At 46.6% G+C, this 576,716-nt stretch overlaps 7 protein-coding genes across 27 annotated transcripts in view; 5 read left to right on the top strand and 2 right to left on the bottom strand.

Annotated features, from left to right (window-relative positions):
* The first annotated feature begins 22,660 nt into the window (after window positions 1-22,660).
* Window positions 22,661-37,779, top strand: YARS2 (tyrosyl-tRNA synthetase 2). Its single transcript, XM_068273080.1, has 5 exons — window positions 22,661-23,426; window positions 23,708-23,875; window positions 25,518-25,673; window positions 33,880-34,050; window positions 37,365-37,779. The coding sequence occupies exons 1-5, from the start codon at window positions 22,663-22,665 to the stop codon at window positions 37,522-37,524; spliced, it is 1,419 nt and encodes a 472-aa protein (XP_068129181.1). The 5' UTR covers window positions 22,661-22,662; the 3' UTR covers window positions 37,525-37,779.
* An 8,939-nt stretch (window positions 37,780-46,718) lies between these two features.
* Window positions 46,719-155,545, top strand: ETFBKMT (electron transfer flavoprotein subunit beta lysine methyltransferase). Of its 4 annotated transcripts, none has more exons than XR_011030592.1 (5): window positions 46,719-47,056; window positions 47,904-48,034; window positions 52,229-52,633; window positions 125,774-125,845; window positions 155,493-155,545. XR_011030592.1 is itself a non-coding variant. In XM_068278236.1 (3 exons), exons 1-3 carry the CDS (start codon window positions 46,776-46,778, stop codon window positions 52,570-52,572), a joined length of 756 nt encoding a protein of 251 aa, XP_068134337.1. In that variant the 5' UTR covers window positions 46,720-46,775; the 3' UTR covers window positions 52,573-53,619. The 4 variants fall into 4 exon arrangements, 1 of the variants encoding a protein (XP_068134337.1); XR_011030593.1 differs by lacking the exons at window positions 125,774-125,845; window positions 155,493-155,545 and adding exons at window positions 101,403-101,460; window positions 102,087-102,122; XR_011030591.1 differs by lacking the exons at window positions 125,774-125,845; window positions 155,493-155,545 and adding an exon at window positions 59,197-59,269 and having other exon boundaries at window positions 46,720-47,056; window positions 52,229-53,250.
* On the bottom strand, window positions 94,433-238,021 carry AMN1 (antagonist of mitotic exit network 1 homolog). 3 transcript variants are annotated; one of them, XM_068278233.1, is made up of 7 exons: window positions 237,948-238,021; window positions 195,176-195,308; window positions 148,414-148,561; window positions 146,739-146,956; window positions 136,975-137,031; window positions 107,903-108,014; window positions 94,433-95,426 (listed from the first exon to the last, which is right to left on the bottom strand). In XM_068278233.1, exons 1-7 carry the CDS (start codon window positions 237,986-237,988, stop codon window positions 95,353-95,355), a joined length of 783 nt encoding a protein of 260 aa, XP_068134334.1. In that variant the 5' UTR covers window positions 237,989-238,021; the 3' UTR covers window positions 94,433-95,352. The 3 variants fall into 3 exon arrangements, with proteins under 3 accessions (XP_068134334.1, XP_068134335.1, XP_068134333.1); XM_068278234.1 differs by lacking the exon at window positions 136,975-137,031; XM_068278232.1 differs by lacking the exons at window positions 94,433-95,426; window positions 107,903-108,014; window positions 136,975-137,031; ... (1 more) ...; window positions 148,414-148,561; window positions 195,176-195,308 and adding exons at window positions 222,674-225,198; window positions 225,360-225,522; window positions 227,167-229,046 and having other exon boundaries at window positions 237,948-238,002.
* On the bottom strand, window positions 120,924-122,019 carry LOC137560790 (uncharacterized). The gene is made up of 2 exons (XM_068271932.1): window positions 121,904-122,019; window positions 120,924-121,800 (listed from the first exon to the last, which is right to left on the bottom strand). Exons 1-2 carry the CDS (start codon window positions 122,017-122,019, stop codon window positions 120,924-120,926), a joined length of 993 nt encoding a protein of 330 aa, XP_068128033.1.
* Window positions 222,071-226,532, top strand: LOC137564401 (uncharacterized). The gene is made up of 3 exons (XM_068278235.1): window positions 222,071-222,312; window positions 222,949-223,050; window positions 225,605-226,532. The coding sequence occupies exons 1-3, from the start codon at window positions 222,125-222,127 to the stop codon at window positions 226,485-226,487; spliced, it is 1,173 nt and encodes a 390-aa protein (XP_068134336.1). The 5' UTR covers window positions 222,071-222,124; the 3' UTR covers window positions 226,488-226,532.
* RESF1 (retroelement silencing factor 1) lies at window positions 228,371-473,286 on the top strand. Of its 6 annotated transcripts, none has more exons than XM_068278227.1 (5): window positions 228,371-229,015; window positions 373,617-374,040; window positions 453,391-458,287; window positions 469,488-469,565; window positions 472,092-473,286. In XM_068278227.1, exons 2-5 carry the CDS (start codon window positions 373,627-373,629, stop codon window positions 472,253-472,255), a joined length of 5,553 nt encoding a protein of 1,850 aa, XP_068134328.1. In that variant the 5' UTR covers window positions 228,371-229,015; window positions 373,617-373,626; the 3' UTR covers window positions 472,256-473,286. The 6 variants fall into 6 exon arrangements, with proteins under 6 accessions (XP_068134328.1, XP_068134327.1, XP_068134330.1 ...); XM_068278226.1 differs by lacking the exon at window positions 228,371-229,015 and adding an exon at window positions 347,312-347,468; XM_068278229.1 differs by lacking the exons at window positions 228,371-229,015; window positions 373,617-374,040 and adding an exon at window positions 347,316-347,468.
* A 36,693-nt stretch (window positions 473,287-509,979) lies between these two features.
* The window catches only part of BICD1 (BICD cargo adaptor 1), a 323,818-nt gene continuing 257,081 nt past the window's right edge, over window positions 509,980-576,716 (top strand). For 10 of the 11 annotated variants that reach the window (XM_068278238.1, XM_068278241.1, XM_068278245.1 and 7 more), the window contains exon 1: window positions 510,048-510,341. In XM_068278238.1, coding sequence (XP_068134339.1) covers window positions 510,129-510,341 — 213 coding nt within the window. In that variant the 5' untranslated portion in view covers window positions 510,048-510,128. Of the gene's footprint in view, window positions 510,342-576,716 lie in introns of all 11 variants that reach the window. The other variant, XM_068278243.1, reaches the window with a different exon arrangement.

Genomic DNA, 576,716 nt, shown 5'->3' on the forward strand with positions numbered 1-576,716 from the left:
ATGCAAGCGGCGATATATACTGGGAGCTGTAGTATGCGCTGCAGCCAGGAGATGCAAGTGGCAATATATACTGGGAGCTGTAGTATGCGCTGCAGCCAGGAGATGCAAGTGGCAATATATACTGGGAGCTGTAGTATGCGCTGCAGCCAGGAGATGCAAGCGGCAATATATACTGGGAGCTGTAGTATGCATTGCGGCCAGGAGATGCAAGCGGCAATATATACTGGGAGCTGTAGTATGCACTGCAGCCAGGAGATGCAAGCGGCAATATATACTGGGAGCTGTAGTATGCACTGCAGCCAGGAGATGCAAGCGGCAATATATACTGGGAGCTGTAGTATGCACTGCAGCCAGGAGATGCAAGCGGCAATATATACTGGGAGCTGTAGTATGCACTGCAGCCAGGAGATGCAAGCGGCAATATATACTGGGAGCTGTAGTATGCACTGCAGCCAGGAGATGCAAGCGGCAATATATACTGGGAGCTGTAGTATGCATTGCGGCCAGGAGATGCAAGCGGCAATATATACTGGGAGCTGTAGTATGCATTGCAGCCAGGAGCACACTCTACAGCAGGATTCTTTTAGGTGCGGCCAGGTACAGCTGGCAACCATCACAGGGACAAGGGGCTACATGAACAGTACTAAAGGTAAGAAATTGTGCTCCCCAACCCCCATCAGCATACTGAGTTCCAAACCTCCCTTATGGGGAGGTTCCATTTGGCAAAGAATAAAAATTCTACAGGTGCACGTGAAGGAAACATGAGGCAAATGAAATCAGTGTAGCTTTATTTACCTGGGACTTCCTGCAGTCCCGAGAAGTCTGTGTCCCTCGCCGCAGTTCTGCTGTCACCCATTCATCCACTCCGTATGGGTCAGTGGCTTCTGCGCATGCATGCACCGCTCATGCTCACACGTCTGGCCAGGAGTGTTCTGCGCAATAGTACTGCATAGAATGCTCCCAGGCAAGGCAGCGCAAGCATCACACACCCATGCTTGCACAAAAGCCACTACGGAGGGGACAACAGAAGAATGGGTGACAGCAGAACTGCAGGGAGGGCTACACAGACATTCAGCACTGAAGGAGGCTCCAAGTAAGTAACGCTAAACTGATTTAAATGAACTGTAAAAAACAAATGAATAAAATTGCTTATCGTTTACAACATTCATTTATTATAGAATATTTAGTCAGAGTCTGCCCATGATAAAATCTTTCCTCTCTCTGATTTTTATTCTGAAATTTATCACTGGAGGCTTTAGTTCTGCCAGGTGATCTGTATGGAATGTTAGAGAGTTCTATGCACAGAGGGAGATAATGGCTTCCTATTGCCAAGCAAGCACTATTTCCCTCAATGCAATGAGGATCACAGACAGCAAACTGTCAGGACCATATCATGATGGCATCACACTGTGGGAAGGGCGAAACCACAATATCAGTCATACAGACAGCAGGACAGCCAGGCAATGTGCATTATTAAAAAGGAAATAAACAGGTCAGCCTCCATATCCCGCTCACCTTAGCTTTAAAGCCCAATCTACACAATACAATTACGATTCCATTTACGATCCGATTAAATCCGACATGTCCGATTCAATCCAATTTGCCATTGTTTTGCAATGGCGAATCGAATCCTGATCGGACATGTCGGATTGTAATCGAATCGTATAAAGAATCGTATCGTGTAGATTGGCTGACTTGCTCAGCTTTTGCTTGATTATCACTGCAAGCTAGGTGTATTATGTGTGCACTTCTCATTGGCTTATAAGCAGCCTGCAGGCTTTATAAAGCAGCAGAGAACTGTTTGGGAGTGAGGTTCTCCAATTGTGTGTTTGGTAGATTGGGCTTAAAGGACAACTGCAACAAGAGATATGGAGGCTGCAAAAAGTATTTTCCCTTTAAACAATACCATTTGCTTTGCTATACAGCTGATCTATTTGGTTGCAGTAGTGACTGAATCACACCAGAAACAAGCATCAGATAATCTTGTCAGAAGTGACAATGTCAGAAACACCTGATATGATGCATGCTTGTTCAGGGTCAATAGCTAAAAAGATTACAGGCAGAGGATAAGCAGGATAGCCAAGAAACTGGTATTGTTTAAAAGGGAACCTAAACTGATAACGATATGGATTTTTTATTTTAAAATAATACCAGTTGCCTGACTCTCCTGCTGATCCTGTATCTCTAATACTGTCAGCCACAGCCCCTCAACAAGCATGCAGATCAGGCGTTTTGACTAAAGTCAGACTGGATTAGCTGCATGCTTTTTTTCAGGTGTGTGATTCAGACACTACTGCAGCCAAAGATCAGCAGGACTGCCAGGCAACTGGTATTGTTTAAAAGGAAACATCCATATCCCTCTCAGTTAAGTTTCCCTTTAAAAGCAAACAAGTGAGTGAGTGAGCTCAGCTACTTACTGTGAGGACAGCTGGGGCAGGAGGCTGGCTTCTGGTGCTGGCCCTGGTGGAGGAGGAGGCATGAGGCTGCTTCTGCTGCTGGCCCTGGTGGAGGAGGAGGCATGAGGCTGGCTTCTGCTGCTGGCCCTGGTGGAGGGGGAGGCATGAGGCTGGCTTCTGCTGCTGGCCCTGGTGGAGGAGGAGGCATGATGCTGGCTTCTGCTGCTGGCCCTGGTGGAGGAGGAGGCATGAGGCTGGCTTCTGCTGCTGGTCCTGGTGGAGGAGGAGGCATGAGGCTGGCTTCTGCTGCTGGTCCTGGTGGAGGAGGAGGCATGAGGCTGCTTCTGCTGCTGGCCCTGGTGGAGGAGGAGGCATGAGGCTGGCTTCTGCTGCTGGCCCTGGTGGAGGGGGAGGCATGAGGCTGGCTTCTGCTGCTGGCCCTGGTGGAGGGGGAGGCATGAGGCTGGCTTCTGCTGCTGGCCCTGGTGGAGGAGGAGGCATGAGGCTGGCTTCTGCTGCTGGCCCTGGTGGAGGGGGAGGCATGAGGCTGGCTTCTGCTGCTGGCCCTGGTGGAGGGGGAGGCATGATGCTGGCTTCTGCTGCTGGCCCTGGTGGAGGAGGAGGCATGAGGCTGGCTTCTGCTGCTGGTCCTGGTGGAGGAGGAGGCATGAGGCTGGCTTCTGCTGCTGGTCCTGGTGGAGGAGGAGGCATGAGGCTGGCTTCTGCTGCTGGTCCTGGTGGAGGAGGCAAAGGGAGGCAGGCAGGCAGGCTGTGAGCAACGCCAGACTAGATCAGCTGCTACCCATGCACAGTACGAAGTACTACTCAAAGCTCCCACCTTTTCACATCAAATCCACGCTCCCTGCCAGTGATTGGTCAGGGGCGGGGTTTTGTGTGACAGGCTCGGCCTCAGCCCATAAGGATAGCTGCAGGCTGAGCTAGATGATGATGAGGATGATGTAAGCGCCAAACCCCACCCACAACACATTGCCAACCGTCTGTTAATTAACAAACTTTCTATAAATAGTGTTACTTTTTTTTTTTTGTGTCTGGGATTTCTGTATGAATCGCTGCAATGCCCATAAATATGCCTGCAGACAAGACAGTCCCGCCCATCAGCCCTGCTAAACCAATCACCGCAGCCTAGCCTCAGTCTTTGTCCCTCCCATTGGCCAATGATGTCACCAGTTTTTTTCCCTCCGTATTGGCCCCGCCCCCACATGTGGTAATCTCCTGCAAGCAGCCAGAGAGAATGGAAGGACGAGTGTGTGAAACAGGAGGATGTTATGTGAGTGACTGATGTGTGTGCGCATGGCGGTGTTGTGTCTGATCATGCTGCCCTAAGGATTACTCTGCCGCGCATGCTATCAAAATCGTGTAGAATTACACTGCATCACGTGACCTTTCCCCTGGAGGCTTAGCACATGCGCATATGCAGTATTTTTAAGCTGCCCCTGAGCTCCACAGGCTGGCTGCATAGTGCTTCTTGTTAGCGATGGGTCGTTCGCGAACGAGCCGGCTCTAAGAGCCGGCCCTTTGCTGCGAACGACAAGAGCCGGTTCTCAGTTTTAAAAGAGCCGATGCCTCAGCCTCCCCACACAGCTCTGGTTTGCTCTGTGATAAAGGGCGCTGAGGCATGCTGGGAGATGTAGTCCTCCTCTTTCAGCTTGTACGAGTGTATGGGGCTGCACAGAGCAGTAGCAGGAGGTATTGCCCCAGTCAGATAAGCAGTCTGGAGTTGTCATGGAGACGGGGGCAGGGCTTTTACTCCGATTCTGAGTGGTGTCTAGTGATATTTAATGAAGAGCCAATTGAGAGCCGTAAGAGCCGGCTCTTTAATGGGAGCCGAATCAGAAGAGCCGATTCTCTGAGAAGAGCCGGAATTCCCATCTCTACTTCCTGTATTGTGCTTCCTGTCGTGTTGTATTGGCTGGCTGCAGAGTACTTTCTGACATCAGTGTTGCCAACTTAGCTACTTTGTCGCTATATTTAGCAACTTTTGACACCCCCCTAGCGACAGTTTTTAAAAAAAAAAGCTACTAGCTACAAATCTGGCGACTTTTTATCTCCTGCTGGTGGAGACTAAGTTGCCAGGGACGTCACTCACAGTAGCCCCTTCCTGCTTCCATTGCAGGCGCTCTTGCAAGCTGCTGGTGTGAGCGGCGCGGGGAGTGACGTCAGGTGTGGGGTGGAGCTGTAAGAGGTGCTGATCGGCGCTGCTGCTAGAGTAAGAGACGGGGGTGGAGCCGCTATGCAAAATACGCAATGACGTCATCTAGGGCGGGGTTGGGGGCGGAGCTGTTATGCAAATTACGTGATGACGTCATCCAGCGACTTCTAGGACAGCCAACAGCTACTTTCCTTACTGAGGAGTTGGCAACACTGATTTCTGTGTGGTGGAGGAGGTCACTGGTGACAGGAATGATGGCTGCAGCGCTGTTTCCTGGACTGTAGCTTTTTAGAAATGTTGCTGGCAGCTTCCGAGTTAAGGACAAGTGATGCAATGATTCCCTCAGGAAAGGAGCCGTCCAGTCTGGCTGTGCTGGGGGTTCCCTCTGCTGCCTGTGCATCACTTCAGCAATATAGACCACATAGGGCTCTATTCTCAAAGACTTCCCGCATGCGGTAAAGTGCATGCGGGAAGTTACCGACCAAAACACCGCCACATTGAAATTCTCAAAATGTTCCGCATGTTTTTTCCGCATGCGGAAAAAAGTGGTAAAAGTGCGGGATTCATGCGGAAAAAATTTCCGCAAAAGTCGGTATTTTCCGCAATAAAAGATCAATTCTCAAAAATGTTCAGGCGCATCATTTCATCGTTAATTACCGATTTTTTATCACCTACAAGTAGTAGGTGATATATTCCGCATCCCATTGACTTTAATGAAGTCTGGAGGCTTAAGGGCTGTGCTTGCTGGACTTTAACTTTTTTTTTTTAAACACTTTTTCATGCAACCTTTTTACCGCATGATTCCCGCATGAATAATGGCTGTTTCCGCATCTTTTTTTCCGCATGCGGCAAACATGCGGAAAATGTTAGAGAATGCTGAAAAAAATGCGGAGTTTACCGCTGGCGGAAATAGTGGTAAAATTTTGCGGAAAAGTTCGGTCTTTGAGAATAGAGCCCACAACGTGAGTACTATGCGTGCTGTGCCGGTCAGTCACTGTGGTGGTCTTACTGACATTCACCATCATAACCCCCCCCCCCCCCCCCGCTCCATCCCCCCAGCCTGTCATCAAACACAATTACTGACACATTGATACTATATCCTGCCTAATGTGAGCACTATGGGCTCTATTCTCAAAGACTTCCCGCATGCGGTAAAGCACATGCGGGAAGTTTGTGATCAAAATACCGTCACCTTGACATTCTCAAAATGTTCCGCTTATCTTTTTCTGCATGCGGTAAAAGTGCGGGATTCATGCGGAAAAATTTCCGCAAAAGTCGGTATTTTCCGCAATAAAAAAATCAATTCTCAAAAATGTTCAGGCGCAGCATTTCATCGTTTATTTCCTGATTTTTTTTATCACCTACAAATAGGTGATATATTCCGCATCCCATTGACTTTAATGAAGTATGGAGGCTTAAGGGCTGTGCTTGCTGGACTTTATTTTTTATTTGTTTTTTTTAACCTGCTGAGCGGTCTGGACGAGCTCAGCTCGTCCAACACCGCCAGAGGCTGCCGCTCAGGCCCTGCTGGGCCGATTTTAGTCAAATAAAAAGCAGCACACGCAGCCGGCACTTTGCCAGCCGCGTGTGCTGCCTGATCGCCGCCGCTCTGCGGCGATCCGCCGCGAGCAGCGGCGAAAGAGGGTCCCCCCAGCCGCCTGAGCCCAGTGTAGCCGGAACAAAAAGTTCCGGCCAGCGCTAAGGGCTGGATCGGAGGCGGCTGACGTCAGGACGTCGGCTGACGTCGATGACGTCACTCCGCTCGTCGCTATGGCGACGCTATAAGCAAAACAAGGAAGGCCGCTCATTGCGGCCTTCCTTGTTTATTCTGGGCGCCGGAGGCGATCGGAAGATCGCCTCCGGAGCGCCCTCTAGTGGGCTTTCATGCAGCCAACTTTCAGTTGGCTGCATGAAATAGTTTTTTTTTTATTTAAAAAAAACCCTCCCGCAGCCACCCTGGCGATTTAATCAGAACGCCAGGGTGGTTAAACACTTTTTCAAACACTTTTTCATGCAACCTTTTTACTGCATGATTCCCGCATGAATAATGGCTGTTTCCGCATCTTTTTTCCCGCATGCGGAAAACATTAGTGAATGTGGGAAAAATGTGGAGTTTACCGCTGGCGGAAATATAGCGGTAAAATGTTGCGGAAAATTTGGCTCTTTGTGAATAGAGCCCTATGTGTACTGTGCATGTCTGTCACTGTGGTGGTCTAACTGACATTCTCCATCATAACCCCCCCTCCCCCCCCCCCCATCTCTCCCAGACTGTCATCAAACACAGTTTTTGACATATGGAGACACCTCTGTGCCCCTGTCTGATGTACATCATTACTGACAGTCCTTGTGTACCTGTCATCTTATACTCTTGCTGGCACATGTAGACCCCTCTATCTTTTTTATCATACAGCCTTACTAACACATCAGTCACATCACAGTACCCCTAACTTGCCAGATGTAGCCACCACTGTGCCCCTAATGTGCCAGCAGCAGCCACCCCTGTGCCCCTAATGTGCCAGCAGCAGCCACCCCTGTGCCCCTAATGTGCCAGCAGCAGCCACCCCTGTGCCCCTAATGTGCCAGCAGCAGCCACCCCTGTGCCCCTAATGTGCCAGCATCAGCCACCCCAGTGCCCCTAATGTGCCAACAGCAGCCACCCCAGTGCCCCTAATGTGCCAACAGCAGCCACCCCAGTGCCCCTAATGTGCCAACAGCAGCCACCCCAGTGCCCCTAATGTGCCAACAGCAGCCACCCCAGTGCCCCTAATGTGCCAACAGCAGCCACCCCAGTGCCCCTAATGTGCCAGCAGCAGCCACCCCAGTGCCCCTAATGTGCCAACAGCAGCCACCCCAGTGCCCCTAATGTGCCAACAGCAGCCACCCCAGTGCCCCTAATGTGCCAACAGCAGCCACCCCAGTGCCCCTAATGTGCCAGCAGCAGCCACCCCAGTGCCCCTAATGTGCCAGCAGCAGCCACCCCAGTGCCCCTAATGTGCCAGCAGCAGCCACCCCAGTGCCCCTAATGTGCCAGCAGCAGCCACCCCAGTGCCCCTAATGTGCCAGCAGCAGCCACCCCAGTGCCCCTAATGTGCCAGCAGCAGCCACCCCTGTGCCCCTAATGTGCCAGCAGCAGCCACCCCTGTGCCCCTAATGTGCCAACAGCAGCCACCCCAGTGCCCCTAATGTGCCAGCAGCAGCCACCCCAGTGCCCCTAATGTGCCAGCAGCAGCCACCCCAGTGCCCCTAATGTGCCAGCAGCAGCCACCCCAGTGCCCCTAATGTGCCAGCAGCAGCCACCCCAGTGCCCCTAATGTGCCAGCAGCAGCCACCCCAGTGCCCCTAATGTGCCAGCAGCAGCCACCCCAGTGCCCCTAATGTGCCAGCAGCAGCCACCCCAGTGCCCCTAATGTGCCAGCAGCAGCCACCCCAGTGCCCCTAATGTGCCAGCAGCAGCCACCCCAGTGCCCCTAATGTGCCAGCAGCAGCCACCCCAGTGCCCCTAATGTGCCAGCAGCAGCCACCCCTGTGCCCCTAATGTGCCAGCAGCAGCCACCCCTGTGCCCCTAATGTGCCAGCAGCAGCCACCCCAGTGCCCCTAATGTGCCAGCAGCAGCCACCCCTGTGCCCCTAATGTGCCAGCAGCAGCCACCCCTGTGCCCCTAATGTGCCAGCAGCAGCCACCCCTGTGCCCCTAATGTGCCAGCAGCAGCCACCCCTGTGCCCCTAATGTGCCAGCAGCAGCCACCCCTGTGCCCCTAGTGTGCCAGCAGCAGCCACCACTGTGCCCCTAGTGTGCCAGCAGCAGCCACCACTGTGCCCCTAATGTGCCAGCATCAACCACCACTGTGTCACTACTATGCCAGCAGCAGCCACCCCAGTGCCCCTAATGTGCCAGCAGTGCGTGACATTGTCGTAACTGCTATAGACAGGGACAGATATCCCTTGCAGCACAGAAATCTGTGTGTATGGCTATCATTCATAAAGGAGCTGTCGGTACAGGGAATCAGTGCGGGAAAACACCGCTGCCGGTGTTTTAGACTCCTCGGTGGGCATTCATAAAAAAAAAAAAAAACATCCAGGTGCGGTGGCAGTGCGGAGATTCCCCGAACTAGGCAGGCGGAGACACGGAAGCTGCCGAGTTGATACATTTCTCCGTGTTCCGCTCTGCTGCAGCTGCCTGGGAGGTCTGTGTGTCTCCATTCACTTGCATTGGTATCGCCACGTCAGAGGGAGCGGTACTTCCCGACCTCACACCGCTTGCGGTAATCTTTATGAATAAACATTTTGCTACATTTGTTCCGATAATCACCGCACAAGGCGGTGATTTATCACTCTGCTCGGTAGTGTCATTTTTTTATGCGGAAAGAGCCTTTATGAATGCTGACTTTGCCGAGAGGTCGGTAAAGTCAGCTGTTTTTAGCATTTCCGCATGCGGAAATGCTTTATGAATGATAGCCTATGTGTTTGTGTCTAGCAGATTTGTTCACACATAACTGCTAGTGGTGTCTGAGTCTTGCAAAGTGTGGTTGAGGGTGACAGCCTTGTTTTATCTCAAACAGGGCTGCTCCTCCTCTGGATTTGGTCAGGGCCTGTCTCTGCAGGTGTGCTGTGGGGGTAGGCTACTGGAAATCCCCATCTAATAAGGAGCTTATTATAGAGCATGGGTTAGTTATCTATAATCTGCAATACACTGCAGAGCTCCCCCAGCCAAACACAAAGCTGCTTCTGTACAGCAGTCACTGGCACTACATGGCAGAGATCACTTTTATGCTGTAATAGAGGAATCTCATATTTCTGCCTTTCGCACCCCTGTGTTTGTTCCCTAGAGGTGGATCCAGTAACAGAACCTTATCGGAGAGATATACAGGTACTCTTAATTCCCAGGATAGTACACAGGAAGATCACACCATCCCCCACCCTCGTCAGGTAGATGGAACTTAGGCTGTAAACACATTGGGCCTGATTCACAAAGCGGTGCTAACAGTTAGCACGCTGGTGAAAAGCCCTTTATCATGCCTAAACTCAGTTTAGGCATGATAAGTTTAGGTGTGATAAGTTTAGGTGTGATAAGTTTAGGCGTGATAAGTTTAGGCGTGATAAGTTTAGGCATGCTAAGTTTAAGCGCCAACTGCGTTAGCACCGCAGTGCACAGCTGATCAAAAGTTTTACGCTAGCAAAGACTGGTGCACTTTGTATAAAGTTTAATGGCGCTGCTTTGCGTGCGGGACTTTGCAAGCGATCTAAACTTATCTAAACTTAGCATGCCTAAACTTATCACACCTAAACTTATCACACCTAAACTTATCACGCCTAAACTGGCTTTTCACCAGCATGGTGCAATGGTTATCATGCCTAAAGTCTTTTAGGCATGCTAACTGGGTTAGCACCGCTTTGTGAATCGAGCCCATTGACTCCATATGGAATTACTTCACTTCATCAGTGCTTGCATTGTAACAGTGTTATTTTCTGTGTATAGGCTGAAGGAGTGACAAATGTGAAGCTGGAGGATGGAGATGATGAAGAGACACATGTGAAGGAGGAGCAGTCTGCAGAGGAGAGTGACATGATGGGGACCAGTGACTCAGGGATGCCACTTCCAAGTGAACAAGCAGCCTTGCCCATTGCCATATGTAACAATGTGCTTACACTCAGGGCCATTTCCCTCCTATTTGGTGCCCCAGACAAGACCATGTGCACCATCCCTCCGGCCTTCACATTGGCTTCAAATCAGAGCTATGCTGGAGAACAGGAGGTGCCAAAAGGATAAAAAAAAAGCTAAATAAGCTTAAAAACCAAATTCTTGGTAAATAGAGGAGGTAGTAGTGGACTCACCTCCTCCAGGTAGACACACAACGACTGTAGTAAAGACAGTCAATATATTTTATTTATGAAGGATTGATCCCGCTTCATCAGGCAATAACAACAAAGCAATAGCTGTAAACAGAGATAATTGGCTCATAACCCATGTGTAGTCATACAGTCATTAAAATGTGTATGTGTATGTGTATGTGTATGTGTATGTGTATGTGTATGTGTATGTGTATGTGTATGTGTATGTGTATATAAAAACCTATAACTATAAATAAATATCAAACATTAGAGGTGAAATAAGTATTAAAAAGTGGGGGTGATTGGGATAAAGACAGTGGAAAAGGTAATTGAGAGCAGTGATGAGCAAAACTGTTAATATTCTTTTCGCATAAAATCTTGCAAAAATAATGTTTAATTCAAATTTCAAGTAAACAATTTTGGGAAAAAAATTTCCCGTTAACTTGCGCGGTTTTCGCGTGTATTGCACATTTCCACAAAAACACACCGATCTTTCGTGCTAGCATAAAAATTATTATTTCAAACGTTTTGCGCTAAAATATAGTTTTGTATGTTTTCACAATAAAATATTGATCTCATGTATTTTTGTGCTAAAAGCAAAGAATGTAAAGATAAACCTCGAATAAAAAAAACAAATTCTCAATGCAAAAATTCACAAGCAATGGAAAAAAAATTGAAGGTATCAGAAGGAAAGAAAGCTGGGACTTACCATATATGCTCAGTGGAAGAGCCAGACACCTCTGTGAGGGCTCACTTCCAGGAGTGCTCATTTATATTACTTTGGGGGTTGATTGACCAATCACAGTGCTTGGTAAATGTGCTGAGTCATTCTGCACATGTGCAGATGCACCTAGAAGTTGCTGGTGCCATTTTGGAATAGGGCAAGAGTAAGGGCAAGTTCATTTTAGTGATGCAGTGCCATCTAGTGGTGGATTGTGATATATGCATAAAGGTGATTGTATGAAAAAATGCATAGCAGAGTGTAACAATTACATATTACCTGAACAGATAAAATAAGTACCTGCAAGACAGGTTAAAATGATGCGATACATGTAGAATAATAAGAAAATCAAAGAATATTAATAACACATACTATAAACATATATAAAAACATCTAAGAAAAGCATGATATAGACCACTAGGAAAGATTGTCACATCTGTGTCACTTGATTTTGTAGCATCATGATATAAAAAAACATATTGGGCTCTATTCATAAAAGGTTACCGCAAGTTTTCCGCTCAAAACAGCGGACTTTCCCGACCATTTAGCAAAGTGGGCATTCATAAAAGCTGTTCCCGCATGAAAATCTACAATCCCCCAGCAGAGCGAGAAATTTCCGCCCTCTCCAGTGTTTTTCTAGATTTATCTAGAAAAAAGTAACAAAATGGCCATTCATAAAGTTTAGAGGAAGCGGTATGTGGACGGGAAATACCGCTTCCTCTGATTTTGCGGATTACATACAAGTGAATGGGACAGACCTCCCAGAGAGAGCAGTGCACGGAGGGACTCTGCCGGCTGAAGTGTTTCCGCATGCCTTCCGACAGCTTACCGCCAGCTTTCAGCGGGACATCTCCGCTCTTGCATCGCAGCTGGCAAGATTTTTTTGAATGACCACCCAGAAGTGTAAAATACCGCTGCGGTATTTTACCTCTACGAGTATTTACGCCACAAGTTTTTTATGAATAGAGCCCATTGTTGTCTATCCATCCATAGGTTTTCACAGTTTTGTGGCAATGTATTGATTGTTCATAATTTACAGTAAAAATATATAAAACTGTCAAATCATAACATCAGAAATTCAAAATTCAAAACTTAACCACTTGCCGACCGCGCACTCATACCGCACGTCGACAAAGTGCCAGCTGCAGGACCAGCGACGCAGTTCTGCGTCGCCGGCTGCAGGCTAATTAATCAGGAAGCAGCCGCTCGCGCGAGCGGCTGCTTCCTGCCAATTCACGGCGGGGGGCTCCGTGAATAGCCTGCGGGCCGCCGATCGCGTAATAAATAATCCGCTTTGTTTACATTCGTACAACGCTGCTAACAGTAGCAGCGTTGTACCAGATCAGCGATCCCCGGCCAATCAGCGGCCGGGGATCGCTGTCACATGACAGGCAGGAGCCTGTTAGAGGCTGCACAAGACAGATCCGTTCCTGTGCAGCCTCGGATCTCCTGGGAAGGGAGGGAGGAGAGGGAGGGGGGAATTTCGCCGCGGAGGGGGGCTTTGAGGTGCCCCCCCCGCAACACACAGGCAGGCAGGAGCGATCAGACCCCCCCCAGCACATCATCCCCCTAGTGGGGAAAAAAGGAGGGCGATCTGGTCACTCTGCCTGCATCCTGATCTGTGCTGGGGGCTGCACAGCCCACCCAGCACAGATCAGCTTAAACAGCGCTGGTCCTTAAGGGGGGGGTAAAGGGTGGGTCCTCAAGTGGTTAAAAGAGAGGACTAGATAAAAGTGTGAACGGAACAGTATGAATATATTGCTTAGAAAATTAATAGATTTTTTCTAGGACCTCGTATAATCCTTCTGGAGCGAGTGTCCTAAGAGTCTGGATCCAGTACATTTCTAGTTTTTTGAGTTTCTCAAATGCCGCTGGTTCTGATTGGTTAATGGTGTCTATTAAGGTGATGGAAAAAGTGTCGGGTTTGCTCTGGTGCATGAGGTGAAAGTGGCGTGAAACACTGTGCATGGGAAATTTATTAAGAATGTTCCTTTTATGTTGGCCGATTCGGCTCCGGGCTTCTTGAGTTGTTCTGCCAACATACTGGGGATGACAGGCACAAGTAATCACGTAAATAACGAATTTGGACTGGCAGGAGATGTATTTCTTTCTGGAGTAATGGTTATTGGTGACAAATGATTTAAATGAGGAGGTATTGGAGACAAAGGTGCATGCTAGACAACGGATGTGGTTGCAGGACCAGGATCCTGGTGTGGAGGGGGCTTGGTTAGGTGTACTTTCAGTTTTGTGGCAGCGGAGTCTGCTGGGGGCTAGTAAGTTACGGAGGTTGGGTGCTCTTCTATAAGTGATGAGTGGCTTATTGGGTAGAATGGGTCTGAGGTATGGGTCCTGGAGTAAAATTTCCCATCTTTTGTTGAGTATTGATCTGATGCCCTGGTGTTCTTTGCTAAATTGTGTGATGAATCTGGGGGGTGGGTTTGCATCAGTATTAGGATTGGGTATTGGGTATGAAATGGAGGCTTGTTTAGCTTTATGGCATGCATCGCGGATGAGTTTTTTCGGGTATTTTCGAGCAGTAAACTTCTTGGTAAGTGTTTTGGATTGTGTAATATATAATAATATATGTCTGTGCGGCGAACCGTTAAAGGTGCAGAGTGCTGAATTGTAAAAAATGGCCTGGTCACCTGGGGGTGTAAGCCTGTGGTCCTTAAGAGGTTATAAACACAATACAAACATAACTGGCTTATGTGAAAAAAACCAAAAAACTGTTAACCCCCTTGCCGTTCCAATTACTGCGGCAAGGGGGCAGCGCAGCAAGGCTTTTATTCTTTATAAAGATGTTCCCTGAAAAGGATTTAAACAATGATACTGGCCAGATTCCCTGCTCTCTACACAGTTTTATTGGCAGTTGGACAGAGCAACTGCCATTCATTAAGTGCTTTTGAAAATAAATATATCCATGAGAATCCCCTATAAAAAGATGGACTAGTCCAAAACCTGTCACTTCTGTCAGATTTCTACTACCTACTGTGAGTGACAGCAACATAGGAGAAAAGTAATTTATGGCTCATTTTACTCTGGAAAAAATGTACTTCTTATTTGTATATGTTTACTTTGCACATATTTTAAATTTTAGTTTTTCGCTGTAGTGCCCCTTTAACCTGCCTGGCGTTCTATTAAGATCGCCAGGGAGGCTGCGGGAGGTTTTTTTTTAATAAAAAAAAAACTATTTCATGCAGCCAACTGAAAGTTGGCTGCATGAAAGCCCACTAGAGGGCGCTCCGGAGGCGTTCTTCCGATCGCCTCCGGCGCCCAGAATAAACAAGGAAGGCCGCAATGAGCGGCCTTCCTTGTTTTGCTTCCCTCGTCGCCATAGCGACGAGCGGAGTGACGTCATGGACGTCAGCCGACGTCCTGACGTCAGCCGCCTCCGATCCAGCCCTTAGCGCTGGCCGGAAGTTTTTGTTCCGGGTACGCTGGGCTCAGGCGGCTGGGGGGACCCTCTTTCGCCGCTGCTCGCGGCGGATCGCCGCCGAGCGGCGGCGATCAGGCAGCACACGCGGCTGGCAAAGTGCCGGCTGCGTGTGCTGCTTTTTACTTGAGCCAAATCGGCCCAGCAGGGCCTGAGCGGCAGGCTCCGGCGGTACTGGACGAGCTGAGCTCGTCCAGACCGCCCAGCAGGTTAAAAGAGCTGAAGGAAACATTTGATGGTCTGTGGCCACCTTTATATAGCTTTTGGCACACAGTGCTTTAACCCTTCAGCACTTACATTTATGTATCTATACTGGTATGATCAGGGCCGGCCCGCTCATGAGGCGGGGTGAAACTTTTGCCTCAGGTGGCACATGTCTAGGGGCGGCATCAGCCCGTCGGTGGGTGCGGTGAGCCGGCCGCCGAGCTGGAGGGGTAGCAATAATTTTTTCAAAATTTGCCTCAGGCGGCAAAAAGTCTAGGGCCGGCCCTGGGTATGATGTGTTGGGTGGTATATCTGTGATGCTATGTGGCACCTTGCTGTGTATTGGGGCTCCCAGTCTGTACATTACATGTGCTGCAAGGCGGGAGGCATCTGCTCTATTGTTGGACTGGATTGATTGATGTGATTGTTTCTATGACATTGGATCTTATGGGTGGGTCGCTGTGTTTTTTTTCTTCTTCGTTTTATCTATTGAGTTTGTGTCTGACCTGGTCTTTATTATCTGTAACTGCTACGGCAACACACACGACTGCTGACAGGACAATGACTGTTCTCTGTTATTATTTCTCCAACAGATGATGGTGCAGACGATAATGTTGTGCACTACATTTACCAGCAGGAAACTCCATTGCAGAAGATATACACAGCAGACATCACCATGAGGACAAATCACCACATCTCTCCAATCCTGAGGAATCTTCTGATAGATCCCATCCTGTTAGCTCACATACCCATCCTTTTTTATCTTCTGAGTGTGGGAAAGGTTTGTGTTTGAAAACTGGTCTACGTACACATCATAGAATTCACACAGGATAGCGTCCTTTCTCATGTGCAAAGTGTGGGAAATGCTTCAGTCAGAAATCTGATCTTGTTAGAAATCTAAGAAATCACACAGGAAAGCGTTCTTATCCATGTTCCGAATGTGGAAAATATTCCCGTGTCAAATCAAATTTTATTAAACATCAGAGAATTCACACAGGAGAGCGCCCACATTCATGTCCAGAGTGTGGGAAATGTTTCACGCAGAAAGGTAGTCTTATTATACATCAGAGAAGTCACACAGGAGGGCGTCCTTTTACATGTTCTGAATGTGGGAAATGTTTCATTTGTAAATGTATTTTTCTTAGACATCACAAAGGAGAGCGTCCTGATTCATGTCCAGAGTGTGGGAAATGTTTCAAAGGTAATCTTACTATACATCAGAAAAATCATGGGTGAGCGTCCTTTTACGTGTTCTGAATGCGTGAAATGGTTGTCAGAAATTTGTTTTTCTTAGACATCACAGGAGACACAAAGGAGAGTGTCCTTATTTGTGTTCAGAGTGTGGGAAATGTTTCAGTATTAAACTTCAGAGAAGTCACACATCAAAGCGTCCTTAATCATGTTAGGAGGAAAGTGACAGTCAGGCAGCTTATGAAGCTACGGGGAAACAAGCACAAGTCTCCTGGAAGCACATATTATTCGAGCAGCAGCAATGCTCACAGTGCTGGAACTACACTATAGATGTCACCTGCACTACATTCAGGACTTTCTACAAGCTGGGGACTCACTCTAACATCTCATTTCTTGCTGATCATCTCAGAGTACATATGCTAGAAGATTACTGGGGAAGACTAGAGTTATTAGTCGCTGCACAGAGAATTTAAATGTGTGCATTAAACACCAAGTGAACACCTGACACAACTGGCTGAGCAAATTTGGCCTGATTGGCTATTCATGAGGCAATGCTCATGCAAATATGCATTTGCTTTCGCATGCCAACTAATGCAGGGTCCATTGAACCAATGCCGCAAAGCGGTTTGCCCTGCGGGAATTAGTTCATGCTATACAGCACTATCCAGGAGCGCCTCGGGGAGGCTTCCCAATGCCCCCATACAACCGGGGGGACTGCGGGCCCCAGGCTCTCTCACTGCCTAGGGACCACAGTGTTACCCCGGAGGGGGAGGCTGGGTGGAGCGGACGACCCCCCCAAGCGTGGCCAGCACCGGGGAGAGCCATCCGCACCTTTCACCTCCCAATATTTAAAAACAAGCACTTACCTTAACATCCATTGCGTTCTGCTGCTGAGCATAGCTTGGGTGCAACACATTTGAAAAGGAAAGGAATGAAGCATGGGTCGCACCGAGCTTTGGAGCTCAGGGCTGGCTCACACACTGCACTCCAAGGGGGGTGGAGGACAGGCACTGACAGCCCACTCCAGGACTCACACTACCTGGAATGAGCCATCCGCCACCCGCCTCCAAGGGAAAGAAATTCACAAATCGCTGCACAGAGAATTTAAATGTGTGCATTAAACACCAAGTGAACACCTGACACAACTGGCTGAGCAAATTTGGCCTGATTGGCTATTCATGAGGCAATGCTCATGCAAATATGCATTCGCTTTCGCATGCCAACTAATGCAGGGTCCATTGAACCAATGCCGCAAAGCGGTTTGCCCTGCGGGAATTAGTTCATGCTATACAGCACTATCCAGGAGCGCCTCGGGGAGGCTTCTCAATGCCCCCATACAACCGGGGGACCGCGGGGTCCCAGGCGCTCTCACTGCCTGGGAACCACAGCAGCAATGTTACTTGGTAACATTGTTTCCAGTAATCTTCTAGGACAAGTGCCCCCCAGGCTTGCCTGGTCACCTGCTATGAGTCAGACTGTATGCCCATATGACTGAGATATAACCCAACTCATTGTTTACAGCGGCGGAGCGCATATGGAGAGCGCGTCCGCCGCTTATCCAAAGGGAGCTGAGCGGCATGCGCTCCAGTGATGCAGAGACAGGCCGAGACCCAGAGGCTTGCGCCTCAGTGTGGATCTCGGCGTTCCGCCACCATGAGCAGCCAGTGGATCTTACACCCCCGAGGACTGGAGCTCCACACCTGTGCTTTAGGCAGTGTTAACATTTGCCAAATTGCATGCATGTTTTTGCATGCAAATTTGCCTATTAATTTAAAACCAGTTTCGGTCAGTGAGATAGTTAACACTAAAGGAGCCATCTTCTTTGGTTACTCTTTTGGGCACGTTCCTTTAATTTTTCATCTCCTTAGTGAACATTACATATTTACTTTATTGTTTACATTGCAGCGCTGCTTTCATTCATTCGCCCAACTACGGTACTCGTCATACCTAAATGATCTATGCCTTGTTTTTGTTTTGTTTTTTAGGGCCAAATTAGGGTTCTTGTGTTTTGTTTTTACTATTTTCTATGCATTTTAATGATTCTCCGCGTTCCCAGCCATAATATCGCCCCCTATGCTGCTATCGCGTTCCCGTGCCTGTTGGCCGGTGACGACCAAACCGGAAGTGTTCGCCGGCGGGGTGCAGGAGCATCTCAGCGGGGCTGCGAGGGCACCGATCGGCTGCAGGGGGCTGAGGGAAGCCCCAGGTGAGTAAATCTCATTTTTTTTGATAGACTTAAGGATCACTTTAAGGCAACCATATATCTAGCGAAGATGAGCCGACCAAAATACAAATCTCTCTGTAACCGAATTTGATTTAGGAATCTGATTAGAGAGAGATTGGTCAGCTGGCCATACACTGAGGCCGATCACTGGTCAATTTCATGCTGAAATGCCACTGTAACATTGCTGAAATTGATCACGAATTGGCCTTGTGACACTACATCTGGCCACCTCGCTTGTGATACTATATCCCCCGTAATGTTAAATGTCCCCCCCCCACCCATTGCAAGTTGTACATTACCTCTCCGCCGTGCCCGCCGCTTGTCCTCTGCTGGCTCCTGGCTTCCTCCATTCTCCGTACACGCATGCTCCACGTGGTTGCCTAGTAACATGCCCGCGTGTGTGACATCTGACATCACACGCGCGTCCTTACTAGGCAACCACGTGGGTCGCAATTGTCAGGAGAACGGAGCCAGTGGAGGATACGGACAGGTAATGTATCACTTGCAGTGGGCAGTGGGGGGAACATCTAACATTAGGGGAGAATACGCCAGTCGCATTGTCAGTTATGCATGCACTTGTCGTCACAGATTTTCATCCAAGTCGATAATAATATAATTGGATGGTCGATAATCCACCAAGTCATCTGATGTATGGTTACCTTTACTCCACTTGTGCACAAGGCATTGCTACAGGTGGTGATAAGTGTATTCCACATTCAAATTACAAGACTTCAAAGGAACAATTACAGTGTTCTCATAACTATTGTTTGAAAGTATTTTGAGGTTGCAAGTACTGTCTAGCCAGCAATTACATTTTCACACACCTTTGGAGCCTCAATGAACATTGTACACAAAAAAAAGTAATTGTTATGAAAATGCTAGAACTGATAACAAGTAGCCATTGTTTTGTGGCCATTTGAAGGGGCAAGTAACCTGTTTGCAACATTAGAATATGTCTGACAGCGTACTCAGGGTATGTGTACAAACACCAGCTGAGAGCACTACAACAACTGCGGAATAACTACTTGTTAAGGTCCGTACACACGCCTGACTACAGGTAACGACGGGTCCGTCGTTTTCAGCAGATAGTCCGGCGTGTGTACAGTCTGTCGGCGGACTGATACGGCTGTTCCTCGCTCAGAAACAGCCTTATTAGTCTGCAGACTGTACACACGCCGGACTGTCGCTGGAACGCTCGCCCAGTGGGAGGTGACGACGGACCTGTCGTTGCCTGCAGTCAGGTGTGTGTACAGACCTTTATAGTCGAGAGAAAACCAAAAGGAGAACGACTTGGAAGGGGAGGGGAAAACAGAAGCGGAACGCCGTGGCTGTGACCATGGATGCAACAGGACCCCCTCCGTTGCAGATTCCCATCTTGCCAGGTCGTCATCGCCTGCGCAAGCACGTGTCCGTGTCACTCACAATTGCGCTCACATAATCTGGAATGATCTGCGCAGGTGAAGAACTACTGCACCTGCACAGAACACTCTAGACTTCGTGAGTGCGATGGCGAGGTGGGCATCTACTTAAAGCCAATGGGAACTGGGGGGGTTAAGGGTGGCCACTGACGATTCAATCTTTTTCATCCAATCTTACCAAATCTATGTAGTAGAAGAGTAAACTGAGTGATTATACTTGAACAGATACTATAGGCAGGCCCTTCTATTACATAGAAATGGTAAGATTGGATGAAAAAGATTGAATGGTTAGTGGCCACCCTAAAATACAAAGCCGGATACTTACCCCAGGAGAGGGAAGGTTCGGGGTCCTAATGAACTTTCCCTCTCCTGTCGTTCAGGCGGCAGCTCCTCCATTCATTCAAATCCCCTGCTGCGCGGGAATTCAGAAGTCTTCAGGAGCCGAGTCCTCCCGAAGACAGGCAGCTCCAAACTGCGCGCACACGAGTGCGCGTGAGTGGCCGCTCGCGCATGTGCAGTGTAGAGAGGCCCATCTTCAAGAGCACTCGGGCTCCTAAAGGCTTTTCGAAGGCTCCGTTCCAAACAAAAACGCAGCATGCAGTACCGATTAAAAATCGCAAATCGGAATTGCATGTAAAACCACATCAAAATCGCATATAGTGTGCAAGAGGCCAGAGCCAAAAAGATGAGAAACTGAGGGAGATGGCATGTACGATGAGCTGTCCAGATGCCCACCGCTCTCCCGTTCTCCTCCTTTGCCTGATAAATTAACACCGGCAACCTCTTCTGGGTCGCCAGAGCCGGGCAGCACCACGCCTACGCTGGACCGGCTGCGTACACCCGACAGCACTCGAACCCAACTGGGAGCTCTCTGCGCATGACGTCAAGATGACATCATGCGCAGTGCACTCCTGGCCACAATTGCGTGCTGCTGTATGATGCCCACAGGTGGTCCAGGGTAGGCGCGGTGCTGCCCATCTTCAGCGAGCCGGGGAGAACTTAGCAGGCAAAGGAGGGGAACAGGGGGAACGGCTGTTATCAGGAAAGCTCATTGTACATGCCTGTCCCCCCAGATTTCTAATAAGCGAGTCGGCTCCGGTATCCTTTATGGTGATTTGCTCTTGGAATTCACCCTGACTGCACGGAAAACAATACTTTACTCTGTGACTGGACACATACTTAAACTCCATGGTAACAGGTCATTGGGACTGATAGTGTCAAGACAATGGCTATCATTCATAAAGCGTTTCCGCATGCGGAAATGCTGAAAATAGCTGACTTTACCGACCACTAAGCAAAATGTGTATTCATAAAGGCTGTTTCCGCATGCAAAGCTGACTTTCCCGAGCAGAGCGATAAATTACCGCATTGTGCGGTGATTCTATGCGGAAATGTAACAAAATGTCAATTCATAAAAATTAACGCAAGCGGTATGCGGACTGGGATTACCGCTCCCCTGGATGTAGCGATAAGCATGCGGAGTACATGTAAGTGAATGGGACAGACCTCCCAAGCAGCAGCAGAGAGAACACCGCATGGAGGGACTCGGCCAGCTTCTTCTGTTTCCTACCGACAGCCTACAGCGGGATAGCTCCGCACTCCTATCGCAACAGGCAACATTTTTATGAATGACCACCCAAAGGCTGAAATACCGGCAGCAGTGTTTTCACGCATGGATTTATTTTACCGACAGCACTTTTATGAATGATAGCCAATATATACGATGGGTAAAATGTTGGCGCTATATAAATACTAAATAACGATAATATATCCCAACTAAAAAGTGTCTTTGCTCCCGGTAGTTATGTCACATAAAATAGGTCTCTCCTGTTAAAAAAAAAAATGCAGCAACTGTAGTAATGTAGAAACTGAACAGCAGCTAGATGGCTGATTGGATTACACTCTCAGGGCTCTATTCATAAAACCTTACCGCAAGTTTTCCGCTCAAAACAGCGGATTTTCCCGTCCATTTAGCAAAGTGGGCATTCAAAAAAACTGTTCCCGCATGAAAATCTACAATCCCCCAGCAGAGCGAGAAATTTCCGCCTTCTCCAGTGTTTTTCTAGATTAATCTAGAAAAAAGTAACAAAATGGCCATTCATAAAGATTAGAGGAAGCGGTATGTGGACGGGAAATACCGCTTCCTCTGATTTTGCGGATTACATACAAGTGAATGGGACAGACCTCCCAGAGAGAGCAGTGCACGGAGGGACTCTGCCGGCTGAAGTGTTTCCGCATGCCTTCCGACAGCTTACCGCCAGCTTTCAGCGGGAGATCTCCGCTCTTACATCGCAGCTTTCAAGATTTTTTTTGAATGACCACCCAGAAGTGTAAAATACCGCTGCGGTATTTTCCCTCCAGGAGTTTTTTCGCCACATCTTTTTTATGAATAGAGCCCTCAGTATTCTAATCAAGCACTTCTGACTGCTGTCTGTCCTGCAAATTAACCTAACGTCCTGTCCTCTGTCGGTAATCTTCTCCTACAATCAGCCACCTTCAGCGCATTACGATAGACCCCATTCACAGCACAGAAGTGCTGCGGATTAATTACCATTGGAGGGCAGCTCTGCAGAAGCACAATCTAAGCTGTGCTATGCAGGGGCGTAGCAATAGGTGTTGCAGCGGTAGCGACCGCATCGGGGCCCTTGGGCCAGAGGGGCCCTCCCTCAACTACAGTATTAGCTCTATATTAGTCCTGTGCTCATAATAATCATTTCTATAGATACATTGAATAGTGGTAATCATTAACTAGCTGTTCCCCATCCCCTTCTTGCACCTCTGACACTGTAGTTGCCATTGGCAGGTTTTGGTGCACCGTATCAATTGTTATGTATAGAGTGCTTGGGGGGCCCCATTGTAAAACTTGCATCGGGGCCCACAGCTCCTTAGCTACGCCACTGGCTTATGTCTGATTGTGCTGCCTTCTCTCTGTGGAATGGGGAAGCGATCTCCGCAGAATGAGGAAGTCATGTCTGCCATGGAGGGCAGCTTTGAGGCAGCGTAATCAGGCATTACACAGGCACTCTACTGCGTGCGGCCGCTAGATGTCAGCAGAGAGCTCCTCCTCGGAGGTCACATGACGCACAAGATGGCGGCGCCCGTGCTGCATGCTGTCCGCTCTGTTGGGCGGCTGTGGCTGCGCTCGGTACGCGGGATGAGCTCCTCCTCCTCCTCCCCGCTGCTCTCCGGCACCCGGCGGGGGTTATTCCGGGATGTGTTCCCGGCAGAGAGCGCCCCCCAGCGGCTGCCCGAGCTGCTCTCCGCCCCGCAGACTCTGTATTGCGGGTTTGACCCCTCCGCAGACTCCCTGCATGTGGGGCACCTGCTGGCCGTGCTGGGGCTGTTACACTTCCAGCGTGCTGGGCATCACGTCATCGCCCTGATAGGGGGGGCCACAGCCCGGATCGGGGATCCCAGCGGCCGCAGCCAGGAGAGGGAGCCGCTGAGCCTGGAGCAGGTGGAGCAGAATGTGCAGGGCCTGCGGGACTGCCTGAACCGCCTTTTTTCCTACAGCCAGGAATTATATCCCACCCCCGCAGGGCAAACCCCGCCCCCTGGGAGCTTCACCGTGCTGAACAACGCCACCTGGTACCGGAAGTGGGACGTGGTGGAGTTCCTGTCCACAGTGGGACGCCACTTCCGGATGGGCACCATGCTGAGCCGCCACAGTGTGCAGAGCCGACTCCACTCCTCTGAAGGGATGAGCCTCGCCGAGTTCACCTATCAGGTCTTCCAAGCCTACGACTTCTACTACCTTAACAAGAAGCATGGCTGCCGCCTGCAGCTGGGGGGAACCGACCAACTGGGCAACCTCATGTCCGGCCACGACTTCATCCAGAGGTCCGTCCCTGCTTCAACCACAATAGTGCCATCTCTTGTGCGTGTGTTTACACAGCTTTCAATTTTTTTCTCTTTAGGAAGATAGAGCTGTGCTTTTTATTAATAGATGTTTTTGTGGCAGTCAATCTGCGTGTTGGCTGGCAGCTGCTGTATTCTGAGAGAAGTGTTGTGGCAGTTGATCTATGTTGGCTGGCAGATTATGTAGCAGTTCCTGTATTGTGACAGTTGTGTTGAGGCCGTTAATCTGTAGTTAATCAATGTGCTTGTCTCTCTTGTTACAGAACTACAGGGGAAGATGTTTTTGGCATCACCATACCTCTCATCACCAGCACTGCCGGAGACAAGCTGGGGAAGACCGCCGGTAACGCCGTATGGTTGAGCCGGGACAGAACTTCACCCTTTGAGCTGTATCAGTACTTTGTCCGGCAGCCGGATGGCTGTATAGAGCGGTAAGAACCACCTGTGACATGTATCAGGAAATTTATAACGCCTTTCTGCTAATTACAGTGGTATTTCATTGTCTCCACTGCCGTAGGATAAAGCTGGGCCCATGCTGGCTACACCAGAGCTTGGCAAACTGCGGGCCGTACCAGGCCCATTAGTACTTTTGACTTTGGCCCTTCAGCCCACCCCCACCCCTGCAGAGCAAAAGTTTAACTGCTTGCCTTTAACTCACCCAATTACAGCTTCCAGAGCTGATGTCCATTGCCACATAATGACATCATGTGACCCTGCGTCAGTACCTGCCAGCGCGTCACATGACGCCGCTGTGGCTATAGAGATCGGCTCTGTGAGAATCTGAAATTGGGTGAGTTAAACCTGTCATTATGCTCTGTTGGCAGCTCTGCAAGGAGAGAGAGGAGAGGAATGTGGCCTGCGAATGAAAAAATACACAGTGATATAGGGAAGAGGTACTAAGCTGTGTTCATAGGACCCCAGCCTCATCCAAATTGTATTAGGATCAGCAGGAGTTGGTGCCCCCTTGACCTCCACTAGTTCAGGATTTAGTGAACCTCTGAGCCAGCAGGATATAGAGCAGTGTTAGTAAATACAGTGAAAGCCTTGTATCTGTACAGATTCAGTGTGAGATCCTGGGGGAGATCTGTGCAGAGTGTCGGTGTGGGATCCTGGGGGAGATCTGTGCAGAGTGTCAGTGTGGGGTCCTGGGGGAGATCTGTGCAGAGTGTCAGTGTGGGGTCCTGGGGGAGATCTGTGCAGAGTGTCAGTGTGGGATCCTGGGGAGATCTGTGCAGAGTGTCAGTGTGGGGTCCTGGGGGAGATCTGTGCAGAGTGTCAGTGTGGGGTCCTGGGGGAGATCTGTGCAGAGTGTCAGTGTGGGATCCTGGGGGAGATCTGTGCAGAGTGTCAGTGTGGGGTCCTGGGGGAGATCTGTGCAGAGTGTCAGTGTGGGGTCCTGGGGGAGATCTGTGCAGAGTGTCAGTGTGGGGTCCTGGGGGAGATCTGTGCAGAGTGTCAGTGTGGGGTCCTGGGGGAGATCTGTGCAGAGTGTCAGTGTGGGGTCCTGGGGGAGATCTGTGCAGAGTGTCAGTGTGGGGTCCTGGGGGAGATCTGTGCAGAGTGTCAGTGTGGGGTCCTGGGGGAGATCTGTGCAGAGTGTCAGTGTGGGGTCCTGGGGGAGATCTGTGCAGAGTGTCAGTGTGGGGTCCTGGGGGAGATCTGTGCAGAGTGTCAGTGTGGGGTCCTGGGGGAGATCTGTGCAGAGTGTCAGTGTGGGGTCCTGGGGGAGATCTGTGCAGAGTGTCAGTGTGGGGTCCTGGGGGAGATCTGTGCAGAGTGTCAGTGCGGGGTCCTGGGGGAGATCTGTGCAGAGTGTCAGTGTGGGGTCCTGGGGGAGATCTGTGCAGAGTGTCAGTGTGGGGTCCTGGGGGAGATCTGTGCAGAGTGTCAGTGTGGGATCCTGGGGAGATCTGTGCAGAGTGTCAGTGTGGGATCCTGGGGAGATCTGTGCAGTGTCATTGTGGGGTTCTCTGGGAGATCTGTACGGAGTGTCAGTGTGGGGGAGAACTGTGCGGAGTGTATCTGTGCAGCTGAGCCCATACTCTGCAATGTCTCACAGTGACTTCTCTGCAGGTTCCTGAAGCTGTTCACCTTGCTGCCGCTGCCAGAGATTGAGCACATCATGCAGCAGCACAACAAGGAGCCAGAGAAGAGAATCCCCCACAAGCGGCTGGCCGCAGAGGTCACCAAGCTGGTCCATGGCAAGGAAGGACTGCAGTCCGCCAAGAGGTGAGTTCTGACCCCTAGTGGTGTATCCAGGGAAATTAGCACAATAGCGAGCGCTGGAATTATGTCCTGTCTTGGGATGGTCAATGAGATGCAAATAATTTCAAATTGATGCAGATTTATGCAGCTTGGAAATAGAGCAAACACATTTTACATCAGCAGGGTGTAGTTGGTCTATTTTCAAGCTGCATCAATTTGCATGCAAAATTTGCATAATGCTGCATCAACTTGAAATTATTTGCATCTCATTGACCAATCCTAGTCCTGTCCAAACAACTGACATCCATGTTTTAGAGCAATCTATATACCGTATTTTCCGTCGTATAAGACGCACTTTTTCTCCCCCAAAAATGGGGAGAAAAAGTCCCTGCGTCTTATACGACAAATACAGGGAATCCCCAACTAACGAACGATCGCCGATAGGAACCGCCGACCCGCCGGCACATTGGGGATTCCCTGCACTGACTCTATGTCTGCTGCGCTGCCCCCCGGCATGCCCGCATGTTCCTGCTGCCCCCCCCCCCCCCCGCTCCCGAGTATGTTGCGCTGCCCCCGCATATATGCTGCGCTGCCCCTGCATACCTGTATGTTCTGTGCCCCTCGTATACCGATGAATTAGCGGCAGTAAGCGGCTCACCTCCCTCAGTTCCCGCAGTGACAGCAGACCTTTTATGTCCCGCGCAGCTCCCCGTAGTGGAGGCTTCTGCTGTTCGCGTCATTAGCAGAAGCCTTTACTACGGGGAGCCGCGCGGGACATAAAAAGGTCTGCTGTCACTGCGGGAACTTTGAGGGAGGTGAGCCGCTTACTGCCGCTAATTCATCGGTATACGAGGGGCACAGAACATACAGGTATGCAGGGGCAGCGCAGCATATATGCGGAAGCCGGAGGCAGTGCAGCATATGTGCGGGGGGCAGCACAACATACTCGGGAGCGGGGGGCAGCAGGAACATGCGGGCATGCCGGGGGGGGCATACATGGAGGGGGTAGAGAAACATACTGGGGGCAGCACAGCACGCATGGAGGGGCAGAGGAACATACTTGGGGCAGCAGAGCACACATGAAAGGGGCAGAGGAACATACTGGGGGCAGCACAGCACACATGGAGGGGGCAGAGGAACATACTGGGGGCAGCACAGCACACATGAAAGGGGCAGAGGAACATACTGGGGGCAGCAAAGCACACATGGATTGGGCAGGAGAACATGCGGGGGAGTGGGATACACTGGGGACAGATATAATGGGATTAGAAGGTACACATGGGTATATAAGAGGATACACTGGGGACATATGGTGGACAGAAGGGGACACACTGGGGACACTCTGAAGACAGGAGGGGGCACACTGTGGACAGAAGGGAGTACATGGGGGGCCGAAGAGAGCACATGGGAGACACAATCATTGGTGGAGAACATTTACAAGACGCTCCTGGAATATAGATGCTCCAGGTTAGTATATTTTTTTTTCCCTGGTTTTTGCCCTCTAAACCAGGGTGCGTCTTATATTCCGGAGCGTCTTATACGGCGCGAAATACGGTATATAAAATCGGATGTGTGTGTGTGTGTGTGTGTGTGTGTGTGTGTGTGTGTGTGTGTGTGTGTGTGTGTGTGTGTGTGTGTGTGTGTGTGTGTGTGTGTGTGTGTGTGTGTGTGTGTGTGTGTGTGTGTGTGTGTGTGTGTGTGTGTGTGTGTGTGTGTGTGTGTGTGTGTGTGTGTGTGTGTGTGTGTGTGTGTGTGTGTGTGTGTGTGTGTGTGTGTGTGTGTGTGTGTGTGTGTGTGTGTGTGTGTATGTGCCGCGATCACTCGAAAACGGCTTGACCGATTTGAACGAAACTTGGTACACAGATCCCTTACTACCTGGGATGATATGTTCTGGGGGTCTCGCGGCCCCCCTGCACACCTGGGCGGAGCTACAAACAGCAAATCAGATTTCACCCATTCAAGTCAATGGAAAAAATGTAAAAGGCTGCCATTCTCACAGTAATCAAGCCAGAGTCCCCACACTTGGCACAGTTGGTCACTTGGTGACCGAGGTTACGAATCCAGGAAAAGTGGGAGGAGCATAACACAGCCAATCAAATTTCAGCCATTCATTTTAAATGGGAAAATGTAAACTGCATCCATTCTTACACTGTTAATCGCAGGGTTCTCAAACTTGCCACAGTTGGTCACTGGGTGAATGCGATTAAGATTCAAGAAAGTGGGTGGAGCCTACAACAGCCAATCAAAATTCACCTATTGATTTTCAAGGGGAATATTTAAACTGCTGCCATTCTTAAACTGTTAATGGGAAAGGCTTTAAACTTACTACAGTTGGTCATTGGGTGACTGGGGTCCAAATTCACTAAAGGGGCGGGGCAGCCTACAGCCAATCAGATTTCCTTAGTGGATAAACTGCTTCCATTCACCCATTTTTGATGCCAGGAACCTGAAAGCTCACAAACTTGATCACTGGGTGACCGTGTGTCAAGGTTACAAAAAGTGGGCGAAGCCAAAAACAAATTTCACTGGAAAATATAAACTGCAGCCATTCTTACACTGTTAATGGCAGGTCTCTTAAACTTTGCACAGTTGGTCACTGGGTGAATGAGATTAAGATTTTGGAAGGTGGGTGGAGCCTACAACAGCCAATAAAAATTCACCTTTCGATTTTCAAAGGTAATATTTAAGCTGCTACCATTCTTATACTGTTAATAGCAGATGCCTCAAACCTGGTACAGTTGGTCACTGGGTGATTAGGGTTCAAATCCAGAAAGGGGCGGAGCCACAAACAGCCAATCAGATTTGTTTATTTTTCAATGGGAATATACAAACTATTGATACCAAGGACCCCAAAGCTGATAAACTTGATAACTGAGTGACTGTATGTCAAGGTTAGAAAAAGTGTGCGGCGCCAACAACTTAATTTTTTACATGGCAGGGTTCCCAAACTTGAAACAATTGGCCACTGAGTGACTGGGATTAATATTCAGAAATGTGGGTGGAGCCTAAACAGCCAATCAAAATTCACCTATTGATTTTCAAGGGGAATATTTACATTGCTACCATTCTTACACAGTTAATGGCAGAGGCCTCAAACCTGATACAGTCAGTTATTGGGTGACTGGGGTCCAAATTCACTAAAGGGGGTGGAGCCACAAACAGCCAATCAGATTTTTTAGATTGATTTCAGCCATTCTGTTATTGGCAGGGTTCTCAAACTTGACACAGTTGGCCACTGGGTGACTGGGACTAATATTCTGGAAAGTGGGTGGAGCCTACAGCAGCCAATCAAAATTCATTCACAATGATTTTCAAGGGGATTATTTACATTGATGCCATTCATACACTCTTAATGGCAGAGGCCTCAAATCTGGTACAGTCAGTCACTGGGAGACTGCGGTTTAAATTCTGAAAAGGGAGTGGGCCATAAACAGCCAATCAGATTTGTTTCATTTCAATGGTAAAATGCAACTTATTGATGCCAAAGACCCCACAGCTCATAAACTTGGTCATTGAGTGACTGTATGTCAAGGTTAGAAATAGTGGGCAGAGCAAAAAACAACTAACTTTTTACATGGGAAAATATAAATTGCAGCTATTCTTACACTGTTAATGGCAGGGTTCTCAAACTTGACACAGTTGGTCACTGGGGGACTAGGATTAATATTCAGAAAAGTAGGTGGAGCCTACAAGAGCCAATCAAAATTCACCTATTGATTTTCAAGGGGAATGTTGAAACTGCTGTCATTCTTACACTGTTTATGGCAGAGGCCTCAAACCTGCTACACTCGGTCATCAAGTGACTGGGGTTCAAATTCACTAAAGGGGCGGAGCCACAAACAGCCAATCAGATTTGCTTTTCTGGATAAACTGCTTCCATTCACACAATTTTGATGCCAGGAACCCTAAAGCTCACAAACTTGGTCATTGAGTAGTGACTGTGTGTCAAGGTTACAAAAAGTGGGTGGAGTCAAAAACAGATTTTTCTGGGAAATTGTTAACTGCAGACCTTCTTCACTGCTAATGGCAGGGTTCTCAAACTTTGCACAGCTGGTTACTGGGTGACTGTGATTAATATTCAGAAAAGTGGGTGGAGCCTAAAAAAAAATCAAAATCACCTGTTGATTTTCGAGGGGAATATTAAAATTGCTGCCATTCTTGCACTGTTAATGGCACAAGCCTCAAACCTGGTACAGTTAGTCATTGGGGTTCAAATTCAGAAAAGGGGACAGAGCCACAAACAGTTTCATTTCTTGGGAAAATACAAATTATTGATGCCAAGGACCCCAAAGCTCACAAACTTGGTCATTGAGTGACTGTGTGTCCAGGCTACAAAAAGTGGGCGGAGCCAAAAACAAATTTCACTGGGAAAATGTAGGACTGCAGTCCTTCTTACACTGTTTATGGCAGGGTTCCCAAACTTTGCCCAAATGGTCACTGGGTGACAGAGTAATATTCAGGGAAGTGGGTGGAGCCTATAATAGCCAATCAAAATTATCCTGTTGATTTTCAAAGGGAATATTTAAATTGCTGCCATTTTTACACTGTTAATAGCAGATGCCTCAAACCTGCTACAGTTGGTCATTGAGTGACTGGGGTTCAAATGCTGGAGAGGAGCGCAGCCACAAACAGCCAATCTGATTTGTTTAATTTCTATAGGAATTACAAATTATTCATGCTAAAGACCCCAAAGCTCACAAACTTGGTCATTGAGTGTTTGTGCGTAAAGGTTAGAAAAAGTGGGCGAAACCAACACCAGTCAAATACATACCCGGGCAACACCGGGTCATCAGTGGGTGGAGACAAATACACATTTCACTGGGAAAATGTAAACTGCAGCCATTCTTACACTGTTAAGGGGAGGGTTCTTAAACTTTGCACAGTTGGTCACTCGTTGAATGGGATTAATATTCAGAAAAGTGAGTGAAGCCTACAAAAGTGAATAAAGCTTCACCTATTGCTTTTAAGGGAATATTTAATTGCTACTATTCTTGCACTGTTAATGGCACAGGCCTCAAACCTGGTACAGTTGGTCATTGGGTGACTGGGGTTCAAATTCAGAAAAGGGCGTGGAGCCACAAACAGCCCGTCAGATTTTTTTTCATTTCAATGCAAACTATTGATGCCAAAGACCACAAAGCTCACAAACTTGGTCATTGAGTAATTGTGTGTTAGGGCTAGAAAAAGTGGGTGGAGCCGACACTAGCCAAATACATACCCGGGCAACGCCGGGCAATCAGCTAGTTTACTATAATAACTGAAAAATACAAATCGAGCTGGCTAGTCTTATAATTATGAGGTTATTTTTTCACCAATGGTATGCAGAAAATACCAGCGACAAGCAGATTCCAATGACAAGCCGACATTAAAGGCTGCCATACACTAGTCGATTGCAAACCAGATCGACCAGCAGATAGATCCCTCTCTGATCGAATCTGATCACAGAGGGATCTATTGGCTGCCCATACACTGCACACAGATTTTGAATCGATTTCAGCATGCAATCGATTTACAATCTGTGGAGCTGCCGCCTGCCTCGCCGCTCCAATGATATCACCCGTCTGCCAGCGCGGGTCCCTGCAATCTCTCTTTTCTTCTGGCGTCTTCCTCTGTTCTCCCCTTCACTTCCTGTCCCGTCCTGTGACAAGCGTAAGTTAAAACAGTAGAGGGCACTCTACTGTTTGAACTTCGCCTTCTCACAGGAAGTGAAGAGCAGACGCCGGAAGAAGTGAGAGGCTGCAGGGACTCGCGCCGCCAGACAGGTGATATTACTGCTGCGTCGGTCTTCGCCATAATGAATGCCGCTAACGATGCACTCCCGACCCGCCGGCGATCGAGCAAAATTTTCCACCTGGACAGATCGACTGAATCGATCGATTTCGGGTGGAAATCAGTTGATCGGGCAACATCCGCGTTAACAATTTCACATTGATCGAATCTGTATTTCGATGGGAAATCGATGTGGTGTATGGGCACCCTAGCAACAATAATACTATCAATAGGCTGATATCAATAATATGAAGCTAATACCAATAATGAGCTCATATCAATGAAATGCTGATATTGGCAAAGAAAAGCAGATAACGCCAACAATAGACAGATGTCAATGACACACAAAAATGACCAACCTATAGCAGATAATACCAATAACCAGACAGATATCAATAACATGCAGTTATAAATGGCAAGCGGTTATACCCATGAACGATAGGCAGATAGTGATAAGTGGATAGGTAGGTGGGGCTATGTAGAGGATACTTCTCGGACAGATGCTAAATTTCCTGTTTCACTGAGCAGCTTGTTTCCTGTCCTCTCTGGGTTCAGCTAGTGGGTGGATCAATCTGTGTGAGCATGTGATACAGAGTAGGAAGAATAGAAAACATGTGAGTACTTTGTCCAGCTTCCCCTGTGTACATAGGGAGGCGGGGCTTATAGTTTACAGGAAGCTCCCATCTCCCCTAACAGGAAATATCAGGCTAGAGCGGTCTCAAGCCTGTATGAAGTTGTGCAGAGCTTCATGAGGGACTTTGTCCATTTAAAAAAGTATTTCTAATGCTTATACTTCTCACTAATCGACATCATCACTTCAGAATTTCTGTTGTTCAGTGTTCTTCTGATTCTAATTTCGCACATCTTGGATTGCTGATGTCATTTTAGCGGACTGACACCCCCATACAGCATTTTAGGAAAGTTCTCTTTTTTTATGCTTAGAAGAACGGGGGGCGGAGCTGGAACAATATTTACTAAAATTGGTTTGGCTCCTAAATTTGAGTGGATTTTGTCTGCAGCATGCGTGGCTGGATTCTCCTGAACACCTCATCATATTCCACACTCTCCACAGTGCTGATCATGCAAGGCTGTATAGAAATGTACGTTCAGTTGCTAGCTGCACCCAATTGTTTCAAGTTTGCATTCCGTTTTATTCAGAGTTTAGGGTTTAGTGCATAGGTTGTATCTGTTTTGAATATGAGCTGTGTACTTGACTCTGGGGAGCTCTGCGCACCTCTGTTGGTAGTCATTTCAGATGCGGCCTGATTAGGAACGCTGCCAAGTGTTTCCTGTTCTCTCTAAAAAAAAAATGCAGAGCCAAGCTGGAGAGGGTGGCGGGGAAGGGGGTCGCCCCCTCCCTCCCTCCCTCACCTGGGTTCCCCCTCCAGCTATGTCCGCTATAGCAAAAGTAATGAGCGAGCGGGGAAGCCATTGCCTTTCTTCCTCTGCTTGCAGCGTGACTTCCTGCAATGCCCAACCACTAGAGGGCGGCATTGCAGGAAGTCACGCGGCGAGCAGAGGAAGGAAAGTAATGCTTCCCCACTCGCTCATTACTTTTGCATACTTTGCTATAGTGGACATAGCTGGAAGGGAGTGGGAACAGGGGGGGACCCAGTTAAGGGAGGGGTGGTCGACCCCCCCCCTTCCCTGCCCTCTGCCCCCTTACCTGGCTGCTACCCCCATCCAGGCTACCTGGGGACACCTATGGTGGGTTACATAGAGGGGAGGAGCAGGGAGTAGGCAATACGGAACTCCCTCCATTTTTGTGTGTAAAGTAGCCAGTGTGGAGGGAGATCCGTTTTTGTATTGCCATTCATTGCCCCTGCGTGTGTCCGAGGTCCATGAAAACCCTGCAAACCTGGACCCTCCGTTCAGTTTTTCAAAGCGGATCCCCCAGATTGCCCACAGATCCGTTTTTGAAGTGGATGAAGACGGCCGCTATATTTAACATTTGTATCCGTGGCTGTGGTTTTGGACCGGGCCCAAAAATGGAGCCACGGATACATTTTAAAAACAAATGTGAACCGAGCCTAACCCTGCGATGTGCTGATAACAAAGCAGTCTGTTGCTCTGCTTATCTCTCAGACTCATTCCCGTGGCATGAGTCCTACAGCTCATCGCAGAAAAAATAAGTTACTTTCTGCAGCTTATAACCTTTATGTTGGAAGTGTCGACAGGATTACCACCTAAACTGCAGTATAGTAAACCAACCACAGGATGTCATTGAGTGTAAAATGTGATGATGATCTCTATGGTATTGTGATTTCCTGTATTCTCTGTCTTCCTCTGTTCTAAGAAAGCTGCCTTTCCTGATGGGGGTGTGTGATTTATCTCTGCATGTTTTTCTTCAGTAAAGCGTTCTAACTTGTTTTACTGGGTGCCTATCTGTGTGTAGTTGTGTTGTTGTTGTTCAGTGGTGTGTGGTGATCTCCTCCTCTAAGGCTTGCTCTGTGCCGTGCAGGTGTACGCAGGCGCTGTATCACAGCAGCATAGACGCTCTGGAGGCCATGTCTGACCAGGAACTGCAGGAACTCTTCCAGGATGCTCCGTTCTCTGAGATGCTGCATGAGCCGGGCACCCGGGTGCTGGACACCTGCCTGAGGGTCTCGGCGATCCCCGAGGGGGCGCAGGGGTACGTATGTGTGACTAAGCTAACCACTGCCTGCTCAGAGAGGTGCGATTCTACCTCCCTGCAGTAACTTTGTACAGACCCATATGTGAGATTACCCAGAATCCTCAGCTCTCCCAGAATCCCCGGGTCTCCACACTCTTCACACAGTGAAGGAGCAGCATGTCTGTGGGGATGCTCCATATCTCTGTGTCCTCCTGTCCCCCCTTCCTGTGCATTGCTGGTCAGATCCGGAGGGTGGGTGTGTTGGTGTAAACCAGCCAGTTCAGATTCTTGTAATCATCAGTGATTGGGCGATTATTTGGTGGTCATGTGGAGGTAGCCACTGAAGTGACTTTGCCACACATCATCCAACCCAATATTAGATGAGATCTCACTCATAGTATATTCATATATGTTGACCCTCACACTACATGTTTTTGGTAAAATTGATCATTGATTGGCCAATCAATATTGAAAGTGTCTACCAGGCTTAAGGTACATACACACATCCCATTTTTATTGGCCAATCGCGGGTCAGTTTTACGGCCCCCATGTAGTATGAGGGATAACAGATTTTGAATGCTAGGAGAAAATTGCGTAAGCCCTCATATTACATGGAGGTGGAAAAATTGGACAATCATGTGTATGATCACCCTAACACACATGGTGTCTCCAGGCATGGTCCACACGGCTCTGGATGGTCAGCAGTGCCTTCACAGCATATCCTGAGCAGATACATGGAGCCCTGCAGCAGCGTCCTGCGAGATGTTTACACTTATCAACGTTGTGCATATGGCCTTCCGTCATTCGGGTCCTCTGTGCTGCTGGCACCACGTCTGGGCTTTGGGGTTCCCACATTCAAATCCATGCACAATTTGGGCCCTGAATACATGAAGGACTTGCCGAAGCTGCGTGGTGCAGCTTCAGCAAGTTCAGCATGACAGAAAGCTCTGGCTCCAGAGGTTGTGAGGTGCACTCTGGGAGAGGTGTGGTTCCTCTCACAACCTCAGATCAGCAGGCTCTATAAACTTGGTCTCTCCCAGAGTGCACCTCAAAACCTCTGGAGCCAGAGCTTTCTGTCATGCTGCCCCTACTATTTAGAACTCCCTGCCACACCCAGTAAAGACAGCACCATCCCTGGAGCTATTCAAATCCAGACCGAAAAACCACCTGTTTAGCCTGGCATTTGTGGACTTGTAGAATTATTCTTCTGTACCAAAATGTACTAATCGACTAGTTAACTGGTTTGAGTCCTACGGAAGAAAAGCGCTTTACAAATGTTGTTTGTTGTGGTTGTTTAAGATCAATAGGAATGCTACCTATTTAAAGGTAGGATTCCCATTAGTCTTTTGAAATCCAATGGCAGCCTGATGCTTCTGCCGGGACTAGCAGCTTTTGTCCCCAAGCCCAGTGGTGGACAGCTTGCGTGGAAGACACAGAAGACAGGTGGTATATCCAGCCTAGTTAGAGCAGATGTTGTCCGTTCCCATAAGCTTGCACTCGTTCCGTGAGGATCCGCAGCGTATACGAGTTCTGGAAAAATCGTGCCTGTTGGGAACGTTCACTCCGCTGCCCCTCCTGTTCTGCTGCAGTGATACACGCACTGAAAGTGTGCGTGTATCCTATGTGTAAAGGGAACCTGAGATGGGTCGTGTAGGTGTATTTATACTTACCTGGGGCTTCCTCCAGCCCCATTAGGTTTGTGGGGGTCTCTTGCCGTCTTCTCTGGCTGATCCGTTCTCTTGTAAATCCCCCGATAATCCAGCTGCACGCACACCCCCTGTTGTGCTCCGGCAGACGGGGGCCTTCTGCGTCTGTGCAGGCACACAATGCTCCTGGGCATGGGTGCGTGGCGAAGTTGTGCATGTGGCCGTGCATGCGCAGAAGAAATTAAAAAAAATCATATACTGGTGCTATGTATGAACAGATACAGGTGCTGCACTGTATGTAGTACCCAGTATATAACAGTATGCAGGTGATTGACAGGTTGGATTGGTCAACTCTCCCTGAAGGTGGTCACACACCATACAATCTTTTAAATATCTGTTCAATTTAAGAATTGCAAGCAATTTTTCTGACGGATTGTAACATTTCAAAAATATGACCAATGTACCACACATAGTTAAATTTTTCCCCAATTATGATAAAAATGTTTGGAAACGCTGAGAAAATTGCTTGGGTGTGTATATTAATAAATTGACAATCTAACACACACCATACAATCTTTAGAGAAATTGAAGAAAAATATCTGGCATTCCGGATAGATAAAAATCGAAAAAAACGGGAAATCCGGATTTTTCAGTCGAATGGAAAAAAACGTTAGATTTTTTCGGGAGAGCCGATAGTTTTTATCGAATTGCCATAAAATCGGATCATTTTATTGTATCGTGTGTGTGGCCGCCTTAAGTGGACTGGTCAGCTCTCCTTGTCTCCCTGTTTATCAGAGCGGTATGGAAGAATAGATCGCGCTGTGCCCATAAAACACGCCTCTTTCACCCTTCTGGCCCCACCCTTGTATCCTATTTACCACCTCCTCTGCCTCTCAGATCTCACACATGTGCACACCCAGCGTATAAGATGACCTCTGACTTTTCAGATGATTTTCATGACTTAAAAAGTAGTCTTCTATGCCAGAATATACAGTATAAATATACTCACATGGCCCATCTCAGGTACACTTTAACATAAGATCTGTTTACACATGCTCTTCCACCCAGCTAAATTGGAGTGTGTTAGGCCTAATGTGAACTAAACCTAACTCTGGCCAATCATAAGCAGAGCAGTTGTATTCAGTGCAGGAGATTTGGGCGCAGTCAGCGCCTCCATAGACCGTAATGGGAATTACGGCTATAGCGGTGCACAGGGAGTAACTTCGCCGCCATCAGAAGACGGAGCAGAAGTTACATTTTAAAACACTATAATTCGGCCTCCAGCAATAGCTGGAAGCTGAATTACATCATTCCCCACTATCCACGTGAACCTGGAGGGGGAATAGTAATTTACGTTGCCGGGAACTTATGCAGCAGCAGGATAAGCCATACCGGTGTCCTACGCCCAAGTGTCCGGGTGGCGATTACATATGTACACATCATAAGGCAAATCTAACACACCTATAAGACCCCCTGAGTCAACCTTGTTTGATTCTGCCCTGAAACCACCACCCACCTCTGGAATTGGGAACTGCATATATATTATTGTGAAGGAAACAAAAATGTCTGCTAGAAAAACCCAGTCACGTGACAGGTGCAGCAGTCAATCAGGTGTGAGTTTGCTTGGGGGGGGGTTACAGCACAGGAAAGTGACGCTTCACTAATATTTTGCTTTCTGTGTTTCAGGTTTGACGTAATCACCAAAGGCGGCGTGAGCTTCAACCACAGGAAGGTGACCAATCCAGACGAGGTTCTGGTGCTCGGCCAGCATATCCTGCGCAACGGGCTGTCCCTCATCAGGGTGGGCAAGAGGAACGTCTACATTGTGAAGTGGCTGCAGCTCTGAGGAAAGCTCCATATGACGGACACTGTGCTACACGTAGCCCCCCTTCCTGTGAGCATAGAGGTGGTTTCCTGTGTCTATTGAGGGGGTCTCCATACACTGAGCTCTGTGTACAGAGGGGGACTTCAGTATATGGTGTGGGGGTCCTCAGTCTCCCCTTCAGTTTCTATACATGGAAGACATATTACTCTCACTATGTGAGATGGTGTTTTGTGCATAACGAGTCACTATTCTAATAAACTGGATCAGTTGTCTGGAGTTGTCTGAGGTTGGTTAAAAACGGGCAGAGCTCGGAGATGGAAGTACTAAGCCCTAAAGTGAGTCTGAAGATAAAAAAACAAAAACATACCTAAGTAGAGGGAAGGCTCTGGGTCCTATAGAGCCCTCCTGCTCCTCTATCGGTCCCTTCGTTCTACCACTGTCACCGTTATCAGACTCTGACCGATGGGTCGGAGACTGCTCACTTCTGCTGTGGGAGGCTTCGGGAGCCCAAGTGCTTCCAAAGACAGGCAGCTCTGTAGTGCGCATGTGTGAACACGCTCTCAAGTGCAGTGCGGAGCTGCCCGCCTTCCGAAGCCTCGTGTAGCGGGAGAGCCAGCTCTGGAACGAGGGGACCATGAGAGGAATGTGAACATCCTATGGGACCTAGAGCCTACCCTCTCCTTAGGCAAGTATGTTTTTTTTTTTCATGCTAGCTTCAGACTCACTTTAAAGTAAACCTGAGGTGAGGAAACTTGTTTCATGTGTGATATCTGCCTAAGTGGAGGGAAGGCTGTAGATATTGATACTAAAGAGCCTTCCTTTTCCCCTGTGCTGGCCGGCAATCCTGCGCTGTGCCTGGGTATTTCAACCTTTTGGACCTGTTAGGTTGAATAGCTCTAGAATAGTCTCCGGGCAGCCTGCAGAAGTACTTCTGAAGATGAGTGCATCCATACTGCACTATTCAGCCTATTGGGTCCAAGAGATTTAATTAACTGGGGGTGGCACAGAAACAATGGCCAGCACAGAGGAACTGGGGAGTTCTATAATAACCAGTCTTCCCTCTTCTTAGGCAAGTATCAAACCTGAGGCCACTTACCGGATTCCGGGTTTGCTTTAACTGGTCCTGGACCGACGCAGTACGAATCTACATCCAGCAGGTGGTGCTGTTGCTCTGACTGGACGTAGATTCAACGTCGCAATGAATCATGTGTTGCCACCAATCTCGCTGCTCTGCACCCGACGCAGTTGGCTCGCTCTGCTGTCTGTAAGACGGCAGAGCTCTGTAAGCAGGTCAGGAGCCGCTTTTATTGGCTCCTGACCGCGTGATCACAGAGAGCCAATTACATTGGCTCCCATTGATAGCGTCAGGAGCCAATAAAAGCAGCTCCTGACCAGCTGTCAGCACTCTACCGTCATAGAGAGGAGCCTGCGGTGATGGGGCAGCGTTGTGACCACCGGCAAGAGCGGCGATTTGTCAGGAGGCAGCGGTTTAACGTACCAGCAATCTCTGGTCCTTAAGGCGGCAGAGACTGCTGGTACGGAAGTGGTTAAAGGAAAGGTCCAAGAAAAAAATGAAATCTACTTACCCTTGGCTTCCTCCAGCCCCTAGCAGCTGATCTTTCCCACGCCGCAGCTTCACTCTCTGCCGCTGGCTCCCAGTACTGAGGAGGTCGCGAGGTCGTCCTCTACTGCGCCTGTGCAAGCACTTCTGTCATTCAAGTCCACATAGCCGGAGTGTACTGCGCAGTACACTCCAGACAACGTGGATTTGATTGACAGCTGCGCTCGCGTAGGCGCAGTAGAAGACGGCCTGGCGAGGCGCCACGGGCCAGTGGCAGAGAGTGGAGCTGCGGCGTGGGAGAGATCAGCTGCTAGGGGCTGGAGGAAGCCAAGGGTAAGTAGATTTCATTTATTTTTCCAGCTCGGATGTTACATTTAAAGAGGAACTTTAACCAAGAATTAAACTTCATACCAAATAGTAGCCGATACCCCCTTTCCCACAGGAAATGTTTACCTTTTCTCAAACAGATCATCTGGGGCAACTGTGTGGCTGATATTGTGGTGAAATCCCTCCCACAGTGTGATGTCAAGACCATGGTCCTGACAGTTTGCTCTCTGTGAACCTCATTGCATTGTGGGAAATAACAGCTTTTTCCAACTGCCAAACAACCAGTATCTCACTCTGCACAGAACTCTCAGTAACAAACCTTCCGTACAGATCACCTGGCAGAACTAAAGATATCACTGGTGTGATGTCAGTATGTAAATAGGAGAGGAAAGATTTTACAATGGGCAAATGCTGACTAAATAATCTATAAATGAATATTGTAGAAAAATAAGCAACTTTATTAATTGTTCTTTTCACTACAATTCCTCTTTAATCTGAAACTATCCTCATTCCTGAAATTCTGAAGATTGCAGAGCTGTGTGAGCTGCCTGCCAATAACTGTGATATTCCAGGTCCTGTCCTGTGAGCCACAAATCCAACTTTATTGTCCGCAGTCAATATGAATACATCATTGTCTGCTTACAGTGTTATCCATGGTGCAGGGTTTTGTATATCGCTAATTCTTGCTCCGATTGAGGCATGGTACATGCAATGCCTCTGTTATGTTATTCATGGTGCAGGGTTAGGCCAGGTTCACACTGTAAAAACTGATCCATTTAATGTGAATCTGAGGTAAGAGTGATATAGAGGCTGTCATATTAATTTCCTTTTTAAAGAGAACCAGAGACGAAGCGCCCTCTTGTATTTTACCTTATAAATCAGTGGGAACATGACAGTAAACACCTAATCTGCTCTTTGTTTCATTGTTCTCTGTTTAATCTGACTGTTATCACCTCTGATAAGAATTCCCGGCTGAGCATTCAGTTTAGCTTTGCTATAGAAATATTATAGCTGAGTCTGTCTTCTCTGGTGTCTTTTCAAGCCCAAGCCTGCCCCCTTGTGGCTCTGCTATAATGACTCAGCTATAATTATTCCCTGCAAAGCCAGACTGAGGGCTGGTACACACCGAGCAGCTTTTTCAGCGTTTCTGCAGCCGCTTGCGGCTGCGGATCTGCTTGGTCAATGTATCTCAATGGGGTGGTGCACACCAGAGTGGGAGGCGTTTTGCAGAAAAGAATCCTCCCGGGGTGAGGCATTTTTTGGATCTCGGATGCGTTTCTGCCTCAATGTTAAGTATAGGGAAAAACGCAAACCGCTCTGAAAAACGCCTGTTCAGAGCGGTTTTGCCGGCGTTTTTGTTACAGAAGCTGTTCAGTAACAGCTTTACTGTAACAATATATGAAATCTACTACACCAAAACCGCTACACAAAACCGCAAAACGCTAGCTGAAACGCTACAGAAAAATAAGAAAAAGCGTTTCAAAATCTGCTAGCATTTTGCGGATCTGCTAGCATTTTGCGGATCTGCTAGCGGTTTTTGGTGTGCACCAGGCCTGAATGCTCCGTCCAGGATTCTTATCACAGCTGCTAACAGACACTTTTAGCAGAGAGGATGAAACAGAGAGCGGAGTAGGTGTTTTCTCTAATGTTCTTACTGATCTATATAGTAAAATACATGAGGGTGCTTCGTCTCTGGTTCCCTTTAAAGGAATCCTAAAGGCAAGAAAAAAAAGAGTTTAACTTACCTGGGGCTTCTACCAGCCCCCTGCAGCCGTCTTGTGCACTCGCTGGTCCTCAGTAATTCTAAGTTCCTCCGCCGTGGGTTAGTATTGTTTTTGCCCACTCGGAGTTGGTGGGCCACTACGCCTGTGCAGCCCTGACCACGCATACCATTCTTTGCATTCCTGTCCGCAATAGCGTCCTGCTGATCCATTTTCATACGCTAGCACTGATTCTGTCGCCATCCAGATGATCCAGAAAAATTGTGCAAGTCTCAAACTTGCATTCCGCTTATTGGAACGGAATGAGCAAATCCGTTCCAAATGGACTGATGTGAACAAATATTACTGCTTTGCATAGAAAGCATTTGGATCCATTGAAGGGACTCTGAGCAGCGGCAAAAAAAAAGCAAATCTGGACTTACCTGGGGTTTCCCCAGCCCCCTGTAGCCTGCGAGGTCCCTTGGTGTCCTCTGGGTGGAAGCCCCAGGTAAGTGCAGATTTTTTTTTGTTTTGTTTTTTTTAAAAACAACAAAAAAAAACTGTTCAGGGTTCCTTTAGGGCTTGTTTCCACTATAGCGAATCCGCATGCAGGCACTGCATGCGGATTCGCATACTTAATGTTAGTGGATGGGGCTGTTTCCACGTGTGCGGCGGCATTTTTCGGTGCGGGGAAAATTTGCACGACAGGGTCGTGCAGATTCGCGTGCGGCAGGAATGCGGGCGAATCGCCGCTAATGTATTCAATAGGGAAATCGCATGCGGCTTTGTCATGCGTATTTCCCCGCGATTTTGCATGAAAGCCAATGGAACTTAAGGCAGTGACATGGTTAAATTCGCATGGCTCCTTGCCATGTGAAATCGCATGCGAAATCGCGGGTAAATCTGCATGCGGAAACGCAGCCGCATGCGATTTCTTCAGCGGTGGAATCCAGGCGATTCCGCACCGCTACAGTGGAAACAAGCCCTTAAAAGAGACTCTGAAGCGAGAATAAATCTCGCTTCAGAGCTCATAGTTAGCAGGGGCATGTGTGCCCCTGCTAAACCGCCGCTATAGCGCCGCTAAACGGGGGTCCCTTCACCCCCAAACCCCCCACTGCGACACTTGGTCGCAGACTTGGTCGTTCCTGGAGGCAGGGCTAACGGCTGAAGCCCTGCCTCCAGTCGCGTCTATCAGCGGCGCATCGCCGCCTCTCCCCCGCCCCTCTCAGTGAAGGAAGACTGAGAGGGGCGGGGGAGAGGCGGAGATACGCGCTGACAGACGCGCGTGGGGCAGGGCTGCGGAGGTTAGCCCTGCCCCAACCAGGAAGCGCTCCCCCGCATTACGGAGGGGATTTGGGGGATCAGGGACCCCCGTTAAGCCGAGGGATAGCGGCGGTTTAGCAGGGGCACGCATACTCTCTTTAAGTTCTGTCAAACTGTTTTTGCTGGCAATGTAAATCACTAATACACGCTACCAGTGAGGTATGATGCACATAATGCCTGCATGTTGTATTATCCATGGTTCAGGGTTTTGTATGTAATTCATGCTTCTGATACCTTTATTGGGGGCATATTCAGGGCTGGTTCAAGCCACAATGGGGCACTAGGGCAAAATGAACCTGGGGGCCCTCCCTGCCACCCCCCAGCATATTCATCCCCCAGGGCCCCTGAGCTAGCTGCAGCAGCAGCCCCCAGATCTCCCCCTTCAAATTGACTATATTTTAAAAGGGCCTTGTACAGTTTTTGTCAGAATAGCAACTCGCCTATCCCTACGCACTGCTCCATCCATGCTCCCTGTCTTTATCCCTATTGGCTGCCTCTTCTCCAGGGCTTTCTGCTTGTTATTGCTTAACCACCCTGGCGTTCTGATTAAATCGCCAGGGTGGCTGCGGGAGGGTTTTTTTTAAATAAAAAAAAAACTATTTCATGCAGCCAACTGAAAGTTGGCTGCATGAAAGCCCACTAGAGGGCGCTCCGGAGGCGTTCTTCCGATCGCCTCTGGCGCCCAGAATAAACAAGGAAGGCCGCAATGAGCGGCCTTCCTTGTTTTGCTTACATCGTTGCCATAGCGACGAGCGGAGTGACGTCAGCCGCCTCCGATCCAGCCCTTAGCGCTGGCCGGAACTTTTTGTTCCGGCTACGCTGGGCTCAGGCGGCTGGGGGGACCCTCTTTCGCCGCTGCTCGCGGCGGATCGCCGCAGAGCGGCGGCGATCAGGCAGCACACGCGGCTGGCAAAGTGCCAGCTGCGTGTGCTGCTTTTTATTTGATGAAAATCGGCCCAGCAGGGCCTGAGCGGCAGCCTCCGGCGGTGTTGGACGAGCTGAGCTCGTCCAGACCGCTCAGGTGGTTAATGACTGGTCATGGAGAAGAGGCAGCCTGCGGGGATGAAGACGAAGCAGTGTGCCCGGGATAGGTGAGTTGCTATACTATTCTGACAAATCGCTGCAGGGGCACAAGTCGGGGAGAGCTGGGGGGTCCTGCAGTGCTCGGGGGCCCTGGGGCAATTGCCCCCTTTTCCTCTATGGTAGCGCTGGCCCTAAGCATATTGGGGTTCTGGACCTGTAATAAGGGGCCATACACATCATGCTTCAGAATAAAAATAATCATCCAGGACACAGCGACCCTTCGCACCATATACAACAAAGCAGACAGGTAAGGGTCCGCTCCACATACAAATAAAACGCGATCCTTTATTGAAGACTAGCTGATGGCCCGGTGTTGCCCGGGTATGTATTTGGCTGGTGTTTGCACCGCCCACTTTTTCTAACCCTAACACACAACTACTCAATGACCATGTTTGTGAGATTTGCTTCTTTGGCATCAATAATTTGCATTGAAATGAAATTTGTGTCTCCACCCTAGGCCTGAAAGATAAATCGAATTTAAATAGAAATCGCGATCACCAAGATCACAATTTCAGAATCGTCAAAGCGGCGAATATCGCGATCACGTCATTTCCACATGAGGAAGTTTGAAAAAGCGCCTTCAAACTTTCCCAAAGTCCCAGTGCCCGCAGCATTGGACATACCTTCCATCCTCTATCGCCCTCTGCTGCCTCTTGTGCTTGGCAAAACTTCGGGTTCCTGTATGTCATATGATATACAGGAAGTATGCCGTGCATTAGAGCCTGCAGGAGGCAAAGTGGATAGACGGGCATCGCTGGACTCGTGCTTGAAGCTATGTCCACAACTGATGCAACTTGGGGGACAGAGGAGGCACAGAGAGAGACAAGGTGGGCACAGAGAGAGACACAGAGGGGGCACACAGACACAAAGGAGGCAAGGGAGAGACCCAGAGGAGGCATGAAGAGGCAAGGGGGGCACAATGAGAGAAGGGGAACAAACAGGCACAAAGGGGGGGGGGGGGACAAAGCTTGATTTGAAGGAAATTGTGAATCGAATCGAAATCGTAATTTTGGACAGAAATCGCTCAATTCAATTTTTTCCTAAAATCGTTCAGGCCTACTCCACCTCCTTTTCTGAATTTGAAACCCAAGCCCCCAATGACCAACTGTAGCAGGTTTGAGGCCTGTGCCATTAACAGTGCAAGAATGGCAGCAATTAAATATCACCCTTGAAAATCAATAGCATAGCTCCCAACTGTCCCTCTTTCGGAGGGAAAGTCCCTCTTTGGGGCTCTATCCCTCTTTCCTCCTCATTTGTCCCTCTGTCTATGTAAATATCTATATTTCTCTACTAAAAATGTGTTTGACTCTAAACTTTATTTCCATCCTTTAGGGCTGGTTCAGACGGACGCTTGCGGAGCGTTTACCGCAAGCGTTCGGAACGTTGCGGTAAATGCTCCCATTCAAGTGAATGGGAGCGTTTACACCGAGCGACATGTAGCTTCCAGGGGGCGGCCAACCGCGACGGCTAATGTCCCCCTAGGGGAAGAAAAAACGCAACTGCATCGGAACGCAACGCAAAGGGTACTGAAAGCCTGACCGCACAGCCGCCGCAACACCCCCAAACGCGACGCCATGCAGGCGTCCGTCTGAACCAGCCCTTAAATTGATATATTACTAATTTTAAAATGTTACTATGAAGGAAAATGAACCAGGATAGAAAGGACCAGTGTGGTTTGTATTATAAAACAACATACTTTTCTTATGAAATCTTTATGGTATGTGTGACCAGGGGGTGTGGCTTAAGTGTCCCTCTTTCTCATCTCAAAAAGTTGGTAGGTGTGCAATAGGTGAATTTTGATTGGCTGTTGTAGGCTCCACCTATTTTCCTGAATATTAATCCCAGTCACCCAGTGACCTAGTGATGGGAATTCCGGCTCTTCTCAGAGAATCGGCTCTTCTGAATCGGCTCCCATTAAAGAGCCGGCTCTTACGGCTCTCAATCGGCTCTTCATTAAATATCACTGGACACCACTCAGAATCGGAGTAAAAGCCCCGCCCCTGTCTCCATGACAACTCCAGGCTGCCTCGCTGACTGGGCAATCCCTCCTGCTACTGCTCTGCTCCGCCCCATACAAGCTGCAAGAGGAGGACTACATCTCCCAGCATGCCTCAGCGCCCTTTCTCACAGAGCAAATCAGAGCTGTGTGGGGCGGCTGAGGCATCGGCTCTTTTAAAACAGAGAGCCGGCTCTTGTCGTTCACAGCGAAGGGCCGGCTCTTAGAGCCGGCTCGTTCGCGAACGACCCATCACTAACAAGAAGCACTATGCAGCCAGCCTGTGGAGCTCAGGGGCAGCTTAAAAATACTGCATGTGCTAAGCCTCCAGGGGAAAGGTCACGTGATGCAGTGTAATTCTACACGATTTTGATACTGAGCATGTGCGGCAGAGTAATCCTTAGGGCAGCGTGATCAGACACAACACCGGCATGCACACACACCAGTCACTCACATAACATCCTCCTGTTTCACACACTCGTCGCGAACGACCCATCACTATAGTGACCAACTGCAAAGTTTGAAAACCCTGCCATTAACAGTGTAAAGGTGGTCATACACTTGTCAGATTAGCAGCAGATAGATCATCAGATACATTTCTTATCTATCTGATGTGTTTAGGAACATTTTTTACTAGGATTAGAATTCCAGTAGATTTCAGTTTGAAATCTATTGAAAATCGATCTGATGGCATTTTTTTGCCATCAGATTTCCATTAGGGCCAATGCAAAATGATAAGCAATCTCAACAGATCTACCTAGATTTTCCAGCCTGCCAGATTGATTGAAATCAATCGAAATTGGCAGCCAATCGGTCAACCAATTTGCAATCTATCGGCCAAAAATCGTCTGAATGTATGCGCTCCTTAATTAAGGATGGCTGTAGTTTACATTATCCCAGTGAAATATGTATTTGTCTCAGCCCACGTTTTGGTTATGGAGCTACAATGTATCCTGTATGTTATTCCAGGTAATGTACTATGTGTGCCAAGTTACATTCAAATCCGTTCAGCCTGAAGCTGAAGTTGAGCAGAAGACTGGTTAGAGGTTACAAGCTGACCCTGATCTGGGGAGGAGCCCCAGCCAGTCACATGACCGCCTCACATCCGGTGCACCCAATCAGAAGCAAGCAGCCAATCATATACGCGGCCGGTGGTTTATGGACGAACCTCATCCGGAATGATGAGCATAGCTTGCCGAATGAAATATGGGCGGTCTCTCTCCCGGACTGACGGAGCCAATCACCGCGAGGCTTGGGCAGAGCACAGCGCAGACGCGACGTGATGCGGGCGAACATGTCAGTCATACGCAGGGCGGGCCGCACTCTGCTGCGCCCTCTGGCGGCACGTGTTATCCCTCCACCCTGCAGGCGGCAGAGCAGCGACACCTATCTGGAGAGCTTCATACTGCAGCACACTGAGGTGGGGACGGATCATCTGACCCCGGAGCTCCGCCTCCTCCTGCTGACGCCTCGCTGCTCCTACTGGCGGCTCCGCCCCGAGCACTGGCCCTACAGCGACCCCTACTGGGCGATCTACTGGCCGGGAGGACAAGCGCTGGCGCGGTGAGAGAGCACCCCCTGGTGGCCGCACTTAAGGCATTGCCGCTCTAATGTTATCCTATGGGAGGGGAGAATCCTGCTTGGCTGTTACTGCTGTCGGATCCCACCTGATCTGCATATCACCCCCCGCAGCACACAGACAGCAATAACACCGGCTCCAATTCCGGAGGGTTGTAGCTTCTGTCTGGGAGGGCCGTCGGCCCGGCTAAGCTTCTGTCTGGGAGGGCCATCGGCCCGGCTAAGCTTCTGTCTGGGAGGGCCGTCGGCCCGGCTAAGCTTCTGTCTGGGAAGCCCATCGGCCCGGCTAAGCTTGGGTCTGGGAGGACCGCCAGCCTGGTTAAACTTCTGTCTGGGAGGGCCATCAGCCGGCTAAGCTTCTGTCTGGGAGGGCCGTCAAACCGGCTAAACTTCTGTCTGGGAGGGCCATCATCCCGGCTCAGCTTCTGTCTGAGAGGGCCGTCAGTTGGGCTATGTTTCTGTCTTTTTGGGCTGTGTCTGGGAAAGCCGTCAACCTGGCTAAGCTTCTGTCTGGGAGGGCTGTCAGTTTGGCTAAGCTTATGTCTCGGAATGTCATCGGCCTGGCTAAGCTTCTGTCTGGGAAGGCCGTTGACCCGACTAAAGTTCTGTCTGGGAGGGCCGTCGGCCCGGCTAAGCTTCTGTCTGGGAACGCTGTTGGCCCGGCTAAACTTCTGTCCGGGAGGGCCATCAGTCAGATCGAGTCCTGCATTATACATACAGTATGTAGGATTTAGTCCCCCTTTTCCACCATTCGCATTTCTATCTGATTTTTGTATTGGACGTGATTTGCTGATCACATCTACTGACCAATCATTGTTCATTTTCCTCTCAGGTACCTCCTGGACCACCCAGAAATTGTACAACACAAACGTGTCCTTGACCTGGGCTGTGGCTGCGGAGCGACTGCCATCGCGGCACAGATGGGAGGAGCCTCTTATGTGTTAGCCAATGACATTGATCCAGGTGAGATGGCACAGCAGAACTATCATACATCTGATTTGTTGCTGCAGGGAAACATGGCTGCCGTTTACCCTCTTACTCACTCTTTTCTGGGCCCCATGAGAAAAAAAAAAAAAAAAGCAGTGTCTTGGACTGCTGGACCCCTAGGACTGTAAAAGAAAGCCTGGCTGTCTATGCTAATGAGTCTGCCTGTGTGGGAAGTGTGGCTGTCTACTCCAATGAGGTGCCGTCTGCCTATGTGAGAAGCCTGGCTGTTCACGCCCATAAGGTGACGGCTGCCTATGTGGGAAGCCTGGCTGCCCATGCCCGAAAGGTGTCGGCTGTCTGTGCGGGAAGCTTGGCAGTCCACCCCCATGAGGCGCCGGGGACCTGTGTGGGAAGCCCGGCTGAACATGCCCATGAGATGCTGGCTTCCATGTATGGGAAGCCCGGCTGTCCATGACCTTTAGGTTCTGACTGCCTTTGTGGGAAGCCCGGCTGTCCACGCCCATGAGGTGCCGGCTGCCTGTGTGGGAAGCCTGGCTGTCCATGCCCATGAGGTGACGGCTGCCTGTGTGGGAAGCCCGGCTGTCCACGCCCATGAGGTGCCGGCTGTCTGTGTGGGAAGCCTGGCTGTCCATGCCCATGAGGTGACGGCTACCTGTGTGGGAAGCCAGGCTGTCCATGCCATGAGGTGCTGTCTGTGTGGGAAGCCCGGCTGGCCATGCCCATGAGGTGCCGGCTGTCTGTGTGGGAAGCCTGGCTGTCCATGCCCATGAGGTGACGGCTACCTGTGTGGGAAGCCCGGCTGTCCATGCCATGAGGTGCTGTCTGTGTGGGAAGCCCGGCTGCCATGCCCATGAGGTGTCGGCTGCCTGTGTGCGAAGCCCAGCTGTCCACACCCATGAGGTGTCGGCTGCCTGTGTTCGAAGCCCGGCTGTCCACGCCCATGAGGTGTCGGCTGCCTGTGTGGGAAGCCCAGCTGTCCACGCCCATGAGGTGCTGGCTGCCTGTGTTGGAAGCCTGGCTGTCCACGCCCATGAGGTGTCGGCTGCCTGTGTGGGAAGCCCAGCTGTCCACGCCCATGAGGTGCCGGCTGCCTGTGTTGGAAGCCCGGCTGTCCACGCCCATGAGGTGTCTGCTGCCTGTGTGGGAAGCCCAGCTGTCCACGCCCATGAGGTGCCGGCTGCCTGTGTTGGAAGCCCGGCTGTCCATGCCCATGAGGTGCTGTCTGTGTTGGAAGCCCGGCTGTCCACGCCCATGAGGTGCTGTTTGTGTTGGAAGCCCGGCTGTCCACGCCCATGAGGTGCTGGCTACTTGTGTGGGAAGCCCGGCTGTTCACACCCATGAGGTGCCGGGTACCTGTGTGGGAAACCTTGCTGGCCATGCCCATGAGGTGCCGGCTGCCTGTGTGGGAAGCTTGGCTGTCCATGCCCATGAGATGATAGTAGTAAAGTATCAGCTTACTAGTTATACCTAAGTTTGCTTATACAAAACTCTGATCAGTAATGCAGTATTTTCACATTACTGATCATAGCTCTGTTTTAAAATACTGGTATGTGACTCACATTGTTTACATTACAAATGGCTCCTCACTAGTTCATACTCCCATATTAGGCGTGCACAGGAGTGCAGATATCTGTTCATCACATAGTGAGCATCTCTTTAAGTCACATGTTTGGTGCCATGTTGGCCGAGACTTCAGCATGTGTATGATTGCCCGGATGTCTTTTGGCTCTCTGTCCCACCAGAGCATTAAAAACGAATGGCAAACTATGATGAATATGTGCATTTTTTCCGTTTACCACACCCACTGAATCCCTCGTGCTGGTGCACCGCCCTGCTGTGCCTCCTCATCTCTCCATTGTACAGCGTTCCTCCTATGCAGTCAGCCCGGGGCCGCATATGACGCCAGGTGATGCCACTTCCTCAGGCGGCATCCTGCCCTCCTCCTTCCCTGACCACCACTCGTTTCCCTTCTGGAAACAGGTGGCGGCCGCCTCCTGCAATAAGTCCCGGGTCCCCCTCACCTCTACCTTCCTTCCAGTCCAGACCTCAGATCAGCGGCGACCAACAGAAAGGAGAGCATCTCGGCTCCAATAGCAGCGTATATACCCGAAGTACTTTACTTCCGGTATATGCGCTGCTACTGAACAAAGCCGTTCTCCTTTCTTCACAGCAGAGGTCTGGACTGGAAGGTAGAGGCGAGGTGAGGGGGACCTGGTACAGAAGGCATCAGTTGCTTGTTTTGAGAAGGGAAATGAGTGCCGACCTGGGAAGGGGTGTTACAGACTGGCTATACTGGGGGACCTGGCTAACCTATACTGGGGAAACCCACCTAGCTAACCTATACAGGGGGCACCTACCTGGCTAACCTATACTGGAGGCGACTATACTTGGCTTTCTATACTGGTGGCAACTATCCCTGGCTAATCTGTACTTGGTGCAACTATACCTGACTAACCTATAGGGGGGGCACCTACCTGCCTATCTCTATTGGGGGCACCTATTCCCGGTTACCTATACTGGGGGCACCTACACATGGCTTCCTATACATGGGGCACCTATACCTGGCTACCTACCTACCTATACTTAGGGTGTTTTTTTCTTTTTGGTTGCAGCAAAAAGTCTAGAACCGGCACTGCTTGCAGTGTCACCCTGACCATTGATGATTGATCTCTAAGGTCGACACTACTCTTGTGTGTCTGTATACTGTTAAGCAGGCCATACACTAGTCCAGTGGTTCCCAACCTTTTCCGGCCCGGGGAACACTTTCTGACCAAATTTTTCTCCGGGGAACGGCGGGGGGGGGGGGGGGGGGGGGGGGGATTGGTTGTGCGGCTGCATAGCTAGCATAGTTGCCCCAGTATAGGGAGTTTAGTTGCCCCAGTATGGCTAGTATAGTTACCCCAGTATAGTGCCCCAGTATAGCTAGTATAGTGCCCCAGTATAGCTAGTATAGTCCCAGTATGGATAGGTAGTGCCCCAGTATAGTGCCCAGTATGGGTAGGTTGTGCCCCAGTATAGCCCGTAAAGTGCCCAGTATAGCTAGTATAGTGCCCAGTATAAGTAGGTAGTGCCCAGTTAGTAGTTAGTATAGCTAGTATAGTGCCCAGATAGCTAGTATAGTGCCCAGTATAGCTAGCATGGTGCCCAGTATAGCTAGTATAGTACACAGTATAGCTAGCATAGTGCCCAGTATAGGTAGGTAGTGCCCAGTATAGCTAGTATAGTGCCCAGTATAGGTAGGTAGTGCCCCAGTAAAGTGCCCAGTATAGCTAGTATAGTGCCCAATATAGCTTACTAGTATGGGTAGGTGTGCCCCTCCGCGGCCACCGCTCCTGTTACCTTTTCATGAGCGGGCGGCCGCTTGTCCGATTAGATTCCCCCGTAGTAGCCGCTCTCCTCAGTGGCATCTCCTATTACAGCAGCGCGCGTTCGGCGGCTGCTGTGATGAGCAGGAAGCGATACAGCAGCTTCCTATAGCGGCGATATGCATCGCCGTTACCATGGGAACCGCTGTACTGCTTCCTGGTCATCACAGCAGCTGCCGAGCGCGCTGCTGTAATAGGAGATACTACTACGGGGGAATCTAATCGGACAAGCGGCCGCCCGCTCATGATAAGGTGACAGGAGCGGCGGCTGCAGGGAGGGGAGGAGCGAGAGGCCAGACCTGTACGACACACCAGGCAACATCCCGCGGCACACTAGTGTGCCGCGGAACAGCGGTTGAAAAACGCTGCACTAGTCAACTGCTAACAGATCGACCATCAGATAGATCCCTCTCTGAGCAAATCTGAATAGAGAGGGCTTTTTTTTGCCTCCCCACACACTGCACAGTGATTTCTAATATATATCAGTAGGGAATCTATTGGAGATGGTCCTAGCGCCGCTGCACCCCCCCCCCCCCCCCTCGTGTCTCCCTCCCTGTGTAATGTGCCCCCACAGGTCTGTGGTGAGTGTAAAAGCAGCTCACCTATCCGCCACACCCCTATTCTAGTGTCTGCTCTGCATTGCTGGGGCACCTGTACGCTGTGACCCACCCCCTATGTAATTTGTGCCCCTCCTCCGGGCCGCCCCCTCCAAGTGCGTGTCCCCATGTAAAGTTTTGAGACAGTGAAGCCCCTCCCCTGAGAGATGTGGCGGGAAGGCTTAGGCTATTATTGCAGTTTGCGTCTTGCTTCCTGTCATGTGATGCAGATTCTCTGTTTTGTTCAGTTGCAGGCACCGCGCTGGCCTTGAACTGCCGGCTGAATGGCCAGGAGCCTCTGCACTTCCTGTCGGAGGACATGATAGGCGGGGACGAGTGCCGCTGGGGACTGATCACTCTGGGGGACATGTTTTATGAAGAGCAGCTGGCCGATCGCCTCCACCCGTGGCTCAGGAGATGTACGGAGCGATACGGGACCGCCGTCCTCATCGGAGACCCCGGGAGAGGCCAGTTTGTGGATCATCCTATACAGAAATGGCTGCAGAAATTGGCAGAATATTCCTTACCAGAATCCAGCAAGCAGGAAAACTTTGGCCTGACCTCCACCGCCGTCTGGAGATACCGACCCTGACTGCTGAGCGACGCCATTATATCCTGGAGGAGAGCGATGGGAAAAGCCCAGGTGTCTAGCGGTAAATAGGAATAATTACCTATCACAAAGGATAAAGTTACCTCTCTGCCCCGCTGCTGCCATACGACCTAACCTCACACATATCGCGGGACTTGCTTGCTGCTTCACAAGTGGTGACAAAGGTGGTGGAACAAGTGAAATCAATAGTTACATGGCTACATAAGTATGTTTGTGTTGACAATTTGCTGACAATCATCTGTTGAGCCTCTGAAGAAGAGGCACATTGTGCAGCGAAACGAGTATCAGGCTATTTTGGGATGCACAAAAACTATAAAATGTTTCAAATTTTGTTAGTTTTATGACATAAATATTGAAACAGATGAAATATATCATGTATGTTATTGCTATTGAGGCGTGTATTTTCTTTTTCTCATTAATGTGTACCAGAGAGACGGCACACTGCAACGATTTTTACTGACGGCGCCATTATTTAACCGGCGGCATTTTTCACTGTACCCATTTTTTCTGTTTATCTCCTAGTTTCACCTTGCCTTTTATCACTGCCAATAAAACTACAGGCATCTATTTGGTCTCTTTATTTGGCAAAGAGGTAGGTTTAACTGCCTGCTTACCTGCACATACGCCTGGGGCACATGTGTATGAGTGAAGGCAGGACAGGTGTGTGGAGATATATTGAGGTGCTGATGATATTAAGGATAACAGGAACATATTCTTTCATTTTTTTCTGCCAGAAGGGAGCAGGTTACCTTGAGTTGCTTGGGGCAAGGAAATGGGTGATTGTCTTGACCATATCAGGTGCTTTGAGTCTGTATGCAGTTCCTCTGAGAGTGCTAATGGGATTATCTGCCTGACTGTTTGAACTCAGGAGACGGCCTATTGTCTCAATACACAAAGCCAGAGGACCAGAGTCTGGAGACTAACACAGGAACGTTTGAAATGTACATGACAGGCTATTAGAAATGGGTGAAGTCCTGTTGATACCATTTTTTACCTGTGGAAATTAAATCATTAGTGGAGGTGCTATAGTACCCTTTTCATGTATGTGGATCTCTGGAAATCCCATTTATGTCTGAGAACTGAGACAGGAAAAAGCCGTAATCAAGTTTTCACCTGGAGTTGAAAGGCTCACTTCACAATCTTTGATGTATGGACTTTTACCTGGAAATGGAATATGTCTGAGATTTAATTAAAACCTAGTTCCTCCCCTCCCCAAGGAAGTTGCAGCCTACAGGCGTAGCTCAGAGTATAAAAAGCAGAGGCGGATGCCTAGTGACTGTCTTCTCTCGGAGGTAGCGAATAGCTAGGGAGGATCGCGACTCCTGGTCGAAACGGCGTCCTCCCGTCAAACAACGTTCTAACCTAAGCTGGTAACGTTTTTTTTTAATCCCCATTTTTATTTTACGCAAATATCCGTGTGTGTTATTTTTGTAACTTTTATCTTGTAACATTTTTACTTTGTTTTTTGTAATCTTTTTGTATATATTAAGTTCTGCACTGTTCTATGTTTTTCTAGAATATTAAATTATTATTTAATAAGTTTGACTTCTGCCGTACTAAACTAACACTCATAGCCTAGAAGAGACTGAAGTGTAACCGTGTATAAGTTCATGCCTAATTGTACGCTTGAGCAACACTACCGTATGAAATTGTAATTGCATTGTGTGTGGGGGCGTTTGTCATACGTTGGCCTAAGCGCGCAGCTGACCCAACGTACGAACAACGCCAGTGCGAGTAGCGACAGCAGAGTGGCTAACAGTATCGTTCGGAACGACTGTTAGTGGGTCTTTGCTTCACGACAGTGTAAGATTGCAACTGTGTGTGTGTGTGTGGGTGCGTGGCGTTCCCGTATTTGGCCTAAGCGCAAAGCTGACCCAAATACGAAAACGCAGATTGCGTATTGAGCACTCGATAGCTGAGTGAACGTGTCTAGCAACGCTAGTGGTGGCAGTGGGAAGTGTTTGAGGGGTTCCAGCCCTGGTTGTAGCTTAAATAAGGCTGTTCCCCGCTTAATCTGGTCAAACCCGCAGTCGGGAACCGTATACGCAGGCGTGCCGCGGGCCGGTTCCTGACATAATTGGCTGGCAGTGGTGGGATCGTTTAGTACATTAGTACGCAGTTTAGCTCGCTATTCTGAGTACTAAAGGCTGGAAGCTTGCTAGAAGCAACTAGCCTACAGAAGTCTACTCAGTGCAGAAACTATATACGTTTTTTTTTTGTTCAAAGATACACACTTGGTGTTTTGCTTTCCCTTCCCCCCTTTTTTTCTTTTTATTTTTTGCAACACGATGGCTCAGAAAGCATCCAGCTATGCAAGGCAAAACAAAGAGATACTACTCAACCTGTGTGAGCACAAAGGCATCGAGACGGTGAGCGGCCAGACTAAGGAACAGTTAGTTCGTGCGCTCGAGGAGTATGATGAGGCAGAGCGAGCCCGTGCTTCAACGTCAGCTGATGCAGCTCACGACACGCCAGAGGAGGAATCGCTCCCACCACAGAATGCGAGTGGAGACGATGTCCTGGACGATCCACCAAGCAGGGAGATGCCATCTCTGGAAGCTGATCTACAGCTACTGAACTCGGCTGATCCTGAACTGCGCCTAAAGCTGATCCTACTGCACCGACAGGCAGAGGAGGGAAGAGCTGAACGGCGACGCCAGGCCGAGAGTGAAAGACGCCAGGTCGAGAGTGAAAGACGCCAGGCCGAGAGGGACAGACTCCGGACAGAGGAGGGAAGAGCTGAACGGCAACACCAGCTGGAGCTGGCTAAACTTCAGCAGCAGAACCGGTCTGCTGGACCCGCAGAACGCGAAGGTGAGCGAGTCCACAGAATCCCCCTGGATAAGTTCCCCGCTATGGACAAGGACTCTGACATAGACACTTTCCTACAGGGGTTTGAAAGGACTTGTCGGCAGTATGGGGTGCCCCGTGAGCAGTGGGCAAGATACCTCACACCAGGGCTGAGAGGCAAGGCCCTGGAGGCGTTTGTGAGTCTCCCCCAGGAGGAAGAAACAGACTTTGAGGCAATTAAGAAAGCCATCATTGCACGATACCACCTCACGCCAGAGGTGTATCGAAAACGTTTCAGGACAGTGCAGCGAGGTCCTAATGACAGCTACCTGGATCATGCTTGCAACCTGCGCACTGCCTTCCAGCAGTGGCTAAAAGGACTGTCAGTTAAAACCTTGGATGCCCTGCAGGAGCTGATGATAAAAGACCAGTTCCTACACACCTGTCCTGTTGAGGTCCGGCTGTTTGTGCTGGATCGAGAACCAAAGACAGTGGATGAGGCTGCGGAAATGGCCGATGCCTACACCGCCCATAGAGCACCTGAGTCCCGGAGGACTACTACGCCCAGCTGGAGAGGAGAACAGATTGCTAAACCTGTTTCACCCAGCACCCATAGGAGGCAAGCACCGCTGTCTCCTGGATTCAAGCAACCTGACACTCGGAAATGCTTTGTATGTGACAGGGTGGGTCATATCAGCACGACTTGCCCAGAGAGGAAAAGGGAGGCCCCAAAATCCAGTGAGGCCTCAAACGCCAGTGAAGTCCCAACGGCTTTGTGTGCTACCAGGAATGCCACTGGCTATGCAGAGAATCTGCAGCTTGTCACGGTTGGGGGTACAGTTGCCACTGGGCTGAGAGACACTGGAGCAGAAGTGACTCTCATACATCCCCAGCTTGTGAACCCAGAGCAGTACCTACCTGGGAAAATGATTGCTGTCAGAGGAATTGGAGGTGTCACCCCAGCCATACCCACCGCCTTGGTCCACCTGGATTGGGGGGCCGGCAGTGGACTGAAAGAAGTTGGGGTAACTGACAAAATCCTCACCAACGTTTTGCTGGGTACTGACCTGGGACGGTTAGTGGCCCGGTATGAGCCTACTCCAAACCCCGTGGAGCCTGCATCCCCAGCAGAAGTTCAGGACTCTTGCAAGGTACTGTCTGATAATGCTGTGCAAATAAGGAGTGCTGGTGAGGCCCCAGGGGCTATGGACTGTGTGCTAGGAGCCAGCCCTAGTGAGTCTCCAGTGCCTAGGCCTGGAGTGGGACATGTTGATACAAAGAATGCAGAAATTGATAATGTCATTTATGACGCACGGACTATCGAGGCGATCGATGCAAGAACTGTTGATGCTACTTGTGAAGTGCTGAGTAGCAATGTGTGTAAAGATACAGATAATGTTGATGTTTTATGTGATGTCCCAAATGACAATATATGTAGGGCTGATAATGCTGTGTGTCAGGTGGACACTCCGTCGGCTGCAGGAGTAACCAGCCGGGCTCGCTGGGCTGCAGCAGATGGATTGCCCACTGAAGGGGCAGACGGCACCAGGCCAGATCTTTCCCCTTCAGATGTTTTTAAGACCAAATGTGATGTGATTCATGATGTGTATAATGTGGGCACTCCCTCAGCTGCAGTGGTAACCCGCAGCGCTAGCGGGTCTACAGCAGAGGGACTGTCCACCGAAGTGGCAAATGTTGCTGGGTCAGCCACATCCAATTCGGAACCTGGCCCGGAGGGCCCAGGAGCCTCTCCGTCTGCAGCCTTCCTGGAATGTGTGACAGGCAGCACTGAGCTCTCTGGGGCTGTTCGATTTGACAGCAGCCTGGAAGAGCTCAGGGGGCTAGCCAGCAGGTCACAGCAGGGAGGGGCGGGCTGAGAGGGGCGGGCTGAGAGGGTCCTGGGAAGTTATTCCCTCTGAGCTGTCCGAAGTGGAGGAGGCAGACCGGCAGATAATCGTTCCCCAAAGGGACCGAGAGATAGGTCCTGCCACTATAGAGAGAGTGCGTGTAGCGACTGTGGGGACCCTTCCCCAGCTGCAGCACTGTCTTTATGGTCACGAATTCACGGTCGTCACTGACCCGCATTCCCCTGGTTGGTTACGTCAGGTTGCCAAGGGCAACGACACATTGCAGCAACCTGACCTAGCTTTCCAGTCGTGTAGCTGGGAGCTAACTGACAGGTGGGGAACCCTCCTGAGGATGCTAAAGGGTTACCCCACCCGGCCAGGCCGTCAATGTAGGCTTTGGCAGGATGATTCTTTAGAATCACCTGCCAGCGCTATCGGGAAGGGGGAGCAATCATGGGAATGCTGATGGGCTGTCCCGTCAAGCAGAACCAACAGTGTAGGTGCAGGCAAGATGATCTGGGAAGATCGTCTGCCTTGCACCAAGTTAACGGCGGAGGTGTGGAGATATATTGAGGTGCTGATGATATTAAGGATAACAGGAACATATTCTTTCATTTTTTTCTGCCAGAAGGGAGCAGGTTACCTTGAGTTGCTTGGGGCAAGGAAATGGGTGATTGTCTTGACCATATCAGGTGCTTTGAGTCTGTATGCAGTTCCTCTGAGAGTGCTAATGGGATTATCTGCCTGACTGTTTGAACTCAGGAGACGGCCTATTGTCTCAATACACAAAGCCAGAGGACCAGAGTCTGGAGACTAACACAGGAACGTTTGAAATGTACATGACAGGCTATTAGAAATGGGTGAAGTCCTGTTGATACCATTTTTTACCTGTGGAAATTAAATCATTAGTGGAGGTGCTATAGTACCCTTTTCATGTATGTGAAACTCTGGAAATCCCATTTATGTCTGAGAACTGAGACAGGAAAAAGCCGTAATCAAGTTTTCACCTGGAGTTGAAAGGCTCACTTCACAATCTTTGATGTATGGACTTTTACCTGGAAATGGAATATGTCTGAGATTTAATTAAAACCTAGTTCCTCCCCTCCCCAAGGAAGTTGCAGCCTACAGGCGTAGCTCAGAGTATAAAAAGCAGAGGCGGATGCCTAGTGACTGTCTTCTCTCGGAGGTAGCGAATAGCTAGGGAGGATCGCGACTCCTGGTCGAAACGGCGTCCTCCCGTCAAACAACGTTCTAACCTAAGCTGGTAACGTTTTTTTTAATCCCCATTTTTATTTTACGCAAATATCCGTGTGTGTTATTTTTGTAACTTTTATCTTGTAACATTTTTACTTTGTTTTTTGTAATCTTTTTGTATATATTAAGTTCTGCACTGTTCTATGTTTTTCTAGAATATTAAATTATTATTTAATAAGTTTGACTTCTGCCGTACTAAACTAACACTCATAGCCTAGAAGAGACTGAAGTGTAACCGTGTATAAGTTCATGCCTAATTGTACGCTTGAGCAACACTACCGTATGAAATTGTAATTGCATTGTGTGTGGGGGCGTTTGTCATACGTTGGCCTAAGCGCGCAGCTGACCCAACGTACGAACAACGCCAGTGCGAGTAGCGACAGCAGAGTGGCTAACAGTATCGTTCGGAACGACTGTTAGTGGGTCTTTGCTTCACGACAGTGTAAGATTGCAACTGTGTGTGTGTGTGTGGGTGCGTGGCGTTCCCGTATTTGGCCTAAGTGCAAAGCTGACCCAAATACGAAAACGCAGATTGCGTATTGAGCACTCGATAGCTGAGTGAACGTGTCTAGCAACGCTAGTGGTGGCAGTGGGAAGTGTTTGAGGGGTTCCAGCCCTGGTTGTAGCTTAAATAAGGCTGTTCCCCGCTTAATCTGGTCAAACCCGCAGTCGGGAACCGTATACGCAGGCGTGCCGCGGGCCGGTTCCTGACAAGGTGCACTTGGCTAGTTAAGTTATCACAAGGTACCTGGCTACTTAATTATTTTATCTGGATTCTTGTCACTACTTAACCCTCTGGGCGATACAATTATATCGCCCAGGAGGTGGCGCAGCACTATTTATTTTTTAAATCATGTAGCGAGCCCAGGGCTCGCTACATGATAGCCGCAGCGCAGCGGCATCCCCCCACCCACTCCGATCGCCTTCGGCGATCAGAGTAAGCAGGAAATCCCGTTCAGAACGTGATTTCCTGCTGGGCTTCCCCGGTCGCCATGGCGACGGGGCGGGATGACGTCACCGACGTCATGGACGTCGTGACGTCAGAGGGAGTCCCGATCCACCCCTCAGCGCTGCCTGGCACTGATTGGCCAGGCTGCGCAAGGGGTCGGGTAGGGGGGGGGCTGCGCGGCACGGCGAGCGGCGGCGAGCGGCGGCGATCGGAAGTTACACGCAGCTAGCAAAGTGCTAGCTGCGTGTAACAAAAAAAAATTATGCAAATCGGCCCACCAGGGCCTGAGAAATCCTCCTGCGCGATATACCCCGAGCTCAGCTCGGGATTATCGCTCAGGAGGTTAAAGAGAACCAGAGATAATGCACCCTCATGTATTTTACCCTTATAAATCAGTGGGAACATGACAGTAAACACCTAATCTGCTCTTTGTTTCATTGTTCTCTGTTTAATTTGCCTGTTATCACCTCTGATAAGAATCCCGATTGAGCAGTCAGCTGGCTTTGCTACAGAATGATTATAGCTGAGACTGTGTTCTTTGGTGTCTTTTCAAGTCCAAGCCTGCCCCCTGCTGGCTCTGCTCAGGAATCATTATAGCTGAGTCATTATAGCAAAGCCAGACTCAATGCTCAGTCCGGGATTCTTATCACAGCTGATAACAGACACTTTTAGCAGTGAGGCTGAAACAGAGAGCAGAGTAAATGTTTTCTCTAATGTTCCCACTGATTTCTATGGTAAAATACATGAGGGTGCTTCGTCTCTGGTTCCCTTTAAACCCCCCGGCGGTATTCCTGAGCTGAGCTCGGGCTGGGTTTCACTTACCTAGAGCGGTAATCCAGAGCTCAGCTCGGGCTCGACCAAATCCGGCGTGTGCTGCTATTTCCTGGGTCCCGCACGCGATCGGCGCAACAGTGGGATGCAAAAGTTTGGGCAACCATGTTAATTGTCATGAAACTACAGGCATCTAATTGGTCTCTTTATTTGGCAAAGAGGTAGGTTTAACTGCCTGCTTACAGGCACATACGCCTGAGGCACAAGTGAAGTACCCCAACAAATTCTGACACTTGCATGTCCTCTTACCTCTCCAATTGCTCCTTCACAAAAAACAGAGCTCCTAATCTTTCCACCCCTCACTGCTGTACCCCTCCCAGATTTCCCATGCAAGCCTGCAGGATTTCTCAAGAGCCACCCCCACACTATGGATTTCCCTTCCACCACCCATCAGACTCCTCCCCCATACCGCCCAACTTTTGGAGACAGGAAAAAGGGACACTAAAACACGCATCTGCCACACGCCCCAATTTTTCAAAACCACGCCCCTCCCCTATACAGTTTCCCCTTCCATCCTATGCAGAGATTGGCGCATGGAGCGATGGTAGGGAAGTTACTTAAAGAATAATCACAGCACACATATGTGATAAAGGATATAAATTAGAGTAAACAGCTCTACATGAAGAGTTATGAATATATTAAATAAAAAAATATAGATTGAAATGTGTGTATTAAATTCTTTATTTATGGTAAAAAAAACTTCACATATCAGAATGTTAACACAGTACCTACAAGTGCATAACTCTAGTCCCAGGACTGTAAATGCATACAATCACACAACTATCCCTAATTAAGGATCTTGTATCACAATATGGGTTATTAATAGGAGCAATAGCACAGAGGAATGCAACCAATATGACTGATGCATACACAGGGCCGGCGCTACCATTAAGGCAAAGGAGGCAGCTGCCCCAGGGCCCCAGTGCTTGTAGGGGCCCCCAGTAGCTACAAGAGGAAAAAAAATGTTCAAATCGGCCTTATAGTTTTTGAGAAAATCGATTTTAAAGTTTCAAAGGAAAAAAAAACACATTTAAAAACCTGCCGACTTTAATGGTTAATAGCAAATCCACCTTAAATGCTAGAAACCCTAAATTTGCAGGATATTTTAAGGAGATTATTAGGAATAAGAGGAAAAAACAATTTTTCGAAAAGACCTTATAGTTTTTGAGAAGATCGATTTTAAACTTTAGAAGGAAAAAAGTATAGTTTTAAATGCGGTAAATGTAACTTTTAGTAGCAAACCTAACTGTAGTGTAATTTTACATGCATCAAACGAAAGCGCAATAAATTTCCTGACGGGGTTTCCAGGGGGTCTATACGCAGCCGCAACGCTTTGGCCAGGGATCGCTGTACAGCGGCAATATGGCTGTATGAAGAGCCCTGGCATTTTTTCCTATTTTCCCAATTTTTTTTTATGTTTAGAGTGTGGGAATTTTTTTATTTTTTTTTAAACTATGTGGGGTCCCCCCTCCTGAAACTTTTTAACCCCTTGTCCCCCATGCAGGCTGGGATAGCCAGAATGTGGAGCTCTGACCGATTGGGACTTCACACCCTGACTATACCAGCTGCAAAAAAGGTAACTAATGCCGATTTTTGTTCCGGGGTATATGTTGGGGGGCCCCCAGGTTTATTTTGCCCTGGGGCCCCATTGTTGCTTAAACCGGCCCTGTGCATACAGGATTTCTAGCACTTCACAAGCATATTGAAAGATAAGATATTCACCTCACTATTCAGATGCTCTGTAACCAGATAGCCAGGGCAGAGATCCCCCTCACTATTCAGATGCTCTGTAACCAGATAGCAGGGCAGAGATCCCCCTCACTATTCAGATCAGGGGCGCCTTAACCTACTGACCACCCAGGCAGCGGCTTGGAGCTGCTTTGATGGGGAAGGCGCAATAAATTACTGTCAGTCCAAGGGGAAATAAAAATTCCTGTCCTGAAAGACCGTTGTAAGGGACTGGAGAGAAATAGATTTCCTTCTGTTTTAAGAAGGCAAATTACACCAAGCTTTGCTTTTTTAGTAAGAGGGCATTTTGGTAACTTTTATCTCCCTATACATTCCTAGTAGCTTGGGTCACCCTGCGCTGCTTGGATACTCTGCTCTTTTCACAAATAGCATTCTGCTAAGTCAGGGATAAAGAATCATTCAGAGTTCAGATTTATAGATACTCCCTAAGAACTAGAAGAAGGTGTCTGGTTTATAACTGTTCTCTGCCCCCACCTTTCTGAGCCTGAGTGACTGACTGCCGTTTAAGGGTATGTAGAGAAAGTTTTCTACTCTCTGTTTTAAGAAGGCAATTACACCTAGCTTTGCATTTTTAGTAGGAGGGCTTTTTGGTTCCTTTTATCCCCCTATACATTCCTAGTAGTTTGGGTCACCCTGAGCTGCTTGCTTACTCTGTTCTACTCTCACAAGTGTTTTTAGGAATGCATCTATTAAGGATTCATAGAAAGATTGGAGACAGTCCCTCACTATTCAGTGTACAGAGGTGACAGCGCCCTACCCCCAAATGTTACTGAGTCTGCAGAGCGAGCAAGACAAACAAACAAACAGTAAACTCTGCAGACAGCCTGTGTGCTCTGCTAGAATGTCCTGCATGTCTAGATGTCAGGACGCTCTCCAGCCATGACTAGCTATGGAGCAGTAGGATCATCTGATGCTCTCTCCCTCTGACTGGGACACACAGCCTGCACTTCTCCCTGAGTTCCCAAGGACAGTGTTTGAAGTGTGTAATGGACACAGTGGGGGTTGCAGGTTTTGTCTTTTATTGTGAGAGAGTGAATAGGAGGGCAGCATCTAAAGCTCAAACAATGACAATGGACATGTAAGCAATGTGTGTAATTACATCCATCACTACTTATAACTGAAGATGGCATAAGATAATAATGTATTTCCATTAATGCTGTCTGTTTGCCCTCTCTCTAATGCTATGTACCACCTCACGATTTTTCCAACGATTTTCCCGATGTCCATTCATTTTTTTTTTTTGAGCGACAAGTAGTCATTTACACGATGTCGTGACATCCCTTAGCGTTGTGTGGTGAAAAGTGACCGTCACTGAGGACCGGATCTTTAAGATCCTTGACGACACCCCGTAAAGTACTGCGGTCGCTTGACTTCTCGTTCGCGTCCATCCTGTAATGTCACGTGACATCTCGCATACCCGCTGGCAGGAAGATGAATCGCTGGACGCTTGTCATGAGGGGACACCTCGCTGGATCCATCTTCCTGTGTTGTTGCAGTCACTGTGGTGAGTGTGGAGCTTAACCTTGCTCGCCCTCACCCTCTGCTCATGCTCCCTCTCCCACTGTCTCTCTGACCAAACAACTGCTACTTGGGGAACAATGTGCACAACTATGTACACTAGTCTGAGCACTCTTCAGAGGAGCCAGTAGCATTTGGAACTATTATTGTGTATTTATGTAGCACTGACATCTTCAGCACTTTACAGAGTACATAGTCATGTCACTGACTGCTCACTGGAGCTTACAATTTAATCCCTACTATAGTCAAACTGTAATGTCCTACCATATTATTATTATGTATTCATATAGCACTGACATTCTGCAGCACTTTACAGAGTACATAGTCATGTCACTGACTGTCCTCAGAGTAGCTCACAATCTAATCCAACCATAGTCATAGTCTAATGTCCTACCATATTATTATTATGTATTTATATAGCATTGACATCTCCTGCAGCACATTACAGAGTACATAGTCATGTCACTGACTGTCCTCAGAGTAGCTCACAATCTAATCCTACCATAGTCATAGTCTAATGTCCTACCATATTATTATTATGTATTTATATAGCATTGACATCTTCTGCAACACATTACAGAGTACATAGTCATGTCACTGACTGTCCTCAGAGTAGCTCACAATCTAACCCTACCGTAGTTATAGAATAATGTCCTACCATATTATTATTATGTATTTATATAGCACTGACATTTCCTGCAGCACTTTACAGAGTCATGTCACTGACTGTCCTCAGAGGAGCTCACAATCTATTCCCTACCACAGTTATAGTCTAATATTTTCAATATAGGATTGTTTTGGGGTAAACCAGTTGACTTATTAGTATGTTTTTTAGGATGCAGGAAATGTCTGAAGTGTCTGAAGACAGAAACTCCATGCAGATTTTGCCCTGGCCAATGTTCAAGCCTAGGACTCAGCACTAAAATGCAGTAGTGCTACCCACTTGGCCTCTATTCTACTCATAGATATCTGCTCATCCATGTCATCAATTCCGACCCTCTACTACCCTTCCTCCCTCCATTCTACTTCTCTTCTCTTGTATCACTTACACTACAAACACACTGTGCTTATCTCCAGAATGGATTATGAATCAAACCATTAGGCCCAGTGCACACCAAAACCGCTAGCAGATCCTCAAAACGCTAGCGGTTTTTGGAGCAGATTTCAGAGCGATTCTAGGCATGTTTAGAGACATTTTCTAAACATGCTGAGCGTTTATGTGAAGCAGATTACAAATCTTGTTACAGTAAAAGCTGTTACTGAACAGCTTCTGTAGCAAAAACGCCTGGAAAACTGTTCTGATCTAGCGTTTTTTTCAGAGAGGTTACCATTTTTCCTATACTTTACATTGAGGCAGAATCGCTTCTGCAAACCGCAAATGTGCAGCAGGAGGCACGTTTGCGGTTTGCTAAAAACCTCAAACCGCTGGTGTGCACCATCCCATGGAAATACATTAGCCAAGCGTTTTCACAGACAGATGCGGTTGGCGGATCGCTGCTAAAACCGCTCGGTTTGCACTGTGCCTTAAACCACCTTACCATATCAGCCCTTCAATGTCATGATATACCCACTCTAGTCCTACCCTAGCAGGTGGTAACATATTTGCATATCTCATAATGTTTGTGCAAAAATTATTCTGAAAGGAAGAATGTCTTTCTTGATAATCCAATCTTGCAATGTGACTGCCATTGGAACTTGTAGTGTGGATGCTGTATTTGAGGTGCATACTGGCAGCATGTGCTGTATGGCATACAATGCTGATCATCCACAAGGCAAACGTAGGCAGCTGCCTAGGGTCTAGAGAGAGTTTAGGGGCCTGGTGGTTGCTAGCTCCCGCCAAATCTAACTAAATGAGCCAGGTGACCATCAGTGGAGGGCAAAGTGTTATCTTGCCTAGGGCCTCATTTCATAGTTATCCCTCTCTGATGGCTTATATCATGTGTGAAGTGTTCTATAATGTATATGATTTTTGTTTTATTTTTATGGGGGGGGGGGGGGGGGCACAGGATTTCTTGCCTGGAGTGACAAGAAGGCTAGAGGCGCCCCTGATTCAGATGTAACCAGATAGCAGGGCAGAGATCCCCCTCACTATTCAGATGTAACCAGATAGCCAGGGCAGAGATCCCCCTCACTATTCAGATGTAACCAGATAGCAGGGCAGAGATCCCCCTCACTATTGAGATGTAACCAGATAGCCAGGGCAGAGATCCCCCTCACTATTCAGATGCAACCAGATAGCCAGGGCAGAGATCCCCCTCACTATTCAGATGCTCTGTAACCAGATAGCCAGGGCAGAGACCCCCCTCACTATTCAGATGCTCTGTAACCAGATAGCCAGGGCAGAGATCCCCCTCACTATTCAGATGCTCTGTAACCAGATAGCCAGGGCAGATATCCCCCTCACTATTCAGATGCTCTGTAACCAGATAGCCAGGGCAGAGATCCCCCTCACTATTCAGATGCTCTGTAACCAGATAGCCAGGGCAGAGACCCCCCTCACTATTCAGATGCTCTGTAACCAGATAGCCAGGGCAGAGACCCCCCCTCACTATTCAGATGCTCTCTAACCAGATAGCCAGGGCAGATATCCCCCTCACTATTCAGATGCTCTGTAACCAGATAGCCAGGGCAGAGATCCCCCTCACTATTCAGATGCTCTGTAACCAGATAGCCAGGGCAGAGATCCCCCCCCCCCCACTATTCAGATGTAACCAGATAGCCAGGGTAGAGATCCCCCTCACTATCCAGATGCTCTGTAACCAGATAGCCAGGGCAGAGATCCCCCTCACTATTCAGATGCTCTGTAACCAGATAGCCAGGGCAGAGATCCCCCCCACTATTCAGATGTAACCAGATAGCCAGGGTAGAGATCACCCTCACTATTCAGATGCTCTGTAACCAGATAGCCAGGGCAGATATCCCCCTCACTATTCGGATGCTCTGTAACCAGATAGCCAGGGCAGAGATCCCCCTCACTATTCAGATGCTCTGTAACCAGATAGCCAGGGCAGAGATCCCCCTCAATATTCAGATGTAACCAGATAGCCAGGGTAGAGATCACCCTCACTATTCAGATGCTCTGTAACCAGATAGCCAGGGCAGATATCCCCCTCACTATTCAGATGCTCTGTAACCAGATAGCCAGGGCAGAGATCCCCTCTCACTATTCAGATGCTCTGTAACCAGATAGCCAGGGCAGAGATCCCCATCACTATCCAGATGCTCTGTAACCAGATAGCCAGGGCAGAGATCCCCCTCACTATTCAGATGCTCTGTAACCAGATAGCCAGGGCAGAGATCCCCCTCACTATTCAGATGCTCTGTAACCAGATAGCCAGGGCAGAGATCCCCCTCACTATTCAGATGCTCTGTAACCAGATAGCCAGGGCAGATATCCCCCTCACTATTCAGATGCTCTGTAACCAGATAGCCAGGGCAGAGATCCCCCTCACTATTCAGATGCTCTGTAACCAGATAGCCAGGGCAGAGACCCCCCTCACTATTCAGATGCTCTGTAACCAGATAGCCAGGGCAGAGACCCCCCCTCACTATTCAGATGCTCTCTAACCAGATAGCCAGGGCAGATATCCCCCTCACTATTCAGATGCTCTGTAACCAGATAGCCAGGGCAGAGATCCCCCTCACTATTCAGATGCTCTGTAACCAGATAGCCAGGGCAGAGATCCCCCCCCCCCCCACTATTCAGATGTAACCAGATAGCCAGGGTAGAGATCCCCCTCACTATCCAGATGCTCTGTAACCAGATAGCCAGGGCAGAGATCCCCCTCACTATTCAGATGCTCTGTAACCAGATAGCCAGGGCAGAGATCCCCCCCACTATTCAGATGTAACCAGATAGCCAGGGTAGAGATCACCCTCACTATTCAGATGCTCTGTAACCAGATAGCCAGGGCAGATATCCCCCTCACTATTCGGATGCTCTGTAACCAGATAGCCAGGGCAGAGATCCCCCTCACTATTCAGATGCTCTGTAACCAGATAGCCAGGGCAGAGATCCCCCTCAATATTCAGATGTAACCAGATAGCCAGGGTAGAGATCACCCTCACTATTCAGATGCTCTGTAACCAGATAGCCAGGGCAGATATCCCCCTCACTATTCAGATGCTCTGTAACCAGATAGCCAGGGCAGAGATCCCCTCTCACTATTCAGATGCTCTGTAACCAGATAGCCAGGGCAGAGATCCCCATCACTATCCAGATGCTCTGTAACCAGATAGCCAGGGCAGAGATCCCCCTCACTATTCAGATGCTCTGTAACCAGATAGCCAGGGCAGAGATCCCCCTCACTATTCAGATGCTCTGTAACCAGATAGCCAGGGCAGAGATCCCCCTCACTATTCAGATGCTCTGTAACCAGATAGCCAGGGCAGAGATCCCCATCACTATCCAGATGCTCTGTAACCAGATAGCCAGGGCAGAGATCCCCCTCACTATTCAGATGCTCTGTAACCAGATAGCCAGGGCAGAGATCCCCCTCACTATTCAGATGTAACCAGATAGCCAGGGTAGAGATCCCCCTCACTATTCAGATGCTCTGTAACCAGATAGCCAGGGCAGAGATCCCCCTCACTATTCAGATGCTCTGTAACCAGATAGCCAGGGTAGAGATCCCCCTCACTATTCAGATGCTCTGTCACCAGATAGCCAGGGCAGAGATCCCCCTCACTATTCAGATGCTCTGTCACCAGATAGCCAGGGCAGAGATCCCCCTCACTATTCAGATGCTCTGTAACCAGATAGCCAGGGCAGAGATCCCCCTCACTATTCAGATGCTCTGTAACCAGATAGCCAGGGCAGAGATCACCCTCACTATCCAGATGCTCTGTAACCAGTTAGCCAGGGCAGAGATCCCCCTCACTATTCAGATGCTCTGTAACCAGATAGCCAGGGCAGAGATCCCCCTCACTATTCAGATGCTCTGTCACCAGATAGCCAGGGCAGAGATCCCCCTCACTATTCAGATGCTCTGTCACCAGATAGCCAGGGCAGAGATCCCCCTCACTATTCAGATGCTCTGTAACCAGATAGCCAGGGCAGAGATCCCCCTCACTATTCAGATGCTCTGTAACCAGATAGCCAGGGCAGAGATCACCCTCACTATCCAGATGCTCTGTAACCAGTTAGCCAGGGCAGAGATCCCCCTCACTATTCAGATGCTCTGTAACCAGATAGCCAGGGCAGAGATCCCCCTCACTATTCAGATGCTCTGTAACTAGATAGCCAGGGTAGAGATCACCCTCACTATTCAGATGCTCTGTAACCAGATCGCCAGGGTAGAGATCACCCTCACTCTTCAGATGCTCTGTAACCAGATAGCTGTTATAAACTGTTCTTATCACCTTGCTTCGACACCATCGTCTCACAGACTGTGAGATCACTTGACTCTCCACACAGCAAACAGGAGATAGACTTTCTCAGGCTTCTTCAATGTTTATGTTATTTATTCAAGTCACAAAAAGACAGATAGATACAGTCATCATATCCTAGCTATGCCAATCTTCATGTTGCGTTACAAGCTCGTGATGAGACTCCCTGCTGAAGTCTATCAGGTACCTTCTTCCTAACTACGTTACACTAAACTACCTATGTACAGCATACATTATATCAGATTACAGAAAGGAAGAACATGCTTAGAAGTCGTCCCAGTCAGCCTTGCTAGCTAGTGCGGAAGGAAGAAGCAGAAGTGAGCTCTCGTAGCTCCCTCAGCCTTTAATACTGACTAGGAAAGAGTTAAATATGACATCATCTTCGCCACCCCCTAGACCAGATTATTGGTGGACCCACTCGTGGTGTCATCATACACACCTACTTGATTAATAATCAATGAGGCATTTGACCCATATGCAGGAACGTGGATGTTTAGTAAATATGGCCAATGTTTTATGTTCCTGTGGTGTAGTGTTAAGGTCAGAGTAGTCCAATGGCCTTCTTTTAGGAACATGTTCTCAGTATCTGCGTGTATCCTCTGCTACACGCAGACCCTGAGATGCCTCTGCCTGCATCACAAAACCTCTATTTATTTTAAAGGCATACACTGCGGACAAGCCTTTTACATAAAACTCAGGCCAAGTAACTGAGGCCTACTTAAATTATAACAATCCCCCCTAAAACGGCTTGACCCGCAGATCCCAGCATCTGAACCTCCCAGTACCTGGTTTCTTTTCTTTTATGTTTCACTTTTCGATGTTCGTGCCCACACAACTTCTCTGCTCTAGGCGATTACCCCTGGAAGAGAGAGAGCAAGACCTCTTGGTCTTCCTGTAACCAGGCTCTCTGGGGAGGCCCTACTTCTAAGTCCCTCTATACCACATGCTCAGCATTTGCGTCACTTACGTATCACTCACAAACTTGCATGACCACAGAAAAGTGAAACTCGTTTGGTTGTTACAAAACGGAGCAGTGCCAGGTGCCTTCTAAAAGAGCGCCTTCATACAATCCGCTCCATCACAGGTACTACTAAACCTATACCCTTAACCCTGTATATCCCTTAATTTAAACTATTGGTTCAGGAGATTGTTTATGAGGCACCAATCTCTGGACCAGGTTCATGTGTTTTACGTAATTTTAACCCGCAACCTCACCTGGATAATGATGCCTAACATTGTCATCCCCATCCAGACGACCAGATGGTTTAAAAAGAACTTTGGAACTGCAGAGGCCCAGTCCGAGTGTCCCTGGAACATCACCGGAACCTTTGTCCACCAGGTCAGACTGGAACTCACCTGCTCATTTTTGTGTTCTACCTCGTGAAGATCACCTGTATCATGGTGAAATCTTACCTCTAACTTAGTGTACTGTTTGTTTAACCTTTGTAACAAAATGTGGTCGTCTTGGATCAAAACCTGTTCCCCTTTGTCCCATGTCGTGTTCTCTTTCAGGACGGGAACTACCCGTGAAACTTTGAATTTTAGATTTTTCTTACCAATTTGAAAAACAACGTCATCCAACCTGGATGACAGGATCCATATGGGATCTCCACTCACCCAATATGTTCCCCTTGGAAACTCCCCCTTATCGGAACAATTATGAGAATATACCTTGAATGTATCATTAGAACTTATGTTAAAAAACCAAACCTTTCCTTCAGCCACCGGAACTATCGGTTGGGCTTCAGGGTGGATCTTTTGAATGGTAGCCTCGCATTCTGCGTTATTGAGCCTGCAGGCTTCTTCACTAAATTTGACTTGCCCCGGCCAACGCAGGTACTTCTGCAAGAATTGCCCGCATGAGGACAACTCTACTTGCTTCACCTCCCCGTCTAGCACCAAAAAAGGTTGACCTCTCAGGTCCTGGTGTAAGACACGGGTTGAGGTGGGAACTAAGGAAGTAGCGGTGCCTAAAGGAATGTTGCACCGTTTCCATTTGTTCACCCAAACATCTCGAAGCTGCCTTGCAAAAGATCCTTCTCCAGAAAAATTAATATACCTCTCCTTGTCCAATCTCTCGCTGACAAAATATCTCCCCAGCTGTCCTGATTGGACCTCTTCCCCCCTTATGTCCTGAGGCACACTATGTACCTGAGGTCGGGAAGACTGTACTCTCTGCAATCGTTCGATTAAGAGTACCTCTTCACTTACCCAACTATCATGAGGATAAGCTGTTGCATATGGACTGTGTAATATCGTCCCCTGTTGTGACCCGTGTGGTGTGAATGGGGTTCCCTGTGTGGGCTTTCCCTCCCCCGGGACCGCTCTCCCCACCCACTTTGTCACCTGGAAATGTGGCTTGATCTCGATTTTTACTTCTTGTTTCGAGAACCACCCACCCTCGGCTTTCCAGCCTTTACGTGTGTATAGTTGTTTCAGAGGCACTCTCTGTTGGTAGCTCCAGAGTGTGATGTTGTCCCCTGCGTCTCTCTGGTAAGAGAATTGACGCCTCCTGCTCGTTCCTCTCCAATCTGGAACCATCTCACTCTGCATAACCAAGACAAGGTACCCCTGAATCACACACTCCACCTTTTGCACGTACCCATTGTACTGCAATGTACCTTTTAACAAACCTTTAGATCGGTGCGTCGATTCTGGGAGTGTGGTACTCAATAGCAGATTTATACTGCCATTCAATTCCCACTGCCCGCACACCTGACCCTTCAGACCTTTCACCCACATTGTGCCATGAAATTTGTTTTCTCCTGGCACAAGTGCTCTTTCCCTCCATCCCTGCTTGGTCCATCTGTGCCAATCAGAGGGAGGTGTGAAAGGATCAGTACCTTTATCACCCAACATCCACATGTTTGGGCCTTGCATTCTCATTAACCCCTTATTATACATGAGAATGTCCTCTCTTCGTTCTCCTAGGACGGAATGGCAACCTAGGATCACCATCAGCACGGTACTCTTCATTATAAAAGCACCACCTTGGGAAAGAAAAACATTAGCACTTTGCATTATGCTTTGCTCAGACAGTTTTGTTAGTCTCTTTCCGATCTCCGAAATCTCGTGTTTTAGTCTCTTTCCAATTTCAGGAATCTCGTGTTTTAATCTCTTTCCAATCTCAGGAATCTCGTGTTTTAGTCTCTTTCCGATTTCAGGAATCTCGTGTTTCTCCAAACTTAGATTGGCATCTGGAACCTTTCGCTTATCCGACTGACATCTCCATCTTTGCTGCCAGCACTGCAGCTGTCTCGATTCCAGATTGCCCAACTCCTGAAATCAAAATACAAACGAATCAATTCTTATTAATGATTTGGGATTCGCCCTGCGGCTTGTACTCTGTACACTTTAAATTGATCAATATATATCGTAATTGATCTCGTTGTTTTATGGTTCTCATGAACTCTGTTTACTCTTTTTGGTAGATTGGAGTTAAACTTCACCCCCCTACCTCAGTACTATCCTCAGTACTTACCTGTTTAAAATATGCTCCCGCGGACTTCACCTTTGGAAGCTCTCACCTCATTGCAGCTCACTCCACATCCCCCCTTATCTGTCCATGCGCGGCCGTCGCATGCACAGATTACGGATGCCACACCTGATGCTGCTTTACAGGTGAGCCTGCAATGCTCTTACTCATTATCGCATTTACTTATCTAGAACTTCATCGCGATACCAGCTCTGCTAGAAGTTCTGTGTGTTGTACCCTCTGATCAATGTTTGCCGTGCCACTACCTAGACTACCAAAAAAAACGGCTGCCTCCCTGTAGGAAGGAGCACTTTGCACTTAAACTACACAGGGTGCCGGGCTAAGCATACCAGCGTCACATGCCTGTATGCAGATCCCTGAATGCCCACATGGTAGGTAGTCACATGGCAAACAGCGTACTGATACACTGTCACTCTGTACATGGCAATTCTATCATCTGTATAATTGCCCCATGAACTGCGGTCAGTTTTTGTTCTTTGTGCTACAATTGATAGGAGCTGGAAAAAACATATTTGACCAATCAGTGGACGAAAAAAAAACGCACAAAAAAAACAGCCCCAGCCCAGCATAGACCTCTCAGTCAAGCTCTGGCCCTGTCCACGACAAAAACCGGAAAAAAACGTTACCGCTCTGCAGCAGCGGCGACGCCCTTTTTTCCACCTCCGGCACCCCCCTGATGCACTGTCCCCCCCTATACTATATTGGGAACTCATGCTGCACCACCCATTACGGTGCCCCACTTACAGGAATAATCCCGTAAGCAACTCAGTACAGACACTTTCCTGACCTGCACTGCTACGTGTGTCCCTGCACCTAGCTGGGACACTTTTCCTATCCGTGCTTCTGCTAATCTTACAGTAATAGCTTGGCGCACGTATCCTGGCATTCCTTTCCATGGACTCAGGGAAAAGCCTCTGGGGAAATACTTCGAGAACCGAGACACTCAGTAGACTGTCTCTGTATTTCTACCCCCCTCCCTTTCAGCTGCTCTGCCCGGAGCCGCGAGCACAGCCTGACGTGACGTGGATCCCCCAGCTCCTCCTCCCCCCTGCCATGACGTGTGGGGGCCATGACTCTAGGGGGCGGGCTCTCTCCACTGCCGCCATTTTGAGTCCTGGACTGCCAGCTAAGATGGCTGCTCCCATAGCAGCCTCTCGTTCCTATATCTTAGGAGAGAAAACAAAATACACACAGAACAAACATTTTTATGCATAGTTACACACAGCATCGATACATTTAACCGAGAGTCAGCCTTCCGCTACCTATACTCTCTGGGATGCTTGCCAAACTTTAGACCAACCGCGTCACAGCTGCAATGCTAAATATATTACCTCTTAGCATCACCCAGGAACATAGAAACCTCTCTCTCCTCACAAATCATCTGCAGTTTATCTCTGCCATAACTCAAACCTACTCAAGCGCGCAGCGTAACTCTAAACCATATTAACAGCTAGTACTGCTGAAACGCACAACAGACAAACTGGCTAAACAACATAACAGATACAGATATTTACAAGCATGTTAGCAGCTCTGACTGGAAACGCACGGAGGAAAAACAAACAAAAACCTCACCCATTATCTCAGCTGCAACTATAACTTACTTAGAAAAAAAAACAGCTCACCGAAGAAAAACTTACTTCTAAGTTTTACAACTGTCTCAACTCCCCTCTCCTGTCTACTCAGCTATCTCTCTCTTTCTTCTCTCCCCTCCACCTGCTCGACAGCCGCCCCCCCCCCCCTAACTCTTCCGTGGGGCGCTCTCTGCTAGACTAAAACGCAGCTGGCATCACTCCCAGTCTCTGGACGGGGAGAAAGAAAAACAAAACCAACCTAGAAGAAGGAACAAAAAAATAAATAAAGCACGCAGCCTCCATGCTGCAATTAACACAGAATATACATATGACCACATTATCCTCTCCTTGTTATAACACCAAAATACAACACAGATAACGCCATATCACAACGTAAATCAAACTTGCCTGAGCAGCAGATTCTTCGCAATTCATCAGCATTCCCGCAACTTCACCTGCGAAACTTCCATGGACTCCGGAACTTTCTGAGCGTTTAATCACCGTCATCTCCGTCCCCACACTGGACTGGCTCAGTGGATCGACATCTCCCACAGCGAGTTGCAAGCTGGCCCCGGAGTGTCCCGTCCGACCCATATTTCGGCTGGTGACTACAGTGCACAATGCAGTCACAGTGTAACGTCCAAGAGTTTCGCCGCTGATTTCTCGAATTGCTGCCGTGTGCTTGGCTCCCGCACACTTTCCACACCACTTATCAGTATCAGCTTGATAAGCTTTACCGTCCACTTCCGTCTATTCCGCTTGTTTTGCTGTGGACTATCTTGAAAACACCTTCTTCGGCCCCGGCCCCGTCTGCCTGTTTTGCTAGGCAGGGAAGGGTTTCAGCGCCACTGTTATAAACTGTTCTTATCACCTTGCTTCGACACCATCGTCTCACAGACTGTGAGATCACTTGACTCTCCACACAGCAAACAGGAGATAGATTTTCTCAGGCTTCTTCAATGTTTATGTTATTTATTCAAGTCACAGAAAGACAGATAGATACAGTCATCATATCCTAGCTATGCCAATCTTCATGTTGCGTTACAAGCTCGTGATGAGACTCCCTGCTGAAGTCTATCAGGTACCTTCTTCCTAACTACGTTACACTAAACTACCTATGTACAGCATACATTATATCAGATTACAGAAAGGAAGAACATGCTTAGAAGTCGTCCCAGTCAGCCTTGCTAGCTAGTGCGGAAGGAAGAAGCAGAAGTGAGCTCTCGTAGCTCCCTCAGCCTTTAATACTGACTAGGAAAGAGTTAAATATGACATCATCTTCGCCACCCCCTAGACCAGATTATTGGTGGACCCACTCGTGGTGTCATCATACACACCTACTTGATTAATAATCAATGAGGCATTTGACCCATATGCAGGAACGTGGATGTTTAGTAAATATGGCCAATGTTTTATGTTCCTGTGGTGTAGTGTTAAGGTCAGAGTAGTCCAATGGCCTTCTTTTAGGAACATGTTCTCAGTATCTGCGTGTATCCTCTGCTACACGCAGACCCTGAGATGCCTCTGCCTGCATCACAAAACCTCTATTTATTTTAAAGGCATACACTGCGGACAAGCCTTTTACATAAAACTCAGGCCAAGTAACTGAGGCCTACTTAAATTATAACAATAACCAGGGCAGAGATCCCCCTCACTATTCAGATGCTCTGTAACCAGATAGCCAGGGCAGATATCCCCCTCACTATTCAGATGGTCTGTAACCAGATAGCCAGGGCAGAGATCCCCCTCACTATTCAGATGCTCTGTAACCAGATAGCCAGGGCAGAGATCCCCCTCACTATTCAGATGCTCTATAACCAGATAGCCAGGGCAGAGATCCCCCTCACTATTCAGATGCTCTGTAACCAGATAGCCAGGGCAGATATCCCCCTCATTATTTAGATGTAACCACATAGCCAGGGCAGAGATCCCCCTCACTATTCAGATGCTCTGTAACCAGATAGCCAGGGTAGAGATCCTCCTCACTATTTAGATGCTCTGTAACCAGATAGCCAGGGCAGAGATCCCCCTCACTATTCAGATGCTCTGTAACCAGATAGCCAGGGCAGAGATCCCCCTCACTATTCAGATGCTCTGTAACCAGATAGCCAGGGCAGAGATCCCCCTCACTATTCAGATGTAACCAGATAGCCAGGGCAGAGATCCCCCTCACTATTCAGATGTAACCAGATAGCCAGGGCAGCGATCCCCCTCACTATTCAGATGCTCTGTAACCAGATAGCCAGGGCAGAGATCCCCCTCACTATTCAGATGCTCTGTAACCAGATAGCCAGGGCAGAGATCCCCCTCACTATTCAGATGCTCTGTAAACAGATAGCCAGGGCAGAGATCCCCCTCACTATTCAGATGCTCTGTAACCAGATAGCCAGGGTAGAGATCTTCCTCACTATTCAGATGCTCTGTAACCAGATAGCCAGGGCAGAGATCCCCCTCACTATTCAGATGCTCTGTAACCAGATAGCCAGGACAGAGATCCCCCTCTCACTATTCAGATGCTCTGTAACCAGATAGCCAGGACAGAGATCCCCCTCACTATTCAGATGCTCTGTAACCAGATAGCCAGGGCAGAGATCCCCCTCACTATTCAGAGGCTCTGTAACCAGATAGCCAGGACAGAGATCCCTCTCTCACTATTCAGATGCTCTGTAACCAGATAGCCAGGGCAGAGATCCCCCCCCCACTATTCAGATGTAACCAGATAGCCAGGACAGAGATCCCTCTCTCACTATTCAGATGCTCTGTAAACAGATAGCCAGGGCAGGGATCCCCCTCACTATTCAGATGCTCTGTAACCAGATAGCCAGGGTAGAGATCCCCCTCACTATTCAGATGTAACCAGATAGCCAGGGCAGAGATCCCCCTCACTATTCAGATGTCACCAGATAGCCAGGGCAGAGATCCCCCTCACTATTCAGATGTCACCAGATAGCCAGGGCAGAGATCCCCCTCACTATTCAGATGCTCTGTAACCAGATAGCCAGGGCAGAGATCCCCCTCACTATTCAGATGTCACCAGATAGCCAGGGCAGAGATCCCCCTCACTATTCAGATGCTCTGTAACCAGATAGCCAGGGCAGAGATCCCCCTCACTATTCAGATGTAACCAGATAGCCAGGGCAGAGATCCCCCTCACTATTCAGATGCTCTGTAAACAGATAGCCAGGGCAGAGATCCCCCTCACTATTCAGATGCTCTGTAACCAGATAGCCAGGGCAGAGATCCCCCTCACTATTCAGATGCTCTGTAACCAGATAGCCAGGACAGAGATCCCCCTCTCACTATTCAGATGCTCTGTAACCAGATAGCAGGGCAGAGACCCCCTCACTATTCAGATGTAACCAGATAGCCAGGGCAGAGATCCCCCTCACTATTCAGATGTAACCAGATAGCCAGGGCAGAGATCCCCCTCACTATTCAGATGCTCTGTGACCAGATAGCCAGGGCAGAGATCCCCCTCACTATTCAGATGCTCTGTAACCAGATAGCCAGGGCAGAGATCCCCCTCACTATTCGATGTAAACAGATAGCCAGGGCAGAGATCCCCCTCACTATTCAGATGCTCTGTAACCAGATAGCCAGGGCAGAGATCCCCCTCACTATTCAGATGCTCTGTGACCAGATAGCCCGGGCAGAGATTCCCCTCACTATTCAGATGCTCTGTATCCAGTTAGCCAGGGCAGAGATCCCCCTCACTATTCAGATGCTCTGTAACCAGATAGCCAGGGCAGAGATCCCCCTCACTATCCAGATGCTCTGTAACCAGATAGCAGGGCAGAGACCCCCCTCACTATTCAGATGTAACCAGATAGCCAGGGCAGATATCCTATGACCGGATGGGGCGGAGCTAATTTAAAAGTGCACCCAAGTTTTAGTCAACCTTTCTCCAGAAAATTCACATCATTGCGCAGCTTTTCTCCAGAAAATACACAAAATGTCAGAAGCTTTCAACATAAAATACACGTAATGCGAGAACATTTCACCAGACATTACACGTTATGTGAGCAGATTTCACAAGAAAATACATTCAATCATGTCGGCAGATTTGACCAGAAAAAAATCATTCAATCTTGCGGTAGATTTGACCAGAACATACACAATGTCAGCACCAGATTTCACCACAAAATACACAATATCGGTAGTTAAACTGACCACAAAATACACAATGACGGTAGTTAAACTGACCACAAAATACACAATGACGGTAGTTAAACTGACCACAAAATACACAATGACGGTAGTTAAACTGACCACAAAATACACAATGACGGTAGTTAAACTGACCACAAAATACACAATGACGGTAGTTAAACTGACCACAAAATACACAATGTCGGCAGTTAATCTGACCACAAAATACACAATGTCGGTAGCAGATCTGACCACAAAATACACAATATCGGTAGCAGATTTGAGTGTTGGCAAGCTGATAGCCTGGTGGGTAGGTGGTTAAGGGTGAGCAGCCTGATTGCCTAGTGGGTAGGTGGGCAGCCTGCTGGGTAGCAGTGGTGGGTAGGGGGGCAGCAGTGGTGGGTAGGTGGGCAGCCTGCTGAGTAGCCTGGTGGGTAGGTGGGCAGCAGTGGTGGGTAGCCTGGTGGGTAGGGGGGCAGCAGTGGTGGGTAGGTGGGCAGCCTGCTGGGTAGCAGTGGTGGGTAGGTGGGCAGCCTGCTGGGTAGCAGTGGTGGGTAGGTGGGCAGCAGTGGTGGGTAGGTGGGCAGCCTGCTGGGTAGCCTGGTGGGTAGGTGGGCAGCCTGCTGGGTAGCAGTGGTGGGTAGGTGGGCAGCAGTGGTGGGTAGGTGGGCAGCCTGCTGGGTAGCCTGGTGGGTAGGTGGGCAGCCTGCTGGGTAGCCTGGTGGGTAGGTGGGCAGCAGTGGTGGGTAGGTGGGCAGCAGTGGTGGGTAGGTGGGCAGCAGTGGTGCGTAGGTGGGTAGCAGTGGTGGGTAGGTGGGCAGCAGTGGTGGGTAGCCTGGTGGGTAGATGGGCAGCCTGCTGGGTAGCCTGGTGGGTAGGAGGGCAGCAGTGGTGGGTAGGTGGGCTGCAGCGGTGGGTAGGTGGGCAGCAGCGGTGGGTAGGTGGGCAGCAGCAGTGGGTAGGTGGGCAGCAGTGGTGGGTAGCCTGGTGGGTAGGTGGGCAGCCTGCTGGGTAGCCTGGTGGGTAGGTGGGCAGCAGTGGTGGGTAGCCTGGTGGGTAGGTGGGCAGCAGTGGTGGGTAGGTGGGCAGCAGTGGTGGATAGGTGGGCAGCAGTGGTGGGTAGGTGGGCAGCAGTGGTGGGTAGGTGGGCAGCAGTGGTGGGTAGCCTGCTGGTTAGCCTGGTGGGTAGGTAGGCAGCAGTGGTGGGTAGATGGGCAGCCTGCTGGGTAGCCTGGTGGGTAGGTGGGCAGCAGTGGTGGGTAGGTGGGCAGCAGTGGTGGGTAGGTGGGCAGCAGTGGTGGGTAGCCTGCTGGGTAGCCTGCTGGGTAGGTGGGCAGCAGTGGTGGGTAGGTGGGCAGCAGTGGTGGGTAGGTGGGCAGCAGCGGTGGGTAGCCTGGTGGGTAGGTGGGCAGCAGCGGTGGGTAGCCTGGTGGGTAGGTGGGCAGCAGTGGTGGGTAGGTGGGCAGCAGCGGTGGGTAGCCTGGTGGGTAGGTGGGCAGCAGTGGTGGGTAGGTGGTGGGCAGCAGCAGTGGGTAGGTGGGCAGCAGCGGTGGGTGGCCGGGCCGGTGCACCTGTAAAAGAAAAAAAAACCATTCACTTACCTGCAGATGAAACCTCTCTTCCGAATCCCAGGCAGCCTCCGCAGCTCCTCTTGAATGTCCCGCGCCGTCTCCTGCTGCGTCATCAGTGCAGGGCTACGGGAAGATGGCCACCGAAGCCCACACTGGAGACAAAAATAGACGGCAAGATGGCGTCGGCGGCCATCTTGCCGTCTATTTTTGTCTCCAGTGCGGGCTTCGGCGGCCATCTTCCCGTAGCCCTGCTCGGGTAAACTGAGGGCGGCTATCAGCCGCCCTGTCAGTGCCCGTTCTGCCCTTGGAGGGGAAGCGCCGAAGGAGGGGACCCAGGTGAGGGAGATGTGGGGGGGTATTTCCCCCCTCCCCGCCGACGCTGCCACCCCTCCTTCAGCGCTGCTTCCCCTCCTGTGTCATCAAGGCTTCTGGGGAGGCCTTGATGACACCCCCCCTGGAGCTGACACCCGGAGCGGAGCGCTCCTGGCCGCCCCATGGTAGGGACGCCACTGGTAGAGATCCCCCTCACTATTCAGATGCTCTGTAACCAGATAGCCAGGGCAGACATCCCCCTCACTATTCAGATGCTCTGTAACCAGATAGCCAGGGCAGAGATCCCCCTCACTATTCAGATGTAACCAGATAGCCAGGGTAGAGATCCCCCTCACTATTCAGATGCTCTGTAACCAGATAGCCAGGGTAGATATCCCCCTCACTATTCAGATGTAAACAGATAGCCAGGGCAGAGATCCACCTCACTATTCAGATGCTCTGTAACCAGATAGCCAGGGTAGAGATCCCTGTCTCACTCTCTATCAACTTCAGAGACATTCCTTGCTGAGCCTGGAGTTTTATGTTGTTGTGCTGCTGATGAAGTTCAGCGTGAGGCAAAGATGCAGAGTGTGATGTGATGCATGTATTTTAGTGTTCTCTGCAAAGGCTCTGGACAGTGAAGCAGTTAACTGCAAACTCTCCTGCTCTGTGAAGAGGCCGGGACATTTGACCTGTGCCCCGTGATGCCGTGATAGAGGCTGCAAATTGTTAGGGTCACGGAGAAACCTTGACACTTGGGCGGTCTGCTCCCCTCCTTTAATACATTCAAGCAAGATGGCCTACCCACCCTCTACCACACAGTAACTCTCTCTGCCTTACCTAGTGTGTCCCTCCTTCCTCCCCTTAGATTGTAAGCCTTTGGTAGTGTCCTTCCTTCCCTCGTGTACATGATTTTGTGCTCCTTTCTTTTGACCGTATCGTACTTGAATTACTGGACCTACCTAACCAGCCCATATCGCATGATCATGTATTGTGTACCCTATTTGCCTTGTATAACTTTGTTCTATGTTGTATAACCTTGTTATGTTACATCTGCCATCATTTGTACCATTATATGTATTTATTATCCAGCCCTGCATAATATGTTGGCGTTTTATAAATAAATAAAAATAAGCTGTTGGAAGATTTGTAGCTGCAGGTACTGATCTGCCCACAAGGTGGCGCCCTCAGCTCACAGTTGAGATCACTATGCTGCGCCTCACCTTCTATGTCTCCTGCTTGTCCTTACATTCTGAGGGGAATTATTTATTCACAGCGATTCAGACCTCCTGATGTATTTGTGCTACAGTTTATTGTTAGAGTTTAGCTAGAAGTGCATACTGGAGTCTCAGGGGCCTCATTATAACCAAGCAGAAATCTGCCATGGATGGAATTACCACATTTATAGAGGCAATGTAATAAACTGATTCTGAAACCTGCAATCCACAGGTTCTAAAAATCTAGTCATAGTGTCATACCCAGACCCCACCTGGAAGCTTTTGGTTACAGAGCCTTCTGTCATGCTCCTCCTACATTATGGAATTCCTTACCTCAGCAGATCAGGACAGCTCCTTCCCTGGACGTGTTTAAATCCAGACTGAAAACCCACCTGTTCAGTTTGGCATTTGCAGAAATATCATTTTTGCTGTGTTAACCACCAGGCCATTTTCATTAAATAGGCCACTGCAGCTTTAAGGCCTCCCTGCTGGGCCGTACATGTCAGCACACAAGTGATCTCCCCCTTTTCTCCCCACCAACAGAGCTTTCTGTTGGTGGGGTCTGATCGCTGGGATGCAAATCGGCCCAGCGGGGCCTGAGCAGTGCCTTCCGGCGGCATAGCCCGTGCTCAGCACGGGCTTACCGCCAGGGAGGTTAAAGTCCAACTCCATTTTATTAAAGTACCCCACCTCATCTGGTGACATCATCACGTATAAGTTGTACTATGTCTGCTGGCACCGGCAGCCGGGGGAGGGGCAGCAAGGGCAAGAGGACAGGGAGCCACCCTCAGAAGGTCTGCCGCGTCAGTGTCGACCTCAGTGGGCAGCCTACCCTCAGTCAGCGAGCTTTTTGCTCCAGGCACCACGATCGAACTCAGGGCTGTTAGCCGCAAGGAGTTTGAGGAGGATATTCTGGGTTTTGAGGAGGGGGGAGGAAATTATGTTGATGATGAGATGAAGGACCGTGACTACCATCCACAGGATGGGGATGTCAGCTCTTACCAGGGGCGTAGCAATAGGGGTTGCAGAGGTAGCGACCGCATCGGGGCCCTTGGGCCAGAGGGGCCCAGGAGGGCCCTCCCTCAACTTCAGTATTAGCTCTCTTTTGGTCCTGTGCTCATAATAATCACTTCTATAGATACTTTGAATAATAGTAATCATTAGCACACTGTTCCCCATCCCCTTCTTGCACCTCTGACACTGTAGTTGCCATTGGCAGGTTTTGGTGCTCCGTATCAACTGTTATGTATAGAGTGCTTGGGGGGCCCCATTGTAAAACTTGCATCGGGGCCCACAGCTCCTTAGCTACGCCACTGGCTCTTACTCTGAGGAAGAGGATGCATCGGTGGGTTTGGCACGGAGGATCAGCATTGCAGACAGTGGCCATGGAATGCGGGACCCACAGCCTTCTGCCGCTACCACCAGCCGCACCACTCAACCCCCAACCGCCACAGGGAGAAAAGCTGCAGCATCCCATTCAGGCCACAGGGGAATCTTCACCTCCCCAATCTGGCGGTTTCTCACTCTGCCCTCATTGGACAGCAAGTTTGCCATATGCAATGTGTGCAAACTACAGATGAGCAGAGGTTGTGACCCCTACAAGTATGGCACCTCCAGCTACATCACCCATCTGGCCAAAAAACATGTTGTTGAGCATGAGGAGTTCAAGAGGCTGAAGCAAGCTGGCGCTGGCTCCCACCGCCATTGTGCCACAGGCAGGGCCTGTTTAAGCAACAATGGGGCCCCAGGGCAAAATAAACCTGGGGGGCCCCCCAACATATACCCCGGAACAAAAATCGGCATTAGGGGACCTTTTTTGCAGCTGGTATAGTCAGGGTGTGAAGTCCCAATCGGTCAGAGCTCCACATTCTGGCTATCCCAGCCTGCATGGGGGACAAGGGGTTAAAAAGTTTCAGGAGGGGGGACCCCACATAATTTTTTTTTTTAAATTCCCACACTCTAAACATAAAAAAAAATTGGGAAAATAGGAAAAAATGCCAGGGATCTTCATACAGCCATATTGCGGCTGTATAGCGATCCCTGGCCAAAGCGCTGCGGCTGCGTATAGACCCCCTGGAAACCCCGTCAGGAAATGTATTGCGCTTTCGTTTGATGCATGTAAAATTACACTACCATTAGGTTTGCTACTAAAAGTTACATTTACCGCATTTAAAACTATACTTTTTTCCTTCTAAACTTTAAAATCGATTTTCTCAAAAACTAGAAGGTCTTTTTGAAAAATTGTTTTTTCCTCTTATTCCTAATGATCTCCTTAACATATCCTGCAAATTTAGGGTTTCTAGCATTTAAGGTGAATTTGCTATTAACCAATAAAATCGGCAGGTTTTTAAATGTGTTTTTTTTTCCTTTGAAACTTTAAAATCGATTTTCTCAAAAACTATAAGGCCGATTTGAAAATGTTTTTTTTCCTCTTGTAGCCACTGGGGGCCCCTACAAGCTCTGGGGCCCTGGGGCAGCTGCCTCCGTTGCCTTAATGGTAGCGCCGGCCCTGGCCACAGGCCACTGCTGCTGCTACCACCACCTATATTCAACCCAAATCACAATTGCGGTGTCATTTTTTGGAGGTGTCTGGGCTGAAAACTGTGATGTCCCAGTTGTGCAGTTGGACTTTGGACACAATGTGGGCTGCACGACCGCTGTCTGCAACCTAGTCCTGATGTTAATTGACAGCCTTTTTTTTTTTGTGTATTTTAACTCCCCACATAATCAATTAGTGTTTCTTTTTAATAAACATGATGATACATGCATCATTTACCCTAAAAAAGCAATTTAGAGGCCACTTCCGGTTTTCTATGTGGATATCTGAATAGGTCGGATATCCGCGGATAATGCGTTCGGATATCCGCATGAACACGGATCGCAGAACGTTCAGATGCGGATATCCGATTCGGATGTGGATATCTGGGTATCTGGATCAATTCAGATTTTGAACAGGGGTATCCGAGCACCCCTGGCTGGGCCATGTAGTGTAGATAAGAGTAGCTTAGGGACAATTTTGGGGAGTAAAAAGTCCATAAGACGCCCCTGCATTTTAGACACACAGGTGTTTTTTTCGGGAAACAGTAAAAAAGGGCGCAGGAGGCTAGTGGACAAATCGGACGCTGCCATTCACTCCCATAATAAATATCGTTTACTGGGCGCCGAACAGGAAAAAAGGGCGCCCGAGAATAATAACGTTTTCCAACGGCGTCCGAAGATTTTTAATGTTTTATAACTGCTTGTGATGATTTACGTTTCCTATTTCAATAAAACATTATTTTAAACGTTATCCCTTACTGTTTGTAAAACATTATTATTCACAAAATAAAGCGATCAGTACGTAACGTAAATTGTAATATATTTTATCCCTTACTGTTTCTAAAACATTATTCTACACACAATACAGTGATCACTAAGTAGGGTCTTAAGGTCCGTACACACGCCGGACTTTAGGCAACGACGGGTCCGTCGTTGCCTCCCGCTGGGTGGGCGTGCCAGCGACAGTCCGGCGTGTGTACGCTCTGTCGTCAGACTGATACGGCTGTTTCTGAGCAATCCGCCCGGCGGATCGCTCAGAAACAGCCGTATCAGTCTGACGACAGAGCGTACACACGCCGGACTGTCGCTGGCACGCCCACCCAGCGGGAGGCAACGACGGACCCGTCGTTGCCTAAAGTCCGGCGTGTGTACGGACCTTAAGGTTTAGGCACCACCAGGGGGGTCTTAGGTTCAGGCACCACCAGGGGGGTCTTAGGTTCAGGCACCACCAGGGGGGTCTTAGGTTTAGGCACCACCAGGGGGGTCTTAGGTTCAGGCACCACCAGGGGGGTCTTAGGTTCAGGCACCACCAGGGGGGTCTTAGGTTCAGGCACCACCAGGGGGTCTTAGGTTCAGGCACCACCAGGGGGGTCTTAGGGTTAGGCACCACCAGGGGGGTCTTAGGTTTAGGCACCACCAGGGGGTCTAGGGGTTAGGGGTAGGTACAGGGAGGGTTACTTACTAAAAATTTTTTAAACGTTATTAAACATTTCACTTTTTAAACGGAAGATTAACGTTTTCGCAATTGCCGATTTCATGCACATTATTTAATGATTTATAACTTTATAAAACATTATTTTTAAACGAAATATAGTACATTATATTTTTAAACGTTATCCATGTTTATCGTTTAAAACTCCGCGCCCTTTTTTCCCAGTGCCCCTTTTTAACGTACGCGTTTTTTTCCCCCTGATTTTGGCCCTCTAAACCTTGCGTCTTATATGCAGGAGCATCTTATATTCCGAAAAATATGTTATTAGGCCCTGGTGATCTTCAGAAGAAGCAAAAACTCAGACACAAGTTCTGTTCACAAATTGCTTCTTAGTTTTGTTTTTTTTTGAAAGGTGGCCTTTTTATACCATTGAGTTCCATAAAATCAGGTTATTTAGTTAATAATTACAATATGGCGTGTCCAGGAGACATGTCCCTAAAAAGTAAAAGGGTCCATATACTGGTCGATTTCAGTCATTGATCTATCGAACGATTCTATATAATCGATTGATCAATCAGAAATCGATTCTTTCAAATCTATCCATCGATTTGTGGCCGATTTCGATGGATTTGATCTCTCTGACAGGATGGAAGATCTAGGTCGATCTGCTGCTGGTAGCAGACCGATGGCCCATAGAGTTGCACTGGATCTAACAGTCCAATAATGCATTTAGATAGATTTCCAATAGATTTCATTCTGAAATCTATTGGAAATCTGTTCCTAGTGTGTGGCACACATTTATTTATTTAAGTATTTATATAGCGCCAACATATTACGCAGCGCTGTACAGAGTATATTATAGAGATGGGCCGAACGGTTCGCCGGCGAACGGTTCCAGGCGAACTTTAGGGGTTTGCGTTTGCCTGCATCAGGCGAACTTTTGCGAAAGTTCGATTCGCCCCATAATGCTGTATTGAGCAAAATTTTTACCCTCCATTTCACTGTCAGCAGACATGTTATTGTCAAACACACTGCTTTCAGTGCTAGAGAACCCGCCCACCTTCCCTTCAAGCTAGGTCCTTTATACCATTTGACTCAGTTGTCTGCCTACACTAATTAGTTATGGGACAGCTGCTACATACTCTGCTAGGGAGATTTGAATTGGCCTCCTCCCACCTCCTCCTCATTCCCTATTCCCTCCTACCGGAGGGAGGAGGGTCTCTTCTGCCAGGGAATTATACTATTTTAAAAACCAGTATACATCATACCATAGCTGGGAATCGAACCCAGATCTCACTGTGTGGTGGGCACGTCACCCTAAGCACTGTACCACTACAGTAGTAAGTGAAGCTAGCCTAAAATTTAACATTTATGCTCAATGCAATAGAACCATTAGGTTGCTTAAAGTAGAACTGTAGTGAGAGGTATATGGAGGCTGCCATATTGATTTCCTTTTAAGCTATACCAGTTGCCTGGCAGCCCTGCTGATCTATTTGGCTGCAGTAATAATAATCCAAACATTTGTGTAGTGCTTTTCTCCTGTCGGACTCAAAGCGCTCAAGAGCTGCAGCCACAGGGATGCGCTCAAGAGGCCACCATGCAGTGTTAGGGAGTCTTGCCTTGAACTCCTTACTGAATAGGTACTTGACCTAGCCAGGATTCAAACCCTGGTCTTCCATGTCAAAGGCAGAGCCCTTAACCAGTACACTATCCAGCCACTGTAGTGTGAATCACACCAGAAACAAGCATGCAGCTAATCTTGTCAGATCTTACAAAAATGTCAAACACCAGATCTGCTGCATGCTTGTTCAGGGTCTAGGGCTAAAAGTATTGGAGGCAGAGGATCTGCAGGATAGCCAGGTAACTGGTATTGCTTAAAAGGAAATCAATATGGTAGCCTCCATATACCTTTCACTACAGTTCTCCTTTAAAGGGAACCTTAACTGAGAATGATATGGATGTTTCCTGTAAACAATACCAGTTGCCTGGCAGTCCAGCTGATCTTTGTGACTGCAATAGTGGCTGAATCACACCCTGAAACAAGCATGCAGCTAATCCAGTCTGACTTCAGTCAGAGCACCTGATCTGCATGCTTGTTCAGGGGCTGTGGCTAAAAGTATTAGAGACACAGGATCAGCAGGCGATTCAGGCAACTGGTATTATTTTAAAAGGAAAAATCCATATCCTTCTCCGTTTAGGTTCCCTTTAAGGATTTGTAGCATAAAAGCCAACTCACATTGGCTGGGATTTGAACCTGGGTCTCACTGTATGGTGGACAAGCACACTAACCACTATACCAACTGAAGCTGGCCTGAAATTGCTGGCCTAAAATTTACTATTTATGCTCAATACAAGAGAAAAAGTAGACAAGACAAATAACACAAAAGAGAAGGCCATGTCTGGCTAAATATCTGTAAGCAGTGGCTGCATGGTGTAATGGATAAGGGTGCTGCCTCTGACAAAGGAGACCAGAGTTCAAATCTCAGCTCTGTCTGTTCAGTAAGCCAGCACCTATTCAGTAGGAGACCTTAGGCAAGTCTTCCTAACACTGCTACTGCCTATAGAGCATGCCCTAGTGGCTGCAGCTCTGGTCCTTTGAGTCCGCCAGGAGAAAAGTGTGATATAAATGTTATTTGTCTTGTCTACTTTTTCTCTTGTATTGAGCATAAATAGTAAATTTTGACCCAGGTTCAAATCCCAGCCAATGTGAGTTGGCTTTTATGCTACAAATCCTTAAAGGGAACCTAAACGGAGAAGGATATGGATTTTTCTTTTTAAAATAATACCAGTTGCCTGAATCGCCTGCTGATCCTGTGTCTCTAATACTTTTAGCCACAGCCCCTGAACAAGCATGCAGATCAGGTGCTCTGACTGAAGTCAGACTGGATTAGCTGCATGCTTGTTTCAGGGTGTCATTCAGCCACTATTGCAGTCACAAAGATCAGTTGGACTGCCAGGCAACTGGTATTGTTTACAGGAAACATCCATATACCTCTCACTACAGTTCTCCTTTAAGCAACCTAATGGTTCTATTGCATTGAGCATAAATGTTAAATTTTAGGCTAGCTTCACTTACTTCTGTAGTGGTACAGTGCTTAGGGTGACGTGCCCACCACACAGTGAGATCTGGGTTTGATTCCCAGCTATGGTATGATGTATACTGGTTTTTAAAATAGTATAATTCCCTGGCAGAAGAGACCCTCCTCCCTCTGGTAGGAAGGAATAGGTAGAAGGGTGGAGGGTAATTAAAATCTCCCTAGCAGAGTGTGTATAGCAGCTGTCTCATAACTAATTAGTGTAGGTAGGCAAATGGTATAAAGGACCTTGCTTGGAGGGTGGGCGGGTCCTCCAGCAGTGATGTGTATTTCACTCAATTAGGTGTGGCTCCAGGTATTAGAGCTTTTGAAACATGTTTTCTATCATTTTTCCAGTTGATAGAATTTTTTTAAACTTTCAAAGTTCGCCTCCCCATTGAAGTCTATTGCGGTTCGCGAACTTTTTCGCGAACCGAATAGGGTTCGCGAACTTTTTCGCGAACCGAACAGGGTTCACGAACCTAAAATCGGAGGTTCGGCCCATCTCTAAGTATATATTGTCTTGTCACTAACTGTCCCTCAGAGGGGCTCACAATCTAGTTCTTACCATAGTCATATGTCTATGCATGTATCGTGTAGTGCATATATCATAGTCTAGGGCCAATTTAGGGGGAAGCCAATTAACTTATATGTATGTTTTTGGAATGTGGGAGGAAACCGGAGTGCCCGGAGGAAACCCACGCAGACACGGGGAGAACATACAAACTCCTTGCAGATGTTGACCTTGCTGGGATTCGAACCAGGAACCAGTGTTGCAAGGCAAGAGCGCTAACCACTATGCCACCGTGCTGCCCGATAGATTCCTGTCAGCTTCGACTTGACAGGCATCTGATGGTGGTATCTGCTGCAATTCTATAAGTGTATGGCCATCTTAAGTGTCAGCGAATCTATTTGCAAAAACAGCTGGAAAATGTTTTACCAGTTTGACATGCCCTTTAGACCCGTTGTCAGGTTATCTCTGGCCTAATCAAATATTATAAGCAAAGAATAAAAGAACTTTGGAGTCATTTGTTCAGATAAAAAAAAATCAATAACTAGCATTCTGAAAACTGCAAACAGAAATGCTTCTATGCCTAATGCTAGGTACACACCATACAATTTTCTGTTATGCTGGGCATACACGGGCCGATGAGCCCTTATCAATCGAGCCGCTGGTGGCTCGATTGATAATTTCCGACAGGTCCGATGACCCGCCAGATCGATACCCCGCTCGATCCCCGTAATAACGGGGAATCGAGCGGAAGATAAGGAGCCCCCGCGTGGACGCAGCAGAAGTCGATCCGGCAGCTAATCGGGTCGACTCGTGTATGCCCAGCATTGGATTTACCTGCCAGATAGATAATTTCCAACATGTTGTAAAATATCTATCTAACCATCTATCTGCCTAGCAATTAGGCATTGTTCTATTCAGCAGATGACCACAAGGCAATGCACCAGAGATAATGACCAGTCTCTACCAGTACTTTATGCTGGGTTTACACCATACAATTTTCTGTTATGCTGGGCATACACTGTTTTGCTGGGCATACACGGGACGATCCGGAGGCCGATTAGCCGCTGGATCGACCCCCGCCGAGTCCCCTTGTGTGCGCGCAGATCGATTGCCGCTCGTCCCTGCCGGCGCTTCTGATCACCCGCTCGAATCGGCGCTATTGTCCGCCTGCGGGGATCGAGCACGGAATCATTCCCCGCGGTGATCGGACACGTCGGATAATCGAGCCACCAGCGGCTCGATTGATAAGGTGGCATCGAGTCGTGTATGCTCAGCATTAGATAGTTCTTATCAATTGAGCTGCTGATGGCTCGATTGATAAGATCCAACCTGTCCGATCACCGCGGCAGATCGATACCGCGCTCGATCCCCGACGAACTGGAATCGATCCGCGCGGACGAGTGGTGATGCGTCGGCATCAAGGCCCCTGGCTCGATACCAGCGCATAAACGAACCATGTATGCCCAGCTTTAAATTCTTCTGTTAGATTTTCTGTTAGAATGCATAATTAGATTATTTTCTGTAGAGAATGGCCATTATCTCTGGTGCATTGTCTTCTGCTGGTTATCTCCTGCTGAGTAGAACAATGCCTAATTGCTCGGCAGATAGATCGTAAGATAGATACATTTCCAACATGTTGAACTTTATCTATCTGGCAGGTAAAACTAAAGGTGGCCATACACTTATAGATTTGCAGCAGATCCGACCATCAGATAGATTTCTGTGAGATACCTGTCAAGTCAAATCTGACAAGAATCTATCTGATGTGTGCCACACACTAGGGACAGATTTCCAATAGATTTCAGAGGGGGGGGGGGGGGTTGTGTATCGGCCTGTAGTGGCTTCTACCATCTGCAGAACCTTTATACATTTTTCAAGAGCACGACCACCTCCAATCCGGCCACTACTACTGGATTGCCCAGGTGGAGACTGGTTGTGTTCTCCATCTGCTCCTTGTGGTTGGTTGCCCCTCTTTGCAACCAACGTTTGTGAGTATACATCATCTCCACTTATACCAGGAACAGTGACATATTGCGCTATTGGGCTCCTGTTGTCTCTATGTTTTTTCCTAACGGTGAATCCTCACCTCCACCCCCTTTGTGTACACATTGGTCGCTCCATTCTATCTTCAATCTCCCCATGTACTACAGTATGCACGCCGCTGGTAGTGTATCATACACACTCATTACGTACAGGGATGAGCTCCGAATAAAATTCAAATGAAATCCGAATGAGTTTAATTTGGATTTCATCCCCTAATTACTGCACCTGAGCGTGTGTGCGCGGTGTGGGGGAGGGGGGGGGGGGAATTTAACTTACCCAGCATCCTTCTTCTTTAACCCGTCCCACGGCGCGTCCCACGCTGCGTTCCAAGCCGCTTCAAGTGACTACTACCTTGAGGAAGTGTTTGTAGTCACATGACCGCGGCTTGGAACGCAGCATGGGACGCGCCATGGGACGGGTTAAAGAAGCAAGCTGCTGGGTAAGTTTAACCCGAGCACACAAACGAAACTCATTCAGATTTCATCCAAATTTTATCCGGAGCTCATCCCCGATTACGTACACATCCCATCTACCTCTGCATGTAACCTGGTATTCCAGCTATGCCGGTACTCACATAGCCCTTTAGGGACAGCGCTGCTGTGATGCGGTCAGTTTGTGTCACGACCAAGCCTGGCCAGTCAGGCCCGCAATTCAAACCTTGCGTGGTGCGTGACACCAGGACGCAGGGCTGATTGGGAAGAGGGCGGAGGCACGGGAGGTCAGCGTGGTGACGCTGCAAACGTGACGTGTTTCGCCAATGTGGCTTCTTCAGACGTGTGACGCAACATTGGCACGCCCCTCCTTCTATACTGGACGGGGCAGTTCATTTGCATTGATTTAACATTCAATTAGCGATGGCTATTCAGTTCAATAACATAGCAGCCAGAGAGACACAGGCAGTTCATAGCCCCAACTTGGACCTATTGTGCACATTATTTATTTTATTAACTAAAATCAGCAATATTTGGCATAGTTCCCCTTTAAGACTTTTATTGTATCAGTGATACACATGTGCATGAAGCATAAATCATCAGGAACCTTCGTTATCTCAGCAAAGCAAGAATATGTAGATAATTTCATGGCGTTTTATTGCAATCTTCAGTCAGCCCTATTAACTGGCTCAGGTTTCTCTTAAAGGACAACCGAGGTGACCCGTGACATGATGAAATAGACATGGGAATATACAGTGCCTAGCACACACATAATTAGGCTCTGTTCCTTGTTTTCTTTCTTTGCCTGAAAGAGTTAAAGGGAACCAGAGACGAAGCACCCTTGTGTATTTTACCATATATATCAGTAAGAACATTAGAGAAAACACTTACCATGCTCTCTGTTTCATCCTCACTGCTAATAGTGTCTGTTATCAGCTGTGATAAGAATCCCGGACTTAGCATTTAGTCTAGCTTTGCAGGGAATAATTATAGCTGAGTCATTATAGCAGAGCCACAAGGGGGCATGCTTGGGCTTGAAAAGACACCAGAGAAGACAGACTCAGCTATAATCTTTCCTTAGCAAAGCCAGACTGAGTGCTGAGTTGGGGATTCTTATCAGAGGTGATAACAGGCAGATTAAACAGAGAACAATGAAACAAAGAGCAGATTAGGTGTTTACTGTCATGTTCCCACTGATTTATAAGGTAAAATACAAGAGGGTGCTTCATCTCTGGTTCTCTTTAAGCATCAGATATGCAAGTGAGTTTCTTTCCGGGTCGGGACCGGGTCAGACTAAAGCATAACCCTCACTGATTAGTAATTACAGCCATAAAACACTTTCCTGTCAGTAAATGGCTTCTGAGAGCAGAAAAGTCAATAATTAATAGATTTGAGCTCTGGCATACTATATATTCTGGCGTATAAGACTACTTTTTAACCCTTGAAAATCTTCTGAAATGTCAGGGGTCATCTTATACGCCAGGTGTCATTGATGCCGGTTGATGCCCTATCCTGTTACCGCCTCTCAGATCTCACTGCTGAGGACTGTAGTGAAGCGGCGCAGGCGCACATGTGCGAGATCTGAGAGGCAGAGAAGGAGGTAAATAGGGTGGGCCAAAAGGGTGAACGAGGCATGTTTTATGGGCACAGCGTGAAATATTCTTCCATTCCTCTCTGATAGAGACCCTAGACAGGAAAACAGGTAGAGCTGACCAATCCACTTATAGGGAGAGGGAGAATTGACCAATCCAACCAATCGCCTGCATACAGTTACATACTGGGTACCACATACAGTGCAGCACCAGAATCTGTTCATACATAGCACCAGTATATGGATGTTATTTTTATTTTTTTTATTTGGTGTGCGTTGGAAGAGGGGTAGTCTTATATGGCAAGTATATCCCAAACTCTATATTTTAACTGGAAAAGTTGGGGGGTCGTCTTATTGGCCGGAATATACGGTACTTCAAAAAAGGTGTCATTGAAAAGAAATGATGAAACAGTAAAAACTTAAAAACTAGATTAAAATATAAAACTGTAGGATAGATACAATTGTTTTTATCATCAGTTTATTCTCACCTCGTATGTCCTTTAGGCCTCTTTCACAGTGGGACGTTGCGTTTGATGCGACGTTAAAGTCGCACAACGTGCCCCTAACGCAGCGCATGTAGGTTATAAAATTGGACGATATTTTGCATAGCGTTATGTGTCTCTTGGTGCGCCGTTTTCATTGCATACTCATGGAACGAAAACGGCGCATGCGTTACATTTAAAAAAAAATAAAAACATTACTGAGCATGTGCAACACACATAACGCAGCAATTGCTAAACACACCGCATGCAGCACTCTCTAAATATTGCTACATGTTACACACAACACAACGTGTGCACTGTGAATGTCGCACAGACTTTGTATTGCTGTGCGTTAGTCTGCGCTATAATTTTTTATAACGTGCGACTTTAACGTCCCACTGTGAAAGAAGCCTAAAGAATAATCTCCAGCTACGTTACCCTAAGAGAAATTACGGCATAAGTAGAAAGGGAAGTGAAGATAGAGGGAAGTTGAAGAAGAACCCCGGAAACTATGATTGGCTGTTATATACCAGCTTACTAAGGGTTAACTCTCATCGTCACCCTGTGGGTGTGGGCCAGCTACACATTACATTCTAAGCTGTCTATTGGCTCATAGGAGCATGTGATGATGTGATGTGCAGAGGCCTCACTGCACACGTGTGAAGGGCCCCAGCCATATATGGCAATTCCTTTTCCAGATTGTTTACCGTCTAGCATGGCTGATGAGCCTGGATGTCTCCACATGTGAGCAGATATAGCCGTATTTGACCTGGTAGGATGTACCACTAAAACTCAGAACTGTTTCACTCTTAGAATGTCTCTTAAAGAGAAACCGTCACCAAGAATTGAACTTCATCTTAATCAGTAGCTGATACCCCCTTTCCCATTAAGGAATCTTTTCCTTTTCTCAAACCGATCATCAAGGGGGATCTGTATGGCTGATATTGTGGTGAAACCCCTCCCACAGTGTGATGTCAGGACCATGGTCCTGACAGTTTCCTGTCTGTAAACCTCATTGCATTGTGGGAAATAGCTGTTTACAGCTGTTTTCTCTAATGTTCCCACTGATATATATGGTGAAATACATGAGGGTGCTTCATCTCTGGTTCACTTTATTGAGGTGGTGAAATCATTAGCACCAAGTCACAGATATACAATGCGCTTAAAACTTAACTTTTATTATACTATTATAAGAACTGTCATAGACCAGTAAAACACAGAGGGCTTGATTCACAAAGCAGTGCTAACTGTTAGCACGCTTGTGAAAAGCCCCTCTTCATGCCTAAACTTAGTTTAGGCATGTTAAAAAGAACTCACGCGCAAAGTCCCGTGCGCAAAACTTTGCGAAACGAAAACGCCGCACCTGATGCACCTATAAGGTCGCATGGGGTGCGACCTTAACGGCGCATAGTGTGACGTCGTGTGACGACCTTATAGGCGCATCTGGTGCGCCGTTTTCGTCGCATCGCGGTGCGACGTTTCAAGCGCGTGCAAAGTTTTGTGCGCGGGACTTTGCGCGCAATCTGATTGTCAAAACGGTGCTAACCTACTTAGCACCCTACTTATCACGCCCAAAGTCTTTAGGCGTGCTAACTAAGCACCGCTTTGTGAATCAAGCCCAAAATAACAAACAAAGAAGTACTTTTCTGCTGTGCATATGGCTGCAACCCTATCATGTCACTAACAGCCCCCTATCATGTCACTAACAGTCCCTTATCATGTCACTAACAGCCCCCTATCATGTCACTAACAGCCCCTTATTATGTGACTAACAGTCCCTTATCATGTCACTAACAGCCCCCTATCATGTCACTAACAGTCCCTTATCATGTCACTAACAGCCCCCTATCATGTCACTAACAGTCCCTTATCATGTCACTAACAGCCCCCTATCATGTCACTAACAGCCCCTTATTATGTGACTAACAGTCCCTTATCATGTCACTATCAGTCCCCTGTCCATGTTTGCAGACAGGTCCTCTTGATGATAACTTCAGCACAGGAAGAAGTTGGTGCTAGTATACTGTCCAGGTAATTTGTTTGATCTTGTTTGGTCCGACCAGTTCTTCCAGAGCCTCCCTGGAGCGTTCTGTCAAACGATAAATACAATTATTAGTGCCGACAGGTGACCCGGAATATCTCCACATTATATATCAACTTTTATAAGGGGAAAAAAAGTAATTTTAAAAAACTTTCTTACATAGCAGTGTTCTTAAAAAAAAAATAAATAAAAAAAAAAGGATTAAAGCCCTTCTTTTCCTCCAGATCAATAATGATAATACATGATTTATTATTATACTCTCTTGAACAGATAAAAGAAGCTCCCTGACTATCCTCTATAATAAAACCCCTGTGTCCCTGCGTACTGCTGTCTCTGTGTCCTTGGGTCTGTCCTTTTTGCTATTGCGCATGTGCGCAGCACGGACCCGGACAGCAGTTGGGACTGGAGGACTGGGCCAGTGAGCCGGGTGTGCGTGTGCAGGCGTGTTTGCGAGCAGGTGTGGTAGGTGCGCACGCATGCACACAGTTAAAAAAAACAGACCTACAGCCCATTTTTAAACGGGCTTGCGTCTAGTAGTTGTACATATTAATTCCCCATTACCCACTGCCCATATACCCTGTACACCAGGGGTGCCCAATAGGTCAATCTACCGGTAGATCGCGACCGCCTATTTAGTAGATTGCGGCCGCTTGGCTGTGTCTTGTCAAATTTAGCTGCCGCAGCTGTCACAAAATCCTACCTACCGCGTGGATGAAGGAGAGAGGCATACAGTGCTGGCCAATGAGGTCAGCGGATGTGTCCGTGGCCGCCCCTTCCTGTGGGCAACAGCCAATCAGTATAGCTGAAAAACCTGTGATGTCACATCCAGTCTGAAGGAGGGGATGTTTCACCAGCGCTGTACTGCAAGGCTGGGTCTGTGGGATCAAGCAGCTCCTTGGTTTGCCTGCCCGACATACTGACATGAATTGCAGCATCACAGCACCCGCATGTAGTGTTTCCTGTCCTGCTGCTGGCTGGGGCAGTGGGGATAAAGCGGCTCCCGCTGTCACACTCCAAACCAGGTGAATAAATCTACTTCTCTCACTGTGCCAACACCTTCATGACAAGAATTATTTTCTGACTAGTAGACCCAGCCCGTTTAAAAACGAGCTCTAGGTCTACGGCTGCCGCCGCCAGTGTGCATGCGTGTGCCCGCAACCGCCGCCCACCTCGCTCGCCCACACCCACCCACCTCACTCGCCCATCCAGCTCCCTGGTCCCAGCTGTCCGTTACTGCGCACATGCGCAGTAACAAAAATCCTGGGACACAGGGACAAAACTGCTGGACGCAGCGACACTTAGCTTTTATTAGGTAGGATAAGTGTTAATATGTGCAATACACAAGACTATTGATCTATTGATTAAACTGAATGCACAAATTGCCACAGGAGAACTGTAGTAATCGTTACTTACCAGTTAATACCAGTTCATTTTCCACACTTTGTGTGTGTGTGTGTGTGTATACATATATATATATATATATATATATATATATATATATATATATTTATTTATTTATTTTTTTGTCGGGGGGGGGGGGAGGGGCATGGTAGGCGGTAGATCACATCAACTTGGTAGTTATCAAAGTAGCTCATGGACCGAAAAAAGTGTGGGCACCCTTGCTGTACACCGTACACCAGCTGAGATATCTCTGCATCCCTGTGTGACAGCTTTACTCACATGACTTGTAGATCAGGTCTGATCATTGCTCTGTGCTGTCCTTCTTGTTCCTGCCTATAATGTATACACTGTACACCAGCTCTGATATCTCTGCATCCCTGTGTGACAGCTTTACTCACGCATGCCTTGTAGTGTCACAGAGATATTATTGCTAGGTATTGAATAACATTCTTTACCTTATAGACAAGTGTTTCTCAACATTTTATTGGTATGTACACCTTTTAAATGGAACTTAAACTGAGAAGGATATGGATCTTTCCTTTTAAAATAATACCAGTTGCCGGACTCTCCTGCTGATCCTGTGTCTATAATACTTTTAGCCACAGCCCCTCAACAAGCATGCAGATCAGGTGCTCTGACTAAAGTCAGACTGGATTAGCTGCATGCTTGTTTTAGGTGTGTGATTCAGCCACTACTGCAAACACAGAGATCAGAAGGATAGTCAGGCAACTTGTATTGCTTAAAAGGGTACCAGAGACGAAGCACCCTCATGTTTTTTACCATATATATCAGTGGGAACATTAGAGAAAACACCTACCCTGCTCTCTGTTTCGTTCTGCACTGCACAGCCTGCTTCTAATCAGCCCTGATAAAATCCCTGACTGAGCATTCAGTCTGGCTTTGCTCAGGAATATTTATAGCTCAGTCTGTGTTCTCTCATGTCTTTTCAAGTCCAAGCCTGCCCCCTGCTGGCTCTGCTCAGGAATCATGATAGCTGAGTCATTATAGCAAAGCCAGACTGAATGCTCAGTCCGGGAATTTTATCAGAGCTGATAACAAGCAGGCTGTGCCAGGGGCGGACTGGCCAGGGGGGAAATCTCCCCCCAGGCCGCCTTTCATTCAGTGATTTAGGGCTGGTCTAGTGTCTGGTGTATTCAGGTTTGTTGTTGTAAGGCAATGTGAAACACTTGGCTAGCTGATAAAAGTGCAATTAGAGGGCAGGCAAGCTGGTAAATATACACAGCATGATGCAGAGCTTGCCTGGAGGGTCCGTGGGCAAACATCTGTCTTGTTTCTCCACATTGTTCTAATGACTGCATGTTTGGACAAGGCTTTAAACAAGTTGAAAAGTTTTTGACAGTCCCTAGACTGGAGGGCTGCTTTCTGACTTGTGTAAGAGACTGGCAGGGATAGGAGTCATATTATAGGCAAGTAGCCTCTCTGTGTGATGTGAGACTGCAATACAGATAATCTCTCTGCTCCATCTCATGATATTCTCAGTCTCTCTCCACTCTTCCTCTCTCTGGGCTAGTGCACGCCAAAATCACAATAGCAATTGCTAGCAATTTGCAAGTGCGATTTTGTGAAGCGATTTTTGAATGAATCGCTCCAAAAAATGCTACATGCAGTGTGTTTGTGATTTTTTCAAAAATCACAATGCTGCTGTGAGAACACCGTCATAGGGTAATATTATATAAGAAAGGTGGTATGAGTGCTCCTCAAAAGTCACAATGTCCGTTTCCTTGGATCTAAATATCAACAAACTGCTGGGTAGATCGCTATACAATGGGGATAGCACTTCCCCTGCTTTAGTGTTACAACAATTGTCTGTACAGCGCTCACTTTCCACAGTCATATATTCCACATATAAACCCCACAAGATGTCTGCAAGTTTCTCCACTCTCTAGCAGAAATGGGTACTCAGGCGACCTCCTGGTCTGTTCTCCTCATTCTGGCACCTCACCCCGATTCCACTTGTTCCTCAAAGAGAAGGGTTCATAACATAGCGTAAAACTGTAGCTTCTAAGTGCTCCCAACATGCAACAGTGAGTGCACCTTTGCACCATGTGTGTTCACCACTCCATGCACCCGTGCTACGACCGTCACCATATACTATGGGAGAAATTCCTGCTCACCGGATCTTTATGCTGCCCCGTCACAGACCAGCTATCATTCACATAGATATCACACCTTCGATTGTTCCCTTCACAAATCTCCTCTATTCTTTTGCCTTAGGTGTACCTCAGAAGGAAGACAAAAAACCAAAAAAAGAAATAAAAACGGTATTACGCTATGAGAGTCATATATTAGCCCTACAGGCATCGCATATTACGGCTGGCTGAAACCCCTATACTGACACCAAAAGCGCTGATTGCTGGTCCATGTGAGGTCAGCAACATATCTGGTGAGCGTTTAGGGGTACTTGTTTGTCCGGTGGAAGTTATAAGCACGGGCATTAATTGTGGAGCATGCTCACTGTTTAACGGGTGTATCCACTTCTACATCACGCAGAATTTAGAGAAACTGTGAACTGTAACAGAATCACGCTATGTGCATTGGTTTTTTGTCTTCCTTCTGAGGTACACCTAAGGCAAAAGAATAGAGGAGATTTGTGAAGGGAACAATCGAAGGTGTGATATCTATGTGAATGATAGCTGGTCTGTGACGGGGCAGCATAAAGATCCGGTGAGCAGGAATTTCTCCCATAGTATATGGTGACGGTCGTAGCACGGGCGCATGGAGTGGTGAACACACATGGTGCAAAGGTGCACTCACTGTTGCATGTTGGGAGCACTTAGAAGCTACAGTTTTACGCTATGTTATGAACCCTTCTCTTTGAGGAACAAGTGGAATCGGGGTGAGGTGCCAGAGTGAGGAGAACAGACCAGGAGGTCGCCTGAAATACGTGTTTAGCTGATCTGTGACAAATCAGCCTCTACACATCGGTGAGAGTACCCATTTCTGCTAGAGAGTGGAGAAACTTGCAGACATCTCGTGGGGTTTATATGTGGATATATGACTGTGGGAAGTGAGCGCTGTACAGACAATTGTTGTAACAATAGGGTAATATTAGCCAAGCGCTTTTCAAATCACTGTCATTTTGAAAATCGCTCAGAAGCACTCTTGGTGTGCACCAGCTCTCCCTCAGTCACCTTTGTTTCCCTCTTCCCCTAGTGCTGGGTATTTGTGTCTTCTTCTTATACAGGAAAGCTAAATAAAAGTGCAATCCTGGTGAGGCAAATTATTGATATTATTTAGTATTTATATAGCGCCACCATTTTCCGCAGTGCTGTACAGAACATATTGTCTTGTCACTTAACCATCTTCTTTCTTCTCTTTCAGCTTCTCTCTCCTCACCGTTTCTCCCCTTCTCTGCATTAGGTCTCAGACACGCTATAAGCGCTTTTCTGAGCGATTTTACCGCGATCATGATTTTACCATGATTTTAATGTAAGTCAATGGAAGCCCTTTTTAAAAAGCTCTCAGAAAGTTCTGATGGCTAAAAAGTGCTCATAAAAGCGCTTATAGTGTGTCTGAGCCCCTAGTATTTTTATGCTGCGGGTAAGTTGGGCGCCAGGAGCACCGAATGACGGCTCTTCCTGCTGTCACTAAACTCCCTGGCGGTGTTAAATACTATTCCTCCTTCGAGTCATTGCAACTCTGAGGGAGGTGTAATTTGGGGTACGGCTATCACCAGAGCCCCGAATTTCCCTTACGAACCCCGCGCAGCATATTATTGCTGCTATGGGGCTCCTGGTTTGGGTAACCGGTGCTGAGCGCTGTGCATCAAAACCACCTGCTTTGCCTTCTCTCTCCAATCTTGTTATTAGAAACCATAATCTAAAGCTGGCCATACATACATCAATTGTTATGGACAGATTCTTTCACTATGATCGACTCATAATGGCTTTTCCACCTGTCAGTACTGAGTATAGATATGGCCTATAGGGTTTCATACTATAGTGAAGTGGGTCGTGGGCAGGCAGTGATTCACTGCCACTGACCACCAATAAAAAGCAGGTAAGCAAGGCATGGATTTTGGGGGGGGAGCGAAAACAGTGATGGAAGGAGGGATACTGAAACTTTGGAAATTAGCATTAACGAGGCAGGGATCATGGTGCCAGCAGGAAGGTCAGTAAGGATGTGTCTGGTAATGGGGGAGGAGATATCCGAGGTGGAAGAGGGGCATATTTGAGGGATTAGTAGAGATGGTGGCGAAGCGGGGGACATAAGTGGGGGGGGGGAGGAGGAATGAGCTTTGGGGAATTAAAGTGGCCATACATCTGTTGACTTGATAGCTGATCAACCATCCGTTTTGATATTATCGAAGCAGATAAAAATTTTGGGTGGAAATTGGTTGAATGTATCAATCTGAGATGTTGGGAAATCTCAGGCCAATGTGGTTGTCAGGTGCGATAATCACGGCATGCGATAACCACGAATGATAGACATGACGTAAACCCCGGCTGTTGTCCCTCAAAATGTATTATGTGCACTCGTTGCCTGTATTTCCGCATTAGCGCTCCACGTGACTACTGGCATATATGACGTGGGGTGCCTGTGTGACGTCATCTGGGCTGGGGCTGCCATGATAACGGGCCTCTGGTTTGTGTTTCCCCCCAGGCCAGAAGGTCCCAGTCCTCCCCTGGGCTGTGCAGTGCAGAATGAAACAGAGAGCATGGTAGGTGTTTTCTCTAATGTTCCCACTAATCTATATGGTAAAATACATGAGGGTGCTTCGTCTCTGGTTCACTTTAAATGAATAAACATTAATTGTTATGTCATAAAACCTATAAAAAGAAGGGCTGCGTCCCACGAATAAAGCATTGTTAACTTTGAATCCAACAGATATGGTCTTCGTGTCTATTTTGATTTAGGGTTTCTATACGCATGCATAGAAACAGATTAACTTTTGATTTGGAACACCTGGATAAATCCAGCAAATTAGTGTTTCCTAAAGGAGGATAGGACCGTTATTACTCATTTATTATTACTTAATTAATATCTTCTGCTCGCTCACATATATATCCATATAGAGATGTAGGACAATAATAAGGGCATATTCATACAATATATGTATACGTATTTAGTGCATTAACAGCAAGGCAAATACACATCACAGCTTAGCATCAAGAGCTTAGCCAGGATCAGTTTTCATATTGTCTGTATTAAGAGATATAATGGATTATTGGAATAAGTAGAATACGTTTAGAATAAGAATCAGAAATCATTTATCCTGTTAGCTGACAAGCTACAGGTTGCAAGTTACACAGAACATGATGTACCCTTTGACTTCCTTTGATGTAGGAACATCTTTGAAGCTCACACCAAGCGATTCCAGTGTCATCTACCTCTTGTATGCCTCATTGCAGAGTACTGACGTGCGAAGAAGCTCTTTGCAAGTCACCACTTTCTGGGCGCTGGGCCGGTGACTTTTCACACCTGTCTTAAGCTCCATGACATTAAGTGGCTTGTGACAGGATGAGTGATGATAAGGCTCTGAATTTATATGTTTCTTGTATCTATGTCAATCACGTGACTTTTGTTTGTGGATTTTCCCCTTTATAAGAGAGGGCTCTCGAAAGTAAAGTGGTTCCTATCCACGATACCTGTCTCTGTGTATCATTTCATGTGTATAGGAGCCGGCATGCCGATCAGATCAACTTATAGATCATAGATTGATGTTTAATATTTTATTTTCTGTTTATAAGTGTTAAGTTAGAATACAAGTAAAGCATATACGCTTACATTTCCCACCGTATCAGTAGATCAGGTCTGATCATTGCTCTGTGCTGTCCTTCTTGTTCCTGTCCATACGGTATACTGTGCACTCTGTACACCAGCTCTGATATCTCTGCATCCCTGTGTGACAGCTTTACTTGCATAACTTGTAGATCAGGTCTGATCACTGTTCTGTGCTGTCCTTCTTGTTCCTGTCTATACTGTATAAATGTGTACATTGTACCCCAGCTCTGATATCTCTGCATCCCTGTGTGACATTTTACTCACATGACTTGTAGATCAGGTCTGATCATTGCTCTGCGCTGTCCTCTCTGTTCCTGTCTATACTGTATACTGCATACATTGTACACCAGCTCTGATATCTCACATCCCTGTGTGACAGCTTTACTCACATGACTTGTAGATCAGGTCTGATCATTGCTCTGTGCTGTCCTTCCTCTACCTGTCTATACTGTATATTGTGCACACGGTACACTAGCGCTGATATATCTGCATCCCTGTGTGACAGACAGCTTTACTTGCATGACTTGTAGATCAGATCTGATCATTGCTCTGTACTGTCCTTCTTGTTCCTGTCCATCTTGTTCCTGTCTATCCTGTCTATACCAGTTCTGATATCTCTGCATACCCGTGTGGCTGCTTTACTCACATGACTTGTAGTTCAGATCTGATCATCTCTGTGCTGTCCTTCCTGCTACCTTCTATAATGTATATTGTGCACCCGGTACACCAGCTATGATATATCTGCATCCCTGTGTGACAGCTTTACTCACATGACTTGTAGATCAGGTCTGATCATTGCTCTGTGCTGTCCTTCCCGTTCCTGTCTATACTGTATACTGTATACACTGTACACCAGCTCTGATATCTCTGCATCCCTGTGTGACAGCTTTACTCACATGACTTGTAGATCAGATCAGATCATTGCTCTTTGCTGTCCTTCCTGTTCCTGTCTATACTGTATACTGTATACACTGTACACCAGCTGTGATATATCTGCATCCCTGTGTGACAGCTTTACTCACATGACTTGTAGATCAGGTCTGATCATTGCTCTGTGCTGTCCTTCCTGTTCCTGTGATGTCCTTACTGCTTTCAGTGCACAAACAAGATCAGGAAGGGATAGGCAGAGATCAATGATTAGACCTGACTACAGATTACAGATTGGACAAATAGGCAGCACTGGGGATGTGGGATTGGTGTACAGCAGAGGTGCCCACACTTTGAACACAGTGATCAGACTAGCCAGGAGATCATATCCCTTCAGAGAATAATAATCATGCATTAGAATGATCAGGGAGCATAAAATGGAAATATTTTTATGCTACCAACATCCTTGTCCTTCCAGGGAACGCAGATAACATTCCTCCTCTAATGGCCGCATTCTGTAACTTGTCCTTGAACTCAGCTTGTTTTCTGCAGGGTGGCGGCGTGCCAGCATACCCTCCACTCCCACAGGCGCTGTTCCGTTTAGTTTTGTCTGGCATCCCCATGAGAACGTTGATTGAAATCTTTCAGCAAAGGCCTTAAGTGAAACGGACGTCAGAGGGGCGGAGCCGAAGTCTTCTCTGGCTAGAACTGGATTCAAGGCAAATGCTTCCGTACAGAATAAACTGCCTCATTTCTGGATTTCTCTCACAAAAGGCAACTATGGTTGAATCGCTTTCTGTTTCATCCTGAAAGAACCACTCCAGTGAAAAAAGTAAGTTAAAATCCGGACAGAACCGATTGGACTAATCCATCTCCTCAGGGGCATTCTCAGGGTTTTATTTGTTTTCAAAAGCATTCCCTGAGCAGCAGTGCAAGTGAGTAGGGAGCTTGGCTGGTATCTTACTTTTTTGGCAGTTAGACTGCCTTTCAGGAAATGCTTTTAAAAACAAAGAACCCCCTGAGAATCCCCCATGAGGAGGTGAACTAGTCCAAAACCTGTCAGTTCTGTCAGATTTTAACTGATTTTCTTTTTCCGCTGAAGTGGTCCTTGAACCTCCCTGGTGTTCATACGCTGCGTCACATTGGTCTGTATGGCTGTCATCCCAGAAGGAAGCCTCTTCTAAAGATGATACACAAGAAAGCCCGCGAAGTCTGCTTATTTATTGGATTTACTAGTAGACCTAAGTTCATTAATATAACAGGCTCTAGGTCTGTGTCCCAATCCCCCTCCCCTCCCGCCCCTGTGACTGCCACCACCGTCGCATAGCCAGCGCACATGCGTACGTCTGCCTTGTGTGCGCACACGTCCGCCTGGCCCCCTGCTCCCCCTGTCCCAACGGCTGTCCGTGATACACATGCGCAGTAGCGCAAACGCACGGACACAGGGACAAAGGAGGACGCAGGGGGATTATTATATAGGATATAGCACCAACATATTAGACAGCGCTTTACAATAAATAAGGTTACAGAAAATGATAATATGGTGACAGACAATACAGGTAGTAAGCAGTAAGACACACAAATGACAGATCGTACACAGGCATTGACAATGACCTCAAACACACCTCCAAGATTGCCAATGCCTTGCTAAAGAAACTGAGGGTAAAGGTGCTGGACTGGCCAAGCATGTCTCCAGCCCTAAACCCTATTGAGCATCTGTGGGGCATCCTTATACGGAAGGGGGAGGAGCACAAGGTCTCTAACATCCACCAGCTTCATCATGGAGAAGCGGAAGAGATTCCAGTGCCAACCTGTGACGGTCTAGTGACCTCCTTGCCCAGGAGAGTTAAATGATACCAGAGCTCAAAAAGTTTGGATCAGCCTTTCTCAACCTTTTATGACCCGAGGAACCCTTCGGAAATTTTCAAATCTCGGGGAACCCCTGACGCGCGCGTGTGTATATATATATATATATATATATATATATATATATATATATATATATATATATATATATATATATATATATATATATATATATATATATATATATAAAATTTACCCTATATTAAAATTTAACCCACTTCCCCTCTATAGTATGGCACCTGTGCCCTCTTTATTTAGCGTTTCCCGCTATGTCCCCCTTAACAGGCATGGCCCCTTTTGTCCTACTTGTTAGAAATTATGGCTCCCATGTGCCCTTATTAACAAGTGTGGCTGCTATGTCCCTCCAGTTTGTTTGGCTGCTATGCCCCACTTTTCTGTGGCTGCTTTGTCCCCCCTTTCTGTGGCTGCTTTGTCCCCCCTCTCTGTGGCTGCTTTGTCCCCCCTTTCTGTGGCTGCTTTGTCCCCCCTTTCTGTGGCTGCTTTGTCCCCCCTCTCTGTGGCTGCTTTGTCCCCCCTTTCTGTGGCTGCTTTGTCCCCCCTCTCTGTGGCTGCTTTGTCCCCCCTTTCTGTGGCTGCTTTGTCCCCCCTTTCTGTGGCTGCTTTGTCCCCCCTCTCTGTGGCTGCTTTGTCCCCCCTTTCTGTGGCTGCTTTGTCCCCCCTCTCTGTGGCTGCTTTGTCCCCCCTTTCTGTGGCTGCTTTGTCCCCCCTTTCTGTGGCTGCTTTGTCCCCCCTCTCTGTGGCTGCTTTGTCCCCCCTTTCTGTGGCTGCTTTGTCCCCCTTTCTGTGGCTGCTTTGTCTGTTTGTGTGCTGCTTTGTCCCCACTTTCTGTGGCTGCTTTGTCCCCCCTTTCTGTGGCTGCTTTGTCCCACTTTTCTGTGGCTGCTTTGTCCCCCCTTTCTGTGGCTGCTTTGTCTGTTTGTGTGCTGCTGTCCCCCCTTTCTGTGGCTGCTTTGTCCCACTTTTCTGTGGCTGCTTTGTCCCCCCTTTCTGTGGCTGCTTTGTCTGTTTGTGTGCTGCTGTCCCCCCTTTCTGTGGCTGCTTTGTCCCACTTTTCTGTGGCTGCTTTGTCTGTTTGTGTGCTGCTGTCCCCCCTTTATGTGGCTGCTTTATGCGTGTGTTCGCTGCTGTCTCCCCTTTCTATGGCTGCTTTGCCCGTTTGTGTGCTTTTTTTCCCCCCCTCTCTGTGGCTGCTTTGTCCCCCGTTTCTGTGGCTGCTTTGCCCGTTTGTGTGCTGCTTTCTGCCCCCTTTCTCTGGCTGCTGTCATTGGTGTCAGGGAGTGCAGGGGAAAAAAAACCCATACTTACCATCTGACGTTCTTTCCCCCTTCCTTGAAGCTGGGATCCTGTTACAACTCCCGCGCGTGCCGGAACTATAGAGCTGGCTTCGGGTGATGCGGCTGCTTTATAGATCCATCCGCCGCATCACTCGCAGCAGCATGAAGGAATCCTTCTGGTCTGCTGCTGCAAAACTATGGAGAAGCGGGACTATAATGTCCCGCGGAAGTGTCAAATTGACACGGAACCCCTGGAGGGTTCTCGCGGAACCCCGGTTGAGAATGGCTGGTTTGGATAAAAGGGGGGAGCAGGCATATACTATTATTATTATTTCGTATTTATATAGCGCCGACATCTTCCGCAGCTCTGTACAGAGAATATATAGTCTTGTCACTAACTGTCCCTCAAAGGAGCTCACAATCTAGTCCCTACCATAGTCATATGTCGCACTGCGCATGCGTATAATGTCACTGCGTGTGACGTCCGGCCAAGCGCACAAAAAGAGGCATAAGGAGGCACAAAGGGGGACAGAAAGAGGCACAGTGGGATAGAGGGATGCACACAGAACCAGAGCATCCACAAGGCAGCTTAGGCAGGTGCCTAGGGCCTGGAGAGAGTCTAGTGCCCTGGTTTATGCAAGCCACCAACAAGTCTTGCCAAAAAATCTAGGTGGCCATTAAGGGTGGGCCCAAAGTTGTTTCTTGCCTAGGGCACCATTTCACCTTAATCCATTTCTGGACGCATAGGGGGCAGAGGTGACACAGCAAGAATGAAGGTTGCACAAGGAAACAGAAGGAGGCACAAAGGGACATAGAAGGGCACAGAAAGAGGCACAGGGGGACAGAAGGAGGCACAGGGCGACTTAAGAAGGAACACGGAGACCGAAGGAGACACAAAGGGGGACAGAAAGAGGCATAAACACCCGTGGGGTGTGGCATCACACAGGAGGCATGGCTTAGTTCAGGGGGGCGGGGGGCCTTTATTAATTACTAATTAACAGTTTTAGGCAGTGTTTACAAAGAAACTAACCAGCTTGTGATAGGCCCACATAAGCAGAGTGTGTGAGTCATACAGAGCCTGCAGGGGGCCTGGAGAGGGTGTGTATAGCTTCTATCCAATCACAAGCAGCACAGCACATTCCAGCCTGACTGCCTCAGCCCGACAGAGCCGAAAGAGGAGAGAAGATTAGATCATATAACAGAGATAATACAGCCATTGTGCAACTGGAAAAGGCTGCAGTTAGACAGAGCACATTAGAACAGGTATAGGAACTTATAGGATAGAAGAAATAAGGCTCAAAATTTTGTTACAGAGTCTCTATAAGCAGGGTGTGTGTAAGGTGAACTGACCTGTGATTTGTGGACAGCCGTGAAATAGCAGGATGTAGATATTGGGACAGCAGGTCAGGATGGCTTCCACAGAGTCATCGGTGAGATTCACACAGCGGGCCATGTGGACTTCCTACAAGAATAAGAGAGAAGGTTCTATGTCATTCTGAACATTCGCATGAAGCACGTGACAGTAACCATGTCAAGCAAGAGCAGATCTCCAATAGCTTATAATTATATATATATGATTGTTTCTCAAAGGCTCATCAACTGTCTCCAATTACAGCAAAACTGAAGAGGGCAAATTTTAAAGCAGCAGGGTCAGCCATACTATCAGTGAAAATAAAACACATATTAAGTAGATAAATCCTAACAGATGTATTGTACTGTCCGCGTTTTGATTTCAGTGAATTGTATATAATAAATAAAGAGAATTCTGTTTCAGACATTTTCCATATTTACTGCCTCTGACTGAAGCCAATCCTGATGTCATTTCCTCCCTTACTCTTTTTTTCTCCTAGAAACTGCACCGTCACATCTAGCTTGCTTTGCAAACACATGTGAGCACAGCATAGATGGAATTTCAGCAGTTTCTGCACAGGGTGAGGTGCATTTCTCTTCTCAGCATCATGTCACACTGAACTGCCCTCAGCCAATCAGTGAGGAGATAGAATGTGGGAGGGGAGATAACAAGCTTCCCTCTCCTCAACAATGTACCAAATAGAGTCAAGCTGACTGAGATAAGATGTTTTACAGCAGAAACATTTATGATTATATTGGAATGTTTGCAATGCAAGGTAAGGTTACAGGCTGCATTGCAAACAGAGCAGTGGGTAAATGGAATTGGATTTTATGGCTGACAAGCCCACTTTAAAAGCAATCATGTTTATTAGTGTAAATTATTAGTTTTACTTTTTAGACTGAAATACCCTCATTGTGGAGGTTTTCCGCCTCCTACCATCCACCTCCCCATCCAGGCTTAAAACACACCAGAAGTGAAAATAAACTTACAAGATGAATACTTCTATAGAACTAATCCTAGAGTGGTCTGTTCTACTGTCCCTGATTCTTATTTCCCCTCTAAGGTTTGAAAGTCTATCTTTATGCAGTAGCCATGTCAGTGTGACGATGAATCTGGTCTACTCAGCTCCACACTGAGAAATGATGACATTACTGTCCTGCTACCATAAGTGTTTGCACAGAAACTATTTCTATGATCTGTAATTAGTTGTCAGTAGCAATCCCCTGCAGTCCGAGTTCCCCAACTACAGAGACAAAGCATTGCTTTATTAACCATTGCAAAGAAAGAATAAATAAAAAGGAAACAGAGAAGTTTGAAGTAGGATTAGGTCTACACTCATAGGTTTATCTCATCCTGTCACTTCAGGTACACTTTAAAGAGAATCTGTATTGTTAAAATCGCACAAAAGTAAACATACCAGTGTGTTAGGGGACATCTCCTATTACCTTCTGTCACAATTTCGCCGCTCCCCGCCGCATTAAAAGTAGTCAAAAACAGTTTTAAAAAGTTTGTTTATAAACAAACAAAATGGCCACCAAAACAGGAAGTAGATTGATGTACAATATGTCCACACATAGAAAATACATCCATACACAAGCAGGCTGTATACAGCTTTCCTTTTGAATCTCAAAAGATCATTTGTGTGTTTACCTTCTGTCCCCTTCTTCTCTCATGCACTGAACATTACAGGCTTCCTGCAGACAGCTCTGCCTGTACCTGTGTTTGTAATTCTTCAGTATGTGTCAGCCAGCTACTTTCACAGCCTAACAGAGGAGGATTTTTATCCAGCTCCCTTCTATCACTGATAAGATAGCAGAGACGCTGCTGGCTTATGTAAATAAAACACACACTGGAGTGTGCATAGAGGAACAGACCAGCACGGAAGAGTTGGCAGCCTTTCAGACACAGGCCGACAAGTCTGACAGGGGAAAGATACATTGATTTATTACAGAGACCGTGATAGTACAAAGTGCTGCAGTGAGCCAGAACAGATTAGAATAGGTTTAGGAACTTGTAGGATGGTAGAGAAAACGTTGTAATTTTTGTTACAGAGTCACTTTAAAGAGGAGCGGTCAGCCATACTATCTCAGAAAAAATATGCACATATAAGTAGATAAATACTTTCTCTACTTACATAACAAATGTATTGCACTGTCCAAATTTTGATTTTAGTGATTTTTCTACAGTATAAAAAGAGAAAATCCTTCTTAGCATTTTAGCTGTGGCTATTTTGAAGCCGATCCTGATGTATTTTCCTCCCTTACTCTCCTCTGCCTGGTTGTCTATGCATTGCCCACCCTTCACAATAGAAAGTGCATTGTCTCAGCATGAGAAATATTGGCAAATCAGAGAGGAACAGGGGTGTGGGAGGGGAAAACAGGAGGGAAAGAGGCTTGCATGTGTATACATCAATCAGGGAGTGTAATTAGAGTTCTGCTTCACACTGACACACCAAACTCACTGTGTAACGCAGCGCAAACAGCTGTTTGTGTAGTGATGGCCGTGCTGGACTGGTGCGCACCGTGGCCAGAGTGTAGGCCGTGGCGTTTTTCAAGCCCATATGGTCGCCGGGCTGTGGTAGCTCAATGATAGAACAACAGTGACTGTCCAGCTGATCAAATTTGGTCTGACCACAATGAAGCAACGACCTTATTATCTTTGGTGTGCCACCCCCACCCGAGATACTCAAATAGCCGGCGGTCATTGCTTCATTGTGATACACAAGCCCCTTCACTGCGGCAAGGTAATGATCACGAAGGGAGATGGGCACATGTACATGCCTTTTGTTTTGTTGTTGCAGCCGCAGTGCAGCCAGAAAAATTAGGCAGACATGTACGCGCACCAGAAAAAAATGTTATTGTTTTTTTTAGCGGCCGCTGCTAGCAGTGGCCTTAAAAGTTCAGGAATCCACCTGGAGTCTTGGACCCTGGTGGTGTTGGCAGAGAAGGCAGTCAAGCGGCCTGCAGGCAGAGATGCTGTGTGGGGACTGACTTGGAGCAGGCAGTCACACGGTGTGCAGGTAGAGATGCTGTGTGTGGGGACTGTCTTTGGGCAGGCCTGATCGTGCTTTGCAGACCAGGCATCCTTGGTCAGATGGACCCTTGACCCAACACTGTGTGCCAGAGATGACACCACTTGCCTTTCAACATCATGGCACAGTTTGGATATCGCCTTTTTTGAGAAATAATTGCATAATGGTATCTTACACTGCGGTGTGTGGCTTTGCTTTTGTGTGCTGCTTTTCCACAGGTGGTCATCCCATTGCAGTTTGTGCTTTGTAATCATGTGCCTTTGTAAGGTAGTTGTCCCTACGCGGGTCTTGGTCTTTCCATGGCTCAATTTTCAGTGCCAGAGAGTACAGATGGCATTGCTCTCATCTGAGGCAGACATATAAAAACATTTCCACACTACTGAGCCCTGGGATGATGGCACTTTGGTGATGGCTGCCAACGGAGTGTTAAGTGGGATGCCAGAATCAGAGCAGGAGGAGGAAGATTTGTCACGATTCCGTGCGGAAGCTGAGGAAGTTGAGGTGTTCTGTGTTAAATAGTCAACTACGTCCTGACAATATTGGGGGTTGATGGCATGTGCCTTCTTCTGAACAGTGTACTTTGGTTGACGAGGGCTGCACGAAATCACGACAGCGCGACCTCAAACAGAACTGCCGGGTGGCCTGCCTCTGGCTCTGCCTCTTGTTTTGTCCATATTGGGGGGGATGAAGTGAAAGGTATGTACTGACTTGACTAATACGATGTGCGGTTACACAGGTGCAGTGAAAAAGTTGCAGTGACCACTGGTACAACAATGTGCAGTTACACAGGTGCAGTGAACAGGTTGCAGTGACTGCTGGTACAACAATGGCGTCAATTCACCAGAGAGGATTTACTAAGAGAAAAAAGGTAGGTAGTTTATCTCATGAGGTATTTTAACACTCTGGAGTCAATTCACCAGTGTTCGATAGCAGGGGATAATGGAGAGATATGCATGAGGAAAGTGTGAGAAAGCAGAGAGTTAGGTAATCGGTATTAATGATTTACATGGGATACTTTTCCTCTCTGTAAGCTTGAAAGTGAAGCATTGTGGGTAGGAGGCGGAGTTTTACCACTACCTGACCAGACTATTCCCGCCTTTTACTGCCGGATCATATCATAAATCATATCACGAGTGAGTCTGAACTTCTTCACCACCTCTGTCTTAGTAAAATTATCAAGAACTGTTCTCTCACGAAAAATACGAGGGGCGATTAAACAGACCCTCCTCCTGCGCCTTTGTCTCCTCATAATAGAAGCAAGGTCTAAGGCCTAGTGCACACCAGAGCGGTTCGGCTGCTTTTTGCGATCCGCTTGCGGCTGCGGATACGCTTGGGTAATGTATTTCAATGGGCTGGTGCACACCAGAGCGGGAGGCGTTTTTCAGAAATGCATACTCCCGGGCTGCTGCAGATTTTGGATTGCGGAGGTGTTTCTGCCTCAATGTTAAGTATAGAAAAAACGCAAACCGCTCTGAAAAACGGCACTTCAGAGCGGTTTGCCAGGCGGTTTTTGTTACAGTAGCTGTTCAGTAACAGCTTTACTGTAACAATACATACACCAAAAACGCTTCACAAAACCGCAAAATGCTAGCTGAAACGCTACAGAAAAATAAGAAACAGCGTTTCAAAATCTGCTAGCATTTTGCGGATCTGCTAGCGGTTTTTGGTGTGCACCAGGCCTAACAGAGTAAGCTCATAAGGCTCCATCTTCCACAGCAGCAGCTGCTGTGTCAAAACCACGATATCTCCAGGTTCATTCAGGGGATAAAGAGATGAAAAAATAACGAATGGCCACACCCCCTTTCTTCCCTGGTGAATTGTGATTTGGAGAAAAACTAACTACTAACTATCACTTATTTATCTCATACTTATCTCACATTTATCTCTTGCATTTCTCTCTGTCGATATTTTCCCCTATACTTCTGGAGAATTGCTATTTGGAGATATCACAGGAGGTAAATTACCTCCCAAGAGATAAATAGGTTGGTAACCTCTGGTGAATTGACGCCAATGTGTGGTTACACAGGTGCAGTAAACAGGTTGCAGTGACTGCTGTTACAACGATGTGCAGTTACACAGGTGTGGTGAAAAGGTGACTGCTGGTACAACAATGTGTGATTACACAGGTGCAGTGAACAGGTTGCAGTGACTGGTATCAATACAATGTGCAGCTGTCACACACACAGGTACAGTGAACAGTTATGCAGTGACTGCTGGTATATAACACTGCGTGCTGTCATGCAGGTGCAGTGACCAGGTATGCAGTGTCTGGTATCAATACAATGTGCAGCTGTCACACACACAGGTGCAGTGAACAGTTACGCAGTGATTGCTGGTATATAACACTGGGTGCTGTCACACAGGTGCAGTGTGCACATGAACAGGTATGCATGGTCAGACTGGTATTACAAATGTGCAGCTGTCACACATAGGTGCAGTGAAAAGGTAGGCACTGAATGTGCTGGGCCTTGCACAGTATAGCAATTAGCAAGGGCCAGCTGCGACACACAGGGTTGTATAATGCAGTGTCAGTGGCACAAAAAAAAAGAAAAACTTCACAAGAACATTAGCTCTGAAAAGAGCTCTTTTTGTGGTGCTTTTCGACAACAAATATCAACTAGGAGCAAGCTGCAAGAGCCTAAGTAAGCTTTCCCTATCTCTGCAGCAGGTTCCTTTCCCTTCTCTCACTACTGCAGCAACACCGAGTGAGATAATGGCCAACGCAGCTGCCTTATATAGGGGGGGGGGGGGGGGGGGCGCTCCAAGAGGGAGTGCAGCCTGATTGGCTGTCATATGTCTGCTGACTGTGATATAGAGGGTCAACGTTTAGCCCAATGATGTGGTATAGGGGCGGGTCAAACTCGCCATAAAGTTCGCGTTTTGACACAAACGCGAACCACCGATGTTCACGCAAATAAGTTCGTGGACGAAACGTTAGGGACAACTCTAGAAATAAGGCTGAAAATGTTGTTACAGAGTCTCTTTAAGTCTGAGATAAGTAGAGAAGCAAAAAACGATAACCCAGCATGCCCTGCAACTTCCTTTCTGTGTACCAAATAAGAGTCAGGTAAACTGGGGAATGATCATTTATCAACAAGAAAAGTAATGGTGATTTTAACTTTTGGATTGCCTGATTAGCATCCTTATTACCAGATAAAAATAAAGAATTGATTTTTGATTTTATGCCCGACAGTTACACTTTAAAGGTGACCATACACTGGTCGATGTGCCATTAGATCGACCAGCTGACAGATCCCTATCTGATCGAATCTGATCAGAGAGGGATCGTATGGCCACCTTTACTGCAAACAGATTATGAATCGATTTCAGCCTGAAACCGATTCACCATCTGCTGAGCTGTTCTGCCGCCTGTCTCCCAACCCCCGTATACATTACCTGAGGCTGGCTCCCGGGCGTCTTCTCCGCACTGCACCGCTGTTCTTGCTCCATCCCGGCGCTTCCTGTGTTACTCCGTGACCAGGAAGTTCAAATAGAGCGCCCTCTATTTCAACTTCCTGGTCACCGGAGTGACACAGGAAGTATAGCGTACACTGGGACATGCGGAAATGCGGTGCAGTGAGGAGAAGAGGACCCCGGAGCCAGCTTCAGGTAATGTATACATGCGTCGCATCGGGCCCGAATCGTACGCCGCAAGCGACGCGCTCCTACCGCCGGGCGATCGAGGGTAATTTCCCGCACGGCGCGATCGACGGACCGATCCGATTTCGGGAGGAAATCGGATCGGCGGGTGCGTTTAGCGCAAGCGATTGGCAGCAGATTCGATCCCAGGATCGAATCTGCTGTCGAAACGGACGGGAATCGGCCCAGTGTATGGGGGCCTTATGACTCGTTTCCTGTTAGCATACTGAGGTTTTACATCTGCCCACTTCCTGTATACACGTTCTGCCTCCTCATTTACACACACAATTTCCATTGTATACTGCTGGGATATATAGTCCGCCATCTACTGCTCTTCCTGCTTTGAGTGTCACATGACTGACTGAATCCAGAGAGGAGAGGATAGAGTACTGCAACGACGAGCGCATTTGGCTCATGAAACTGGCATTTTGTCCATTGCTTTGCTTCTATGCATGGTTTATGTTGGACCATGCCTTGCACCTAAAATGGTGGTAGAAGACCACAGACCTCATGCAGTAGTGCGCAGGATCAACAAATAAGAAGTACCAATAAGAAGTTCTTTTCTTCCTGAGTAAAATGAGCCATACATTACCTTTCTCCTATGTTGCTGTCACTTACAGTAGGTAGTAGAAATCTGACATTACCGACAGATTTTGGGCTAGTCCATCCCTCCATAGGGGATTCTCAGCATGACCTTTATTCTTTATAAAAACATACCCTGAAAAATCTTTAGAAAAAAAATCTGGCCCTGCTTGCTGCACACTATTTTGGCAGTTGGAGCAACTGCCATTCACTAACTGCTTTTAAAATAAAGAAAACCCTGAGAACCCCCTATGAGAAGATGGGCTAGTCCAAAATCTGTCGGTAATGTCAGATTTCTACTACCTACTGTAAGTGACAGCAATATAGGATAAAAGTAATTTATGGCTCATTTTACTCAGGAAGAAATGTACTTCTTATTTGTAAGTGTTTTAAATTTTAAGATTTTCGCGACAGTACCTCTTTAAGAAGAGCTACCGAGTATGGAGGGGGAATCTAAAACGCAAGGATTAAGAGTGATATGGCATCTATTACACATTTAAGAAACACAAACCAGCCATTTGGAACGATTCTAATGACTTCTGGAACAAAACTTTTACTAATTAATACTGAGACTCCACGTGAAAATTGTGAAAAAGTAGAATGGTACGACCATCCCATCCATCCTCTATGAAGGCTTAGGATTTTACTGCCCGTTATATGGGTTTCTTGTAAAACAATTATATCCACTTTCTGTTTATGAAAGTTAATACCATTTGCCTTTTGATTCTATCATTCATACCGCATACGTTCCAGGTAATCAACGTTAATTTAGAAGCCATCACAATCAAAAATTTACATATACTTATTTGTACTGATGATAGTCCCTAGAGAGAACAGATTATAGAAAGAATATGATGAAAAAGAATTACACCTGTATGCAGCACCAGCAGTATATCCTATTTCTAGTCCCATCCCTTTCTCACCCTGCCCTACCTTGAAAACTAGGCGGGCCTTATACCCAAAACCAGAAACAATCCGCAGGGAGTAGAAATTCCACATCCTGCAGAGAAGCTGGGGTAACAACCAGGGGCGTAGCTAGGAGCCACCGGGCCCCACTGCAGAGATTCTGACGGCCCCCCCTGGGGCCCACTCAGGGCCGTTTTGGGGGGCTGGAGGGGACGCAGCACGAGGAGAAAGCCATCGCCACACTCGGTGGGGAGGAGGGGCAGTCCCCCCTCCCTCACCTCGGGCTCTCCCCTCTGCGCTCCCCTCCAGCTTAAGGGCCGGTTCACACGAACGTCTGCCATCGTTATTTTCTGTCGTTTAAACGACGCGTTTTAACCGCTCGTAATAGATTTCTATGAGAGCGTTTATGTTAGTATCGTCTGGCAGCGGTTTTGGGAGTTTTTTTCAGCGTCGAGGTTGATGACGTTCTTTCGGACGCCTCATGAGACTTCTATTGGCGGCTGCGTTTGGCAAACGTCAGCGGTAAACGCATACAATCGCCGTCGAAAGCACGTGAACGGTTGTGTTGAAGGTTGTAGGCGTTCTGGAGGTATCTTGTTGACAGGAAATAGACAGGAAATAGACCAGAATTCATAGGGAAGGGTGTTGACAGGAAATGGACCATAATCCTCTAGTGCTAAGGACACAGAAGGAAGGAGAGATGGCGCAGGTGTCTCTGGAGAACACTGTGGAGCTGGGCAGACTGGTGGACCTGATCCAGAACAAGCCTGCTATATGGGACACAGGCAGCGCTGAGTACAGCAACAACATACAGAAGAGCAGGGCATGGGAGAGTGTGTGCCTGTATTTTTTCCCTGATTACCATCGTCGGTCTGCAGCCACCAAGAAAAAAATGAGTGAGTTTACACTTTGTGGTTCCTTATTTCGTTGTGCACGAGTATTTGTAATGTTCTATTGTTTTTTAAAACTTGAGCCTTGGTATATCTTTTTGTGCAATCCAGCTAGCCAGCCGAACTGTTGTGCAAGGTTGTTAGGCCTGAGAATGGGGAAATTTGTCTTATTATACTGTGTGCATCATGTTCAACCATGCTTCATTTGCTATCTCTAGGCTGTTGCACATGTCTTCCAAAGCTTTTTGGGGTTTATTTGGTATAGTGCATTTTTTTTGATTTTTTTTTTTTTTTTGTTATTATTATTGGAAGGGTGGTGTGTGGTAAGGGGTAAGAGAGTGGTAATGTCTGATGAAAGTATGAATTTGTATTGTTGTACTATTTATGCACAATTTTGACATTGGTGTTTCAATGTATTTACAGTGAACATTGTGAAAACCAAGTGGAAATCCTTGAGAGATAGATTCAAGAAAGACTTGAAGGTGCATCGTGGTTCCAAAAGTGGGCAGGCTCCATCCAAATACAAATTCCATCCGATGTTTGAAAGCCTGATGTTCCTTGTTCCGTCGCTGCAAACCAGGGCGTAAGTGTGATTTTAACGATTACCACCTAATCAATATGTCTTTCTCCATAGTCATGTCATCTTTCATGCGAATGTGGTCGAATTTTTTTTTTTTTTTATTTTTGTTTTCCATAGTACTTCTGGAAACATGGGATCGGTGCGTCGTGAGGAGGAAGAGCATGACAGTCAGTCTTCTGTACAACCTGAGGATTCGTTTTCTGGACAGTCAGCAAGTGAATCTCTACGCGATGTTGGTGTGGAGGAGCAATCAGAGTCTTCCTCTGTGTATCAAGATCATGGTGATGATTGTCTCTCTCCGCTAGCTATAACTCCTCCCCCATCTTCACCCGTTTCTGTAGCTGCTCGTGCCCCTGTGAACCCACCCAAAAGAAGCAGAGGTGCTGCCAAAAAAACCACAGATAGTAATAATGAGGAAGTTTTAAAAATGATTAAAGAGGTGTCAACTTGTGTAGAAAATGCTATGAGGCCTAAAGATGACATATCCTATTTTATGCAGTCCTTAGAATTGGATGTTAGAAAAGTACCAAAACACAATTTGGGGAAGTTAAAAATTGATTTTTTAAAAATTGTTGATCTTTACCTACAGCCAGATGTTCCTTTGCAAAGACAACCAGACACACAGCAATATGCTCCACCTCTCAACCAATCATTAGCATCAAATCAAAACCCAATTGCAAACTATAGTGCCATGTATCCTTTCACCACATCCTCATCTCAAACCCCATTTTCTTACAACAACTATCCGGGCCACTGTATTCCTTATATGCAACCAACACTGGCAAATACTTCAAGATCACAGCGCGGTCCTACTCAAACATCCCCTGTGGATTTTGGTACTGCTGAGGCTCTAGGCTCTTCTTTACAAATGTTGTCCAGATCCTCAACTCCCATAATTGAGGATGTGTAAACTGCTGAGTATTACAATAGTACTGCATTGGTGTTTAGTATATTACATAGTATGTATAGTATAGTATTTATGGTATAAGTTGTGGTATACCAGTTTTTTCCGTTAAGTTTATATAATTTTACCTGGTCCATTGCAGTTTCTAGGCTAAAATGCACCCAGGGCGAGGGTGTAAAAATTGGGCCCCCCCCCCCCCCCCCCGAGCAAGGTATGGGTGCCCGCAGTATAGTTTTGCCAGGTCTAGTTGCACTTAGTATAGGTCCCCCCAGTATAGATAGCCAAGAATAGGTACCCCAGTATAGGTAGCCAGGCATAGGTGAGACGGTATAGTTGCCCACGCTATAGGTTAGCTAGGTAGGTGCCTCCAGTATAGGTAGCCAGTATAGTTGCCCCCAGTATAGGTTAGATAGGTAGCTGCCCCCCAGCGTAGGTTAGATTAGGTAGGTGCCCCCCAGCGTAGGTTAGATTAGGTAGGTGCCCCCAGTGTAGGTTAGATAGCTAGCTGTCCCCTATAATGGAGGGGGGAGCCGGAGCCGCGGGGAGGGCAGCCCGACCTCTCCCTCCCTCTCTTCTCCCGGGTGCCCTCCATGCTCCCCCCTCAGATGCAGAGCGAGCAGCCGGGAAGCGCTGTTTACAACATACCTCCCTGGCTCCAAGCGCTGCTCTCTCGCCGCTGGTCTGTCTCCTCTCTCTGCATAGATGCGGATACACACGCGGCTTCCTGTTTAGCAGCATGTGTATCAGCATCTATGCAGAGAGAGGAGACAGACCAGCGGCGAGAGAGCAGCGCTTGGAGCCAGGGAGGTATGTTGTAAACAGCGCTTCCCGGCTGCTCGCTCTGCATCTGAGGGGGGAGCATGGAGGGCACCCGGGAGAGGAGAGGGAGGGAGAGGTCGGGCTGCCCTCCCCGCGGCTCCGGCTCCCCCCTCCATTATAGCGCCCTCCACCAAACAGCGCCCCGGGCGGTGGCACGCCACGCACGGCTGAAGAAATGGGCCTGACCTGGTCACATAGTCTAAGCAGTGCACATACTATTGCAACCTGTATTTGACAGTACCCTTATCTGTCCCATTGTTACCGTTATTAAAATTACATAATTTCTTAGTGTGTGAAAAATATAACATGTACTTGCCCTCGGGCTTCCTCATTCTACTGGCAGTAGATCTATCCACCGCTGCCACTGCACATTTTTTCATGAAGGGCACTCTGCGGCGATGGACAGATCATCTGCCAGTGGATTGGGGAAGCCCCGGGCAAGCACATGGTAATTTTTCACCACTACGATACTTCCAACCTATGCGGGTATAAAAATGTCCCATCATACACATTTTTATACTATATATCATATATATAGTTAGTATATACGTCCATATAATTGCAGTATATATAGTGCCCCCCCCTGTATACAGGTAGTATATACTAGTGGAGTGTTTGGAACTGCAACCCCCCCCCCCCCCCCCCCGCCTGCACACACACAACAATCCTGATCTCTGTGTCTGTCCAACCACCCCCGCCCCCCCGGTCAACGCCACTCTATCCCCATGCAGCTCTCTGAGATTTGTTTGATAAAATCCCAAAGGCACATTGAACATACCTTCGTGTTCTAGTGAGGCGATAATTAAACCCACACTCTGTAATATCCAAATCTCTCTTTGAGAAAGGCTTCATGAGGTTTGTATACAGCGCAAAGGCCTCATCTCCTACAAGTACATGTGGGAAAGGCTGTCCACCATCACTAATGGGACAGGGGATGGGGAGATTTAATTCCCCTGCATACAATCAATGACCAATACTGCTAATAAAAAAAAAAATACAAGGCAGCCACAGATGTTATCTAAATTTTTATTGTGGAAAACACAATTATATATATATAAGAGTATGTTCAAGTAGTAAATATAGTATGTTGTTCACAACTTTACAACTATTTTATCTAACAGTTTTTACCTGTTTATAGAAAAAACTTTACTGCAGATATCAATGTGATAATACATTGTAATAAAAAAAAACATGTTTTGGACATAATCTATACGTCTACATTCTTGGTTTGTAACATATTAAAATCATGTTTGCCGGATATCAGCACTGGTGTGAAACAGTCCCTGCCAGGTAAAGTGTTGTCTCTGTACCTCCTTGGTTGGAAACAGTTCTGTTGAAGACTTGTGGTACAGACACAAACTAGGCACAGTGGGGGTGGGGTGGTGGTGATCAGCACTGGTGTGAAACAGTCCCTGCCAGGTAAAGTGTTGTCTCTGTACCTCCTTGGTTGGAAACAGTTCTGTTGAAGACTTGTGGTACAGACACAAACTAGGCACAGTGGGGGTGGGGTGGTGGTGATCAGCACTGGTGTGAAACAGTCCCTGCCAGGTAAAGTGTTGTCTCTGTACCTCCTTGGTTGGAAACAGTTCTGTTGAAGACTTGTGGTACAGACACAAACTAGGCTCAGTGATCAGCACTGGTGTGAAACAGTCCATGTCTATTTTTTTTTTTAAATCTTGCTGTACTGAAATGGTATTGAACCTTCGCGAGACACAAAGTAGTTAGCAAATCTGCCACGTACATCTCCGGCTTCATTGCTGCCTCTACAAGAAACACTCTGAGTGTCTGTGAAAGGATGATCTGGGACCTCATCTGAGTTAATGCCTTCTTTCATGCGTACATAATTATGGAGAACGCATGCGGCCTTCACTACATTATCCACATTATCAGGTGTCATGATTAGTGTAGAGTGGAACACCCTCCATTTGTTTGATAAAATCCCAAAGGCACATTCAACATACCTTCGTGCTCTAGTGAGGCGATAATTGAAGACACGTTTTCTAATATCCAAATCTCTCTTTGGGAAAGGCTTCATGAGGTTTGTATGCAGAGCAAAGGCCTCATCTCCTACAAGTACATGTGGGAAAGGCTGTCCACCATCAGCAATGGGACAGGGGGTGGGGAGATTTAATTCCCCTGCATACAATTTCTGACCAATACTGCAGGAACGGAATATGTGAGAGTCTGCAGTACTCCCATAGGACCCCACATCCACTGCAATGAACTTGTACTGTGCATCAACCACAGCCATAAGCACAATTGAGAAATACTTCTTGTAGTTAAAATATTTAGAACCGGATCCTGTCGGTAGCTGGATACGTATGTGCTTTCCGTCGACGGCACCGACACAATTTGGAAAATTTGCTTTGGCTTTGAAGCCTCGGGCTGCCTCTTTCCAGGTATCCTCAGTTGGTTCTGGCATATAAAGTGGTTGGAGTACCTCCCAAATCCGACGGCAAGTGTCATGCACTATCCCATGTATAGTTGATCTTCCCAACCTAAACTGATAATGCAATGAGGCAAAAGACTCTCCAGAAGCAAGAAACCTGAGGAGGAGGAGGAAAATAGTATTAAAATACACAAAAAATACGAGTTGGACACAAAAGTATAAAAAAACAAACACCATAAACAAAAAAAAACCTGACTCACCGTAAGGTCAGCAACAGTCTTTCGGCTGGACTGACCGGCATCCGCATGTTGGTGCGCTGTCTCCGAATAAGTGGCGACACCAACATCAGGAGTTCATCGAATGACGACACAGACATCCGAACATAACGGTGAAACTTCTCGGGGTGTCTTCTTAAGTCTTTATAAAGGGCCATAAAGACACCCTTAGTAGACCTCTGAGCTGTTATGGGATGTACCCATGTACGATGACGCACAACCCTCTGAGGCGAAGACCGCTTCATCAGAAGCATCCTCAAAGAAAGAAGCTTCAGCTGCAGCAGACTAGCCTCACACTGATCCATATTGAAAGTCAAAAACGCAATTCCTGGGGACAACTACCAGAGCTCAAAGACAAAATGTCGATATCACTCAGGAGTACAGGAAGTACAAACCTATGACGAATTTCCACTTCCAGGTACAGTTGTTCTGCCCCTTTTTATGACTACTTCCTCTTTAACAGGCGTCTAACTATCAAACGCTACCAAACGCTGTTGAACGCGTACGCTCACTGGAACGCTGACAACCGCAGGCAAATAGTTTTGTTCAAACGACATGACGATTTGTGTCGTTCGGCGTTCAGCGGTTGAACGCTTATAGACGCGGACGCAGCGCAGACGTTCGTGTGAACCGGCCCTAAATTAGTGTCCGGGCAGCGGGCAAATACATACCTTCCACTGCTGATACTCCTCGCTCTAGTGTCTGACGCTACTTCCTGTTTATACAAGAAGTGACGTCAGACGCTAGAAAAAAGGAACATTCCCAGTGGAACGCAAGGAAGGTATGTATCTGCCCACTGCCCGCCGCTGCCCAGACACTAATTTAAGCTGGAGGGGAGCACAGAGGGGAGAGCCTGAGGTGAGGGGGGGGGGGGGGACTGTCCCCCCTCCCTGCCGAGTGCGGCCATGGCTTTCTTCTCATGCTGCGTCCCCTCCAGCCCCCCAAAACGGCCCTGAGCGGTCCCAAGGAGGGGGCCTGCCCCCCCCCCCCCCTCCCCCCCCCCGCGGAAGCAGGGGCTGAAGCCCTATTGTTACGCTCATGGTAACAACTCAACAGAAGCATGAGGGGAAGAACTCTCTGCATTTAGTGTAGTAAAAGCTTTCTAGTAGCAGAGAACAGCGCTATAGAAGGATAAATGGGAACACCTAGCATGGTCAATAGTTTCATATATCTCCAATATACTGAACATTTAGAAATTTTGAACAGTATTATGAGTAACCTTAAGTAATAAGAACATACCCAACGAACCATTTGAACATAAATGAAGGGAGAACATATACATGCAAAGTCATATCTGAAAATTAGGATGCCTTGAAAAGCTGGAACGAGCAACATGTTATTAACAGTAGGGAAATTCCTATCAGTATCATAGTATCTTTCGCCATAGATCTCTATCTGCGAAACAGTAGCGGGATCAAATTACACTACAGTTAGTTCTGGCTGTAGACGCAGCTTGCGTAGCAGAGGAAATGTTTGATAAATGATATGATGCTCAGAAAAGTTTCAGATTACAGGGGCAAGACTCAAATGATTGGAAACGACAAGTCGTGCCGTCTTGCATGCAGAAAACGGCGAAGCTGAGCCGCTGCTTCGGAGGCTTACCGGGTCTTGACAGGAGATGGAGGAGGTGTAGTTTGGAGGTTTTTGGAGGTCTGTGCATCCGTTTTACCTTGGTTAATGCAAAGCACTGACTTTGCGTTACAACGCAGCAAATGAGCTCTAATGTGAAAGAGCCCTTTTGACCTTTGGCCAAGTTGTACTCCTACTAGGTAACCTAAAACACAATGGCTCTAGGTATGAATATTGTACACTACCCCACCTCTTGTTCCCCCCCTATTCCTTTAGATTGTAAGCTCTCAAGGGCAGGGCTCTCTAACCCTTTTGTGTCTTGGATTTTGTTACTCATTTATTCATATTAATTTTGTCACTGTTATTACCAATCCTGTATTTTGTGCGAAAAGGGATAATTTGCATATTTAGTGGTAGTGCATTGTGGGTAACCACAAATGTTCACTTATAACTGAATTATTGCAAATTTCCTTCTGTTTTAAGAAGGCAATTACACCAAGCATTGCTTTTTTTAGTAGGAGGGCTTTTTGGTTTCTTTTATCCCCCTATACATTCCTAGTGGTTTGGGTCACCCCGAGCTGCTTGGTTACTCTGGTATTTTGTACCGATTCTGCATTTGTACAAACTCTGTATTTTGTATATTGTCTGTATTGCCATTGTCTATTATTTTGTACCCCATGATTGTTTCTTACTTGAACAGAACATGGTAGTAATAGTATATTGACGTCAGCACACATGCTAATTTTGTGGGTGGTTGTGAATCCAATGACCTCTGGCAGGGGTGTAACTAGAAACCCACAGGGCCCCCTGCAAAAATTTGGATTTGCCCCCCTCCTGGGCCACTCAGGGCCGTTTTGGGGGACAGGAGGGGTCGAAGCATGAGGGGAAAGCTGGCCACACATCGGCTGGCCTCACCTCGGGCTCTCCCCTCTGCGCTCCCCTTTTGCATCAATACAGCGGCGTATACACATACCTCCATCCACCGTGGAGGTCCATCTCTAAGTGCCTCATGCTACTTCCTGTTTAAACAAGAAGTAGCGTCAGACATGTAGACATCGGAACCTCCAGCGCGTGGATGGAGGTATGTGTATCTGCCGCTGCCCGCCACTGAGTATTGATGCAGGAGGGGAGCGCAGAGGGGAGAGCCCGAGGTGAGAGAGGGCCCTCCCTGCCGATGTGTGGACAGCTTTACACTCATGCTGCGACCCCTCCTGTCCCCCAAAACAGCCCTAAAGGGGCCCTGGGTCGCCCTGCAGGAGCAGGGGCTGCATCCTCTATTGTTACGCCCCTGACCTCTGGGCAGGATCTAATCCTAGTGGTTCTGCCACTAAGGTGTATAATAGAGGGGAGAGGTGACAGCCCTGCCTCGTGCCCCTACCCAGGGGAAGTGAGTCCGATATCCATGCGCTTGTACTAATCCTAGCAGTGGGGTCTGTGTAACAAAAGGTGGCAGTTGGGCCCCTTGCCACCCTATGGCCGCATAGGGGTGCTATTTTGGCTGGGAACGCGTAGTATCAGCTGCGTTCCCCAGCCTGATGGGTCCTGACGGCGAAACCGGAAGTGGCCGCCAGCGGGACCCGGAGCATCAAAGCGACTCGTCGTGGGCACCGATCAGCTGCAGGGGGCTGAGGTAAGCCCAAGGTGAGTAAAACTCAATTTATTTTTTACACTTAAGGTTCACTTTAAGTGACAAGACAATAAACTCTGTACAGAGCTGTGGAAGATGTCAGCGCTATATAAATACTAATAATAATAATTGCCAGACTGACGGGTAACATGATGAACGAGTCGCAGGATGGACTGAGGATTACAGGAGGTGGCATCTCATATACTCAAATCCTGACTTATATGCCTTACACATCTCGTGTATCCCTCATCGCCTCATAGATACCACTGTTCTTATATGTAACACTGCATGTAAAGCCATTATCAGTGATTGCTCAACATCAAACCAGGGCCGGTTCTGTCATGAAGCAAGGTGAAACACTTGCATCAGGTGCAGAGTAAATTGTTAGTGCTGTGCGATCATTCCAAATCGGTAAGGGTGTGGAGGGCATCCCCACAAGTTTGCCTCAGGCAGCAAAAAGTCTAGGACCAGTCCTGCATCAAACTCGTGGGACCTCTGGGTAACCGCTTTCACTTCCCGAAAATTCTCAGCCATCAGTCCTCTAAAAACATTATGTATAGAATAAAGGGAAGTGTCTACAACCCTCCTACGCAGCATGATCAGTACACACAGCTGTATCCTCAGATAAGTGGCAATAACATCTAGTTTTCTTTTAAAAGGGTTTAACTAAAGAAAATGTACTGCTCAAGCATTATTCTAAGAAATGAGAGAAGCCAACTCAGTCTGAAAAGGTAAGAGAACCCGTCTCTTCAATCCAAAATTCACTGATTGCCATTACAGGGAATCTGAAGTGAAAATAAACTTATGATATAATGATTTGTATGTGTAGTACAGCTAAGAAATAGAACATTAGCAGCAGAGATACGAGTCTATTATTTTTTCCAGTACAGGAAGAGTTAAGCAACTCCAGTTGTTATCCTATGCAAAAGAACCACTGATCTCTACGACTTTTCAAAGTCTCAGAGAGCTCTGTCTTCTGAAGCTTGTTATCTTAAAGTGTCTGTCACTGTATTTTCTTTTTTTTCTGCAGAGGAAAGTTCAAAAGTTCACTAGCCTGCTCTGTACAATCATTTAGAATGCTGAGTAGTGTTTAAACTGCAAATATTAGAGAATGATGCAATGTTATAAAAAAAAAAAATATATGGGCAGCACGGTGGCGTAGTGGTTAGCTCTCTCGCCTTGCAGCGCTGGGTCCCTGGTTCGAATCCCAGCCAGGGCACTATCTGCAAAGAGTTTGTATGTTCTCTCCGTGTCTGCGTGGGTTTCCTCCGGGCACTCCGGTTTCCTCCCACATTCCAAAAACATACAGATAAGTTAATTGGCTCCCCCTAAAAAAATTGGCCCTAGACTACAGTACTTACACTACATAATATAGACATATGGCAATGGTAGGGATTAGATTGTGAGCTCCTTTGAGGGACAGTTAGTGACAAGACAATATATATATATACACTGTACAGCGCTGCGTAATATGTCGGCGCTATATAAATACTAAATAATAATAATAATAATAATAATAATATTATATTATATATATATATATATATATATATATATATATATATATATATATATATCTTATATATATAAAATCGGATGTGTGTGTGTGTGTGTGTGTATGTGCCGCGATCACGCGAAAACGGCTTGACCGATTTGAACGAAACTTGGTACACAGATCCCTTACTGCCTGGGATGATATGTTCTGGGGGTCTCGCGGCCCCCCTGCACACGTGGGCGGAGCTAAAAACAGCAAATCAGATTCCACCCATTCAAGTCAATGGAAAAAATGTAAAAGACTGCCATTCTCACAGTAATCAAGCCAGAGTCCCCACACTTGGCACAGTTGGTCACTTGGTGACCGAGGTTGCAAATCCAGGAAAAGGGGGTGGAGCATAAAACAGCCAATCAAATTTCAGCCGTTCATTTTAAATGGGTAAATGTAAACGGCAGCCATTCTTAGACTGTTAATCGCAGGGTTCTCAAACTTGCCACACTTGGTCACTGGGTGAATGCGATTAATATTCAAGAAAATGGGTGGAGCCTATAACAGCCAATCAAAATTCACCTATTGATTTTCAAGGGGAATATTTGAACTGCTGCTATTCTTACACTGTTAATGGCAGAGGCTTCAAATTTGCTACAGTCGGTCATTGGGTGACTGGGGTCCAAATTCACTAAAGGGGCGGGGCCACATACAGCCAATCAGATTTCCTTGGTGGATAAACTGCTTCCATTCACACATTTTTGATGCCAGGAACCTGACAGCTCACAAACTTGGTCATTGAGTGACTGTGTGTCAAGGTTTCAAAAAGTGGGCGGAGCCAAAAGAACTTTTACTGGGAAAATATAAACTGCAACCATTTTTAAACCGTTAATGGCAGGGTTCTCAAACTTTGCACAGTTGGTCATTGGTTGACAGATTAAGATTTTGGAAGGTGGGTGGAGCCTACAACAGCCAATAAAAATTCACCTTTTGATTTTCAAAGGGAATATTTCATCTGCTACCATTCTCTTATACTGGTAAAAGCAGATGCCTCAAACCTGGTACAGTTGGTCACTGGGTTACTAGGGTCCAAATTCAGGAAGGGGGCGGAGCCACAAACAGACAGATTTGTTTATTTTTCAATGGGAATATACAAAGTATTGATACCAAGGACCCCAAAGCTGATAAACTTGATAATTGAGTGACTGTATGTCAAGGTTAGAAAAAAAGTGGGCGGTGCCAACGACTTCATTTTTTACATTGCAGGGTTCCCAAACTTTACACAATTGGCCACTGGGTGACTTGGATGAATATTCAGAAATCTGGGTGGAGCCTACAACAGCCAATCAAAATGTACCTATTGATTTTCAAGGGGAATATTCACATTGCTACCATTCTTACACTGTTAGTGGCAGAGGCCTCAAACCTGATACAGTCAGTCATTGGATGACTGGGGTCCAAATTCACTAAAGGGGTGGAACCACAAACAGCCAATCAGATTTGTTAGATTGATTTCAGCCATTCTGTTATTGGCAGGGTTCTCAAACGTGACACAGTTGGCCACTGGGTGACTGGGATATAATATTCAGAAAAGTGGGTGGAGCCTACAGCAGCCAATCAAAATTCACCTTTTGATTTTCAAGGGGAATATTTACATTGCTGCCATTCATGCTCTCTTAATGGCAGAGGCCTAACATCATAAACTTGGTCATTAAGTGACTGTATGTCAAGATTAGAAATAGTGGGTGGAGCCAAAAACAACTAACTTTTTACATGGGGAAATGTAAACTGCAGTTTTTCTTACACTGTTAATGACAGGGTTCTCAAACTTCACACAGTTGGTCACTGGGTGACTAGGATTAATATTCGGAAAAGTAGGTGGAGCCTACAACAGCCAATCAAAATTCACCTATTGATTTTCAAGGGGAATATTGAAACTGCAGCCATTCTCACACTGTTAATAGCAGAGGCCTCAAACCTGCTACAGTCAGTTGTTAAGTGTTCGGGGTTCAAATTTAGTAAATGGGCGGAGCCAAAAACAGCCAGATTTCTTTGCTGGATAAACTGCTTCCATTAGCACAATTTTGATGCCAGGAACCCAAAAGCTCACAAACTTGGTCATTGAGTAGTGACTGTGTGTCAAGGTTACAAAAAGTGGGTGGAGTTAAAAACAGATTTTTCTGGTAAATTGTAAACTGCAGCCCTTCTTCACAGTTAATTGTTACTGGGTGACTGGGATTAATATTCATAAAAGTGGGTGGAGCCTAAAAATGCCAATCAAAAATCACATGTCACTTTTCGAGGAGAATATAAAAATTGCTGCCATTCTTGCACTGTTAATGGCACAAGCCTCAAACCTGGTACAGTTGGTCATTGGGTCACTGAGGTTCAAATTCAGAAAAGGGGACAGAGCCACAAACAGTGCATCAGATTTGTTTCATTTCATGGGAAAATACAAATTATTGATGCCAAGGACCCCCAAAACTCTCAAACTTGGGCATTGAGTAGTGACTTTGTGTCCAGGTTACAAAAAGTGGGCGGAGCCAAAACAAATTACACTGGGAAAGTGTAAACTGCAGCCTTTCTTACACTGTTTATTTCAGGGTTCCTAATCTTTGCCCAGATGGTCACTGAGTGACTGAGATTAATATTCAGGGAAGTGGGTGGAGCCTATAATAGCCAATCAAAATTCACTTGTTGATTTTCAAGTGGAATATTTAAATTGCTGCCATTTTCACACTGCTAATAGTAGATGCCTCAAACCTGCTACAGTTGGTCATTGGGTGACTGGGGTTCAAATGCTGGAGAGGGGTGGAGCCACAAACAGCCTATCTGATTTGTTTAATTTCTATGGGAATATACAAATTATTGATGCCAAGGACCCCAAAGCTCACAAACTTTGTCATTGAGTGTTTGAGTGTTAGGGTTAGAAAGTGGGCGGAGCCAACACCAGTCAAATACATACCCGGGCAACGCCGGGTCATCAGTGGGTGGAGACAAATACAAATTTCACTGGGAAAATGTATACTGCAGCCATTCTGTTAATAGCAGGGTTTTTAAACTTTGCACAGTTGGTCACTGGGTGACTGGGATTAATATTCAGAAAAGTGGGTGGAGCCTACAAAAGTGAATCAAACTTCACCTGTTGCTTTTCAAGGGGAATATTTAATTGCTACCATTCTTGAACTGTTAATGGCACAGGCCTCAAACCTGGTACAGTTGGTTATTGGGTGACTGGGGTTCAAATTCAGAAAAGGGGGTGGAGCCACACACAGCCAATCAGATTTGTTTCATTTCAAAGCAGATTATTGATACCAAAGACCGCAAAGCTCACAAACTTGGTCAGTGAGTAATTGTGTGTTAGGGTTAGAAAAAGTAGGCGGAGCTAACACCAGCCAAATGCATACCCGGGCAACGCCGGGCAATCAGCTAGTATATATATATATATCTGAAAATAAAAATATGAGAATAATTTGCTACTAATGTTCTAGTAATTATCCGTACTACACAACCAATTCATTACATCATCATTTTTTTTTTTCGCTTCAGTGTCTCTTTAAGGTGGCCATCCATCTATCGACTTGGTGGCCGATCAACCATCTGATTTGATCATTATTATCGAATGAAAATCGGTGCCGCCAAGTGCATGCACGATTGACAAAGTGACCAATTTCAACCAATTTCGAGCCGAGCATGTTGATCGGACATGCTGCATGATGTTGAGCCGTTGTGGATGATGCGGGTTGCGGGTGCGCGGCAGTAACGGCAACAGATATTGGTATGTCCTACCTAATACCAAATGCAGCAATCACAATCTGATGTTCTGCTACCTTAAAGGATACCCGAAGTGACATGTGACATGATGAGATAGACATGGGTATGTACAGTGCCTAGCACACAAATCACTATGCTGTGTTCCTTTTTTTTCTTTCTCTGCCTGAAAGAGTTAAATATCAGGTATGTAAGTGGCTGACTCAGTCCTGACTCAGACAGGAAGTGACTACAGTGTGACCCTCACCGATAAGAAAAATGCCCTTTTTTTACCTTTCTTGCTCTCAGAAGCAACTTTCTGCTAGGAAAGTGTTTTATAGTTGGAATTTCTTATCAGTGAGGACCACTGTGATTGAAATTTACGCCCTGTTTTGGTGGTCACCTGGCTGGCAGGGTGTAGATTTCAATCACCGCCGCAGCGCGCATCCGCCTTTTTCGTCGCTCCCCGCAGCTCACTGGCTCTGCCTGTCTCTATGACAGCTGAGCCCTGTGAGTGGGTCAGGAGGCGATTTTATTGGCTACTGGCCGTGTCTATCAATGTAAGCCGCACCCATTGGCTTACATTGATAGACACGGTCAGGAGCCAATGAAAGCGGCTCCTGACCGGCTCACATGACTCTGCCGTCATATAGACGGCAGAGTCTATGTCAGGAGGATCCCGGCGTGCAGCGGTGACGGCAGGTATGCGCGGTGATTTGTCGGGATTCCTTCGGTTTTGTACCAGAGGTCTCTGGTCCTTAAAGTGAATGTTTACCAGTTCAAAAATAAAAAAGTCAGATACTCACCTAAGGAGAGGGAAGGCTCGGTCCTAATGAGCCTTCCCTCTCCTCTCCCGGTGCCCGGTCCCGCGCAGGGTCCACCGTAGCAGTATTCGACCAGTTCGGTCAAATACTGCAACTTCCGCCACCGAAGGGAGGTTTCGGAAGCCTTCGGGAGCACTCGGGATCCATACTACGCATGCGTGAGCACCCTCTATGACGCACTCGCGCGTACGTAGTATGGAGCGGCCCGTCTTCGGAAGCCCGAGTGCTCCCGAAGACCTCCGAAGTCCCTGCGGCGGCAGACGCGAACGGGGGAGCCAGCGCAGCACCGAGGGCACCGGGAGAGGAGAGGGAAGGCTCATTAGGACCGGGCCTTCCCTCTCCTTAGGTGAGTATCTGACTTTTTTTATTTTTTAACTGGTAACCATTGGCTTTAAGGGGGCAGAGACCGCTGGTACTTAAGTGGTTAAGGTGCACATTACCATGCTTATCCAGATTCACAAGTCAATCTGATCTGATAGTTACGATAGATCGGAAATTATTGTTTGGGCTCACCAAATGGAGGAGAAAATGATCAGCAATCCGATCAGACTAAAAGAATCGTTCCCAAATTCAGAATAACGGCACAATCGATAGATCGTTTTACGATCAGCTCCACTAATAGCACGTGATCTGATCGATCGGACATTTGATTGATTGGGAGACTGTATTGCTGATGGGCAAGTTTCCTGCATTAAAAGACAGACAACTGCTATATTTGGAGTACAGATTATCTTTGCACAAGCGTTCCTTGCAAATTTTCGCCAAAGTCATTTTTGCATTGAAAATGCCACTTTTGATTTTGAATATTTTTCCTGAAAATAGCTTGTATTTTCACCTTTTAACCTCTTCAGGGCCATAGACTTACACCCCCCTAGTGACCAGGCTATTTTTTACAATTCAGGCCACTGCAGCTTTAAGGGATCGCTGCAGGGCTGTACAACTCAGCACACAAGTGGTTCCCCCCGCCCCTTAACTGCCCACCAACAGAGCTTTCTGTGGGTGGGCTTTGATTGCCGCTGCAATGTTTATTTATTTTTTTTATTTGGGTTATTTCACTAATAAATTTCCTTATCCCCCCCCCACCAGCCAATGACAGCGATCGGCTCTCATAGGCTTCAGTCTATGACAGCCAATCGCACCTGAGCCTCCAGAGGGGACAGCCGAGTGACACGGCTGTCCCCAGTACAGCGCTGCCTTAGATCGAATCGTTGTACATTGTTAATAGACGGCAGTTTCGCCATCTAACTGTCTCCTAGAGACGAAAAAACATAAAAAATCTATACCGGTATTTTTACTAAGAAAACAAAGAAAAATCTATAGATTTGCAGCGAAAATGCAAAAAAAAAAACCTATATTTTTTACTCAGAAAATTTATGAAAAACACGAAAATTAACAACACTTCAAAATCTAATTTAACATTATTTTTGCAAAAATGAATGCGAAAATATTATTGGCATTTTTGCTCATCACTGCTCTGCACACCAGAAAAAGATTTAGACGAAATGGGACCCTAGATAAGATAGCAATTTTTCCCCACTGCCGTTGGTGTCCCAACTTTTTCAGTAAGATTTGGTGGGGCTTAGCATTCTTCAGGCCCCTAGACACTCTCCAGGCCCTAGGCAACTGCCTATGTTTGCCTTGTGGATGATCCAGCTGTGATGCACACGGTAGGTTTGGGAGCGCTGCTGAGATCATACACTGCAGCTGTGATATTGGGACAGATTTTGAAGCCATGAAAATAGGATTTAGATCGCTTTTTTCACATATACCGTATATACTCGCATATAAGCCAACATGCGTATAAGCCGAGATACCCACTTTTCCCTCAGAAACCAGGTAAAAGTGATTGACTCGTGTACAAGCCCCCTTCCCAGTATAGCCCCCTTCATATTAGCCAGATGTGCCCCCAGTACAAGTCATCCCCCCTCCCCATAGCCAGATGTGCCACAAGGACGATAGTTGTGTCTCAAGAAGCCACTAGATGGGGTCATAGCTATGAGACAGCGAATGACACACACAAAAAATATCTGATCATTGCATTGCTGACACATTGCTTGCACGCTCTGCTCCACAGGAAGTCTTGAGCAGCGCACTCTGCACACCATGTTGCAGGGGATGGGGGGCACGGACGCAGCAGGGAGCCAGCTGGCAAGAGCAGAATTTCTAGTGCACGATCCTTACGCTCCTCTGTCAGTAACAAAACCTGTTCCACCATCCGTTCTGCTCCACTGACTCACATATAAGCCGAGGGGGTAACTTTTCAGCTCATGTTTTGTGCTGAAAAACTAGGCTTATATGCGAGTATATACAGTACTCTGTCTTATTTAGTAGAACAGCAAAAACACAGAAAAATCTCAGAAACTGACCCTGGGCAATCGGAAGAGCTTCTAATGAAAGCCTATTCTGAGAAGGCAATATTGGACTTCCCTAACCCTGTCCTCAAGGCCACCGACAGTTCACGATTCGCAGGAAACCACACATAGCCCCAGAGGGGTTAATTAGTGCCTATGCAGGGCTTATTATCTACCTCTGCAGAGTTCCTCCGAACATGCACAGTTGGTGGCCTTGATGTAAGGGTTGGGCAACATGGCATTTGAGGTATTATCATGGCCGGATTTCAGGCAAGGCCACAAAAGGCCATGGCCTAGGACACCAGGAAAAGGGATGGGCTCTGGGCAGCAGGGTGGTTGTAGCAGTTTGCCTGCCGGACATTCTTCTTGCAAAACAGAGTTTGCACATAGTGGTGGGTGGCTAACAACAGCTGGATCTGGCACTTGGGGGATGGAGAAGCAGCGAACGGCAACTTACAGAGATCTCTGAGCTGCCTGTCACTCACTGAATGTGCCGCTCACCAAGGAGCTGACAATCTAATCCATGTCATCATGTCACTAACTGTCCAATGAGGAGCCTTCAATCAGGGATGCTCAAATACGTATTCGGAAGATACCCGGATAGTTGTATCTGGATATCTCCCAGTACACCTTTGCAGGGGGCAATCTTACCTGTATGACGTCTTCTTGCTCCGTCCCTCGGCGCTTCCCACGATGCAGTCCACGCACATCACGTGACTCCAAACACTTCCTCCTTCAACCCGGAAGGAGGAAGTATTTGGAGTCGCGTGGACCGCATCGTGTGAGGCACGGAGCAAGAAGACGTCATACAGGTAAGATTGACCCCCCCGCAAAGGTGTACTGGGAGATATCCGGATACAATTATCCGGATATCTCCTGAATACGGATTTGAGCATCCCTGCCTTCAATCTAATCCCTGCCCTTTTGGGAGGGTGGAGTTTATGATGCTGTCAGTCTGGGAGCAGCTGGTGTGATAGTGGGCCTTGGGCAGTAAAAAGTACAAATGCGGCCCTGGATATTATAGGCTCCATTTATCCATGACATGAAGTTCTAGTTCTGGATCTCCATTGCTACTCCTCCAAATCCCACCTCATAAAAAATCATACACACCCATACCTGGCCAAATAATATGAAACTGACACACTCCAGATGGATTCTCTGTAATCAATGTGTATTTTTCAGTCTGGTGATCCAGTAGGGAGAGAACCACATACTCCCCTCTTCTGTGCTGCTCCCACTGGTCCTCCTCCTCTTGATTCTTCAGGCCTCTTCTCTCCAAACTCTCTCAATGGAAGGTGGTGGAACTTGGTGGCCAACTTGGTATGGACATCAGTGGGGTCTTTACCGTTGTCTCAGCAGTGCGGAGGTGAGAAGAGGAGGGCTGTGGCCCAGAGGGAGTATCACTGAAAAGCTGAGTATGAGATTTCCTCCTCACAAAATCATTTTTTTTCATCCATGATGGATTCCCTCCACTGAAAATATGAGAAACTCATCCTACCGTTACTGTTCTTCTGACCTACAAGCAGGTCCGGCACTTCCATAGAGAGAAAGGGGGCAATTGCCCCAGGGCCCCAGATCCTGTAGCGGCCCCTACAGTGTGTGCCCCCTCCCCTCCAACTACGGTGACCCCATACATGCCTATAGGGAACAAGGAAGAGAGACGCAGCATGGAGAAGTTTGGCGTTTATGGTGCTGCCTCCTGTCTCCTGCCTGGATTAGGTGAGACTCTGCTGTGTGTAGCATAGAGTGTGGTGCTGCCTCCTGTGTCCTGCCTGGATTAGGTAAGACTCCGCTGTGTGTAGCATAGAGTGTGGTGCTGCCTCCTGTGTCCTGCCTGGATTAGGTAAGACTCTGCTGTGTGTAGTATAGAGTGTGGTGCTGCCTCCTGTGTCCTGCCTGGATTAGGTAAGACTCCGCTGTGTGTAGCATAGAGTGCGGTGCTGCCTCCTGTGTCCTGCCTGGATTAGGTAAGACTCCGCTGTGTGTAGCATAGAGTTTGGTACTGCATCCTGTGTCCTGCCTGGATTAGGTAAGACTCCGCTGTGTGTAGCATAGAGTGTGGTGCTGCCTCCTGTGTCCTGCCTGGATTAGGTGAGACTCCGCTGTGTGTAGTATAGAGTGTGGTGCTGCCTCCTGTGTCCTGCCTGGATTAGGTAAGACTCCGCTGAGTGTAGCATAGAGTGTGGTGCTGCCTCCTGTGTCCTGCCTGGATTGGGTGAGACTCCGCTGTGTGTAGCATAGAGTGTGGTACTGCCTCCTGTGTCCTGCCTGGATTAGGTAAGACTCCGCTGTGTGTAGCATAGAGTGCAGTGCGGCCTGCTGTGTCCTGCCTGGATTAGGTGAGACTCCGCTGTGTGTAGCATAGAGTGTGGTGCTGCCTCCTGTGTCCTGCCTGGATTAGGTGAGACTCCGCTGTGTGTAGCATAGAGTGTGGTGCTGCCTCCTGTGTCCTACCTGGATTAGGTAAGACTCTGCTGTGTGTAGCATAGAATGTGGTGCTGCCTCCTGTGTCCTGCCTGGATTAGCTAACACTCCGCTGTGTGTAACAGAGTGTGGTGCTGCCTCCTGTGTCCTGCCTGGATTAGGCAAGACTCCGCTGTGTGTAGCATAGAGTGTGGTGCTGCCTCCTGTGTCCTGCCTGGATTAGGTAACACTCCGCTGTGTGTAGCATAGAGTGTGGTGCTGCCTCCTGTGTCCTGCCTGGATTAGGTAAGACTCTGCTGTGTGTAGCATAGAGTGTGGTGCTGCCTCCTGTCTCCTGCCTGGATTAGGTAACACTCCGCTGTGTGTAGCATAGAGTGTGGTGCTGCCTCCTGTGTCCTGCCTGGATTAGGTAAGACTCTGCTGTGTGTAGCATAGAGTGTGGTGCTGCCTCCTGTGTCCTGCCTGGATTAGGTAAGACTCTGCTGTGTGTAGCATAGAGTGTGGTGCTGCCTCCTGTCTCCTGCCTGGATTAGGTAACACTCCGCTGTGTGTAGCATAGAGTGTGGTGCTGCCTCCTGTGTCCTGCCTGGATTAGGTAAGACTCTGCTGTGTGTAGCATAGAGTGCGGTGCTGCCTCCTGTGTCCTGCCTGGATTAGGTAAGACTCTGCTGTGTGTAGCATAGAGTGTGGTGCTGCCTCCTGTGTCCTGCCTGGATTAGGGAAGACCCCAATGTGCATGCACTCCAAATTTGGAATGGAAAGGAGGAGATAAATAATGGGGTCCCCAACAATGCTTTTGGGGACATGTGATGGACATCTAATGATTTTCTGTGGCTGGTAGTGTGGTGGGAGGGGTCCTAGGAGTCGGCTCAGAGACTGGGGGGACACTGCTAGGAGGGCCCGCAAGTTTCTTTTGCCCCAGGGCCCCACGGTAGCTAGAACCAGCGCTGCCTGATGGTGAGCACAGCACTTTGTAATAAAAAGTCACACACTTGCAGGAAAATACTCAGAGACCTGATGAAGGGTACCTTTAAATTTTGTGAGCATTTTCCAGCCGCCAGAGCTATGACGCCACAATCCGTCACCTGCGCACAAAGAGGAATATACATTATTTCAGCTCTTGTGAATACTGATACATCCTCATGAATGTGGATCTTCTCATCAGCAAAGTATTTGTGTAATGAACCTACTATTACCCTGTAGCAGAGATATATGATACATAACCCTGTAGGAGAGATCTGCAATACATACCCCTGTAGGAGAGATCTACAATACATACCCCTGTAGCAGAGATCTACAATACATACCCCTGTAGCAGAGATCTACAATACATACCCCTGTAGGAGAGATCTACAATACATACCCCTGTAGCAGAGATCTACAATACATACTCCTGTAGCAGAGATCTACAATACATACCCCTGTAGGAGAGATCTACAATACATACCCCTGTAGCAGAGATCTACAATACATACCCCTGTAGCAGAGATCTACAATACATACCCCTGTAGAAGAGATCTACAATACATACCCCTGTAGCAGAGATCTACAATATATACCCCTGTAGCAGAGATCTGCAATACATGCCCCTGTAGGAGAGATCTACAATACATACCCCTGTAGCAGAGATCTACAATACATACCCCTGTAGCAGAGATCTAAAATACATACCCCTGTAGGAGAGATCTGCAATACATGCTCCTGTAGGAGAGATCTACAATACATACCCCTGTAGCAGAGATCTACAATACATACCCCTGTAGCAGAGATCTACAATACATATGCCTGTAGGAGAGATCTACAATATATACCCCTGTAGCAGAGGTCTACAATACATATGCCTGTAGGAGAGATATAGAATGCATACCTCTGTAGCAGAGATCTACAATACATACCCCTGTAGGAGAGATCTACAATACATGCCCCTGTAGGAGAGATCTACAATACATACCCCTGTAGGAGAGATCTACAATACATGCCCCTGTAGCAGAGATCTACAATACATACCCCTGTAGCAGAGATCTAAAATACATACCCCTGTAGGAGAGATCTGCAATACATGCTCCTGTAGGAGAGATCTACAATACATACCCCTGTAGCAGAGATCTACAATACATACCCCTGTAGCAGAGATCTACAATACATATGCCTGTAGGAGAGATCTACAATATATACCCCTGTAGCAGAGGTCTACAATACATATGCCTGTAGGAGAGATATAGAATGCATACCTCTGTAGCAGAGATCTACAATACATACCCCTGTAGGAGAGATCTACAATACATGCCCCTGTAGGAGAGATCTACAATACATACCCCTGTAGCAGAGATCTACAATACATACCCCTGTAGCAGAGATCTACAATACATATGCCTGTAGGAGAGATCTACAATACAGACCCCTGTAGGAGAGATCTACAATACATGCCCCTGTATCAGAGATCTACAATACATACCCCTGTAGGAGAGATCTACAATACATACCCCTGTAGCAGAGATCTACAATACATACCCCTGTAGCAGAGATCTACAATACATACCCCTGTAGGAAAGATCTACACAACATACCTCTGTAGCAGAGATCTACAATACATACCCCTGTAGCAGAGATCTACAATACATACCCCTGTAGCAGAGATCTACAATACATACCCCTGTAGCAGAGATCTACAATACATACCCCTGTAGGAGAGATCTACAATACATACCTCTGTAGCAGAGATCTACAATACATACCCATGTAGGAGAGATCTACAATACATATCTCTGTAGCAGAGATCTACAATATATACCCCTATAGCAGAGATCTACAATACATACCCCTGTAGCAGAGATCTACAATACATACCCCTGTAGGAGAGATCTACAATACATATCTCTGTAGCAGAGATCTACAATATATACCCCTATAGCAGAGATCTACAATACATACCCCTGTAGCAGAGATCTACAATACATACCCCTGTAGCAGAGATCTACAATATATACCCCTATAGCAGAGATCTACAATATATACCCCTATAGCAGAGATCTACAATACATACTCCTGTAGGAGAGATCTACAATACATGCCCCTGTAGCAGAGATCTACAATATATACCCCTATAGCAGAGATCTACAATACATACCCCTGTAGCAGAGATCTACAATATATATCCCTGTAGCAGAGATCTACAATATATATCCCTGTAGCAGAGATCTATAATACAGACCCCTGTAGGAGAGGTCTATAATGCATACTCCTGTAGCAGAGATCTACAATACATACCTCTTAAGCAGAGGTCTATAATACATACCACTACAGCAGAGATCTACAATACATACCCCTGTAGGAGAGATCTACAATACATACCCCTGTAGTAGAGATCTACAATATATACCCCTATAGCAGAGATCTACAATATATACCCCTATAGCAGAGATCTACAATATATACCCCTGTAGGAAAGATCTACACAACATACCTCTGTAGGAGAGATCTACAATACATACCCCTGTAGCAGAGATCTACAATACATACCCATGTAGGAGAGATCTACAATACATATCTCTGTAGCAGAGATCTACAATATATACCCCTATAGCAGAGATCTACAATACATACCCCTGTAGCAGAGATCTACAATACATACCCATGTAGGAGAGATCTACAATACATATCTCTGTAGCAGAGATCTACAATATATACCCCTATAGCAGAGATCTACAATACATACCCCTGTAGCAGAGATCTACAATACATACCCCTGTAGGAAAGATCTACACAACATACCTCTGTAGGAGAGATCTACAATACATACCCCTGTAGCAGAGATCTACAATACATACCCATGTAGGAGAGATCTACAATACATATCTCTGTAGCAGAGATCTACAATATATACCCCTATAGCAGAGATCTACAATACATACCCCTGTAGCAGAGATCTACAATACATACCCCTGTAGAAAAGATCTACACAACATACCTCTGTAGGAGAGATCTACAATACATACCTCTGTAGCAGAGATCTACAATACATACCCATGTAGGAGAGATCTACAATACATATCTCTGTAGCAGAGATCTACAATATATACCCCTATAGCAGAGATCTACAATACATACCCCTGTAGCAGAGATCTACAATACATACCCATGTAGGAGAGATCTACAATACATATCTCTGTAGCAGAGATCTACAATATATACCCCTATAGCAGAGATCTACAATACATACCCCTGTAGCAGAGATCTACAATACATACCCCTGTAGCAGAGATCTACAATATATACCCCTATAGCAGAGATCTACAATATATACCCCTATAGCAGAGATCTACAATACATACTCCTGTAGGAGAGATCTACAATACATGCCCCTGTAGCAGAGATCTACAATATATACCCCTATAGCAGAGATCTACAATACATACCCCTGTAGCAGAGATCTACAATATATATCCCTGTAGCAGAGATCTACAATATATATCCCTGTAGCAGAGATCTATAATACAGACCCCTGTAGGAGAGGTCTATAATGCATACTCCTGTAGCAGAGATCTACAATACATACCTCTTAAGCAGAGGTCTATAATACATACCACTACAGCAGAGATCTACAATACATACCCCTGTAGGAGAGATCTACAATACATACCCCTGTAGTAGAGATCTACAATATATACCCCTATAGCAGAGATCTACAATATATACCCCTATAGCAGAGATCTACAATATATACCCCTATAGGATAGATCTACAATGTGTACCCCTGTAGCAGAGAAGTATAATACATACCCCTGTAGCAGAGATCTACAATACATACCTCTTAATCAGAGATCTATAATACATACCACTACAGCAGAGATCTACAATACATACCCCTGTAGCAGAGATCTACAATACATGCCCCTGTAGCAGAGATCTACAATATATATCCCTATAGCAGAGATCTACAATACATACCCCTGTAGCAGAGATCTACCATGCGTACCCCTGTAGCAGAAATCTATAATGCATACTCCTGTAGGAGAGATCTATAATGCATACCTCTGTAGCAGAGATCTACAATACATACCCCTGTAGCAGAGATCTGCAATACATGCTCCTGTAGGAGAGATCTACAATACATACCCCTGTAGCAGAGGTCTACAATACATACCCCTGTAGGAGAGATCTACAATACATGCCCCTGTAGGAGAGATCTACAATACATGCCCCTGTAGGAGAGATCTACAATACATACCCCTGTAGCAGAGGTCTACAATACATATGCCTGTAGGAGAGATATAGAATGCATACCTCTGTAGGAGAGATCTACAATGCGTACCCCTGTAGGAGAGATCTACAATACATACCCCTGTAGGAGAGATATAGAATGCATACCCCTGTAGGAGAAATCTATAATACATACACCTGTAGGAGAGATCTACAATACATACCCCTGTAGGAGAGATCTATAATGCATACCCCTGTAGAAGATCTACAATACATACCCCTGTAGCAGAGATCTATAATACATACCCCTGTAGGAGAGATCTACAATACATACCCCTGTAGGAGTGATATAGAATGCATACCCCTGTAGCAGAGATCTACAATACATACCCCTGTAGCAGAGATCTACAATACATACCCCTGTAGAAGAGATCTACAATACATACCCCTGTAGGAGAGATCTACAATACATACCCCTGTAGGAGAGATCTACAATACATACCCCTGTAGGAGAGATCTACAATACATGCCCCTGTATCAGAGATCTACAATACATACCCCTGTAGGAGTGATATAGAATGCATACCCCTGTAGCAGAGATCTACAATACATACCCCTGTAGGAGAGATCTACAATACATGCCCCTGTAGCAGAGATCTACAATACATACCCCTGTAGCAGAGATCTACAATACATACCCCTGTAGGAGAGATCTGCAATACATGCTCCTGTAGGAGAGATCTACAATACATACCCCTGTAGCAGAGATCTACAATACATACCCCTGTAGCAGAGATCTACAATACATATGCCTGTAGGAGAGATCTACAATATATACCCCTGTAGCAGAGGTCTACAATACATATGCCTGTAGGAGAGATATAGAATGCATACCTCTGTAGCAGAGATCTACAATACATACCCCTGTAGGAGAGATCTACAATACATGCCCCTGTAGGAGAGATCTACAATACATACCCCTGTAGCAGAGATCTACAATACATACCCCTGTAGCAGAGATCTACAATACATATGCCTGTAGGAGAGATCTACAATACAGACCCCTGTAGGAGAGATCTACAATACATGCCCCTGTATCAGAGATCTACAATACATACCCCTGTAGGAGAGATCTACAATACATACCCCTGTAGCAGAGATCTACAATACATACCCCTGTAGCAGAGATCTACAATACATACCCCTGTAGGAAAGATCTACACAACATACCTCTGTAGGAGAGATCTACAATACATACCTCTGTAGCAGAGATCTACAATACATACCCATGTAGGAGAGATCTACAATACATATCTCTGTAGCAGAGATCTACAATATATACCCCTATAGCAGAGATCTACAATACATACCCCTGTAGCAGAGATCTACAATACATACCCATGTAGGAGAGATCTACAATACATATCTCTGTAGCAGAGATCTACAATATATACCCCTATAGCAGAGATCTACAATACATACCCCTGTAGCAGAGATCTACAATACATACCCCTGTAGCAGAGATCTACAATATATACCCCTATAGCAGAGATCTACAATATATACCCCTATAGCAGAGATCTACAATACATACTCCTGTAGGAGAGATCTACAATACATGCCCCTGTAGCAGAGATCTACAATATATACCCCTATAGCAGAGATCTACAATACATACCCCTGTAGCAGAGATCTACAATATATATCCCTGTAGCAGAGATCTACAATATATATCCCTGTAGCAGAGATCTATAATACAGACCCCTGTAGGAGAGGTCTATAATGCATACTCCTGTAGCAGAGATCTACAATACATACCTCTTAAGCAGAGGTCTATAATACATACCACTACAGCAGAGATCTACAATACATACCCCTGTAGGAGAGATCTACAATACATACCCCTGTAGTAGAGATCTACAATATATACCCCTATAGCAGAGATCTACAATATATACCCCTATAGCAGAGATCTACAATATATACCCCTATAGGATAGATCTACAATGTGTACCCCTGTAGCAGAGATGTATAATACATACCCCTGTAGCAGAGATCTACAATACATACCTCTTAATCAGAGATCTATAATACATACCACTACAGCAGAGATCTACAATACATACCCCTGTAGCAGAGATCTACAATACATGCCCCTGTAGCAGAGATCTACAATATATATCCCTATAGCAGAGATCTACAATACATACCCCTGTAGCAGAGATCTACCATGCGTACCCCTGTAGCAGAAATCTATAATGCATACTCCTGTAGGAGAGATCTATAATGCATACCTCTGTAGCAGAGATCTACAATACATACCCCTGTAGCAGAGATCTGCAATACATGCTCCTGTAGGAGAGATCTACAATACATACCCCTGTAGCAGAGGTCTACAATACATACCCCTGTAGGAGAGATCTACAATACATGCCCCTGTAGGAGAGATCTACAATACATGCCCCTGTAGGAGAGATCTACAATACATACCCCTGTAGCAGAGGTCTACAATACATATGCCTGTAGGAGAGATATAGAATGCATACCTCTGTAGGAGAGATCTACAATGCGTACCCCTGTAGGAGAGATCTACAATGCATACCCCTGTAGGAGAGATATAGAATGCATACCCCTGTAGGAGAAATCTATAATACATACACCTGTAGGAGAGATCTACAATACATACCCCTGTAGGAGAGATCTATAATGCATACCCCTGTAGAAGATCTACAATACATACCCCTGTAGCAGAGATCTATAATACATACCCCTGTAGGAGAGATCTACAATACATACCCCTGTAGGAGTGATATAGAATGCATACCCCTGTAGCAGAGATCTACAATACATACCCCTGTAGCAGAGATCTACAATACATACCCCTGTAGAAGAGATCTACAATACATACCCCTGTAGGAGAGATCTACAATACATACCCCTGTAGGAGAGATCTACAATACATACCCCTGTAGGAGAGATCTACAATACATGCCCCTGTATCAGAGATCTACAATACATACCCCTGTAGGAGTGATATAGAATGCATACCCCTGTAGCAGAGATCTACAATACATACCCCTGTAGGAGAGATCTACAATACATGCCCCTGTAGCAGAGATCTACAATACATACCCCTGTAGCAGAGATCTACAATACATACCCCTGTAGGAGAGATCTGCAATACATGCTCCTGTAGGAGAGATCTACAATACATACCCCTGTAGCAGAGATCTACAATACATACCCCTGTAGCAGAGATCTACAATACATATGCCTGTAGGAGAGATCTACAATATATACCCCTGTAGCAGAGGTCTACAATACATATGCCTGTAGGAGAGATATAGAATGCATACCTCTGTAGCAGAGATCTACAATACATACCCCTGTAGGAGAGATCTACAATACATGCCCCTGTAGGAGAGATCTACAATACATACCCCTGTAGCAGAGATCTACAATACATACCCCTGTAGCAGAGATCTACAATACATACCCCTGTAGCAGAGATCTACAATACATATGCCTGTAGGAGAGATCTACAATACAGACCCCTGTAGGAGAGATCTACAATACATGCCCCTGTATCAGAGATCTACAATACATACCCCTGTAGGAGAGATCTACAATACATACCCCTGTAGCAGAGATCTACAATACATACCCCTGTAGCAGAGATCTACAATACATACCCCTGTAGGAAAGATCTACACAACATACCTCTGTAGGAGAGATCTACAATACATACCTCTGTAGCAGAGATCTACAATACATACCCATGTAGGAGAGATCTACAATACATATCTCTGTAGCAGAGATCTACAATATATACCCCTATAGCAGAGATCTACAATACATACCCCTGTAGCAGAGATCTACAATACATACCCATGTAGGAGAGATCTACAATACATATCTCTGTAGCAGAGATCTACAATATATACCCCTATAGCAGAGATCTACAATACATACCCCTGTAGCAGAGATCTACAATACATACCCCTGTAGCAGAGATCTACAATATATACCCCTATAGCAGAGATCTACAATATATACCCCTATAGCAGAGATCTACAATACATACTCCTGTAGGAGAGATCTACAATACATGCCCCTGTAGCAGAGATCTACAATATATACCCCTATAGCAGAGATCTACAATACATACCCCTGTAGCAGAGATCTACAATATATATCCCTGTAGCAGAGATCTATAATACAGACCCCTGTAAGAGAGGTCTATAATGCATACTCCTGTAGCAGAGATCTACAATACATACCTCTTAAGCAGAGGTCTATAATACATACCACTACAGCAGAGATCTACAATACATACCCTGTAGGAGAGATCTACAATACATACCCCTGTAGTAGAGATCTACAATATATACCCCTATAGCAGAGATCTACAATATATACCCCTATAGCAGAGATCTACAATATATACCCCTATAGGATAGATCTACAATGTGTACCCCTGTAGCAGAGATGTATAATACATACCCCTGTAGCAGAGATCTACAATACATACCTCTTAATCAGAGATCTATAATACATACCACTACAGCAGAGATCTACAATACATGCCCCTGTAGCAGAGATCTACAATATATATCCCTATAGCAGAGATCTACAATACATACCCCTGTAGCAGAGATCTACCATGCGTACCCCTGTAGCAGAAATCTATAATGCATACTCCTGTAGGAGAGATCTATAATGCATACCTCTGTAGCAGAGATCTACAATACATACCCCTGTAGCAGAGATCTGCAATACATGCTCCTGTAGGAGAGATCTACAATACATACCCCTGTAGCAGAGGTCTACAATACATACCCCTGTAGGAGAGATCTACAATACATGCCCCTGTAGGAGAGATCTACAATACATGCCCCTGTAGGAGAGATCTACAATACATACCCCTGTAGCAGAGGTCTACAATACATATGCCTGTAGGAGAGATATAGAATGCATACCTCTGTAGGAGAGATCTACAATGCGTACCCCTGTAGGAGAGATCTACAATACATACCCCTGTAGGAGAGATATAGAATGCATACCCCTGTAGGAGAAATCTATAATACATACACCTGTAGGAGAGATCTACAATACATACCCCTGTAGGAGAGATCTATAATGCATACCCCTGTAGAAGATCTACAATACATACCCCTGTAGCAGAGATCTATAATACATACCCCTGTAGGAGAGATCTACAATACATACCCCTGTAGGAGTGATATAGAATGCATACCCCTGTAGCAGAGATCTACAATACATACCCCTGTAGCAGAGATCTACAATACATACCCCTGTAGAAGAGATCTACAATACATACCCCTGTAGGAGAGATCTACAATACATACCCCTGTAGGAGAGATCTACAATACATACCCCTGTAGGAGAGATCTACAATACATGCCCCTGTATCAGAGATCTACAATACATACCCCTGTAGGAGTGATATAGAATGCATACCCCTGTAGCAGAGATCTACAATACATACCCCTGTAGGAGAGATCTACAATACATACCCCTGTAGCAGAGATCTACAATACATACCCCTACAGCAGAGATCTATAATACATACCCCTGTAGCAGAGAAGTCCACGCTGTGTAAATATGGACAGTTCTGCCCCAGGGCCTGCAGAGAGACATCTGAGATTTGGGTGCAGCCACTGAGGTTCACAATCTGTAGCAGAGGACAATGGAGTGAGAGAGAAAGGACGCCCCCATCAGTCACATTAGGGCATTTTTTCAGTGTGATTTCATGGAGGTATGGACAAGATTCTGCAACTGCTTCAATGCCTGAAAAAATAAAAAATAGAGAGGCAGCGTGGGTCACATGGTCACTGCATGGGGTCACACTGTCACTGCATGTGGGGTCACGCTGTCACTGCATGGGGTCACGATGTCACTGTATGTGGTCACACTGTCACTGCACTGGGGTTGTCAGGAACCGGGCCCCATGACAAGCCTGCAGAGACAGGACTGGATGGTTTTCTCAAATTGAGAGGAGGAGCAGCCTTAATTAAGAATAAAACAAGGCTGTTGCCCTCAACCACACCTTAGAAGACTCAGTCACCAGTAGCAGTCATCGAATCTGCTAGACACCATACACACACACAGATTCCTGTGCTAAAAGGAGATCTATCCCTGTCTATGGCAATTACAACAATTTCATGCACTGCTGTCGAGCTGCGCGCACTCAGACTGGCGTTCAAGTATCTCAGGTCAGCCGCGGGATTTAGGCCCAAATTACGGAAATGCCACCCACACACAATGCAATCTAACATGGATAGCAATGAAACAACCGAGCATACAGCAGTACAGCACTGATCTGTAACAACACTCTGCAGTCTCTCTCTAGGAGATGTAACTGAACAGTAACCTGGCTGTAAACTGTTTACTTTACACTGCGTGGCAGAGAGAGAGACACAGACAGGAAAACAAAGCTTCAGCTGATGACTATTTACACACATTTGAAGCTATGTTTCTGCTTTTTATCATTCTGAACAGATTCTAGTCACAGAATTAGCGCAGGTGAAGATTGTTTCTGTATGCTGGATGTGCGGGACACAGTCCTCCGTAGTAATGCCCACAGTGAGAACTGTTCTCTAAATGTCATTTTCTTCATATAACACGAGAAGATGAAAAAAAAAGCCTTTGTATTGCTATTTGCTAGTAATTACTGGAAATACTGTATATGTGGCATTTAAAATTGTATTAACTTTGACAGTTGTCCTTTAAGTTCTACCTTGTATGAAATGGAATGACATCCTATTTAGATAACACTTCACATGTATGCACACATCAGAGAGTTTCCTGCATTATCAGCCATCTCCATACACAACACCCGTCTAGTCTTCTCCTTTAGGTGAAGGTAATTAGTGGGTTACTGGCTAGGTGCTATTCAAATGTCATTACAGCAGTCTTCAGAGGTTATGCAAATACATACACTTTACATAAGAGGGTATTTCACAAGATTGAATGTGCACAAGATGGATTCCACATAAAATCTACTAGCTAAGATGGCTACTGTGTCCTGTATACGGCACAAGGGTCATACTGTCACTTTAAGGGAGTCACACTGTAACTGCATGGGGGGTTACTACTGTCACTGCAAGGGGGTCACACTGTCATTGCATGGCTGGGGCAAACGGTCACTGCAGGATGTCACTGTCACTGCATGGGGATCACAGTCACTGCTTGGGGGTCACAGTCACTGCATGATGTCACACTGTCACTGTACTGCCATCACTTACCTTGTGATGTCACCGATGTCCTCTCTTCACCTTTCGAGGAACTTAGACTGATCTTCCGGAGCTGCCGGCACTGAGCGATGAGACGCAGAGCGCTGTCGGACACATCACAATCCCGCAGGTCCAGCTTCTTGACACACGGATGTAAGACCTGCAGAGAAGATCACATATTAGTACAACTGATCTGTGGGTCCTGTACATGGCACAGCGGTATGGGGGGGGGGAGGGGAGGTGGGGTCCAGACAGGAGGTGTCAGGAACCAGCCCCGTGGAAAGCCTGCAGATACGGTTCCCGAATGAGGGTTTGACCAGATCGAGAGGGGAAGCAGCCTTAGTCGAGCTAACATAAGGCTGTGACCCCTCAAACACTTCTCACTGCCACCACTAGCTGCCGCTAGACACTTCCACTCTGCTGTCGAGTGATCTGCACGCAATCCACGTTTTTGTATTCGGGTCAGCTTTGCGCTTCAGGCCGAATGCGGGAATGCCACGCACATGCACACACAATACAATCGTACAGTAGCAAGGCACAATCAGGCACTGACTTTGTAACGCAAGTTACACTGCAGTCTCTCTCTAGGCTATGAGCATTAGCTTAGTACAGCAGGAGTCAAACTTATTAAATAACGATTTAATATTCCAGAAAAAAGTGGAACACTGCAGAAAATAATATATACAAAAGATTTACAAAAGTTACAAAATAAAAGTTACAAAGACACACACAAGGATATTTGCTTACCAAAATAAACAGGGATCAAGATAGAAGAACCTTGGACTTGGTTTTGTGGACGGACACAGTTCTGATTGGATCAGGAGTCCACCTAGCTTCAGCGGACTGATTTTATGTATCTGCCCCTGCCTTTTATGCTGGGAGATTTGCCTTGAGGCTGCAAGCCCGTTTGGAAGGGGGGGGAACTAGTTTTAATTAAATTTCCAGACATAATTTAATTCCCAGATTGTTCAGTTTGTCATATCCTTTCCGTGATATGCAAACTTCAAAGCTTTCCTGTTTTAGCTTTTGATCTTTGCGGAGATTTCAAAACACTTCCAGCAGGCTGTCATATGTAAACTTCAAACGTTCCTGTGTCACCTTCCAACTGTCTAGTCTGGATTGTATTTTGGGCTTGTTTACATATACACAAAGTTCAAAGCAATGCAACCCCCCTGCAGGATGCAGGACAAAAGGTGGAAGCTGCCATGCAATTACCTGTACCCAGAGGAACTGAATGCAAATGTAGTTTCACAGACAATCACATCTGAGACAGCAGATCAAAGGTGACTGGCTAGTGGCCTAATGAGCCACTTCCTTGCCTGAAGCTAGCAACTCAAAGTAACAGCTTCCTTCAGCCATACACATATGACATATCAATACAAAGCAGACATAAAAATGGGAAAATATGGCATCTGTATTATCTCAACATCATAACTAGCTGCGATATCATGACAGGAGGAATAATACAAATCTCCACCAATCCAGGGAGAGAATCACATTCAGCCAATCAGCACCTCATTCACGGGAAGCTGATGGCTTTGATAGACACAATGTCCTTCTGTTCCTTGGAAGTCTGAATGTTCGGAGAATGATGGAGATTGTCGGTGCCGGGTGTCTGTCTAACATAATGACTATACAATGCTAATGAATCAAGAAAAGAACCATGCACAGGAAAGCTGAAAAATCACCGAGGGAGTGCACTAAACCAATATATTGATTGTAGATCCAATGAATAGAAGAAGAGGGCTTTGCACATCCCTTGATAAAACTTCACTTTTATTCTAATTGTAACAAATTAAAAGGCATACTTTACATATTCCATGCAGTACAGAGAGAGGTACAAGGCTGGTGGGGAGGTCTCAATGATTCTATTCATTGAATGACTATACAATGCTTATAAATTTTTCTGGGCATAATAAATCTTTATATGGTTTATTGCAGAGCTCTGTGTACACCCTATATGGCTATAAGTGCTTCAGCCGATCGCACTGCACCGCTACCATGGGTTTGCAGTGTGAAGCCAGCCTCAAGGTACAGGGGAATAGAGGTGACACAGAGGGGGACACTGGAGGCACAGGGGAGGTACAGGGGACAGAGATGGCACAGTGTTCCAACTTAAAGGACTTCCGAGGCGAAATGAAAAATCTACATTTTACCCACCTGAGGCTTCTTACAGCCCCGAGCAGCAGTCTCAGTCCTTCACGGCAGCCCCCAGTCCTTCTCATCAGAGGCGCCGCCAGGGTAACCATGGAGACAGGACACGAACCGAGCAGCCGTGACAGGAGGAGATCGCGGCGAGACGAGTCCACTCTGGAACTGGGTTAAGTAAGTTACTGGGGGCAGCCGGGGCCGCACAGGGCAGGTTGGCGCCCACCAGCAATAAAGTGAGGCCCCCTCTAAAGTGAGGTCCAAAGCAAGGGCATGCCTCACTTGTACGCTGGCAGCGCCCCTGCTGGCCTATTGGGAAGATGTGCGTAATCTCCATGTTGAACTCATAGGTGCCGCTTTTCCTTCCGCCTCTAGAGCTAAACTGCTCAACATCTTTGGTGACCTTCATCTCATAGAGCAGGAATTACTTCTAGCCAGACTGCTCTTAGGGCCCGTTTCCACTTGTGCGGTGGGAATCGCCACGGAAAATATTCGCATGCGGATGCGAATTTTCGCATGCGGGTGTATGCAAATTTTTATGCGAATTCGCATACGATTTCGCATGGATGACTATGTATGTGAATTTAACCATGGCAGTGCCTGTGTGCTTTTCCATTGTTTCTATGCAAAATCGTATGCGAATTTGCATGAAAATTTGCATACCAAAACCGCATGCGAATTTCCTATTAAATACATTGTATGCGAATCGCATTGCGGTATGCGAATTCTGATAACTCTGCCGTGCAGATTTTTTCTGCACAGAAAAACGCCCAGAAATCCTGACAAGTGGAAACAGTCCCATCCACTTGTATTGTCTATGCGGAACTGCATGCAGGAAACGCTTGCAGATTCGCTCTAGTTGAAACGGGCCCTTATTCTACGACAGGAGACAGAGTGCCCTGAAATGGAAGAGCACAAATGCGCCAACCCTTACAGACCTCATCAAATCTGTACCTACAGATCTCCCAGTATATAAAAACATATATGAAAACAGAAGATCTAAAAAGAAATTCTACAAAATTTGGACCCGCTCATTATCCAAATTCAAAATTGATATGTGAAGGTCGAATATCACCCTGTTTGATGTAACTTGCATTCCTCTTGTTGACATGTACACTTTGTCTTATTTCAATTCCTATGCTACTCTGACAATTGGGAAGGGGCCTATGGACAAAAGGAGATTGTGGTTTTTTTTCCTTGTTATTGTTGTTGTTTTCTATGTGAAAGAAAAAATCATTAAAATATTTAACACAAAAACAATGTGGCACATTACTAAAAAAAAAATCCATTCTACCTCTTCTTTTTACATTTAAATGTTTGTTAGAGGTCAAGAGCATATGCAAAGAAACCCCTCTGGGAGGAGGACCTTGTAGAGCTCTCCGATGAAGATTGGGAGGAGACTCAAGGGTTCCACTAAACTAAAGTCTCCCCTACGCACAACAAAATAGAATGTTCTGTAGTTCTAGACCCCAAGCTCTCTGCTTATTGAATCTGGTGCCCCCGGGTTCAAGGGGCAAATATAAAAAACTGTTTATTTTTTGCATCCTCTCCTCATTGCCCGCAAGCTGCTTATGCAGCACTGGTTACAACCCACTGTACCCTCCTTGGCTGACTGGATAAATGCCGTTAATGCTACTCAGAGGCGGGACAAGGTCCTCCAGCACCCAAGGCTGAGACACCAAAGTGCGCCCCTCCATCCCTACCACCCCAGCCATTACACACTGATTGCTATTAGACTAAGAGGGCCACAGGGCCCACAACCTCCCCAACACCGTAATCTCTAGTTATCTGGCTTGCAGTCACTGTCATGTATCCCCTTTTCTTATTTCTCTCTGCTTCAAACACAATAGGGGAATGATAGCTGAGTGATTTGTGCTCCCCCTTCTACACTGCGCCCTGCGGCTGGAGCCTCTCTTGCCTTTGCCTCGGCCCTGATTGCTACTCTTCCCTTCCACCAGGCTATCAATTTAGGGGTGTCGCAACTAAGCATACATTAATCTGGGATACATGGATCTCCTCGCCACATACCTAACATTGCTAACGGCATTGCCCTTTATTCTTAGACCATGGTTATATTTGTTACTAGTAGTCCATAGAGTGAAGCTAATTTTACACTTGAGGGTGATCTGGCCTGGTGGGACCAGCCAGGGGTTTGGTTAACACCTCACATGTTTTACTTGAATTGTTGTTCAGGAAACAATTAATATCTTGATGTATGTGACACTGTTGGCATGGCGCTTATTGATTTTTTTTTTTTTACTTTTTCCGTTGGTACTACTCAGAATACTCCACTCTTTCCAATACTACATTTCTGATCTTACTCAGAGATACACACCAAGCCGCTCACTCCGCTCCTCCAATGAACTTCGCCTGACCGTCCCCCGCATCACCCAGTCCCATGCACGCCTCCAGGACTTCTCAAGAGCCGCTCCAACACTATGGAACTCCCTACCTCCACTCATTAGGGCAGCCCCCTCCTTCAACACCTTCAAGTAGGCCCTCAAAACTCACCTTTTCACTCTGGCCTACTACCCCTCACAATTGCTCTAAACCCACAGCTGAACTCTGGTCCCTGAATATATAAAGTCACCGTAGGTCTATAGTAATACAGCTTTCATCATTTTTTGGTATACAGGATCTTCGAACAAAAGGGTAAAGAAGCAAGGCTTACCAGATTCCAACAACCCACATTATAAGGTTGTAAACGAGTTTGATAGGTGGTCCGCAGAACTTTCAAATGGTGTCGTTTCACCAGCGATGTTGCACACTACAGATTCCTCCGGAATATAGTAGATATCCTGAGATCGCAGAGACTCACCAAAGGGGAGTCCAGTAGGATAGTGAACTCTGGTCCCTACCTTTCGTGTCCCTACCTCTCCTTCTAGATTGTAAGCCTTTGGGCAGGGTCCTCCTCCTTTTGTGCCCTACCTGATCATGCACCTCCATTACTGTGAACCCATGCTATGCATCTGAGTGAACCTAACTTGCCTAATCTCCATGCTCCCCTCCAGTGACTAAGCATTACCTTGTACTCATACTGTGCTGTATGATCTGGTCTTTCTTGTATTCCTGTATTGTCATGTTGCTGTTTGTCACCCCTAAATATTGTCTGTAACCTAAACTAATGTCCAGCGCTGAGTAATATGTTGGCGCTTTATAAATACAATAAATAATAATAATAATACTACTTGATGTAACATATTTTCCCAGATTTCGTAACTGTTATGCATAATATTACGTTAGCAATATTCCTGCAATATTTATATATTATTCTGTGATCCTTTTTATGTCCTGTTATCTTTTACTTCAATAAAGCTGGTGTGTTAAGCCAAAAAAATAAAATGGCTTTTATTGCTCTATTTCAACAACCTGCCATCCCCAGAAAGAGCAGGCAGATAAGGATTGCTGTAATAAGCTGTAGCAGTGAGCAAACAAAAAAACAAAACAGTGGGCAGATAGAACACTGTACTGCAATCAATTTAGTGAAGTCACACTTGATTACATTCACACCTTCTCCTGGATAAATAAGGGCTGAGTGGAGGGGAGGGGGAAATGGCAGCTCCTACAGCTATTAGAAACCAGGACAAAGTACAGAAAAAAAGCTGCTTGGACCCTCTTAATTATTGATCCACCCATGTATTGTTACCACATAAAATAGTTTCTAAACATAATTTCTTTTATTTTCACAGGTTAAAGGGGAACTTTAGCCTAAACAAACATACTGTCATTAAGTTACATTAGTTATGATAATTACAATAGATAGGTAATACAATCTCTTACCCACCCTGTTTTAAAACAACAGGCAAATGTTTGTGATTTCATGGGGGCAGCCATCTTTTTGGTTGAAAGGAGGTGACAGGGAGCATGAGACACAGTTCCAACTGTCCTGTATCCTGATCACCCCTCCCAGCTGTGTGCACTAAGCTTCAAATCTCAAATTCAAAATAAAAAAAAACATTTGCACCAAAACAGCAGAACAAGAACAACATCATCAGAAATCCCATCATGCTTTGCACAGCATCAGGGGAAAAATGCCTGGGCAGTTTTCTTCTAGTTCTATGCAGCTAAAAATGAGGCTTGGGTAAGAAAAACAAAGTTCTGATGCTGTGAAACTGTTAAAGGAACACCAAGCCTTTTCAGTGTTGCTGAGTAGATTTTTAGTCTGGAGGTTCGCTTTAACAATTAAACCCAGATCATAATTGGTTGATTAATTTTTGATGACACTTAGTACAAGGCATGTCCAGCCATCACAAGGGCTTCAGATCTGACTGCTGTGCTGCTTTTAAAAAGTTTGCTTTCTTAAAACAGAAAGAATTTGTGATAATTCAGGTTGGAGTGAGCTTGAGATGTCTCCCATGATGCATCACTGCTGAATATGTGCAAATTAACCATTGTACCCTTAGAAGCTAAACACACCTCCAGAACCGCTGGAATGCAATGATGTGTCAGCTTGTCAATTTGTACAGAGTCATAATAATCCAACATGCATACAGACTGTTTTGGATTGCTTGATCCTCATCAGTGCATGGCATGGATTAATTTGGCTCTATGGAGTAGGGCTTGTGAATCCGAGAGGCACAGACTAACCAGCAAGCTCATGGTGACCCAGAACTCATTGGAGTGTGTAAGGGACTACAATGGTCCTAAAAGCCCCCTTACTAAGATGCTAAGAAAAACAAAAGTTTGCTTTCTTAGAACAGAAAGAATTTGCGATAATTCAGGTTGGAGTGAGATTTTACTGATCTTATTGGAGACTATCCCATTACAGCGAGGAATGCGGAGTCAAAACAAAAGTCCCAGATAAGGTCAGTCTCTGGAATTGTTGGGGCTGTTGGACTCATGGGGTCAGTGAAGTAAAATAATAAAATATGGCCGCTTGCAAGCCAGACTTCCTGTAAGCACTCCACAGATGTGTAATACAGGGTCTCTTGTTTCCCACACAGGACGGTTGTGTGAGAATGGAATGTAAAGTTGAAATATTTTGTTTCAACCAGAAGATAATGAGGACACAAAGCCTAATGAATTATGTCAGTGTGCCCCAGCTGTCCATGAATTTCTGCCTCTTATCTAAGAAAAATAACTTCAAGAAGACTTAACTGCTAACAGGAATGTAGAACTGTATGATCCGCTAAATAATATATCCAGAGCCAATCGCTGGGGAAAGAAGGCGAAATAATAATAATGATCTGTAATTCATTTCAATGTGTTTGTTTTTTTCATCCCTCAGGTTCCAGGCCTCCCTGGGAAGGCATAAAGTGCCCATACATCTACCGATTTGGTGGCCGATCGACCATGAAAATTGGTGCCGCCAAAAGCATGACCGATTGACATTGTGACCGAACCTAGCCTAATACTTGGTTGAAAACCCTTTGATAATGACAGCCTAAAGTCTTGAACTCATGGACATCCCCAGATGCTGGGTTTCCTCCTTTTTAGTTTCAAAATATTTTATTGAGAAAAATTCAGATAAAGTCTTACAGCAAATCAGTATTCCCTTATCAAAGGGCATTACGTTTTTAGTTACATTAACATATGTACAACATATAAGAACAAAAAACAAAACATGCAGGTCATTTTAACATTTTAGCTAGGTACATCCAGCGTGGGGGGGGGGGGGGGGGCGTCACCCCTAGAAGGAGAGAGCACAGGATCGAAGACTCAGTGAGGCCGAGGCTGAAAGCCAAGGTTGCCAGGTTCGGGTGAAAGGCAGAGTTGCATCATTAATTATTGCTAATAATCTCTCTGAAATAAGTATTTCCATAATGATGGCATCTGCTAAGTCAAATGAGAGGGTGGGCTTCAGCCACTGACGGGCAAGATGGAGACGGGCTGCTTTAGCCACATGTTGAGCTAGCCTATGGTGTGGATATTTCCACTTCTGGGGTTTATGGCCCAGAAGAAGCTGGAAGGGATCAGGAGACAGTGGGACGGTTTCCTCCTTTTTAATGCTCTGCCAGGCCTTAAAGAGACACTGAAGCCTCCAAAAAGCAATCTTTTTATTTAATAAATGTGTTTAACATATAAGCCCTAACTAAACTGCCGCATTCCCGCCGCTATAATCGAAATCCCCCCAAACGCTCCCTCCCTCTCCCCTGCAAAATCCACGACTTTCTTGATCGTGCATTTTGCTGCCCTGTGCGCTTCTGTGTGAGGCAGAGCTATGAGCTGCAGCTCTGCCTCTACACGCGTCTGCCAGCGGCGGATCTCTGCCTCTCCCCACCCCTCTCAGTGAAGGAAGACTGAGAGGGGCGGGGGGAGAGGTGGCGATCCGGGCTGACAGACGCGCGTGAGGCAGAGCTGCGGCTCATAGCTCTGCCTCACATGGAAACGATGCCCGGATTGCCCCCCGGGGAGTTTGGGGGGTTTAGTTAGATTTAAGCAGCGGGAATATGGCGGTTTAGTTAGGGCAAAGATGTTAAACATATTAGTTAAATAAAATACTTTTTTTGAGACTTCAGAGTCTCTTTAACTGCAGCACCTACATACCCCCTGCAGCAGTCATATCTGTCACAGCACAGAAATCAAAGTTATTATATTATTTATTGTACCACCAACGTATTACACAGTGCAGCACAATAGGTAAATAGGGAGACAGACAACTAGGTACAAGATCATGCAACAGAGTTTTTTCTTAAAGAGAAGATCCGAGGACGTTAACCTCCCTGGCGGTAGCTCGGGCTATGCTCGGGCTAGCCGCCGCAGAGGATCACATGGGCCTGGGAGGATTTTTTTTAATGAATTGTGATTTATATGCTTAAGCTAGCACTTGGCTAGCTAATTATGCCCCCCAAGTTTCGCCGCTCTCCACCTTCCAGGGGGGGGGGGGTTGTATTGTCGCCGTAATACGTACCCCCCGGGGATCCTGCGATGGCGCAGCCTCCCAATCAGCTAGCTCCAGGCTTCGCTATGGGGAGGATCGGGGCTGACCATGACGTCAGACGTCATGTCCGATCGTCGCTATAGCGACGAATGAAGCTAAATGGTGAAGCTGCGGCTCTCGCGGAAGGTTAAATATTGCCGGTGGCGATTGGGGGGTTTAGTTAGGTCCGGCGGGGCTTGGGGGGCATAGTTTGCTCGCAAAGTGCTAGCTTAACCACTTGCCGACCGCACGCTTATACCGTGCGTCGGCAAAGTGGCAGCTGCAGGACCAGCGACGCAGTACTGCGTCGCCAGCTGCAGGCTGATTAATCAGGAAGCAGCCGCTCGTGCGAGCGGCTGCTTCCTGTCAATTCACGGCGGGGGGCTCCGTGAATACGCAGGCTAAATGTAAACACAAGCGGAAATAATCCGCTTTGTTTACATTGTACGGCGCTGCTGCGCAGCAGCGCCGTAAGGCAGATCGGCGATCCCCGGCCAATCAGCGGCCGGGGATCGCCGCCATGTGACAGGGGACGTCCTGTCACTGGCTGCACAGGACGGATACTGTCCTGTGCAGCGCGGATCTCCGGGGGGGAGCAGGTAGGAGAGGGAGGGGAGGAATTTAGCCGCGGAGGAGGGCTTTGAGGTGCCCCCCCCGCAACACCCAGCAGGCAGGAGCGATCAGACCCCTCCAGCACATCATCCCCCTAATGGGGAAAAAAGGGGGGCGATCTGGTCGCTCTGCCTGCACCCTGATCTGTGCTGGGGGCTGCAGAGCCCACCCAGCACAGATCACAAAAACTAACGCTGGTCCTTAAGGGGGGGGGTAAAGGGTGGGTCCTCAAGTGGTTAAGCATATAAATTACATTTTATTAAAAAAAAATCCTCCCACGGACGCAGCCTCTGAAACTGCATACTGCCAGGGAGGTTAACAAAAAAAAAAAAGTTCTACTTACCCGGGGCTTCCTCCAGCCGATATGTCCCTCGCCGCAACTCTGCTCCCATCTGGTGGCCTGGGGTCCCTCTGTTGGAGGTGCCGTCCTTCCCAGATCGGCATCTTCTGCGCCTGCGCAGAATGCCCCAAGCCACTTGAGCGCGATTGCGAGCTGCGCGGCCTGTGCTCGTGCAGGCGCAGAAGATGCCGACCTGGACACATCCGAACTAGAGATAATGTTATCTTGTGTTTAAATTCCTCACTTGATACAATAAAGTAAACACTTCTCTGACACTGTAGACTCTCCTGAACACAGTCAGACACTCAGACAACATTTCTGCTTACATTACAAGATGAATAAACCAGTTAGGAATAAAATGCAAAGTCAGCTCTCAGAGCAAAAAAAGTGGACTTTGGGAACTTGTAATTTCTAAATGAATAATAATGCTTATACACAAAAGCAAATATAACCGTATGGCATATAAAAAGTAGGAAAACATGTTTTTATTGAATATTATATAAGGGTTTTATACCGCTTTAATTAAAGAAAAAGTTTGGAAACTTTCCCTCTTTTGGAGGGACAGTCCCTCTTTGGGAGCCCTGTTCCTCTGTCCCTCTTTCCTCCTCATTTGTCCATCTTTCAGGACTTTGTCCCTCTTATGTAAATACATATATTTCTCTACTAAAAAGTGTTTCCTTGACTGTAAACTTTATTCCCATCCTTTAAATTGATATATTACTAATTTTAACCACTTCATCCCAAAGCGTTTTTTATCCTAATGGACAATGGACAAGAGCGATTTTCACCTTTCAGCGCTCATCCCTGTCATTTGCCAATAGCTTAATCACTACTAATCACAATGACATGATATATATTTAGTTTTTTTTCACCACCAATTAGGCTTTTTGGGGTTGATATTTGTTTTCAGTAATTACATTATTTTCTATGTATTTTATAGGGGAAAACAATGAAAAAATGAAAGAATACACTATTTCTCCAATTTCAGCCCCTATAATTTGAATATAAACACTGCTACTGTACATAAATCACACACACACACACACACATTTGTTCTGGTTATCACAACATTTTAATTATGTCCCTAGTACAAAGTATGGTGACAATATATTATTTGGAAATAAAGGTGTATTTTTTCTATGTTTTTTTTTCTCTCACTAATCGTAAATGCACGCAAGCCAGCAGCACTGTTTGACTTATAAAAACGTCCTGGAGCCGTTAATTGGCTCTAGCAGGACGTTTTTAGAAGTCTGATTGTCATTAAGTGGTTAAAATTTTAATATGAAGGAAAATGAACCAGGTTAGAAAGGACCAGTGTGGTTTGAATTATAAAACAACATATTTTTCTTATGAAATCTTTATGGTATGCGTGACTAGGGAAGTGATCAGGGGTGTGGCAGGGGCGTGGCTTAAAGAGAATCTGTATTGTTAAAATCGCACAAAAGTAAACATACCAGTGCGTTAGGGGACATCTCCTATTACCCTCTGTCACAATTTCGCAGCTCCTCGCCGCATTAAAAGTGGTTAAAAACAGTTTTAAAAAGTTTGTTTATAAACAAACAAAATGGCCACCAAAACAGGAAGTAGGTTGATGTACAGTATGTCCACACATAGAAAATACATCCATACACAAGCAGGCTGTATACACCCTTCCTTTTGAATCTCAAGAGATCATTTGTGTGTTTCTTTCCCCCTGCAGCTATCTTCCACTGAAGTGCCAGGCTGTTTCTTCCTGCAGAGTGCAGACAGCTCTGCCTGTATAATTCCTCAGTATGTGAAAGCCCAGCCAGCTCAGAGGAGGATTTATCCAGCTTGTAAAAGATAAGAGAGAAGCTGCCCTAATCTAAATAATACACAGGCAGTGTGCAGAGAGGGGCCTGGAGGGGGGAGATGCATCACAGAACACACTGAAGAACTTGGCAGCCTTCCAGACACAGGCTGACAAGTCTGACAAGAGAGAGATTAGATGGTGATAGTAGAACGTGCTGCAGTAAGCCAGAACACATTAGAATAGCTTTTGGAACTTGTAGGATGATAAAAAAACAGGATGCAATTTTTGTTATGGAGTCTCTTTAAGTGTCCCTCTTTCTCATTTCAAAAAGCTGGGAGGTATGCAGATTACCCCTCAATCTGACAGGAAATTGCATTGTGTGTACCTAGCATATTACTCTTAGCCATAGCCCCGAACAAGCATGCTGATCAGGTGCTCAGACTAAAGTGTGACTGAATTAGCTGCATTCTTGTTTCACCCAATCTAAAAAATCATATCGGTAAGATCTGAGTTTAATACAAAGCTAAAACAGACGTGGCTGGATAATTTTTTTGCAAAATTGGGCATGTTTCAATGTGTGTGTGTGTGGGGGGGGGGGGGGGTGCAATGTTTGTAAATATGTTGAAAGAACCAAATATTTTGAAACCGCAAGGGGTGACAAACGTTATGAAATTCGGGACAATATTAATTGTAACTCTGAGCGAGTGGTTTATTGTATTCAATGTCCTTGTAATTTGATGTATGTGGGCAAAACTGAAAGAAGATTGGGAACGAGAATTGGTGAGCACATCAATAATATTGAAAATGCAACAAAAGGATAGACCACTAGGAACACACTTTGAAAAATGTCATAATAGGAGCCCAAAAGGATTAAAATATAAAGGGATAGTGAAGCAGAAGATCCCAATAAGAGGAGGAAATATTGAAAATTAACTCTACAAGATAGAGGCTGGCTGGATTTACCGTTTGGGTACCAGAATCCCCTATGGGTTGAATTCTGATCTTAATATGGTGTACTTCCAAGTTATGGTCATAATGAGTGTGAATTGATCAAGGCCTATTGAAAAAGTAGATGTGGCAAAAAAAAAAAATGCAATCTTAGTATCAAACCTGATCTGATGTTAAGGTGCAAGCCGAGATTATGACGAAAAAAAAAGGATGTTGATTAATATTTAAAGGGACTCCAAGCAGTGCAGAAACTATGGAAAGATGCATACCATTTGAAGCTCTCTTTCTCCTCTTTCCAACGATATATAAACCACCGCCCTACGCCTTTTAGTTTTCGCTATTTTCCCGATCGAAATCGCGTCCACCACGATTTCAATCGCGAAAATATCGAAAACTAAAAGGCGTAGGGCGGCGGTTTATGTGTCGTTGGAAAGAGGAGAAAGAGAGCTTCAAAACGGTATGCATCTTTCCATAGTTACTTGTATTACACAGCAAGACTTTTCCCCAAAGTCGGCAGCTGAATGGAGCTGGGTAAAAGTCGTCCTGTGTAATACAAGTAACTATGGAAAGATGCATACCATTTTGAAGCTCTCTTTCTCCTCTTTCCAACGACACATAAACCGCCGCTCTACGCCTTTTAGTTTTCGATATTTTCGCGATCAAAATTGCAGTGGCTGCAATTTCGATCGCGAAAATAGCGAAAACTAAAAGGCGTAGGGAGGCGGTTTATATATCGTTGGAAAGAGGAGAAAAAGAGCTTCAAAATGCATCTTTCCATAGTTTCTGCACTGCTCGGAGTCCTTTTAATATAAGGGACATGCTGGAGAATAAAATTCTGTATAACTGTTGTGTTGAATGACAGCCGATCACTCCCACTGAGACTACTGATATAAGGAGGAAAGAAACGGAAAGCACTAGCCGTCATTTGCTTTGAAAAAGCCCTGTGGGCGGGGCAAAACGCGTAAGCAGGAGGCGGGGACCAGCACAGTGAGCGCTCATGTGGTCACACGCAAACCGCTGCTCTACACGGAGACCCATCATCCCGGACGGTGGAGCTACATGGAGGGGAGCAGTGCGGATTGAAGGGACGCCTCTCTGCAAGCCCCCGAAGTCCAACATAAGGTGGGAGATGAAGATCTCTGAAAGAGGTATGCGGCGGTGGTGATCCGCGCTACACGGCGATACCTACGCAAGTGACACACACTCCTTTGCACCAGGCAACAGGAACTGCATCCAAAACGGTAAAACCGAAAGACATGCATGTAACAGTGATGGTGGATTAGTTAATATATAGAGACATTGTGATAACCCCATTGAAGACAATGCAATACGTGACAGCAGACTTGCAGCGAGTGATTTAAGGGGGAAGTAACCAACTTAATATAACAACGGAAGGAGGACTCTATAACATGAGAAGTTTACTATATAGGAACATCAGTATGTGTGTGAGGCCTCGGTGTGCGCCGGTGGTGGGACCACATATGACCAACATTGATTGCGGGTCGTCCATTTTTTGCATAGGCCAGTGGTTCTCAAACTTTTTTGGGTGAGGGCGCCTTTGATGGCTCTGAATTTTCATTCAAGGCACCCCTCAGCAAAAATAACTACTGAAATGCTGTTATGAACCTTATTCAGCAGCACCTCCCAAAGGATGGGGATGAACCCCCGAGGCACCCCTGGCAGGTGCTCAAGGCGCACCAGGGTGCCGCGGCACCCAGTTTGAGAACCCCTGGCATAGACTGTAAGCTGGGCGATTTGGACAGAACAATCATAGTCTGCGGTCAGTGGTAAAAACATTTGGGCACCACTGTGCTGATTCATGTGTTTATAGATGTTTTTATCAGTTTTTGTGGACCATTTGGAAGGTGAAATCTGTCACATAATAAAATTTGAATTTTTGATGCACATGAAGCAGCATTGGTCATGCATTTGTTGTTTAGTGAGTAATCAAGGAGTACCAGTGCAGCTCCTCTGAATATCTGAATAGAGTGGTGCAATTTTATAACAGGGGAGGACACTCAATTATATATTTTTGCTGCAATTGAGATTCAGACACTATTGCAGCCACAGAGATCAGCAGGGCTGCCAGGCAACTGGCATGCCATGGTTTAACAGGAAATAACTATAGCAGCCTCCATATCCCTCTCACTTCAGGTTCCTTTAAGGTGGACCGTGGCCATACATGCTAAGATTTCTGCTCAATGTGGCAAACAGGTGAATTCCTCTCTGATCTAAATCTGGTCAGAAGAGAGATCGACCCCCCCCCCCCCCATACACTGCAGATTTTCAATAGATTTCACCATGAAATCTATCAATCTGCAGCGATGCTGTGTTTGCTGCAGTGCAATGCTTTGGCCATTTGACCTACCGCCACTCCCTCTCCACATCTGATGGATTAAAATTTACCGCCTGATCTCAATTCCGATTCATGCCACAGATTGATCAAAATTACGATCAATTTGGCTTGTTGCATCGTAGATAACCGTCAGATTCGATTATGGTGAGAGTCCACATAGATCAAGACCAAGTCAGTCCATAGGAGGGATACCCTATAAAGGGGGTGCATGATCAACTTGGATGCACTGGGGGGGGGGGGGGGGGGGGGCTGGGAAGAACCTCCAGATGCTTACAATTTAAAGGGAGCGTGGAGGGACACACTATTATTATTTATAAATATCCGACATCTTCCGCAGCGCTGTACATATTATATTATTTTGTCACATACCTGTCCCTCAGGTGGGCACTCAATGTAACCCCTACCATAGTCATATGTCTATGTATGTATTGTGTAGTGCATGCATCGTAGTCTAGGGCCAAATTGGGGGGAAACCAATTAACTTATCTGTATGTTTTTGGGATGTGGGAGGAAACCGGAGTGCCTGGAGGAAACCCACACAGACACAAGGAGAACATAAAAACTCTGTGCAGATAGCGCCCTGACTGGGATTCAAACCAGGGACCCAGCGCTGCAAGGACCCAGTGAGTGCTAAACACTACGCCACCGTGCTGTCCACTATGCCACTGTGCTGCCCACTATGCCACTGTGCTGCCCACTATGCCACTGTGCTGTTCACTATGCCACTGTGCTGCCCACTACGCCACTATGCTGCCCACTATGCCACTGTGCTGCTTACTACGCCACCGTGCTGCCCACTATGCCACTGTGCTGCCCACTACGCCACTGTGCTGCCCACTATGCCACTGTGCTGCCCACTACGCCACTGTGCTGCCCACTACGCCACTGTGCTGCCCACTATGCCCCCGTGCTGCCTGGTGGTGTAGGGCAGCACACTATGTGCGGGTTACATAACAGTTGCTCAGTAGAGCGAGTTATGTAATTGATGCTTTGGAAAGCAGAAGTGGTACTTCACACCAGAATGCGTTAAGAATTACAGAGGCGCCAAAAGTATAAAAATAGCTAAAAGTTTTAAAATGTTTTGGTTGCGGTGGTGGACCGGCTAACCATAAACGGACGGCAAAGCTGTCGGATTACAAATCATACAATTTATTTAAAAGCTCCCAATATACATTCGCAACGCGTTTCACGGGCATCAACCCGCTTCCTCAGGCAATAAGGGTCAGGAGCAACAAACACTGAAAATGACAGAGATATAAGGCATGCATCAGCAGGCTGTGTATGGTACAGTTGTATAGTAAATTACATACAAATACGATCTTTTTGATATGAAAGAGTGTTGACGCTTAATTGGTTGTGCTGACATGTCATAAATTATAACCAGTGGTGTATTAAACATTATGCGGGAAAAAAACTCAATGAATATATTAGCACTATTCTTTACCTGGAAAACTAAAGACTAAAGGACTTAGTTAGTGAATAAGGCAGTGATTTACAATTGAGTGCGGAAAGACAGGTGTAATACAATGTCTGAGGCGAGGCTGATAAAAGTGTGTGTGCGGAGGGGAATGGGAACTCATGGGTAATGGACTTGATTTGGGTACCCTTGTAGATAAAAGATTCTGCTACATCACTTAAATAAAAATACCATACAGATATAAAATAAACATAAAATTAAAATACAGTGCTGATTACAATATGCAATAAAAGGTCATATGATAGCTATACTATAAAAAGAGAGGACGAATAAAAAGTTTTAGGAAATTCTGCATCAGGAGGATATGTTAATAAATTTTTTCCAGTACATCACCGCGGTTTGTCTCCGCCCAGTCCCCTTGCATTGGCCAAGCAGCAATCACGGGCCTATCACAATACATGCACTGCCCCACCCCCCGCACGGACCATGGTACCTCCCACAATCCTCTCTTAAACCCTGCACACATGGGTTGTCGGCACAGAGGTGCCAAGCATCACTCCGACGAGACGCTGGTGAGTTCCCATTCCCCTCCGCACACACACTTTTATCAGCCTCGCCTCAGACATTGTATTACACCTGTCTTTCCGCACTCAATTGTAAATCACTGCCTTATTCACTAACTAAGTCCTTTAGTCTTTAGTTTTCCAGGTAAAGAATAGTGCTAATATATTCATTGAGTTTTTTTCCCGCATAATGTTTAATACACCACTGGTTATAATTTATGACATGTCAGCACAACCAATTAAGCGTCAACACTCTTTCATATCAAAAAGATCGTATTTGTATGTAATTTACTATACAACTGTACCATACACAGCCTGCTGATGCATGCCTTATATCTCTGTCATTTTCAGTGTTTGTTGCTCCTGACCCTTATTGCCTGAGGAAGCGGGTTGATGCCCGTGAAACGCGTTGCGAATGTATATTGGGAGCTTTTAAATAAATTGTATGATTTGTAATCCGACAGCTTTGCCGTCCGTTTATGGTTAGCCGGTCCACCACCGCAACCAAAACATTTTAAAACTTTTAGCTATTTTTATACTTTTGGCGCCTCTGTAATTCTTAACGCATCCAGAAGTCCACCCTTGGTGGAAGGGTGATCTACCCTACAAATTCCTCTATCCACAGAGAGCGACATTTTAATCCTGAGTGGGGACAGGCTTGTTCTCCCCACCTGCCTTGACAGTGGTTGCTTCTGTGGCAACCCTGGTTTGTGAGTATAAGTCTTACTTTATTATACTTTCCATATCCCACCTAAACATACTACACTATATTGGGCTCTCGGTCTTCAATTTTTTCACACCAGAAACCGCTGCTGTTTCCTGATGTCCTCACTGAATGCGGAACTTGTTATGATTTTACCACCTGCCTCTTCCTGTTCTACAGAGAGAAGCATTTCACTCTCCTGTGGGGTCTGATTGTCAGAGAGTGGCTGAAATGTCGCAGAATGAGGCTCTGATCAGTAATGCAATATAACTGTACAACAGATTTTAGTTGAGAGCTCTAACATTGAAACAACTCCCATAAAACATACATCTCAGGATGTTCAGACACCGGTTACTTTAAGCAAAGAAAATCACAGAAAAAACCCTACTGCCCCCAGTATGTACAGTAAAAGCTGTTACTCTGTGCCTGTAATGATAGTAAACTAGCTGCAGTGTGTGCTGATCTCTGCTACCTGCAGTATGTACAGTATAAGTTGTTACTGTGTCCCTGTACAGAACAACCAAGCAGCACGGGGTGACCCAAACCACTAGGAATGTATAGGGGGATAAAAGAGACCGAAAAGCCCTCCTACTAATAAGCAATGCTTGGTGAAATTTGCCTTCTTAAAACAGAAGGAAACTTACAATAATTCAGCTATAAGTGAACACTTGTGGTTACCCACAATGCACCACTACTGAATATGCAAATTATCTCTTTCCGCCCCTGTAAGCCAGACAAGCATCCAGAACCGCTGGTGTATAGCAAGCCTATAGCTTTAAATATTACACAGCCACACCAACCCCACATGTAGCCAGTCTGTTCCAGGCTTTTAGTCCTCATCAGTACATAGCAGGGATTGATATGGCTGTATGGGATAGGGCTTGGACCAGTACAACAGAGTAACCAAAAAGCTCGGGGTGACCCAAACCACTAGGAATGTATAGGGGGATAAAAGGAACCAAAAAGCCCTCCTACTAAAAAGCAATGCTTGGTGAAATTTACCAAGAAAAACAGAAAAAGTTGCTTGTTATTGTTCAAACAGCTGATAAGACTGATGAGACATCAATCCAACTGTTGGATTGACGTCTTATCAGTTGTCTTAACAATAGCAAGCAGCTTTTTCTGGTTGTTTCAACTTGTTTCACAACAAAAGTTAATTGAGAATTGTGCTGCATAAAAGACCACTGTTGAGCTTGTGTATGGGGCTGTGCCTGTACTGATAGTAAACTAGCTGCAGTGTGTGCTGATCTCTGCTACCCCCAGTATATACAGTACTAGCTGATTGCCCGGCGTTGCCCGGGTATGTATTTGGCTGGTGTTGGTTCCGCCTACTTTTTCTAACCCTAACACACAATTACTCACTGACCAAGTTTGTGAGCTTTGCGGTCTTTGGTATCAATAATCTGCATTGAAATGAAACAAATCTGATTGGGTGTGTGTGGCTCCACCCCCTTTTCTGAATTTGAACCCCAGTCACCCAATAACCAACTGTACCAGGTTTGAGGCCTGTGCCATTAACAGTTGAAGAATGGTAGCAATTAAATATTCCCCTTGAAAAGCAACAGGTGAAGTTTGATTCACTTTTGTAGGCTCCACCCACTTTTCTGAATATTAATCCCAGTCACCCAGTGACCAACATGTGCAAAGTTTAAAAACCTTGCCATTAACAGAATGGCTGCAGTGTACATTTTCCCAGTGAAATTTGTATTTGTCTCCACCCACTGATGGAGCATTGCCCGGGTATGTATTTGACTGGTGTTGGCTCCGCCCACTTTCTAACCCTAACACACAAACACTCAATGACCAAGTTTGCGAGCTTTGGAGTCCTTGGCATCAATAATTTGTATATTTCCATAGAAATTAAACAAATCAGATAGGCTGTTTGTGGCTCCACCCCTCTCCAGCATTTGAACCCCAGTCACCCAATGACCAACTGTAGCAGGTTTGAGGCATCTGCTATTAACAGTGCAAAAATGGCAGCAATTTAAATATTCCACTTGAAAATCAACAGGTGAATTTTGATTGGCTATTATAGGCTCCACCCACTTCCCTGAATATCTCAGTCACTCAGTGACCATCTGGGCAAAGATTGGGAACCCTGAAATAAACAGTGTAAGAAGGGCTGCAGTTTACACTTTCCCAGTGAAATTTGTTTTTGGCTCCGCCCACTTTTTGTAACCTGGACACAAAGTCACTACTCAATGCCCAAGTTTGTGAGTTTTGGGGTCCTTGGCATCAATCATTTGTATTTTCCCATGAAATGAAACAAATCTGATTCACTGTTTGTGGCTCTGTCCCCTTTTCTGAATTTGAACCTCACTGACCCAATGACCAACTGTACCAGGTCTGAGGCTTGTGCCATTAACAGTTCTAGAATGGCAGCAATTTTAATATTCTCCTTGAAAAGCGACATGTGATTTTTGTTTGACATTTTAGGCTCCACCCACTTTTCTGATTATTAATCCCAGTCACCCAGTAACCAGCTATGCTAAGTTTGAGAACCCTACCATTAACAGTGAAGAAGGGCTGCAGTTTACAATTTCCCAGAAAAATCTGTTTTTAACTCCACCCACATTTTGTAACCTTGACACACAGGCACTACTCAATGACCAAGCTTGTGAGCTTTTGGGTTCCTGGCATCAAAATTGTGCTAATGGAAGCAGCTTATCCAGCAAAGAAATCTGGCTGTTTTTGGCTCCGCCCCTTTACTGAATTTGAACCCCAAACACTTAACGACCGACTGTAGCAGGTTTGAGACCTCTGCTATTAACAGTGTGAGAATGGCTGCAGTTTCAATATTCCCCTTGAAAATCAATAGGTGAATTTTGATTGGCTCTTGTAGGCTCCACCTACTTTTCCGAATATTAATCCTAGTCACCCAGTGACCAACTGTGTGAAGTTTGAGAACTCTGCCATTAACAGTGTAAGAAAAGCTGCAGTTTACATTTCCCCATGTAAAAAGTTAGTTCTTTTTGGCTCCGCCCACTATTTCTAATTTTGACATACAGTCACTTAATGACCAAGTTTATGAGCTTTGGGGTCTTTGGCATCAATAAGTTGCATTTTACCACTGAAATTAAACAAATCTTATTGGCTGTTTTTGGCCCGCTCCCTTCAGAATTTAAACTTCAGTCTCCCAGTGACTGACTGTAGCAGATGTTAGGCCTCTGCCATTAAGAGTGCATGAATGGCAGCAAAGTAAATATTCCTCTTGAAAATCAAAAGGTGAATTTTGATTGGCTGCTGTAGGCTCCACCCACTTTTCTGAATATTAGTCACAGCCACCCAGTGGCCAACTGTGTCATGTTTGAGAACCCTGGCAATAACAGAATGGCTGAAATCAATCTAACAAATCTGATTGGCTGTTTGTGGCTCCACCCCTTTAGTGAATTTGAACCCCAGTCACCCAATGACTGACTGTATCAGGTTTGAGGTCTCTGCCACTAACAGTGTAAGAATGGTAGCAATGTGAATATTCCCCTTGAAAATGTATAGGTACATTTTGATTGGCTGTTGTAGGCTCCACTCACATTTCTGAATATTCATCCGAGTCACCCAGTGGCCAATTGTGTAAAGTTTGGGAACCCTGCAATGTACAAAATGTAGTTGTTGGCACCGCCCACTTTTTCTACCTTTGACATACAGTCACTGAATTATCAAGTTTATCAGCTTTGGGGTCCTTGGTATCAATACTTTGTATATTCCCATTGAAAAATAAACAAATCTGGCTGTTTGTGGCTCTGCCCCCTTTCTGAATTTGGACCCTAGTCACCCAGTAACCAACTGTACCAGGTTTGAGCCATCTGCTTTTAACAGTATTAGAGAATGGTAGCAGATGAAATATTCCCTTTGAAAATCAAAAGGTGAATTTTTATTGGCTGTTGTAGGCTCCACCCACCTTCCAAAATCTTAATCTCAGTTACCCAATGACCAACTGTGCAAAGTTTGAGAACCCTGCCATTAACGGTGTAAGAATGGCTGCCGTTTATATTTTCCCAGTAAAAGTTGATTTGGCTCCGCCCACTTTTTGTAACCTTGACACACAGTCACTCAATGACCAAGTTTGTGAGTTTTCAGGTTCATGGCATCAAAAATGTGGGAATGGAATCCACCAAGGAAATCTAATTGGCTGTATGTGGCCCCGCCCCTTTAGTGAATTTGAACCCCAGTCACCCAATGACCGACGGTAGCAAGATTGAAGCCTCTGCCATTAAAAGTGTAAGAATAGCAGCAGTTTAAATATTCCCCTTGAAAATCAATAGGTGAATTTTGATTGGCTGTTGTAGGCTCCACCCACTTTCTTGAATCTTAATCACATTCACCCAGTGACCAACTGTGGCAAGTTTGAGAACCCTGCGATTAACAGTCTAAGAATGGCTGCAGTTTACATTTTCCCATTTAAAATGAACGGCTGAAATTTGATTGGCTGTTTTATGCTCCGACCACTTTTCCTGGATTTGTAACCTCAGTCACCAAGTGACCCACTGTGCCAAGTCTGGGGACTGTGGCTTGATTACTGTGAGAATGGCAGCCTTTTCCATTTTTTCCATTGACTTGAATGGGTGGAATCTGATTTGCTGTTTGTAGCTCCGCCCAGGTGTGCAGGGGGGCCGCGAGACCCCCAGAACATATCATCCCAGGTAGTAAGGGATCTGTGTACCAAGTTTCGTTCAAATCGGTCAAGCCGTTTTCGCGTGATCGCGGCACATACACACACACACACACATACATACATACATACATACATACATACATCCGATTTTATATATATAGATAAGCTATTACTCTGTGCTTGTACGGATAGTAAACTAGCTGCAGCGTGTGCAGATCTCTGCTACCACCAGTATATACAGTATAATTTATTACTCTGTGCCTGTACGGATAGTAAACTAGCTGCAGTGTGTGCTGATCTCTGCTACCTCCAGTATATACAGTATAATCTATTACTCTGTGCCTGTACTGAAAGTAAACTAGCTGCAGTGTGTGCTGATCTCTGCTACCCCCAGTATATACAGTATAAGCCATTACTCTGTGCCTGTACTGATAGTGAACTAGCTGCAGTGTATGCTGATCTCTGCTACCCCCAGTATATACAGTATAAGCTATTATTCTGTGCCTGTACTGATAGTAAAGTAGCTGCAGCGTGTGCAGATCTCTGCTACCACCAGTATGTACAGTTGTATTGCTACACCTGCGCCCTCTGTTAATAAGGCGACATCTTATATTGATGCGGTAGCCATTTTGTATACTTTTTTATATTACTTTATTTAGCGAAGTGTGAATCTGTTCATTTAGGTCGGAGGACCACTTTAACACTTGTTTACGAGGAAGCTGGATGGGGCCAGTGGTATGTGGAAAACGTGCGCCCAGATGACTCATGGGCTATGAATATTTAATGAATCAAGATAGTGAATATCTTCATATGGGAGTTCTTAATTGTCTGAGCAGATTGTTACTTGTCTGGATAAGTATTCCACAATAAGCACAAGGGGACAGTGTAAAATGTCTTGCTAGTTCATAAGTAGATACTGGTTGTCATATGGCAGGCTACAAATCTGTCAGTTACATGGAAGCCGAGGAAGACAGTCTGAATATGGCCCTGGCTCTATTATAGCCATTATGTGGGAAGAGCTCGTTAATAATTAATACATTCATTATCTTCAATGGGTGGCTATATTATTCTATTCTTATTCTCTCTCCCTCTCCCCCCCCCCCCCCCCCCGTTGCGTCCTTAGAGTAGGCGGGGCCTGGTCAGAGTGTCGTAAGCGGGGTGTAGAGCCATTAGTGTAAGCCATATACCGTACCACCATACTCAGGGGCTTGTCTGCCTCTAATGCAGTATGCCTAAGGGCCTGTTCAGCGTTTGTAGAACGCGTATAAATTCAAAGAAACGCAAGTTGAAAAACGCATGCGTTTTTCTTGCGTTCTAATGCGTTTTCTATTGCGTTTTGCACACACACGTGACCCAGGGGAAAAAAAAGAATTATGGGAACCGCAGAGGAAAACGTACGCTAAAAACGCAATAGTACGCATTTTTGATACGCGTCCATAGACTTTCATTGCGTCCGTTTCTATGCGTGACGCACAGAACTGCATGCAGCAATGCGGATAAGAAACGTATGCGTCTCATACGCATACATGTGAACTAGCCCATTCAAAAGCATTAGGAGCCGTTTCTATGCGGTTTTGGTACCCGGACACGTTCCCTGAAAACAGCTAGGAACGCGCATAGTATGAACAGGCCCTTATTATGGTTTAAAAACAATTGAGTTTGTTCGTGTTAAGGGTCCCATACACTGGTCGATTTAAGCCATCAATTGACGGCCGATTCAACCGCTCTGAACGAATTGGCTAGAAATCGATGCAGCAGGAAGCATGGTCGATTGGCTGATCGATTTCTGGCCGATCGATTTTCTCGGTCGGTCCGGATGGAAAATCTAGGTCGATCGACTGCTGGCAGCAGATCGATGGCCCATAGAGTTGCATTGGACCGAATGGTGCAGTAACTGGAAATCTGTTCCTAGTGTGTGGCACACATCAGATAGATTCCTGTCAGATTTGACAGGCATCTGACAGGAATCTATCTGATGGTCGAATCTGCTGCAAATCTATAAGTGTATGGCCACCGTAAGAGGTCTAATGCAAGTTTTATATCAACATAGTGTAATTTCTGACCGTAAGAGCAGGGAGTGCTTGTCTCTCCTGTGCCACCTCTTGCCCCTCGTGTGTCTCTGGTCTCCGTGTCCCCTCTGTTACCCCTGTGCCACCTCTTGCCCCTCGTGCGTCTTGTCTCCCTGTGTCCCTTTTGTTACTTCTGTGCCACCTCTTGTCCCCTTCAGTCCACCTTTTGTCCCCCGGTGCATCTCTTTTCTCCCTGTGTCCCCTCTGTTACCCTGTGCCACCTCAGGTCTCCCTGTGCATCTCGTCTCCCTGTGTCCCCTCTGTTACCCCTGTGCAACCTCTTGTGCCACCTCTTGCCCCTCGTGCGTCTTGTCTCCTTGTGTCCCTTTTGTTACTTCTGTGCCACCTCTTGTCCCCCTTCTGCCACCCGTACGTCTCTTGTCTTCCTGTGTCCCCTCTGTCCTCTTGTGCCACCTCCTGTCCCCCTGCGCATCTCTTTTCTCCCTGTGTCCCCTCTGTTACCTCTGTACCACCTCTTATCCCCCGTGTCCCCTATGTTCCCCCTATGCAGGCGCTTGTGTCACCTTGGCCCCCCTTTTGCCATAACTCACATGGCCCCAATCCACGCCAATCCTTGCCACTCCCCTGCATGCTGCTAAGCTCTGGTCACTATAGTTACTTCCCCCGGCACCTGAGACATCATGACAGGCACCAAGTGGAAGTAATGATGGTGACGGGATGCATTATTGATGAGGATTGGCCCTGGGTCGCGGCTATGTAAGTTATAGCAGATGGGGCCACGGTGTGGACGGAAGGGAGGGGGACAAGATGCAGGAGTCGGGGCCGTGCAGCACAAGGCAGCCTAGCTTGAAGAGCTCCCTCTCCAAGGGAGGCCCCAAGCATGGGTGTGCCTTGCTTGTATGCTGGTGAAGCCCCTGCCCGTGGTATGGGGCCCCCATCAGCACAGGGCCTGGGGCGATTGCCCCCCCCAAAGGCCGCCACTGCTCTCCCTCTCTCTCTATCTACCAACTCCTTAAGGCCCTTATCCACCTCACAATTTTTCCGTTGATTTTCCCAACAACCAGCGTTTTTTTGAGCGTTGAGCGGTCATTTCCGCAATCTCACAACATGGGTACCAGGCGGACGATCACACGATCGTCACTTAGCGTCACGCGGGGATAGCGCCTGTCACGGCGACTCATATCTTTAAGATGCCCAACGACTATGGTGATCGCTTGAAGTCTCATTCCCGCCCGTTGTGTGTCGTCCCTCATACCCGCCGGCAGGGATATCGATCGAGGAGCGCTCGCTGACATGGGATGTCGCTGTGATCCATCTTCCTTCATTGCGAGGCGAGTATTCAGCTGTATTGCTACAGGAAAAGTGACACCACTTACACAGGTAGCAATTGCAGGTTCTTTTAGATTCCTCCAAAATCAGAGACAAGTAACAAGTTTATTGATACAAAATATGATATACAATACCGAGTTATTGAAAAGAAGACAGAGAATAACAACATAACATAACAAGTATCAGAATTATAAACATATCACATCACCTTGTGTTTCCCAGGTGTCCCGCTCAAGGTTGCAGTAACTTCTATCTTTCCTAGAGAGCAACTCTTCCCTCACGATAGTTTAGAAGTTCCTCAGACGGGAAGCGCAGTCAGACGACTTAGCTAGGTGGGCAGCCCAGCTGTGAGTTGAGAGAGTTCCATCGTCTTGAAATAGCAGCTGGGTTTTATAGCTCTTTATCCCATAGACCAACATGGAGCCCCATGTTAGCCTATGGAGTATGGTAGAAAAAAACCCTTTTTGACAATCAGCAACTCCGAACAAGTGATAATGGCTGTAAGCACACCAAATGGGCCACATTCCGGTCAGCATACTTTTGAAAGATTTATGGCCCCCTTTCATATGTCCATCCGCCCATCTACACAATTATGGCCCATACTCACGGGCTAGTGAGTATGGGCCATAGGGTGAGTATGCGGCGTTGCACGGGCGCGCACCCTGAACCGTCGCTCGTCGCTGATGTCACCGGGCGATTGAACCGTTCAATCGCCTGCCGACAGTCGCAGCCACAACTCCGCCGCAACTGTCGCAGCAACAAGATAAGTAATCCATTGGGCTTCCGGCGGGGGGAGGCGCAACAGCGACAGCCGCATCAGTTGCCAGGTCCCTCCGCCGTGTGTATGCGGAGGGACCTGGCGACGAGCTGTTGCCGGCCTGTCGCGGCGACAGGCCACTTTTTAATCCCCAAGATCAATAAAAATTAAAACAAGCCCCCAGGATGCCCCATCGTGAGTGCTATTGGGGGACCTACGGAAAGAATTGGGAAATGGCTTGATGAAAAGCTGAAGGGTATAATGATGTCGCTCCCGTCCTTTGTCCAGGACTCCACTGATGTCTTGCGGCTCCTGGGAGAACTGGAGTTGGGCCCCGGTGACATCCTTGTGGGGATCGACGTGGAGAGTTTGTACACGTCGATTCCCCACGAGGTTGGCATCGGGGCCACCCGATTTTTCCTGGATGATGTGAATCCTGAGGCCCATCTCCACAACTCCTTCGTAGTGGACGCGCTTCGCTTTGTCCTTGAGCACAACTGCTTTGCTTTTGGTGGCTCCCACTATAGGCAGGTGCGGGGCACATCTATGGGTGCGGCCTGCGCGCCTGCCTATGCCTGTCTACATCTGGGCCAGTGGGAGCGTCTGGAGGTGTACCCCCTCCCGGAATTCGAGAAACATGTCCGATTATGGATCTGTTTTATTGATGACGTGCTGGCTGTGTGGAGGGGAACTGAGCAGGAACTTGACTCATTCATGAGTCAATTAAATAGAAATTACCGGAATATCTTGCGCACTTATGTGATGAGTAGGTCCGATATTATGTTCCTGGACCTGCACATCTGGAGGGAGGATGTTGGTGTGAGAACCACGACCTTCCGGAAGCCAACGGCGGGTAACACTGTCCTCCACGCAGCCAGCCATAACCCTCGACATCTTAAGAGCGGAATACCATATAGTCAGTTTCTGCGACTACGCAGAAACTGTTCTAATGAACAGGATTTTGAGACAATCTCTGGCTATGTATGACCGGTTCCGGGAGAGAGGCTACCAACATGAAATATTGTGCTCGGGATTTAGGCGAGCTAGAGAGCGCCCGAGGGAGGAGTTGTTGTTGGGGGGTGGGGGGAAAAAGGAGAACACAGAAACAAATGAGAGAGAGTAAGCTCCCCCGATTTATAACCCCATACAATTCCAACTGGGAAAAGATTCGGGAGATATTGTCCAGACACTGGCCGGTGTTACAAACTGACCCAAAATTAAATCAGATAGTGCGAGATAGACCTATGTTGGTAGCTAAAAGGGCACCCAGCTTGAGAGATGCTTTGGTCCATTCCGACGTTACCCCAAAAGGAAAAACAACCTGGCTGAATAAAAGTAAGGTGGTTGGAATGTACCGGTGTGGTAATTGCGTGGCGTGTGAAAGAATGACACCTACAAAAGTTTTCCATGACTCCCAGAGGAGGAGGGAATGGAGGATAAAAAGCTTCATAAATTGCAATACTGAATGGGTTATCTATAGATTGGAGTGCCCTTGCCACAAACTCTATGTAGGACTGACCACTAGAAAACTAAAAACCCGGGTGATGGAACATGCAGTGGATTACAAAAAAATGGTGAATATAAGAGTGCTGTGGCTGAACATTTCTGCCTTGAACATGGAGGTGACCCAAGTGGTCTCACTGCAATAGGAATTGCTCAAGTACCAGTGGATAGGAGAGGGGGAGATCGATTGAGAAGATTGAAACAATTAGAGAGTAGGTGGATCTACTTATTAGGAGCCCTGAATCCAGATGGAATGAATAGTGAGTTGGACTTTGCCCCATTCTTGCCACAATAAATAATGAGAAACCATATGCTTACCTTGAGGGAGTGCATCTAAACGATGAGAATAAATTGAATAATTGGATAAGATGGATGAGAAATGAGCACCTGTAGTGTTTGTGGGTTTGCTATAAGGAAGCGCGCAGACCTATAAAAAGACTGATGACTGTGATGACTCATGCAGCGATGCTCCTGCTGTGAGTGCCTTAGAGAAATACGCTAGATGTGCTGAATATACATGTATTGTTGATACCAGTCGCCATGGGAACGGTCCGGGCAGGAAGGAAGGAGATACGAGGGAACTTCACGCCCTGCAGGCCTAATAGGAATAAAGTTGGCAGTTCAGCCAATCACCAGCCACGCACATCCTGACGAAGCTCGCAAAGGGGCGTTGCGCGTGATGGGCGGGTGCATTTTTCGTAGCCAGTGAGCACCCACACGCAGCTGCAACACTAACTACATGAATGGAGGTTGGCGTCCGATCCCTACCACAGCGTATGCGGAACAGGTTGAGCTGACTTGCCGACCACCAAGCACGGAGGCCTCACGACTGGTACTGCTGACCCTGACCTTCTGTGGGGGACCTGTTCGGAATAGCCCGGAGTACTGGACGACTGAACGGAAGTATACTCGTGTGGTGAGACACTAAAATGTCGGCTGAAAAGTAGTTTTATGTGCTTGCAAGCTGAAGACTAACATTTACGCTTACTGTTGCTGCAATCCTCTCCCCCTCTCTGAAGAAAGGGACATTGGTACCGGTACCAGAAGGGGTGTATGAGTGGCTATGCATGCATGGTGCGTGGATGTTGTGGTGTGTTCTTTATGGCTATTTTTAATTGTTTTTAAAGCTGTTCTGCCAACACATATGCCAAAACCTAAATAAAGTTCGTTTTCTATTTTTTGATACCCAAGAGGGACCTAGTTATCATTTTTCCATTGACCGGCCACTTTTGTCCCTCATGAGTATGGGCCATTAGATATTCACTCTGGAATACAACTACTAGATTTACGCCCCATCTCTAAAGTCATAGTCATGCATTATAGCCTAAAAAATATCCTAATGTCCCTTAACTTCATACACTAAGAGGCCATTAGGTCATAAATGAAGAGTCCTAAATCATGGGTCAGATCAGTGCTACATTCCTTATATGCAAGCACTTCATATAATGGTGCTTTTTAAGTAACATATGACTCATAGACCCATCTGTGTTAGTTTCTGACAAACAAGTGTTAAAGAAGTCCACCCGACTCAAATGAACCAATATACAGATCTGAAAGAAAAGATTCACATACAAGATGGCTTACTACAGCACCATCAGTACAATATGGCGCATAAAAGCTATAGCACTACATCAGCTTAAAGGGGAACTGAAGTAAGAGTTATACGGAGGCTGCCATATTTATTTCCTTTTAATCAATACCAGTTGCCTGGCAGCCCTGCTGGTCTATTTCTCTGCAGTAGTATCTGAATAACACCAGAAACCAGCATGCAGCTAGTCTTGTCAGATCTGACTTTAAAGTCTGAAACACCTGATCTGCTGCATGCTTGTTCAGGGGCTATGGCTAATAGTATTAGAGGCAGACGATCAGCAGGGCTGCCAGGCAATTGGTATTGATTAAAAGGAAATAAATATGGCAGCCTCCGTATACCCCTTACTTCAGTTCCCCTTTAGTGCTGTTTGTGGGCTCTGCTGTGCTTAACCACTTCGGGACCGGCCGCCTAACCCCCCTTAAGGACCAGGCATTTTGCGGTGGAGGGGGGTGCGAGCGTTTGGGGGGGTCAGGTGGCTGAATCCTGTCTGTGGCTGGCTGGGCAGTGTCCTCCCCCATGGTGGCAAGTGCCCCCCCTTACACCAGCAGCCATCACTTACCTTACAGGCTCCAGCGATGAGCCGCAGTACCCCCCCTTCTTCTCCAGCCAGCATCTCCGCTCCAAATGACGCTCAGGTCGGGTCGCGGCTTGATGACGTCATCAAGCCGGGACCCGGGGCTGACTTCAGACGGAGCAGAGATGCCGGCCAGAGCAGAGGGTTGCGCTGATCGTCGCTGGAACAGTAGGGAGGTGAGTGGATCCTCTTCTTTTCCCCCTGCCGCCGCCGCTGTCAAAGTGATCACTACGATCCGACGGCGATCGTAGCGATCACATGATCAGCAGTCATACGCGATGGCTGCTGATCACTCGGGGGAGATGTCAGCTGTCATATGACAGCTTGATCTCCCCCTCCGGGTGCACACGATCGCGTCGGGGAGGTTCTTTAGCGCGGACGTTGAATCAACGTCCAGTCAGAACGATAGCACCACCTGCTGGACGTTGATTCAACGTCCGCCGTCCCCAAAAGGTTAAAGAGAATCTGTAATGAGAAAAATTCCCCTGTGGAGTACTTACCTCAGGAGGGGAAAGCCTCTGGATTCTAATGTGGCTTCCCCCGTCCTCCTCCATCTCCCAATGGCAGAGCTAGAAGCCCCCGAACGGCGGGCATGTAAATATTTACCTTCCCGGCAGGCGGGGCTTTCTGATCGGGATCAGGCGGAAATAGCCAATCCCAGTCGGGTCCTCTCTACTGTGCAGGCGCAAAATCCCATCAGGACGCCGCTACTGCACCTGCGCTGCAGCCGAGGAAGGTAGCGTCTGCACCACAGCACAACAACTTGTCAGCTGTGGGTTCGGGTGGAGGTGGCGGGTGCAGCGGTGCCAACATGGGACGGAGGGGGATGGGGGAAGCCTCATTAGGATCCAGAGGCTCCCCCCACCCCTGAGGCAAGTACCCCCCAGGGGAAGTTGTTCTCATTACAAAGTCTTTTTAACGCCTGGTTTTCCCCAGCTCCTCCAAGGTTATTATACTTTAAATTTTACTGTATTTTAGCATTTAATATTATGTATATAGAGTGGGGTATAGTACTGTATAAGCCCAGCGTATCTTTAAAGGGAAGGTTCAGGGAGTGGGAAAAAATAATAAAAATCCATATCCACTTAGCTGGGGCTTCCTCCAGCCCGTGGCAGGCAGGAGGTGCCCTCGCCACCGCTCCGGAGGCTCCCGGTGGTCTCCGGTGGCGTGCCCGACCTGGCCAGGCCGGCTGCCAGGTCGGGCTCTTCTGTGCTCCAATCTGCGCCTCACGGAGGCACGCTGACGTCATCGGACGTCCTCCGGGTTGTACTGCGCAGGCGCAGTAGTTCTGCGCCTGCGCAGTACAGCCCGGAGGGCGTCAGATGACGTCAGCGCGCCCGTGTGGAACGCAGAAGAGCCCGTCGTTGGAGCGCAGAAGAGCCCGACCTGGCAGCCGGTCTGGCCAGGTCGGGTCGGCCACCGGGAGCCTGCGGAGAGGCGGCAAGGGCACCTCCTGCCTGCCACGGGCTGGAGGAAGCCCCAGGTAAGTGGATATGGATTTTTATTTTTTTTTCCCACTCCCTGAACCTTCCCTTTAAGATTAAGTCTCAAGTGACCAGAAAGCACACTTATCTGGCATCAGCTGATCCCTGCCAGATAAGCGAGACTCTAGTATACAGATATTTTTTCTTCATGAGATTTTTTAATGCCGTTTGTGTCCCTGTTGGGTACATTTTGTCTCATTTGCTCGCTGCCCATTCGTGGAGCTGTATGACCTTTGGTAGTCAGGGGGCCAAGGTGACGGGACAGCAGTAGCACGGATTGTACAGAATGACGAAGTAGGTTGTTCTGGCGCACGGCGCTCTGCACCGATACTAAGCGCCGCTATAGCAGTAATGCTAAGGTGCGCGTTAGGCCTCTTGCCCACTGAAAATCCGATTTCTGATTCCAATTTGCGATTCCGATTTTTCCTGGATGCTATCAAAACAATAAAAATGCAGAAAAAATGCAGCATGCAATACAAAATTGTGTCAAAATCGCAAATCGGAATCACATGTAGTGTGCAATCTGATTCCAATTGCTAACGGATTGCAAAATGCAAGGTACAATAAAATTAATGGAAATGTCAGCAGCCATTTCCATTAGCGTGATCCGATTGCGTCGCGCAATTGTCGCCCTGCAGTGTTTTGGATGCGATTCAGCTGTACTATACAGAGTATAGTAGCTCAATTTCATAGTGGAAATTGGTTTGAATTGTGATTGTGACTGCGTTTCATAGTGGAAAAGAGCCCTAAGGGCCCGTTCAGATCAGAAATGCGGATGGCCATGCGTGCGGAACGCGTGCGGACCGCAACGCGTACGAACGCATGGCCATCCGCGTTTGTGTGCGTTGCGTGGCTGATCCCATCACTAAAAGTGAATGGGACAGCCACGCGTTTTTGCAAAATCTGCGTGCAGCATGCGTTCCCGGACCGCACAGGTCCGGAACGCATGCAGTGTGAACATCAGACATTGCACTCTATGCAATGTCTGATGTCGTGCGTTTTGGCCACCTGCACGCGTTTCCAAAACGCGGCTGGAAACGCATGCAGTGTGAACGGGCCCTAAGGGTAATTAGGGGTTTCCGGACCCCAAATTACATCTCCCTCCGAGTTGCGACGACTTAAAGGTGAAATAGTATTGAACGCCGCTGGGAATTTAAGCGTCATTCGGCTTACCCTGCGCCCAGCTCACCGGCTGCATACCCATACATACACCCATAGATCCCAACTGTCCCTCTTTTGGAGGGACAGTCCCTCTTTGGCAGCCCTGTCCCTCTGTCCCTCCTCATTTGTCCCTCTTTCAGGACTTTGTCCCTCTTTCTATGTAAGTATATACCGTGTTTCCCCTAAAGTAAGACATCCCCTGAGAATAAAGCCTAGCAGGAATTTCAAGAATGCTTGAAATGTAAGACATCCTCCAAATTTAAGCCCTAGCAGCATCCCACATGACACCAGCAAGTCACGCTGAATAAAAGCCTGGATACAGGAGAGCAGCAGTATAATGTGAGTTCTACACAGTCCTATATATGTGTCAGGCAATTTGTGTTTTTGTTGGAGCCATCCCTCCTGATCTGTGGTGATAAGCATCAGCAGCACTTCACCTCTTCCCAGGACACACACACACACACACACAGCTTATCCTATGCTGGGGGAGCCTGACAGTTCTCTGCCTGCAAGAAATAAACAGTTCTCTGCCTGCAAGATCAGCAGAATTAATTTCTTGTAATTGAGAGCCGAAATCAGCAAACCACAAGCTCTGTGTATGTTCCACATGGCATACAGTATGTATATTTTGTATAGGAAAGCTACCAGTGTTTGCCAAAAAAATAAGACATCCTCTGAAAATAAGCCCTAGCACATCTTTTAGAGCAAAAATTAATTTAAGACAGTGTCCTATTTTCAGGGAAACACTGTATATATTTATCCTTATAATTGTAAAATGTTACTATGAAGGAAAATGAACCAGGATAGAAAGGACCAGTGTGGTTTGAATTATAAAACATATTTTTCTTATGAAATCTTTATGGTATGCATGACTAGGGGTGTGATCAGGGGTATGGCAAGGGCGTGGCTTAAGTGTCCCTCTGTCCCATCTCAAAAAGTTGGGAGTTATGTACACCAAATGAGGAATTGTCACCTTCTGTGTCTTTCTATGGAGAGACTCAACCCACTGCAAAGCCAAGGAAAGCCATATGCCCTGAAAGAAGGGGTCAACTCTCTGCTCCCTCCAACCCCAGATCCACAGGTCCTATCAGGAGCCCAGATAAAGCACACCGCAGCCAAGAGCAAAGAGAACTATGCAGATAAATGGAGGAATGAAATAAACAGCTTAAAGGAATACTTAAGTCAAAAAAAAAAATGACATTTACTCACCTGGGGCATCCCTCAGCACCCCGAAGCTGGATGGTGCCCTCGCAGCCCCGCTCCGACCGTCCTGTCCCCGCCGGCGGCTACTTCCGGTTCGGCGACAGCCGCCGACAGGCTGGGAACGCGGCTGATTTTCCGCGTTCCCAGCCGCTGCTATCACTCTCTATGCTGCTATAGATACGCTATAGCAGCATAGAGAGTGATAGCAGCGGCTGGGAACGCGGAAAATCAGCCGCGTTCCCAGCCTGTCGGCGGCTGTCGCCGAACCGGAAGTAGCCGCCGGCGGGGACAGGACGGTCGGAGCGGGGCTGCGAGGGCACCATCCAGCTTCGGGGTGCTGAGGGATGCCCCAGGTGAGTAAATGTCATTTTTTTTTTTTTGACTTAAGTATTCCTTTAAACAAAAGAAACAGCATCCATGGTTTATAAAACAAGCGACCACACACGGTGTATAATAAAAATATGAAATATTACAGGACGTATCCAAATATAAAAACAAAACACATCACCAGCAATGCTGGGAGGAGGGATATAAGAGATAATACTAGTATTGGTAAACAGTCACAAAATGCCAGTGGAGGTAAATGCAAAAATCAAATAGATCACTACATAGATCTGGAGCTGACATCATAGTCTCCTAGGATGCAACTATCACAATACATGTGTATAATCAACAGTCAGTCGTTTAAATAAATGAATGATGCTGATACTGGATGCTGTTTATTTTGTTTAAGCCAGGGGTCTCAAACTCAATTTACCTGGGGGTCGCAGAGGCAGAGTCAGGATGAGGCTGGGCCACATAAGGGATTTCCCAATCGCGGCGCATCGCCGCCTCTGCCTGTCCCTCTCACTCTTCCTTCACAGAGAGGGGCGGGGAGAGGCGGCGATCCGTGTGGCGAGTGACGTCAGGAGGGGCAGAGCTGAAGCTGAAAGCTCTGCCCCTTCCAGGAAATGCCGGCGGATTGCCCCCCGGGCGATTTGTGGGCTCTGCAGCCCTTGTTCAGCGGCGGGGATGCGGCGGATTAATTGGGAGCACTAAAGCGAACTATAAGGAAGCTTTTGCCAGCGAGGGCCACAAAATATTGTATCGAGGGCCGCAAATGGCCCGCGGGCCGCAAGTTTGAGACCCCTGGTTTAAGCTGTGTTCCAATTGTCCATGGATTTGGATTTGTTTAGATTGCTCTGTTTTTTGATTGTATGAATGAAATAAAACAGTCACAAAAGCTGACCATATACCAGTCCCTACAGAGAGAATATAAAATAGCCCCATACCTGGAAAAGCTCCAAAACCTTCAAGAGAGGAAAATCCTGAGCATCTACAGACTGAGTGCTCACAACCTCCAAATCAAGCCTGGGAGACACCGACAGACGTACAAACCCAGGGAGGAGAGACTGTGCCAACACTGTGAGCAGAAGACCCTCGAGGATGAAAATCACTTCCTGCTGCCCTGCCCAAAATATAACGCAACCAGGGAAACCTTCTTTAGATGGAACTATTTCTAGACTCTTACACATTAGGATGAGAGAAAACTCTACATTCTACTAGGAGAAGAGAAATCCACAGTGACAATCACTACACACTATGTCACAGCATGCCACAGACTGAGAGAAGGACTCTGCAGTGACCATCGCTGCACACTATGTCACAGCATGCCACAGACTGATAGGAGGACTCTGCAGTGACCATCGCTGCACACTACGTCACAGCATGCCACAGACTGATAGGAGGACTCTGCAGTGACCATCGCTGCACACTATGTCACAGCATGCCACAGACTGAGAGGAGGACTCTGCAGTGACAATCACTGCACACTACGTCACAGCATGCCACAGACTGAGAGGAGGACTCTGCAGTGACCATCGCTGCACACTATGTCACAGCATGCCACAGACTGATAGGAGGACTCTGCAGTGACCATCGCTGCACACTATGTCACAGCATGCCACAGACTGAGAGGAGGACTCTGCAGTGACAATCACTGCACACTACGTCACAGCATGCCACAGACTGAGAGGAGGACTCTGCAGTGACCATCGCTGCACACTACGTCACAGCATGCCACAGACTGATAGGACGACTCTGCAGTGACAATCACTATACACTATGTCACAGCATGCCACAGACTGATAGGAGGACTCTGCAGTGACCATCGCTGCACACTATGTCACAGCATGCCACAAACTGAGAGGAGGACTCTGCAGTGACAATCACTGCACACTACGTCACAGCATGCCACAGACTGAGAGGAGGACTCTGCAGTGACCATCGCTGCACACTATGTCACAGCATGCCACAGACTGATAGGAGGACTCTGCAGTGACCATCGCTGCACACTTTGTCACAGCATGCCACAGACTGAGAGGAGGACTCTGCAGTGACCATCGCTGCACACTATGTCACAGCATGCCACAGACTGAGAGGAGGACTCTGCAGTGACCATCGCTGCACACTATGTCACAGCATGCCAGAGACTGAGAGGAGGAATACACAGTGACAATTGCTGCACACTATGTCACAGCATGCCACAGACTAAGAGGAGTATAAAGGAACTGTAATCCCCCAAAAATGTCCATGAACTGTTAACCTTCTGAACCCCTACCCCACCCCATGTCCCCCATTCCCCACGCTTTGACAATGCCTGTATTGAAGCTTGGTCATGCCAATAAAGCTATCTTTGATTTGATTTTTCTCTCCTGTCTAGGCTGACAATTGGGGGGGGAAGAAAGGTTTTCACAAAAAAGGTTCCTATTAATCCATTTCCCACATTCTCCATCTATCGATGTGTACCTGGAGCTGGGGTGACACATGTTGTAAAATTCAGACGCGCTCTGCGGTGTTCAGTCGGTTTTATCTGGCCGGTGACATGACCCGGAGGACTCAGTGACATATTTCTGAGAAGGCAATCAGCAGTGATATCACCGCGTGTTATCAGCAGCCAACCACACCGCACAGCTGTATAGTCAGCAAAAGCCAGGGGGGAAAACTCATCCAAAACCACATCAAGCCAGCCAAGGAACTTCTCGTCCTGGTATAAAGAAGCAACGCCGCAAGGGTTTAAAGCGCACTTAAAGTGAGAGGGATATAGAGGCTGACATATTTATTTCCTTTTTAAAGTGGACCTGAACTCAGAACTTCCTCTCTGCTCGAAAGGATAAGCAACAGCATAATAAGCTTTGAAGAAAAATATTTCTTTGCTACAGCTGATACAAATCCAGCAATAAATCTGCACCGTTTCTACTTCCTGCTTTCATGGAAGCAGACATATTGTTAACCTCCTGTGCTTTCAAATGAGCTTATCTGCCTTATCTGCCGTGGCAGTCAGGTGACACTTAAGGTACGTGCACACGTTTGATACTTCTGAATGACTTGTCATTCAAACCGGACGTTCGAACGACAGTTTGGTGTGTGTACGAACAATCGTTAGACTGATAGCTGCAGTTTTGACTGATCCGCTTGGCAGATCCGTGGACTAGCTGTCGTTCAAAAGACAGGTCCGTACATGTGTACAAACAACTTGTTGTTTGAAAGTCTATTAGTTTGACACTAATAGACTTTCAAACAACAAGTCGTTTGATTAGTCACTTTATCTGGTCTATCGTTCCATCCAGTCCATTGACCAGTCAAACAACATGTAAATTAGCTGTAATTAGCATTTCAAACTTTTTGTCGTCTGTGTGTACAAGGAGTCTGAACAACTTTTTGTTTGAATGAAAAGTCGTTCAAGCGTCCGGTTTGAACGACAATCGGGCATAAAATCAGACGTGTGAATGCACCTTTATGCTGGGAATACACGGTTCGTTTCTGCTGTGCGTTTCTCCTCTCGTTTTTGCTGCTCGATTCTGCAATCGATTCTCTTATCTTCCGCTCATTTTTCTTATCTTTTTCCATTCACTTCTATCAGAAATCGAGCGGCGAAAGATCGGACATGTCGGAAATTATCTATCGAACCATCTAATCATCTAAAAAACGAACTGTGTATTCCCAGTATTAGGTCCACGCTAAAGGTGTGTACACACGCACTATTGTAACAAACGACGGGCCCGTCAGACCCTCCCGCTGAGCGGAAGTTCTGCCGACAGTAGCACGCATGTACAAGCTGTCGGCAGACTGATAAGACTGTTTTTGACTGATCCGCCGGGCAGATCTGTTCAAAACAGTCTTATCAGTCTGCCGACAGCTTGTACATGCGTGCTACTGTCGGCAGAATGACCGCGCTGCGGGAGGGTCGTTTGTTACAATAGTGTGTGTGTACGCGCCTTTAGGAAAAGCAGAGAAAGGTTAATCTATTATAGCCTGATCTGCTGTTTGTTTACTGTTCTGAGCCAAGCTGATAACAGAGATGAAAGGGAACTTTGCAGGACAGGGAGATGCAACAGTGAGTTAGGGATGCTGGCTGTGTGTGATGTATGCATATGTATGGAGTATGTGTGTCCCAGCATAACAGTGAGTGAGGGATACTGGCTGAGGGTGATGTATGCATATGCATGGAGTTTGTGCGTCCCAGCATAACAGTGAGTGAAGGATACTGGCTGTGTGTGATGTATGCATATGTATGGAGTATGTGTGTTTGCATTTTGTGTGCTCTATAAAGTACGTACAGATGGCTGCGCTGTTTTTGAATCTGAGGGCTCACAGATACTTGTAACCCTCTAAAAGAGGGTTCCAACGTTTTGCTAATGTATTTCTATGTGTGTGGTGACTTTAGTTGCTAAGGCTAAATTTCGCCTTAGGTATTAGCCTAGTGGAACCAAAATGGCGCATGGGAGAGGAGCTAAAGCGCCGAAATGGTCACATAGACTGTTGCTAGGCGACCAAAGCACACAGAGCAGTGGAGCTTTCCAGAAGACCCGCGCGGCCTGTCAGAAGCTACAGCGCAGGTGCGGAGGGGCAGAGCTAGAAGGGTGTAGCCAGAGGGAACTGGTTAGAATGAGTCAGAGCGCGCCAGTCGTGTGGAGTGGTAAGAGGAACTTGAGGAGTGAGGAGGCGGCGGAGAGAGCGGGGCGGAGGCCACGAGGAGAACGGCCGCAGAAGTCACCCCAGAGGCTAAGAGGGGACCCGGCGGTCACGCAGCATCCATAGCAGAGCAGAGAGACAGCGGCAACCAGGTCAGACAGTGACTGGAGGCCAGAGGCAGCGTACACAGAGCAAATACAAGCTAGCCCGGACAGAGAGAGATTCCGTCAGCCAGACGAATATGGGCCTTTGAGCCAAATACAAGCCACAGTGTGTGTTCAGTTATTAACCAGTGTTCAGCGGAGGCTTGCTGAGATAGAAATATAGCAACCCAGAACATGAAGAAGCCAAGTCTGTTCATAATCCTGTTACTAGAGAGTCTGTGTGCAAAAGCCTTAAAGACACAGAGACATTGGCCTCAATTCACTAAACTTATCTCCTGTCTTTAATAACTCTTCTAGAGCTGTTACCATGGTGATAAGGCATGTAGTATTCAGGAAACATTTTACCTCAGGCAAGCCTAAAGTTAACTCTTCTGTCTTTAAGTTAACTCTCCAATCCTTAAAATAACTCCAGAGTTAAAGACAGGCTGTTAATTAGCTGCATGTGAAAATAACTACAGAGGAGGTCAATTAACTACAGAGGAGGTCAATTAACTACAGAGGAGGTAAATTAACTACAGGAGAGGTAACTTAAGGAATGAAGAGGTAAGATAACTCTCTCACATGTGGAGGTAAGTTTTCTCTTGCCTTATTATCTCTAGCATGATCTTAGTGAATTGAGGCCATTGTGTTGATGATACAGTTGTTGATGCAAGATTAAGCTGCCAGCTAAAGTGAAGGAATCTGCTGCATATGTATGGAGTATGTGTGTTTGCATTTTGTGTGCTCTATAAAGTACGTACAGATGGCTGCGCTGTTTTTGAATCTGAGGGCTCACAGATACTTGTAACCCTCTAAAAGAGGGTTCCAACGTTTTGCTAATTTTGCTATATAAAGTGTATTGAGTGTAAAGCCTTTCTGTTACAAGAGACATTATCAGCCTCCATTAAGTACCCCGCTGAGCTGACACAGCCACCCGCTTGCTTTATTAGGCCTGATTCAGAGACAGTGTGCCTGTCAGTCCATTTCAAGTCAAGAGTTAGGGCCCTTTTCCACCAGCGCTGGCTGAATCGCAAAACCGCAAACCGCTAGCGATTTTACAATCGCTACGGTTTGCTTTTTAACATAGGAATCGCGGTAGGTCATTTCCACTACCGCGATTCGCTTTTGTCGGGAACGCGAACGCGCGGCGGAGCGATAATTGCCGCGATTTTGCTATGCAGTGCATAGCATAGCAAAATCGCGGCCGCAAACGTCGGGGGAATCGCCGGTTTTGCGATTCAGCAATCGCTAGCGTTCAGCATGAACGCTAGCGATTGCAGGTGGAAAAGGGCCCTTAAAGTTCATATGATCTTCTGTTGCTTTGTTCTGAAGTGTAAGGGCTGGTTCACACGGGCGTCTGCTGAGCTTTTGCTTGGCATTGCGTTTAAACGCCAGCGTTTAAAAGCTAGCTTTTGAAAGCTTTTGAAAAGCGTTCAAGGCTAGCAGTTCTGGTCTCTGCTATTGTTTCCTCGCGTTTACTGCCTCTGAAAGCAGCATGTTGCTTTTGAGACTAGACGCAACGCTGTGATCTACTGCCAGGCTTTCATGAAAGCCTGCAAAAGCCAGCTCTAAACGCTCCCATTCACTTGCATGGGATGGCAGTAGATCCCAAAAAACGCTGCGTCTGAAACGCTGCGTTAAACGCCACAAAAACGCCCGTCTGAACCAGCCCTTACCAAGAGAACCTGTCAGTAAGAGATAATTAAGTCTACAAATTATCAGTATTAAAGAAGATAAGTAGAAGAGGAGTTCTATTGCTTATATTGTTGGTAAAGTAAACTACAGGGAAAGTTGAAGTGACGCCTGACAAATATACAGAGACGACTAAGTGGATTACAAAGTTTTGCAATGTCACAAAATTAGAGCTTATTCAGCCTAAAAGTTTAAAGTGCACTTGAAAGAGAGTTATATTGTGTGAGTGGTATAGCTGGGTGCATTGGTCACTTTTATATTTTATTTTGTTTGTTATTTTGGGAGGAAGCCCTATTCAGAAAGGTGTGTTAAGTGTCAAGTGGGTTTGTGGTAAATTATCAAGGGTAAAGAGTCTAAGAGATCTTTGAGCAAGCTGAACATCCTTTTGGGATCAACCAGCGAACTGTGGAGGCTGTTCGGTGCCATCTTGAGAACTGTCACGAGTTCCCCCAAGGTTTTGCTGAGCAATGTAGCTTGGACTTAGTTACAAGGAACTAAGAACTGTTTAGGAACCGAAATTGCGTAGTAGACCATCCCCTTCCCCAGCCCACACCCCAACAACAGTACTGACATGTAAACATGCTATAAAGTGGTTGATTGTTGTACAAGAAGACCTTTGTAGCTCAACTTTCATATATAATTTGTATGTAACTTAACCTTTTTATTCCGTAGCTTTTACCGGTGCACCGGCTGTGAAGACTAGAAGATTGTGTATTTTGATCTGTGATGTGCAAGGGAGGTGTATTCTGTAGTTGAAGTATTACTGGTTGATTGAAGCTACCAGTGACCACCATTAGGTCACAAATAAATATTTGATAATTTCAGTGTCTGGTGGATTCCCCTCAGCCGGGGCCTGGTGCCCCGGGTTACACACTTATAATGCACATGTGAATGCATTGTCCCTCAGGTGTTTTGAGACCTGTGCCTTTGTACTCTTGAAAATGAACTCATGTTCAGTTGCCAATAGCCCAGAAACACAAGAGATGAGAGTGTCATCTGTAACAATGTATCCTGTCATGTGATGATGCAGAGGATAGAAATGCATGTTAATATGAAAGTTTCAAGTGTCCATGCACATCACAGAGCATGTGAGGTGCATCAAACAGGGCCGGATTTAGGCCAAGGCCAACCTAGGCCATGGCCTAGGGCACCACAGGAGGAAGGGCACCAGAGCAGCAGGCTAAACTGGTGCAGCATTTGCAAACTTGCAAATGCTGCAATGAAGGGAGATCAGGGGAGACATCGGTACTCTGCTGCTAGCTGTCTGTGCAGCAGCCAACTTGCTCTCTCTGCATGTTTGCATTGTGGTTGGCGGCTATGGACTTGGGTAGCATTGGGGACGGAAAGGAAAAGGAAGCTTCTGTACTGGAGACGAGCGGAGAAATGAGCGACACTGATGGCTGCTGCGGTGTGAAGGCGAGCTGGCTACCTATACTGAAAAGGAGGGGGGAGGGATTAAGGGAGACATCTGCTACCTATACTGGAGGGTAAGGGGGAGGGTCATATGGCTACATATACGAGAGGGATGGAGAGGGGTCATCTGGCTACCTACACTAGAGGGAAGGGGGAGGGGTCATCTGGCTACTTATACTATTGGGAAGGGGGAGGGGTCATCTCGCTACCGATACTGAAGGGGGGCAGCTGGTGACAGTGGCCTAGGGCGGTAAAGAGTACAAATCCGGCCCTGCCATCAAAGCTGACTGGGGACTCTGTGTGTGTGTGTGGCCTAGTAGGTTTGCCCAGTATGGGGTCCAGAAATTTCTGATGGCAGCCCTGCTAAGCATCACTGAGTGGGTGGGGCTACATACTAATATACAGCAATACACAGATATACTGTGGGAAGTGTTTCTGATGCTGAAACCAGGAAAAGTACTATAAAAGTGGGTATTGGAAATTTGGCACATACTTTGCAGAACACTAGAATGCTGGAGGGAGCCTGGTATAGTGAGCTTAGGAAAGAATCGCTACACCAGTTGGGGCACAGCCCCCTATTGGCCACACCTGTATCAATCGGACATACTGGTAAATTTCAGGCTGACATGGTTGAGCGGGTGCGCAGTGGTAACGGCGTGCGATAATTGCGGACAACGAATATGAGGTTAACCCTCATGTAGTCGGTTTAGGTGGCGGTTGCCAGGGTGTGAGAGATCATTTGCAATCTTGGCTGCCATGGAGTGCAGTCTGGAGGCATACAGGAGGTCCTAAGGCGGGAGGGGGGACCCGATGATCTTGTCAGCGGCTTTGATGACTTTCCGGAGCTTGAGCTTGTCCCTGTCAGTGGCGCTTGCGTACCAGCCAATGATGGAGAGCATAGCATCAACTCAAAGGATGCCGAGTAGAAGCGGTCAGAAGAGTGCGAGACATGCCAAACTCTTTCAGCTGGAAGAAGAGCCATTGCTGATGCTGAGCCTTTTTCTGAGTTTTTGAGACATGTGCTTCCCACCTTGGGTCACTGGAGATGGTAGTACTCAGGAGATGGGCGCTAGGGACTTTTGCAACCTCAGAGCCCTCAATGAGAACCGGGAGGAGTTCAGGTGGGTTATTCCTGAAGTTGATGGTCAGTTCAACAGTTTTTGTTGTCCTTGCACCAGTTGCAGATCTTCTCAGTATCCCGATGGTAGGCTTGTTATGCCTTCATTATCCCCCAGACTGGGCGAATGCTTGTCTACATACACTATAGTGGGCAGCACGGTGGCGTAGTGGTTAGTGCTCTTGCCTTGCAGCGCTGGGTCCCTGGTTCGAATCCCAGCCACTTCAACATCTGCAGGGAGTTTGTATGTTCTCCCCGTATCTGCGTGGGTTTCCTCCGGGCACTCCTAATTCCTCCCACATCCCAAAAATATACAGATAGGTTAATTGGCTTCTCACTAAAAATTGGCCCTAGACTAGGATACATGCACTACACGATACATACATAGACATAGGACTATGGTAGGGACTAGATTGTGAGCCCCTCTGAGGGACAGTTAGTGACAAGAGAATATGCTCTGTACAGTGCTGCGCAATATGTGGGCGCTATATTAATACTTAAAAAAATGTATACTCCCTGGGGTTGTCGAGGATATTTGTCAATACAGTCAAAACCAGGGGTCCTCAGCAAAATTTCGGATATCCAAACTACCCAGATAATCAGAACTTTTTCCACTATCCGAACTTTCAATAGCAATTCGGATATTTTTTCAAATACGAATAGACTATCCGAGCAAACTCGGATTTCCTATCTGAAATCCGAAATACGGGCGGATAGTTATTTTAGATATCCGATCAGAAGCCAAAATCACCTTAAATGGCAAAAATCCCTTTTCGAAGGCATCCAGGCCGAGAGGGAGATAGAGAGAGAGAGAGAGAGAGAGGGAGGGAGGAGAGAGAGAGGGAGAGAGAGAGAGAGGGAGAGAGAGAGAGAGAGGGGAGAGAGAGAGAGGGAGAGAGAGAGGGAGGAGAGGGGAGAGAGGGAGAGAGGGAGAGAGAGAGAGAAGGAGAGAGAGAGGAGAGAGAGAGAGAGAGGAGAGAAGAGAGAGAGAGAGAGAGGGAGAGAGAGAGGAGAGAGAGAGAGGGAGAGGGAGAGAGAGAGAGGGAGAGAGAGAGAGGGAGAGGGAGAGAGAGAGGGAGAGGAGAGAGAGAGGAGAGAGAGAGTGAGAGAGAGAGAGAGAGAGAGAGAGAGAGGGAGAGAGGGAGAGAGGGAGAGAGAGAGAGAGAGAGAGAGAGAGAGAGAGAGAGAGAGAGAGAGACCTCCGAAAGGGATTTTGGCCATTTGAAGAAACTTTTGGAAGCATTTTAAGCCATTTTCAGGTCACTTCCGGTTTTCTATCCAGATATCCGAACGGTTTTCTATCCAGATATCCGAAAATCTGGCCAGATACTGAGGTCGGATATCCGATTCGGATCCGGATTGGAAAATTTTAAACTTGGATATCCGACCCAGATCGGATATCTGGGTATCCGGATCCAAATTAGATCCAGATAGTGAAAAGTGGTATCTGAGCAGCACTGGTCAAAACCAATTACAAATCAATACACAGCCTGGTCAACAAACAGTTAAACTGGTATTCCTGGAATTCTCCTCCCGTATTTAAATGAGAAAACCCACCCACCGCTGACACTACTAAATCACAGAGGGTGATTTTAGAAAACGGAACAACAATGGTCCAGACGGAATCTAAAAGTAGCAGGTGGCAGTTACAGGATGTCTGCAACCTCTTATGACATAGCGATTTGTTGTTCCAGTCATCATGAAAACATGGAAATAACAATTCTTTTGCAGAACAATTCAGCCAAGGAAATTCAGTCTCTGTGTACACTGTTCTGCAGACTCGATTATAAAGAATGCCATCAAAAATACCATATGTTATTGTATAACTCTGCTCAAAATGGCGGTTGTAGCCTGGAGTCCTGTTATCTCTATAAAACAAAATGTCAGCTCCAACACAAAATGTCTGCCACAAGTGCAAGAAAAACTTTACATCTCTGTCAAGTCCATCATTCCTCTTGCGTGTAAAATATGTTGAGTTGGTTGTTTAGCCGTCTAGGCGTGTACGTACAGGTCGTGTGGTTCGTCAGATTGTGTGGTGTGCCGTGTTGGTCGTGTGCATGTTGAACGTGTCTCCGAGCCTTAGCAGTATTAGAGGCAGAAGATCAGCAGGACAGCCAGGGAACTGGTATTGCTTAAAAGGAAATAAATATGTCACCTTCCATATACCTCTCACCTCGGGTTCCCTTTAACCTCCTCAGCGGTATGGACGAATATACACGTCCATCACCGCCGGAGGTCGCCGCTCAGGCCCTGCTGGGCCGATTTTAATGAAATAAAAAGCAGCACACGCAGCCTGCACTTTGCCAGCCGCGTGTGCTGCCTGATCGCCGCCGCTCTGCGGCGATCCGCCGCGAGCAGCGGCGAAAGAGGGTCCCCCCAGCCGCCCGAGCCCTGCGCAGCCGGAACTTTTTAAGGGCTGGATCGGAGGCGGCTGACGTCAGGACGTCGGCTGACGTCCATGACGTCACTCCGCTCGTCGCTATGGCGACGATGTAAGCAAAACAAGGAAGGCTGCTCATTGCGGCCTTCCTTGTTTATTCTGGTCGCCGGAGGCGATCAGAATGACGCTTCCGGAGCGCCCTCTAGTGGGCTTTCATGCAGCCAACTTTCAGTTGGCTGCATGAAACAGTTTTGTTTTGTTTTTTTTAAAAACCCTCCCGTAGCCTCCCTGGCGATCTTAATAGAACGCCAGGGAGGTTAATAAAGATTGTTGCATCGCTGAGCTTTTCTGGTCCACAAGAGTATCAGATTTATTTTATTTTTTTCATTTTACTGGCCAGTTCCCTAAAATTCCCAATAAAGTTTTCATGAAATAAACATGTAAACTAAGGGAGAAGGGGATATGCAGTAATACGTACACGGATAAAGAACCTATCACTTGAGACATGTAGTGTTGGGGAGCCTTATTCCATGCTATTCTATGACCGTCTAAGGACCAGATGACTGAACCCAGAACTCCGGTGCTGCAAGGCGTGACCGCTATCCTCTCCCCCTGCCCACAATGGGAGGCAGGAAGTGAGGCGGAACCCCAATAGTGCAGACAGGAATAGGAACCCACCTGAAAAGTATTCTCCCATATCTCATTCCTGGCTGAGGCCCCTCCTCCTCCGTACCACAGAGGTATTTCCTGGCTGAGGCCCCTCCCCTCCTCCTCAGTCACACAGGAATATTACCTGCCTGAGGCCCCTCCCCTTCTCTGTCACACAGAGGTATTACCTGACTGAGGCCCCACCTCCTCCATCACACAAAGGTATGACTTGGCTGAGATCCCTCCCCTCCTCCTCAGTCACACAGGAATATTATCTGCCCGAGGCCCCTCCCCTTCCCTGTCACACAGAGGTATTACCTAGCTAAGGACCCTCCCCTCGATCACACAAACGTAGTACCTACCTGAAGCCCCTCCTCATCACACAGAGGTATTACCTGGCTGAGGCCCCTCCCCTCCATCACACAGAAGTAATACCCGCCTGAGAACTATTGCCCCATCTCTCATACCTGGCTGATGTTGGCGTCTGTGAGGAGTCCCTGGACACATAGAAGTTTTATCAGTTTGTCTTTAATGTTTGGCGGGAGACTTTCCACGTCTGACTCATATCGAGAGAGGTTCCGTGACAGGCAAACCAGACATCTGCAGAATGAAGAAATACACGCCATAAAAATCCAGAACTTTCATACAGACAATAAAGAGATGCCTCGCTGCTGCACAAATGCCCCATTATTGCACAAATGCCCCGCTGCAGACATTTTGTGTGTGGATAAAACCCACACACTGTATTTGCCCATTTGTCCCAGTTATTACAACATTTAAAATATGTCCCTAGTACAATGTATACCTACAAGATTGTATTTGAAAATAAAGGTGTATTTTTTCAGCTTTGCGTCCATCACTAATTACAACTCTTTATTTGGAAAAATAACAGTGATATACCCTCATGACATACATATTAAAAAAGTTGAGTCCCTAACCTCTTGACGACCAGCTAACGCCGATTGGTGTAAACTGGTCGTCTGCGGGTTACCATGGAAACGGCCGCTCGATCGAGCGGCCTTTCCATGTCAGTTCACGGAGGGTGTCTCCGTGAACAGCCGGAGAGCCGCCGATCGCGGCTCGCCGGCAAAATGTAAACATGCGGGGAAGAAATCCCCGCTGTTTACATCATACGGCGCTGCTGCGCAGCAGCGCCGCAAGGCAGATCGGCGATCCCCGGCCTCTGATTGGCCGGGGATCGCCGGCATATGATAGGCTGAAGCCTATCCTTCAATGCGCAGGACGGAAATCCGTCCTGCGCAGCTCACAGGGGGAGGGAGAGGGAGGGAGAGGGACGGAGCGCCGAAAACGCTGCGGAGGGGGGCTTTGAAGAGCCCCCCCCGCAAAGCGCAGCAAGCCGACGGCGATCAGACCCCCCCAGCAGGACATCCCCCTAGTGGGGAAAAAAGGGGGGGTAGTCTGATCGCCAAGGCTCACTCCTGATCGGTGCTGCGGGCTGGAGAGCCCACGTAGCACCGATCAGTGCAGAAAGCCCTGGTCGGCAAGTGGCTAAGGTAACTATGTATTTGTTTTTAATGTCATTTTTTTGTATTTTTTATAGCAGAAGCAGTAGAGTGTTGTACCGCGTTAGCCATCAGTAAAAGCAAGGAGTTTTGAATCAGGATGATACCATTTATTGGCTAACTAAGAGATGAATAAACAGCCGAACGTTCACTGTTTATTCATCTCTAAGTTAGCCAATAAATGGTATCATCCTGATATAAAACTCCTTGCTTTTATTTTTTTATACAAATGTTTTATTTTGGTAACTATGAGAGGGGAGGTAAGGGGTTAATTAAGGGGGGATTTATGTATTTTTATTTAATATTTTTGTTTAATACTATGTATGTAGGTGTAATTTTACTATGTGGCCACTAGATGCGCCCTCCCCCACTTTATTCCTGTGTACTGTGAATGTACGTGTTTTCATTTTCATTCTCTCAATGAACACCAGCATTTTATTGATGCCGGTGATCGTTGATCACAGGCACTTTGATTGGTCACTGATCAGTGTACTAATGGGCTGCAACGAGAAAGTGAGAGGTAGCGCACATTCGCGTGTGTGGCGAGAGACTCATATCTACACCCCTTGGACTTAAAGGGAACCAAAGACGAAGCACCCTTGTGTATTTTACCATATATATCAGTAAGAACATTCGAGAAAACACTTACCATGCTCTCTGTTTCATCCTCACTGCTAAAAGTGTCTGTTATCAGCTGTGATAAGAATCCCGGACTGAGCATTCAGTCTGGCTTTGCAGGGAATAATTATAGCGGAGTCATTATAGCAGAGCCACAAGGGGACAGGCTTGGGCTTGAAAAGACACCAGAGAAGACAGACTCAGCTATAATCTTTCCGTAGCAAAGCCAGACTGAATGCTCAGTCGGAGATTCTTATCAGAGGTGATAACAGTCAGATTAAACAGAGAACAATGAAACAAAGAGCAGATTAGGTGTTTACTGTCATGTTCCCACTGATTTATAAGGTAAAATACAAGAGGGTGCTTCATCTCTGGTTCTCTTTAATATGAAGTCCTGCGGGGTGTAGATATACTGCCTTGGGGCAGGGATAACTAGTTAAACTGGAATGACCAAGGTAACAAACTGATCAGTTTAAATGGCTCAGTTTTTACAGGATCAGTTTTTCGTCTGGTGCAGTGTGAACCAGGCCTATTACCTTATCTCTCTGAAACCAGCCCATTCAGTCTTCCTAGTTCTATTATAAAGAAAGATGAATTCTAGACAATGGACGGTTCCCCGGATGTCTCCTCCTCTCCCGACTATAACCATCTTATTCTTCATGTCAGACTGATGATCTCACCGCAGAACAATCTGATAAACAAGTGGAATGACTCCGGGTTGGAACACTGTACAGCAGACTAGTGCACTTGTAGCCGGTCACTGAAACAAAACCTCATCTGATAAGTTCAGAGCACATGGCCCTGCTTCCTCCGCTCTCCAGATTTATGACCATTCACTAATGTAAATCCTATCTGATGAACAACAGTCAATCGCTGCATCCCTGATGTCTATTGAGCACTTTTAGAAACAGCTAATTATAATATTCTGGGTCACCTGCAGTATCTCCATCCATAGCACTCATCGGGCTTGATCCACTAAACCTTTATAATTCATATCATGGCCTTTTTTGCGTGATCACGAATTTTCACGCAGAATCACAAATTTTCGCACAAAAACTTGGACTTTTCGCGTGAAAATGCGCGACTGCATGCGAAAATTCGCGATCACGTGCAAATGCGAAAACGCGGGTGAAAAAGGCCGTGATATGAGTTATCACGCTTTAGTGAATCAAGTCCATATTGTAACGATCGGTGTAACACAGAGAGGGTCTGATTACCGGTGATCTGCAGTATCACCGAGAATGCAGAATATACCCGATTATTGATGATCTGCAGTATCACCGATAATCAGATATATCTCTAACCTCTGGACACCTGAGAGAGAAGTTAGTGTTTGGGTGTAACAGTAACATTAGTGGACTGTACCTAAGGAGTAGGTACAGCAGCAGTAAGGAATACTGCACAGAAGTATGCTCCTTCCATACGCCTAGACTCTCCCGGGGGAGGAGCTAAGCAGAATGTGGGAAGGACAGAGCGTGAGTGACACCCGAGAGGGAGGGTGTCACTAACAGATCTGGGAACTGCCTCTAACAGTAAGGCTAGTTCTCGAGGTCGGCCAAGCCAGGTCGTCAACACACAGACAGATAAAGTACAGAATCAGAAGGCAGATACGGAATCCAATAACAGGCAGGGTCAGGCAACGGAGAATCAGAATAACGAGGTACAGAATCAGGAGGCAGGTACAGAGTCCAGGAACGAGCAGAGATTGGCAACAGGATATCAGAAATAGCAAGGTACAGGATCAGAGTTCAAAGGAATAGTCAGGCAGGCAGAAGGTCATAACAAATAATACAATTCAATATTCCTAATGCTAAGGTGTGAGCTCCTTGATGTCAACACCTTTGGAAACTATGCTAGAACACAGAAACAGACAAGGCCTGAGTGCTACCACGTAGTGATCGCAACGGCAGACAACCAGAGAAATGACCAGCACCCAGTATATATAGCCCAGCGCTCTCCAGCGCCTCCCCTAAGTGCTGGACCAATGGGAACTGGTACAATCGTCAGCTGACCGGCTTGGTCAGCTGACTCCCTTCTGGCTGTCATATAAACTCTGCCTCTCAGCGCGCGCGTCATTCTGAACCTGTGTGGACTATCAGTCCCAGCCACACCAGTCACGCTTTGCAATGTCTCTGCTGGCCTGCATGCGGGGTGAGACGCACCGCTATCTGCACATGCGGTGGCCTCCCCGCGCCTGGTCAGACTGTCAGTAGCAGGCCTGTGCGCACAAACCGCCGCGTCAGACGTGGCGGTTTCTCCGCCGCGTCTGACGCGGCGGTTTCTCCGCGTTCCGCTATGCCAGCCGCGGAAACAGCCGCCTCATCCTGCGTCCATGCGGCGGCTTTTCCGCGTTTCTTCACACATAGGGTGTTAAAGAGGAACTGCAGTGAAAATAACGTAACAAACAAAAGTGCTTCATTTTTACCAGAATTATGTATAAATGATTTAGTTTACCATTCACAGATGATGGTGGTGTCATGGGCATGAGGCCAGTAAAATAAAAGTGGATAACATTCTTTTATGTCTATACTGTATAGGAACTGTAACCAAGGATTGATCTTCATCCCAATCAGTAGCCAATCCCTCTTTTCCCATGAGAAATCTTTAGCTTTTCTCAAATAGATCATCAGGGGGCTCTGTATGGCTGATATTGTGGTGAAACCCCTCCCACAGTGTGATGTCAGCACCAAGATACTGACATCACACTGTGGGAGGCTTGTTGAATTGTGGTAACTAACGGCTGTTTCCAGCTGCCTAGCAACCAGTATTTTTCTCTGTGCATATGTATATCTAAGGTATAAAAAAAACAACCTTTTAGCCTATCACATTGTTAGGGGGGTGTGGTTATAGATAATGGCAGTTTGTGTAGTCTTTTTTAAAAATGTCTGCCAGTAGTAAAGATGATGACGTGCAGGCTGATTTTGGATCAAACAATATGAACAAGTTACATGGCAAATATCAATCATTTCTTGATCTCTCTTCAATTTTTTTAACTTCTCACCTTGCAATGTACTGATTTATTTTTCCTCCCCTTTTCGCTAAAGTTCCTCTTTAAATGATTCTATGTGTAAATATCTGTATACTCATTTATACTCAATTATAACCTGTATGCTGTATACTGTAATGTAACATACACTGTATATATGTTACAAAGGTTGGAGGAAACATCTGCTTGAAGCTTTTTGAGGAACTAAAACGGACACTCCCATAGCAACCCGACCACAGAATCTTTAAAGAGACTCTGTAACAACAAAAACCTCCCCTGGGGGGTACTCACCTCGGGTGGGGGAAGCCTCCGGATCCTAATGAGGCTTCCCACGCCGTCCTCTGTCCCACGGGGGTCTCGCCGCAGCCCTCCGAACAGCCGGCGACTGTGCCGACTGTCATTTCAATATTTACCTTTGCTGGCTCCAGCGGGGGCGCTGTGGCGACTTTCGGCACGGAAATAGACGGAAATACCCGATCTCCGTCGGGTCCGCTCTACTGCGCAGGCGCCGGAAACTTGCGCCTGCGCAGTAGAGCAGACCCGACGGCGATCGGGTATTTCCGCCTACTTCGGCGCCGAGAGGCATCAGAGCGCCTGCGCAGGAGCCAGGAAGGTAAATAATGACGTCACCGCTGCCCGGACTGCACGGAGGGCTACAGCGAGACCCCCGAGGGACGCAGGACGGCGTGGGAAGCCTCATTAGGATCCTGAGGCTTCCCCCACCCGAGGTGAGTACCCCCCAGGGGCCGTTTTGGCGTTACAGTTCCTCTTTAATAAGAAAATAACAACTTTGATTAGCATGAATTTTTCACGAGGCTTATTTGCATCACATCAGCAACTATTCCAACTACAGTGGTGTGAAAAACTATTTGCCCCCTTCCTGATTTCTTATTCTTTTGCATTTTTGTCATACTTAAATGTTTCTGCTCATCAAAAACCGTTATCTATTAGTCAAAGATAACATAGTTGAACACAAAATGCAGTTTTGAATGATGGTTTTTATTATTTAGTGAGAAAAAAAACTCCAAATCTACATGGCCCTGTGTGAAAAAGTGATTGCCCCCCTTGTTAAAAAATAACTTTACTGTGGTTTATCACACCTGAGTTCAACTTCTGTAGTCACCCCCAGGCCTGATTACTGCCACACCTGTTTCACACCACACCAAGAAATCACTTAAATAGGAGCTGACACAGAGAAGTAGACCAAAAGCACCTCAAAAGCTAGACATCATGCCAAGATCCAAAGAAATTCAGGAACAAATGAGAACAAAAGTACTGTAATTGAGATCTATCAGTCTGGTAAAGGTTATAAAGCCATTTCTAAAGCTTTGGGACTCCAGCGAACCTCAGTGAGAGTCATTATCCACAAATGGCAAAACATGGAACAGTGATGAACCTTCCCAGGAGTGGCCGGCCAACCAAAATTACCCCAAGAGCGCAGAGAAAACTCATCCGAGAGGTCACAAAAGACCCCAGGACAACATCTAAAGAACTGCAGGCCTCACTTGCCTCAATTAAGGTCAATGTTCACGACTCCACCATAAGAAAGAGACTGGGCAAAAACGGCCTGCATGGCAGATATCCAAGGCGCAAACCACTTTTAAGCAAAAAGAACATTAAGGCTCGTCTCAATTTTGCTAAAAAAAACATCTCAATGATTGCCAAGACTTTTGGGAAAATACCTTGTGGACCGACGAGACAAAAGTTTAACTTTTTGGAAGGTGCGTGTCCCGTTACATCTGGCGTAGAAGTAACAGTATTTCAGCAAAAGAACATCATACCAACAGTAAAATATGGTGGTGGTAGTGTGATGGTCTGGGGTTGTTTTGCTGCTCAGGACCTGGAAGGCTTGCTGTGATAGATGGAACCATGAATTCTACTGTCTACCAAAAAAATCCTGAAGGAGAATGTCCGGCCATCTGTTTGTCAACTCAAGCTGAAGCGATCTTGGGTGCTGCAGCAGGACAATGACCCAAAACACACCAGCAAATCCACCTCTGAATGGCTGAAGAAAAACAAAATGAAGACTTTGGAGTGGCCTTGTCAAAGTCCTGACCTGAATCCTATTGAGATGTTGTGGCATGACCTTAAAAAGGCAGTTAATGCTAGAAAACCCTCAAATAAAGCTGAATTCAAACAATTCTGTAAAGATGAGTGGGCCAAAATTCCTCCAGAGCGCTGTAAAAGACTCGTTGCAAGTTATCGCAAATGCTTGATTGCAGTTATTGCTGCTAAGGGTGGCCCAACCAGTTATTAGGTTCAGGGGGCAATTTCTTTTTCACACAGGGCATGTAGGTTTTGAGTTTTTTTTCTCACTAAATAATAAAAACCATCATTTAAAACTGCATTTTGTGTTCAATTATGTTATCTTTGACTAATAGTTAACGGTTTTTGATGAGCAGAAACATTTAAGTGTGACAAACATGCAAAAGAATAATAAATCAGGAAGGGGGCAAATCGTTTTTCACACCACTGTATTTCCAGACGGGAATGGGGAACTACAAATTAGGACATTCACCTCCTGAGCATTACGTCACTCAGGAGGTTTTGTTAATTTGTGCCCGATTTTACAATAATTGTCCCTAATGACTGTAAATCCTCTAGCTAGCACTAGGCTAGCTAGAAGAAGTCTCCGGCACCCCCCGATCGCCGCCGCTCCCCAGATATATACATTACCCAGCCTGGATCCAGCGATCGGCGCAGCTTCCTCGGACAGCTCCGGTCTCTCTATGGGGAGGATCGCAGATGACGTCATGCGAAAACCCGATCCTCCCCAAAGAGAGACCGGAGCTGTGCCGGGAACCTGAACTGAATAAAATTATTTAAAATAAACACGAGGTAACTTCAAACTAACATTACATAGTTGCCTTGCCATCAGTTCCTCTTAGAAGCTCACCATTTTCTTCTGACAACAATCCCTTCTAGTTCTGACAACATTTTGTCAGAACTGAAATATATCTGTTGCTGTCAGTTATAGCTGAGAGGACAACTGATGTGCCAGGTAATGTTCATGTTTCCCTATGGCTCAAATAGGCGATGTTACAGTTTAACAGGTTGCTGACCAGAAAGCTGTTATGAGGTAATGGCCATTTTCAAAATGGAGGACGGAGAATTCCCTTGATCACAATGGACAAACAGGATGCAGGAGAGGAGAAAGAGATTGAGGAGTAGACTACACTGGAGGTAAGTATGACTTGTGTATGTTTATTTTGACTTTTAATTTTCAGTACAGGTTTTCTTTAAGTGAAACAGAACATCTAAATGGGGTGAGATAAACCTCTTTGTTACACAATACTCACAGAATTGGGAGTCAAACTGTCGCAGAATCATCGTAAATTCCGAGTTCACAAGTTTAGCTCTATAGGCTGAGAAAGAGTTATGGCATTAAATATCATCAGCTTCTTACCAGTATAAAAAGGTTTTTGTCCTTATTCAAGCCTTTGTCAACAGCTTTGAACCAATTTATAAATCTGTACCATGAAAGAAATCTCAGAAGTATTTCATAGACCACACCGCTTAGGTCTGTGTCTGTCTTCTCCATGCATGTACAGTGGGATGCAAAAGTTTGGGCCACCTTGTAAATCGTAATGATTTTCCCGTATAAATCGTTGGTTGTTATGATAACAAATGTCAGTTAAATATATCATATAGGAGACTCACACAGTGATATTTGAGAAGTGAAATTAAGTTTATTGGATTTACAGAAAGTGCTCAATAATTGTTTAAATAAAATTAGGCAGGTGCATACATTTGGGCACTGTTGTCATTTTATCGATTCCAAAACCTTTAGAACTAATTATTGGAACTCAAATTGCCTTGGTAAGTTCAGTGACCCCTGACCTACATACACAGGTGAATCCAATCATGAGAAAGAGTATTTAAGGGGGGCAATTGTAAGTTTATCTCCTCTTTTAAATTTCCCTGAAGAGTAGCAACATGGGGGTCTCAAACCAACTCTCAAATGACCTGAAGACAAAGATTGTTCACCATCATAGTTTAGGGGAAGCATACAGAAACCTGTCTCAGAGATTTCAGCTGTCTGTTTCCACAGTTAGGAACATTTTGAGAAAATGGAAGACCACTGGCTCAGTTCAAGTTAAGGCTCGAAGTGGCAGACCAAGAAAAATCTCAGATAAACAGAAGTGACAAATGGTGAGAACAGTCAGAGTCAACCCACAGATCAGCACCAAAGACCTACAAAATCATCTTTCTGCAGATGGAGTCACTGTGCATCGTTCAACCATTCACACATTTTACACAAGGAGATGCTGTATGCAGGGGAAGTCCTTTCTCCGCATACACAGCACAAACAGAGCCGCTTGAGGTATGCTAAAGTACATTTGGACAAGTCAGCTTTATTTTAGAATAAAGGTGCTGTGGACTGCTAAAACTAAAATTGAGTTATTTGGGCATAAAAAGGGGCGTTATGCATGGAGGAAAAACAACACAGCATTTCAAGAAAAACACCTGCTACCTACAGTAAAATATGGTGGTGGTTCCATCATGCTGTAGGGCTGTGTGGCCAGTGCAGGGACTGTGAATCTTGCCAAAGTTGAGAGACGCATGGATTCCACTCAGTATCAGCATATTCTGGAGACCAATGTCAAGGAATCAGTGACAAAGCTGAAGCTGCGCCGGGGTTGGATCTTTTAACAAGACAACGACCCTAAACACTGCTCAAAATCCACTAAGGCATTCATGCAGAGGCACAAGTAAAATGTTCTGGAATGGCCATCTCAGTCCCCAGACCTGAATAGAACTGAAAATCTGTGGTGTGAGTTAAAAAGAGCTGTCCATGCTTGGAAGCCATCAAACCTGAATGAACTAGAGATGTTTTGTAAAGAGGAATGGTCCAAAATACCTTCAACCAAAATCCAAACTCTTATTGGAACCTACAAGAAGCATTTAGAGGCTGTAATTTCTGCAAAAGAAGGATCTACTAAATATTGATTTCATTTCTTTTTTTGTGGTGCCAAAATTTATGCACCTGCCTAATTTTGTTTAAACAATTATTGCACACTTTCTGTAAATCCAATAAACTTCCTTTCACTTTTCAAATATCACTGTGTGTGTCTCCTATATGATATATTTAGCTGACAATTTTTATCGTAACAACCAACGATTTATACAGGAAAATCATGACGATTAACAATGTTGCCCAAACTTTCGCATCCCACTGTATGTTCCAAGCTTTGGGCCTACTTCCACTGATTTGGGAGCAGTGTGGTAAAACCTCCATGGGTATGGAAACCCCCATAAAAATTCACCGTAACAGTGGATAATTTTGAAAGACCAGTACGTTGGATGGTCGGGCAGGCCAGGTCGGCAACACACAAGCAGATGAGGTACAGAGACAGGAGACTGATTCGGTAACCGGGTACAGGCAGGGTCTGGCAACAGATAGACAGATATGCAAGGTACCGAATCAGAAAGCAAGAGAAAGGTCGACAGAGCAAAAGGTCATAACATATAAATATCACAGAATCCTAGACTGGGGTGTGAGCTCCTTGATCTCGACACCCGGGAACTAGTCTAGAGTATAACACAGTATAGACACAGAGTCCCTAAACTTGGGTGTGAGGTCCTTGGTCACAACACCCTGGAACTGGTCTAAAGTATAACATAGCAATGTCACAGTATTCCTAAGCTTGGGTGTGAGGTCCGTGGTCTCAACACCCTGGAACTGTTCTAACATATAACACAATAGTAATCTGGCTCAGTGTGAATTCCCAGGTCCTCCTGGTTCTAACACACTGTGAGATCTGACTGGTCTGAGTGCTCACCCGTTACTATTCGCAATGGCAGACAACCAGCAACTGACAGGCAAGAAGTATATATAGAGCAGCGCTCCTCAGCGCCGCTCAGCCCCACTCAGCCAATCACCTACTGCGCTGGGATCAGCTGATCGTCCTGATCAGCTGATCCCTCTCCTATTGGCATAAAGGGCTTGCCTCCTGGCGTGCGCGCGCGCGTAGCTCTCCATCTGTGTGCACTACTAGGCTCAGACACACCAGACGCATGCTGCTGTGCGGAAACCGCCGGTCTGAACGCAGAGACAGCCGCCCCGCTGCCAGAATCCTTTACAATATTACAGAAAATAATGAACTTTATCACAATATGCTAATTTTTTGAGAAGATCCTGTACAAGCGTGCTCCTAAAATTGTACACAGGTAGATCATTGTGACTTGTTATTTTTTTAAAGTAGCTCACAAGCCGAAAAAGTGTGGGCACCTCTGCTGTACACGATACATACATAGACATATGACTATGGTAGGGATTAGATTGTGAGCCCCTCTGAGGGACAGTTAGTGACAAGACAATATACTCTGTACAGTGCTGCAGAAGATGTTGGAGCTATATAAACACTAAATAATAATAATAATATCAAGTGGAGAGACGAGAACACTCCCACTTCCAGAGTGATCCACCATTTTATTGTGCTATCCGCATTACGCCCTGGACCATGTACATTGTGTAACCCTGCTAATCAGTGAAGTCAGTTTTGCTTATTATTGTCATTAATATATACCATATAAGTCGAGAAACTACATCTTTCCCTGTACAAAGTTTTGTGTACCCATTGCATTCATACTTTCTATCTTATTTTTCTCAATATAAAAAATTAAAGTTGAACAAAAAAATCTTTCTGATCACAAAATTGACTTTATCATGAATATACTGTATTTCCGTAGTCTCATCTTATGTGGGTCTGAGGAGTTTTCAATATCTTTTGTAATAAAGAATATTACCAAGGTTACAATATATATCACCCGCATCACCCAGTCCCATGCACGCCTCCAGGACTTCTCAAGAGCTGCTCCAACACTATGGAACTTCCTACCTCTACCCATTAGGGCAGCCCCATCCTTCAACATCTTCAAGAAAGCCCTCAAAACTCACCTTTTCACTCTGGCCTACTACCCCTCACAAGTGCTCTAAACCTACTGCTGAACTCTGGTCCCCTACCATTCGTGTCCTTACCTCTCCCTCTAGATTGTAAGCCTTTGGGAAGGTTCCTCCTCCTCTTGTGTCTTACCTGATCATGCACCTCCATTACTGTGCACCCATGCTACGCATCTGAGTGAACCTAACTTGCCTAATCTCCATGCTCCCCTCCAGTGACTACGCATTACCTTGTACTCATACTGTGCTGTGTGATCCGGTTTTCTTGTATTCCTGTATTGTCTTATTGCTGTATGTCACCCCTAAATATTGTCTGTAACCTAAATTAATGTTCAGCGCTGCGTAATATGTTGGCGCTTTATAAATACAGTAAATAAATAAAACACATATACATATATATATATCCATCCAGTACAGTTTAGGGATGACGGTGAAGTAAAATTGATAAATAAAATGGCCACCTGTAAGCCATTTTGCCACACTCCCTTTATACAGTTACACGTATAAGACTAGTTCTCTTCTTTCACATGGTTTCATGGGTTTGGAATGTGCTACTAGGGATGATTTGTGCTGTCTTGCAGATAAGAGATGGCTCCGTGTGAATCTCATCAGTCAAACTAACTTTAAATTAAACAAGCTACTATTGAAGCAAATTCCTCTAATAATAATTAACGACTAACTGACCTCATCTATTTAAGCATTTATATGTATTCATGTATTCATTTATGCAGTATTGTGTTTTCCAATAGTTAGTTCAGATATTTTGTAAGTATCCAATCATAGGAGGTATGATTGTAATGTGTAATTGGGATTATATAACTTCTGTCCCGAGCTTTGCAAGTCAGACATTGCTATGATTCAGTGCATGTCTCCTGTACAGTAAATAAACCAATACTTTACTTCCAAGACATCGATTTGTGGTATTTCACAACAGCAGGTTCTCTCAATCTACCTCAGTCATAATCATAGAAGCATTCTGTTTGCAAGTTTTAAAATGCTGAGATATTGATTTTTCTTATGAGCAAATCACTCCAAAGTTCTTTACTCTTTGCTTGCCATCTTAAAGGGCCTCCAAGCTCATCTAAAAAATAAAAGTTGTACTCACCCGGGGCTTATTCCAGCCCAGTGCTTGTCGGGAGGTCTTACGACGGCGTCCTGCCTCCTCTCCTACTCCCCGCTCCGGAATGGCTGACCGGCCGCAGCCCGGGCGATACTCGGCCGAGTGTCGGGCTGCTCCTTCCGCGTATGACGCGGATTACATCACACGGCGGCCGCCTCGCGTCATCACGGCGGCCGGCGTGAAAGTACTGCGCATGCGCGGTACTGCCACGCCGGCCGCCGTGATGACGCGAGGCGGCCGGCGTGTGACGTCAGCCGCGTCATACGCGGAAGGAGCAGCCCGACACTCGGCCGAGTATCGCCCGGGCTGCGGCCGGTCAGCCATTCCGGAGCGGGGAGTAGGAGAGGAGGCAGGACGCCGTCGTAAGACCTCCCGACAAGCACTGGGCTGGAAAAAGCCCCGGGTGAGTACAACTTTTATTTTTTAGATGAGCTCGGAGTCCCTTTAAATTAGCCATGAATAACCCGATAAAAGGGTCTTTAGGCCGTATCACGTCGATAAAGCATTTTACCGCTGCTCTTTGCAAACAGGTTCGCTGACTCTGGTTTTCTTAAGGAGGGGTCCCGTGAACACGCAATGTTGTAATTATTAACTAAATGACGTGGTATTTTATGTAACTTAATGCTATAAAAACCAGGTGAATTCACTAAACTAGAGAAGATGCCAACTGAGAACTGATCTCATGTGTCTGAGTGATTCTTCTGAAGGATACCAGGGCCTGCTCATTGGGAGTCCGTACAGCCAACCTTGCATCTGAGGTGTTGGGCCTCATTACTAAATTCTCTTACAGGTCCTGAGCTGTCAAACTTGACAGGTCTTGTCTTCTTCATTTGTGATCAAGTGAAAGTGTCTGTTATGATAGTGCACTGTTGACCGTTCCACTGAGGTGAAAGTCTCCTGAGTGCAGAGACTAAGTGACCACGGGTCTTCACCAGAGCACCCCAGGAGGTGGTGATGGGCCACAACCCCTACCTGGTTACGGACTACTTTAGCTGCCTAGTGCCCACCAGGTTGCACACAGGAAGGACTCTAACAGTGGTTAGGAGAACAGATGACACCTCAATGTGGAGGCTGGTAATTGAGGAAAGATCCGGTGGTACTTGAGAGACAAGGTTGATCCGGTAGTAAGTTGTGGTCAGTGTATGCAGTAGTAATCCAGATCCGGGTAACAAACCAAGGTCAGGACAGGCAGCAGAGGTTCAGAGCCGGGTAACAAGCCAAGGTCAGGGCAGGCAGCAGAGGTTCAGATCCGGGTAACAAGCCAAGGTCAGGGCAGGCAGCAATCCAGGAGAATCAGAGACAAGCCAAGGGTCAAAACCAGGTAGAGCAGATCAGGAGTAGTCTAATAACAAGCCGGGTCGGTAACGGAGATCAATCAGAAAAACAGGCAGAGCTTCAGGCGTGCTCACACACTAGCTGACAGAGGAATCAGCGTGGAGTGCTGTGAGCAGACGCCTTATATACTGGAGGAGGGCTGGCCTTCAACTGAATTGTGCGCCACGCATGCGTGGTACTAACGTCCACCAGGAACCATGCATGCGTACTTCCGTTTGCCCAAAGCCGCACATGCATACTATGCACTTCTGCCCCCTGCTACTTCCGCCACTACCCTCAACGGTGACAAAGCTGTGATACCTGTCTGGTTTATATAAAGGACATTTTGTTTTAAATTAGCTCCATTTGGTGATATATAAACAATTTCTGTTAGAAGAAGGCCACATGATGTGTACGTGCTCAGGGACACTTGCTACTCTTGAACATGTCCTAATAGTAGATTTACTGTTATTTTGCAATGTCCTAGCTTCCTTGACTTTTAGTGGAAAAGGGGCCCCACGGACAGATTTAGACAAGTGATGTGTTGTCCAGACTGAACCACTTCCCCTTGTGACCTTAAACAGAAGGTTGAGTAAGAGAACAGTGGGTGGTGAAACTCATTATAATATGGGTGGAGAGTTCTAAGAATTAAATGTTAACTGCTTCATGTCTGCACTGATTATTGAACTGTGATTGGTTTTTGTAACACTGATGGACATCCTGAACTGCCCAGAGGCATGTATATTTTTGCATAACTGTAACTGATAAAAGTCGTTGTAACTAGTGAAATTGAAGCATTTGTCTCCTACACATGCCTCATCAACAAGCTTCTTGATGACAAATAAACAAGCCGTCCTTTTAAGAGGTGTGCCTTGAGTCATTACTGTCAGTATATCACTTTGACAGTTTTTGGTGGAGAATGCGGGCAATTAGAACTATAAATTGACTTTGTGGCACATCTCTGAAGGGATCCTTTTGATTTTGGGAGAGCGGAGACCGGACTAGCATCAGCTCAGGGGTCCAAATATTGGATCTTCACAGCGCTGTAAAAGGTGAGCGTTATTACCTTAAATCTGATATTGCACCCCTGTGCTGTGTACGAATTCATCCTCTGCTCGGCCGATATCTGATATGGATCACCTTCTGACGGCTTCCTCCTAGAATGTGGTATATTCTGGTATGTTTTATAACTTTTTTCCTGTGTGCATACCGTGTCTTTTTGTTAACTAGCTTGCTGCTTGAAAAATATAGAGAATAAGCATAAGTGATATATTACTGTGCTGCAGTTTCTGATGTAAATGTGTGAATGACTCATGCCATTATTTGTGTTCTAAGCATTGCCTCAGGATACATACTGTTGAGACACTTCGGACATCCCTAATAGAACTTTAGAGCAAAATAGGATTCTTAATTAGTATCGCTGACTATCAGTAATGTTAGTAAATTAACATATAGGGACACGAAGTGTTCACGGCAGGGTGTAATCTGAAAATAAGGTCAAACTGTGTTGTTCCTATGAAGTTTCTGTTGCATATAGTGAAAGTATTTGGTTGGTCAAGATATAAGTGCTTGCACTTAGTGCTGATCATTGTGTTCACCAGTATGTGTTGGTGAGTCGTTTTCTCCTTTCCATTGATCACCTTAATAGCATAAAATATCAGTGATACATCGCGTTGGAAGGCATTTAGCCAGCCAATCACTGCGGTGCACTGGGGTGATGAATGGAGAGGAGGAGAGTGAATTTACCAGCTTTGTGTCCGGCTTGTACAACACTGTATAGGAAATTTTATACATGTCCTGAGTGCCTAACACCGTTACGAAAAATATTTAGTATTGTTGGTTATTTGGTCAGAAGAAGAATAACCTGTGGTATCCCAAACACCTTTCTAGATAAACGTAAGCCAGTTGTGATAGAATCTTACAAGCCACCTGGCTCGCTGCAGCCACCAGTCAGCTATACATTCTCTTTGTATTCAGCGCCCTGGGAGTGCAGCGAATTAGGCATTAAATTTTGGCAAGTGCTGAATGCACCCTGGAACCTATCCAATCCCCAGATACCTGGAGAACAAGCACAGGACTCAAAAAGCTCAGAGGAATCTGACGAGTTTGAGAGTTTGCCAATAATTGCTCCCTGCCACCGCCCTATCCCACAGGTGCAGGAAAGTGTTGAGCGCTACCTAAGGGCTAGACGGGCTCAAATAATTCAAAAACCCGAAAATCTGTAAATATGAATTTTGCATAAATTACTGGCTAGACTGGTGATGCCACTAGCAGGTTTCTTCCTTTGACTAAATGACCATAGAATATACACCCTATTCTGAGCAAGGCTGTGGTGTGTGGACTTATGGGTTTGCTGTTGCAGCCTGCGCTGTGGTGTTTCTAGTGGTTTCCTGGTGTTATTGTCGCTGGAGGGAGTTGTGTTGTCCTGATTTGGTTGAAGTATACGGAACCAGGGCTGAGTCAGAGAGAGCATTGAGGTTCGGTTTTGGTATCAGGGCATCAGGAGAGCAAACTCAGTGCCACTTCAGAAACGAGCCCAATCAGTTAGACTCGGTCAGTTGCCATTCAATAGAGGTTGTAAATGGTGGTGTTGAGGTTAGTCCATCGGGAGGGGACCCTCTGTCAGACCAAGCCAGTGAAGGGTCCACTCAGCCAGATCTAAGTGCTTGTCACCCGCACAATTATTGCAGTTTGGATTTCTCAGGGTTGGCAATGTTCACCAGACCAATGCCTACTGGGCGACAGTAAAGGATCGGGTGACCTGTTGGGCAGCAAGGACAAACATAAAACCTTGCTACTTGCCAGACCACGTGAGACAGTGTGACTATTGTGACTCCCTCTACTACGTGCTGGAGTGAGCACAATATTGCTGAATAACATCAGTAAAACCTTGCTGACCCTTGTGAAAATCAACAGAGGGGTGACGGGATTGGCTGACTCCAGTGTGCTTAGTGGTTCACACGGTAGCAACAGGGAGAGAACCTGTTGCTCAAGTTGCTCCCAGGCGAAACCAGAGATTGGCCATCTCTGGTGTGAGAATTGCTTGGAATTCAAGGGGAACACATAGTCCATACTATGGGGAATTCAATTGCTCAGAAGCGAGCGTCAAATCGCGGTGAGCCGCAGCATTTGACGCCGCGAGAAGAGATGTGTAGCAAGTATGGACCGTGGGTCTCCCGATACTTGGAGGACTGGGAGCGATGGACTAACCAGAAATATGCCAGAAAGGGAACTTTTAAACCAAAGGTGTGGGAAAATTTGTGGGATGTCCACAGGGTGAGGATGACTCGCCCAAACGAGCGAGAAGCATGGAGTAGGTGGATGATGGAGGCGATTCGCCGATCCGAAGACGTCACCATCATGACAGTAAAACAATCAGGCACAGGAGGGTCACCACGGCTAGAAGATGAGGGGACTGAAGACACTGATGTGCTGGATATGGGAGCACACCAGGCTTGGACAGCACTTATGTCCGGGTCTTCTCGTAGGCGGACTGATAAGGCCGTGTCTCAGCATGTGAAACACAGAGCTGCTGCAGAAGCTCTTGATGACAGTGCTGACACACAGCCACCAAGTGATCTCACTAAGAAAGAGGAAGTACAGGCACACAGCGACAACAGACAGCTAACGCAGACCTCATTAGAGACAACACACAGTAGCAGTGACAGGCTGGCCCACATACAACCTGACAGAGAGAGAGATGACTCTACATCTGTATGCCAATCCTCGTTGTATTCAGGACTGACTAATGAGTTAAACAAACCCACAGCTCCTACACAGCTAAGGGAGGAAACACCACCACCAGCGTATGGAACAAGTAAAGTAGTAGGGAGTATTCCCCATGAATATACCCCAGCCCCATATGACAGGCCACTTCCCCTTCAGCATATGTTGAATGGTAGTCCATATTTGCCCCTTTATGGGCGAATGCCAGCTCATATTGATGGTGCTAGCAATTACCCCTGGCAATTTCAACTGTCACCCCTGGCTTACCCCTCATTTCCATCCCAGACAAGCAATGAATCTAGTCTCTGTCATGCTCCACTATCCTCACAATCCACTAGCATGGTGAGACTACCAAGCTTGCCATCACCTGGGTGGCAACAACATCTGAACCACTACAACCCAGGAGGGGAGGTGGCACCCCCTCTCATTGATCTTGAATCTACACCCACACCCATCCTTGGGAATGGAGGTATGGAAATGGCCCACCCTAGTGGTCTAAGCGGCACTTTTCAAGGCACTTTACAGTTAAATCCAAATACAATCCCTTTAACACCGCAGCAACAGCCAGGCAACACCAACAGCCAGCCATGCAGGGTAAGTGACACTAACCCTTTTAAAAATGACATAAGTCTCCTTAATCAACCACAGATACAGCAAACTTCAAGTAGGCCAAGGAGCAGTGTCAACCTGTCACGATCTCCTGCTGCTCCTAGTTGGGAAGAGGGTCCTTGTTCACCTGAGCTTTTATTCCCCGTTAGAGAGCAAGTGCTATCAGATAATCAGGGTAACCAGACAGGTACTGTTAGACACCATATACCCTGGACTCCCGCAGAAATGAAGGGACTCCTGAGTACCATACCCCATCCAAGAACTGATCCAGCTAAGTTTGCAAAGGAAATAGTAGATACTCAGACATGCTACAAAGCTACATGGGGTGACATGTTCCAAATTATCAAACGAGTGTGTGGGGAGGGAGATCTTGAGGAAGTAGTCAGCAAAACATTTATCCCAAGGGAGGTAGCACAGGACTCAAGTGAGGAAGGACACTTTTGGACAAGTGCCCTTGCCACATTGATCAAAACTGTTTACCCCCCTCAATCATGGTCCAATGTATCCTCTGTGACCCAAGCTGCAAATGAGGATTGCATGGCTTATTACAATAAGTTTAAACAAGCAATCGAATCAGCTGGGTGTAACATCACTAGTGAAGACCTTAAACCAGTGGTACTGCATAATTTCATGACAGGGCTGAAAGGTAAAATTCGAGAAAAATTGATGATTGCCAATCCAGATTGGAGAGACAAACCGCTCTCCTCTTTGTTATCTCTGGCTACAGCCATAGAGAGAAACATACTGGATGCAGAGGGAAAAAAGCCTCAGAAAATTTGTATTGTAAGTGGAGGGGATGAATTGAGGGAGACACAAAGGGAGCCACCCCCACCCCGTAGGCGACCACGGGTGTGCTATAGATGTGGGGACCCAGGACATCTCATCAAACAGTGTAACTACACACCTCAGGGAAAACATAACATGACACAGAAGAATAAGGACACTGACATAGTGCCCAACTCTTCATCTGACTGACTAACCGCTCTGCCTGTCATTTCCACCACAGGCAAAGGAAATGCTTATGTGGAAATGAAGCTTAATGACCAAACTGTAAATTGTCTTTTAGATACAGGAGCCTCACGATCAGTGCTGCGATCTAATGAAATTGAACTACCCATACAAGGTTCCACAAATGCTGTGGGACTAGGAGGGATTACATACCCATTGTTAGAAACAGTGCCCACAAAAATACAAATTGGGCCTTTTCATACTGAAGCCTCCCTATTGTTGAGTGATTCTGTTCCCTGCAACTTGCTGGGAAAAGACTTACTCACCCAGATGAGAGCACAAATATCTTTCACCGAAAATGGAGTGGAAGTGACCATACCCTCAGTGTCTGAAACACAGCTTGACCCTGTTAGAGAAACCTGGGATAGCATCATTGCCCTTTGTTCCTTAGTCCAGCGTACAGGGACAGAAGAAAGTTTACCAAGTGATTTGTCAGAAATAGTGAACCCTGAGGTATGGTCAAAGGAGGGAAAGATAGGATTCATGATAAACAGTTCACCAGTTAAAATAAAATTGAAACCAAACTCAGCTATCCCGAGATTGCCCCAATATCCTTTAAAAATGGCTCAAATGGATGGGATTAGGGATCAAATAAAGCATTACCTCAAAGAAGGTATCTTGGTGAAGACTACTTCACCTGCACAGACCCCATTGTATCCGGTGAAGAAGAAAACTGGAATCCAGTACCGAATGGTTCAGGATTTACGCGCAGTAAATAAAATAATTCAAGAAGATACCCCTGTTGTCCCAAACCCACATACCATCTTGGGGAACATTAAGCCCTCCAACAGGTGTTTCACCGTGGTCGATTTGAAAGATGCGTACTTCACTGTGCCACTGCACCCAGATAGCCAGTACCTTTTTGCTTTTGTTTTTGAGGGTCAGCAGTACACGTGGACCAGGCTGCCGCAAGGTATGGTATCCAGCCCGAATGAATACAGTAGAGCAATGAAAGAATGCTTGGACAGATGGGTTTGCCCAGAGGGAATTACACTTCTAAGTTATGTAGATGACATTTTGATCGGGGTAGATGATGAGGAAAAATGTATGCTTACAACCATGTCACTTCTTAATCACCTCGGAGAGGAAGGATGCAGAGTTTCTCCCTCTAAGTTGCAATACAACAAAGACAGGGTGGTATTCCTTGGACATTGCATATCCCAAGGTAAAAAACATTTGACCCTAGACCGCAAGAAAGCCATACTGAGCTCAAGGATGCCTGAGAATGCTAGACAGCTCAGGGCCTTCCTGGGATTAGTGGGATTCTGCAGACAATGGATTCCAAACATGTCTGAAATATGCAGACCTCTCTACCAATCAGTAAATGTTCAGGGGAAGCTAGAACTCACAACAGAACAGCAGGTGGCAATTGAAACTTTAAAGAACCTGATCAGTGAAGCTCCTGCTTTAGGACTTCCTGATTACGCAAAAGGGTTCAAGTTGTTTTGCCATGAGTCGGGAGGGCAAGCATCAGGGGTCCTCACACAAGACCATGGGGGAAAGAATAAGCCAGTGGGCTACTTCAGTTGCCAATTGGATTCAGTAGTGGCGGCCATGGCACCATGTGTTAGGGCTGTGGCGGCTGCTGCTGAACTACTGTCAAAAACGGCAGACATCGTGCTAGGAAGCCCCCTTGAACTTCTAGTTCCCCATGAGGTTCATGCAGTGATGCAGAACTTGACCACCAAACATATGTCAACTGCCAGGTTGACCAAATATGAGTTGGCTTTGCTCACACCTTCAAACATTACAATTAAGAGGTGTGTGAATCTGAACCCTGCCACTTTACTACCTGAGACCATAGAGACCTTTATAGACGAGCACTATTGTGAAGAAATGATAGATGACTACTATGAGGAGGTAGGACGAGTGAAAGATACTCCCCTTGACCATGCAGACCTCACAGTTTTTATTGACGGGTCCCGATACTATTCAGAAGGGCAACCTGTTACAGGATACTCTGTGGTTACCAAAGATAATGTCCTTTTTCAAGGTAAGCTACCAAGCAGCTGTTCAGCTCAAGTAGCAGAACTAATGGCATTGATGCAGGCTTGCATCATTGGCAAAGGCCAAAGGTTAAATGTGTACTTGGACTCCAGGTATGGATACGGGATCTGTCATGATTTCGGTCAATTATGGAGGATGAGAGGTTTCTTGACAACAAATGGTAAGCCTATCAAACACGCTGAATTAATCAAAAGGGTCTTGGAGTCTCTGTGGGGCCCAACGGAAGTGGCAGTAATAAAATGTGAGGCGCACACAAAAGGTACAGATGAGATTTCATTAGGGAACAACAGAGCTGACATGGCGGCTAAGGATGCTGCCTTAAATGGCACCATGATTACAGAGATCTATGTGGTCAGCCCCCCACAAGGGGAAGGCGAGTACATAGATTTAACTGTTCTCAAAAACTTACAAACCCAGACTGAAAAACAGATGAGACAAAAATGGGAGGAACAAGGATGTAGTGAAATAGATGGCCTGTGGAGCCATGCAGATGGCAGATACTGTGCCCCTCCCACTTTGTATCATTACCTAGTGGAAGTGTCACATGGCCCATCACACTTGGCAAAGGATGCAATAATCAGCCTCATCACAAAATACTGGGTAGCCCCAGGAGTCTCCACAGTGGCAGAGAGAGTCTGTCAAACATGTGAAACATGTCAAAAACACAATCCTGGTAAGCTGGTCAAGACACCCACTAAGCACTTGCCTAGGCCTCTATATCCATTCCAGAGGCTGCAAATTGACTATATCCAGTTGCCTAAGTGTCAGCAGTTCCAGTATGTGCTGGTATGTGTTGACATCTTCTCTGGCTGGGTGGAAGCATGGCCTGTGGCACAGGCCACAGCTTCTGCCACAGCGAAAAAGCTGTTACAAGAAATTGTGTGCAGATATGGAATATTTGAAACTCTGGAATCTGATAGGGGTACACATTTTACAGGACAAGTAATGACCGAAGTGCTGGAAGGGCTACAGGTGGAACAAAGATTTCACACTCCATACCACCCGCAAGCATCAGGTAAGGTGGAGAGATACAATGGGATAATCAAAAACAGATTATCCAAAATGTGTGAAAAAACTAAGCTTACATGGATACAGGCTTTGCCACTGGTCCTGAAATCAATGAGGCATACACCTAGGGGTCCAGAGAAACTCACCCCTTATGAAATTTTGTTTGGGAGACCAGCACCCACGGGTCTATTCTTCCCACAGGAAATGAAAATGATGCATTGCTCACTGAAAATGTATGTACAAGAGTTACATAATTTGCTTACAAAATTGCATGGACAAGTTTTCTCCTCTATTCCAGATCCTGAGTCCGATACAGGATCCCATTCACTGAAACCTGGAGACTGGGTGGTAGTAAAAAGATTCCAAAGGAAAGGGTTGGAAAGCAGGTTTGACGGACCTTACCAAGTCCTATTAACCACCTCTACTTCAGTAAAATTGGAAGGAAAAATTCCCTGGATCCATGCTTCTCATTGCAAGAAGATACGCAAAAGTGATTAATGCAAACATGCCACCAGGGGCATTTATGTTAGTCTGTCTTGCATGTTGTTTGTCATGTATATTCAAAGGTGCTGAGGGACAAACTACCTCTAGCCACCACCAGCAACCTTGGGTGCCACCAGCATCATATGGTAAGTGGGGGGTGAAACCACAAGGCTGGGATCCTGCCCACTTGCATAAGGTTGAATGTAAACAAGGGAGACTAGTGCCAAGATATCCACTTTTTTACCAAGGGTATATGCATGTACATGGTACTAAGGGAATGAGTCCTACTAGCCTGCACTATTTTGAGCACGCTAGGCCAATTCATCCACCCCTGGTGATAGACACATACTGGCATACCTTGGACGAACTGTGTAATACCATGTACCACAGAATGATTCCTCCGTTTCAGGAGCATTTAAAAAAAAGGCTGGGTGGGAAACCAGAGATCACTTTCTTTTTGACATATGTTCAAGATAGACTTGTCCCTGACTGTGAGGCAGATGAGGACCCAGAAATAGACACATGTACTATGCCAGGGATTTTTACTGCAGATACAGACAACCCAGATTCTGAGATACTTGACAGTGACGATTTAAAAGACTTGTCTACTGATTTAGACAATGGGAGATCAGATGACTTGATGGTAGTAAGGTGTGAGAAAGACAGGTTACATCCTGAGGACCCAACAAGAGGAGGGTATGATGACTGGTATATAGTATATGTGGTATATAATGTGGGTGAGACAAGACAATATAGGAAAATATTCTATGACCAACCTGAACCCGTGCAAGGTACTCTATTAAATAAATGTTATGATCCAGCAGATGGAATCATGGAGTTCTTGCTTACTCGAGCCCCTGAGTACTTTGGAACAGTAGATCCACTTACATACCTGACTCAAGAGAGAATTATATTTGGACTCAACTGCAGTATAGTCCAACAGGCCACTTGGTACACACATAATGAGAAAGTTAGACTTAATGCATATGCAAGCACCCTGGTGTTGCACGTACAAACAGATGCTAAAAATAAGAGATTTGAGCATATCACTCCAAAAGAAGGTGTAACAGTACAACAGTATATGATGAGGATCATGAGAGAAGCCTGTACATCAGACATTGAGGGGCACTATATTATTGACACAGCACATTGGGCATCTAACCAATCTCTTGTCTTTAATGGACCAAACCCGTGGAAATGGGAAGTACTGTGTAATGGAATAGACACACCAAAGGTAAATGAATGGATGTATGGGGTTCCCATGTCTGAAGGATTGAGAGGATTGTATCACACCACAGACTGGAAAGACCCTCATGGCTATGAGTTAGATTTGGATTTAAACTTGGATGGACCATTTGTTTGGCCTTTCTGCGACGAATCAGATGAAGGATGCTGGACTTTTACCCAATCTGTCCAGTTGAACAGAGAAAGTCCAGTCCCTGGTGTGAACAATCCATCAATAAATAAACGAGGGTGGTATACATGGGAAGGGAGAGGCCAGGTATGTGCAACTATAGTCCGGGTGGAAAGAGAAAAGGATGTTGTGGTCCCTGTAAAAATGAATCCAAATATATGTAAAGTCCCAGCTGTCAAGATGGCAGACCTAATAGTCCCTCAACTGGCCTCACCTTGGGCAGTATTGTTGGATACAAAGTTTGTTTTGTACACGTGGAGAGTAACTTTAACTGATTTTAGGGTAGATATGTGGGACAAAAGGTGTGGTGTATATATTAAAAATCAGATCTACATGTTGAAAGGATGGTTGGAATCGGGGTATAGTCACCATAAGTCTAAAAGGGATTTGATGGATAAAGCTCTGGGGGCAGGAGGTCTTGGTCTAGGGGCCTTAAATACTATGGATTTAGAAGTATTAAGAAATAAACTTGGAGGGCTGGCTCAACATGTAGGGGAGGGAGTGAAAACTCAGTTAGATATAAATCATGTGTTAGAAAATCTACAACATGATCACATTGATGCTACAGCCTCACTGTCAGAGGTAATGAAGCAGAAATTTAAAGGGTTAGTAGCAGGTCTGGTTAAACAACAGGAAGAAGTCCAATTAGCATTATCTTGTACACAGGTTCAATCTGAACTATCACAGGATCTAAAGCTAATGATAACCTCACTGCATGCTGGTCACTTTCCCATAAATTTGCGTAGACAAGCTGAGAGATCTGTTCCTAAATTTGCCATGACGCATGAAAAATGGTGGCTTACTCAATTCCATGGGTGTCAAAACCTCACATGCACTATTTCGTCCTTAGTGCCAGTTGCAGGTGAGGAGCATCAAGCTTATACAGTGGTAAATTTGGGTTCTGTTTTGTCAGCAGGTGTAGTTTTGCTTCCCAGAGTAAACCATGACATAATGATTTATGAAGAAGGTGAGCCCAGGTTGTTAGACACAGATGGGTGTTGGAGAAAGGAAAATGTACTGTTATGTCAAGGACAGCAAAACAGGATTATAAGGCAACAATGTTGGGATGAGGAAGGATCATGCTTGATGGATGCAAAAGAGAAGATGCCGAGCCGGATGAAGTACCTAGGACAGGGTTATTGGTGCTGGTATCAAATGGAAAATGCCACCTCTTATGCAGTATATACATTCAATTGTACTCAGAGTGGAACACTGACCAGAGGGGTGTACTGTACCACTGGCCCAGTCCTGGGAGTTGATCTGGCACAGCAGAAGGGACGTACACCCATAACACCTGAAAAAAGACTAGACATCAAGCCTGATACACCTGTCCGTTTACAAAAAATTCCTTTAGGATTTGGAGCAGAATTGAAAGGATGGTTATTGGATTTTGGGAGGGAAGATGAGATCATAAAAACACTCAGAGCTTCAGAAAGGCAAGCAACAGTGCGTTTGGAGCACGATCGTGAGAAACTAGTGCAAGTCTCACATGCTCTAGAACAGGATGCTAAAATATCATGGTGGGAAAGTCTATTTGGGTATAGTCCAAAGGCAAGTGCCTTTCTGAACCTCATGCTCCATCCAGTAGTGGTGCTCATTGTCCTTACATGTGTACTATACATTTTCCAGGTACTTGTGTTTTGTAAAATCAAAAGATTAGGTGCTAGAATGAGTAAGAAACAACAGAAACTCAGGGATGTTTTGGTGGTAGTTTCACAAGATGAAGAATATATCTAAATGTTATATGGGTAGTATAAACTTTCTCATGTTCCCTTAGTTAAAAGGAAGTGCATGGAAATGAGTAAATGGAAGTAGAAGAAGCCCTCCATGAAAGGAGAGAACCATATAACCTAGGTATGAATGAAACCAATATAATCAATACAGGCTTATCCTGAACTATGCAGCTGGTGGTCAGACTACCAGGTGAGGGGCGGGAGAAGTCTGTCATGGATGAAAGGGTAGGTTTGTTAGGTATTGTAATCCCCTACTAAATCAACTTATTATTGTGATTTAATTGCTACTATACTTACTTGGTGTTATACTTTATAATAATCATACAAACATATATATATAAATAAAATAAGAGATTAAAAGAGACGGCATTTGCAATGTGTAAAAAAAAAAAAAAAAAAAAAACCTTTTTCCTTCTTTATGCTTTATTGTTGTATCTCCCTATGGTTCTACCCTTCTACCTCAACAAGACATGTTGTGCCTCAGCTTATCACCAAGAAGACACTTAGGGCCCTTTTCCACTAGCAATCGCAATCACAAATCACAAACGCCAGCGATTGCGATTGCGATTTTAACCTAATTTTTCTGGTGCGATTGCGATTTGCGATTGAGCGATTTCCTCTTTTTTGGGCTGCGTTTGCGATTTGCGATTTGCCCATTACTGCTGCGATTTGCGATTTGTGATTTTTGGAAGGGCGCATGCTGATTGGTTGAACTAGGTGTGTTGTGGTTTGAAATTGTTAGGCATTTTAAAACACCTATTGGCATTGGTTGGAAAAGTATACATGTTTTAATTGGACGAGCACATATGATGTGTCTTCAAACCATTGGCTAGGCCACACTTTAAGCCCTCCCTTTTTCACTATATAAGGGGAATGCACAGTGAAAGTCTTGTGGGTTTTTTGAGAGGAGTTTGTTAGAGCAGAGATTTGTGAGTTTTGATAGTTTTTTTGTGCAGTTGGAGGATGATTGAAGAGTTGATCTTTATGATTCTGATGTCGCTTGTGCTGAGGAGAGGACGGCAAAGGAGGAGGTATTGGGTGCATCCTCTTCTCAAGGAGAGACAGAAGAAAGGACAGTTCTGGTTGCTGTACCGGGATCTTCGCCAGCATCCAGAAAAGTTTTTTGGATATGCCAGAATGAGCATTGAAAGGTAAGATTTTTTTTTATACTGTACATTTATTACAAGGTTTTTTTTTGGTGCAAATGTGGATTAGTATTAGTATTACTATTGTAAGGAAAAGGAATACTTACCTTGCATGTTGTTTATGTGGGTATGCTGACTGTGTTGATGAAGTTACACCACTGTTTTCACCTAATCATATGCATTTTTTAAATCCACCAAATAGTCAAAGTTGTTTTGATGTGGGTGACCCAGTACATTTCACTTTTGTATTTGTACCAATGTTGTATTCGAATGTTAGTACTAATGCAATACACGCATTATAGTGAAATTTTTTCTTTTATTATAAACTGTACTTTTCACAACATTGGCAAAAAAAGTATTTTACGTAGTAAAAGTTCAACAATCAAACATATAAACAAAAAGTAGTGCAAAGTTGCATCATAGATACTGTAATATTCCTTCTTTCAAACATGAAAGTGCCCAAAAATTCCCTAGGAACAGTTAACATTTCAAATTATCACTTTTTTTTATTAGTCCACTTATTCCAACACTGACATTTTCCTTAAAGTGCGAATGAACTGCAGTAGTCATAGTGTACACTTGTAAAACATTGAAATATTTTTTAAACTTTCACATACCAAACTATATACACTTTTTTTATAGCTTTGACCAACTGTTGGCGTTGCTGAGTTCGGATTTGAAGCGTAAGGATACAAGATTCCGTCGAAGTGTGACTCCGACTGAACGCCTGTTGATCACGCTACGGTATGTATATATAAGTGACACATTATATTGTTGTATTTTTGTATGTTGCTTTTGACTGCCATGGTGAGGTGGATCACTATCCCAGTGGCAACATTGGAAAAAAGTCATGTACTGCATGTGAAAACAGTGCGTTTGAACAGCATGTTCATGCTCTATTCTTGACTGTTTTCACATGCAGTACATTGTATTTTCCACATGCTGGCCCTGGGATAATGTTCCTCCTCACCATGGCAGGCCGAAAAACGACAAGGCGGGTCACAATGTACATGTACACTTCTATGCTGCTTTTGACTGCCATGGTGAGGTGGATCACTATCCCAGTGGCAACATTGGAAAAAAGTCATGTACTGCATGTGAAAACAGTGCGTTTGAACAGCATGTTCATGCTCTATTCTTGACTGTTTTCACATGCAGTACATTGTATTTTCCACATGCTGGCCCTGGGATAATGTTCCTCCTCACCATGGCAGGCCGAAAAACGACAAGGCGGGTCACAATGTACATGTACACTTCTATGCTGCTTTTGACTGCCATGGTGAGGTGGATCACTATCCCAGTGGCAACATTGGAAAAAAGTCATGTACTGCATGTGAAAACAGTGCGTTTGAACAGCATGTTCATGCTCTATTCTTGACTGTTTTCACATGCAGTACATTGTATTTTCCACATGCTGGCCCTGGGATAATGTTCCTCCTCACCATGGCAGGCCGAAAAACGACAAGGCGGGTCACAATGTACATGTACACTTCTATGCTGCTTTTGACTGCCATGGTGAGGTGGATCACTATCCCAGTGGCAACATTGGAAAAAAGTCATGTACTGCATGTGAAAACAGTGCGTTTGAACAGCATGTTCATGCTCTATTCTTGACTGTTTTCACATGCAGTACATTGTATTTTCCACATGCTGGCCCTGGGATAATGTTCCTCCTCACCATGGCAGGCCGAAAAACGACAAGGCGGGTCACAATGTACATGTACACTTCTATGCTGCTTTTGACTGCCATGGTGAGGTGGATCACTATCCCAGTGGCAACATTGGAAAAAAGTCATGTACTGCATGTGAAAACAGTGCGTTTGAACAGCATGTTCATGCTCTATTCTTGACTGTTTTCACATGCAGTACATTGTATTTTCCACATGCTGGCCCTGGGATAATGTTCCTCCTCACCATGGCAGGCCGAAAAGCCAATGTACAACAAATTTACCGCAAAGCTGTAATAAATTTAGTAAACTACATGTTACGTAACTATCAGAACATTGTTCTGTCAACCAATAGCAGTGCAGAAAAGGGTTGAACGTTGTCCTACATTACTCGGTAGTTTCTGATAACATGCTGACGAAACTTTGCTTTCCTAATTGTTGTGGTTCACTTACACTGGTAGCAGTAACAATTGGTTGCAATATGTTGTAAGTAGTGAGATTGGCATTGTCTACATTTGGACGGTTTGATGTGGGTGGAGTAGTAGCACCAAGTGAGGTTGTACTGACTATAGGCCTAGAAGGTATGAAATTGAATCTGCCTTGACCTATGTTGCTTTCATATGAAGATTGGTACGGAGCATGACTGTCATGCATTGGTGGAATGCTTGGTAGAAAATAAGGGTTGTGAACTTGCTGTTGTGGAAGTTGAAAGCGGGTTTGTGCAGGCGGCAATAGTGATTGGGAATATGTTCCAAATCTGTCACCAGAACTTTCTATTGGAATAAATTTCTCAATGACCTCTAGAATAGCTTTGCGACATGACAGGTGTAAGCCGGCTGGCACTTTATCTAAGTACGGTTCTAAGCTAATTAGAAACTGTAAATTGGGACTTTTTTTACCCCTTTCCTCCATAATCTGCTGATCTCTTTTTTTCTTTTCCTCAGTTTTTTCTTTATACGTTTCAACAAAATGTTGTACTGAGCTAAGCATTTGCTTTTCATAATCTTGTTTGAGTAATTTGCCTTTTTTTTTGGTTGTGGAAGTTTTTGCAGCTGGTGGTTGTGCTCCAGATTGTGTTTGAGAAGTCGATTCCATAGTAACCGATGAGCCGGAAGATTGAATGTCAATGACTTCTGGACTCTCTGTTTCACCGCCTTCAAGCTGTGTGTCTTCACTCATTGAGTGTCGTGAACTGTCATCCTCTTCTAATATACTATCTTCAGTACTGTAAAAAGGGGAAAGGAAAATTAATACCTTTTTAAAAAAATTATGTATTGCATGCATCACAATTGTGGGGCATTGCAAGGTCTATTTAATTACAACGTTTGAACATTTGGGGCTCCACGATTACATTATCAAACCAAAAAAAAGACAAATAAAACTTACGGTCCAGTTTCTCCAACATTTTTGAGGAATGCCATCTGGCGAACGTATTTGTACTTCGTTCTTTTTGAAGCTCGACAACCACTCTTTGCTTCCTCCTTCTGTTTTTCCAGTTCTCGCTTGTAGTTGTCCCTGACAGACTTCCACCTTCTCCTGAGATCTGCAACTGTACAAATTGTATATCATTAGTACAAAGCGTATATTACATGATAAAATTTACATATTTCTCCATTTCTTTCCATTTTCAGATTCCTGGCAACTGGCCAAAGCTTTACCTCTATGCATTATGAGTTCCGCATGGGGGTAACTACTATTCATCGAGTGGTACGCACCACTTGCCAAGTGATATGGGACAAATTGGCAAACATATACATGGCTTTCCCGGACAAGAAGAAGTGGGAGGAAGTGTCTGACAAATTCCACAGCAAACACCAATTCCCAAACTGCCTGGGAGCGATCGACGGGAAGCATGTGCGAGTAGTGATGCCAGCACGCAGTGGAAGCAACTATTTTAACTATAAAAAATTCTTCTCAATTGTTCTGATGGCTGTTGCGGACGCCGATAGTAAGTTTGTTTACATTGATGTGGGTGCTTATGGCGGAAACAGTGACTCTCGCATTTTCCGCAACAGCCGTTTTGGTCAGAAACTGTTTGGTGGCAACTTAACTCTCCCAGATGACAAACCTTGGCCGGGAACTACCGGACCCGCGTATCCATACACTTTTGTGGCTGACGAAGCATTTGGTTTGACCCGAAATTTAATGAGGCCGTATGCCCAGAGGACTCTCAACTACGACAGGCGCATTTTTAACTACAGGCTCAGTAGAGCCAGAAAAGTCGTGGAATGCGCCTTCGGCATCATGTCCAATAAATGGAGAGTGTTCCACACGGCGATGCATCTTAAACCCCAAAATGCTATAGCAGTCATAAAGGCTGCTTGCATCCTTCACAATTTCGTGATCACGATGGAGGGTACACCGGTGGAAGAAACTACATTTGTACCGTTCACTGAAATACCCGCTGCGACAACTAGTAGAGGCACGAGTACTGCCTTATCCCAACGAGACAAACTTTGTGAGTATTTTGTTTCTGAGCAAGGATCGGTACTATGGCAGGATGATCAGATTTGAACATAAGTACGCTTCTTTAAATTTACAAAACTGGTCAATGTTTGTTGAACCCTAAACAAAAACTTTGTTTTTTTTGTATTAAAAAAAATTTATTTGTTTGCAAATTTCTTGTGTCACTTTTTATCATGTAAATGCATTGCACATTCATATAGCAGGGCATGTGGATGACAGGTGGATGGTTGCACAGCAGGCGGTATGACAGATGCATGGTCGCACAGCTGCTGACATGACAGGTGACATGTGGATAACGTGACAGGTGACATGATTTGACAGGATGGATCGTTGCGGTACAGGTGGTATGACAGGTGGCTGTGCGACCATCCACCATACCACCTGTAGCGCAACGATCCATCCTGTCAAATTATGTCACCTGTCACGTTATCCACATGTCACCTGTCATCCACTGCCATGCGACCTGCCACCTCGCATGGCAGTGGATGGTTGCACAGCAGGCGGTATGACAGGTGGATGGTCGCAACGCTGCTGACATGACAGGTGACTTGTGCTGACATGACAGGTGACATGATTTCACAGGATGGATTGTTGCACACAGGCGGTATGACACGTGGCAGGGCAGGTGGATGGTCGCAGGGCAGGAGGCAGGGCAGGTGGATGGTCGCAGGGCAGGTGGCAGGGCAGGTGGATGGTGGGAAAAGTGGCATCAAATGTGTACACTTACTTTTTGAGGCCTTGCTTTTAGATGTCAGATCATCCCAGGTGCCATCAAATAAATCCGTCCCAATTTCTTCCCAGGCTTTGTGCTGAAGCTGATTATCCTTATAGTCCTCACTCCCCTTCTCATACAAACAAGGATGCTGCTGGATTTTGGCCAGCAGCCCCTCTGTGGTGAACCACGACATTCTCCTAGGCCCCAGACAGGAAAAGGAAGTTACAGGATGAAGAATTGTGGGAAAATACATTGCTTCTGGGTAAAAAACGCATGAAAATCGCATAGTACCGCGATTTTACTAGCGATTTTCATGCGCTCCTATCTTTTCTATTGGATCGCGATCGCGTACAAAATCGCTCCGCCGTGCGATTGCGCTTCGGGAAAAATCGCATCGCGCTAGTGGAAATAGCGTTCCGCGATTGCCATGTTATTTAGCAAACCCTAGCGATTTTAAAATCGCTAGCGGTTTGCGATTTTGCGATTCCGCAAACGCAAACGCCTAAGTGGAAAAGGGCCCTTATGGATTAAGGCCTGTGGTATGAATTCTACCTCCTGATTTGAAATCTACCTCATGTTCATACTGTTTTACAATAAAAAGCAAGAGGTCCTAAGGGTGCAAGGGAAGAAAGACCCCAGCTGGGAAAGACAAAGACGGCTGAATCCTTAGTAAGACATCGCTCTACGATTGCATCACTACAGATCGTTAAAAGAGCACTCTTGTCCTGACATCATCACCTGCTTTACTTGAAAGGATCAAAAGGAATCTATTTGATACATCCTGGCAGGACCCATAATAAACGTTCCACCAGAATGCACCGCCTTAAGAGGAGTTTTTAGCCAAAAGGTGGCTCTTATTAAGGTGAAGAGGATGCACTGCCTTAAGATGAGTTCTTAGCCAAAAGGTGGCTCTTATTAAGGTGAAGAGGATGGCACTACAACATATGTACCACAGAGCCAGAGGTGATATAGCTGGAGGCCCTGACTACAAGAATAGAGCCAGAGGTGATATAGCTGGAGGCCCTGACTACAAGAATACTGTGATAAAAACTTTTTAATATAAGTAGTTCACAGGGATGAACTAGAGGAGGGAGTGACAAAGCTGTGATACCTGTCTGGTTTATATAAAGGACATTTTGTTTTAAATTAGCTCCATTTGGTGATATATAAACAATTTCTGTTAGAAGAAGGCCACATGATGTGTACGTGTTCAGGGACACTTGCTACTCTTGAACATGTCCTAATAGTAGATTTACTGTTATTTTGCAATGTCCTAGCTTCCTTGACTTTTAGTGGAAAAGGGGCCCCACGGACAGATTTAGACAAGTGATGTGTTGTCCAGACTGAACCACTTCCCCTTGTGACCTTAAACAGAAGGTTGAGTAAGAGAACAGTGGGTGGTGAAACTCATTATAATATGGGTGGAGAGTTCTAAGAATTAAATGTTAACTGCTTCATGTCTGCACTGATTATTGAACTGTGATTGGTTTTTGTAACACTGATGGACATCCTGAACTGCCCAGAGGCATGTATATTTTTGCATAACTGTAACTGATAAAAGTCGTTGTAACTAGTGAAATTGAAGCATTTGTCTCCTACACATGCCTCATCAACAAGCTTCTTGATGACAAATAAACAAGCCGTCCTTTTAAGAGGTGTGCCTTGAGTCATTACTGTCAGTATATCACTTTGACAACGGCAAACTTTGAATCTCCTATGATGACGTGCACGTAAGCGTTCCCACCGCACAGACCACCTGGAAGTGCTGGCTCCTGATGAGATACCTTTTGCAGCAGCAGCAGAGTCCATCCAACCCGCGGACTCCCAGAACATGACAGGGCCGCCAGACCACCAGACTGTGGTAAGACTTTTGAGTGATCCTGACAGTGTCACTGAAGTGAATAAAAAAAAACAACCTTATGATATATTGAATTGTATGTGTAGTAGAGATAATAGAAAATTAGTAGCAAAGAAGAGACTCTCATATTTTAAAGTGTATCCGAGGTGACATGTTATATGATGACATAAACATGTATATGTACTTCGCCAAACATTAATAACCAGGCTGTTTTACTTGATTTATTTTGCTGCTTGAAAGAGTTAATTTCTAGGCATGGAAGTGACAGCGTTGTAATCCCAATCACTGCACCTGTTCAGTGCACCTACCTACCTATACCTACGTGAGCGCACGCATTGTTAATACCACCAGTCATTGCACCTGTTAAGGGTACCTGCCTGTGTGTGTGTGTGTGTGTGTGTGTGTGTGTGACAGGCAGCTGCATATTTGTAATCCCAATCACTGCACATGTTCAGTGCACCTACCTACCTATACCTACGTGAGCGCACGCATTGTTAATACCACCAGTCATCGCACCTGTTCAGGGTGTGTGTGTGCGTGTGTGCGTGCCAGTTGCACATTTGTAATCCCAATCACTGCACCTGTTCACTGTTCAGTGCACCTACCTACCTACGTGAGCGCAAGCAGTGTAATATACCACCAGTCATTGCACCTGTTCAGGGTACCTGCCTGTGTGTGTGTTTGTGACAGACAGCAGCACATTTGTAATTCCAATCACTGCACCTGTTCACTGTTCAGTGCACCTACCTACCTAAGTAAGGTACCTGTTCCGGGTGTGGGTGTGGGGGTGTGTGTGTGTGTGTGTGTGTGTGTGTGTGTGTGTGTGTGTGTGTGTGTGTGTGTCAGGCAGCTGCACATTTGTAATTCCAATCACTGCATCTGTTCACTGTTCAGTGCACCTACCTACCTACGTGAGCGCAAGCAGTGTAATATACCACCAGCCATTGCACCTGTTCACGGTACCCGTATATGACAGCTGCACATTTGTAATAATCCCTGCATACCTGTTCACTGCACCTGTGTGACCGCACGCTGTTTAGTATACCAGTCCGTGCACACCTGTTAACTGCACCTGTGTGACAGCTGCACATTGTATTGTAATACCAGTCACTGCAACCTTTCACTGCACATTGTATTAGTCAAGTCAGTGCATACCTTTCACTTCATGCCCCCCGATATGGACAAAACAGGTAGAGGCCTGTCGCCTAAGTCAAAAAAGTGTTCAGTACCTCACCTTTATCAAAATGAATGAGGCATGGATCCCGGAGGGCTACTGCCCGCCCAAAGACTAAGTCAGCCCCCACACACAGCATCTCTGCCTGCACACTGTGTGACAGCCTGCCCCATAACTAAGTCGCTTCCCACACAGCATCTCTGCCTGCAGGCCGCTTAACTGCCTTCTCCCCCACCACCAACAGGGTCCAGGACACCAGGTGGATCCCTGAATTTTTAAGGCTAATTTTTCTGGTGCGTGTACATGCCTGCCTAATTCTTCTGCCTGCACTTCGACTGCAACAACAAAACAAAAGGCATGTGCATGTGTCAATTCCCCTTCGTGATCGTTACCTTGCCACGGTGAAGGGGCTTGCGTATCCCAATGAAGCAATGACCGCCGGCTATATGAGTTCATTGTGGACAGACCAAATTCAGCTGGACAGTCACTGTTGTTCTGTCATTGTGCTACCTCAGCCTGGCAACCATATGGACTTGAAAACCGCTATCGCCTGCACTCTCGCCATGGTGCGCACCAGTCCAGCACGGCCGTCACAACACAAACAGCTGTTTGCGGTGCGTTACACAGTGAGTTTGGTGTGTCAGTTAGTACTCTAATTACACTCCCTGATTGATGTATACACATGCAAGATGTTTTAAAGCACTTTAGGCCTCCAATTTAGCATGGAATGTGATTTCTGCCCTTAAAACGCTGCTTTGCGTCAAATCCAGATTTTTCCACGGGACTTTTGGCGTCTATCCCACTCATCCATGCAAAAACTCAGATGTTAGACCTCTTGAAACATCTTTTCCATCACTTTTGTGGCCAGCATAAATGTTTCTAGTCTTCAAAGTTCGCCTCCCCATTGAAGTCCATTGCGGTTCGCGAAAGTTTGCAAGTTCATGAACCTAAAATCGGAAGTTCGGGCCATCTCTAGCAGGGACCGGAGCTATGGAGAAGGCGGGGGAGCGGCGGAGATAGGCAATTGTAAACAGTCGGCTGGTGACACATTGCGTTGTGACAACAGCGCGGCTGTGATTTATGGGGGGCAGAGCAGAGCGCAGGGGGGCCCTGGAGAGACAATATATAGCAACAGAGGCTGGTGATTATATGCACAGCCAGCCTCTGTCTGCTATTAGGATTCTTAGAACCCACCTCGGTTTCTCTTAAGCATTACGTTGTACTCATACTATGGTGTGTGATCTGGTATTTCTTGTATTCCTGTATTGTCATATTGCTGTATGTCACCCTAAATATTGTCTGTAACCTAAACTAATGTCCAGCGCTGCGTAATATGTTGGCGCTTTATAAATACAATAAATAAATACTCAAAGTTTTTTTATACAAGAATAGAACTCTATATACCATTTTTAAGGATAAAGCTATATTTGTGTGTACCATACACTGTACAATCTCGAGATAACAATTATCGATGGAGGATACAATCTACAGAAGAAGAGTTGCTATATTCATATAGACTTGTTTTGCTAAATGAACTTTGACAATGTATATTGGATGATGGACAACTGGAAATATGTATATTTCTGTGCATATATGCTTTATCTATTTTTTTATCAATATAATTTTATAAAATTTAACTGAGTGTTGCGTATTTTTTCCAGAGGTAAACCTATTGACCTATAAATATAGTGAGCTACGCACCCACTACTGGCTAATATTGATTATGATGACTTTTAAGCTGGCCCTTTAAGTAGTTAATAATAATTTAAGGCAGATATCAATAAGATATTTGACATTATTGCCAGATCTGACAAGATTAGCTGCATGCGTGTTTCTGGTGTGATTCAGACACTACTGCAGCCAAATAGAACAGCAGGGCTGCCAGGCAACTGGTATTGTTTAACAGGAAATAAATATGGCAGCCTCCATACCGCTCTCACTTCAGTCGTCCTTTAACCTCCCTGGCGGTAACCCCGTGTGTGACACGGGGTAAGCCGCCGGAGGGTGCCGCTCAGGCCCTGCTGGGCCGATTTTCATAATTTTTTTTTTGCTGGACGCAGCTAGCACTTTGCTAGCTGCGCCAGCACTCTGATCGCCGCCGGCCCCCGCCCGATCGCCGCTATTTGCTGCGGCGCGCGGCCCCCCCCCCCCCCAGACCCCAGCGCTGCCTGGCCAATCAGTGCCAGGCAGCGCCGAGGGGTGGCCCGGGACTCCCAATGACGGCCATGGCGACGGGGGAAGCCCTCCAGGAAATCCCGTTCTATGAACGGGATTTCCTGATCGGAGATCGCCGAAGGCGATCGAAGCGGGCGGGGGGATGCCGCTCAGCAGCGGCTATCATGTAGCGAGCCCTCGGCTCGCTACATGATTAAAAAAAAAAATTTTAAAAAAAAACTGCTGCGCTCCCTCCTGGCGGTATTTTTCATACCGCCAAGGAGGTTAAAGGTGTTCTCCGGTACCTAAAAAAAAAAGCTAAAACTGACACTTACCTGGGGTTTCTATCGGCCCCCTGCAGCTGTAATGTCCCGTGCTGTCCTCCTCCGGTGCCCCCTTCCCTGCCGCCGGTAATCTGCTAATTATTGTTATCTAGTTATCTAACTAAGCACAGTACAAGAAAACTTCGTACTGCGCCTGCACAGTAAGCTCCCGCTGAGCTTACTGCTCAGCGGGAGCTTAGCTTTTTTTTAAGGTACCGGAGAACCCTTTTACCCTTTTAAGGTATTTCCACTTCCATCCATCAGACCTTAGAGCTGGAACTATTGGCTGCATTTCTTTCCCATCACACTTCACGCTCACTCCTCCAGCCAATGAGAACGTGACAAATTCTATTCTCCATAAACGTGGGGTCCTCCGGATCATCCTGATGCCTTCAGAAACTATCTTGTTTTATTTATATTATATAATTTATAACTTGCAGTCCATAATTCTTGGACCACATTATCCCAACGGAGTTCCAGAACCCAGACCCACATCTCCTCCGCCTGCTGTCGCGGCATTCTCTCCTGCTTATAAAACAGTTGCATCCACTTGTGAGATGCCAGCGGACATTATGCTGCTCCGCTCACAATGCGGGTCCTTCAAGACATAGCTGGTGGCATCTGGGGTTCAGCAGGCGGGCGGAGCTTGAACAACATGGCAAGTAACATGGCCCACTAAACTTTTGTACACCTGGAAGTATGGGAGCCATGTGACACAGGCCAGCCTCCATAGAAGCATGCAAAATGGGCATCAGGCCTCTGTGTCTCCAGAGCCCACCAGCCATTTCTTCTGCCACTGTAACTCGCTTAGCTGAGGGTTACAGAGTACCCAAGCAACTCGGGGTGACCCAAAACCACTAGGAGAGTATAGGGAACTAAAAGAGACCAAAAAGCCCTCCTACTAAAAAGCAATGTTTGGCATGATTTTCCTTTGTAAAACAGAAGGTATGTGTGATTATTCAGCTTTAAAGGGAACCTTAACTGAGAGTGATATGGATGTTTCCTGTTAAACAATACCAGTTGCCTGGCAGTCCAGCTGATCTCTGTGACTGCAATAGTGGCTGAATCACACCCTGAAACAAGCATGCAGCTAATCCAGTCTGACTTCAGTCAGAGCACCTGATCTGCATGCTTGTTCAGGGGCTGTGGCTAAAAGTATTAGAGACACAGGATCAGCAGGCGATTCAGGCAACTGGTATTATTTTAAAAGGAAAAATCCATATCCTTCTCAGTTTAGGTTCCCTTTAAGTGGAAAGCTGTGGTTACCCACAATGCACCACTACCGAATATGCAAATTATCTCTGTATGCCCGTCAAGCCAGGCTTACGTCCAGAACCGCTGGTGTATATCAGGCCTATAGCTTTAAATTTTACAGAGCCACAACAACTCCACATGCTTGCTATACACCACTGGTTCTGGATGCAAGCCTGGCTTCAGGGACATAAAGAGATAATTTGCATATTCAGTAGCAGTGCATTGTGGGTAACGACAGATGTTCACTTAAAGCTGAACTGAGGGTATGTAACAGAGTTGAGGGTTATGATGGGCTGTGCCCAGATCTTGTCTCCATCTTGCAGATGTTGTGTTAGACTTGTGCCCTGAGTAAGAGTACTGATCAGGTGGTCCAGATACTCTGACCCTATTGGCTGCAGGCTAGCGCTATTGCATGTGGATCAGATGGGAAACTGGATAATTGCCCCCTACGATTATATTTTGTGACTGCTTCAGGTGACAGTTACCCCCGATCAGAGCGCAGGGGAGCTGCTCTACTCTGTACAGGTTGCCATAGTTACATGTTGTTTCTATCAAAAATAATACATTTTCTAGCTATATTTTATAGCGAGAAAACATGTTGACAAGCGGGCCACTCCAGCTGCCCTGATAATCATATGTGGGGTACATACATCAATGGACAGAATATTACAGCCAAACCCAACAGACCGGTAACTGTCCTGCAATCTGCCTGAGGCCAGTGATATTACAGGACAGGATTATATCGTCAGCAGAGTGCTCACGTACACACAACATCAGTCTCTGCCAAATTATTATTATTATTATTTAGTATTTATATAGCGCCGACATATTACGCAGCGCTGTACAGTGTATATATATCTTGTCACTAACTGTCCCTCAAAGGAGCTCACAATCTAATCCCTACCATTGCCATATGTCTATATTATGTAGTGTAAGTACTGTAGTCTAGGGCCAATTTTAGGGGGAGCCAATTAACTTATCCGTATGTTTTTGGAATGTGGGAGGAAATCGGAGTGCCCGGAGGAAACCCACGCAGACACGGAGAGAACATACAAACTCTTTGCAGATAGTGCCCTGGCTGGGATTCGAACCAGGGACCCAGCGCTGCAAGGCGAGAGAGCTAACCACTACGCCACTGGGCTGCCAAATACAGCTACACATACACTATTCAACCACAGCATTGATTTACCCACGATCGACATAATGACCAAGATTGCTGATTTATCGTGGGAAAAAAGCCTATTCTGATTATGGGGGCAATAGCGTTGCCATGTAATTTTGTGCTCTAGTACCTAGGTTCTCAACATGTGGTACACGTACCCCAGGGGGTACTTATGATGGTTCCAGGGGGTACTCAGGCTTGATATACTTGACCAAGAATAACAAATTTAGAGTTTTAGAAAATGATAAATCGTATTTAAAAAAACACCAAATTAGTGTTTTAGCTAATTAACCCTCGTGGCGGTATGAAAAATTCCGCCAGGAGGCAGCGCGGCAGTTTTTTTTTATCACTACATGATAGCCGCTGCTCAGCGGCATCCCCCCGCTTCGATCAGGAAATCCCGTTCAAAGAACGGGATTTCCTGGAAGGCTTCCCCCGTCGGCATGGCGACGGGGCGGGATGACGTCACCGACGTCAGCAACGTCGTGATGTCATTGGGAGTCCCGATCCACCCCTCAGCGCTGCCTGGCACTGATTGGCCAGGCAGCGCACGGGGTCTGGGGGGGCCGTGCGCCGCAACGGATAGCGGCGATCGGGCGCGGGGCGGAGGCGATCGGTGTGCTGGCGCAGCTAGCAAAGTGCTAGCTGCGTCCAGCAAAAAAAAAATTAAGAAAATCGGCCGAGCAGGGCCGGAGAAAACCTCCTGCGCGGCTTGCCAGGAAGGTTAAAAGCAATAGTAAATGCTTGGAAATTGTTTAGAACCAATTATCATGTACTACGATTAAATGTATATTCGTCAAGGGGTACTTGTAATAATGTTTACTATGCTAGGGGGTACTTGGTGAGTACATGGTTTTAAAAGGGGTTCATACCAATAAAATGTTGATAAACACTGCTCTAGTACACATTTTTGTTGAAACTAATGACTAATTGGACAACATTTTTGTATAGTCTATGGGTACGTTAACCTCCGGGGAATAGACAGTTACTTGTGTCGGACATTTGCACAGCTGATAGCTATTGTTTCACCAGAGTTACTCCAGAGGTGTACGGCAGCCCCCCCCCGCCCCCCCCATAAATACAGTCATTCAAATGAGCCAAGCTCGTACGTTTACTAACAGATCCGTCTGAGGGCCGAAAAGCATTATTGTGTCCGTCTGACCGACTTAAAGGGACACTTAAGTCAAACAATAAAAAATGAGTTTTACTCACCTAGGGTTTCAAATAGCCCCCTGCAGCTGTCCGGTGCCCTCGCCGTCTCCCTCCGATACTCCTGGCCCCACCGGCAGCCACTTCCTGTTTCGGTGACAGGAGCTGACAGGCTGGGGACGCGAGTGATTCTTCACGTTCCCAGACACATTAGCACCCTCTATGCTGCTATATGGTATATGATATATGCTATAGCAGCATAGATGGCGCTATTGTGGCCAGGAATGCCAAGAATCACTCGCGTCCCCAGCCTGTCAGCTCCTGTCACCGAAACAGGAAGTGGCTGCCGGCAGGGCCAGGAGGATCGGAGGGAGACGCCGAGGGCACCGGACAGCTGCAGGGGGCTATTGGAAGCCCCGAGTGAGTAAAACTCATTTTTTTTTTACTTAAGTGTCCCTTTAACGACCAACCACTGTATAACGCCCCCAGCCCTATCACCAGCCAACTGATTCATCGACTGCCGTATAACGCCCATCACTGATCCCCAAGCAAGCCAGTCATCGACCGCCATATAATGCCCGCAGCCCCATTACTGATCACCATCCGACTGACTCACCAACCTCCATGTAACGCCCACAGCCCCATCGCTGATCACCATCCGACCAACTCACCGACCGCCGTATAACGCCCGCAGCCCCGTCCCACATCACTACCCCTGCTGAGCCACAGCTGTTTCAGGCCTGCTATGGCTCACACTCTGCCCGCTTCCCACTACACCAGCTGGAGCTTCGTCCTTTTCGCATCCAGGACACTGCACTTGAGAATCCGCCAGGCATTGATTACTGTTCCAACCTTGGGCCACCGCTAGTCGTCCACTTGTTTCCTGTTCATCTGTTATGGACTAGGCCCATAAGCAAGGGGCTAAATTTTCAAGCAAGGCCACAGGGGTATGCAGGGCCGAAAATGTAAATCTCCATCATGAATACCCTCTCCTTTTCCCCTCTTCACCTTGCAATTTCCAGGACAAATGCGGGGCATCAGAAATGGGCTTCAGAGCAGTATTGTGGCCGCTCCGCTCAACATATCGCTCAGACGACCCCTCTAGTCCTTCTCTGCTGTATCCTAGTTAATGTGGAATATAAGTGAATGTGTATATGACATCTACTCTGTGTATTTCTACTGTAATTTGTATTGTACTTTCGCCAACCCCGTATGCGCCATAAATAATTCTGGGTACAACCTCTGTTGTACTTGGCAAAATAAATGATTCTGATCATAGCTGTCATCACAGAGGAGGGATCATTCCCAGATCTGGCCCCCTCTCCAGCTGTCGCTGTCAGAGGTCTCTGCTGCCGTAGCAATAGGGGGTGCAGAGGTTGGGACCACCCCGGGGCCCCTTCATTCGCAGTATTTGCTCACTATTGCTCCTGTGCTGCTAATAATCACTTCTATGGATGCTTTGAATAGTTGTAATCGTAAACTGTTCCCCATCCCCTCCTTGCACCTCTGGCTGTGGATGTCCTTGGCAGGTTTTGGTGCAACGTATCAATTGTTATGTATAGAGTGCATGGGTGATGGGGGCACAATGTAAAACTTGCACCGGGCTCAAAGCTCTTCAGCCACACCACTGTCTTCTGCTGGGATCTGGATATAGCACCTCTCATCATCCTCTGCTCCCTGGGGAGCCCCGCCCCCAGCACCTCCCCTCTCCCCCCTCACCTGTCCAGAAGGGGGTCCACTCGGCAGCAGCTCATCATCATGGCTACAATGTATACCAACACTTCCTGCTCCAGGGACCGTCTTCCAATACCCCCCCGCCTGCCCATCCCCCACAGTCCCGCTGCCCATCCCCCACTGTTCTATGATCTCCCCCTCCCTCCCCATCCCCTGTCATCATCATCCTCTCCCTTCATGCCTTAGACTCGGGAGGACAGCCGTGCTGCGTGATTGGGAGAGGGGAGAGCATTCCAGGCGGCCTGGAGTTTGCAGACGGTCTCTTAACGCGTAGGATTCTGGGAGATGTAGTTTGTTTTCATGTCTGATCTCTGCTTAGCAGCTGATTGGCTGGAAGTTTTCCCCGCTGGGATCTGAGATAAGGAGACAGGCAGGACTCCTATACAACAACCTCAACTCATATTCCACTGCAGTGAAATGGAAGAAACTGTGCTGCAATTAGTATTTCTATTATATTTTATTTATTGACTGATTTAAATAGTGCCAATATATACAGAGGAAGGTTAAAGTTGCCAAACTTTTTTGTACTTGTTGTAGTACTTTATGTTTAGCTGAAATTGCCCCTAATATGGCAAACAGATCAATCGTGTCTGATCTGAATCTGAGGGATTGATCCCCCCCCCCCCCCCCCAATACACTGCATATAGATTTTCAGTAGATTTCATCTTGAAATCTATAAAAAATCTATTGAACCGCCTTTGATACAGTGCAACGCTATGGACCATCTACTACCGCTGCTCCCCCTCCACGTCTAATCAACCAAAATATTTGAACCTTACCGATCATAATTTTAATTGATTTTTGCTGCAAATGAATCAATATTAGCATCTGCGGGGTGTGATAGCATCCGCCAACCCTGTCCTACTATGCCTCAGTTGCCATTCAGGCCTCATCCACTAGGGGCTCAGGAAGGCGATTGCACCGTGAGCAAAGTAAAAGTTTAGGATTGGATGATGTGTCCATACATGATACAATCACAGGGGCTTCCTCCGGCTCTTTACGCATGCGCCTGCGCAGTACAGAGGGAGCGCACTGCTCTTGCGTCGACTGGCCGAAATGACGGGACCCGGTACCGGCAGACAGAGGCAGTGGAGAAAGGTGGCGTGGGAGCGATCCAGGCTGATGGGGCTAGAGGAAGCCTCAGGTATGTATAAAAATGTTATTTTATTCGTCTCTGGTTCTCACTTAAGGACCAGCTAACGCCCATAGACGTCAGCAGGTCCTAAGTGGATTACCATGGAAACGTCCATGTCAGTTCACGGAGGGTGTCTCCGTGAACAGCCGGAGAGCCGCCGATCGCGGCTCACCGGCAAAATGTAAACACGCTGGGAAGAAATCCCCGCTGTTTACATCATACGGCGCTGCTGCGCAGTAGCGCCGTAAGGCAGATCGGCGATACCCGGCCTCTGATTGGCCGGGGATCGCCGGCATATGATAGGCTGAAGCCTATCCTTCAATGCGCAGGACGGAAATCCGTCCTGCGCAACTCACAGGAAGAGGGAGAAGGAGGGAGAGGGACGGAGTGCCGAAAACGCTGCGGAGGGGGGCTTTGAAGAGCCCCCCGCAAAGTGCAGCAAGCCGGCGGCGATCAGACCACCCCAGGAGGACATCCCCCTAGTGGGGAAAAAGGGGGGTAAGTCTGATCGCCCTGGCTATTTCCTGATCGGTGCTGCGGGCTGGAGAGCCCACGCAGCACCGATCAGAAGAAAATCCCCTGGTCCTTCTTGTATACACCTTTTATGTCTCATAATGTTTTCTGTTTTTCAAGTGGATGGACCATGGACGGGAACACTCCCACTTTCAATGTGACCCGCCATATTACTTTACCAGTTGTATTATGCCATTGCTCATGTTCATTGTTTTACCTTGCCAATCGGTGAAGTCAGATTTGTTTGTTTATTTTTGTTGTTGTTTCCATACCATTTACGTTGAGAAACTATCTGTACATATGCAAAGTTTTGTGTACCTGTTACATGTACGCTTTGTATCTTCTCTTTCTTTCTCAGTAAAAAAAATAAAGTTGAAAAAAAAAGAAAATCTCATTGTGTGTACCTAGCATAAGGGCCAATCTGGATGGATGGATGGATGGATAGATGGATAGACGGCTGGCCAGTCAGCAGGGGTGCTTGGTGTAATGAATTTGTTTTTCACTATTATATAACACTACACAAACAAATCTTAAAGAAAACCTGAACTGAAAATTAAAAGTCAAAATAAGCATACACAAGTCATACTTACCTTCCATGTAGTCTACTCCTCAGTGTCTTTCTCCTGTCCCGCGTCCGGTTTGTTCACTGTGATCAAGGGAATTTTCCGTCCTCCATTTTGAAAATGGCCATTACCCATAACAGCTTTCTGGTCACCACACAGTTAAACTGTAACATCGCCTACTTGAGCCATAGGGAAACATGGACATTACCTGGCACATCAGTTTTCCTCTCAGCTATAACTGACAGCAACTGATATTTTACTGACAGCAACTGATATATTTCAGTTCTGACAAAATATTGTCAGAACTGGATGGGATTATTGTCAGAAGAAAATGGTGAGCTTCTGAGAGGAAATGATGGCAAGGTGACTATGTAATGTTCATTTGAAGATACCTCATGTGTTTATTTTAAATATTTTTACTCAGTACAGGTTCTCTTTAATGGTCTATGATTTGATCCGTGACAGCATGGCATGCCAGGAATCGGTTCATATGAATACACGCAGACACAGAGTTGTCAGGTGAACATGAACAGTACATCTTCCTTTATTACACAGTTTACTTATAAAGGGTGAAGCTACAGAATTATCATAAAAGAAAGAAAAATTTGCACATGCATAGAAATCAGGGGCGTTGCTAGCCTTAAAGTGAACCGAGCACCTTTTTAGCACTCAGGACATTTCTATAGCACGTGAAAAATGCATGCCAACAATCTGTTTCATTATTAAAATAAACTTTCATTTACCTTTGTATTTTACAATCAAAGTAAAATACAAAGGTAAATGAGCCTGTTTCAGCAGACCTGACCATCCGGCAGAGCTCTCAGGACGCTAATTCTTTTATTGAGCTAATTACCCATAAGTAAACAATTCCTTTTCATTAACAAAGGGGGGGGTGTAATTAGGACTGTTTGACACACACAAGTCTTTGAAGAAACAGCCCTTCTGGGTAATTAGCTCAATAAAAGAATTAGCATCCTGAGAGCTCTGCTGGACGGTCAGGTCTGCTGAAACAGGCTCATTTACCTTTGTATTTTACTTTGATTGTAAAATACAAAGGTAAATGAAAGTTTATTTTAATAATGAAACAGATTGTTGGCATGCATTTTTCATGTGCTATAGAAATGTCCTGAGTGCTAAAAAGGTGCTCGGTTCACTTTAAAGATCAGTGGCTTGTGTCCCGGATCTATTCTGGGATCTGCCCCGGATGGCCCCCAGGCAGGGGAGGACTGGGACCTTTTGGCCTGGGGGGAAAACACAACCTAGAGGCCCTTTTACGCTATCCCCAGCCCAAATGCATACCCCAGTCCAAATAAATATCAATTTTGGGTGCATATGTATATAGTGTACATTTTAATGTTACATTAACTACATTAACTATTTCCTGCAAAAAGGATGTTTGAAAACTATTTTGAAGGAGGAAGGATGGGAATACAATACACCTGTGGGTGCTGTGGCAAGGGGGTGGTAGCTGCCAATGAGTGGTTTAGGAAGCATGGATTCATCCTGGCTGCTGGTAGTGGTGTGATGGTGTGGAGGATATATTCTTACCCTACTCTAGGCTCCTTAGTACCACCTGGCCAATGTTTAAATGCCACAGCCTACCTGAATGTTGTTGCTGACCATGCCCATCCCTTCATGACTAAAGTGTACCTGGTGGCTTCTGAAGGCTACCAGCAGGATAATGCACCATGTCACAAAGCTCAGATCATCTAAAACAAGAAATAATGTCAGCGAGTAGTGGTAGTAGGAGGATTACTGCTAGGTGTAGCAGCAGTGAGACTAGGTGCAGCGTCAGTGAGGCTGGTATTAGGTGTAGCAGCTAGGAGGTTAGATGTAGCAGCTGAGAGGTTAGTGGTAGGTTTAGCGGCGGTAAGGTTGGTGTTAAGTGTGGCAGTGGTGAGTTTTGGTGACAGAGGTTAGTGCTAGGTGAGGCGGCAGTGAGGTGGCAGTGAAGTTAGAGTTATGTGCGGCGGCAGTGAGGTTTTTGTTAGGTGCTGCACCAGCGAGGTTAGCATTGGGTGCAGTGGCAGTGAGGTTGGTTTTAGGTACGGTGCCACCGAAGTGTGGCGGCAGTGAGGTTAGTGCTAGGTGAGGTGGCCGTGAGGTTAGTGCTACGTGTGTCGGTGGGGAGGTTAGTGCTATGTGAGGTGGCAGTGATAGAAGTGCTAGTTGCGGCCGCAGTGAGGTTAGTGTTAGGTCCTGCAGCAGTGAGGTTAGTGTTAGGTCCTGCAGCAGTGAGGTTGGTGTTAGGTGCAGCGCCATTGAGATGTGGCGGCAGTGAGATTAGTGCTGGGTAAGGCGGCAGTGAATTAGTGCTAGGTGCAGAAGCGGTGAGGTTAGTGGAAGGTGTGGCAGCAGTGAGGTTAGTGTTAGGTGCGGCGGCAGCGAGGTGTGTAGCGGCAGTGAGGTTATCGCTAGGTGAGGCGGCAGTGAGATTAGCATTAGGTGCGGAAGCGAGATTATCGTTAGGTGCGGGGAGGTTAGGTGTGGCGGTTAGATTAGCGATGAGATTAGTGTTAGGTGCAGTGGTGGTAAGATTAGCGTTAGGTGCAGCGGTGAGATTTCCGTTAGTTGCACTGGCTCAATACGTTAGGTGCTTTGGTGGTGATGTAAGCATTACGTGTGGTGGTGAAATTACCGTTAGGTGCGGAGGTAAAATTACCATTAGGTGCTGTAGAGGTGAGGTTAGCATTAGGTGCGGCAGTGAGATTAGAGTTAGGTGCGGTGGTGGTGAGGTCAGTGTTAGGTGCGGTGGTGAAGTTAGTGTAAAGTGTGGCGGTGAGGTTAGCGTTAGGTGCGGTGGCGGTGAGGTTAGCGTAAAGTGCGACGGTGAGGTTAGTGTTAGGTGCGGTGGTGAGGTTAGCGTTGCGGCGGTTAGGTTAGCGTTGCGGCGGTGAGGTTAGCGTTAGGTGCGGCAGTAAGGTTAGTGCTAGGTGCGGCGGTGAGGTTAGCACCTCGGTGAGGTTAGCGCTAGGTGCGGCGGTGAGGTTAGCGTTAGGTGCGGTGGTGAGGTTAGCGCTAGGTGCGGCGGTGAGGTTAGCGCTAGGTGCGGCGGTGAGGTTAGCGTTAGGTGCGGCGGTGAGTTTAGCGTTAGGTACGGCGGTGAGGTTAGCGTTAGGTGTGGCGGTGAGGTTAGCGCTAGGTGCGGTGGTGAGGTTAGCGCTAGGTGCGGTGGTGAGGTTAGCATTAGCTGTGGTGGTGAGATTAGCGATAGGTGCGATGGCGGTGAGGTTAGCTTTAGGTGTGGTGGTAGTGAAGTTAGCCCTCCCCCAGTATAGGCAGCCATAGAACCAGATATAGGAAGACAGGGAAATCCTAGAGCAGTGGTTCCCAACCTTTTCCAGGTCGTGACACATTACGAAAAACATTCAGATATCCGTGACACGTCACATCATGCCAAACATTCCGATATACATGACACGTCCCGTATGATAGAAAAGAGGGACTCAGTAACAATCTGATGATGCTGCAGGCACAATGAGGGGCTCAGTAACAATCTGCTGATGTTGCAGGCACAATGAGGGGCTCAGTAACAATCTGCTGATGCTGCAGGCACAATGAGGGGCTCAGCAACAATCTGCTGATGCTGCAGGAACAATGAGGGGCTCAGTAAAAATCTGCTGATCCTGCAGGCACAGTGAGGGGCTCAGTAACAATCTGATGATGCTGCAGGCACAATGAGGGGCTCAGTAACAATCTGCTGATGCTGCAGGCACAATAAGGGGCTCAGTGACAATCTGCTGATGCTGCAGGCACAATGAGGGGCTCAGTGACAATCTGCTGATGCTGCAGGCACAATGAGGGGCTCAGTAACAATCTGCTGATGCTGCAGGCACAATGGTGGGGAGCTCTGTAACAATCTGCTGATGCTGCAGGCACAATGAGGGGCTCAGTGACAATCTGCTGATGCTGCAGGCACAATGACAGGCTCAGTAAAAATCTGCTGATGCTGCAGGCACACTGAGGGGCTCAGTAACAATCTGCTGATGCTGCAGGCACAATGAGAGGCTCAGTAACAATCTGCTGATACTTTGCAGGCACAATGAGGGGCTCAGTAACAATCTGCTGATGCTGCAGGCACAATGAGGGGCTCAGTAACAATCTGCTGATGCTGCAGGCACAATGGTGGGGAGCTCAGTAACAATCTGCTGATGCTGCAGGCACAATAAGGGGCTCAGTGACAATATGCTGATGCTGCAGGCACAATGAGGGGCTCAGTAACAATCTGCTGATGCTGCAGGCACAATGGTGGGGAGCTCAGTAACAATCTGCTGATGCTGCAGGCACACTGAGGGGCTCAGTGACAATATGCTGATGCTGCAGCCACAATGAGTGGCTCAGTAATAACCTGCTGATGCTGCAGGCACAATGAGGGGCTCAGTAACAATCTGCTGATGCTGCAGGCACAATGAGGGGCTCAGTGACAATCTGCTGATGCTGCAGGCACAATGAGGGGCTCAGTAATAACCTGCTGATGCTGCAGGCACAATGAGGGGCTCAGTAACAATCTGCTGATGCTGCAGGCACAATAAGGGGCTCAGTGACAATATGCTGATACTGCAGGCACAATGAGGGGCTCAGTAACAATCTGCTGATGCTGCAGGCACAATGAGGGGCTCAGTGACAATCTGCTGATGCTGCAGGCACAATGAGGGGCTCAGTAACAATCTGCTGATGCTGCAGGCACAATGAGGGGCTCAGTGACAATCTGCTGATGCTGCAGGCACACCGAGGGGCTCAGTAACAATCACGGGGGGCGGGGGGGGGGGGGTTGGTGAGGGTGCAGTGGCACAGCTAGCATAGTTGCCCCAGTATAGGGAGTTTAGTTGCCCCAGTATAGCCAGTATAGTGCCCCAGTATAGCCAGTATAGTGCCCCCAGTATAGTGCCCCAGTATAGCCAGTATAGTGCCCCAGTATAGCTAGTATAGTGCCCCAGTATAGCGCCCCAGTATAGCTAGTATAGTGCCCCAGTATAGCCAGAATAGCGCCCCAGTATAGTGCCCCAGTATAGCCAGAATAGTGCCCCAGTATAGCCAGTATAGTGCCACAGGATAGCGCCCCAGTATAGTGCCCCAGGATAGCCAGTATAGTGCCCCAGTATAGCCGGTATAGTGCCCCAGTATAGCCGGTATAGTGCCCCAGTATAGCCAGTATAGTGCCCCAGTATAGCCAGTATAGTGCCCCAGTATAGCCAGTATAGTGCCCCAGTATAGCCAGAATAGTGCCCCAGTATAGCCAGTATAGTGCCCCAGTATAGCCCCCCAGTATAGCGCCCCAGTATAGCGCCCCAGTATAGCCAGTATAGTGCCCCTGTATAGTCAGTATAGTGCCCCGGTATAGCCAGTATGGGTAGGTGGTGCCCCCTGCCCGCCCCTGTTATTACCTTAACAGCGGCCGCTCTCCCCTCTCCAGCGCATGTATTTATTCAAGCAGCGTATCTCCCGGCTGCTCTGTGTGTGATGCGCAGGAAGCAGGGCAGCGGCTTCCTGTAGCGGCGATATATATCGCCGTTACTATGGTAACCGAGCCATGCTTCCTGCGCATCACACACAGAGCAGCCGGGAGATACGCTGCTTGAATAAATACATGCGCTGGAGAGGGGAGAGCGGCCGCTGCTAAGATAATAAGGCGATCTGCGGGGGAGACTAGCAGGGGGAGCAGAGAGCGGCAACACATAGCTGGTGCTGCCGTGACACATAAATGTGTCGCGGCACACTGGTTGGGAACCTCTGTCCTAGAGCATAAGTACCAAAGAGCCCTCCACCCACAGTAAGCCAGTGAGCCTCCTGACGCTGACAGTTTTAGTGATAGAGAAGGAGACAGGAGACAGGGACACCCCCAATGCAGTTTGTAGGGGAGAGGAGGTTGATATATCTCACTCACCATTCCAGAGTTCTGCATTTGCAGGAAATAATTGCTCCTGTTTGGGGGCGGGGCTTCGTGGCAATTTGGGGGCGGGGCTTCACGGTAATTTGGGGGCGGAGCTTTGCCGTGATTTTGACGGTGGTTCCTCCTGGGGTCTCTGCAATTCCCCCAGCACAGTGCATCTTCGGGCTGGGGGTGGAGTTTGGAAGCCACAGTGCAGCCAGCCAATGACCAATCTCGGGGCAGGCTCGGGGAGGAGCAGGAGTTCTCTCACCCAATGCCCTGGACTGCAGCCCGATATAAGTGAAGAGCTACTGCTGGGGGCGGGGCTTTAGATTGATCGGCCACAGCACTGCAAAAGTTATTTATGACGGTGTCGTGTCAGCTATTGCAGCCTCTCATATTTTGCAGCCCCGCATGCGCAGTAGGAGCCTGCGTCCCATTCAATTGTGCAGCCACGGTAAAACGTCATAAATATCGCCGCTTCCGCACCAGGTACACCCCCGAAATTTTCAGGGGAGGAAGGGGACCCCCAGATCTAGCTCTGTGCCGAATTGCAGCCCCCGAGCCCCGCTGGTTCCCGACACTGATTGCAGCAAACCTATCTCGGGAACTAGCGGGGCTAGGGGCCTGCAATTCGTCACAGAGCTAGATCTGGTGGTCCCCTCCCTCCCCTGAGAATTTCGGGAGTGTAGGTGGTGCGGAAGCGGAGATATTTCAGGTAAATAATGTCTAACTTCTCACTGAGCATGCGCGATACTCAGTGAGGAAGGCTGCTTCCGGGCTGCAATATCTGACATTACAACGGCACAAATAAATAGTGCTGCGCAGCCGGCCCTGGATGCCTGAGGAGGCGGCGGCCCGGGGGGAATCCGGCCCCCGTCCTCCCGGGCCAGTCCGCCCCTGCCCCCAGGCAGAGTAAAGCCCACCGCAGCATCCAGCATGGCACCACACAGTACCCAGCAGGCACCACAGCACCCAGCATGGCACTACAGCATGAAGAGTGCTCCATAGAGGCACCATAGCACCCAACATGATACCATAGCACCCAGCAGGGTTTAAGTGACCCTGCCTATTTACTGTACGTGATAAGCTGGATTTTTTTTTCATGGAGAGGGGGCTTCATCCAACATTTTGCTGGACAGGCCTACTTAGACCGCTGTTAAGCTGATGTAAATTTGGCTCCACCCATGACCACACCCACATTCTGGGGCATGGCCACACCCATTGTTCAGCTGGAGTGGCCAAAAGTGCATCGGATCACTTAGGATCCTAACAACGCCCCTAGTATAAATAATGCATCTAATGGAAAAATACCTAAATTTCATAATACTGACAAAGATTCAATGATACAGGAAATAAAGCTCGCTTGTGGTTGAACAGTTTCCTCAGGTGCTCAAGCTGGCAGGTCTGCAGGTGCTTTTGCTAAGCTTCTGTTTATGCCTTGCAGTTTCTATAGGAAGGGTGTAGCTGATTAAACAAATAGACCATAAAGTCCCAATTACCTTATCTGACAGTATAAGCTGAAGAAGTAGATATCATATTTTCGTATATAGGTGCATTATGACAGAAAGGCACAAAATGGAGGATGTTATGCCATATATCCTTTCACTTGGAAGCCCAGGAAGGCCGCTGTTAATGCTGTGAATACACGGTACGTTTTTTATTATCACTCGAGCTGCTGATGGCTCGATTGATAATATCCGACGTGTCCGATACCTTGCCGGATCGATTCCGCGCTCGATACCGGCGGGCAGGACAAAAGAATAAACGAAGCGGAAGATAAGGAAGCGCCCGCGGGGACGAGCGGGAATCAATCCGGGCGCGCGGGGACGAGCGGGGACGCGCCGTAATCGAAGCCAGCGGCTCGATACACGGTACAGAAACGTACCGTGTATTCACAGCATAAGAGCTAATTAACTGTGTGTTCTGCCGGTGATGGCTGGAAAATGTTTGGCTCCGGTTTCTGTGGCATATGGAAAATGGTGATTGCGTCACAGGGGCGTGTTGCACTGTAGTTTACCGGTGGCTGCAATCAGCATGATGCAATCTGCTGCCATGAATGGAAGTGTTGTATGCAACCAGCAGCCACTTCAGCAATTATCAATATCTCCCTGTTACCATTATTTAGTATTTGTATAGCGCCTACACCTTCCGCAGCGCTGTATAGAGTCACTTGTCTTGTCACTATCTGCCTCTCAGAGAGGCTCACAATCTAATCCCTACCAGAGTCATATGTCCATCGTAGTCTAGGGTAACTTTTTAGGGGGAAACCCATTAACTTATCAGTATGCTTTTGGGGTGTGGGAGGAAACTGGAGTGCCCGGAGGAAACCCACGTAGACAGCATACAAACTCTGTGCAGATAGTGCAATGAGTAACAGTATATTGATGACAGAAAAGCCCTCAGGCAAATAAAATCTAATGGTGGCCACTAATGATCCAATCTTTTTCATCCAATCTTACCAAATCTATGTAGTATAAGGGTAAACTGAGTGAATATACTGAATGGATACTTCAGGCAGTTACCTTATATTACATAGAAATGGTAAGATTGGATGAAAAATATTGGATCATTAGTGGCCACCTTTATGGTGGCCATACATGGTATAATAAAAATGTTCGATTATTTATTTGATCTAAATGATCGAATCGAATGAAAGTTAAAATTCGAACGATTATCCCGTTTTTTCGAGAAAATTTCCCGGATTCCTGAAGTTTGTCTTCTATTTCCCGGCTCCCATATGTGTTAAAACGTGAGTGTAGCAGCCTTTCCACTAGTCCAGGCATGGGCGAACTTGGCCCTCCAGCTGTTAAGGAACTACAAGTCCCACAATGCATAGCAGGAATCTGACAGCCACAGTCATGACTCATAAAGGCAAATGCATTGTGGGACTTGTAGTTCCGTAACAGCTGGAGGGCCGAGTTTGCCCATGACTGCACTAGTCCCTATAAAGTACTGTTACTCATCGTACTTCATTCATATGTTATATATTAACTGTACTGCAGGAATTATATTATGGCATGTGAAAGCAAATGCAAATTTTGCGTGATCAAGCCAACTAGGCCAAATTTGCACAGCCAGATATATCAGGTTTTAACTTGGTGTTTGATGCACAAATTCCTCTGCTGCTGTGTTACTACATTTCTTTCCTTTGGAGGCAGGTGGTAGATGGCTTTCCCTGGGTGGTGAGAGCCCTGGAGCGCGCTGTCTGCACCTTTTTCTCCTCCCCCCACTGGAGTGTGTTGCGTGGGAGCCGCCCCTGAGCCCCCAAGCTTGAGGTGGCCCATGCTGCATTCCCTTCTCATGTGTTGCTCCAAGTCGTGCTCATATAGCAGAACGGAATGGACCCTATAGGGTGCTGCTTCAGGGCTTCTGAGCAGTGAGAGGGCTTGGAGCTCTGCGGCTCCCTGGTTGATGGGGGCATGGGGGGCCTCCCGATGTGCCCCAGGATAGTGCTAAATGCTGCACGAACTAATCCCTGCAGGGCAACCGTTTTGCGGTGTATTAGTTGTAGACCCTGCATATTGTGGCATGCGAAAGCAAATTCAAATTTGCATGAGCTATGCCTTGTGATCATGCCAATTAGGCCAAATTTGCAAAGGCAGATATCAGGTTTTAGCTTGGTGTTTGATGCACACATTCCTCTGCTGCTGATATATTAACTGTGAATGCCGCGTACGTTAAAAAGTGGCTCTGGGAAAAAAGGGCGCTGGGTTTTAAACGATAAGCATGGATAACGTTTAAAAGTGTATTGTACTGTATTTCGTTTAAAATTAATGTTTTATAACGTTATTAATCATTAAATAATGTGCATTAAATCGGCAATTGTAAAAACGTTAATCTTTCGTTTAAATAGTGAAACGTATAATAACGTTTAAAAAAAAATTACTAAGTAACCCTCCCTGTACCTACCCCTAACCCCTAGACCCCCCTGTTGGTGCCTAAACCTAAGACCCCCCTGTTGGTGCCTAAACCTAAGACCCCCCTGTTGGTGCCTAAACTTAAGACCCCCCTGTTGGTGCCTAAACCTAAGACACTCCTTAGTGCTCACTGTATTGTGTGTAGAATAATGTTTTAAAAACAGTAAAGGCCCATACACACGTCGGATTTTTCTGAACGACGGGTCGTTTGAACGTCCCGTCGTTCAGTCGTTCGCACGCGGAATCAGACGTGTGTACGGACTATCGTTCGCGTGATAAGACTGGTTTCCAACCAGTCTTATCACCCGAACGATAGTCTGTACACACGTCGGATTTGACGTGCGAACGACTGAACGACGGAACGTTCAAACGACGGGTCGTTTAGAAAAATCCGACGTGTGTATGGGCCTTAAGGGATAAAATATATTACAATTTACATTACGTACTGATCGCTTTGTTTCGTGAATAATAATGTTTTACAAACAGTAAGGGATAACATTTAAAATAATGTTTTATTGAAATAAGAAACGTAAATCATCACAAGCAGTTATAAAACATGAAAAATCTTCGGGCGCCGTTGGAAAACGTTATTATTCTCGGGTGCCCTTTTTTCCTGTTCGGCGCCCAGTAAACGATAATTATTATAGGAGTGAATGGCGGCGCCCGATTTGTCCACTAGCCTCCTGCGCCCTTTTTTACTGTTACCGTGAATGCCACCCCACCAATCATTATAGCTTTGTGCTCATTTTATAATGTACGGCCTGTGTCTGTAAAACATGCCATTGTTTGCACTGTTATCAAAATGTGGGCAGCCCTTAAAGTTGAATTAGGCGCCTCTAAACTGGTGCGCAGTAGCAGCAGTGCAATCGTGTTATAGCCACGGTGCGACCAGAGAATTAACATGCGCCTTCTATTGCACTTCCGGGATTACCGTGGAAGGCGCACTGTAAGGCACTGCAGCTTGTGCGTTACTTCAGCGGTACCCCGAGCTCTTCCACCGCACCGCCTGCAGTGCGTTAATGGACATTGACTTTAAAGAGGAACTGTAGTGAAAGTGACAAAAATAGCTTACTTTTTATACAGTCTGTTGTTTTTTTAGTCAGTGTTTGCCCATTGTAAAATCTTTCCTCTCCCTGATTTACATTCTGAATTTTATCACTGGTGGTGACATCTTTAGTTCTGCCAGGTGATCTGTACGGAATGTTCGTTACTGAGAGTTCTATGCACAGAGGGAGTTGTGGCTTGCTTGGCAGCTGAGTTAGAGTAGGTTCACACTTGTTCAAAAAAATGTATCCGTGGCTCCGGTTTTTGGCCTGGATCCAAACCGGAGCCATGGATACCAAAGTTAAAAATAAAGTCAGTCTTCACTCAAAAAAAAAATTAAGTAAATCAAAAAAAAAACGGATCTGTCTGCGTTCAGGGGGATCCATGTTGAAAAACTGAACACGGTCCAGATTTGCAGGATTTTCACGGACCCGGATCTTTCCCTGAAACACGGAGGGGTAGTGAAAATCTTTGGCAAAATGGATCCCCCTCTACACAGGCAGCTTTTGACACAGAAATGGATCCGTTTTCGGTGCCTCAGCCCTGCCTGTAGGTGGGGCCGCTAGGACGGGGGGTTGCAGTGGGCGGCACGGAGGGGGGTCGCTGCCCCCCCCCCCCCCTTACCTGGGTCCCCTCTTTCCCGCGCCCCCTCCAGCTACTTTATGTTTAAAATAATTGAAAAATCAATGTATTAAAGCAAGCGGCGAGCGGGGCACTTACTTCCTTGCGTTCCACCGCTCGCCGTCACTTCCTGCAATGCCGCCAAATGAAGTACAGAGGGCGGCATTGCAGTAAGTGACGGCGAGCGGTGGAACGCAAGGAAGTAAATTCTCCGCTCACCGCTTGCTTTAATGCATTGATTTTTGAATGATTTTAAACAGAAACTAGCTGGAGGGGGAGTGGGGAAGGAGGGACCCAGCCGCCGCCCGCTGCAACCTCCATCCTGACTGCTACCCCCACCAGCAAGGCGGTCCTTCAACCACGGCCATGGCTGGGAATACGTTTCCACAGTCTGGAAATGTAGGCTGCAAAAAGGTCTTTTTTTTTTTTTTTTTTTAGAAAACGGGGAGGAAGAAAAAATTGTTTACAAAACGGATCTGTTTGAATCAGACCCGGTCTGCAACCCACAAGTGTGGACCTAGCCTTAGAAATATTTAATCTTTATTATAAAGTTGTCATTTGTTATGTAACTTCAAGTAGCTGTAAGAAATATAATTAGATCTATATATGCATCTTGTACGTTATATAACTTATGCAACTGTTTTCATTATTATATCATTTGTAGTGTGTATTTAATAATCCTAGCTGTATCTGGTGTGGATTTGGCTTGTAATGACTCCTTGATTTAAACTGGAGAAGCTGAACTAGAGGTGAACTCTGAACGGAAAATGAACTCTGAACTGAAAGTTAACTCTGAGGAATACAATTCACTCGCTTGCAGGATGTATATTTCAAGTTACACAGATTCAAGGCCAAGCCCATCCCATGGATGCCGGGATATGCTGGGAGTGGGACGTGTCTAGACATGTCTACCTTGTAGTGACCCCAGACTCACGTGAGTGAAACTCGCACATGAGAAATATCACTTATAAATGTAGGTCAGAAGAATGATCAGGTTAGACATTGCTGAAATATGCTGTCAAGGAGGTGGTGTGTATTTTATGTACTCCTGACAGGGCCACCATCGAGGCAGGGGGGGGACAACTAACACCAGGGCCGCGCCTAGGTGGGTGCTGCGGGTGCATTGCACCCAGGCACCTCTCTCTGAGAGGCGCCGCCCGGCCACCGCTCACCCCCTCTGGCCGCCGCTCCCCCACTCTAGCCACCGCTCCCCTCTCCCTCTAGCACGTCAGACCTCGATCAGGTGGCGACCAATAGTGCGGGCGCTAGGACCTAGCACACCGCACTGATATGCGGAAGTGACATCACTTCCGCATATAGAGCGGGTGCGTCAGGCGCCCGCTCTTACTGGTCGGGTCGACCGCTGATCCTGTGGTCTGACGCTGGGCTGTTGCTGCTGGCTGCAAGGTGAGGGGGGAGCGGCGGCTAGAGGGGGGGTCCCTGTCACTCACTGCCTAAACGGGGTCCCTGTCACTCACTACCTAAAGGGGGTCCTTGTCACTCACTACCTAAAGGGGGTCCCTGTCACTCACTACCTAAAGGGGGTCCCTGTCACTCACTACCTAAACGGGGTCCCGGTCACTCACTACCTAAATGGGGTCCCTGTCACTCACTACCTAAAGGGGATCCCTGTCACTCACTACCTAAAGGGGGTCCCTGTCACTACATAAACGGGGCTCCCTGTCATTTACTACCTAAACGGGGCTCCCTGTCACTCACTACCTAAAGGGGGTCCCTGTCACTCACTACCTAAACTGGGGTCCCTGTCACTCACTACCTAAACTGGGGTCCCTGTCTCTCACTGCCTAAACGGGGGTCCCTGTCACTCACTACCTAAATGGGGGTCCCTGTCACTTACTACCTAAACGGGGGACATGGGTGTGATTAGGCAGGACATGGGTGTGGTTATGTGGTTGGGCGCGGTTAATTTAACTAGGCGCCAGAGAAAATCTTGCACCTAGGTGCCAGGCACCCCAGGCTCACCCCTGACTAACACTACAGTGAAGGGCCCCCTAACGCCAGGCTCGGACTGGCCCGCGGGCCCTCTTGTACTTTAAAAATGGCGCTGGTGCCAGTTGCCATGGCACCTGAGCCATTCTCTTAGGGGGTCTTCCTCCCCCTGCAGTGTGCACCTCACTGCCTCTCAATTAGACCTCAGATCGTGGCAACCCCTGTGCCTGCTCCGCTTGCCCCCCGCACAGATACACACAGCAGCAGCTTACCTAATCCAGTATGGAGCACAGACCTCTCTCTTCCTATAACTATTATCTATACCTAGCTACCTATACTGAAGGCACCTATATCTAGCTACCTATACTGAAGGCACCTATATCTAGCTACCTATACAGAAGGCACCTACCTATACCTAGCTACCTATACTGAAGGCACCTTTACCTATCTGCCTGTACTGAAGGCACCTTTACCTAGCTACCTATACTGAAGGCACCTATACCTAGCTACCTATACTGAAGGCACCTATACCTAGCTACCTATACTGAAGGCACCTATACCTAGCTACCTATACTGAAGGCACCTATACATAGCTACCTATACAGAAGGCACCTATACCTAGCTACCTATACTGAAGGCACCTATACCTAGCTACCTATAGTGAAGGCACCTATACTTAGCTACCTATACTGAAGGCACCTATACCTAGCTACCTATACTGAAGGCACCTATACTTAGCTACCTATACTGAAGGCACATATACATAGTTACATAGTTATCTTGGTTGAAAAAAGACATACGTCCATCGAGTTCAACCAGTACAAAGTACAACACCAGCCTGCTCCCTCACATATCCCTGTTGATCCAGAGGAAGGCGAAAAAACTCTTACAAGGCATGGTCCAATTAGCCCCAAAAGGGAAAAATTCCTTCCCGACTCCAGATGGCAATCAGATAAAATCCCTGGATCAACATCATTAGGCATTACCTAGTAATTGTAGCCATAGATGTCTTTCAACGCAAGGAAAGCATCTAAGCCCCCTTTAAATGCAGGTATAGAGTTTGCCATAACGACTTCCTGTGGCAATGCATTTCACATCTTAATCACTCTTACTGTAAAGAACCCTTTCCTAAATAAATGGCTAAAACGTTTTTCCTCCATGCGCAGATCATGTCCTCTAGTCCTTTGAGAAGGCCTAGGGACAAAAAGCTCACCCGCCAATATTATATTGCCCTCTGATGTATTTATACATGTTAATTAGATCTCCTCTATGGCGTCTTTTCTCTAGACTAAATAAACCCAGTTTATCTAACCTTTCTTGGTAAGTGAGACCTTCCATCCCACGTATCAATTTTGTTGCTCGTCTCTGCACCTGCTCTAAATCTGCAATATCTTTTTTGTAATGTGGTGCCCAGAACTGAATTCCATATTCCAGATGTGGCCTTACTAGAGAGTTAAACGGGCAATATTATGCTAGCATCTCAAGTTTTTATTTCCCTTTTAATGCATTCCAAAATTTTGTTCGCTTTAGCTGCAGCGGCTTGGCATTGAGTACGATTATTTAACTTGTTGTCGATGAGTACTCCTAAGTCCTTCTCCAAGTTTGATGTCCCCAACTGTATCCCATTTATTTTGTATGGTGCTAGACCATTGGTACGACCAAAATGCATGACTTTACATTTTTCAACATTGAATTTCATCTGCCATGTATGTGCCCATATAGCCATCCTATCCAGATCCTGTTGCAATATGACACTATCTTCCTGAGAGTTGATGATTCTGCACAATTTTGTATCATCTGCAAAAATAGCAACATTGCTCACTACTGCATCTATTAGGTCATTAATAAATAAATTGAAGAGCACTGGACCCAGTACAGACCCCTGTGGGACCCCACTGCTAACAGTTTCCGATTTTGAGTACTATCCATTGACCACAACTCTTTGTTTTCTGTCCATTAGCCAGTTCCCTATCCATGCACACAGATTCTTCCCCAGTCCTTACATCCTCAACTTTTGCACCAGACTTTTGTGGGGAACAGTGTCGAAGGCCTTTGCAAAGTCCAAGTATATCACATCTACAGCATTCCCAATATCCATATTAGCGTTCACTACCTCATAAAAGCTGAGCATGTTAGTCAAACAGGACCTGTCTTTAGTAAACCCATGTTGATGCTGAGAAATAAGATTATTTTCTACTATGAAGTCATGTATAGTATCTCTTAGTAACCCCTCAAATAGTTTGCATACAACTGATGTTAAGCTTACAGGTCTATAATTTCCTAGATCTGATTTTTTGCCCTTCTTAAATAATGGGAAAACGTGGACTGTACGCCAATCCACTGGGACTCTGCCAGTTGAAAGAGAGTCACAAAAGATAAGATAAAGGGGTTTATCTATAACTGAACTTAATTCCCTTAGGACCCGAGGATGCATGCCATCCGGGCCAGGTGCCTTGTCTATTTTTAATTTATTTAGTCTTGCCTTCACTTCTTCCTGCGTTAAGTATTTAATATTACAGTTAGAAGATTGAGACTCTTCTGCTTCTGTAATTTGCGGATGATGGATCCATGTTCTCATTCTGTTTACGCCAAATTCTGACTCTATCGAGACTCATCAGTCCAGGCAACATTTTTCCAGTCTTCAACTATCTAATTTTGGTGAGCTTGTGCAAATTGTAGCCTCTTTTTCCTATTTGTAGTGGAGATGAGTGGTACCCGGTGGGCTCTTATGCTGCTGTTGCCCATCCACCTCAAGGTTGTGCGTGTTGTGGCTGCACAAATGCTTTGCTGCATACCTCGGTTGTAATGAGTGGTTATTTCAGTCAACGTTGCTCTTCTATCAGCTTGAATCAGTCGGCCGATTCTCCTCTGACCTCTAGCATCAACAAGGCATTTTCGCCCATATGACTGCTGCATACTGGATGTTTTTACCTTTTCACACCATTCTTTGTAAACCCTAGAAATGGTTGTGCATGAAAATCCCAGTAACTGAGCAGATTGTGAAATACTCAGACCGGCCCGTCTGGCACCAACAACCATGCCACGCTCAAAATTGCTTAAATCACCTTTCTTTCCCAATCTGACATTCAGTTTGCAGTTCAGGAGATTGTCTTGACCAGGTCCACATCTCTAAATGCATGGAAGCAATTGCCATGTGATTGGTTGATTAGATAATTGCATTAATGAGAAATTGAACAGGTGTTCCTAATAATCCTTTAGGTGAGTGTATATATATATATTATATATATATATATATATATATATATATATATATATATATATATATATATATATATATATATATATGTTTATATGTTCAGAGTGTTGGAAATAAACAAAAATGACATGGGGTCCCCCCTCCCAAGCCTCTTTAACCCCTTATCCCCGAAACAGGCTGGGATAGCCAACATGCAGAGCTCCAGCTGCGTGGGGCTTTGCACCCTGAGCTATACCAGGCCACATGGTCCATGGTATGGGGGAGCTCCGGGGAGAGGGGCAATCAAGCCTTCACCTCTCCCCTGGAGCCCTTGTCCAATCCATGGACAAAGGGCTCTTCCCCACCTTCGGTGCCCCAGGAGCAGGTGGGGCCACCAACATCCTGGGTGGTTCATTGACCAACATAAGAAGGGGACCCCCCAGATGCCCACCCAGGGGAAATGAGTATAGGGGTACAAAGTACCCCTTACTCATTTCCACAAAGGGTTAAATGAAATAAAAACACAACAAGGAGAAAAGTATTTTATTTTATTTAATTAGCCATAAATACTTACCTGCACCTTTAAAAAAATGTTCAATATCCTCTGTTACATGTTGATTGACGATCTCCGGCACACCCGACACCATACTGCAGCTCAACGCCACAGCTAGCTATACTAAGTATTGCTAGGGGCTACCTCCTGAGGCTTTCCGCTTTCCTCCCCGCCCACCAGACCTATTGCGTCCACCCATGCTGGCACCCTGAAGCACCCATAGCACCCTATCAGAGTGCTATAGGTGACCAGAGTGCCAACATGGGTGTGGTGGGCGGGGAGGAGAGCGGAAATTCACCTTGCTTCATGAGAGAATAAGCCCTGCCTTTAATCAGACAAATCTGGGTAGTTGACTGTCAGGTCTGTGTGTCTCCTTCTAAGTGTCAACTTCAAAAATGTTATTGAGACAAAATTTACCAAAATTTACCAGAAATTCTCCAGAATTGTCCTGCCAGAAGACTTACAGCTTACACCCAAGGTAGGAATTGAAAGGATATTTAGGCCTCATGCCTGTCAGCCATGTTGTTCACAGCATCCATCTTGTTTTCATATATCACTGTATAGAGATAGATATAACAGCTTCTATACATGATAAATTATCGTACCTGTTTACTGCAGATATCCCAGGTGCCAGGAAACCGCAAGGGTGTACGTTGTTACCGTTTGAACAACCTTCTCTACTAAATGGTTGCTAAATGGCTAACCATACATTCTGGGCATACTGCCAATATAGGAAATGGCTTTACCACAGCACGGCACACATACAGTACACCCTTTCCTGTTATGTTATTCTACAATGTTACACTGTCTCTACAAATCATCTCGTTTCTCTTTGTTAATATTCTTTTTTTTTTTTTTTTTTTTTTCTTTTCTTTCTTTTTTCTTTTCTTTTCCAAACTCAGCATAATATTGACCCCAGCTGTACAGACAGCATTACCATGTTGGTTGGCGGTGGGTCTAAGGTTGGCATCATAGTTTGGCATTCCTAAACTGTCAACAGCAGACGCCCCAAACCCGAAACAGTCGGCCACCGGGCGACCGGGGCCCAAACACAGAAAAGGGGCCAAACCACCAACAGCCCACTGAGATCTGTTTTTTTTCCCTTTTTTTCCTTTTTTTTCTCCCCTATAACATGTAGACACTCTCACCCAAACTTCAGTCAGTCCCCCTGCGTATGTCCCACTCCCCCCTCGCCCCCCCCTAGTGGTTGTTTAAATGTTGTGTGATCTATTGATGCAGTTCTCTGCTAGATTATTCCATATATTTCCCTCACTGTCATGCCATCTATCTTCACAATACATCGCCATCTTACTGACCCATTCTTCCAATGTAGGGGGAGTAGAATTTTTCCAGTTTATTACAATCAGATTTTTGGCAATGATGGTCCCTATTTCTTTAATGAGGTTGCAGCCTGGGCTATGATATTTGTCTGAATAACTAAGAATAGCTTCTGTGGCTGTGAGGCTAAATTCTTCCCTAAAACATTCTGTGAGAAGACTATCACCTTATCCCAAAATTGTTTTACTATAGGGCATGTCCACCACATGTGTATTTCACTTCCTCCTTCTACACCGCACCTCCAACATGTCTTTCCCTGATGGTAGATTTTGTATAGCGTTTCTGGTGTTAAGTACCACCTGGTAATTGTTTTGAGTTGGGTCAATTGTAGTCCGGAGTCCTGGACCTTCCAGTTATTTAACCATATAGTTGGCCAATTTATTTTATGAGCTTGATTCAGATCTGCTTCCCATTTCGCACAGTATAAAGGGAGGGGGGCATGGTATATTGTAGATCTTATAAATTCGTAGAGTTTTGATAATGCTTTAGGAATTATTCTATTTAGAAAAAAAAGTTTTTCAAAAATGTTTAAACTATCTCTTAACAGTACATCTTTAGAGTGTAATTTATGCAGGTAGCTTTGTGCTTGTATCATAGCCCATGTCCTTTTACCCTTTGCATGAGTGATTAGACCGGGAATCCCTAATGTATGGTCACCTTTAAGATTTATAATACGTAGGTCACTATTTAACTAGTTTTTAATAAACCAGCCAATATGTTTACCAGGAGGGAATCCAGGGTTGTCAGCCAGCGAGGTCAAAGGGGAGGTGCCAGTCAATCTATGCCATTTCATGATAATCCAATGAAATGTTTTTAAGGTTGGTTTAACTAGGGGGTGTGAGCACATAATATATTGTTTATAAATATTGCAAGGAATCCATGTAAAGATCGAATGAAGACTAAACTCCTCCTTCTCTATCAGGGGCCATATTTTCCCTGCGTGTTCTTTAAAAGTTTCAGCTTTCCAGTCCAGGACTCTGGTTAAATGCACGCTCATATAGTAATTATTCACATCTGGTGCAGCCAATCCACCCATCTCCTTCCCTCTTGTTAAAAGTTTGTAATTTATTCTACGTTTGGATCTGCTCCATATAAAATTCTGAAAAATCCTATGCCAGTTTTGTGACCATGTGCTGGGGAGGGCCACCGGTAGACATCGTATTAGAAAGATAAGTCTCGGGAGAATGAGCATTTTAATTATATTAACTCTGCCCAATACATTGAAGCAAGGACGATCCCACATCTTAAGCTTTTTCTTACATTCTTTCATGATCTGTGGAAAGTTTACATTACAGAGATTATCAGGATTACTGGAGAGATTTATACCCAAATATCTAATTTCTTGATTGGTCCATTTAAAGTCATTATGCTTTTGGATATTTGATTTTACTTGTGTGGAGCAACCTATATTTAAAATGGTAGTTTTGTTCTTGTTAAGCTTGAAATTAGAGTAACCTTCCGCCTCTTCAAAAAGTTCCTTGCACTTAACAACGGAGTCAGCAGGGTCAGTAAGTGTAAGCAATAAATCATCGGCATATCCAAGAATTTTGATTTCCTCTCCCCCAATTTTAATTCCCTTGATTTCTGTATTCTGTTGTATTGCCTGAATTATTGCTTCTATACTGACGTTAAAAAGCCATGATGATAGAGGGCAGCCCTGCCTGACTCCGTTGTTAATTCTGAAGGGTTTTGTTATATCGCCATTAATCCTAATTCCAGTGCTCTGGTTTTTATACAGTTTCGCAATTCTCTCAATAAATATCTCGCCAAGTCCTACTTTTTCTAGAGTTGCATACATGAAAGTTCTTGATAAGCGGTCAAATGCTTTCTCGGCATCGACCGCGATAAGCACTGCCTCCTGTCTTTCTTTTTTGCATCTATAGATAAGATTTACTGCCGTATATATATTATCCTGGATTTGTTTGTTTTTCATAAAACCTGTTTGTTGTTTCCCAATTATCTTTCCAGCAACTCTACTTAGTCTATTTGACAAAATTTTGGCATATATTTTAACATCACAGTTTATGAGGGAGATTGGCCTGTAGTCTGAACATTCCAGCCCAGATTTCCCTTCTTTTGGAATTAATGTAATTATTGCTTTATTGGTCTCATCTGAGAAGATTCTCTCTTCGTTTTTATAATTGACTAGGTTACAAAAGAGAGGAGCCAGTACTGGGGAGAATAACTGATAAAATTCACTATTAAAGCCATCAGGGCCAGGACTCTTGCCCTTTGGCAGCTTGGAGGTCATTTCTTTGAATTCTTGTTCTGAAATGGGGGACTCTAACATTACTCTTTGTTAATATTCTGCTATATCTGTATACCGATTGCATAAGTACGTCATAATTATGTCATATGGGGTATAAGAAACGGATGTTCACGCCCTATTAAACAGTCTGTTCAGTTACACCATATCTGTTCGTTGTTTGTGTGATATTTTCCTGATATACCAGAGAACAAAGGCTGAACAGCACTGAACGGTCCTTGGGTTGTCTAACAAGGGTCTACTTCCTTTTAGTTGGGGCTTTGTCCGGCCCTTGCTGCACAGATCTTGGTAAGTATTGGTTGCCTCCGCCCTTAAGGAAAGAGACGCTCTTACTGCCGAGCTCTCTGTCAGTCCAGTCGTGTGTGTTTTGTGTTGTTTCTTAAAAAAAAAAAAAAAAAAAAAGGGAGACTTTTGGGAAGCCTTGTGGTCAGCCTTTGGTAAGGCACTTTAAGAAAAAAAAGACTTTTGCCAAGTCTGACAGATTTTTGGTTAGTCTGGTCCTAAGGCTTTTGGTAAGCTTGGTTAGTCCTTTTGATTGGACAAATAGGATAGGCTTTTGGTAAGCCATTGGATATATGTGAGCCTGATCAGCTCACTGGTGTAATTCCACCAGTCCTTGTGTTGTCTAACAAGGGTCTACTTCCTTTCAAGAATAATTAATGGTTTTTAAGCAGCATACACATTCCACCATGTTTACTCGTCTCTTTTCCATGTTCTGCCTTCTGTCAAGCAAGCAGCTTAGCTACATGCACCCTCCCAATGTAGCACACTCCATACTCATCTCACCCTCCCTGCTCTCCTCACCTTTCTTAGCCTATCATGAACTTCTTTCTCTCCTGAAAACTCTGTCTTCCCAAGGCCCTGATTTACCCCACAGGATCCTATAGGCACAGATGTCCTGGCACCTTAGACTTTGCCCTCCATGAACCTACAAACCAACACCAAACTACACCGCAAGTGTCCAAGCTGTCACTTCTCCCTTGGCTGTCATAGGTAGCTACAGGTGCCCCTTAGTATTAGGTAGCCAGAAGTACCCTCATTACTAAGTAGCTTGATGTGCCCCCAAGTATTAGTTAGCCAGAGGTACCTTCAGTATTAAGTAGCTAGAGGTGCCCCCGACTGAAGGGAAATCTCGTCAGTGGAATGCAGAGAGGTGGGTGAGGAATCTCTCATTTACACTCTCATCAGGAGACTTCATAGAAACATATGTAGCCATAGCATGTATGAGGTATTTGCTATTAACCGCTAAAGTCAGCACAAAATTATGCGAAAATTATGGGAAATTATGAGTGATTACAATTACAGGCATAATTACGATTTTTCCTGAAATTTTGCAATACCATTTTGCATCGTAATTGCGAATTTCGATGCAAAATTACGTATATGCAAAATTTGTGCTCGTCACTAATCCAGAGGTACCCGTTAACCTATTAAATATTCTGTTTATAGCGAGGCTGTGGGGGACATTTATCAAGAGTGTCTGAGACATAATATTGGTAGGTTTTTAGAAATATGTGTAGAACTGTCTCAGGCATCTTAAGAAAACACCAAATAGAGCATTTTCCTTCTTGAACTGTACTAAAATAGGAGGAGCTAGGAAGGTCTCTCGGACAGTGCAGTGTATGATGGAAATTGCTGTTGCCGAGGTAACCAACACATCTGCTGTATTGATACTGGCAGGCTCTGAGTGAAGAATTCATCAGGTGGAGGAGCCCTTCACAAATCATGCCTAGTCTGCATTGCTGCACTATCTGTACAACTGCTATTAAACACGCCTTAATCTGGGACAATTTATGGATGGATTTGCACTTTTCTTAACTGTAGTGCAGCTCTAGAAATTCACGCTAAACTGCTGCTATTATGTAGGATTTAAGAAGTTTCTTATAATCATGCAGAACTGTTCCCCCTGCTGATTAGAACTATGAGAAAAAACGTATATGCTGCTTTGGTAATGCTTTGATAAATCTGACCCAGTGAATTTGCTACTTCCTGTTTTGCTTATGTCGGCCAGCCCAGATCCTTTAAATAGTCAATAATCATTTAAGGCACAGATGTTGATAAGATATTTGACAGTTTCCGACTCACTCTGAGCTTACTGGGCCCTCTGTATCTGAGGAGCTGTTATGCTGGGAACACACGATGCAATTTCCCGTCCAATCGACGGGTGATGAGACAGGAAGTTGTACCATGTGTACCTGTCCAAACTGCTCCGATTGATAAAGGAATCGTTTTTCTGATGATAACTTCGCAGAATCAATTCCTTTCTTGATCGGAAACAAATCGGACATGTCAGAAATAACCGCCCGATTCCCGTCGATCGGACAGGAAATTGCATTGTGTGTTCCCAGCATAAGGCTATATTCACTGTGGGAGTTGCATTGCATTCAAGAAATGCAACACAACAGAAATTGGTGCTGCAAGTTATCCATGCATTGCGTCAAGTCATGAAAAGTATGCTTCACTGTGAGGGCCGGTTCACACTGGCACTTTCAAGTAAAATGATTCATGAAAATCCGTTTCCATGGGACTTCTGGTTCCGGCGCCTGTATCGAGGGTTAGGAAGAGAATACCTCTAGGCAAACCCTCTCGCAGCAGCCCGTGTATTAGCTAAACGTCGCCATCCAAAGACCCCAAACTATCTCCATCACTGACTGCCATCACCGGGGCATCAGAGGACGATGCATGGAGAAATTCCTGAAAGGGAAAGACAATAAAACACCTTGGGGAGCAACAGCCACGAGGTCCAAGATGGCGGGCGGCACGGCAGACAAGACAGGCAAACAGCGCTCTAACAAGGGTGCAGAGGCGGACAGCAGACCAGAAACTCCTGAGCGAGAATCTGGGGATGAGATACCACCAGAACAGCAGGAGCAAGGTACTGTGCGAATAGATTATAAACTGATCGCGCCGGAGATGAGGAAAGTGCTGGTCCCGGAAATCCATGAGCTGATAGACTGATAGCTGATAGCCATTACCAAGTCCCTCCAGCAAATTAAACAAGAGCAATGCAGGCATGGAGAAAGACTGATGGAGTTTGAAAAAAGACTTAGCACTTGCGAAGATGACTTGCATGAGGCACAATCTGCAATAGAATCCCTGCTACAAGAAAATGCCACAGCGCACAAAAGAGTTGAGGACTTGGAGAATAGGTCTCATCGTAACAAAGTGCGGTTTGTGGGGATCCCGGAGGACATTCCGACTACTCAACTCGCAACTCTGTGCTCAGTGGAAATCCCTAAACTTTTGGGACTCCCTGGAGAGCTCAAGGTGGAACGTGCGCACCAGGTAGGGCCCCCCAAAGGAAAATGCGCTGCTGGTAAACCAAGAATGGTCATGGCTAGGTATTTAGACTTTGCTGACAAGGTAAAACTTATGACAGCCTATAGGGCAGCCTCCTCTGATCTTATCTACGAGAACGTAGAAGTACGTCTCTTTCAGGATTACTCACTGGAGGTATCTAAAAAGACGCAAGCCTTTGGCAAGATATGCAACACACTGCAAGATAAAATTTGCTCTAGTATACCCGGCCATACTGCGAATAACGGATGAGGACGGCGAGGTGCATATATGCCACACACCGGAGGAAGAACATGATTATTTAAAAGGAATACCTGCACCCAGAAGATCGAAATCAGCATCACCTACGGACTGATCTGGTTGACCTATTGCAGTTGAGTCTACAGAGGTTTATAGCCCCTTAAAGAAACTTTGCCTACATATGGAGTGTTGATCCTGTTTGAATTATAGACAGAAGTGACACAGTCATTTACTGACAGCTGCAGAAAATGGCTGATGACTCCTTGAGCTGTCTCCTAGATTCAGTTGTATAGGGCCTGCTTTCACCAATTTAAGATTTGAATTTAGAATTGCTTGCTATGCGCTTCTTCTTTATTAACACGGATTTGAGCTAATCAGTGATATCTGTAATGCGAGGGTTCTCAGAGCGAGATGGTGGAGACCGTACAGGGGAGAAGAGAAGTAATGTTGCGTTTATGCGAAATTCGAAAGTTTTATAGTTCTTCTTTCATTTATTATGGGGAAAGGGGGAAGGAAGGCTTCTCTCTGCATGCTTACCGAGTCATGGGTAAATCAGGTGATACTTGTAGTTGTACTACCAGGTGGGGATTTGGATAATGAGGTTGGTTTCCTGGAATGTGAAGGGATTACAGTCTCCGGGTAAGCGGTCAAAGGTCCTGGCTAAAAAAGATGCACCCGGACATTTGCATGCTACAGGAGACACGTTTGGGGGCTGAACAGTTGTCATTTTTATACAAAAATTGGGTAGGTGCCGTTTATGGGTCTCCTGCGGTCCACAAAAGTGGTGATCTTAATCAGAAGATTCCTAAGGCACCAGTGTTCACAACAAGAATATGATGCCAATGGTAGGCGGGTACGACTGCATTTGCAACTAGCCACGGAACAAGTAGTGCTATTAAATGTTTATGCCCCAAATGGGGAAAATAGGAAGTTCTTTGACTCTTTAGTAAACCAAATAAGTACGATAACGCAGGCATCTCTGATAGTCGGGGGGGGAGATATGAATTCTGTAATTAATCATAAAATGGATAGGAGCTGACCGAGTGCCTGGAACTGACACCAAACCCTCGCTGTTAAAGGCATCCAACCTGCTTGTTAGCTGGAGATACCGCAATCCTTCTGACAAAGAATTTACGTTCTTCTCCCCAAAACACGCCACATGGTCCAGGATAGATATGTTCCTGGTGCGTGGAGAAATACTTATTTCAGATCACGCACCAGTGGCGCTCGATCTGCAGGATGTGGCCCCAAGAAGTTCAGATCTTATTTGGAGATTTCCCACGAGTTTATATGGTGATGAGGCAATTGAACAGCTACTGCATAGTTGGTGGATTGAATATGAATAGGATAACCTAAAGCATAAGGCGACAACTGTGTTGTTTTGAAAGACTGCTAAGTCAGTACTCAGAGGGCGTATTATTTCATATGTGGCAGTTAGGAAAAAACAACTCACACAACAGTATGCGGATATGGTAGGAAAAGCAAGGGAGTCAAAGCAGGAATTCATAAATAACCCTACTCCATTAACGAGGGAATGTTGAATGAGGGATAAAGCAAAGGCAGAGCTATGGTTTACAATGAGAGCAAATGTACACAAGGCACACTCTGACTTGTTCTTCCACAGATTTGGAGATAAGGCGGGCAGATTGGTAGCGAACGTAGCGTCTAAGCAATTTAGAAAGCAGGAAGCCCCTATTACGCTGCAGAATGAGAGTGGCACCCTAAATCATGACCCCAAAACAGTTAATGACATTTTAGCCAGATTTTATTCTAAGTTGTACAAGACAGACCCTGCAGATAAGCAAGACTTTACACAGCCTTCTTAAAGTGGAACTAAACTAAAAATTTCACTTATTCTTAATAGAATATATTCAAATAAATATGGACGTTTTTTAAAATTCATTATTAATAAAAACGTAATAAAAATCGGCCTTTGTAGCCACGCCCCCCGAGCTTATCGTGCCGCGGCATGGCCCCAGAATTCACAGCGGCGCTCTGCTGCTGGGCGGATGTCCTCTGTGGCATCGTTGTGACATCTCGCGATGCTTCCTCCTGAAGCATCACAGGATGTCAGCGTCATTTGGAAGCGCCGGTTATTGTGTTTTTCGCAGCCTCCAGGGGACACAGAGAGGAAGAGCGGACGGCGAAGAAGAGCGGGCGACCTAGAGAGAAGAAGCAGACCAGGATGGAGGACGCTGAGCACCGGAGCGGAGGAGGCGCTGCACACGGAAGAAGCCGAAGACCGGAGGACTACTTAGACTACCCACCAGTCAAAAGCAGATATGTTGGATGCACAGGTGACCAAGGGAGAGGTGCTACAAACTATCAAGCTGTTAGCTAATGCAAAGTCCCCAGGGCCTGATGGACTCCCAGCAGAGTTCTTTAAAATATTAAAACAGGATGTGGCAGACTCACTGGTGCAGGAATATAATTCAAATCTGGATACGGGACAATACCCTACAACAGGTCAATTAGCCTATATCAAACTTATTCCAAAAGAGGGAAGGGACCCTACAAAACTAGGCTCTTACCACCCTATTTCCTTATTAAATGTTTTCCAAAATGTTGGCAGACAGGCTAGCACAGATAGTACCAAAACTAGTGCACCCAAATCAGACAGGGTTGGTGCGTAACAGGGCGGCCATCAGTAATGTGAGGAAAATTCTTACAGTTTTAAAGCATTCTAAAGCATACCCTCCAGAGCAGGGACAAGGCCCTCCTGCAGCCAAGGCTGAGACACCAAAGTGTGCCCCTCCATCCCTGCCACCCCAGCCGTCACACCCTGATTGCTACTAGACTAAGAGGGCCACAGGGCCCACAACCTCCCCAACACCTTAATCTCTAGTTATCTGGCTTGCAGTCACTGCTATGTATCCCCTTTTCTTATTTCTTTCTGCTTCATACACAATTAGGAATGACAGCTGAATGAATTCTGTGCCCCCTCCTACACTGCGCCCTGAGGCTGGAGCCTCTCCAGCCTATGCCTCGGCCCGGCCCTGGTACCCTCGCACTTACAAAGATTGAGCAGTCCTTGTGCTTGACGCAGAAAAAGCTTTTGATAAATGTGGAATGGGATTGGTTGCAGGCGGTGTTGAGACGGCAGGGTGTAACAGGAGCTTTTTCTAAGGCAGTTCAGGCTATGTACTCCAGCCCAACAGCAAAAATTGTTACACAGGGTCATGTTTCTGGCCCCATACAACTGACCAAGGGAAAGAGACAGGGGTGCCCCCTGTCTCCTCTACTTTTTAATTTAGCTTTAGAGTCGCTTATGACCATTTTAAGAAGTCGTATTCCAGGGATAAATATAGGAAATATCACAGTCCAGCAAGCGTTGTTTGCAGACGATGCTCTTCTATTTTTGCAAGATCCTCTCCATCAAGTAATATTCCAGATACTAGACAAAATGAGTACCCTAGCGGGATACAAAGCAAATAGAGACAAAAGCCTTCTTTTCCCATTATCTAAACAAGCACAAGTGGGGGATTGGCACAGGCTAGGGGTAGAAGTCAATTCTACCAAATTCAAATATTTAGGGATTTCTATACCTAGAGACCCAGCAGACTTATATGCAATTAACTACACCCCCTTGATCAAAAGCATAGCAGAACAAGTAGATGGCACAACTTACCAATAAGCCTGGCAGGAAGAGCAGCTTTAATAAAGATGGTCTCAATGGGGCAACTGCTGTACCCCCTGCAAACAATCCCACTTCTTCTCAGGCACAAGGACCTGCAAATGTTAAACGTGGCTTTTACCAAATTCCTCTGGAAAAGTAAAAAACCGAGAGTAGCACTCGCTAAATTGCAATGCTCAAAAGAAATGGGTGGTTTTAATTTGCCAAATTTAAGGGCGTATAATTTGGCTGCTGTTATGAGACATGCCAGAGATTGGCTGAACCAAACCAGCAGACATTCTAATTATACGCTGGAAGTTGAAATGGCGCTGCCTTGGTCACCAGTGGGTCTGCTACATGCTACAATTAAACACCTTCCCTTGCGGATAAAAATTAATGCGATGTTTCGAGACACGATATCGGCTTGGCAAGCGGTGAGAAGGTTGCGCCGACTTCCAGGAAGGGTGTCCAAATACTTACCGATTTGGGGTAATCCCAACTATCCCCCTAGTACACAACAAGCTAGCTTTTCCAAATGGGATCAAAAGGGCATTAAAACATTGGGTCATTTGCTGGACAACAGAAAAGGCACTTGGAGTTCCTTTGATGATTTGAGGCGCACTTGTCACCTAAGTGGAAATGATATATTCCCATACCTTCAAATGAAGTCCTTAATTCGATTGGTAATCCAAGATGTTAAGGCAATAGTAGAGATCACTACCTTTGACTTATATATACAACCGGGCGGAGGGACCAAGCCCCAATCAGATTTATATCGAGGGCTATAGGTGATAGGGATAAATACGTTTAAAAAACAGATTTTTAAGGCATGGAGTCGCACCTTCCAGGACGACAAGCTACCAGACAAAATAATTGCAGGATGGAACGTAATACGAAATTGTATCACTAGTGAAGTATGGAGAACTTCACATCTCTGACTAATGCATAAAGCGAAGTTTGCATTTAATATTAAATTTAGACAACCGCCAGCATACTATAGTCCCTACTGCCCAAAATGTGAGCACAAGGATGCGGATTTGTTTGCATATGGTCCTGCATTTATATTGCTCGCTTTTGGGATCAAGTGCTACTCTATGCTAATAAACTGTATAACAAAACACTGGTGAAGCACCCAAGGCTGAGACACCAAAGTGCGCCCCTCCATCCCTCCACCCCAGCGGTCACACACTGATTGCTATTAGACTAAGAGGCGCCCCAGACTATTTATTTAACTATTAACTATACTCCCAAAGAGATAGAAGATACACACTTAAAACCATCTTCTCTATTTCACCTAACGCTAATAGTGGCTTAAAAAACAATATTTCTGAAGTGGTTAGACGCGGACCCACCTACAGTGGGCATAGTGAAACAAGAACTGCACCACCTCTTCGTACTTGACAAGTTGAACACTAAAGACAAGAGGACAAAGGCCTAATTTAAAACCTGGAGGAAATTTTTAACTGAACAGCTTACAAGGGAGGAAAGAGTAGCTCTAATGGGAAACTTTAAAGGATACCTGAAGTGACATGTGACATGATGAGATAGACATGTGTATGTACAGTGCCAAGCACACTAATAACTATGCTGTGTTCCTTTTTTTTCTCTGCCTGAAAGAGTTAAATATCAGGTATGTAAGTGGCTGACTCAGTCCTGACTGGAAGTGACTACAGTGTGACCCTCACTGATAAGAAATTCCAACTATAAAACACTTTCCTAGCAGAAAATGGCTTCTGAGAGCAAGAAAGAAATAAAAAGGGTTAAAAGGGTTAATAGTTCATAGATTTTAGCTCTGGCATACTTCAATGAATGTGTCATTGAGAAAAAACAATAAAACAGTTAAAACTTAAAAAGTAGATTTAAACATAAAATAAAAGTGTGGAATATCTTAACCTCCTGGGGGATACAATTATATCGCCCAGGAGGTGGCGCAGCACTATTTTTTAATTTTTTTTATTTTTTAAATCATGTAGCGAGCCAAGGGCTCGCTACATGATAGCCGCTGTGCAGCGGCATCCCCCCCACCCCCTCCGATCGCCTCCGGCAATCAAAGCAAACAGGAAAGCAAACAGGAGATCCCGTTCAGAACGGGATTTCCTGTTTGGCTTCCCCCGTCGCCATGGCGACGATCGGGATGACGTCATCGACGTCAACGACGTCGTGACGTCAGAGGGAGTCCCGATCCACCCCTCAGCGCTGCCTGGCACTGATTGGCCAGGCTGCGCACGGGGTCTTGGGGGGGGAGCGGCGCGGCACGGCGGATAGCGGCGAATCAGCGCGGAACGGCGGCGATCGGTATATACACGCAGCTAGCAAAGTGCTAGCTGCGTGCAACAAAAAAAAAATTATGCAAATCGGCCCACCAGGGCCTGAGAAATCCTTTGTGGCGGCTTACCCCGAGCTCAGCTCGGGATTATCCCCCAGAGGGTTAAAAAGCCATTTTTAGGAGAAGGAAGATAGATACAATTGTTTATTTCGTTAGTGTATTTTCGCTTCGGGTGTCCTTTAAGTTTACTAAGTGGTATTGTTGGGTTTTAGAACTCAGATGTGTGATTATTTGGTGATCTGCAGAATCACCAATAATACAGACACTATACCAGATTATTAGGTGATCTGCAGAATCACCAATAATGCCAGTATAGCTAACACAGAGTGTGTGAGTAGTGATTGGTGCAACCGTAACTTTAATAGTTTTGCGAGACCTTACCAGAGGAGCTGGTGAAGGTACTAACAGAGAGAGTACAGAAATAGTGTTGCTGGCCTATACCAGGGGAGCTGGTAAGCGACCAATAATAAATCAGATAAACAATCACACAGACCTTTTCCAGCAGGGCTGGATAGGTCTGACTAAGAGGATACGGTAGTAGGCGGACTAGTCCGTACCAGAAGGGCTGGCAAGGAACTAGAAAAACAGGAACCGAAGAGTAGCTCGGCTTGACCTTCCCAGCGAAGCTGGAAAGGTATAGCAGGTGACTTAGATAGCTTTGGCTAAACCTTCCCAGAGGGGCTGGGAAGGTACTATCCGTCACAAGGCGGCAGCTCACCAGTGAAGCTGGTGGGTATTAAGCACCTCACCAGTGCCAAGGGCCCACTGGTGAGTAGAATGGTCAGACAGGCAAGGTTCGGCAACAGAGAGGCAATATCAGTACATAATCGTGAGGCAGAAGGATAATGAGTAATCAAGCAGAGGTTCAGCAACTAGTCAGATAGGCAGAAGTACAGTAACGTTAGACAGGAAGCAAGGTCAGAAGTATAGCCAGAATCATACACAGGAATCAATACAATAAATAATAATCCTAGTCTTGGTGTGAAGTCCTTGGTTTCAACACCTGGCACTAGTCTAAGGTCTGAGCGCTAACACAATGTATTCACGACAGCAGACAGGCAATTAATGAAGGCTGGAGGCTTAAGAAGCGGAGGAGACCTCACAGGCACGCCCCCTGCAATCAGCCAATCCGGGGCGCCGTGAGTCTCCTCTGACGTCAGCCGACCAGCAGGTCAGCTGAGGTGCCTCCTCCCAGCATAAAAGTCCTGTCTGTGCATGTGCCCGCGCGAGACAGCGACCCTATGGCAAACTGACAATCCCGTCCTCGGTGTCCTGGACTCCGGAGGGCCGGGTAGGGGCACGGAGGTAGCTGCGGCGGCGGTGCTGTTCGCCGCAGCTGCCCCTTCATTTGTCACAGGTATCTAGCAGTAACGGAACACATGCATGATCCTCTGGGCCCACTAGAAGTGGAGTGAATATATGGTGGACAACTTCACCTAAACATTTCTCTTTTTTTTGAACATACAAGGTATCGAAAGAAGAAGCATGCAGAGATGGTGAGACAGGGTGGGGGGTTTATGGTGGGGGGGGGAATGTTTAGGTCTCAAGGGGGGTGGAGTAGAGGGGGAGGGTCTTAAAAGTTCTGAGTCATATGATCTGAATCACAGAACTGTTATTATACTGTTTTTCAAAACTAGTCAAGGCTCTGTTAAACTGGTATGTTGATGCATTAAGTATGTTATGAAACCAGGAAAATGTTGTTGCTTTGGAATACAAAACAATAAAATTATTTTGAAAAAAAAATCAGTTTCCATTCCGCTGCCGTTCTGTTGCCGTTCAGTTGGTCAGTTCCATTTCCCCATATCCCTGCGGACCCCAATCACCAAAGTAGATTTTTGCTGGCTAGATAGGTCAATTTTTTAGCCACTGTGTTTTTAGGATCCATTTCTCATTGCCCCCAATGCTGTGCTTCAGTGTCCATTTCTGGGGAAGAGTTTGTGTGCATGGATAGGGAACTGGCTAATGGACAGAAAACAAAGAGTTGTGGTCAATGGATCGTACTCAAAATGGGAGACTGTTAGCAGTGGGGTCCCACAGGGGTCTGTACTGGGTCCAGTGCTCTTCAATTTATTTATTAATGACCTAGTAGATGCAGTAGTGAGCAATGTTGCTATTTTTGCAGATGATACAAAATTGTGCAGAATCATCAACTCTCAGGAAGATAGTGTCATATTGCAACAGGATCTGGATAGGATGGCTATATGGGCACATACATGGCAGATGAAATTCAATGTTGACAAATGTAAAGTCATGCATTTTGGTCGTACCAATGGTCTAGCACCATACAAAATAAATGGGATACAGTTGGGAACATCAAACTTGGAGAAGGACTTAGGAGTACTCATCGACAACAAGTTAAATAATCGTACTCAATGCCAAGCCGCTGCAGCTAAAGCGAACAAAATTTTGGGATGCATTAAAAGGGAAATAAAAACTCGAGATGCTAGCATAATATTGCCCCTGTTTAACTCTCTAGTAAGGCCACATCTGGAATATGAAATTCAGTTCTGGGCACCACATTACAAAAAAGATATTGCAGTTTTAGAGCAGGTGCAGAGACGAGCATGGCCGGCCTTTGACCTGAGCGACCGGAGCGGTCGCTCAGGGCGCCAGCTTACAAGGGCGCACAGTATAGTGTCGCCGCTCTGCCGCCCGCTCTGCCTCTGTCTCTCCCTGCCGTCTGTCTGTAATTAGAGTGGGACTACAACAAAATGGCCGCCGATGTCCACAAATGCGGACATCGGCGGCCATTTTCTTGTAGTCCCGCTCCAATTACAGATAGAGAGGAGGCGGGGAGAAGCAGGGAGAGAAGAGTGATGTCGCCGCTGGAAGTCTGCAACGTGGATGACAGGTGAGTAATTCTCCGCCTGCTATCCACAGACACTATCTGGAGGGGGAGCGCAGAAACTGACTGAGTAGAAACTGGGGGCAACTATACTAGCTACATAAGCTGGCGAAACTAATACCTATTCTGGGGGCAACTATACTAGCTACATCTACTGGGGCAACTATACTATGCTTGGTTACTTATACAAAGGGCACCTACACACTGACTTCCTATACTGGGGGCACCTATAGCTGTTTACCTATACAGAGATCACCTACACCTGACTTCCTGTACTGGGGACACCTATGCCTGGCTACCTATACAGAGGGGACCTATACCTGACTTCATATACCACAGGCACCTGTAGCTGGCTACCTATACTGAGGGCACTCTAACCTGGCTACCTATACTGAGGGCACTTATGCCTTGTTACTTATACAGAGGGGACCTACACCTGACTTCATATACTGGGGGCACCTATAGCTGGCTACCTATACTGAGGGCACTTTAACCGGGCTACCTATACTGAGGGCACTTATGCCTGGTTACTTATACAGAGGGGACCTACACCTGACTTCATATACTGGGGGCACCTATAGCTGGCTACCTATACTTAGGGCACTTTAACCTGGCTACCTATACTGAGGGCACTTATGCCTGGTTACTTATACAGAGGGGACCTACACCTGACTTCATATACTGGGGGCACCTATAGCTGGCTACCTATACTGAGGGCACGTTTGCCTGGTTACCTATACAGAGGGGACCTACACCTGACTTCCTATACTGAGGGGCCTTTCCCTGGCTACATATACTGAGGGCACCTACACCTGGCTACCTATACTGGAGGCACCTACACTTGACTATCTATGGGGGGGGGTACCTACACCTAACTTCCTATACTGGGGGCATCTATGCTTGGCTACCCATATTTAGGACAACTGTGTGTGTAGGATGACGGGGGGGGGGGGGGGGGGGGGGGGCGCCAAATTCAGGTTTCGCTCAGGGCGCCGTGAAACCTAAGGCCGGCCCTGGAGACGAGCTACAAAATTGATACGTGGGATGGAAGGTCTCGCTTACCAAGAAAGGTTAGATAAACTGGGTTTATTTAGTCTAGAGAAAAGACGCCTTAGAGGAGATCTAATTAACATGTATAAATACATCAGAGGGCAATATAATAGCTTGGCGGATGAGCTTTTTGTCCCTAGGCCTTCTCAAAGGACTAGAGGACATGAGCTGCGCATGGAGGAAAAACGTTTTAGCCATTTATTTAGGAAAGGGTTCTTTACAGTAAGAGTGATTAAGTTGTGGAATGCATTTCCACAGGAAGTCGTTATGGCAAACTCTATACCTGCATTTAAAGGGGGCTTAGATGCTTTCCTTGCGTTGAAAGACATCCATGGCTACAATTACTAGGTTATGCCTAATGATGTTGATCCAGGGATTTTATCTGATTGCCATCTGGAGTCAGGAAGGAATTTTTCCCTTTTGGGGCTAATTGGACCATGCCTTGTGGGGGGTTTTTCGCCTTCCTCTGGATCAACAGGGGTATGTGGGGGACGGGCTGGAGTTGTACTTTGTACTGGTTGAACTCGATGGACGTATGTCTTTTTTCAACCAAAATAACTATGTAACTATGGTCCGCTGGGCTCCACTGTCTAAAAAATCACTGCAGCACCAAACGTGAGCGTGCGGAATGGATCCATTCAAACAGACAAATGTCAACTATCATTAGGTTAACATTGGATCCACAGGGACGTAACTAGAAATCACTGGGGCCCCCTGCAAAACTCTGGATGGGGCCCCCTCCCGCCACCCCCCCTTCCCTCTATTCTGCACAGGTAATCTGTTATTCAATTGGCTAGTGCACACTTGAATGTGTTTTCCCAATGCAGATAAAAACAGACAGCAGTGAAGCACTGCAGCATTTTTTCTATCAATTGCATTAGCTTCTGTGATAAAACATACATGTTCTCACACACACATACAGACACACATGGGGCTTGATACACTAAACCGTGATAACTCATATCACGACTGCGGTAGCGTTTTTGCGCTTTCACGTGCAACCGCAAATTTGCGCCCGCAATTGCGCACAAAAATTTGCGTGCCAAACGCTAGCGCAGGCGTGATATGAGTTATTACAGTTTAGTGAATGAAGCCCATGGTGTGCAAAAAATGCATACAGAAAACCGACAGACGAGTGTGCTCCCAGCCTCAGCCTCTAGGGACTATCTACAAATCTTTGTCTACAAAACTTTGTATGATTCTTTATCATTGGCTGAGCAGATGCAGTCATTAGAACAATAGTGCAGAGAACGTTTTTTTTCTTCATGCTCAGACTCTCAAGCATCACTACAGGACACAGCACTTGAGGAGGGTAGAAAGGCTGGGGGGCAGAACACAAGACCCTGCTGCACACTAAATAGGGGCTGTCTACAAATCTTTGTATCTTTGAAAAACTTTGTATGTTTCCTTATTAGTGGCTGCGCAGATGCAGTCATTAGAACAATTGTGCAGAGAGCAGAAAGTTTTTTCTCTCCTTGCCCTTAGTTGTCAGTCTCTCAGGGGGGTGGGGGGGGACTGTGGCTTCTGGGCCCCCCTGCGCCTGCATCCCTTGCAGGGTCTATTGTTACGCCCCCTGCATTCGCATCCGTTAGGATCTGTCCCGTTACGATACGCAACCGGTTTTTAGTGCCAGTGTGAACCAGGCCTTACTGGTAACACATGCATGGTTTGCATACAGTGTGTTTACCATGCAGCACGCTGTTATACCCTGGGCCGGATTTTATCTTTTTGCCGCCCAAGGGAAATTATCATAACCTGCCCCCCTGTAAGACCACCACGTGGCTCAGGATAAAACACTGGGTGCCGGTGGGTGGATTAAATACTGGGGTGGGTGATTCAAACTGTGGGTGCTGGTGGGTGAAAGGAAGAATGGATAAAACAGTGGGTACTGTTAACAGGGTTTATAAAACAGTGGGTGCTGGTGCCAGGGTGCCTAAAACAGTGGGTGCTGGTGCCAGGGTGCCTAAAACAGTGGGTGCTTGTGCCAGACTACATAAAACAGGGGGTGCTGGTGGCACAGGGTTTATAAAACAGTGGATGCTGGTGGTAGGGTGCACAAAACAGAGGATGGTGGTGGCAGTGTGCATAAAACAGTGGGTGCTGGCCAGGTACCCAGCTACACAGTTGTAGTGCTATATATTTTATGTGCTAAATTGTATGTAGTGAGCCATCTTATATGTGAATCTCTTCATTCGGATCTGTACATTGGTTCATTTGGGGCCGGAGGATTTCCTTAATACTTGTTTACTAGAACTTAATACCAGATGTGTCCTTTAGTTCACATTAGCGCGAAGTACAATTATAACTACTAATGTAGGATAAGTGCTAATATAGCTCAGGGCGCCTTGCCCTTGTTTAACTGATAATACGCTTTTAAGTATGAAAATAGAGATATTGTAGATTAAATGTTGAGAGCACAAAATGGCCTGAAAGGGGCCATTTAAGGTTACAATGAAAGTGATTATATTCAGACTACCTGAATGTGTTGATAACAGAAGAGGCACTTATGAGCAGGTTGTAGAGTTGCCAGCAGAGCCGGCCTTAGAGTACGCGGGGCCTGGGGCGAGTGTCATATGCGGGGCCTAGAGGCATAAGTGAAGGCCATGTACCATACCACCACAGTCATGGGCTTGTCCACCTCTAAAGCAGGATGCTTTATTATTGTTTAAAAACGTGTTAAAGGCCCCTAAGCTAACCAATACAGGAACAATTACAATACATAATGTAATCAAACTGTACCTATCCCTAGCTCCCCAGCCAGCCTCTACCTATCCCTAGCTCCCCATGAAACCTAGCACCAATCCCCAGCCAGTCTAGAAGTTACAGCCTGAGCCCCCTCTAGCTCTAGTCCATGCTTGACTGACCTAAATGCCCCTTGGGCCCTCAAACTGAGGCTCTTGCACGTTACCTTAATCTGACATTTGGCAAGCTTCATGTCAGCGCAAAAATTCATTATAAAAATGCAAATGGCATAGTACAGTAGAGTAAAGCATGCTGAAGATGAAATCCTAAGCAATAAAAGGGGGGGGGGGGTGCAAAATATAAGGTGTGTATAACAAAATAGGAAAATCTGAGTATTTGTAAATGACGCACTGCTCAGAAGACAAACAGCTAGACTTCTGTAGACCTTTCCTTCACCACCACCAAAATGAGCATGGTATGGCGGGCATGACATGCGGGGCCCTCTTCATGTGTGGGGCCTGGGGCGATCGCCCCACTTGCCACCCACAAAGGCCGCCTCTGGTTGCCAGTCCAGGATGGCCGAGAGATGACTCTTTTTGGTGTGATTCCAGCCATTATCACTTGTTGATCGTCTTGGAGGGGTTTTTCCATACTCCATAGGCTAGCATGGGGCACGATGATAGTCTATGGGAGGAAAAACTTTAAAACCCAAGCTGATATTTCAGGAGGATGAGATTTCTCTGGACTCTCGCTGGACTGGCCATCCAGCGTTGACTTGACTGCCTGCTCTGCCCAAGGAACTTCTTAGCCGTCGCGGGGGAAAGAGTCACTCACGTAGGACGGGTGAAAGTTGCTGCAACCTTGAGTGGACACCTAGAAACACAAGGTGATGTGTTGTGTTTATAGTATTGTATTTTATTGAAAATTGCGCAAAAGATGGATCAGCGCAACACCAGGCCGCCTCCGAATGGCCTCCATCAGAGATGCGCTGAGCCCCCCCAGGAACTACAAACGCACCTTGAAGGTGCGTTTGTAGTTCCTGGGGGGGCTCAGCGCATCTCTGATGGAGGCCATTCGGAGGCGGCCTGGTGTTGCGCTGATCCACCTTTTGCGCAATTTTCAATTTTCGATTTTATTTGATTAGCCGCACCCAGGCTATGCATATACATAGGTTAGGATTTAGTTAGTGTTAGGCCCCTCCCATGGAGGATTGACTTCTTCGCAGTGGGAGGGACGAGTACTTAATAGGTTGCATGCAAGCTGTTAATGGAAACCAACATCCTCCTCTAGTGGTAGACAGGTCATGTGTATGCTCAGTGTGTATTCGACCCCACAAGTGGGGCTTGCACTCTTTTGCAGGTAGGCACTAGTCTGTTTTTAAGTAGCGCTGCTCATTTCCTTGCTATGTACTATTGTATTTTATTGTACTCTTAATCTTTGCCTTCTTTAGGATAACTTTGTAGTTTGTGTTTTATATCTTGTATCAATAAACTTGTTAAACCTTGTTGATTGTGTCTGATGATTGGAGGGATCATAAAGAACTAGTAATTGCTGTTTGTTCAAGTGGTGTCACTTTTCTACGGCAATACAACAGTACAGCAAACCCCCATGCCTGGCACAATACAAACTCAACCAAAATCCCTAGACGCCTATACAGCTTGAGCTTTCCTTATACCCACAGAATTTTCCCAGAGAAGATGCCACTTCCTGTTTCTGTCAGTGACGTCACACAGAACGACCTGTCACCTCCCCCTGGCAACCTCCCTGACTGAACCAGCAGCACACAGAATGCAACCACGTCATCAATTACTTTTTCAGACTACTGCCTTCAGCCTGGACGGAGCCATCTTGCCTTACCTCCAGCTTAAAGCGAAACAAAACCCAGCATTTCTACTTTGCTCAAATCAGTAAATCCACGTGGAGCAGGCACCAGCGATGAAAATAGTTGTTTCTTTATTGATCACATTGATTAAAATCAGCAGTTATATCACTGCTGATTTTAATCAATGTGATCAATAAAGAAACAACTATTTTCATCGCTGGTGCCTGCTCCATGTGGATTTACTGAATTAACGGCTCCAGTGGTGTGGAACGCCAGAAGCTTGGGCACACGTTTCTCCCTACATTGGATGGGTGCTGATCCAAAACCTCCTTTGTGTTTACTTTGCTCAAATAGATTATTTACAGCATATTACATACACCTAGCATTTTTTTTTACTAGAACTGCATTCAAAGGGTTAATACAGGCCCTTAGAAGCTTCCCTGCCAGCAGAGCTGGCCACATCCGAACTTGTAGATAATGTTATCTTGTGTTTAATTGTATCCAGTGAGGAATGTAAATAAAGCCTTCTCTCACACTGCCGGGTCTGGTAAAGACAGTGAGACAATCAGAAAGCATCAGAAAGCCTTTATGCTAAGGCTCCTTTCACATCTAACAACGCGTGCAGGAGCCGTTCTCCTGCACGAGTTGAGTAGCCTGCGGCTGTCGTCGGGAACCTGTGGTGTGACGCTGAGTAGCAGCGGTAGTATCAATTAACCCGACGGGGAAGCGCCGATTCCCGACGATAAAATGCTCCCGGGTGCATCGTACCGCAACGCATTGAAACGCAGCGTCGGGTGTGAAAGGTAAAATGAAAGTCTATGGACTTTCCTTTTACCTTGGTTAATGCAAAGTATAGACTTTGCGTTAAAATGCTGAAAAAGGGCTCTGGTGTGAAAGAGCCCTTAAAGAGAACCTGTACTGAGTAAAATTATTTAAAATAAACACATGAGGTAACTTCAAATGAACATTACATAGTTACCTTGCCATCAGTTCCTCTCAGAAGCTCACCATTTTCTTCTTACAGTGATCCCTTCCAGTTCTGACAACATTTTGTCAGAACTGAAATATATCAGTTGCTGTCAGTTACAGCTGAGAGGAGAACTGATGTGTCCATGTTTCCCTATGGCTCAAGTTGGCGATGTTACAGTTTAACTGTGTGCTGACCAGAAATAATGGTGTAATGGCTATTTTCAAAATGGAGGACGGAGAATTCCATTGATCACAGTGGACAAACAGGACGCAGGAGAAGAAAAATAGATTGAGGAGTAGACTACACAGGAGGTAAGTATGATTTGTGTATGTTTATTTTGACTTTTAATTTTCAGTTCAGGTTTTCTTTAAGTTAGATGATGAATACAGCAGTTATGAAGTTCTCGGAGTAAAATAGGTGTACTTTAGGAACGTGTAACTTCTAAATGAATAATAATACTTATGCACAAAAGCAAATATGATGACCGTATCACATATATAAAGTAGGAAAACATGTTTTTATTGAATATTATGTCAGGGTTTTATACCGCTTTAACTTTCCTTCAAAACGTAGTGATGACTATTGACATCTCTGGAGAAGCAGGAAGTCCATTGCTAAGGGGCGGAGCGTATTTCCATATATTCAGACCTCAGATCAGCAGTGGGGGAGTGATGAAAGAGTGAGCGGTGCACAGTGACATCGGAAGGAAGTGACATCATACAGGAATTGACATCACCACTCACTTCCTGTATATAGAGCTGTTGAGCACCGCTTGCTCTTGCATCACTCCCCCACTGCTAATCTGAGGTCTGAATATGACGTGAGCAGAGCAGCGAGTAAGCAGACGCTTGGACGGACGGACAGTGTGGGTGAGTTACTCACCTAAGACAATTAAAGCCTTCCCAGTGCCCCAGGCAATGGCCTACGTGGCCTGCCCACAAATTCGGTCCTGGTTATACCGCACCTTACCCAACGCATTGTGAGCGTCGCTTAGGCGGCCATAACACTGCACCACACCACACCACTGTGAACATAACCATAAGCTGCCCACCAATGTTTGATTGTACAATTTTGCCAAATCAATGTAGTAGAGAGGTAAACTGAGTCTCCCTCATATTACATAGAAGTTGTAAGATTGTACAATCAAGATTGTATCATTAGTGGGTACCTTAACTGCGTCTGGACCATTGAAGTTGAAATCTATGCCCTGTTTATGTCCTCTAAAGCCTGCCAGGGCGTAGATTTCAACTTCCGCATTCGCGCCCACCCGATGTACTCATCGTCCGCCCCAATGCTGCGACGATGCAGCCCGCTAACTCTGCTGTCACAGTGACAACAGAGCTCCATGTCTCAGTCAATTTCACTGGCTCCTGACCCCATGATCACTGTGAACCAATCACAGTGATAACACCTTGTTTGTGACAAAAAAAAAAACAAAAAAAAGGTCTTTGGTCAGACGTTGGGTAGGCAAGTCAGGGCTGCCATTAGAGCATCATAGGGGAGAGAGGTGTGTGGTGCCCGATGTACTCTGAGGCCCGGCCACGGGGGCCCTACCATAAAGCAAAGTGAAGCACATGAAGGCACTCATCAGACACTTGGCCAGAGTTGCAAGTTCTAAAGGGGGATGCTTGCTGGTAGAATTTAGATTATTAATGTCATTCAGTAGTAGCACTAGCAAACACTTACAGACATTTTCCTGCTGTCTCTCATACAGGCCTCTTGACCCCCTGTTGTGAGTGCATCTTGTCGTCATTATTCACTTAAAGAGAAACCATAATCAAGAATTGAACATCCCAATCAGTAGCTGAAACCCCCTTTCCCACAAGAAATCTTTTCTTTTTCACAAACGGATCACCAGGGGGCTCTGTATAGCTAATATTGTTGTGAAACCCTTCCCACAGTGTGATGTCAGGACCATGGTGCTGACATCACACTGTGGGAGCCTTGTTGCATTGTGTGAAATAACAGCTGTTTACAGTTGTTTCCAACTGCCAAAAAATCAAGCATCATCTCCTTCCACTGACATCACCTGCCAGCAGTAAAAAAGTCACCATGTGATAAATGTCTGATTGTAAATCAGGGACAGGAAAGATTTTACAATGGGCAAACACTGGCTAAACAATTTATACATAATTATTGTAAAAATGAAGTACTTTTTTATTTTCACTGGAGTTCCCCTTTGTCTATGCCCCTCCCCATGTGCAGTTGTGAGACTGTTGGCAGAGGGTGAGCTTTCCATTTGTAACTACTGTGCACAAGCTTTTTCTTCACATTTACACATGTGATTTCACTAGTGGGTAGATAGTGACACTTAGGTCCAGGCTAAGGTAGAGCAGAGAAAGGTTAATATATTATAGCCTGATCTGCTCCTCCCTGCTGTCACTTTACAGCTCTGAACCAATCTGGTAACCAGGGCCAGATTTATGGAAAGACCGCAAAGGCCATGGCTTTATGTGATAAAAATGCAGAAGGGCGGCAGGATTTGGTGAGAGATAAGAGAAAATCAGACACAAGGGCGTCTGTGTGTTGAGGTCTTTAAAGAGGACCCGAGGCGGGGTTCTTACATCGCAATCCCCATACAGAGGCTGGGTCTGCCTATAGAGCCCAGCCTCTGTTGCTATTTAGCTTCCCCCAAAGCCCCCCTGCGCGCTGCGAGACCCCATAAAACACAGCCGCGCTATGCGGCTGTGTTTACCTCACTAATGTCAGTCTCTGCTCTCCCCCGCCTCCTGAATCGCTCCGGTCCCCGCCCGCGTCCCTTCCCTCCAATCAGCGGGGAGGGAAGGGACGTGGGCGGGGACCGGAGCGATTCAGGAGGCGGGGGAGCAGTGAGACTGGCATTAGTGAGGTAAACACAACGCGCTGTGACACGCTGCATGTCGACAGCGTGGCTGTGATTAATGGGGTCTCACAGCGCGCAGGGGGGGCTTTGGAGGAAGCTACATAGCAACAGAGGCTGGGCTCTATAGGCAGACCCAGCCTCTGTATGGGGAATGCGATGTAAGAACCCCACCTCGGGTTCTCTTTAAAGAGCTTTTTTTCTGCAGATTATGATTTGGCATGACAGGGTCCTAGTAGGCTTGCCCAGTATGGGGCACAGAAATTTCTCATGGCGGCAGGGCCGGTTCTAGACTTTTTGCCGCCTGAGGCAAACTTGTGAGGATGCCGCTCCTCCTCTCTTTCCAGGCTCCCCCCCCCCCCCCCCCCCGATAGGCGCCACAGAATATGTTGGTGCTTTATAAATCAATAATAATAGTAGTAATAATAAAAGGTAGCCTGGAGGGGGTAGCAGCTAGAGTTGGGCCGAACCTCCGATTTTAGGTTCGCGAACCGGGTTCGCGAACTTCCGCGGAAGGTTCGGTTCGCGTTAAAGTTCGCGAACCGCAATAGACTTCAATGGGGATGCGAACTTTGAAAAAAAAAATAATTATGCTGGCCACAAAAGTGATGGAAAAGATGTTTCAAGGGGTCTAACACCTGGAGGGGGGCATGGCGGAGTGGGATATACGCCAAAAGTCCCCAGGAAAAATCTGGATTTGACGCAAAGCAGCGTTTTAAGGACAGAAATCATATTGAATGCTAAATGACAGGCCTAAAGTGCTTTAAAACATCTTGCATGTGTATACATCAATCAGGTAGTGTAATTAAGGTACTGCTTCACACTGACACACCAAACTGTTCACTGAACAGAACAGGTATGCAGTGGCGGGTTCACTAAACAGGTATACAGTGGCGGGTCCACTGAACAGAACAGGTATGCAGGGGCGGGTCCACTGAACAGAACAGGTATGAAGTGGTGGGTTCACAGAACAGGTATGCAGTGGTGGGTTCACAGAACAGGTATGCAGTGGCAGGATCACTGAACAGGTATGCAGTGGTGGGTGGGTTCACAGAACAGGTATGCAGTGGCAGGATCACTGAACAGGTATGCAGTGGTGGGTGGGTTCACAGAACAGGTATGCAGTGGCAGGATCACTGAACAGGTATGCAGTGGTGGGTGGGTTCACAGAACAGGTATGCAGTGGTGGGTTCACAGAACAGGTATGCAGTGGCAGGATCACTGAACAGGTATGCAGTGGTGGGTGGGTTCACAGAACAGGTATGCAGTGGCAGGATCACAGAACAGGTATGCAGTGGTGGGTGGGTTCACAGAACAGGTATGCAGTGGCAGGATCACTGAACAGGTATGCAGTGGTGGGTGGGTTCACAGAACAGGAATGCAGTGGCAGGATCACTGAACAGGTATGCAGTGGTGGGTGGGTTCACAGAACAGGTATGCAGTGGCAGGATCACTGAACAGGTATGCAGCCAGGAAAAGCTAAGCCTAACTAATCTTTCCCTATAAGAGACAGACAGCAGCTCGCCCTACTCTCTCTAATGCAGGCACACGAGTGGCCGTAATGGCCGCCGCTGCCTGCCTTATATAAGGGGGGTGGGGCTCCAGGGGCTAGTGTAGCCTAATTGGCTACACTGGGCCTGCTGAATGTGATGTAGAGGGTCAAAGTTGACCCTCATAGTGCATTGTGGGGCGAACCGAACTTCCGGAAACGTTCGCCTGCGGGAGGCGAACGCGAACCACCGAAGTTCGCCGGGAACCGTTCGCCGGCGAACCGTTCGGCCCATCTCTAGTAGCAGCCAGGGAGGGGGAGCAGCGGACACATTGCTGGTGAGGGGGGTCAGACCCCGCTCCCTCAGCTGGGGCTTCCCCGTCCTCTCTCTCCCTCCAGCTATGATCGCTAAATTTAGAGCCGGCAGGGAGGGAGGAAGCTATTACACACTCACTTCCTTGCATTCCACCACTCACCTCGTCACAACCTGCAATCCCGCCCACTGGAGTACAGTGGGCAGTATTGCAGGAAGTGATGCGGCGAGATGTGGAATGCAAGGAAGTAAGTGAATAATTGCTTACCCCATCCCTGCCGGCTCTAAATTTAGCGATCATAGCTGGTGGGGGAGCCACAGTTGAGGGAGGGGGGTCTGACCCCCCTCACCACCGATGTGTCTGCTGCTCCCCCTTCCTGGCTGCTACCACCTCCAGCTCGGGCCCCTCCCCACCCACGGCCAGGCAGCGCCACCCCCCTAATTCTGCCGCCTGGGGAACCTGCCTCCCACGGGTTGCCTGGCGCTGGATGGCGGCCCTGAGGCAAGTGGTTTAGCGTATTTTTCAGTTTACCAAAACTTTAGTGTATCGGAGTACCATGTGTGAAGCCCATGTTCATGCCTCGCTTATGATAATAAACCAGGGAAGATTCCCACGGGAATAGAGTATTTAGTGTTGGCAGATTTCCTGGGTTTCCACGTCTTGAGTTCAGTTTAGCTGGTTTGGCCTCGGGTTTTGGCAAAGTTTTATTCCCGTCATTCTTCTCAACCATGCCAGATATTTCCTCATCTGCATGACTTAATTCGAGGAAAGTAACAGGTATGACACGCCCGAGGCGGTACCACCGACAGGCACAAACAAGGGAATGGATGGGAACAGGTAAATACTTGGGAACCATCGAGTCCTGCTGAACCGTCTCCAAATTCCCCCACAGCGATGGGAGAAATAACTGCCTAACAAGATTCAATAACAGCTGACTCACATCACGGGAAAGGGGGTGAGGGGGGAGGTAGATGGGGGTGTATCTGATGCAAGCCATTAACTCTTCAGTATTACTTGAGAGACTGTCAATTCTGATCCAAATTCACCCAAAACAGCCACTTGAACCATCACCAAAATTTCCCACCTACTGTAATCGGAGCATGAAATTTGGGCGTCTGCGGCTAATGGATTTGGGCTTCCCATAGGGGCTGATGCAAATATCGGCTATAAGGCACCCAAAAGCAGAAAATTGTGCGCGTGATAATTATCGTTTTGAAAATTACAACAATATTATTTTTCTAAAATGTTTTATTGTTTTAAAAATTGTTTTGAAATGTATCATTTTCAATATTATAAGGCTAGGAAGGGAGGTTTCAGGGTTAGGCGTCAGGAAGGGGGTTTTAGTGTTAAGCGTCAGAAAGGGGGTTTTAAGGTTAGGCGTCAGGAAGGGGGGGTTTTAGGGTTAGGCGTCAGAAAGAGGGATTTTAGAGGGTTAGGCGTCAGGAAGGGGGGTTTTAGGGGGTTAGGCGTCAGAAAGGGGGGTTTTTAAGGGGTTAGGCGTCAGGAAGGGGGTTTTAGGCATCAAAAAGCGGGGGGGGGGGGGGGGGTTAGCGTTAGGCATCAAGAAGGGGGGTTTTAGGGTTAGGCTTCAGGAAAAGGGGTTTTAGGGTTAGGCATCAGAAAGGGGGGTTTTGGGGTTAGTCATCAAAAAGGTGAGTTTTAGGGCCCTTTTCCACTAGGGCAGAAACCGCCGCGATTCCGCTGAGTTTCCCCGCACATGAATCACACAGGGAAAGTCTGCACTAGGGTAGAATGGCGCCACCGGCGGAATCGCTTGCTGTAGCGATTCGGCCGGAACCCCCCGCAGAATTTGCAGCTGAGGCTGCAAATCCCATAGCTGTGCATGGCACGGCTGATGGGATTCGCCTGCGATCCCGCCCACCCGCTCAGTGCCGGCGTGTGTCTGCGAAGTGGAAACGAGCCCTTAGGGTTAAGCGTCAGGAAGGGAGTTTTAGGGCTCGTTTCCACTATCGTGAATCCGCATGCGGATTCGCACATGTAATGCAAGTGGATGGGCCTGTTTCCACTGTAGCGTTGTTGAGGTGCGTTTTTTTCAGCGGTGAAAAAATGCACAAAAGAGCCGCAGAATTTGCCTGCGAGTGGAATGCATGTGAATCGCCTCTAATGTATTTAATAGGAATTTCGCATGCTTTTTTGGTATGCGAATTTTCATGCAAATTCGCATGAAATCAATGGAACAGCACACCGGCATTGACATGGCTAAATTCGCATACATCGTCATCCATGCGAATTTTCATGCGAATGCACACGCATGCGAATTTTGCCGCAGCGATTTCACAACGCAATAGTGGAAACGAGCCCTTAGGGCCCATTTCCACTATCGCGAATTCGCATGTGTTTTTCGCATGCAAATTTGCATAGCAATACAAGTGAATGGGACTGTCTCCACTTGTCAGGATTCCTTTGCGTTTTTCTGTGCAGAAAAAATTTGCATGGCAGAGCCATCAGAATTTGCATATCGCATACCGCTATGCGAATCGCATACAATGTATTAAATAGGAAATTCGCATGAGGTTTGGGTATGCGAATTTTCATGCGAATTCGCATGGAAACAATGGAAAATCACACTAGCACTGCCATGGTTAAATTCATTGTCATCCATGCGAATTCACATGAAAATTCGCATGAAAATTCGCATAGACCCGCATGCGAAATTCGCATCTGCATGCAAATTTTTACCGCAGCGATTTGCACCGCACAAGTGGAAATGCAGCCTTAGAGGCAGAGGATCAGCAAGACAGCCAGGCAATGGGTATTGTTTCAAAGGAAATAAATATGGCAGCCTCCATATTCTTCTCACTACAGTTGGTCATTGTGTCCAAGCCAATGTTCCCATCTGCCTCTGGATTCTTTTTAAATTTGCACACTGCCAGCTTCTCCTGACTTATGGGGGTGATTGTTACCCCGACCGAGCCGCTGCTCCCCCGCCCTTAAGGGATATGTGCACTGCCTGCTTCTTCTGACTTATGGGGGTGATGGCTACTCTGACTGAGCCGCTGCTCCCCCACCCCTGTCATTTTAAGGGATATGTGCACTGCCCGCTTCTCCTGACTTATCGGGGTGATGGTCACATGCACAATATCACCCTCTCCTCCAGGTCCAGGCAGCGTGATCAGGGCCGGTTCTAGATTTCTTGCTGCCTGAGGCAAACTTGTGAGGATGCGCCCCCCCCCCCCCCCCCCCCTCCCAGATTTGGAATGATCACACAGTACTCGACAATTTACTTTGCTTTGTTGTCACATAACAGGCTGCAGCTCAACACAATAGCACACTGGCTGGCAGTGAGTCTATAACAAACAAACTGCTCACCCTCAGCCAGTAGGCCATCCACCATTCCTCCTCAGTCTGGACTGTGAGGATATATGTGATGATGATGATATGTACGGTAATATGCAGAACATAGCAGCCGTATGGTATCGTATGGAAGCCATATGTTTCATTTTTCTGCCCGTGTCATATGTGTAAGTCTGCTCAAAGCCAGCTGGCTTCAGGGTAATTGGACACCGGGCTGCTAATGGGAGTTCCTTATGTAAATGTAAATTAACTCTGCATTCATAGTCCAGCAGGAGAAGCTACCATTGTCTGCTTCTAATTAGGAAACACTTAATCAGACAGTTGCTTTGATGCATATACAGGTGATCGGCTACCCTTTGGTCTGAATATTGGGGCTGGAAGTGTTTGAATTGCTTTGAAGTCTGTACACAGGATACTTGTTGTTCTCAAAGTACAAAGTTCAAAGTCGGACAGGAACAGCCTTGGAATTTGCATATGACAGCCAGGAAGCCATACTAAGTCTTTTGATGTGTGTGTTAAAGAGACTCTGTAACATTAAAAAGATCCCCTGGGGGGTACTCACCTCGGGTGGGGGAAGCCTCCGGATCCTAATGAGGCTTCCCACGCCGTCCTCTGTCCCACGGGGGTCTCGCCGCAGCCCTCCGAACAGCCGGCGACTGTGCCGACTGTCAGTTCAATATTTACCTTTGCTGGCTCCAGCGGGGGAGCTGTGGCGACTTTCGGCACAGAAATAGACGGAAATACCCGATCACCGTCGGGTCCGCTCTACTGCGCAGGCGTCGGAAACTTGCGCCTGCGCAGTAGAGCAGACCCGACGGCGATCGGGTATTTCCGCCTACTTCGGCGCCGACAGCCGTCAGAGCGCCTGCGCAGGAGCCAGGAAGGTAAATATTGCGTCACGGCTGTACGGAGGGCTACAGCGAGACCCCCGAGGGACGCAGGACGGCGTGGGAAGCCTCATCAGGATCCTGAGGCTTCCCCCACCCGAGGTGAGTACCCCCCAGGGGCCGTTTTGTCATTACAGTTCCTCTTTAAGATACAATTTTTACCTGTGGAAATTAGAGCTATTGAAGTGTGTGAAGTGTTTTGAGATCTCTGAAAGATCAAAAACTAACGCAGGAAAGTTTGCATATCACAGAAAGGATATGACCAGCTGGACCATCTGGGAGATTGCTTTAGTTCTGGGACTGAACATTAAAGGAGTTCACCGCCACGTAGGCCTTAGAGGACTGCGCAGGCACAGAACTACTGCGCCTGCGCAGTCCGCTCCGGCCCACGTGGCGGTGATTGACAGCGCCGATCGCGCAGGCGCAGTACAGAGCGACCTCCAGGTCGCTCTGACGTCATCACGGGGGACCGGGTCGGAGCTCCGTCAAACGGCTGCTTGCAGAGATGTTGCGAGGGAGGTCCTGGGAGCTTGGGGCTGGAGGAAACCCCCGATAAGTAGCGTTTATTTTATTTAAAATTGCCTGACAACTCCTTTAAATGCCCCCGGGCCACACTTGGGACTATATAAGTGGCCTGGGATAGTCACAGCTCGTAGTTCTCTGGGGCTAGCAACCAAATGCTAGGACTAACCTGGTCGGACCAGAACCGCGTGCCCCTCGCAACAACGCCCAGATCTATACGCTGGTAAACATTTATTTCCCTTTTATTTCTGCAACCTGTCTTGTGTTTATCGTTGTAACTTTTACTTTGTAACTTTTACTTTGTTTTTGTAAATCTTTTGTATATATTATTTTCTGCATTGTTCCACTTTTCCTGGAATATTAAATTGTTATTTAATAAGTTTGACTTCTGCTGTACTAAACTAACACTCATAGCCTAGAAGGAGAGACTGCAGTGTAACTTGCATTACAAGTTCCGTGCCTGATTGTGCCGTGCTACTGTACGATTGTACTGTGTGTGTGTGTTATTATTATTATTATTATTTAGTATTTATATAGCGCCGACATATTACGCAGCGCTGTACAATGTATATATATATATCTTGTCACTAACTGTCCCTCGAAGGAGCTCACAATCTAATCCCTACCATTGCCATATGTCTATATTATGTAGTGTAAGTACTGTAGTCTAGGGCCAATTTTTTTTTTTTTTTTTTTTTTTTAGGGGGAGCCAATTAACTTATCTGTATGTTTTTGGAATGTGGGAGGAAACCGGAGTGCCCGGAGGAAACCCACGCATACACGGAGAGAACATACAAACTCTTTGCAGATAGTGCCCTGGCTGGGATTCGAACCAGGGACCCAGCGCTGCAACTCGAGAGAGCTAACCACTACGCCACCGTGCTGCCCACCATAGTGTGTGTGTGTGTGTGTGTGTGTGTGTGTGTGTGTGTGTGTGTGTGTGTGTGTGTGTGTGTGTGTGTGTGTGTGTGTGTGTGTGTGTGTGTGTGTGTGTGTGTGTGTGTGTGTGTGTGTGTGTCATTCCCGTATTCGGCCTAAAGCGCAAAGCTGACCCGAGTACGGAAACGCGGATTGCGTGCAGATCACTCGACAGCAGAGTGAAAGTGTCTAGCAACAGCTAGTGGTGGCAGTGAGAAGGGTTCTGAGGGGTCACAGCCTTGTGTTAGCTTGACTAAGGCTGCTTCCCCTCTCGATCTGGTCAAACCCGCAGTCGGGAACCATATCTGCAGGCTTGCCACGGGGCCGGTTCCTGACAAGGACCGCAGTGCCACTTCCTCCCTTCTGCTGTGAAAATCAAATGAAACACTGCTGCTCTCCTGCCTCCTCCCTCCTCACTCACTGTCAGACTCCTTACACAGCACAACATGCTGCTTTTCCCAATGATGCTCTCCTGCCTCCCCTCTCCTCACTCACTGTCAGACTCCTTACACAGCACAACAAGCTGCTTTTCCCAATGATGCTCTCCTGACTCCTCCCTCCTCACTCACTGTCAGACTCCTTACAGCACAACAAGCTGCTTTTCCCCTATGATGACCTCTTCACCTCCCTCTCCCCTCGCTTCTCCTCCTACTTCGACTGCATGCTGTAAGTGAAACACACATTACAAACATGCTGCCCCTGTAATCCTTGCACCTGATGAAAGTGTTTCACCTTGCTTCATGGGAGAACCGGCCCTGAGCCTCATGCTTGCTGTGTGTGTGTGCTGTGTGGTGGGCGTTTACACTTTTGCTTTTCGGAAGGCAGAAGGTGGCAGGCCCTTTAGTTTCACTTTCATTTTCACTTTCAGGAAGCTAATTTACACGTACACAGTAAAAAGGTGGAAATTAAAGCGGAAAACACTTTTAAGCAAAAATTAAAGCGATAAAAAAAACACACTAACTTATTCCACCATTATTTCGCTTGTTAAAAACAAAAATTGTACTTATTTTCGCATAAATAACGCAAAAAGAATATCAGCATTTTCGCTCATCAATGTGCTTATCCTCCACTGGCTCTCCTTGCTCCATGCACGCGCCCCACATGGTTGCCGGTGTACGTGCGGGTGCATGTGTGCCGTTCCTCCAGCAACCACATGGGGCGCATGTGTGGACAAAGTACTGCGCCAGGAGCCAGTGGAGGACAAGTGGCAGCCACAGACAGGTAATGTACTGTATAGCGCACTGAGAACGGGGGGCACATTAAGCATTGAGGGGGACAGCGTCAGGAGTTTCGTCACGTATGTCTCTCATCCCAATAATGTTTGCCGCTACGGCCGCCCATCCGATTGAGTAAGTTGGTCCTACATCTTCCAGCATGTCCGACTGATTGATGCAGCGAATTTTGGGACGAAATTGGTCGCATAGTTGGTCGGGCGCGCATATAATAATCAAATCACATAGTCAATCCGCCCCCAAGTCACCTGATGTATGGCTATCTTAGGCCGGTTTCACACTGCATATTGTAGTTAGTGGTGTGGCAGCCACGCCACACACGCCACACCGCACTGCCAAAAACAGGCCTCTGGGGTATACCGTGTAACTATGCTGTATCCCCCTTCTGGCATCTGGCCAAACAGGAAGTGATGCGTGCTTGTGGTCACTTCTTGTTTCGAGTAAACAGAAGTGCACGGAAGCGCATTGTAACAAATACGCTTCCGTACATACGCGCCGCATCGCCACGCCAACTTTTTTAAAAAACACTGCGTCGCCGTAAACTTACATGACTTCCGTTCCGAACGCCGCAGGAGCCGCGCAGTAACATAGGTATGTGCTTACGTTAGATAGAGAACTTCTGGTGCAGCGCAACCGCAATGTGGGGAGTATGAACTCCCCCATAGATATTCATTAGGCTGCGGTGGGGTGCGGTAAATTTACCACACCGCCCCAGTGTGAAAGGACCCTGAATTTTTCCCCATAAAAAAATTAAATTAAATAATTTTTGGAAATTACCCAGAGAAAGCCAATATTTTCCTGAAACAAATGATACATTACTTAGATGGTAAAAGTAATAACTAAGTTACTGCCTTATCAAAAAAGGCACAGCTAACGTATAAGTCTGAAAACCTTCAAAGTTAAACTGGTTAAATACACCTCATGAGATCTAATGATGAAAATCGTGGATTAAGTTGTGGTTGTCTGTGCAGCATTGCAAAGCAGTCATCCAGATTCCGGATATCCGGGTAACCCAGATATCCAACCTTTTTTTAGCTATCCGACCGCATTCGGATTCCAGATACCTGGGCCCAAATCCGGATAGCTATCTGCGGATAATTGGCTGGAAATCCGGATATCCGGCGGATATCCGAATCTTGAGATACTGTAAGTAAGTAGATAATGTCCAGGACGTCATTGAGCCAATCAGAGGGCTCCCAGCAAAAGCCCTAGCAACCAATCACAGAGGAGAACCCTGGCCAGCCCCACCTGACCTCATTGAGCCAATCAGAGGGCTCCCAGCCTATGCCCTGGCACCCAATAACAGAAAAAAAACCTGGCAAGCACCCCCTGTGGGTGCCATGAAATCTTGTCCTGTGTGACTGCAGTGCTCACTGAGAGAGAGACATGCTCCAGTGCTGCTGGCCTAGCAAGTGCTGTATACAGTGATAAACCTAAAGCTGTTCAGTGATTAACCCCTTCACTATCACTACACTATTGTTATATTGTTATATTGTTAATTAGCTTGATTTCATTGTGTGACAGTCAGAGTGTGTGCTGCAGGCCTGCTGCAGGCAGCTGCTATGTGTCTGTGTGTGTGCTGCTGCCTGTGCTAGCCTTAGCTACAATATAGGTTAGGGATTAGGGAATAGGATTACTGTGTTAATTATTGTGTAGTTAGTACTGTAGTACTGCAGTCAGTGCTAGTAGTTGTTAGAGTAGTAGTAGTACCTACTGTGTTAGCTTACTACAGAACTGCTGTGCTGTGAGCAGTGCCTGTGTTGTGCCTCCTCTGCTGTCTGACTGTCACTCGGCACATGGCACGTAGCACGTGGTACGTGCAAAGTGCAAAGTACCACGTGCAAAGTGTCAAGTGCAAAGTGCCACGTGCAAAGTGTCAAGTGCAAAGTGCCACGTGCAAAGTACAAGGTGCAAAGTGCCACGTGCCAAGTGCAAAGTGCCACGTGCCAAGTGCAAAGTACCACGTGCAAAGTGTCAAGTGCAAAGTACCACGTGCAAAGTGTCAAGTGCAAAGTGCCACGTGCAAAGTACAAGGTGCAAAGTGCCACGTGCCAAGTGCAAAGTGCCACGTGCCAAGTGCAAAGTGCCACGTGCAAAGTGCCACATGCAAAGTGCCAAGTGGAAAGTGCCATATGCCAAATGTCACGTGTCATGTGCCACGTCCGGCATCTCCTGGGAGACATTACACCTGCTGCTGCTGCATTTCCCTGCTCCTGCTGCCTGTGCTGCTCACACCGCCAGGGTGCCACAGGCCACTGCTGCTGTGCTGATACCACCTATATTTAACCCAAAACACAATTGCTGCGTAATTTTTTGGAGGTGTCTGGGCTGAAAACTGCCATGTCCCAGATGTGCGCTTGGACTTTGGACACAATGGGCTAGCCTAGCGCTAGCTACATGATAAGCCACTGTACAGCAGCATCCCACCTCCCCTTCCGATCGCCTCTGGCAATCAGAGCAAACAGGAAATCCCGCGGCGAATCGGCGCGGAGCGGCAGCGGATGGTTTGTACACGCAGCTAGCATCTAGCTGCATGTAACAAAAAAAAATTATGCCAATCGGCCCACCAGGGCCTGAGAAATCCTCCGCGGCGGCTTAGCCCGAGCTCAGCTCGGGCTTCCCGCCAGGGAGGTTAAAGGCCACTTCCGTTTTTTCTATCCAGATATCTGAATCCGCCCAGATACCCCGGATACTGAGGTCGGATATCCGATTCGGATTGGAAAAGTTTGAACTCGGATATCCGACCCGGATCGGCTATCTGGGTATCCGGATCCGAATCCAATCCAGATTTTGAAAAGGGGTATCCGAGCAGCACTGTTGCAAAGTTGCTTCTGGTGATTTGTAAATGATTTTAAACAGAGGATCCGCATTCATCTATTTATTACTGTACAGTAGCTTTTATTTTTGTCTCTCTTAAAGAGAATCTGTATTGTTAAAATCGCTCAAAAGTAAACATACCAGTGCGTTAGGGGACATATCCTATTACCCTCTGTCATTTCGCCACTCCTCGCCGCATTAAAAGTGGTTAAAAACAGTTTTAAAAAGTTTGTTTGTAAACAAACAAAATGGCCACCAAAACAGGAAGTAGGTTGATGTACAGTATGTCCACACATAGAAAATACATCCATACACAAGCAGGTTGTAAACAGCATTCCTTTTGAATCTCAAGAGATCATTTGTGTGTTTCTTTCCCCCATGCACTGAAGTTTCAGGCTGCTCTTTTCTTCCTGCAAACAGCTTTGCCCTTGTTTGTAATTCCTCAGTATGTGAAAGCCCAGCCAGCTCAGAGGACCATTTATCCAGCTTGTAAAAGATAAGAGAGAAGAGAGAAGCTGCTCTAATCTAAATAACACACAGGCAGTGTGCATAGAGGGGCCTGGAAGGGGGAATTTATAGCAGAACCACAACACTGAAGAACTTGGCAGCCTTCCAGACACAGGCCGACAAGTCTGACAGGGGAAAGATACATTGATTTATTACAGAGACAGTGATAGTAAAGTGGTGCAGTTAGCCAGAACACATTAGAATAGCTTTTGGAACTTGTAGGATGATAAAAAACATCAATTTTTGTTACGGAGTCTCTTTAACTGCTATGTAACTAGAAGCAGCTACATGTTTGTTTAGGAAGATAAGACTAGTGAGGTCATTGGCTGCTATCAGAAGCTCTGATCTCTATAAGTCAGCAAGAAAGACAGGCATTCAGGGGGAACGTGCTCTCTCCTGTATCTTATGCTGGGCATACACCGTGCGTTTATGCCCCGGAATCGAGCAGCTGGCTCGATGCCTGCGCGACCCCGCTCGTCCGCGTGGGTGCGTGGATCGATTCCCGCTTGTCCCCATGGGCGCTTCTTATCTGCCGCTCGTTTTTTTCTATTGTCTGCCCGCAGGGATTAAGCGCAGAATCGATCCGCCGCGGTGATCGTACACGTCGGATATTATCAATCGAGCCATCAGCGGCTCGATTGATGAGAAGAAGCAAACCATGTCTGCACCAGTATTCTCCTCCTGAGCTGGGTATCACCCTCTTGCCTCAGCCTCTTCACAACTTTGGCCATGCCCACTCTGCCAACTTGTGCTTGAGAAAGGAAACAGTGGCAGATTGGTGGTATTCATTTTAAACAGACAAGGTGGTGAAGCAAGTGGGTAGAGCTAAACCGGTCTACGAACAACACTTTTTTTTTCTCCCTTTTTGAGCTTAAAGGATAATTGTAACAAAAGGGATATGGAGGCTGCCATATTTATTTCCTTTTAAGCAATACCAGTTGCCTGGCAGTCCTGCTGATTCTCTGCCTCAAACTTTTTGCCATTGGCCCCGAACAAGCATGCAGCAGATCAGTTGTTTCTGGCATTATTGTCAGATCTGACAAGACTAGCTGCATGCTTGTTTCTGGTGCGATACAAACACTACTGCAGCCACATAGATCAGCAAGGCTGTCAGGCAACTGGTATTGTTTACCCCTCCTGGCGGTCTATTAAACACCGCCAGGGGGCAGCGCAGCAGTTTTTTTTAATTTTTTTTTAAAATCATGTAGTGAGCCCAGGGCTACATGATAGCCGCTGTGCAGCAGCATCCCCCCACCCGTTTCGATCGCGATCAGGAAATCACGTTCAAAGAACGGGATTTCCTGGAGGGCTTCCCCCGTCGCCATGGCGGCGGGCGGGATGACGTCACCGACGTTATCAACGTCGTGACATCTGTGGGAGTCTCGTTCCACCCCTCAGCGCTGCCTTGCACTGATTGGCCAGGCAGCGCTCGGGGTCTGGGGGGGGGCGGCACGGCGCAGTGAGCGGCAGCTAATCGGCGCCGAAAATTATGCACATCGGCCCAGCAGGGCCTGAGAAATCCTCCTGCGCGGTTACCGTCAGGAAGGTTAATAGGATATAAAAATGGCGGCTTCCATATACTTCTTGCTTCCATTGTCCTTTAATTAAAGGTTGCTGCAGGGATTTTCAGACTTATCAGGCACTGGGGAGCAAGAGAGAACACACTGGATTCTACAGGACAGGGAATACAAGAGATCAGAGTGGATGCTGTATAAATATTGCACAGTGTACCATCTCAGGTACACTTTAAAGCCAATGTAACCCATTTTGCCCACGGTCGAGTGTGCGAGAGAGGGCGTTTGCGCATGTGCTTCGGGAGTACTCGGGCTCCCGAAGACTTTCCGAAGTCACCTTCGCCAGTGGACCAATTTAGTCAAATACTGCTCCCGGGGACAGCGCAGCACTGCGGGCACCAGGAGAGGAGAGGGAATGCTCATTAGGACCCGAGCCTTCCCTCTCCTTAGGTAAGTATCTGGGTTCTTTTTTTAGCAGCGGGGTTACATTAGCTTTAAAGAGACATTGAAGCCTGACTAAATTCCGTTTTTTAACTTGTATTTATGTTTATTACTATAACCCAAGCTAAATCGCTGCTATCCCGCAGCCAAACGAGGGGTTAATACCCCCTAAATCCCCCCTGCAAAATCCATGACTTTCTTGGTCGTGGATTTTGCCGCTCATGGAGGCAGAGCTATGAGCTGTAGCTCTGCCTCTATGCGCGTCAATCGCTGCACGGATCTCCGCCTTTCCCCGCCCCTCTCTGTGATGGCAGATTGAGAGGGGTGGGGAGAGGCGGCGGTCAGCCGGGATTGACGCGCTGAGAGGCAGAGCTACAGCCATTAGCCCTGCCTCAAGCAAGAAGCGCTACCCGGGCTGAACAGAGGGAATTTGGTAGTATTAACTCCTCGTGTTGCTGCGGGATGGTGGCGATTTAGCTTGGGTTATAGTGATAAACATAAACACAAGTTAAAAAAGGAAATTTAATATCACTTCAGAGTCTCTTTAAGCATGCAGCCACAATCACTGCTCTGTCTCTACAGACTGCTGCATAAACACAAACACTCATTATATTGATACTAGTAGATCTAAGCCCGTATAAAAACGGGCTCTAGGTCTGTGTTCCTGGGCGCACGCGCCCGCCACCCGCCACTCATGCGCCTGCCGCACCATGCCCGCCACCGGTCGTGCGCATGCGCCCGCTCATTGGCCGCCGCCCGCTCACCCACCAACGCATGCGACCGCCGCCCGCTCACCCGCCGCAAATCCGACCGCATGCTCACACGCCGCCTGCTCGACTCCCTGGCCCCGTCCCCGGCCTCCTGTCTCTGGGTCCATGCTGCGCACATGTGCAGTGGCCAAAAGCATGGACAACGCTACACAGGGACAGGAGGCACGGACACAGGGGTTTTATTATAGAGGATGCTATTGCTATACTTGTGAAGTGCAGGGCACAGCAGGTAAGCAGCATACATTTTACACATGGCAGCATCCCTCTGCTGAGCCTGCACAGCCATCCAGCTCCTGTGACCCCCGACACCAGAGTGCAGGAGATATACTCCTGTTATGAGCCTCCCAGGAGAAGCCATCCACATCCTTCACTGATCCCTGACAGACATAGCCCAGCAGACACCCAGCCTGCATCACAGAGGAGAAACAATTAGCTCCATCACACTCTCTGATGCTGGTGTAATGTCTGCTGGGATAACTCTGTTCAGGCAAAGTGAAAGATACAAGTGATTACTTAGGGCCCTTTTACACTTAATCAGTTGCTCTCAGTTATAACTGAAAGAAAACTGATTTTCAAAGTAATGCCTATGTTTTCCTATGGCACCTTTCACACTTAACGCGTTTTAACTGAAATCTTCTTCCCAATGCACTGCTATGGAAAAAATGCGTACCAACGCGAACTAATGCATACTAACGCACACCAACTGATTAAAGAGGAACTTCAGTGAAAATAATGTAATTAAAAAAAGTGCTTAATTTTTACAATACTTATGTATAAATGATTTAGTCGGTGTTTGCCCATTGTAGAATCTTTTAAATCCCTGATTCACATTCTGACATTTATCACATGGTGACATTTTTACTGCTGGCAGGTGATGTGGCTGCTGCTTGCTTTTTTGATAGTTGGAAACAGCTGTAAACAGCTATTTCCCACAATGCAACAAGGTTCACAGACAGGAAACTGCCAGAAGTACCACGGTACTCAGAGCTTCTTGTGGGAGGGGTTTCACCACAATATCAGTCATAGAGCACCCCCTGATGGTCTGTTTGTGAAAATGAATAGATTTCTCATGTAAAAGGGGATATCAGCTACTGATTGAAATAAAGTTCAATTCTTGGTCGGAGTTTCTCTTTAAGTGTAAACGGGGCCTTACTGTTCTGCCTCTGCTGTCCTTATTGATGCAGCCTCCTGCTTGCTGCCCGCTCACATCTACCCCCCTCCCCTTCCTTATAACGAGAGAGCAGCATGGAGGGGGAATGCATTAGATAAGCTCCTCACCCGCTGTGTGCAGAGCCTTGGCCAGCCAGAGACAGGGAGGGAAACTGCCGTACACATGGAGAGTAATCCTAGGAGAAGGTAGAGAGGGTGGGCGGCGCTTATGTCAGAAGGGAAGAATCCAGTCAATCAGCGTAGGAGAGAGAATAGGGGCTGGCACTCGCTCTGCACACAGGATGGCAACACCCGTGTTGCCATGGTAACCCGGAGCACAGCGCAGTTTGCTGATAGGAACGCCCCTGCTGGCTCAGACAGAGGAGTGCAGAGAGGAGAGGGGCCCACCACGTCACGTGAGTGGTGACGTCACACTGTCATATAAAGGCCTCCCGGTGTTTCCCTCGATACATTGCTGGGCCAGTACGAGCCTGGCACCCCCTGATGGTCTGTTTGTGAAAAGGAATAGATTTCTCATGTAAAAGGGGGTATCAGCTACTGATTGGGATAAAAATCAACTCTTGGTCGGAGTTTCAATAAACAGGACTGTATTCCACCCAGGTCGAAGAACTCAGAGAAACTTTTTTGCAAAACTGAAGGTTTTTTTTAACGCCTCCTGTACTAGAAAACAACATGAGACTATTTTCTTTCCTACTAATGTTCTATTTCTTAGCTGTACTACACATAAAATTCATTATCTTATAAGTCTAATTTTGCTTCAGGTTTGCTTTAAGCCAGTCACAGAGGCCTCTCTTCTCTCTCTTTTATGTTCTAGAGGGGGCATGTGACCAGGTAGAATTATTAACCAGTTTGTGAAGTAAACACGTGATAAATTATTATCCAGGTTAGCATGATCTTTTGTATTTTGTCAGGTGGGACTTTGTGCTATGCTGTTAATGTTTAACTCAGATAATGGGAATTCTTTATAGTATGTGTTGGTGTCACAGTGTGGAAGAAGAGGAATCGGGAGTCTGCAGGGCACATCACTGGTAGAGACTGAAAAGTCTGGTTTTCAAGTTGGTGTTTTTTACGGACGTCTCCACTGTGTGCTGCCGGGTTACCTCCTCTACAAACGTCTTCTGAGGTTAAAGTTTTTCCCGGAGTGTTCTTCGCCCCTCTCCAACCTTCAATGACTTTGGTCCTTTATGTTGTAAAGGTAAGCCACGATTAGTGACATCATAAGTGCCACGATTAGTAATAGTAACAGCAGATAGCACAGTATGAGCTCAATGAAGCTCTCTTCCTGCTCCCCATCTTTCTCACTCTTGCCGCTGGCCACCAGTTCCACCGAAAATCCAGTTCAAGCCCCACCAATAAAACTCCTTGCAATCCATCTTCTTCATCTCCGCACTCATTTCCAGGTAATATCCCACAATTCCAACCCACCACCTCTACTCTGCTGAGAACTTTCTTCTTTCCTCCGTTGCTATGAGCTTTCATGCAGTCTCTTACACAGGACTTCTTATGAGCTTCTCCCTTTATCTGGAATTCCCTTCCACATCTTCTTAGCCACTCTCTAACCCTTGAAAACATCACACTCTCACCTTGTATTTCCCTGTCAACAGAAAAGGTGTTATGCTAGGTACAGACAATATGTTTTTACATTCGATAGATGCGTTCGATAGATAATTTCCGATATGTCCGATATTACTTTTGATTATTTTACCACTCGATTTCTTATAGAAGTGAATGGAAATTGATAAGAAGAGATAAGAGGATTGAGTGGGAAATCGAGCAGAAAAATGAATCGAAAATCGATCGAACGGCAGAATCAACCGAAAAAACGCATTGTGTATCTAGCATAAGACCTGTAAACACATCCATTCCACCCACAAGATACCAATACCAGATACACAACAGAAATACAAAGTACAAGGCACCTTTTCCTGTGATTCATCTAATCTGGTATATCTGATCATGTGTGCAAAATGCCCCAAAGGAATTTATGTGGGAGAAACAGGACAAACTCTACGTGAGCACATGAACCACCACAGGTTCACTATTAACAGCAAATAACAAACAAACAAAAAACATCAATAATAAAAATACTGATCTCCCATTGCCCACACATTTCTGTTTACGTGGACACAGTTTCAAGGGAATCTGAAGTGAAAATAAACTTCTGAGATAATGAAATGAATGTGTAGTACAGCTAAGAAATATAACATTAATAGCACAGATATGAGTCTCATATTGTTTCCAGCACAGGAGGAGTTAAGAAACGTCACTTGTTATTAATGCAAAAGAGCTTCTCTGAGCTCTCCGACTAATTTAGTCAGAGAGCAAAGCTACTTTCTAAAGCACTTATACATCAAAGGAACAGTGATTGATTGCTTCAGATAAGATTTTACTGCAGAGAGGTTCAAAGGGTCATTATGGACGTATGTCTTTTTTCAACCAAAATAACTATGTAACTATGTAACTATTATCTCTGCTCTGTTTCATAGTTTAAAATGCAGAGTGTACTTAGTAAATTGCAAATATTAGAGAATGATGCATAATAAAAAAAGCTATATAACTGAAAATAAAAATATGAGTATTTTCTTTTCTACTAATGTTCTATTGATTATCCGTACTACACATGCAATTCATTATATCATAAGTTTATTTTCACTTTAGTGTCACTTTAAGCGGTATTCTTGTCACTGTATTAACCACTTCACCTCCAAGGCTTTTTCCCCTTAAAAACCAGAGCAATTGTCACCTGTCAGCGCTCCTTCCATTCATTCGCCTATAAATTTATCACTACTTATAATAAAGAAACAATCTACATCTTGGTTTTTTTTCGCCACCAATTAGGCCCGGTTCACACTTGCGTTTTCTGCCGAAACGGTCTGTTGGAACGGATCCGTTCCGGTCTTGAAAACATCCGTTTGCTATCCAGATCCGGTCAGTTTACGTTCCGTTTGCATCCGGTTTTTCATCCGTAGTGCATATGTTTTTGAATACGTTTCCGTTTTTTAAAGAGATAAGATACTATATAAATACCTGGGGTCTGGAAGGTCTGGAAAAGCGCTAGGGTCATTTTTGGAGAGAGCCTGCTGTGTGGACATCATCCTTGGAGAGAGAGACTGCTGTGTGGACCATGGATCCAGTGATTTTATTCAGCTTTTGGCTTGGAGTAGCCTTGTTCCTGATATTTGCCTATTACTATGTGGGCAGGAAGCGTGCTCCTATCAGGAGATGGTGGGTGCACCCTCTACTATTGAAGAGGCAGAGGAAGGGAAAGTTCCAGACCCTTTACTGGGACCTGAGACGACACCCAGACAAGTTCTACAGCTACTGCCGGATGTCCGTACCCCTGTAAGTATCCATACCTAAACACACCACCCAGGGTCGGACTGGGACACTAAGGGCCCACCAAGGAAGTTTCAGCCCGGGCCCCCCCCCCCCCCCCCCCCCGATCCCATCCTCCTCGCCCCCCCCCCCCCCCATTTTGGGCTCACATACACATGTACTCTAGAAATTTTGCATGAGTTTATGGTAGGGAAAAGATTGTGAGCACTTCTGAGGACAGTCTCCAATAGGGATATGTCCACATGCGGCGCGCGCAGCGCGCCGCAGCGAAAGTAAATGGGTGTCACCACGCACTGGAACATCGGCGTGGTCACGATGAGTCATGGGCAGACTTAAAAAAAAAAAAAACACAACATAAGTAGCGGTGTTATTCACAGAGATTAGGTCCGACCAGATACATTTTAGATAAAATATTCAAGTAGTTACATGCCTCATGATAATTCATCAAGTAGTCAAATCGCAGCAGATTTTCCGACAAAATGCAATCAGGTTGGCGGCAGATACTCCCACAACATGCAATCAGGTTGGCGGCAGATACCCCCACAAAATGCAATCAGGTTGGCGGCAGATACCCCCACAAAATGCAATCAAATTGGCGGCAGATACCCCCCCAAAATGCAATCAGGTTGGTGGCAGATACCCCCCCCCCCCCAAAAGTGGGCAGCAGTGACCAGAAAATCGTAATGTGGGCAGCAGACACCTGAAAATCGCAATGTGGGCAGCAGTGACCAGAAAATCGTAATGTGGGCAGCAGAGACCTGAAAATCACAATGTGTGCAGCAGACACCTGAAAATCACAATGTGGGCAGCAGACACCAGAAAATCGCAATGTGGGCAGCAGTTACCAGAAAATCGCAATGTGGGCAGCAGACACCAGAAAATCGCAATGTGGGCAGCAGGCACCAGAAAATCGCAATGTGGGCAGCAGGCACCAGAAAATCGCAATGTGGGCAGCAGTCACCAGAAAATCGTAATGTGGGCAGCAGACACCTGAAAATCGCAATGAGGGCAGCAGACACCTGAAAATCGTAATGTGGGCAGCAGACACCTGAAAATCGTAATGTGGGCAGCAGTGATCAGAAAATCGTAATGTGGGCAGCAGTGACCAGAAAATCGTAATGTGGGCAGCAGACACCTGAAAATCGCAATGTGGGCAGCAGACACCTGAAAATCGTAATGTGGGCAGCAGTCACCAGAAAATCGCAATGTGGGCAGCAGTGATCAGAAAATCGCAATGTGGGCAGCAGTGATCAGAAAATCGTAATGTGGGCAGCAGTGACCAGAAAATCGTAATGTGGGCAGCAGACACCTGAAAATCGCAATGAGGGCAGCAGACACCTGAAAATCGTAATGTGGGCAGCAGTGACCAGAAAATCGTAATGTGGGCAGCAGACACCTGAAAATCGCAATGTGGGCAGCAGACACCTGAAAATCGTAATGTGGGCAGCAGACACCTGAAAATCGTAATGTGGGCCGCAGACACCTGAAAATCGCAATGTGGGCAGCAGTGACCAGAAAATCGTAATGTGGGCAGCAGACACCTGAAAATCGTAATGTGGGCAGCAGACACCTGAAAATCGCAATGTGGGCAGCAGTGACCAGAAAATCGTAATGTGGGCAGCAGGCACCAGAAACCCCCCTCCCTCACCTAGGGGCCCCCCCTCCAGAATTGTAGCCAGCGGCAGCAGCGGGGAAGAATCACTTACCAGCATGACGGAGATCCGTAGCTCTGCGTGCCGCTGGCTGGTCTGGTCTCTGTTTCCTGAACTGACTGTCCAATCACGCTCTCGCAGTACTTCCTGCGAGAGCGTGATTGGACAGTCAGTTCAGGAGCCAGAGAGAGACCAGACCAGCCAGCGGCACGCAGAGCTATGGATCTCCGTGTCATGCCGTTAAGTGATTCATCCCCGCTGCTGCCGCTGGCTGCAATTCTGGAGAGGGGAGGAGCGCGGAAGGGGGGCCCCTAGGTGAGGGAGGGGGGGGGAGGCTTCCGCCCCTCCCCGCCGATCTGTGCACAATGTCCCCCCTTCCTGCGCTTAGCCCCCCTCCTTTTTAGCACTGGGGCCCCCAGGAGGCGGGACGGCCGGGGCCCACCGATGGGACCATCGGTGGTTCGGTGGGCCTGTCCGAGGCTGACACCACCCCCACAACCCCTTATCCTTACCTAAACACCCCCACCCTACCACCACAACACCTTACCCCTCTATACACAGCTAAACACACCACCCCCACCCTCCACACAACACCCAGGGCCGGGCCGAGGCATAGGCTGGAGAGGCTCCAGCCTCAGGGCGCAGTGTAAGAGGGGGCGCAGAATTCATTCAGCTGTCATTCCTAATTGTGTTTGAAGCAGAAAGAAATGAGAAAAGGGGATACATGGCAGTGACTGCAAGCCAGATAACTACATATTAAGGTGTTGGGGAGGTTGTGGGCCTTGTGTAGTGATGGGCGAACACCTGGATGTTCGGGTTCGGGAAAGTTCGCCGAACATGGCCGAGATGTTCGGCATGTTCGGGCCGAACCCCGAACTTTCCGAACATCCAGCTTTTGGGGGCCATATGGGGTCGCAGGCATAAGGGGGGAGCATGCCCCGATCGCGGGGGGGGGGGGGGTCGGAAATTCCCCCCACCCCCTCCGCTAGCGCTCCCCCCTCTGCCCGCTTCCCCATTCAAAAGTTTAAGCAAAGTACCTGTAGTGGATGGCCTGGCAGTGGGCGGCACTGTGGAGTGAGGAGGAGGAGTCCGGAGAGTGACGAGTTGAGGGAGGCCGGGCAGCTGGCGGTTCAGCGGAAGTACCCTTGTGGTACTTCCGCCCTTTCTCTGACCTCACGCCCGCTGCCCGGCCTCCCTCAACTCGTCACTCTCCGGACTCCTCCTCCTCACTCCACAGTGCCGCCCACTGCCAGGCCATCCACTACAGGTACTTTGCTTAAACTTTTGAATGGGGAAGCGGGCAGAGGGGGGAGCGCTAGCGGAGGGGGTGGGGGGAATTTCCGACCCCCCCCCCCCGCGATCGGGGCATGCTCCCCCCTTATGCCTGCGACCCCATAGGGGGGCAGTATTCGGCCGAACAGGGGCCCTGTTCGGCCCTGTTCGGCGGCCATTAGAAGTTCGGGGCGAACCCGAACTTAAAAGGCCGAACACCATCAGGTGTTCGGCCGAACGCGAACATCACCCGAACAGGGTGATGTTCTGCAGAACCCGAACAGTGGCGAACACTGTTCGCCCAACACTAGCCCTGTGGCACCTATTAGTCTAATAGCAATCAGTGTGTGATGGATGGGGTGGCAGGGATGGAGGGGCGCACTTTGGGGTCTCAGCCTTGGGTGCTGGAGGACCTTGTCCCAGCTCTGACAACACCATGTCCCACAGCAAACTTTACAAGTTATTCCTTTCCATCTCCTGTCAGGTTTGATACCCTCTTGGAGATGGTGAAGGATGACCTAAGGAAGAAGGATACCAGGTTGAGGAGAGCTGTCACACCACAGGAACAACTAATGATCACTATGAGGAATGCAAAAACATTTTTTTTATTTGAAAAGAAACATTTTCCAACATGGAAACAGAAATTCTTCAAACATGGAAGGCAACCAAAAAACTTAAATTAAAATTGCATTTTTCAATGATACAATATGGCCCCAATCTGGACAGTACCCGTGTGCATGTATCATGGCCCACAGTACACATAAATGAGGGACACTAGACCCTGGTTCTTAAATAGAGTGTGTATAGACTCCCTTGGGCATGGCCTTCAAATCCTGGGATATATGAAAGTCAACATGACATGACAAGGCCTAGGTGTACTTTGGGCCTTGCCATGTCATGTTTTGTAAAAGTTTCCTGCCTCAAAGGTTCTGAAGGCCATGTCCAAGCAGTGGCGTAGCTTTGGAGCTGTGGGCCCCGATGCAAGTTTTACATTGGGGCCTCCCAAGCACTCTATACATAACAATTGATACGGCGCACCAAAACCTGCCAAGGACAACTACAGTGTCAGAGGTGCATGAAGGGGATGGGGAACAGCTTGTTAATGATTACCACTATTCAAAGTGTCTATAGAAGTGATTATTACCAGCACAGGACCAATAGAGAGCTAATACTGCATTTGAGGGAGGGCCCTTTGGGGCCCCTCTGGCACAAGGGCCCCGATGCGGTCGCTACTGCTGCAACCCCTATTGCTACGCCCCTGTGTCCAAGGTAGTGCTAAGCTTGTGTAGGGGATTGGTCACATAACTTGGCCCATTGAGGCCACCAAGTGCAAATATATATATATATATATATATATATATATATATATATATATATATATATATATATATATATATAATAGCCATACAAGTGGAGTAATTGGGTTACTAAGGCCAACAAGTGCAAAATAGTCAAAAAAGTGGCGGTAACTTTGGCCATTGCGGCCAACTACAAATAGTCACACAAGTGGAGTGAACTTTGGCCACTAAGGACAAAGCTAGTAGTGATTTTAAGGACACTAGGCAGTGGACAAGTGTGGTTAGATAGCCACTTGGACATGGACCTCTGAACCTGGGATGAAGGAAACAGGACAGTGCAAGACCCGGAAGCCAAGCCCTGTCCATAATAGGTCTCCTTCATCCCAGGTTCTGAGGACCATGTCCAAGGTTGAGGACCAAGAGCCAAGTTTGTGCAGAGCTACAGACAATGTTGCCAGAAAGGACCACTGAGGACAAAGCTAGTAGTGATTTTAGGCACACTAGGCCCTAGATATTTAAGTGGACAAATGTAGTTAGATAGCCAATTGGACATGGGCCTCTGGACCTGGGATGAAGGAAACAGGACAGTGTGAAGGGTATATGAGATCCATTTTGTCTGCCCATCTAGTTACACGGCATCCATTTTGTCTCTTCATTCATTTGTGTTAGTTAAATGTTCTATATTCAATGTCTAATATTCATGGTTTAATACTAGTTTTATTTACAGACTATGTGGAAATTCCCCTCTTGATGTTTTGACATCTAGCGGCATAAAATGTCATGACGCCCTGAACGTCCCAAACCGCAGAATGTATTTTAGTTTTGTTTATTATAAACATGCTCATTTATCATGAATACTCTCTGCTAATGAGCAATTCGTAGAAAGTTGTCTTTTCCTTAAATATAGCACCTGGCCTACAGGAAATATACTACCATATATGTATGCTTATACTTGTATAACCCTTTTGCACTTGCGCAGTAGAATCATGGTTACCTCACCTAATTTTGGCTATATAAATCCTGTGTCCATTAAAGCTTTCAGACAATTCTTTGATACTCCTTGAGTGTGCGTGTAATTTCTACAAAGAGTTGTCTCCAGATGCATCTGCCACTCTTGGGTGAACCACGGTGACTATGTCTGGGTGACTGGTAGAGGTCCAATTCCTTTCACAGTGCAAAACCCAGAAGCCAAGCCCTGTCCATAATAGATCTCCTTCATCCCAGGTTCTGAGGACCATGTCCAAGGTTGAGGACCAAGAGCCAAGTTTGTGCAGAGCTGCAGAGCCATTTTACTGCCTTTGTGAACTACATTGAATAAAGACCCTTGGACTTTACCTGCGGGTGTGCGGATTCTGCTTTCCTGTATCCAAAAGCATTTCATACTAGACCCTTTCACCGCGATGAGGTCCCTACAGGTCAAAAGGGCTCTACTCTACCTACACCAGTCAGCGAAGCAAACAAACAGAGTACGGTAGGGCCCTTTCGCTGGAGTCAGGGCCGGCCCTAGACTATTTGCCGCCTGAGGCAAAAAAAAAATTTCCGCCGCCACCCCCCCCCCCCCCCCCGGTGGGGGGCGCGCTCTGGGGGGCCACCGAGCTGGAGGGGTAGCTGGCAGGACGGGGGTATTGGGCCTAGCGGCGGGGAGGGGGTCGTACCCCCCCTCCCTCGCCTGGGTCCCCCGTGCTCCGCTCCCCTCCAGCCTAAAATACAAGCAGCCGCTATGTGTAAGAGGCACGGGCGGGTAGGACTCACCTCTTCCTCGTTCCAAGCGTGCGCTCCACTGACGTCACTTCCTGCAACGCTGCAGGAAGTGACGTCAGTGGAGCGCACGCTGGCCTGGAACGAGGAAGAGGTGAGTAATCCCCGCCCCTGGATATTTGCCGCCTGAGGCAAAAGTTTCACCCCGCCTCATGAGCGGGCCGGCCCTGGCTGGAGTTACCTCATTGCAGTGAAAGGGTCTAGTACAAAATGCCTTTGCTTGCAAACCAGTTTGGAAGCGAATATCCTACATTGATACAACTAAATGTAAATTTCATGCAAATAAGTGCAACTGAGTGTGAATTTCGTACAAGTTTTTTTAATCATTACTAGAGTTCCTGCTTGATGTAAGTGTCTGAGGGCAGAGAGTTAATCGTAAATTTGCAATAAGGCAACACACAAACATATTTCTGAAAGCCCATAAGAAAATCCATTTACATGCATACGCTTTCACATACTACATGTGGAAATCAAGTATTGTTGTGGAAAATTTGCAAAAAGTATTTTGACATTTTTGTTCCTCCATAGTGCAGAAATGATTGCAGCATGATCTATGCAATTGTTGGTTATGTTACCTTATGGATGCAAATCTTTAAAGAGAATCTGTACTCTAATATTCTTACAATAAAAAGCATACCATTCTTTTCATTATTTTCTCCTGTGCCCCTATGTGCTGTTTCTGCCACTCTCTGCTGCAATCCTGGCTTGTAATTAACAGTTTTAGGCAGTGTTTACAAACAAACTAACCAGCTTCTAATAGGCTCAGCATAGTGTATGAGTCATTCAGAGTATGCAGGGGGCCTGCAGAGGGTGTGTATCGCTTCTACCAATCACAAGCAGCCCTGCACATTCCACACAATCAAGCTTTAGCCCGACAAACAGGACAGAGGAAAGATACATTGATTTATTACAGAGACAGTGCAGTTAGGAAAGACTGCAGTAAGCCAGAGCAGATTAGAACAGGCATAGGAACTTATAGGATAGAAGAACTAAGGCTGAAAAATATGTTACAGAGTCTCTTTAAGGTACTGTATGCAGTGGGAAGACGTAGGGCCTGTTTCCACTAGACGCGCTGCTATGCGGAAACCGCTCCGCATCCCAAAGCAAGGAAACTGCAACCAATTCACGTCAATGGAGTAGTTTCCAATGACGCAAATTTACCTACGCAATCCGGCGCGATGTGACGCGTAGGAAATTATGGATAGCATGCTGCAGTGTTCCGCAACACGCATCTGAGTCCCCATAGCAGCCAACAGGAAGCCGCATAACGACGCATCCGGTGGTACAGAAGACGAACGGAAGTACCTGCGGAGGGATGTGAGGCAATGCGGCGATTGCCTCGCATCCTAAACGCTAGTGGAAATGGGTCCTTAGGGCCCATTCACACTTATGCGATTAGTGGTTGCTTCCTGCTAATCGCTAAAGCACTAGCGCTTTTTAAAGCACTAGTGCTTTGTTATCCTATGGCAGTGTTCTCACTGCCGCAATTGGTGCCAATTGTTGGTGTTTGGTGTAGCGCCAATCGCAAACGCGTTACTGCCAGCATTTTCTGGTGATTCAGCAGCGATCGCGGTACAGTGCTTATAAAGCACTGACCGCAATTGCTCTGAAATCGCGGAAGTATACAGTGATTTTTTTTTACCGCTCTAATTGCGATAAAATCATTAGCGCAAAATGCTTGGTGATTTTAAGTGTGAATGGGCCCTTAAAGTGTACCTGAGATGTAAAATAAATAAAAAAATATACGTACTTGGGGCTTCCTCCAGCCCCATTCAGGCTCATCGGTCCCTCACCGTCCTCCTCCACCTCCTGGATTCTCCGCAATTTGGCCCGATTTGCCCAGCTGGGGCCAGTCGGTGCAGGTGCAGTCTGCCCGGGTTCGGGCTCCCCTTCAAGCTCCCGTCGGTGTAAGCGTTTTGCGCTAGCGATGCAAGCACGATAAGGGGCACGCCCGTGGCTGAGCTGTGCGCGGGCAGTCCAGAATCCAGGAAGCGGAAGAGGAAGGCAAGGGACCGATGAGCCTGAATGGGGCTGAAACGCCCAGGTGTATATATTTTTTATTTATTTTACATCTTAGGTTAACTTCAACCACTTATCGACATTGTAGCATATTTAAATGTCATGTTAGAGCCTGTTAATGGCAACATGACGTTTTACAACAACAACAACAACAACAACGTTGCACGGTCCCACCGCCGCTTCCGCCACTGTTTGCATCGGGATTCTGTGTTCAGCGATTGGGGAAGAGGACCGAGCAGTCTTCTACCCAAATTGCAAACACAAGAGATAATACTACCCAAAACAATTAGGGCTACAGCCATGGACCTGTAAAAAACTGCTATACACAACAAAGTGTCCATCTAGGCAATATAAATTGATTCAAAAATCGCCAAACCATGATAAGTTGCAAATTCAATATCAAAGTTTATTAAGGACTTGTCCCTCAAACATAAAATCAATTAAAACAGCATAGCGCACAGACTGACATGTGGATACCACAAATAATAGCTGAAGCAGGTTCACACTGTAAGCGTGGGCGATTTGCCATAACACATGCCATGATTCACAAATATACTAAGCCTTCCATAATGATAATGATTTCATTCAATCATTATCATTATCATTATGGAAGGCTTAGTATATTTGTGAATCATGGCATGTGTTATGGCAAATCGCCCACGCTTACAGTGTGAACCTGCTTCAGCTATTATTTGTGGTATCCACATGTCAGTCTGTGCGCTATGCTGTTTTAATTGATTTTATGTTTGAGGGACAAGTCCTTAATAAACTTTGATATTGAATTTGCAACTTATCATGGTTTGGCGATTTTTGAATCAATTTATATTGCCTAGATGGACACTTTGTTGTGTATAGCAGTCTTCTACCCAATCGCAATGCCTGGAATGAATGGACGTGACCGCGATCAGCGGCCACGTCCATTTATAAAACAGGAAGCCGTCACAGTGTAGTTAAATGTAGGGGGGAAGTAAACACTTCCTATAACAGGAAAGTGTTCACTAGCGCCATCTTGCAGCCAAAAAGTAGAATTATACATACAGGCACATACATACGTAGACAATACTAATGAAATTAATAACTCACATTACCAAAGCCCCCCCCCCCCCCCCCCCCCCCCCAAAAAAAAAACACTTAAAAAAAATCAGTTTAAAAAAAATACATAAATAGTTGCCTTAGGGACTCAGCATTTTTAATCTATATTTTATGAGGGAAAATTACTTTTACTTTACTACATAGAGGCTTGTAATTGTGGACTGGACAAAAGAAAAAAGAAAAACAGAAAAATAACACCTATATTTCAAAATAATATATTGTTGCCATACATTGTGATAGGGACATAATTTAAATGCTTTAATAACCGGAACAACTGGGCAAATAAAATGTGTCGGTATTATCCACAGGAGAATGTTTAATTTTAAAACTATAATGGCCGAAAACTGAGAAATAATGCATTTTTTCCATTATTTTCTTATTTTTCCCATTAAAGCGCATTTAGAATAAAATAATTCTTAGCAAAATGTACTATCCACAGAAAGCCTAATTGGTGGCGAAAAAAAACGAGGTATAGATCATTTTCTTGTGATAAGTAGTAATAAAGTTATTAGGGAATAAATGGGAGGAGCACTGACTGGTGAAAATTGCTCTGGTCCGTTAGGGTAAAAACCCTTGGGGGTGAACTGGTTAATTATACTTCTCAGGTACAGAAAAAAATACTGTGACATTGCTAATTTGTTGTACAATTCTGTTTTTTTTAGCAAATTTGTTACCACAGATCAATTGTGAAAATGTCTTATTATTTTTTTGTAAAGGTGACCTTTATCTTCACACAATGGGCCATAGGCAATTAACTTTTTCTCCTGAGTTTTCTCCTTGTGGATTGTTTTGCAATTAAAAAAGTACCAAGAAGTACCGGTAGTTGAAAAAATACTTATTTTGTACATTTTTTTTTCTTACTGGTGATTTTAAAGGCATGTTATTGACAAGTTTGAAAATAACACCCTAAGACAGTGCTGTCCAACTTCATGGGCATGGAGGGCCATTTTTTTTTCAGACCCCATGGTGGAGGGCCGAAGGTTCTTGCTAGAGCCGCTGCCCCCCCCCCCCCCCCCCCCCCCCGGAAAAAATGCAATTAAAGGATAATTAGATTGGCAGCACTTTTCACAAAATGCAATTTAAAATAACGGTGAAGTTGTGTGGCGCGCATAGCGCGCCAGAAAACACGAGGGTTCCATTGAGCGGCGCGCTTAGCGCGCCGCGCCGAAAAATGGGTGTGGCCATGGACCAGAATGCGGGTGTGGCCACGGGTGGAGACAAATTTACATGAACTTAGCAATGTGGGACATTAGATTAGGATAGTGGTGGTGAACCTTTTGGAGGCCGAGTGTCCAAACTGCAACCCAAAAGTCACTTATCGCAAAGTGGCAACAGCAATTTAAACTACATACAAACGTTTTAACTCATACATGAACATTATGGAAAATCCAAGTTGAAAATAAACTGTGAAGATAAACAATTTCATCCATCCTACTCCTGAAAAATGTGGGGTTTTTTTTAGAACCTCCCAGTTTTATTTTCCGTTTTAAAAAGCTAAAAAAGTAGGTTTAATGCTATTGTCTCATGATGACGATTCAGCTTTTCCATAGTCTCACAGTTCGCAATCATGTGACTCCCAACAAGACAAATTCAGCAATCATGAGGCCCCCAACAAATCATGAGGCCCCCAACAAGACAAATTCAGCAATCATGATGCCCCCAACAAGACAAATTTAGCAATCATGAGGCCCCCAAAAAATCATGAGGCCCCCAACAAGACACATTCAGCAATCTTGAGGCCCCCAACAAGACAAATTTAGCAATCGTGATGCCCCCAACAAATCATGAGGCCCCCAACAAGACAAATTCAGCAGTCATGAGGCACATAAATAGACAGCATTTCACATAAATAAGCAGAATGCCCCTTTAGTGACAGGTGCCCCCCACTTAGATAGTGACAGGTGCCCCCCACTTAGATAGTGACAGGTGCCCCCCAGCTAGATAGTGACAGGTGCCCCCCCAGTTAGATAGTGACAGGTGCCCCCCCAGTTAGATAGTGACAGGTGCCCCCCCAGTTAGATAGTGACAGGTGCCCCCCCAGTTAGATAGTGACAGGAGCCCCCCCAGTTAGATAGTGACAGGTGCCCCCCCAGTTAGATAGTGACAGGAGCCCCCCCAGTTAGATAGTGACAGGTGACCCCCCAGTTAGTGACAGGTGCCCCCCCAGTTAGATAGTGACAGGTGCCCCCCCAGTTAGATAGTGACAGGTGCCCCCCCAGTTAGATAGTGACAGGAGCCCCCCCAGTTAGATAGTGACAGGTGCCCCCCCAGTTAGATAGTGACAGGAGCCCCCCCAGTTAGTTAGTGACAGGTGCCCCCCCAGTTAGATAGTGACAGGAGCCCCCCCAGTTAGATAGTGACAGGTGCCCCCCCAGTTAGATAGTGACAGGAGCCCCCCCAGCTAGTGACAGGTGCCCCCACCAGTAGCGAGCCCGTTACCTCTGGGGCTGGCCTCTCCGGTGTCCCCGCTGGCCTCTCCGGTGTCCCCGCTGACGATGCCGCTGCCTCTCCTATGTCCCCCTGCTGCCGCTGCCTCTCCTATGTCCCCCCGCTGCCGCTGCCTCACAGATCAGACCTCACAGATCGCGGCGACTGAAGCAAGCAGAGCGCGCGCATGACACCCGCGCGGCAGAACGTCACATGCGGTAGTGACTAATGATTCACTTCCGCATGTGACGTACTCCGTGCGGGTACCATGCGCCCTCTGTTTACATCAGTCGCCGCGATCTGTGAGGTCTGATCTGTGAGGCAGCGGCAGCGGGGGGACATAGGAGAGGCAGCGGCAGCAGGGGGACATAGGAGAGGCCAGCGGGGACACCGGAGAGGCCAGCGGGGACACAATAAGAGGGAGCAGGCATGGCGCCCATAGCGCAAGCCATGCCTGCATCCCAGGGAGACGAGCGGGCCGCAGCAGGTGGCCTGGCGGGCCGGATGCGGCCCGCGGGCCGCCAGTTGGACAGCACTGCCCTAAGAGAAAACGAAAGGTGAAAAGGATAATTACATTGGGCCAATATATTTTTCCCCAATGAGACACTTATCATTTTTCTCATTCCTGTTGGATTGGTTGGGTTGTGGAGGAGATGCTTGGGGAAATGCCAGGATTTGAGGGTCCTGAATCCTAAAATAAGTCGGAGAGTTTTTTTTACACACAAAAATGGGATCGCTGGTTCTGTAAACTTGGTGAGATTGACGGCCGTGATTTTCGATTTATTACGTAAACCAAAACCATCCTTTCTTGTTCAGTTATACCAGTGGTCCTCAAACTAAGGCCCGTGGGCCGAATGTGGCTCCCTGAGGCTTTGTTACCGCCCCCCCCACACACACACAAAATGTATTACTTATAGATGCGGTCAGCTACATCTTTAAAGTGAACCTCCAGACTAAAAATTGACTCAGCAGCACTGAAAAGGCCTGGGGTTTCTTTAACAGTTTCACAGCATCAGAAATGTGTTTCTCTTATACAAGCCTCATTTTTAGCTGCACAGAAGAAAACTGCCCGGGCATTTTTCCCCTGATGCTGTGCAAAGCATGATGGGATTTCTGATGTTGTTGTTCTCATTCTGCTGTTTTGGTGCAATTTTTTTTTTTTTTTACATTTTGAATTTGACATTTGAAGTTTAGCGTGTGCAGCTGGGAGGGGTTATCAGGACACAGGACAGTTGGAACTGTGTCTCCTGCTCCTTGTCACCTCCTTTCAACCAAAAATATGGCTGCCCCCTTGACAAAGATGGCAGCCCCCATGAATCACAAACATTTGCCTGTTCTTTTAAAACAGGGTGGGTAAAAAATTATATTACCTCTCTATTCTAATTAACATAAGTAATGTAACTTAATGACAGTATGTTTGTTTAGGCTGAAGTTCCCCTTTAAATATTGTTGGTCCGCATATAGATTAGCAGTGCTGGCACCACCCTTCCACATGGAAGCCAGAAAGCAGTAATTCGCTGGTTTCCAATCAAATTCCACATCAGGTGACACTGCTGTCCAATTGGATTGCAGGTTGTCACCTGGGTATGCTTCACTGTCTGGCCCGCAAAGACTTCTACATCATTTTATGTATACTCTGCCCCCCAGCAGTCTGAAGTATGTTGACCCGGCCCTCCACCCAAAACGTTTGGGGACCTCTGAGTTATACGATGATGGCCGAAATGGTTGGCACTTGACACACCAGAAATTTTTCCAGAAAATCAAGTATTTCTCACAGAAAAGTATTGCAGTACCACATGTTTTGCTATACACATGTTTATTCCCTTTGTGTACATTGGAACAAAACAAAAACAAGTCTGATATATTTGTTGTGTGGGGATTTTCCAATGATATTTATAATTTGCACCATGTTTTATAATTATGCATGAGGTCACGGATTATTTCATTATAGGACTATTTATTGCATACTGAACCCGGGCTCTACTCCCTGGAGGATCATAGCTGAACCTCCAGTGGGACAATTGGCTATAGGTATTCTATTGTGTGCAGTACAATATTATATTTGCATCGTGTGTGCATATACAGTACATTACAAGCAGTGAGTTTTATGGGATGCTCTTTTCATTGTTTTTAAAGAGAAACTCCAACCTAGAATTGAACTTTATCCCAATCAGTAGCTGATACCCCCTTTTACATGAGAAATATAATGATTTTCACAAACAGACCATCAGGGGGCGCTGTATGACTGATTTTGTGCTGAAACCCCTCCCACAAGAAGCTCTGAGTACCGCAGTACTCTGGGCAAACTGCCACAATGTAACAAGGTTCACAGGCAGGAATTAGCTGTTTACAGCTGTCTCTAACAGCCAAAACAGCTAGGAGCAGCTACATAAACTGCCCACAGTAAAAATGTCACCATGTAATACATGTCAGAATGTAAATCGGGGAGAGGAAAGATTTTACAATGAGCAAACACTGACTAAATCATTTATACATAATTATGGTAAAAAATGAAGCACTTTTTTTTACTACATTATTTTCACTGGAGTTCCTCTTTAATGTTGAATCATGAAGTGTATTAGTGTTTTTTTCATAGAATTTGTTACAATAAAAACGATTTGTTAATTATTTTTCAATACTACCCCTTGAGTGGTGCTGCTATTACTGTTTTTTTTTTTTTTATATACATTGTGCATATATTTCTTGACCCTAACACACTCATAACTATTGCAAGTGTTGCAGACACCCCCAGAGTCTAACAAAACAAAAAAAGGGAGGAAAAAAAGCAATTTGGACATAATATCGCAAAACTTCAAAAAAAGGACTGGACAAAATTATTGGCGCTCTTAACCATTTCAGTACCGCAGTGCCGAAAATCTCATACATCCGAGCAACGTTCACCTCCCATTCATTCGCCTATAACTTTATTGCTACTTATCGCAATTAATTGATCTATATCTTGTTTTTTCTGTCACTAATTCGGCTTTCTTTGGGTAGTACATTTTGCTAAGAATTATTTTTTTCTAAATCCATTTTAACAGGAAGATTAAGAAAGAAATGAAAAAAAAATTATTATTTCTCAGTTTTTGGCCATTATAGTTTGAAATTAAAACTCATGTGTTTTATTTGCCCATCTGTCCCGGTTATTACACCGTTTAAACGATGTCCCTATCACAATTTATGGTGCCGATATTTCATTTAGAAATAAAGTTGCATTTTTTCAATTTGCGTTCATCACTATTTATAAGCTTATAATTTTAAATAATATAATAACATACTCTCTTGACATGCATATTTAAAACGTCCAGACCCTTGGGTAACTATTTATGTTGTTTTTGTTTTTTTTTATTATTTTTTTTAATATAAAATGTATGTGGGTAATTTTTGGTGTGGGAGAGAAACTGCTAATTTTAAAGGTAAAATAATAGAATTGTTTCAGTAAAAATGTATGTGGGTGCAGTTTACTATTTGGCCACAAGATGGCCACAGTAAAAAAAAATCCTGGATGCGAACGATCTCGCATCCAGGAACTAAAGAACACGGAGAAGTTTCCTGGGGGGCAGAAATACAGCGCTCTCTCACTAGAAAGCGTAGTTTTTTCTGCAGGGAAGTTAGATCGGTGAATGGGAATTATATTCCCATTCACTGATCGGGGGGCTAGCGGCGGGCGGCGGGAGCGCGCGCGGGGGCACGCCCGATCGCGCACACGATGCGGCGGGAGCAGCAGTGCCTATCTGGACGAGGAAGCTTGTCCAGATAGGCCGAACTGGTTAACTTATAATATTTGCACACTCTTTGAAAAAAAATAACTGAAATCAGTTGCTTCCTATAAGCATCAATAAGCTTCTTACAACTCTCACTCGGAATTTTGGACCACTCTTTCTTTGCCCACTGCTCCAGGTCTCACTTAAGCTTTGTACCCACCTGGTGCTTTTCCCGATGATTTTCCCGTCGACCGGTGATTTTTTTTTCCACAATGTTGCCAGGTGGGAACAGAAGCATGATTGTTAACGTCGTATAGAGTCGTGTGGTGACTGAAGACCGACACGGCGGATTGGATCTTAAAGATCCCAGACGACACCGCACAAAGTACCGCGAATGCTGGAAGTCTCGCTCAAGCCGCCGTGTACATCGCATTACCTCGCGCTTAACCCGCCAACAGGAAGAGGCGTCGCTAGCGACTGTCATCAAGGGGATGTCGCAGGACCTGTTGAGCAGGGAGTACGCAGGTTTATTGGAAAAGTGCCTTTTCCCAACAGCAATTTTAAGATCTCTCCACTGGTTCAATGGGATTTAGATCTGGACTCATTGCTGGCCACTTCAGAACTCGCCAGTGCTTTGTTGCCATCCATTTCTGGATGCATTTTGACGTATGTTTGGGGTCATTGTCCTGCTGGAAGAACCAAGATCTGGGACACAAACCCAGCTTTCTGGCACTGGGCTTAACAGTGCGACCCAAAATCCTTTGATAATCCTCAGACTTCATGATGCCTTGCACGCATTCAAAGCACTCACTGCCAGAGGCAGCCAAACCTCCACCATATTTCACTGTAGGCACTGTGTTCTTTTCTTCGTAGGCCTCATTCTGTTTTCGGTAAACAGTAGAATAATGTGCTTCACCAAAAAGCTCTATCTTGGTCTCACCTGTCCACAAGACATTTTCCCAGAAGAATTTTGGCTTACTCAAGTATATTTTGGCAAATTTCAGTCTTGTTTTTTTATTTCTCTGTGTCAGAAGTGGGGTCCTCCTGGGTCTCCTGCCATAGCGTTTCATTTCATTTAAATGTCGATGGATAGTTGGCACTGACACTGATGCTTCCTGAGCCTGCAGGACAACCAGAGCTGGATTTAGGCCAAGGCCACCTAGGCCATGGCCTAGGGTACCACAGGAGCAAGGGCACCGAAGCAGCAGGCTAAATTTATGCAGCATTTGCAAACTTGCAAATGCTGCAATGCAGGGAGATCAGGCGAGCACCTGACCACAGTAATCTGCTGCTAGCCGCCTGTGCAGCAGCCACCTTGCTCTCTGTGCACGTTTGCATTGTGGCTGGCGGCTATGGATTTGGACAGCGTGGGAGACGGAAAGGAAGAGGAAGCTTTTGCACTGGAGACAAGCTGAGAAATGAGTGACACTGATGGCTGCTTCTGCGGTGTGAAGGCGAGCTGGCTACCTATACTGAAATGGGGAAGTGGAAAAAGGAGGGATTAAGGGAGTCATCTGGCTACCTATACTGAAGGGGGGGCAGCTGGTGACAGAGGCCTTGGGCGGTAAAGAGTACAAATCCGTCCCTGAGGACAACGTGAATTTCTTTGGAACTTGTTAGGGGCTGCTTATCCACCCTCTGGACCACACCACCCTGAATGCACCCGATCTCGTCTGCTTACCCACCATCCGGACTATCCTGCGTTGCAACCTTTCATTAATTTTTCTCTTCCGTCCACGCCCAAGGAGATTAGCTACATTGCCATTGGTTGCAACCATCTTGATAATGTTGTGCACTGTGGGCAAAGGCAAATCTCGATCTCTGGAGATGGACTTGTAACCTTGAGATTGTTGATATTTTCCCACAACTTTGGTTCTTAAGTCCTCAAAAAGTTCTCTTCTCCTCTTTCTGTTGCCCATGCTTAGTGTAGCACACACAGACACACAATGCAAAGTCTAAGTGTCTTGCTACAGGAAAAGTGACACCACTTAAACAGGCTATTGCACAGGTTCTTTATAATTCCTTCAAACGCCAGATACACTCAGGGCCGGGCCGAGGCAGAGGCGAGAGTGGCTCCAGCCTCAGGGCGCAGTGTACGAGGGGCCACACAACTCACTCAGCTATCATTGTGTTTGAAGCAGAGATTAAAAAAAAAAAAAAAAAAGTACATGGCAGTGACTGCAAGCCAGATAACTGGAGATTAAAGGGAATCTGAAGTAAAAATAAACTTATGATATAATTATTTGTATGTGTGGTATATCTAACAAATAAAACATTAGCAGCAGATATAGGAGTCTAATATTGTTTCCAGTACAGGGAGAGTTAAGAAACTCAAGTTGTTATCTATGCAAAAGAGCTTCTCTGAGCTGAGACTTTCAAAGTGGCAGAGAGCTCTGTCTTCTGAAGTTTATTAGTTCAATTGTCTGTCACTATATTTTTTTTTCTTCCTGCAGAGTAAAGTTCAAAAGTTCACTAGCCTGCTCTGTGAAATCATTTAGAATTCTGAGTAGTGTGTAAACTGCAAATATTAGAGAATGATGCAATGTTATAAAAAAAACGATATAACTGAAAATAAAAATATGGGACTATTTTCTTTGCTACTAATGTTCTATTAATTATCCGTACTACACATACAATTCATTATATCATCATTTTTTTTTTTTGCTTCAGTGGCACTTTAAGGCGTCGGAGGGGTTGAGGGCCCTGGGGCGCCTCTTAAATAATAGCAATCAGTGTGTGACAGCTGGGGTGGGTGGGATCGAGGGGCGCACTTTGGTGTCTCAGTCTTGGATGCAGGAGGACCTTGTCCCGCCTCTGGCTACACTCTCAATAATTATAAGATAACAATGCGCAATCAGTGCAATGTCAAGAAGAGCGGCCAGCTCCGACACGAAGCCAAGAGACGTCTGACAGTAGCACTGATGGCCTCATCTTTTATACACTTTACGGTCCATAGAAAACCATTGCAACCAGGGCCGGATTTACCATAAGCCACTGTAGGCACGTGCCTATAGGCGCCTTATGTGAGAGAGGTAGTCCCTCCTCCTCAAATCACTGACCTCAGGGGCTTACAGTCTAATCCATGCCTCATATCACTGACCTCAAGCACTTACACTCTAATCCTTGTTACATGTCAATAAGGATGATATGAAAAAGTGATTAGAGTGTAAGATTCTAAGGACAGTTAGTGACATAAGGCAGGGATTAGAGTTCAAAATATTTTACTTGGGGGTGTGGCCTGTGTTCAGGGGTGGAGTTTAGGGCGCCAGAAGGCCTGTGCCTACAGGCCTCCCAGTTGTAAATCCGGCCATGATTGCAGCCCATCTAGTTCTATGTATTCCCTTTGAGGTTAACCAGATCTTCTAATACAAAACATAATGGCTGGAACAAAACCAGAGCCATGTCCCATCTATGTCTCTCCCTCCCTGGAACTGACGGATTTATGGCTTGCCCTGGTCAAACATCTATTTCTGAACAATTAAGAATTCATATAGGAAACAATCGTTATCTTGATTCATTAAATGTCAATATACCTTAGAGGACTTGTGTGTCCCATGTCCCTTACATGCGGGTGGTTTAGATTACTGTCTCATACACAAGTGTGGCTGCGGCGGCAGCCCTAGGACTGCCTAATGCCGATTGGCTGTTTTGCAGAAGATCGCGCGCGCTGATGTGCGTGCATCCCTGCTTGGATGGCGGAGCTCCACTCCGCCTTCAGTCTCCCAGCGGCGATCACCGCTAGGAGACTGTTAGACGACGAAACCGCCGTCTATTAACATTGTACAACGCTGGGATCTAAGGCAGTGCTGTACTGGGGACAGCCATGTGACACGGCTATCCCCCTGGGACACAGGAGAGTGAGAACAAATATCTGGGGGGCGATCAGACCCCACCAACAGAAATCTCTGTTGGTGGGGAGAAAAGGGGGGGGGGGGGGGGGGAATCACTTGTGTGCTGAGTTGTGCGGCCCTGCAGCGAGGCCTTGAAGCTTCAGTGGCCAATCTAGCAAAAAATGGCCTGGTCTTTAGGGGGGTTTAACACTGCGGTCCTCAAGTGGTTAAAGTGATCTTCAGACCTACATGTAAAAAATGGATTTCCCAGTAGAACAAACAGCAGGTCTGGCACTGGTTTGCAATAATCCAATGTTCCTTTTAATCCAGCAGGTACAAGCAATACATTAGGAGCATAAAGAGGTCGGCCTAACATCCGTTTCGCAGGTTACCCTGCTTCTTCAGAGGCACAAAAGACAGGGCACACAGGCAACATCCCCTATATATATATATATATATATATATATATATACTGTATATATATATATATATATATATATATATATAGATATACACTATAATGCAAAAAAGCTCACCCCTCTGTTCGCATCCACCGCCACTGGCCACGCCCGCTGCGGCCGCGGGTGCCTGCCCCCTTCCGGGAATGCCCCTCCGGTCACATTCGGCCAATCACAATGCGGCAGGCGTAGCCAATCAGCGTGCGCCCATTGCCGGCTCTAGACAGCCAATGGACGCACTACAGGGTAGAGCGCTGCATGGGACAAAAAGCCTAAACAGGCAAAGGCTGCCATAGCAACCTTACACACCGGGCGCAATTCCAAGCGGCGTGAATGCGGATGTTTATTCCACTATGCTTGCCATGACAACCAGAAATCCCTGTCTCAGCAGCAACTTCAGCATAAAGTGTACACATACAAGAGAACTTTTAACAGCATATTCATACCCCATACATATGATAGACAATGTACGAGGACTATAAAGGGAACGCCCATCTAGGTACATCCCCAGGCTATGCTAAATAGCAAAGTAAGTCCATTCCTTTCGCAAAACATGCATATCAATGCCTGAAAAAAGTTCATGTTTGGCATGCAATAGAGAGGGGTTAACACAGGGTTAGCCAGTCAGCAACCTTGGCTTACCACCCAGTTCTTCCCGTTCCACCTCATCATGCCAAATACAGGGAGATGATCATTCCTGGCACCCTGAAACAAAGACAAAAAAAGAGAAAACAAACATTAAAAACAGTAAATATGAGGCATGACAGAACAGGTGTGGCAAGACAATCAGCTACGTATAAAAAAGAGCAGCGTCATTGAACAACACTCCGAAGTCAAAATAAATAAGACAATATTTTTCAAGGAAGCAGAACAGTTCATTTCTCTCGTTAAGCCCCAAACGGCCACAGGCTTTTGTCCTAGAGATTAGTTTGGCCTCCTCCTGTCTAAGCAGTTTTTCCCAGTCACCTCCTCTCCTTGGCTGGTCAACTACTTTTAGGCCCTTGAACCTTAAAGGGGAACTCTCATTTCCATGTTCCTCTAACACATGTTTTATCAACCGTCCCGCACCTTTTTTAGTATTTAAAGAATTGGCATGTTCCTGGTACCTTGTACAAAGCTGGCTGGTAGTCATCCCAATAACGATTGCAAGAACATAAAACTGCATACACTACATGTGTTGACCGGCAATGTATAAAGTCTTTAATAAGGAGCTGTTCACTCCCCAGAGTAATACGTTTCCCCTGTACAAAGTGGGTGCAGTGATTGCAAGTTCCGCATTTAAAGCACCCTTTAGGTCTCAGGCTGGTCAGCCAATCTGATTTCTTTTCTTCTCTAAACTCACTCCTCACTATCACGTCCCCAATGGTTCGGGCCCTGCGAAAAGTAATCAGAGGTCTTTCCGGGAACTTTTTCCCAAGGGCCATATTAGAGCGTAGATCTCCCCAATTTTTTTGGGATAGAATTCCTAGTCTTTTTGCCATTGGGGAGTACTCAAAGATTAGGGGGACCCCCATATTCTGGTCACCCTTTGCCTTTACCTTTTTCTTCCTCACCAACAGTTCGGATCTAGGCTTTGCGTTGGCCTTCTCAAAGGCTGTTACTACAAGAGACAAAGGGTAACCCCGGGTCCAAAACCTTAACCCCAGTTCGTAATTTTGCTGCAAAAAGTCAGTGTTCCTACTATTATTCCTCTTCAACCGGATAAATTGGCTATATGGGATGGAATTTTTTACATGGTCTGGGTGGTAGCTAGAATATTGGAGGATATTATTGGTTGCTGTAGGTTTCCTATAGCCTTTTGTTATGAGTATCCCCTCCTCCACCGTTATTGTTATATCAAGAAATTCCATTCTTTCTCCCCCCCCCCTCATACACCAGTAAAACGCATGTTATAATTGTATATATACTGTATACTGTATATAGTGCTGGCATCTTCTGCAGCACTGTACAGAGTATCATGCCACTTAACTGTCCCTCAGAAAAGCTCATAATCTAATCCCACCATAGTCATAGTCAAACATCCTACCATATTATGATTATGTATTTATATAGCACTGACATCTTCTGCAGCACTTTACAGAGTACACAGTCATGCCACTGACTGTCCTCAGAGGAGCTCAAAGTCTAATCCTACCATAGTCATAGTCTAATGTCCCACCATATTATTATTATGTAGCACTGACATCTTCTGCAGCACATTACAGAGTACATAGCAGGGGCAAACCCAGGATTTTCAAGGGGAAGATTTCTTAACCACTTCACCTCCCTTGCTACGCTTATCTACTCCCCACAAAACTTTACTTGAAGCTCAGGGGAGTAGATAGGCGTACTTGTGGTAAACAGTGTGCTGTATGCCCAATAAGCTATCTGATTATGTATATAGGGTATCATTTTAACCGTGACAAGTGAGAGAATAGATTTTGTGTTGTTTGACAACTGAGGGCTAAGTCATGTGATTTTTTTTACCGGAAAACTGAATGAAAAGCAATAAAACTGTTATTTTCATGTACTCTATACCCCTAAATAAATACTTGTAAAAAAAACAAAAGTGACAGGCAGCATTGAAAAGAGAATACATAGTTACCCTAGGGACTTAGCTTTTAAAATATGTATGTCATGAGAGTGTATTACTGTTAATTATGAAGATAAGGGCTTTTAATTACTGATGGAGTACAATGAGAAAACAAAAAACACAAACCAGAAACTAATATATTATCGCCATACATTGTACTAGGAACATTATTTAAATGTTGAGATAACCAGGACAAATTAGCAAATACAATGTGTGGGTTTTACCTATGGTAACATTGTTTATTTGAAAACTATAGTGCATGGAAATGGAGAAATAGTGTATTTTTTCTTTTTTTTTTCTCATTTTTCCCTTTAAAATGCACAGATAATAGCATAATTACTAAAAGCAAATATCACCCTCACAAAGCATAATTTGTGGCAAAAAAAACAAGATATAGATCATTTACATCTGATGAGTAGCAATAAAGTTATTGGTGAATGAATGGGAGGAGCGCTGAAATGTAAAAATTGCTCTGGTTTTTAAGCAAAAAACCCTGTGGTGCTGAAGTGGCTTCCCTCAGCCACGCACAACACAGTATAATAATATGGTAGGAGATCATTCTGGGTATACACAATGCAATTTCCCGTTCGGGTGACAACGGGATCGATCAGGGAGCAGTTTGGATACAGATAATAATGAGGACAGCCGACATTAGTAATGAAGGGGAAAGTGAAGCATTCAAACAGCAGGGCACAGGGCTGTGCTCATACCTGGCTCTGTTAAGTTCCCCAGAGCTGCTCAATGCTCTGTACACACGCTGCTGCTCCATGCCCTGTACACACGCTGCTGCTCCATGCTCTGTACACACGCTGCTGCTACATGCTCTGTACACACGCTGCTGCTCCATGCTCTGTACACACTCTGCTGCTCCATGCTTTGTACACACTCTGCTGCTCCATGTTTTGTACACACTCTGCTGCTCCATGCTTTGTACACACGCTGCTGCTCCATGCTCTGTACACACACTGCTGCTCCATGCTCTGTACACACGCTGCTGCTCCATGCTCTTTACACACGCTGCTGCTGCTCCATGCTTTGTACACACGCTGCTGCTCCATGCTCTGTACACACGCTGCTGCTCCATGCTCTGTACACACACTGCTGCACCATGCTCTGTACACACACTGCTGCACCATGCTCTGTACAAACGCTGCTGCTCCATGCTCTGTACACACGCTGCTGCTCCATGCTCTGTACACACGCTGCTGCTCCATGCTCTGTACACACGCTGCTGCTCCATGCTCTGTACACACGCTGCTGCTCCATGCTCTGTACACACGCTGCTGCTGCTCCATGTTTTGTGCACACACTGCTGCTACATCCAAAGTCAACTGTAGGGGGCAGTGCTGTGAGCTGCAGGATGTCTCCAGATATTCTGGTGTCTCAACTTCTGCCTGTCCCCAGACACTGCACCAGCCCTGGTCTGAGGGGGGATTCTGGGCAGCTGTGATCCCCTCCCCCCCCCCTGCATTTGCCTACTGTATGCATAGTAACGTCACTGAGGGGCCTCAGAGGAGCTCACAATCTATTTCCCCTTGGGTTGTTTTCAGGTAGGAAATGGGACGTAATGGTATGCACATGATAATGAGATGATGTTTAACATATAGAAATTTCAGTTGACATGAATAAAGTAATTTGTAATGTAATAATGTATTGATAAATTATAACTGATAATTAAATTGATGGGACTGGGTGCAAAAAATGAATAGATTTGTTTGTGTGTCTTCAAGATTCTGAGACTTGCCAAGAATCTCCGTCTCCCCTGAGCTTAGTTTAAAATAGCCAAAGTCAACCTTGAAAAGAAAACCAGCGACCATCCCCCTCTGCTTCAGCTACATTACCAAACGATGTAATAGAATGGATGGAATGGATGGGGGAGCAGATGTGAAAGGTTAAAAAAGTCTTGGAAAGTGAGAGGAATCTAACCTCAGAGCTTGGCTCAGGTATTTGGGAGGATATGACTGATGTGTAGTCAGTACTAAATTGAAGATAAGGGTAAAAGGGGTAAAAGGAATATAGTAAAATATTTTTTTAGTATGTATACAGTGCCGACATCTTCCACAGCGCTTTACCCAGTATATTGTCTTGTCACTTAAAGAGACACTGAAGCAAGAAAAAAAAATTATGATATAATGATTTGTATGTGTAGTACAGCTAAGAAATAAAACATAAGGAGCAGAGATATAAGTCTAATATTGTTTCCGGTACAGGAAGAGTTAAGAAACACCAGTTGTAATCTATGCAAAAGAGCGATTGAGCTCCACAACTTTTAGATGCAGAGAGCTCTGTCTTCTGAAGCTTATTATCTCAAGTGTCTGGCACTGTATTGTTTTTTTTTCCTGTAGAGAACAGTTCAAAAGTTCACTGTCCTGCTCTGTAAAATCATTAAGAATGCTGAGTAGTGTGTAAACTGCAAATATTACAAAATGATGCAATGTTATTAAAAAAAACTATATAACTGAAAATAAAAATATGGCTTTGTTCACATTGCGTTCGGCTCGCGTGTCTGTCCGCAGTGGGCTTTTTTAAGGGTTTTTTTTAAGAGTTTTCCAGCGATTTTTTGCGTGTTTGCTCATTTTTGTGGGCGTTTTTGTAAGCGCTTTTGCAGAGCGCTTCCGTCTTTTGATCCGGAAAAAAAAATCTGGAAACAATAAATACAATGTATTTTCTTTAAAAAAAACGTTCACGCAATTTTGTGAGCGTTTTGCGTTTTTCCTATACCTTCCATTGAGGCAAATCGCCTCCAAAATGGCCCAAGCACCGCTTTTGTAAGCGGATCGCAAACGAACCGCTCTGATATGAACTCTCTCATAGAAAATCATTGCACAATCGCTTTCAGGGCGATTTTGAAAATCATCCGCTTTTAAATTTTTACAAAAACACCTATAATGTGAACAAGGCCTATGAGAATATTTTCTTTGCTACTAATGTTCTAGTACTTATCTGTACTACACAACCAATTCATTATATCTGTACTACACAACCAATTCATTATATCATAATGTTTTTTCCGCTTCAGTGTCTCTTTAAAGTGTACCAGATATCAAGAGAACTAAAGAATCAATACTTACCTGGGGCTTCCTCCAGCCCCATAGGCTCGCCTGAGTCCTACGCCGTCCTCCCACAGTCTGCCGTTCAGCCCCAGTAACTGGCTCAGTCAGGTCCAGTCTGGGTCTTCTGCGCATGCGCAGCGTGGACCTCCTGCACATGAGCAGTAGACCGAGACTGACGCAACTGAGCTCCAGTTGAACCCAAAGAGAGGCGTTACTGTGAACTCTTTGTAACAACAAGATCAGAGCGCCCACATCTCACAACAACAGATATGACACACACATGGAAATGTCATCAACTAACAATTCAACATTTATTTTATTTATTTTTATTTTACAACACAACTGTCATTTGATCCCTCCGCTGTGTCAGCTGGCTGCCATGGCACAGAAGTTAATTGGTCAACACAGGATGTTAACCCTATGTCTGCTTCCATGAAAGCAGGAAGTAGACATGCTGCAGATTTATTGCAGGATTTGTATCAGCTGTAACAAAGAAAACAGTTATTTTGCTGTTGCGTATCTTTTAGAGCAAAGAGGAAGTTCTGAGTTCAGGTCCGCTAGAGGCGCGTACACACGCCTGATCCTTTCAAACAACGGGTCGTCAGACCAGCCCGCGGGGTGGCCGTTCTGACGACAGTATCCTCCTGCGTACAGTCTGTCGGCAGGCTGATAAGGCTGGTTTTGACTGATCCGCTCGGCGAATCAGCCTGACGACCTGACGACCTGTCGTTTTAAGGAATCAGGCGTGTGTACTCACCTTTAGTCACTCTCATCAAAGGACTGTTTGAATTATTCCAATTATTCCATTATTTACAGATGATACACTTTCAATACAACTCTGTTGAGGTGTTGGGGGGGTGGGGGGGGGGGGGGCTGGGGGGGTGTTGGGGGGGGGGGGGGGGTAAAACAAAACCTTTATGGAACGTAGTCCACTTACTGGTGAGAGTCCCTCTGGTTCCCAATCCTTGGTCTGGAATCCTAATCTCACTATGCACTGCACTGCCCCTTCAGTCACTATTGGAGGGTAATGAAAGCCAAATCCACTGACGGGGCAGAAACCCACTTGCCAGTGAGATGTCCGGAAGCTGCTGGGAATGACAAAATGTGGTTCAGTGCAAGAGGTGCACGCCTCCAGGACTTCTCAAGAGCTGCTCCAACACTATGGAACTCCCTACCTCCACCCATTAGGGCAGCCCCCTCCTTCAACATCTTCAAGAAAGCCCTCAAAACTCACCTTTTCACTCTGGCCTACTACCACTCACAAGTGCTCTAAACCTACTGCTGAACTCTGGTCCCCTACCTTTCGTGTCCTTACCTCTCCCTCTAGATTGTAAGCCTTTGGGCAGGGTCCTCCTCCTTTTGTGTCCTACCTGATCATGCACCTCCATTACTGTGAACCCATGCTATGCATCGGAGTGAACATAACTTGCCTAATCTCCGTGCTCCCCTCCAGCGACTAAGCATTACCTTATACTCATACTGTGCTGTGTGATCTCCATGCTCCCATCCAGTGACTAAGCATTACCTTGTACTCATACTGTGCTGTGTGATCTCCATGTTCCCATCCAGTGACTAAGCATTACCTTGTACTCATACTATGGTGTGTGATCTGGTTTTCTTGTATTCCTGTATTGTCTTATTGCTGTATGTCACCCCTAAATATTGTCTGTAACCTAAACTAATGTCCAGCGCTGCGTAATATGTTGGCGCTTTATAAATAAATAAATAAATATCTAGGTAATGGCAAACACTGAAATTGCCCCTCCCCCCTGACAAAGCTGTGATACCTGTCTGGTTTATATAAAGGACATTTTGTTTTAAATTAGCTCCATTTGGTGATATATAAACAATTTCTGTTAGAAGAAGGCCACATGATGTGTACGTGCTCAGGGACACTTGCTACTCTTGAACATGTCCTAATAGTAGATTTACTGTTATTTTGCAATGTCCTAGCTTCCTTGACTTTTAGTGGAAAAGGGGCCCCACGGACAGATTTAGACAAGTGATGTGTTGTCCAGACTGAACCACTTCCCCTTGTGACCTTAAACAGAAGGTTGAGTAAGAGAACAGTGGGTGGTGAAACTCATTATAATATGGGTGGAGAGTTCTAAGAATTAAATGTTAACTGCTTCATGTCTGCACTGATTATTGAACTGTGATTGGTTTTTGTAACACTGATGGACATCCTGAACTGCCCAGAGGCATGTATATTTTTGCATAACTATAACTGATAAAAGTCGTTGTAACTAGTGAAATTGAAGCATTTGTCTCCTACACATGCCTCATCAACAAGCTTCTTGATGACAAATAAACTAGCCGTCCTTTTAAGAGGTGTGCCTTGAGTCATTACTGTCAGTATATCACTTTGACACCCCCCTTCTTGTTTTTGAAATACCTATATTATATTACAATTAAGTAGCCATGTGCCTCAGAATTAAAGAAATACATAGTCACATGCTTTCAGATAAAATAATCAAATAGTCACATGCCTCCAGATAATTCAACAAATAGTCACATGCCAACAAAAATATTAAAGTGGACCTGAACTCTTGCACAGGTCAGAAGGAAAACATAGAGAAGTGCACCCTGTATGTATTTAGAGAGTTTAGCCTGTGTAATCCCCCTCATTTGTGTCACAAATTGTAATCTGATCTCCCCCCCCCCTGTGTCACATGACTGCCTATGGCAGAGATGGCAGATAAGCTCATTTGAAAACACAGGCTGTAAACGATATGTCTGCTTTCATGAATCAGGGTGTAGAAACACTGCAGATTTAGTTCAGGATTTGTATCAGCTGTAACAAAGATTTTTTTTGTTGTTTGAAGGTTATTGTGCTGTTAACTTTTAGAACAGAGAGGACGTTCTGAGTTCAAGTCCGCTTTAAAGAGACTCTGAAGCCTTAAAAATTAACACTTTTTTTGCCAGACCTCTTTATAATTAATAGAATTAAAATACAAAATCACAATAGGAACACCGCGCTCATATAATAACCTTCACAGTCATCGAGACATAAATAGAGATGGCCCAGCCTTGGAGAACTCATGGAGAAGCACATGATCAGTTTGATCAGCTGATAGATTTGTAAGCCTCTGATTTGCTGGTCATGATCATGAGGAAGTCGTCACATAAACAATAGTTCATAGATAGCTTGGATCAATGTCTTTATACAGGCACTCCATACACACTAGTTGATCCCAAGGACAATATATTCGGTGTGGAGCGCTGCTATTCAGTGTGTGCACCACTCATAAGCATATATAAATATAGTAGCTGCGCTTCAGTTTGTGCCTGTACTTCTACTGATGAGTGTCAAACAGCAGGATAATAAAACACCCCCTGTTAGGTGGGGACTCACCCAGAGCCGGCCCTAGACTTTTTGCCGCCTGAGGCAAATTTTGAAAAAATTATTGCTGCCGCCCCCCCCTCCCGTGTGTGTGTGTGGGGGGGGGGGGGGCGCCGCCGCGCTGGAGGGGTAGCGGGCAGGACGGGGGTATTGGGCCTAGCGGCGGGGAGGGGGGTCGGACCCGTAAGAGGCAGTGGGCGGGGAGGACTCACCTCTTCCTCGCTCGATCCAGCGTGTGCTCCACTGACGTCACTTCCTGCAACGCCGTCCACTTACAATACAGTGGGCGGCGCTGCAGGAAGTGACGTCAGTACAGCGCACGCTGGATCGAGGAAGAGGTGATTTCTCCCCACCCACTGCCTCTTACGAGTAGCGCTTCTGATCTATTTAAGGCTGGAGGGGAGCAGAGGACCGGGGACCCAGGCGAGGGAGGGGGGGGGATCCGACCCCCCTCCCCGCCGCTATACCCCCGTCCTGCCCGCTACCCCTCCAGCTCGGCGGCCGGCTCCCCGCACCCACCGACGGGCGGATGCCGCCCCTAGAAATGTGCCGCCTGAGGCAAAAGTTTCACCCCGCCTCATGAGCGGCCCGGCCCTGGACTCACCGGATGGAGCGTAGAGATGACCTGAACGGTTCGCTGGCGAACGGTTCCCGGCGAACTTCCGTGGTTCGCATTCGTTGGAGAACAGCAAACTTTTCCGGAGGTTCGATTTGCCCCCATAGTGCATCATTAGGGTCAACTTTGACCCTCTACATCACAGTCAGCAGGCACATTGTAGCCAATCAGGCTACACTCCCTCCTGGAGCAACTCCCCCCCCCCCCTTATAACAGGCAGGCAGTGCCAGGCTTTTCACTCACTTGTGTGCCTGCATTAATTAGAGAAGGGAGAGCTGCTGCAGACTCTCATAGGGAAAGCTTAGTTAGGCTCTTGTAGGCTTGTTAGCTTGCCCCTTGCTGATTCTTATTGCTAAAAAAGCACCCCACAACAGCTCTTTTGAGAGCTAATCTTGTTCTTGTGATCTATTTTTTTTTTGTGTGGCCCACTTGCATTATATACAGCCCTGTCAGTCAGTCACAGCTGGCCTTTTGCACCTTAATTCCTACTATGCCTCTGCCAGGCCCAGCACATTCAGTGAATACCTGTGTGTGTGACAGGCAGCTGCATATTTGTAATCCCATCCCAATCACTGCACCTGTTCACTGTTCAGTGCACCTACCTACCTACCTACCTACGTGGGCGCATGCATTGTTAATACCACCAGTCATTGCACCTGTTCACGGCGGTACCTGTGTGTGTGTGTGACAGGTGCACATTTATAATACCCATCACTGCATATACCTACCTGTTGTGTTCAGTGCACCCACCTACCTACGTGAGCGCACGCATTGTTAATACCACCAGTTACTGTCCCTGTTCACGGTACGTGTGCGTGAGACAGGTGCACATTTGTAATACCCATCACTGCATATACTGTACCTACCTGTTGTGTTCAGTGCACCCACCTACCTACGTGAGCGCACGCAGTGTGATACTTAATACCACCAGTCACTGTACCTGTTCATGGTACGTGTATGTGACAGGTGCACATTTGTAATACCCATCACTGCATACACCTACCTACATGAGTGCATGCAGTGTGATATACCACTTCGTGCATACCTATTAACTGCACCTGTGTGACTGCACATTGTATTAGTCAAGTCAGTGCATACCTTTCACTTCATCCCCCCCGATATGGACAAAACGGACAAAACAGGTAGAGGCAGAGGTAGAGGCAGACCCAGAGGAAGGCCACCCGGCACGTCTGTGCTAGGTCGTGCTGATGTGATTTTGTGTGGCCCTGGACCAAAGTACACTGCTCAGAAGAAGGCACATCCCATCAACTCCCAAGATTGTCAGGACGTGGTTGACTATTTAACACAGAACACCTCATCTTCCGCAGCCACCAGCGCTACTACAAGCACCACATCCGCTGCATTTGACACTTCGCAGGAGTTATTTGGTGGGGAAATCACTGATGCACAGCCATTATTGTTACAACAAGATGAAGGCGCTAAGTAAGTTACACCACCTCATATGTCTGAGTTAGGCGACACTATGGACGTAACGTGTGAGGAGGAGGAGGATGAAGTACCTGCTACCTGAGGTGTCTGAGGCAAGCGAAGCTGGGCAGGATGATTATGATGATGACGATGATACGGATGCTATGTGGGTTCCCAATAGAGGAGATGAAAAGGGGGACAGTTCAGAGGGGGAGTCAGAGAGGAGTAGGAGGAGACGAGTTGCTGAAAGAAGCAGGGGGAGTTCATCATCAGAAACGGCTGGGGGCAGTGTCCGGCGCCATGTATCGCCACCTATGGACAGCCAGCCAACATGCCCTTCAACGTCAGCTGCTGATGCCACCATAGTGCCATCATCCCAGGGGGGCTCAGCGGTTTGGAAATTTTTTAATGTGTTTGCCTCAGATCAGAGCAATGCCATCTGTTCTCTCTGCCTCCAAAAATTGAGCTGTGGAAAGGCCAACACCCACGTAGGGACAACTGCCTTATGAAGGCACGTGCAGAAAAGGCACAAACTGCAATGGGAAGAGCACCTGCGCAGCAAAAACAACACACAAAAGAAAAGCCACCCTCCTTCTCCTCTTCCTCCTTCAGGTGCAGCATCTTCAGCCGCTTTCTCCATTGCACCTCTACAGCCACCCTCCTCCACTCCGCCTCTGACCTTGAGCGGTTCCTGCTCCTCTGCCCACAGCAGCCAGTTGTCTGTGAAGGAAATCTTTGAGCGGAAGAAGCCAATTTCTGCCAGTCGCCCCCTTGCCCGGCGTCTGACAGCTGACTTAGCAGAACTGTTAGCTCGCCAGCTGTTACCATACCAGCTGGTGGACTCTGAGGCCTTCCGTAAATTTGTGGCCATTGGGACACCACAGTGGAAGATACCAGGCCGCAATTATTTCTCTAAAAAGGCAATACCCAAACTGTACCGTGAAGTTGAGAGGCAAGTGGTGTCATCTCTGGCACACAGCGTTGGGTCAAGGGTCCACCACGGATGCCTGGTCTGCCAAGCACGGTCAGGGCAGGTACATTACTTGCACAGCCCATTGGGTCAACCTAGTGAGCGCTGACAAGCAGGGAGTACGTGGCTGTGCAGCAGATCTAGTTGTGACACCTCAACGGCTTGCAGGCAGGCCTCCTGCAACCTCCTCTCCTCCTGCTACAACCTCTTCACTGTCGTCCTCCTCCTCCTCCTTGGCTGAGTGGCAGTTCAACTCTACTTCTACCCACTGCCTGGGTGGGAGGGGGTGACACTGACTTCTATGTTCATAGGTTCACAGATGTTTTGCCACAATCATATTACCCCTCCATTAGTGCCCAGAGGTGCCCAGCAGGGGCGTAATAATAGCCCCTTGACCTCTGCAATCATGGGGGGGGAGGGGCTGTGGGGGCCTGCTCCGCCTTCCTCTCCCCACCCTGAATGCAGAGTAGTGCAAAGAGTGAAGTAATATTTACCTGCTCCGGCGCTGCGGACCTCCGCCATGCTTCACAGCTGCATACTCACTGCTGCTTCTCATGATCACATGACCGATGTGAATCACATGATCGGAAGCCGCAGGATGCACGGAGGAGACCCGCAGCCCTGGAGCAGACAAATTTTACGCTGTTCCTTGGGTGTGCAGTGGAGGGATCGGGTATGGCAAGGAAGAGTTTGAATCCAGGGGGATCCAGGACAATTTTGCATGGATGTCCCCTAAGTTTCTGGAGCACTTGCGGCAGCTCTGTGTCAGGCTTGTCTGGTCAATGACTATAGGTCAGGCTGTATGCCCATATGACTGACCTATACCTCAGCCCGTAACACCTGCGCAAACTCCTACTTAGCACAATGCTACAATACACCCTGCAGGTAGATGTAGCATACAGACTGACAGATAGTAATCCACCAACAGAACCTGATAACTTCTAGCAATGCAATGGGCACAGTATCTCTATATATAATTTCCAAGTGTCCCTGCGTCCTTCCCTGTGTCAGTGCTTTTTTGCACTGCGCATGTGCAGGGACAGATGCACAGACACTGCCGAGAGCCGAAGGAGGACTGGGACAGAAGGGGCGGGCATGTGTGCGCGCATGCAACTGGCGTGCGCCATGCGTGCGCGTAGCTGGCTATGCGCATGTGCACGGCGGATTTGTGACAGACCTAGCCTGTTTTTAAAAGGGCTAAGGTCACTAGTATGTATATAATAGTCACCTGAGGCCTGGTGGACGAGGCAATCCAGACGAATAACCAGATGACTGCAGAGGCAGAGTAGCAAACAGTCCAGAACACTTTCCAGAGGTATCGTGGTCTTTCACAAGCCAATGTCGGTCCAGGCAGCATTCATGCAATTCCTTGTCCAAAGCAGAGGTCAATCCAGGCAGCTAGCAGGCGTAATCCAGGTGCAGAAGCTAGGTTGGCAACTGGTAATCCAGTAGAGATAAGCGTAGTCAGGATACAAAGCAGTGGTCTGCAGCAGGAATCAATCAAGGGTTAACGTGGTCAGGATACAAGGCAGATATCAGCAACAGGAATCAATCAGTCAGTGAGCGCACACCCAGCAAGCCAAAGCTAATGCTATCACGGGGCGAAGACTCGGAGCACTCACCTGGTCTAAATACAAGGACTAACCAATGAACAAAAAGCGGAATTGAAAGCAAACCAATAGTAGTTTAACGCAGGGACGCATGTGACTACTGTTAACATCGGCGGAGCGCGTACTGAGAGTGCGTCCTCCACCTGTCCAATGGGAGCTGCGCATCCTTGTGCACTTCAGTGACGTCAGCAGCCCGCCGAGACCCGGAAGCTGGAGCCATATGTCAGGTCTTGGCATTCCGCCGCTGACAGGAGCCGGCAGACCTTACACTCTGTGCATTAGACACACAAGATTAAGTAGATTAGTAGAGGCGGGATCTGTCGTAAAATTGCATCACCCCCCTACAGTCCATCATGAATGCGGCAACCAGACTGATCCATTCTACCTATTGCTCTGCCTCCACGACTCCTCTCTGTAAATCCTTCCACTGACCACCAGTGGCATAGCTAGAGATCATGGGGCCCCATAGCAAAATTTTCATGGGGCCATCAGATTTAGGCACCCTTGAGCAATGCCACCTGCCCCTAACCTCTGTATATACGTTGACTGGGCAATTTACAATTCCATGCAATGTGCGCTGGGTATAGGCCATGGGCCCTTAGACAAAGTCAGAGGGTGGAGAAACAATAGAGAACGCAACAAGTACCACCTGGGCCCCCTCTTCTTCAGGGTCCCATAGCAGTTGCTATGGCTGCTATGCCTATTGCTGCGGCCCTGCTGACCACCCATGCATCTATTCACTCCCATGCAAGACTGCAGGACTTCTCAAGAGCTGCCCCACTCTCTGGATCTCCGCTTCACCATCCATCAGGCTTGCTCCATCTTTCACCTGTAAACAAGATCTCAAAATGCACATTTTCAAGATCTCATATTCCCCACATCAATACCATAACTCCCTTTGCTGAGCTCCTATTATGCAACCTGTACCTAATGTCTCCCCCTTTAGATTGTAAGCCTCTCACCGGGTCCCCCAGTGGAAACAGGAAAAAATGGCGCACAGCTCCTCCGCTACATTATAGCGTCGCCATTGAAGTCTATGTTAAACAATGTTTTACCGGCTTCAATGGTTACTTTATGGCGCACAGCTATAACATTATTTATCGTTACCATTAAAATTGTAAATACCATTATCAAATACATTTTATTACCAGTAATTTAATTTTGATGTGTAGTGAAAGATGGCCGCCCACTTTAGCGGTGAATAGCAAAGTCCCCATAAGTGATAGATAGAAACACCATTTTTCAGGGAATATTAAGAGGGATAATAGGAACGAGGGGAATTTTTTTCAAAAAGACCTTTTCGTTTTTGTTCTGAGTGTGGGAAATGTTGTAATAGCCGCCAAATTTAGCGGTTAATAGCAAAGCTCCCGAAACGGCTAGAAACACCAAATTTGTAGGATATTTTAAGAAGGCCTGTGAGCCTTGATAAAATCAATGTTAAAATTAGTTTAAAAAAGTCACAATTAAAATTCGGTTAAATGACAGATAATGTAGCAACATGTATATCATTGTATTTTTTTATGTTCAGAGTGTGGGAAATAAAAAAAATGACATGGGGCCCCCCCTCCCGAGCCTCTTTAACCCCTTGTCCCCCATGCAGGCTGGGATAGCCAGAATTCAGAGCCCCCGGCCACGTGGGGCTTTACACCATGAGCTATACCAGCCCACATGGTCAATGGAACGGGGGGCTCTGGAGGAGAGGGGCGGCCAAGCCTCCCCCTGTACCCCAGAGCCCTAGTCCAATCCATTGACAATGGTCTCCTACCCACCTTTGGTGCCCCAGGAGGAGGTGGAGGCCGACAACATCCTGGGGGGGGGGTTTCATGGTGGCATCTGGGAGTGCCCTTTAAGAAGGGGATCCCCAGATGCCTGCCCCCTCCAAGGAGAAATTACTCATTTCCACAAAGGGTTAAAGAGACACTGAAGCGAAAAAAAAAATGATGATATTATGATTTGTATGTGTAGCACAGCTAAGAAATAAAACATTAAGATCAGATACATCAGTCTAATTGTTTCCAGTACAGGAAGAGTTAAGAAACTCCAGTTGTTATCTCTATGCAAACAAGCCATTAAGCTCTCCGACTAAGTTAAGGTAGCCATACACTGGTCGATTTGCTATTAGATCGACCAGCTGACAGATCCCTATCTGATCGAATCTGATCAGAGAGGGATCGTATGGCTGCCTTTACTGCAAACAGATTGTGAATCGATTTCAGCCTGAAACCGATCACAATCTGTGGAGCCGCCGCTGCCGCCTGTCCCCCCCGCGCATACATTACCTGACGTTGGCTCCCGGGCATCTTCTCCGCATCTTCTCCACGCTGCACCCGCTCCATCCCGGCGCTTCCTGTGTCACTCCGTGACCAGGAAGTTCAAATAGAGCGCCCTCTATTTGAACTTCCTGGTCACTGCAGTGACAGGAAGCGCCGGGATGGAGCGGGTGCAGCGCAGAGAAGATGCGGAGAAGATGCGGAGAAGACGCCCGGGAGCCAGCGTCAGGTAATGTATACCTGATCGGATCGGCGGCCGCTAGCAACGCGCTCCCTACCCGCGGGCGATCGAGGGTAATTTCCCGCACGGCGCGATCGACGGGCCGATCCGATTTCGGGAGGAAATCGGATCGGCGGGTGCGTTTAGCGCAAACGATTGGCAGCAGATTCGATCCCAGGATCGAATCTGCTGTCGAAACGGCCGCGAATCGGGCCAGTGTATGGCCACCTTTAGTCGTGGAGAGGGCTGTTATCTGACTTTTATTATCTCAACTGTTCCTGGACTATTTACTTTTCCTCTGCTAGAGGAGAGGTCATTAGTTCACAGACTGTTCTGAAAGACTCATTTTGAATGCTGAGTGTTGTGTAATCTGCACATATTATAGAATGATGCAATGTTAGAAAAAACACTATATACCTGAAAATAAAAGTATGAGAATATTTTCTTTGCTGCTAATCTTCTAGTAATTATTCATAGTACACAACCAATTCACTATATCATATTTTTTTTTCGCTTCAGTGTCTCTTTAAATAAAATAAAAATGCAGCAACTTGAAAGGTTCGCATTCTGGCTATCCCAGCCTACATGGGAAACAAGGGGTTAAAGAGGCTTGGGAGGGGAAGCCCGTGTATTTTTTTTTTCCACACTCTGAACATATATAAAAAATTTACATTTATATACTTGTTGATACATTATCTGTCTTTTTACCGCATTTAAATCGTGACCTTATTGCTCTTATTTTAACATCAATTTTCTGAAAAATTACAAGGTCTTTTTAAATTAAAAAAAAAAGTTTCCTCTGGTTTCCACAGGCGTCCTTAACACACCCAGCAAATTTGGTGTTTCTAACATGTTCGGGGGTTTTGCTTTTAACCGCTACATTGGGCGGTCATTAAAACATTTCCCACACTCAGAACAAGAATTTTGAAATTGATTTTCTAAAAAACTTTAAGGGTTTTTTTTTTAAATGTTTTTTTTCCTCTTGTTCCCACTATCCCGCTTCATATACCCTGAAAATGTGGTGTTTCTATCACTTACGGGGGCTTTGCTATTAAAGTCGGCGGCCATCTTTCACTGACTTCACATCAAAACTGAATTACCAGTAATCTATATAAATAATAGGCTAAATGCCTCAACCTTCGAGCAAGAAGAAGAGGTAGCGCCCTGCCCCCAGGGCGTGCCTCAACCTTCAAGCAAGAAGAAGTACTTTGCATGAGAAAATTTATGCGTGCTCAAACACCAAGTTTTAGGCTTCTTTTCCACGGACTGTTGAGCTGTGTGCTCAGCAAGCAGTTACCAGGCAGCAGTAAGCAGTTACCAGGCAGCAGTAAGCAGTTACCAGGCAGCAGCAAGCTGTTACCCGGCAGCAGCAAGCTGTTACCCGGCAGCAGCAAGCTGTTACTAGGCAGTAGTGAGCAGTTGTAAGAGTTTGAGAGGCATTTTACTGCCTATCAACTGTCCGTGGAAAAGAGGCCTACCCTACCAAGTCTGGCTTTGCAAATCTGGCCTAATTGGCTATTCATGAGGCAATGCTCATACAAATTTGCTTTTGCATGCCAAACTATGCAGGGTCAAAAAACCAATACCGCAAAGCAGTCGCCCTGCTGCATGCCAGTGATGAGCGAAAATGCAAAAATTTGTTTCGACAAATTTTTACCGAATTTTCGCCTAATTTCGTTTTGACAGGCAAATTTTCCATCTAAATTTTTCGTGTTAATTTTCGCCTAATGCCAGTCATTTTCGCGTTACTTGCGTATTATTGCAGACATTTTACGCATAAGGGCATTAGCGTCCGCATTCAGAGAAGTTTTTTCGTATAAACGGATTTTTCCGTATAAACGTCCGCATAGACTGAATTTCCATATGGATTATTGTGGACATTTTTCCGCATAAGGGCATAAGCATCCGCATACAACGGGCTCTATTCATAAAACGTTACCGCAAGTTTTCCGCTCAAAACAGCGGATTTTCCCGTCCATTTAGCAAAGTGGGCATTCATAAAAGCTGTTCCCGCATGAAAATCTACAATCCCCCAGCAGAGCGAGAAATTTCCGCCTTCTCCAGTGTTTTTCTAGATTTATCTAGAAAAAAGTAACAAAATGGCCATTCATAAAGTTTAGAGGAAGCGGTATGTGGACGGGAAATACCGCTTCCTCTGATTTTGCGGATTACATACAAATGAATGGGACAGACCTCCCAGAGAGAGCAGCGCACGGAGGGACTTTGCCGGCTGAAGTGTTTCCGCATGCCTTCCGACAGCTTACCGCCAGCTTTCAGCAGGAGATCTCCGCACTTGCATCGCAGCTGGCAACATTTTTTTGAATGACCACCCAGAAGTCTAAAATATCGCTGTGGTATTTTCCCTCCAGGAGTTTTTTCGCCACAATTTTTTTATGAATAGAGGCCAATGAATTTTCGATGCTGGTCGAAAACGCAAATATTTCTGAAGATTTTAGTGAAAATTCGCCAAAAACGAAAACGGGATTTTTGATGCGAAAATGACTTAGGCGAAAATTCGCAAGCAACACTGCTACATGCTACATTAGCACTATCCAGGAGCGCCACGGGGAGGATTCCCAATGCCCCCTTTTTATACAACCCGGGGGAACCACGGGGTCCCAGGCTCTCTCACTGCCTGGGAACCACAGCGGCATCCCCCGGAGGGGGAGGCTGGGTGGTTCAGGCGACACCCCCCCAAGCGTGTCCAGCGCCGGGGAGAGCCGTCCGCACCCACCTCCGAATATTAAAAACAGGTACTTACCTTAACGTCCATTGCGTTCTGCTACATGCGCATTAACTTGGGGGCACCACATGGGAAAGGAGTGAAGCATGGGTCACCCCAAGCTTTAGAGCTCAGGGCTGGCTCACATACAGCACTCCAGAGGGGGGGGGGGGGGGAGGACAGGCGCAGACAACTCACTCCAGGGTTCACACCACCGGAGCAAGCCATCCACCACCTGCCTCCAAAAGATACAAACTGCAAAAAATGCTTTCCATGAGAAAATTAATGCGCATGTAGCAGAATGCATTGGACGTTAAGGTAAGTGCCTGTTTTTAATATTGGGATGTGGGTGCGGACGGCTCTCCCTGGCGCTGGCCACGCTTGGGGGGGGGGGGGGTCGCCTGCACCACCCAGCCTCCCCCTCCAGGGGGGCCGCTGTGGTTTCCAGGCAGTTTTTTGACCCTGCATAGTTTGGCATGCAAAAGCAAATGCATATTTGCTCTAAAGCTCAGGGTGACCCATGCTTCACTCCTTTCCTTTCTCCTGTGGGGGGCCCAAGTTAGTGCGCATGAAGCAGCACGCAATGGACATTAAAGTGCCTGTTTTTAATATTGGGAGGTGGGTGCGGACGGCTCTCCCCGGCGCTGGCCATGCTGGGGGGGGGGGAGGCGGGGTGGGTCGCTTGCGTCACCTATCCTCCCCCTCCGGGGGATGCCGCTGTGGTTCCCAGGCAGTGAGAGAGCCTGGGACCCCGTGGTTCCCCCGGGTTGTATAAAAAGGGGGTATTGGGAAGCCTCCCCGTGGCGCTCCTGGATAGTGCTAATGTAGCATGAACTAATTCCTGCAGGGCGACCGCTTTGTGGTATTAGTTTTTTGACCCTGCATAGTTTGGCATGCAAAGGCAAATGCATATTTGCATGAGCATTGCCTCATGAATAGCCAATTAGGCCAGATTTGGAAAGCCAGACTTGCTAGGGTTAAACTTGGTGTTTGAGCACGCATACATTTTCTAATGGAAAGCCTAAAGGTGGGTACACACATCAGATAAAAGTCTTTGGAAAATGAAAGATCACAGACCAATGTTACCCCCTTCCATGTAGTATGAGAGCCATACCTACACAGTCTATTCTATTGAGCTAACCTCCCCATCAGATAATTTTTTTTGCAAGATGCTGCACAGATCTTTTGCAGATACTGATCTGTTGAATGTGTACAGCATCTTTGTGTGCATCATCTTGCAAAGATTTCTATCTGATGGGGAGTTCAGCTCAATAGAATAGACTGTGTAGGTATGGCTCTCATAATAATGGCAGTATTTGTATAGCGCCTTTCTCCTGTCGGACTCAAAGCGCTTGCGAGGCAGCCACTAGAGCGCACTCAGTAGGCAGTAGCAGTGTTAAGGAGAGTTGCCCAAGAAACTCCTTACTGAAATAGGTGCTGGCTTACTGAACAGGCAGAGCCTAGATTTGAACCCAGGTCTCCAGTGTCAGAGGCAGAGCCCTTACCCATTACACTATCCAGCCACTACATACTACATGGAAGAGGGTAAAATTGGTCTGTGATCTTTGATTTTCCAAAGACTTTTATCTGATGTGTGTACCCACCTTTATTCTTTTTGCTTCAAGGTTGAGGCACGTACTCTATTAGATAGATAGAAGATGCGGCGTATGCTACGACGCGGGTCGGCTAGTAAAATGTATTTGATAACGGTATTTATCGTTTTAATGGTAACAATAAATAACGTTAGACTGTTTTTCAGAGTGCGCTACCCATATAGTTCTAATCCAATTCAAAACAGGACTCTCTAGATTTTACTTCCTTGATGCTCAGTCTCAGTAGATAAGTGCCACGCAGCTCCAAATTCCGTCCACCACTCCAGGTCACTGATTATCCAGAAGAATCGGTCGGAAAACAGATCAAAAGGAAACACAAAGAAAAAAGTCATAGTGCAGTCTGCTAAATTCTTTTTTGTGGGGGATCATCACCCTATTGGGGCCCAGTGAGGTTTAGCACCGCTACAGGATCACCAGTGTCACCCTATGCAGTGGCCAACAAGTGGCACGCTCACCTTGACGCAAGGCTGCCCCGCTTTACAGACAGCAACTGCGCTTATTGAACAGGGACCGGACTCTCCTCCACTACTCTTCATTTGTCAGCATCTCAAACAAAAAGGAACCAAAGACATTATAGTGCAGATGATCCTAACTGAACCAGATTGCAACAGTGACACACTCAATTCAACTCCTGCTCCCCCTTTGCAGCCACTGCCCACACTCATGGCCCGTACTCACGGGCTGCAGAAGTGGCCTGTCGCCAGCACACGTGAGCGTGTGGGCGACAGGCCGGCGACAGCTCCTCGCCAGGTCCCTCCGCGTACACACGCGGAAGAGGGACCAGCGGCGAGACGGAAGCTGTCGCCGACGTTCCTCCTCCCCCCGCCGGAAGCTCCATTTACCACAATGGAGGTTGCTGTCGCTAGTCCGCGTACTCACGCGGACTAGCGACAGTTGCGGGGGAGGTGCGGCGGCGACTGTCGCCATGCGATTGAAACTTTCAATCGCATGGCGACATGAGCGACGGGCGACAGTTCAGGGTGCGCGCGCGTGCAACGGCCCATACTCATGGGCGACCTGTCGCCGCAACACGCGCGCGCCGCGTGTTGAGGCGACAAAAGTCCCTCGTGAGTATGGGCCATTACAGACAGCTGTATCTCCTGCTATCTCACACCTCCCCTCCTTCAGATACCTCCTTATCTTGAAGCAGATTCAGGTATATACAGTATCTAGGGCTAAAACGCCTTCAATAGTGTAACTCAGTACATTTATTCAGTGGATCTTTTAAACTTTTATATGCGTTTTTTACTTCATGTTTGTGAGTATATCTCTTGATTTTTACTGAATAATCTGGATTTGACGCACCGCAGCGTTTTAAGGGCATAAATCACATTGCAATGCTAAATTGGAGGCATAAAGTGCTTTAAAACAACTTGAATGTGTATACATCAATCAGGTAGTGTAATTACTGCTTCACACTGACACACCAAACTCACTGTGTAACGCACCGCAAACAGCTGTTTGTGTAGTGACGGCCGTGCTGGACTGGTGCGCACCGTGGCGAGAGTGCAGGCCATGGCGGTTTTCAAGCCCATATGGTCGCCGGGCTGTGGTAGCTCAATGATAGAACAACAGTGACTGTCCAGCTGATCGAATTTGGTCTGTCCACAATGAAGCAACGATCTTAGTATCTTGGGTGTGCCCCCTCCCCCCCAATCCCCCCCCCCCACCCCCGACACACTCATTAAGCCGGCGGTCATTGCTTCATTGTGATACGCAAGCCCCTTCACCGGGGCAAGGTAACGATCTTGAAGGGGGATTGACACATGTACATGCCTTTTGTTTTGTTGTTGCAGCCAGAAAAATTAGGCAGGCATGTACACGCACCAGAAAAAAATTGTTATTGTTTTTGTTAGCGGCTGCTGCTAGCAGTGGCCTTAAAATTCAGGATTCCACCTGGAGTCCTGGACCCTGTTGGTGGTGGCGGAGAAGGCAGTCAAGCAGCCTGCAGGCAGAGATGCTGTGTGGGGACTGGGGACCAACTTAGTCTTCGGGCAGGCAGTCACACGGCGTGCAGGCAGTGATGCTGTGTGTGGGGACTGACTTAGTCTTTGGGCTGGCCTGGCCATGCTTTGCAGACCACGTGGTCAGATGGACCCTTGACCCAACGCTGTGTGCCAGAGATGACACCACTTGCCTTTCAACATCACAGTACAGTTTGGGTATTACCTTTTTTGAGAAATAATTGTGGCCTGGTATCTTCCACTGCGGTGTGTGGCTTTGCTTTTGTGTTCTGCTTTTCCTCAGGTGGTCATCCCATTGCAGTTTGTGCTTTGTCATCATGTGCCTTCATAAGGAAGTTGTCCCTACGCGGGTCTTGGTCTTTCTCTGGCTCAATTTTTGGTGGCAGAGACTACAGATGGCATTGCTCTCATCTGAGGCAGACACACAAAAAATGTCCACACTGCTGAGCCCTGGGATGATGGCACTTTGGTGGTGGCGGCCGACTGAGTGTTAAGTGGGGTGCAAGAATCAGAGCAGGAGGAGGAAGATATGTCACGGTTCCGTGCGGAAGCTGAGGAAGATTAGGTGTTCTGGGTTAAATAGTCAATTACGTCCTGACAATCTTGGGGGTTGATGGCACGTGCCTTCTGAACACTGTACTTTGGTCCAGGGCCGCACTAAATCACGACAGCACAACCTCGAACAGACCTGCGGGTGGCCTGCCTCTGACTGACTAATACATGCACTAACTTGACTAATACAATGTGCAGTCACACAGGTACAGTGAACAGGTATGCAGCGACTGGTATATAAAACTGTGTGCTGTCACACAAGTGCAGTGAACAGGTATGCACGGACTGGTACCAATACAATGTGCGGCTGACACACACAGAGGTACACTGAACAGGTATGCAGTGACTGGTATCAATATAATGTGCAGCTATCACACACACAGGTACACTGAACAGGTATACAGTGACTAGTATTACAAATGTGCAGCTGTCACACGCAGGTACCGTGAACAGGTAAGCAGTGACTGGTATTACAAATGTGCCGCTGTCAAACACACAGGTACACTGAACAGGTATGCAGTGACTGGTATATAACACTGCTAGCTGTCACGCAGGTGCAGTGAACATGAACAGGTATGCAGTGACTAGTATTACAAATGTGCAGCTGTCACACACACAGGTACCGTGAACAGGTATGCAGTGACTGGTATATAACACTGCGTGCTGCTTTCACGCAGGTGCAGTAAACATGAACAGGTATGCAGTGACTGGTATTACAAATGTGCAGCTGTCACACACACAGGTACCGTGAACAGGTATGCAGTGACTGGTATATAACACTGCATGCTGCTGTCACGCAGGTGCAGTAAACATGAACAGGTATGCAGTGACTGGTATATAACACTGCATGCTGCTGTCACGCAGGTGCAGTAAACATGAACAGGTATGCAGTGACTGGTATTACAAATGTGCAGCTGTCACACACACAGGTACCGTGAACAGGTATGCAGTGACTGGTATATAACACTGCATGCTGCTGTCACGCAGGTGCAGTAAACATGAACAGGTATGCAGTGACTGGTATTACAAATATGCAGCTGTCCCACACAGGTAGTCACTGAAAGTGCTGGGCCTTGCACAGTATAGCAATGAGCCTCTCCAGGGTACAGCAGAGTGACATGGCTGTCCCCAGTACAGCGCTGCCGTAGATCAAAACCCTGCCCCAGGACTTGACGCCTTTCAGCGTTAGGTGGTCCTGGGGCTACCACCTTCCCGACGCCTATTGGCGTTAGGCGGTTGGGAAGGGTTTAATATTGAGGGTATTTCTGGCTACCTAATGCTAAGGGACACCTGTAGCTGCAAAAAGGGCGCCCGGACAAAAAGGGCGCGGGGTGTAAACGCTAATTAATAATTAATCATTAATAGCGTTTATAAAAATAGTGTGCTATATTTTGTTTACAAATAATGTTTTACAAAATTATAAATCATTAAATAATGTTTATGAAATCGGCAATTGTGAAAACGTTAATCTTCCCTGTTTCAAAAGTGAAACTTATAATTACGTTTATTAAAAAAACGATAATATATGTTTAATTGTTATAATTGTATATTATTGTGAATAACCTTCATTTATGGGTTGTTCTTATAATAAAATCTGAAAATATTCTTTATAACGATGATATAAATATAACTACGTTCGTAATAAGTGTTGTAAAACATTAGTAAGTATTACTAAAATTTTACTAAAACTATACCTAAGCCTACTCTCACACAGAACCCTCCCTGTACCTATCCCTAACCCCTAGACCCCCCTGGTGGTGCCTAAACCTAAGACCCCCCTGGCCGGTGCCTAAACCTAAGACCCCCCTGGTGGTACCTAAACCTAAGACCCCCCTGGTGGTGCCTAACCCTAAGACCCCCCTGGTGGTGCCTAAACCTAAGACCCCCCCTGGTGGTGCCTAAACCTAAGACCCCCCTGGTGGTGCCTAAACCTAAGACCCCCTGGTGGTGCCTAAACCTAAGACCCCCCTGGTGGTGCCTAAACCTAAGACCCCCCTGGTAATGCCTAAACCTAAGACCCCCCTGGTGGTGCCTAAAACTAACCATCCCAAAGCCCTCCCTGTACCTATCCCTAACCCCTAGACCCCCTGGAGGTGCCTAAACCTAAGACCTCCCTGGTGGTGCCTAACCCTAAGACCCCCCTGGTGGTGCCTAAACCTAAGACCCCCCTGGTGGTGCCTAAACCTAAGACCCCCCTTACTGATCGCTTTATTATGTGGATAATAATGTTTTACTAATTGTGGCTGCAAAAAATATATTGCAATTTACGTTACGTACTGATCGCTTTATTTTGTGAATAATAATGTTTTACAAACAGTAAGGGATAAAACTTTAAATAATGTTTTAATTAGTTAAATAAGATAAATATGTTTAGTATTTTTATAAACGTTAATTCGGCACGGGTGCATTTTATAAACGTAAATCACCACAAGCACAGTTATAAACAATTAAAAATCTCAGGGCGCCGTTTGTAAACGTTATTTATCTCCGGCGCCCTTTTTTCCTGCTCGGCGCCCATTAAACGTTATTTACTATGAGAGTGAATGGCGGCGCCCTTTTTGTCCACTAGCTGCCTGCGCCCTTTTTTCCCCGCTTCCCCTGTAGCTACCTATGACAGGCAAGGGAAGTAAGGGAGAGGTGACAGCAGGGCCAGCCAGCACACTTGTGGTGCCAGGACATCTTTTGCATGACTTGTCTGTCTCTCTATTTATCTATTGTGCAGCGCTGCATAATATGTTGGTGCTTTATAAATACATGATTCAATAACTCTGGGGCTGCCATACACAGGCTGTATTCTTAGCAGAAGCATCTGGGTGTATACAAGGCTGAGCTGAGCACAGAGGAAGCAGAATCAGTCAGGCATTGAGCACTGCAAGGAAACAAACACTTTTGTTTTTGTAAGTTGGAAGCTTTTGCTGCTCTGCAGGAGGGGAGAGTTCAGCACTGTGTTCTGGTTGGCGGCTGATATGTGGTCTTCTTGATAAGAAACACATGGGGAAGGAATGTGGCCAGAAAGAAAGTCCGCCCCATCAGCATGTTTTGTCTGCATGCAGAGAGGAGCATTGTGTTAGTAAGATGAGTTCCTTCATTCAGACCAGAAGCTCTGAGAGCTGAGCTGAGACTTGAGAGATCTGCATACATCCCTGCTGCAGACTGAATGCCCACACTCACATCTACAAGTAAGTCCTTGCTTTTACACTTTCTCCACTTTGCTTGACTGTATTATAATGATCTACTTACATAGCACTGACATGTTTTCTGCAGTACTTTACAGAATATATTGAGAAAAGCATGTCCCTGACTGTACCTCAGAGGAGCACATGGTCTAATCTTCCACCACAGTCACAGTGTAATGTCCCCTAACATAGTCATATGATGCCCTACCACAGTCACAGACTAGTGTAATGTACTAAAATAGTCCTAGTCTAAAGTCCTACCACAGTTCTATGATGTCTTATCACAGTCACAGTGTAATGTTCTAACATAGTCATAGTGCAATGTCATATAATGACCTACCACAGTCAAAGACTAGTGAAATGCACTAAAATAGTCATAGTCTAATGCTCTACCACAGTCATACAATGTCCTACCACAGTCACAGTATATATATATATATATATATATATATATATATATTCATATCTCCCAACTCCCTCTCCCTCTTTGGGAGCCCTGTCACTCTGTCCCTCTTTCCTCCTCATTTGTCCCTCTTTCAGGGACAAAGTCCTCTTTCTATGTGTTTGATTGACATCCTTTACATTGATATATTACTAATTTTAAAATGTTAATATGAAGGAAAATGAACCAGGATAGAAAGGACCAGCGTGGTTTGAATTATAAATCAACATATTTTTGTTATGCAATCTTTATGGTATGCGTGACTAGGGGTGTGATCATGAGTGTGGCAGGGGCGTGGCTTAAAGAGACACTGAAGCGAAAAAAAAACTATGATATTTTGATTTGTATGTGTAGTACAGCTAAGAAATAAAACATTAAGATCAGGTACATCAGTCTAAAGCAGGCCATACACTGGCCCGATTTGCGCCCGTTTCGACAGCAGATTCGATCACTGGGATCGAATCTGCTGCCAATCGTTCACGCTACACGCCGAATTTCGATCCATTTCGTCCGATCCCGTCGATCGTGCCGTGCGGAAAATAACCGTCGATCGCCCGCGGGTAAAGAGCGCATCGCTAGCGGCGTTCGAGTGCCCGACGACCGACGCAATAGAGCCCGCATACATTACCTGCTCCGCCGGCGCGACTGCAGTCTCCCGGTCACCGCTGCTCCGTCTGCGCTCTGGTCTCCAGGTCCGGCATGCCTCACTTCTTCTAGCCCGGCAGGAAGTTTAAACAGTAGAGCGCCCTCTACTGTTTAAACTTCCTGCCGGGCTAGAAGAAGTGAGGCATGCCGGACCTGGAGACCAGAGCGCAGACAGAGCAGCGGTGACCGGGGGACTGGAGTCGCGCCGGCGGAGCAGGTAATGTATGCGGGCGGGCGGGGGCAGCAGCAGCAGTACCACCACAACAGATTGTGAACGGTTTCAGGCTGAAATCGGTTCACAATCTGTTTGCTGTAAAGGTGGCCATACGATCCCTCTCTGATCAGATTCGATCAGAGAGGGATCTATCTGTTGGTCGAATCTGATGGCAAATCGACCAGTGTATGGCCACCTTAATTGTTTCCAGTACAGGAAGAGTTAAGAAACTCCAGTTGTTATCTCTATACAAAAAAGCCATTATCTCTACGACTTTCAAAGTCTTGGAGAGGGCTGTTTTCTGACTTTTATTATCTCAACTGTTAGATAACTATTTACTTTTCCTCTGGCAGAGGAGAGGTCATTAGTTCACAGACTGCTCTGAAAGAATCATTTTGAATGCTGAGTGTTGTGTAATCTGCACATATTAGAGAATGATGCAATGTTAGAAAAAACACTATGGCCTGGTGCACACCAGAGGAGTTTTTCTGAGCGTTTTGAGTTTTTAAATCTGCTGCTAATGTTATCCCATGTGTCTGTGCACACTGGAGCAATGAGGTTTTGTAAAAAACCCCATAGCATTACATTGGGAAGAGCTTTTAGAGGTTTCAAAAGCTCTTCCCAATGTAATGCTATGGGTTTTTTTTACAAAACCTCATTGCTCCAGTGTGCACAGACACATAGGATAACATTAGCAGCAGATTTAAAAACTCAAAACGCTCAGAAAAACTCCTCTGGTGTACCCCAGGCCTTAATACCTGAAAATAAAAATATGAGAATATTTTCTTTGGTGCTAATCTTCTAGTAATTATTCATAGTACACAACCAATTCATTATATCATATATATATTTTTTTTCGCTTCAGTGTCTCTTTAAGTGTCCCTCTTTCTCATCTCAAAAAGTTGGGAGGTGTGATATATATGATATATATATAGAGAGAGAGATAACCTCTTTTATAGCACTGTACATTATACAAAACAAATAGTGGGGAGCTTGTATGCTTGAGAAGTTAAAAACTATGTACAATCAGGACATCCAGCAATACAAACATTGCTGATAAGTGGCTTGAGACATCACAAATATTGGGGAATGGTCATGTCATAAATTACATCAGAATAAGAAACACTAGAAGGAAGTCACTAAACATAATCTAATTTCACATCATAGTCATAGTGTCATTTCCTGCCACAGTTAAAGTCTAGTGTCCTAATTTAGGAGTGTCCTAATGACCCTACCATAGTCATAGTCTAAAGTCCCTATCATAGTCAAAGTGTAATGTCCTGCCATAGTCAAAGTGTAATGTCCTACCATAAAATTCTAGTCTAGGCCAACATCAGTTTACCAAACCTTCCCCTCCCTCTGCTCCACATTTTGACACTTTTGTCTGGTTTGTGAACATTGGAACAGTCCCCAACACAAAGTACTTGCTTTGAGGAGTCATTACAGGGTATAAGGTGGTTGCCACAGGTGGTTTTATATCTTGAAAACAAATAAGAGATTGCTCAGTCTGTTTTGGTATACTCTTTATGGGGCACAAATTATCAGGAGTTTCCTTGGCTGGCCGGGTAATGTTAGGCTCTGGGGCACTTGAAACCGTTTGGGTAGGTATGGAAGTGCTTGGTGGCAGATGGGCCGGGAGAGGCATTATTGGCGGAGCCATTTGTGCCACCGGTGCCATCTTGGGGCGTTGGTGTCCGTTTAGTCCCGAGAGGAGCAGATGGTTCCTCTTCAATATAAACACCGTTATAGGGCAGTGGTTCTACTTCCCCTTTTTAACACCGGTGCCATTATTGAGCGGGGATTTTTCAGAGCCAAAACTGTAAATGTATACATCTGCTTTTTCGTCAAATCTTTCAGTTCCTCTGGTACTTTCCCATCTCTGTGAAGAACGATGCCAAGCTGGAGCTGAGATAACTAACCTGGCATCCTGCAATAGTGTAATGTCCTATCATAGTCTGTGGCCAGCTAGCCATCCATATCGAGATGTGAGAGGAAACCAGAGTGGCAAAAGAAAACTTGTGCAAATCCAGATTGAACATTTAATCACCACCTAGTTCAAGAATCAAACCTCCACCCTAGCTATGCAAGGCAACTGTGCTCTCCACAAGACTTCCATGTTCTTGCAAATGAAAGGCTCGGTTTCCACTTTTACCAGTGTGGGTCTCCGAGAAGCACGCCAACACTTGTTCTGATGTGTCTGCACATCCGAATCCCTATAGCCAAGGACGGCTATGAAGATTCATATAAGTGAATGTCCTGCTGACCGTCTGTTTTTTCCCCATATAAAATTTGTGCAAAAATGTAATCTGTCTTAATCGTTCATGATGTCACCAATACTGGAAACAAATTATGACCATGTTGAAGATGGCGTATCATGAAGAACATCATGACAATTACTGCTCAGAGGAAGCAAGAAACAGTCCCCTCCTAACTTATAATACTTTACAGTGACAACAAAACAAGACTGGGGTTCAAGTCATCTTAAAGGCCTTATTGTGACAGGGAAAGGGGGGGGGGAAGAGTTGGAGGCTACCACTGTTGTCCTGTCAGGTGGTCATGCTGATGTCCTCACTGGAAGAATCCACAGAATCTCTCAGCTGAGATAAGTTGGAATGGACTCCATGGCCCTTATACGTTTTTCTCCTTAGTTTTCTCCTAGGAGATTTTCTTTTCACCTTCTATTTAAAATAACTTTTCAGTATTTTGCAATTGAAAAAGTACCAAAAGAAGGTAAAAAAGTATTTTCAAAATTATGCTGAGGATCTTCTTGCTTGCTGTTGGTCCAAATGGCAGTTTATTTGCAAGTCACCTTGCAGAAAACTCAGGAGAAAAAGTAAAGGGTCCATGGCCCTTATTCAATTCAAGTTTTCTCCTAGGAGATTTTTTTTAATTTTCTGTTTAAAATAACTTTTCAACACTTTACAATTGAAAAAGTGCCAAAAAAAAGTAGATGGAAAGGTTCTGTCAAAATGATTTTGGGTAATTTCTTGTTTGCTTCTGGCTTCAAGGCATTTTTATTAATAAGGTGTGAAATTATCACCTAGGAGAAAATGTAGGAGAAATAGTGGATTACATATGGGCCCATACTTCTATTAGCCATTTAGAAACAGAGGTGCAGTATAGCGCCCAGGACGAGAACAAACCTCCCTGTAAATATCTCATGACAAGGTTGTCTCAACCACCATCACTATCAATAGACAGAGAAAGCAAAAGTAGCCTCTTCATGATTAGATAAGACACTGATGGGCGGTCTGCTTTTCACTGTCACCACTCCAGAGATAAGATATCAGCCATCACATTTGCCAAGTCATGCTGGACTCCTATGTGTTGAGAATGAGATTAAAGGTGCGTACACACGCACTACAAAAGGAAACGATGGGTGCGCCGGACCCTCCCACTGGGCGGTCTTTAGCCGACAGTACACCGTGTGTACGCGCTGTCGGCGGACTGATAAGGTTGTTTCAGAACGATCCGCATCCGCTGAGCGGATCGTTCAGAAACAGCCTTATCAGTCCGCCGACAACGCGTACACACGCTGTACTGTCGGCTAAAGACCGCCCAGTGGGAGGGGCCGGCGTTTCCTTTTGTAGTGTGTGTGTGTACTCACCTTAACTGGCACTTGCACAACATTGGCATTGTTGTGGTATTCACTAGGGAGGGTCAATGAGATGCAATTAATTCCATGTTGATGCAGGATTATGCACATTTTGTATGCAAATTTATGGGACTTTGAAAATGGACCGACTGCATCCCACTAATGTAGAATTTGATTGATCATGTGTTTATTTTCAGAGGCAATGGTAACTCTATGCATACAAAATGCCTGTTATGTTGTCAGAGCTATATAAATACATAATAATAATATGGTAGGACATTAGACTATGGCTATGGCGGGATTAGAGTGTGAGCTCCTCTGAGGACAGTCAGTGACATGACTATGTACTCTGTAAAGTGCTGCAGAAGATGTCAGTATATTATGTATAATGGATATGTACAGTATTATGTATAAATACATAATAATAATATGACAGGACATTACATTATGACTATGGTAGGATTAGATTGTGAGCTCCTATGAGGACAGTCAGTGACATGACTATGTACTCTGTAATGTGCTGCAGAAGATGTCAGCATTGCATACATGTTTAATAAGGTTCATATATTCAACACCACCCTGTCTATGTGAGTGGCCATAGGGGTAAGTGGGTGTTTGTCCCATGTAGAAAATCTGTTACCTATTCCAATGCGTAGGAGGTTTTGTTTTTGTTCTGTGTTGATCCGTGTTTCTGAAGCACTTTGGGTACACCCTAAATGTAGCGTTTGAGCATTTTGAGTGCCAAGTTCCATTTAAAAAAAAATCCAGAATGTCCTCTTATCCTACTTTTGAAGTCCTTTCCTTTTTGTTTTGAGTCCAGTAGGCTGACCAAAGCTCAAACACAAGTCAGGCTCTAGTCCAGCCTTTCTCAACCTTTTTACCCTGGAGGAACCCTGCAAATAACTTTTGGATCTCAAGGAACCCCTGCAAACAATTTTTTGATCTTGCGGAACCCCTGGATTTATTTTTCAGGAGGCATGGTCTTTAAAAGCAGGTTAGGCTGTTAATTTCACTACCTCCTATTACACTGCCACTCATTATACTGTCTCCTGACCCCTCAATTTAGTGCTTCTTGTTACAGTACCACCTATTACACTGTGTTCTATCTAGTATACTTCCCTCACGATGGGGTAAAATGCCAAGGAACCCCTGCAGAGTCCTCAAGGAACCCTGGGGTTCCAGGAAACCCTGGTTGAGAAAGCCTGCTCTAGTCAAACAGAAATAAATTGCTAATTTTAATTAATGGACGTGCGTCTCTTGAAGTAAGCCAGTAGGACTGGTCTCTTCCATCGATCATACTCACTTTCACCAGTTACAAAAAGAAAAATGCAAATTCTGTCATGGCTTCTCCACAAATATCCTGGCTCTCGAGGTCTAAGGACAGAGTTGTTTTATGGGATCATGGATTCTATGATGTCCACTCCCAGGTACAGTGCAAGTATGACCTCTGCTCCCCACCCCAGGGTCAGTGAGGTATATCTGCACAAATATCATTGCAAGAATCAGGAGAACATTAGAAATTGCCTCAGGAAAGGACAATGAGCTGTTGGTCAAGGATACTGACCACCGTTTCTGCCAATTCTCGACTTTGGTTCGAGGGTCATTGCTAGGTGCATAGCCATGTGTGTGCCCATACATGAGGAAAACAAGAAGGTCCGCACTTGAATCCACATAAGTCACACAGATGACATGTTTCGAACACTTAGTTCTTAGTCATAGCTATGATTAAGATCTAAGTGCTCAAAACAAGTCAGCTGTGGGACTTATGTGTATTCTTTGTGGATACGTCTTAAAATAAAGTGGATTTTATCTGGGCAAGTGCGGAGGAAAAATCTTGTTTTTCCTCTTGGTTCCAGTGGGCTTGCTGACCCGGTTGAGCACTGTCTGGACTCTGGAGTGTAGCGGTATTCACCACATTTACCGTGTGCCCAAACATGTTATACATGTATGTCTTATACGTTGTTGGAACCTAAAGGGTTAATGTGTGCCTTTATTTAGCACCGATTACTCTCCAGCTATTCCTGTGCATCCACCTGTTGCCCTTCTTGAACTGGACTATTACTGAGTTGCATCTGTTTATAACCTTCAGCCTGGCCTATTCCTGCTTCTACTTCTGCCTGGGGGTTGGCGGTGCTACAGACCTTCTGCCTGTCTCATGCTGAACCTCGCTTGGTCCTGACTCTCAACACCTGCCATGGTACCACCTTTCTGATCTGCCTGCTCTTCAGCTGCTGACTGTGACAATCCTCTAACTGTGCCTCCATCTGCTCATTAGTGCCATAGCCCAGATTACCAGCCTGGCCTTATTGACTCTGGCCTGTTTCTGAGTCCACCTCTGCTTATTCTGCTGGTCATGCTAAGCTCTCTGCCTTCCTATCTACATCTACTTTTCTCCTAAAGTCACCTCTGAGGTTCTTCTACTGTGGTCTTCCCGATCCTGGATGTTCCAGAGAAGGGAATGAGGCTTCTTCATCTTAAAGATGCCCACCACCAAGGTGCAAGCCAAATGCATGAAAAATACTGCCTATGAGATGTTTCCTCAACGTGGCATCTATGCCAGTGTATGGCTCTCCTCTCTGATTATGCCTCAAGCACCTTAATGAGCCCAGACTGTCCCGGGATCTTCACAGAAGATCACACACAGTCAGATAAAAAGGTGAGAACTCAGAAGGGACATGAATGAGCAAACACCAGAGTTAAGGTCCGTACACACGCCGGACTGGAGGCAACGACGGGTCCATCGTTGCCTCCCGCTGGGTGGGCGTGCCAACGACAGTCAGGCGTGTGTATGCACTGTCGGCGGACTGATACGGCTGTTTCTGAGCGATCCGCCCGGTGGATCGCTCAGAACCAGCCGTATCAGTCCGCCGACAGTGCGTACACACGCCGGACTGTCGTTGGCACGCCCACCCAGCGGGAGGCAACAACGGACCTGTCGTTGCCTCCAGTTCGGCGTGTGTACGGACCTTTAGAACGAAGTGACGATGACACCAAGAGTGATCTCAGGCATGTAGTAAATAGATGCAAGACTTGGAGTGCTTACACGCATCACATTTTGATTGGTCAGTGACTGGCCACTTTTACCCTCTTAATGCAGTATGAGGGCCAAGAGATTTTGACTACCATGAGCAGATTGTGGGGGTAAGCTCTCCTAATACATGGGAGTGGTAGTATTGGCCAATCAAATTTGGATGTGTGTACACCCTTAAGCCTGGTACACACTTTCAATTAAAATTAGCCAATCACTGACCAATTGTACCACCTCCATCAAACATGAAGGTTTAACTTCGCAATCTTCTTATAGTGTTCAATATTAACCTGCATACTACATGAAGGTGGTACAATTGGTCATTGATTGGCCAATCATAATTGAAAGTGTGTACCAGGCTTTATTGATGAAAGAACCCGGATATCAGGTCAGTTCCAGTCATGTGATCATCTTTTTCTATGGGCAGCACAGTGGCGTAGTGGTTAGCGTTCTCGCCTTGCAGTGCTGAGTCCCCAGTTCAAATCCCAGCCATGGCACTATCTGTAAGGAGTTTGTATGTTCTCCCTGTTTCTGTGTGGGTTTTCTCCCACTGCCTAAAAACATACAGATAAGTTATTTGGGTTTCCCCTAAATTGGCCCTAGACTATGATACATACACTACACGATATAGACATGTGACTATGGTAGGGACTAGATTGTGAGCCCCTCTGAGGGACAGTTATATGACTAGACCGTATACTCTGCACAGCTCGGTGGAAGATGTCAGTGCTATATAAATACTAAAAAATAATATCTCACTGAAATACAATATTTTTAAAGTGATTCCAAGATAAACTTTTACTCATTGCATAATTGTGTTCCTTTCATATAGTTTATAGGGCATTCCTCAAGCCAAATACTTTTTTTGTTTTGTTTTAATACTCTAATTCCCTATAAACTAAACAAGTCTCGCCCACAGCTTTTCACAGTGCCTTGGCACTTACTCCCAGGTAGCAAGGGCTTATGGGAGCTTAGTCTGGGCAGGAGGAGGAGGTTACTAGCCAGAGATTTCAAAAGCAGAGGGGAGGAGGGGGGAGTGACATTTTCCACAGGCTGAGGGCTGGAGATGCTATCAGCTTGCCTGTGTGTAATGTGACAAACAGAACATGGCTGCCCTCATTGTATCACAGCAACAAATAATCAAACTGTTGGAGCTGTTCACAGCTAGATTTGCTGTGTAAACTATCTAAACTTTAGATAAGATATATAGATTACTTGTTATAGTTACTTTTTCATCTTGGATCTGCTTTAATTCCCAATATGACCAGTCTGAAGTACAAGATACAATCAGATCTCACCGTGTAAACAGATTGTATAGAAGAGCTGGGCGTGTCCAGAATCCCGGCCACTCCCCAGCGACGAGGAGGAGACGTATAGAGCGGTCACTCAGCATTATAGTGATAAAACTGACCCATGCCCAGCACATGTATGGACAATATGTTCTGTACATAGCGGCATGACCCTGGAAGAGAAGATATAGTTGAGTTTTATGCTTTTAGATGAACATGGTGATGTTTTCAGAGACGGGGATTTTATCTGTGGTGGGAGTTTCCTGAGCGGTCTCTCATAACTCAGCATGTACTTCCCCATTTACTAAATAAAGCTCTGCGGGTGGTTGAGAAACTTCCTGTGATAGGAACTGTTAAAACTCGCAAAAAACAACTGAAACCACACACAGGTGTCTTCATGAGTCCCCGTTGCAGGCAGATTTTCATCTAAAGTAAGTGGAGAGGAGCTGCTAAAACTCATTTATCCTCAGGAATCAGCAAGGTGAGTTCTTATAGCAAGATAAAGAATATACAGGGGCAAAACTGCCGACAGAATACCTGCTGCTCTTATCCTCTCCTCTCTGGATGCAGCTGGTGGGCATGTCAATCAAGTGTGATACCCAAAGTGAGAATAATAGTAGCAAACTTTGCATTGTAGTACCAAACCACTGCAAGTGATTGGTGTGTAATTCTAGGACCACAGTCTGCTCACAGGAAACCACTCAGACACTAGTGGTCATAAGCCTGTATGGATAGATGCACAGCTGCAGGGAGGAGAGGTGTAAGCCTGTATGGATAGGTGCACAGCTGCAGGAGGGAGAGGTGTAAGCCTGTATGGAGAGGTGCACAGCTGCAGGGAGGAGAGGTGTAAGCCTGTATGGATAGGTGCACAGCTGCAGGTAGGAGAGGTGTAAGCCTGTATGGATAGGTGCACAGCTGCCGGTAGGAGAGGTGTAAGCCTGTATGGATAGATGCACAGCTGCAGGCAGGAGAGGTGTAAGCCTGTATGGATAGGTGCACAGCTGCAGGTTGGAGAGGAGTAAGCCTGTATGGATAGGTGCACAGCTGCAGGCAGGAGAGGTGTAAGCCTGTATGGATAGGTGCACAGCTGCAGGTTGGAGAGGTGTAAGCCTGTATGGATAGATGCACAGCTGCAGGCGGGAGAGGTGTAAGCCTGTATGGATAGGTGCACAGCTGCAGGCAGGAGAGGTGTAAGCCTGTATGGATAGATGCACAGCTGCAGGCGGAAGAGGTGTAAGCCTGTATGGATAGGTGCACAGCTGCAGGCAGGACAGGTGTAAGCCTGTATGGATTGGTGCACAGCTGCAGGAGGGAGAGGTGTAAGCCTGTATGGATAGGTGCACAGCTGCAGGTAGGAGAGGTGTAAGCCTGTATGGATAGGTGCACAGCTGCAGGGAGGAGAGGAGTAAGCCTGTATGGATAGGTGCACAGCAGCAGGGAGGAGGGGTGTAAGCCTGTATGGATAGGTGCACAGCTGCAGGGAGGAGAGGTGTAGGACTGTATGGATAGGTGCACAGCTGCAGGGAGGAGAGGTGTAAGTCTGTACGGATAGGCGCACAGCTGCAGGCAGGAGAGGTGTAAGCCTGTATGGATAGGTGCAAAACTGCAGGCAGGAGAGGTGTAAGCCTGTAGGAATAGGTGCACTGCTGCAGGCGGGAGGGGTGTAAGCCTGTATGGATTGGTGCACAGCTGCAGGGGGCAGAGGTGTAAGCCTGTATGGATTGGTGCATAGCTGCAGGCAGGAGAGGTGTAAGCCTGTATGGATAGGTGCACAGCTACAGGGAGGAGAGGTGTAAGCCTGTATGGATAGGTGCACAGCTACAGAGGGGAGAGGTGTAAGCCTGTATGGATAGGTGCACAGCTGCAGGCAGGACAGGTGTAAGCCTGTATGGATAGGTGCACAGCTGCAGGGAGGAGAGGTGTAAGCCTGTATGGATAGGTGCACAGCTGCAGGTTGGAGAGGTGTAAGCCTGTATGGATAGGTGCACCGCTGCAGGGAGGAGAGGTGTAAGCCTGTATGGATAGGTGCAAAGCTACAGGGAGGAGAGGTCTAAGCCTGTATGGATAGGTGCACAGCTGCAGGTAGGAGAGGTATAAGCCTGTATGGATAGGTGCACAGCTGCAGGTTGGAGAGGAGTAAGCCTGTATGGATAGGTGCACAGCTGCAGGTTGGAGAGGAGTAAGCCTGTATGGATAGGTGCACAGCTGCAGGCAGGACAGGTGTAAGCCTGTATGGATAGGTGCACAGCTGCAGGCGGGAGAGGTGGAAGCCTGTATGGATAGGTGCACAGCTGCAGGTTGGAGAGGTGTAAACCTGTATGGAGAGGTGCACAGCTGCAGGTTGGAGAGGTGTAAACCTGTATGGAGAGGTGCACAGCTGCAGGTTGGAGAGGAGTGAGCCTGTATGGAGAGGTGCACAGCTGCAGGTTGGAGAGGAGTGAGCCTGTATGGATAGATGCACAGCTGCAGGTTGGAGAGGAGTAAGCCTGTATGGATAGGTGCACAGCTGCAGGTTGGAGAGGAGTAAGCCTGTATGGATAGGTGCACAGCTGCAGGTTGGAGAGGAGTAAGCCTGTATGGATAGGTGCACAGCTGCAGGCAGGAGAGGTGTAAACCTGTATGGAGAGGTGCACAGCTGCAGGTTGGAGAGGAGTGAGCCTGTATGGATAGATGCACAGCTGCAGGTTGGAGAGGAGTAAGCCTGTATGGATAGGTGCACAGCTGCAGGTTGGAGAGGAGTAAGCCTGTATGGATAGGTGCACAGCTGCAGGTTGGAGAGGAGTAAGCCTGTATGGATAGGTGCACAGCTGCAGGTTGGAGAGGAGTAAGCCTGTATGGATAGGTGCACAGCTGCAGGCAGGAGAGGTGTAAACCTGTATGGAGAGGTGCACAGCTGCAGGCAGGACAGGTGTAAGCCTGTATGGATAGATGCACAGCTGCAGGGAGAAGAGGTGTAAGCCTGTATGGATAGGTGCACAGCTGCAGGCAGGAGAGGTATAAGCCTGTATGGATAGGTGCACAGCTGCAGGCGGGAGACGTGTAAGCCTGTATGGATAGGTGCACAGCTGCAGGCAGGACAGGTGTAAGCCTGTATGGATTGGTGCACAGCTGCAGGAGGGAGAGGTGTAAGCCTGTATGGATAGGTGCACAGCTGCAGGAGGGAGAGGTGTAAGCCTGTATGGATAGGTGCACAGCTGCAGGCGAGAGAGGTGTAAGCCTGTATGAAGAGGTGCACAGCTGCAGTAGGGAGAGGTGTAAGCCTTTATGGATAGGTGCACAGCTGCAGGTAGGAGAGGTGTAAGCCTGTATGGATAGGTGCACAGCTGCCGGTAGGAGAGGTGACTTGCAAAGCTGAGATGAAGATCTGAGTTCAGGTCTGCTGTAAAGCAAAATTGAAGCTAAAATAAACTTATGCGATTGTTTTGTATGGGTAGTACAACTAAGAAATAGAACATGAGTAGGAAAGAAAAAAGTCTAATATTGTCTTCCAGTACTTAGTATTTTATTTTTTTAATCTATTTGGTTTATTAACCTCCCTGGCGGTAAGCCTGTGCTGAGCACGGGCTATGCCGCCGGGAGGCACCGCTCAGGCCCCGCTGGGCCGATTTGCATAATTTTTTTTTTTGCTGCACGCAGCTAGCACTTTGCTAGCTGCGTGCAGTGCCCGATCGCCGCCGATCCGCTGCTATACGCGTCGCGACGTGAACGGGATCTCCTGATCTCCGATCGCTGGCGGCGATCGGAGGGGCTGAGGGGATGCCGCTGAGCAGCGGCTATCATGTAGCGAGACCTCGTCTCGCTACATGAAAATTTTTTTTTTTTTTTAAACGTATTTGCTGCCCCCTGGCGGATTTTGACAAACCGCCAGGAGGGTTAAAATGACTGTCCTTACTGAATTCATTTTCCCCTTGCACGCTGGCTGCTCGCTTCACTCACTGGGCTGCGGGCCCGGTCTTCACTTTGCTTGGAGAACTTTTAATTTCCATCAAAATCCTTCCCCCAGCCTACTCTCCCTCCATCACCCCGATAATTTATGGAGTGATATCAGAATCCCCGCCCCCTGCCTACTCTCCCTCCATCATCCCAATCATTTATGGAGTGATATCAGAATCCCCGCCCCCAGACTACCCTCCCTCCATCACCCCGATAATTTAAGGAGTGACATCAAAATCCCCGCCCCCTGCCTACTCTCCCTCCATCACCCCAATAATTTATGGAGTGATATCAGAATCCCCGCCCCCTGCCTACTCTCCCTCCATCACCCCGATAATTTATGGAGTTATATCAGAATCCCCGCCCCCTGCCTACTCTCCCTCCATCACCCCAATCATTTATGGAGTTATATCAGAATCCCCGCCCCCTGCCTACTCTCCCTCCATCACCCCGATAATTTATGGAGTCATATCAGAATCCCCGCCCCCTGCCTACTCTCCCTCCATCACCCCAATCATTTATGGAGTGATATCAGATTCTCCGCCCCCCGCCTACTCTCCCTTCATCACCCCGATAATTTATGGAGTGATATCAGAATCCCCGCCCCCTGCCTACTCTCCCTCCATCACCCTGGTAATTTAAGGAGTGACATCAAAATCCCGCCCCCAGACTACCCTCCCTCCATTACCCCAGTTTGCTAAATTAGCTAATTTATATTGTAATGTATATATTTGCCTTTGAGTGGCGCTGCTTTGTTGAACTGCAAGATACAGATTGCATATATTTATTGTTTAATATATGTTCCTTGTGTCTGGTGAGGAATAAGTCATGTCTTCGCTGTTATTCTCTGTTATATGTTCATTGTGTCTGTTGAGGAATTAGTCATATCTTAGCTGTTATTCTCTGTTATATACAGTATGTCCCCGCTACAGATAGTTCAGTTGAGTTGCGGGGTGGATTTTGTATGTACAGTATTTGTTGTTTGGTATATATTCATTGTGTCTGGTGAGGTATAAGTCATATCTTAGCTGTTATTCTCTGTTATATATGTCCCAGCTACATATACAGTTTTGTTGAGCTGCAGGGTGGATGTTGTATATATTTGTTTAGTATATGTTCATTGTATCTGGTGAGGTATAAGTTATATCTTAGCTGTTATTCTCTGTTAAATATGTCCCAGCTACAGATACAGTTTTGTTGAGCTGCAGGATTGATAATGTATATATTTGTTCTTTGGTGTAAGTTCATTGTGTCTGTGTATCTTAGCTGTTATTCTCTGTTATATATGTCCCTGTTACAGATACAGTTTTGTCGAGCTGCAGGGTTGATAATGTATATATTTGTTCTTTGGTGTAAGTTTATTGTGTCTGTGTATCTTAGCTGTTATAAATGTCCCCGTTACAGATAAAAAAAAGTTACTGTGATTGTAAAACAGACAAACAAAAATTTGCTTTCCTAAAACAGAAAGAATTTGCGATAATTCAGGTTAGAGTGAGCTCGAGATGTCTCCCAGAGCACCACTGCTGAATATATGCAAATTAACCATTGTAAAACAGAAAAGGGAGAGGCTGAATAGCCAGCATTGAGCGTAGGACTGGTGGTTTCCGTGCTAAGCTGAGAATGCTGAAGGATGGGGGTTGTGGTGAGGCATTGAGCCGTGTGCAGAGATCTCTGATCTTCAGCAAACAGCAGCTGTGGAATGTGAATGAGGAAATCGCTCTGAGGAAGTTAAATATAATCTAAGTCCTCATTATCAGCCATGCAATACTTACTGAAGTCAAAGTCTACAGTCAGTCGCTCAGCAGCCTCTGCTTTATGCACCGGCTGCACAGGGTTGTTACACTCTATGCAAATCTATTCCTATTACCATAGACTGACTACACAAGTATCACTGATACAGCTAAGCAGTAAATATTATAGAAACACGCAAGTGTGATGCCACAAACTATTTATATAAGGCAACATGGGGAAAAAAACTCCCCAAATAATTATAGCAGAAATAAAAGGAAGGAGAAAATAATGAAAACATCTAATAAAATATGGATGAAAGTTTTTTTTGTTTTTGTTTTTTTTTTCTTTCTTTTTTTCTTTCTTTTTTGATAATCAAACTGTTTAAATGTTTCCAGATCAAATCATTTTGACTAATGTTTATTTATTAATTGTTTGAAAATGTCAAATGACCTATGGCTCCTACAGTTCACGCCCTGTAATCATTGAGGCTAGATTCACAGTGGGACGTTGCGTTTTGATGCCACGTTAAAGTCGCACCGCAAGCTTACAACGCAACGCGCCCAAAAAGTGGCAACGCAGCGTTACCGTCGCATACAGCAGATACAGTAAAAAATACAGGCAATGAAAAGTATGCTTCAAAGTCATTACTGAGCATGTGCAAACAGTCCAACGCAGCTAATAACGTGTATAACGCACTGCATGCAGTACTTTTACTTAACGTGCAGCGTTAGACACCAACGCAACGTGTGCACTGTGAACAGGGCATTGATTTTTCATTGCAGTGAGTTATTCTGCGTTAAATGCTGTTTTAACGCGCGACTTTAACGTCCCACTGTGAACTTAGCCTCAAGTGCTAATAATGTGTACACAGCAATGATAAGTACTGCATCCAGTGAACAAAGTGGAAAAGATGAATATTTAATGTTTTTCACATTTATACTGTAAATACTGGGGGTAGCAAAGATTAACACACTAGTAGCTAGTTTACTATCAGTACAGGCACAGAGTAACGGCTACAGCAGTACAGTGGCATAGTGGATAGCACTTTTGCCTTGCAGCGCTGGGTCTCTGGTTCAAATACCAACCAGGGCACTCAGTATCTACATGGAGTTTGTATGTTCTTCCCGTGTCTGTATGGGTTTCCTCCAGGCACTCTGGTTTCCCACATCTCCATCATTGGCCCTAGACTATGATGGACATATGACTATGGTAATTATTAAATTGTGAGCTCCTCTGAGGGCCAGGCTATATATACTCTGTAAAGCACTACAGCAGATGTTGGTGCTATATAAATTCTAAATATTAATAAGTAATAATAATACAGTACATACTGGAAGTAGCAGAGATCAGTACACATTGCAGCTAGTTTACTATTAGCACAGGCACAGAGTAACAGCATATACTGTACATACTGGGGGCAGCAGAGATCAGTACAGCACACTTCGTTTTACTATCAGTAAAGGCAAAGAGTAACAGTATATACTGTACATACTGGAGGTAGCAGGGATCAGCACACAGTGCAGCTAGTTTACTATCAGTACAGGCACAGAGTAACAGCTTATACTGTACATACTGGAGGCAGCAGTGATCAGCACACACTGCAGCTAGTTTCCTATTAGCACAGGCACAGAGTAACAGCATATACTGTACATACTGGGGGCAGCAGAGATGACCACACCTTACAGCTAGTTTACTGTCAGTACAGGCACAGAGTAACAACTTATACTGTACATACTGGGGAAGCAGATATCAGTACATACTGCAGCTAGATTACTATCAGTCCAGGCACAGAGTAACAGTATATACTGTACATACTGGAGGTAGCAGGGATCAGCACACACTGCAGCTAGTTTACTATCAGTACAGGCACAGAGTAACAGCTTATACTGTACATACTGGAGGCAGCAGTGATCAGCACACACTGCAGCTAGTTTCCTATTAGCACAGGCACAGAGTAACAGCATATACTGTACATACTGGGGGCAGCAGAGATCACCACACCTTACAGCTAGTTTACTGTCAGTACAGGCACAGAGTAACAACTTATACTGTACATACTGGGGAAGCAGATCTCAGTACATACTGCAGCTAGATTACTATCAGTCCAGGCACAGAGTAACAGTATATACTGTACATACTGGAGGTAGCAGAGATCAGCACACATTGCAGCTAGTTAACTATCAGTACAGGCACAGAGTAATAGCTTATACTGTATATACTGGAGGTAGCAGAGATCAGAACACACTGCAGTTAGTTTCTTATTAGTACAGGCACAGAGTAACCGCTTATACTGTACATACTGGAGGTAGCAGGGATCAGTACAGCGCACATAGTTTTACTATCAGTAAAGGCACAGAGTAACAGTATATACTGTACATACTGGAGGTAGCAGGGATCAGCACACAGTGCAGCTAGTTTACTATCAGTACAGGCACAGAGTAACAGCTTATACTGTATATACTGGAGTTGCCATGTGTTAAGGAATTGATAGGCCAGTAAATGGTATAGAACCTCACCATTTTTTATATACACATTGGCATGTGGTTTCCTGTTTGAGGCCTAGTCGCACTAGAATGGAAAGTAATACAACTGACACTTAGATCAGGAGTGTGACTGCTGGTTAATTACAGTATATCACATTCAGGGCATGTGACAAGTGACATGAAATCAGGGCATATTGTCAGCACAGTTAATATTGTATAACATATGGTAGGTATGACTAGTCATAGCAACAAGTAATAAGCAGCTCACCTTTACCCTCTCATCTCATTCTCCTATGATAATATATTTCATTATTAGACGTTATTAGATACTGTAATTAGAAAAGCAAGTAGAGAAAGACCGGCAAGCTAGGTTCACAGTGGCTGTTGCATTGCATTGCATGTAACTACAAGAAAGCAACAGAACAGGAAAGTTGCGCCGCACGCCACCAGCAAATTGGGTCACATACAGTGAAGCATACAGTCAATTAATGTATGCTTCACTGTCACTATTAACATGTGCAGATGCCGCAACGCACCCGCCACACTGTGAATGTCGAATGAGTGGTGCATAGCCAGAGCCGGATCATCCACAAGCAAGACATAGGCAGCTGCCTAGGGCCTGAAGAAAGTCTAGGGGCCTGGTGGATGCTAGCCCCCACCACCCAATCTATCTCTAGCAAGAGCACTATCTGCATGGAGTTTGTATATTCTCCCTGTGTATGTGTTGGTTTCCTCCGGGCACACGTTTCCTCCCAGAATCCCAAAACATACAGATAATTTAATTGGCTTCACTCTAAAATTTACCCTAGACCAGGCATGGGCAAACTCGGCCCTCCAGCTGTTAAGGAACTACAAGTCCCACAATGCATTTGCCTTTATGAGTCATGACTGTGGCTGTCAGACTCCTGCAATGCATTGTGGGACTGTTAGTTCCATAACAGCTGGAGGGCCAAGTTTGCCCATGCCTGCCCTAGACTATGATACATACACTACACAATATATACATAGACATATAACTATGGTAGGATTAGATTGTTTGCTTTTCTAAGGGACAGTTACATGACAAGACAATATACTCTGTACATCGCTGCAGAAGATGTCGGTGCTATATAAATACTAAAGAATAATAAAAAATAATGCTTGTTCCAGGGTTTTGACACTACATATGCCACAAGATCAACAGGACTGCCAAGCAACTGGCATTGTTTACAAGGAAATAAATATGGCAGCCTCTATAACACTCTCACCTCAGGTTCCCTTTAATATCTTATTTCAGAAGATAGGCAGAGAGGTAGAGAAACCGTCACTGATTCTTAGGGCCCTTTTCCACTAGCAGTCGCTAGCGTTCACGCTGAACGCTAGCGATTGCTGAATCGCAATTACCGGCGATTCCCCGATGTTTGCGGCCGCGATTTTGCTATGCTATGCACTGCATAGCAAAATCGCGGCAAATATCGATCCGCCGCGCGTTCGCGTTCCCGTAAAAAATGAATCGCGGTAGTGGAAATGACCTACCGCGATTCCTATGTTAAGAAGCAAACCGTAGCGATTGTAAAATCGCTAGTGGTTTGCGTCTTTGCGATTCAGCCAGCGCTGGTGGAAAAGGGCCCTTAGGCTGTTTATTCTTATTTCGTCAAGTTTAAAACATCTTACAGACGTAAATTGTTGCACGATGAATAATAATAATGGCAGTATTTGTATAGCGCCTTTCTCCTGTCGGACTCAAAGCGCTTGCGAGGCAGCCACTAGAGCGCACTCAGTAGGCAGTAGCAGTGTTAGGGAGTCTTGCCCAATGAACTCCTTACTGAATTACTGGCTTACTGAACAGGCAGAGCCGAGATTCGAACCCAGGTCTCCCATGTCAGAGGCAGAGCCCTTAACCAGTACACTATCCAGCCAATAAAAAACACATACCATGGATAGGAAGGTATCGTGGCTGGGTGGATTGTGAGCGGTGGGTGCTCGGGTGCTTGTGCCTTACGGCTGTTTTGCGCTGGATGCGCTTTTTATGGAGGCTGTCCCTTTAATATCTGTTGACCCTCAAACTACTTGGAGGTGGTACAACTGGTCAGTGATCAGCCAATAATAATTGAGTGTGTGTACCAGGCTTAAAGGAAACCAGTGCTCTCGTAACTAAAAAGATTGATACAAGCTGGGGCTTTTAGGACAGTTAAGGTTCCCTTTAAGTTGCACAGTGTGTAGGAGCCTAAAGACATGACCATCACTAATTATCTTGATGAGGAGCGTGACTGAGGAGATGTGGAAATATCACATTGATTTGTGGGTTCTCTATGTGTTTTTTTCTGGTCTGTTTTCCTCATCAAAGACCTCCCTGTTGTCTCTTTTGTTGAGCACTAGTAGCCATTTGTTCCACATTCCTGTGTGATGGGAACTACAGACCCCATACAGTCATAAAATCCTGTGTTTGCCTCGTACAGCAGAAGCTCTTTTGCTGCTGATGCTTCCTATGCCACTCAAAAAATTTAAAAAATCAATATTACGTCATCTTTTAGTAGCAGCCCGGTTGATTTTTCCAAAGCACTGCAAATCTCCTGACCCCCCCCACCATTTCTGAATGGTTGAAAGAAATTGATGAGATTGACAAACTAGAAGCACTTATAGAGGAATCTAGGAATATCCGTATGAACCATGAAAATTCTTGGACGCTGTGGTATATTTTCTATGAATCTGATGAGGGTAAGCAGGGCCGGCGGGAGCTCGGGAATTTTCTCGGTGGGCCTCTTGCCCCCGGGGGCCCCAGTGCTGAAGAGGAGGAGGCACAGCACAGGAAGGGGGGGCAGTGGGCACAGAGCGGTGGGGAGGGGGGGCAGCCTTCCCCCCCTCCCTCACCTGGAGCACCCCCTTCCACACTCCCCCCTCCAGAATGTAGCGCAGTCAGCCAGCGCCAGCAGCAGCGGGGAATGGCTTACCGAGTGCCAGAGAGCTCTGTGTGCCGCTAGTCTGGTGGATCTTCTTCGCCTACAATGACATAATGTTTTAAAGGGGAACTGAAGTAAGAGGTATACGGAGGCTGCCATATTTATTTCCTTTTAATTAATACCAGTTGCCTGGCTGCCATGCTGGTCTATTTCTCTGCAGTAGTATCTGAATAACACCAGAAACAAGCATGCAGCTAGTCTTGTCAGATCTGACTTTAAAGTCTGAAACACCTGATCTGCTGCATGCTTGTTCAGGGGCTATGGCTAATAGTATTAGAGGCAGAGGATCAGCAGGGCTGCCAGGCAACGGGTCTTGCTTAAAAGGAAATAAACATGGCAGCCTCCATATACCTCTCTCTTCAGTTCCCCTTTAATGGAGAACTGTAGTGAGAGGTATATGGAGGCTGCCATATTGATTTTATTTTAAGCAATACCAGTTGCCTGGCTATCCTGCTGAGCTATCTTCCTGCAGAATCACAACAGAAACAAGCATGCAGCTAATCTTGTCAGATCTGACATTAATGTCAGAAACACCTAGAGCTTGATTCACAAAAGGGTGCTAACTTAGTTAGCACGCCTAAAGCCCTTTAGGACGCACAAAGACAAAGTTAAGCGCTGCGTGGTGAGCGCGAAACGTCGCACCGGGTGCGCCTAAAACATCGCACCGGGTGCACCCGAATTATTGCACTTTGCGCCGTTTAGATGGTTTAGGCGCACCCAGTGCGCCGTTTTCATTGCACCCGGTGCGGCGTTTCGCATGGACCACGCAGCGCTAAACTTTGCGCATGATCAATAAAAGCTTTAGGCGCGCTAACTGAGTTAGCACCCTTTTGTAAATCGAGTCCCTGATCTGCTGCATGCTTGTTCAGGGTCTAGGCCTAAAAGTATTAAAGGCAAAGGATCAACAGGACAGCCAGGCAACTGGTATTGCTTAAAAGGAAATCAATATGGCAGCCTCCATATACCTCTCACTACAGTTCTCCTTTAAAAAATACCAGTTGCCTGGCTGTCCTGCTGGTCCTGTGTCTCTAATACTTCTAGCTATACACCCTGAACAAGCATGCAGTAGATCAGGTACTCTGACTCGGTTTTACTGGATTAGCCATATGCTTGTTCCGGGGTTTTAACTCACTGCTTCTGCTTATGCCAGAAGATCAACAGAACTGCAAGGCAATGTGAATTGCTTACAAGGAAATACATATGGCAGCCTCCATATCCCTCTCGCTTCAGGTTACCTTTAAAAATAAACCATAACCAAGAATAATTGAACTTCATCCCAATCAGTAGCTGATACCCCCTTTCCCAGGAGAAATCTATTTCTTTTCTCAAACAGACCATCAGGGGGCGCTGTATGGCTGATATTGTGGTGAAACCCCTCCCACAGGAAACTGTTAGGACCATGATCCTGGCAATTTCCTGTCTGTGAACCTCGCTGCATTGTGGGAAATACCTGTTTAACAGCTGTTTCCAACTGCCAAAAAAGCAAGCAGCAGCTACTTCCAGTGACATCACCTGCCAGCAGTAAAAATGCCACCATGTGATAAATGTCAGAATGTAAATCAGGGAGAGGAAAGATTTTACAACGGGCAAACACTGACTAAATCATTTGTGCATAATTATTGTAAAAATGAAGCAATTTTTTAATTATATTATTGTCACTGGAGTTCCTCTTTAAGGAGAGGCTGTCTGCAGCAGCAGTGTCAGACTGGTTACATCTTGTATTGCGTGTCCTCAATGCTGACTCCCCTTCAAGGACAAATACATCTGCAGCTGGGAAACATGGGACTTCCCAATGTGGGCGGCTTCAGGACTCGTGATTCTGAAATCCACTGCAAAAATCTGTGTATGAGGTTCGAAAACTCAGTAAAGACACGCACACTGTACACAATTAGTGATGAACGAACAGTTTGCAGACTGTTTGAGAATTTTTCCACAAATGTTTGTGAAATGGATGTTTGCAGGAAACCCCTTTGATTTTAGAGTCAGGCGAACGTCAGAAACTTTCAGGGCATATTTTCAGCCACAATTTCTTTTAAAAGGGTGTCAAAACTGTCCAAAAACTCGGGCAGTGGCACGGTGGAGGGGGTGGCAACATTTTACCCAAAAATTTGTATTTGACGCAGAGGCATTAGGGAAAAATCGCGTTCAGTTTCTAGATTTTTCAAATGAAGTTCCATAGAATGGCTGCTGTGTTTACCTGCCTTAAAATGGTTATTTGTAGCCACTGTAGCAGAGGCTTTAAAGGAAACCTAAAGTGAACTAAAGAAAAAGAGTTTCACTTACCTGTGGCTTCTACCAGTCCCCTGCAGCCGCCCTGTGCCAACTCAACGATCCTCCGTTCCCCCACCGTGGCTTAGTTTCGTTTTTGCCGACTGGAAGTCGGTGGGCCACTGCACCTGCCCCGCCCTGGCCACGCCTATCCTTGTTTGCTTTCTCGCCTGCAAGAGCGTCCTGTGAGGATGGAGGAAGCAGGAAGCCCGGAGCTAGCGGAGGACAAGCGACGGACACGGAGAGGTTATGTATCACTTGCGCTGGGCACTGGGGGTAACATTTTACATCATGGGATAACGTCAGGTTGGTGAGGCGGCAGACACGGTGGGCTCGACCAATTCCTGAGAGATTTCAGCATGAAATTGATCGGAAATCGGCCTGCATTGCATGGGCAGCCAACAGATCTCTCTCTAACCAGATTCCATCAGAGAGAGATTTGTTTCTTGTTCGAATCTGCCCATCATTGCTAGACGTATGGCTACCTTTAGAGACTATTGCCTTTTCCTAGGATAGAAAGTGACTGATATATCCGTGACTCCATGATGGATCTCTTGGCTGCAGTGGCGTCTGAATCACTTGTTTATATATTTACAAGTATTTCCTACTTTGCTCTTGCTATGTATATGCTGTGATATTGCATTGTAATTGCTAGAGGGCGCTCTCTAATCGTGGGCAGAAGACGCCACTTCCGCGGTGCGTAGGATAGAAGCCCCTGCAACCCAAGCAAGTTGACCCCACACAAGATGATGTGTGTTGTTTTGATTATTTGCTTTCTCATTATAATTCTGACTCTTTGGCTATCATTCATAAAGGTGCAGTCGGTAGTGCGGGAAAACACCGTTCTTCTCCGCAACCGGTACTTAAAGAGAACCCGAGGTGTGTTTAAAGAATGTTATCTGCATACAGAGGCTGGATCTGCCTATACAGCCCAGCCTCTGTTGCTATCCCAAACCCCCCTAAGGTCCCCCTGCACTCTGCAATCCCTCATAAATTACAGCCATGCTGTGAGGCTGTGTTTACATCTGTAGTGTCAGTCTCAGCTGCTCCCCCGCCTCCTGCATAGCTCCGGTCCCTGCCCCCATCCCTTCCCTCCAATCAGCAGGGAGGGAAGGGATGCAGGCGGGGACTGGAGTTCTGCAGGAGGCGGGGAGAGCAGCAGACTGACACTATAGAGATAAACACAGCCAGCTCTGACAAGCTGTTTGTCAGCAGCGTGGCTGTGATTTATGAGGGATTGCAGAGTGCAGGGGGACCTTAGGGGGGTTTGGGATAGCAACAGAGGCTGGGCTGTATAGGTAGATCCAGCCTCTGTATGCAGATAACATTCTTCAAACCCACCTCGGGTTCTCTTTAAGACTTCTGGGTGGTCATTCATAAAGAAGGTGCCTGTTGCGATACAAGTGCGGAGGTTTTCTGGAGGAAGCTGGCGGTAGCGTGGCGGAAGACATGCGGAAACATAAAAGCTGCCCGATTCCCTCCGTGCGCTCCTCTGTCTGATGCTGCTTGGGAGGTCCGTCCCATTCATTTACATGTAATCCGCCCGCCTATCGCTACTGGCGAGCAAGCAGTATTTTCCTTCCGGATACCGCTTGCTCTAATCTTTATGAATGGATGTGTTTGTTACTTTTTCTAGATTAATCTAGAAAAACTCCGCACAAGGCGGAAATGTATCGCTCTTCACGAGAATGTTAGCTTTTCATGCGGAAAGAGCCTATATGAATTGGGACTTTGCTGAGTGTTCGGTAAAGTCAGCGGTATTAAGCATTTCCGCATGCGGAAATGCTTTATGAATGATAGCCTTTGTCTTCTTTTATATAACTAGCTTATAATGATAACTGGGCAGCACGGTGGCGTAGTGGTTAGCGCTCTTGCCTTGCAGCGCTGGGTCCCCGGTCCGAATCTCAGCCAGGTCAACATCTGAAAGGAGTTTAGATGTTATCCCTAAGTCTGTGTGGGTTTCCTCCAGGCACTCTGGTTTACTCCAACATCCCAAAAACACACAGATAAGTTCATTGGCTTGGCCCTAGACTATGATACATACAGTACACGATACATGCATAGACATGTGACTATGGTAGGGATTAGATTGTGAGCCCCTCTGAGGGACAGTTAAGTGACAGGACAATATACTCTGTACAGCAATGCGTAATATGTCGGTGCTATATAAATAAAAATAATTATTGAGAGTGTATCTGGCGTTTTGGGGGAATTATAAAGAACCTGTGCAATTGCTGCCTGTTTAAGTGGTGTCACTTTTCCTGTAGCAAGACCAGTATTCAGATGGTAGGGCCGGAACATAAACAACATGAAGACATGTTCCCATTCTGCCATGTGTGCGCAGTCATGGCTGGTGCTGTAACGGTGAGGGGGATATTTTCTTGGCACAAGTTGGGCTTATTACCAACTGAGCGTGATTCTCCTCTGACCTCAATGATGCATTCTCCTCCACACAACTGCCCCTCACTGGATGTTTTCTCTTTTTTTGAGCGGTTCTCTGTAAACCCTAGAGATGGTTGTGTGTGAGAATCCCAGAAGATCAGCAGTGGGTGAAAAACTCAGACTGGCTCTTCTAGCACCAATACCTATGCTATGTTCACAGTCACTACAATTCCTAAATGTATTGTGTTGCTTCTCCTGCTTACCGCCCCTCCCTTGCTTTAGCTTTCTCTGTACCCACCCACTTCCACGCTTCCACTCTCCCCGCACACCCCTGCTTCTTTGCAGACTGCCTCTCCCTTGCTTTACCTTTCCCTCCTCTCCCCTCCCCCCTCTTCCACTCTACCTGAATACCCTTGTTTCTCCTGTGTACTGTCCCTCCCCCAATTAACCTCTCCCTGCACCTCCTCCCCCCCCCTCTGCTTCTACTCTCACTGTACATCCCTGCTTCTTCTGAGTTCCAACCCTTCCCTGCTTAACATCTCCCTGCACACATCCCCTCCCCTTGCTTCCACTCTCCCTGCACACCCCTGCTTTCCCTGTGTACTACCCTTCCCTTACTTTAGCTTTCCCTGCACACATCCCCTCCCCTTGCTTCCACTCTCCCTGCACACCCTGCTTCTATTGCATACTGCCTCTCCCCCCCCCCCTTGCTTAACCTTTCCCTGGACTCCCCCTCTGCTTCTACTCTCCCTGTACACTCCTGCTTCTCCTGTGCTCCGCCCCTCCCTCACTTTACATTTCCCTGCACACATCCCCCTCCCCTTGCTTCCCCTCTCCCTGCACATCCCTGCTTTTCCTGTGCTCCGCCCTTCTCTCACTTTACCTCTCCCTACACACATCCCCCTCCCCTTGCTTCCACTCTCCCTGCACATCCCTGCTTCTCCTGTGCTCCGCCCCTCTCTCACTTTACCTCTCCCTACACACATCCCCCTCCCCTTGCCTCCACTCTCCCTGCACATCCCTGCTTTTCCTTTCTCTCCTGGCACACCCCTCTTTACTTGTGGTCTCCCCTGCACTTCACATTTCTCTGCGCTACCCCGCCCCCCATTTCCCTTTAACCTGCTCCTCCCCCTTCTCCTTTGTCTAATGCTTCCCATCCTTGCTTACAGCAATCAGCCTATCCTTTGCATCTGTTTTTACAGGTTATGAGATATGGGCAGAAGAGGAGGGACGCGGCATGGCATGAACTACTCACAGACAATTGAATTCATCGAGCTGTTTAAGAGTTTCCCCTGTTTGTGGAATCGAAAGAAAGGTTATTCAAGCAGCCAAAAGCAAGAGGCCCTTAAATTACTCCTTTCCTTCTGCAAGACTTTCCGCCCGAACTCCAATCTTAGTTATGTCAAAGCAAAGATTGCCAACCTCACAAGTCGCTTCAGACAGGAGCACGACGATGTTATGTTATCCACGAAATCTGGTGCAGACATGACGTACCCCCCCAAACTCTGGTATTACCACCTCTTAAAGTTTCTCCTGGAAGAGGACGTTCCGGACCCACCACCTCTCCAGGAATCCCACCAAAGCTCGGAGGATAGCTCGCAAGAAACCGGCCAGGAATCGCAATCCGTAAGTGCTGAACTTCCTGAATGAGTTGTTCTCTGCTCTGTAAAGAACCGCCCTTCCTCTGTCAGCATAAAATTAGGAGGTTTATGTCTAGCTTTCGTTGCTCAAGTCACCTTCGTCACACCATATGATGCAGGAAAAAAACGCATTAAGGTTCTTTAAAAGTTTTGTTGCATGTTTGTTGGCGCCATGAAATAGTTCAGCTCTGATTTATCTGTTGCATTCGCAATTTTGCAAATATTTTTTCAGATTTCGTATCTTGGCTTTATTTGCAGTTTGCTACAGCGCTCCTCTGGGATGGCTAGTGTAAAAATGCCCGCCGCGGGAGTCAGTTGCCTGATTGGTGCCGTCAGGAATTTTGGAGATACTGGGGCTTTACTGGGAAGCTTGTACTTTAGAGAGTGCGCAGAAATGTTCTGATATCACCATTTCCTTTCCTTTAAAGATGAACGCCAGTGAAAATAATGTAATAAAAAAAAGTGCTTCATTTTTACAATAATTCTGTATAAATGATTTAGTCAGTGTTTGCCCATTGTAAAAGCTTTCCTCTCCCTGATTTACATCCTGGTCACATGGTGACATATTTACTGCTGGCAGGTGATGTCAGTGGTAGGAGATGCTGCTTGCTTTTGTTGCAGTTGGAAACAACTGTAAACAGCTGTTATTTCCCACAATGCAACAAGGCTCCCACAGTGTGAGGTCAGCAGGGGTGCCTCTAGCCTTTATGTCACTCCAGGCAAGATAACCTGCGCCCCCCCCCCCCCCCCCCCATGGCGGCACACACCTGCCTGTCATATATATGCAGCGGCTAGCATGAAAGATGGAAAAAAAAAACCACACACACTGGCTGCGGTAGCATTGCATTGTGCTCCCCCTCCCTCCCACTGCGCTCCAGGCGAACATTTGTAGTTGCCTGGTGGTTGAGATGCCCCTGGAGGTCAGTACCTCAGTGCTGTGAGGCGCTGACATCACACTGTGGGAGGGGTTTCACCACAATATTAGCCATACAGATCCCCCTGATGATCTGTTTGAGAAAAGGAAAAGATTTCTCACGGGAAAGGGGGTATCAGCTACTGATAAAGTTCAATTCTTGGTTAAAGTTTCATTTTAAAGTGGACTGGAACTCTTGCACAGGACAGAAAGAAAGCATAGAGAAATGTGCCCTTTATGTATTAAAAGTTTAGCCTGTCTAACTCCCCCTCATTCGTCACTAATCACAAGTGTAATTTGATGTCTCAGCTGGGGCAGCTCAGGAATCTTGGCAGCCTCAGCAGAGCAGCTTATTTGTAAACACTGAATGTTAATCCTATCTGTTTCCATGAAACCAAGAAGTAGTAGTGGCCCGAATATCAAATTTTGGGTTCGCAAATTTGGAAGGCGATTCTCCGCAAAAATTAGCAAATCTCCCGAGACTTCAATGGACATTTTAAAACCTACATAGACTGTTTCTGGCCACAAAAGTGATGTGTAATGATGAAGCCGGCACCATAAGTATTTAAATGCTCTTTTATCGATTAACCCCCTTGCCGGGCCAATTCTTGCGGCAAGGGGGCAGTGCAGCACTTTTTTTTTTTTTAAATCATGTAGCGAGCCTAGCGCTAGCTACATGATAGCCGCTGAGCAGCGGCATCCCCCCACCCACTCCATCCCGTTCAGAACGGGATTTCCTGCTGGGCTTCCCCGGTCGCCATGGTGACGGGGCGGGATGACGTCATGGACGTCGGGACGTCAGAGGGAATCCCGATCCACCCCTCAGCGCTGCCTGGCACTAATTGGAAAATCGGCCCAGCAGGGCCAGAGCAATCCTCCTGTGCGAGTTACCCCGAGCTCAGCTCGGGATAACCGGCAAGGAGGTTAAAGTTGCTTGTCAGCCTTTATAGCAACGTTTCAGAGCTACAATGCTCCTTTTTCAAGCTAAGCTGCAAGTCAAATACATATACATATTTAACAAACTTCTTTATATACTCTCATGGTACTGTGAGTAACTAATCACATTATCCAGTTTCGAACAACATATCAAAAAGGTCCTCCTACACGGCGCACCTGATGGAGAACTATATAGGTACTCACAGATTGGGTCACAGCATGGGAACCGCCTCTATCATCCTTTAAATCGATTGGTCCGCATACCATTGCGGAAAAACAGTCGTGTGCTCCCGCCGCCTCCACCCACTGCACTGCCGTCATCGGCGGACCTGATGGGGAACGTCAGGGTCACGTGGGCAGGCTGCGGCGTCATGCACCTCCACCCGCCCACATGCAGCGCCGGCCAATCTGTGTGCAGTGCGTCCGAACATCGGCGCACCGCCCACACAAGTTGTAAACAAAGTCTTCGCAGCAGGATGCTTAAAAGCCCATGGCTAAAGAACATACATAAATATCAGGTTACTCTCAATATTACGAGAAGTAAGGGGAAGCAACGGAGGTGAGGCATCTAGATTGCAATAGTACAAAAGCCATCTGACTGCCACTTAGTGACTAAATAAATTGCAATATGCAAATATATAGGGGTGATACCTACAGGAAGCTTCAGTACAGTGTTACTGGACAGCTTCTGTAACAAAAACGCAGGACCCAATTTTCCGGACTGTTTTGCTCAGCGGAACGGAAACCGAAGGTTTTGCAGCACAGTAGGAACCTATGGAAATGGACGGTATACAGCACACTGGCTATAAAAATGGACCATTTTCCAGGATCCAGATGGCCAGATCCGTACGTCCGGCTCCGGAAGTAAACGCAGATGTGAACCGGGCCTAAGTGACATGTTGGCAGGGATTAGATCATAAACTCCTCTGAGGAAAGTAGATGATGGCAGGGATTAGATTGTAAGCTCCTTGGCAAGCGGCACATTCGGTGAGTGACAGGCAGCTCAGAGATCACTGTAAGTACCCGTTTGTTGCCTCTTCCTGTCCTGCGCCGGTCCTGTCCGTCCCGCTGCCGTTCCATTCCTAGACTTCTAAGTCGATGCCAGCGCAGCCCTGCCAAGCGTATCTTTTCTTCGCGTACTCCTCGCAAAGAAACTATATGCGTGGCCAGAGCCGCGCAGGCGCAGTGGCCCGGCGGTGAAACGAACGGAGACTTGGGCAGGATCGGCACGGGACAGGACGGCTTCTGGGGGCTTGCTGAAGCCCCAGGTAAGTGAAACAGCATGTTTAAAAACTATTTACAGTTCTGCTTTAAGGGCTCTGACACGGGAGACCTGGGTTGGAATCTCGGCTCTGCCTGTTCAGTAAGCCAGCACCTATTCCGTAGGAGACCTTGGGCAAGTCTCCCTAACACTGCTACTGCTTTAGAGTGCGTCCTAGTGGCTGCAGCTCTGGCGCTTTGAGTCCGCCAGGAGAAAAGCGCAATATAAATGTTCTGTGTTTGTTTTGTGAGTTATTTCGATGGGACAGGACATTTTTTCCTGTCATACAAGCTGTACACTGATTACATTACATTGTATCACAGCGTCATATCTGTGGTGTTGTCCCATGAAAACATAGACTATATATTTACACTCAGAGGTGTACTCACTATTGTGAGATGCGGTATAAAATAAAAGTAAAGCACAATATTTAACTAAACTATTTAACTAACACGGTTAACTAAACCGTGACAACTCAAATATCACACCTTATCAATGATATCACACCTTATCAAACATATCACAACTTATCAAAGTTATCACACCTTATCAAAGTCAACATGCCTTATCAGAATTATCAGAGTAGCATAGCGAGCGCAACGAACCCGCAGGGGCTCAGGGCAGGACGAGTGCCATTGCCAATTAGCAGGAATAAGTTCGTAGCACTCAGGGCCCGTTCACACTTAAAATCGCAGAATGCCGGCGATTACCGCCGGCGTTTTGCGTAAGTGATTTTCCCGCGATTATCTCGGAAAAGTCACTGGACACTGCGCGGTTTTGGAGCAATCGCGTTTAGCGTGCTATGCACGCTAATCACGATCGCAAATCGCGGAACGCTCATCGCCGGCAAACCGATGCATGCAGCGCGGTTGCGGTTATCGCTAACCGCAACCGCGGCAGTGAGAACACTGCCACTCGCTACATTGTGTAGCGGTTCTTGCAGAACCGCTAGCGGTTTGCCGTGAGCGGGAATCGCGCGATTCCCGCTCAGGTGTGAACGGGCCCTCACTATTCTACTCTGATAAGGCATGTTTGATATGGTGTGATTTTTTTGATAAGGTGTGATATCTTTGATAAGGTGTGATATTTGAGTTATCACGGTTTAGTAAATCAAGCCCTATGAGCATTTCCGATTTTGTTTTTAAGCGCTGGTGATTTTAGAAATCGCCCTAAAAACGCTTGTGCAATGATTTTCTATGAGACTGTTCACATGTGCGCGTTTCGATTTTTATTAAAATCGCAAACGCGCTACATATACCATTTTCTGAGCTCTTTGGCTGAATGGAAGGTATAGGGGAAAAGCGCTTTGTATTGTGATTTCCCAAGCCATTTTATGAGTAAATACATTGATTTATTAATTTCCGGGCCAAAGAGTTCAATTAAAATTGTAATCGTTCAATCAAAATCGTAATCGCTCAGCAAAAAGTGCTTAAGAAAGCTCAATAAATCAATTAGCGATTCCGATAGCGCTGGCGATTTATAATGCGAACAAGGCCTGAATCAGTCATCACCTCAATAAAACATCTCTTCAGAATTCTGCTGTAAACTCTGTAAAAGCAATGGAACTTTCTAGAGGGTACAGAAAAGGCATTTTAAATTCTGTCATATTCTACCACCCCTGGCTAGCTAAATGCAGCGCTGCGTTCCTCTGGCCAGTCGATTTCACTATGCATGGACGTGTAGTTCCCAGGTAAAACATTTTGTTGCTATAGCGGCCGAGCAGGTGCCATGGCGACGGGGTGGATAATGGTCCCTCATGCGGACTTGTGGCATGGTGACATCTGCAGTAAGTGCTTTTGCCTGGCGTAGGTTGCAAGTGATGCCAGTACAGAAGGAAGGATGTGGGGATCTTATGTGGAGTACTTGAGAAATTAAATTATGCGTCAGTCAACAAACATTTACCAAACAACGAGAGAAATAAGTCAAATCTCAGCTTAGGCCTCAAATCATGAACTCCAGACAGGCGTCCTCCAGCCCCATGAACACTGTTGCCTCCCTTGCCGCCGCCCCCCCCCCCCTTCACTGGGGGCTCTATTCCTCTGTAATAGCCCCCAGTAATAGGGCTTCAGTTGTGCCAGTTGGGCCGCTCTGCGTATGTGTGTCCCAGCGGTGCATGCTCACCTCCGGGAGAGCAGCCCAACTGGCATGACTGCAGCTCTATTACTGGAAGCTATTGCAGAGGAATGGATCCACCGGGGAGGACGGCGAGGGAAGCAACAGAGTGTATGGAGCTGCAGGAAGCCCCAGGTAAGTACTGAATCTTTACTTTACACCATCTCATTTACAATTTAAAGTGGTGTGAAACTCAGCATTTCTTATTTGCTCTAAAAGATTCTTTTAAGCAAAAGAGGTCTTACCAGAAGAAAACCCTGGTAGTAGAACAGCATTCAAACAGTTAAACAGAGCACTTTCTTCTTCAGCAGGATGTTTAGTGCCACATTGCTGAACATGAGGAAGTGATTACAATAGTAGCTGATGAGAAAACAAAGCAGATAATATAAACACTGGGTCTCAGCTGAATACAAGCCAAAAGTGTGCACAGGAGAAGACACATTGGATACATTGTAATAAATAAACACAACAGCCATGCAATAAATTACAATGGCAGCTTTTTAGAGCAGGTAAGCTGTACTTTGGGAACTTGTCATTTGTAAACAGACAATAATAGTTGTGCACAAAAGCAAATATGGACGGATGGGATGAAATATCTTCCCTACCGTAGTGGTATTAGCCAGGGACCAACTACAGCAGACTAAATTTTTATATAGGGTCTACATCACCCCTGACCGCATGCATAAAATGAACAACGCTAATTCTAAATGATGCTGAAGATGTTCAACCTCACTAGGCAATTTTATACATATCATTTGGTCTTGTCTCTTTATTACCCCTTTTTGGAGGGATGTTTTGTGAATAGTAAATACTCTGCTCACTACCCCTAGTTCCTGGACAATTGATGCTTGGAAGATTCGGTGACACCACTTTCACTAAATATAAACAAATAATGATTAGAGTCCGGAGCTTTCAGGTGGGGAAGTAAATTGTCAAGCTCTGAAAAAAAGACCTCAACTCCAATGTTTTGGGCCAGGCCTGGATTTACCTCACAGGAACCTATAGGATCAGAAGTCCTGGCACCCTAGACTCCGCCCTCCATGAACCTACAAACCCCATCAAACTGCACTGCAGGTCTGCTGGCTGGCTGGCCGAGCTGTCACTTCTCCCTTACCTACCTTGCCCGTCATAGGTAGCAACAGATGCCCCTTAGTATAAGGTAGCCATAAGTACCCTCAATATTAAGTAGCTAGAGGTGCTCAGAAGTATTAGGTAGTTTGAGGAACCTCAGTATGAAAGAAAACCTGAACTGAAAATTAAAAGTCAAAATAAGCATACACAAGTCATACTTACCTTCCATGTAGTCCACTCCTCAGTGTCTTTCTCCTGTCCCGCGTCCTGTTTGTTCACTGTGATCAAGGGAATTTTCCGCCCTCCATTTTGATAATGGCCATTACCCATAACAGCTTTCTGGTCAGCACACAGTTAAACTGTAACATCGCCCACTTGAGCCATAGGGAAACATGGACATTACCTGGAAAATCAGTTTTCCTCTCAGCTATAACTGACAGCAACTGATATTTTACTGACAGCAACTGATATATTTCAGATCTGACAAAATGTTGGCAGAACTGGAAGGGATTGTTGTCAGAAGAAAATGGTGATCTTCTGAGAGGAACTGATGGCAAGGTAACTATGTAATGTTCATTTGAAGTTACCTCATGTGTTTATTTTAAATATTTTTACTCCGTACAGGTTCTCTTTAAGTAGTTAGAGGTGCCTCTGCTCATTCCACTGACGATCTCCCTTCAGTCAGAGTGAGTAACCGCTCATTTAGACTCTCATTAGGACTCTGCCTAGGGAGGAAGGGAGGCGCTCAGAGAGGGGAGGGAGCCGCCGCTCCATCATCAGGCGCCTGTAGGCATGTGCCTACAGTGTCTTATGGTAAATCGGCCCTGTTTTGGGCAAAATCAGTCAACTGGACAGTTCCCCTTTATAAAATGACAAATCTAAACCGTCAGTGTCCCAAAAAAATATTGGAAAATCTGGGGAATATAGAAAGACTGAATAATGGATTTCACAAACCCTAACTTTATACCCATCAACAATTAATAACGGCAGGGTATGGGTGGTGTGCACTCTCAACTGAATGAGAAATGGTGGTGGTGAAATCAGAACTTCCTCTCTGCTCTAAAAGATATGCAACAGTGTATATAAATAATAACTTTTAGGAAACATAAAGCAAATTTTGCTGCCCCATGATATACATACCCGGGGCTTCCTCCAGCCTCTTGCAGCCGACATGTCCCATGCTGCATCTCCTCTCTCAGTCGCTGGTCCAGAGTCCTCGTCGGTGCAGAGGCTGGCCTCCTCTACTGCGCCTGCCTGAGTGCCGCTTTCAATCAAGTCCACGTTGTCTGCAGCGTACTTTGCAGGTACAGTAGTTCTGTGCCTGTGCAGTACGCTGCGGACAACGTGGACTTGATTGAAAGTGGCGCTCAGGCAGGCGCAGTAGAGGAGGCTGGCCTCTGCACTGGCCGGGATCCCCGGGCCGGCGGCTGAGAGCGGAGCTGTGACGTGAGACATGTTGGCTGCAAGAGGCTGGAGGAATCCCCGGGTAAGTATATCATGGGGCAGCAAAATTTGCTTGATGCTTCCTTTAAAGAGAGTCTTAAGCGAAAATAAATCTCGCTTCAGACCTCATAGTTAGCAGGGGCACGTGTGCCCCTGCTAAACCGCCGCTATCCCGCGGCTTAACGGGGGTCCCTGATCCCTCAAATCCCCTCGGTGCAACGGGGGAGCTCTTCCTGGTTGGGGCAGGGCTAACCGCCGCAGCCCTGCCCCACGCGCGTCTGTCAGCGCGTATCTCCGCCTCTCCCCCACCCCTCTCAGTCTTCCTTCACTGAGAGGGGCGGGGGAAAGGCGGCGATGCGGCGCTGATAGACGCGACTGGAGGCAGGGCTGCAGCCGTTAGCCCTGCCTCCAGGAGCGACCAAGCCTGCGACCAAGTGTTGCAGGGGGGGTTTGGGGGTGAAGGGACCCCCGTTTAGCGGCGCTATTGCGGCGGTTTAGCAGGGGCACACATGCCCCTGCTAACTATGAGCTCTGAAGCGAGATTTATTCTCGCTTCAAAGTCTCTTTAACCTCCCTGGCGGTCTATTAAAACCGCCAGGGGGCAGCTCAGCACTTTACATTTTTTTTTCTTAAATCATGTAGGTAGCCTAGCGCTAGCTTCTGTCCTGTGCAAGAGTCGCGTACACTTTAAAGGGACTCTAACATAAAAAAACCCTCTGGGGGATACTTACCTTGGGAGGGGGAAACCTCAGAGTCCCAGTGAGGCTTCCCCCTCCCCTGTAGCTTCAAGGAATCAAGCGCTGGCTCCCCCAAATCCTCCCCCAATCCTCCCCCGACAAGCTTGACAAGGGATGATATATTTACCTCTCCGGGATCCGGCGCAGTAGCGGCTCTTCGTTTGGGCTAGGCGGAAATAGCTGAACCCGATCGCATCTGCTTTACTGCGCACGTGCAAAAGGACTCGCGCCTGCGCAGTAGAGCAGATCGATCGGGTTTGGCTATTTCCGCGTTAACCCGAATGAAGAGGCACAACCTCCCTCTCAGTGTGGCACAGCCTCCCTCTCAGTGTGGCACAGCCTCCCTCTCAGTGTGGCACAACCTCCCTCTCAGTGTGGCACAACCTCCCTCTGTGTGGCACAGCCTCCCTCTCAGTGTGGCACAGCCTCCCTCTCAGTGTGGCACAGCCTCCCTCTCAGTGTGGCACAGCCTCCCTCTCAGTGTGGCACAGCCTCCCTCTCAGTGTGGCACAGCCTCCCTCTCAGTGTGGCACAGCCTCCCTCTCAGTGTGGCACAACCTCCCCTCTCAGTGTGGCACAGCCTCCCTCTCAGTGTGGCACAACCTTCCTCTCAGTGTGGCACAACCTCCCTCTCAGTGTGGCACAACCTCCCTCTGTGTGGCACAGCCTCCCTCTCAGTGTGGCACAGCCTCCCTCTCAGTGTGGCACAGCCTCCCTCTCAGTGTGGCACAGCCTCCCTCTCAGTGTGGCACAGCCTCCCTCTCAGTGTGGCACAGCCTCCCTCTCAGTGTGGCACAACCTCCCTCTCAGTGTGGCACAACCTCCCTCTCAGTGTGGCACAGCCTCCCTCTCAGTGTGGCACAGCCTCCCTCTCAGTGTGGCACAGCCTCCCTCTCAGTGTGGCACAACCTTCCTCTCAGTGTGGCACAGCCTCCCTCTCAGTGTGGCACAGCCTCCCTCTCAGTGTGGCACAACCCCCCTCTCAGTGTGGCACAACCTCCCTCTCAGTGTGGCACAACCTCCCTCTCAGTGTGGCACAACCCCCCTCTCAGTGTGGCACAACCTCCCTCTCAGTGTGGCACAGCCTCCCTCTCAGTGTGGCACAGCCTCCCTCTCAGTGTGGCACAGCCTCCCTCTCAGTGTGGCACAACCTCCCTCTCAGTGTGGCACAGCCTCCCTCTCAGTGTGGCACAGCCTCCCTCTCAGTGTGGCACAGCCTCCGTCTCAGTGTGGCACAGCCTCCCTCTCAGTGTGGCACAGCCTCCCTCTCAGTGTGGCACAACCTCCCTCTCCGTGTGGCACAGCCTCCCTCTCAGTGTGGCACAACCTCCCTCTCCGTGTGGCACAACCTCCCTCTCAGTGTGGCACAACCCCCCTCTCAGTGTGGCACAGCCTCCCTCTCAGTGTGGCACAACCTTCCTCTCAGTGTGGCACAGCCTCCCTCTCAGTGTGGCACAGCCTCCCTCTCAGTGTGGCACAACCTCCCCCCTCAGTGTGGCACAGCCTCCCTCTCAGTGTGGCACAACCTCCCTCTCAGTGTGGCACAGCCTCCCTCTCAGTGTGGCACAGCCTCCCTCTCAGTGTGGCACAGCCTCCCTCTCAGTGTGGCACAACCTTCCTCTCAGTGTGGCACAGCCTCCCTCTCAGTGTGGCACAGCCTCCCTCTCAGTGTGGCACAACCCCCCTCTCAGTGTGGCACAACCTCCCTCTCAGTGTGGCACAGCCTCCCTCTCAGTGTGGCACAACCTCCCTCTCAGTGTGGCACAGCCTCCCTCTCAGTGTGGCACAGCCTCCCTCTCAGTGTGGCACAGCCTCCCTCTCAGTGTGGCACAGCCTCCCTCTCAGTGTGGCACAGCCTCCCTCTCAGTGTGGCACAGCCTCCCTCTCAGTGTGGCACAGCCTCCCTCTCCGTGTGGCACAACCTCCCTCTCAGTGTGGCACAACCTCCCTCTCAGTGTGGCACAGCCTCCCTCTCAGTGTGGCACAGCCTCCCTCTCAGTGTGGCACAACCTCCCTCTCAGTGTGGCACAACCTCCCTCTCAGTGTGGCACAGCCTCCCTCTCAGTGTGGCACAGCCTCCCTCTCAGTGTGGCACAACCTCCCTCTCAGTGTGGCACAGCCTCCCTCTCAGTGTGGCACAACCTCCCTCTCAGTGTGGCACAGCCTCCCTCTCAGTGTGGCACAGCCTCCCTCTCAGTGTGGCACAGCCTCCCTCTCAGTGTGGCACAGCCTCCCTCTCAGTGTGGCACAGCCTCCCTCTCAGTGTGGCACAGCCTCCCTCTCAGTGTGGCACAGCCTCCCTCTCAGTGTGGCACAGCCTCCCTCTCAGTGTGGCACAGCCTCCCTCTCAGTGTGGCACAGCCTCCCTCTCAGTGTGGCACAGCCTCCCTCTCAGTGTGGCACAACCTCCCTCTCAGTGTGGCACAACCTCCCTCTCAGTGTGGCACAACCTCCCTCTCAGTGTGGCACAGCCTCCCTCTCAGTGTGGCACAGCCTCCCTCTCAGTGTGGCACAGCCTTCCTCTCAGTGTGGCACAGCCTCCCTCTCAGTGTGGCACAACCTCCCTCTCAGTGTGGCACAGCCTCCCTCTCAGTGTGGCACAACCCCCCTCTCAGTGTGGCACAGCCTCCCTCTCAGTGTGGCACAACCTCCCTCTCAGTGTGGCACAGCCTCCCTCTCAGTGTGGCACAACCTCCCTCTCAGTGTGGCACAACCTCCCTCTCAGTGTGGCACAACCTCCCTCTCAGTGTGGCACAGCCTCCCTCTCAGTGTGGCACAACCTCCCTCTCAGTGTGGCACAGCCTTCCTCTCAGTGTGGCACAGCCTCCCTCTCAGTGTGGCACAACCTCCCTCTCAGTGTGGCACAGCCTCCCTCTCAGTGTGGCACAACCTCCCTCTCAGTGTGGCACAGCCTCCCTCTCAGTGTGGCACAGCCTCCCTCTCAGTGTGGCACAGCCTCCCTCTGTATGGCACAGCCTCCCTCTCAGTGTGGCACAGCCTCCCTCTCAGTGTGGCACAACCTCCCTCTCAGTGTGGCACAGCCTCCCTCTCAGTGTGGCACAACCTCCCTCTCAGTGTGGCACAACCTCCCTCTCAGTGTGGCACAGCCTCCCTCTCAGTGTGGCACAACCCCCCTCTCAGTGTGGCACAGCCTCCCTCTCAGTGTGGCACAGCCTCCCTCTCAGTGTGGCACAACCTCCCTCTCAGTGTGGCACAGCCTCCCTCTCAGTGTGGCACAGCCTCCCTCTCAGTGTGGCACAGCCTCCCTCTCAGTGTGGCACAACCTCCCTCTCAGTGTGGCACAGCCTCCCTCTCAGTGTGGCACAACCTCCCTCTCAGTGTGGCACAGCCTCCCTCTCAGTGTGGCACAACCTCCCTCTCAGTGTGGCACAGCCTCCCTCTCAGTGTGGCACAACCTCCCTCTCAGTGTGGCACAACCTCCCTCTCAGTGTGGCACAGCCTCCCTCTCAGTGTGGCACAACCTCCCTCTCAGTGTGGCACAACCTCCCTCAGTGTGGCACAACCTCCCTCTCAGTGTGGCACAGCCTCCCTCTCAGTGTGGCACAGCCTCCCTCTCAGTGTGGCACAGCATCCCTCTCAGTGTGGCACAGGCACGGTGTGCAGGTTGTGTACTATAACCAAGGATTGGATGTGCTCATGGTAGAGCTAAAACTGTCATCTGAAAAATTCCAACATGTTGGAGACTGTTAGGCCAATTCACACTTGTGCCCTTTATAAGCGATTTCAGCGTCGCTGAAAATCGCTAGCATTTTGAAAAACACTTGTTCAATGGAAAGTATATGGAAGTGTTCTCATCTAAGCGATTTGCGATTTGTTTTACACGTAAACACGTTGCCTGCAGCATTTTTTGAGTGATTAGCGTTTCAATGTTAAGTATAGGAACGCTGGTAAATCGCTCTGTAAGCGCTGGCCTGTTCACTATTAACAACGTTTTTCCAGCGATTTTACCCATCAAACTTTGCAGTTTACCCACAAAACACCTCTTTTGCCTGTGCAGATGTAATTTCCAGTTTATGGAAGACAGACACTTATCTTCAAAGCAAGGATGAGAGTCTCTCTGTAACACAATGAAGATAAAAGAGGCCTTTTGCTTTGTTCTATATTTAGCCACCCTGTGACCTCTAAGGCGCGTACACAAGCACTACTGTAGCAAACGACGGGTCCGTCAGACCCTCCCGATGGACGGACGTTCAGCCGACAGTAGCACGTGTGTACACACTGTCCGCAGACTGATAAGACTGTTTCTGAACGATCCGCTCAGCAGATCTGTCAAAAACAGCCTTATCAGTCTGCTGACAGACTGTACACACGTGCTACTGTCGGCAGAACGTCCGCCCAGCGGGAGGGTCTTGCGGACCCGTCGTCTGCTACAGTAGTGCTTGTGTATGCACCTTAACTGAAATACAAAGGACAATTCTGAGGTCATGGGGTGGCTAAATATAGAACAAAGCAAAATGCCTCTTTTATCTTCATTGTGTTACAGAGAGACTCTCATCCTTGCTTTGAAGATAAGTGTCTCATTGTATTTCCCTCCACTTTATTCATTACACTTTGGATTGCAGCCCTACAGGGAGTGAGATAAGAAGCAATACTGTGGACCCTTCTATGACAATGGGCGACCTCTTGTCACTGATAAGGAAATAAGGCTGCAATTCTTTAATTAGTCTAGCATGTGAATTTAACAGACATCAAGCATAAAAAGTATTCATTAGTAACTAAGAAGAGGGCCCACAAACATGACAGCAAACATGACAACAGGTGTGATAGTCCTGCTGCAAGCAGAAGTGGATTTACCATAAGGCACTGAAGGCACTTGCCTACAGGCACCTGATGATGGAAAGGCGGCTCCCTTCCCTCCCCAAGTGCCTCCCTCCTGCCTTACCTATGCAGAGTCCTGATGAAATTGTAAATGAGAGGTTACTCACCTAGGTCTCAGCATTCCACTGACCAGTAGAGATGGGAAGTTCGGATCTTTTTAATGATCCGGATGATTCGAATCGGATCATTGAAGAGATCCAGATCTTTGATCCGAATCTCGGATCATTTTACTACCGGAAGCATTCGGGGGTGAAATGAACAGCAGGACAGGTCTGTGGACAGGAGACGGGGAGGGAGTGGACACACAGAGAAGGGGAGAAGATGGACAGAGGGCAGGGAGTGGACAGAGAAGGGAGGAGGGACGAGCAGGGAGCAGAAATGTTTGCACGTAATACCCACATGCTGAAGTCGTATGCTTTACATATATTTCACCTATATGTTCATCTGTACACTTTGAAAGAAAAGGTCGCACAGTGAAAGAAAGCATTCCCAGAAGATAAGTGCAGCTGTTTAGTGCTGAGTGCAAGAGGATTATATTGCCTTTCAATCACACTGTCTGCAAAGTTACTGAGCTGTGCTGAGCCAAAAGTTTCCAATGTGTTCACTGTGCAGCACTACGGAACAGACAGCCTATAATGGGCAGCACGTTATAGCCAGTATGTGTGCTCTACACATATCTGGCAGTGGCACCCATGTCCCCTCTCTCTCATCTACCTGTGTCCCTGCAAGGCTGCCTCCCTTCCAACAGAGCGATCCATCTCAGCTCTGCTTCCAGGACCCCGCTGCCCGCTGAGAGGGGGCGTGTCGCTCCTGGCCCCGCCCCTTTTACGATCCGAATCACTCATTTTGATGATTCGGATTATCGACTCATAAAATAGATTCGGATCAAAGATCTGAATCGTTCATGATCCGGACAACACTACTGACCAGATCTCCCTTCAGTCAGGGGCACCTCTAGCTACCTATGATGGGCAAGGGAACTAAAGAGAAGTGACAGCTGGGACAGCCAGAACACTTTGCGGGTGTTTGTAGGTTCATGGAGGGTGAAGCAGTGCTGGTCGTAATGGAAAAATCTACGCTTACGGGTCATTACGCGTAATTCTACGCAAATACGCATTACGCAATTACGGTTACGGCGTACTAAATTATCTACGGGTCATCACTGTAATTACGTGTAAACTTACGCAGTTACGCATAAGCATACCGTAATGTAGGCACTTACGCTACAATGTTACGCGTAGTGCCGTAATACCCATTAATGCGTACTTTTTGACGCATACGGATGATGTGTACACAATAGCCGTCAATGTGATAGCTATTGCGTACACATCATTCTTATGCCTTCAAACGTATGCTTATATACTGAAGGGCTACTCTTAGAAAAGGGGATTTTTTACATTAGTAATTACGCGTAAAATTATGCGTAAGTCTTCGTAAAATTATGCATACCTAGCAATTACGGTAGACAGCGTAATTACGATACCACTTTACGGCTTACGCGTAAATAATTACGCGTAAGACCATAAATTACGCGTAGCGCTTATGCGTAAATTTGCATTGAATTACGATGCGTAATTACGCTCATGCGTAATTTCGGCCCAGCACTGGTGTGAAGTCTAGGGTGCCAGGACATCTGTGCATATAGGCTCCTGTGATGTAAATCTAGGCCTGGCTGCAAGTCTTCTCCTATACAGGGTACACAGCACTGACTATAGCAATACTCACAAACCAGCATTGCAGCCCCTCCGCCAAACCTTAAAGTGGACCTGAACTTTGAACTTCCTTTCTGCTCTTAAAGATATGCTACAGGATAATAACCTTTTAGTGCCACAGCTTTTATACTCTCTAGGGGCAAGGCACCATCTTGTATGGATGATGTAGTGGCAGCCATCTTGTAGTCCCTGTTGTATTCTATGCTATATGAATCTACTCATTTAAAGGACCACTATAGCGAAAATCATAAAATTGAAAGTACATGTAAACGTATACAAATAAAATGTACATTTTTTTCCCAGAGTAAAATGAGCCATAAATTACTTTTCTCCTATGTTGCTGTCACTTACAGTAAGTAGTAGAAATCTGACATTACCGACAGGTTTTAGACCATCTCATATCCTTATGGCGGGATTCTCAGTGTTTTCTTTAATTTCAAAAGCACTTAGTGAATGGCAGTTTGGCTCTGTCCAATTGCCAAAAAAAGTGTGCAGGGAGCAGGGAGGCTGACCAGCATCTTTGTATAAATCTTTTTCAGGGAGTGTCTTTATAAAGAATAAAGGTCATGCTGAGAATCCCCTATGGAGAGATGGACTAGCCCAAAACCTGTCGCTTCTGTCAGATTTCTACTACCTACTGTAAGTGACAGCAACGTAGGAGAAAAGTACTTTATGGCTCATTATACTCTGGAAGAAACATTTTTATTTATATGTGTTTACATTTATTTAAATGTTTACACTTTTTCACGATAGTGGTCCTTTAAGTCTGGCAGGCCCCTTTAACACTTGTTTACTAGGAGTTGACCCCAGCTGTGTGTATGACTCATATGCTGTTTGCATCACATTAGTACAAAGTACTTTCACATAAGCATTATAGTACTGATATAACTCATGGCTTGCTGTAACCGATAATTGCTTTTAAGCATGAAAATAGAGACATTTTAGATTTAATGCATGAATTTAGAATTGTTCGAAAGCGGACATGTAAGATCATAAATCTAGTAATGATGTTCAAGTATGAATACTTAATTTATTTGATAGAAGAAAGATCACTTAGAGTGAGGCTGTACCAGGGGCGGACTGGCCCGGGAGGACGGGTGCCGTTTTCCCCCCGGGCCGCCGCCTCATTAAACAATCAGGGCCGCCAGCTTAGTTCAGGAACGAAAATAGAATCTCAGCCCCGCCCCCAGCTCTTAACAGCCACAAATTGCAGGGCATTGGCTCAGCACTTTCTCCTCTCCGTGTGCTGCTTCTTCATTGGCTGCAGGCAGTGCCCTGGTGATGCACTCCACCCCCGGAAGTGAAGCTGAATCGAAGCAAACACACTGCAGACATGTAGCAGCTAGATAGAATGCAATGAGCCCGGCCAGCCCACTGTAAGTTGCTCTTTTTTCTGTCAGTGAACGTGGGTCAGGACTCCCTCCCTGGATTACTAGCAATCTCATGCCTTTTTAATTGCAAAATAGCTAGGAATCATTAAAAATAAAGTATTCCTTGCAATCTTGGAAACGATCTGACCTCCTATTGATGCAGGCTGGTACAGCTACTACTGGGTGCCTGGGCTGCTGCAGGAAGCTGGATGGCGTAATGCAATGTAATGTCAAGTTGCAGGGACACAGACTGCTCAGCTGGCTTGCAGTCAGAGTGGCCGTGTCTCCACCTGAACTGCTGACCCTGCACTATGCTTTTCACTTGAACTGGGCTTCCTCCCCCACAGATAAGGAACGGACAAACGGCCTGGCACTTGGCAAGGCTGCATGTCTGTGAGATGAGACTGGAGGTGATGATTTTAGCACAGGGGAAACTAAGAGACCAACCTCTCCATCTGATTCTTAGGACACTATCAACAGGAGCAGAAAAATGATAAGCAAGCCTGGAGCACTAGGCCCTAAGGTATGATGGAAACTATGGGGGAAGGGGGGGGGGGATTATAGTGAAGGGAGCTGCCAGAGCCAAGTGACCAAAAGACACACAAATACTAAGGTGCCCATACAGATTCAACCAAGAGACAGATCTCTCTCTAATTAGACCCATACACTATAGGCACATTCCAACTCCTATTTCAGCATTAAATCTTTAAAGAGAACCCGAGGTGCCATTTCATTACATTAGTGGGGCACAGAGGCTGGTTGTGCACACTAACACCAGCCTCTGTTGCCCCAGCGTGTGCCTCAAAGACCCCCCTGCTCGTCGCTATAGCCCCCGCAGTGCTGGCGACACGCAGCGTGTCGCCAGCACAATGTTTACCCTAGCGCTGTCTGTCAGCGCCGCTCCCCCGCCTCCTCCGCATCGCCGCTACCCGCCCGCGTCCCTTCCCTCAAATCAGCGGGAGGGAAGGGACGCAGGCGGGTAGCGGCGATGCGGAGGAGGCGGGGGAGCGGCGCTGACAGACAGCGCTAGGGTAAACATTGTGCTGCCGACACGCTGCGTGTCGCCAGCACTGCAGGGGCTATAGCGACGAGCAGGGGGGTCTTTGAGGCACACGCTGGGGCAACAGAGGCTGGTGTTAGTGTGCACAACCAGCTTCTGTGCCCCACTAACGTAATGAAATGCCACCTCGGGTTCTCTTTAAGGAAATGGGCTCTAGACACCGACACTGGCTGCTGCCCCCCCAATGTTAAGGTGGCCACTTACGGTCCAATATCTAGTGAAAAATCGTTCAAGCGATCAGAAATTCTGATCGGATTGGTTGTAAATAACCTCAGTTGATGGACACAATTGATTATGAATGAGTGAAAAAAATGTCGTCCGAATGAATTTTCATCAAACTAAAATTTGGATTTTCTTGTTGGTTGTGATAGATAGGAAGCAAAGATTGCTTCGTTGATGGTGTAGTGAACGATTCATTACAATATTTCACTTGCGATCAGAATTTCTAATCGCTCGAACGATTTTTCGCTAGAAATTGGACCGTTAGTGGCCACCTTAGTTTCCTCTTCCCTGTGCACGTAACTACGTTACCTATCCGCTGCCCCAAATGTCCTTTACACTTCTGCATTGGCACCCCACATAGCTGCCGGCATTATAACGACATCGGGGGCGTGTGCGACATCTCACATGCGCCCCACGTACGTAAGTACAGCAGACATTCGGCAGACACCTAGTGGCAGGGGATGGGTAAAGTATGTACATGCATATGCACCAGACGGACATATAACATTTGGAAGGACAGCAGCCAGGGAATCTATCACAATCATTGGCAATTTTGCGTGCTGTTACAGCCACGCAACCAATTGTCCATGTTAGCCCGAGATTTCTAAGCATGTCCAATCAAAACATTAGACTCATTTCAGCATGACATTGGTCGAATAGGCAATTGGGCAGGGATCAGCTGATTTTGGCGCGGGCTCTGAGAGCCGAGCGCCGAAACTAGGTGCCCCATAGCAGCAATGCTATGCTGCGCGCCCCGTGTAGCAGTAATTTGGGGCTCTGGCGGCTGCCAGACCCCGAATTACATCTCCCGAGTTGCGACAACTCGGAGGGGGAATAGTATTTAACGCCGCCTCGGAGTGTAGCAGCAGCGGTGAGAGCCGTTATTCAGCTCTCACCGTGCCGAACTGAGCAACGCCGAATTAATATGCAACCAATTGGGCATGCTTGTTCCTGCACCGATTTTCATCCATTCGATGATAATAATCAAATTGGACACAAAATCTACAGATGTATGGCCAAAATGTATGGCTGAAGTACTGATGCACAATTCAGTGAGCATTCATTGATTGCAATTTAAAGCGTGAAGTGAACAAAATAAAAAAAAAGTCAAGTACCTATGGAGAGGGAAAGTTCTGTAACCAATACCTACCACACACAGAACATTAATTTTCAATACATTCCAGCAGGGAATCGAATAAAACCAGATAAACTGCAGCATTGTACTGTTCGATGTAATGCAGCACTTTTAGCCATAGATCTACCACTGCTTCTGGCCCACGCCTAATTAACCTAGATTTTCTGTCCTGTCTGATGGACACTTTCAATCGTTTCTGTGTCATAATCAATCGAAATGTGATCGTTCAGACATTTTAAGGGGATTGAATCCTAAAAAAATCTGTGTGTGCGGGCACCATGAAGCGCATCAGAACTTAAATGTATTACTGTTTTATGTTAATATATGGATTTGGGCTGGTGCTGCCATGACAGGGCCTCTAGGCTGCGTTTTCCCCCCAGGCCAAAAGGTCCCAGTCCTCCCCTGGGCTGTACATCTGTCAGTTGCTTGGATGGCCAGCATATGGCCTCTGGTTTGGATCCAGCCATTATGTTTTGTGTAACAATCTCAAGAGGGCTTTCTCATACTCCATGGTTTTCTATGGAGTAGGAAAGGTATAAAAACTCACTCCTTGTTTTGGAATTCAGAATTCTCTCTACTTTAGCTGGACTGGGCTGGACTGGCTATCCAGCATTGACTCTTGACTGCCTGAATCGCCTAAAGAACTTCTAATCAGTAGCGAGGGAAAGTCGTTCTCGTGGGAGGAATAGAAATTAACTGCAACCTTCAGTGAACACCTAGAAACGCAAGGTGATGTGATGTGTTTATAATACTGTATGTTATTATACTCTTATTCCCGCCTTCTTTAAGATAACTTTGTATTTTGTATCAATACATTTGTTAACTTTGTTGGTTGTGTCTAATGTTTGGAGGAATCAGAAAGAACCTGCAGTTGCTACCTGTTAAGACTCTGAAGCGAGAATAAATCTCGCTTCAGAGCACATAGTTAGCAGGGGCATGTGTGCCCCTGCTAAAACACCGCTATCCCGCAGCTAAACGGGGGTCCCTTCACCCCCAACCCCCCCCCCCCCCCTGCAAAATCAACGACCAACTTGGTCATAGATCTTGCTCTTCCTGGAGGCAGGGCTAACGGCTGCAGCCCTACCTCACAGCGCGTCTACGCGCATAGCCGCCTCTCCCCCGCCCCTCTCAGTGAAGGAAGTCTGAGAGGGGCAGGGGAGAGGCGGAGGTACGCGTCTGATAGACGCGCATGAGGCAGGGCTGCGGCGGTTAGCCCTGCCCCAATGCGGAAGCGCTCCCCCGCTGCACGGAGGGGATTTGGGGGATCAGGGACCCCCGTTAAGCCGCGGGATAGCGGCGTTTTAGCAGGGGCACACATGCCCCTGCTATCTATGAGGTCTGAAGCTTCAGACTCTCTTTAAAGTAGTGTTACTTTTCTTGTGGCAACACAAACCTTTAAAGGAAAAAACATTGATGTGTTACAGCTGATACAAAGCCTGCAATAAATCTGCAGTGTGTCTATTTTCTGCTTTCATGGAAGCAGACATAGGGTTAATACCCCCCCCCCCCCCCCCCCCCCGTACTGTCCACATTTTGATTTTAGTAATTTTTCTATAGTTAAAAAAGAGTTTTCTCTTTTTTAACTATAGAAAAATCACTAAAATCAAGGATTCTCCATCTTTACTGGCTATTTTGAAGCCAATCCTGATGTAATTTCCTCCCTTACTCTCCTCTGCCTGATTGCGTATGCATTGCCCACCCACGTCCCAGTCTTCAGGCACTCCCACCCAGCTCTGCAATAGAAAATGAGAAGTATTGGCCAATCAGAGAGGAACAGAGGTGTGGGAGGGGAAAACAGGAGGGGAAGAGGCTTCAGCCAATCAGGCTGCATTAGTTAAGTCTGAGGGGAAGTAAAGCAGCAAAAAAAGACAACCCAGCATGCCCTGCAACTTCCTCTGTGCAGCAATGTACCAAATAAGAGTCAGGTAAACTGGGGAATGTTGTTTTATTGATACGAAAACTAAGTCATTTTTAACTTTTGGATTGCCTGTTATTACTTGTTTACCAGATAAAAACAAAGAATTGATTTTTTATTTTATGCCTGACAGTTACACTTTAAGCAGCTGATTGGTCCAGCATTTCACTGTCTTGCCTATATATACCTTGCTTGGAAACACATTATATTAGAGCAGTAATGTGGACCTGAACTCTTGCACAGAACAGAAGGAAAACATAAAGAAATCCACCCTGTATGTATTTAGAGAGTTTAGCCTGTCTAATTCTCCCTCAACTGGCAGAGACTAAATGCAGATAAAACGGAAGTCCTTCTGATCAGAGGGCAGCGCATGACAACAAAACAACTTCACTTACAGTCTTCACCACTGGGAATAGGAGGCACGGATCTACGCAGCTCTGATCATGTGCGTAGCCTGGGAGTTCTAATTAATGGGGATTTAATCTTCAGAACTCACATCTCTGCTGTGGTGAAATCATCCTATTTTCACCTGAAGAACATTGCAAAAATCAAGCACCTCATCCCCCCCCAGAAGATCTGCCAACCTTAGTCCACGCCTTCATTACATCCCGACTGGACTACTGTAATGCTCTCTACACCGGCCTTCCAAACAAGGACTTGTACAAGTTATACTGCCTACAGCTGACACAGAATACTGCTGGCAAACCTTTTCAACGAAGACCAACTTCGTCACTGCCACACAAAGCCGTTCACCTTCACTGATCGATCTGATAGATGTTGTGTCTCCATGCTCTGAATGCGAACATTGATTCATAGTCAAACACAAACAAACACAGAACATTTATATCGCACTTTTCTCCTGGCAGACTCAAAGCAGCAGAGCTGCAGCCACTAGGGGGCGCTCTATAGGCAGTTTCAGTGTTGTTTATTTATTTATTTATTGTACTTATAAAGCGCCAACATATTACGCAGCGCTGAGTGTTAGGGAGACTTGCCCAAGGTCTCCTACTGAATAGGTGCTGGCTTACTGAACAGTCGATTGAATGAAAAGTAGCTTGTATGTTCTCCCCGCGTCTGCGTGGGTTTCCTCCTTGCGCTATGGGTTCCTCCCAAATGCCCCAAAAATACAGATAAGTTGGCATCCCCCTAAATTGGCCCTAGACTACAATATATACACTACACGATACATAGACATAGGATAGTAGGGATTAGACTGAGAGCTCCTCTGAGGGACAGTTAGTGACTTCCTATAAGTAGGCCCCAATAACCTTCTGAAGAAGCACACAGACACAAGAGTTCCATTTTCAGGTGGCTGCTCTCTCTGCCTGTTGATTAAATTAATCTGATTTTTATAGTATTGAGTTACATAAGATAGGTTAATAATTACAGTATGGGGTGTTCAGGTGACACGTAGGAAAATACTTATCGGTGTGGCATGAACTTAAGACTCGTTTATCAGGTCATTTATGGCTTAATCAAATAGGATAAGCAAAGAATAAAAGAACTTTGGAATCATCTGTCCACATGAAAATCAATAACTAGTGTGGCAATCAGCACCGCGATCCCGACTAACTTACTCCAGTTACCATCGGGGAACTCACTCCAGTTACCATCGGGGAACTCACTTACTCCAGTTACCATCGGGGAACTCACTTACTCCAGTTACCATCGGGGAATAGGCGCATCCGATGGCTTGAAAGACTTGAGAGCAAACTGACGCTAAAGAGACCAGATGATAATGTGACAAAGTGTGCCAATCCCATCTCATCTGCCACCATTACCATTCGGGGAAAAGCTGCATCCGAAGGCTTGAATGACGGTGAACAGACTGAAAAGATTGGTCACACCGCTGCCAAAAGTCACCCGCCAATCCCGTCTTATTATGCCACAGTTGCCATGCAGGTCTCAAGCACTAGAGACTTCTGGAGGCGAATCCACTGTGAACACAATAAACGTTTAGGATTGGTTGGTGTGCCCATACATAATAATAATAATCTGAACACATGTAAAGCACTTCTCTCCTGTCGGACTCAAAGCGCTCAAGAGCTGCAGCCACTGGGACGCTCTCAAGAGGCCACCCTGCAGTGTTAGGGAGTCTTGCCCAAGGACCAAGATTCGAACCCCGGTCTCCAATGTCAAAGGCGGTGCCCTTAACCAGTACACTATCCAGCCACATGATACAATCTCAATTGTATGTGCAATCAGTAAAATAACATTATTGATTTCTCGCTGGATGGTAATGCTGCCACCACTCTCTAGGTTTTACAAGATTAATTATTCCTAAAAGGAAGAAAAGGTTATTTGCAACCAAACTAGCCAAATCGACAATTTATAAAAAATAAGATAATGCGCTAGAGTGTCTTTTTCTGAGGACACGCGTTCTTTATAGCAGAATCCTACCTAATAATAGGCAAGTGTCTCTGCGTCCCATGTCCCTGTGTGTGTGTGTTTCTTGTTGTGCGCATGTGCAGGAATGCAGAGATACTGAGCTGGGAGAACGACTCACAGACGGGGCCAGGAGGGGCGGGCGTGTGTGCGCGACGGGTGTGAGCACGCGGCGCATGTGTGCACTCGAAGCGGACGTGTGCGCGCGCAACAGGTGCGCTGTGACAGACCTAGAGCCGGTTTTAAATGGGCTAAGGTCACTAGTCAGATATAATCAGCTACACGAGCAAAACTGGAACAATTAAATTGTTAGTTTATTATAACACTGTACACAAAAATATACATTGCATTGGCGCTAATGTATCAGCTAACTGAACAGATTATTTAGGATAGAATGAGTAAAAAGAAATACATAGAATGTCTGATAAATGTTCAAAAATACCATGGGTTCCAGTGAAACAATAAAGTCTTTGTGGTAGAATCATCCAAAATACTGCATTTGTGGCATTTGTGGCCAGTGTCCTGCTGGACTGTCAATTATGGAATTCGACAACAGATGATAAACAAAGGACCTGGACCTGAGTGGGTTGCTGTGTTTAAAGTCCAGCCTTCTGTAATTGGAACAGGGGGCAATTCACCCAGCACCGAAAGAGATTTTGGCACAATACCTGTTTTGCCCGGTCTGTCCGTACCCATAGGTCACATCAAGAAATAAAATGTATACTTCAGTGCAACGTTACAAATCCCCAGTTATCAAATATGAGGGGTGTGACAGCAGTAGTCATAGAGTGGTACTTCAAACCTGTATTACTCCAGGTCCGGAAGTCTGATTGGTCTGAAAACCTCTCAGAACCAGCGCCAGGCTGAACCCCACAACCTGCACGAAGTTATAATAATAATAATAATCTGAACATTTGTATAGCGCTTTTCTCCTGTCGGACTCAAAGCGCTCAAGAGCTGCAGCCACTGGGACGCGCTCAGGAGGCCACCCTGCAGTGTTAGGGAGTCTTGCCTTGAACTCCTTACTGAATAGGTACTTGACCTAGCCAGGATTCGATCCCTGGTCTCCCATGTCAAAGGCAGAGACCTTAACCAGTACACTATCCAGCCACCACAAGTTGAGTGACATAGGGACTTTCTACGCCATGAATGATGAAGATATTATGGAAATACTTGATTTCTGGGTTACAGGAGGGTCAGAGAAGAAGCTATTTGGACAGATAGGATCTGCCTGCTCCCAGCTCTGGGCTAGGTGTCAAAACCACAGACACCATTCTTCAGAAAACCCTGGTTTCATGATTTATGCCAGTCAGGGGCGTTGCTAGAATCCTAAAACATCCGTGTCACTTTTGGGAACTCCAGACGGAAAGTGGGTGTGACCATGCACCACAATGTGGGTGTGGTCATGGGTGGGGCCAAATTTACATGAACTTAACAGTGGTCTAAATAGGCCTGCCCAGCAAAATGTTGGCCCCCTCTCCATTAATACCAAAAAAAAAAAAAAAATACCCAAAAATATAGTGTACCCCCTCGCATGCTCCCATGGGCCTCCCATTGAGGCACCACAACTCCCAGCATGCCCCCATAGAAGAACTAAAGCTCCCTGCATGACCCCATAAAGGCATCACAGCGCACAGCATGGAACCACAGTACCCAGTATGTTCATATAAAGGCACCACAGAACCCAGCATACCCTCAGTTGATGCACCACAGCTCCCAGCATGTCTGCCATTAAAGAGGAACTGTCGCAAAAATCTTAAAATTTAAAACACATACAAATAAGAAGTATTCCAGAGTAAAATGAGCCATAAATGACTTTTCTGCTATGTTCCTGCCACTTACAGTCGGTAGTAGAAATCTGACATTACCAACAGGTTTTGTGTTACACCATCTCTTCATGGGGGATTCTCAGCATGGCTGTTATTCTTTATAAAGACATTCCCTGAAAAAGATTTATACAATGATTGCTGGCCAGCCTCCCTGCTCCCTGCACCCTTTTTTGACAGTTAACGGAGCAACTGCCATTCACTAAGTGCTTTTAAAAATAAAGAACCCTTATGAGAAGATGGGCTAGTCCAAAATCTGTCGGTAAAGTGAAAGTGACAGCAACATAGGAGAAAAGTCATTTATGGGTCATTTTACTCCGGGAAGAAACGTACTTCTTATTTGTATATGTTAACATTTATCTCAAATTTTAAGCTTTTTCGCAACAGAGGTCCTGGCACCACAGCTGACTCTGCCTGGGAGACATCCGGGATACCCCAAAATAGATCAAGGGCATGTGCCACTGATCTTTGGGGCTAGCAACGCCCGTGCTGCCAGTGCAGAGGCTGAATGTATGCCATTGTTGCACAGCAGGCATGCCTGTTAAAGAGGAACTCCAGTGAAAATAATGTAATTAAAAAAGTGCTTCATTTTTACAATAATTATGTATAAATGATTTAGTCAGTGTTTCCCATTGTAAAATCTTTCCTCTCCCTGATTTATATTCTGACATTTATTACATGGTGACATTTTTACTGCTGGCAGGTGATGTAGCTGCTGCATGCTTTTTTGGCAGTTGGAAACAGCTGTAAACAGCTATTTCCCACAATGCAACAAGGTTCACAGACAGGAAATTGCCAGGAGTACCACGGTCCTCAGAGTTTTGTGGGAGGGGTTTCACCACAATATCATTCATACAGCGCCCCCTGATGGTCTGTTTGTGAAAAAGAATAGATTTCTCATGTAAAAGGGGGTATCAGCTACTGATTGGGATAAAGTTCAATTCTTGGTCGGAGTTTCTCTTTAAAGGACCACTATCACAAAAAAACTAGGCAGTTAAAATCTGACAGAACCAACAGGTTTTGGACTAGTCCATCTCCTCGTACGGAATTCTCAGGGTCTTCAACAGAAGCAATTTTCTGAACAGCAGTTTAACTGCCAAAATAGTACCAGCCAGTCTCCCTACTCACTTGCACACTATTTTGTCAGTTAGACTTTACAACTGCTGTTCAGGGAATGTATAGGCCTATGCATGTTACTATAATATAGTCTTTATTACAATTATATTGGAAAACTCCACAGAACACACTCGATTCTCTCTTGATTCTATAAAATGATTGATCGTAAAGCCAAATCGCTAGATGTATGGCCACCTTAAAGGTACAATCACACATTATGTAAAAGTCAGCTGAAACAACAACAACATAACATTTGTAAAGCGCTTTTCTCCCATAGGACTCAAAGCGCATAAGCACGGCTCAGACCATCGTGGTACAGAGGAAGAATTTTATAAGTCCGGAAATGCCAGGCTAAACAGGTGGCTTTTTAGTCTGGATTTGAATAACTCCAGGGATGGTGCTGTCTTTACTGAGTGTGGCAGGGAGTTCCAAAGAGTGGGGGCAGCATGACAGAAGGCTCTGTCTCCAGAGCTTTTGAGGTGCACTCTGGGTGTGACTAAGTTTATAGAACTTGCTGATCTGAGGTTGTGAGAGGTGTGGTGCAGCTTCAGCAAGTCCTTCATGTATCCAGGGCCCACATAGTGCAGGGATTTGAATGTCAGCAGTCCAATCTTGAAGAGTATTCTCCATTCTACTGGTAGCCAGTGCAGTGAGCGAAGGATCGGTGTAGTGTGACAGTGGCGAGGCTGGTTTGTTAGCAATCTGGCAGCAGCATTCTGCACTTATTGCAGGCGACGCAGGTCCGAAGGATACATATATAGTCACCATTTTGTACTGTATATACATTTTTATAGTTGCTATAATCACAGAGGGCTGAAATGTCCTTGCTTTGTCTTTCATAGAACATTGCTGAAACCAGTTGTAACAGGAGCAATCTAGATAAGGTGGTCCCATCACACTTCGGCTTCCTCTGTATCCACCTTCCCTCTTTACTTTGTTCTTTGTTCTGTTTCTTTGCAAATGTTTAACTGATTTCTGGAATGTGGTAACCTCTGGTATTTTTCCATCACTGTGTAATTACTGTTCAAATATAAAATGTGCAAAAGGTGGATCAGCGCAACACCAGGCCGCCTCCGAATGGCCTCCAATCAGAGATGCGCTGAGCCCCCCCAGGAACTACAAACGCACCTTGAACCCAAACAGAAGCTCTGCATATACACCAGGTGTATATGCAGAGCTTCTGTTTGGGTTCAAGGTGCGTTTGTAGTTCCTGGGGGGGCTCAGCGCATCTCTGATTGGAGGCCATTCGGAGGCGGCCTGGTGTTGCACTGATCCACCTTTTGCGCAATTTTCGATTTTTCAATTTTACTTGGTAGCGCACCCAGGCTATGCATATACATAGGTTAGGATTTAGTTAGTGTTAGGCCCCTCCCATGGAGGATCGACTTCTTCGCAGTGGGAGGGACGAGTACTTAATAGGTTGCATGCAAGCTGTTACAGGAAACTAACATCCTCCTCTAGTGGTAGACAGGTCATGTGTATGCTCGGTGTGTATTCGACCCCACAAGTGGGGCTTGCACTCTTTTTGCAGGTAGGCACTAGTCTGTTTTTAAGTAGCGCTGCTCATTTCCTTGCTATGTACAAATATAAAATGCCACTGGTCATGCCCAGTGAGCATTAAGACAACCCCTCCCCCGCCCCACCCCCAAATTGTTTAAAAAGTGTTTTCTTTTGAATAAACGTCAGTCAGCTATTGGATGCCATACTCTCTCTATAGGATTGATTCACTAAACAGTGATAACTGATATCACGGTCGCGCAAGCGTTTTGCACGCGTAATAACGCGCGTAACGTTTTCTGAGCGCCATGGCGAATTTTTGCGCGCAAATGCAAATAATCACGCGAAAACGGATGCATGACAGTGAGTGATATCAGTTATCACGGTTTAGTGAATCAAGCCCCATGTGTGTTATTTTCATAAGGGCTGACTGCAGATGCATCTGTGGGTGAAGGTGAACCACTGACCAGACCAGGGCCAGGCCAAGGAAGAGGCAAGAGAGGCTCCAGCCTCAGGGCGCCGTGTAAGAGGGGGCGCACAACTCACTCAGCTATTGTGTCTGAAGCAGTGAGAAACAAGAAAAGAGGATACATGGCAGTGACTGAAAGCCAGATAACTAGAGATTGCGGTGTTGGGTGTTTGGGGGCCCTGGGGCGCCTCTTAGTCTAATAGAAAACAGTGTGACGGCTGGGGTGGGAGGGATGGAGGGGAGCACTTTGGTGTGTCTGCCTTGGATGCTGGAGGACCTTGTCCCGGCTCTGGACCAGACCAAGTGTATAATAGAGGGTCCAGTTCCTTTCAGCATCCACTTCAGCCGACGATCATTCGCCTTTTAAATGTGTGTAAAGTGTACGTCCCGAACATGCCTGATCGCCATATTACTTTTGCTCTCCCCAACAATGGTACGCTACTCCACCCCTCAGGCCCTCTCCATAGCAACAGAATGCACCGCTAGCCTGAATCAGTCCCTAGTTTGTATCCTGATCCCCTTTGAGTGACCATAGTTGCATGTGTGTACTTAGCCTTAGACGGACCTGGAGAGATGTTAAATTCAGAAATCACACTATAACACACCTTCAATTTTATTTGGCCGATCACTGACCAATATTTCCACCTCCATGTAGTATGAGAGCTTTCCTGCACGATGTGCTCATAGTGTTCAGGATTTGTAGTCCCTCATACTACATGGAGGCAGTAAAACTGGACAATCATTGCCAATCAAAATTGAAGCTTTGTACCTGGCTTAAAGTGAAACTGAGGTGAAACTAAACAGATGAGATGAACAATTATATTTATATTCCTACTCTTAAAAATGACTTTTATTAAAGGACCACTATTGCATTTTTTACATTTAAAATACATATTAACATATACAATTAAGCAGTTTGTTTCTTCCATAGTAAAATGATCCATAAATTACTTTTTTCCTATGTTGCTGTCACTTACAGTAGAAATCTGACAGAACTGACAGGTGTTTGACTAGTCCATCTCTTCATGGGGGATTCTCAGTATTTAATGTATTCTTTACAAAAGCACTCCCTGGAAAGGATCTAGACAAAGATGCGGGCCAACCCCACCCCTCTGCACACTGTTCTGGCAGTTGGACTGAGCAGTTGCCATTCACTATAGCTTTTGATTGTGATGTGATTTCTACTACCTACTGTAAGTGACAGAAACATAGGAGAAAAGTATTTTATAGCATGTTTTACCCCGGGAGAAATGTATGTTATATTTATGTGTTCTCAAGTATTTAAAATGTTACCATTTTCCTCGATAGTGGTCCTTTAAGTATCCCTGTCAAACATATTTAATCTTTATTATCAGGTTGTTATTAGGTAAACTGAAGTAGTGTAAGAACTATAATTAGAGAAACATATATATGCATATCTTATGGTATATGACTCATGTAACTGTATGCATTATTATATCATGTGCAGTGTGTGTTTAATAATCCTAATATATCTGGTGTGCTGTGGATTATAATAACCGTATGAACTGCTTGTAAACTCTGAATTACCTTTTACCTAGTAAGAATGAACTGCTTGTGAACTCTGTAAAAGAACTTTCACCTACTTAAAAAATGAAAGACCTAATCAACTGTGTTTAAACCCTGTGTCCACCTGCAGTCGTAAATTTCAAGTTGGCTCCATTCAAGGCCAACTCCCCCTCACATGGATAAAACGTGTCTAGACATGTCTGTCTTTTGTGACGACCCCGAAACTCACGTGAGTGAAAACTTGGTATGGGTACAATGTCACCTATAAATATAGGTCAAGACAATGTTCAGATAAGACATTGCTGAGATATGCTGTAAGAGAGGTGGTGCGTATCTCTTTTTAATTTATGTACTCCTGATGGCTGAGAAATGTTGCTAGATATTTTTACAATTGCTCTAATTATTATAACCCTGTTATATGTAATCTCTGTATATTCTATGTTTATTATTACAAGAATACATTTATTTTAGGACAAAAAGTGATCTTGGTCTGAGACTCATTATTTCATTGGGGATATATGTGATACTAAATATATATTGTTGGTATGACTGGTTAAGAACCCATCTGACCAATCTAAGGAGAACTAACGCTTCACTGAGTTAATATTCTCCATAGTTGGTTACCTATTTTATATAGGAGCTGGCATCCCAGGTGAAATGTTATATATATATATATATATATATATATATATATATATATATATATATATATATATATATATATTCGCATTATACGGTATTATTTTGTTTCTGTCAGCCATTTTGTTTATTAATTATTCTGTTGAAGAGGAGCTGTCAGCCATACTATCTCAGAAAAAAACCCACATATGTAAGTAGATAAATACTTGTTTTACTTACATAACATGTGTATTGCACTGTCCACATTTTGATTTTAGTGATTTCTCTACAGCATTTCCCTTTTTAACTGTGGCTATTTTGAAGCCAATCCTGATGTCATTTTCTTCCTTACTTTCCTCTGCCTGATTTGCCCGCCCTTCACTTTAGAAAGTGCATTGTTTCAGCATGAGAAATATTGGCCAATCAGAGAGGAACAGAGGTGTGGGAGGGGAAAACAGGAGAGAAAGAGGCTTCAGCCAATCAGGCTGCATTAGTTAAGTCTGACGGGAAGTAGAGAAGCAAAAAAGGACAACCCAGCATGCCGTGCAAGTTCCTTTTGTGTACCAAATTTTCTGTGTACCAAATAAGAGTCAGGTAAACTGGGGAATGATCATTTATCAACAAGAAAAGTAATAGAGATTTTAACTTTTGGATTGCCTGGTTAGCATCCTTATTACTTGTTTACCAGATAAAAATAAAGAATTGATTTTTGATTTTATGTCTGACAGTTACTTTAAGCCATGTATAGGACTGTATTTATCTAGTGAACTTATATGGACCTTAGTGAATGAACAAATATTGAACTTCGTGTATTTCTCTAGTGAACTTACATTGACCATAGTGTATTTGTCGAAAGACTTGTATTTCATTAAGAACCAGACATGCAGTTTCGCATGTAACAGGTGGCTTATCTTGAGTTCTGTGACATAAATATTCCTGTATGATAATGAACTCCATAATTAAAAAGTCATACATTTTCTGTCCCTATAATTGTAATGAATAGCGGAGATGCCGCCGCATGGGAGAGCGGCTTGGCGGCTATCTCCGCGTCCCGGCCGGCGGCTGCTGCCGCACAGCAGCGTGATGCTGCCTTGCCTGATCCTTCTAGTGCACACAGATGGAGAACTACGCGCGCGCGCGCGCCAGGCGACAGGACCTTTATGCTGCTAGAAGAGGAGTCAGCTGATCATGCCGATCAGCGGACTCCAGCTATGCTCCGGATTGGCTGGGTGACTGGGGCGGCGCTGTGGAGCGCTTTTAGTGTATATTGGACTCGCTTGTCACTTGCAAGTTGTCTGCTGTTGCGAACATCTACGTGTGAGCGCTCAGACCTGAGTCAGATCCCACAGTGTGTTAGAACCAGCCGGAGCTGGGAATTCACACTGAGCCAGATTCCATTGATAGCTTTAAAGTACTATTGCTTACTACTGTTTATGTGTTAGACTAGTTCCCAGGTGTTGAGACCAAGGACCTCACACCTAAGACTAGGATATTGCTATATTGTTACTATCATCTGTTAGACTAGTTCCCAGGTGTTGAGACCAAGGACCTCACACCTAAGACTAGGATATTGCTATATTGTTACTATCATCTGTTAGACTAGTTCCCAGGTGTTGAGACCAAGGACCTCACACCTAAGACTAGGATTGAGAGAGATTTCTGTTACCTGTTATGACCTTTGGCTTTCCTGACTACTCTCCTGTTCTCTGATTCGGTACTTCCGCCCATCTGATTACCTGTTGCCAACATTGCCTGTACCTGGATACTGAATCAGTCTTCCGCTTCTGTACTTTGTCTGTCCGTGTGTTGCCGACCTGGCTTGTCTGACCTTTCTGGCTGTCAATTAGCCCCTGGGTGATCAGCATTACTGTACACCTGTGACACCTGCTCTTCAGGTTGTTATTAGCTGCTATATCAGGCCTATGGTCACCAGCTCCCGCCGCGTCCCCGCTCGTCCCCACGGCCGCCCGGATCGATTCCCGCTCGTCCCCGCGGGCGCTTCCTTATCTTCCGCTCGATTTCCGCTATTGTCTGCCCGCGGGTATCGGATATGTCGTAAATTATCAATTGAGCCATCAGTGGCTCGATTGATAAGAGAAAATCTTACCGTGTATGCCCAGCATTAGAGGGGGATGTAACATCTCTGTACATTTATCAGTATCTCCTGCCATCATCATTTGCTGTTTAGCATTACAATTACTACTGACACCACATTGCTACAGGGGATGTAACATCTCTGTACAGCTATCAGTATCTCCTGCCATCATCATTTGCTGTTTAGCATTACAATCACCACTGATCGCCACACTGCTACTTACAGGGGATGTAACATCTCTGTACATCTATCAGTATCTCATGCCATCATCATTTGCTGTTTAGCATTACAATTACTACTGACACCACATTGCTACAGGGGATGTAACATCTCTGTACAGCTATCAGTATTTCATGCCATCATCATTTGCTGTTTAGCATTACAATCACCACTGATCACCACATTGCTACTTACAGGGGATGTAACATCTCTGTACATCTATCAGTATCTCCTGCCATCATCATTTGCTGTTTAGCATTACAATCACCACTGGAACACCACATTGCTACTTACACCTGCATTTACCGCACTTTATTGTGCTACAAACACTCAATGATTTCTGTTTAGCAATTACATAAATAAACTGAGTACAATACAGTTAGGCCTCGTTCGCATAGGTACGATCGCACGCCATCTGTGTTTGCATGCGTTGCGTGGCTGGTCCCATTCACGTTTTGCTAAAAAATTCGTGCAGCATGCGTTTGTGCACCGCACTGGTACGGAACGCATGCGGTGTGAGCATCGGACAGTGCAATCTATACACTTCTGATGTCCGTGCGTGTTGGCCTCCCGCACGTGTTGCCGAAATCCGGAAGGCAGCGCCTCTAATTTGAACGAGGCCTTACATACAGTTACATATATAGATACAATTCTACAAAAAACACAATTCCATATGTATTATTGCCACACTACATAACACACTATTTCTATTTCATTATATACAGTACATATACACACATTTTCTTTCATAATTATATCTTTTTTGTTGTTTATACAAACAATAAATAAAGTTTGGTATGTACTGAATAGTAGTATACAATTTATTCTGGTTGAATACAATTAAACAATCCGATACACAGAAGCAGAATGCGGGCACCATCCAATGCAAAATGATCATTTATTGTAGTGTTAGGCTGCTTTCACAGTGGGACGTTACAGGCGCACGTTAGAGCAGCCTGTAACGCAGCCCAACTCAGAGCAATGAAAAATCAATGGGCTGTTCACAGTGCCCACGTTGCGTTACATTGTAACGCTGCACGTTATTTAAAGGTGCAGCATGCTGTGCGTTCTGTTAGACTGTTTGCACATGCTCAGTATTGTGTTTTTTTGTTTGTTTTTTTTAGGAGGAGAGGAGGAGAGAGTCTGCTATTGTTAGCCACATGGCTAATTTATATTCACTGCACTGCCGTGTTGTGATGGGAAGTTCGGCTCGATTCATTGAATCGATTCATTGAAAAAAGACGGACCTCCCATCACTTCTGCTGTGTTTTCTTCCTGGAGCGGCCGCTGATTGGCTGGCGGGACCACGTGATGCAGAGTGTTCCGATCATGTGGTCCCCGCAAGGTATGAGACAAAAAAGGCACACCAACAGCCGCACAATGCGGCTCACTCTGGCGTCCACCTCCAACACCACAATGCGTTGCGTTAGGGGCACGTTATGCGACCATAACGTCCCCTAAAACGCAACGTCTTGGTGTGAAAGAGGCCTTAGTCCAGCAAAATCCAGCTTAACCAGACAGTTATATAGTTACCAACAGCGGCATGTGCTTGTGTCACTGTGCCTTTAACATTGGTGAGGAGGTGGGTGTTGGGGCAGACGCGAAACGGCCGTCACCAGTCATAGTGAGTGCCACACTGACCCCACTTTATCTTATGTAATGAACAATTTGACAATCCATCACATACAATTCGTGGTAAAGTAGGTCTGAATTTTCCAACACATCTAGGGCTTGATTCACTAACCGGCACTAAGTGTTAGTGTTAAAAAAGAGTTTTCCGGCGCTAAGCCGGTTAGTGTGCCTTATCTGAGGTTAGTGTGCCTTATCTGAGTTAATGTGCCTTAAGTAGCTTTGTGCACACTAAATAGCTTTGTGCACACTGAAAGATGGACAAAGCTGCATCGCAAACTGCAGATAAGGCACACTAACCTCAGATAAGGCACACTTACCTCAGATTAGGCACACTAACCTCAGATTAGGCACACTAACCTCAGACAAGGCACACTAACCTCAGACAAGGCACACTAACCTCAGACAAGGCACACTAACCTCAGATAAGGCACACTAACCTCAGATAAGGCGCACTAACCTCAGATAAGGCACACTAACCTCAGATAAGGCGCACTAACCTCAGACAAGGCACACTAACCTCAGATAAGGCACACTAACCTCAGATAAGGCACACTAACCTCAGACAAGGCACACTAACCTCAGACAAGGCACACTAACCTCAGATAAGGCACACTAACCTCAGATAAGGCACACTAACCTCAGATAAGGCACACTAACCTCAGACAAGGCACACTAACCTCAGATAAGGCACACTAACCTCAGATAAGGCACACTAACCTCAGATAAGGCACACTAACCTCAGACAAGGCACACTAACCTCAGATAAGGTTAGCGCTGTAGTTTGTGCCCACTAAGTGATAAGGCACACTAACCGGCTTAGTGACGGTTAGTGAATCAAGCCCCTAATCTCAGAAAATGGGAAAATCTATCAGGTTTCTCGATCGAAAACCAAAAATCCCTTTTTTATGATACAACTTATCATTTTGATTGAATAGGGGTTAAACCAAACAGATAAATTGTAACGTTTGTAGCCACCTTTAAGCGGACCTGAACTCAGAACTTCCTCTCTGCTCTAAAAGATACGCAACAGCAAAATAACCTTTTAAAGGAAAAATATTTATTTGTTACAGCTGATACAAATCCTGCAATAAATCTGCAGTGTGTCTACTTCCTGCTTTTTATAGAAGGAGACATATTGTTAACTTCCTGTGTTTATCAATTAGCTGATCTGCCATGGCAGCCAGCTGACACAAATGCCAGATCAAATCACACTTGAGATCGGTCACAGATGAGGAGGATTAGGCTAAACTCTCTAAATACATACAGGGTGCATTTCTCTATGCTTTCCTTCTGTCCCGTGCAAGAGGTCAGGTCCACTTTAAAGTGGGATTGTCACCATAAAAATCTAATTTCAACAGCAACTGGTCTGAGTGTATTAAGTGATAAAGATGCTAATCCTGCATTCAAAACTTTTTCTGCTGTTATGGTTTGGAGTTATCAGATACCTTATGGCCCATACTCACGGGCAACTTTTTGGCCTGTCGCCAGCACACGTGAGCGTGTGCGCGACAGGCCCTCCGCATACACACGGCAGAGGGACCTGGCAACTGATGCGGCGGAAGCTGTCGCTGTTGCTCCTCCACCCGCCGGAAGCCCAATGCATTTCTTATCTTGTTGCTGTCGCTAGTCCGTGTACTCACGCGGACTAGCGACAGTTCCGGCGGAGTTGCGGCAGCGACTGTCGCCAGGCGATTGAGCGGTTCAATCGCCCGCCGACATCAGCGACGAGCGACGGTTCAAGGTGCGCGCCCGTGCAACGCCGCATACTCACAGGTGACCTGTCGCTGCAACACGCGCGCGCCGCGTGTTGCAGCGACATTTGTAGCCCATGAGTATGGGCCATTAGGAGCACTGGCCCTTTAATAGCCATTGCCAATCAGTTGCATGCTGGGGGTTGTTTTTATCTATAATATATTCCTCCTCATCCCTTTATTTCCCTGCCTAGCTGAAACATGATCCTCTGCTCACTTGTGTTTACAGGCAAGGCTGAGGTGACTCAGCGATTGGAGGAGAAAAGAAAAAAAACGTTAAGGGAAGAAATGACATCAGTATTTAACAGAATTCTCTTAATTTATAAAATTCACTGAAATCAAAACGTGGACAGTTCAATACATATGTTATGTAAGTAGATCAAGTATTTATCTACTTATATATGTGTTTTTTCCCCTGGCATAGTATGGCTGATCCTCCTGCTCTAAGTAACTGCAGAAGCTAGATGAATTCACTTTGATCTGCCAGAAGTGTTTATTATTAAGTGGAATTCCTTTGTACTGCCTACACAAAACTCCTTGCTAGACTACAACAGAAAGTCACCTCACCCCTCCCCCTCATGCATGGATTCATGGGGACACTATACATATGCAGATCCTGTCATAGTAGAATGTTTACTACCCTGAAGGCTCATACCCACATCCAACATGTGCACAATGGCACTACCTGAGGAACCACACCACCTGTATGTCCACACGGCTGGAGGGCTAAACAACCAACTCAATTAACATAAGGTGCACTCAAGAGGAATGACAGACTACACATTCAAAACAATTACAAGTCTTTCAACCAACTTGTACACATGCATCAACTGCATGATATCAGCATACCTCCCAACTTTCTGAGATGAGATAGAGGGACACTTAAGCCACGCCCCTGCCACACCAGTGATCACGCCTCTGGCACACCCCTAGTCACGCATACCATGAAGATTTCATAAGAAAAATATGTTGTTTTATAATTCAAACCACACTGGTCCAAAATTCAGAAGAAGGCACCGCAGAGGCTATTTTTCCTGCGCCAACTAAAAAAATTTGGTATGCCTCGAGAGCTGCTGACCAGCTTCTACACCGCCACTACGGAGTCTTTACTTTGCTCCTCAGTCTGGTATGCTGTTGCAACAGCTAGTGACAGAAATAAGCTGCAAAGAATCATCAGGGACGCAGAAAAGATAATCGTATCATCACTGCCACCTCTCAATCTCCTCCACAATGCTAGGATGAAGAATAATAATAATTCCTTTTTATGTATAATTCTTTTCTCCTGTCGGACTCAAAGCGCTTATGAGGCAGCCACTAGAGCAAACTCAGTAGGCAGTAGCAGTGTTAGGGAGTCTCACCCAAAGAACTCCTTACTGAACAGATGCTGGCTTACTGAACAGGTAGAGCCGAGATTCGAACCCAGGTCTCCTGTGTCAGAGGCGGAGCCCTTAACCATTACACTATCCAGCCACAGAAGAGGGCCTCCAGGATTTCCTGTGACCCATCCCACCCTGGCAGCCGCTTCTTTGAGCTCCTCCCATCCAGCCGGCGCTACCGAACTATCCCATCCAAAACCACCAGGCACAGGAACTCTTTCTTCCCCCAGGCAGTTGTACTGCTCAATACCACTGACTCTTACCTCCTTGCCTGCACTCAGCACGCTTGTTTCAGGGGGTTTTCTTCTGTTAACCAGCCTGGCGGTATAGACGAGCTCAGCTCGTCCATTACCGCCGGAGGCTACCGCTCAGGCCCTACTGGGCCGATTTTCATCAAATAAAAAGGAGCACACGCACTTTGCCAGCCACGTGCGCTACCTGATTGCCGCGTGCAGCGGCGAAAGAGGGTCCCCCAGCTGCCCAAGCCCAGCGCAGCCGGACCAAACAGTTCCGGCCAGCGCTGAGGGCTGGATCGGAGGCGGCTGACGTCAGGACGTCCATGACGTCACTCCGCTCATCGCCATGGCGACGAGGAAATCAAAACAACATTGCGGCCCTTTTTGTTACTTCTGATCGCCGGAGGCGATCAGAAGTACGCATTAGGAGCGCCCTCTAGTGGGCTTTCAAGCAGCCAACTTTCAGTTGGCTACATGCAATAGTTTTTTTTTTTTTAATTAAAAAAAACCCGTCCGGTCGCCAGCCTGGCTATCTTAATAGAACGCCAGGCTGGTTAATCTGACATACACTACTGCAAAGATGTTACTGTATTGTCTTACTGACAGAATGTGTATTTGCAAAACTGTAGCTGTAACATGTATATCTCTATTCGTTGATACTGTTAGTATGTGAAACTATAGCCGTAACTTTTATATGTATGATTTGCTAAGGTTGAGCATTTCTGCCAGGGATGGTCGTAGTTCGCCAACTTCACTACGCTGGAACTACGCATAGTTTTACGCAATTACGCTTCGCCAAATTACAGCTTCAAAATCAAATATTCGCTTTGTATGCATTTCGTAGACTACGCATTAAAATACGCAATTAGGCGTAGTGTGAAGCGTAGTGTATGCAGATGCTTATGCCCGTATGCAGAACATTTTACGCATTAATTCCTCTTTAATTGCTTTTACCGGGAACTCTTCTATGCGTACATTCCCCTTTCCAATGCGTACATTTGTAAGCATAGAATCGAACGCGGAAAATTAGACGCGATTAATGCATTTGTAGTTCACTAGGCAATACACATGTTAACTAAGCATAGTGGGCATAAGCTACGCGTAACGGTACTTCGCTGTGTGTAAATTCATAAGCATAGTTTTTAAACTTCACCTACAAACTACGATGCGTAGATGCGAACTACAATGCGTAAATTCGCACTGGCGTCGTTTCTGCTCATTCCTGATTTCTGCCAAAGCCATGTGTACCACAAGCAATTCCGAGTATGGCACCACTGTACTTGGAGAATAAACTTTTCTTGATTCTTCTATCCTGGTTCATTTTCGTTCATATTTAACGTTTGAAAATTAGTAATATATCAATTTAAAGAATGGGAATACAGTTTAGAGTCAATCAAACACATTTATTAATAGAGAAATACATATATTTACATAGAAAGAGGGACAAATGAGGAGGAAAGAGGGACAGGGCTCCCAAAGAGGGACTGTCCCTCCAAAAGAGGGACCGTCGGGAGCTATGTGCATGATATCACACCCACATAGATCGGACAGTTGGATCTGGCAAGCCGCCTGTTATCAGTCGTTTGCATGTGTACACATGCCTGATTATAATGTCAGATGATAATCAGCCTGCAGGTTGGTCAGTGTGTCCTTAGCTTGAGGGTCAGGAACTGGTCACAATCTTCCCAGACCTGATTTCACATAAAGGTGACCTCACTCTATTGTCCTCACCTCCTGAGGCCACTGCATAGACAAAGCATTCCAACACATCAAAGAGACCACTGCAATCTACATATCAAATAAACTCAATGAATGGTAGTCCTCACCCCTTGCTGTGTGCATACAAAGGCGGAGGGCATTCCTACACAGGATCCATGAAAGGGAGTAACTACATTGTATGGGGCACAGAGATAGCATGGGGCCACCTGGGTTATAGGCCCCTCAAACCTCCTCCCCAGAGATGGATTAAAGGGGCCCATACACCTAACGATTTTCCCGCCGATATACAGCAGATTCGATCACCCGGCGGGTCGGGAGCGCGTCGATAGCGGCGTTCAAATGCCCGATGACCGACGCTAGCGGCAATACATTACCTGCTCCGGCCGGCGTGAGTCCCCCTCTGTCCCCGCGGCTTCTCCTCCACGCTGGGTTCCGGACCAGCTGCAGCTTTATTGAACTTCCTGTTCTGGCAGGAAGTTTAACCACTTTACCCCCGCGCGTACGTATTTCTCCGCCCCTTTTTCCATCCTTTAAAAACCAGGGACGGAGAAACACGTACTTTCCGCGTTCCCGACGCTGTCCGCGCTCCCGCTCGTAAACACGCCGCCCGCCGCTAGTAAAACCGCCGCCGCCCGCTCGCCCAGAGATCAATGAACGGGAAAATCCATTCCCGTTCGTTGATCTAAGCCCCACAATGACCCGCTGCTCTCCTATGGGCAGCGCGATCATTGTGAGAAGAAACTCACGTGTCCAGCCTCCTTATTCTTCCTCCAAGCTTCCGGAAGGAGGCTTGGAGGTCGCAATAAAGCAAAAAGTTACTGTGGCCATCTTGTGGCCAAATAGTAAACTACACCCTACACATTTTTCACATACAAATAAATGACTTTTACACAAAAAATTAACTCATTACCTCCCACACTCCCCATTTTTTTTTTTTTTTGTAATTAAAAAAAAATTCAAAAATTTACAATTAAAAAAAATACATAATTAGTTACCTTAGGGACTGAACTTTTTAAATATTTAAGTCAAGAGGGTATAACACTGTTACTTTATAAACTATGGGCTTGTAATTAGGGATGGACGCAAAACTGAAAAAAATGCACCTTTATTTCCAAATGAAATATTGGCGCCAAACATTGTGATAGGGACATAATTTAAACGGTTTTATAACCGGGACAAAAGGGCACATAAATTTCATGGGTTTTAATTACAGTAGCATGCATTATTTAAAAACTATAATGGCCGAAAACTGAAAAATAATTTTTTTTCCCCACATTTTTCCTATTTTCCCATTAAAACACATTTAGAAAAAAATAATTCTTGGCATAATGTCCCACCTAAAGAAAGCCTAATTGGTGGCGGAAAAAACAAGATATAGTTCATTTCATTGCGATAAGTAATGATAAAGTTATAGACGAATGAATGGAAGGAGCGCTGAAAGGTGAAAATTGCTCTGGTGGTCAGGGGGTAAAACCCCTCAGTGGTGAAGTGGTTAAACAGTAGAGCGCCCTCTACTGTTTAAGCTTTCCCGGACAGGCAGTTCAATGAAGCTGCAGCCGGCCCGGAACCCAGCGTGGAGGAGAAGCCGCGGGGACAGAGGGGGACCCACGCCGGACGGAGCAGGTAATGTATGCGGGGGGCCGGCGGCAGTTTCACAGATTGTGATCGGTTTCAGGCTGATATCGATTCACAATCTGTTTGCAGTAAAGGCAGCCATACGATCCCTCTCTGATCAGATTCGATCAGAGAGGGATCTATCTGTTGGTCGAATTAAATTAAAGAGAAATATATGTATAAATAATACCCCCCCCCCCCCCCCCCCACAAATTATTCCGGACACCCCCTACCGCAATGCAGAATAGCACAGAGAACAGTGTGATATTTACCTGTTCCAGTGCTGCTGGTCTCCTCCGTGTATGCTCCGGCTCCTGATCATGTGACTCGCATCGGTCATGTGATCAGGTGAAGCAGCAGAGAGTGTGCGGCTGTGAAGCACGGCGGAGATCCGCAGTGCCGGAGCAGGTAAGGTAAATATTACGTGAAAGTCAACGGTAATTTGCATGCGTTGTGTGACTTTATGCTGATAGAGTTTTTGTTTTCCACGCATGTTGGAACACGAATGTGAAAACCCACATTGAAGAAGAAGTGAGATTTTCCATGAAAGCAGTAAGATTAGCCATACGATGCCAGGGAAAAAAAACACATATATAAGTAGATAAATACTTGATCTACTTACATAACACATGTATTATACTGTCCATGTTTTGATTTCAGTGAATGTTATATAGTAAATGAAGAGAATTCTGTTCCTAGTGGGGATTATGTCTTTTGCCCACAGTTTAGGCTAAATCCTGATGTCATTTCTGCCCTTCACTTTTTTTCTTATCTCCTCCAATCGCTGAGTCACCTCAGCCTTGCTTGTAAACACAAGTGAGCAGAGGATCACGTTTCAGTTAAGCAGCTAGGCAGGGAAATAAATAGAAGAGGAGCAATATATTATAGATAAAAAGAACCCCCAGCATTCAACTTTTTGGCACTGAGTACTAAAGGGCCAGCGCTCCTTAATAACTCCAAACCATAACAGCAGAAAAAGCTTTGCAAGTTTTGAATGCAGGCTTAGCATCTTTATCACTTAATACATTCAGACCAGTTGCTGTTGAAATATGATTTTTATGGTGACAATCCCGCTTTAACTTTCATTGGATCCGTGGCAATCACATTTTCGACATTTGCAAAATGCATGTGAATTGTAATAGGTGTGAACCCGGCCTACCACTCCACCACTGTGTGCAGGACAAAGAGATTCTGCAACCCATCTGTAAGCTGATAAAGGAAAGATAACATCCTCTCCCCTTCCTTCTGCGCACATACACAATGCAGAAAATATTATTATTTGGTATTTACAGTATATAGCGCCAACATCTTCTGCAGCGCTGTACAGAGTATATATTGTGTTGTCACTAACTGTCCCTTGGAGTAGCTCACAATCTATTCTCTACCATAGTCATATATCTATATCGTGTAGTGTATGTATGGTAGTCTAGGGCCAATTTAGGGGGAAGCCAATTAACTTATCTGTATGGTTTTGGGATGTGGGAGGAAACTGAATGCCCAGAGGAAACCCACACAGACAACATACAAACTCCATGAAGATAGCCCTGGCTGTGATTCGGACTGGGGACCCAGGGTAAGGCATTAGAGTTCTAACCGCTACGCCACCGTGCTGCCCAATCAGAATCTTCAGAATGGCGGAAGCTGATGATTTATTATTATACACACTGCGCAGACAGCTCCTGTGCCTCTGCTTCCAGCAATTCTGAGGTGATTAGTCAGAGGATACAGCCAGTGAGGACTGCTTCTGTATTGTGGATGGGCTGGGAACAGACCTCCCTGCACCCGTGCATGTTACAGTCCTCCATAGCCAGGGATCAGTCATCACTGACATTGGGCATTTTCTGCACACAGACTATGAAAAGCTGCATGAAAACCTGTGATTCGCTATTCACACAGGGCTGTTTTAGGCATAGGCAAGCCAGGCAGAATTCATACGGCCAACAGCTAGTTCCATTAAGAAAGGGATGGATGGTAATTTTTACACCTAAATGGGCACTGCTGTGTCGATTGGATTTCCAGGACAATATTCAAGTCTGCAAAGATCCAGGCTGCCCATAAACAGGGTAATGTTTATAAAGTGGACATGTGCCCCTCAAAACCATTATTGGAAGGGTGCATTATGGGTTCAGTGAGTTTGGCCTGCCTAATAATTTGTGTATCCTCTACAAACTTATTCAGAGAAACGTCACTATTTCTATGTAAACTATCCATTTCTTATTGGTGCCCACAAAACTACCTGATGTAGGTTATGATATTCCTGTTTTTGAAAATGGGGTAGGGTGACAAAAGGGCGTACTTTAAAAAAGGGCGTCTGGAAAAAAGGGCGCAGGGTTTTAAACGATAAGCATGAATAACGTTTAAAAAAAATTGTGCTATATTTCGTTTAAAAATAATGTTTTATAAAGTTATAAATGATTAAATAATGTGTATGAAATCGGCAATTGTAAAAACGTTAATCTTCTCTGTTTAAAAAGTGAAATGTATAATAACGTTTTATAAAAGATTAATAAGAATTTTACTAAAGCTATACCTAACCCTACTCTCATACAGAACCCTCCCTGTACTAACCCCTAGACCCCCCTGGTAGTGCCTAAACCTAAGACCCCCCAGGTGGTGCCTAACCCTAAGACCCCCAGGTGGTGCCTTAACCTAAGACCCCCCAGGTGGTGCCTAACCCTAAGACCCCCCTGGTGGTGCCTAACCCTAAGACCCCCCAGGTGGTGCCTAACCCTAAGACCCCCCTGGTGGTGCCTAACCCTAAGACCCCCCTGGTGCCTAACCCTAAGACCCCCCTGGTGGTGCCTAACCCTAAGACCCTCCTGGTGGTGCCTAACCCTAAGACCCTCCTGGTGGTGCCTAACCCTAAGACCCCCCTGGTGGTGCCTAACCCTAAGACCCTCCTGGTGGTGCCTAACCCTAAGATCCCTCTGGTGGTGCCTAAGCCTAAGACCCCCCTGGTGGTGCCTAACCCTAAGACCCCCCTGGTGGTGCCTAACCCTAAGACCCCCCCTGGTGCCTAAACCTAAGACCCCCCTGGTGGTGCCTAACCCTAAGACCCCCCTGGTGGTGCCTAACCCTAAGACCTCCCTGGTGGTGCCTAACCCTAAGACCCCCCTGTGATAAGCATTAATAACGTTTGAAAAAAATATTGTGCTGTTCTTCATTTAAAAATAATGTTTTAAAAAAGATTGTACTGTTTTTCGTTTAAAAATAATGTTTAAAAAATTATAAATCATTAAATAATGTGTAATCATGAGAAACAGTTATAAAACAGTAAAAGTCTCCGGCGCCATTTTTTCCTTTTGGGTTCCCCCTAAACGATATTTATTATGGGAGTGAATGGCGGCGCCCTTTTTGTCCACTTGCCTCAGGCGCCCGAATTTACTGTTTCCGACAAAAGGTGCCTTGTCGGGGGCGCCAACATGGATAAAAACCGCCCTGCACCAGCAGTTCCAAGAATTTAATGAGAGTTATGGAATTATAGTTTCTATTGATAGTTGTCCTTTAAAGAGTGTTGGCTGTAGACTTAAATTTAATTAGCTGAGATGTTTGGTGACCTTTAAAAAAAAAAACAGAGATATCTCAGAGCAATTATGAGCAAGAGATTAATCTCCTACGTCATATAGATGGTGGAGAATTCTACATCAGAGGCAAAATGTCTACTGGCGGTATCCTAATTAACAGTTGTAATCAAGACTCCTGTCTTCTGACGTCAGTGTTTAATCACTAACGTCAATTCCCACCGATAATTTAAATGTCAAAATTTAAAGAATTTGTAAATAAGATAACGATTTGCGTCACTGGGAAATTCCAGCCAGGAAGGAATCTTGGGGAAACCTTGATTTTTAAAACCCTCCCACAAGTTGTTAGAGCAGCCATGTGGAGCATTCAGTGTGTAAGTATTTTCGTTATAAAAGTGATCCTTGTAATATGCACGTATTAAAGTGTAACTGTCAGGCATAAAATCAAACATGAATTCTTTATTTTTATCAGTAATAAGGATGCTAACCAGGCAATCCAAAAGTTAAAATCACTATTATTTTTCTTTGATAAATGATCATTCCCCAGTTTACCTGACTCTTATTTGGTACACACAAAATTTGGTACGCACAAAGGAAGTTGCAGGGCATGCTGGGTTGTCCTTTTTTGCTTCTTTACTTTCCCCTCAGACTTAACTAACGCAGCCTGATTGGCTGAAGCCTCTTTCCTTGCAGTTTTCCCCTCCCACACCTGTGTTCCTGTCTGATTGGCCAAAATTTCTCATGCTGAGAAAATGCACTTTCTATAGTGAAGGGCGGGCAATGCATACAGAATAAGGCAGAGGATAGTAAGGGAGGAAATGACATCAGGATTGCCATCAAAATAGCCACAGTTAAAATGGGAAATGCTAAGGAGGATTTTCTCTTTTTTTTTACTGTAGAAAAATCCCGCTGCGTTCATGTTCGTCGGGGGCGCTCTGTGTAGAACTACTGTGCATCCTCAAAATGCTCCTGGCGACGGGAATGAGACGGAGGACTGACCGGACTGCACCTGCGCCGACGGGCCCTGGCATTTTTTTACAGGGCCAGTTGCGGGCGAACGGGGAGCCAGAAAAGGACGGCGTGGGAGCGATCAGGCCGGAGGGGGCTGGGGGAAGCCCCAGGTATGTATGTTTTTATGCTGTGGCCCCATCTCAGGTACACCCACCACAGTTTTTGTATCAAATTTACCAAATTTGTGGTACAATTTTTGTGTTTTTTTTTTTATATTGTGAACATTTTTTCTGACCGCTTGCAAGTTGTCTTCTTGCAAGCTGTCTGCAAGCGTGCGTACAATATATAAAAAAGCACTTAAAAAAATTACTAAAAATTTTTTTCTACTTTATTTGCTTCTATGAGCAGCAATGCTGCCCATTGCTTTTTTTTTATACACTTTGACTTTTTTTTATTGGATCCAATACAGATTTTTGTAATGAATTAAAAAAAAATAATTGACGCCTGATGTGATGACACTGCGTACGCCTGACACCAGGGGGCGCAGGTAGCATCATAAGAGGGTCCCGCCAGGGGATGCGATCGCCGGGGAACAGGAAGCGGATGAAGAATGAAGAAAAGGAGAACGCCTCCAGGGATCGCCGCTAAGAAGACGGGGATCTGCTTGCAGGGAAGACACAAAGTGACGGCGAGGGATCCCGCATGCTAGCGACACCACAGGTGAGTAAGTGCAGCGTTCTCCCCAGGCTCTTTTAGACAGTTGCTCCACCCTAGTTTTGGTGAGTACTCAGCTGTCATCGACTCATGTCCTCCTCTGCTGTAAGCAGAATTATGCAGAGAAGCACCGGCCCTGCATTCTATCATCTTGTCCCACCCGACTACTTTTTCATGCCACCCGGCTGGAAAATTTTGGGGCGGAGAATACTGAAGTGCAATTGCTGGACGAGCCTGACTTGTCCTTACCGATTCCAGCTATTTTCTTTAGGACAGGTCATGCTCGTCCATACCACTAGGGAGGTTAAAAATACCAGAAAGTATTATTATTATTATTATTTATTGTATTTATAAAGCGCCAACATATTACGCAGCGCTGAACATTAATTTAGGTTAGTATCTTCTATCTCTTATACTTTGACAAAAGGGGGCCCTTTGTGGCCTCTGAAAAGATCATCGGTTGACGAAGATTGTATGTGTATGTTGGGACAATTAATTTATTGATCCTATTCACACTGAGCAGAACCTCATTGTTACCTTTTGGATTTTCACTAACTGGTCTCAGCACTTGGGCCATTCTTTCTCAAAGTGTGCCATCTTTTTGACCAGTTTGTTTCTGAACTGACATTGCAGATCCCCTTCCAGAGGAAATGGGGGAGGCGCTAATTACCTAAGCCTGGTTGCTGGAGGTGCCATAAGGCCATAAAAGCTCCCTCAACTCCAGACATCCAAGAAGCTCCGAGAGGACATTGGAGAAGCTCTGCTAAGCCTCAAGTCGTAAATCACAGTAGAGTGTCAGCTTTCTGGCCAGGAGCTTTGATTTGTTCCCAAAAGCAGATGCCCTCTTAATATAGCTTTAAAACTTCTCAGCTTTGGCAGTGATGAGATGCCTTTAATGTGATATACTTTCAATCAACAAGATTGTTATATGCAAATTAGAGGAGTCTTTGGAATCATTAACTTATTTCCTCCACAGCCCTGGGGGAAATACATCAGGCGATTTGGAGGCCGATCGACCATCCGAATCGATTATTATAATTGGATCGGATGAAAATCAGTGCCATCAGGTGCATGCCCGATCGACGATGCGACTAACTTTGGGCCGAGCATGTCGATCACACATGCTGCAAGATGTTGGGCCGTCGTAGTCGGGTGCCGGGTGTGCGGCAGTAAGGGCAGGGGCGCCTTAACCTACTGACCACCCAGGCAGCGGCTTGGAGCGGCTTTGATGGGGAAGGCGCAACAAATTAATGTCAGTCCAAGGGGAAATAAAATTCCTGTCCTGAAAGACCGTTTTAAGGGACTGGAGAGAAATAGATTTCCTTCTGTTTTAAGAAGGCAAATTACACCAAGCTTTGCTCTTTTTGTAGGAGGGCATTTTGGTTCCTTTTATCCCCCTATACATTCCTAGTAGTTTGGGTCACCCTGAGATGCTTGGTTACTCTGCTCTTTTCACAAATAGCCTTCTGCTAAGTCACTGATAAAGAATCATTCAGAGTTCAGATTTATAGATACTCCCTAAGAAGAAGGTGTCTGGTTTATAGCTGTTCTCTGCCCCTCCATGAGTCCACCCTGAGCCTGACTGACTGACTGACATTTAAGGGTATGTAGTGAAAGTTTTCTACTATCACAAGTGTTTTTAGGAATGCATCTAATAAGGATTCATAGAAAGATCTAAGACAGTCCCTCACTATTCAGTGTACAGAGGCGACAGCGCCCTACCCCCAAATGTTACTGAGTCTGCAGAGCTAGCGAGACAAACAAACAAACAAACAGTAAACTCTGCAGACAGCCCTGTGCTCTGCTGCTAGAATGTCCGGCATGTCTAGATGTCAGGACGATCGCCATGACTAGCTATGGAGAGGTAGGATCATCTGATCCTCTCCCCCTCTGGGACATACAGCCTGCACTTCTCCCTGAATTCACAAGGACAGTGTTTGAAGTGTGTAATGGACACAGTGGGGGGTTGCAGGTTTTGTCTTTCATTGTGAGGGAGTGAATAGGAGGGCAGCATCTAAAGCTCAAACAATGATAATGGACATGTAAGCAATGTGTGTAATTACATCCATCACTACTTATAATTGAAGCTGGCATAATAATGTATTTCCATTAATCCTGTCTGTTTGCCCTCTCTCTAATGCTATGTACCACCTCACGATTTTTCCAACGATTTTCCTGATGTCCATCAATTTTTTTTTGAGCGACAAGTAGTCATTTACACGATGTCGTGACATCGCTTAGCGTTGTGTGGTGAAAAGTGACCGTCACTGAGGATCGGATCTTTAAGATCCTTGACGACCCCCCCGTAAAGTACTGCGGTCGCTTGACTTCTTGTTCGCGCCCGTCCTGTAATGTCACGTGACATCTCGCATACCCACTGGCAGGAAGATGAATCGCTGGACGCTTGTCATGAGGGGACACCTCGCTGCCATCTTCCTGTGTTGTTGCAGTCACTGTGGTGAGTGTGGAGCTTAACTTTGCTCGCCCTCACCCTCTGCTCATGCTCCCTCTCCCACTGTCTCTCTGACCAAACAACTGCTACTTGGGGAACAATGTGTACAACTATGTACACTAGTCTGAGCACTCTTCAGGGGAGCCAGTAGCATTTGGAACTATTATTGTGTATTTATGTAGCACTGACATCTTCAGCACTTTACAGAGTACATAGTCATGTCACTGACTGCTCACTGGAGCTTACAATTTCATCCCTACCATAGTCAAACTGTAATGTCCGACCATATTATTATCATCATGTATTTATATAGCACTGACATCTTCTGCAGTACTTTACAGAGTACATAGTCATGTAACTAACTCTCCCCAGAGGAGCTCACAATCTAACCCTACCGTAGTTATAGTATAATGTCCTACCATATTATTATTATGTATTTATATAGCACTGACATCTCCTGCAGCACTTTACAGAGTACATAGTCATATCACTGATTGTCCTCAGAGGAGCTCACAATCTAACCCTACCATAGTCCTAGTCTAATGTCCTTCCATATTATTATTATGTATTTATATAGCACTGACATGTCCTGTAGCACTTTACAGAGTACGTAATCATGTCACTGACTGTCCTCAGAGGAGCTCACAATCTAGTTATAGTCAGTTATAGTCTAATATTTTCAATATAGGATTGTTTTGGGGTAAACCAGTTGACTTATTAGTATGTTTTTTAGGATGCAGGAAATGTCTGAAGTGTCTGAAGACAGAAACTCCATGCAGATTTTGCCCTGGCCAATGTTCAAGCCTAGGACTCAGGACTAAAATGCAGTAGTGCTACCCACTGAGCCTCTATTCTACTCATAGATATCTGCTCATCCATGTCATCAATTCCGACCCTCTACTACCCTTCCTCCCTCCATTCTACTTCTCTTCTCTTGTATCACTGATACTACAAACACACTTGCTTATCTCCAGAATGGATTATGAATCAAACTATTAGGCCCAGTGCACACCAAAACCACTAGCAGATCCTCAAAACGCTAGCGGTTTTTGGAGCAGATTTCAGAGCGATTCTAGGCATGTTTAGAGACATTTTCTAAACATGCCGAGCGTTTTTGTGTAGCAGATTACAAAAACTGTTACAGTAAAAGCTGTTACTGAACAGCTTCTGTAACAAAAACGCCTAGAAAACCGCTCTGGTCTAGCGTTTTTCAGAGCGGTTTGCATTTTTCCTATACTTTATATTGAGGCTGAATTGCTTCTGCAAACCGCAAATGTGCAGCAAGGAGGCACGTTTGCAGTTTGCTAAAAACCTCAAACCGCTGGTGTGCACCATCCCATTGAAATACATTAGCCAAGCGTTTTCACAGACAGATGCGGTTGGCGGATCGCTGCTAAAACCGCTCGGTGTGCACTGGGCCTTAAACCACCTTACCATATCAGCCCTTCAATGTCATGATATACCCACTCCAGTCCTACCCTAACAGGCGGTAACATATTTGCATATCTCATAATATTTGTGAAAAATTATTTTGAAAGTAAGAATGTCTTGCTTGATAATCCAATCTTGCAATGTGACTGCCATTGGAACTTGTAGTGTGGATGCTGTATTTATTTGAGGTGCATACTGGCAGCATGTGCTGTATGGCATACAATGCTGATCATCCACAAGGCAAACTTAGGCAGCTGCCTAGGGTCTAGAGAGAGTTTAGGGGCCTGGTGGTTGCTAGCCCCCACCAAATGCAACTAAATAAGGCAGGTGACCATCAGTGGAGGGCAAAGTGTTATCTTGCATAGGGTCCCATTTCATAGTTATCCCTCTCTGATGGCTTATATCATGTTTGAAGTGTTCTATAATGTATATGATTTTTGTTTTATTTTTTTATGGGGGGGGGGGGGCACAGGATTTCTTGCCTGGAGTGACAAGAAGGCTAGAGGCGCCCCTGAGTAAGGGCCAGTGATATCGGGACGAGCAACGAACGTGACAAAACCCCCAACACTGTCCCTCCTGATGTTGAATGTGCTACCCCCATGTGGCCAGTGCACTATACGTTACCTTTCCCTGTCCACATAACTGGCTCGACGCTGCCCCAACCACCACCCTTCCCGATGGTATGGGCACCTTTGGGCTACGTTTCCACTGTAGCATTGCGTTTTTTCACATCAGAATTTTTTTTTTTTTTTAAATGGAAAAAAAAACGCATGATATTTAACATGCGTTTCTATAAAAATTTTCGTTTGTGATTTTTTTGCACTGCCCCTAATTTACATGTTCTGCCTAGCAAAAATATGACAAGTTCCTTTTTTTCTGGTAACTGCATGCGATTTTTCACATTGTATAAGAAAAGTCCGATATGGAATGCAAAAATATAGAACAGGCTGTCAGGTTTTTTTAGGTTTTTTTTTTCGTGCAAACAATTGCATGCGAAAACTCGCTTGAATTGGAAACTAGCCCTTTCACAATCATTGGGTAATTAGAATAGTAGGAGGCGCCCAATTGGAAAAATGTATTTGTAGGAGAAATATTTAAGTAAAAAAGGTTCAAATTTACACAAATTGTATGAAATTCTTAAAATTTATATTTATTAAACTCATTTGGCACAGTGACCTTTCATAATCATTGGTTTTCATACAAATGCGAAATTTCGTTGCAAAAATTGACTGAAAAATCGCACAAGTGGAAACCTGGCCTAAGATACTTGCTTTTATTGGATCCTACGTTTCTTTGTCTGACCAGTGCTGCAGACATCACCTATGCTACGTTTAGAGACACTATTATATATCTACTAGTTGACCAAAGCCCATTTAAAAATAGGCTCTAGGTCTGTCACACTGCCGCATGTCAATGTGTATGTGCGCACACGCCCGCCCCGGCTCCCTGGCCCTGTGTTCCTGTCCCAATGGCTGTCCGTGCTGCACATGCACGGTAGCGCAAACGCACGGACACAGGGACACTTATGTTTTATTATATAGGATACTATTGTAGCACTCCGAGTAACCTAGCAGCACCTGTCAGTCTTCCGTCTCCAGGCTGGGATTGGTCGATGCTGCCTGACAAGGAGAGGATCGCAGGGCAGTGGTGAGCGGGCCGCCACATTCCCTGCTATGTTTTGTGATCTGGGGTTTATGTGGCGTGTACGATAATGGTTGGTAGAAGGACGTATCTGTCATTGCAGAGACCTGATTGGACGCTGTCCTTTGCAGAGACCTGATTGGAAGCTGACCACACTATACAAGTCACCCAAGGCCAATTCTAGACTTTTTGCTGCCTGAGGTTAACTTGTGAGGATGCGCCCCGCCCCTCCCCCCTGAATTTGATGGATCGCACAAAACCCGACAATTTGCACCACACGCTTTAACTGCTGTGAGCCCCCCCCCAAAAAAACCCTCAGTATAGGTAGGTAGCCAGTTATAGGTGCCCCTAGTGTTAGTAGCTAGGTAAAGTTGTAAAGTTGCCCCCAGTATAGATTGGCCAGGCACGCTTTTCACTTCCTGTTTCTGCCTGATGCTGCCCCCAGACTTGAGACGCAGAGTGACCTACGCTTTTGTGTACAGAGTGATCAGTAGATCACTGCAGGCCCGGGCAGATAAAACCACCGTGCCTCTGCTTATGTCGTGTTACTGTAACCTTTCAGACAGACTCACAGATTGTGGAGGAAGTTATACGGTAAATGTTACCCGACGCAATCACAGTGGTACAGCAGATTTATTTAGGAAAGAAAGACACACAAAAATACAACAAAATAGGTTAGCGTCTGTTCCCAGCACTGCAGTGTCCCCTCGTCCAAGTGCAGATGAGGTTACCTTTCTATCTACAGCTCTCTCTCTGTCTTCTGGGCCAGTCCGGCCATCCTTGTATCTCTTCAGCTTAAAGTGGACCTGAACTCTTGCACAGGACAGAAGGAAACAGAGAGAAATACACCCTGTATGTATTTAGATAGTTTAGAGCAGGCCTTGGCAAACTTGACCCTCCAGCTGTTAAGGAACTACAAGTCCCACAATGCATTTGCCTTTTTAAGTCATGTCTGTGGCTGTCAGATTCCTGCAATGCATTGTGGGACTTGTAGTTCCTTAACAGCTAGAGGGCCAAGTTTGCCCAGGCCTGTTTTAGACTGTCTAATTCCTCCTCATTTGTGTCTAGTCACAAGTTGTAATTTGATACATCAGCTGGGTCAGCTGGCTGCCTCGGCAGAGCAGCTAATTTGTAAGTATAGTATGTTAACCCTATGTCTGCTTCCATGAAAGCAGGAAGTAGACACACTGCAAATTTATTGCAGGATTTGTATCAGCTGTAACAAAGAAATGTTTTTTCTTTAAAGGCTATTATGCTGTTGCTTGTCTTTTAGGACAGAGAGGAAGTTGTAAGTTCAGGTCCACTTTAATGGAAGGTGTGGGAATCAGCCATATCCTCAGATCGCCCCCTCCCCCAACTTCTGGATGCGAATGACCATCCATGGCCCCGGGGCTGCTGAGCTAATCTAATAAACGAACATTACTGGCTTTCCAGAAGAACAACCCCTCATCTGATAAGTATCAGATACGTCTGTCTGTAGCACATGGCCGCAGAGTGCTCTATAGGCCCAGCCCAGGATCCAGGCACACAGCAGCAGAGTATGGCCCCATCACCGCTTATTATTATTTATTATATTTATCAAGCGTCAATGTATTATGGAGCGCTGGAAAATAGATGGATAGGAAGACGGACAACTAGGCACTAGACGCATGATCATGCAATGGAGTGCAAGCTATTTGGAGTGCAGGGAGGATGTGGAATTATGGGTAACTAACCCCTTATGTCCCCACCGCACACCTGAGCTAATTAATGCTCATTTGAATCACGAATTTGAGTGTTTACACACTCGTAAGAGCATCTCTGGCAGCGATATGCAGCCACCCGTGACTTGCTGCTCCTCCATCACCTCCTCAATGCAGTGCAGTGATATGCAGCCACCCGTGGCTCACTGCTCCTCCCCACCTCCTCAATGCAGTGCAGTGATATGCAGCCACCCGTGACTCACTGCACCTCCTCAATGCAGTGCAGCGATATGCAGCCACCTGTGACTTGCTGCTCCTCCCCCACCTCCTCAATGCAGTGCAGCGATATGCAGCCACCCGTGCCTCACTGCTCCACCTCCTCAATGCAGTGCAGCGATATGCAGCCACCCGTGCCTCACTGCTCCACCTCCTCAATGCAGTGCAACGATATGCAGCCACCCGTGGCTTGCTGCTCCTCCCCCACCTCCTCAATGCAGTGCAGTGATATGCAGCTACCCATGCCTCACTTCTCCTCCTCCACCTCCTCAATGCAGTGTAGCAATATGCAGCCCCCTGTGCCTTGCTGCTCCTACACCAACCCCTCAATGCAGTGCAGCGATATGCAGCCACCCGTGCCTCGCTGCTCCTACACCAACCCCTCAATGCAGTGCAGCGATATGCAGCCACCCGTTCCTCGCTGCTCCTACACCAACCCCTCAATGCAGTGCAGTGATATGCAGCCACCCGTGCCTCTTTGCTCCTCCATACCTCCTCAATGCAGTGCAGCGATATGCAGCCACCCGTACCTCACTGCTCCTCCCCCACCTCCTCAATGTAGTGCAGGAATATGCAGCCACCCATGCCTCACTGCTCCTCCTCAACCTCCTCAATGCAGTGCAGTGATATGCAGCCACCCGTGCCTCACTGCTCCTCCCCAACCTCCTCAATGTAGTGCAGGAATATGCAGCCACCCATGCCTCACTGCTCTTCCCCCACCTCCTCAATGTAGTGCAGGAATATGCAGCCACCCATGCCTCACTGCTCCTCCCCAACCTCCTCAATGCAGTGCAGCGATATGCAGCCACTTGTGCCTCACTGCTCCTCCTCCACCTCCTCAATGTTGCCCTAACTCTCTCTGTCGAGAACCCCTCGATTTAACCCCCCTCCTTTTGTGTCACCACCCCCTCCTTCTAGATTGTAAGGCTTTAGCAAGGTCCTCTCTCCTTATGTATCATACTTGACCCACTCTAGACAAAGACACAAGACAAGACAAATAACATTTATATCGCGCTTTTCTCCTGGCGGACTCAAAGCTCCAGAGCTGCAGCCACTAGGATGCGCCCTATAGGCAGTAGCAGTGTTAGGGAAACTTGCCTAAGGTCTCCTACTGAATAGGTGCTGGCTTACTGAACAGGCAGAGCCGAGATTCGAACCCTGGTCTCCTGTGTCAGAGGCAGAGCTCTACCCACAGAATAATGTGAACTTGTATTATTGGCAAGAAGTTTTAAATCAGGATGATACCATTTATTGGCTAACTAAAAATGAATAAGAATAAGCAAGTTTTTGGCCTTGCAGCCTTCGTCGGGCTTACATCCTGTTAGTTTGCAGGCTGGTGGTACAGACAGCTATATACATGCAACATCAAAAGGGAAAACAGATTTTTTTTCAAGCATAAATACATGTCATTAAAATGCCTTAATTGAAACAGAGCATCTAAATGGGGTTAGAGGTTGTTAGCTAAGATACAGATCCTTGTTTACTCCCTGCTCACAGACCTGGGAGTTGGATTGACACAGAAGTATCGTAAATTCTGAGTTCACAAGTTCAGCTGATTTAAAACTTCTTGCTTTTACTGATGGCTAACAGGGTACAATACCCTACTGCTACTACTTGTATTATTGGGACTACTACTCCAGTGTATGATCTGGCATTGTATTATTACCTGTACTGTGTAGTGTATCTTATTGCTCATTACCCGTATCGTATCTTGTTGCTTATTACCAGTACTGTGTTTTTGGTCACCCCGGTTATCATTGTCTGAATCGTATGTATTGTACAGCGCTGCGTAATATGTTGGCGCTTTGTAAATCCAATAAATAATAATAATCTTGATTATACAGTCTCACCAAATCTATGTAAAACTGCTTACTCACCTGGCTATTTTCCCAACGATTTTCTCGACAACCGGAAATTTTCAAACGACGTTACAAGGTGGATACAGGCGCACAATTGGGAATGTCGTCTAGCGTCGCGCCGATGACGACGGACCGACACAGCGAATCGGATCTTTGGGATCCCCGACGACACCGTGCAAAGTTCCACGATCGCGAAAGTCTCGCTCGCACCACCGGGTACGTCACGTGACCTCGTGCTTTAACCCTTCGACAAGAAGAGGCGTCGCTGACGACCGTTGTCAAGGAGACGTTGCGGGAGGCATCTGGCGGTTAGTACGAAACTTAATATGAGTGTTTACCCAATAATAGTATTTTCACTCCGCTTACTCTTCTACTACATAGATATAGTAAGATCGTACAATCAAGATTGTATCATTAGTGGGCACCTTTTGTTTTTTTTCACTTCCTGCTGTTAATCTTTGAATATCGCTGTTCTCTTGCGAAGCTTACAATCTGCTGAGAACAACATTTCTGCTTTTGAAAAAGTTGGGTGTCATTGAGAGAGGTTACCTGGACTTTCTGACGCTTTTGTCATTGAGAGAGGTTACCTGGACTTTCTGAAGCTTTTGTCACACTACTGCTGTGTTTACAATAAGGAGCTAATCCCAGACAGAGAATAGACTTTGTACTAACTTCAAAGATAAGGCTTTTGTCCTTATGTCCTTGAGCTGCCTGCAAATAACCTCTATCTGCATACAAATGCAGATTATCTGTGTATCTATTGTGCCACAATTGTAAATTGTCCAGATACCTGAATTGGAGATAAAGGACTAATGTAATGTTAATCAATGGACTCTTCACTGGAGGGTGCAAATGTTAAAGGATACCTGATCTGAGCCAGGCTACATACACAGGTCTGATTGAAGGCAAGGACAGGTCCGTCGGCACCTCCCGCTGGACGGGTTTTCAGCAGATAGTGCAGCGTGTGTACAGTCTGTCGGCAGACTGATAAGGCTGTTTCTGAGCGATCCGCCCAGCCTTCCGTCAGACATGTGTACGTGCCTTAAGATAAGCACAGAGGTTTGTCGATGCGGGACCCACATACCTCTGTGTGTTGGCCGTTCCTCTCCTTGTTTTTCCTGATCTGTAATTGCTCCCTGAAAAATTTGACTTTCGGCTAAAGTCAAATTTTCAGACAGGAAGAAGCAAGCTGCTCTGATGTTCCCTCCTATCACCATCCTATTTTCTACTTTTCCCCTCCCTGTTCATTCCCCTTAAAGAGACTCCGAAGCGAGAATAAATGTGTGCCCCTGCTAAACCGCCGCTATCGCGCCGCTAAACGGGGGTCCCTTCACCCCCAAACCCACCCCCGCAAGACTTGGTCATACACTTGGTCGCTCCTGGAGGCAAGGCTAACGGCTGCAGCCCTGCCTCCAGTCGCGTCTATCAGCGGCGCATCGCCGCCTCTCCCCCGCCCCTCTCAGTGAAGGAAGACTCAGAGGGGCGGGGAGAGGCGGAGATACGCGCTGACAGACGCGCGTGGGGCAGGGCTGCGGCGGTTAGCCCTGCCCCAACCAGGAAGCGCTCCCCCGCTGCACCAAGGGGATTTGGGGGTGAAGGGACCCCCGTTTAGCGGCACGATATCGGCGTTTTAGCAGGGGCACACGTGCCCCTGCTATCTATGAGCTCTGAAGCGAGATTTATTCTCGCTTCAGACTCTCTTTAAAGGCAGGGATTGGGAGGGTGATAGGAGGGAACGCAGTGGCAAGCCCGCCTCTTCCTGTCTGAAAATGTTACTTCAATATAAAGTCAAATTTTTCAAGGAGTGATTATGGGGACCAGAGGAAATGAAGAGAGGAAAGAACAACACACAAAGGGATGTGAATCCAGCACGAACACACTCCTGTGCTTACCTTAGGTAGCCTTGCGCTAGTCAGGTGTAAGAAAACAGTGCGCTTAGGCTTGGTCAGGTGTAGCTTAACTTACCTAATCTCCATGCTCCATCCAGTGACTAAGCATTACCTTGTACTCATACTGTGCTGTGTGATCTCCATGCTCCATCCAGTGACTGACTAAGCATTACCTTGTACTCATACTGTGCTGTGTGATCTCCATGCTCCCATCCAGTGACTAAGCATTACCTGGTACTCATACTGTGCTGCGTGATCTCCATGCTCCCATCCAGTGACTAAGCATTACCTTGTACTCATACTGTGCTGTGTGATCTCCATGCTCCCATCCAGTGACTAAGCATTACCTTGTACTCATACTGTGCTGCGTGATCTGGGTTTCTTGTATTCCTGTATTGTCATATTGCTGTATGTCACCCTAAATATTGTCTGTAACCTAAACTAATGTCCAGCGCTGCGTAATATGTTGGCGCTTTATAAATACAATAAATAATAATAATAATAACACTGATCTGTACATCAGTCCTGAAAGAGGGACACATGAAGAAGTAAAAGGGACAGAGGATTTTGGTTCCCACAGAGGGACTGTCCCTCCTAAAGTGGGACAGCTGGGAGCTATGCAGCCGCCATGCGGACCATTGTTGTAAATTGGAAGACCCCCTCCTTCTTATATGACAATATGAGAGTAGTAGACATTATCATGGCAAGGTACACATAGGCCCGCAGTTTGATTGGCGAGATTGGGCGGACAGCTCCCTCTAAGGGTCGAATGTCAAACTTGCTTTTTGATGTATGAGTAGTTGCCGCAATTTATCGGTATAATGTGTTTTTGTTTAGAGTAATTTACATTTTATTTTTGTAATTGCATGATGAGCTTTCTTCGTTTCATTTCATCATTTTTTTGAGCCTTGGAACAGTGGCATAGCTAGAGATCAAGGGCCCCATAGCAAAACTTTCATGGGTTCAGGGCGGGAGCTACCATAGGAAAAAATGGGTAATTGCCTCACAGCCTGTAGGGGCCCCCAAAGTGTCCTTCCCCCATCTTCACTGTTGCTCCCCAGGGACTATGCAGAGACTGTTAAGTTGAGAGGTGATTGGGGGAGGGTCAGCGGCCAGCTCAGGGGCCCAGGAGGGAGATTTGGCTGCAACAAAGGGCCTCTAATGATGCTTTTTGGTCGATGGGTGTCTGTTGGTGGGCCCCCAGGCTAATCTTGCCCTAGGGCCCAATTGTTACTTGAACCGGCCCTGCATGGGGCCCTCGGATGTACGTACTTAAGCAATGCCACCTGCCTCTACGCTATGGGTATGAGTTACCGTGATTGGTACGGTCTCATGCAATTAACACTGCACATAGTCCCTGGGCACTGAGACAAGGCCAGATAGTGGAGAAACACAAGATAGTTAATGGTGAATACATGACGTACTCATGGGGCCCCCTATGCTCCAGGGCCCCGTAGCAGCTGCTATGGCTGCTTCGGCTATTGCTACGCCCCTGCCTTGGAAAGAATGTTGGTTACTATACATCAGGGCTGCCCAATAGGTCGATCGCGATCTACCGGTAGATCGCGACCGCCTCCTTGGTAGATCGCGGCCTCTTGGCCGCGTCTCGTTAATGTTTGTTGCGCCGCCTCTCTCCTCCCTCTCTCCTCGCCTGCATGCATTCTTATTGGCCAGCGGCCAGCAGCTAAACACGAGCTGCTGGCCGCTGGCCAATAAGAATGCATGCAGGCGAGGAGAGAGGGAGGAGAGAGGCGGCGCGTCCGCTGCGTCATGGCTGGGGGCGGCGGCGGGCAGCCTGTGTAATGTGCGTGTGTAACGTGCCCGGCGCCGCCCCCAGCCATGACGTAGTGGCCGCGCCGCCTCTCTCTTCGCCGCCGCTTCTCTCCTACATCCCATTGGCCTGCCAGAGTCTCTCCTCGCCGCCTCTTCTCCTCCGCCTGCAGGTACATATACCTGGCTAACCTACACTGGGGGGCCCTATACCTGGCTAACCTACACTGGGGGGCCCTATACCTGGCTAACCTACACTGGGGGGCCCTATACCTGGCTAACCTACACTGAAGGGCCCTATACCTGGCTAACCTACACTGGTGGGCCCTATACCTGGCTAACCTACACTGGGGGGCCCTATACCTGGCTAACCTACACTGGGGGGCCCTATACCTGGCTATCCTACACTGGGGGGCCCTATACCTGGCTAACCTACACTAGGGGGCCCTATACCTGGCTAACCTACACTGAAGGGACCTATACCTGGCTAACCTACACTGGGGGGCCCTATACCTGGCTAACCTACACTGGGGGGCCCTATACCTGGCTTACCTACACTGGGGGGCCCTATACCTGGCTAACCTACACTGAAGGGCCCTATACCTGGCTAACCTACACTGGTGGGCCCTATACCTGGCTAACCTACACTGGGGGGCCCTATACCTGGCTAACCTACACTGGGGGGCCCTATACCTGGCTATCCTACACTGGGGGGCCCTATACCTGGCTAACCTACACTGGGGGGCCCTATACCTGGCTAACCTACACTGGGGGGCCCTATACCTGGCTAACCTACACTGAAGGGACCTATACCTGGCTAACCTACACTGGGGGGCCCTATACCTGGCTAACCTACACTGGGGGGCCCTATACCTGGCTTACCTACACTGGGGGGCCCTATACCTGGCTAACCTACACTGGGGGCCCCTATACCTGGCTAACCTACACTGGGGGCCCCTATACCTGGCTAACCTACACTGGGGGCCCCTATACCTGGCTAACCTACACTGGGGGCCCCTATACCTGGCTAACCTACACTGGGGGCCCCTATACCTGGCTAACCTACACTGAGGGCCCCTATACCTGGCAAACCTACACTGAGGGCCCGTATACCTGGCAAACCTACACTGAGGGCCCGTATACCTGGCAAACCTACACTGAGGGCCCGTATACCTGGCTAACCTACACTGAGGGCCCGTATACCTGGCTAACCTACACTGAGGGCCCATATACCTGGCTAACCTACACTGAGGGCCCATATACCTGGCTAACCTACACTGAGGGCCCATATACCTGGCTGACCTACACTGAGGGCCCATATACCTGGCTGACCTACACTGAGGGCCCATATACCTGGCTAACCTACACTAAGGGCCCATATACCTGGCTGACCTACACTGAGGGCCCATATACCTGGCTGACCTACACTGAGGGCCCATATACCTGGCTAACCTACACTGAGGGCCCATATACCTGGCTAACCTACACTGAGGGCACGCAACCTATGCTGCAGGCACATATACCTGGCTAACCTACGCGGGGGGGGGGGGGGGGGGGGCGTGCTTAGCATTTGAGACGTTGGTAGATCTCCTGGCCTCGGCAAATTTAAAAGTAGCTCGCGAGCCGAAAAAGTGTGGGCACCCCTGCTATACATTTTATGTGACATGGGAAGAACATAGACAATTGTTACCGTCTGTGGTATAACTGGTATCTTTTATGGATATTTTCTATACCGTTTTGATACCAAAGGTATTGTTCTTATTGTCTCGGTTATCTCATGCTTTGTTTACCATGCAATAAACTCTTTTGGTGAACTGGAAGGTTGAGTCATGCCTGAAAATACTGTATTGTCACAGTGCAGTTCCCTGGCCAGCCTGTGGGGGCACTCTTGCTATTTGTATTTATTTACTTTCAAAAGTCCTGCAAATTACAATACACGGTGTAGGGAAAAAAAGTGACGTTATAATCCTCTGTAGTGTATAAATTTGCTCTGAATGCTGCGGTGATAAATAAGAATCTGTTACATGATGTTATATACTGTGGACGGTGTCTGTCAACATAGCATATTATACATGCATGAATTACCTTTCTTATATATGCGATATTACTGATATAAGCTCGGTGTGACGGCTACACTGAAATGTTAATAATTAATAACAGAATACAAATGAGCAGTTTTTTGCCCTGACTGCCCTCATCCATCATGGCGGCTCCGCTACCGGTCTCCATGGTGACTACGCACGCGCTAGGAGAAGGCAGGCAGAGCTGCGCTGTGTCCCTGCCCCCTCGACCGTCCAGATTGGCAGAGCGGCGCAGGCCCCGCCCCCAGCGCTGGAGGCTGTGAATATCCCCGCCCCCGGCTAGCCGTATTGGCGGAGCCGCGGAGACCCCGCCCCCGGGCTGGAGCTTTGAGCTGGGCGCTGTGGAGTGGCTGGGGCAGTGAGAGAGTTGGGGCTCGTGCGCTCTGAGTGATCGGGCAGCTCGCGGCGGAGTCACGTGCTGGAGGTGAGAGCGCGGGCGGAATGTTTACTCTCCCCAAAGTTGTGAGGAGACATCGCGCGCCGCTTCCTGTGTGCCCTGTGTGTGTGGTGAGACCCCCCCCCCCCTTAGCCTGTGTGACCCCCTGAGAGGGGTGTGTGTGTGTGCTTGTATCCTTCCCCCGTACACTCCTCTGCTGCGCTTCCTCATCCTGGGGGAGTCACTGCCCCCCTTCTTATAGGGGAACACTGTCCCATCATCACTGGTTCCTCCTCTGTGGTGAGATCACGGTTTCCTCTCATAACTGCGACTCATAGCAGATCACTGTCCTCTCATAGAAGATCTCACAGCAAATCTCCTCACAGCTGATCACTGTCCCCTCATAGAAGATCCCCCCCACAGCTGATTACTGTCACCTCATAGAAGATCCCCCCCCCACAGAAGATCACTGTCCCCTCATAGAAGACCCCCCCCCCCCACAGAGGATCACTGTCTTATAGAAGATCTCATAGCAGATCACTGTCCCCTCATAGAAGATCCCCCCCCCCCCCCCAAACAGCAAATCACTGCCCCCTCATATAAGATCTCACAGCAGATCATTCTCTTCTCACAGGAGATCATTGTTCTTCAGTGGAGATACTGCTCTTGTATCCCCTCTCTAGTCTCTGGATAAAGTGAGTTGAGCTAAAGAAGGCATTCTATTGAGCATGTTGGAGCTCTCTGGTCTCTTGGAGCCCCTCATACCTTCCTCAGAGCTGTGCGGGGAAGGGTCTTTGTCTTATGAAGGGAAGCGGAACTCTGGAATCTGATCCTAGGAATTCTCACAACTTGTGGTCTTGCTGGAAGTTCTGGACTATTAGGGAGGAGAAGCGGAATCACTGAACTCACTACAGAGAGAAGACCTGGAGGCACTGGGAAAACCTGCCTTGGATGGTTTATAGCTGTTAAAACACCAAATGTGTGATATTCCCCTTCGGTTATATCAGAGCACAGCGAGAACTTGGTAAAAGGTCAGTGAAATGCTGCATTTGCAGAACGACAGGATTTGGATATCTTTACTAATATTTTCCCCTGTGTTTGTGAGAAACATTTCACTTCCACTTTAAGCAACTCTTACTATGGTCTGCAATGACCCAGGTGAAGAATATTATTATATATACATTCTTGCTGAGCTGTGCTATATATTGTAGAATGCCATTGTACCGCAGAGGGACTCAGCATCTGATGGGGCATACGAGGGAAGTGGGTTGATTTGTTTGTATGTTTTGGCAATGTGGGGGGAAGCTGGGGCGCCTGGAGAAAACCCATGTAAACTTGCAGGGAGCATACAGATAATTCTCTGCCTGGGATTGTTACCAGGGGACTCCAGTGTTGCAAGACGAGACGGCTAATCAGTGGACTTTGTTACGCTTCGCTGTAGCTTCTTCAAAACCTCTTTCCAAAGCGGCATTCAGTATCTGAAGGGGGACTGAAGAAATCCCAGGTGACTCGCATTGAGAAGATGCAGATGGAGGATCAGGGTTCAGTTCTGTTACCAGTGAAACTGACTCCTAAAACTACATCATCTGGCCTGGACTGACTGCTTCCTCTGTTATCTTGCCTTTCCTGGATTTAGGAATAGTTTGATCTGTGCAGTTTCTGTACCCTGTCTTTTGGAGGCTCTTGAGCCCATGGTTGCCCTGTGATTTGGTAATTTTGCTCAGTAGAGGGCAGCCCAGGATAACACAAGTTTCCTGCAGATTCATCTTCAGACTGTTGGAATACACTCCAGGACTTCTGTGGATAGAAACTGATTTTGAGTTCAGCAGAGCAGCCTTTAACAAGCGTATTTCTGTCAGTATTCATTGTTGTGAACAGGTGACCTTCTTTATATTAAAGAGAGCTAACAGGTCATTAGAAAACGCGCCAATCTTGAAAAATACTTGAGCACAAAATGAACCGAAACCAATAGTCCTATGAATTTAGTTTTTAACCACTTAGTGACAACTGGACATATACATATGTCCAATTTAGCTGTGAAGACTGAACCACCAGTTTGTTCATGACGAGTTGTATCTTACATTTTGGTGTGCTTGGACCTATGTCACATATAAAATAGGTTAGGACAAACTCGATCCAGCATTAAGTCCTTTTCAAAATTATGATCAAGCTAGGGAAAGTCTTAGCAAAACTACAAGAGACGTGGTAACATTTTAACCGTGATTAGTAGAGGAGAGTTTTATCACAAACTGAATCAAAACAATTACATTTTCGAAATATTCTGTACTACAATAAGACTTGTAAAATGAAAACAAAGTGACAGAATATAAAAGAAAAAACCTATATTGTTACCTTTGGAACTTGGCTTTTCAAATATGTATGCCGTGATGGTATATTACTATTTTTGCAAATAAGGTTTTTTTAACCATCAATGGTGTACAATGAGAAAGCAAAAAAACAGAAAAAACACCTTTATTTCCAAATACTGTACAATATTGTCACCATACCATTTAAATGTTGTAATAACCAGGATAGATGAGCAAATTCAATTTGTGGGTGTAACTTATAGTTAGCACTGTTTATTGTATAGCTATAATGGATGTAAATGGACAGTTTTTTTTTTTCCCTTTTTTAAAATGCATAGAAAAGTCATTACTAAACAAAATTTTCACACACTATAAAAGCCTAAATTATCCTGGAAAAAAATATAGATCAGTTAGGTGTGATAAGTAGTAATAAAGTTATTGGCAAATGAATTGGATCACTGATATGTGGAAATTGCTCTGTCCTGAAGTGGTTAAAGTGTACCCTACATGAGATAAACGTGTCAAAGTGAGAATAGTCTAAGTTAGAGCAGATGTTTCTTGGAGAAAGTGAGATTTGAGGGAACGCTAAAAGATTTCATAGGTTGGAGAGTGACTGATGTATTTTGGAAAGAGATTCCAGAAGAGGGCTGAGGCTTGTGAGAAATCTTTATATGGGATTGCAAGGAGGCAATTCTAGAGGAGGACAGGAAAAAAAGATTTTGTGCAGAGCCGAGATTGCAGTTGGGGTGGTACCTGAAAACAATTGATACCTTTTTTATATAATGCCTATGACCTATCTCATACATTATTGCACTGGTAGCTAGAGGAACTGAAATCTCCTTGCATTTACAAATGATGCTAGCAGACAAGTATATACTAATTGTTGAAGTTGCACCCATTGCTGTATTAGTTGAAATCTCCTTCCAACATCAAATTGTGCTAACAAAGAAAGTTTGTGTAGAGTGTAAAAATGCACTGTGGAAGCCTCCAAGCCCTCATTATGGAGCACACATGGGACATGACCATTCCAAATAAATACACGGGGTCTTCACTGTGTATACAGTATGTCAAAGGCGTCATTCCAAAAGTCATTAAATGACTCTGTGTACCGGTCAAATTTCAGTAACCCGCATGTCCCCCGGGTAAGTGAGTATGCTCCGTCGCTATAGACACGTGAGGCTGGCCTGCAGCTCCAGATACAGCTCGTAGCTGACGCACCCTGTCCCAGTCTGTGTCTGTGTTTGTGTTGAGTACCTTACGGCTAGCTGGAGACTGGGGCATGGGATTTCTCCCGCCTGCACCATCCATGAAGCCGGTTACTGCACCAAATTTGCAGCTGTAGTATGGTTCAATTTTAAATTGACTCGTTTCACCCTTACCAAAATATGAGATTCGTCGGGATCAAATAATTCTTTGTATTGGAAAGGTTGAAATGTGTTCTTAAATAGGACCACGTTTGTTCTCTTCCCGCGTCGCTCTGCAGTTACAGTGGCAGTCGGGTTCAGTAAATTTTCAGTTCCATTCCATGCTTTCCTAGTGTGGTCTACCGAACCATTTGGTGCAGTCTGCTGGTGCTCTCCTACTGCGGTCTGCTGATCCATCTGGTGCTCTCCTAGTGTGGTCTGACGATCCATCTGGCACTCTCCTAGTGTGGTCTGACGATCCATCTGGCGCTCTCCTAGTGTGGTCTGACGATCCATCTGGCGCTCTCCTAGTGTGGTCTGACGATCCATCTGGCGCTCTCCTAGTGTGGTCTGACGATCAATTTGGTTCTCTCCTACTGCAGTCTGCTGATCCATTTGGGTCTACTCTCCATGGTCTTCAAATATACAGTAGTATCTCATTACGGTAAACTCTATATAGTGAACCTCTGACTATACTAAACTCTGTCCCCAGGTCCCGACTGTGCGTCTGTATGATTATACAGTGCATGATGAGATCTGATTTAGTAAACTAATTGGTGAAGTCCCTTGGGTGGAATGAGGTTGTACAAGAAGCACCTGTTAGAAATATATATTAAGCTGTGACAATTTTTGAGTAATTGCCAATGGGTGTTTTATTGTAATTATCATTGTTATTGTAAAGTAACAGAACTCTGTATGATTATGTATGGCTTATGTGGCCAGCTCCCCAATAACTCATATTAACTGTAATAGAGAATATAGGGGTGAGGGACAGCACACTGAGAAACTGCTATATTGTGACTGAGTATATCCTTGAGAATCTCAGATGCTCATTAAGAATTTCCTGCCACAATCTTTGTATAAAAAGGGGATTCAAAAAGACTAGTAAACGAGTAGAGGCACACACGATTTATACACCCACATCCTATATTGTGTGGCTCAAGAGATTAATATGTAGGGACATATGAGGGTGAAGTAGGGCTGTTAATAGTGAAACAGGAAGTAATGGGGGAGGATTAGGAAGGCGGAGCAGGAAGTGGGTAGTGTGCTCAGAATATGAGCAATGGGGATTAGGAAGGTGGAGAAGGAGGTGGCTTGCATTCATACAAGAGAGCTGTGATCCAGTTGATTGTTAGAATGTGTATACCGTAGACCGTCTGTTCGTTATCATCTAATACTTTTACAATGAAATGTGATTTAAATTGTGGGTTGTTTGACAGTCAAGCAGCAGAAATGAGAACCACATATGGTATTTAGGTCCTTTCTCATAGTGTGAGGGAGGGCAAAGGTTAAGATATATATTAAGAATAATCTATTTACAATCACAAAGTCACAGAGTAGAGTGACAACAGGTGACTAATGACCAGAGATGTCAGACTTGTGTCTTCATGGTTTGCTCAATGATCTAGAGGTTAAGGTATATTTGGCATATGTTCTGAGGAACTCTATACTGATACTGGAGTGTTAAATTGTGGATACTTTTAGTACCTCCTTTGCAGCAGCTAGTTCCTTTTTTTTGTGTGTGTGTGTGTGTGGAGGGGAGGGGGGGTAGTATTTAGGGCTGCAACATGGAAAAAAAAAGGATGCTGGATAAATGCTTTCAAGCCAGTTGCCTAAAATATGCTGCCAGCAGGCTGTTGTGGTGGTTTCTCGGGATGACTGTGGTCTGTGGCATTTTTCCCTGGACATTTGTTGTTTGGTTCTCTGGACATCCGTGACCATTTTGAATTTTGTTTTTTATGGATGTTTTGAGGTCAGTTTCTCCATCTGCGTTTGACGGTTTCTCTAGACGTTGTGCGGTCGGTTTCTCAATCTGCGGTTGTTGGTGGTTACCTCTGGTGTTTGTGGCCAGTGTTTTCTTTTGTGGTCGTCGGCAGCTTGTTTGGGGTGATCTCCAGGCATGTTTTGTGGTGTTCCGGAGGTGGCCTTAGCATCGTGGTTGAGTATTCCAGCTTCTCAGGGGAGTAAAGCAGCCCATACACTCAGCCGATTTTCTGGCCGATCGATCGATCGCAAATCGGTTGGCCAATCGACCGATCGACGGCCGATTTCGATCGATTTCGATGGATTTCCATCGAACTAGCAGGGTGGAAAATTTAGGTCGATCTGATGAGATTGCTTATCAGTTTGCATTGGCCTTAATGGAAATCTGATGGCAAAAAAATGCCATCAGATCGAATTTCAACAGATTTCAAACTGAAATCTATTGGAATTCTATCCTGGTAAAAAATGTTCTAAAAACGCATCAGATAGATCATCAGATGCATTTCTTATCTGTCTGCTGCCAATCTGACGAGTGTATGGGCACCTTAAATGTCTCTGACTCTAGTGACTAACAATCTGTGCTGAGGGGAGGGGCAGATCTGTATCTGACAGGGAATTTCCTCTCCATTGATAAGGAGGCCTCACTGTAATGAATGGCCCCCATTGTCTGCCCCCTCCCCCTTCCTCTCCTCAGGATGCCTTTTGTCTACTTCTGAAAAACTTTTTGCCTTTATGCTGGGTTTACACCATACAATTTTCTGTTAAAGTTCAACATGTTGGAAATGTATCTATCTTACGATCTATCTGCCGAGCAATTAGGCATTGTTCTACTCAGCAGGAGATAACCAGAAGACAATGCACCAGAGATAATGACCATTCTCTACAGAAAATAATCTAATTATGCATTCTAATGCGGGGCATACACGGCGTCGAGGGAGGCTTATCAATCGAGCCTGATGGCTCGATTGATAATATCCGACGTGTCCGATCACCGCGGGGATCATTTCCGCGCTCGATACCTGCGGGCGGAAGATAAGCGCTGGTGGAGACGGGCGGGAATCGACTCGGGTGCAGCGGGAGTCGAGCCGGCGGCTAATCGGCTGCCGGATTGACTAGTGTATGCCCAGCATAACAGAAAAATCGAACAAAATTGTATGGTGTAAACCCAGCATTATACAGTATTTGTAGTGTGATGTTTACTGTGCTGTTTTTCTCCTTGTCATTTTTAGTTTAGTTCATTGGCATTATTGTGCACATTTGCTGCTGCTGCTTCAGTTTACATTCATGCTTTAATGCGGACGATCAGATTTTATTTCTGCCTGCGATTCAGTGACTGATGTAGGACTGGTGAGATTCTCTGTAGCCAAAGATTCTCGTTCCTCTGCCTCCCAGAGAATCCGTATTGGGCTGTGGAAAATAAGACTCTGAAGTATTCCGCCAATTAGAGAAGGCAGACGTTTACCACGGTTGCTGCAAAATTTGTATTTTTACAATTAACAAACTTTATTGATATTGCTGTATTTTTCAGACTATAAGACACTCCTGTCCATAAGACGCACCTAGGTTTAGAGGACAAAAACTGGGGGGGGGGGGGGCTAATATATACTGATGCATCCATTGTGAAGGGGCATCTTGTGGATTATGCCCCCTTTCTACCTCATGCCCCCTTGTACTGCTTGTTTCTCCCTGTGTCCTTTTTCTGTCCCCTTGTGGCCCCCATGTGCCCTCCTCTATCTTTTGTCCTCCGTTAGTCCCCCTGTGTCCTCCTCTGCATGTGCACAGTACAAGGAGTCCCCGACATTGCGGTGGGTTGGAGGTTCATATTGGCAGGCGTTCACAAGTCAGGAACTCCCTGCATTTGTCTTATAGTCCAATAAATCAGGGTCCAGGTACCCAAAATGGCTCCGACTCCTTAGTCTAATACTTACCAGAGCTCTGGAATTAGTACAAAAATCATCTGACCCTGACTCCTCAGTTTTTGAAACTGACTCCGACTTCAGGTACCCAAAATTGCTCCGTCTCCTTGACTCCAACTCCACAGCACTGAAAAAAAAAATGCAGTACTTTTTCATATACAGCTGCTATTATTTTATTCTACAGTGCCTAGCTGTCAGTGATATTTGGAATTCACTGGAGAGACTTGTTGTGTTTTAAAGGGCTCCCTCACCTTCCTCAGCTGCTTCCTAGATTCTCCACAATTCGGCCCAGAAAGTCTTCCAGTCGGCGCAGTTCCGCAGTGCAGCTCCAAACTCACTGGCACAGAATGCTCTCAGTAACGGGAGCACGATGGGAGGGGGAGGGGGGGGGGCGCAGAATTTCAGATCCCACTGTCTCAGGTTCACTTTAATTTGTACAGTGCCTAATAAAAGAAATAGCTGTCTGGAACTGTTGGAAAGATTTGAGTGACACTGGACCCAGATTTACCTCAGAGGAGCCTATAGACAGATGTCCTGGCTCCTTAGACTTTGCCCTGCTGGCTGACCAAGCTGTCACTTTTCCCTTACTTCCCTTGCCCGTCATAGGTAGCTACAGGTGTCCCTTAGTATTAGGTAGCCAGACGTACCCTCAACATTAAGTAGCTAGAGTTGCCCCCAAGTATTAGGGCTGGTTCACATGGGCGTTTTTGTGGCGTTTAAGCAGCGTTTCAGACACGGCGGTTTTTGGGATCTACCGCCGTCCCCATTCAAGTGAATGGGAGCGTTTAGAGCTGGCTTTTGCAGGCTTTCATAAAAGCCTGGCGGTAGATCCCAGCGCTGCGTCTAGTCTCGAAAGCAACATGCTGCTTTCAGAGGCGGTAAACGCCAGGAAACAATAGCAGAGACCAGAACTGCTAGCCTTCAACGCTTCCCAAAAGCCTTCAAAAGCTTGCTTTTAAACGCTAGCGTTTAAACGCTGGCGTTTGAACGCGGCGCCAAGCGAAAGCTCAGCAGACGCCCGTGTGAACCAGCCCTTAAGCAGCTAAAGGAATCTCAATATTAAGTAGCTAGAGGCGTCCCCAAGTATCAGGTAGCTAGAGGTGCTCCTGTGACTGAAGGGAGATCTCGTTGGTTGACTGCCGAGAGCAGGTTGAGTAATCTCTTACAATCTCATCAGGACTCTGCATAGGGAAGGAGGAAGGGAGGCGCTTGGGGAGGTGAGTGAGCCGCCTTTCCATTATCAGGCGCCTGTAGGCACCTGCCTTGTGGTAAATCCGGCCCTGAGTGACACTATGTATTGTATATACTGTATCCTGATGTATTGTAATACTGTACAATACAATCTTTTATATAGAATCAAATACTGAGTCCTGCCAATCATTTCACTCTAATATTATTGTTATGGACGGATGAACTCCACTGTGCCCGGAAATGCTCTCCTCGCCATAAAGGCGAGTTCCTTCACTGAGCTAGTGATCAAGCAAAAGACAAATACAGTATAATCTCATTGTAATAAACTCCAAGGGACCAGAAAAAGAGGTTTACTATATAAAAAAATTGTCCCAGAAATGGCCCAGCATGCCCTGGTACATTGTCTGCAGCGGACTCTGAGCAACCCTGTCCTCCTATTGGAGATACAGTACAAGCACTTGCACATTTGGTGGACTACAGGGTTAGTTGAAATAAAGAGGCAGCACACCTCTGGCTGCAAACAGATGCTTGTATTATGGAACAGACACTACATGTTACGGACCATACATGCTCTTAGGTGTATCGTTATACACCTGAGGAAGGGCCTGTATGGTCCGTAACATGTAGTGTCTGTTCCACTATACAAGCATCCGTTTGCAGCCAGTTGTGTGCTGCCTCTTTTTCAATTTTGGTTGTTCTGGGACCGTCAAAGCCTGGCACCGGCATATCCCCGAGACTGTGGTTCTGGATGCTATTCCCATGGAGTTTTGTATATCTATAGGTTTACCTTAGGGCTGCATTTGTCTTACAGATGTTACCAGGCATCAGTTCGCCTGCAACCAGCCTGAAGAAAGCAGCAGACCAGGGGTCTCACACTGACATGACGCATGCACCGCCCACTTTTTACTATGTCCAGAGTCAGCGTCATGTTGGGACAAACAGAAAAAAAAGTTTACTATTACAGGATTTTTTACATCTGGAAGTTTTATTACTATCCCAGTTGTTGCTCCCATAGACTTATAATGGAGATTGGCTGGGAACTGGAGTGGTAATAAACTCTACCCGAATGTTTACTATACCCCATTTTATTATAGCGAGATTATATACTGTAATTACCAAATGTCAGGTTGCCTGTGAATATTTGATGATTTTTGTCAAGGAAACCTGCTGATAGATTTCCTATTGGTTCCTGTATATCACATTCATTTATCAACACAAAAGGATTTTGTAGTGTTGTGTGCCTCAGCCGCAGCACCAAATTACAGGAGCACATGGATTATAGCGCAGGAGATTCAGGTGCAGCCGGCACCACCATGGACCGCAATAGGAATTACGACTATAGCAGTGCGTGCTGAGTAACCTCTGCGCCGTCAGAAGACTGAGCTGAAGTTACTTTAAAGGCTTCTTGCACACTGCAAGCGATACCGATTCAGATTCCGCTTTTTAATCAGTTTTTACCTCCGATTCAGATTTGCAGTGTGCAAGGAGCAAACTGCAAATCTGAATCGGAAGTAAAAACAGATTAAAAAGCGGAATCTGAATTGCTTGCAGTGTGCAAGAAGCCTAAAACGCTGTAATTCGTCCGCCAGCAATAGCTGGAAGCCGAATTACATCATTCCCCACAATCCACGTGGACCTGGAGGGGGAATAGTAATTAACGCCGCCAGGACTTTTGCAGGAGCAGGATAAGCCATATATACTGGGGATTATGTCATACTGATATGTGTACCTTTTTTCCCTTGGAATATCAGTGTTCCGGTTTATACCTGCAGATAAGGGGGAAGGTTTTGGCTGTAGTGAAATTCCTCCTGCAGTTCCGCAGCACAGATGGGAGTAATTAGTGTGTGGCTCATGTTACCGACAGCTGCAGGTAATTAGGGTTACCTCTGTGCTGCAACAATGGGGTGTTTATCTAAAGAGGCACTCCTTTTACTGCGGCATCTGCTGGCACCCAGACATTACTCCATGTCTCTTTATTTATTGAGGCGATTAATCACAAGTGTTATTTGATCTCTCAGTTGCATCAGCTCAGGAATTCTCTGCCACTGCAGAGCAACTAATGTGTAAACACAGGATGTTAACCCTTTGTCTGCTTCCATGAAAGTAGGAAGTAGACACATTGCAGATTTATTGCAGGAGTTCTGTAATCTGTAACAAAAGTTTTTTTTTTTTTTTTTGTTTTTTTTTTCTTCAAAGGACAACTGGAAAAACGAGGAATATGGAAGTTGCCATATTTATTTCCTTTTTAAACAATGCCAGTTGCCTGGATGCCCTGCTTATCTATGTGGCTGCAGTAGTGTCTGAATAACACCAGAAACAATCATGCAGCTAATCTTGTCAGAAACGCCTGATCTGCGGCATGCTTGTTCAGGGTTTGTGGCTAGAAGTATTAGAGGCAGAGGATCAGCAGGCAACTGGTATTGCCCTCTCGCTTCTCTCGCTTCAGTTGTCATTTAGAGGGTTTTATGCTGTTGCTTAGGTTATAGAGCAGAGAGGAAGTTCTGAGTTCAGGTCAGCTTTTTAAACATTTCACGATCAGCCTAGGCCTTTTCTGTGTCTCGGTGCGAAATCAGCCACGTGGTACGTGTAGCCAGCCGTGACCCAGTATTTTATTGTCCTATTGTTTAGTGGGTCATCCTATCTGCAAGTAAAGTCAAAGAATCACTTAAAACTTCTTTAAAAAAAAAAAAAAAAAAAAAAGAATGTCAGATCTGTTAGGACTTGTGAATCTTTTTTTATCTGTGACTTGTATACTTGTAATGTTTTAAAGGGACTCTGAGCACCTCTCAGGGCCCTTTTCCACTAGCAATCGCTAGCGTTCACGCTGAACGCTAGCGATTGCTGAATCGCAATTACCGGCGATTCCCCAGCGTTCATGGCCGCGATTTTGCTATGCTATGCACTGCATAGCAAAATCGTGGCAAATATCGCTCCGCCTCGCGTTCCCGACAAAAACGAATCGGGGTAGTGGAAATGACCTACCGCGATTCCTATGTTAAAAAGCAAACCGTAGCGATTGTAAAATCGCTAGCGGTTTGCGTTTTTGCGATTCAGCCAGCGCAAACGCGCTGGTGGAAAAGGGCCCTCATAGGCATGCCTTTAGGCTTCTTTCACAGTGGGACTTTAAAGTCGCACGTTATAAAAAAATTATAACGCAGACTAACGCACAGCAATACAAAGTCTGTGCGACATTCACTGTGCACACGTTACGTTGTGTGTAACGTGTAGCAATATTTAGAAAGTGCTGCATGCTGTGTGTTTAGCAATACATTTGCTGCGTTGTGTGTTGCACATGCTCAGTAATGTATTATTTATTTTTTTTTAAATGTAACGCATTTGCCGTTTTCGTTCCATCAGTATGCGTCAAACAGCGCACCAAGAGACACATAACACAGTGCAAAATAACGTAAAATTTCATAACCTACATGCGCTGCGTTAGGGGAACGTTGTGCGACTTTAACGTCGCATCAAACGCAACGTCCCAATGTGAAAGGGGCCTTAAGACTCCGACCAGTACTGCAAAGTACTTAAAGATGCATACCTTCTGTAGTTTGTGCTCTCCTCTTTCATTTGATGCCTGAATTCAAAAATCACGGCTGCCATCTTGGCTATGTTATAACTTCCGGGTCACCCCTGTCTTCCTTGTTAGAGAAGTGCATCACTGAATGAAGCAGGAAGAGGAAGTGACACGCATGGCCATTGCAAGAGGCTCCTCCAGAGGGGTCATAGCCTGACTTTGTTGGAAGTCGTCTGGCTTACAGGCATACCCATGAGAGTCCTCGAAGTCCCTTTTTAAAGGTATCGGATTGCATTGTAAGACATTAGAAATGACGGTTTATCCAGATACCTCTAAAGCTAAGTACCGGCAGATCACGGCCAGATGGATCGGGGATTTCCGGAGTTCCTGACCCATCTGGCTGAATCTGCAAGCGGCTTTTGCGGCATTAGGAATGAATGATCATCGTTTTATGGCAAAACCTGTAAAAGTCAATGAGGTCCTCCATGACTTAATCAGACATGGCTATTGCTCAAAAACGAACCATCGGCGCGGGTGGCACGCGTCATGAAACATCGTTTAAACCATTTTCATTAAAACTATGTTGGGAAAAATAATTCAGAAAAATCGCTTAGTGGGTATGGGCCCTTATAGCCTGTACACAATGAAAAGCACAAAGCTCAAACGCAGTGCGATGAGATTTTTTTTTTTTTTTTGATTTTTTTTATCAAAATTCTACTTGTGGTTTTGGGATAGCGATTTTTGCCGAGGCCATACTTTCCTGGCTTCCTAAATGTTTCCCTAAAAACGCAGCGAAAATCGCATGCATTGCATTTTTCCTGCACTTCACATATGCAAGTGATCAAAAGGCACCGTGATTGTGAGTTTTCTAAAATCACACCACTGTATGTACAGCACTTCGCGATTGAAAATCGCATGTGATTCTAAACCCGCAGTGCAGCCAGTGTGTGCAGGCCCTTGGGGCGCAGGCAGTGTGTGCAGGCCCTTGGGGCGCAGGCAGTGTGTGCAGGCCCTTGGGGCGTAGGCAGTGTGTGCAGGCCCTTGGGGCGTAGGCAGTGTGTGCAGGCCCTTGGGGCGCAGGCAGTGTGTGCAGGCCCTTGGGGCGCAGGCAGTGTGTGCAGGCCCTTGGGGCGCAGGCAGTGTGTGCAGGCCCTTGGGGCGCAGGCAGTGTGTGCAGGCCCTTGGGGCGCAGGCAGTGAGTGCAGGCCCTTGGGGCGCAGGCAGTGTGTGCAGGCCCTTGGGGCGCAGGCAGTGAGTGCAGGCCCTTGGGGCGCAGGCAGTGTGTGCAGGCCCTTGGGGCGCAGGCAGTGTGTGCAGGCCCTTGGGGCGCAGGCAGTGTGTGCAGGCCCTTGGGGCGCAGGCAGTGTGTGCAGGCCCTTGGGGCGCAGGCAGTGTGTGCAGGCCCTTGGGGCGCAGGCAGTGTGTGCAGGCCCTTGGGGCGCAGCCAGTGTGTGCAGGCCCTTGGGGCGCAGCCAGTGAGTGCAGGCCCTTGGGGCGCAGCCAGTGAGTGCAGGCCCTTGGGGCGCAGCCAGTGAGTGCAGGCCCTTGGGGCGCAGCCAGTGAGTGCAGACCCTAGGGGCGCAGCCAGTGAGTGCAGGCCCTTGGGGCGCAGCCAGTGTGTGCAGGCCCTTGGGGCGCAGCCAGTGTGTGCAGGCCCTTGGGGCGCAGCCAGTGAGTGCAGGCCCTTGGGGCGCAGCCAGTGTGTGCAGGCCCTTGGGGCGCAGCCAGTGAGTGCAGGCCCTTGGGGCGCAGGCAGTGAGTGCAGGCCCTTGGGGCGCAGGCAGTGAGTGCAGGCCCTTGGGGCGCAGGCAGTGAGTGCAGGCCCTTGGGGCGCAGGCAGTGTGTGCAGGCCCTTGGGGCGCAGGCAGTGTGTGCAGGCCCTTGGGGCGCAGGCAGTGTGTGCAGGCCCTTGGGGCGCAGCCAGTGAGTGCAGGCCCTTGGGGCGCAGCCAGTGAGTGCAGGCCCTTGGGGCGCAGCCAGTGAGTGCAGGCCCTTGGGGCGCAGCCAGTGTGTGCAGGCCCTGTACACACTGGCTGCACTACGATTTTAGAATCACATGCAAATTTTAATCGCAAAGCATTCATGAAAATAAAGCCAATGGAAAAAAAAAAATTCCCACAATGTAATGAGGTTCACAGACGGGATACTGTCAGGACCATGGTCATGACATCACACTATTTGAGGACTTTCACCACAATATCACCCGCCCACCATCCCCCTCCCCCCGATTATTTATTTGAGTGGAGGATTCTTGTGGAAAAGGGAGTACCGGCTACTGATTGGCATGGAGTTCAATCCTTGGTTAAAGTTCTTAGACTTATCTAAAGCATGTTGCGGTCTACAATAACAATTTAGCAGGCTTCATGGATTAATCATTATTTTTATATCGTGATAAGAGAGGTTGTGCCAGGCAGTGATTGGTTGCATCGTACCCGATCGGGTGAAGTTCAGTTTAGGTGAAAATAATGATAATCTGTATTCTTAAATGACGATATGGATGACTTGTTTGTCTCTTGTACGAACAGCATGAGCTCATTTTCAGCTGAATTGGTTTTATTTCTGCTCAGATGACTCCTATATTTTTATCGGATTAAACCACCTGTACAGGTTCTGACAGGAAAATCAGCAGAGAATGTACCTAAAACGACCCCCATGACCTACCATGGAAGGTCTAGAAATTTAATTAGCCAAGATGTTTTGGGTGACCTCCAGAGTAATATCAGAGTAATTATGAGTAAGAAATAAATCTGCTATGCATTTTTATATCCGGAGTCAATATGTCTGCTGACGACATTTAAACGATCAGGTCAAAACAAAATGTTTTCAAGTCATTTTCTAAACTCTAACGCCTGACGTCAATTCCTGCTGATAATGTAACGCTGGCATTTGAAGAATTTGTAAATAAGATATTGAAATGCGTCAGAGGGACAGCAAGGCCTATAGCGCACACACATACCCAGCTTTAAGCCTTAAACTCCTTCTAAAGAGACACCTACCGCATGTGGCTCCAGTAGGTACAGGTAGTCTGCGGTTAGCTGTTACCTCTGCTCCCCTGTGCCTCCAGTGCCCCCCTGTGTCACCCCCTTTTCCCCGTGCCTCCAGTGCCCCCCTGTGTCACCCCCTTCTCCCCGTGCTTCCATTGCCTTTTCATCTCCTATCTGTATCTCTGTTTATCTACAGACTCCTTCACACGTGTGAATCTGTCTGCCCTGCTTAGCCTTTTGCAAAACTTTTTGAAAGATTAAAGATGTTGTTGATCAGAAGATCCTTTTATAACTTTGGAGGTGCTTTTGGTGTGTGTTTTTATCCATTCCCTTCTGAGGATTTATTGTACCATTTTATGGCGTATTAAATCAGTTTTTTTTCTGTGTTGTCTGCGGGTATCTCTGATTCTGCAATGGGAGCCAACGTGGGCAGGTTACAGGGTTGAACTGATGGAGTCAGGTTTTCGGATCGATCTCATTAATTGGATTGGTTAGGAGATTTTTGTCCATTAGTGGGCCCAAACAATAATTTCCAGTTTTTCATACAAAGAATTGTTTGTAAACGATCGTTCAGCAAATTGTATGTTAGTGGCCACCTTTACGCTCTGCACATCCCCTAGAATATGATGGCTTGAAACTGAGGCTTGTGATAGTTTCAGGTGACGTTTTAGGACAGTGACTGTAGCCAGACAGCTTTTTGTAGTGTACAGAGGTTCCTTGCTTCGGGACCAATAGTAGGCATACAGTAGTTGGGTGAGTGGCTGGATTGCTGAGGGAAAGTCCTTTAGGCACACTATGATCTGTATGCAATCAATGCAAGGAGATTTACAGTCACAGGACATTGATGAGAGGTGGTGAGAATGCAGCCGACGGACACTTCTGATCATTGTTTGCATTTAACTGGCTTGTGCTTTTCCCACAGCTAGGGGGCGCTGTTGCCCAGGGTCTTCTTTACACCCAACATTCTCAGCTGTGCAGGAGAAAGGATGGCGTTTGATTAGATAGATCAGGAAGAAGGGGAGATGATTGTAATAAGACCTGCTGAACTCCGAACAGATTATATTTGTAGTTTTCTGTAACTTCATTGCTTTCTGAGCGGAGCAGCAATTCCTTGTTATCGCTGCTCCACGTTACATAAAGCTCCTCCCACGGCCTGGAGACAGGAATTTAGGAAACCTCCTAGTCTGAATACAGATGGCAATAAAAAAAGAAAAATACAATCAGCTTCTAATCCTATCCTGTATCCAAAATGAAAATATAAACCATAGAAATAGGAGTGGGCATTATGGGACGTTGTGTAAAATACTCACTGCCATAGCACTGTAGTTTAGTTTAGAGAGAACATGTCTGTCCTTGAAGCTGAAACTAATCTGTTATCTCCCGACTCTAGCTGGGTGGAGAAACAGAAAAATATTTTTTCTTGATTAGAATGTAATTCAAGGCAGTGTGAGTTTGTGCTATAGTATGATGTATTTTTTTTTTTTTTTTTTAGATAATGTCCCATTGAGTGTCTGAAGTACTAGGCTGACGAGCCACCCCACAGTTAGGACTAGGTTGGCGAGCGATGGAACAGTAAAGAAGCATGTCTGTACAAAATTGGCCCCTGAAATGATTGCCTTTTTTACTTGGTTACTGTGATTTAATAGCGGACATCTTCGGCCTCTAGTCACACTAGATTATGTACATTGAGCCAGTCAAGAGTATAGGACAGACTGGTGAATCAAAAATCTTCATATCTATGTATTGTTAAAGCAGTATTGTCACCATAAAAAATCAAATTTCAACAGCAACTGGTCTGAGTGTATTAACTGATAAAGATGCTAATCCTGCTTTCAAAACTTGCCAAACTTTTTCTGCTGTTATGGTTTGTAGTTATCACATACTTTAGGAGCACTAGTGCCAAAGAGTTGAATGCTGGGCGTTCTTTTTATCTATAATATATTCCTCCTCTTCCATTTATTTCCCTGCCTTCTGCTTATCAGAAACACCCTCTGATTACTTGTGCTTACAAGCAAGACTGAAGTGGCTCGATGATTGGATGTGTAAATGAAAAAAAATAAAAAATAGTGCAGTTGTTAGTATACAATTCAGTGAGAGTGTCTGAACACTCTGGGAGGAGGGCAGCTAATGAATACACAATGAGCAAGAGAAGGGAGGGGGGAGAGACACAGGATCAGCAGGAAAGTCAGGCAACTGGTATTATTTTAAAAGGAAAAATCAATCTCCTTCTCAGTTTAGGTTCCCTTTCAGGCTCCCCAGCAGTGCATGCTTTATGGAAATTCACGGAGGTAGATAATCCGCTCTACCTGACACTGATTACCCCACCTGTGATCATGTGTCTGGTTTCCTGCAAAACTTGTACTTGTCGGTAGGCCTTGGGTATGTGGTGGGAAACTCGCTCCTTTGCTTTAGCACAGACCTCGAATTTGTGTTGAGGAACCATGCAGGACTTGTGGCTTTAACCTCCCAGGCTTTATGATTATTTCCAGATTTAGAGATCTAAAAGATGTGCAATCTTTTCACAAGCTTTTAGACCCTAAAAAGAAGAAAAAAAACACATACCACAGAGAGATCAGTAGCAGCTCCTGCATATAACTCATTCAGGGACGGGACTACCGCTCTGAGCTGCGGATTTCCGTCCTGAGTCTGACTCGGGATTACTGCTAAGGAGGTTTAAACAAGGCAAGTGAATTCTACTGAGGCCTCCAGAAATCCCAGATTCACTATAAACATTTTGTTGTAATATTTGATGTGCCTCTTCTGTAAGTGGCAAGTTTATAATGTTTTGCCTTCTTTGTGTCTTTAGGTTGGTACCACTGATGAACCAACGATGGACTGGAACAGAAGAGGCTCCAACGCGGCAGTTGCTCCTCGTCAATATCTGGCACCCAACTCCTCCGCTGCTACAGCTATCCAGAGTCAAGCGGTCTACAGTCAGCCTGGGCAGTTCTCTCACAATTTACTCCTTCAGAACCTGCTGCAGGCCCAAAACACTGAGGATTTTACAAAAGCGCAGAAGGCTGCTTTGAATTTTAGGACAATCAAACCACGGGCACCAGCCAGCCAGGTGCCAGTAGGGCAGCCTTCCCTGACTTATAACTCTGTTCAGCAAGCAGATCCTCAGAGCGGGATAATAGGCCAGCATCCAGCAGGAGCTAACTACAGAACGCCAGCATATGCAAACCCTGCACAGCAAGCAGCCCAGCAATCGCAGACCATTACACAGCAGTTTGGTGCAAATGGATTCAGTGCTACAGCAGCTCAACAACTGTCACAGAACCCGCAACCGTTACGACCTTATCAATCCAGTGGGTTTAGTGCCGCTGCACCTCAGCAAACGGCAGCACAGAACTCCCAACTTATGACAAACTATCCAACCAATGGGTGTAATGTTGCGGCATGTCAACAACCAGCAGCTCAACCACCAACACAGAACTCCCAACTAGTGACAAACTATGCATCCAGTGGGTTCAATGTCTCTGCACACCAGCAACCAGCATCTCAACAACCAGCACAAAACTCACAGGTGCAGCAAAATTATCATCCCAGTGCATACAATGTAATTTCAGCTCAACAAAATTACCAACCTAATGTTAACATTAAATATCCACAACAAAGCATGCTACGTCAGAATCCCTTTACTTCAACGGGGCAGTCTTCAAATTCCGTCCAGACGCCTTACCAGCAAATGGCACCCAATGGCCAGAATGCTTTGGTGTCGTATGTTTCTACGCAACAAGTGCCTACTGTAACAAACACAGCTGCAACCATGACCGGTTACAGAAATACGATTGCTACAAATCCAACCGCTGCCAATGGCATGCCGCTGGCACATGCAAATCTGGCTTTCCAACAGGTGCCGGTGGGGCAGAGGCAGAATGGCTTTGAGAACCAATCGGCACAACCCTTAAACAATGCTATGAATGCAGTGAAGCCTCCACCTGCGTACAATCAGCCTCCACCTGTGTACAATCAGCCATCAGCAAATAGACCAACACTAACTTTGTCGAGTGTTGTCACTGGGCCGATTCAGCAGAATTTGGTCAGCCAGAGGCAAACCTATGCCGCTCCAGGACAAACTTCTGCAACTGCTCAGAGTCAAATGAACGAGCTTCAGCTCAGCACCGAGCAAGAGTTATATAAACTGATGAAAATATGCCGGAACGTCAAGAGGAAGTACGAGCTGCTGAACCAGATAAATAATCTTTACCGCCAAGGGCAGCAAGCCATGGTGTCCCAAGAAAACGCCGGCTCTTCTGCCAGGGCTCCACCTCTCATTTCCAGCCTGGGTTCACAGCGCTCTCAGGTCATGGACATGTTGACTAGCCAACTGAACTTATCACAAGCTGTACCTGTACCAAACCCTCAGCAAGCAAATGCTGGGAGTAACTTTTCAGGCCAAAATGTGTATGAAAATGCCTCTGTGTCCTCTCAACCCAACACCCATCAGCCTCAATCTACCCACATGCCAGTCGACAGTCAGAATCTCTGTAGACAAAATAATTTTGTTTTTAGTGGTCAAACTAAAGCTGGAAATGATTCAAGCTCTACCTTACAGTCACCGGAGTCAGAGCCTTTAATTACCAGAAGACCACCCAAAGTGCAAAGGACTTTAATTGACCAGAGTACTTTTAACCCTAGTAATGAAAATGTATCCCATAATACTTCAGTTCCATCAAAGGATCGTTTTTGTACAACTGGGACCAATGGAAATGGGCAGCACACCTCTGTTTCGTGGGAGGCAATAGAAGCTTCTTTGCCTCTTTGGATGTCTACTCCGACAAGTTCTTCTGAGAGTACCCACCCTTCTACAGCAACTGGCCTTACATCTTCTACTCTTGAAGACTGCAGACTTCTAGAAGAAGTTTCCAGATCTCTAAATGAGTTTGCCCCTGCAGCACCTGCACAGAAACCAGATTCTGCCAATCCAAATCAAGCAAATCCACAAGTTGCTATTGTGTCCCCACTCGTGCAGACAAAGCAACTACTTCCAGAAAGTTGCCTGTTGTCCAAAGTTTGCCTTCAAAGTCCAGACGTAAAAAGTGGCTCCATAGAGGGTTCAGTAACTTCACATGAGAATGAAAGTTTTGATAAAATTCTGCGAATGCTGGAAACAATAGAATCCAATACCGTGGGTAATGTTGGTGCTTCAAGGCCAAAAGAAACTTTGGAGGATGCATCTCTGTTACCGTCCAGTACTGTGCCTCCATCTCAGAATGAACATGAGCAGAACTTAAGTAATGATGTCATTGAAATAATTGATGACAGCTTGCAAATAACTTCAGTATGTACCCTGGTGGAAGGGAACACTCTTTATGATTCATCAGTTGCCTTGATGTTTGAGTCTTCACCAACCAAAGGTGGCTCAGAGTTGCTGAAACACATCAAACGTGAGAAGACAGAAGCACCAAGCAGCACTTGTTCATATTCTGACAAAGTAACCGTTAAAAAGGAGCCTTCAGATGATGGTGACAACGAACCGTGTCAGATGCATGAGAGCAGCTTGCACTGTGCTGGAGTTCCAAGCCTTGACGTGCAAGCTGACCAAACTGTAGCCCCTATTTCTGAGGCTTATAATGATCTACAATCCAGTGCCATATCTGACCAACTGACTGATCTCCTTACAGAGTTTCCTTATGGAATTAAAGACTATATTGCTGAAGGGTTATCTGACAGCATTCATGCACCCTCGGGGAGTCCAACTGATAGGCCTGTAGTTGACAAGGTGCTACTGCCGTCTGTCAGCTCTAAATCTCAGGAAGAGGATGTGGACCAATCAGATGGGAACAAGAGGTCTGAAGTGGTGTTTACACTCTCAACAGATGTACAGCCCACAAGTGAAAATATTTCTGCACCAAAAGTGAACATGGAATCTTCAACTCCAAAGGAGGCTTGTGACCTGCGGGCAGAAAGTGAACTTGAGCTAACAGTTGACAGGGATGTTGATGAGACCTATGTCCCAACCGACACAGCTTCAGAAGATGGTTTTGAAATTATATCGGACAGCCCAATAAGCAGCATACATATTACTCTTCTAGATCCAGAGGAAATATCTAATATTTTCCCAGATGAGCAAATGTCACCAGACACTGAAAAAGCCAAAGAAATTAAACTCGAGAAGTTGCAGCCATCGGAGTCTACAGAAAAACCCCAAATGGAGCTTCCTTCGCAAAAGAAAAATTCTGATACTGAAACTGGGGAGGAGGAGAAGGACATGTTTTGCTGCTTGTTTAGTTGGTTAACTCACACCAATGGAAACGCCCCAAAATGCAAATGTAAAAAGCTAGAATTCTCAAAGGAACAAGAATTATCTGCTGAAAGATTAAAGCCTGTTTCTGCTAATTTACAGACTCTTCCTTCCCCACAGCGTTCCGATCCTGTATTGCCAAACTTAAAACCAAAAGTACTTAAAACCATGCAACCTGTTGATACGCCGCCAAAATTAGATCTTATGGTGCCCAATACTATTAATCATTATTTACAACCAATGGATAAACCACCCATTCTTGAACCAGTAGTATCTCCTGCCAAAGGTCTTCAAACATCAAGTCAAATTTCTATTGTCCAAAAAGAAAGTATCTTGAAAAACTCTTCTTTAGTTAATGGCTTTCAAATAAAGGATAATGCAGTTTGCAATGAAAAGCATTTAGCAACTAAACCAGGAAAAGGAGAACCTAAACACAAAAAGAAATCTCGCAAAATCAAAGCTGATGGCTCCCGAAAATCTGAAAAACTTATTGTTAAAACCGATTTCTTGAGACTCAAGCATAAAGAAAAGAGAAGCGATGAGGAGAAGACCTCTGGCAATAGAAACTCACACGATGGTTCCTTGAAAAGTTCAGAGGTTGAACCAAGAAAGAGACCTCAAGGAGAAAGAGAATCGGCCACGCAAACAGTCTCTGAGAATGTTGAACAACCTTTCCCTAAACAGCAAGGTGACGAGAGTCGGAATAGATCAAGGTTTTTCCATGAGGTGGAAAAATCTAGCCAGTCTTATCATGACAGAAAACACAAGGAAAAAGAGAGTCATTCTGAGCAGACGGTGAATAAAGTGGAACAATACTTGGCAAGGAAAAGAAAAATTATCAACAAAAGATTAGAAAGCAGAACAGAACCAAGAGAACCATCAGGAGATGCAAGACAAATGCATGTGGAGAACCCATCTTCTGAGCAGAGCAATAAGCTAAAGAATATCACCTTTCATGTCAAGAGGCCATCTTCTGCAAAATACAATGGGGCCTTAAAAACAAAGGATATTCATGCTAATACTTCAAAGACCTATTATAGACCGTCAGAAAATCGTCAACAAAGCAAAGGACCTTCTGAGTCAGGACACCGAAAGCTTAAGGACTCGCCTAGTAGCCACAAGAAGGAACTGGTAAAGAAAATACTGGGGCGCAAGCTTTCTTCCTATAAAGATAAACTCTATCTTTCCCCTTGTGTTGGTTCCAAGCCTTCCTACCAAAACTTGGCTAAATTACAAATTGGGCACTATCCGAATAAACCTGCGTATGTTGAAAGAAGGAAGTCCCTTGAAAGTCCTTCCTATGCAAGACCTTCAAATTCAAGCGGGAAGAATGAGACTGGCGAATCCCCCAAGATGCTTCAGTTCAAGCTGTGTCCAGAGTTTGACCATGGAAGTCCCAAGACACAAGCCCAATCTGAGGAGGAAAAGTCTTCTAAAGCGCAAAGTATAGTAGAAGGTATGTGATATTCCCCTTAAATCTCATTTCAGCCAAAAGTGTATTTCTAGACTTTTATATCCTCTGCTGCAGGGTATGTTGTTATCTCTGATCAGCTGATGTCAGGAGCCCAGGTACCAGCCATTCCTTCCACTACAGACTTAACTCTGTATTCCACAGCCTTTTTAGGGATGCTGTTTGAACAATGCAATGCAAGCAGTCCCTTTAAAGCGGATCCGAGATGAAAAACTAACTATAACCAGTAACTTGTCTATATTCTTATCTAAAGTTTAGAGCAAATCTAGCTGAAAATCTAGCTGCAAACAGCTTGAATAGAATATTATTTCTTCCTGTGATACAATTACAGCAGCCATGTTGTTTGTGAACATTACAAAGAGGCAGGCTTATCTGTATCTTGAGCACTCAGCCTGCAAAAAAAAAAAAAAAAACTAATCCCCCTCCTCCCCTCATCAATGGCTAGTAACACCTCCTCCTCCTGCCCAGACTGAGCTCCCATGAGCCCTTGCTACTGCAAAGGCTCTCTGAAACCTGTTGGCGTGGTTTATTTAGTTTATAGGGAATTACATTATTAAAACAAAAAAAGTATTTGTCTTGAGGAATGCCCTAAAAACAATAGGAAACCTCGGATCCACTTTAAATCATGTGATCAAAAGTCAAGATTCTTGGGTGCAGAGGCCTCATTTCAGACACGGTATACCTACATACATGCTGTACATTTTTGTTGCCTGAAACAGTGTGTACAGCTGTCCAACTTTGCTAACGGCCGTGGTTACTTTCTCTTAAAGAGAGCCCGAGGTGGGCTCATATAATAAAAAAGAAAACCCAGGCTACCTGATCCATTGTTATGGGTGGATCAGGTAGCTGCCATCCACACCGCTCTCTCCGCCATTCCTGAGGCCCGCACTACCTCGCTTTCAGTTTTGTGACCTCTGGAGTCACAATGCTGAAGGGGAGAGATCTTTCTCTCCCAGCGTGCAGGGAGGCGGAGTGGCAGGGGGCGCGGCCAGGGAGAGAGAGCTGCCCAATGGCAGCTCTGGAAAGCATGCAGAAACGCCTAGTGGGCTTTTTGAGCAGGGAATCCCTCTCCTTCCATTACCCTCCGAGATGGCACCAAATATGGTCGCAAATTTCGATGGCTGTAGCGGGTGGGGGGAACACAGAGGCATGTCATGAGGCAGAGAACATGCTTCTGTGTCCCATCCGCCACATGCCTCGGGTTCTCTTTAAGTGTCCTTGCCCCCCTCCTCTCCACAGCACAGAACAATGTGATCTGTCCTCTTTTATTTAGGCTTGACAATGATGCCAAAGTGTGTCTGTGTAGTGGGAGGGGCCAGGGCTATAAAATAACTGTCATTTGATTGGGTAAACAGTTTAACCACCGCTGTCCTACCTTTTTTAATTTGAAAGTAATTTTTCTTTGTTTTGCTTTTAATTTGCGATGCATTTGCTGTATGTTTGCAGAATAAATACTGTCAAGTGTAGTTGTGCTGACCAGATGGGAAGAATTCTTCATGCCTCAACCATTATTAGCCTTATTGTAATTTCATATCCCTGGATCAAATGTTTGTGCAGAAAAGTGAACAAATGATCTGCCTACAACACTATAATAAGATATCCGGAGTGACATGATGATATAGACATGCGTATGTACAGTGCCAAGCACACAACTATGCGGTTTCCTTTTTTTTTTTTTTTTCTCTGCCTGAAAGAGTTAATCAGCTATGCAAGTGACAGCTTCTGCCTGGGTCGGGACCGGGTCAGACTATAGCGTAACCCCCACTGATAAGGAATTGCTGCCATAAAACAGTTTTCTGGCAGAAAATGGCTACTGAGAGCAGGGAAGAGATAAAAAAGATCACTAGTTCCTAGATTTTAGCTCTGGCATATTCAATGAATGTATCATTGAGCAGAGATGATGGAAACTTAAAAAGTAAAAATAAAGCTGGGATAGCTAAAAAAAATAAATAAAAAAATCATTTTTAGGTGGAGGGTAGATGCAATTGTTTCCCATCAGTTTATTTTCATCTCTGATTTCCTTCAAGTGATGATAGAGCAAGAGGCATCTGCAGGCCTGTCTGCCCTTTAATCCTCCTCCTGTATGTTAATTTAGCTTTGTAGATTGAAGAAAATACTATTTTCTGAAATAGCCCTATAACTGTCCGCACTAGTTGGAATGTCATATTGAGAAGTCCAGGCAGCATAAAATAAGGTAATTTTCAAGGTGGGCTCTAGAGCATTGATTGTACAGCCTGTAGAAACCAGCAAATTGGGGCAAGCACCGGTCTAATAATAAATAAAGCTATCCAATGTGAACCAATAATATTGTGTGTGCAGAAAGGGATTATGTACCTATGACAACCTTGAACTAAAGACTCATCCCCATAGAACCGCACCACACATAATATAAATGAGTACAAAAGCTTTATTAAATGTAATAGGTTCCATATGATAAAATCAATTGAAACATCGATCCAGGTAATGCACCAATCATAATAACATGTAATATTCATGTATGGTAAACACCTCCAACATCAGTAATAATTGCATTGATAGTAGTCACCAAGCAATAATGGATATAGAATTAAGAATACCAACATACATCTAAGGTAAGTAAGGGTAAAGTGCACGTGCAAACAATGTAAACATCCCACAAGGGGAACCAAAACGGTGCATAGAGATTGCAGTGACAGTGTGAAGAAAAAGTGTTGAGAGTGATAGCACGAGTGAGTGCCCAGTGATAGAGCTGGACGCGGCCAGCTGGAACAACAAAGAAGTGAGCTAAGTGTAGGCTTACCAAGAAGGAGGTATCAGGAGGTAGCGTGGTGCAAACCGGACCCAGGCCGTCGCGATTCGCCGCCGAATGCGGCTTCAACGGGGCATGTATAGACGCCGGCGCCATCCTGCTTTATAGGCAGTACGTAATGAACGGGGAAGGAAACGGGGGCGGGACAGGCAGTCAAAGTCTCGCGATATTGCGTGGCCACGCAATTAGGATCGTGCCCTACGCTGAACACAGCGCAGTGATACGTCCTATCACCCGAACGTCACAGGAGGCTGGGCGCTGTCATAGCAACCTATACACAAACCATAGTGTATATACGCATGCCGGAAGGATGAGAGAAGGCAGGAGAAGGAAACAGAAGGCCAGCAAACTATGCACAAGGAGAGTGAAGGAAAAGCAATATCTATCTAAAAATAATAAGAAAACATTTAAACCTGTGTAAAGTTACATAATCATTATATACATATGCAAATTAATGCTCATTACGGCCAACATCAATGCAACTGCATATCCTAATATGAGACACATGCAAAACAGGAGTCTCAGCCTTGCAAGGGCAGATGGTGCCACTGAGGCCACCTACTGGTGAACCAGATAACTGCATCACACAGGTCAATCAATTTACTTCAAAGCAGTGTAAATCATGAAGCTGACTAATAAATCTGGGAACTCATACGGAACAATGTCCTGACAAACCCCCCCATCATATATGTCCACAAAACAAGAAAGAGAAGCAAAATGCAGGAAACAGGCAGATCCATCCTCAAGGTAGAAATCAAATCCTTCCGCTCGTTCCTCCCATCGAATCCACCGAAGTGTATGTGTCCAAGAAAATCGAAACTGAATACAATAAAAACACACCATGTATGAGCTTTATAGGTAACGCATATATCCACATACTCCTAAATCTATAGGTAATACCTATATACTCATTCCAATACATATGATGTGTACACCCAAATAGCCACACAATCCTAACTATGTGTGCCCACAGATCTCATTCACCACAAACACAATTATATAGTGCACAAGGGCCTACTCACCAAGACCCATAATAAATGTGGCAGGGGGCCCTACTTACCCGGACCCCCCAACCACCCAAGTGTTACACCTCTAGTGTTCATAGACAGCAGTCCCCAAAACCACGAGCACATCGTGACAATTTAATACCAATATTGTGTCTACTCACTCGACACATCATGGCTGATGTTATGTGGGTGGATCATGCAAAAACTCAACACGTAAAACAGGAACTACACACAATTCAGCAAGAATAGAACAATGCATATTGTACCAGTTTAGATATATATGTGTAGACACACACACACATAACAATATTTTGTGTCTACTCACTGGACACAATACAGCTAGAATGCAATAGGTTAAGTAGTACAGAACACCGGCACAGATGAGATAACAACAGATGTACAACCAAGACGATTGGATTCAATGTAGATACCCAAGAAAAGTAAATTCCTCATTAAGACCTACCGGTGTAAGCGTATCCAATTCATAAATCATCCGTGTTTCTTGACGCAATAAGGTCTGGGTGATGTCTCCACCCCTGGAAGATAAAGTAACATGCATTAAGCCACATACTCTCCAACCCCTAGTTTTACCCCCATGCGCCTTCAATGCATGTTCAGCCACTGGAGTTAATGTCTTACCCTCATGTAGGTCCCGTTCGGCCAATCGTATGGTAGACATGTGTTTCTGAATCCTCGTTTTCAGTGCATTTTTCGTTTGTCCCACATACAATTTGTCACACGGGCATCTTAGAAGATAGACAACACCTGTTGTCTGGCAGTTAATAAAGTCACGGATGATATGTGTGTAGCCATTTCTTCGACTAGTTACTGATTTTGTAGGTACCATTAACCCACAAACATTGCACCTTCCACACGGGAAACTACCACAAACTGCTGGCCTCCTTCTAGGCACCCTCTGAAAGTGGCTTCGGCACAGGCGGTCCTTGAGATTGGGAGCTCTTTTCGCTGTAATAGAAGGTCTCTGGGTCAAATATTGCGTCAAAAATTGGATCCGTCTGTAAGACGGCCCAATGTCTGGATAAGATTGTCCTAAGATCATTCCATCTGCTGTTAAAAGGGGTACAGAATCTCACAAGGTTACTTTGTTTCTGGTGTTTCTTACCATATAACAGCTGTTCTCGATTGGTGTTTAGAGCCCGATAATATGCTTTCTGTACAACCTTCCGAGGGTAGCCCCTCTGTATAAATCGTGCTCTTAGTTCCACTGCCTGAGTCTTGAAGTCACCGTCATCAGAACAATTTCTCCTCAGTCTCAGAAACTGTCCCGTAGGGATATTGTCCTTCAATGTCTTCGTATGAAAGGAATCGTAATGCAGGAAACTATTTACAGCCGTCTCCTTCCTGTACAATTTGCTTCCAACATGTCCCGTATCTGTAAGAAAGAGATGGAGATCCAGGAAGTCCAAGGAATCACTTGCAATATGTGAGGTCAAAACGATATTGTGTCGATTCCTACCCAAAGCAGTAATAAAATCAGTGGCCAAATTTTTGGGACCATCCCATAAAATTAAGATATCATCTATAAAACGGTACCACCCCAAAATGTGAGGGTGGTACCGATCCAAGTCAGGTCCCCAAACCACTTCTCTCTCCCACCATCCAAGAAACAGATTAGCAACTGAAGGGGCACATTTGGCTCCCATCGAAACTCCATGGACCTGTAAATAATACTTACTATCAAACATGAAGTAATTGTGTTGAAGTATGAATTCCAAAAGCGTCACTAAAAAGTCATTGAAGTCCGATCTTGTATGTGTAGTTGCTGAGAGAAAATAACGTATGGCCTGACAAGCATCTTGATGATCAATGTTAGTATATAAGGCTTCAACATCCAGGGATATTAAGAGTGAACCTGTGGGAACCGCCCCCGTTTCCTTCCCCGTTCATTACGTACTGCCTATAAAGCAGGATGGCGCCGGCGTCTATACATGCCCCGTTGAAGCCGCATTCGGCGGCGAATCGCGACGGCCTGGGTCCGGTTTGCACCACGCTACCTCCTGATACCTCCTTCTTGGTAAGCCTACACTTAGCTCACTTCTTTGTTGTTCCAGCTGGCCGCGTCCAGCTCTATCACTGGGCACTCACTCGTGCTATCACTCTCAACACTTTTTCTTCACACTGTCACTGCAATCTCTATGCACCGTTTTGGTTCCCCTTGTGGGATGTTTACATTGTTTGCACGTGCACTTTACCCTTACTTACCTTAGATGTATGTTGGTATTCTTAATTCTATATCCATTATTGCTTGGTGACTACTATCAATGCAATTATTACTGATGTTGGAGGTGTTTACCATACATGAATATTACATGTTATTATGATTGGTGCATTACCTGGATCGATGTTTTAATTGATTTTATCATATGGAACCTATTACATTTAATAAAGCTTTTGTACAGCCTGTAGCCGCACCTCTGATTGCAGTGTAAATACCCTGTTTCCCCGAAAGTAAGCCCTATCAGGAATTTCGAGCATGTTTGCTATACAAGTTCTGCCCTGAAAGGAAGCCCTAGCGGCAGTAAGGAGAAAAAGCATGGCAACTTGTGTTTTATTACTGGAGCCCATGATCTCATGGGCGGGAACATGGCTCAGTCCTTGGGCCAATCACTGCCCTCGCTGCTATTCAGCAAGTGCAGTGATTGGTCCAATAACTGAGCCATAGTCCCGCCTGCTAGGCTTCGGCTTTAGTAAAAACACATTGCTGTACTTCTCCATAGGCTGAATTTCTACACAGTGGCATGGGGGTGGGGGTAAGAGGAGGATGCAGGAGGACATATGGGGTGGGACAGAGGTGACACCAGGAGGACACTAAAGGTACAAGGGGGACACGGGCACACAAGAGGTAGATCCAGCAGAGGAAGAGGTGGCACAGTGGGGAAGGCAGGAGGAAACGCAGCACAGGAGTGCGTTCATAGAAATATGACATTACCTGAAAATAAGCCCTAGCGTATTTTTTGCTACAAAAAAATAACACAGAACGCTTATTTTTGGGGAAACGTGGTAGCAAAGGCTGGCTGAAAAGCTTCATTACAACAGAAGAAAAAAAAATAAAGTAATGAACAGTTCTTGATTACGCATTTTAAAGTTTGGCCAGAATAATGTGATATTGGTGAGATTACGGCAGGGACCACACTTGTGTCTGCAGAAAACCGCGGTTTCTGCTGACTGTCCCACCCTCAGCTGCTGGTTTTCTAGAGGAATCGTACATGGCGTGCCATATGCTACAGAGGCTCCAAGTAATACAATACAATACAATAACATTTGTAAAGCGCTTTTCTCCCATAGGACTCAAAGCGCATAGCTGTGTCTCAGATTAATACAGGGTTTCAGGCTGGGTTGTGTTACAGAGGAGATAGTCAGATGTTCATGAATGCCAGACTGAAAAGGTAGGTTTTCAGTTTAGACTTAAATGTTTCCAGGGATGGGGCTGTCCTGATTGGGTGTGGCAGGGAGTTCCAAAGTGTAGGGGCAGCATGACAAAAGGCTCTGTCTCCAAAGGTTTTGAGGTGGACTCTGGGGGTGACCAAGGTGTTACGTCCTTTTGATCTAAGATTGTGGGGGGTGTGATGTAGTTGCAACAAGTCCTTCAGGTATCCAGGGCCCAGATTGTGCAAGGATTTGAATGTCAGTAAGCCAATCTTAAACAGAATTCTCCATTTTATCGGTAGCCAGTGGAGTGAGCTCAGGGTTGGTGTTATGTGGCAATGGCGGGGTTGGCTCGTTAACAGCCTTGCGGCGGCATTCTGTACTAATTGCAGGCGGCGTAAGTCTTTCTTATGCAGGCCTGTGTAGAGGACGTTGCAGTAGTCTAACCTTGATGTGACGAAGGCAAGTAGTTGCAAACAAAACAAAACATTGTGAAGGTTCCTAACAAACCTGCACGTTCCAATAGTGACTTTTGCAAAATCGCCATTATTTGCAAGTGTTGTCCTTGTTGCTGGAAATGTTATGACTTCATTTTAGTCTCCCAGATTGAGAATTCTCCTACAGAGCGAATTGTAGAACAATTTTATTGCATTGGGTTTTAGCATTGCATATCAGTTTATTGTGTAGGTAGTTTTATATGAGGTGAGAATAGTTACCTTTTGATACCTTTAGATCCGGCATGTCCAAAGTCCGGACTGGGGGCCAAATGCGGCCCACTGATCTTTTTCCAGTGGCCCTTGAAACTCTCCACAGTTGTTAATTCCATGCGGCCTGCAGGCGGTAGCTGTGGTACCTCATGCAGGGGCCTCCTGTAGGTTATCAGCCGCCACTGATTAGCAGCCACCACTGTTTTAGCAGCAATAACAGCCACTGATAAGCAGCCTTCGCTATGCCTGCAGCAGTAACAGCCACTGAGTAGCAGCTGCCGCTGTGCCTGCAGCAGTAACAGCCACTGAGTAGCAGCTGCCGCTGTGCCTGCAGCAGTAACAGCCACTGAGTAGCAGCTGCCGCTGTGCCTGCAGCAGTAACAGCCACTGAGTAGCAGCTGCCGCTGTGCCTGCAGCAGTAACAGCCACTGAGTAGCAGCCGCCGCTGTGCCAGCAGCAATAACAGCCACTGATTAGCAGCAGCCGCTGTGCCGACAGCAGTAACAGCCACTGATTAGCAGCCGCCACTATGCCAGCAGCAACAGCCACTGATTAGCAGCCGCCTTTGTTCCAGCAGCAGTAACAGCCACTGATTAGCAGCTGCCACTGTGCCAGCAGCAGTAACAGCCACTGATTAGCAACCACCACTATGCCAACAGCAGTAACAGCCACTGATTAGCAGCTGCCACTGTGCCAGCAGTGGTAACAGCCACTGATTAGCAGTCACCACTGTGCCAGCAGCAGTAATGGCCACTGATTAGCAGTCACCACTGTGCCAGCAGCAGTAACGGCCACTGATTAGCAGCCGCCACTGTGTCAGCAGCAGTAACGGCCACTGACTAGCAGCCGCCACTGTGCCAGCAGCAGTAACAGCCACTGATTAGCAGCCGCCACTGTGCCAGCAGCAGTAACAGCCACTGATTAGCAGCCACCACTGTGCCAGCAGCAGTAACGGCCACTGAGTAGCAGCCGTCACTATGCCAGTAGCCCTATGCCTGCATACTGAAAGGGACATGCTAACTGCACACAGTATATGGGTTATTTCCCATGGAAATTTTTCATTTGGCAAAATGTCTCAGGCATAGTGTACCTAAATGCAATCAGCAAATATTGTTTAATTTCACCATATTGGCCCCCTAGCATTCTCAAGAAGGGCATATGGCTCTTGGCCTAAAAAAGTTTGGACACCCGTGCTCTACAAAAACTATTACTATGAAACAGAAAATGTCTCTGCAGCAAAATATAATAAAGTCCATGTGACTGGACGTCATTGTGTGCCAAATGTCCTGTGTTCATGCAAAGCAGTGCTTTCCGTTACTTACAGGCATTGACCGCCAGATGTCAGTTGCTGTGATCCTCCTCTTGTTAAAGTCAATGGGAAGCGAAAAAGATACTTAAAGGGACACTGAGCAGTAAAAGTAAACAAAATTGGTACTTACCTGGGGCTTTCTTCAGCCCACCGTAGGTCGGGAGGTCCCCCGGCGTCCTCCTGGCTCCTCTCCCGGTCCCTCCACCGCATACTGCATCAGCGACACCCGGGTCGGGAGTCGAGCTCCCACTTCCTTAACGGTGACGCTCTTCGTCATCCAGGCGGCCGGCGTGACAATAGTGTGCATGACGGCAGTATGCAGCGGGGGGACCGGGAGAAGGAGCCAGGAGGATGCCGGAGGACCTCCCGACCTACGGTTGGCTGGAGAAAGCCCCAGGTAAATACCATTTTGTTTATTTTTACTGCTCAGGATCCCTTTAAAGGAAAACTAAGTTAATTAAAATTCTAACTGCCACATATATTTCCAGTAATTACTAGCAAAAAGCAATACAAAGGCTTTTTTGCATGTTTTATGTGAAGAAAATATGACATTTACATAGAACAGGTCTCACTGTGAGCGTTACTATGAACGACTGTATCCAGCACATCCAGCATACAGAAACAGTCCTAGCTGTCTGTAATCCTTTGACTGAAATGTATTCAGAATGATATAGCTTCAAATGTGTGTAAATCATCAGCTGCAGCACTGTCTGTGTGCCTGATCCTGTGAGTGTCTCTGCTACACCGTCTAAAGTAATCAGTTTACAGCCAGGGACAGATCTCATTCTGAATGGCGGAGAGGGGGCATCCAAGTAAGAGCAAAGTTCAGGTCCTTCTTTTCAGATCCTTCTCTGTATCTAAAAATTCCTCAGCTATTCTCATATGATCTGTGAGAAAGCAGAAACAAAAACAGTAAATCCTTCCTCTTTGAATAATGACAGAGAAGTGTAACCTAGCAACATGGTATGGATCTAGAATCTATGCTGACACTAATTGATACAAACAGCTAGTAAAAATGGAGTTTTTGTGATGAGACCTTTGAAAAACGTTCTAGTGTTTCTGGCTAAGAGCTCTATAGGTATGTGGTGTTTACAGAAGGACAGTTTCTTTGATAGTTGTTCTTTAAAGGGAACCTTAACTGAGAGGGATATGGATGTTTCCAATACCAGTTGCTTGGCAGTCCTGCTGATCTCTTTGGCTGCAGTAGTGGCTGAATCACACAGCTGAAAATGCAGCTAATTCAGTCGCACTTCAGTCATAGCTTCTCATCTGAATGCTTGTTGAGGGGCTGTGGCTAAAAGTATTAGAGACACAGGATTAGCAGGAGAGTCAGGCAACTGGTATTATTTTTTAAAAGGAAAAATCCATATCCTTCTCAGTTTGGTTTCCCTTTAAGGAGAAGGAAGGCTCTGGGTCCTAGAACCTTCCCGCTCCTCTCACGGTCCACTTGTTTCAGCGCTGGCGCCTCCATTTCGCTGAGACGAGTGGACTGAGAGAGGAATGGGAAGTCTCTATAAGACCAAGAGCCTTCCTTCTCCTTAGACAAGTATCATTACCTCCTCTCCCCCCCCCCCCCTCCCCTCCAGTAGCTTCAAAGGACAACTGTAACGAGGGATATGGAGGCTGCCATTTTTATTTCATTTTTAGATACCACCAGTTGCCTGGCAGCCCTGCTGGTCTATTTGGCTGCAGTAGTGTCTGAATAACACCAGAAACAAACATGCAGCTAATATTGTCTGATCTGACAATGTCAGAAACCCCTGATCTGCTGCATGCTTGTTCAGGGGCTATGGATAAACGTATTAGAGGCAGAGGATCAGCAGGGCTACCAGGCAACTGGTATTGTTAAAAAGGAAATAAATATGGCAGCCTTAGTATCCCTTTTACTTCAGTTGTCCTCTGTCTGGAAATTCTGACTTCATATTTCCTCAATGTTAGCGTGAATGGGTGCCGAAACTGAAATGAACGGTTATCTCTTCCTTTTTAGGTATCAAGAGCAGTAAAGAGGCTTGGTGCAGCAGTGTTCCATTCAAGAAACGCAAAATGGAAGGATTCGACAGTCAAGGTGAGCGTCAAATTTTTACGACACACAAAGGTCAAAACAATAAAGTGTTGGGAGCGAATGTGGGAGACGGCGAGGTGCGAATTGTTCCGACATGAGGACTAGAAACAATGCGCATAGAAGTTACACTTACTAGATATAGAGCAATACAGCTGTAAAACTGGGCTGGAAAAGCCCTCACTGCAGCGACCAACCTGGGGACGGCTGAGGTCAGTAGCGGTCCGGGTCTAGGTGGTGAAGACCAAAGGTGCCCTACGCGGTGCTCGACGTGTGCTGGTTAACGTTGCGACGTGTTTCCATATTCATTAAAGAGACCCTGTAACAAAAAAAAAAAGGTACTGCCCTCGGGAGGGGGAAGCCTCAGGGTCCCAATGAGGCTTCCCGCTCCCCTGTAGCTGCAGGCAGTCCAGCGCTGGCTCCCCCGGAGTGTCCCGGAATCCTCCCCTGATAAGCGCTGATTTATTTATCTTTCCTGGCTCCAGGGGGGGGGGGGGGGGGGGGGGGGGCGCTGTTGCAGCTCTCAGCACGGAGATAGGCGAAAATAGCCGATCCCCCGTCGGGTCCGCTCTACTGTGCAGGAGACTTGGGCCTGCGCAGTAGAGCGGCCCAACAGCGACCGGCTATTTCCACCCATCTCCGAGCGGAGAGCCAATACTGCGCTGGAGCCGGGAAGGTAAATATTTACATCCCCGCTGTTCGGGGAGGTTTATCTCCGCCGCCGTGGGACCGAGGAGGACGGGGGAAGCCTCAATGGGATCCGCCCCAGGGGAGGTTTTTCTCATTACAGGTTTTCTTTAAAAGTTAACACACACTATGGAGCGCTCCTCCTCTCTTATGTTCTGTTTCTCACCAAGTTCAGCTGTACAGCCCAGCTTGTAGGAGCTGCTCGAGTGCATCCTCTGAGGACTGCCAGTGACATGGCTATGTACTCTGCAAAGTGCTGCACTAGAAGTCAGTGCTAAATAAATACATAATAATAACATGGTAGGACATTACACTATGACTATGGTTGGGATTAGATAGTGAGCTCCTCTGAGGACAGTTAGTGACATGACTATGTACTCTGTAAAGTACTTCAGAAGATGTCAGTGCTATATAAATACATAATAATATGGTAGGATAGTAGACTAAAACTATGGTAGGATTAGTGTGAGCTCCATCTTAGGACAGTCAGTGACATTACTGTACTCTGTAAAGTGCTGCACTAGAAGTCAGTGCTATATAAATACATAATAATAATATGGTAGGACATTAGACTATGGCAGGATTAGATTTGATTGTGGACAGTCTGTGCCGTGATGTACTCTGTAACGTGCTGTGCAGTGTCCTGCCAGCTCCACCTTATTCCCAGCCTGAAGCAGATGCAGGACATGCCTGGCTAACACCACACACAGCCCCCCCTCCCCTCTTCCCCCCCCCCCCCCCCCCCCCCCCCCCGTAACCAATGAAATGCTGGGAACTGTCCATGTGACTAGATCAATAACTGATCAGCATAGATGTGTTGCTGCTCTTTATAAGGGCTGGTGAACACTGCAAGAGCTTTTCGGAGCACTTTATGATTTTAAAAGATCTTGCTAATGTTATCCTATGTGTGTGCACGCTGGAGTGGTGTGATTTTGTAAAAATCCCCCATTATTGCCTTTTTTTTTTTTCCCCCAAGCGCAGGTAATTTTAAAATCGCCCCCAAAACGCCTGTGCAATGAATGTCTATGAGAAGGTTCATATCAGCACGGTTTGCGTGCTGTGCGTTCAGCAAAGCGGTGCCTGGACAATTTTTGGGGTGATTTTGCTATAATGGAAGGTATAGGAAAAACGCAAAACACTCATCTTCGCTTTTGAAGAATAAATACATTGTATTTATTCTTTTCCAGGTCAGAGTTCACTTCCTGACTTGCGTCAGTTAGTGAATTAAGAAAACGCTTGGGAAAATCGCTTAGAAAAGCACTTTTCACAAAAACGCAAAGCCCACCCAAGCGCCGGGAATCAAAAAAAAAATTGCTTGAAAAAAAAAAAACCAACGCTAACGCGAGCGTAACGCAATGTGAACGAGGCCTCAGTGACATTATGGATTCTGGTACTTTTTGAAGCGTTACTTATTTTCTTGGAGCTCAGTAGTTTGTTGTTGGGTTTTTGTTTTTTTTTGTTCATCTTTGTGCTGCTCTTACCCTTTACAGTGTACCTGAGATCAATTTTACTAAAGCATTTATACTTACCTGGGGCTTCCTTCATATTCTCGGGCTGCTCAGATCATCCGCTGGCCGGCCTAGTCTCTCCCTCTAGTGGTCAGTCGTGCAGTACTGCACAAGTGCTGTGCGTGCTCTCGCCGCCTGGCTGGTGCATTCTGCACCTGAGCTGTACTGTAATACTGGCAGTGGTAAAAACTGGCCAGGAGGATGGTGAGGGAGCCAGTGGCTTAAATGGGACTAGAGGAAGCCCCAGGTAAGTATAAATGCTTTAGTAAATTTCATTTTAGATTCCCTTTAAATACTTTATGCTGATAATCTGCTAATCAGTTTGTTTCCTTCTCAGGTTTCCAGGCGCTTCTGCCTGACGCTCAGGCTCTGGCCTACAAACCCCTTGAGAAGACCTCTGCGAGACCTGCTCAGAATACACAGTTGACTTTTAACTTGTTCAGACAGCGGTATCAAGAGCAAAGGAGCCGAAGTCTCGATGGCAGCCTGAGCAACTTGTGACCAACTCCCCCGCCTGTATCCGGAGACACTTAGGGCCTGGGAATCTTGTGACAAGCTCCCCGTCTGTATCCGGAGACACCTAAGGCCACTTGTGACGCGCTCCCCCGTCTCTGGAGGGGCCTGGGCAACTTGCATTGCTCTGCAACGCACGTGTCCATACACAAACCACATTGCACCTGCGTTGCTTTCCGTTTCAGCACTGACCCCACCCAACTAGACAAAGTCTCTGTTCTGCGTTTTATAGGTGCCAATTAACAGTACTATTCCCCCATCCGATCAACTGTACAATGGATCAGACTAGACATCACTGGTGGTACCGATCGGCAAACAATTGATTTACTGATCCAGATCAGTTCCACTGGGCACAATTGGATCGACTTCCGTCCCGTTTGTAGGCTTGAGCGATCATTTCTGATGGATCACAATGATCGGATTGAACAGTTGATTGTTCGGGCGATTGTACCGTCAATGGGATTCTTACGTTTGCTGTGCCTACATATCGCACACTGACGCATGCTGCTGTAATCCACTCAGATAACCCAGGCCCTTATGGACCCTAATTTATCCCCGCCTCCTCGGAGCTGGCCTGGCCCTTATGGACCCTAATTTATCCCCGCCTCCTCGGAGCTGGCCAGGGCCTTATGGACCCTAATTTATCCCCGCCTCCTCGGAGCTGGCCAGGCCCTTATGGACCCTAATTTATCCCTGCCTCCTCGGAGCTGGCCAGGCCCTTATGGACCCTAATTTATCCCTGCCTCCTCGGAGCTGGCCAGGCCCTTATGGACCCTAATTTATCCCTGCCTCCTCGGAGCTGGCCAGGCCCTTATGGACCCTAATTTATCCCCACCTCGGAGCTGGCCAGGCCCTTATGGACCCTAATTTATCCCCGCCTCCTCGGAGCCGACGGGACTGAAAGACTATTGTTACTTATGGCACGTACAATCCAGTATTACACTAGAGGACATTATATTAATGGATATTATTCCTTTGTAAGGACGTTACTCTTGTATAAATGTACATTTTTCTGTTTAGTTCTTTGTTTTATTCAAAGCAATTCAGTTGATGCTAGTAGCATTAATTGTCTGTATATATGCCATTTATCTTCAAGGATTCATATTGCAGAAATCTTGACTTTCTGCTAACACTAAAATTATTCATGTAATGGAATCAAATCTTCAATGTATTTGTGTCTAACCCAAAAAGGTAAAAAAAAAAAAAAAAAAAAAAAAGTTGAAAACCGCCTTCAAATATCGACTGCAAACTAGGATCCTCCTATTGGCTTGACATTTTCTATCAGGAAGGATTCCTTCTTACAACTGTTAAAGTGGATCCGAGTTGAACTTTTACTCATTGCATAATTGTTTCTTTCCTATTGTTTATAGGGCATTCCTCAAGCCAAATACTTTTTTGTTTTAAAACGCATTCCCTATAAACTAAACAAGCCTCACCCACATTTTTTCAGAGAGCCTTGGCATTTTCAGACCATAGCAAGGGCTCATGGGAGCTCAGTCTGAGCGGGAGGAGAGGGAGGTATTGCTAGCCAGAGATTTCAGAGGGGAGGAGGAGGGGGATTAGGTTTTTTTTCACAGGCTGAGTGCTCAAGATGCAGATAAGCTTGCCTGTGTGTAATGTTTACAAACATTGCTGCTGTCATTGTATCACTACAGGAAGAAATAATCATATTCTATTGAAGCTGTTTGCAGCTAGATTTGCTGTGTAAACTATCTAAACTTTAGATAAGATATATACACAAGTTACTTGTTATAGTTAGTTTTTCATCTCGAATCCGCTTTAACTACTCTGTGGAAAGCTGTGTGCAGAGAGGACAAGTGAAGAGGGAGATCCCGGCGTGGCCCAGATATGGGAAAATGACATTTCTAAACTTTTTCTTACACCGAATATGTTGAGGAGTTTATTCTGGTGCTATTTGTGAATGGCTGTAGTGTTAGCAGGAGGTTAGCATTTCTGCCTTTCTGACCCTTAATAATGTACAGTATATGTTGTATATTGGCTGAATGGAGGCGGCAGGAGAGACTGAGCGTGATCTATGGCTGAAGCTAAGCAGCAATGGGAGAGGTACTGAGAGCAAGGCAAGCAGAACTTCCCCATTGGTTAGTGAATCGGCCAATAGCAAGGCTAAGCTTCAGATCTTCCTCTTGGCGCTCTAGGCAACGATAGTAACTTGCAGATTAGTCTCCTGGGTATACTTGTGTTCTTTCATTTAGTTTCCTCTGTAGAGATCCTCTGATTAGGTATTGTGTTTTCGATGTACATTACCTCACGCTCCCTCTGGGGGAGGTATCCTCTGTCGGTGAGCATAAGATTTGATCTGTATGCAAATATACGGGTGGAAGTTTTCAGGGGAGCTGCCAATCCATTAACTGGCAGTTCCATAATTTGATTTGCGGCCCCTCATGTCCGTATTTTTTACTCCAGTTGTTGAAATTTGCCCGCAGTTCAGTTTTTGCTTATTGTAAAGTTCTTTTCCCTTCCCTGAACCTCCCAACCAATTTGGGACTTTGTTTATTTTTTACAAGGGGTGACGTCATAGCGACGCAGACTCCTCCCCTCTGCTAATGTCCTGTGCCACTTTCCTGAACAGAAGCATGTGTTGCTGCACCCTGATGGGAAACTACTAGTGACAGGGATGTGGAGGTTGCCATCTTTATTTCCCTTCTTCTGGTGTTTGTGCTGATCCTCTGCCGATAACTTTCCAATCCCAGACTTGCAACCGATATGCAGGTCGGACACACGTCTGGCATGAAGGAGAACTTCACTTGGTGTCATTAGATTTGGCTTTGAAGTTTTGGCCTTTAACTCCCCCCCCCTTTTCTTTTTTTTTTTAAATGAGTGCAACTGGCAAAATAACCAGACGGATCATTAGTGTCTCGCGTTCTAAACTGATTGTTCTATTGGTTGCGTGATCAATGCCAATTCAGCCGGACAGGAAAAGATGGCCGACCTCAGATTCCACTCTCTTTGCATTTCCATTGACTGTAATCACAGAACCTTTTTCTGATACCGTTGAAATCCAACTGCACCGTTATCTGATTGGGGCCCAAGTTGATCAATGCCCCTACAATCCCCGTTGTAATGTAAATGCTATAAATGCACATTTGAGGGCAGTTGCCATAAGCATTGTCCCTCCGAGTGCTGCCACAGGAGTTCACATGGGGGCAGGCTGGGAATTATGGACTTTGGTTTTGTGGTTGGTAGAATGAAGTCCACAGAAGTTTGGTGATGGCCAGGAGGTGACCTAAGCTGTCAGAGAGTTTCTTGACTTCTAGCTGCCCCACATCCTGACTATCTCCCAGCTTCTTTGTGTAAACTGCTGATGACATCATTACTGCTGACTGGGGAGGCATATAAGTCTGTGGTACTCGGGTCTCTGGGTCCGGACATCCCGTGTAGGAGCTTGGCCAATTAAGCTGTCCATCACATTAGTCAACTGGGGTTTGCTCCTGTTAGTGGTGGACTTTCTCCTGACACTGTGGTCATCAGTAATGCCTCTTTGTTGTATCTTTTGGAAGGAAATACTTTGGCAGGTACGGTAGATTTCTTTAAAGGACAACTGAAGCGAGAATGATATGGAGGCTGCCATATTTATTTCCTTTTAAGCAATACCAGTTACCTGACCGCCCTGTGTGGATCCCCTGCCTATAACCCTTTCAGCCATAGTCCCTGAACAAGCATGCAGCAGATTAGCTGTTTCTGACATTTGTCAGATTTGACAAGATTGGCTGCATGCTTGTTTCTGGTGTTGATACAGGGCTGCCAGGCAACTGGTATTGCTTAAACGGAAATAAATATGGCAGCCTCCATATTCTTCTCACTACAGTCCTTTGACCTCCTTGGCGTTTTATCACGAGTCAGGCTCGGGGAGGAAAAAACAAGCCAGGATCGGTTAAGCATGACGTGGTAGCCACCAGCAAGATTGTGCAGAGCAAAGCGAGCAGTGGGCGTTTTCACTCACCTCCCGGGGGGTCCAGACCCTGGCAGCCATTCTCCTTCCTGTCCTCTGATTCTCTGTAACCCTCGGGTGAGATCGTCGTTTGTCGTAATGACGACAGACTGCGATCTCAATACAGGGTTACAGTGCCACTTGAAGGGTATAAATGCCTTAAAAAAATTGCATGCTTTTAGACCCTAAAATCTGGAAAGAACCGCCGGGGGGGGGGGGTTAAAGGTGTTTTCATGTGTCTTACAGTGAGGGTCACTTTACGCTGGGGCTGTGGGAGACCTTGGGGACCCTGCTAGTTACTGAATTGTTAGTTTTATACGTCGTGTTCCATGATATTTGGTCACGTTGTTTACAGCCTGCTGCTACTGTGCGGGGTTCCCCTCCTGGGGGCATGTTCACATTTCAGTCGAGGGTAACTCTTTATCTTTGATTTGTTGTACGGCTTGTCCCTTGCAAATGGGGCGGCACAATTAGTCTGTTATATATTTGTCACACCTAGCTGCTCTCTTGTACTTGCACTAAGTATTTTTGTTGTAAGTTTTTTGAAGAACTGATTTTGTTAAGAGTATTTTTTTTTTTTTTACATTTTTGTGAAAGTTCATTAAAAGTTAGTTTTTTTTTAAAGACGTGAACTATTTGTTTTTGATCTGTGTTTGAATAGGGGCTTATTAAGTGACCGAAAACATGGATTTGCATGTACAGATAAAAGAAATGTTAAACAAGCATGTATAGTGACTTATTCTTTTCACTTGTGTTTTATTTGTTAAGCATTATTACCCTGCTTCCCTGAAAATAAGCCTAACTGGAATTTTGAGCATGCTCGAAATATTAGCCCTACCCCGAAAATAAGCCCTAGTGGAAGTTAGAGGAGGAAGAGGCAACCGGGGACACAGCGGTGCAGCTCGGGCACCGGTCCTGTCATCCCAGCACACAGCAAGGTTATCAGCTGTATGCAGGGATGACAGAGCAGGTGCCTGATCAGTACAGAAGCACATGTGTAGATCCAGCAGAGGAAGAGGCAGCACAGTGGGGAAGGCATGAGAACACTCTGCACAGGAACAGGAAATGTTCTGCTGACCGAGAGACACTTTCTGATAGAAATATAAGACATCCCCTGAAAATAAGCCCAAGCACATCTTTTGTAGCAAAAATGAATGACATTGAATTCATGAGAATACATGAGAATTCATCATTCTCTTTGAGATAACTTTTTCCAGTTTGTTAAATTACCGAATTCGAAGTTTAGCGATTTCTAGTTGTATTCATCAAGGTTTTTCCTCATTCGGTGTGAATTCGATAACAATTTGGTAACCATTCGGTAACGTGTCGATATTTCCATTTTACAGCGGTAATTTAACACAAGGCCAAAAGATTCCCATGGAATTGTGGGTAAAAGGCAGTCCTTTGAACACTACGTAGCAACATTCTGAATTGGGCTTGACACCTGGACCAGGATTCTGAAAGTAGTTGGGACAATCCCACAATTTGATAGGAGCCTTTTCTAAAAATATATAGTGCAGCTAGCAAATTAGTTAACCCTGGCACTGCCTGTGTTCTCTTACAAGATGATTCAAGAGAAATGCAGATGTCCTGTTATAGCAAATAAATCTATTCTCTTGCAAATTGATATGGTTCTAGACCTTATTCTTGCCATTCTGCGCCTTATCACTCTCAGCTGATACATAACCACTTCAAATGGCTCCATCTTCTCTGTCAGCAGTGATCTGACAGGAATAAAGACAGAGCAGTGAAGGAGATAACTAATCCTAAATGTAACGCTAAACCACGCCCACTTTCATTTTCATGAATTGCACTTTCTTCCATTTTAACGCATCACTAACGAATTATTACCGAATTACCGAATGCTCGCTAACAGCTGTAGATAAATTTAATGAATCCTGATATCAACTTAACGAATTCGGTATTTTACCAAACTGTCGTTAACCAATTCGATAAGTCTTGATGAATCAAGGCCAATGTCTTATTTTCAGGGAAACGCAGTAGAAGTATCAGTTGGATATTCTGAGGTTTGTTGAGGGATGGATAAAGGTAACCATAAACCTGACGATAATGGGCAGATTCGACAGAGACAAATTTTATCTCAGATCTGATTAGAGATAAATTTGTCTCTTGTCGCAGCTGCCCACACACTACAGGCCGATTCCCGTCCGATTTCAGCATGAAATCTTCAGGGAATCGGCTGACCTGCACCACCGCTGCCCTCCAATGTATAAGTGTTGCCCTCCTGTGTGTACATTTATACATTACCTGTCCGGTGTCTGTCCATCTCCCTGGGCTCTATTGGCCACGTACATGCTAACTGGGCATAGCGTTTGGCGTCAGATGCTATGCGCCCCGCTAGCGTGTATGCGGAACCCGGCGAGACGCACGGACACCGCGCGGAGGCTGACACCAGACAGGTAATGTATAAATGCACACACTTCACATTTATACATTGTAGTGGTGGGCGTCTCGTTTCAAAATCGGCCACCGTACCGCTGCACACCCGACCAACCAACTTCGGCCCGACATCTTGTAGCATGCGCGATCGACAATGCAACCAATTTCTGTTTTGAAATTAATCGTCAGTCAGGCATGCACTTGGCAGAACTGATTTTCATCCAATTCGATAATTATCGAATTGGATGGTCGAGCGGCCACCAAGTCGCCTGCTGTATGCCCACAATTACATTAAATTCACCCTCACTTGTAATTGTGGCTGTGAAGCACATAATAGGTGTCTGCATCCCATTTCCTAGTTACTTTTCTGCTCCTGCTAAATTGCAGTTCTGTGTCAGTCATCTGCCTGCTGTGTACAGAACCCAGGAACTGTGAACAGGCCTGTCTGCCCAGCAACTAGTGACTCCTCACAACCAGACCTCCTGAGTCTGGGTTCGATCTGATTGGCCAGTGAAGCATACCCTGCTACAAGCAATGTACTTCCTGTTTATGTATAGATCAGACCTGACATGGAAGTTGCTGATCACAGATAAGTTGATGATGGGAAATGCTGTGCTGGGGAGTCTGGCGTGCAGAAAAGAGGCCCTGAAAGCTGCAGACTGCCCGATAATGAGCTAAAAGACAAGTATGGGGGGGGAGCTCTGTTGGTGGGCAGAAAAGGTGGGGGGGATCACTTGTGTGCTGAGTTGTGCGACCCTGCAGCAAGCCCTTAAAGGGAACCTTAACTGAACAGGGGGTAAAGAGTTTCACTTACCTGGGGCTATTACGAGCCCCCTGCAGCAGTCCTGTGCCCTCGGAGCTGCTCTGGAATCCTCCGGACCCCCGCTGTCACTTAGTTTCGTTTTTGACGACTCACCAGTCGGCCGGCCGCCATGCGTATTATTGGACGCATTCCCTACTGCAATTAGAGCTGTTGCGGACCGCAACGCGTACAAAAATGCGCGTAGATATGCGACAAATTTTTAACACTGCGGTCCTTAACCTCTTTCCGCCCACGTCACGCCGATGGCAGTGGCGGCAGCCCCAGGACCGCCTAACGCCGGTTGGCGTAAAGTTCTGGGGCCAGCTAATGCAGGAGATCGTGGGGGCGGAGCTCCGCCCCGACTTCAGTCTCCGAGCGGCTGTTGCCGCTCGGGAGACTGTTAGACGGCGTGATCGCCGTCTATTTCTATGTACAGCGCTGCGATCGGCAGCAGCGCTGTACTGGGGACAGCCGTGTCACACGGCTGTCCCCTGGGGGACAAGAGAGCGATCGGCTGTCATAGGCAGAAGCCTATGACAGCCGATCGCTGCAATTGGCTGGCTGTGGGGAGGGAGGAAACTTAGAGACAGGTATTTTTATTATAAAAAAAAAAAAACTGACATCAATATTTATAAAAAAATAAATAAACATCCCCCATGCGATCAGACCCCACCAACAGAGAGCTCTATTAGTGAGGAAAAAAGGGGGGGGATCAGTTGTGTGCTGTATTGTGCGGCCCTGCAGCTTGGCCTTAAAGCTGCAGTGGCCAATTTGACTAAAAATGGCCTGATCACTTGGGGGGGTTTAGCCCTGCAGTCCTCAAGAGGTTAAGTGGTTCTGTTGTTCAGGAAATGCTGTTGAAAACAAAGAAAACCCTGAGAATCCCCCATGGGGAGATGAACTGGTCCAAAATATGCCGGTTCTGTCAGGTTTTAACTGCCAACGGGTCATTATCTTGTAGTTAATCTCCTGAACACTGGAAGCGGTAGATGCAGGGCCGGATTTGTACTTTCCAGTGATCTAGGCCTGCTGTCTCCAAGACCCCCCCCCCAAAAAATATATTTTGTCTAACACTCTGGCTAGCGATCACTGGTTTGAATGGGCTCATTTCAGTTGTGCTGCTCTACCCCCCCCCCCATTCAACAAATAATTCCTGTAATTTGCGCTCCTGCCCGAATGTGCACAGCAGCTGCTGGTGTTCTGGGCATGCATAGTTGAGAAATGATGCTGATGTATGACCGGTACTTGTCCAGAATGCATAACACTGTACCGGCCATTGGCAGGAGCGAGAAATTACAGGGAGCGCAAGTGGCCAGAGCATATGCTGCTTCCTTGTCCTCTGTGTGACTGGCTGCAGTTGGAGCCACAGACAGGTGACAGGGAGCGCGAGTGGCCAGAGCATGCGCTGCTTCTTTGTCCTCTGTGCGACTGGCTGCAGTCAGAGCCACACACAGGTGACAGGGAGCACGAGTGGCCAGAGCATGCGCTGCTTCTTTGTCCTCTGTGCGACTGGCTGCAGTCAGAGCCACAGACAGGTGACAGGGCAGTGCAATGGAGAAAAGCCCATCCAAAACAGAGAACAGGTAAGTAGCAAACATCCTCTCAAGACCCACTTTGGATGTTCTGTTGTAATTATAGCGGACCTGAACTCAGAACTTCCTCTCTGCTCTAAAAGATACACAACAACATAACCTTTAAATAAAAACATTACTTTGTTACAGCTGATGCAAATCCTGCGATAAATCTGCAGTGTCTACTTCCTGCTTTTATGGAAGCAGACATATTTTTAACATCCTGTGCTTTTAAATGAGCTTAGATGTTGTGTCAGTCAGGTGACACAGTGTAGAGATCAAATTACAACTTGTGACACAGAGGAGGGGGAATTAGACAGGCTCTCGAAATACATACATGGTACATTTCTCTGTTTTCCTTCCGTCCTGTGCAATAGTTCAGCTCCACTTTAAAGCATCTGAATGACATTTATTTATATTTGCTGAACAATCTATGCATCTCTTTTGAATGCTGAATGTACATATGGTGGTGTGCTCTAACATATTGACAGTATACGGGAACAAAGTCTGAAGAAGGCTTATTAGCAGAAAGCTTATTCTTTTTCTTTTAAGCTAATAAATGGTATCATCCTGATTCAAAACTCTCTGCTTTTGCTGATGGCTAAGATGGTACAATGCTCTACTGCTACAGGAAAGCAGAAGGATGCCAAACCATACACACTAGCATAGAGGTAGTTACAGTTCAGGTGCAGTGCTGCTTGGATACCCCTTTTAAAAATCCGGATTGAATTCGGATCCAGATACCTAGATATCCGAATCGGATATCCGAGTTTGAAATTTTGGAACCCGAATCGGATATCCGAACCCAGTATCCCAGATATCCGCCTAGATTCGGATATCCGGTTAGAAAACTGGAAGTGGGTTTTAAATTGCCTTTAAAACATTTTTTAGGGTAAATGAGGCATGTAGCATCATGTTTTTTTTTAATGATGTGGGGACTTAAAATCCCCCCTCAGAAAAAAAATTCTCTCTCTCTCTCAGATGGCAAATCCGAGTTTGCTCGGATAGTGCTATTCGGATTTTAAAAAATATCCGAATTGCTATTCAAAGTTCGGATAGTGGAAAAAGTTTGGATTATCTGGGTAGTTCGGATACCCGAATATTGGATGAGCACCACTGCTCAGGTGTCCTTTAAAATGACAGTTTAGCAATGAAAGGGAAGAAAACAGAACATTTTTATTCTTGCAGGTCTCATAGATGGTAGGAGCTGGAGGACAGAAAATTAGTCAGGAAAGAGTTAACTAAGGAAGAAGAGACCACTGCTAGCTAAAAAAAACAGTCATAAATTAAGATTAGATACATTAATTAACAACTGCTGGGGTCAGTGTCAAAGCTGTAAAAGAAACTAGCAGAGCTCAGTGGTGATTGTGAGTGCCTGCATTAAAACTCAGCGGAACTTAATTCTATCTGTTTTGTAATGTAATTCTCTTTTATTTCTCACATCCACTTGTATGTCCATCATGCAGAAGAATGATTGTTATAACACATCAAGAAGTGAGAGAAAGAGAAGCAGGGTTTGGGGAACTCTGGAATTGAGCTATTAGTGCAGAGCAGGGCGCTGGATGGCTGCGCTGTGGGACCAGAAGAGATGATTTACTTTGACATATGACCTCTTCTCTCTCCAAGTCATGCTGCCCTTTTTACCTTATCTAATTTTATCGCCCTAGGCCGTGCCCTTTCTGGCCTTTCCAGAAATCCGGCCCTGGGTAGATGTTTTATGGGCATATATGCACATTGAGGTTCTCTGTGCACTAGAGAAAGTGACTCCCAAGTCTCTTTCCCATGCCGTGAAATAAGGTGAGGAATTGACATCCTGATTTTCTTTAATATATGCCTTGTTGATCAATGTCTTCCGTAAGGGATTGGTAGCTTGACACACACTTTCAAATTCTGTATGGCTCCTCATAGAGGCTGGTTTAACTCCCATAGCTTGTAAGAAATGTCTAATTTGTATGTTACCCCACCAGTCTTGCCTGGCATTGCTGTACCTATCTCTAAGCTCCTCAAAAGTGGGCCATCCATTAGAGTAACAGAAATCGAGTGCTCTGGTAGGGCCCGCAGCCTTCCAGTGCCGCAGAATGATACCCCACAGAGCAGCCATGTTGGAAATCAGGATTATGATTTCTTAAAGAACACATCCAAGGTGCATAAAAATCAAAAACACACTTACCTGGGGCTTTCTCCAGCCCCTGGCAGCCGTCCTGTGCCCTTCCTGCAGCTCTGCTCCCCGCCGGTGGCCCGGGGTCCCCTCCGGTATAGGAGGCCTACTTGTGCTCCAACGTGCGGCTCACGTAGTCGTGCTGATGTCATCCGGACTTTACTGCGTAAGTGCAGTAGTTCTGCGCCTGCACAGTACAATCTGGATGACGTGAGTGCGACATGGTGAAGCGCAAGCAGATGCTCACCTGGCGAGGTCGGCATCTGCACCAGAGGGGACCGGGAGCCATCGGAGCTGCGGCGAAGGCACAGGACGGCGGCCAGAGGCAGGAAAAAGCCCCAGGTAATTAGATTTTTGATTTTTATGCTCCTCGGACCTTCCCTTTAACCATTTTTCAGAGAATACGAATGATAACACAAAAACCTTTCACTCAAGGTTAGTGGTTGGCTGAAAATATTTAATTTCAAACAACTATGTTTACTATTTTCAAATCCTAATCTCTCCACAAATAACCCACATGACCCTGCTCAAAAGTTTGCATAACTTGCTGATTTGGCCTGATAACATGCACACAAGTTGACACAAACAGATTAAAGGTGACCATCTTCACCTATGATCTGTCTCCTTGTAAGCAGTGGGTGTGTATAAAAGGTCAATGGTTTCTGGACTCCTGACAGACCCCTCCATCTTTCATCCAGTGCTGCACTGATGTTTTTTGGGATTAATTGAGGATTTTAAATAATGGCGAAAGCGAAAAAAATGCAGTGTTCAAACTCTAATCAAGAAGTGTAAAATATGGTTTCTATTGAAACCAAACCAATGTCAGGTAGACCAACTAAAATTTCAGCCACAACTGCCAGATAAGTTGTTCGGGTTGCTAAGAAAACCCCACAGATAACAACGCGGATGTGAAGTGAAAAACGAACTATAACAAGTAACTTGTCTATATATCTTATCTAAAGTTTAGGTAGTTTACACAGCAAATCTAGCTGCAAACAGCTTCAAAAGTGTATGATTATTTATTGCTGTGATACAATGAGGGCAGCCATGTTCTGTTTGTCACACAAAAACTGAGGCAAGCTGATGGCATCTCCAGTCCTCAGCCTGTGGAAAATTTCACTCCCCCCTCCTCCTCCCTCCTCCCCTCTGCCTCTGAAATCTCTGGCTAGTAACCTCCTCCTCCTCCTGCCCAGACTGAGCTCCCATAAGCCCTTGTTACCTGGGACTGAGTGCCGAGGCTCTCTGAAAAGCTGTGGGTTTATAGAGAATTTGAGTATTAAAACAAAACAAAAAAAGTATTTAGCTTGAGAAATGCCCTATAAACTATATGAAAGGAACACAATTATGCAATGAGTAAAAGTTTATCTCGGATCCACTTTAAGGCAAAATACAGTACTCTGAAAAAAATGTGGTATGGCAGTTTCAAGATGCACAATAAGTAGAGATGGGCCGAAGTATTCGCCAAGCAAATTTTTTGCCGCGAATATTGTGTATTTGCATTCGCCTCCTCAGGCGAATACATGGTGGATTCGATCCTGCCCCCTATACATCATCATTGAGCTAAAAGTTGACCCCTTACCTCACGGTCAGCAGACACATGGCAGCCAATCAGCACCCCCTCCTGGACCCCCCACCACGCTATAAAAACGCTAGGACGGCAGCCATCTTAGAGTCATTCTGTGGCTGCAGAGTTAGTGAGAGCAGGGAGAGAGCTACTGCACATAGGGAAAACATTAGCTAGGTCTCTGTTCTGTGTCCTCAGTGCAGATTCTTGCTGCTACCACATTGTCCTGAACAGCCAAGCCCTTCTTAGGGCTGATACGTTTTTTTTCTTGGTTTTGTATTGCTCTTCTGTGGCCAATTTACAAGTTAGCTGTTGGAGACAGGTCTGCTGGTCCTAGTAGTGCACTGACCATATAACCCAACTTCACACCACTACTGGCATCTAGTATCCACTGGCCCCTGTATAAAACCTCAGTGCAGTAGGAGACAGGTTTGCTAGTCCTAGTACTGCACTGACCCTAACCCAGTAATCCTTCACACCACTACTGGCATCTAGTATCCACTACTGGCCCCCGTATAAGACATACGTTCTGTTGGAGACAGGTCTGCTCTACTGGTCCTAGTACTGCACTGACCCTAACCCAATAGTCCTTCACCACCACTACTGGCATCTAGTATCCACTACTGGCCCCTGTATAAGACATCAGTGCTGTTGGAGACAGGTCTGCTCTACTGGTCCTAGTACTGCACTGACCCTAACCCAATAGTCCTTCACCACCACTACTGGCATCTAGTATCCACTACTGCCCCCTGTATAAGGCCTCAGTGCAGAATCAGTGGTTTTTCTGGTCACTTAACTGTCATTGAACTACTTCAGCCTGACCATAGAGGCTGGAAAACCGTGATCGCTGCACTCCCACGATTGTGTGCACAAGTACGGTGGCCACTACACAAAGATTGCCGCCAAGAGGACTAACATTTATGTCCTGGAGGAACTTGTAAAAACAAAAGATATGCTCACCTGATGTAATCACTAAAGGTCTTTGTGGTTGTTTGTGGACTGCAGTGGGTTAAACGTGGTGTTTCGAGTGCAGTATGAAACAGACATAACCCTTCCACTACCTGATTGACATGTCCACATGCCGGATGTTTTAAAGCACTTTATTCCACCAATTTAAGAATGTAATGTGATTTCTGCCCTTTAGCGATTAAAACACGACTCTGTCAACTCCGTAACACCGACCCTACTGTGAAGCATGGTGGATTGCTGTTTTGGGGATGTACAAAGGCACCGGAAATTTGGTCAAAATTGATGGCAATATGAATGCAGTAAGTTATCAGAAAATACTGGAGTAAAAATTGCACTTATCAGCCAGGAAGCTGAGCATGGGACGTATTGGACATTCCAACATGACAATGATCCAAAACACAAGGCCAAGTCGATCTGTCATCGACTGCTGGCTAAAGCAATGTAAAATGAAGGTTCTGGAGTGGCCGCCATCTGTGGGGAAAGTAAAAAAAATAATAATTGTTATTCAGCAAATTATTTGGCATATATGTGTCTGAGCGGTGTCTTATTCAGCATCAGCAATTTAAGTAAACAAAGTGTGTGTGTCTCCAGGTAAACAAGTACTTTGCCCACTTAAGCAAGTCTTGGTGTCCGAACAGCTAGTCAGCAAAACTTTTTGTCCACCTAAGTCCAATGTCCAGTTTGTATTGACTCAAGCTTGTTTACCTGAGTGTGTTGAGGACAAAGGTGGCTGAGATCTGGAGGACAACACCCGAACAATTGCGAGCGGAGTCTTTATCTGCAGCCATTGTCGGTCAACTGCTCTAGACGTTTGAACTACCGTGCATAATTGAAGCTAAGTAACTTCCATCAATTAATATTAATTCATATGCTCATAGCTCTCAACTGTCCCTCTTTTGGAGGGACAGTCCCTCTTTGGGAGCTCTGTCCCTCTTTCCTCCTCATGTGTCCCTCTTTCAGGACTTTGTCCCTCTTTCTATGTAAATAAATATATATTTCTCTTCTACAAAATGTGTTTGATTGACTCTAAACTTTATTCCCATCCTTTAAATTGATATATTACTAATTTTAAAATGTTAATATGAAGGAAAATGAACAAGGATAGAAAGGACCAGTGTGGTTTGAATTATAAAACAACATATTTTTCTTATGAAATCTTCATGCAATGTGTGACTAGGGGTGTGACAGGACATGATCAGGGGTGTGGCAGGGGTGCAGGGGCAAACCCAGGATTTTCAAGGGAGGTGTTCCTGAAAGATTTTCCTCAGTCACGCACAATACAGTATACGTAGGACATCATGCTGGATAGTACACATAATGCAATTTCCTGTCCGTCTGACCGACCGACAACGGGATTGATCAGGAGCAGTTTGGATACAGATAATAATGAGGACAGCTGACATTGGTAATTAAAGGGAAAGTAAAACATTCACACAACAGGGCTGTGCTCATACCTGACTCTGTTAATTTAACCATCCTGGCGGTATGGACGAGCTCAGCTCGTTCATCACCGCCGGAGGCTGCCGCTCAGGCCCTGCTGGGCCGATTTGCACCAAATAAAGAGCAGCACACGCAGCCGGCACTTTGCCAGCCGCGTGTGCTGCCCGATCGCCGCCGCTCTGCGGCGATCCGCCGCGAGCAGCGGCGAAAGAGGGTCCCCCCAGCCGCCTGAGCCCAGCGTAGCCGGAACAAAAAGTTCCGGCCAGCGCTAAGGGCTGGATCGGAGGCGGCTGACGTCAGGATGTCGGCTGACGTCCATGACGTCACTCCGCTCGTCGCTATGGCGACGGTGTAAGCAAAACAAGGAAGGCCGCTCATTGCGGCCTTCCTTGTTTATTCTGGGCGCCGGAGGCGATCAGAAGAACGCCTCCGGAGCGCCCTCTAGTGGGCTTTCATGCAGCCAACTTTCAGTTGGCTGCATGAAATAGTTTTTTTTTAATTTAAAAAAAACCCTCCCGCAGCCTCCCTGGCGATCTTATCAGAACGCCAGGGTGGTTAAGTTCATTAGAGCTGCTCCATGCTCTGTACACACGCTGCTGCTCCATGCTCTGTACACACGCTGCTGCTCCATCCAAAGTCAACTGTAGCAGGGAAAGAAAGGGGGCGGGGCTGTGAGCTGCAGGATACCTGCAGATATTCCGGTGTCTCAACTTGTGCCTGTCCCCAGACACTGCACTGGCCCTGGCCTGAGGGGGGATTCTGGGCAGCTGTAATCCCCCCCCCCCCCCCCCCTGCGTTTGCCTATGGGGTGTGTCATAAGTGCTCCTCTTTCTCAACTCAAAAAGCTGGGAGGTATATATACTTTCTTTGTATATTATGAATATGTGTTTCCTTTGTATGCTCTTTGAGAACTCTATATTTATTCAATGTAACTTTATTCTGGCCCAGCTGTCTTTGTTCTCAATCCTACGGTAGTGTTGACACTGTATATTTATAGGTAAACTTTAGTGAATTGCATTCTCAATGTAAGATTGAGCTGCTGTTTGCTTCCTTAGCTTTGCTAAACACCATATCTCAGTCTCCTGACCTTAATATATTTGAGAGGAGACCTTCATGCAAGATAGCCCAAGAATGTAAGGGAACTGGAGGCTTTTTGCGAGGAAGAATTGGAAGCTTTACCCTCTGAGAAGACAAAGAGACTCATCCACAGCTACCACAAAAGACTCCCAAGCTGTCATTGATGTTAAAGGGGGCAACATTCGGTATTAAGAAATTAGGGTGTGTAAACTTTTGATCAGGGTCATTTGGGTGGTTGGTGTAGTGATTATGATTTAAAAAGAGTAAGCACAGTTGTTTGACAATACAGTAAATGGCTTCAACCAAACACTAACTATAAGCGAATGAAAAGATTTTGTGTTATTCATATTCTCTGGAAAATGGTTAAAAAAGGATACCTGTGGTGACATGATGAGATAGACATGTGTATGTACGGTGCCAAGCACACAAATAACTATGCTGTGTTCCTTTTTTTCTTTCTCTGCCTGAAAGAGTTAAACATCAGGTATGTAAGTGGCAGTTCTGAGTCAGTACTGGGTTAGACTACAGTGTGACCCTCACTGATAAGAAATTACAACTATTAAGCCCCATCTACACAATACGATTCTTTGTACGATTCTATTTACGATCCGATTAAATCCGACATGTCCGATCGGGATTCGATTCAATTCGTCGAATCCAGATCGGACATGTCGGATTTAATCGTATCGTAAATAGAATCGTAATCGAATCGCACAAAGAGTCTTATCGTGTAGATGGGGCTTAAAACACTTTACTAGCAGAAAATGGCTTCTGAGAGCAGGGAGGAGATAACAAGGGTCAATAGTTCATAGATTTTAGCTCTGGCATGCTTCAATGAATGTATCATTGAGCACAAACAATGAAACAGTAAAAACTTAAAAAGTAGACTTAAATATAAAATAAAACAGTGGAATATCTTAAAAAGTTGTTTTTAGGAGATGAAGGATAGATACAATTGTTTATTTCATTAGTTTATTTTCACCTCGGGTGTCCTTTAAGATATCATAAATCCTGCCAGGGTTTGTAAACTTATGAGCACAACTGTAAAATGACATGGAGGAAGTGCAACGTATAAAATACATGGCATACAGCTGGGAACATCAGACTTGGAGAAGGACTTAGGAATACTGGTTGATAAAAAGTTAAGTAATCGTATATAATGCCAAGCAGCAGCAACTAAATCAGAATCAAAATCAGAATGAATTTTATTTCGCCAAGTAAGTTTGCACCTACAAGGAATTTGTCTTGGCAGTTGCTTAAAGGGACACTTAAGCCAGAAAAAAAAATGAGTTTTACTCACCTGGGGCTTCTACCAGCCCCCTGCAGCAGTCCTGTGCCCTCGCAGCCACTCACTAATCCTCTGGTCCCCCGCTGCCAGCTAGTTTCGTTTTTGCCGACAGGCCCGTCAGGACTGGTCACGCGTAGCTTTTTCCGCATTCCCGACTACAATTAGCGCTATTGCGGGCCGCAACGCGTACAAAAATACGCGTTGCCGCATATCTATGCGATCGTAATGCGGCAACGCGTGTTTTTGTACGCGTTGCGGCACGCAATAGCGCTAATTGTAGTCGGGAATGCGGAAAAAGCTACGCGTGACCAGTCCTGACGGGCCTGTCGGCAAAAACGAAACTAGCTGGCAGCGGGGGACCAGAGGATTAGTGAGTGGCTGCGAGGGCACAGGACTGCTGCAGGGGGCTGGTAGAAGCAGAACTAGCTGGCAGCGGGGGACCAGAGGATTAGTGAGTGGCTGCGAGGGCACAGGACTGCTGCAGGGGGCTGGTAGAAGCCCCGGGTGAGTAAAACTCTTTTTTTTTTTCTGACTTAAGGTTCACTTTAACAAACACACACAAAAACAATACAAGGACAGACAGGTGTGTATATTACAAGTCAAGGACAGTATGTAAGTATAGTGGCAGTAAACAATGTGCGAATTGTTCATTTACAGTTCTGTGCTGATTACATTCAAGTCCTAGCAGCTCTAGCGGGGTTCTGCATTTAGTATGGCTACCGCTTGAGGAAAAAAGCTGTTCCTGTGTCTAGAGGTTTTGGTAGCGATTGACCGGAATCTTACTCCTGAAGGCAAGAGCTGGAAGATGGAGTGAGCTGGGTCAGAGGGGTCAGAGGCAAATTTGGTTGCTCTCTTTCTGCACCTGCTAGCGTAAAGCTCCTGCAGGGAAGGTAAGCTACAGCCAATTATCCTTTCAACTGTTCGGATGATGCGCTGCAGCCTCCCCTTTTCTAATTTTGAGCAGGAGCCAAACCATACAGTCATAGATGATGTTATGGTGGATTCGATGATTGCAGTGTAGAAATGCACCATTAAATTTTGAGGTAGGCCAAACTTTTTCAGCTGCCGCAGATGGTACATTCTCTGTTGTGTTTTCTTGACAATAGTGGCAGTGTTGTTGTCCCATTTTAGGTTGTTTGAGATTGTGGACCCAAGAAACTTGAATGACTCTACCTGGGTTATTGTGGATCCATTTATGGTTAAGCGGAGGTGCTGGGGGGGGGGGGGGGGGGGGGGGGGGAGATCTCCTGAAGTCTATTATCATCTCCATGGTTTTGAGAGCATTTAGTTCCAAGTTGTTGCTGCTGCACCAGGAGGAAAGCTGTCCCACCACCTGCCTGTATGCAGGCTCATCCCCGTTTTGTATGAGACCAACTACTGTTGTGTCGTCTGCAAACTTCAGAACCTTAACAGATGGATCTGTGGAGATGCAGTCATTGGTGTAAAGTGAGTAGAGCAGTGGGGAAAGCACACAGCCCTGGGGTGCACCAGTACTGACGGTCAGAGAGCTTGATGTGTGCTTCCCAAGTCCAACGCGCTGTCTTCTCTCTTTAAGCCTCATCTACACGGTACAATTTTCCGTCAGATTGGATCTATTAGACAGATTTATTAGTCAATTTCCAACCGGTCCAATTGGATTTTGTTTGGATTTGGGGTACTTATCAAAGCAAAATCTATCGCAAAATTGATCTGAAACAATTTGGACGTTTACACACAATGCAATTTCTTATTAGATCTATAGTATCTAATAGATCCTGTTGTCCTATGTAAAGATAGAATAAAATATTTACACGAATGTAAAGCCTCATCTTTACAGTACAATTTTCTGTCAGATCGGATCTATTAGACGGATATATTAGATAATTTCCAACCGATCCAATCGGATTGCGTTAGATTTTGCAATAGATTTTGGGTATTTATCAAAGCACAATCTATCGCAAAATTGATTTGAAACGTCCACAATTGATTTGGACGTCCACAAACGATGCAATTTCTTATTAGAGCTATCTAATCTATCTGATGTAAAATTATACCTTGTAGATGAGGCTTTATACATGGCACACACCATGCAATTTCCTGACAGATAGTATCAATAATTTCCAACAGGTCCAATGTGATTTCCAATTGTTTTCCTGATCGATTTGCTCATCAGTTCTATACAAAATTGATCAGAAAAACAATAGGAAATCAGATTGGACCTGTCGGAAATAATCGATTCGACAAATCTGATGGGAAATTGCATGGTGTGTACCAGGCATAAGAGGTGTACTCACTTATGCGAGATACTGTAAATACATAATAACAATAATATTGTCTATATCTCATAAAGGGTATAACAACCTCATATCTATCAGAGATTGCAGAACTAACTCATAGGCTGGGCTCAGTTTGCCATCTGCCATCACCGCTTTGTTCTGTGAATATTGAGTAGAAAGGGGGCGGGGCCAGGATCTCCCCCGGGACCGTCGCCTCACCTGCTCCCGCCATTGTTAGCTTGCGTTGCTAGGAGACAGGCTTCTTCCTAACAAATTTAGAGTCAGAATCAACACAGGGAATAAGTGATGCTTCCACGACCATTCATTCACTACAAGCAACTCTCAGAGGAGCACAAAGCTATTTATAATCCAATATTGTTACAAACTTTGCCAGCAGAGTCACACCTGGAACAAGCATGCAGCCAGCAGAGTCACACCTGGAACAAGCATGCAGCCAGGGGAGTCACACCTGGAACAAGCATGCAGCCAGCAGAGTCACACCTGGAACAAGCATGCAGCCAGCGGAATCACACCTGGAACAAGCATGCAGCCAGCAGAGTCACACCTGGAACAAGCATGCAGCCAGGGGAGTCACACCTGGAACAAGCATGCAGCCAGCAGAGTCACACCTGAAACAAGCATGCAGCCAGGGAAGTCACACCTGGAACAAGCATGCAGCCAGCGGAATCACACCTGGAACAAGCATGCAGCCAGCAGTCACACCTGGAACAAGCATGCAGCCAGCAGAGTAACACCTGGAACAAGCATGCAGCCAGCAGAGTCACACCTGGAACAAGCATGCAGCCAGCAGAGTCACACCTGGAACAAGCATGCAGCCAGCAGAGTCACACCTGGAACAAGCATGCAGCCAGCAGAGTCACACCTGGAACAAGCATGCAGCCAGCAGAGTCACATCTGGAACAAGCATGCAGCCAGCAGAGTCACACCTGGAACAAGCATGCAGCCAGCAGAGTCACATCTGGAACAAGCATGCAGCCAGCGGAATCACACCTGGAACAAGCATGCAGCCAGCGGAATCACACCTGGGACAAGCATGCAGCCAGCAGAGTCACACCTGGAACAAGCATGCAGCCAGAGGAGTCACACCTGGAACAAGCATGCAGCCAGAGGAGTCACACCTGGAACAAGCATGCAGCCAGAGGAGTCACACCTGGAACAAGCATGCAGCCAGCGGAATCATACCTGGAACAAGCATGCAGCCAGCGGAATCACACCTGGACCAAGCATGCAGCCAGCGGAGTCACACCTGGAACAAGCATGCAGCCAGCGGAATCACACCTGGAACAAGCATGCAGCCAGCGGAGTCACACCTGGAACAAGCATGCAGCCAGCGGAATCACACCTGGAACAAGCATGCAGTCAGCGGAGTCACACCTGGAACAAGCATGCAGCCAGCGGAGTCACACCTGGAACAAGCATGCAGCCAGCAGAGTCACACCTGGAACAAGCATGCAGCCAGCAGAGTCACACCTGAAACAAGCATGCAGCCAGGGAAGTCACACCTGGAACAAGCATGCAGCCAGCGGAATCACACCTGGAACAAGCATGCAGCCAGCAGTCACACCTGGAACAAGCATGCAGCCAGCAGAGTCACACCTGGAACAAGCATGCAGCCAGCAGAGTCACACCTGGAACAAGCATGCAGCCAGCAGAGTCACACCTGGAACAAGCATGCAGCCAGCAGAGTCACATCTGGAACAAGCATGCAGCCAGCGGAATCACACCTGGAACAAGCATGCAGCCAGCGGAATCACACCTGGGACAAGCATGCAGCCAGCAGAGTCACACCTGGAACAAGCATGCAGCCAGCAGAGTCACACCTGGAACAAGCATGCAGCCAGCGGAATCAAACCTGGGACAAGCATGCAGCCAGCGGAGTCACACCTGGAACAAGCATGCAGCCAGAGGAGTCACACCTGGAACAAGCATGCAGCCAGAGGAGTCACACCTGGAACAAGCATGCAGCCAGAGGAGTCACACCTGGAACAAGCATGCAGCCAGCGGAATCATACCTGGAACAAGCATGCAGCCAGCGGAATCACACCTGGACCAAGCATGCAGCCAGCGGAGTCACACCTGGAACAAGCATGCAGCCAGCGGAATCACACCTGGAACAAGCATGCAGCCAGCGGAGTCACACCTGGAACAAGCATGCAGCCAGCGGAATCACACCTGGAACAAGCATGCAGTCAGCGGAGTCACACCTGGAACAAGCATGCAGCCAGCGGAGTCACACCTGGAACAAGCATGCAGCCAGCAGAGTCACACCTGGAACAAGCATGCAGCCAGCAGAGTCACACCTGGAACAAGCATGCAGCCAGCGGAGTCACACCTGGAACAAGCATGCAGCCAGCGGAGTCACCTGGGACAAGCATGCAGCCAGCGGAATCACACCTGGAACAAGCACTCAGCCAGGGGAGTCACACCTGGAACAAGCATGCAGCCAGAGGAGTCACACCTGGAACAAGCATGCAGCCAGAGGAGTCACACCTGGAACAAGCATGCAGCCAGTGGAATCATACCTTGGACAAGCACACAGCCAGCGGAATCACACCTGGAACAAACATGCAGCCAGCGGAATCACACCTGGAACAAGCATGCAGCCAGCAGAGTCACACCTGGAACAAGCATGCAGCCATCCAGCGGAGTCACAACTGGAACAAGCATGCAGCCAGCAGAGTCACGCCTGGAACAAGCATGCAGCCAGCGGGGTTACACCTGGAACAAGCATGCAGCCAGCGGAGTCACACCTGGAACAAGCACGCAGCCAGCGGAATCACACCTGGAACAAGCATGCAGCCAGCGGAATCACACCTGGGACATGCATGCAGCCAGCGGAGTCACACCTGGGACAAGCTTGCAGCCAGCGGAGTCACATCTGGAACAAGCATGCAACCAGCGGAGTCACACCTGGAACAAGCATGCAGCCAGCAGAGTCACACCTGGAACAAGCATGCAGCCAGCAGAGTCACACCTGGAACAAGCATGCAGCAAGCAGAGTCACACCTGGAACAAGCATGCAGCCAGCGGAGTAACATCTGGGACAAGCATGCAGCCAGCGGAATCACACCTTGGACAAGCATGCAGCCAGTGGAGTCACACCTGGGACAAGCATGTAGCCAGCGGAGTCACACCTGGAACAAGCATGCAGCCAGTGGAGTCACACCTGGGAAAAGCATGCAGCCAGTGGAGTCACACCTGGGACAAGCATGCAGCCAGTGGAGTCACACCTGGGACAAGCATGCAGCCAGTGGAGTCACACCTGGAACAAGCATGCAGCCAGCAGAGTCACACCTGGAACAAGCATGCAGCAAGCAGAGTCACACCTGGAACAAGCATGCAGCCAGCGGAGTAACACCTGGGACAAGCATGCAGCCAGCGGAATCACACCTTGGACAAGCATGCAGCCAGTGGAGTCACACCTGGGACAAGCATGCAGCCAATGGAGTCACACCTGGGACAAGCATGTAGCCAGCGGAGTCACACCTGGAACAAGCATGCAGCCAGTGGAGTCACACCTGGGACAAGCATGCAGCCAGTGGAGTCACACCTGGGACAAGCATGCAGCCAGTGGAGTCACACCTGGAACAAGCATGTAGCCAGCGGAGTCACACCTGGAACAAGCATGCTGCCAGCGGAATCACACCTTGGACAAGCACGCAGCCAGCGGAGTCATGCCTGGAACAAGCATGTAGAAAGCAGACTTAAAGAGGAACTTCAGCCTAAACAAACATACTGTCATTAAGTTACATTAGTTATGTTAATTAAAATAGACAGGTAATATAATCTCTTACCCATCCTGTTTTAAAAGAACAGGCAAATGTTTGTGATTTAATGGGGCCATCTTTTTGGTTGAAAGGAGGTGACAGGAAGCATGAGGCACAGTTCCAACTGTCCTGTGTCCTGATCAACACCCCCCCCCCCTCAGCACCACCAGTTGCTAGGCAACGAGAACAACATCAGAAATCCCATCATGCTTTGCACACCATCAGGGGAAAAATGCCCGGGCAGTTTTCTTTGATGGGGCAGAGCTTAGCTTCTGTGCAGCTAAAAATAAGGCTTTGGTAAGAAAAACATTTCTGATGCTGTGAAACTGTTAACCTTTTTCCGACCGCGTCACGCCGATGGGCGTGGCCGCAGCGGCAGCCCCAGGACCGCCTAACGCCGATTGGCGTAAAGTCCTGGGGCTGTAATTTGCATGAGACCGCGCGCACGCTGCGCGCGCATCTCATGCTTGGAGGGCGGAGCTCCGCCCCCTCTTCAGTCTCCGAGCGGTTAGATGGCGATCACGCCGTCTATTTACACTGTGCAGCACTGCAATCAGCAGCAGCGCTGCACTGGGGACAAGAGAGCGATCGGCTCTCATAGGCAGAAGCCTATGACAGCCGATCGACGTAATTGGCTGGCTGTGGGGAGGGAGGGAACGGTTTTAAAGAAACAGGGATTTTTATTAATAAAAAACAAACAATAATATTTATTATAAAAAAAACAAACATGGGGGGAGCGATCAGACCCCACCAACAGAGAGCTCTGTTGGTGGGGAGAAAAGGGGGGGGGGGGATCACTTATGTGCAGTGTTGTGCAGCCCTGTAGCTTGGCCTTAAAGCTGCAGTGGCCAATTTTACTAAAAATGGCCTGGTCACTAGGGGGGTTTAGCCCTGCAGTGCTCAAGAGGTTAAAGAAACACCAAGCCTTTTCAGTGCTGCTGAGTAGATTTTTAGTCTGGAGGTTCACTTATAGGTTTTTTTTGTAGGAACAGCACAAAGTCTTTATTCTTCAGTACTATAAAATCTTCTCGATTGCCGTTGTGAAATGTAGACAATTCAATACAAAGATCCACTTTCCAGAACCATAGGTTGCCTGTGTTTCACGGCCATAAGCTGCCTCCTCAGAGGCACACAAATATATAGATGTTAGGGTAGAACCAGGGTTAGAGAGCCGCAATCTGAGATGAAAAGTAATCCCGAGAAGTGCTGTCCACAATAGCAAACAGGAGAATGCAGGATCCTGTAAAGTGGATCTTTGTATTGAATTGTCTACATTTCACAACGGCAATCAAGAAGATTTTATAATACTGAAGAATAAAGACTTTGTGCTGTTCCTACAAAAAACCCTATAGTCTTAAGGCTGTTTTGTGTGTATTCATTGCATAGTGGGGTGGAACTATACTTAAATATTTTATCTGTGAATTTGCTGATATTTATGCAGAAAGCAGAGCCACACCAGGAACAAGCATGTAGCCAGCGGTGTCACACCTGGAACAAGCATGCGGCAAGTAGCGTCACACCAGGAACAAGCATGCAGCAAGCAGAGTAACACCTGGAACAAGCATGCAGCCAGCGGAGTCACAACTGCAACAAGCATGCAGCCAGCAGAGTCACACCCGGAACAAGAGTGCGGCAAGTAGCGTCACACCTGGAACAAGCACGCAGCAAGCAGAGTCACACCTGGAACAAGCATGCAGCCAGTGGAGTCACACCCGGAACAAGCATGCAGCCAGCGGTGTCACACCCGGAACAAGCATGCTGTAAGTAGCGTCACACCTGTAACAAGCATGCAGCAAGCAGAGTCACACCTGGAACAAGCATGCAGTCAGCGGATTCACACCTGAAACAAGCATGCAGTCAGTGTAGTCACACCTGGAACAAGCATGCAGCCAGCAGAGTAACACCTGGAACAAGCATGCAGACAGCATAATCACACCTGGAACAAGCATGTAGCCAGCAGAGTCACACCTGGAACAAGCATGCAGTCAGCGGATTCACACCTGGAACAAGCATGCAGCCAGCAGAGTCGTTTCGGGGCCCCGTGGGGTCCCCTTTGTCAAGGCAATACAGACAGAATGGTTACCATTCTGTCTGTATTGCCTTGACAAAGGGGACCCCACGGGGCCCCGAAAGGACTCGTTGGTGTAATGGAATGGAATTGTGTCACATTGGCTGAATAAAAGTCTGGAATTTGATTCCTGGAGTGTGCGGACCTTCTTGGATTTTCTGTTGCTCCTCTACAAGTGAGTATGGCAAGAGCTGGGAGCTCGTGGCACGGGCCAGCATCCCGTTCGGCTTCCGGATGTGCCTGTTGCGGGGAGGCAGAGACATGGTCACAGCTGGAAACGCGCCACAGATTAAGGTCTGCGCTGAAGTGAATGGGAAGCTGAGGAGGCCACTGAGGACCGCCTGCCCTCAGTTTCTGGGGGAGCTGTGGAGGGAGTACAGGAGGGCTCGCTGCATTTCCGCGCTCCTGCTGAACATGCAGGAGGAGGTGTCACGCTGGTGCTGCTGCTCTGACCACCCTGCTGCAGCTTCTTGCACAGCTCGTGCTCCTTCCAGTGGTGAATCCGCAAATGGAAATGGAGCCTATGCTTCCCAGCTTTTTTAAGATCTCTCCCTCTCCGCACTTGTACATCGCATGTGTTGCAAAAGGCAACGCATTCATTTGCGGCAGGCTGGTGGAAAAACTGCCACACAGCTGCGGTGAACATTTCCTTATGGGTTGAAGGGGGTGCAGATGTCCCCCTGGTTGGGTGGTGGCTTCAGTAGTGGGCTGTGGCTGCCACATCCACAGACCACTGGTGATCCTGGCCCTGCCAGCCACGCTGTGCTGCCCCACCCTCTGTCGTCTTTGCTCCACTGCCTCTTCCTCCGAACTGACATCAGAGATATGTGGACAGTGGCGTAGCTAAGGAGCTGTGGGCCCCGGTGCAAGTTTTACATTGGGGCCCCCCAAGCACTCTATACATAACAATTGATACGGTGCACCAAAACCTGCCAATGGCAACTACAGTGTCAGAGGTGCAAGAAGGGGATGGGGAGCAGCTTGTTAATGATTACCACTATTCAAACTATCTGTAGAAGTGATTATTATGAGCACAGGACCAATAGAAAGCTAATACTGAAGTTGAGGGAGGGCCCCTCTGGCCCCGATGCGGTCGCAACCTCTGCAACCCCTATTGCTACGCCCCTGCATGTGGAACAAAAACAGTCTGCCCACTCATCCTCAAACAACTCCTCCTCTTACCCCACGACCTCTTCCGCTTCAACATCCCACCAGGCCTCAGGAACACCTCCACTTGCTCCAAAGCTACCCCCAACAACGTCCCTGAACCTGGGCGCTGCCTCTAAGCAACAGACGCATCCAAAAGCTGTACGGGATGCTGGCCCGTGCCATGTGCTCCTACCATACTTGTTCGTCGTGGAGGTGACCAACATGTGTGCACTCCTGCAGTATGGAATCCTAGAATGGCGTAGCCACCATTACTTCTCTAGGACAGAAATTGCAGCACTGCATGAGTACGTAGTGCAGAATGTGCCCCGTGTGGTCAATCACTTGGTGGGCGACCAGGTCCTTCTCACTATGGTTTCCTGAAGCAGCTGCTATGGACAGGACCACTACCTGTCCTTCATTTGCCACTGGGTCACCCTCGTGGAAGGGGGTGATAAGTTACACAGTTGTTGGTGGTGAGGGGAAATCCAGCAGCCTCCTTTGATCCCATTCCCTCTGTAAATGTAGGCACACAAATATACCTGCCTCAGCAGTAGCGTGGAGCACCGCCACTTCCATCCTGCTGGTGCAGAGGTACCTGCGCACCTACCCGGGGATGGAGGATGTGCTGCAAAGGGCATGCACATTTCCACCACTCACCCCCTGGAAGTCTATGACTTTTTAGGCGAAAGCGATACAGACAACAACTCTGAAAGAGAAAAGAGGTCATAAGGATTCGGAAACTGGAGAGGGAGTAGGAAAACAAGAGAGAGGAATTTAAAAAGGAACTCCAGTGAAAATAATGTAGTAAAAAAAGTGCTTCATTTTTTACCATAATTATGTATAAATGATTTAGTCAGTGTTTGCTCATTGTAAAATCTTTCCTCTCCCCGATTTACTTTCTGACATTTATTACATGGTGACATTGTTACTGTGGGCAGGTTATGTAGCTGCTGCTAGCTGTTTTGGCTGTTAGAGACAGTTGTAAACAGCTAATTCCTGTCTGTGAGCCTTGTTACATTGTAACAAACTGCCAAAAGTACCGCAGTACTCATAACTTCAGAACTTCTTGTGGGAGGGGTTTCAGCACAAAATCAGTCATACAGCGCCCCCTGATGGTCTGTTTGTGAAAAGGAATAGATTACTCATGTAAAAGGGCGTATCAGCTACTGATTGGTATAAAGTTAAATTCTAGACTGGAGTTTCTCTTTAAAGCCTATTTCAATGGTTCAACCACTGAGGGGGTATATTATGTTGTATGGTATATATATATATATATATATATATATATATATATATATATATATATATATATATATATATATTTTATATTGTGTGTGACTACAATATTTTTTTGCATTTTATTGTATAGTATATGTGTATGTATACTCATCCAACTTTTATGGAGCACTGAGCGCCTCTCTTTTCTGATGTCTGTAGGCACTTGATTTGGCCTGAGGAAGTGGGCGTTGCCTGTGCTTAATAATAAACATTTCTGCTCAAAGTGAGTTGTCGTCTATGAGGTAAGCCACCTCAACCTTTTAGTTTTTAGTGTTTTTAACTCTTTTATACTCCATTGGGTGCCTCTTTACTCCCTTCTGTGTCATACTCCCCTCCACGTTCCAGTGAGGGGAGTCCCATGCACCAAACTTGAGGGGGAATCCACACCATGAGGTTTTTAGAGTGCATGAGGTTCTTTACCAAGAGAGTGACCGCCCCCAGGATCACTGGCTTACCTGAGTGGAGTCAGGTATAAGACACTCCACCTGCTTGAAGTGGTCGGTTGCCCCGTGTGCAACCTACCTTTGTGAGTGTTCCCTTTTCAAACACTTATTTATCCATCTACCTGTGAGATACTGCACAATTTGGGCGTTGTCTTTGTGTTTTTTCCCAATACCCTATATGAACCAGCAGGACATTGTCCTCATTCATACTGCCAGTAGGTCCAAGATGGCATTCTTGGACCTCTTGGTATGAAGGGAACTTTTCGGAAGCCCACAGCTAGCAATACTCTCCTCCACGCCACCAGCCATCTCCCAAGGCATCTCAAAGATGGATTTCCTACAGGGAAGTTCCTGCTTATTCACAGGAACTGCTCCTTTGAGGTGGACTTCAAAAAGGAGGCTCTTGAAATGTAAGAGCGTTTTCGGGACAGGGGGTACAAGCATGAGGCTTTGTGCTCTGGCCTTCAAAAGGCGCTAGGGTGATCGCGGCCGGATTTGTTGGAAGGGACTGTTAAGAGAACAAAAGAGAGGGAACCCCCTCAATTTGTAATCCCATTTAAGTCCAACTGGAGTAAAATTATTATTATGTATTAATATAGCACTAACATCTTCTGCAGCGCTGTATTACAGGGTATATTGCAGGGGTCTCAAACTCGCAGCCCGCGGGCCATTTGCGGCCCTCGGTACAATATTTTGTGGCCCGCGCTGGCAAAAGCAAAAGAGACACGGAAGAAAACTATTTTACCTTATAGTTCGCTTCAGTGCTCCCAAGTAATCCGCCGCATCACCGCCGCTAAACGAGGGCTGCAGAGCCCCCAAATCCCCCGGGCAAACATCCACGACTGCGCTGAGGGGCAGAGCTTCCAGCTGTAGCTCTGCCCCTCCTGACGTCAATCGCCGCACGGATCCCCGCCACTCTCTGTGAAGGAAGAGTGAAAGGGGCGGGCAGAGGCGGCGATCCGCTGCGATTGACGTCAGGAGGGGCAGAGCTGAAGCTGAAAGCTCTTCCCCTTCCAGGAAATACCGTTGGATTACCCCCCGGGCGATTTGGGGGCTCTGCAGCCCTCGTTTTGCGGTGGGGACGCGGCGGATTACTTGTAATGGGAGCACTGAAGCGAACTATAAGGTAGGACACTTCATGTTCAGAAGAAATAATTAAAACTGTTAATAATGACATTTGAGGACTTTTTTTGTGAAATCCCTTATGCGGCCCAGCCTCATCCTGACTTTGTCTCCTGCGGCCCCCAGGTAAATTGAGTTTGAGACCCCTGGTATATTGTCTTGTCACTTAACTGTCCCTCAGAGGGGCTCACAATCTAATCCCTACCACAGTTATATGTCTATGCATGTATCATATAGTCTAGGGCCAATATTTTTAGGGAGGGGGGGGGGACAATTAACTTATTTGTATGTTTTTGGGATGTGGGAGGAAACCAGAGTGCCCAAAGGAAACCCACACAGACAAGGGGAGAACATACAAACTCTGTGCAGATAGTGCCCCAGCTGGGATCCGAACCTGGGGAATTAGCGCTGCAAGGCGAGAGCGCTAACCATTACACCACCATGCTGCTAAATTCTGAGGTGTCCCCACATGACACTGGCCGTCATCGTGCCCCAAACCTCTGTGATATACTAGCCCATTGCCAATACATTCCTAAAAAATATACCACATGGTTGGGTAAAAACATGCCTATTGGAATGTGGTAAATGCAATGTGTGTGGGATGACTGTACCCTCAAAAACTTTCTGTGACTCCCACAACAACAAAGTGCGGAAAATAAGTTTCATCAACTGTGATTCTGAATGGGTAATTAAAGTGCTCTTGTCCAAAAGTATATGTAGTATTGACAACCCAAAAGTTGAAAACTTGCATCATCTATATATATAAAATCGGATGTGTGTGTGTGTGTGTGTGTGTGTGTGTGTATGTATGTGCCGCGATCACTCGAAAACGGCTTGACCGATTTGAACGAAACTTGGTATACAGATCCCTTACTACCTGGGATGATATGTTCTGGGGGTCTCGCGGCCCCCCTGCACACCTGGGCGGAGCTACAAACAGCAAATCAGATTTCACCCATTCAAGTCAATGGAAAAAATGTAAAAGGCTGCCATTCTCACAGTAATCAAGCCAGAGTCCCCACACTTGGCACAGTTGGTCACTTGGTGACCGAGGTTACAAATCCAGGAAAAGTGGGAGGAGCATAAAACAGCCAACCAAATTTCAGCCGTTCATCTTAAATGGGAAAATGTAAACTGCAGCCATTCTTAGACTGTTAATCGCAGGGTTCTCAAACTTGCCATAATTGGTCACTGGGTGAATGTGATTAAGATTCAAGAAAATGGGTGGAGCCTACAACAGCCAATCAAAATTCACATATTGATTTTCAAGGGGAATATTTAAACTGCTGCTATTCTTACACTTTTAATGGCAGAGGCTTCAAACTTGCTACAGTCGGTCATTGGGTGACTGGGGTCCAAATTCACTAAAGGGGCGGGGCCACATACAGCCAATCAGATTTCCTTGGTGGATAAACTGCTTCCATCACACATTTTTGATGCCAGGAACCTGACAGCTCACAAACTTGGTCATTGAGTGACTGTGTGTCAAGGTTACAAAAAGTGGGCGGAGCCAAAACAACTTTTACTGGGAAAATATAAACTGTAGCCATTCTTACACCGTTAATGGCAGGGTTCTCAAACTTTGCACAGTTGGTCATTGGGTGACAGATTAAGATTTTGGAAGGTGGGTGGAGCCTACAACAGCCAATAAAAATTCACCTGTTGATTTTCAAAGGAAATATTTCATCTGCTACCATTCTCTTATACTGGTTAAAGCAGATGCCTCAAACCTGGTACAGTTGGTCACTGGGTGACTAGGGTCCAAATTCAGGAAGGGGGCGGAGCCACAAACAGCCAGATTTGTTTATTTTTCAATGAGAATATACAAAGTATTGATACCAAGGACCCCAAAGCTGATAAACTTGATAATTGAGTGACAGTATGTCAAGGTTAGAAAAAGTGGGCGGTGGCAACAACTTCATTTTTTACATTGCAGGGTTCCCAAACTTTACACAATTGGCCACTGGGTGACTGGGATGAATATTCAGAAATGTAGGTGGAGCCTACAACAGCCAATCAAAATGTACTTATTGCTTTTCAAGGGGAATATTCACATTGCTACCATTCTTACACTGTTAGTGGCAGAGGCCTCAAACCTGATACAGTCAGTCATTGGGTGACTGGGGTCCAAAATCACTAAAGGGGTGGAGCCACAAACAGCCAATCAGATTTGTTAGATTGATTTCAGCCAGTCTGTTATTGGCAGGGTTCTCAAACGTGACACAGTTGGCCACTGGGTGACTGGGACTAATATTCAGAAAAGTGGGTGGAGCCTACAGCAGCCAATCAAAATTCACCTTTTTTACATTGCAGGGTTTTTTACATTGCAGGGTTCCCAAACTTTACACAATTGGCCACTGGGTGACTGGGATGAATATTCAGAAATGTGGGTGGAGCCTACAACAGCCAATCAAAATGTACTTATTGATTTTCAAGGGGAATATTTACATTGCTGCCATTCATTCACTCTTAATGGCAGAGGCCTAACATCTGCTACAGTCAGTCACTGGGAGACTGGGGTTTAAATTCTAAAGGGAGCGGGCCAAAAACAGCCAATCAGATTTGTTTGATTTCAATGGTAAAATGCAACTTATTGATGCCAAAGACACCAAAGCTCATAAGTTTGGTCATTAAGTGACTGTATGTCAACATTAGAAATAGTGGGCGGAGCCAAAAACAACTAACTTTTTACATGGGGAAATGTAAACTGCAGCTTTTCTTACACTGTTAATGGCAGGGTTCTCAAACTTTACACAGTTGGTCACTGGGTGACTAGGATTAATATTAGGAAAAGCAGGTGGAGCCTACGAGAGCCAATCAACATTCACCTATTGATTTTCAAGGGGAATATTGAAACTGCAGCCATTCTCACACTGTTAATAGCAGAGGCCTCAAACCTGCAACAGTCGGTCGTTAAGTGTTTGGGGTTCAAATTCAGCAAAGGGCGTAGCCAGATTTCTTTGCTGCATAAACTGCTTCCATTAGCACAATTTTGATGTCAGGAACCCAAAAGCTCACAAACTTGGTCATTGAGTAGTGGCTGTGTGTCCAGGTTACAAAAAGTGGGTGGAGTTAAAAACAGATTTTTCTGGGAAATTGTAAACTGCAGCCCTTCTTCACTGTTAATTCTCAAACTTAGCATAGCTGGTTACTGGGTGACTCGGATTAATATTCAGAAAAGTGGGTGGAGCCTAAAAATGCCAATCAAAAATCACATGTCACTTTTCAAGGAGAATATTAAAATTGCTTCCATTCTTGCACTGTTAATGGCACAAGCCTCATACCTGGTACAGTTGGTCATTGGGTCACTGAGGTTCAAATTCAGAAAAGGGGACAGAGCCACAAACAGTGAATCAGATTTGTTTCATTTCATGGGAAAATACAAATTATTGATGCCATGGACCCCAAAACTCACAAACTTGGGCATTGAGTAGTGACTTTGTGTCCAGGTTACAAAAAGTGGGCGGAGCCAAAAACAACATTCACTGGGAAAGTATAAACTGCAGCCCTTCTTACACTGTTTATTTCAGGGTTCCCAATCTTTGCCCAGATGGTCACTGAGTGACTGAGATTAATATTCAGGGAAGTGGGTGGAGCCTATAATAGCCAATCAAAATTCCCCTGTTGATTTTCAAGTGGAATATTTAAATTGCTGCCATTTTTACACTGTTAATAGCAGATGCCTCAAACCTGCTACAGTTGGTCATTGGGTGACTGGGGTTCAAATGCTGGAGAGGGGTGGAGCCACAAACAGCCTATCTGATTTGTTTAATTTCAATGGGAATATACAAATTATTGATGCCAAGGACCCCAAAGCTCACAAACTTGGTCATTGACTGTTTGGGTGTTAAGGTTAGAAAGTGGGCGGAGCCAACACCAGTCAAATACATACCCGGGCAACGCCGGGTCATCAGTGGGTGGAGACAAATACAAATTTCACTGGGAAAATGTAAACTGCAGCCATTCTGTTAATGGCAGGGTTTTTAAACTTTGCACAGTTGGTCACTGGGTGACTGGGATTAATATTCAAAACAGTGGGTGGAGTCTACAAAAGTGAATCAAACTTCACCTGTTGCTTTTCAAAGGGAATATTTAATTGCTACCATTCTTGAACTGTTAATGGCACAGGCCTCAAACCTGGTACAGTTGGTTATTGGGTGACTGGGGTTCAAATTCAGAAAAGGGGGTGGAGCCACACACAGCCTTTCAGATTTGTTTCATTTCAATGCAAATTATTGATACCAAAGACTGCAAAGCTCACAAACTTGGTCAGTGAGTAATTGTGTGTTTGGTTAGAAAAAGTAGGTGGAGCCAACACCAGCCAAATACATACCCGGGCAACGCCGGGCAATCAGCTAGTGTAATATATATCTAATATTAAGGAGTGGGAAACAGTAAGATGGGGTGTACAAAAGTACAGTTACAGAACATTTAGGGGTGGCACACAAAGGTTATGGTAAGGGACTAAGATTTATGGGAATCTCGAAAATTGTGAAAAATTGGAGAGGAGGAGACAGATTAAAATTATCAACACAACAGGAGAGTGGGTAGATTAATCTGCTCGACACTATGACCCTTGTTGGCCTGAACAACGATTTGAATTATGCATCTTTTATGTAAGGCTACGTTTCCGCTAACCGCCAGGCTTCTCATAAGTTCACTTCCTGTTCTGCGAATACGCATCTGAATCCCAGAAGCTGGCTATCGGATTCACTGCCACTTGCGCGAAAACTTGCTGCAATGTCGCCCGAATCGCTATGGCAAGTGATTCAGATGGCCACTGCATTAACGCCTATGGCAGAGATTCCCCACACGATTTGCCTGGGGGAAACTTTGCGGATTCGGCCAATTTCTGCATTAGTGGAAACTTGCCCTAAGAGATACAGACTACCCAGCTAGCTCATGGTGAACCAGAACTCCTAGGAGTGTGTAAGGGGCGGGAATAAGAACAAAAAGCCCTCTTACTAAAATGTTAAGCAAAACAAGTTGGCCTTCTTAAAACAGAAGGTATTTGTGATAACTCAGGTTGGAGTGAGCATATGATGTTTCCCACGATGCATCACTGCGGAATATGCAAATCATCCCTTGTTGTCCTTGTAACCTAAGGCTTCGTTTACATCATGACGTGCAGATGGCTGGAGTAGTGGCTGCATAGTGTACTGGTTAAGGGTACTGCCTTTGATATGGGAGACCAGGGTTCGAATCCTGGTTAGGGTCAGTACCTATTCAGTAAGGAGTTCAAGGCAAAACTCCCTAACACTGCAGGGTGACCTGTTGAGCGCGTCCCAGTGGCTGCAGCTCTTGAGCACTTTTGAGTCCAACAGGAGAAAAGCGGTATAGAAATGTTCGGTTCAGATGGCTGTGCGATCGCACCCTGTACAATCGCACGCCATCTGCGCTGCTATGCTGCTGATCCCATTCACTACAGTGAATGGGTCAGCACTGCGCTTGCGGACAGAACGCATGCATCAGTACGATAGCACATCGCACTGCTGCTCAGCGCTTATGAATGTCATGTCTATGTTCTTGTGTGTCTCACATCATATGCACTTCCAAATGCGCACGAAAGCGCGTCATGATGTGAACTAGGCCTAACCATACCTCCGCAACCGCTGGAATGCAATGATGTGTCAGCTTGTAAATTGTAAGTGAGGGAGAGGAGGAGAGTGAAAGCTCACCAAGTGTTACACAGACAACATAGTGGTCATAGCGACATCTTGCAGCCCTCCTCTTGCTTCTAACGGCTTACCTGCTTCCCCTGTGTATGGAAGCCGGCGTGTCACCTGACACGCATGGGGTAAGGCGACATGCCGGGAGCTGTGCGCGAATGCTAGGAGCAAGATGTCGCTGGAGGCTCGCTAAGTATTTGAAGGGCTGCAAAGACCCTGCAAACGCCACAAAAGACCCCGTTATAGGCATGCCAGTTACTTGAGACTTTCGGTTGCCTGAGTTTTGGATAACGGGGACTTTGCTCTACAAACAATGCTGCAATTATGTAACCATGGCTACTTGTTGTAAACAAGGAAATGGATAAACCTGGAGAGCAGCGATAACAAGCACCACCCACTTAGGGGCCTGCTGCAACTCTAACCACCCCCCTCTGATGACTAACCCTAAATACTTCCTCTGCCTAACCCCTTCCCCCCCCCGTGCCTAACCCTAACCACCCATCCTCTGATGCCTAACCCTAAATACTTCCTCTGCCTACCCCCTCCCCCGGTGCCTAACCCTAACCACCCACCCTCTGATGCTTAACCCTAATCCCCCCCGCCACTCATGCCTAACTCTAACCACCCACCCTCCTGCCAATGCCTAACCCTATCCACCCCCCTCCAATGCCTTAGGCCCCTTTTACACTTAATTCAGTTTCTCTCCGTTAAAACGGAAAGAAAACTGATTTTCAAAGTAATGCCCATGTTTTCCTATGTCACAGTTCCCACTATACGCGTTTTAACTGAAAGCTTTTTCACAATGCACTGCTATGGAAAAAACGTAGACTAACGCATGCTTACGCATTAAGTGTAAAAGGGCCCCTAACCCTAACCCCTCCGATGCCTTACACTAACCACCTCACTCCAATGCCTAACCACCTTCCCTCTAATGCCAAGCCCTAACCACCCCTTACCCGTGCCTAATCCTAACCCCCCCTTCAATGCCTAACCCTAACCACCCCACCTCCAATGCCTAACCCTAACCACCCCACCTCTGATGCCTCACCCTAATCACCCCCTCCAATGCCTAACTCTAACCACCCCCATCTAATGCCTAACTCTAACCACCACCCCACTGATGCCCAACACTAACCACCCACCTCCTGCTAATGCCTAACCACCTTCCCTTCAATGCCTAGCGCTAACCACCCCCTACCAATGCTTTACCCTAACCACCCTACTTCCTACAACCACCCCCCGCCAATGCCTAGCCCTAACCACCCCCACTGATGCCTAGCCCTAACCTCTCTCCTCCAATGCCTAACCCTAACCACCCCACCTCCCATGCCTAATCACTCCCCCCCCCTCCTGCCAATGCCTAGCCCTAACCACCCCATACCAATACCTTACCCTAACCACCCTACTTCTGATGCCTAACTACAACCACCCCCTGCCAATGACTAGCCCTAACCACCCCCATGCGTGCCTAAAACTACCCCCCCTCCTGCCAATGCCTAACCCTAACCACCCCACCTCTCATGCCTAACTCTAATCACCCCCCCCCCCCTCCTGCCAATGCCTAGCCCTAACCACCCCTACCAATACCTTACCCTAACCACCCTATTTCTGATGCCTAACTACAACCACCTCCTGCAAATGCCTGGCCCTAACCACCCCCATGCATGCCTAAAACTACCCCCCCCCCCCTGCCAATGCCTTTCCCTAACCACCCCCCTCCAATGCCTAATCCTAACCACCACCTCTTCCGATGCCTGACACTAACCACCCCCTGACCGATGCCTATCACTAACCACCCCACCTGCTGATGCCTAACCCTAACCACCCAACCAGTGCCTAATCCCAACCACCTCACCTCTGTTGCCTTACCCTAACCACCACCCTCCAATGCCTAACCCTAACCACCACCCTCCAATGAAAAGCCCTAACCAACCCTCTCCAGTGCCTAACCCTAACCACCCACCTCCGATGTCTAGCCCTAACCACCCCCCTCCAATGCCTAACCCCAACCACCACCCCACGGGCATCTAACCTTAAAAGACCCCCCCCCACCCAACCTTAAGTGCAAACCAGCAGTAAAAAATGGAACATTTCGGTCCAGCACTAGCTGCGTATGCGCAGTACGGGCATTACGCATACGCAGAATGGTAAGTTGCAAATTCTTGCAGGACAGAAAATATTTCACTACACCAGCCCTCACCAACACATAAAAGAGTGATGTGTGATATATGACATGATGCACGGTGGCGTTGTGGGTTTCCTCCTGGCACTCTGGTTTCCTCCTACAGCCCAGAAACATGCAGATAAATCTACCTATGTAATTTAATCTAATCTATCTATCTATCTATCTATCTATCTATCTATCTATCTATCTATCTATCTATCTATCTATATCGCATACAATGCACCAGAGTACCCCGAGCCCCATTATAAGTATATAATTCACTCTCTGTCTGTGTTGCCCATCCATCACGATGCCCCCGATTTTACCCCCCCCCCCTCCATCAGTCTGCCCCCCCCCCCACCAGTGTTGCCCTTCCATCGGCCTGCCCCCGTGTCCCCTCCATCAGGCTGCCGGTGATGCCCCCGTGTCTCCGCATGAGGTTGGAGGAGGAGGAGGAGATGAGGAGGGAGGAAATTGTCTCTGCAGATCCTCCTCCTCCTCACCCTCCATGAATAAGCAGAAAAGCATCGGGGGGCACAGCAGGCATGTGAGGGGGCATCGGGGGGGCACAGACTGGGCATGATGCTGCAGAGCCGCGTGTGATCCTCCCCCCATCCTCTGACCCCCCCATCCTCTCCATCCTCTGTCCCCCCCATCCTCTCTGTCCCCTCCCCACCCATCTGTCCCTCTCCCAGCACAAGGGGACTATGGCTGCTGAGGAGATACCGCAGACTGTGGAGGATTATAAGGCTGAGATTGAGCGGCTGACCAAGGAGCTGAGTGAGACCACCCATGAGAAGATCCAGGCTGCAGAATATGGGCTGGTGGTCCTGGAGGAGAAGCTGTCCCTCAAGCAGCAGTATGATGAGCTGGAGGCAGAGTATGACACCCTCAAGCAGGAGCTGGAACAACTCAAGGAGGTCAGTGTCTGGGCTGGGGTGGGAGGCTGGAGTGGGTGTCTGGAGCTGGGGATGGTCCAGGGAGGATGCTGCAGGAAATGGAGACATTGTTGGAATATTTCCTGAGGATGCAGGAGATAGACATTCCTTCAGGAGGCAGGACCTAGAGAGGACCACTGCTTTCTCTTTCCAAACACAAACTATGGCAGAGGGCCATTGCACCTGCTTCTGGGCCACCTGGGGTGGACCGCTAGCCCAACTGCTGGGAACGGGAGAGTGCAGAGCACCACAACAGCCCTGATACTTTCATAGACCATTACTCCTTCCCCTGGAAATAACAATGTAGAGCACCAATTCCTCCTGGGGGCAAACTCCTGTGGAGGACTACTTTTGCTGATTTCCACTGCATGACTTCTGTGGAGGAACTCTACTTTTAGGTCAGGAGCTGAATGCTGCACAGATCCACTATTACTCACCATAACACCTGTAAAGAATAACTATACTTTCCCCTGGCAACAAACCCTGTGGAGGTAGCTATTACTTACCTCCTCCAGGTCATCGCCTTTCCCTCAAAAAACAAGAGTTAAGTATCGCTACCACCTCCACTCGGAGAACACCCTTTAAACACCACTTCTATCGCCACACCTTGGAAATAAACTTTTGTTGAGGGCCGTTAACCACCTCTCCTGAGAGTAGACTCCTGTACATACTACTATTACCACCCATTCTTTAGGACAGATTGTTGTTGAGGGCCACTACTTGGGTATAACCCACTAGTGGACTTGCGTAACTTCATGTTGGGGTTGAAGAGCTATACCACATTCTCTCTTGTGGAGGAACTCTTCCACCTGCAGAGGTCTTATGTGTACAATGCACTGCCCCCTGAAGACGACCACTACATAACCCTCTGGGGTCATATTGTTGGGCCAGGTGCTTATAGAGAACCTTTACCTTAGTTTCCTATACATAAGATTTTGTAGAAGGCCTTTGTTATCATCTCCATGGGTCAGACCTCTATAGGTTATTGCTAAAAAAAAATACAGTTAAAAGGGACCTCTAACCCCAGCTTTTCAGTTGGGTTCAGTAGTGGAACCCTCATCCTCAGGTTGGGAACCTAGACAATAGAAAACCCCAAGTTTATTGTAGTGGAGGTATCTTGCTCCTCCAGAATATCAGTGCCATCTTTTCCAGATAGAAACATTTCTGTTGGTCGTTAGCAGTCTCTTCCTAGGAGACCATTAGGTATAGTATATCTGCTTGTTGTTGTTGTCTGGTGCTGATCTAGTGTAACACAAAACTCGACCTCTTTGTCCAATGGTGTGTCTACTCCAGACATCACTGACATTGCTGAAGAGCCAAAACGCTCGGCATGACCTAATGCTGGGCCTGTGGTTGCTCAGTATGTGTAGGCCTGAGCCAGACAGTTGTAAAGACAGATCGTAGTGTTTAGGGAAGTGCAGATACAGGCCGAGATTATTGCACATGTAACCTCAATCTGTACACCTGGATGCCATCACTCTGTTGGTGTATGATGTGAGGCCTGACATCATTCCTCCATTGCTGTCACTCTGCAGGTGTATGATAGATGGCCTCACATCACTCCTCCATTGTTGTCAGTCTGCAAGTGTATGATGGGAGGCCTGACATCATTCCTCCATTGTTGTCACTCTGCAGGTGTATGAGGGAAGACGTGACATCACTACTCCATTGTTGTCACTCTGCAGGTGTATGAGGGGAGGCCTGACATCATTCCTCCATTGTTGTCACTCTGCAGGTGTATGAGGGGAGTCATGACATTACTACTCCATTGTTGTCACTCTGCAGGTGTATGATAGGAGGCCTGACATCACTCCTCCAGTTGTTGTCACTCTGCAGGTGTATGATAGGAGGCCTGACATCACTCCTCTATTGTTGTCGCTCTGTAAGTATATGAGGGGAGGCCTAACATCTCTCCTCCATTGTTGTCACTCTGCAGGTGTATGAGGGCGAGGCCTGACATCACTCTTCCATTGTTGTCACTCTGCAGGTGTATGATAGGAGGCCTGACATCACTCTTCCATTGTTGTCGCTCTACATGTGTATGAGGGGAGGCCTGACATCACTCCTCCATTGTTGTCACTCTGCAGGTGTATAAGGGGAGGCCTGACAGCACTCCTCCATTGCTGTCACTCTGCCGATGTATGATAGGAGGCCTGACATCACTCCTCCGTTGTTGTCACTCTGCAGGTGTATGAGGGGAGGCCTGACATCACTCCTCCATTGTTGTCACTCTGCAGGTGTATGATGTAAGGCCTGGCATCACTCCTCCATTGTTGTCACTTTGCAGGTGTATGATAGGAGGCCTGACATCTCTCCTCCATTGTTGTCATTTTGCAGGTGTATGAAGGAGACCTGACACCATTCCTCGATTGTTGTCGCTCTGCAGGTGTATGAGGGGAGGCCTGACATCACTCCTCCATTGTTGTCACTCTGTTGGTGTATGATAGGAGGCCTGACATCACTCTTCCATTGTTGTCGCTCTACATGTGTATGATGGGAGGCCTGACATCACTCCTCCATTGTTGTCACTCTGCAGGTGTATGAGGGGAGGCCTGACATCACTCCTCCATTGTTGTCACTCTGCAGGTGTATGATGTGAGGCCTGACCTCACTCCTCCATTGTTGTCACTCTGCAGGTGTATGATGGGAGGCCTGACATCTCTCCTCCATTGCTGTCACTCTGCCGGTATATGATAGGAGGCCTGACATCACACCTCCATTGTTGTCACTCTGCAGGTGTATGATGTGAGGCCTGACATCACTCCTCCATTGTTGTCACTCTGCAGGAGTATGATGGAAGGCCTGACATCATTCCTCCATTGTTGTCACTCTGCAGGTGTATGAGGGGAGGCCTGACATCACTCCTCCATTGTTGTCACTCTGCAGGTGTATGATGGAAGGCCTGCCATCACTCCTTCATTGTTGTCACTCTGCAGGTGTATGATAGGAGGCCTGACATCACTCTTCCATTGTTGTCACTCTGCAGGTGTATGATAGGAGGCCTGACATCTCTCCTCCATTGTTGTCACTCTGCAGGTTTATGATAGTAGGCCTGACATCTCTCCTCCATTGTTGTCACTCTGCAGGTGTATGATAGGAGGCCTGACGTCACTCCTCCATTGTTGTCACTCTACAGGTGTATGAGGGGAGGCCTAACATCTCTCCTCCATTGTTGTCACTCTGCAGGTGTATGAGGGCGAGGCCTGACATCACTCCTCCATTGTTGTCACTCTGCAGGTGTTTGATGGGAGGCCTGACATCACTCCTCCATTGTTGTCACTCTGCAGGTGTATGAGGGCGAGGCCTGACATCACTCCTCCATTGTTGTCACTCTGCAGGTGTTTGATGGGAGGCCTGACATCACTCCTCCATTGTTGTCACTCTGCAGGTGTATGATAGGAGGCCTGACATCTCTCCTCCATTGTTGTCGCTCTGCAGGTGTTTGATAGGAGGCCTGACATCTCTCCTCCATTGTTGTCACTCTGCAGGTGTATGATAGGAGGCCTAACATCTCTCCTCCATTGTTGTCACTGTGCAGGTGTATGAGGGCGAGGCCTGACATCACTGACCATTGTTGTCACTCTGCAGGTGTATGATAGGAGGCCTGGCATCACTCTTCCATTGTTGTCGCTCTACATGTGTATGATGGGAGGCCTGACATCACTCCTCCATTGTTGTCACTCTGCAGGTGTATGAGGGGAGGCCTGACATCACTCCTCCATTGTTGTCACTCTGTTGGTGTATGATAGGAGGCCTGACATCTCTCCTTCATTGTTGTCACTCTGCAGGTGTATGATGGGAGGCCTGACACCACTCCTCCATTGTTGTCACTCTGCAGGTGTATAATTAAAGGCCTGACATCACTCCTCTGTTGTCACTCTGCAGGTGTATGAGGGGAGGCCTGACATCACTCCTCCATTGTTGTCACTCTGCAGGTGTATGATGGGAGGCCTGACATCACTCCTCCATTGTTGTCACTCTGCAGGTGTATGATAGAAGGCCTGACATCTCTCCTGCATTGTTTTCGCTCTACAGGTGTATGATGGGAGGCCTGACATCACTCCTCCACTGTTGTTACTCTGCAGATGTATGATGCAAAGCCTGACATCACTCCTCCATTGTTGTCACTCTGCAGGTGTATGATAGGAGGCCTGACATCACTCCTCCAATGTTTTTACTCTGCAGGTGTATGAAGGAGACCTGACACCATTCCTCCATTGTTGTCACTCTGCAGGTGTATGAGGGCGAGGCCTGACATCACTCTTCCATTGTTGTCACTCTGCAGGTGTATGATAGGAGGCCTGACATCACTCTTCCATTGTTGTCGCTCTGCAGGTGTATGAGGGGAGGCCTGACATCTCTCCTCCTTTGTTGTCACTGTGCAGGTGTATGAGGGCGAGGCCTGACATCACTTTTCCATTGTTGTCACTCTGCAGGTGTATGATAGGAGGCCTGACATCACTCTTCCATTGTTGTCACTCTGCAGGTGTATGATAGGAGGCCTGACATCACTCTTCCATTGTTGTCACTCTGCAGGTGTATGATAGGAGGCCTGACATCACTCCTCCATTGTTGTCACTCTGCAGGTGTATGAGGGGAGACATGACATCACTCCTCCACTGTTGTTACTCTGCAGATGTATGATGCAAAGCCTGACATCACTCCTCCATTGTTGTCACTCTGCAGGTGTATGATAGGAGGCCTGACATCACTCCTCCAATGTTTTTACTCTGCAGGTGTATGAAGGAGACCTGACACCATTCCTCCATTGTTGTCACTCTGCAGGTGTATGAGGGCGAGGCCTGACATCACTCTTCCATTGTTGTCACTCTGCAGGTGTATGATAGGAGGCCTGACATCACTCTTCCATTGTTGTCGCTCTGCAGGTGTATGAGGGGAGGCCTGACATCTCTCCTCCTTTGTTGTCACTGTGCAGGTGTATGAGGGCGAGGCCTGACATCACTTTTCCATTGTTGTCACTCTGCAGGTGTATGATAGGAGGCCTGACATCACTCTTCCATTGTTGTCACTCTGCAGGTGTATGATAGGAGGCCTGACATCACTCTTCCATTGTTGTCACTCTGCAGGTGTATGATAGGAGGCCTGACATCACTCCTCCATTGTTGTCACTCTGCAGGTGTATGAGGGGAGACATGACATCACTCCTCCATTATTGTCACTCTGCAGGCATATGATGGGAGGCCTGACATCATTCCTCCATTGTTGTCACTCTGCAGGTGTATGAGGGGAGGCCTGACATCATTCCTCCATTGTTGTCACTCTGCAGGTGTATGAGGGGAGTCATGACATCACTACTCCATTATTGTCACTCTGCAGGTGTATGATAGGAGGCCTGACATCACTCCTCCAGTTGTTGTCACTCTGCAGGTGTATGATAAGAGGCCTGACATCACTCCTCTATTGTTGTCGGTCTGTAAGTATATGAGGGGAGGCCTAACATCTCTCCTCCATTGTTGTCACTCTGCAGGTGTATGAGGGCGAGGCCTGACATCACTCTTCCATTGTTGTCACTCTGAAGGTGTATGATAGGAGGCCTGACATCACTCCTTCATTGTTGTCACTCTGCAGGTGTATGAGGGGAGACATGACATCACTCCTCCATTATTATCACTCTGCAGGCATATGATGGGAGGCCTGACATCATTCCTCCATTGTTGTAACTCTGCAGGTGTATGAGGGGAGGCCTGACATCATTCCTCCATTGTTGTCACTCTGCAGGTGTATGAGGGGAGTCATGACATCACTACTCCATTGTTGTCACTCTGCAGGTGTATGATAGGAGGCCTGACATCACTCCTTCAGTTGTTGTCACTGTGCAGGTGTATGATAAGAGGCTTGACATCACTCCTCTATTGTTGTCGGTCTGTAAGTATATGAGGGGAGGCCTAACATCTCTCCTCCATTGTTGTCACTCTGCAGGTGTAGGAGGGCGAGGCCTGACATCACTCTTCCATTGTTGTCACTCTGCAGGTGTATGATAGGAGGCCTGACATCACTCCTCCATTGTTGTCACTCTGCAGGTGTATGAGGGGAGACATGACATCACTCCTCCATTATTGTCACTCTGCAGGCATATGATGGGAGGCCTGACATCATTCCTCCATTGTTGTAACTCTGCAGGTGTATGAGGGGAGGCCTGGCATCATTCCTCCATTGTTGTCACTCTGCAGGTGTATGAGGGGAGTCATGACATCACTACTCCATTGTTGTCACTCTGCAGGTGTATAATAGGAGGCCTGACATCACTCCTCCAGTTGTTGTCACTGTGCAGGTGTATGATAGGAGGCCTGACATCACTCCTCCATTGTTGTCACTCTGCAGGTGTATAAGGGGAGGCCTGACAGCACTCCTCCATTGCTGTCACTCTGCCGATGTAGGATAGGAGACCTGACATCATTCCTCCATTGTTGTCACTCTGCAGGTGTAAGAGGGCGAGGCCTGACATCACTCTTCCATTGTTGTCACTTTGCAGGTGTATGATAGGAGGCCTGACATCACTCTTCCATTGTTGTCGCTCTTTAGGTGTATGAGGGGAGGCCTAACATCTCTCCTCCATTGTTGTCACTGTGCAGGTGTATGAGAGCGAGGCCTGACATCACTTTTCCATTGTTGTCACTCTGCAGGTGTATGATAGGAGGCCTGACATCACTCTTCCATTGTTGTCACTCTGCAGGTGTATGATAGGAGGCCTGACATCACTCTTCCATTGCTGTCACTCTGCCGGTGTATGATAGGAGGCCTGACATCACACCTCTGTTGTTGTCACTCTGCAGGTGTATGAGGGGAGGCCTGACATCACTCCTCCATTGTTGTCACTCTGCAGTTGTATGATGGGAGGCCTGACATCACTCCTCCATTGTTGTCACTCTGCAGGTGTATGATAGGAGGCCTGACATCACTCTTCCATTGTTGTCACTCTGCAGGTGTATGATAGGAGGCCTGACATCACTCTTCCATTGCTGTCACTTTGCCAGTGTATGATAGGAGGCCTGACATCACACCTCTGTTGTTGTCACTCTGCAGGTGTATGAGGGGAGGCCTGACATCACTCCTCCATTGTTGTCACTCTGTTGGTGTATGATAGGAGGCCTGACATCTCTCCTTCATTGTTGTCACTCTGCAGGTGTATGATGGGAGGCCTGACACCACTCCTCCATTGTTTTCACTCTGCAGGTGTATAATTGGAGGCCTGACATCACTCCTCTGTTGTCACTCTGCAGGTGTATGAGGGGAGGCCTGACATCACTCCTCCATTGTTGTCACTCTGCAGGTGTATGATGGGAGGCCTGACATCACTCCTCCATTGTTGTCACACTGCAGTTGTATGATGGGAGGCCTGACATCACTCCTCCATTGTTGTCACTCTGCAGGTGTATGATAGGAGGCCTGACATCTCTCCTCCGTTGTTGTCACTCTGCAGGTGTATGAGGGGAGGCCTGACATCACTCCTCCATTGTTGTCACTCTGCAGGTGTATGATGTAAGGCCTGGCATCACTCCTCCATTGTTGTCACTTTGCAGGTGTATGATAGGAGGCCTGACATCTCTCCTCCATTGTTGTCATTTTGCAGGTGTATGAAGGAGACCTGACACCATTCCTCGATTGTTGTCGCTCTGCAGGTGTATGAGGGGAGGCCTGACATCACTCCTCCATTGTTGTCACTCTGTTGGTGTATGATAGGAGGCCTGACATCACTCTTCCATTGTTGTCGCTCTACATGTGTATGATGGGAGGCCTGACATCACTCCTCCATTGTTGTCACTCTGCAGGTGTATGAGGGGAGGCCTGACATCACTCCTCCATTGTTGTCACTCTGCAGGTGTATGATGTGAGGCCTGACCTCACTCCTCCATTGTTGTCACTCTGCAGGTGTATGATGGGAGGCCTGACATCTCTCCTCCATTGCTGTCACTCTGCCGGTATATGATAGGAGGCCTGACATCACACCTCCATTGTTGTCACTCTGCAGGTGTATGATGTGAGGCCTGACATCACTCCTCCATTGTTGTCACTCTGCAGGAGTATGATGGAAGGCCTGACATCATTCCTCCATTGTTGTCACTCTGCAGGTGTATGAGGGGAGGCCTGACATCACTCCTCCATTGTTGTCACTCTGCAGGTGTATGATGGAAGGCCTGCCATCACTCCTTCATTGTTGTCACTCTGCAGGTGTATGATAGGAGGCCTGACATCACTCTTCCATTGTTGTCACTCTGCAGGTGTATGATAGGAGGCCTGACATCTCTCCTCCATTGTTGTCACTCTGCAGGTTTATGATAGTAGGCCTGACATCTCTCCTCCATTGTTGTCACTCTGCAGGTGTATGATAGGAGGCCTGACGTCACTCCTCCATTGTTGTCACTCTACAGGTGTATGAGGGGAGGCCTAACATCTCTCCTCCATTGTTGTCACTCTGCAGGTGTATGAGGGCGAGGCCTGACATCACTCCTCCATTGTTGTCACTCTGCAGGTGTTTGATGGGAGGCCTGACATCACTCCTCCATTGTTGTCACTCTGCAGGTGTATGAGGGCGAGGCCTGACATCACTCCTCCATTGTTGTCACTCTGCAGGTGTTTGATGGGAGGCCTGACATCACTCCTCCATTGTTGTCACTCTGCAGGTGTATGATAGGAGGCCTGACATCTCTCCTCCATTGTTGTCGCTCTGCAGGTGTTTGATAGGAGGCCTGACATCTCTCCTCCATTGTTGTCACTCTGCAGGTGTATGATAGGAGGCCTAACATCTCTCCTCCATTGTTGTCACTGTGCAGGTGTATGAGGGCGAGGCCTGACATCACTGACCATTGTTGTCACTCTGCAGGTGTATGATAGGAGGCCTGGCATCACTCTTCCATTGTTGTCGCTCTACATGTGTATGATGGGAGGCCTGACATCACTCCTCCATTGTTGTCACTCTGCAGGTGTATGAGGGGAGGCCTGACATCACTCCTCCATTGTTGTCACTCTGTTGGTGTATGATAGGAGGCCTGACATCTCTCCTTCATTGTTGTCACTCTGCAGGTGTATGATGGGAGGCCTGACACCACTCCTCCATTGTTGTCACTCTGCAGGTGTATAATTAAAGGCCTGACATCACTCCTCTGTTGTCACTCTGCAGGTGTATGAGGGGAGGCCTGACATCACTCCTCCATTGTTGTCACTCTGCAGGTGTATGATGGGAGGCCTGACATCACTCCTCCATTGTTGTCACTCTGCAGGTGTATGATAGAAGGCCTGACATCTCTCCTGCATTGTTTTCGCTCTACAGGTGTATGATGGGAGGCCTGACATCACTCCTCCACTGTTGTTACTCTGCAGATGTATGATGCAAAGCCTGACATCACTCCTCCATTGTTGTCACTCTGCAGGTGTATGATAGGAGGCCTGACATCACTCCTCCAATGTTTTTACTCTGCAGGTGTATGAAGGAGACCTGACACCATTCCTCCATTGTTGTCACTCTGCAGGTGTATGAGGGCGAGGCCTGACATCACTCTTCCATTGTTGTCACTCTGCAGGTGTATGATAGGAGGCCTGACATCACTCTTCCATTGTTGTCGCTCTGCAGGTGTATGAGGGGAGGCCTGACATCTCTCCTCCTTTGTTGTCACTGTGCAGGTGTATGAGGGCGAGGCCTGACATCACTTTTCCATTGTTGTCACTCTGCAGGTGTATGATAGGAGGCCTGACATCACTCTTCCATTGTTGTCACTCTGCAGGTGTATGATAGGAGGCCTGACATCACTCTTCCATTGTTGTCACTCTGCAGGTGTATGATAGGAGGCCTGACATCACTCCTCCATTGTTGTCACTCTGCAGGTGTATGAGGGGAGACATGACATCACTCCTCCACTGTTGTTACTCTGCAGATGTATGATGCAAAGCCTGACATCACTCCTCCATTGTTGTCACTCTGCAGGTGTATGATAGGAGGCCTGACATCACTCCTCCAATGTTTTTACTCTGCAGGTGTATGAAGGAGACCTGACACCATTCCTCCATTGTTGTCACTCTGCAGGTGTATGAGGGCGAGGCCTGACATCACTCTTCCATTGTTGTCACTCTGCAGGTGTATGATAGGAGGCCTGACATCACTCTTTCATTGTTGTCGCTCTGCAGGTGTATGAGGGGAGGCCTGACATCTCTCCTCCTTTGTTGTCACTGTGCAGGTGTATGAGGGCGAGGCCTGACATCACTTTTCCATTGTTGTCACTCTGCAGGTGTATGATAGGAGGCCTGACATCACTCTTCCATTGTTGTCACTCTGCAGGTGTATGATAGGAGGCCTGACATCACTCTTCCATTGTTGTCACTCTGCAGGTGTATGATAGGAGGCCTGACATCACTCCTCCATTGTTGTCACTCTGCAGGTGTATGAGGGGAGACATGACATCACTCCTCCATTATTGTCACTCTGCAGGCATATGATGGGAGGCCTGACATCATTCCTCCATTGTTGTCACTCTGCAGGTGTATGAGGGGAGGCCTGACATCATTCCTCCATTGTTGTCACTCTGCAGGTGTATGAGGGGAGTCATGACATCACTACTCCATTATTGTCACTCTGCAGGTGTATGATAGGAGGCCTGACATCACTCCTCCAGTTGTTGTCACTCTGCAGGTGTATGATAAGAGGCCTGACATCACTCCTCTATTGTTGTCGGTCTGTAAGTATATGAGGGGAGGCCTAACATCTCTCCTCCATTGTTGTCACTCTGCAGGTGTATGAGGGCGAGGCCTGACATCACTCTTCCATTGTTGTCACTCTGAAGGTGTATGATAGGAGGCCTGACATCACTCCTTCATTGTTGTCACTCTGCAGGTGTATGAGGGGAGACATGACATCACTCCTCCATTATTATCACTCTGCAGGCATATGATGGGAGGCCTGACATCATTCCTCCATTGTTGTAACTCTGCAGGTGTATGAGGGGAGGCCTGACATCATTCCTCCATTGTTGTCACTCTGCAGGTGTATGAGGGGAGTCATGACATCACTACTCCATTGTTGTCACTCTGCAGGTGTATGATAGGAGGCCTGACATCACTCCTTCAGTTGTTGTCACTGTGCAGGTGTATGATAAGAGGCTTGACATCACTCCTCTATTGTTGTCGGTCTGTAAGTATATGAGGGGAGGCCTAACATCTCTCCTCCATTGTTGTCACTCTGCAGGTGTAGGAGGGCGAGGCCTGACATCACTCTTCCATTGTTGTCACTCTGCAGGTGTATGATAGGAGGCCTGACATCACTCCTCCATTGTTGTCACTCTGCAGGTGTATGAGGGGAGACATGACATCACTCCTCCATTATTGTCACTCTGCAGGCATATGATGGGAGGCCTGACATCATTCCTCCATTGTTGTAACTCTGCAGGTGTATGAGGGGAGGCCTGGCATCATTCCTCCATTGTTGTCACTCTGCAGGTGTATGAGGGGAGTCATGACATCACTACTCCATTGTTGTCACTCTGCAGGTGTATAATAGGAGGCCTGACATCACTCCTCCAGTTGTTGTCACTGTGCAGGTGTATGATAGGAGGCCTGACATCACTCCTCCATTGTTGTCACTCTGCAGGTGTATAAGGGGAGGCCTGACAGCACTCCTCCATTGCTGTCACTCTGCCGATGTAGGATAGGAGACCTGACATCATTCCTCCATTGTTGTCACTCTGCAGGTGTAAGAGGGCGAGGCCTGACATCACTCTTCCATTGTTGTCACTTTGCAGGTGTATGATAGGAGGCCTGACATCACTCTTCCATTGTTGTCGCTCTTTAGGTGTATGAGGGGAGGCCTAACATCTCTCCTCCATTGTTGTCACTGTGCAGGTGTATGAGAGCGAGGCCTGACATCACTTTTCCATTGTTGTCACTCTGCAGGTGTATGATAGGAGGCCTGACATCACTCTTCCATTGTTGTCACTCTGCAGGTGTATGATAGGAGGCCTGACATCACTCTTCCATTGCTGTCACTCTGCCGGTGTATGATAGGAGGCCTGACATCACACCTCTGTTGTTGTCACTCTGCAGGTGTATGAGGGGAGGCCTGACATCACTCCTCCATTGTTGTCACTCTGCAGTTGTATGATGGGAGGCCTGACATCACTCCTCCATTGTTGTCACTCTGCAGGTGTATGATAGGAGGCCTGACATCACTCTTCCATTGTTGTCACTCTGCAGGTGTATGATAGGAGGCCTGACATCACTCTTCCATTGCTGTCACTTTGCCAGTGTATGATAGGAGGCCTGACATCACACCTCTGTTGTTGTCACTCTGCAGGTGTATGAGGGGAGGCCTGACATCACTCCTCCATTGTTGTCACTCTGTTGGTGTATGATAGGAGGCCTGACATCTCTCCTTCATTGTTGTCACTCTGCAGGTGTATGATGGGAGGCCTGACACCACTCCTCCATTGTTTTCACTCTGCAGGTGTATAATTGGAGGCCTGACATCACTCCTCTGTTGTCACTCTGCAGGTGTATGAGGGGAGGCCTGACATCACTCCTCCATTGTTGTCACTCTGCAGGTGTATGATGGGAGGCCTGACATCACTCCTCCATTGTTGTCACACTGCAGTTGTATGATGGGAGGCCTGACATCACTCCTCCATTGTTGTCACTCTGCAGGTGTATGATAGGAGTCCTGACATCTCTCCTGCATTGTTTTCGCTCTACAGGTGTATGATGGGAGGCCTGACATCACTCCTCCACTGTTGTTACTCTGCAGATGTATGATGCAAAGCCTGACATCACTCCTCCATTGTTGTCACTCTGCAGGTGTATGATAGGAGGCCTGACATCACTCCTCCAATGTTGTCACTCTGCAGGTGTATGAAGGAGACCTGACACCATTCCTCCATTGTTGTCACTCTGCAGTTGTATGAGGGCGAGGCCTGACATCACTCTTCCATTGTTGTCACTCTGCAGGTGTATGATAGGAGGCCTAACATCATTCTTCCATTGTTGTCGCTCTGCAGGTGTATGAGGGAAGGCCTAACATCTCTCCTCCATTGTTGTCACTGTGCAGGTGTATGAGGGCGAGGCCTGACATCACTTTTCCATTGTTGTCACTCTGCAGGTGTATGATAGGAGGCCTGACATCACTCTTCCATTGTTGTCACTCTGCAGGTGTATGATAGGAGGCCTGACATCACTCTTTCATTGTTGTCACTCTGCAGGTGTATGATAGGAGGCCTGACATCACTTCTCCATTGTTGTCACTCTGCAGGTGTATGAGGGGAGGCCTGACATCACTCCTCCATTGTTGTCACTCTGCAGGTGTATAAGGGGAGGCCTGACAGCACTCCTCCATTGCTGTCACTCTGCCGGTGTATGATAGGAGGCCTGACATAACTCCTCTGTTGTTGTCACTCTGCAGGTGTATGAGGGGAGGCCTGACATCACTCCTCCATTGTTGTCACTCTGTTGGTGTATGATAGGAGGCCTGACATCTCTCCTCCATTGTTGTCACTCTGCAGGTGTATGAGAGGAGGCCTGGCATCACTCCTCCATTGTTGTCACTCTGCAGTTGTATGATGGGAGGCCTGACATCACTCCTCCATTGTTGTCACTCTGCAGGTGTATGATAGGAGGCCTGACATCTCTCCTGCATTGTTTTCGCTCTACAGGTGTACGATGGGAGGCCTGACATCACTCCTCCGCTGTTGTTACTCTGCAGATGTATGAGGGGAGGCCTGACATCACTCCTCCATTGTTGTCACTCTGCAGGTGTATGATAGGAGGCCTGACATCACTCCTCCATTGTTGTCACTCTGCAGGTGTATGATAGGAGGCCTGACATCACTCTTCCATTGTTGTCGCTCTACATGTTTTTGATGGGAGGCCTGACATCACTCCTCCATTGTTGTCACTCTGCAGGTGTATGAGGGGAGGCCTGACATCACTCTTCCATTGTTGTCATTCTGCAGGTGTATGATAGGAGGTCTGACATCACTCCTCCATTGTTGTCACTCTGCAGGTGTATGATAGGAGGCCTGACATCACTCCTGCAATGTTGTCACTCTGCAGGTGTATGAAGGAGACCTGACACCATTCCTCCATTGTTGTCACTCTGCAGGTGTATGAGGGCGAGGCCTGACATCACTCTTCCATTGTTGTCACTCTGCAGGTGTATGATAGGAGGCCTGACATCACTCTTCCATTGTTGTCGCTCTACATGTTTTTGATGGGAGGCCTGACATCACTCCTCCATTGTTGTCACTCTGCAGGTGTATGAGGGGAGGCCTGACATCACTCTTCCATTGTTGTCATTCTGCAGGTGTATGATAGGAGGTCTGACATCACTCCTCCATTGTTGTAACTCTGCAGGTGTATGAGGAGAGGCCTGACATCACTCTTCCGTTGTTGTCACTCTGCAGGTGTATGATGTGAGGTCTGACATCACTCCTCCGTTGTTGTCACTCTGCAGGTGTATGATGGGAGGCCTGACATCACTCCTCCATTGTTGTCACTGTGCAGGTGTATGAGGGCGAGGCCTGACATCACTTTTCCATTGTTGTCACTCTGCAGGTGTATGATAGGAGTCCTGACATCACTCTTCCATTGTTGTCACTCTGCAGGTGTATGATAGGAGGCCTGACATCACTCCTCCATTGTTGTCACTCTGCAGGTGTATGATGGGAGGCCTGACATCACTCCTCCACGGTTGTTACTCTGACAGTTGGATTATGATTTTTGTTAAAATGTGATTAAACTCTGACATAACATCCAGTATAAATGGCTTTTCCTACTTTTTATTACCCATACAGTTATCATATCTGCTTCTGTGCACAAGTATTATTGTGAGTTTATAAATTACAAGCTCCCAAAGTACAGTCTATCTGCTCTGAAAGCTGCCATTGCATTTTATTGCATAGCTGCTTTATTTATATAACATAATGCATCTAGTGAGATTTCTCTCATTTCATCTACAGCTGGTGTGCAGCTGAAGTACTGCCAGGAATGTTTACTAATTGTGGCTGATAAGGAAACATAAACAAGATTATGTAATCATTTGACCCCGGATATAAGCTGTCGGCCATACACTAGCCGATGTTTCTCATGGATATACAGCAGATTGGTCACTGCTAGAAATCATCTGAAATCTATTCATTTGGTCATTCGGGCACGATGGAAAATTTTGTTTGATCGGTGGCTGTTTGGGAGCGCATGGTTAGTAGCATTTGAATCGGCAGCAACCGACACAGAATAGCGGCAGTAATCTCAACTGTCCTCCTGGGGCGTGTCCTCCTGAGTCTAGTGGTTTAAAGAGAAACTCCAACCAAGAATTGAACTTTATCTCAATCAGTAGCTGATACCCCCTTTTACATGAGAAATAGAATGATTTTCACAAACAGACCATCAGGGGGCGCTGTGTGACTAATTTTGTGCTGAAACCCCTCCCACAAGAGGCTCTGAATACCACGGTACTCTGGGCAAACTGCCACAATGTAACAATGTTCACAGACAGGAAATGGCTGTTTAAAGCTGTCTGTAACAGCCAGAGCAGCTAGAAACAGCTACATAACTTGCCCACAGTAACAATGTCACCATGTAATACATGTCAGAATGTGAATCTGGGAGAGGAAAGATTTTACAATGAGCAAACACTGACTAAATCATTTATACATAATTATTGTAAAAATGAAGCACTTTTTTTATTAAATTATTTTCACTGGAGTTCCTCTTTAACTTCATGTTGTGGGTCTTCTCCTTGTGTCCTCTTCTCCTTTGTGTCATGTGACACAGGCTGAAGTGCAAACACTAGAGCTCCTACAGCAAACATGCCGGCAACATACACGCTGGAGCTTTAGTGGTCAAATCTGTCACATGACACCAAACACGGGGAAGAGGAGACCGCCTGCATGAAGTTAAACCACTGGACCTAATGCCTAATACACACGGTACGATTTTCTGTGCGATAGATGGATCCGATTGATAAAATCCCTCATGTCCGATATTACTCCGGATCGATTTGCACGGAAAATCGTACCGTGTGTACCGAGCATAAGAAGACACATACACCAGGTGAACAGGTGAGAGCTTTGCTACTGACCAGGGGGAGCACAAATGCGATAGACCCGGGCCACGAGGCTGGTGGCAGCTCCACAGATTTTGAATCAATGTCATGCAGTGTGTGGGCAGTCAATAGATCCCTCTCAGATGAGATTCAGTTATGCTGGGAATACACGTATCGTTTTTGCCTTCGTTTAAACCTTCGTTTCGATTGTGCCTTTTGTCCTATTCGATCCCGAAATAATCGATCGTACGGTTAATATCACCACCCACGGTTTCGTTTTTTTTTCGATTCTGATGGTTTCGTTTTTCCAATGATCGAAGGCTGCAAAGAAACGAAACGTAGTACAGAGGGACGGACGGCATAAACGAATATATAATCGATCTGAACAGACATCAAGCCTACCAATGGCTCGATTAGATGGATAAAGAGAGATAATATCAAACATGTTCGATCACTAGTCGTTCGTTTTTGGGGTCTATTAATCGAAACTATAATGAGATTATGACTATTTTCACATACGTTTTCAACACTCGATTCGTTTACCGAACGAATCGAAGGCTAAAACGAAGGCAAAAACAAAACGTGTATTCCCAGCATTAGAGAGGGATCTATCTGATGGTCGATCTGGTTTCTATCTATAGGTGTATGGCCACATTAAGCTTCCCACTGAGGAAGAAAGTGCTGGGTTTAACTGTTTGAATGCTGTTCTGCTACCAATTGTTTTTTTCTTGTAGTAGATTTTATGCTGTAAATAACCTGTGGCAGCTCCACAGATTTTGGATCAATGTCATGCAGTGTGTGGGCAGTCAATAGATCCTTCTCAGATGAGATTCAGTTAGAGAGGGATCTATCTGATGGTCGATCTGGTTTCTATCTATAGGTGTATGGTCACATTAAAGAGACACTGAAGCGAAAAAAAATGATGATATTATGATTTGTATGTGTAGTACAGCTAAGAAAAAAAAACATTAAGATCAGATACATCAGTCTAATTGTTTCCAGTACAGGAAGAGTTGAGAAACTCCAGTTGTTATCTCTATGCAAACAAGCCATTAAGCTCTCTGACTAAGTTAGTGGTGGAGAGGGCTGTTATCTGACTTTTATTATCTCAACTGTTCCTGGACTATTTACTTTTCCTCTGGCAGAGGAGAGTTCATTACTTCACAGACTGCTCTGAAAGACTTATTTTGAATGCAGAGTGTTGTGTAATCTGCACATAATATAGAATGATGCAATGTTAGAAAAAACACTATATACCTGAAAATAAAAGTATGAGAATATTTTCTTTGCTGCTAATCTTCTAGTAATTATTCATAGTACACAACCAATTCACTATATCATACTTTTTTTCGCTTCAGTGTCTCTTTAAGCTTCCCATTGAGGAAGAAAGTGCTGGGTTTAACTGTTTGAATGCTGTTCTGCTACCAATTGTTTTTTTCTTGTAGTAGATTTTATGCTGTGAATAACCTTTTAGCGCAAAGAAATGCTGAGTTTCATATCAAAGCAAACTTGAAGCAAAAATATACTCATGAAATAATGAATCGTAGTACACCTAAGAAATAGAACATTAGTAGCAAAGAAAAGAGTCTCATATTGTTTTCCAGTACAGGAAGAGTTAAAAAAACTTCAGTTGTTATCTATGCAAAAGAGCCTCTCTGAGCTTTTTGACCCAACTAGGTGGAATACAGTCCTGTTTTCTGAAGCACGTAAACAGCCAGGAAACAGGGAGAGACAGCTTGAGATAAGGTTTTACTGCAGAAACGTTAAAATGGTCATTATTTCTGCCTTATTTTATTGCTTAAAAAAACAGTGGTTTTAAAGGACAACTGAAGCGGGAGGGATATTGAGGTTGCCATATTTATTTCCTTTTAAGCAATACCAGTTGCCTGGCAGTCCTGTTGATCCTCTGCCTCTAATGCTTTTAGCCATAGCCCCTGAACAAGCATGCAGCAGATCAGGTGTTTCTGACATTATTGTCAGATCTGACAAGATTGGCTGCATGCTTGTTTCTGGCGTTATTTAGACACTACTGCAGCCAAATACAACAGCAGGGCTTCCAGGCAACTGGTATTGTTTTAAAGGAAATACATATGGCAGCCTCCATATTCATCTCAGTTCAGGTGTCCTTTAAAACTGCAACTGTGACAGTATGATGCAATGTTATGAAAACAAAAGCTATTAAATTAAAAGATGAGACTTTTTCTTTGCTACTAATTCTCTATTTGCTATCTGTACTACACATACAATTTATTATATAATAAGGTTTGTTTTCGCTTCAGGTTTGCTCAGTCAGTGAGGCAGAACCAGCTACAATAGCACGACCTCCCTCCCTCCCGCCCGTCCGCCTCATACATATGTATTATTGGCCATTATCGCCAGCTGTCCCATGAAAGGACAAATCTATTAACTGTCACCCCCAGTGTTGTGTTGTTAATAAAACCCGCTGAAAGTGCTGTGCCCCCCCCCCCCCTTCTTTCACTCTACTCTGCAGCCAAAGGACACTTTATTCATTTTTATACTGGATCTCTAACCGCTCCGATCCCCAAAATCCTTCAGTTCTTGTAAATTCTTGGGCTGTTTTGCATGAACTGCAGGTTTGAGGTCTCCCCAGAGTGGTTCAATGATATTGAGGTCAGGAGACTGAGGTGGCCACTCTAGAACCCTCACTCACTATGTTGCTGTAGCCAGTGACCAGGTTACTTGGCCTTGTGTTTTGGATCATTGTGGTGCAAGTATGTCCCACACTCAGCTTCCTGGCTGATAAGTGCAAATTGTCCTCCAGTATTTTAGATAACTTACTGCTTTCATATTGCCATCAATTCTGGCCAAATTTTATGTGATATTGTAGCAAAACATTACAGACCCACCACCATGTTTCACAGTAGGAATGGTCTACCTTTTATCATAGGCCTTGTTGACTCCTCTCCAAATGTAGCGTTTATGGTTGTTGCCAAAAAGTTCAAGTTTAGTCTCATCACTCCAAGTGACTTTGTTTGGTTTGAGGCTTGTTTGTTGAGGCATAATGTAAGTGGTATCCTTTAGGGCATTTGCGTAGCAATGGCTTTCTTCTGGCCCTCAACCATGCAGCCCATCTTCCTCCATGTGCCTCCTTATTGTGCATCTTGAAACTTCCACATTTTATTGTTTCATAGGTCTACCTGACATTGGTTTGGTTTCAACAGAACCCATAACTGTCCACTTCTTAACCACTTGCCGACCGCACACTCATACCGTGCGGCGGCAAAGTGGTAGCTGGAGGACCAGCGACGCACATCTGCGTCGCCAGGTGCCTCCCTAATTAATCAGGAAAGGCGTTTCCTGTTAGATCACGGAGCGGGTCTCCGTGAATAGCCTGCGAGCCGCTAATCGCGGCTCGCAGACTAAATGTAAACGCAGGAGACTTTTGTCTCCTTTGTTTACATTGAATGGCGCTGCTGCTACAGCAGCACCGTAAGGCAGATCGGCGATCCTTCGGCCAATCAGCGGCCGGGGATCGCCGCCATGTGACAGAGGACAGCCTGTCACAGGCTGCACAGGATGGATAGCGTCCTGTTCAGCGCCGATCACCAGGGGGGAGAGGGAGGGGGGGGGGGGGGGAATTTCACCGCGGAGGAGGGCTTTGAGGTGCCCCCCCCCCTGCAACACCCAGGCAGGCAGGAGCGATCAGACCCCCCCCCCCCTTGCACATCATCCCCATAGGGGGGAAAAAGGGGGGGCGATCTGATCGCTCTGCCTGCAACCTGATCTGTGCTGGGGGCTGCAGAGCCCACCTAGCACAGATCATAAGAAAACACGCTGGTCCTTAAGGGGGGGTAAAGGCTGGGTCTTCAAGTGGTTAATTAGAGTTTGAACACTGCTGATTGGCATTTTCAATTCCTTGGATATGTTCTTATATCCCTTTCCTGTTTTATAGAGTCCAATTACCTTTTCCCACATATCCTTTGACATTCATTTTGCCTTCCCTATGACAAAGGGCCCATTTCCACTAGCACGGAAACCGGGCCGAATCCGCAGTTTCCCCACATGCAAATCGCGCGGGGGAACTCTGCCATAGGAAATAATGGCGCCGCTGGTCAAATCGCTTACCCTGGCAATTTGGCCGACATTGCCATCAGTTTTCGTGCAGGAGGCAGCGAATCCCATAGCCGTGCATGGCACAGCTTCTGGGATCCGTCTGCGTCTCCGTAGGCCAGGAAGTGCCGTGGCTAGTGGAAACGGGCCCTTAAAATTCAAAAAACATTAGTACAGCACTGTATGCACGGGTCTTTCAGGAGTCCAGAAACTCATTGACCTTTTAAGCCTCATACACACGAGGCGCAAATGTCTCTATAGAGACAAACATTTTTTAAAAAAAAATGAAGCGACAGTTCGTCGCCAGGTCCCTCTGTGCAGCAGCCGTACACACGGCGCACAGAGGGACAGAGATGCGGCGGAAGCTGTCGCCGAAGGTTCCTCCCCCCGCCTGAAGCTCCATTCACGGTCCATGGGTTGCTGTTGCTAGTCCGCATACACACGCAGTACGCCTGGCAGACTAGCGACAGTTGCGGCTACAGCTGTTGCCGGCGATTGGCCACGCCAATCGTCTGGCGACAGCTCTGACTAGCGACGATTCGGGGTGCGTGTGTTATACACACGGGGGACCTGTCGCCGCAACGTGGTTGCGGCGACAGTTGTAACCCGTGTGTATAAGCCATTATACACATCCACCAATTACAAGCAAACAGATCACAGGTGAAGATGGTTTCCTTTAATAGCCAGTGAAACCCAGCTGTGTCAAGTTTTCATGTTATCAGGCCAAATCACCAGGGTATGTAAACTTTTGATCAGGGTCATTTGGGTAGTTTGTGTAGTGTTTAGGATTTAAAGCGGTATTGCCAACATAAAAATCTAATTTTAACAGCAACTGGTCTGAGTGTATTAAGTAATAAAGATGCTAATCCTGCATTCAAAACTTGCAAAACTTTTTCTGCTGTTATGGTTTGTAGTTATCACATACTTTAGGAGCACTGGCCCTAGTGCCAAAGAGTTGAATGCTGGGAGTTCTTTTTATCTATAATATATTCCTCCTCTTCCATTTATTTCCCTGCCTAGCTGCTGCTCTGATCACTTGTGTTTACAAGCAAGGCTGAGGTGACGGAGGCCTGGTGCACACCAAAAATGCTAGCAGATTTTGAAACGCTTTTTCTTCTTTTTCTGTAGCGTTTCAGCTAGCATTTTGCGGTTTTGTGAAGAGTTTTTGGTGTAGTAGATTTCATGTATTGTTACAGTAAAGCTGTTACTGAACAGCTACTGTAACAAAAAACGCCTGGCAAACCGCTCTGAAGTGCCGTTTTTCAGAGCGGTTTGCGTTTTTCCTATACTTAACATTGAGGCAGAAACGCCTCCGCAATCCAAAATCTGCAGCAGCCCGGGAGTATGCGTTTCTGCAAAATGCCTCCCGCTCTGGTGTGCACCAGCCCATTGAAATACATTACCCTAGCGGATCCGCACCCGCAAGCGGATCGCAAACCGCAGCAGAACTGCTCTGGTGTGCACTAGGCCTCAGTGATTGAATGTGTAAATAAAAAAATAGACAGTGCAGTTGTTAGTATACACCTCAGTGGGAGTGTCTGAAGACTCTGGGAGGAGGGCAGCTAATGAATACACAATGAGCAAGAGAAGGGAGGGGGGAAACAAGAGTCAGAGAGGATATGATGTCAGCATTAGCTTGGCAAGATGGCCACAGCCTAGAATAGGATCTTCTGCTTTTCCTTTATAAAATTCACAGGAATCATTACGTGGATAGCACAATACATCTGTTATGTAAGTAGAACTAGTATTTATCTACTTATATATGTGTTTTATTTCTAGGTTAGCATGGGTGTCGCTTGTTCTTTAAAAAGAGTAAACACAGTTGTTTGACTTCAACCAACCAACCACTAAACATGGGTGAAAGAAAAGTGTTTGTGTTATCTTTCATATTCTATGAAAAATGGTTAAGAAACCATCAATTCTGCCAGGGTATGTAAACTTATGAACACAACTGTATAAGAAGCCCATTTCTTCCAGAGTAAAATTCTCTGACAATTTATTTTCTTCTATGTTGCTGTCACTTACAGTAGACAGTAGAAATCTGACGGAACTGACAGGTTTTAGACTAGTCTATCTCCTCATGGGGGATTCTCAGTATCTCCCTTGCTCTCTACAGAAGCACTCCCTGGAAAGGATCTATGCAAAGATGTCAGCCAGCCTCCCTACTCATTTGCACACTGTTCCGGCAGTTGGACGGAGCAACTGCCATTCAGTAAGTACTTCTGAAAATAAAGAAAACCCTGAGAATGCTTCATGAGTGGATGGACTAATCCAAAAGCTGTCAGATCTTTACTATCTACTGTAAGTGACAGCAATGTTAGAAAACGTTAAAAGCATTTTTACTCTTAGTGGTTAAGGGCTCTGCCTCTGCCAATAGGAGACCTGGGTTCAAATCCCGGCTCTTCCTATTCAGCAAGCCAGCACCTATTCAGTAAGGAGTCATTGGTCAAGACTCCCTCACACTGCTACTGCCTACTGAGTGCACTCTAATGGCTGCCTCGCAAGTGCTTTGAGTCCGACAGGAGAAAGGCGCTGTACAAATAAAGGAATTATTATTGTTTAATATTTATTGAACAGATTTGAAACTAGTTTTTGTCTTGTGCTTTTGTCAACTCAAATAGGACTAGATCTATGAATCTCTGCCCGCCCCTCTCACTCTTCCTTAACAGAGAGGGGCGGGGAGAGGCGGCGATGCGACGCGATTGATGTCAGGAGGGGCAGAGCTGAAGCTGAAAGCTCTGCCCCTTCCAGGAAATGCTGGCGGATTGCCCCCCGGGCGATTTGGGGGCTCTGCAGCCCTCGTTTAGCGGCGGGGATGCAGCGGATTACTTGGCAGCACTGAAGCGAACTATAAGGGCCCTTTTCCACCAGCGCGTTTGCGCTGGCTGAATCGCAAAAACGCAAACCGCTAGCGATTTTACAATCGCTACGGTTTGCTTTTTAACATAGGAATCGCGGTAGGTCATTTCCACTACTGCGATTTGTTTTTGCCGGGAACGCGAACGCGCGGCGGAGCGATATTTGCCGCGATTTTGCTATGCAGTGCATAGCATAGCAAAATCGCAGCCGCGAACGTCGGGGAATCGCCGGTAATTGCGATTCAGCGTTCACGCTGAACGCTAGCGATTGCTAGTGGAAAAGGGCCCTAAGGAAGCTTTTGCCGGCGAGGGCCACAAAATATTGTATCGAGGGCGCAAATGGCCCGCGGGCCGCGAGTTTGAGACCCCTGATGTATAGGTTTGTCTGTTAACTTCCTGGGCATTACGGACGAGCTCAGCTCATCCAGTAACGCCGCAGTGGATTGCTCAGGCCCTGGTGGGCCGATTTGCATAATGTTTTTTTTAAACACGCAGCTAGCACTTTGCTAGCTGCATGTTTGTTCCGATCGCCGCCAATCCGCCGCTACCCACTGCGAAAGAGCACAATCCTCCCCCCCCCCCTGCAGACCCCTTGCGCAGCCTGGCCAATCACTGCCGATGACGTCATTCCGATCGTCGCCATGGTGACGGGGGAAGCCCATACAGGTAATCCTGTTCAGAACGGGATTTCCTGTTGGGTATTTGCGCCGGCGGTGATCGGAGGGGTGGGTGGGAAAGCGAAGACAGGGGGGAAGCATGTAGCTAGCGCTAGGCTAGCTATGTTTTAAAAAAAAAAACTATAAAAAACCCTCCCGCGGCCGTGCGCCGCAATTACTCGGAACGCCAGGGAGGTTAACAGTACAAATTTTAGTGAATGGTCGTATTTTCAATCCGATTTTTCCGATGGAGATATGATTGCAAGATGAGTTCTTTAGTGGTGTGGATCGGCCAAATATGATCTTCTCTATCAAAATGATCTTATCAGAAATATGGTTGTTCACTAAAAATTGTACCATTAATGAGCACCTTATCTATCCATCTAGCCGTCTATCTGTCTATCTATCTATTTATCTATCTGCATGATACCTATCAAATCAAAAATATCTTTATTGACATGACTAAGATACATACAGGCATTGCCAAAACAATGAGAAATTGGGGACATGGAAGCAGGTGGGATAGGAGTGTAATAGATAAGCAGTCTATGGACATTTTAGGTTCACAGTTCATTTATGCTCCTCTCAGTCTGTGGCATGCTGTGACGTAGTGTGCAACGATTGTCACTGTGGATTCCTTCTCTCAGTCTGTGGCATGCTGTGATGTTGTGTGCAGCGATTGTCACTGTGTATTCCTTCTCTCAGTCTGTGACATGCTGTGATGTAGTGTCCAGCGATTGTCACTGTGTATTCCTCCTCTCAGTCTGTGCCATGCTGTGATGTTGTGTGCAGCGATTGTCACTGTGGATTCCTTCTCTCAGTCTGTGGCATGCTGTGATGTAGTGTGCAGCGATTGTCACTGTGGATTACTCCTCTCAGTCTGCTGTGACATGCTGTGACGTAGTGTGCAATGATTGTCACTGTGGACTCCTTCTCTCAGTCTGTGGCATGCTGTGATGTTGTGTGCAGCGATTGTTACTGTGGATTCCTTCTCTTAGTCTGTGGCATGCTGTGATGTAGTGTGCAGTGAATGTCACTGTGGATTCCTACTCTCAGTCTGTGGCATGCTGTGATGTAGTGTGCAACGATTGTCACTGTGGACTCCTCCTCTTAGTCTGTGGCATGCTGTGATGTAGTGTGCAGCGATTGTCACTGTGGACTCCTCCTCTTAGTCTGTGACATGCTGTGACATAGTGTGCAGCGATTGTCACTGCGGATAACTCCTCAGTGTGTGGCATGCTGTGATGTAGTGTAGTGTAGGGTGCAGTGATTGTCATTGTGTGCAGCGATTGTTACTGTGGATTCCTTCTCTTATGGCCCATACTCACGAGGGACTTTTGTCGCCTCAGCACGCGGCGCGCGCGTGTTGCGGCGACAGGTCGCCCGTGAGTATGGGCCGTCGCACGCGCGCGCGCCCCCGAACTGTCGCCCGTCGCTATGTCGCCATGCGATTGAAACTTTCAATCGCATGGCGACAGTCGCCGCTGCCCCCCCCGCCGCAACTGTCGCTAGTCCGCGTGAGTACGCGGACTAGCGACAGCAACCTCCATTGAGGTTCACAGACCTTCCGGTGAGCTTCCGGCGGGGGGAGGAGGAACGTCAGCGACAGCTTCCGCCTTGCCGCTGGTCCCTCTTCCGCATGTGTACGCGGAGGGACCTGGCGAGAAGCTGTCGCCGGCCTGTCGCCCACACGCTCACGTGTGCTGGCGACAGGCGAGTTTTGCAGCCCGTGAGTACGGGCCATTAGTCTGTGGCATGCTGTGATGTAGTGTGCAGTGAATGTCACTGTGGATTCCTACTCTCAGTCTGTGGCATGCTGTGATGTAGTGTGCAACGATTGTCACTGTGGACTCCTCCTCTTAGTCTGTGGCATGCTGTGATGTAGTGTGCAGCGATTGTCACTGTGGACTCCTCCTCTTAGTCTGTGACATGCTGTGATGTAGTGTGCAGCGATTGTCACTGCGGATAACTCCTCAGTGTGTGGCATGCTGTGATGTAGTGTAGTGTAGGGTGCAGTGATTGTCATTGTGGATTACTCCTCTCAGTCTGTGACATGCTGTGATGTAGTGTGCAGCGATTGTCACTGCGGATAACTCCTCAGTGTGTGGCATGCTGTGATGTAGTGTAGTGTAGGGTGCAGTGATTGTCATTGTGGATTACTCCTCTCAGTCTGTGGTTTGCTGTGACATAGTGTGCAGCGATTGTCACTGTGGATGTCTCCTCTCCCAGTAGAATAATATCTATCTATCTATCTATCTATCTATCTATCTATCTATCTATCTATCTATCTATCTATCTATCTTTCTATCTCCATTCACCCATCCAACTATCTACCCATCCATGCCTCCCTCCCTCTATGTTGCTGCAGCCTGTGTTGTACAGAACTGGGAAGGATAATCCTGGCGTTTCCGGTTATGTGACATAACGTGCGTGGTGGCAGTCTGTGACACAGACAATCGCTGGAGGAATGTGAGCCCCTAGGTCCGGCCTGCTTGCTATTTGCAGCGTCAGCTCCTGCAGGCAGACATGCTTCTACACATAAACCTATTAGTGGCGGCAGGGATTGCAGACTGGTGTTTGGATTTATAGGAAGGGACAGTGGCAGAGCTCTCCTGGACAGTCTGCTATAAAGGGAATAGTTCCATATATTTCCAGCAGGTTTTCTTTGATCAGGCAGAGCAGAAAGATAACTGACTGTGCACGTATAATGTATTACCTATGTATGTGCTTGTGCAGGCTCTTGAAGTATCTGCCATTAGTGTTCAGAATGATTGATGGTGATATTTCTGTACAGGACAGTAAATAACTACAGATATCAGACTTATAGTCCTCCAGTCAGACCAGCGATCGGTTGGGTATTTTGTACCCCATGTTTGTTTCTAACTTTGTATAGCGCCACAGTGATATGTGTACAGTCAGAGGAGATATGTGTACAGTCAGGTGATATGTGTACAGTCAGGGATATGTGTACAGTCAGGCAATATGTGTACAGTCAGGGGATATGTGTACAGTCAGGGATATGTGTACAGTCAGGTGATATGTGTACAGTCGGGGATATGTGTACAGTCAGGGATATGTGTACAGTCAGGGATATGTGTACAGTCAGGTGATATGTGTATAGTCGGGGATATGTGTACAGTCAGGCAATATGTGTACAGTCAGGGGATATGTGTACAGTCAGGGATATGTGTACAGTCAGGTGATATGTGTACAGTCGGGATATGTGTACAGTCAGGGATATGTGTACAGTCAGGTGATATGTGTACAGTCTGGGATATGTGTACAGTCAGGTGATATGTGTACAGTCGGGGATATGTGTACAGTCGGGGATATATGTACAGTCGGGGATATGTGTACAGTCGGGGATATATGTACAGTCAGGGATATGTGTACAGTCAGGGGATGTGTGTACAGTCAGGAGATATGTGTACAGTCAGGGGATATGTGTACAGTTAGGGGATATGTGTACAGTCAGGGGATGTGTGTACAGTCAGGTGATATGTGTACAGTCGGGGATATGTGTACAGTCAGGGATATGTGTACAGTCAGGTGATATGTGTACAGTCGGGGATATGTGTACAGTCAGGGGATATGTGTGCAGTCAGGTGATATGTGTACAGTCAGGGATATGTGTACAGTCAGGTGATATGTGTACAGTCGGGGATATGTGTACAGTCAGGGATATGTGTACAGTCAGGGATATGTGTACAGTAAGGGATATGTGTACAGTCGGGGATATGTGTACAGTCAGGGGATATGTGTGCAGTCAGGGGATATGTGTACTGTCAGGTAATATGTGTACAGTCAGGGGATATGTGTACTGTCAGGTGATATACTGTATGTACAGTCAGGAGATGTGTACAGCCAGGTGATATGTGTACAGCCAGGAGATATGTGTACAGTCAGGGATATGTGTACAGTTAGGCTATATGTGTACAGCCGGGGAAATGTGTACAATCAGGAGATATGTGTACATTCAGGTGATATGTGTACGCTTGGGGATGTGTGTACAGTCAGGTGATGCATGTATAGTCAGGGTATACTGTATGTGTACGGTCAGGAGATATGTGTACAGTCAGGGGATATTTATGCAGTCAGGGGATATTGCTACAGTCAGGCTATTTGTGTACAGTCAGGGGATATGTGTACAGTTGGGATATGTGTACAGTCAGGAGTTATATGTACAGTCAGGGGATATGTGTACAGTCAGGTGATATGTGTACAGTCAGGGGATGTGTGTACAGTCAGGAGATATATGTACAGTCAGGGGATATGTGTACAGTCAGGTGATATGTGTACAGTCAGGGGATGTGTGTACAGTCAGGGGATATGTGTACAGTCAGGTGATATGTGTACAGTCAGGTGATATGTGTACAGTCAGGGGATGTGTGTACAGTCAGGGGATGTGTGTACAGTCAGGGGATATGTGTACAGTTAGGGGATATGTGTACAGTAAGGGATATTTGTACAGTCAGGGGATATGAGTACAGTCAGGTGATATGTGTACAGTCGGGGAAATGTGAACAATCAGGCGATATGTGTACATTCAGGTGATATGTGTGCAGTCAGGTGATATGTGTGCAGTCAGGTGATATGTGTACAGTCAGGGGATATGTGTGCAGTCAGGGGATATGTGTGCAGTCAGGGGATATGTGTACTGTCAGGTGATATGTGTACAGTAAGGGATATGTGTACAGTCAGGGGATATGAGTACAGTCAGGTGATATGTGTACAATCGGGGATATGTGTACTGTCAGGTGATATACTGTATGTACAGTCAGGAGATGTGTACAGCCAGGTGATATGTGTACAGCCAGGAGATATGTGTACAGTCAGGGATATGTGTACAGTTAGGCTATATGTGTACAGCCGGGGAAATGTGTACAATCAGGAGATATGTGTACATTCAGGTGATATGTGTACGCTTGGGGATGTGTGTACAGTCAGGTGATGCATGTATAGTCAGGGTATACTGTATGTGTACGGTCAGGAGATATGTGTACAGTCAGGGGATATTTATGCAGTCAGGGGATATTGTTACAGTCAGGCTATTTGTGTACAGTCAGGGGATATGTGTACAGTTGGGATATGTGTACAGTCAGGAGATATGTGTACAGTCAGGGGATGTGTGTACAGTCAGGGGATATGTGTACAGTCAGGGGGTGTGTGTACAGTCAGGGGATATGCGTACAGTCAGGGGGTGTGTGTACAGTCAGGGGATATGTGTACAGTCAGGGATATGTGTACAGTCAGGTGATATGTGTACAGTCAGGTGATATGTGTACAGTCAGGTGATATGTGTACAGTCAGGGGATATGTGTGCAGTCAGGGGATATGTGTACAGTCAGGTGATATGTGTACAGTCAGAGGATGTTTCTACAGTCAGGGGATGTGTGTACAGTTAGGGGATATGTGTACAGTTAGGGGATATGTGTACAGTCAGGGGATGTGTACTGTCAGGTGATATGTGTGCAGTCAGGGGATATGTGTACTGTCAGGGGATAGGAGTACAGTAAGGGATATGTGTACAGTCAGGGGATATGAGTACAGTCAGGTGATATGTGTACAATCGGGGATATGTGTACTGTCAGGTGATATGTGTACAGTAAGGGATGTGTGTACAGTCAGGGGATGTGTGTACAGTCAGGGGATGTGTGTACAGTCAGGGGATGTGTGTACAGTCAGGGGATGTGTGTACAGTCAGGTGATATGTGTGCAGTCAGGGGATATGTGTACTGTCAGGGGATATGAGTACAGTCAGGTGATATGTGTACAATCGGGGATATGTGTACTGTCAGGTGATATACTGTATGTACAGTCAGGAGATATGTGTACAGTCAGGGATATGTGTACAGTTAGGCTATATGTGTACAGCCGGGGAAATGTGTACAATCAGGAGATATGTGTACATTCAGGTGATATGTGTACGCTTGGGGATGTGTGTACAGTCAAGTGATGCATGTATAGTCAGGGTATACTGTATGTGTACGGTCAGGAGATATGTGTACAGTCAGGAATATTTATGCAGTCAGGGGATATTGTTACAGTCAGGCTATTTGTGTACAGTCAGGGGATATGTGTACAGTTGGGATATGTGTACAGTCAGGAGATACTTGAAATATGTACAGTCAGGTGATATGTGTACAGTCGGGGATATGTGTACAGTCAGGTGATATGTGTACAGTCAGGGGATATGTGTACAGTCAGGTGATATGTGTACAGTCGGGGATATGTGTACAGTCAGGTGATATACTGTATGTACAGTCAGGAGATGTGTACAGTCAGGTGATGTGTGCAGTCAGGTGATGCGTGTACAGTCAGGGAATATGTGTACAGTCTGGGGATGTGTGTACAGTCTGGGGATGTGTGTACAGTCAGGGGATGTGTGTACAGTCAGGGGAAATGTGTACAGTCAGGGGAAATGTGTACAGTCAGGGGATGTGTGTACAGTCAGGTGATGCGTGTACAGTCAGGGGATATGTGTACAGACGGGATATGTGTACAGTCAGGGGATGTGTGTACAGTCAGGGGATATGTGTACAGTCAGGTGATGCGTGTACAGTCAGGGAATATGTGTACAGTCTGGGGATGTGTGTACAATCAGGGGATGTGTGTACAGTCAGGGGAAATGTGTACAGTCAGGGGATGTGTGTACAGTCAGGTGATGCGTGTACAGTCAGGGGATATGTGTACAGACGGGATATGTGTACAGTCAGGGGATGTGTGTACAGTCAGGCTATTTGTATACAGTCAGGGGATATGTGTACAGTCAGGGGATGTGTGTACAGTCAGGTGATATGTGTACAGTCAGGGGATATGTGTACAGTCAGGGGATGTGTATGCAGTCAGGTGATGCGTGTACGGTCAGGCTATTTGTTTACAGTCAGGGGATATGTGTACAGTCAGGTGATATGTGTACAGTCAGGGAATATGTGTACAGTCTGGGGATGTGTGTACAGTCTGGGGATGTGTGTACAGTCAGGGGATGTGTGTACAGTCAGGGGAAATGTGTACAGTCAGGGGATGTGTGTACAGTCAGGTGATATGTGTGCAGTCAGGGGATATGTGTACAGATGGGATATGTGTACAGTCAGGGGATGTGTGTACAGTCAGGTGATATGTGTACAGTCAGGGGATATGTGTACAGTCAGGTGATGCGTGTACAGTCAGGTGATATGTGTACAGTCAGGGGATATGTGTACAGTCAGGGGATATGTGTACTGTCAGGCTATTTGTGTACAGTCAGGTGATGTGTACAGTCAGGTGATATGTGTACAGTCAGGGGATATGTGTACAGTCAGGGGATATGTGTACAGTCAGGGGATATGTGTACAGTCAGGGGATATGTGTACTGTCAGGCTATTTGTGTACAGTCAGGTGATATGTGTACAGTCAGGTGATATGTGTACAGTCAGGTGATGTGTACAGTCAGGTGATATGTGTACAGTCAGGTGATGTGTACAGTCAGGGGATATGTGTACAGTCAGGGGATATGTGTACAGTCAGGGGATATGTGTACAGTCAGGTGATATGTGTACAGTCAGGTGATATGTGTACAGTCAGGTGATATGTGTACAGTCAGGTGATGCGTGTACAGTCAGGGGATGTTTGTACAGTCAGGCTATTTGTGTACAGTCAGGGGATGTGTGTACAGTCACATACATATGCCTGTGGGCAGTGGCCACACATTGTCACTCAGTCTGGCAGTATGTTTATTATTATTTCAGATTTTTTGGTGTTGTGTTTCAGGTTTTGGCTGTTTCCCAGGCATATGGAGTCACTGGCATTTAGACTGGTGAGGATTTGGCTCAGATGGGTGAACTGATGAGTGACCTCAGGCAGTGGGATCAGTTGGAGGTCACTTGTATTGTGTTGGTGATCCTGGATAATCAGTGACCCCAGACTCAACCTTCCAAACACAGATTACAGCAGTCAGAACCCCTTGTGGGCTTTAGCTGTGGCCCAGCTTAAAGGGCCGCTACTCCTAAATTCCATGTTACAGTACAAATCTTTATAAACAGGTGTTATTCTCCTGAAATGTATGTTGTCATTTCTGTGATGGACAAGATGGGGTTGATTCACTATAACAAATAGCGTGCCTTATCAGAGTTAACAAACCTTATCAGAGTAGTATAGCGAATGCTACGAACTTATGCCTGCTACTTTGATAAGCTGCCTGTCAAGTTTTCTGTCAAGTGACAGGCAGCTTATTGGGCCAATCAAAATGCGGGGATAATGTTCTGTAAAGTGATTGGGCCCGGAGGGCCTCAGGGCAAGACGTGTAGAGCACTCGTCATTGCCAATTAGCAGGCATAAGTTCATAGCGCTCACTATGCTACTCTGATAAGGCATGTTAACTCTGATAAGGTGTGTTAACTCTGATAAGGCATGTTGACTCTGATAAGGTGTGTTCACCTCTCTGATGTGGCTTTCAGAATCACGTCTATGAGAGGGCAGGCTTTTGGGCCTAAGATGTTTTCAGTCAGCAAAGATATCAGGCAATGATAAAATATACAGTCTGAAAACTCTCTTTTATAGAGACTTTCTCTCTCGAAATAATATATGGGGACTTCCAAACTATTTTTAAATTAGTACATTATGACTAAATTGATGTTCTTTTTATAACATTTCTAAAAATACATGTACATGACTTCACTTTAGTAATTAGATGAGGATCTCCCTGTGGTCACAAGTGATTATGGCCGGCACAAGGCTTCTGGCCTAATAACAGAAAAACTGTTTTAATACAATCTGAAATAAAATATATATTATTGATCAGCTTATTAGATATGTGTGAACACTATGGGCTCGATTCACAAAGCGGTGCTAACCCAGTTAGAGACTTTAGGCGTGATAACCATTGCACCACACTGGTGAAAAGCAAGTTTAGGGGCTCGATTCACAAAGCGGTGCAAAGTGTTTGCACGCCAGTGAAAAGCCCCTTATCACGCCTAAACTCACTTTAGGCGTGATAAGAAGAAACTCGCGCGAAGTTACCGCGCGTACGCGCGTAAGTGCGCGCGCAGCACCCGACGCTTCGCGCGAAGCTCCCATTAAACCCTATGGGACTTTGCGCGCGCTCTCACGCGCGTACGCGCGGTAACTTCGCGCGAAGAGCAGGAAAAAGCGGTGATAACTCAGTGGTGAAAAGGTCATCACGCCTAAAGTCTTTTAGGCGTGATAACTGGGTTATCACCGCTTTGTGAATCGAGGCCTAGGTGTGATAAGTTTAGGCATGCTAAGTTTAGATAAGTGTAGATAGCGTGCAAAGTCCCGCACGCAAAGCAGCGCCATTAAACTCTATGCGAAGTGCACCAGACTTTGCTAGCGCAAAACTTTTGATCAGCTGTGCACTGCGGTGCTAACGCAGTTGGGGCCTGATTCACAAAGCGGTGCTAACAGTTAGCACGCTGGTGAAAAGCCCTTTATCATGCCTAAACTCTGTTTAGGCATGATAAGTTTAGGTGTGATAAGTTTAGGTGTGATAAGTTTAGGCATGATAAGTTTAGGTGTGATAAGTTTAGGCATGATAAGTTTAAGCGCCAACTGCGTTAGCACCGCAGTACACAGCTGATCAAAAGTTTTACGCTAGCAAAGTCTGGTGCACTTCGTATAAAGTTTAATGGCGCTGCTTTGCGTGCGGGACTTTTCAAGCGATCTAAACTTATCTAAACTTATCACGCCTAAACTTATCACACCTAAACTTATCATGCCTAAACTTATCACACCTAAACTGGCTTTTCACCAGCGTGGTGCAATGGCTATCATGCCTAAAGTCTCTAACTGGGTTAGCACCGCTTTGTGAATCGAGCCCTTGGTGCTTAAACTTATCACGCCTAAAAACTTATCACACCTAAACTTATCACACCTAAACTTATCACACCTAAACTTATCATGCCTAAACTTATCACACCTAAACTTATCACACCTAAACTTATCATGCCTAAACTGAGTTTAGGCGTGATAAAGGGCTTTTCACCAGGGTGCTAACTGTTAGCACCGCTTTGTGAATCAGGCCCTAGGCGTGATAACCATTTTTATCATGCCTAAACTCAGTTTAGGCATGATAAGTTTAGGCATGCTAAGTTTAGATAAGTTTAGATCGCATGCAAAGTCCCGCACGCAAAGCAGCGCCATTAAATCCTATGCAAAGTGCACCAGACTTTGCTAGCGCAAAACTTTTGATCAGCTGTGCACTGCGGTGCTAACCCAGTTGGTGCTTAAACTTATCACGCCTAAAAACTTAGCACACCTAAACTTATCACGCCTAAACTTATCACACCTAAACTTATCACACCTAAACTTATCATGCCTAAACAGAGTTTAGGCGTGATAAAGGGCTTTTCACCACGGTGCTAACTGTTAGCACTGCTTTGTGAATCAGGCCCCATGTGATTAACATTTAGCGTATGAAGCAGGCTTTAGTTTCAGCAGGGTATATCTTGACCTTAAATGGTGAAAACTTACTAACACAACAAATACTGCATAGCCTATGGACATTTCTTCAAAATTTTAACCTTGTGGGAATAGACAGCTCGCTTCCCAAAAATAATACTGAAAATTACAACAATCTAATTCTGATTCTGCTCATACTCACAAATCTTGAAATTCACTGAAATAATTAGCAAACCATTTAAACATTTGTAAACGATCTGGGCAAGGTGGAGATCATTTCTCTGCATTAATATAAGAATCTGACACTCTGATAAGGCATGCTATTTGTTATAGTGAATCAACCCAGATTGGCGTTAATTGTGTATAACAGTGTGGAATGTAATGCCACAGGCTGAGGGATCACTGTTCTCTCCAGGGTTGATAAACACCCCCTCTCTGGTCTGGGACACGCCCCTTCCTGTAGAATGTGATGATGTCATAATGGCACCCCTCCCCTGAACTGTACAGAGATGCTGCATTCTATACGCCTCAAAAGAGGTAGAGGAATATTTGTATTGTAGGTGTAAATTGTATCTATGGGAACCATATGCACAGGGTATAGTTTATTTATTGAATCTCTCACAGGGGTCTCTGATCACAGGGGCACAAGAAAGGAGAGCTATGCTCACCCTGTTGAGGGACCAGAATATGATAATAATACAATACAGTAACATTTATAAAGCTGCAGGCTGGTCTGTGTTACAGAGGCAATAGTCAGATGTTCATAAATGTCAGACTAAAGAGGTGATTGACTGCATGCAAAACTATTCGGTACTAAACTCTTTCACCAGCGATGAGGTGACCTCCATTCGAAAGGGTCCCTATTCTACTCACAGGAGTCAGCAAGCAAGAAAAAATGTCATGCTCTCAAACTGGAAATTTACACCAGGGCCTGTCTGGTTCTACCACTCTGGGGAACACGTGCATGCACGTAAAATCAGTCTAATATATAAAAGGGTTTAGTAATTTTGCATGCAATCCATTTTGGAAGCAAGTATCCTCTATTAGTGCAACTGAATTCAACTTGCGTTTACGTTGCTTTTATCATTACTAGAGTTTCAGCTTGTTGCGAGTGTCTGATCACTGGGGTCACAGGATTGTCCAGCGCAAAGCAGTAAAAAAGGGCACATGCGGTTAGTGGACTCATTGGAGCTCATAGGCGGCAATGCAAAATATTGGTGATTAGGCGCTGGAGTGGAAATTTGGGCGCCCAACAAATAGCGAGTGCTATACTGCTGATATTTGTATGGCGGCGCCCGAGAATTTGCAGGGCTTTTTCTTTGCCACGTTCGCGCGGCTAGTGGAAACAGGCCCTTGGGTAGCCTGCGCAGGGGGTTTAGGCATTAGATAGGTAGTTTTGTGCGGAGGCCTCACCCCGTACAAATGACCTAAGGGTTAGTTAGTTAGGGTTAGTTTGTACATTGGGGGGGTTAAGGGCTTGATGTTAGGTAGTGCGAGGGGGGGATAGGTAGTAGGCAGGTAGTGTGTGCGGGTGCAGGAGGGGGGTTAAGATTAAGTATTGGGTGGGAGGGAGTTCCTGTGTGAGAGTAGGGTTAGATTTGGCCATAGTAAAATATTTATATTTAATACCGATATTTGACTATCGGCTTACAGGGCGCCCACATTTCCAGACGCCTTCTTCGGATAGACGCTGTCCAGTGGTCATATGACCATGACTATGAGGGAGGGGTCATCATATACCTGAAGCATCCGGGACTGTGCGGGGGTCACGTGACACTGACTATAGGGGAGGGGGGTTATCATATACCTGAGGCAGACAGGACTGTGCGGGGTCATGTGACCCTGACTATGGGGGAGGGGTCATCATATACCTGAAGCATCTGGGACTGTGCGGGAGTCATGTGACCATGACTATGGGGGAGGGGGTCATCCTATACCTGAGGAAGCCGGGACTGTGCAGGGTCATGTGACACTGACTATAGGGGACTGTCCAGTGGTCATGTGACCCTGACTATGGAGGAGGGGTCATCATATACCTGAGGCAGCCGGGACTGCGCGGGTATCATGTGATTCTGACTATGGGGGAGGGGGTGTCAGCCTATATCTGAAGCAGCCAGGACTGTGTGGGGGTCATGTGACCCTGACTATGGGGGAGGGGAGGAGGGTCATCATATACCTGAAGCAGCCAGGACTGTGCGGGGGTCATGTGACCCTGACTATGGGGGAGGGGAGGAGGGTCATCATATACCTGAAGTACCTCTCATATCGGTCATAGCAGGCATGAGTAATATGCTGGAGTGTGAATGCCATAAGCAGCAGCAGAAATGCAGAGTCCAGTTATTTAATACCTGCATAAAATATTCATATCTCCAGTACAAGGTATGGCCGCCATAATGTTATTTTCACATCTCCGCCCTCCAGAAAGGAAGCAGCTATCAGGGTAGAATTTCACTTGTGTCTCATACAAACCTCTACCCCTTCCTGCATTGTTGTTATAAAGCTTTATTTATAAAACGCCAACATATTACACAGCGCTATACAATAGATAGGGGAGACATTACAGCATTTAACAATGGTGTAACAATAACCATGAGACAAAAAGTGAGCTGGACATTTGGATGCCACTGGGCGCTGCCATAGACTATTGTGTATTAAGGCTATAGCGACACTCAGAGGGTCATTTGAATTCTGGGGGGCGGTGAGTTAGAAAAACTGCCATACTGCGCTGTGTCTCCTTACCTCCTCAGGATTACCGCTTCTCTTTTCCTCTCCGAGTCTGACTCGGGTTATCCTCAATTAAGTTAATATAAAAACTGGAGCATAAACCTTAAAGCGGATCTCCAGCCTGAAGTAAAAATCTAGCAGGCTACCTGTAAAAGAAAGTTATAGTTACCTGCGCCGTCCCTAAGACCCCGCCTCCCCTGACTTCCGGCACGTGGCCCCGCCTCCCCTCCCAACCTGGAGAAAAATGTCAAGATGTTTACTGCAGTAAATAGCTTGGCTTTTTTTCCCTGGGGAGGGAGGGGAGGCGGGGCCAAGCGCCGGAAGTCAGGTGATGCGGGGTCTTCGGGACGGCGCAGGTATCTATAACTTTCTGTTACAGGTAAACTCCAATCGACAGAAAAAGGCTCAAACTTGCGTTTGTTGTTTATTGAGCATCAAACACACTACATGTTACGGGTCAGCTGATCCTTCCTCAGGTATAACACCACCCACAACTCCCACCCTTATATAGGACCACCCACAACAGGAAGTCCCACCCATGTGCATACATATGTAAGAGAAAACATGCAAAATAGACAATATATACAAGTCCTATACTGAAAACAACTATACCGTCTACCCTGCAATAAACAGTGGAGGGGTCATCCATTAATCCGTAGCATATTTTCCCCACCAATTATTCTTTCCTGCAATAAATCAAGGAAAGCATTTATAACTTAAATTCTCATTCAAACCCCTCCTAATGTGCTTGCTGACTCAGCACGTCACAGGCCACTGCGCATGATTCGTGACCCTCGCTGTGCTTGCTGACTCAGCACGTCACAGGCCACTGCGCATGATGCGTGGCCCTCGCTGTGCTTGCTGACTCAGCACGTCACAGGCCACTGCGCATGATGCGTGGCCCTCGCTGCGCTCCTCCTCAATCGCAATTCCGTCACCAGGAGAATTCTGCACATGCTTAGTAGCAATTTTTACTTACACAAGTGCACGTCGTTACCGGGTATGGGAGCGCAATGCAGGCGGCATGGGGCGACGCATGCTGCTTTCAGAGGGGCAGAGCGTCTGAATGGAGCAGCGCGGAGGGGCGGTGAGGAGCCAGAATGCCTACAGGGGGCTGGATTAAACCCGAGGTAAGTTAAACTGGCCACACTACCATTCACTTTCGGTTCCCTTTGAAGGGAACCAGAGATGTACCTAGACGGGAAAATGAAAAAGCTTTTATACATACCTGGGGCTTTCCCCAGCCCCATACGCTCTGATCGCTCCCACGCCGCCATCCTCCTCTGCCCGCAGCTACGAGAACCGGCTCCTGTCACTGACGTCATAGGAGCCGGGCTACACTAGAGAAGTGCGCCCTCTACGTATCTCTCCAGCGGCTGCTGGATACGCAAACAGTGCACTTCTCTTATGCTAGACCAGCTCCGACTGACGGAAGTGCGGGGACCAGGTTCTCATAGCTGCGGGCAGAGGAGGATGGCGGTGTGGGATCGATCAGAGCGTATGGGGCTGGAGGTATGTATAAAAGCTTTTTGGTGTTCATCTATGGTTCCCTTTAACCTCATTTGCTCTATCCACACTCCCTTAACACTGTATCCTGACAGACTTAAAGGGAACCTGAGATGGGGGATTATGAAAAAAATATGCATACCTGGGGCTTCCTCAAGTCCCCTAATGCCTCTCCGAAAAAGTCCTCTGGTCCGGGCCAACCACGCATTCACATCACCGGCGGTATAGGAACGCTGAGGTGTGATGATTGCATCACACTGCAACGCTAAAAATAGCCTTTGGAGATTACCACGGCAATGCACGGTGATCTCCTTCTGGGTGCAAGCCAAGCAAGAAGCAAGCCTCTCTAGTGCTCACTTCCTGTGGGCGAATTGTGAAGAAATGGATTGAAAAAGATGCGCTTCTGCGCATGCGTGGCCGCAATGCGAATGGTGAAGACATTTTAAAAAGCTGCATCAACCCCTTTTGCCCACACGTCAAATTTGCTTCACATTGCACTGCGCCAGGTATGAAAGGCCCCATAAATTTACATTGGTTTAGCATTACCCTACAGCAGAACACTTTAAAGGATGTTATCCCGGCACTTTGATTGGCCCAATAGGCTGCCTGTCACTTGACAGGAAACTTGACAGGCAGCCTATTGGGCCAATCAAAGTGCGGGGATAATGTCCTTGAAAGTGATTGGACCCGCAGGGACTCAGGGCAGGACAAGTGGAGCTCTCGTCATACCCAATTAGCAGGCATAAGTTCGTAGCACTCGCTATGCTACTCGGATAAGGCATGTTAACTCTGATAAGGCATGCCATTTGTCTTAGTGAATCAAGCCTTATGTCTCATAAATCCTGCAGGAACTTCACAGGCATCCAAAACTGGAGCTCGTGACCGGGAAGCAGCGAAACTACAGTATTATCTTGTTATAATACACTCTGATATAATAAACATTTGGGTATAGTAAACTACCTTTCCAGTTCCCGGCCAATCTCCATTATAAGTCTATGGGAGTAACGCCTGGTATAGAAAACTCTGATGTAATAAAATTTTGGTTATAGTAAACCTGTGTTTTGGCTCCTATGTGATGCTGACTCTGGATATAGTAAACAGTGGGCGGCGCATGCTTCACATGTCAGTGGGCGGTGCATGCGTCATACGTCAGTGGGCGGTGCATGCGTCACGTGTCAGTGTGACACCCAGGGTCAGCTGCTCTCTTCAGGCTGGTTGCAGGTGAGTTGATGCCTGATAACATTTGTAATGGTACATACACATGGGTTACAACTGTCGCTGCAACCGCGTGGCACGCGCATGTTGCAGCGACAGGTCCCCCGTGTGTATGCCGCGCATGCCACGAACCGTCGCTAGTCTGAGCTGTCGCCGGGCGATTGACTTGGTCAATCGCCGGCAACAGCTGTCGCCGCAGGGGGGAGGAACCTTCGGCGACGGCAGGGGGGAGGAACCTTCGGCGACAGCTTCCGCCGAATCTCCGTCCCTCTGTGCGCCGTGTGTACGGCTGTAGCACAGAGAGACCTGGCGACGAACTGTCGCTAGTCTCTTGTCTCTAGAGAGACAAAAGTCCCCCGTGTGTACCCAGCCAGCATAAGACAAGAAGAATGGCACCGGAGCTGGATATATAGTGCTGTACAAATAAGCAGCCTGGGGAAAATGAGGAATAATGTGAATGTAAACAAAAGAGGATGTAGTGTTACCACTTCCACTTTGCAATCACCGATAAAAGTATCATCACAGTCCTCCCACGGGATTGTACATACTCCTGAGTATCTCTTCCCTTATTAGCGATGACGCTCCTGGTAGCGTGTGGAGCACAGTACAGGCTACTTTCCCTTGTAGTGCAGATCAGAACGGGCTTACTCACTGCAAAACTAAAGAGAGTGGAGAGTAGAGTGCTAAGTCCCACCTGCGGAGGTATCAGAGCCACTCACATTACAGATTGCGAGTGGCCTGCAAGTCCCGCCCACGGAGGTATCGGAGCCACACACAGGAAGCGAGTGGCTGCCTCTATTCAGTGATGGCTGCAATTTTTAAGGGGCACTGGATACTAAACTAGTGATTTGTCCAACCTGGCTATGCAGCCCTAAGGTATACTTAACCTTGTAGTCCACCAAATGTGCAAGTGCTTGTACTGTACCACCAATGGGAGGACAGAGCTGGTTCTGTGAAGCAGAGAATGTACCAGGGCATGCTGGGCCATTTCTAGGATGATTTCTGATATAGTAAACTTCTGATATAGTAAATTACTTTTCCTGGTCCCTTAGAGTTTACTATAAAGGGATTCTACTGTACTAAATATGGGGAAATCTATGGAAAGACCCTCAACTGAAACCCTTACAATGTAGAGAAGTCAGTCCGCTTGTCCAGCCTTCTGAACATCACCTCGTGGATGTCCTGAAGGAACTGTGAGGTCTTCAGTCCTGATAATAAAATAAGCAAAGTTGGGATTCTTCCATAAATCCCAGATACAGAAAAGGCAGAGATTCCCCCAACATTGCCACTTTTTCTGCACAAACCATCCCTCAGGAATCCCAGCAGATCCCCTTTCATTGGGAAGCAGAGGAATTCCACCTCCTGGGCTTCACACTCTCTTATCACCAAATGTTCAGATCCCATCATAAAACTGCACAAAAGCACTACAGGCCAGGTGTCTCCAAAGAGGTCATAAACACAACAGGGTGCCTGAGATGAGAGAATGCTACCCGCTGCTGAGCTGTATACCCACACATAAAGCCCAGCTTATTCTCATTCTATCACATTTGTGACATGAGATTCAGGTACATTGTTATAAATACATAATAATAATATGGTGGGACATTAGACTATGACTATGGTAGGATTAGAGTGTGAGCTCCTCTGAGGACAGTCAGTGACATGACTATGTACTCTGTACAGTGCTGCAGAAGATGTCAGTGCTATATAAATATACAGTCGAATAATAATATGGTAGGACATTAGACTATGACTATGGTAAAGATGGTAGAGATTAGATTGTGAGTTTTTCTAAAGACATTGGAATCTCATTCACACACAAAATGTGCTTCTCTTTAATAATTCAACATTTGCTGCATATATTAAATAAAAGTTCACATGACAGCCATCCTTCAACCCCTATTCAGCAACCTCACTATATTCCGATATGACCCAGATGGATGTTAGTTACCTTTCTCATTACAGGAGAGGAGAGCAGAATGCTGAGAGTTGCCCTGTCCAGTTAGCAGGCTGGGGGAGGGGCTGTGCCCATGCTGGATGGGTTGTTTGCCGAATGCTGAGATTTGCACTGGGCAGTCAGTAGAGATGTTGTGAATATAGAATTTTCCGTTCGCAAACGCAAACTTCCACAAATGTTCCCGAACATGCAAACAGGCGAACCGCCATAGACTTCATTGGGCAGGCAAATTTTAAAACCTACAAAGACTGTTTCTGGCCACAGAAGGGATGGAAAAGTTGTTTCAAGGGGTCTAACACCTGGACAGCGGCTTGCCGGAGGGGGATCCATGCCAATAGTCTCACCAAAACTTATGGAGTTGACGCAGAGACGGGTTTTAATCCCTAAAGGGCAGAAATCACATTATGCACAGCTCTGGGTGTCAGTGGGCTGTGGAGTGTCTCACACAGAGAAATGCAATAGTACTATCAGAATACAGTGAAATATAATGCACAGGAATGGTTCTGTGCCTGCAACTTAATGAGACAACAGCAGTAGTGTGCACAGCTCTGGGTGTCAGTGGGCTGTGGAGTGTCACACACACAAAAAACACAGGAGACTGATGTGCTAGCCCTCAAAAGAGCTGTTTGGGGTGCTTTCACAGCAAGTGAGGAACAAGAACACAGGCCTAGCTAATGCTTTCCCTACCTATCTGCAGCAAGTCTGATCCTGCTCTCACTTAAGCCCGGTACACACCATGCAATTTCCCGCCAGATAGATGGGTCGATTTGCATAGAAGTGATCAGAAAATCGATCAGAAAAATGATTGGCAATCCGGACAGATCTGTCGGAAATTATGTATCGACCCATGTATCTGATGGAAATTTGCATGGTGTGTACCAGGAATAACAGTCAGCAGCCAGCAGAGAAAGAATCCAACATGGCCATAGCAACTGCTTTTTGATAGGGGGGTCCAGGAGGGGGTGCTAGCTGATTGGCTGCTGTGTGTCTGCTGACTGTTAGGTAAGGGGTCAAAGTTTCGCTCAATGATGATGTATAGGGGCCGGGTCAGACGCGCCATATGTTTGCAGTTCAAAGACGCAAAGAGCTGAAATTCACCGGATACTGTCCGCCGGCGAACCGTTCAGGCCATCTCTACCAATAAGCAGGCTGGGTAGGGGGCGGTGCCTATGTTGGATGGGGTATCTAGTTTGACATCGGCAGGACACGATTGTATTCATTTTGGCAGAACTTTTCCCTGCATACTGAATTACATCACAGCTCTGCATATATGTTTTTTGGTGTGTTTTTTTGTTTTGTGTTCTGTTTTGCTTTTTTTGCCTTGGCTGTTTATCTGCATTATGACAGTAAATTCCACGTCACAGATGGCGCTCTAATCTATTCTTAGAACCTCTGAGAACCACTTAGTGACCACAGCATGAAAAATGGATGATATTATATTACTCGCAATGTTTTTGGTTTTTTTTTCACTTCTCCAGCATAATGCAGACATGTAATTGTGATTACCCCGCTATTTCTGTTATTTCTGCTCTGCAAGTAATAATGATTGTAATGATGGAAAGTCACTCCTATAATCTCTATACTTCTGGCAATATATATAGTGTGCCTTCCCCAGCCTGGCAATGTATGCACAGTTGCAAAGGGAGCTTTGGTTGGTTTCTCCTCTGAGTTCCGATCACAGGATATGACATACAGAGCTCCCAGGAGTTTGTTATACGTTTTTGTACCGTGTAAGCGAGCCGCTGATGGCTCGATTGTTAAATCCAACATGTCCGATCACCCGCCGGATCGATTGCGCGCTCGATACCGCGGGCAGGACAATGTAAGAAAACGAGGAGAAGATAAGAAGCGCCCGCGGGGTCGCGCCGGAATCGATCCAGCGCCTCGATTACACGTTACAAACCGTACCGTGTATTCCTAGCTTAAGGGTGACCATGATTCCCACTAATCGCCGAAGCGCTAGTGTTTCTCAAAGCGCAAAGTAGAGCAAGTATTTATCTACTTATATATTTGGTTTTTTTTTCCTGAGATAGTATGGCTGACAGCTTCTCTTTAAAAATCTGACATCATTGCATTCCAGTGGATCTGGAGGTGTGTTTAGCTATCAGGAGTAACAAAGGATGATTTGCATATTCAGCAGTGATGCATTGTGGGAGACATCAGAGCTCACTCCAACCTGAATAATCGCAAATACCTTCTGTTTTAAGAAGGCAAACTTTTGTTTACTTTATTTTCTGGTTGAACTCGATGGAGGTATGTCTTTTTTCAACCAAAATAGCTATGTAACTATGACATGTGATCATAACCCAGAGGCACAGACTAACCAGCAAGCTCATGGTGACCCAGAACTCATTGGAGTGTGTAAGGGACTACAATGGTCCTAAAAGCCCCCTTACTAAGATGTTAAGAAAAACAAAAGTTTGCTTTCCTAAAACAGAAAGAATTTGCGATAATTCTGGTTGGAGTGAGCTTGAGATGTCTCCCAGTGCAACTTTGCTGAATATATGCAAATTAACCATTGTACCAGGGATGGTGCCAGCTGTGCAGCACTGCCCGGTGGTGAAAGAGGGGCGATGGGAGAATCTCTTTCATCACCCCACCGGGCGGCGCTGCACTGCTGACACCATCCCCTGGGTCACAACCACATGCAGGGGGGGTCACTAGAAATCACTGGGCCCCCCTGCAAAACTTTGGATGGGGCTCCCTCCCCCCTCGCTTTCAGGCGCAAGTAAACTGAGAACCAGTGTTTATCAGTTGGCTAGTGCACACCTGAATGTGTTACCCCCGTGCAGGTTTAGGCTGGGGGCACACATAGCAGAAACGCTAGCATAGCGTAAAACGCTGCGTTTTATGCAGCAATGTTAGTCTATGGAACGCAGAAGAAGCTGTGTTGCACTGCGTTTTTACAGTAAGCGTTCTGCAGACGCTGGTAGTGTTGCATAATATGCAGGCTGGCTGCCAAAATGCACATAATGAAAGTCTATGGTAACGCATATGCATTGCGTTTTTTTTAATGCGTTTTTGATGAAAAAATAAAGATCTCTGATGAGTTTCCGCTTCCTGTTGCCTTCCTAGTGATTTGCATACATTTATATAAAAAAAACGCAGACAAAACGCATATGGGTTTTACATTAGCGAACCGCAAACACATTAAAACGCAGGCAAAGCGCATAAAAAACGCATCTGCGTAATAAAACCCCCCACAAAACGCACCAAAAACGCAGTACAAAATCGCAAACGCACCATCCTAAAACGCTACTTTTTCACACTAAAGGTGGCCACACACCATACAATTTTTTAAATATCTGTTCAATTTAAGAATTGCAATCAATTTTTCTGACTGATTGTAACATTTCAAAAATCTGACCAATGTACCACACACCTATGTTCAATTTTTTCCTCAATTATGATAAAAATGATTGGAAACTCAGAGAAAATTGCTAGAGTGTGTATAGTAATAAATTAACAATCCAACACACACCATACAATCTTTAGTAGAGATTGAAGAGAAATATCTGGCATTCTGGATCGATTTAAATCGAAAAAAATGGGAAATCCGATCGGATTTTTCAGTCAAATAAAAAAAAAGCTTTCGATTTTTTCCAGAGATAAGATCGGTTTTATCGAATTACTGTAAAATCGGATCATTTTATTGTATCGTGTGTGGCCACCTTATCTCATATGTGAACCCAGCCAAAAACAGACAGCAGTGAAGCACTGCAGCATTTTCTCTATCAATTACATTAGCTTCTGTGATAAAACGTGCAAGTTTTCACACCTACAGACACACATTGGGCTTGATACACTAAATCGTGATAACTCATAGCACACGTTTTTGTGCGCAATCGTGAATTTCCACACGCAATCACGAATTTTTGCACAATATCGCGAATTATGTGCGCTAAAATTCGTGATGGCGTGCGAGAATGCTAGCGCAGCCGTGCTATGAGTTATCACGGTTTCGCAAATCTAGCCCATGGTGTGCAGAAAACCGGCTCTGCAGACTTCTCCAGCTTCACTGCACTACACAGCACTTAGGAAGGGGGTAGAGAGGTTGGGGGCTGGGCGCTGTATACAAGACCCTGCTGCACCCTGAATAAGGGCTGTCCACAAATCTGTCTGAAAAACTTTGTATGATTCGTTATCAGTGGCTGAGCAGATGCACTCATTTGAACAATTGTGCAGAGAGCAGAAAGTTTATCTCTCCATGCCCTTAGTTGTCAGTCTATCAAGGCAGACAAAAGAAACTTCTCCCCCCCATGGGCTCCACTGCGGCTGCATCCCTTGCAGGGTCTATTGTTACGCCCCTGATCACGTGATATCATGTGATCGGAACATCCTGCACCACGCACACCAGCTCTGTAGAAACCGGCACTAAAGGACTTATTCACCAGACTTACCTCATGAGTTATCACCTATTATTAGCTTATGAGCCGTTATAAATATAACAGTAACATTTATAAAAACAAGTCTCCAAATGTGCAACGCGTTTCACGGGCCAACATCCCGCTTCATCAGGCAATCAAGTGTGGAGAACACCAAACTGATCATTCAAAGAGCCACAGCGCCTGACTGGATGGAAAATCTAAGTCGATCTGCTGCTGCCAGAAGATCGATGGCCCATAGAATTGCATTGGATCTAATGGTGCAATAATGCATTTAGATCGATTTTCAACAGATTTCCAATACATTTCATTCTGAAATCTATTGGAAATCTGTCCCCAGTGTGTGGTACACATCAGATAGATTCCTGTCAGATTCCACTTGACAGTCATCTGACAGAAATCTATCTGATGGTCGAATCTGCTGTAAATCTATAAGTATATGGCCACCTTTATTGTTATTATTATTTATTTATAAAGCGCCAACATATTCCGTGGCGCTGTACAATGTAAGAAAACAAACAAGGGATACATAATGATACAGACAATGATATACATCAAATATGAACACTGATACAAGATACAGCACTGCTGATTACAATTTGATTTAACATGATGACTAAAATGTATAAATGTCTAATGCTGGATACAAACCATGAGTTTCCGCGTCGAATGCGTCCGTCGATACGCGTCGATTCGATTATTTCCGAGCATTTCCGAACGAATTTCGATGATTTTTAGGTCGATTGCCATGTAAAGTATGGCAAATCGACCTAACGATCCATCGAAGCTTGAATCGGACATGTCGGAAATAATCGACGCGTATCGACGGACGCATCGAACGCGGAAACGCATGGTGTGTATTCAGCATAACAGTGTGCAAGCAATTAAATTAATAACAGTCCATGACACAAAAGGGTGAGAGCCCTGACCTTGCGAGCTTACAATTAGTGGTGCTCAAATACCCCTTTTTAAAATTCGAGTTTGGTCGAATTCGAATAGTAAATTATTCGAGGTCAGTCGAATATTCGAGTCGAATAAATTTTACTATTCGATTCGACCTCGGACTTCGACCTCACTATTCGAGTTGGTATTCGAGCTCATTATTCGAGCTGACTATTCGAATTGGCCTTAAATAGCTTCCCAACACTTGTTTTGAGGGTGAATGATGCAAGAAACATATTTTTTTCCAAGTAACAACAGCAAGTGATTATGTGGGGATGTTCCTTTAAAAAAAAAAAAAAGGTGAAAAGAGAAGTTGTGTCCAGAATTTTGTTCAGTACTGTATATACTTCTTCTTCTATATCTTCTTCTTCTTCTTCTTCTATATCTTCTTCTTCTTCTATATCTTCTTCTTCTTCTATATCTTCTTCTTCTTCTATATCTTCTTCTTCTTCTTCTTCTTCTATATCTTCTTCTTCTTCTATATCTTCTTCTTCTTCTATATCTTCTTCTTCTTCTATATCTTCTTCTTCTTCTTCTTCTTCTTCTTCTTCTTCTTCTTCTTCTTCTTCTTCTTCTTCTTCTTCTTCTTCTTCTTCTTCTTCTTCTTCTTCTTCTTCTTCTTCTTCTTCTTCTTCTTCTTCTTCGTCTTCTTCTTCTTCTTCTTCTTCTTCTTCTTCTTCTTCTATATCGTCTTCTTCTTCACTTATTTCTCTTTTCATTTTTTTTTTTTTAAAGAAATGCAGCTATTTTTGAGCGTAACAACAAATAGCTGGTGGCGCACGCACGTTGGAAGCGCCATTGTATGTGCTCCCTGGCAGTGGAAACACACAGACAGCAGGAGGTAAATTCAGCAGCAGGAGGAGGAGAATGAGTGTGTGGCAGCATGCAGTCAATGAGGCAGGCAGCGTGACATAATAGCCCTGGTACCTAGCGGTGATACCAGGGCTGTAAATAAACACAACAGGAGGTCCCAGACAGCAGTCGTGCAGCCCACATTGTGTCCAATACACAACTGGGACAACACAGTTTTCAACCCGGGCACCTCAGAAAAATTAAACCTTTTTTTTTTTTATGGTTTTTTGCTTTTTGGTTTTACAACCAATTACACAGATATATAGCTATTGTTTGACGTAATAGCTGGTGGCAGAGTGGCAGCAGAAGGTAAATCTGTGTACCCTGGCGGTGGGAAACACAGACAGACAGCAGCAGCAGCAGGAGGAGGAATGGAGGAGTAATTATGTGAGCAGCTATTGTTTGACGTAATAGCTGTTGGCAGTGTGTCAGCAGAAGGTAATTCTGTGTACCCTGGCAGTGGGAAACACAGACAGACAGCAGCAGCAGGAGGAATGGAGGAGCAGTGTGAGTGTGGCAGCAGGTAGGCAGCGTGACATAATAGCCTTGGTACCTAGCGGTGATACCAGGCCGTAAATAAACACAACAGGAGGTCCCAGACAGCGGTCGTGCAGCCCACATTGTGTCCAATACACAACTGGGACAACACAGTTTTCAACCCGGGCACCTCAGAAAAATTAAACCTTTTTTTGTAATGGTTTTGTAGTTTTGGTTTTACAACCAATTACACAGATATATAGCTATTGTTTGACGTAATAGCTGGTGGCAGAGTGGCAGCAGAAGGTAAATCTGTGTACCCTGGCGGTGGGAAACACAGACAGACAGCAGCAGCAGCAGGAGGAGGAATGGAGGAGTAATTATGTGAGCAGCTATTGTTTGACGTAATAGCTGGTGGCAGTGTGGCAGCAGAAGGTAATTCTGTGTACCCTGGCAGTGGGAAACACAGACAGACAGCAGCAGCAGGAGGAATGGAGGAGGAGTAGTGTGAGTGTGGCAGCAGGTAGGCAGCGTGACATAATAGCCCTGGTACCTAGCGGTGATACCAGGCCGTAAATAAACACAACAGGAGGTCCCAGACAGCGGTCGTGCAGCCCACATTGTGTCCAATACACAACTGGGACAACACAGTTTTCAACCCGGGCACCTCAGAAAAATTAAACCTTTTTTTTTTTTATGGTTTTTTGGTTTTTGGTTTTACAACCAATTACACAGATATATAGCTATTGTTTGACGTAATAGCTGGTGGCAGAGTGGCAGCAGAAGGTAAATCTGTGTACCCTGGCGGTGGGAAACACAGACAGACAGCAGCAGCAGCAGGAGGAGGAATGGAGGAGTAATTATGTGAGCAGCTATTGTTTGACGTAATAGCTGGTGGCAGTGTGGCAGCAGAAGGTAATTCTGTGTACCCTGGCAGTGGGAAACACAGACAGACAGCAGCAGCAGGAGGAATGGAGGAGGAGTAGTGTGAGTGTGGCAGCAGGTAGGCAGCGTGACATAATAGCCCTGGTACCTAGCGGTGATACCAGGCCGTAAATAAACACAACAGGAGGTCCCAGACAGCGGTCGTGCAGCCCACATTGTGTCCAATACACAACTGGGACAACACAGTTTTCAACCCGGGCACCTCAGAAAAATTAAACCTTTTTTTTTTTTATGGTTTTTTGGTTTTTGGTTTTACAACCAATATAGCTATTGTTTGACGTAATAGCTGGTGGCAGAGTGGCAGCAGAAGAAGGTAATTCTGTGTACCCTGGCAGTGGTAAACACAGACAGACAGCAGAAGGGCAGTACACAGCAGCCCACTGTAGGTGTAAAATGTGTGGCTGCAGGCGACGTAATAGTCAAAGTGAACCAGGCTGGCTTAGTGAGCAGGAGCCAGGAGGTGGTAAAGGGTGGTAAGGCACATTAACGATGGTTCCGGCAGCCAGTTCATGTCCCCCTCTCGCTGACAACAGGGGCCAGGAACTCGCCTTCCACCCACGCCTGGTTCATCTTGAGAAACGTCAGTCTGTCCACAGACTTGTGAGACAGACGTGAGCGTTTCTCGGTGACCACGCCACCAGCTGCACTGAAGCAGCGCTCGGACAGCACGCTGGAAGGGGGGCAGGACAGCACTTCCAGGGCGTACTGCGCTAGCTCGCTCCAGATCTCCATGCGCATGACCCAATACTCCATGGGATCAACAGGGGCATCGCTGTCAAGCCCGCTGTACGACCCCATGTAGTCAGCCACCATGCGGGTCAGGCGCTGGCTGTGACCGGAGGAGGATGCTGCTGCATGCATCTCCTCTCTAGTCACTGCTGCCGGAGCCTCTACAGTCCTGTAGAGCTCGTGGCTGAGAGACAGCAGGTCTGTGGGGCGCTTGCTGCTGCTGGATGCAGGCACCTGCTGCTGCCTCTGTGCTGGCTGCTGGACAGTGGGGGTGGAAGGCTGGGGGAAGGCTTCCTCCAAGCGCTCAACAAGGGCCTGCTGCAAGCTCCTTATTTGTTGCGCTGGGTCTCCTCCTGCAGGCGGCAGGAACTGGCTCAACTTCCCCTTGAGGCGTGGGTCCAACATCATGCTGATCCAGATGTCCTCCCTCTGCTTCATCTGGATCACCCTGGGGTCCCTGCGCAGGCACGTCAGCATGTGCGCTGCCATTGGGAAGAGGCGGGCCACGTCTGCTGGCACATCGACGGCAGTGCTGCTGTCCTCATCCTCCTCCTCTGCCTCGTCAGCCTCATCCTCTCTCCACCCCCGCACCAACTCAGCTGCACTGTGCTGCTCCCCCTCATCAGCAGCAAGGTCAGGGACCTCCACCAAGTCCTCCTCCTCCTCCCCCTCAGAGGTGGACTGCGCAGCTGGTTGCCGCTCCTGCTGGTCCAAGGCTGCCGCTCCCTGTTCCAGCAAAGCATCGAGGGCCCTGTTCAGCAGAGAAACCAGGGGCACCCACTCGCAGACCATAGCATGGTCCCTGCTCACCATGTTTGTGGCCTGCAGGAAGGGAGCCAGCACAAAGCACACCTGCTGCATGTGCCTCCAGTCATCATCGGGGACGATGGACGGGATGTTGCTGGTCTTGTCCCTTCTCCGAGCGGCGGAAACAGTGGCCAGGGCAAGGTACTGGTTGACAGCGTGCCTCTGTTCAACCAGACGCTCCAACATCGCCAGGGTGGAGTTCCAGCGAGTCGGAACGTCAATGATCAGCCGATGGCGTGGCAGATCCAGCTCCTTTTGCACGTCTTCCAGGCTCGCACAGGCTGCAGCCGAGCGCCGGAAGTGACGCACAACATTCCTTGCCGTTTCCAGCAGTTCGCCCATCCCCTGGTAGGTGCGCAGGAACTTCTGCACCACCAGGTTCAGCACGTGGGCAAGACAGGGGATGTGGGTCAGGCTTCCCCTGTCTATGGCAGCAACCAGATTGGCCCCATTGTCGGACACCACCTCTCCGACTCTGAGGCCTCTGGGGGTCAGCCAAATCCTCTCCTGCTCCTGGAGTTTGGCCAACACGTGGGCTGCCGTCAGCTTGGTCTTGCCAAGGCTGACCAAGTGCAGCAGCGCTTGGCAGTGGCGGGCCTTCACGCTGCTGCTGAGGCGGGGGGTTTGGCCAGGTGTGGCGGAGGATGGCAGAGGATCGGAGGAACCCGCTGCAGTTCCCCTGACCCTGCGGGGTGGCATCACCCACTGTGTTGCTGCTGCTGCTGCTGCTGTGCCCGCTGCTGCTCTCCCCTCCTCACCCCCTTCCACCAAGCTGACCCAGTGGACAGTGAAGGACAGGTAGCGGCCTGTCCCGAAGCGGCTGCTCCAGGAGTCCATGGTGACGTGGACCCTTTCACCAACCGCGTGCTCCAGCCCTCGCTCCACATTGGCCATCACAAAGCGGTGCAGTGCAGGAATGGCCTTGCGGGAGAAAAAGTGTCTGCTGGGGAGCTGCCAGTCTGGGGCTGCGCAAGCAAGCAGCGCCCGCATGTCGCTCCCATCCTGCACGAGCGTGTACGGCAGGAGTTGGGAGCACATGGCCCGTGCCAGCAAGCCGTTCAGCTGCCGCACGCGACGGCTGCTGGGAGGCAGAGCCCTAACCACCCCCTGGAAGGACTCGCTCAAAAGGCTCTGGCGTGGCCTTTTGCTGACACGGGAATCAGCAGACACAGCGGAGGAGGCCACTGAGGACTGGCTGCCAGAACAGGCCTCAGTGTCGGCGGCAGGAGTTGCAGAGGGGGGAGGAGCAGTGCGTTTCCGCACTCCTGCTGGTGCTGCTGGAGGAGCAGGAGGGCGGGTGGCTGCTGTTGCTGCTGCTGCTGCTGAAGGCTGTGCAGTGATGGGTGTGGTGCCACTGCCAGCACCAGATGCCTTCAGCCTCTGGAACTCCTCATGCTGGTGGAAATGTTTAGCCGCAAGGTGGTTGATGAGCGAGCTGGTGCTGAACTTTAAGGGGTCTGCACCTCTGCTCAACTTCCGCTGACAGTGGTTGCAAGTGGCGTACTTGCTGTACACAGTGGGCATGGTGAAAAAGCGCCAGATTGGTGACAGAAACATCCCCCTACGGCATGGAAGCGCTGCTGCCTGTCTCCCTGTGGTGGTTGGGGGGGGGGCTTGGGTGCGGCTGGTGGTGGTACTGGCTGATGCTGCTGCTGCTGCTGCTGAGCCTGAGACACCAGCAGGCTGTGGGACGCTGCCAATGCTTGCAATGATGCGCCTCCTTGCAAGGCCCACAAGCGCATCCTCCTCCTCCTCCGAGCTGCTGAGGACGACATCCCCTGGAGGTGGTGGCACCCAGTCTCTGTCTGTCACCGGGTCATCACCATCATCCTCCCCCTCCTGAAACATGTCCTGCTGGGATGATGACCCCCCAAACTCCTCTCCTGATGCATGGATGGGCTGCTTGACTGTCGCCACAGTCTTGCTGTCCAATCCCTCATCCCCCAAAGTGCCCATCAGCATCTCCTCCTCAAAATCGCCAACAACAGCAGACAATCGACTCATCATGCCTGGGGTCAAAAGAGTGCTGAATGACAGGTCGGCGACTGACGGTGAACTGGCCTCCTCCCCAGACCCTGCTGGGCGGCTGCTGCGAACAGGGGTGGTGGTGGTGGTGGTGGTGGTGGTGAGGGTGGAGGCCTCGGATGCAGAGCTGATGGCGGGCTGCTCATCCTCCGTCATGAGTTGCACCACAGTGTCTGCATCCTTTTCCTCAATGGGACGTTTCCGACCCGGCTGGAGGAAAATGGGAGCAGGTGCTACACGCTGCTGCTGCTGTGTCTCTGCAGCGTGAGTTGCAGATGCTCCTGCTGGGCGGCGCCCAAGGCGTCCACGGCCAGTGGCTATGGGAGGAATGTTAGCCACTGACGCTGCTGCTGCTGCTGCGGAACTGTGCATGGTGGCGCGCCCGCGGCCGCGGCTTGCCACAATGCTGCTCCCTCTCCTCCTGATTCCCTTGCTGCCCTTCCCCTTGCCCAAACCGCGCTGGCTGCCACTTCCAGACATCTTCAATGTTTTGGGCGTATAGACAAAAGTTTTTTAAAAGGGCGGTTGAAAAGTGGGGTACTTTAATGGAGTGGGTTGGTTGGTGAGGTGACTGAGTGAGTGTCCCCTAGTACAGTAAGTAAGTAGTAACAGTCAGGAAGTACAACTAGCAGTTACAATAATCAGTAGTAATCACAAGTAAATTTAGTGTGTGTACACTCAGACAGTGAGTGCACGCAGGCAGGAGCTAGTAGCCTATGAACACAGTGACTGAGTGTCCTAGACTCCTAGTACAGTAAGAGTAAGTAATAACAGTAAGTAGAACTAACTAATTACAATAATCAATCAGCGATCAGAAGGAAATGGAGTGTGGGTGTGTGTACACTCAGACAGTGAGTGCACGCAGGCAGGAGCTAGTAGCCTATGAACACAGTGACTGAGTGTCCTAGACTCCTAGTACAGTAAGAGTAAGTAATAACAGTAAGTAGAACTAACTAATTACAATAATCAATCAGCGATCAGAAGGAAATGGAGTGTGGGTGTGTGTACACTCAGACAGTGAGTGCACGCAGGCAGGAGCTAGTAGCCTATGAACACAGTGACTGAGTGTCCTAGACTCCTAGTACAGTAAGAGTAAGTAATAACAGTAAGTAGAACTAACTAATTACAATAATCAATCAGCGATCAGAAGGAAATGGAGTGTGGGTGTGTGTACACTCAGACAGTGAGTGCACGCAGGCAGGAGCTAGTAGCCTATGAACACAGTGACTGAGTGTCCTAGACTCCTAGTACAGTAAGAGTAAGTAACACCAGTAAGTAGAACTAACTAATTACAATAATCAATCAGCGATCAGAAGGAAATGGAGTGTGGGTGTGTGTACACTCAGACAGTGAGTGCACGCAGGCAGGAGCTAGTAGCCTATGAACACAGTGACTGAGTGTCCTAGACTCCTAGTACAGTAAGAGTAAGTAGTAACAGTAAGTAGAACTAACTAATTACAATAATCAATCAGCGATCAGAAGGAAATGGAGTGTGGGTGTGTGTACACTCAGACAGTGAGTGCACGCAGGCAGGAGCTAGTAGCCTATGAACACAGTGACTGAGTGTCCTAGACTCCTAGTACAGTAAGAGTAAGTAGTAACAGTAAGTAGAACTAACTAATTACAATAATCAATCAGCGATCAGAAGGAAATGGAGTGTGGGTGTGTGTACACTCAGACAGTGAGTGCACGCAGGCAGGAGCTAGTAGCCTATGAACACAGTGACTGAGTGTCCTAGACTCCTAGTACAGTAAGAGTAAGTAGTAACAGTAAGTAGAACTAACTAATTACAATAATCAATCAGCGATCAGAAGGAAATGGAGTGTGGGTGTGTGTACACTCAGACAGTGAGTGCACGCAGGCAGGAGCTAGTAGCCTATGAACACAGTGACTGAGTGTCCTAGACTCCTAGTACAGTAAGAGTAAGTAGTAACAGTAAGTAGAACTAACTAATTACAATAATCAATCAGCGATCAGAAGGAAATGGAGTGTGGGTGTGTGTACACTCAGACAGTGAGTGCACGCAGGCAGGAGCTAGTAGCCTATGAACACAGTGACTGAGTGTCCTAGACTCCTAGTACAGTAAGAGTAAGTAATAACAGTAAGTAGAACTAACTAATTACAATAATCAATCAGCGATCAGAAGGAAATGGAGTGTGGGTGTGTGTACACTCAGACAGTGAGTGCACGCAGGCAGGAGCTAGTAGCCTATGAACACAGTGACTGAGTGTCCTAGACTCCTAGTACAGTAAGAGTAAGTAATAACAGTAAGTAGAACTAACTAATTACAATAATCAATCAGCGATCAGAAGGAAATGGAGTGTGGGTGTGTGTACACTCAGACAGTGAGTGCACGCAGGCAGGAGCTAGTAGCCTATGAACACAGTGACTGAGTGTCCTAGACTCCTAGTACAGTAAGAGTAAGTAATAACAGTAAGTAGAACTAACTAATTACAATAATCAATCAGCGATCAGAAGGAAATGGAGTGTGGGTGTGTGTACACTCAGACAGTGAGTGCACGCAGGCAGGAGCTAGTAGCCTATGAACACAGTGACTGAGTGTCCTAGACTCCTAGTACAGTAAGAGTAAGTAATAACAGTAAGTAGAACTAACTAATTACAATAATCAATCAGCAATCAGAAGGAAATGGAGTGTGGGTGTGTGTACACTCAGACAGTGAGTGCACGCACGCAGGAGCTAGTAGCCTATGAACACAGTGACTGAGTGTCCTAGACTCCTAGTACAGTAAGAGTAAGTAATAACAGTAAGTAGAACTAACTAATTACAATAATCAATCAGCGATCAGAAGGAAATGGAGTGTGGGTGTGTGTACACTCAGACAGTGAGTGCACGCAGGCAGGAGCTAGTAGCCTATGAACACAGTGACTGAGTGTCCTAGACTCCTAGTACAGTAAGAGTAAGTAGTAACAGTAAGTAGAACTAACTAATTACAATAATCAATCAGCGATCAGAAGGAAATGGAGTGTGGGTGTGTGTACACTCAGACAGTGAGTGCACGCAGGCAGGAGCTAGTAGCCTATGAACACAGTGACTGAGTGTCCTAGACTCCTAGTACAGTAAGAGTAAGTAATAACAGTAAGTAGAACTAACTAATTACAATAATCAATCAGCGATCAGAAGGAAATGGAGTGTGGGTGTGTGTACACTCAGACAGTGAGTGCACGCAGGCAGGAGCTAGTAGCCTATGAACACAGTGACTGAGTGTCCTAGACTCCTAGTACAGTAAGAGTAAGTAATAACAGTAAGTAGAACTAACTAATTACAATAATCAATCAGCGATCAGAAGGAAATGGAGTGTGGGTGTGTGTACACTCAGACAGTGAGTGCACGCAGGCAGGAGCTAGTAGCCTATGAACACAGTGACTGAGTGTCCTAGACTCCTAGTACAGTAAGAGTAAGTAATAACAGTAAGTAGAACTAACTAATTACAATAATCAATCAGCGATCAGAAGGAAATGGAGTGTGGGTGTGTGTACACTCAGACAGTGAGTGCACGCACGCAGGAGCTAGTAGCCTATGAACACAGTGACTGAGTGTCCTAGACTCCTAGTACAGTAAGAGTAAGTAATAACAGTAAGTAGAACTAACTAATTACAATAATCAATCAGCGATCAGAAGGAAATGGAGTGTGGGTGTGTGTACACTCAGACAGTGAGTGCACGCAGGCAGGAGCTAGTAGCCTATGAACACAGTGACTGAGTGTCCTAGACTCCTAGTACAGTAAGAGTAAGTAATAACAGTAAGTAGAACTAACTAATTACAATAATCAATCAGCGATCAGAAGGAAATGGAGTGTGGGTGTGTGTACACTCAGACAGTGAGTGCACGCAGGCAGGAGCTAGTAGCCTATGAACACAGTGACTGAGTGTCCTAGACTCCTAGTACAGTAAGAGTAAGTAATAACAGTAAGTAGAACTAACTAATTACAATAATCAATCAGCGATCAGAAGGAAATGGAGTGTGGGTGTGTGTACACTCAGACAGTGAGTGCACGCAGGCAGGAGCTAGTAGCCTATGAACACAGTGACTGAGTGTCCTAGACTCCTAGTACAGTAAGAGTAAGTAATAACAGTAAGTAGAACTAACTAATTACAATAATCAATCAGCGATCAGAAGGAAATAGAGTGTGTGTTGTGTGTGTACACTCAGACAGTGAGTGCGCACACGCAGGAGCTAGTAGCCTATATGAACAGTGACAGTGAGTGTCCCTACGGGTACAGTAAGAGTAAGTAGTAAGTAAGTACAACTAACAATAATCTATCAGTAATCAGAAGGAAATAGAGTGTGTGTACACACAGACAGTGAGTGAGTGCACACACGCAGGAGCTAGCTAGTAGCCTATAAACAGTGACAGTCAGTGAGTGTCCTACTCCTAGTACAGTATAACTACAATACTATTAGTAAAGGACAGCAGAAATACTGGTATAGATGAGAGAAATAAACAGAGGACAGCTGCCCACAGAGGCAAGGCCCCCCTGAGGCCTAAACCTGTAAGCCTGCAGCAGCTGCCTGCAGTTCTCTAATGTAACACACAAGCTACTAACTAAAATACAATGTCTATCTAACTAACAACAATATAGGTGTATATGGCAGGTGTAGGTGAGCAAAAACGCTAGGTAAATGACCACAATAGAGCACTTGCTAAGCCAAAGCACAAAGGAGCAACTCTCTCTCTGTACAAGTCTCAGGCAAGCATGGAAAAACCTAACATGGCGGCCGCTATTTATAGGGTAGGGGCTGGCCAGGGTCCCCCTCTGTGATTGGCTGCCGTCAGAGGGCCTGGGAGCCCTCTGATTGGCTCTAAGGACATCAATCTGGGCTATGACGCTATTCGAGCTCGGTACCGAGCTCGAATAGCGCCGTTTTGCTCGAATAGCTCGAATAGTGAATGGGCTATTCGAGTGTACTCGGATAGCCCATTCGAATAGCTCCAGCTATTCGGAGCTCGAATACCGAGCTCGAATAGCTGAAAAAGAGCTCGAATATTCGAGCTACTCGAATATTCGAGCTCTGCTGAGCATCTCTACTTACAATCGAAAGGAATGGGGTGGAAACAAGAGGTGGGGGAAGTATACAGTATATGTACAGGCAGTGCGTAATTAGGTTATTTAGTGGGTGCATGGCCTAAGCTAGAGAATATGCTTGTCGGAAAAGGTGGGTTTTGAGGGAGCGTTTAAAGGTTTCAAAGGTGGGAGAGTGGCGGATGTGCTGTGGAAGGGCATTCCAGAGGAGGGGTGAGGCACGTGAGAAGTCTTGTACACGTGAATGTGAGGAGGTAATTGTAGAAGAGGATAGAAGAAGCTCGTGTTCAGATCTGAGATTGCGGTTGGGTTGGTATCTGGAGACTAGTGAGGAGATGTACAGGGGAGAGGGATTGTGGAGAGATTGTGGAGGCCTTTAGATCCAATGCAACTCTATGGGCCATCGATTTGCTGATAAACCTAGATTTTCCATCCAGTCAGATCAAATTCGGCCGCAAATCGATCGATCGACCAATCGATCGGCAATGGATTTCCGAACAATTCCATCGAATCGATCAATCGACCGAAGGTTGAAATTCGACCAGTGTATGGGCCCCTTTAGTGACAAGACAATATATACTCTGTACAGCGATGCGTAACATGTGGATGATAAATACATGGAGAGCGTGGAGGAGAGAGACTTATGAGCCGGCCTCTCTGTTGTAATGAATACATCTGTAGCACTGCATTCCAGTTTTGCATTGTTTCTCTGATAAGCGTCTGGCTCATGTGCTGCACTTATTTATTGAGGACTGGATCTGGCCTTGATTCTCACGCTTTTCTTGCCATTCTCTATCTCTTACAAGCTCCTATCTTCTGCTGGTATTTCAGCCCCCAGATGGAGATGGTCAGGCTGGAGCAAAGCTAAGGTCACACTAGCTGCTGGCTACCCAATTATGAAAATAACGGCAGTAAATTATGTAGCAGAAATGTTATTTGGTTTTGTCTTCTTTTATGGAATGCTAGCAGAAAAGTACTTAACCACTTGAGGACCACAGTGGAAAACCCCCCTAAAGATCAGGCTATTTTTTGTAAAAAATGGCCACTGCAGCTTTAAGGCCAAGCTGCAGGGCCGCACAACACAGCACACAAGTGATTTCCCCTCCCCCCCCCCCCTTTCTCCCCACCAACTGAGCTCTCTGTTGGTGGGGTCAGATCGCCCCTCCGGATGTTTATTTGTTTGTTTATTTTTTGCTCAATGTTTGTTTTTTTTATAAATTTTGCTTTTTTTTATATGTTTATATTCCCCCCTCCAAAGACCCCCTTACAATGTGTAAAGATGGCGGTTTCGCCCTCTAACAGTCTCCCAAGCGGTAATCGCCACTCGGAGACTGAAGGCGGGGTGGAGCTCCGCCCCCCGAGCAGGAGATGCGCGCACCCCTCGCGCGATCTCCTGCAAATCCAAGCCCCAGGATTTGACGCCGATAGGCGTTAGGCGGTCCTGGGGCTGCCGCCGTGGCCACGCCCATCGGTGTTAGGCAGTGCCAGGGGGGTTAAAGTGAACCTCCAGACTAAAAATCTACTCAGTAGCACTGAAAAGGCTTGGTGTTTCTTTAACAGTTTCATAGCATCAGAACTTTATTTTTCTTATCAAAGTCTCATTTTTGGCTGCACAGAAGCCAAGCTCCGCCCCATCAAAGAAAACTACCAGGGCATTTTTCCCCTGATGCTGTGCAGCGCATGATGGGATTTCCTATGTTGTTGTTTTCATTGCCTAGCAACTGGGAGGGGTGATCAGGACAGAGGACAGTTGGAACTGTGTCTCATGCTCCCTGTCACCATCTTTCAACCAAAAAGATGGCTTCCCTTAAAGAGACTCTGTAACTTTAAAAAGATCCCCTGGGGGGTACTCACCTCGGGTGGGGGAAGCCTCTGGATCCTAATGAGGCTTCCCACGCCGTCCTGCGTCTCACGGGGGTCTCGCTGCAGCCCTCTGAACAGCCGGCGACAGGCCCGACTGTAATTTCAATATTTACCTTTGCTGGCTCCAGCGGGGGCGCTGTGGCTGCATTCGGCTCGGAAATAGACGGAAATACCCGATCTCCGTCGGGTCCGCTCTACTGCGCAGGCGCCGGAGACTTGCGCCTGCGCAGTAGAGCGAACCCGACGGCGATCGGGTATTTCCGCCTACTTCGGAGCCGACAGCCGTCAGAGCGCCTGCGCAGGAGCCAGGAAGGTAAATATTACGTCACGGCTGTATGGAGGGCTGCAGCGAGACCCCCGAGGGACGCAGGATGGCGTGGGAAGCCTCATTAGGATCCTGAGGCTTCCCCCACCCGAGGTGAGTACCCCCCAGGGGACGTTTTGCCGTTACAGTTCCTCTTTAAGGATCAGCCATACTATGCCAGGGAAAGAAAAACATATATAAGTAGATAAATACTTGATCTACTTACATAACACATGTATTGTACTGTCCACGTTTTGATTTCAGTGAATGTTATATAGTTAATTACTAGAATTCTGTTCCTGGCGGGGGCCATGTCTTTTGCCCACAGTTAAGGCTAACGTGTAATGTCATTTCTGCCCTTTACTTTTTTTTCTTGTCTCCTCCAATCGCTCAGTCGCCTCAGCCTTGCTTGTAAACACAAGTGAGTAGGGGATTAGGTTTCAGATAAAAAAACTGGCAGGGAAATAAAGGGAAGAGGAGGAATAGATTATAGATAAAAAGAACCCCCAGCATGCAATTCTTTGGCACGACTACTAAAGGGTCAGTGTTCCTTAAGTATGTGATAACTCCAAATCATAACAGCAGGAAAAGTTTTGAAAGTTTTGAATGCAGGATTAGCATCTTTATCACTTAATACACTAAGACCAGTTGCTGTTGAAATTTGATTTTTATGGTGATGATACCGCTTTAATGAAATCACAAACCTTTGCCTGTTCTTTTAAAACAGGGTGGGTAAGAGATTATATTACTTATCTATTTTAATTAACATAACTAATGTAACTTAATGACAGTATGTTTGTTTAGGCTGAAGTTCCTCTTTAAAGCAGTCCTGTAATAAGGAGCGGTCGCTTAGGGCATGGCGATTTTTTTTTGCTTGAAGGAGTATATCTAATACTGGGGTGCATCTGGCTACCTATAATCAGGGACAGCTCTAGTACTGGATACTTGATGGGAGCTCTAGCTACTTAATACTGAGGGCTCCTCTGGCTACCTAATACTATAAGGGCCCTTTTCCACTAGCAACCGCTAGTGTTCGTGCTAAACGCTAGCGATTGCGATTCAGCAAAGTTCCAAATTTTCCGCGATTGCGATTTTGCTATGCAATGCACTGCATAGCAAAATCGCGGCAAAAATCTCTCCGCGGCGCGATCGCACTTAAGTAAAAAACGAATCACGGCAGTGGAAATTACCTACCGTGATTCCTATGTTATTAGGCAAACCGTAGCGATTTAAAAATCACTAGCGATTTGCAATTTTGCGATTCAGCATCGCAATCGCCGCTAGTGGAAAAGGGCCCTAAGAGGGCACATCTGGTTACCAGGGCCGGGCCGAGGCATAGGCTGGAGAGGCTCCAGCCTCAGGGCGCAGTGTAGGAGGGGGCGCACAATTCATTCAGCTGTCATTCCTAATTGTGTATGAAGCAGAAAGAAATAAGAAAAGGGGATACATAGAAGTGACTGCAAGCCATATAACTAGATATTAAGGTGTTGGGGAGGTTGTGGGCCCTGTGGCCCTCTTAGTCTAATAGTAATCAGTGTGTGACGGCTGGGGTGGCAGGGATGGAGGGGCGCACTTTGGTGTCTCAGCCTTGGGTGCTGGAGGACCTTGTCCCGGCTCTGCTGGTTACCCAACGCTATTAGAGGGCACATCTGACCACCTGTTTTTATTTGGGAACACATCTGGCTACCCAATACTAATAACTCGGGGCTTATCTTGCTACCGAAAACCTGCCACTAGGAAGTGTGTTCTCGGTTCTCGATCATTGGTGGCGGTTCTGCCAAAAGAAAGTGTGTAGCTGGAAGGGGGTGGGGGGGGGGAGGTGTCTCGTTCCATTCTAGGGGGGTCTAGTTCCGCATAGGGCGGTGTGAAACCTGGCGCCGGTTCTGGGGGCAAGGCCGTAACTATAAATCATGGGGCCCTCCAGCAAAACTTTAATGGGGCCTGCCAAATTCACACTCTTCCCCTTGTCTACCCCTTGTGACCTTCCCACCCTGGACTTGCAAGGGTCATAAAACAAGTGTGGACATCGTGATCTTCACACCCATAACAAGTGTAGTCACAAAACACCTGATCTGAAGGATGGACCTACTTTATCAGAAGTAGGCAGTTGGGGACCCCTTACAGCTCTGGGCCCCCTTGTAGGCTGCTGTAGTTACACCTCTGCCTGGGGGGATATATACCTCAGTAGGTGGGGGCCTCTGGGTGGTCTAGAGGTTTCTCGGATCTTTGTTCCAGTGCAGGGTCCCTCTGTCTTCTGCTCCCAGCCATGAACATGGGCGACTGGAGTGGGCATGCCACTTATGCATAGCTTTCGTCCTGAGCACTTTCTTCTGCTGGACGCACGTGCACCCTACCTGCGCTTGTCCAATATGGATGCCTTCACCCAAGGCCAGGAGCACAGCCAGAAGAAGCCAGTACACCAAGCTTCTGTCAAATGGGTACAGTGGGTCCTTGTGCTGGAATGGTGGCCTGTAGCTGGACAATCCGGAGGCTCTCCAGTATTGGGGTCACTATGGAACTTTTTCCTGACTTCAGGTGTATTTTAACTATAAGTCTTGCTTACCATAGCAAGGTGTTGGGAGGAAAACCCTGTCTGCCAAGGCTCAGTGTGGCTTTACTGAAACCTAGATCAATACTCAACATGTGACCAGCATGTCCAGGACTTGTCCGGTTTAGCAGCAGAACCTTTAAAGTGGATCCGAGATAAACTTTTACTCATTGCATAATTGTGATCCTTTCATATAGTTTATAGGGCATTCCTCAAGCCAAATACTTGTTTTGTTTTAATACTTTAATTCCCTATGAACTAAACAAGCCTCGCCCACAGCTCCTTTTGTGCCTTGGCACTGTAGCAGGGCTTATGGGAGATCAGTCTGGGCAGGAGAAGGAGAATGAAGTTACTAGCCATTGATTTCAGAAGGAGAGGGGAGTGGGGAGGAGGAGAGAGGACTGAATTTACACACAGACAAGCTGATAGCATCTCCAGCCCTCAGCCTGTGACAATGTGACAAACAGAACATGGCTGTCCTCATTGTATCACATGAATAAATAATCATAAACTTTTGAAGCTGTTTGCAGCTAGATATGCTGTGCAAAGTATCTAAACTTTAGATAAGATACAGGTATATAAACAAGTTACTTGTTATAGTTAGTTTTTCATCTCGGATCTGCTTTAATAAGTCATAAGTAAAAACTGGGCCATGAATCCATCACCATAGACACATAACATTAGGTGGGGTACTCCACAGATAATTATATGTCTAATCACTGAGATCAAATAGTCTTATAACATATAAGATACAGTCTCAGCCCAAATATAATTGACGTTCTGCTGTTAGTCTTACCCACATATACAACTACTTGATAATGATAGATACATCAAAAGAAATCGTAGAGTAGAAATAAAAGTTCCTAGAAAAATAATATGACTTATTAACCTCCTTGCCGGTTATCCCGAGCTCAGCTCGGGGTAACCTGCGTAGGAGGATTTCTCAGGCCCCGCTGGGCCGATTTGCATAATTTTTTTTTGTTACATGCAGCTAGCACTTTGCTAGCAGCTTGCAACATCCGATCGCCGCAGCTCGCCGCCGATTCGCCGGTACCCACCCCGCCGCGCCGCCCCCCCCCCCTCCAGACCCCTTGCGCAGCCTGGCCAGCACTGATTGGCCAGGCTGCGCTGAGGGGTGGATCGGGATTTCCTCTGACGTCCATGACGTCGGTGACGTCAGCCCCGTCGCCATGGCGACCGGGGAAGCCCAGCAGGAAATCCCGTTCTGTACGGGATTTCCTGCTTACTCTGATCGCCGGAGGCGATCGGAGTGGGTGGGGGGATGCCGCTGCTCAGTGGTTATCATGTAGCGAGCCCTGAGCTCGCTACATGATTTTAATAAAAAAGAAATGAAAAAAAAAGTGCTCTGCTGCCCCCTTGCCGCGGGAATTAGACCGGCAAGGGGGTTAAAGGTTATGTTTTAGGGACTATAGTGCTAATGAGGGGCTAATAGGGATCATCTTGGTCCCAGTGTTTTGTAGTTACATACCCTTTCTCATTTTGAATATTTCTATTGTTTGTACCAGCAGAACCCTAAGAAAAAGTTACAAAATAATGTAATAAAAAAGTGCTTTATTTTTACAAGAATTATGTATAAATGATTTAGTCAGTGTTTGCCCATTGTAAAATCTTTCATCTTCCTAATTTACATTCTGACATTTATCACAAGTGGCAACATATTTACTGCTGGCAGGTGACGTCAGTGGAAGGAGATGCTGCTTGCTTTTTTAGCAGTTGCAAACAGCTGTAAACAGCTGTTATTTCCCACAATGCAACAAGGCTCCCACAGTGTGATGTCAGAACCTTGGTCGTTACATCACACTGTGGGAGGGGTTCCGCCACAGTTTCAGCCATACAGAGCCCCCTTATGAGCCGTTTGTGAAAAGGAAAAGATTTCTCATGGGAAAGGGGGTATCAGCTACTGACTGGGATGAAGTTCAATTGTTGGTTACGGTTTCTCTTTAAGAGATATTTCAACAATACAGGTAGGAAGCAATAAGACACACAATGCCAGATCATGCTCTGGAGTAATAGCGCCAGTAATTCTATGTCCCGGTACACATTCTTTCTTTGAATGAACATGCACAGATTCACTATGAACAGCAGGAGTGATGTTCCAGGAGCAGCACATTTCTGCAGCCCAGGACACGAGTAGCACACTCCATCAGGTGAGGCTATTGCATTTAGCCACACCCATTCTTCCCTTCACCCTGTGAGTGCTCCCTTGTTTTGTCTTCTCGTTCTTCTTAGATAATAGAGTCACACAGTGATTTAGGAACCTTCAGAATCACAGGTTTGGAGGCATACATGCAAAAAGGGCACATGGAAAATTTGGGTGCCCAGAAAACCTGATAGTAGAATATCAGTAAATTTACAGATATTCTACTATTACAGTAAAAACGATGGTAGTAAAATATCAGTAATGTATTCTGATATTTTACTATAGCTGAACATAACCCTATTCTCACACTGAACCCTCCCACTTTCGATGCCTAACCTTAACCACTCCCCAACAACTAGCCCTACTCAAACCCCCCCCCCCCCCTTCCCACGGCAAACCTTAACCACCCACTGCTAACCTTAACCCCACCACCACCACTCTTCCCTGGTGGTCCTGCCAGCGTGCGGCGCATGTTCTATGATTAAAGTGGTGTTTCCTGGCTTTATGGTTGTCCAGTTGATATGTCTTCTCTGTCATTATTGATACAGCTCAGACGTTCATTACTGTTGGTGAAGGCCTGAAGAAGGGTCTACCCGAAACAAGTAGACGTTGTCGCCTCAAAAAAAAAACTATCAATCATCTCCATGTGGTTGTTGTGCTTTATTGTTCACTATGGGATGTTTCCTTAAGGACAGGGCCGTGCAGAGGATTCTCAAGGGGGGGGTGCTCAAATTTTAAAAAGGGGCCCTAATCGATAAATCGTGCTAAATTGTGTATGTAATACCCCTTCTCCAGAAAGCACTAGGCAGTCTTAACCCCCCCACCACCACACACACACACACACACACACACACCTTTATAGAAGTATCAGGCAGACTTTGTGTCTTCTTCCAACCAACTTCTTTGGTGCCACCACCCTCAAATCATCAGTCATAGGTGCGCACTATTAGAGTGGGCACAGTGGAGCCTGATGTAGGCATGGATTCACCTTTCATTACTGGGACCTTTGTCCCTCTAGATCAGCACCCAAGCTTCTTTTCAGGCAAAGAAGCAGTGGTTGCCAATATGCAGTGGTTGCTAAGCATTAGTAGATGCAAAACTGCAGTAAGTGCCAAGGTGCAGTGGGTGCCCAGATGCAGTGGGTGGTAAGACGCAAAGGTCCAGTTTGTGCTAATTTGCAGTGGGTGCCGATGTGCCAAAGTACAGTCCGTGTCAAGCTGCTGTGGGTACCAAGGTCCAGTTTGTATTGGGTGTTTATTTGCAGTGGATGCTATGCTGTATTGGGTGCTGAATGAGTAGCAGAAGGCGATAAACAATAGTTGGTGCCATGTGAGTGCTAATTGGTACAGGGAGCCATGTGAGTGTTGGACATGAGTGAGTAGGGAGTGCCATGTGTGGTCTGGATGTGTGCCATGGGAGAGTACTGAGTCTCATATGGGTTCAGACCAAGGGTGGGTACTGGGTGCTATTTGGGTGCTGGTCATGGATGGGTACTAGGTGCATATAATGGCTTTGGAACTTTGTGCTGTGTGAGTACTGTGCCATGTGGGTGTTGATTATGGGGGTTATAGGGTGTCATGTGGGTCTTAGGTACTAATACTGAGTGCCAATTAGGTACTGGGAGCAAGTACATGGTAACATCTGGGTAATGGGTGCTGGCTAGTGGGGTATTTGTTGTCATGTGGGTGATAAATGCAGAAGCTGGGTGCCATGTGGTGGGTTCTGGGTGCTGGCACAGGGTGTCATGTGCATTCTGGCTGTATGGGTTGGTGTCAAGCATCATGTAGGTGTTGATTGCAGTTACTCAGTCCCTTGTGAGTTCTGGGTGCAAGTACTGGATGTAATCTGTGATGGCTTT

The sequence above is a fragment of the Hyperolius riggenbachi genome, chromosome 3 (assembly GCF_040937935.1).
Source record: "Hyperolius riggenbachi isolate aHypRig1 chromosome 3, aHypRig1.pri, whole genome shotgun sequence".
Taxonomy (NCBI): Eukaryota; Metazoa; Chordata; class Amphibia; order Anura; family Hyperoliidae; genus Hyperolius; species Hyperolius riggenbachi.

Coding starts and splice junctions, on each gene's coding strand:
- YARS2 (XM_068273080.1), top strand. CDS start 22,663: ATGACGCACAAGATGGCGGCGCCCGTGCTGCATGCTGTCCGCTCTGTT. Junction 23,876..25,517: donor CCGGATGGCTGTATAGAGCG/GTAAGAACCACC, acceptor ACTTCTCTGCAG/GTTCCTGAAGCTGTTCACCT. Junction 34,051..37,364: donor ATCCCCGAGGGGGCGCAGGG/GTACGTATGTGT, acceptor TCTGTGTTTCAG/GTTTGACGTAATCACCAAAG.
- ETFBKMT (XM_068278236.1), top strand. CDS start 46,776: ATGCGGGCGAACATGTCAGTCATACGCAGGGCGGGCCGCACTCTGCTG. Junction 47,057..47,903: donor GGAGGACAAGCGCTGGCGCG/GTGAGAGAGCAC, acceptor TTTTCCTCTCAG/GTACCTCCTGGACCACCCAG. Junction 48,035..52,228: donor AGCCAATGACATTGATCCAG/GTGAGATGGCAC, acceptor TGTTTTGTTCAG/TTGCAGGCACCGCGCTGGCC.
- LOC137560790 (XM_068271932.1), bottom strand. CDS start 122,019: ATGTCTGTGTCGTCATTCGATGAACTCCTGATGTTGGTGTCGCCACTT. Junction 121,801..121,903: donor AGACTGTTGCTGACCTTACG/GTGAGTCAGGTT, acceptor CCTCCTCCTCAG/GTTTCTTGCTTCTGGAGAGT.
- LOC137564401 (XM_068278235.1), top strand. CDS start 222,125: ATGATTGAAGAGTTGATCTTTATGATTCTGATGTCGCTTGTGCTGAGG. Junction 222,313..222,948: donor GCCAGAATGAGCATTGAAAG/GTAAGATTTTTT, acceptor CTTTTTTTATAG/CTTTGACCAACTGTTGGCGT. Junction 223,051..225,604: donor CGCCTGTTGATCACGCTACG/GTATGTATATAT, acceptor TTCCATTTTCAG/ATTCCTGGCAACTGGCCAAA.
- AMN1 (XM_068278232.1), bottom strand. CDS start 227,440: ATGCGATTTTCATGCGTTTTTTACCCAGAAGCAATGTATTTTCCCACA. Junction 225,523..227,166: donor TAAAAGCAAGGCCTCAAAAA/GTAAGTGTACAC, acceptor CAATTTGTACAG/TTGCAGATCTCAGGAGAAGG. Junction 225,199..225,359: donor AATGTTGGAGAAACTGGACC/GTAAGTTTTATT, acceptor CCCTTTTTACAG/TACTGAAGATAGTATATTAG.
- RESF1 (XM_068278227.1), top strand. CDS start 373,627: ATGGGCAGAAGAGGAGGGACGCGGCATGGCATGAACTACTCACAGACA. Junction 374,041..453,390: donor CCGGCCAGGAATCGCAATCC/GTAAGTGCTGAA, acceptor TTGTGTCTTTAG/GTTGGTACCACTGATGAACC. Junction 469,566..472,091: donor GGAAGGATTCGACAGTCAAG/GTGAGCGTCAAA, acceptor TTTCCTTCTCAG/GTTTCCAGGCGCTTCTGCCT.